At 39.5% G+C, this 576,716-nt stretch overlaps 20 protein-coding genes and 1 long non-coding RNA gene across 46 annotated transcripts in view; 8 read left to right on the top strand and 13 right to left on the bottom strand.

Moving 5' to 3' along the window:
- LOC137185622 (alpha-2-macroglobulin-like) overlaps positions 1 to 26,465 on the bottom strand; it is a 51,819-nt gene extending 25,354 nt beyond the window's left edge. The window contains exons 1-16 of the mRNA XM_067593870.1: positions 26,380 to 26,465; positions 26,058 to 26,238; positions 25,645 to 25,801; positions 25,082 to 25,134; positions 24,337 to 24,357; positions 22,651 to 22,816; positions 22,492 to 22,576; positions 22,242 to 22,359; positions 20,353 to 20,470; positions 20,141 to 20,250; positions 19,859 to 20,035; positions 14,073 to 14,297; positions 13,246 to 13,287; positions 12,624 to 12,645; positions 12,078 to 12,223; positions 2,218 to 2,367 (exon numbers count right to left, since the gene is read on the bottom strand). Coding sequence (XP_067449971.1) covers positions 2,218 to 2,367; positions 12,078 to 12,223; positions 12,624 to 12,645; positions 13,246 to 13,287; positions 14,073 to 14,297; positions 19,859 to 20,035; positions 20,141 to 20,250; positions 20,353 to 20,470; positions 22,242 to 22,359; positions 22,492 to 22,576; positions 22,651 to 22,816; positions 24,337 to 24,357; positions 25,082 to 25,134; positions 25,645 to 25,801; positions 26,058 to 26,238; positions 26,380 to 26,465 — 1,857 coding nt within the window. The remainder of the gene's footprint in view (positions 1 to 2,217; positions 2,368 to 12,077; positions 12,224 to 12,623; positions 12,646 to 13,245; positions 13,288 to 14,072; positions 14,298 to 19,858; positions 20,036 to 20,140; positions 20,251 to 20,352; positions 20,471 to 22,241; positions 22,360 to 22,491; positions 22,577 to 22,650; positions 22,817 to 24,336; positions 24,358 to 25,081; positions 25,135 to 25,644; positions 25,802 to 26,057; positions 26,239 to 26,379) is intronic.
- Positions 26,466 to 32,431: 5,966 nt separating this feature from the next.
- Positions 32,432 to 34,383, top strand: LOC137186691 (putative nuclease HARBI1). Its single transcript, XM_067595750.1, has 4 exons — positions 32,432 to 33,440; positions 33,543 to 33,655; positions 33,740 to 33,851; positions 33,935 to 34,383. The coding sequence occupies exons 1-4, from the start codon at positions 32,996 to 32,998 to the stop codon at positions 34,312 to 34,314; spliced, it is 1,050 nt and encodes a 349-aa protein (XP_067451851.1). The 5' UTR covers positions 32,432 to 32,995; the 3' UTR covers positions 34,315 to 34,383.
- Positions 34,352 to 35,828, bottom strand: LOC137186843 (uncharacterized). The gene is made up of 8 exons (XM_067595879.1): positions 35,698 to 35,828; positions 35,541 to 35,611; positions 35,165 to 35,341; positions 35,008 to 35,066; positions 34,871 to 34,936; positions 34,690 to 34,752; positions 34,468 to 34,599; positions 34,352 to 34,387 (listed from the first exon to the last, which is right to left on the bottom strand). Exons 1-8 carry the CDS (start codon positions 35,826 to 35,828, stop codon positions 34,367 to 34,369), a joined length of 720 nt encoding a protein of 239 aa, XP_067451980.1. The 3' UTR covers positions 34,352 to 34,366.
- A 3,164-nt stretch (positions 35,829 to 38,992) lies between these two features.
- lyrm9 (LYR motif containing 9) lies at positions 38,993 to 41,353 on the top strand. 2 transcript variants are annotated; one of them, XM_067593866.1, is made up of 4 exons: positions 38,993 to 39,115; positions 39,656 to 39,812; positions 40,862 to 40,954; positions 41,038 to 41,353. In XM_067593866.1, the coding sequence occupies exons 1-4, from the start codon at positions 39,030 to 39,032 to the stop codon at positions 41,053 to 41,055; spliced, it is 354 nt and encodes a 117-aa protein (XP_067449967.1). In that variant the 5' UTR covers positions 38,993 to 39,029; the 3' UTR covers positions 41,056 to 41,353. The 2 variants fall into 2 exon arrangements, with proteins under 2 accessions (XP_067449967.1, XP_067449968.1); XM_067593867.1 differs by having other exon boundaries at positions 39,018 to 39,115; positions 39,659 to 39,812.
- Positions 41,354 to 41,977: 624 nt separating this feature from the next.
- ift20 (intraflagellar transport 20 homolog (Chlamydomonas)) lies at positions 41,978 to 46,297 on the bottom strand. The gene is made up of 5 exons (XM_067593864.1): positions 46,190 to 46,297; positions 45,241 to 45,378; positions 45,024 to 45,109; positions 44,715 to 44,818; positions 41,978 to 43,394 (listed from the first exon to the last, which is right to left on the bottom strand). The coding sequence occupies exons 2-5, from the start codon at positions 45,365 to 45,367 to the stop codon at positions 43,313 to 43,315; spliced, it is 399 nt and encodes a 132-aa protein (XP_067449965.1). The 5' UTR covers positions 45,368 to 45,378; positions 46,190 to 46,297; the 3' UTR covers positions 41,978 to 43,312.
- Positions 46,298 to 46,636: 339 nt separating this feature from the next.
- Positions 46,637 to 57,716, top strand: tnfaip1 (tumor necrosis factor, alpha-induced protein 1 (endothelial)). Of its 4 annotated transcripts, none has more exons than XM_067593860.1 (8): positions 46,637 to 46,820; positions 47,881 to 47,942; positions 48,094 to 48,449; positions 48,918 to 49,087; positions 53,628 to 53,711; positions 54,128 to 54,180; positions 54,375 to 54,570; positions 56,930 to 57,716. In XM_067593860.1, the coding sequence occupies exons 3-8, from the start codon at positions 48,203 to 48,205 to the stop codon at positions 57,158 to 57,160; spliced, it is 981 nt and encodes a 326-aa protein (XP_067449961.1). In that variant the 5' UTR covers positions 46,637 to 46,820; positions 47,881 to 47,942; positions 48,094 to 48,202; the 3' UTR covers positions 57,161 to 57,716. The 4 variants fall into 4 exon arrangements, with proteins under 4 accessions (XP_067449961.1, XP_067449963.1, XP_067449962.1 ...); XM_067593862.1 differs by having other exon boundaries at positions 48,053 to 48,449; XM_067593861.1 differs by having other exon boundaries at positions 46,637 to 46,829.
- Positions 57,717 to 60,274: 2,558 nt separating this feature from the next.
- Positions 60,275 to 157,731, top strand: sgsm2 (small G protein signaling modulator 2). Of its 4 annotated transcripts, XM_067593853.1 has the most exons (24): positions 60,275 to 60,598; positions 76,537 to 76,612; positions 119,460 to 119,628; positions 128,968 to 129,135; positions 131,143 to 131,210; positions 132,086 to 132,234; positions 132,392 to 132,526; positions 135,025 to 135,149; positions 135,331 to 135,398; positions 135,609 to 135,772; positions 136,507 to 136,639; positions 136,913 to 137,047; positions 140,922 to 141,096; positions 142,007 to 142,071; positions 143,501 to 143,646; positions 146,005 to 146,133; positions 146,248 to 146,430; positions 147,972 to 148,358; positions 148,655 to 148,779; positions 149,190 to 149,272; positions 150,431 to 150,540; positions 150,677 to 150,773; positions 151,610 to 151,777; positions 154,087 to 157,731. In XM_067593853.1, exons 1-24 carry the CDS (start codon positions 60,539 to 60,541, stop codon positions 154,173 to 154,175), a joined length of 3,207 nt encoding a protein of 1,068 aa, XP_067449954.1. In that variant the 5' UTR covers positions 60,275 to 60,538; the 3' UTR covers positions 154,176 to 157,731. The 4 variants fall into 4 exon arrangements, with proteins under 4 accessions (XP_067449954.1, XP_067449951.1, XP_067449953.1 ...); XM_067593850.1 differs by lacking the exon at positions 136,913 to 137,047 and having other exon boundaries at positions 60,277 to 60,598; XM_067593852.1 differs by lacking the exons at positions 60,275 to 60,598; positions 76,537 to 76,612; positions 136,913 to 137,047 and adding an exon at positions 110,500 to 110,742.
- A 3,895-nt stretch (positions 157,732 to 161,626) lies between these two features.
- On the top strand, positions 161,627 to 173,724 carry LOC137185620 (uncharacterized). The gene is made up of 3 exons (XR_010928892.1): positions 161,627 to 162,086; positions 163,923 to 164,068; positions 172,862 to 173,724. It is a non-coding gene; the product is annotated as an uncharacterized lncRNA (long non-coding RNA).
- Positions 163,595 to 215,772, bottom strand: tpst1 (tyrosylprotein sulfotransferase 1). Of its 5 annotated transcripts, XM_067593856.1 has the most exons (6): positions 215,547 to 215,772; positions 197,426 to 198,461; positions 181,136 to 181,334; positions 165,742 to 165,792; positions 165,077 to 165,145; positions 163,595 to 164,115 (listed from the first exon to the last, which is right to left on the bottom strand). In XM_067593856.1, exons 2-5 carry the CDS (start codon positions 198,280 to 198,282, stop codon positions 165,110 to 165,112), a joined length of 1,143 nt encoding a protein of 380 aa, XP_067449957.1. In that variant the 5' UTR covers positions 198,283 to 198,461; positions 215,547 to 215,772; the 3' UTR covers positions 163,595 to 164,115; positions 165,077 to 165,109. The 5 variants fall into 5 exon arrangements, with proteins under 5 accessions (XP_067449957.1, XP_067449958.1, XP_067449959.1 ...); XM_067593857.1 differs by lacking the exon at positions 165,742 to 165,792; XM_067593858.1 differs by lacking the exon at positions 165,742 to 165,792 and having other exon boundaries at positions 163,595 to 164,110.
- Positions 215,773 to 248,258: 32,486 nt separating this feature from the next.
- LOC137185614 (zona pellucida sperm-binding protein 3-like) lies at positions 248,259 to 249,141 on the bottom strand. The gene is made up of 2 exons (XM_067593849.1): positions 248,577 to 249,141; positions 248,259 to 248,482 (listed from the first exon to the last, which is right to left on the bottom strand). Exons 1-2 carry the CDS (start codon positions 249,078 to 249,080, stop codon positions 248,360 to 248,362), a joined length of 627 nt encoding a protein of 208 aa, XP_067449950.1. The 5' UTR covers positions 249,081 to 249,141; the 3' UTR covers positions 248,259 to 248,359.
- A 9,969-nt stretch (positions 249,142 to 259,110) lies between these two features.
- On the bottom strand, positions 259,111 to 270,010 carry LOC137185613 (aldehyde dehydrogenase, dimeric NADP-preferring-like). Its single transcript, XM_067593848.1, has 10 exons — positions 269,823 to 270,010; positions 267,984 to 268,174; positions 267,650 to 267,881; positions 265,577 to 265,662; positions 264,453 to 264,661; positions 263,054 to 263,171; positions 262,816 to 262,957; positions 261,566 to 261,732; positions 261,374 to 261,473; positions 259,111 to 259,809 (listed from the first exon to the last, which is right to left on the bottom strand). Exons 2-10 carry the CDS (start codon positions 268,137 to 268,139, stop codon positions 259,496 to 259,498), a joined length of 1,524 nt encoding a protein of 507 aa, XP_067449949.1. The 5' UTR covers positions 268,140 to 268,174; positions 269,823 to 270,010; the 3' UTR covers positions 259,111 to 259,495.
- Positions 270,011 to 270,421: 411 nt separating this feature from the next.
- On the bottom strand, positions 270,422 to 282,642 carry LOC137185612 (aldehyde dehydrogenase family 3 member A2-like). Of its 4 annotated transcripts, XM_067593845.1 has the most exons (12): positions 282,587 to 282,604; positions 281,954 to 282,042; positions 279,859 to 280,020; positions 277,538 to 277,769; positions 275,929 to 276,014; positions 275,615 to 275,823; positions 275,299 to 275,416; positions 274,404 to 274,545; positions 273,646 to 273,812; positions 273,456 to 273,555; positions 273,111 to 273,349; positions 270,422 to 270,937 (listed from the first exon to the last, which is right to left on the bottom strand). In XM_067593845.1, exons 3-12 carry the CDS (start codon positions 280,018 to 280,020, stop codon positions 270,923 to 270,925), a joined length of 1,470 nt encoding a protein of 489 aa, XP_067449946.1. In that variant the 5' UTR covers positions 281,954 to 282,042; positions 282,587 to 282,604; the 3' UTR covers positions 270,422 to 270,922. The 4 variants fall into 4 exon arrangements, with proteins under 4 accessions (XP_067449946.1, XP_067449944.1, XP_067449945.1 ...); XM_067593843.1 differs by lacking the exon at positions 281,954 to 282,042 and having other exon boundaries at positions 282,587 to 282,642; XM_067593844.1 differs by lacking the exons at positions 281,954 to 282,042; positions 282,587 to 282,604 and adding an exon at positions 281,161 to 281,269.
- A 1,370-nt stretch (positions 282,643 to 284,012) lies between these two features.
- On the bottom strand, positions 284,013 to 324,951 carry ulk2 (unc-51 like autophagy activating kinase 2). Its single transcript, XM_067593842.1, has 27 exons — positions 323,762 to 324,951; positions 320,551 to 320,643; positions 320,314 to 320,355; positions 308,029 to 308,061; positions 305,266 to 305,302; positions 302,692 to 302,865; positions 301,846 to 301,919; positions 301,594 to 301,695; positions 301,452 to 301,510; positions 301,282 to 301,364; positions 301,099 to 301,149; positions 300,905 to 300,993; positions 300,154 to 300,322; positions 297,253 to 297,310; positions 293,522 to 293,671; positions 292,211 to 292,356; positions 292,008 to 292,088; positions 290,805 to 291,070; positions 290,527 to 290,705; positions 289,436 to 289,545; positions 289,125 to 289,262; positions 288,714 to 288,955; positions 288,389 to 288,567; positions 288,012 to 288,130; positions 287,659 to 287,816; positions 287,331 to 287,466; positions 284,013 to 286,930 (listed from the first exon to the last, which is right to left on the bottom strand). Exons 1-27 carry the CDS (start codon positions 323,849 to 323,851, stop codon positions 286,866 to 286,868), a joined length of 3,123 nt encoding a protein of 1,040 aa, XP_067449943.1. The 5' UTR covers positions 323,852 to 324,951; the 3' UTR covers positions 284,013 to 286,865.
- Positions 324,952 to 328,223: 3,272 nt separating this feature from the next.
- tmem97 (transmembrane protein 97) lies at positions 328,224 to 331,027 on the bottom strand. Its single transcript, XM_067593841.1, has 3 exons — positions 330,437 to 331,027; positions 330,155 to 330,299; positions 328,224 to 328,693 (listed from the first exon to the last, which is right to left on the bottom strand). Exons 1-3 carry the CDS (start codon positions 330,551 to 330,553, stop codon positions 328,419 to 328,421), a joined length of 537 nt encoding a protein of 178 aa, XP_067449942.1. The 5' UTR covers positions 330,554 to 331,027; the 3' UTR covers positions 328,224 to 328,418.
- Positions 331,028 to 331,168: 141 nt separating this feature from the next.
- si:ch211-167j9.5 (tyrosine kinase receptor Cad96Ca) lies at positions 331,169 to 339,806 on the bottom strand. 2 transcript variants are annotated; one of them, XM_067593840.1, is made up of 13 exons: positions 339,575 to 339,806; positions 339,428 to 339,482; positions 339,188 to 339,334; positions 339,003 to 339,099; positions 337,539 to 337,749; positions 336,997 to 337,135; positions 335,098 to 335,196; positions 334,722 to 334,882; positions 334,429 to 334,566; positions 333,492 to 333,603; positions 332,907 to 333,006; positions 332,193 to 332,292; positions 331,169 to 331,565 (listed from the first exon to the last, which is right to left on the bottom strand). In XM_067593840.1, exons 3-13 carry the CDS (start codon positions 339,222 to 339,224, stop codon positions 331,452 to 331,454), a joined length of 1,308 nt encoding a protein of 435 aa, XP_067449941.1. In that variant the 5' UTR covers positions 339,225 to 339,334; positions 339,428 to 339,482; positions 339,575 to 339,806; the 3' UTR covers positions 331,169 to 331,451. The 2 variants fall into 2 exon arrangements, with proteins under 2 accessions (XP_067449941.1, XP_067449940.1); XM_067593839.1 differs by having other exon boundaries at positions 339,188 to 339,269.
- A 2,289-nt stretch (positions 339,807 to 342,095) lies between these two features.
- On the bottom strand, positions 342,096 to 408,099 carry usp32 (ubiquitin specific peptidase 32). Of its 8 annotated transcripts, none has more exons than XM_067593827.1 (34): positions 407,901 to 408,099; positions 388,945 to 389,072; positions 380,769 to 380,874; positions 379,157 to 379,275; positions 375,975 to 376,134; positions 369,768 to 369,899; positions 369,489 to 369,596; positions 369,001 to 369,116; positions 368,337 to 368,399; positions 367,878 to 367,961; positions 367,700 to 367,761; positions 367,491 to 367,593; positions 366,088 to 366,304; positions 365,554 to 365,735; positions 363,553 to 363,693; positions 362,535 to 362,700; positions 358,702 to 358,856; positions 357,270 to 357,351; positions 357,043 to 357,117; positions 356,128 to 356,266; positions 355,933 to 356,038; positions 355,563 to 355,736; positions 354,323 to 354,497; positions 354,072 to 354,223; positions 352,970 to 353,081; positions 352,675 to 352,874; positions 352,317 to 352,501; positions 351,602 to 351,688; positions 351,080 to 351,200; positions 349,004 to 349,195; positions 348,645 to 348,870; positions 347,991 to 348,430; positions 347,736 to 347,828; positions 342,096 to 346,190 (listed from the first exon to the last, which is right to left on the bottom strand). In XM_067593827.1, exons 1-34 carry the CDS (start codon positions 407,956 to 407,958, stop codon positions 346,017 to 346,019), a joined length of 4,833 nt encoding a protein of 1,610 aa, XP_067449928.1. In that variant the 5' UTR covers positions 407,959 to 408,099; the 3' UTR covers positions 342,096 to 346,016. The 8 variants fall into 8 exon arrangements, with proteins under 8 accessions (XP_067449928.1, XP_067449933.1, XP_067449934.1 ...); XM_067593832.1 differs by having other exon boundaries at positions 358,702 to 358,859; positions 362,583 to 362,700; XM_067593833.1 differs by having other exon boundaries at positions 362,583 to 362,700.
- Positions 408,100 to 409,245: 1,146 nt separating this feature from the next.
- On the top strand, positions 409,246 to 415,056 carry si:ch1073-145m9.1 (CDP-diacylglycerol--glycerol-3-phosphate 3-phosphatidyltransferase). Of its 2 annotated transcripts, XM_067593837.1 has the most exons (6): positions 409,246 to 409,460; positions 409,708 to 409,803; positions 409,994 to 410,106; positions 413,764 to 413,887; positions 414,008 to 414,180; positions 414,263 to 415,056. In XM_067593837.1, exons 1-6 carry the CDS (start codon positions 409,421 to 409,423, stop codon positions 414,326 to 414,328), a joined length of 612 nt encoding a protein of 203 aa, XP_067449938.1. In that variant the 5' UTR covers positions 409,246 to 409,420; the 3' UTR covers positions 414,329 to 415,056. The 2 variants fall into 2 exon arrangements, with proteins under 2 accessions (XP_067449938.1, XP_067449939.1); XM_067593838.1 differs by lacking the exon at positions 409,708 to 409,803 and having other exon boundaries at positions 409,248 to 409,460.
- A 2,463-nt stretch (positions 415,057 to 417,519) lies between these two features.
- appbp2 (amyloid beta precursor protein (cytoplasmic tail) binding protein 2) lies at positions 417,520 to 434,097 on the bottom strand. The gene is made up of 13 exons (XM_067593836.1): positions 433,685 to 434,097; positions 428,296 to 428,384; positions 426,376 to 426,527; positions 424,867 to 424,990; positions 423,852 to 424,020; positions 423,643 to 423,732; positions 423,422 to 423,489; positions 423,229 to 423,334; positions 422,977 to 423,101; positions 422,391 to 422,476; positions 421,938 to 422,128; positions 420,867 to 421,032; positions 417,520 to 419,741 (listed from the first exon to the last, which is right to left on the bottom strand). The coding sequence occupies exons 1-13, from the start codon at positions 433,820 to 433,822 to the stop codon at positions 419,479 to 419,481; spliced, it is 1,767 nt and encodes a 588-aa protein (XP_067449937.1). The 5' UTR covers positions 433,823 to 434,097; the 3' UTR covers positions 417,520 to 419,478.
- A 1,903-nt stretch (positions 434,098 to 436,000) lies between these two features.
- On the top strand, positions 436,001 to 446,821 carry ppm1da (protein phosphatase, Mg2+/Mn2+ dependent, 1Da). Its single transcript, XM_067593826.1, has 6 exons — positions 436,001 to 436,839; positions 437,838 to 438,066; positions 441,639 to 441,763; positions 442,612 to 442,793; positions 442,963 to 443,187; positions 443,285 to 446,821. Exons 1-6 carry the CDS (start codon positions 436,335 to 436,337, stop codon positions 443,672 to 443,674), a joined length of 1,656 nt encoding a protein of 551 aa, XP_067449927.1. The 5' UTR covers positions 436,001 to 436,334; the 3' UTR covers positions 443,675 to 446,821.
- Positions 446,822 to 447,616: 795 nt separating this feature from the next.
- On the top strand, positions 447,617 to 543,204 carry brip1 (BRCA1 interacting helicase 1). Of its 2 annotated transcripts, XM_067593822.1 has the most exons (26): positions 447,617 to 447,866; positions 448,144 to 448,248; positions 450,056 to 450,167; positions 450,442 to 450,627; positions 451,465 to 451,613; positions 453,241 to 453,378; positions 459,587 to 459,859; positions 465,587 to 465,808; positions 466,068 to 466,267; positions 466,367 to 466,499; positions 468,589 to 468,743; positions 468,847 to 469,024; positions 469,312 to 469,452; positions 470,338 to 470,499; positions 481,457 to 481,616; positions 481,969 to 482,090; positions 492,266 to 492,378; positions 492,471 to 492,553; positions 492,708 to 493,025; positions 494,785 to 495,510; positions 500,957 to 501,403; positions 503,815 to 503,882; positions 504,592 to 504,670; positions 504,808 to 505,020; positions 505,346 to 505,488; positions 542,905 to 543,204. In XM_067593822.1, exons 2-26 carry the CDS (start codon positions 448,156 to 448,158, stop codon positions 542,959 to 542,961), a joined length of 4,671 nt encoding a protein of 1,556 aa, XP_067449923.1. In that variant the 5' UTR covers positions 447,617 to 447,866; positions 448,144 to 448,155; the 3' UTR covers positions 542,962 to 543,204. The 2 variants fall into 2 exon arrangements, with proteins under 2 accessions (XP_067449923.1, XP_067449924.1); XM_067593823.1 differs by lacking the exons at positions 503,815 to 503,882; positions 504,592 to 504,670; positions 504,808 to 505,020; positions 505,346 to 505,488 and having other exon boundaries at positions 447,618 to 447,866.
- Positions 543,205 to 545,090: 1,886 nt separating this feature from the next.
- On the bottom strand, positions 545,091 to 573,549 carry tbx4 (T-box transcription factor 4). 2 transcript variants are annotated; one of them, XM_067593825.1, is made up of 9 exons: positions 572,616 to 573,549; positions 567,495 to 567,640; positions 567,150 to 567,244; positions 558,533 to 558,652; positions 556,214 to 556,361; positions 548,726 to 548,878; positions 548,222 to 548,310; positions 547,766 to 548,001; positions 545,091 to 547,657 (listed from the first exon to the last, which is right to left on the bottom strand). In XM_067593825.1, the coding sequence occupies exons 2-9, from the start codon at positions 567,636 to 567,638 to the stop codon at positions 547,002 to 547,004; spliced, it is 1,641 nt and encodes a 546-aa protein (XP_067449926.1). In that variant the 5' UTR covers positions 567,639 to 567,640; positions 572,616 to 573,549; the 3' UTR covers positions 545,091 to 547,001. The 2 variants fall into 2 exon arrangements, with proteins under 2 accessions (XP_067449926.1, XP_067449925.1); XM_067593824.1 differs by lacking the exon at positions 572,616 to 573,549 and having other exon boundaries at positions 567,495 to 570,912.
- Positions 573,550 to 576,716: the final 3,167 nt, after the last annotated feature.

Below are 576,716 nucleotides of genomic sequence, written 5' to 3'. Positions count from 1 at the left end.
GTCCACTTTGATGAAATCTATGAAATAATGAAAGTATATGAAAGTAATATATGAAATATATGAAGGTGATATGTGAAAGTGCAGGGATTAAATGAGGAATGTGAAACGTAAAGTGTAGTTTGATAACCCTGTCTTCATCCCATTTATATGGCCATATACAAGATGGTACAACATGCTTTATTGGATGACGTGGCTCAATATTAATTGATATGTTTTAAGAAAGATGATTTCATATTAAATATCCTCAGCCACATATTCTTGGAAATATGAAATTAAAAGAGCAACTTCACATTTTACAATCACAGGCTATAAAATGCCTTTTCTTAACAGAGACAACGGTGTGTGGATTCAGGTTGCAGCAAACGGAAGCAATTTGAAATGGAATGAAGTCCACTGACGGCAGACAACCCAAAACAGTAGTTGAACATGCCCACAACACAATGCACTTCCTTAGCCTATCACTATCAAAACCTGACAAAAAAAACTTTATTTCTCAGAAAGAGAAAGGAGAAATTAAAACTGATGACCATAACATTAACCTATTGTATTGTTGAGTTATCAAGAACACTTTTGTGTTTTTGTGTTGAGAAATGTTAAAGATATCATTAAAAGAAAACCTTAACATGGTAAAGAAAATACTTCTGGGCAGCAGGTCCTCCAGTCTGCCCACTGGACTTGTCTTGCCCTCCACTTCTGCCTCCTCCTAGTGGGTGTGTGAGTGTGTGTGTGTGTGTCTCTCTCTCTGGGTTCTAATTGTAGGAGTGGAGACAGGTGTGTGGGAGTCGGGCGAACAGCTGCCATTCATCAGGAGGTCTGCTTAAATATAGGGTGCAACCTCCTACTCACCGCCAGATCGTAGACTCTGTTCCTACAGTCAGTCACACTTCCAGCCTACTTATTACTGTTCTGTCAGTATCCAGCAATTGCCTGACTTTTGTTTTCTCTGTGCCTGCAGAAGACCTCAGCCTGACCCCGGCCCTGTCTCCAGTCCTACTGCCTCACCGGCTCAGCCTATCCCTTGACCTGGCTCCCCACTCCATCCCCTATACCCAGCCTCACGCCCAGCCCAAGCCCCTAGGTTCCCCAGCTACCAGTCCAGACCTTGGCCCCAGTCTCCCAGTTTTACCGCCTTGCAAATAAATCCTTTTCCAACCCCACTCACTGCCTCCTGCCTCGGTGTCTTGCTCGTGGGTTCATTAGCCTAGCCATAACAGGACTGACGCAGCCCATTGACTGTAGGCTAATGATAAAATTAAAATAAATAAATAAAAACAATTATAAAATCTTGTGATTAAATGTTGAGTAATGTAGCAATTATATTTAAAAAATGAATAACAAACAATACAGCTTCTATGCTCCAAAGCCCCGACTGGCAGAAAATAAAAACTAGGTGCAAGCATAAAACACACTTCCAATTGAAATACATTCGTTTGAAAGTCATGCTGACTCACAAAAAAGATGGAAAATTTGAGTCCATGTACACGAACATATAGATTAAATTTCATGACTATTTCACAAACTGCTGTGAGACTGGGTTGTATATGAAGAAGGATGTAGTGAGGTGTGATGTCACCCATTGGTTTGCACTGGAGTTGGTTTGAAGCCCAGCTTATGATTGCCGCCATCTTTTCAGTTTGGAGCCAAGACCTTCCAAAAAAGGAGTGCGTTGTGTTGCCTTTCACGCCCTGGAAAGACGCCGCGCTACCTCAGACCCAAGCTAATGCTATCTTACCGGAAGTGCTGCACACTTGGGCTAACGTTAGCTACTTAAGCTAAATTGTGCTAACAAGGTAGGTATCGTAATCAAGTAACATTAAACTTAGTGAAATACTGAGACAATAGTCCGACTCAGTGTGGGTCCCGGAGCTGGGGAAAGCAGCAGGTGAGCCAACTGTCAATCACAGCTGTCAATCAACGCTTACACGGCAGATATCAAAGCTACTATGAGTCAAAATGACCACCAGCACACTTATTAGAGGGCCTGAATTTAGAGATGGAGACTGATCTCCAACTTAGTACTTCCAGAGAGAAGTTCATGCTTTTTGAATAGGAGTCATTTGGAGCATCTAGGGACGATCGGTGGCACTTTATCGTACTTCAGCATTAACTTCAGACTCAAGTTGTGGAAATTGCTGCTTGTTACAAACCCATTGATGTAACACAGAACACAATAAATAAATAAAATAATCGAATGCATCTGCTTTGGTTGATCTTGACCTTGTCTACATTCAGAGTCTTCCCTGGCTCCTTAATGAGGACGCTCTGGTCGACAGCGCTCACGCCACACAGAGAGTCTGGATGGGCCGTCAACTTCAGGATGCTTTCTTCTCCTGGAACAGCTGAGGACGGAGAAAACTCCAACAACACCTGAAACACACACACAAACAGATGCACCATAATGACCTTTAGAGCTGTAAACCTGCTGTATTTTGCTCCAGTGAATCATCTGATAGAAGTAGTTGTAGCGACTACTGGCAACAATGTAAAAGTCGCTGAGAGGCTGAAGTTGGGCCTTGTTTGCCGTTTGTCTGACACGCTACCAAAAAGATTCGCTGAGATCAAAAAATAAGTTTAATAACTTTTATTAATGAAAAGGATCAACTTATTGCACAAAATATACTCAAAATAATCACAGCGATCAGATGTAAAACAGCGGTCAACCAAAAATACGACAACCCACTCACCCTCTGTCTCTTTCTTACCAGCTGGCATGCAGGTGAACAGGTGCTTATATTAACTATAGGATACCACCGCCCATATCCATGTGACCTGATTATCAATCACCGTGATCATGCAATAATAAACAAACCAAAATAACCCAAAATATAAAACAAAAAATTACTACTTTGCAATTCATTCAAACTTGAAAATGAATCCATTCATGGCTCCTACACGCCAGCCCCTAATTATTAGGTTATTACATAATAATTACTCACATTACAGATTTTAATAGGAGGCATGAAGCAATTAAAAGCTCAATAATCAAATTCCATAAATTTACTTTACTTTTTCTTCCTCCCGATCCTGTACATGTGTCATAAGTCAGTAAGACCAGAGGTTACTAGCACATAGTCTTATCAGAGTGATCTTTACCATCACTCTATGTCTGTCAGTCAAAAATCAGAGTCAAAATGGAGGTCAAAGTGTCACAATGTGCATCAGCCACTCCTTATCCAGCTTCGGCCTCCTGTATTAGACAGACTTTGGTTATTGGTCGGTCCAGGCAGCTGCTCTTTGTTTTGATGCGCACCTGACGCACAAAACCTCTCCTGTCTGGAAAGGTTTGTAGGACTCTTCCCATGACCCAGGATTTACGAGGTGCCGTGTTATCCACTATAAGCACTATATCTCCAGGGATGAGGTTGCGCTTCACTCCTGACCACCTCTGATGCTCCTGCAGTTGAGGTAAGTATTCTTTAACCCATCTTTTCCAGAACAAGTCAGACATGTACTGGACCTGCTTCCATCGTCTACGAACATACATGTCAGTCCCCTGGAAGACTCCTGGTGGCAAAGATGGTAAGGTCTTCAAAAATAACAGGTGATTTGGTGTCAATGCTTCCAGGTCATTAGGATCTGTGGATGCTTTAGTAATTGGACGGCCATTGATGATGGCTTCCTCTTCACAGAGAACTGTGTGAAGGCCTTCTTCGTCCAAGTTTTGCACTTTCAAAGTGGAATTGAGGACTTTCCTCACTGATCTAATTAACCTCTCCCAAGATCCTCCATGATGTGAGCCAGCGGGGGGGTTAGAAGTCCATTTTATTCCTTTCTGAAGAAGAACACCATTAATCTGCAACTGATTCCACTGCTCAATAGCTGTTCTCAATTCACGCTCTGCTCCAATGAAGTTTGTCCCATTATCAGAGTGCAATTCCTGAACTTGACCACGTCTCGCTATAAAGCGTCTGAGTGCATTAATGAAAGAGTCTGTGTCCAGTGAAGGTGCCACTTCAATGTGGATTGCGCGTATGGCCAGGCAGGTAAAATGACTCCATACCTCTTCACTACACTCCTTCTGCTCCTCACCTCAAAAGGTCCGAAATAGTCTACTCCAACACGAGTAAAAGGAGGTTCATCTGGAGTAACTCTTTCATAAGGTAAGTCTGCCATCTGCTGGGACACTGGTTGAGCATTCAACCGTCAACAGATGATACACTTTGACCGAACTCTCCTTATGGCTGTACTGGCACCGGTGATCCGATATCTCTCACGCAGTTTGGATAACATGTGGTTACGACCACCATGTCCCACCTCTTGATGAATGTGCCTCAGAAGAATGGCTGATATATGTAAATCCTTAACCAATATTATGGGATGTTTCGTTTCTGCTGGCATAGATGACCGGCTGAGCCGGCCACCAACTCTCACAAACACCATCCTCCATCAGTGGGCAGAGTGGAATTCATCTGGAGAATTCCTCTGGAAACCTCTTCCTTTGACTAAACTTGATGATCTCCAGTTCAGCCTTCTCAAACTCCTCCACTGATAGACAACTTGAAACTGTCTTTCTCTTAAAAGTTTCCATGTCCTTCTCCAATGAACGTCTTTGTTGGTCCGTATCCAAGTCAGACTGCAAGAGCCATGCTCAATTGTCTCCTCTTCTGACAAACAGACAAGAGCCAAGTCTTTAATCTCAAGATCCAAGCAACAGACTTTCTCAGATGGGTCCAAGAGTCAAAGTAATGGATCATGCGAGTCACTGCATCAACCTCCTCTCTGACCTGTATAGCATTCACTGCAACAGCTTTCTTAACCTCAGGGTCATCTGATGGAAGTTGAAGAGCATCGTCAGGAGAGACAGGCCACTCACTCTCAGGTTGAAGGAGAAAATGAGGCCTTGACACCCATGTTGCATTCTTGAGAAATGTATCTACTTTCACACCCCTGGAGGCAACATCGGCTGGATTGCTTGCAGTTTCAACATACCTCCATTGAGAAGGGTGTGAGGCCTTGCGAATTTCTGAGACTCCGTTGGCAACAAAGACTCTGAATCTGGAAGTTTCATTTCTGATGTACTTGAGCACAGAAGCACTGTCCGTCCAAAACACAGAATCCTGAAGATGCATGTGCAGCTCTTTCCTCCACAAGACATCAATGCGACTTGCCATGGTGGCAGCAATAAGCTCCATTCGGGGGATGGTAACAGACTTCAGTGGAGCTACCCTAGCCTTTCCCATAACAAAGGCACTGTGCACTTGAGTGGGCATTTCGTGACAACAGGTAAGTCACTACTCCATAGCCTTCTTCACTTGCATCACAGAAATGATGCAGCTGTGCTGTAGTAACTTCTCCAAAGTCCAGTGGTTTCAGACATCTCATGATGTTACATTTCTCCAAATGACAAAGTTCATCCAGCCAACTTGTCCAGTCCTGAGCAACTGACTCAGGTATGACATCATCCCAGCCAAGTGCTCTCCTGCACAGATTCCTTAAGATCTTCTTCGCTGACAGGACAACAGGACTCAAGATACCAAGAGGATCATAGATGGAGCTAACTGTTGAGAGAATCCCTCTCCTGGTGAGTGGTCTGTCCTTGATCACAATCTTAAACTTAAAAGTATCAGACTGGATACACCATTCCACACCAAGTACTCTCTCTACTGGTAGCACATACTGATCCATGTCCAACCTTTTCATATCCTTAGCTCTGTGGCTCTCAGGTATCACAGACAGAACATCACACCTGTTGCTTATCCACTTTGTGAGCTGGAATCCACCTTTAGTACAGATGGAGACGAGGTCATGATAAAGTGACACTGCTTCCTCCACCGAAGCCATTGACACAAGACAGTCATCAACATAGAAGCAATGTAGGACCTTATCCACCACTTCCTGGCTGAACTGTTCTTTGTTGTCCTCTGCACATTTTCTTAGGGCAAAATTGGCGCAGCTGGGAGATGACGTTGCCCCAAAGAGATGCACCATCATCCTGAAGTCGACGAGATCTTGATTTAAATCCCCATCAGGCCACCAGAGGAACCTCAGCAAATCAACATCTTCCACTGGCACTCTTACCTGGTGAAACATGGATTCAACATCTGCTATGATCACCACTGGTTCTTTCCTGAATCTGGTCACCACTCCTATCAGTGAACTTGTAAGATCTGGTCCCTGTAGGAGTTGAGCATTAAGTGATGTTCCCTGGAAACTCGCTCCACAGTCAAAGACAACTCTGATCTTTCCTTTTGTAGGATGGTAGACGCCATGGTGCGGGGTATACCAGACCTTGCCATCACTACATTCCACATCCTCTTCAGGCACCCTTTCAGCATAACCTTTGGCAACAAGGTCATTCATGAAGGCCATATAATCAGCATGAAATGAGGAATCCTTCTGAAGCCTCTTCTTCAGGTGTAAGGCACGCTGCTCAATGATTTTCTTATTATTTGGCATGCTAACGTCCCTTTTCCTCAGAGGTAAGTTGATCTGATAGTGGCCATTCACTTGCTTTGCTGAGTTTGTGACCAGTTCCATAAACTTTTGATCTTCTCTTGACATGCCAATTTGTTCATCCATGCTGCTTTCAGGGAATTCTGCCTTAAATTGCTGCTGCCAAAGTTCGTCCAAACACACAACTGACACTCTGTTGTTCACTCACAGTCCATTGCATCTCCACTGTCTCCTTTCAGTGGTCCGTTCACAACCCAACCCAGCATTGTCCTTATTGCATAGGGTCCATTATTAACACTGCGTATGACTTGCAATGGTTCCAAGGCCTTAGAAAGATTTGTCCCTATCAACAGCTCAATCCTTGCCTCAATCTCAGGCAAATTGACATGTTTTAAATGAGGCCATCTCTGAAGATCACTCTGTCTTGGAATGTTCCCCTTGTGAACAGGCATGCACACCTGCGTGTAAGCCTTGGGCAGTTCACAGAAGTGCTCCGCATTCAAGCCAGCTACCTCCAGGCCTGACACGATTTGACTGCTCACAACTTTCTCTTGGCCCATTGTCCGTAAAAGAATATGTACCATCTTCCCTGTAAGGTCAAGCTTGTGCATCAGAGACTCTGTACAGAATACTGCTGTACTGCCTTGGTCCAAGAAAGCATAGGTGGTGACAATTTTGCTCCCCTTTCTGGATTTAACTTGCACTGGAACTATGGGAAGTTTACAATTGTGATCACCAGCCCCAGTAAGACCACTTGACACCAGAGTGCTGTCCACTGACACCTCTACTTTCCTCTCAGCTAGGTCAGATTCCTTTTCCTTTGGAGGAATGTGAAGTATGGTTGGATGTTTAAGACCACATTTTGCACAGGAAATCTGTTTTCTGCAATCTTTGCTGATGTGTCCAATACACAAACAGCCAAAACAGACACCATTGTCCTTCAAGAAGCCAATCTTCTCTTTATGTGCTCTTTTCCCCAACTGAGGACACAAATCCAATGCGTGACCTCCTCGACAGCAAAGACATGTCTTCCTTTCAGTTTGAACATGTTCCTTCCCTTTGGTTCCAGGTTGAGTTTTGTTTCCCACAGGGGCTACAGTGGTAGCAAAACTAGTTCCCTTAATTCCAGAACGAGATTGTGGATTGTGCTTGCTTACACCTTTGTTTGTTGTCAGCGATGGAGCATCTTGTATGTTTCCAAACACTGGGTCAGTTAAGATTTTCACTTGTCTCTCAATGAAATTAGTGATGTCAATGAATGTAGCTCTCTGGCTGCACCTTTCTTGCAGTTCACAGGCTACAGTTCTCCAAATGTCCCTAAATGTGTAAGGCAATTTCCTTATAATGGCCAGCATATTGGCAGGCATGTCCAGCTCATGCAAGTATTGCACCTCTTCCATGGCATTACAGCAGCCTCTGAGGAAAAAGCTGTAATCTTGAAGAGATTTCACATCTTCAGTTTTGATCGGAGGCCATGAAAGAGCCCTTTCCATGTATGCAGATGCAACCTTCTGCTTATTTCCAAACTGCTCCTGTAATAAAGCCTTAGCCTTAACATATCCCCTCTCTGGATCAATGTGCTGGCAGCTTCTTAGAAGCTCTTTTGGATGACCCTTAGTGTGCTGCTCCAGGAAATAGAGTCGGTCACTGTGGCTCGCAGTGTTCCTTTCCACACCATCCTCAAAAGCCTTCATGAATGCATGATATTTTAATGGATCACCATCAAAAGTTGGTATATCTCGCTTGGGCAAACACAAAAGACATTGCTGCTGTATCAACAGTGTAGTGATTTCATTTTGCTTCCTCATAATGCCAAACATGTTGTTTTGGTCTTCATTTTCTGCACCCATATTTGCATATGACACATTTCCATATTGCATTTGTGTAGTTGCTTGAGCATCATGATACACTGAATGTTGCTAAGGTTCATGGCACCCTACAGACATAGGCTTCAAATGAAAGAACTGAGATGGATTTCTCTCCTCAGGCCTTGCTCCTGTATCCAGGTGGTCACGTTTGATTTCCTTTTGTGACATTTGTGGAATAAATGGATTTGCCTTAGCACTGAGGGTTTGTGTTTTTCCTTGTCTTTTTTCCAAATAAGAATTCATTCCATCCGATTGCTTTGTTATAGAGGTTTTCCTACTTAGGATGCTCTGAGATCTGAACACATTTAGCTTAGCCATGTGTGTAGCAATTTCCTGATCCAGTTGAAGCTACTCCTTCCTTTTACGTAGCCGTTCCTCCTCTTCTTCCAGTTCGTGTTTGTCCTTTAATAATTTTTGTCTTATCTTTAAAGCTGCCAAGTCCGCCTCAGCTTTAAGACGTGCAGAAGAAATACTAGAAGCAGCAGACTTTCTTCCTGTTGCAGAGTTTTGTGATCTGGACACTCTGCTTCCCACATTTGACACACTGTCACTTGGCTTTACATCATCTTGTATATCATCTGTCATGATTATGGATGTAGCCTGCATTATTACTTGAGGTTCATCGGCTATTTGAAGAAAAGACACATCTTCATTGATTTCAACAGGATCAGATTGAACACAACTGTCATTGTGGAGCAGTTCCTCTGGTTCACTCAACCACTGTTCAACATGCTCTTTAATTGTGTTGCTGTAATTCACAATGCTGGAAAACCATTCATTTTGTTTCCTCTGTTCATCCTCTGGGAGTAAAGGAATCAACATATTATGTGACATGTTGGCATTTTCACAAAGTTGAATTAAACTCTCTAAAAGGGGTTGTACATGAGAGACATTTTCCCTTTTTTTCATGAATGATTTCATTCGTGGTATGAGCCCTTTAATTTTATTCACAGTCATTTTGCGTTCCTGTTGAAGCTTTTCAATTTTATTCACCAACGCCTTTGCAGTGAGTTGAGCTTTTCTTTTCCCACACTCCATTTGAGAACTTGCAACACCAGCATTTATTTGACTCATTTTTCCTCTTTTGAGTTCCTTTTCGATGTCTTTTTCAATACATTATTTGTGCATTTAAGGATACATCCACAGACCGAAAGGCAATTCATCCAGCAAACATTTCCACATCAACAGCACAGCGGAAACTTCAAAGAGACCAAGCAGAGATTCCTTATTTTTGCACCACAGTCAGGTTAATGCCAACACTCCGGGTGAACCACCTCTCAACCAATAATCAATCAGCCAGTTGTCCCAAGCGGACACACGGCAGTGAATATGCAAGCCGCATTCCTTCCATTAATACACAGCTTAATGCGTACAAACACCGGTAAGCCTACCTGGCTTCTGTGGTTGGCTTTGACTGCGGCTCCTGAAGTTGTAATAGTTGACAGCCGGTGCCTTCTTCAGTCATTTACCCCCGATGATCGCTTTGTTTAATCCCCTTCCAATCGATCCTTGAGCCCATGCGCCATCCGGTGATGTTTCTTTTAATGCCGTTTTTTGTTGACAAAAATGGTGCGATTACTGGCAACAATGTAAAAGTCGCTGAGAAGCTGAGGTTGGGCCTTGTTTGCCGTTTGTCTGACACGCTACCAAAAAGATTAGCTGAGATCAAAAAATAAGTTTAATAACTTTTATTAATGAAAAGGATCAACTTATTATAACGTGCACAAAATATACTCAAAATAATCACAGCGATCAGATGTAAAACAGCGGTCAACAAAAAATACGACGACCCACTCACCCTCTGTCTCTTTCTTACCAGCCGGCATGCAGGTGAACAGGTGCTTATATTAACTATTGGATACCACCGCCCATATCCATGTGACCTGATTATCAATCACCGTGATCGTGCAATAATAAACAAACCAAAATAACCCAAAATATAAAACAAAAAATTACTACTTTCATTCAATTTCATTCATTCAAACTTGAAAATTAATCCATTCATGGCTCCTACAGTAGTTATTATAATATGTATATAGAAGACACATTTTCTTATTTTTAAGATGATGGACTGATTGTTCACCCTCAGATTTCTGTCCAGGAACAGGCCAATTTATTTGCTTGGAGGCATGATGGATCTCAGTGGTAAATGGAAATTTATCAAACTTATCTTAAAATGTCATTAGATTCAATCTGTAGCTGATTTGGCTGATACAGGGACAACCCATGTAGCTCATGATTTTCTGTTCTGTTTCTTAAGGTACAATTACATTAGCCTCTCATCTGACAAAAGAAAGATATGAAATGAGGCGTGCAAGGGGAAGTTGTTATCGTCACTTCCCACTCCCTGCTGAGTTTGGTGCCTCCTTGTGGGGAGTGACAAGGTCCAAGCCTAGATGGGAGATATCATCACTGTACATATTTCCATTTATATAATAATCCATTCAACTTGGGTTGAAGCCTGCACTCCAACATATATCCAATGCACTACTTTAATCATGGTGGTGTATTTAAGCCCTCAGTACTCTGCTCACTCTTTAGCTCCATGCATGCTGCCGCACCACTCAGCCAACTCATGGAACAGCTGGGAGTGGGGAGTGACGGTACTAACTTCACCTTAGGGGAAGGTAAACTCAGAATCTGCAGGAAATGGATGTATTATAAGAGGTGGATAGGGTGCTGCCAATCAGCTTTGCAGCCAATTTTTCCCAGTGGTTACTCGCGGTATTGCTGCGAAAAACACCCCTGCGGCCTAAAAATCATTTTCCCTATAGGCCACCATTGTAAATGAGACTTCTATGAAACTGTTGACAAGACACCCTGAACTGCAAACAAGTTCAATTATGGCTCTTTCTGTTGTGAATTTTTGATCCATGCAGGTTTTATATTTATAAAACTTTCCTTGAGCCGAGAAAAGCGATTTAAAAATCTGTGACGTTGCCACAATGTAAAGGGCCAGGTGGGGCCAGTGGGAGAAACACTGCTGTTCATATTCAATAAGCTACACAGCACAGAAGCAAACTCAGAAGCTAGGAACTTTTTTTGCTGTATGCGCCAACCGAGCAAAGGAGGGTGGAGGTGGAGCTTTTGAAATTCTACATGAACAACAGTTGCAGTATCTGACACCATATCTTTCAGGTGAGCCATGTGGAAACAGGCATGCAGTAAAAGAGTGAGCAGAGCAGTGACAATTTAAGTAAACCACTGTGATTAATTAAGTTGGCTGCCCGAACTAGCTGAAAGACTTTGCTTCAGTTATTATCACTGGTTCGCTTGGTGCTTCCCTCTGGGGAGTGATGAGGTCATAGCCTGGACACCATACATCAGCGCTGTAGTTATTCTATATTCAAATAATAATTCCACGTGAGTTGGTTGACTTGACTGATGTTTTGGTTCTAATGGGGGTAGTAACTAAATATTGAGCTGTGGGATCACATTTGAGAGTGATACTGTGGTTTGCAGCCTGTCCATGTAATAATGCCCTAAATGGGGTGATGTCACTCTGCTAGAACACTGCAATGATACACTGATCGACCATGCAAATCGGCAGGTGATAGTTGAAAAAGGTGAATGTTGAGTCAGCACAACAGGAAATGTGCCCTGTTCGTCAGTTGCACAGGCTTTAAATGAAATGGAGATCGGACATCTGCAGGTTGGTGCTTGTGTGACTGCACCTTAACCACTGGGTTTGCACATACTGTTGCTTTTCACAGCTGAATGAAACCACTGTGAAAGTAGAAGCCTAAACATGAGACTACACTGATATATCATTTTACATCTAAATCTACATCATCATCTTCTTCTTTTTGCACTGACCTTGTGACTTAAGCATTTCTCTGTGGAGAAGTCTGCACTGTGGGCTATTATAGTTTCACTGGGGAGGACAGCATAAGCAACAACCTGGACCTCTGGTGCCATCTCTGGAGACACTTTCAACTGAAAGGACACTTCCCCCTCAGTCACTGAAAAGCAAACAAAATATCATGGTCAGCCATATAAACCAACACAACACAAATCCTTCACAAATTCAAAGTACATTTACAATTTTAGGTCTTGGAAACTTTCATTCCCTGGACCAAAAAACATGTGTTTTGATTATGTATAAGTAGGAAATGTGTGGATCATCCATGTATCGGCTAGTTGAAGTGCTATAGATTTAATTAAAGTTCATTTCCTTCTCTCTCTCTCTCTCTCCCCTTGTCTCCTCTGTCTTTCTCCACCTGGTGTATGAAATGAAGCAAAATTCTACTGGATAATATTTTATTAGTAAAACATAAAACTGGCTTGAGAGTGTTTCTGCAAATCTGACTTTATGGGTAGATGATTCTCACTTAAGTCATTTTCAAAGCCATCTTTACCTACCAGGTTCCTTTTGCACTGTGACCTGTGAAAATAAATTGAATAGTAGGTTATCATTTTATAAATCTTTTGTTTATATGTTACAAATGTTTTCAAACTAAGGGGTCAATGTTTGTTATCAACTGAATGTGATGTAATGTCATTGTCATTTTGGGGATACATGTTGGTGAAGAAATTCTACTCCTAGGCTAGTTGAACTCTTGAACTTGTTTCTATCTGAGGATTGCTTGCTGACCTCTGGGGTTAGCTAGAGATATCTTTGTCTTAAGCCTACTGTTTTAGAGACCATACTTGTTTGTAAGAAGGTGTAACGGTTTGTGGAAGTGTCCATTTAGGTACCAGACTGTTTTTAGCTTTGCTTCTGGAGAGGTATAAAGCTGTCTAGTTTGGGTTCACAATCTTTAGACAAAGGGCTGGCTTCAGGGAAAGGGCCAGCTGAACAACATGCTTTCTCTCCTAAAATACAAGAAGGTTGTATTTTTGTTTGTGTTTGGACATTTGTATAATTGTTACTGATGATGTGAGGGATTGTACAGTGTCTACAACTGCTTCAACAAGTAACAATGTTTAATGCTTTCTTTATGTCTCCATGTGCCTCTTTCTCAGGAAAATTTCCACAACAGACCTTCTGAAGTTCTTGCTTGATGATGGTTCCTCTGGATAAGATCTGGTGGAAATTAAGAGAAACATGAACTGTAAACTTTCCAGAGAGAGCTGGATGTGAGGGAACTTTGTAAGAGCAAGGTGAACTTAATCCTAGCTGTACTTCTGTACTGAAACTTGGATAACAAAATAATACTCTCGCCATTCTCTCTCTAATCTCTATGATTTTGTTTGCACACCCTTTTCAGTGCATTTTTATAATTGCTTCCACCCAAACCTGTGATGTTGAAGGTAAAAATAAAAAATCAATCTACGAACATGTATGATGTAAACTGTATATATGATTCTTAAACACCACGTGCCATAGAATTCTTTTGAACATCAACAACAACTGACCCAGACTACAGCACAAGGAACTCAGCTTGACTTGGTCTCATCAGTCGATTCCCAAATCTTAACTACAATCATGATGTGTGTCTGCCCCTTTAATTTAAGGTTCTGCTCAACTGTTTGGCAGAACACATTTTGAGTCACTATATCTTTTTGAAAAATGTGTTGAACTTCACTTGATTGAGCCATCTCTACCACTTGGTTTAGGTATGCTATGCTAAAAAAAAATTCACTAGATGCCTTTAAATAGTGTGACTTTTCAGTTTGCTTCCTTACAAGAAGTTAGCAACAAATAAGTCGCTCCAGGAAAAAAAAAAAACATTGATTGTTGCTATTATTGTCTCAAGGAAATAAAAAATGCAAAGAATTTTTTTCCATTGCTTTTTTCAAGGGTAGTTTGTAGTCTCAGTTGTTGTGATTTATCACCAAGTGTACACACACTTTACACCCAGCACTCACCAAACACATCACATCCACAGAGCCCTGGGTCTCTCCTACTATAGTGTATTGGATGGAGATGGGCTCTTCTCTTTCACAGGGAAGTGGTTTCTCCTTCTTCTTCACCTCTAGAAAGCTGACCGTTTTAGAATGAGGAGAAAACGGCCGGACCAAGGACAGAGTGTGTTCTGCTCTCTCATAGTGTGGACTTTGATATGTTTGCTCCAGGCGTTGTGTCAGGCTAGCCTGGATTGTAGAGAAGAAGTGCTATTAACCAGCTAACAACACAAATGATAAAATATATTCCATTTATTACTTATTATCATTCTTAAAAGATTATTGTCAGAAGCAGCAAGCTCACAAAGAGTCTTTTAACATTGGCTATCCTGTAGTGATGCCTAAGTTAATGATCCTTTGCTAACTCCCTCCTCTGAACACTGTCCAATTATAGCTTAGCAACAGGCAGGTCTGTCAAACAAAGTCTCTTCAACATGTTGAAACAGTGTGCATAAGACAGTGGTAACAACTCTTACAAGAACTCTTAATTTATTGATAAGCGCCCACATTATCTTGATTCTACCCATTGACTAATGGGCTTCATAATTGAGTATAGTTTACAGTGAAGCAAAGTTTCCTCACAATTTGCAATGTGTGTTGCAAAAAGATGATGGTTAATGATTTTTTCAAAGTTTTTAGTTCAGTATTGCTCAAATTTTTGCTTTTTTATTATAAACTCCACCCACTGATTAATCACACTAAATTTCATGTGCTGACTTGGAAATGAGCCGTGATCATGCTCAGTCAATTGTGACTTGATATCTTATATTTTGCAGAAAATACTTTGCAGTCAATGACTGGCTGAAGTCTTGGAGCCATAGACATCAGCAGACACTTTGTATCTTCCCTGGTGATGCTCTCCCAGGACTTCACTGCAGCCACCTTCAGCTCTTCCTTGTTGTGGGGTCTCTGCCTTTAGTCTGGTCTTCAGCAAGTGAAATGCAGTTCAGTTGGATTGAGATCAGGGCAATGACTCAGCCAGTTGAGGAAATTCTACCTCTTGACCCTGGTTGCTTTGGCTGTATGTTTAGGATTGTCGTCCAATGAGTTTTGATGCATTTGTCCGAATGTGAGCGCACAGAAGTGTCCTGTACACCTCTGCATTCATCCTGTTGCCTCTGTCTGCAGTAAAATCATCAATAAATGCCAGTGTACCAGTTCCATTGGCAGCCATACATGCCCAAGCCATAACAGAAGCACCATGTTTTACAGGTGAGGTGCTATGCCTTTGGTCATAAGCTGTTCCTTTTCCTCGCCACACTTTCTCCTTTCCATCATTTAGATAGAGGTTGATTTTTGTTTCATCAGTCCATAGTGCTTTGTTCCAGAACTCTAATGCTTTTGTTTTGTATGTTTTTGTGAACTGCAACCTGGCCTCTCTGTTTTTGAGAATTACCAGGGGGTTTGCATCTTGTGGTGAATCCTCTGAGTTTGTGGTCATGAAGTCTTCTCTTGATTGTTGACAAGGAAACAATTCTGTCTACATCCTAGAGATCAGTGTTGGACAAGTTACTCAGGAAGTGTAATAAGTTACTTTTTACTTATTACTAAGTAATAAGTTACTTTACTTATTACTTGGTATCAAAAGTAATTAGTTACATTACTCGTTATATTACTTTCATTACGAACGAGCGAGCTAGAGAGTGGATGAGGAGAGCACACAGTGGCAAGGAGGAAGCCGGTGAGATCCAATGAGAGGAATAAAACATTATTTTCTGATTGTTTCACTGTGGTTACATATAAACAGGCCCACCCCACATCTCCAAACAACCCTGCAGAGGTGCGCCGCAACGCCTGATAATGGTGCCACAGCCGCTAAATACACATCATACGTGTACTATGGAAGTAAGGTAAAAAGAAAATAGAAAATAAAATTACCATAGTTTAAATTTTTTTTTCAATGTTTTCATATGTGAAAAGACTAGGGATGTACAGAGAAACCAGTATTTGTATTTGTACCTGTATTTGTTGAGGCAGCAAAATCATTTGTATTTCTATTCAAATAAAAGAGGTTTCAAAATCCCGCTTTTGTTTTAATTATGCTTTTAATTTCAGAAAATTAAAGTGTTAAAATAAGTATTCATCTACCTAAGGAAGGAGGCCCCCACAGTGGGTCTCGAACTGGACTGCACTTTGCAATTGGACTACCTCATTAGTATAAGTGAATTATTTAAACAGCATTTGTATAGGAATGACTCTGTCCCAAGCTTTTTCATCCATATAAGCGGTTGGGCATTGTAACTGTGATCACTATAAGTGATCTTATGTGTTTTGACTACTGATGTTTGGATAATTGTACTGACTGCTTTAAAAACAAATATTGCAGTAAGATCTCTTCCCTCTTATCATGAATGGTGCAATGCAACAAATCTGCCCAAATAAATTCACAAAAAAATAAGAGGTTGAGAAATATAGGCACACCCTCACGATGACATCTGGAAGGCCAGCTGTCATCCTTGATAGGGTGTCTTTCAAGGCAAGTGTCCTCGACATCAGGACTCCAAGGGTTGGTCATAAAGTCCCATAACAACAGTTTCCCCTTGTAAGATGCTGCTGTAAGCGACTTCATGATGGTGCAGTACTCCTGCAGGTATTGGTAATCCTTGTCATTGAGGCACTTATTTCCCAGTCTGACATACAGGCTATTCAGCTCGTTCATGAGAATTTCGGTGATTCTGGAAATGGCCTCATAAAAGGAATTCCACCTTGTGGATGACAGCACCAGTAGCTTTCTGCAGCTGACTTCCTCCATATGTTCTGATGCAAATGTAGATTGACTTGCCTTGGTCCAAAGAGCTGTGCATTTTCACAGTACTACTCCTATACACAGCCTTGGTGTCTGCACTGGCAGTTAAGTATTTCACCGGTGGAAATTAGGTAAATTGTATGTGATACACACCAGTAATGAGGGGGAAGAGTAAACTGATCAGTCTCAGTGGAGGGAGCTTCTGTGAACAGGAGTGACATCCTCGTCACTTTTTTCTTCCAGTTCAGAATGTGACAGGCTTTAAATGCCTTGGCAAAATTTGATGCATAGTCTGTCTCAGTGGCTACAATTTTGCCAAGCAGTCCATATGATGAATGAATGAATTCTATCTCTGTGCCAATAACATCAAATGTGTGCCTGCCTCTGATTCCTTAACATGCTATGGTCCAAAGTTAAACTGTTGATCCAGTGAACTGTTACACCCAGAAAGCTTTTGTTGTTAGCTGTCCAGATGTCAGCTGTAGTGGAAACATAGTCTACCTCTCCACATGTGGCCTTCAAATTAGATGCCATCACCGCATTTTCTCTTGAGGTAGCCAGCAAATGTCTTTCTGTGTGGCAGCTTGAAATCGCTCTTTGTTGGTATTTTCTCTAATCCGTCTAAATGAGGGTGAGTCAACTGTGGAAATATGTAACATTTCCACTATGATATACCCAGTGACGAGCCTCTTCAGATCTTGTCCACTTAATTTCTCTCCACCAACACGTCCTGCTCTGAAATCCAATTTCTGTTGTTTAGCCAGAGTGCTTGCATCACTGGCAGTAAGTAAGTAAAGTAAAGTTTATTTGTATAGCACCTTTCACAGATATAAAATCACAAAATGCTTCACATTAATGAAAAATATCTACGATAACAGACAGTGCAGGGCTGACAAGTTAAAATCACAGCAACAACAAACAAATGAGGACAGAGACACACAAACAAGTACAAAAGTTCCAAAACACAGACAAGGAAATAAGCCACTATTCAGACAGGCTAACCAAGAGCCTAACTGAATAGGAACATTTTCGGCTGCTTCATAAAGATTTCACAGGACTCTAGGAATCACAGTGATAAGGGAAGAGTATTCCATAATTTGGGTGCAACAGCTTGAAAAGCACGGTCACCTCGGGTTTATAGGGCTTGAGGGACAGTCAGTAATAAAAAGAAAAGAAAAAAAGAAAGAAAGAAAGATAGAAAGAAAGACAGATAGAAAGAAAGAAGGAAAAATAGCAGCAAAACTTGTAAAAGAAATTATAGGTCTCAAACTCCATAATCACTTTCCAGAAGGCCTCAGTAAACATGAGAGGTATATCATAAAAAGAAGAGCTTCACATTTTGTGCTCAAGGGTTAGTATTGATGTTGGTTAGTATTGATGTTGTATACCATCAATCACAATAATCACATTTGTTCTTTTGTATTAAGATTACATTGAGCTTCTCTTTGACCAGATGGACTTCTTCATTACATTTGCTGGAGAAGAAGAAACAAGCAAGAACATTTAGGCAAGGTAGTGCTATCAGCAGCTATTTGAAGAACTGAGCTGCAGTAGGTATGGATCATACTGTGGTGTGGAAAAAACTTGCGGTGATCAGCCCCTATTACTGGACTAGAATGGAAACTGACATCCACAAATGGGTAAGTTAGAAGGGTCACCCTAATTTACCTCAGTTTTTTACATGAAGGCCTACTTACCAAAACAAGCAATCTGTCAAATCAAAGCAAGAATTAAATTGATTCTTCTTTTTTTAAAACACAAGTACATCATATGTGGGATATCCCATTTCCTACACTTATTGTTTGACCAAAGGCCTATGACATACATAAATTTGATTTTTTTTTTCTTTTTTTTTTGGCTTCAGGTTGCTCAGTGTCCAGATTGCCAAGCAAAGCGAGCCAGTCTAAAGGAAAAGACAATACAGCCCAACAGCGGTAAGGTTATTTATGCAACTGAATGTTCCTGCAGCTAAATATGCCTACATACCACCTGCTTCCTATGCAGATACTTGATTAACATCCAACCTTTTCAGGTAACTTAACCATTTGAATTGGTTGGGATCAACTTACTCAAACTCATTATAACTGAGTGTGGTAATCGATACATTTGTGTAATGGTTGATTATATGCAAAGTAGGCAGAGACCTACCCTCTGAAGATTAAGTCTGCAGAGGAGGTGACCAATTTTATTCTTGATTTTGTATACAAATTCGATGCGTAGTCATAATGTAAATGCTGACTTCTTTTCTACAAGTGTAATTTAAAGTACATTTCAGACTCTGTGAAACCCTTGGCATCAAGCTTCTGTTGTTCTGTTCATGCATCATGTGTCATCAGCAATTAACTGCTTTTTTTTTTGATTTTCCTTAAGGGTGTCATTTGTTGTATAGATTGTGAAGCCATCTGGGATAAATTTGATTTTGGCCTATTCTGTATGAATAAAATCGGGTTTAAGCTGTTGCGTTACACCATTGTTATTGTCTTGTTGAGTCAGCTGTATAAAGACAATACTCACATTGCCATATTATGTGGAAAAAGTTGTTGGTCAACTAACTCAACTACTGAAGCTTCATATTAGCTTTAGCTGAACTTGAGAATGCATTTTTACACAGGACCAGGGCTGTTTTATTGTGTCCCCCTTCTCTTATATTGGAACCACATCAGTAAGAGATCACTTCCCGGCTGGTATTAACAAGACAAATGATTACAGCGACCAGTAATTCTGCCAAGGTACATATGGGCATATGAGTATTGTATTAAAATAGATTACACAACTTCGAAAGAATTGACAGCTTTTGAAACATTGATGTTACCAAATGTCTCAACTTTGCCCATAAGGAAGGTGTTGATTCACTGGTGGTGTTGCTTCCACTCTGGAGATTAAAAGCACTCCAAATTAAGGGGCATGTTGTGACTGACAGCTTGTTACTCTAGCTTTTGCACCACTATATTTTACCGTTATCATGTCTGGCTATGCTATTAAAATACCAGAATCGTTGACTTACTGTTAGCTCGATGTCTTTGTTGTAGTTAGTTGTACTTAATGAGAAAGTGGCGATACCATTGCTGTCAGTAGTGAGGTTCTGTAGTAGAGGTCCTGTGCGTCCTGACCATCTTTCACTCTCGAACAAGAAGACCAGTGTGTCAGGAATAGGTGTGTTATTGAAGTAAACTGCTTTAACCTGATGAAAACAAAAAGATTTGGCACCGAGAATGCACATGGCTTCAGTTACACTGTGTATAAAATCATAACATCTCTAACATCATAAGTAACATCTCTCACTTACTTTTCCCTCCACATTTGATCCTTTCTCATAAATCTTGGGTGTGTCAATAAAGGACAGCTTTCCAACAACGTAAGAAATCTCCATTGTTTTCCCTTGTGAGTGTGAAGTACCTGTAAGAAAAGCCTCCATGTTAAAACCATGTGTATGTCATATTGTTAAAACATTTTATAAAAACAATAGTTTAGTTATTTTGGAAAATAATTAAAACTTGCCTGTCCCCTGCTCTTCCACCAAGGCTTTGAGATACAGTTTATCCAGCAGTCGCTGTTTGCCAAGTTTAGTAAAAGTGGACATCTCAATCATAAAGGTGGCACAGCCATTCTTTCCTGTCTAGATAGAACAAAAATAAATATATAATATTACAACACGAGCAGAATTGTAGCTGTCATTGTTCCACATCGAACGAGACTAAGAGTCTATATAATATGCTAGCCACTGTGTGAGGCTGCTCTTAAGCACAGCAATGCTCTGAGCAAAATCATTTCGCCAAACCACTGAAGCATCTGTAAACTTCAGAATGTGTCTGTGCAACTGGAGACAGTTAATGTGAACCTATTACTATTAAATAATGCAACCCAAACTATATATACGATACATGTGTTGATTTCAAAATGAAGCCCAAAACTCCAATTCAGATTGTAATCGAGGAACAGGTCATTGAAGAGGTTCAGTGCTCCAAATATTTGGGTACTATATAGATCAGTTGAAATGTAGTGGTAATATGACAATCTGCAAAAGGGAGCAGTGACAACCACAAGGTTAACCAGTTTAGGGTTTGTGAAAAGTGAATGTCCTTGTTCTACAGTTCCATGAAAGAGGCAATTATCATTACTTCGTTTGGTATTTAACAGAATTTAAAATATCAACATCATGGGGATAACCAGTCAGGGGATCAACAAAGTTTTAGGATTCATCCTCTGGGATCTATGAATGTCTGGTACTGGTAAAAGGATTTGTTTGGACTAGGGGATTTAATTACCATGAAGACTTCCAGCTGTACCAGTTATTAACAAGCCACAACATAAACTGAATGCCCCGGTTGCCAACAACACAGAATGCAGGTTTACCTCACACCCATTTAACCACTTAGTAGGGACTCATGAACCAGACATAATACCTCTTGGTAGTAACAATTAGGAAGCACACCTGGCTCAAAGGCGGTGTTGGGCGTAACGCGTTACAAAGTAACATAAAAAAATAATCAAAGGTATACATGCACACTTGCGCAACAATCGCCTGTCCTCTCATGACGTGACTGTGGCTAGAGTTCCGACACACACACACACACACACACACACACACACACACACACGTACGGGAGAAAAGACAAAAATGGCAGAGCTGTCTGAACTTTTGAGAGGTGGAGGTATGCACATTACTTTGACAATGCATCTCAGGCGTTGTTGTGGAGTAATGCAAAAGTAATGTAACGAGTGGTGTAATTAATTACCTTTCACAGGGAGTAATTAAGTAAAGTAATGTATTACTTTTTTTTAAAAGCACTTGCCTCTGCTCTGACTCATCTGGAACAACCCTTGTGCGATGGTGCATTTTCATAACCTCCGCTATTCCTCCCACAGCTGCACACCTACAGCTGTACCAGCAGGTAACAGGCCACAATATACACTAAATGCCTACAGTTGGTGATCCAAGATGGGGTTTAGCAGGTTGGTCCAATTACTCAGGATCGAGTGGAGCAGCGGTAAGGCCTGCATCTTTTCTTCTTGTTGGCAACCACAGGCATTCAGTTTGTCCTGTTGTCTGTTAGTAGCTAGTACAGCCTTACCAGTAATTCAGTTATATTTATGGTATTGTGTCACTGTTATGTACCCATTTCAGGTTTCACAATTCTGTTCAGAAACAATCAATTGATTCTCGATTCAATTAATAGAAAAAGGGGCACTATTTACATCATTAAGAATAAAATACTTTTGTAAATCTGTGAATCCATCAATCATTGCAGCTCTTATGTGAACCATTTTTTCCTCCCAACCCTACTTTTGTACCAGGTTGTAGTTCATGTTAAATATGTGTTGTATATTTATATCTTGTGTTACGTGTATTTTCTTATATTTTGTGTCTTAAGCTAAAGCAACTGTACCTGCTTTGTCTCCCTATAGCACGGGGGCTGTTCAATAATGGTGATCCATCGATGAAGCACCAGAGGTCGGCACAGCTCAAATTTAACACTGCCTGGCACAGGCTGTCCATAAGTATATCTGATTAGATGGGAAGTTTAATAAAATCACTGCATTGTTACAAAGGGCTCACCAACTCACCAATACAGATTTAGTTTTATATCATAATATGTCATGAGGCAAGTGTATCTGTGAGAAAGTCCCACCACTTACATTGCACAGACTTCAGCTTTGATTTCCCCCTCTCCAATGCTTATTTCATCTGATGCATGAACTGTTACATCAAATTTTGGCAAAACTGGGGACAAAATATGGTTGTTATTATTCTTAATTCATTACAAACTGTAGAATGAAAAAAGGAATGTAACTCACCATATTTCTCCACCTTGAATTGGTGATTTATTTTTTGTCCATCAATCCACACAATGACATTGTAAATTCCCTCACGTGCCTCTGAGTTCAAGGAGTAAGACAGCTGCAATATTTTACCATTGGAAGTGGTGTTAAGCCATTGTCCAATCCGGTTGCTTCTAGCATCCTGTTAAATAAATCAATAGGAAGAACATGTATTTACTGAAGGTTGGGGCTGGGCAACAGTGGTGACTTTGCTAATGTTAAGTGTCTCATTGACTCAAACATCCCCCAACATCACTGTTAAAGGATAGTTTCAGTTTTTTTTTCAAATCTGAATACAATACTGATGTGCCATTATATACGTGGAGATGGGTCTTAGTTGGTTTAACCATTCCTACTCTCTATACTGAAGCTAATCTAGCTAATAGCTAAAAAGTTATTCTTTTGGAACGTGACTAAACTGTAAGAAATGAGGGTCAAAATCCAGAGTCCTCATTCTGTGCAAATATACATTCCAAAGTTCAGATGACACTAATATGATGCTTCAGCAGCATCAGTTAGGTAAGTCGAGTGGATATTCCAAAGTTAATCTGTTTAACGATATTCCCTTTTTTTGCTTCCGTTGACTGAAGTTCCTTGCTGAACTGTGGTAGCTGGAAGCTGGAAACTGGAGTATTTTTGCAATCTGTTGTACAAAGTGTTACAATAAATGTTCATGAATAAACTACCTTATGAAGGAGGTCCCCACACTGGGTCTCAAACTCAACTCTGGGAGTGATGTCAAAATTAGGAAATGTGTGTCGTGCAGCAGGTGGATGTGACTCCTCTCATTGAGACCTGCTGATTGACGTAACAGTGAAGCAGAGGACAGAGACTGAGATAGCCATGTAACCAACCTATTGATATTGGTATTTGACATGTTTTTTTTTCTTCCCCCCAAAAAAAAATTTTTTAAATATTTGTGTGAAACAAATAGTCTTAGGAAAAAAAAAATATTTGTGCTTTGCCGAATAATGTATTTGTATTTGGGCACACCCCTAGTGCTTCACTCTCTTACATGTGAGTAAAAAGCTGGTTCTGGCAACAAATCTACAAGCAACTACTAGAATGTATCCGTCCACCACAGCTCAGCAAGGAACGTTCTGGAGAAACAAAAAGAGGGAATTTCATTCTTAACAGTCTGTAACTTTGGAATATATTGACTCGATTCAGCTAACTGAGGTTGCAGAAGCATTATATTACCGTCAGCTGAACTTTGTAATGCATATATTTACACAGAACGAAGGCTGTGGATTTTGACCCTCATTTCTTACGGTGTAGTTGCGTTCAGAGAGATTAGCTTCAGGTCAGTATGGAGAGTAGTAATTGTTGCAGCGAAGACGTATTTCTGCATACATAATGGTCAGTATTATATTAACACAGCCTTGAAAAAAACAGAAACTATTCTGAAATATTTATTGTTATCTAAATATTAACTTGGCTCAAAGTGCTCCATACTTTCAGAATCTACTTATAAACCCTGAATGTGAAAACAATATATACTTTTAACACTTTTATCTGTCAAATTATTCAATTCATGACAGCATTTGAACTACCCTCAAATGATCCTTTACATTGTACAAAGATTTCACAACAAAAAAACAGCCTAAAATGGTCCCAGTTTGCATTGGATTGTGGATATTTTCATGTTAACCGCAGTCTTACCTCAATTTCAATAACATTGTACTGTAAAAAGAGAGCACAAAGAGATTTGTTAAAGGGTGGATTGTTATTACAGCTACCCAAATAACTAAATAACCCTGAGGACAGCTCCCCCAAATAAAATCAAACATCAAAGTGCATTTCATTGACATCAGACACAACAAAAATGTTACTGTGCAAAGTGAAGGTTCATATGATGTCCTCATGACTCAGTTCATCAGTCTGTTACAAGGATGTGCCACAATCCAGTTGCAGATTACAGTTTACTATGTTTCCTCTCCTTTCTCTTATCATTAAAAAACTTCCTGTGTTTTACTTGTATCTCACACTTTTAACTCTTTTTATGTTAATGCAGTTCAATTTTGTTTTGTAAATAACAAATACAAGGATGTTTCGCAGGTTCAAATTTGATTCTCTGCTGCTAAATGTTGCAACATTTGAAACAAGTGTCCTATTTGGAGACCTTCAGCTCATTACATGCAAGTTTACCTAAGAGGGCCCTGGTTGTACTATTGAATCAGAGACTCAACAGCAGCTCTAACACTGAGCTATTTACACAGACTGATTAAACACATATCCCAGGTAAAAGAGCACTACCATCTTTTCACTTTGGTAGGTAACTTCTGTTCAGTTCCACTGCACTAGCTGAAGTGATTAATGGTTTTCACTGGAATACAAATTAAAACTTGCACCATTATCATCCAGTAGTACCTGAACTGTTTTTAATGAGGTTGTGACAGACACTCACCAGCTGATTGGCAGGTCTAAACATGGTGTCCAGGGTAATGACTCTGAAATGTACTGAGAGAAATGCAAAGAGATTACACAAAGCCTTCACAACTCATCTTCAGTGTTTAACTCCATAACAGGCTGCTGAAATGTATTTCTTTTATCCAGGCAGACATGATATAATTGTCAAAGTTTCAAATGTGACAAAATTAGAGTGAGACAAAAGTTACTAATAGCTTTTCATTATTCATGCTGCTCTGTCTTGCATATATTAACTTGGAACTATATTTATCAAAATCAATGTGATCAACATCTAGGATCTCAGTTTAGTGAAGTATTGTAGTTGTCTTATCTGTTTAACAGCAGTTCAACTCTTACTTTTTCTTTTGTTATTCCAGTTAAGTTTCAAAGGGGGCCTGAAGCCAATACCTGCATGCACTAGGCTAAAGGCTGGGAGACTATAAACACACACCATGGATATTGTACTTCTGCCAGGAAAGACAACATATGCTATCAAGAATATAGAAGCTTTGTTTGATAAAGACTTGTATGATACATCCTACATTATCTGTTCAAAGTTACCTGTTTGTCCAGGGAGGTAGATTGGTTTATCTGTTTGGACGAATGTCATTGGTTGATAGACTTTGATCATGACTTTCCTGACTTCTTTTGAGTAAAATGTGTCACCTTGTACCTCCACCTCCAATATCTGCACCTCATTTTTCTGCACTAAAGGAGCCTGTGACAGAAATATAGAGACCAGCTAAATTAATCATTAACTCACAAAAATAATAAAATCAAAGGCCTCATTATATTCATTTTTGCTTAATCTGAATTTTTTTTTTGTTTTAAATCAGGAGTTAAACATTTTAATGTAATTCGAGGCTAAATATCAATGGTAAAAATACTGGACAAACATTTAAGTTTCAAATATTAAAAACATTCTTTCGTGAAATAAATGATCAAATGAATCAAAGCCTGTCTTGGGAGGTGACCTGAAACTGAACGCAGGTGTGAAACTCTGTGCCAGATGTCTTCTCAAGGAGGGTTGTGTTCTTGTTTTTGGACATCAGAGTGACGGTCATGACCAGAATCTCATTGGGCTGCACGAGACTCGCACAGAATTTGGTCTCAGCTCCAGCTTCGACAACTGCAGGAATGGTTACCATGTACTGCCTACAGCCACAGAAACATACACACATACAGTAGATACCTTACTGAAACTCCAACCCAAAAGATTATGCTGTAACAAGTTACTACAAATGTACACAATAGACTACATGATTTTAAATGTTCAGACTGTACAAGTAAACTTACGGTCCTGCCACCACTTGACCCACAAACAACCAGCTCAGGCAGACAAACAGTGTCCATGTCCACGTCTGAATCCCAGAAAGACCCATGACTGACTGGGGTGAGCCCAAGAGTCAACATTTGTTAAACCTGCTCTGCTACACAACCCCACCCCTTTTCACCCATTACACACACACACACACACACACACACACACACACACTTTGGCTTCCTTGGTGGGAAGCATGTAAACACTACCCCTTTTTAGGGACACCACATTGTGAATGGTTTAGACAGTTAAAAAATTACAAATTAATTATAATTACGGTTATATATCATGAAATATACTGGTTTGGGGACAAGTATTATTTAGTAAAAGTAAAGAACATCATGCTCAAGCAAAAAACAAAGTTCATAGCACAAAGAAGGGTTCACACACCCAAATAAGTTAGATTGTTCAGGGGCTGCATCCCTCAAAGGCTGCATTTGAAGAACAAATGCATCACAGCAGCACAACAAGCCTGTCCCATTTCAAAGGCTCCTTCAAAGAAATGCTGCCTTCTTTTCCAAAATTTGAAGGATCCAATGGATGGATCCTTTGCGGCTGAACCTATCCCAGAATGCATTTCGCACCATCAGAGGAAAAGATGAAAGATAAAGGAAAGATGGACAATTCAGCTAACAACTTCAGGACCTAAAGTGTTTGCTGATGTCTTTGCCTATTCACCGCCCATCTCTCCTGGTGTGGTAGTACTATAAATTTGTGCTCATCAACACACGATAAACAATTTCAGAGAACTTTGTTATTGGATTGGTGAAGGTAAATTCCATTGACATGATGTGTAATCAGTGTGCAAAACACATGCACATCCTTCTTGTCCAGGTGATGAGTCAAAAAACATATATGCAATTGAATTTTCTTTATTATATTTAGAGAAAGTTCAACCTTTTCAGCCCAGATTTACTATTTATCAGGTATGATACCTCTGTACCTGAAAGGGAGCACTCAACAGTATTGTGAGTCCTTGTTAAATAGAAACCATGAGGCTGATTATGTTTATCCTGAAAGTTGCTTAACATAGGTTCCCTCTCTCTGATGTGATGTGTTAAAGGATAGGTTAACATATCTTCAAGTTTGTCTCAAAACAACATTCACATGTCCTTATGGACACTGAAACTGCTTTTAGACATTGTCATTGTTCTTCTGTCCATACTGGCCCCATACATTCACCTGAAACCACTCCCAATGCACCAGTCACCAGGGCAGGACTCACTGGCATTGCCCCCTTCTGGTCAGCACTGGACACACTAGACACACTAGAGGAGGGAGCATAATAGGGTTTAAGCAGATTGACATAGAACAGTTTTACAGGCTTCCTACGACCAGGAGTTGAAATCAAATAATTTTGGTCTGAAATACGTTTAACCACTGTATAAGGACCTGAAAACTTAGCCTGAAAGGCTGAACTCACCAACGGACAGAGAGCCAAAATCTCAGCACTGCGATCATATCTCCGTTTCATTTTTGCTTGTAACACAGCCAATGTTTGTTTTGCCAACTCTCCTGCAGCATATAGCCGATGCCTAAACCCATTCACATAGTCAGTTTGGTTGGTGGGTGGATCTGAGTCCTTCCACCCATCTTTCAACACAGCCAGAGGACCCCGGACAGTATGGCCAAACACTAAATCATTGACCCTGTACTCTCCTGCACTACTTCCCGTGCAGCTAAAAGCAACCATGGCAGCCCCTCTTCCCAGTCTCTATTAAGCTCTGTGCAATATGCACACAAAAGAGACTTGAGTGTCTGATGAAAACTCTCCAAAACACCTTGACTCTGTGCGTGATAAGCTGACGACTGGTTATGCCTGATCCCTAGGAGTTTCAACACTTGGGCTAACAGGTGGGAAGAAAAATTAAATCCCTGGTCACTCTGGATGACTCTGGGAATACCAAATACAGATATGAACTGTGTCAGAGCTTTAACCACAGACCTTGCAGTTATTGTGTGTAAAGGATAAGCTGCTGGGTACTTGGTGCTTTGACACGACAGTCAGCAAATACTGGCAACCAGACCTCGCACGAGGCAGCAGCCCCACACAATCAATGATTAAGTACTCAAATGGCTGACTCATAAGTGGAATCAGCTGCAATGGAGCTGGTTTAATGACCTGATTTGGCTTACCAGTCAGCTGACACGTACTACAGGTCTTAACGTGCAGAGAAACATCCTTTTTAAGTCGTGGCCAAAAGAAATGACGCAAAATCCTGTCATGTGTTACACTTAATTGCCCTGACTCATCATGAACAAGTCTCAACACATGGCTACGAAATTTAGATGGAACTACTACTTGAAAAATGGGATCCCCAACAAAATCCTCAGCATGGGGCACCCACTTCCTTACCAAAATACCATCTTGAAGAAAGTAACCACTGGCCACATTTTTCAACTCACTTGCTGATAGGACAGACCTAAACTGCTCCTCCAGTGATGGATCAGTCCTCTGTTCACTCCGCAGCTCACTGTTAGACACAGACAAAGGAACATCAGGTAAACATGGCAAGACAGTCTCAACCTCCCCATCTGCCCCATTTTGGAGCAGCTTCTACGTGTCTTCCCTGCAGACATCCACACCTGGGTGAAGGAGCACGAGCCCACAGATGGACTAGCTGCGGCCAAGCTAGTGCAACAGTACATCAATGCACGAAGGGGAGGCCCAGCTTCATACCAAGGTGGTCCCGGTCGTCAGCCTGCTTCCCAGCCCAGACCAGGAGCCAGAGCCAACTCACCTCTGCCAGGAGAATTCCGCCCTGCACCCAGCCAGCACAGTTCCAGTAAGGAGCTCATCTGCTTTTACTGTCAGCAGGCAGGCCACAAAGCTTCTCTATGCCCCATCAGAAAAGCTAAACTGAGTGGTGCATGCTACACTCCCCACGCTGAGGATGGAAGGGCTGTGGGAAGGCGGCAGCGTTTTAAAGACATTACCATCAATGGTGAACCTGTGACTGCTCTGGTTGACTCGGGTAGCTTTCTGACGCTGGTCCGTAGGGATTTAGTGCCAACGGGCATTGTGGACTATAGCAGACAGGAGGACATTTTGTGCGTGCACGGGGACAGCCATTCCTACCCTACTGCTGATCTGACTGTGGTGGTGGATGAGCAACCCTATTTGATGACTGTGGGGGTGGTGGAAAAGCTGCCTGTAGCTGCCATACTGGGATGGGACTTACCGGTGCTACTTGATGTGCTGCTGGATGTGGAGGCCAAAGACAGTGACGGGGTTAAGGGTTTGTCAGGTCAGGTGATCACCCGCGCCCAGGCCAGAGCGGGGGTGACGTCTGACCCATGGCAGAGAAAGGGACCAGATCCAGAACCCTTTTCAGCCCTGGACAGCAGTTTGTTTGAGGGGGGCACAAAGGGCCCGAGGAAGTCTCGCCGCCAGCGGCGTTTTGAAAAGGGGCTTAAAACCAGGCAGCCAGACTGTAAACTTAACAGTCTGCAACTCTAACTTAGCCTGCTTTGTCTCACAACGCAACCGCTCAATAGCCACTTTCTTATCCAGCTCAATCCTTTGCCTTTCTAGTTCCAACTTTTGTTTCTCTTTTTCATGAGACAACTGTAATAAAAGCAATTCCTTCTGCTGCTCAAAGGTTAAGCTACCAGCTACCTGCTAATGCCTGAGCTGCCAGTGACTGACCAGATCCCTCTTGCTTAGCAACCAGCTACCCTTTCTCAACCAAATGTAGTTTAACCATATCCTTTATATTCCCTTTACACCACCTATCACGAAGACCACTTAGATCCACTTCATACTCTTCTGCAATTTTCAAAAGCTGATCTTTAGTGCATCGATCCAGCAACTCCTCACATGTGGCAGCAACAAAATCCTCTATCCCTGCCATAATAGACAAGGTCTAAAAGGCCCACAAAAAAAAAAAAAAATACTGAACCAACAGACAGTGTTGTCAAGGTCATCCACTGCACAAAAAGAGACAACAACAATGTCCCCAAACCAATGTGAAGGTCCCCCTCTATCTAGACTGCCTATCCCAAACTTATCTATCTCACTCTCCCCTAGTCTTCACGCAGATTAGCGGTGGGCTATTTAAACACTCAACGCCAATTAATAACCAATTTATTTAAAAAAAGAAAGTAACCTAAGAGAAAAACCCAACCTAACAATGGCATGTCTAGTCAGTGAGATCAGTAGTGTAGGTGAGTGCATGAGTGGAACAGTGTGTGAATGTAGTGTTGTATGGTGCAAAAAAACAAGTCAAATATAAAGCCAAAAGGTGTCTCAGGGAGGAGAGCACCACAGCGACTGCACTACAAAGGGTTTTTGAAGAGGCACTGGCACCCAGAGCCCCAGGTGTTGCCAGTGTTCCTGATGATGCTGCCACACCCACCTCCAGTACCTGCAGAAACAACAGAGAGCAGCCACACAAATTGAAGCCACAGGCAGACTGGGCAGAGAGGGTCATAACATGAGGGACAAAATTTTCAGTCCCATTCTGTGTAAAAATGACTCCCCTATCTAAAGGTCAAGTGCTTTTTCTCATAAGACTGATGAATTTTGAAATTAGTATTTGCAAAATAATAGGTGTATGGATTTTGTCCGCCATAATTTACATTGAAATTGCTTTCGGAAGGGATCTTTTGGCAGCCAGTATGGACAGCAGGAATAATTAAAGCCATAGTGCTTTCAATTTACATCCTTTATTTTGTTTAGGACTGTGGCCAAGTTGTTTGTGTTGGGTTAATATTTAGATTTTTTTGCATTTGGTGTTTCTGTGTAAGCTTCTTTGTCTTCCCTTGAAGCCTATTTTCATTTTAAGTACAGTACAGTAGAATATTTTTAAATGAGTTTTGAAAGTTAGTGTATTAAAATATTTTATAGAGGCATTTTTATATCTTAATTACAGACGACAAAGATATAACATGAAATGAGGGACAGAGAGAAGCAGCAAAAGTCCCGGCCAAACTCAAAGCAGGGATGTTGCAGTTACTGGTGGGTGTCTTAACCTCTAAGTTAGCATATTAGTTCAGGAAAGTTGTATTGATTTTGGATGACACATTTCCAGGCTGTTCACCTTTCCTATTTGATATGCTGACTTCAAAAATCAAATTAATTTCAAAACCAATACAGAAGTACCATGTTCAATGTGCAGCTTAACATATTAATTTTGGAACATATTGCGTATCAGTGTTACATACTGGAAATGAGACCTTTGTGTGCATCTGTAGAAGATTTTTTTAATGGTTTTGAAAGTAGCAAATGAATTCAGGAAGTAAGCAGTGAGATGTACTAACATGACAGGAAATGAGGGAGAGAGCAATGCAACAAAGGTCGAACTCAAACCTGGGATGTTGCAATTTTGAAATCCCACATCCAGGACTTTCACCTTTATGGAGGTTTCATGTCAGTCAGTGTGTTTACATGCACTTCAGTAACCTGGATACCATAAATCCATGTATGTGTGCAGAAGATCAGTAACCAGATTTCTACCCTACACCGACCTTATTTTGGAAACATGGCTCACGGATTTTAAGTATATTAGGGATAGAAGATGCTGCTTTCTGAAACTTTTTGTGTATGTGACAGAGCAGACACAGACAGACACACCAGGGCAGCACAGGGCTTTTCTCCTTGTGAAAGTGTCTGAATTTAACAAATACTCAAATGTTCAATGGTGGAAAGCAATTTTTTTTTTTTTTTTTACAGGCTACGGAGTTTTAGCCCGATTTTGGATGGCATTATTTTTAATATGAGGGCGCATCACTCCATGTATTTATCTCTGCTTTCATCTAGCTCCTGCTCTGCTGTGCATTCCTCTGTCATGCACATCTGTACTTCTAAAGTTCTGATTTCTACCCTTGTTAGGGCTGAAAAATCTGCATTCTCCAGGAAAAATCTAGCTGGAAAAATCTGGTTTCTCTATTCTCCTACCCCGATCACTAAAACCAGGTTTCTCATTAACATAACAACTAGGTTATCAGCTAACTGGAGAAAGCCAGTTACTTACACTGTTACAAACTGAAAAAAGAAACTCTGTGAGCATCTGTAGATGATTTTTTTAATTGCTTTTGAGAGTTGGCATATTCAGGAAGTTAGTATAGAGGAAGTTTGCATGTTGATGTTTGAAATCACACTTCCTGGGCTTTCACCTTCCCAATCCAGTCTACTGAATTCCAAAACCAGTATGTTAACATCCAGGGGTCCGTTTCACAAAGCAGGTTTAGTGAAAACTCAGAGTTTGTTAACCCTGAAATGAGGGAAACTGAGTTTTCTGTTTCAAAACGGGAGGTAACTCAAACCAGAGAAAGAGGGATAACTTTAGCCTGTTTCAGAGAGAGAGGTGTAACTTAAGCTCTTGGTCAGTTACCGTAGCAACAGACTCTATGAACCTAACCTGGTTGGGACCAGGTTTTTCTCAATGAACCTCGAGTTTCTCTCAGTCTCCGCCCTCTTTCAGAGCCACACACTCCATTTGATTTCCTCATTCATTCAGTCAGCAGGCGAGTTCTGGCGTAGCCTAGTTCTGCCGTCTGTCATTTAAAAAAAATCATTAAAACAATTAGAGTCAGTAGGCTATATTAGAAGTCCATTAGGCACAGTAGGTGGCGACTTTTTTCACCATCATGGCATGTCCATTTGACAATGATCCCGTGGATGAAGGTGCAGCATTACTGCGCAGAGAATTAAATAGGCCTATTCGTCGGGAGATGGTTATCAGACCGCGAATAGATGTTCTGGCATTTCCAGACCATTATCTTTTTGAGCGCTACCGTTTTACGTCACAGTCAATCATCTACATACACAACCTAATCCGTCCTTACATTTGCAACATAACAAATCGTAGTCATGCTCTCACATCCCAGCAGATATTGTGCGTCGCGCTGCGTTTCTTTTCAAACGGAAGTTTTTTGTATAATGTCGGAGATGCTGAGCACTTGAGTAAGGCAACTGTATGCAGGGCAGTCAGAAAAGTGTGCCTCGCCCTGAAACGGCTTTTACCCATCTTTGTCGTTTTCCCTGGACACAAACCTGTCAGAACCATCAAGGAGGAGTTCCACAGGATTGCAGGTGAATGATGTAGAGATCTGTTAAATTCATTTCAAATTATACTCTATTAATGACACTGTGCTGCAACCTCAGACTGGGATTAGTAATTTTAATTTCTTTTAGGATTTCCCAGTGTGATTGGCTGCATAGATGGCACACACATTCCCATCACGGCTCCCTCACATAATGAAGCCGATTATGTGAATAGGAAGTCCATTCACAGCATAAATGTGCAGGTACATGTAGATTGACTACTGTTTCAAAATGTTAAAGACTGCATCATAGTCCAACTAACATCTGTCATTCTCTGCACTGTCAAGATCATATGTGATGCTGCAAACATCATTTCTAATGTGGAGGCCAAGTGGCCTGGGTCTGTTCATGACTCGAGGATATATCGTGAGTCTAACCTGAGCAACAGACTGCAACGTGGTAAGCATAGCCTAAAGATTTGCACAATATAATTCACTTGTCTCCCTCCTTTAATACACTAATGTATCCACTTTACATTACAGGAGAGTTTGATGGCCTTCTGCTGGGTGACAGGGGTTACCCATGCCAACCCAGGCTGCTGACCCCTTACCCTGACCCTGAACCAGGCCCCCAACAGAACTTCAACCGGGCTCACTGCAGGACAAGAGCCCGGGTGGAGATGACTATAGGCCTGCTGAAAGCCCGTTTCCAGTGCCTACGTCACCTCAGGGTGATCCCTGAAAGGGCCTGTGATATTATTGTGGCATGTGTTGTTCTTCATAATATTGCCACTATTAGAGGAGAGCAACACCCTGCCCTACAAATTGAAGACCCTGATGATGACGACCCCATCCACCTGCCAGCTATGCAGGACGGCAGAGCAGTCAGAGACACCATATGCCATAATCACTTTAGAGTTTAAGTCACCATCATCACCACCACCACAGCAGTCAAATAAAGCCATAATACAAATTTTATTTGGTCTTCTTTATTTCCTACAAATACAAAAGCTAGTTTAGTTAATGTTCCAATAGCTAACATAATTAACATAATTCACCTGTGACCATGCACCCACCTCTAGCTTATGCTCCAGTATTTCAATTTCCAGATCTGCCTTCCTAATCTGGCGGTCCAAGTACTGCATTTCTTTGTCAGTTTTCTGTATTTTTTTCTGCAGGTGTATTCTGTAAACGTCTTTTACTGGTAACTAGGAATACATAAGGAGGACATTAAATTATACAGTTGCACATGAATTCCACAGAATGAACCTCTGGTGTTTACTGAACATCTATCTCACTGTGTCAATCTGTGCAGTGGAAGTTGAGGGACCCTCCTGCTGCTGCTGCTGCCCAGCCATGCTCTGTTAAAAAGGATGAGAATGTGTTAATACTCACTCTAGAAATGTCACTCTATTTTCCACCAGAATGGTAAGAAATGTGAATGGGAAGAGAACTATCAGTAACATATCAAGATGTTACCTCTATAGGCCTTTCTGTATCCACCTCTGTAAAGGCAGCAGAAACAGTTTCCTCGTCCTCTTCATCCTAGATGAGTGATATGTTTCAGTATACTTAAACTACCATTTGGCTAAATCTTTGGAGTATTGCCTACTTACAGTTACAAGGTCTGTTGTGGCGTGAGGGGGATCCACCAGGCAGATAGCACCATCAGAATCTGTTGGGACAAAAGAAAAAAAAAAAAAAAAGACATGAAAGGGAAATAAATATTTGTATGAATACGCTAAAAAAGATATATAGGCCTAGGCATATTACATTTTATAAAGGCACTTGTGTCTTGGGGGGTGGGCTCAGAGGATGAGCTCCCTCCAGGGATTCCCTCAGCCACTGGCCTTCCTACATTCTGGCTTAGGGCCAGCTCCTCTGCCTCTGTTAGAGGTGGCGGTGCTGGTCCACCACCCGTTTTACGGGCATCTGCCTTCTTTCTGTTGGCTGAGTAGAAGTCTGTGTTAGTTTAAATATGCTTAATTATTTAACAGAACATGATGTAGATGAGAAGACATTTGTGTTTGTCAAACCAGCATTATGTTGGGGATAAAACTGCACAGTCAAACAGCCACTTAATATTTACTTTACAATGTAAAACATGATGAAAATGAGGTACCCCCATGAGATTATGCCGAGGTCCTACCTGTTTGAACAATGTTTTTATATTTCATCTTGAGCTGCTGCCAAGTGTGCTTCTCCCCAGCCGGATTGCACCTAAATGAAGTAAATTAATAGGCTATACCATTCAAGCAGTTTCCCCCTGTAATATTGTGATTGCAAAGGACTACATTTAAACTTACGCATTGACCCGAGCAGCAATGTTCTCCCACGCCGTCTCCCTCTCTTTCGCAGCTGCAGCACTGTTGCACTTCCTTTTGAAAATGTGTTGAAACTCGCCGTATGAGCGAATTAAGATTTCCAGTTCCAGCATAATATGGCAGTATACATGACAATTTACATGCTGGGCTGTATTGAAATCAACATCTTTCAACTTTCAACTTGCTGACTTCACTTCACTTTGTTGTATGGTTTAGATTGGCTCACATTATTGGCTTTGACAGTGTTAAAATTATGTAACATTTTTGATGTTTTGTGTGGAAATTGTTGTTATGATATACCTGGAACTACATTCTAAACTGTAAACTAAAGCTAAAACTAAACTGGAACTAAAGCCCCCCCAAAATAGGCCTAGCAACGCCCCTGCCAGAAATGATCCTCTCCCCCCATTCTCCCCTGTAGTGAACTGCATGTCACTGCCCCAATATAAAGGGCCACCTTAAAGACTTTGGATTGATTCTGTAATGCTGTTTTGTTTGTTTTTTTTAACGCTAATTGATTCCATCCAGTTTTAACAATGAAACCTGGAAATTGTCCTCAGTCTCTATGGGCGAAGTGTCTTGAGACTGACCTGTGAGTCTACTATGAAGCCATCACCTGGTCTGGTCTGGTGGGATCAAGGTGACGGTAGGCGCAGGTGACAGGAGGGACAATTAAAACTTTTACTTCAATTTGAGCTTGAAACACAGTTCATTTAAAAAAGTAGTTGTACACAATGGCATTTTTTCTATATTTTCCCAATAGAATAACTGTAAAATAGAAGATTTTACAGTTGTTATACCATTATTCAAAGTCCCTACATATAAACTCTTATATCATTGTGTTTTTGGACTGTTTCAAATATCCTGAAGGTATATGTTTTGTTGGCAGAAAACTTAGACAGTCCTGTTGTTGCTGTTTGTTGCTGCTATTAATGTATCTATTATTGTTGTTGTTGTTGTTGCTGCTGTTGCTGTTCTGCTTCTCTGTGTCCCCACCCCCCACCCTCTTCTCTCTCTCTCAACCCAACTGGTCAAAGCAGATGGTCGCCCACCTAGAGCCAGGTTCTGCTTGAGGTTTCTTCCCGTTAAAGGGGAGTTTTTCCTTGCCGCTGTCGCCAAGTGCTTGCTCATGGGGGAATTGGGTCTCTCTCTATGTAAATTAAAGAGTATGGTCTAGACCTGCTCCATGTGAAAAGTGCCCTGAGATGACTTTTGTTATATGGCACTATATAAGTAAAATTGAATTGAATTGAATTGAATTGAATTGAATTGAATTGAATTGAATTGAATTGAATTGAATTGAATTGAATTGAATTGAATTGGTGAAAATTTTTGTAGTGTGTTTCTTGGGGAAGGGTGTGTGCAGTGCCTTGCCCCAAAGAATTGCCAAATTCTGAAATCTTACCTATAGGTAGGGTTTAAGACATCAAGAAAAACCTTTTGATGTGCTGTAAGTCGTCATCACTGTATGAGAACTATCAGCCCACACACATTTATTTACTGGAGAAAACATCTATTTCCCTGGTAGTGACGGTAACAGTTGTTTGTATGGCCAAATCAAACAGACTAAAGGGCAATGTTACAGAATAGTCAAGTTTATGTGTATATACCAACATGTCTCAATAAGCTCTACAGACAAACAACATTGTGTACCAAACATGACATCATCAGGGGTTATTTGGGGATTGACAAAGCTCTTCCAGAGGCACTAAAGACTTTTTACAACTGTTTCCACAGGCTAAGTAAGTAGTACTAACCAGGACTAATAAATTGCTTCATCATATGTAAAATTGGTAAACTGTATATATTGTCATATATTTAGTGATTTACTGTAATAAGTATTATGTAAGAATATGAAAATATGACAGCATCAAGGGAAAGAGATCTTTATAAGTTATAGGCTGCACAGAAACTGACTGGGACATTACAAATCTGTGACCCTCTTATCAACAACATAGAAACAGGCTTTACTATGATACAGCAAAAACTTTCACAAGTAGAGAACCAACTAAAAGATTTAGCAATCATTCCTTCACCATAGAGAGTAAATAAGCTTGTCAGGGTAAAGTATTCAGATCCTTTTCTCAAGTAAAAAATAGTGTTACACCACTGTTATACTCCATTACATGAAAAAAAAATTGTACTTAAGTAAAAATCCAGAAATATTATCAGCAAAATGTATCAAAAGTACTCATTATGTAGATGGAATGTCCCCTTTTCAAATGGTTATTATACATTATTATTTATATTGTTATGTATAATTATATTGTTGGAGTATTATCTAGGATTTTTATCACAAATTATTATTGTTGATGCATTAACATGTAAGCAGTATTTTTATCAGGGCTGTAACCACTGAAGACACTGATGTCATGTCTTCTGTATTTTTTCAAGGAATCTGGGGATTTTAGTGACCCAGGAGAAGTTATCTTATTACAGTATTTTTAGATTTAAATTTTACCATGAATGAATTATTTTAAAAAATTATTCCACCAGAATTTGATTCCTGCAATTGCAGATAATGCTTTGAGACAACATTTAGACCTCCATGTTGGAAAATAAATAGTTGAATATTTAACTAAATTAATAAAATAAGAAAAATCTAAACAATTAAAACATTTGAGAAATTTTCTTTTTGGTGTCGGGTGGGGGTGGTGCTTTGGAGACTTGGATTCATGACATCAGTATGTTTAAAATCCTGGCTATGGTCCTGATGGTGGAGCAAATTTTAACCATTTTACATACTGTTGGGTGTCAATAAAATGTATAATATATTTTATAGGGTAATGATAATTTGGTATGTAAACTATTAATCTGCAAAATAACGAGTAGCCTAATTACAGTTGTCAAATAAATGTAGTGGAGTAATAATCTGAATTGTGGTGGAGTAGAAGCTAAAAGTAGTATAAAATTGAAATACCCAAGTTAAGTAGAGGTAATTTTAAAAGGTACTTGAGTAAATGCACTTGTGAAAGGCATAAATATGTTGGCCTATGTTTTAGGTTTTCAGAACAGGCAGCAGAGGGCGACAGTGTGTCAGTGTAACGGATGCTAACCGCAGTAAAAACACCAGAAGAAGACCACAGTGTTTAACACATCCGTGTACATAGGGCCAATTTTTTTCCTAGGACGGCTAAGTCATGTCCCGCCCTACTTTACCTCTGATTGGCTAATACTCGTTACCTTCGTTGATTGGGTTGGTTAGATTTAGGTATGACAAGTGAGATTGGATAAGAATATCAGGGTAAGCCAATCAGAGTCAAAGTAGGGCGGGTCATAACTTCGCCGTCCTATGAAAAAAAATAACGCATACAATGGATCAATTTCATAATGTGACTGCGAGGAGGTGTTTAGGATGCCGAGCAGCTGCTGACAAACTTCACCACAGTTCACAGCCACAGTAAGCTCATCCTTATCCTTATCCTTATGAAGGCGATAATGTAGCCACTGTGTAGTGGAAGCGACAGCTCTAGCTAACGTTACATGTAACTGACTCTACGCTATGTTTACCCCCTGACCGGCTCAGTCCAGTTAGCCAATAAAAGCCCATAAGAGCTTAGATCAGACAGGAAACACTACAACACATGAAGTATACACTCACCGGTCACTTTATTAGGAACACCTGTACAATCTAATGTAACAGCTCTGCCATAAATTCTACTTTTATGAAGCTTATACATTTTCACATTTTGTTGACATTGTCAAAAAGGTGATAATTCTAACGTTACTTTATATTTAGGCCTATTATTGAGGTCATAGTGGGTGGTGGTGGGGTAATGTCACTGGGGTGCATTATATTAAATGGTGTTCCTAATATTTTGCCCCCAACATGAATGTTAATGGAGTGGGCAAAATAGTAGGAGCACCATTCAATATAATGCACTCCAGTACACCAGCGTCACTAACCTGAGCAAACATATAACTTATATTTTCACCACAGTAGCTGTCAGTTGACCCCAGAGGAAGAAGGAATGCCGCCTTTAGTTGGAGCTGAGTTGATCCTGACACCAGTGCAGCTCTACCGATATCTCCTCAGATGCTGCAAACAGTTACCAACAGGAGCAATGCAGCAGCACTATCGTCATGCTATTAGACAGGTGAGGTCTTGCACTGATCTAAAATACATACATGTGAATCATGGACATTGTATTATATATCATTTTTATCTAAATAAGTATCTTCTAAACCATAAACAAGAGACTAAACTGCTGATGTTGTATTGTCAAGTGACAGTTTCTGAGCTGCCCTTAAAAGTGAGAACAGTAAAGGATGTGAGACAGTCTCAGCTGCAGAACAGTTTGCAGCATTTTGAGTTCTGCCTTATGAGTTAAATCTGCCAAGACTTTTGTTCTCTTCATTTATGACTTGATTCCAGGTCTTGTGGTTTCTTGCAACGCCAGAAGATATGCATGTGTGAGAAATTCAGGTCCTGACCAAGACACTGACCTTTACTCTACTCACAAAAGTAAATGCTGAGATCTGAGAACATGGCTTTAACAAGTCTAATTGGGCAAGAATCACAAGCAGGAGGTAAAACTGAAAGTGTGCACAGTTTCAGTAACAGCTGTGGTGTTAAATAGCAGAAGACATAGAGAATACACATTGTAATAATTCTAATTTAAACCTCACAGTGATTATCAGATGATAAACTTAATGGGAAAACATACCCTGCAGTACTGTGCATTCACCAGTAGATGGTGGTCTGACCTGACCAAAACCATTTTCTGTTCATACACATTAGTATTTCAGCCGTGTGACTTGCTGACAGTGTTGTTTTGTGTTTGTGGAGAAAGGCCGGTTTTTCTCCGCAGAGGTGCTGAAGAGATGAAATGTGTCACCAGATAATAGTCACAGACTCTCAAATATTTCCACATTTTTAACTTTCTCCTGGTTTGGACCTGAAGCCTTTTCTCTATAACCATACCAAAATCATTGTGTTTTTTTCCCAGATATTGCTGACATACAGTATGTAAGACCATACGAGAAATCATGCACCACTTATACAGTATATAGTATGGTTATTAAATCTGTAAAATGTGGTTTTCCTAACCAGAAGAGCAGCTTCAGCTCATGCCAGTTGTAACTCTATTATGAGCATAAAAACATGAAAACCACATTGACCTGATGCTTTGCTTTTTCTCTCCAGAGTTACAAAAGTCACGCAGATGAAGATGACCCAGAGAGGATACAAATGATAATCCAAAGAGCTATTGCAGACGCTAACTGGATTCTTGATAAAGTAGGGATAAAGGCCCTTTTTAATTTCAAGATGATACAAAATAGATACCCTCTGCAATATTTAATTCTCTTTTTGATTTACAGTATACCAAGAAGAAGTGAAGTCTGTAAACCACAAGAGTGTCCACCAGTCCTGCATTCTGTAGTGCTGCGCTTGACAGAAGTCGTAGTTCTGGGAACACAGTTTCTATGTCTGACTCTTGAGTGTTCACTGTGTTATTTGTTCTCATCGTCCCCACTAGCCATTGGCTATTACTATATACTGTAAATTGACTACTAAATTCAGTATAATGTTAATTGTATAATGTGTATAATGTTAAAAAGTGTACATCCTGTTCAGATTGCAATGAGATGACTATGTACTGTGTTTCTTTTTCAATAAACAAATTCTCTAACTATAGATTAGTTGTCTTGTTTACAGTGCATACTGTACTTAAAGCAATATTTACATTTTAGATATGAACAGATACTCATGTCCACAGTCACAAACATTCAGTTTTGAGATGAGCACATTTACAGGTAATCAAATAATAATGGTTGCAAAGGGTCAGAGCTGTTGCTATTTTTATTTTGTTACCTAAAAAAATAGACCCATGTTCTTCTTCAGCTCTGAAAATTTCAGACACCTAACAAATTTATGAAAGGGGAATGACACTAATTTACATGTTAAAGGTAATTCACTAGTTAAGAGGAATGCGAACAATGCTATCATCTTGCATTATGGGAAGTGTAGGATGTAGGATTTATTGAAGTTAAATGTCAGGATATTTTTACTTTTCTTTTTTGTGATGGGAGAGCTGAGGCTATTTTTTTTTTCTAAATCATATGCAGACTGCATTTTAAAGTGATAGGTTGTTGACTTAGGTGCACAGAGAGGAAAATTGAAGGTGGGTGAAATGATCTGATAAAGTCGGTCACTCATGCAGAGTCTGAAATGATGTTGAAACATTAACAGTCTCCAGTATTGCACTCCTATAATATTGTCAGACTCATGATGGATATTTTTTTTTTTTGAAAAAGGATCAAAATCAATGCAGCAGAACCAGAGATGTTTTCATTTTTTATTCCACACATTCTTGTCAAAATCTGATGCCTACATTACCCACAGTGCAATCTGAAATCTGAATAAAATCACTCAATATACTGGATCTGAATCAGCTGTGTTATGTTAGCTGCATCTAATGGAGCCTGGAGCTGCTATGAGGACCAGGCTACAGAGGTCTGATAACCTCACTTCTTTCTAACTACACACCTCCAGATATTTTTTCATTTTCAAACATCACGTGTCTCACACAGCTCCCTCTAGAGCCACAAAAGGTTCTATACTACTTTTTTCACACATGCAATAGTACTCCCTAACACCTAGGAAAAGACATTGACGTGTAAAATCAGTGGCACTTCCCTTTAAAAGTCAACTAGACACAGTTACTGCCCTGAACTATGTAAAAACTTTATATGAAAACACTTAATGACATTTGATTTTGGATCCATGACTTGCTTTAAGTGTCATTACATATGTGTGCATAAAAACACAGAGCATCCATTAAATATATGGATATCAAGGAATCTTTATTAAAACAACACATAACAGCACAATGTTGAAATTTGCTCCCTCGCCTCTCCAGCATCTTGACAGCAAAAATGACATATTTTATTGTGCAATATACAGTATTTATTCAAGTATAACCATTTGTCATCTAAATTAATGCATGAGAGACAATGATACATATAACAGAGATAAAGAAGAATATAGGTATCTGAAAAAGAGGAGAATGTATTTCTTATGTACTGTGCCCTCAGAGTGGTTGTACCAGAGGAATGGGGGGAAAAAAACCTACAGATGATGGAATCAAATCCTTTTTGTATTTTTAAAACCAAAACTTATTTACAGATTCATGCAACATGCAGTATATCAATTGATACAAAAAGTAATAAAAACTAGATATACAGAGTAATTCTTCAGTATAAATAGTATAAATAATGTTCTTTTATATATAAATAGCTCTGTCTTCCTTCTTTGTTGGTCTGAGATTTTGATGTGAGACATCTGGTGTGAAATGAACTTAACTTTCCAAACAGATTCAAGCTTACAACACTGTAAATCCTAACCCCTGCTGTCCAGAGGCAGAGCTAGCTGTTGCTTCACACTCCAAGTGTGTCAGAATTAGAAGTGGTTGTCGAATGAAACAGGAGGTGTCAAGATGTCTCAGGATGGAGTTGGAGCTTTGGGATTGCTTCAGAAAAGGAGCTGCAGCAGAGTAATTCTCTGAAGTGGGCGTCACCCAGAGAAAACAGGACAGGCACTCTGGAAATGTGGCTGCAGAAGTCGCACATTTTTCTGCTCTCCCTCGTCACATCCTTATTTCTGCAGAATGAACTGGTCGATGAACTCATTCTGCTCCGACTCCACTTTGGACAAGGCTTCATACTCAATACGATACCTGAAACAAGGATACACACAGTATCAGGGCTGCAACTAACCATTCTTTTCATCATCAGTTTATCTGCTGATTATCTTCTCAATTAATATATTCACTGTTTTGTCTAAAAAATGTCTGATAATATTGACAAATGGCCATTATAATTTATCATAGCCTGAGTCAGTGCCTGCAAATTGCTTGTTTTATCTGACCATCAGTCCAAATCCCCAAACAAAACAAAAAACCCTTCACATGAGAATCTGGAATTGGAGACTAATAGTTTCAGTATGACAGAAAACTGATCATTACAGAATGAATGCATTTAATTTATGGCAGTTAAATAAAAACTACATTCTCCATCACAGGCATGAAATTTATAAAAATGGTATTCATAGTAGACAAAATGAACAAAATCAACAAAACTGATGTGGCAGCAGACTACAGCACGTGACTGATTAGATGCTACGTGACACAGTCGAGCCTGGTCAACTATGGGCTTCTTCAGAAATGTCCAGCTGATAAATGTTAAAAGTTCTCATTTGAAATGAGTGTTACAGTTTATTTTCTATAACTATCTGACTGTTTCTCTTTGAAGTGGGAGTTAAAACAATTACTCAAAGAAGTTGAAATGGTAGTTAAAATACATGTTGTGAAAGGTGTTAAAGGTTTAATTTAAGTCCAGGCACCGAAAGGAGCTCAAATGCAAGTGATGAATTGAGCTGAAGTTTCTGAGAGTTAGTATCAATTCATGGGGAAAACTGAAAGATGATGACAGTTGAAGTGTAAGCACTAACAGCAGTTGGAATAAAATGATGAAGTTTTTTTTGTTTTTTCTTGTGTGAAGACCTTAGAATTCAGCTTAAGTGTCCTAATCATGTTAAATCAGTTCATGAGCAAGTCACTGCAGTGTCTAATACTAAATTTGAAGGACGGCTCATAAAAAATGTAAGGAACTGTTTAATTGTGCATTGTGTGACCCATGCCAACACCTGACCTCATAGTGTTATCCCCATCAAAGTCAGCATCCAATCCAAGTTTTTGTGATTACTTTTAGAGCTCTTCATGGTCAGGTACTGATCAAGGTTTGTTGGTTGGTTGGTTATCCCTTCAGATTTAAAACTTAAAGCTACTGTGCCTTTGAAGTCATTCCTTCTAAACTCCAGAATTCTCTCCCATTGGACTTCAGATTGGTGGATACCTTTAAAAAGCGGTGACTACATCCATATTTTTTTACAGTCTGTGGTTGGTACACGTGGCACTTTGTAAAAAAAAATAACGCGGTGAAAATGAAATGGCAATTCAGTCTGATTATCAGGCTAACTCACTGTATCCACTGTTTACCTCTCAAGTTGCATCTTCTTCTCTGCGATGAGAGCCTGAAGCTGCTGCTGTTGGGCTTCCCTTTGCTTTGCCACAGACTTCAGCAGGTTTCTTGCTCCAATGGCCTAAAGGAGAAGAACACATGATGGTAGCAAATAAAGTCATGCTCTCATAACCAAACAGAAGCACATACTGTACAGTATATTGTACCTGAAACAACTAAGATGAGCTCAATGGTAGTTTTAATACATCCAGGTGTTTCAAAGCTTTGGGGACATACAGCTTTGTTTCAAAAAGCTACTGAAAAGCAGCTTCAAATGTCAAGCTTACCTTCATCTTTTCTGTCTCTGCTTCTTTTGCCAGCTCATCTACCAGCTCAATAAGACCTCCAACTATCTTCTGAAACTGTCCAATTTCTGTAAAAGACAGCACATATTTACACATCCTGTGTGACCTGTTGACGGTGGAGAGAGAGTTTGAGGGGGGGGGGGGGGGGGGGGGGGGGTGACCAAATCGAAATGCATGTAACAAAATACTCTGTGCTTACTGTCCACAAATTCTTTGCACTCCTCCTTGAGCTCTGAGGTCTTATGGCTGACATCAGGCTCCAGTACCCGTAGCTTGTTGAGCTCATCAAAATAAAAGCCTGCCTCTGCTAATGGGTCTTTAGCCATGGCCACAGGGCCTGACACAAAGAAAGAAAAGGAGCAAGAACAACACAATTACCACAACTAAAATACAGCTTTGATTCATAGGCTATCGAATGGACAGCCCTCTTTTACAACATATGTTTCACTAGTGCAGCAAGAAAAGAAAAGTTCACTTTACACTGAAATCAACGGCTTTATAGCTTGATAACTTATCTTATGCTGACAAGTGACTTGTTATCCGGCAATCACACAGTGACAATATCTGGGTTACTGACGATGACAACTGGTTGCCAGTAATGTTAACATACGCCCTGTTTGCTGATGCAAAATAAACATTTCATTGAACTATGACCTTCAATGAGAGACCACCATATGGCAAGACGAGACACTGCCTTGTTTTGCATTTTAACTTTAGTCGTCAGTTTTTAGGTTAAGTGTTACCTATCTTAGTTAGATAGCTACATAGCTATAACTAACGTCAAGTTACTTCAAATTGGATTAAGTTATGTAGTTGTTGTGAACGTTAGCACACTGCGTCTAATGTGTGCAAGGACTTTACGTTAACTTCACAAAATTAATATTACGGTTAGTCTCCAAATGTGGAAAAAGTATCGTATCCCTGCCTATGACCTTAACGGTGTTAATGTTAGCTATCTTGCTAAAATTTGTTGAGATAACTCAGCTAACTAGTTAGCTATATCTCGCTAACATTAGCCTGCTGACAAAAGCCAATTGAACAACGAGTTAAAAACACTCACGTTACGCTCTTTAAGAGTGATTAAATCACTGTACAGCTATTCGTAACTATTACTAACTACGTCCAGAACAGAAAACTCTATATTTTACCTGTTTAAGCCGCTATCACCGCTAACGCAGATGGCTCCGTGTTGTGTGACTATGTGGCAGAGCTCAAAGCTCCTCCTACCCCGCTGCCAGGGAAACCAAACACTGCCTCTCTGCCTCTCTCTATATATCTATATATCTGCGTGTGTGTGTCTGCTCCTGATATTTCCCACTCAAATAGGCTATTATATTTTTCTTGTAATAACAGTTTATTCTCATAAAATGACGACTTTTCTGTCGTAAAATTATTAATGTATTCTCCAAATATTATGACTTTATTCTCGTAATATTACGACTTTTTTTCTCGAAATCTCAGAATGTTTTTCCTCTGTGTGGCCCTAATATTAATAATAAACACATGATAAACACACTGAAACTTGCTTTTACAGAACAGAAAGGCTCGCAGTGCGTGTTGTTGACTGAGGGGAGCAGCATTACACTTCACAACATACAGCCTGCAGTAAATTCAGTAGAAGAAGAAGGAGGAGGAAGAGGGAGTTTAACTTTTCGCACTTTTTATAACTCAAATCTTGATACTGTTTTGGATGTCTGTCTCACGGCGATATAGGGAAAGTTAATTAGCCGTACGGTGTGCGGTTATTTGACAACACGAAGAGACAACACGGAGAGGTCGGTGAGTAAAGTACGTAAACTGATGCCCCGTTAATTTACGTGTTCGCTGCTGGATGAAGCCGAGGCACGATAACGTTACGCACTCAGTTGAAAAATCTGGCAATTTAATGTGTCTTTTGTTCAGTATACCTTACACATCGCGAGAACTTAAAATATTTCCCCAAAGTTGGTTTACGTTATAACCAACGTTAATTCGGGGTGTGTTCAAAACAAAAACTAACCCAGATTTGAATACATATTCAACTTTTAGGCTTGGTGCTGCCTCGAAGTTTGACTACCCAACATTAGCCAACATTAGCAAAACACGCCCATGTAGAAGGAGGCTGTGACAAAGTTTGACGTTAACCAAATTAGCGTTAACTCACAGACACATTTTCTGGCATTAAAACATTGGTGGGTAGTGAGTTAGTATCGACCAGACGAACTGGTCAAAAGACCATAACTATTTAATCAATAACTAAAGTAGCGTTATACAATGTTGGGCTCTTGTCGACAAAGAAGAAAATGTTAAAACGACCACATTTTTAAAGGGAGTTCAGTCCTACATTTCTGTAACGCTTTATGACCGAAAAGGACACCCGAGCTAACCTTCAGCTCGCTGTTGATTCAGTAACCTAATAGTTAGTTTACTAGGTCTTAGCTGTTTATTTAGCCACTGTTTAACTAGACTGACTTAGTATATTTACACTTGTGCCCAGATTCGGCGTGTAACTTAACACAAGCTAACAAAATATCAGTGAAATAGCTACCTGGCAGCAATTTGAAGCTACAAACCCCAATGTTTACTTGTTAGCACCGCTGTACCTAGATAATGCTGTATACATTAACGCAAACTAAGCTTTTAGCTTTGTTCATAGAATTGTAATATACATAAGGTAACAGTTTTAGGTTTGGTGAACTAGCTCTACTTTTAAGGAGAAGCACTACCAAGATATTGTAGAGAGATCTAAAATAGTGCTAATTTTAGTTCATCTGAAGACAGGTGAGCTGCCCCCCGTTGTAGATTTTATTATTTTGTCCTTTTATTTTATTATTAATTGTAATGTCCCTCATTCTTGTAGTTTCCTGCCCAGCTACATTCCATTTATTGGGAAGGGGAACCAGAGGAAAAGATAACATTAGGGTAGGTGGTTTCCACTCTGTTTTGTGATACATGCCCTTGTCCACTGGGGGCCCTGCTTTACCTTTTAAACAGTATTTATCAACATCAGTCTTCTCTATGTTGCTCCATAGAAAGACTGCAGCATCAGTTCAGGGCTCTTGTGTTTTGCCAGGAATGAGCTGGAGCAGTGAGAGGTTGTGGCGGCCTCATCAGTAGCTGTCACCACGGCGGGGGACCTTCGGACCTCCGTCTGCAGGGTGGTCATCTACCTCCAGAAGGACATGTCCGGGGACAGCTGCCTGCCCCAGCATCACACCCAGTCTGCCTCCACCTCCCCAGCCCCTCATTTGGCATGTCCCAAGACAAAGACCTGCAGTTATAGAGGAGCAGTGGGCCTGGGCAACAAGTATGTCCGGCTCAATGTTGGTGGGACCCTGTTTTACACCACACTGCAAGTGCTGACCAGGCAGAACTCCATGCTGAAAGAAATGTTCAGCGGAAAGAAGGAAGTATTCACTGATAAAGACGGTATGCTATTTCTGAAAATAAATCAAAACTAAAATCCATATTATGCTGTTATTGTTCTATAACACAATATGTCAACATTAGTACTAGTGTATTGCCAGTTTAATGTTCTATTTAACATGACATTGCAGGTAAAACAATGCAAGATATAATAAAAGTATTGTGACTGATTTTCTGTACACTTTGATGAAACTTATGGCTTTACTGACACATTTATGGCATATGGACATCACAATATGACATGACATCACAAATGTCTTATCCATTGCACCTATAAACATTCAAAGTCCAAATAACCTCACCTGACCATGACTGGCCAAGTCAAGAATGGATGAGATAATTTTAATGAAATAACACGTAATATGTGTTATATAAAGTGAAATTTCACATAATTACAACATTGTTCCCTCTCAGAGATGCAAGGGTTTGTTTGTGTTCACATTTTTAACTTGATCTGTCGTTTTCGTTCAGGTTGGATCCTGATCGACCGCAGTGGGAAGCACTTTGGCAGCGTCCTGTGCTACCTGCGTGATGGCACAGTCACCTTACCCACAGGCCGCCAGGCGGTCCTGGAGCTGCAGGCTGAGGCAAAGTACTACCTCGTCCAGGGCCTCGTGGAGCTTTGTCAAAACACCCTGCAGGTCAGTCACATATGTACAGACTGGTATTTACAATTATCTTTGACATGCAAGTTATTTTTTGTTGTATATCATCACCAACTTGAGCTACATCTGGATTATGAGGGCCAGGGTAGAGTAGCAACACATTGTACATTAGACGGAGGCAGCGTCAGGTGAGTTACGTATTTCTAGTTTTGTGATATCACATTATTCTTTGCGATACCTTTGATGAAATCTGCTTCCGGGATGCGTTAGAGAGTTCTACTAGCGATCTAATTGGAGATGAAACAGCCAATCAGAATTCTCCGATTGATTGGTTGATTTTGTGGAACATTTGTAACGCTGTGCCAGGTTGAGTGAGTGTGCAGGCAAAGTTGAGTGTGCACAGAGTGGAGAGGTTGAGAGAGAGAGACAATGTGAGCTAGTGTGCAGCGGTCTGTCAGCGCACTGAGCAAGTTTGTGAGAGGGCATATGAGTAAAACTGAGTGAGAGGGGTTATTATTGCACATTTAATATGGATAATAGCAAACGTGCAAATGCATTTATTGAGCACAGAATAGATTTTTGTTTTCTCAAATGAAATGATTTTTTGCTTACGTATAATTTCTCTTCTAAATATAATTTATGTGCTTGCAAAATATAATTTTCTGTGCTCCAAATCTCTCATTGCTCACTCAGGAATGAGGCACAAATATAACACCATACTCTGAGGTGTACCCATCTGTGCTGGGGGACTTGTTTGCCTTAAGATTTGAAATTACCATGTTTATTTCTTCTGCTATAATTTCTGCTGTCAGGGCCATGTTCTGTTCCTTTGTTACTCTTGGTAAATTTGAAGTCTCCAGAAGTAAATCCGTCTGGTCTTTGTCATTAGCCACTGGTTAGGCATATTTTTTTTTTTTTATGTAAATGTTAATCTTTGCAAACTTCACCCTAGTAGTTCCAGTGAGAAAAAACACTTGCTTGGAAGCAGGGACTTTTTGTTCCTGAACTATGGCTCAGGAGCAAAAACTGGAAATAGCTTCCTGACATTGAATTTCAGGTAAAATTTGTCCTGAAGTTAGTCCCTAAACAGGTTTTTGGCAATATGAAAACATATTGTACTGTGAGAAGACATATTTGTCAACCCTTAGAGATTAGCCATACTGTTTGTATTTGTGACAGTATTGCAAATCAGTGACTTGGACTGCTTTGAGGCAACACTGGATTTGCATCAGTGTGATAAATTGAAATATCTCAGCAACTAAAGACATTCATGGTCGTGCCTAAACTTACAACTTTCGCACAGTACTGTATATATCTATCAAGATATAAAATATTCTATACCGTAATAGAGGATTTTATTCATATTGTCCACCCCTACTTTCTATTTACTTCCTTGGCAATGTATAAAAATTCCTTCAGTCTACAGTTCATGTTTCCTTGTGCCTTACCCTGACTCTGTGTTTGCTGCGGTAGTGAGTGCTATTCAACTCAACAACAGAGCCTCTCAGGTGCACAGATTGGATTTACTGTGGACCACAGTGTGTATTTATGCCTCTAGGCTATGGCAGCAATACAGTTTGCGGCACCATCTGTGCAAGACAAGTGTCAGTGGGTATGCATCATACTGACAGATGTTCACGGGAATGTCTGCCGGGCTGCCAAGCTTTACACATCCTTTGGTTTCCAGGGGGACAGATTGCAAGGCAGCATCATTGAATTTCTTAGCTCACCGGCTGTCACTCATTCATCATCATGTCCAGTAGTTTATGAATGAAGAGCGCTCAACTTGCCTCCTCTGAGGTTCATTACACAGTCTGAGTAAGCAACATACAGAGCGAAGGACAGTGTAAGGGCATCTCTTAAAGTGTAGCAACAACTGTATCAAGACATCACTAACACCTTCTATAATGTTATGCATCTCATGTGCTAAAAGAACAACACTACAAAATGAACAGCTGCCACTTCACACCTCACTTCCCGTGTGAACAATTCTGTTCAGTACTTCATCACGAATGGATACCATCAGGAGGGCTGTAGAAGATCTGGGATTGTATAAATCCTTCAATTATAGCTGTTATTGTGGATTAGTTGTGTGCAGTTGCTGTCCTGCCCCAAGAAGGCTGATCTAAACATGTGCTCTGTAAGCAGAGAGCTTGTCTATGCCATTTTTGCATTGTGTGCCTAGCATGTAGTGTGTAGGAATGTAACCAAATGCATTATTTAGATATTAATAGATAATGTGTTTCTAAACAGATGCAAACAGTATCCATATTTGTGCAGTAATATTCTTTTTTTCCCACTAAGTTGACATGTCACACACATTCAAACTTGCATCCCTTCTTCTCAGAGTCATCTCTCTACTAAATGAAGGAATCTCTGTATGTATGTATGTCCTTTGCATATCTTGAGAATTGTTCATCCTATCGACTCCACACTTGGCAGGTGTATGGCTGGGGACCCAAGGGAGTGCAGTATTGAATTTGGTGCAATTTGGACACACTTTGAATAAACCATCGATCAAGGAGCTGCTCCACTCTGTGCAGGGGCAGGACGGCGCTTCAGGGCTCTGCCAACTGACTCCAGCATGTCAGGGAGAGACCAGAGATGAGGCGTGACATGACTCAGAGAAAAGTGCTCTTAAAAGAGAAAAGTAGACAACGAAAACAACTTTTAATCAGGAATGGACACTCGTACCCTGTGTCTAGACAGAAAGTGTAGCATGTGCAGCACGATCAGCAGCAGCAGCAAATGAACCATGGTGTCTACCCAGGAGGCGTTCAGGTACATGTTTGAGCATAGTTCACCCGTGTTTAGGAAGCACTCAGAGCCAATACACAATGACTATAGTTAAAACCAGTTTGTCTCATATGCTCCGAGACCGTGGCGATTGTGAAGCACAACATAGCGAACATACCCTTTCAAATCCGAACCAAAGGCACAGAAAACAAGAACGATCTAAGTGCTCAATATGATCGATCCACTTTATTTTAGGATGCACATTATTTTATTTTTAAATGCATTCCTTATTTTAGGCTACTTGAAATGAGAAAAGAACATTTATTTATTATTAGAGTACTTATTTATATCATCTGTGTATAATAGAATGTTAGTTTCTTTCATGTTGTTGGTGTATATACTCATTCACGCCTCACATCAACTGTATTAATGTTTATATGCGTTGAAGTAGCAGCCGGAGGCCAAGCAATTGATTCATTCTGAACATGCACATTTTAAATGGTCACTGCACTAGTTACTCAGTAAATTCTGATGACACAGATGTCATATACATAATGCCGGAGTTCATGGAACTTTCTTTTTCCACTGTTAGTGGTATCTTGGATGTCCATTTAGGATAAACATCCCTAAATTAGCTTAGAAGTTACATATAAAGATGATACTTATAAGACACTCCTTCAGACCCCTCTTGCTCTATAGTCACCAAATTCTTTTTTTCTTCTGTATCAAAATGTTTTGAATGACTTTTGAATATGATCATCAGTCTTCATCAGGGTAAAGCGTGGCTTGGCTTTTACAAACCTATCTTGTTTCATAATGATATACTTGTCAACCTAACTGTGCTGGAACTAAGTGGACAGAAGAGAGGTGGGAAATCTGTACCAAGAGTATAACAGTGCACATTAATCTGCCTTGTTCCTTCACCCTTGTTTCTTCATGCATTTCAGTGTTTGGCTGATTTTAAACCCACCTCACTAATGGAAGGACATTTTGTTAGTGATGTTTGCCATGTTCCAAACAAGATTAATGGTTCAAATTTGTTTCTGGAAACAATATCTTTGTGAATTTTCAGTCTGGTTTCAAGAAAAAGAAGAGAAACTCCTCTACTAAAGGTCATGGATTACTTATTGCTGGCATGATGTTGGCCATTAATCCATTCTGGATCTAAACACAGTGTCACCACCAGGTGCCATTCTTTGTTCACTGTCACATTCAGTAACTCAGCATTGCAGGAATCTTAGCGTCATTTTTGACTGCAGCCTCAGCTCTGACAAACATGTTAATTCAGTAGTTCAATCCTGTTTTCTACATCTCAGAAACATTTCAATGATTAGACTGTTTGTGTCTGCCAAAAATCTGGGAACTGTTATATGCGCCTTCATTACCAGTCAGACTATTGTAACCCCCTGCTCTCTGGAAAAATCTCTCTCCTGCTTGTAACTCACCCAAAACTCAGCTGCTAGGATTTTAACTGACACAAAGAAACATGATCACATTTCACTGATCATGGTTTCCCTACACTGGCTACCTGCTGCTTCTTGAACTGATAACAAAATTCTATTGATTACATTAAAAGCCCAGGAGGCCTCGCTCTGAGTTATATTTCTGACCTTTTGCTGCCTTATGTCCATCCCGCTCCCTGACATGGTCAGAAGCCTCTCTTCTCATTGTTCCAAGGTCTAGACTTAGAGACTCAGGCACAAAGGTGATGGAGCATTTGCAGTGCCTGACGACTTCAGGGCCACAAACTCTGTTTCTTCTTTTAAATCATTTTTAAAAACTCACTTAAAAAAGAAATGATACCCCTAACTACCAGTGTATGTTGGTGTGTGATTGACAGGGCAATAAAGAGCAACCCCTGTGTGTTATACCTGTGGTCACCTCCAGTAAGGAAGAGGAGAGGCTCATCCAGTCTTCTACCAAGGTAAATACAGACCATGACTTTCTAGGCGTTGAATGAAGCTGAAAATAATGCCCAAGTCATTATTTTATTATTTTAACAGCATTTTACTAAGTTAGGTCCTAAGGTTAGTTCGATGGTGTCCTCAAACCTCAAAACGTCATCAAATTGCTCTTATGATAAGTCTTTATATGGGATTTGTTGTTGACAATTAAAAGACAAAATAATATTAGCTATGTTCTTTTAATCTCATTTAACAGCTATTGAAGGATGAAGATATAATTTGCTTATTCTTTCATGTGAATGCACTTAAATATTCATAGAAACATTAATTTTCTGCTTTTTTGTCACAGTATTCCTGCCAAATGGATAATGCCTACTTGAAGTTAATACATACTTGGCACATTTAGGATGTTTAATCTTTTTTTGTCCTCTGTTAGCCTGTGGTGAAGCTCGTGTACAACAGAAGCAATAACAAGTACTCCTACACCAGGTAAGAAAGACTTCTTCCAGAGGTCCCTCTGGCATCCATCATTACAAAGTTAATTGATTTTTTTCTTCTTCAAAGTACTCTGCAAGGGAAGCACTGATTGTGTGAAGTAATAAACTCTAATGAGCCACAGGCCACAGAGTGGAGTAAATTATGAGGCACAACCTCTCAAGATCACTTTGCTTTTGTCTTGACAGTAACTCAGACGACAACCTGTTGAAGAACATCGAGCTGTTTGACAGGCTGTCGCTCAGCTTCAATGGCCGTGTCCTCTTCATCAAAGACGTGATTGGAGACGAGATCTGCTGCTGGTCTTTTTATGGTCAGGGGCGCAAGCTGGCTGAGGTCTGCTGCACCTCTATAGTCTACGCCACAGAGAAGAAGCAAACCAAGGTGAGGATGAGTGAAATCACAACTGCTGTTTTTCAAAAGGAGGAGAAACCCTTGTAGACGTTTGGCACCATGTCTGTGGGAGTGTTCAATATATGGTTCCAATTACTACGGTTCATATCTATCCAGCTTACAGCTAATGTCTGTATAGTTGTTACATTGGCTGCATAGAATAGAGAAATGGTCCAGAGGTTAAATAGATGCGATTGACACAAGGCGAAAATTGGCTTTGCTTTCTGTCTGACTAAACCAACTAAACAACATGGTTCCAAGTACTAGGATCTGTCAAAAAAGGGGAACTAGAGTGACCAAACCTCTAGAGTTGTAGACACATATCAAATAGTTTGCAAGTTACTCTAGCAGTTCAAAAGAACCTTGGTTGTGTGTAAACTGGAACTTTGGCCTTGTGCAGCTATTTATACCAGATCAGTACTGACTGACAATGTGGATGTCTTTTCTTTATGTATTTTTGTCCACCAGCAACATGTGGACCATGTGAAGCCTTTTGCAGACATGGAAAACATTGCTGGCTTCATCAAGTTGTTAAACTGACAGCTTTTTGTTATTCTGGCATAGGTGGCTTTTACATTAATGGTCAGATTTAAAGTGAGCACAGAGAAACTTTCCACTTTCAGCAGATGAATGTGAAAACAATCTTTTAGTGACCAACTCTGCACGTTCATCATTCTGCACAGTGAATATCAAAATAAAGTAACAATAAGCATAACACATTTTTGAGTGTAGGGGGACTTTAAATTATATGGATGAAGAGGGTTTCTGTTCTCTCACCGAGGCTGCATCACTGATGGGTTATAAAACTTATTTTGCTGGTGAAGCATTGATTAATGATCATGACTACTACTTTCTAGAGTCTGACAGTGAAAAAGCACTGACTGACAAGACGTTAGGACTCTCATTAAATTATTATTTGCAGATGAGCATGGGGACCTATTATGCTTTTCCTTATTTTCAGTCGTGTATATATATCAATCAATCAATCAATTTTTATGTATATAGCGCCATATCACAACAAAAGTCATCTCAAGGCACTTTTCACATAGAGCAGGTCAAGACCGTACTCTTTAATTTACAGAGACCCAACAATTCTCCCATGAGCAGCACTTGGTGACAGCAGTAAGGAAAAACTCCCCTTTAATGGGTAGAAACCTCGAGCAGAACCTGGCTCTTGGTGGGCGACCATCTGCTTTGACCGGTTGGGTAGAGAGAGAGAAAGAGAGAGGGAAAGGGGGAGGGGGGACAGAAGAACAACAATCATAACAATAACAATAAGTATAAGAAGCAATAGCCAGGGAAGGACGCCATCAGGATTGTGAAGGACCGCAAAGGCTCGGCCCAGAACCCAGGGTTTCCTGTGAGATGAGAAAGCACAAAAAAAACTCCGGGGAAGAAGCAAAGTTATTGACATGCATTGATGTTACATGAATGCATACAGATGGAGAGGAGGAGGAGGAGAGAGGAGCTCAGTGCATCATGGGAAGTCCCCCAGCAGTCTAGGCCTATAGCAGCATAACTAAGGGCTGGTCCAAGGTGAGCCTGGTCGGCCCTAACTATAAACTTTATCAAAAAGGAAAGTTTTAAGCCTACTCTTAAACATATATATATAATGTTACAATCTCAGATGTTCATATTAAATGTGGCCAAAGTGTCAAATAAAGGGGTAAACGTACATAGAAATAATTACTGTGAGCAAAAAGCACCAAGTTCAGACTGCTCTGAACACTCGGTTTCCAACATTTTTTTCTACTTTCAGCCCGAGCTGACGTCAGCTCATGACGAATTTCTGTATGTGGTCATCTGCTCCATGCACAGCATGCAAGTTCACTGCTCCACTCTGCTAACATTATGGCAGTTTTCCATTGTTTTGGGGGAAGTCATGCCAAACCATGACTTCATTACACAGCACCACAAAGTGAAATAAGTAGTTTACCTGTTGGAGGTGTGCTGGTCGTCTGTAGCTCTTCATCAAACATCATCATCACTGTGGCTGTTTCTGCTTGTACTGTTCCTCTCTCCATTATTTCTAACTGATCATGTAAAAGTATCTCTTATCCAGACATGAGACTGACATGCTAAATTGCCAATTGCCATCGCATTTACTTAACAAAAGCAGTTTTTCTGTACCACCAGCTATGTTCGCTCTGCCTGTATGAATGAATAAAATCTAGAAGGAACTATTTTGATCTGTAAATTGTCATGTGTATTCAGTACTTATTCACAATGGAAAAAATCATATATACAGAAGAGGCACTCTTTAAGAAACAATGAATACTTTATCAGGATAACACTCTTGAGTTTTCTTGACCTCGTGTTTTTTTATCATCTCTGTCTCTTTCTACCTCAGGTGGAGTTTCCTGAAGCTCGCATCTATGAGGAGACTCTGAACACCTTGCTGTACGAGACGATGCCGCTGCCTGACAACTCCCTGCTGGAGGCCACTCGTCGGAGCTACTCCAACTGCGGCTCTCACAGTGAGGAGGAGGAGGGGCCTGGAGGAGCCGAGCTTCGAGAGCGCGTGCGTCGAATCCACGTCAAGAGGTACAGCACATACGACGACCGGACACTGGGACACTGAGACTGAAACCACAAACCCGCCAGGCAGATTTCAGCTTTTCAGATTGATGACGGACATTTGAAGATGAAGTCTGCTGAGGCTCATACATTTCTCTTTTGAATTTTTTATCATCTTACTTCCTCTACCACTATCTAAAAGAAGTCCAAATTGTGGCCTTGATGTAATTGCATCTGACTTTTTAATCTAGATGAACGTGATGTTGTCTGCTCTGTCCATCATAATTTATGAATTATCATTATCAGAGGATTCAGAGCAACTACTTTAAATATCTAGAGAACTGTAGGTTTTTAGTAGTGGAGGAAAATCACTAATATGCACTATTTCTTAGAAGAAATACTGTTACAATCATAGCACTTACACTCTGAATCAGCAGGAGAGCGTGTTTCATATTTATATAGTAGATTGTATTTTTCATATACACATTTACAACAGCCTGTTGTTTGCCAAAGATGAACCTGTTTTAGTTTTTCTAAAACTAGTGTGCCTCTAACATGTTTTAATACAGTTGACCTTAATGCCTTTTTCCAGTTGTGAAGATAAAAGTTCTTATTATTCAGCTATTGTTTGTCTTTGTTTTGCTCTTAGTCGACAGGCATAATTGGAAATTCCAGTTGAAACTCGACTATCAGGAGACGAAAAGTAATTCTGTCATATGCATATGACAGAAATGTTACATATTCTGGTTATTGTTGACTCACTTTAAAGAACCAGGCATGCCAAAGACCTACGAAATAGTCTTGTTTGTCTCTTCACACTGTTTGATGAAGTACAAATACAAACAAACAACCCAAGCATTTTCACACCTCTGTGAATCTAATCACATGGGCATGTCTTGAATACAAATTGAGAATATGCTTTTCTTTGCTGTGGAACTGTCCAGCCTGTAATCTTGTGGTAGAAGAAAGGAAAAGGGGGGGAAAAAAGAGACTGCAGTTTGGCTGAAATCACATATTCACTATTCTGAGCTGTGAGGTCAGTCGGATCTCTTGACTGCCTGCAATACCAGTTCAACAGGATGAACAGCCGCTGGAGAGGGTCGACGAAAGCCAACAGTGCAAGACGTGCTGCAGACACACACTGCAGGTGATGCTTGGCCACACACAGTCGACAGTAACACTGTGACAATAGGACAAAAGGAAGGATGATTTTTGAGCGTCCCTGAATCAAAAATAATACAATGATTTAATACATAGATCAAAAACTAAAACTGACATGAATACATCTATGTAAGTTGATTTAAACAGCTGAACGATATACTGTAACATTTAGACTCAAGTGCAAAGTGAAGGAAGAACTGGGCACTACCGCCTTCAAGCTGCGACATCATATATCACTCTTACATTTCAAAATATGCCAGTCTTTCTTCAAAACTAAACTTTGAGAAAACATTACAGTTTACCAGCTGCATGGAAATCCGTTTTCAGATTTCCTGCCTGACCCGTTTTCTCCTGAAAATAATCAGTGTCACTTGTGCATTTGCTGAGTTTCCATGCATTTAATAAAATTGGCTTTCAGCTGTAAGTGGATTTCTGAGATAATGAAAAGGAGAAACCTGGTTTCTCTTTATCCAGGTAAAGAGATGAAGAGCAACCAGCATTAGTGTAGTGCATTTACATTCTCTCATTTAACAATCAAAGGTTATGTTTACATCGAGTGTTACTCAACACCAGAATGCATTTTGTGTATCCTCGAGGTCTAACAAACATGTTGAATGCATTCCCTTCCTCATGAAATAATCATAAAACTGATTTTTAAAGTATTTCTTTTCTGTATTATTTACATCCATGTTTACTAACTTGCAGTCTTCTTCCCTGCCTTTACTGGGTTTCTTGGTGCATTACAGCCACCTGCAGATCGGTAAAATAGTGTGAAATTATTAGCAGTACCCACATGCAAGTGTGTGTGCATCCTTGTACACGTACACAAGGTGTTGCTGTGATTTGTTTGTAGTTAAACGCATTACAAGTGACATTATTAGATTAGACATTATAATCATCTGAGGTGATACTTGCTTGTTGATACAGGTCCCTGATTTCTTACACTTGCATTTCTTACAGGTTGCATGTGTCTACTGGTTGTGAGCAGTTCAGCCAAACAGTAATTGTTCCTCCTCAAATTGTTAAAGATAAAAAATTCAAAGGTTAGAACAAATAATTTTGTGTATTTTTTTTTTTTTTTTTTTAATTTCCTATGCTGTTGATTGTCTTGCAACCCATCATCGTTATCTTGCAATTCCATTTGGATGATCTGCATCACCAGACTGGAAACCAATAAAATGAGCATTTGACTAAAAGTCTTAACTCAAGGTTCAGTTGTTAGCTTTTTCCATAGCTCTGCAATATTTTCAGTTGTCTCAATTGAGAATTCATTGAAAATGTATCAAAAAAATCAGGAAGTCCTGTCTCAGCACATTTGCTAAATGATTCCATTTAGTCAGGGATTAAAACACGAAAGATGACTGACCTACAGTATTTCATCAAAACTGAAAAGATGACAATATAGCAATCAGAACACTTTGCTAAAATTGAACATGGAACAGAAATACAAGGTAAAATGCAGACTCGTTGAGGAAAATTTTGCAGGTAATGTGGCTTCTGAGGGTTGCAGATGCACCCTCATCCCACATGGAGGCACAAGCAGGAGGGACTTCAACAGCCGAGGTTATTCTATATCACGTTGCTGTGACGTCATGAATTTTGCAACAGGCCAACCTGGCATCAGTACAGAGGATGGTCAACATGTGCTTGAGAAAGCACTATTTTTAGAATCCTTTTTGATCAGCTGCAGCCTTTTTGTGTGCCTGCATGTTAAGGTGCCAAAGCTTGTGAATGAAGTTATATTAAAGCTGCATGTTAATGAGCTCATTAAATGAAATGCATGTACTTTATTTCCTCCACTGTAGTCCCCCATGTAATAAAGTGCTGTCTGCTCAGATATAAGCATGAGTGAATTATTACAACCAACTAGCGATGACAAACCCAAACCCATTTTCTAGAATTTCACACCTTTCACATAAGAACAGCGCTACTGCTGTAACTCTTTCCTGCCCAGGAGAGGAAAGAAAGCTGCTATAAATACCTTGCAGGCTCTACAGGTTGGTGTGTTGGATGCTGCAGGTTGGGGCGGGGCTGGATGCTGGCAGGCTGGTGTGAGCGCCAGTGATTTTTTTTTTTCTTCCTCCTCCATTGATCAGTAGTGGAGAAGGCGGATCCTATAACGTCGCCGTCAAGCTGCACGGCTGCGTCAGAGTCCAGCTGAGCGAAGGAAGAAGGAAACCAGGAATAAAAAGGAAAGCGGTTCTGACAGGCCGGGCAGAGCGGACGGAGAGTGTCAGAGAGACAGACCTGTGTCGTGCACACCGCGGACAGACGGACAGACATGGAGGGCTCCACGGAGGAACAATACAAAGAGAAATTATTATGGACCGTCAAACGAGAGGTAGGCTCCAGTCTTACGGCCAGCCGAGCTTCACATTTACCAATTTACTGTATTATTTTATGTCAGTATCTACTTTAAAATCACGACAGGAGGCTAGCAAGTGTTTCGTAATTATTTGGCTTATTTTTTCACGGTCATATTGCACTGTTAACGAGCCAATGCTATTCAGTAGTATCTATTCAAGTTTACTAAACTGAAGCTAAATAAATGGACCTAGCTTAACTGTATCTCTTTCATTTTTTTAATGTCTTTCTTTTGTTCATACCTGACATTTGTAGGGTTAGCTATCATTTTCTAGTTTACTTGACGTTTAAAGTCACTACAGTATTATATGGACTTAATTTCTATGTGTGGTGTTTTATCGCGAGGTTAAATTGAGTGCAAGGTGTTTTAAATCTGCTATGGTGTTGCTATAACACCTTTATAATATTACTACAGTACAATATAAAAGTTAAAATTGAACATACCTATCTTACATGCATATCTGCTGTGATGTTTGAATAACATCTCTCTCAAATTTATAATAAAACTACCATTTTCCAGAAGCAGCCAGCACTCATTAATGAGCCAACATGCTGCCCTGCAGGCAGAAATCCTCGGTTAAACCGTCTGTCTGAAGTGTAATAGCAAGGCATCTTTTCAGCACAGGTTGTCTGTCTCTACCAGCAGCTCACACAGCGCTACAGGCTTTTTGTTTCTGGTGATGAATGTCTCGCATCCCTCCAGTGAGGGATAAATCATTACTCCCTTAACCTCTCTACCCACTCCCTTTGTGATCCTCATGCTGCCTTCACCGAAAGCTACAACTACAGAGATTTTCTGCACTGAAATGTCAGTGTAAATCAAGTGCAGCTCATTGTAGGACTGAATTGTGGCAAGGTGTGGCTCACTGACTATACCTCAGTCTGAGAGAGTGTAAATGTGAGCATGTAGTTTCCATCAATATAATGGAGATGAAAGGTCAAGCTAAAAATATCAAGCAAAAAATCTATTTGAACATCAAACAGAAAAAAAAGAAATTTTAGGATTAGTACTCTGAGCTTTGTAAGTTACAAAACATCACATTTACTGAATTACAGTGGTTAGTTGCTTCACTTTAACCCCAAACTAGTAATTTGTAATCAGGATTTCATGATTGCTGATGAGTTAGGCTATATCAGATGCGATTTCCACTGTAGCTGTTTAACAAAATCAAAATAACAGTTCTGACCGTAAGATAAGAAAATTGCTATTGTAATCACTGCTGCAAATGTGGTTTTATGAAGCGTAACTCACTATGTGCTGCATAATACATGCCAGTCGTACACCTCTTGTTCAGCCTGTGGCCTCTGTTCCTTTTGGTTGATGCAGTTTGTCTTCCTCTTGACATTTGAAATAATTTTGCTGCTTTTCCATTGAGGCACCTGCAGTTTGGTCTTAGGAAGTTTTGGTTTGTTGCTCAGAAGATTCACACAAAGTGAGCGTTAAAGCTCTTGTATAGCTGACAAATACTGCTCACTGGCTGGTAACCTGTTAGCAGAGATTTAATTTGGACTTTTTTAGTCAGGTAATAGTTATAGGCAACACCACTTGAACTGAGTCAGTCACAGGGATAAGTTCAAGTCAAGGCCGACTCCAAATGGGGGTTTAGTCTGAGTCGAGGCAGAGACCAAAAGAATATAAAAGCACCCGTTCAATATTCTTCATATTGTTGTTTTACTGTTGTTCATAGTGAGAGTCAGCTACCATATAACTTTAATCACCCAGTACAGTCCTTTGGATTTGAAAGCAACGAAAGTAAATGTTTCATTATTTGCCCAAGTCCAAGTCAAAACACCTGGGAGACTAAGACAAGTCTGAATCAAAAATCTGTAAGACTGACACAAGTCCAAGTGAAAATACACGTCAAAGAAAAGTCTGAGTTGAAGCACCCACGAGACCCAGACAAGTCCAAGTGAAATCACACGCTAGTCTGAGACACAACCCTCAGGACATCAAGAAGTAAACACCTACAACACAACAAGTCCACGTCAAATTACCCTCGAGACTGAGACAAGTCCGAGATAATAGAAAAGAAATGTCTTAAAACCAGATTTCAGTGCCACATCAGGGATTACACCAGAGATATTTATTGCATCAGAGCCGTGTAGCAGCTATCAGAAGTCCCAGAATTTCTAATGGCACACCTGGTTTTCATTCATTTTTAGAGACTATATTAATTTACAAAAACTGCAGAATGCATACTTCACTGCAAGGACAGAGTTTGAATATCTAGACCAAATCATTTCTGTTCCCCCTGAAGCCATCTCACAGTAACCCACAGGTTTGGGTCTTAAATAATTGAATCATCACAACGTCTGTAAGGCTCAAAATAGCTTCACTTCTCAAGATGTCTGCAGGCAGTGGGGATCCTTGTCTGCTAAACACAGACCATCAGGGAAATAAAGAGGAACATTGCATTCTGGGGTCATTGGGCCACAGGAAGCTGTGTGTTGACGCTCTGAGCTACATCTCCGGTCATTATGACTTGTAATCCAGCAGCATAAATTCTTAATGTTTCCTGGTGGTTAACATTTAAAAAAAACTACTTTCAGTGGGATGATTTGTATGAGGTCTCCATACTCCATATTGAATGTGACTTTTAAATGATTGAAATGTCCCATGTCAGGTTTCATATACATGTGTTTCAAACCTTTATAAACATGAATAGGTTCTCGAATAGAGCTTTGAAATCATAAAATACTATACTATGTTTTTTGGCTGGTTGTTCTCTGCTTTTGGCTGGTGTTCAGCCAAGTAGATGATGTGATGCCATTTTTCCATTCAGAATTGCCTTGGTTGAGCCCAGATTGCAGTTTTGGAGACATTGAAATATTTTCTGTACATCAGATAAGCCCAGAACCAATGCAACTGATTGGTTTTAGGCTGAGATCAATTTGCCCTAAGATGAAGGAATTGCTGTTGCTTAAGAACCATATTGATCTATTGTTTTGCAAATATGTCATCCAAAATGTAACATTTGCCCAATTTGTTTAGATAACAGATAGTTATTGTATTCTCTGTGTGTATCAATTATAAAAATCAATGATGTGATTGGCCACAGGTCATCCATAAGGTGCTAGTCAATGCCTTCTGACATTTAAAGCAAACTGGGCCAAGAGAGACTGAACTGAGCAAAGCCTAGCAGCTCCTGCTTTAATGCTCCCTGTCTCTTTAAGCTGCACTCAGCTATCTGAGCATTGCTTGGCAACTGAAAGCTTTAGCAGCTCCCTAAGAAGTTAAATTGCATCAGTTGGTGATTAATATCACAGCAGTGAGGCGGCCCTGTCAGGTGGTCTCTTGTACTGAAACAAAAAGTGCCTTTCTGTATCCACCTGTATCATCAGGATCCTTTTTGTTTTCGTGACGTCTAGAAGGTGGTTACAACAGCAATCCATGCAAAGATGAAAGGTTTACTTAAATATTTATTAATGGGCACATGAAGACAGACACATTTTCTAACAGGCAGTGACAAATCAAAATTTAAAAGTGAAATTAGTGCTCATTCTCGGTAGAGGGGAAGGTTTGCTTAAAGCAGTTTTTGAGATATGAAAGTTGTCTCAGGCCTTTGTCAGCTTTAGGATGTTCTGTCTTCTCGTTATTGCAAAGTTTATTCTATAATATGAGTTCCAGAGCCTCCGCCATTTTGACCTCAGTGTGATTGAGTTGTCAGTCATACTCGAGGGCGTAAGAGAAGCACCTTTTTGTCGACACAAGTATTGTTTTTGTGAGTTGTATGAGGTGTCATATGCCTGCAGCTCTGTGACAAATGTGATAATGACAGATGATTGAGGGAGTGCAGGGACCACTCTGATCCTGGTGTCAGAGTTACGGTCTGTAGAACTGACAGGAAGTAATTGAAACGACAGGATGCAGTGATAGGCTCATAATGTCTGAAAGAACAGTGTCCCGCTCATTGAGATTGGTGTTGGAGAGAGAAGTGGAAGCAAATAAGTGACAGTGAAGACGAAGAACGCAATGTGAAGCAACAAGTCCTTGAAATTAAACGACATAATACAACGTTGGTCAGTAAAGAGCTGCAATCATTAATCAATTGGTCAATTGACAGAAAATTAATTGGAAACTATTGTGATAATTGTTTTAGTCATTTTTTTCAGCAAATATGCCAAAAGTTTGTTGGTTTTAGCTTCTCAAATGTGATGGTTTGATACATTTCTTTGTCATACATGATAGTAAACTCTATATCTTTGGGTTTTGGACTGTTGGTCGGAAAAAATAAGACATTTAAAGACGTAACCATTGACTCTGGGAAATTATAACAGACATTTTCACTATTTTCTGACAATTAACAAGATTAATCGAGAATGAAAATGATTGTTAGTTACAGCCCTAGGTCTGTACCTCCCAGAAAAACACAGGGAATTGTTTTCTGATCTGATGCCACTATAGACAGGATGACATCATAGTTTCAAAACTAAAACTGCCTCCTGATCTTACGCTGCTATGGTTAAGGTTTGGTTAGATTTAGGCATAAAACAACTTGATTAGAGTTGGGGAAAGATCATGGTTTAGGCTAAAATTACCACTTCTACTTCTTCTTACTACTACTAGTAGTGTTAGTACATGGTTAGGGGACATGTGTCGTCATGGTTACAATGATAACTACTTAAGGGTAAGGTTAGGGAATGTTGCAGTCATGGTTTAAAGAAACCAACACTGACTTTTAGGAGGAACTGAACAGCGGTTTCCTGTGTTAAAGTTCAACGTTTGCAGTTGTGGTGAAGTATATATATATAAAGTACAACTGTAACTGATTGTAATGTTATTCGTTTTGCATGTAACAAAAAAAACTCAAACTGCTGGTGGTGCTTGATGAAACGACGGGATCAAGTCATCAGGGAATCTCTGGGAGCCATGAGTATCTGTAGAACATTTCACAGCAATCGATCTTCTACTTGTTGAAATATTTCAGTTTGAACCAAAGTTCTCGACCAACTCACCAATATTGCGAGGCTTGAGTTTTAGGATCACAAAAGCTATTGTATATGAAATCCCAGACAATTATTTGAACAGTTTCTGCAGATGTCAGAGATGTAGCCATTTGGTCAAAGAGATACCACGAGCTTGGAATTAAAAGGTTCTCTGACTTTATTAATCACCACACTTGAACTGTCTTAAGTGATAATCTTTGAATGCCACTTCATGCTTGTTATTAAGAAGATACTATATACCACACAACATGTCTCAAGGCTTAAGTATGCTTTACATGAACTAGTTCATATATCGAGGTGTCTCACCACGTCTGAAGGCAACAGGGTTTATACCAGTTCTGGATGGCCGTATCCAAAGGCAGGAGAAAAGCCTACCATCAGAGCCTCCTCAACTACCTTCCCAACCTTTTTCTGAGAATTCGGTGTCTTGTCGTGTCTCATGTCTCACTAGTCTCGACATGATAAATCATACAAATGGGGATAACAGCACACACCTTTGGACAACCTGTGTGCGTTGCTTGTACACATGAAAATTGACCGAGTAGTTGTGTGAAGAATAAAAAAAGACAGCTTTAGAGAGAAGTTAAAATCCTGTGCGTACCTGGCTAATATTTGCGAAAAGTGAGTGTGATTGTCAGATCGTCTTTGGAAAGGAGGTTTTAGATTCCATTAGACAACAAGCACTTTGTGTGGCCCTTACTCTGCAAGAGGAGTGGTTATCTTTCTAGGTTTATCTTTGGGGGCCTATGCCAGGTCATGTGTTTTATAGACGATGGATCAGTCTATATTGCAGAAATAATGCCAATTTAATTCATATGCCTCTATATTATTTGTCATTTATTTTATATTGTTTTGAACAAACATTTGTAGCCTTTGTTGGTATTTGAAGAGTTTTCTGAAGAGTTTGGACACATAAGGTAGCCTAACTATTTTACAGCTGATCTGAGAAATAAAAAGTAGACTTCAAGCTCAGTAAATCTATTTTGGTCCAGTCAACATCAATATTACGTTAAAGAGTTGGAAGCTGCTGCCACAGGCTTCAGTTTTTCTAATACCATTTCTTTTGTTGACTACAGTGAGCTGCCTTGGTTGCTCACAGCTAAACAGCATTAACAGCATTGCCCCTTCCCTGAAGAAATATTCTGCCATTATGCAGCAAAGTGTTGGGTAACTTCTCCCTCAGACTGGCACCTCCTCCAGGACAGAATCATTTCTTCTGGCCACAATCTTATTTTATGACTGCTGCTCCAAGAGCTTGAAAGGCCAGGCAAACTCACTAAACTGCATTGATATCTACTTGGCTGAGGTTAAATGTTAATTTCCGCTCTATTTTCTTTGACGGGAAAAGTGGAGAAATTGATTTGACACAGCACTTTTAAAGAGAGAAATTGATTACAGGATTGTAGTATCTGTAAATGTTAGGGGTTCCTTCTTTTTTTTTTTCTGTGTGAAAGCAGCAGTGGGTCAACAAGTGCGTATGAGATAAGTAAAGAGATTGATTCCACTAACTCGTCCTTCAGAGTCTGCTGTCACCACTGCACCACTGCAGCCCTTCTCCTCATTTACCAGCTCTACTAGGGCATGAATAATTACCTCATTAATGATTGTGCCTCTGCTGTAGCCTAACAATAGCTGATTAGGATGGAACCATATTATATTGTAGCTCCTCAAACTGAGAGAAGGGAAGGTACCACACCACACGGAGACAGCAACACAATATCCCAAAGAAAAGTGTTCTTTAGTTGGGAGGTTTTAAAACATTATGGACAGAGCGGACCCTCTGATTTTGTAATGAAGGCACTGGGAAATCATTTACACATCAATGTTGTCCACTACTCAACAATCAATTGCTGAAATGTAGCAAAAGTTGTGTTATTGTGACATTTTAACAATATGTATTTACACCTTAGGTGTGTAAATTTAGTCCATTTACCACAAGTCACATCTACTTTACATCTCAAACTAAACATTTTCCAAACCATGCTGCTGGGTTTTAAACATGTTTTATCTACTTTTTCTACCATTCCAAGCAGACATTCAAGCCATTCACTTCCTTTCAGTATGGAAATTATTTAGTAGATTCTTGAAACTTCCCATCACCTGGCCATGAGGGAAGCACATGATTTTGCAAAAAAGCTGGATAACAATTATATAACTTTGTATGCTATTAAAGGCTATTTCGGCGGCAAATACCTTGACCTTAGGTCTGTGCTGCATTTTTCCTCATCACTCCCTGTCATGTCATGCCCCACTCTCTCTCTCGTGTGTCTGGCTCTGTCTGTATAAAGATATATTGGCCTTTTTGGCAGGATAAATAGATCATGTCTGAACCAAACCTTATATGATTAGTAAACAGACTTATGATAGACCCCCGCCTAGAAATGCTATCTTCCATTGTTGGTCTGGCTGCCTTGATAGAGTATATAGAACAATTATGTCAATTATTGGGAGCTTGTGGGCAGCAGGAACAAGCTGTAAATGCAACATTGACATATCATGACCTTTAAGTTGATATGGCAAACTTGTTAGCAAACACATCCAACAGTTACAGAGCAACATTAGCATTTGTTTAAAGTCATGTTTCTGTCCACCTGATGAATGTAAGTCCAATATTCACTACTAACTAACTCCTGAGGCTCTTTAGCCGCTAAGAACTTCACTACGTTCACCCCCTAGTTGCTAACTTTGTCTGCAGTGTTGTGCTGTGCAGGTAGCCTACAGTGTTTTTTTTTTTTTAATTAATACAAAAAACAGTACTATGAGATGAGGGTCAAATAAAACAGGAAACCAAAACAATGAGCTGAAAGACTCTAAATTGCTTTGTAGCGCTGAGGGAAACTGTCATTTAAGTCAGGTGAAAATTATCTGTAAGTTCATCTATAAGCCACCCCTTCCATTACACGTAGCCATTAAAAATTATATTAAATTTTATGATATAATTGCCACAATAAAATAGTGTACATGCCATAGACACCACATTTTTTGCTCCATTGTTGGTATTTTTAAGGGTACTATACAGTGGATAAATTTCACAATCAATTCAGATCAGTTTTAATAACAACTCAGTTAAAATAGTGGAGTGTACCCATAGGGTACTATGTAGTGAATAGAGAGTGATTTCGGACACAGCTTCCTGTTAGCTTCGTTGCACACACACAAATTAATGATTTATCATCTTATTCATACACTGAGTTCAGTGACATCCTGTAATTCCCAATATAGGTTCAACCTGAGCAGAGGTCTAATCAGCAGTAGCTGAAAACACATGTGGATGTGCAGGACCTTTAACAGGCAAACTAGGCTGCAGTTTGATTATCAAATCTGTAGCCATAGCAGTGCATGTTTGTATATCTTTTGTTGAATTTTCAGAACAAATATATAAATTATCCTTTAAAATGATGCCAAGAATGCACAGAAAATCATGAATGATGCTGTTATGATGTAATTGTAGATACTCAGGTAACTAATAAGGTGTCACTTTGCACCATGGCAACATACTGTAGGTAGGTATTGAAGTAGCAATAACTAGCATTTGGATTATAAAGGGGTTGCTCTAAAAATGGAACAAAAGCGATACATTGACATGCAGTCATGCTGCAATGTTTAATAATTAATATTTCATATTTAAAACACTAGCTCTTGTGGAAAATAAGAATTTATCTGATCCACTTTTCCAGGCTAGTGCTCTTTTCTCTGAATTTTTACAGATTAAATCACTCACCTCAGGCAAGTGGGTGAGCTCAATTTTCTGCCCTGATTGTAATCTCCCATAATCCTGAATTGTGAGTACTGGTCTAGAATATGATGAGATGAAAGACAAGCTGAACTGGTGAGTGTACACGGAGTGTACAAGGAGAGTGTACACCTTATTAGTGTCAGGAAATCTGTCCCCCTTTGTAGCCACTGGAAACACACTGTTGATGCTCTGTTGTTTGCCCCAGTCATGAACATTGAGATGAAGGGAAAAGCAAATGTGTCCTTATGTAACTGACAGTCGGCTAATGAGCTCTCCCCTCTGTTCCTCCCAGAAACCATTAGCTTTAGGCTTCTCAGAAGTGTTTCAAAGTTAGCCAGCTCCTCTCAGCCATTTGACATACCAACTATTTCTTGTTATTTTAGTGTCATCCCCGGAACTATGTGCTTGGTCCTTGTTAAGTAAGTAAATAAATTGCAGTGTGTGGCTGCCACCATGTTGTTTTTTGCCCATCCAAATTATAGATAGGAAGTGTATATCATGGTGTAAAGAATTAAAAACAACCAATTTACCTGAGAACAATTATTTAGTGTGTGTCTACAGCTCACTGTAGTAAATGAATGGACATACACACACTCATTTTAGCACGCACCTTGATGGTGAAATCTTCTAATTAGTTCAGTTAAACCTGAGTGGTAGCAGCCAAAATATACTTCGTCCTGTTGTTTGTCCTCTCTGACATTTCCTTCTCCACACTAATACAATGGAGGAGAATGGAATCTCCATATACCTCACTGCGGACAGGAATCATAGGATCTATCTTCTTCCATGGCTGGATTAACTTGTTAGAGGGCCCTGGGGTAAAATATGCTGCGGAGCCCCTACTAACCCTGCACATGCCGTCTCCAAGTTCCTATTAAGTCCAGTGCAACCAGTACTCCAATGATGGAATACAGGTAATATAATTTGGTGTAACACAGCAGTCATCAGGATGAGTTCTGAACTCCAGCAAATGTGTCACGATATATTTATTATAAGCAAAAGCTCAAACCCAGCTTCCTGTGGCAGAAACACACTCCATATTATCAGTGGATTACATTCACTTGTGTTTCCTCCTGCTCTGACCTACTCGTTGGCAGAGGATACTTTGACATCTCCAAAATCTGCTTACATTACACACAGCTGGCACAGAGAGGATACCTTTATTAATTATTTAAATCTTCTACCAGTACTGAACGTAGCTGACCTTTCTGAGTCATCTGTTTATTATTTTTCATACAGTACAGAGTGATTTATGTCCACTGGACCGCTGTGTTTAAGTGTAATGATTAGCCTCTATTAACAGGTTGCCTGTGGTCACCAAAATAGCACAAATGTGTTGGTCACGCCCATGTGTCTTAGTGCCTGCAGAGTGTGCTGGCACTCACGTTGGCACCCTTTTTCAGGAAAATAGAATCCAGTTTCTTTTTATTAGCTGAATTAATGATTTATCCTGAAAAACACCAAATTTCCTGTCCTTGCTAAATGGACAGAAATTTCTCATTGCTAGTTTCACAAGTCTCAAGTTAAAGTAACCGATGCTACAGGAAAATGTGTTTGGATTATTACAATTTGTTCCCATAATTTTAATTTACTTCAAAGATTAGAGGAGGTGTAGATGGATACACTTCCATGTGTGCAGTAATGCCACTACACTGCAAAAAATGCACAGAGCTTTTCTCTCAAGTCAAAGACATGTCATTTCTGTTTCTGTGTGATGCCTACTGGTATTTATTAAACTCAAAGGAAAGAATAGTTCATACAAACAGCTGTTGGCAACAAAGAGAACATCAGTATTGACATTTCTGCTATACAGCTATAATTTTGATTAAGGAGTGACTTTGTGGCTTAAATTTATTTAGCATGAGATTAGTTTGTGCAGCCTGAGAAGAAGAGTCTTACAGTGAAAGTGTGACAGTACGTAACCCTGCTTCTTTATGTTAATTACCATGTCTCTTCAGCACTGTCTCCTACATACAGTATTATGTTTATAAACTACTAAATGTTTATGCCCAATACTTTTTTTAGGAAATGTAATAGCTGGATTGTGTTCAGTGGCAGTTCATGCAGTGCTACCTTCAGGTACCACATGTACTTAGTGCAAGACTTTGACTCTGGAGATCAGAGTTCCCATTCTGGATTTAAGTGTGTGGTTTGGTTTAGGCCACAGAAAGCTAGGTTAAGAAAAGAATGGGGTTTTGGTATATAGAAAATATAGAAAACACTAAACATCTTGTTTTACTGTTGAGTTTTTCATTATAGACAACGATCTTTCATTAACCCTTTAGCAAAAGCTTTGAGCTGCATAAACATAACCATCAAAATGTTAATCATGCTTTAGTTGCCACGAGCGGATACGAAAGCAGCCTTGCAAACATTCATTATTACATTACAGTCATACATTACATTCATTATCTTTTCTCATTATATTGATAAAAATCATAATCCAGGCAGCATTAGGTTTCTTTCTAAACATATTTGCTATTGCAAATTAGTAACGTGATTTTAAGAGGCAGGGTTGCTTTCTTCTCTGGGAGAGATTACAGGACTGAATATGATGAAAGTCATGACAAGTGAAGGACGCTGAAATCTTTGTCCTTGTTTTCCCAGTTCCTCATTTCTCTTATGTTTGTATGCCATCGTAGTAAGGCAGATAGATACTGTGAAACTTTCACACTGTCCACTGTGATTTTCACCTCCCGAGTAGCTATAATTATTTATATAATCAAAACTACATTCTGCTTAATCGTACCTATAACCTAAACCCAAGTGAAGAATATGATTTTAAGTATCTGCTGCTTTTAATGTGCTGCACAGTAATAAACACACATTGTAATGCGAATTCCTGTTAATATATTTAATCGCACATTGAGTAGCATAGCAAAAGATAAACCCTATGTAATCCCTGACAGCCAGCACCAATTAAACTGCTTCATTTCCAAACACAATAAATTCAATCTCAGTCAGTCACACCCAGGTGAAGATATCGACCCCTCTGACCAGCCGCTGTGTATCACTCTGATGCATTGGTTAGAGCTATAGCTGTGGGTTAATATATGGATCTATTTGCACATCTCTGGGAGGATGTGTGAGAGCATTAAAAAAAGCAGCAGATCTCCTAGCATCACTTGAGAGTGAGCAACAAAGACTAGAGCAATTGAGAGAGTAGCATTTCAGATTTGTTGGTGTGTGTTGGTTTGACAGCCAGGTTATGTGGCTAAAGTTACAATTTGTATCGATGTAGTCACAGAACTGTAATATTTGGAATACTAGTTAAAGATGTACCTCATGCACTCTAGCCTTCAAATGCCCTGTCATTCCCTTGTTTTTCCTTATCAAAGTTTTTTTTTAAACTATGCAAAGAAAGTTGTTGGTGTGTGTGGGTGTCTGGTATGTCAAGGCAGGAACAGTAAAAAAGCCAGTTTGACCAGATCTGTGGTGGACTGCTTGTACTCATCAAGCTGGATAATGAGCAGGGCTTAACCCTAACCCAGTCATGAAAAACCAGGAAATATCATGGAATTTTAAAATCTCCAGGCGTGGAAAAGATTTTCATTTAACTGCAGGTTAAAGTACATGTGTGCACATTGAGAGAAATAATATAGATTTACAGCTGAAAGAGAGACTGACCTTTTAACCTCATCTAAACTCAAAATGCTTCAATGAGCTCTATTATTCTACTCTACTGCCAGCTCAATTACAAACTGACCCCAGAGAACCATTTGAGTTACCTCATCAAATCCTCCATCTTCCAGCCTCTTGCTGGTATATTTTAAGATAAGGGGTTTTGTTGTAGTCATAGTAAATGGTCACAAGTGTGAGCCTCACTGTATCTCAAATTTAGAATTTCTGTTGCCAGTTGTGTGACAGCATCTGGATATTAGGACACTGAAAAAATGGGAGGCCCAGCAAATGGCAAGCCACTTCAGTTCAATTACCTTTGTAGCAGCCCGCTCTATTGAGGTGTATTCTCTGCTGTGCTGGGAGGTCAGAGGTCAGGGTGTGATATACTGTTTTTGAAGATGTGGTAATGTTGAATCACAATTCAGTGTTTCCCCTAGGTTGACCGCTTTGGGGTGGTGGGCTGTGGCTGAGCAAAACCTTTTCTTCTTTTCTCCTTTCTCTTTTCAAGAGCAGCTGAGATTGACACTAAAATGAGAATGGTCAGGTCACCTTAAGTGAGCCTGGTCAGGTTAGGCTAACCCATTGTCATTTACTTCGGGGCTAACCCCCTTCACTTTTCCAGCAGTTTAGGAAACAACAAACAAGACTTTTCTTGGTCTCGAGAAACTACAGCATTTATTAACTGACACACTGTAGTCTGTACTGTACATTTATTGCCAGATTGACAACTCACTGCTAACCATTTCCTCTGCTCTGCTCACATTCACTGTCACTGCTCTGCTGCTCGCTCAACCACATACTCGCTACGCACATTACACACTGCCCTATTCCTCAATGGAGCTACACTGCTCTTATAACAGTAGCTTTCACATAGATGTCCTTTGAAGAATGAAGAGAGGTAGGATGACTCAAAATAATTCCACAATAATGTAGGGTGCTATTGAGTTATTTCATTGTTTGTGAAAAAGTTTTCAATCTGTTATATTTATATATGTCTAATTTTATATCCAAGTATTGGCACAGCCACTGATACAGAAGTAATATTTTGGAAAGAGAACACTGGTATTGGATCAGTACTCATTATTGTCAGATAAGCTCGGTTGAGGTATTGGAATCATTACTGGGAGAGAAAAAGACAGTAATCTTTACAGTTCCTCAGATGTGATAGAAAAATAAGCAGGATTGGATTTTAGTTCCTGAGTTTAGTTGCTCTAGTTCTTTAGTTCCTGGAATTAAGGAACAGTTGGAGGGCAGTGAAAAATTTTGTTGATTATAGTCAAATTAGTAGTAGAGGGAATCAGTGGGAGACACAAAATGCTTGTCCATTTTCATCAACAGCTTTGCCAGTGCAGTCTGTGGCTCTACAAAATGGCTGATTTAGCCCACACCTCACAAAAAAAACTTTAATAAGTAAAGTCGATGGCTGAACTTCGTCTTGGTGATGAGTATGATGAAGCTCCGTCGCTCTGACAGAGACATGACAGCTCTACAACCTCCCACACCTCCATAATACAGGGGAAAAGTTTGAACTGTATTTAATGCTTTATTATCACACAACTGAGCAATTAAATTCTTCCTGTTTATCAATTAGACCCAAACAAGACAGAGGTGTCAGACAGGTCCCGGATTAATTACTGACGACAATTAATTCTATGGAGAGAGCAAACTTAGACAAGCGAACACCAGACTGACTCAGTGTTGTTGAACTCACTCAGGCTCTCCTCCCCAGAGACACAATAGATAGCAAGAGAAAGACTCATTTGAATATTTTCAGGATGCTATGATATTAATTGGGAGTCAGTGGTGCGGATGTTTTGGCGAGTTGTTATTAGTAGCTGTCACAGTGTTAAGAGGAGACTGCTTTTTTTTATAAAGTAATTATCTGTTTTTCTAATCAGGTACTTGCCTCTCTATAGCAAAAAGGTTTCATTACTGATACCCAAGTACAAAATAGTTGGTAGCATTGTCAGCCATGGCTATGGATTATTAACAAAGACTTTTTTAATCACTTTTTTAGGTGGTTTATTAAGCAGCTTTTTTCTATAGCAAAAGCTAAAGGTAAGTTAAGTCCCTTTTAAGAGGAGGTGAATCAGTTGCACATGATGGAGTTGGTTAACTACAGTCAGTAATCTTACAACAATGGTAAGTTTTTTGCCATTATAAAAGTGATGCTTGAGGATTGCATTGTTAGTGTTGGATCCAGGGAATTGATCCCAGTATATTATGTGGGTTTCTTGAAGAACTTTACCCCCTTTTCCTGGGGAAAATGCCTGTTGAAACCCAGGGAAGAACTAGAACTTGTTCTTGTAGTATAGCCACCCCTGCTTTTACAGTCCAGCTATGTGGTAAAATATTTTTTAGAAATAGTGTGAATGAAGGAAAGCGCAAAATTAATAAATGAAAATGCAGGTGGCTCATCAAGTAGCTTAATAAGACATGTCAACCCCTATCCCCAAATCAATGTAGAACAGCATTCAACTGCTGAAGCGTTTAGTGGATAATCACTGTGGAGATGGTCAGACACTTCCTATAACCACTAATTAAAAATAATAAGAGGACACTCTTAAAAGACAATGTATCAAACCATTCTGAGTTAGCATTGTGGTTTTAGCCATGCTAGCAGCGTGGTTCTATGGATGACAGTGTCAGTCTGTCAGTCCACCACTTTGGACCAATATCTCAACGACTATTGTATGGCTTTTCTTCATGTGCCACCATGAGGGTGTAATTTGTGGTTTTGAGTCACTTATCTTGACAACTATTAGATGGACTGCCATGAAATTTGGTACAGACATTCATTTTACCCTCTGGATGAAGTGTAATAACTTTGGTAATTCTTTAACTTTTCATCTAGCACTAGTGTCACATCTGTTTAACATGTCCTATGGCTGTGAATATTCACTGTCTCCAGAGGATAAAACTGAATGGTTTGCCGTCCTCCTTACCTTTCCTTTAGCATCTCCATCAGTTTAACATCTCCACTTGTACACAAACAACATCCAAGTCTTATTGGTACATTGTCATGAGATTTTACAGAACACATCCATGCTCCCCAGAGGATGAACCCTTTCCATTGTGGATGCTCTGTGAGATTTTCTGTAGAACCAACCTCAGAAAAAAAAACGAGCTGAGCACATTAATGCTCCCATTATTCCGTCTGATATTGCTCAAATTGGCTCAAAGAGGAAATCTTTGTTTTGCAATATTTTATCTCTGTCTTTGGTGCAAAGTGCTAATTGCTGCGTTGTCTCTTCCCAGAAATCACTCATCAATTAAATAATGTGGGCGACACTGTGATGTCTCCTTGGACTTTCTGTCAGTGTAGTCTGAGTTTCTGTAGAATCCGCCAAAGAGACAAAGAAAAAGGTCATTTATTTATATGAAGATTGAATGTTTATGTACTACGTTGTATTTTATGATATCCTGTGATATCTTTTATCTTCATTTGAGGCAAAACTAATGTGGATTACCTCAACTGGGATCATAGTGATGACTACTGGTACTATTTATCCTTTCCTGTACATAGAAGTAATAATGGCAGTGACAGCTAACGTAACAATGATGGCAGTGATTCCAGGCACAGCAACAATCTCCGGTTCTTTTGTGTGCAGGTGAAGCAGATTATGGAGGAAGCGGTGACTAAGAAATTTGTCCACGAAGACAGCAGCCACATCATTGCTCTGTGCAGTAAGTACGCTCTTTATCTGGACACACACACACACACACAGTCTCATTCTCTTCTGTCTCTGTCTTGCAAAAACACACACACACACTTGTTGAACTCCTCAGCAGGTGACTTGCTGCTGCTTTTCCGTCAAGGACACTGCTTGACGTCACGGTGCCTCTGACTATGCTGCTGCATCAATGGAAAGTTAATAATCGCAGTGGAGCTAATGGAAACCAATTTGAGAGACAGGCTGTACAAAACCCAGCCTTTCTAAGCCCTAGACACGTCTGTGTGTGTGTGTGTGTGTGAGTGAGTGTGCGTGTGTGTGTGTATACGCGCATGTATGTGTGCCAAAGATAGAGGGGTTGCCCCTCCTGACCGGATGCTTGGGTTTGTAATGGTGTGTGAGCCACAGCTTCCATGCTGGTCAGGAAGCTGACAGTGCTATAGCCTCAGATCTACCAAATGACCAGTGACACGGTATAAGCTTCTTATCTGTTTCACTGGGATAAATATCTCGAATAGACACTTTTTAGAGCATTTTTTTTTAAAGATCATATTTGGTTGATTTTTTAAAAATATCAGGTGTGAAAATGCCAGAACTGTGGCTGTATTTAACTCATATTTAAAATAAACTGAAGTTTTACAGATGTTAATTGCAAATTCTGAACATGTGCAATCAATGCTATTTGTTAGACTGTGGATTAATATTGAGTACAACAATAGCTTTTAGTGATATTTGTTTGTAATATTTTACTGATATGGATTTTTATGCTGTACATACAGCCCTGTGGTTCCATTTTAAAAAATGAGAGGATCCTTATGACGTGATGTCTTATTTGTGCCCTTGGACAAATGAAAAAGGTTCCTCTACATTTTCACATTGGCCATCACTGGCACAGTTACCTCTCGACCTCCCACCCCCCCACACAGCTCTGTGTTGCTCCAGCTCTATCCTCCCCCCGACTGCCAGCACAAATTATGTTTCATCAAGTGGTCGTTCACAATTCATTGAACATACTTAACACCTTTTAATGTCTACACCAGCCGCATAACTTACCCAAAGCATCTTTTTTATGGCCGACAGTGAAAGCAGTGACTGTCATTGTGTCCCAATTCTGTAATACATACTAATTTTATATAGTATATACAATGTACTGATTTTCTTAGTATACTGTTTTTGCAGTGAGTACACAGAAAAATCAATATGCTTAATTGTTATTATTTTTCTTATTTTTTGTGATCTTGGTCATTCACAAAGCTGCTTAACCACCATCCAAAATTTGTTTCGATTTTTCCATCTGTGAGCAACATGGGAAAATAGTGTCCATCAAGAGCACACTCAATGATGTGTTTTAGTAAGCATACTGACTTTTTTACTTATATTTAATTCTGCGACTTTTCCAGTGAATACACATTGAAAACTTGCTTAGAGTTAGTATGTAGTATGTTATTAGGACACAGTTTGTGACCTCAGTGACCCCGAGTGAACATGTCATTACCCTGTACTTTGGGGACACAGACTGCAAGAGTTTTTTTTGTTACAGGGATAGTCAGTGGTAGTGTCTATAATGAGAATTCCTGGATATTAAATGTTCATCTTCAGTTTTTTTGTAGTGGTCAGTGTAATATTTGTTGTTAAAATGTACTGAAGTAGCATCACATGACATGGTTAAGCTGCATTTGAGTAAAAAAAAAAAATGTTATAAATGCAGTTGCACAAACGTATCTTGGGATGTTTGATTTGAGAGAACTTTAAATTTAATTATAACTATTCTAATTATCCGTTACCTCCCCTTGCTCTTTCATCTGTTTCTATCTGCGGATGTCTCTCGTTTTTCTAAGACTGTTAGAGTGATTTTTATTTGGGGTGTTTTAACTATTTTTTAACTCTCACTCATGCTTCTCGACGCATGGAGAGCCTTATACTCTTCTACTCTGCGAGTTGTTTATCCCGGCTTGGATGCAGCTGAAGCTGCGCAAACCAATGTTGGAGGTTTCTCATGTGTAGCAGAGCAGCCCCAGGCGTATGACTGGGTGAGCTGCTGACATCATTACAAGGAGCGACATGACACTCCCCGCCAGCACCAAGGCCACGGCCCTCATGTGCTGGGTTAGCCGCAACAACGCCTCCACATTCTCCTCAGACAGTCGTGCCATCATGGTGTAAGAGTCCAGGTGCAGACCGAGGTAGGGCATCTGCTGGCTCGGCTGCAGGGTGCTCTAGTGTGCCATAAATTTGGAATGAGCTGCAGTCAATGAGTGGGACCACTGTAAACACCCTCTGAGGACATAATAGAAAACTGTTCGCGCCACTTGTTTTTGAAATTGCAATGGCCAATGGGGAAACTCCAACACTCGGCCGGCCAACCAATGGTGTAATTTCATCACTCAGTCAGTGACGGACAGTCATTTGGGATTATAGGGCCAATCCGTGACCAATCCAGCCAAAAATCCTTTCTACTGCTCTCATGTCATTATTTCTATACTGATGCACATGATGACTCATCACCTTTAAATCACCTTTAAATTACCGTCTTACATACTGTATAATGATATAAAAATCAAATAAACAGAAATAATATAAACTGCTAATGGTGTAAAACAGAGTATCTGTGTCTGCGCATATTTGTTGTTGAGCCTTTTAGTCACGTTGGTACTTTTATTGATTTCTCCTTCGAAGTCGTCGTCTTCTTATTATTAGTCTGCATTAAGCCCTATTTGCACAGAATTACTATTGACTTGGGAGTACTAGTGGTTTTGAAGTGAGCATTGAAGATGAGCTCTCTCTACGTCTTGTCAGTAGTGTTGGGTGATATTAAACAGTTAGACACTATAAATTAGTCACTGAGGTTGGGGGGTACCTTGCTTGGTATGGTTTGGTATGATATGGTACAGTTTCTCTGCTATACGGGGTGGTACAGTTTTGTATTGCATGTTATATGGTATGGTAAGGTACGGTACTTTGTCATATGGCTTGGTATATTCTGTTTATTCACAAGTACTCAAATACTATGTGTAGCAAACATAAATCACTCACAAACAGTGTACTAAAACACCAATATTTTAGACGTATTACTGCCATAACCTGTTGTGGCATATTGTGATTTTTCTTCTAGACATATGATTTTTGTCTTCCTCCTGATGTGTAAAATGGAAACAACTTTAGCAAAATGCAGCAGAGGCTATAGAAGAAGGTTGTGAATGCATTTAAACTCATGACCTTATAGTTTGAACCATCAATGATCTGAGGCAATTTCAATTTTCCTGTATGAAAGTATTTCACAGTCTGCAGAGGTTGGAGGCTAAACCAGTTATTAGCTACATGATTTCCCCATGTAATACTAATCCTGGCTGATCCCTTCACTCCTCAAGGTCGAGATATTCCAGCACATATTATACAGGTAGAAAGATGTGAGAACTATTGAAACTGTTTCATGAGATATGCTGAAATTCAAAGAATATAACAGCCAGTTCCCTTCTCATGTACAGATAGGACCATGTAAATTGAATCGACCCCTGTAGGTCACCGTGATTCGATGCAATAAAAGAATGGCTGTTGTGAGAACAGAGTTCATTATCTATCATCATCAGTAGATCAAACTTTTGTCATCTGTCCCCCGTCCAAGTGGTGGAGAAGTGCCGTCCTGATAGCCTACCCCGGAACAGAGCAGTATGGAAATTAAGTCAGTCAGTCTTACTTTTAATTACAGCTGTTCAATACGACATGCAGAGGTGAGGTCTGTCCCTTCACAATGTTTCTGTAGCGCTGATGCTTTATAACTGTGGGTTAAGGACATCATTACAACACTGTTGGTCTACTTTGTTGGTTTACTCATAATGTTCAAGATAACAGTTGATTGATTCCTGTGGAGGACTGCAAGAGCAAGTTAATAACACCACTACCATTGAAGTACACATTCTATGTATTCAAGTTTCAATTTATTTTAGCCTATGTTTATTATTATTATCAAGTGGGTTTTATTTTCCATCTTATGTACATTTACATGTTTTTATTTTCTTTTTTTTTTTCATGTGATGCACTTAGTTCATGTAATTTCTTTTGTTGTAAAGCACTTTCAGCTGCATCTGTTGTATGAAAGGTGCTATACAAATAAGGTTATTATTATTATTATTATTATTATTATTATTATTATTATTATTATTATTATTATTATAAAAAGGAAGATTACGTTAAGTTGCATTAAACATACATTAACACAAATGTGGCAATCCCAAAAACATGTTAAACATGAATTTGTGTATCATAAAAAAAACAAAAACAAACAAAAAACAAAACAATACATCAATTTCTAATATCATGTAATACCTTCAGGTTTTGCACCAAGAAACTGTTTAGCAGAGGTGGTAAGTTCTCTCATCCCCAGCCCAATCTTATATAATAATCTTATATCTCAAAGCTGATTTGATTCAGCTATGATTAGGATTTGATATTTTTACTTGTTTGAATAGTAAAAGTAGCATATTATGAGTTGATCCAGGGATGTTGTGGTTATAAGGCATGTAATCCTTTGGCTACCAGTGGGCTCCATTTGGCTATTATTTACTATATCATTTTTTTTTTTATTTCTTTATTTTTGATAATACCTGACAATATGGTTACCCCAATATATAAAATCACAGGCAAAGGAAATTCCTGTAAATGTCTGTAAGACTAAGTGGCTCCCAAAGAAAAATGTAAATCATAGGAGCAAGTTCACTCTGGGTGAACCTGGTAAAGATTAACATGATCCAAAAACATTACAGACAATTCATGAATCTATTTCATTAGGATTTTTTAAAATTATTTTATACATCAATGTCAAAAATCCCTCCTGGCTCAATCAAATGAATGAAAATCCTGCTGGATGCCCACATGACCCCCTCAAGGAAATTACCACAAGACTCTCTTGAACCTTTATTATGTCCTTTGCTCACATGTGCAAATTGGACAGTGTGTGAATGTGTGTACATGAGTTACAGAGAGAGACAGAAAGCGTTGAGTGTGCCAGCTCATGGAGTCTGTCATCATCCTCTGTCGTCATCCTCTGCTGCAGCTTCAGGTCAGCTGCTTCTCAGTTATTTCCCTCCATGGTGCAAATATGAAATGCGCCTGATGTTTTCCTGTTATCGTCTGGAAAGTCATTTGACGTCCAGCCTCAAAAAATGGAAAAACTCAATTTTTGATGATTAAATTTAGAAGGTTACCAAATCACTGTCTGGAAGAAGAAAAGAGCCAAAAAATGGGAAGAAATTACACTACATGAGCAAAATCAGTCATTTACTAACCTGAACAAGTCAAACGGCTCTTTCTCAACGGCTTCATCTGATGCTTTTGCCTTCAATTTGGCACCATTTGCACTATAGTCAGTCAATAGTAAACTGATAAGAAAAACTGCTGGCTACAGTAGGGCTGTGCCATATTGTATCATTCAAGATAATACTGATATAAATCTCAATGTGATTCAAATTTGTGTAGACATACTTACTAGAGATGGGTATGAGTAGTAGATTAATGGATTACTAATTGGACACGTACAGTAGCCTTTTCCTTTTTTGATTTTTTTTCCTTAGTAAGTGAGCATGTGCGTTTGATGGAAAAACACTCCAAAAATACTGTATTGCCCAGGATATAAAACACTATTTTCTCTGGAAATTACATTTGAAAAAGCAGGAGTTATATTATATTCAGGGACTGGACAGTCATGTATTATTCCTATCATTGTGTCGCATTCTTGGTTGTTAGGTTATCTGATTGGAAATTGTTGTTCCCCTCCTTCCAGTCTGTCAACTGAGCTCAGCCGAGCATTACTTATCCTGACTTAGAACAATAGAAATGAAATTCATATCAGTCTTTTCATCTGACTATACTGATACTGTCAGTTTATATAACTGGAAACCATATGAGATCCCACCTTTTTTTACCAATCAGTACAATATGTGCAAAAGCACAGACATTTGTGGGCACACCTGGGCTTGATGCTAGTGCAAAATTTAATCAAGGCACCAATACTGGATGAGGCATAAATCATGCACCACAACCATTGAGTGAGAGGCTTTGTGGAAGACTGCTGCAAGGTTTTAATCAACCAAAAGAGAACACATACATCCCATAAGCTGCTGTGAATAACACTGTCTTGTGTTAAAATTACATTTTATGTGATGCTCATCATTTGTAGTTTCAACTAATCTTCATCTTAATATGAAATTTGATTAAAAAAAATTGCCTTGTTAATGTGATCAGACCATACAGCATATCGTCCACTCCTCATCAGCCCTTCACTGAGAGCCTGTGGGCTAACCCAACCATAATGTCACTGTAATGCAGGCTAATCAGCAGCCTCTTGGGCTCAGGGGAGTCTTGGGGAAAGGTCAAAGGTCAAAGGTCAGATGCTAATGATAACCAATGATGGCAGTGCAGGAATGACTCACCGCCTTCCTACTCTTCCTGAGTGTTCCTCCTAATACCTGTTAATTGTGCTACGTCTGCTAATGAAGGCCAAATGAATTCTAGTGTTTCATTAGTGAAGAGCCAGTAGAAACGCTGCTGTATGGTATCTCATTTTGTCTAAAGGATGGCATTAACTAAAGTACTTAATTAAAACTGATTTTCACCAGTTTTAATTAATTTAGTGAATGCCACATTCACATTTAGGCTGAATCTATTTTTGATGCATAGACATAAGTCATTTATTTTTCCCAAGTTCCTAACATTATTCCTTTGCTTTTGCACTTTAACATATATAGATGATAAAATTCCATCTATTGTAATTGTTAGTATTTTCTATTTCAAAAGATACATTTTCTTATTGAAAATAGCTTTTGGTTTCTTACCAGGTTTAACTTTTAGTTTCAATTTGCTCAGCACAACACAAATTATTGCAATGCTAATTGTTAATTAGCTAATTGCTAAGTGTAGTTGTGGTGGTTACAGCATTTAAAATTTGGAGAGCTAGTATCACAGCAGAACTGTCACTCAAGGAAAATCACACTGGCGCAAATTCAAAACTGTACATACAACTAGGCCCTATTTACTCACATTAATTCCTGTGTGTCATATATGGGGGTATCCTAGTAGCCTCATGGTTAAAGGTGCAGTGTATAAGATTCAGTGACCTACGGTGGTGAAAAACGTGAAAGGCCCTCTCTAGAGCCAGTGTTTGGTCTGTCTGTTCTGGGCTACTGTAGAACATGGCGGTGCAACATGATGGACTCCATGGAAGAGGACCCACTCCTTATGTTGATATAAAGGGCTCATTCTAAGGTAACGGAAACGCAACGATTCATATTTTCAGGTGATAATACACTAATTTAAAAAAAACATTTCTGCCAAGTCCATTCCACTAGATGCCACTAAACTCTACACATTGCACCTTTAAGAGACATACCATATAACCACAATGTTAGTGAGTTTATTCCAGCCGGGGACCTTTGTTGCATATCATACCCCTTTCTTTCTTCTCACATTTCCTGTCTATATATACACTGTTTAATAAAGTCAAAAGCCAAAAATAACTTCCAGATATCCAGATCCACATATCCAGATGCAGTATAATGCACCTGCTTTAGCACTTTGCCCCATATATGCTCTCCCTGAGCCAGATTACAAATGGGATAGCTTGGTTTTCTGGGGCTACATGCAAATCAGGGTCGGGGATCTACTCCATTATTACCAAGCTGCTTGGTAACAACTAAAAAACAACAGTTTAGCTTGCCAGCTAACAGAACAGTCAATAGTTGAACTGGTCAGGGATCAGATAAACTCTATGACAGCATGTTATGTCTTATGTATGCCCATATGTGTTGCAATCAATGGAGCCTCTTTCTTCCTGACGCTTTATATGTGACAGGAGGCAAATTTCATTATAATTTCACTGTCACCTCAGCTGCTATTACCTCGGGGGACAGACCCTGTAGAGGCTTCTTCCACAGACCACTTACTGACGTAGTTCCACTTGGGAGGAGTAGCCTTCGTATGCATCTTGGAGAGACGGATGCATTGACACCTTTTCAACCTAGAATGCTCAGGTGGTGTGATTTCAGTCAGGATTTTAGTCCAATCTAAATTTTAATAAATGTGTATCTGGCACACTGAAATAACAGCTGCAGACTACTAAATTTGGCACACATGACTTTATACATTATTTTACTCAAGCTCATTGATCCAAATACTGAAGTTCCTGCTTCAAAACTATTGAGTTGATCAGCTTAAATTATTGATATAAGTGCTGTAAAGTTTATTTACAGTATATAGCACCTTTCTAGAGCAAATATTGGTCCTCCATAAGATATGTTGATTATACATGGTAGGGCTATTCTCCTCCTGTCCCTCCATTAATAATAACAAGCCAGTTAGCTGGGGTGGCCAATGATATTTCAGTGGGAGCTGGTGGCACCCCTTGTATTTATTGAAGTTATAGATAGGAACCTGAAGGATGTTTGCTGGCCAGGTTCTCTGCGTGGTTGGAGTTAACTGTTGTATAACTGTGTCTATGTGTAGGAGTCCAGAACTTCTCCACAACATTTAAACTGATCACATAACTCACCCTCATTAGCCTCACAGAAGGGGGAGTCAAGTTGTGTAATGTGTTATTTCTCTTTTGTGAAGGCAGTAGTCGGTATCCTGTATATTATCATGCTTATGTGTGCGTGCATAACACCAAAAAGGCAAAAGAAAACCTATGTGCCAAAACCTGTGTTTCAAAGGATACACAGCCCTGAAATGAAGACTGTGCATGTGTTATTAATAGTACCAAAAATACTGCCTTTATAGAGCCGCCATTACCATCCATTTTTTCCCTTCACATTAAACTTCTCATGCTGAAAACAGAAACAATAAAATATTCAGATAGGAATAGCGTAGTCATCCATCCCTTGAATATGACATTTCCTTTCCTTTCTCTTTTCTGTAAAGAAGCAGTGCTCTTAAAATATACATAATCTTCACTTAACTCTCTGTAATTAAAAGAGTAATAGGTAATTATGGATGACTCCAAAGCCTATTAATTTGTCATAAGGTCATAGCATTAGAGTAGGCTGATGAGGTAGTCTGGTGTTATTAAATCAGACTTTCTACCAGCCCCCATCTTAAGATTCAGAAAAGATTGCAACTAGAACAAAAAAATGTAAAGGTGGTAATTTATTGAACAAAGTGGAAGTGCAATCAATAGAAAACTATCCAGTGTCCATCTGAATATTTTATCATTTCTCTGAACACAAAATAGGTATAGGGAGTTAAAAAAATAGATATAAACAAAGAGTGAGAGAGATGTTTCTGAAGCATCAGGCTGGAAAGATAGAATTTGATGAGGGCATAAATTTGAGGAAGAGGAATTTTGATATGACTGCCAGAATGATATTTGCATTTCAGGGCTCTCTTCCAGGTTTTGTGTTTTTTACAGATATGGCCAGCTGGAGCTCTTGCATTTCCATGTTTTATTAAAACACATCTCCTGCATTGTAAGATTGTGAAAAACAAAATAACAGTATTTGTACAAAATGGATTATAAACAACAGAAGTAATTGTTACTTGCTATGAATACATAATCTACAGGCTCCTGCAGTGTTGGGCATTCATGGCACAAATGAATAATAATCAGCTGTGGGGGGCTGCATACCTTTTTATTGTATGTCTTTGTGTGTGAGACCCTCATAGCAATTCAGTGATGTAATCAGAGGAATGGATATGTTGTTCCATTCATCCCAAAAAAAGATGCTCACCGAGAGTAGGAGCTGAAATGTTTTCAGACTTTTGTGGCCCATATAACCCATTTTGGGTCCATACAGTATGAGCATCTTTCTCCTGCTGAGCCAGCTGACTTCCTGCTGGCTCCCTGCACACATGAACAGCACGAAATAATTCACTGACGTGGTTCACGTCTCAAATTTTATTACACACAATGGATTAAATTCTGCCTATACAGAGAGTTGGTTTGTGGTGTTTGTGACAATCAGAAAATTAATGGATCATTTTACAGCCATTTCTTTTGTAATATTCAAATGTATTTTTCAGCTCTTGGCACTTGATCCTTCAATACCAAATGTGACCAGAAGGCCAGAATCACCTCACAGCCCAGTGCTGTTCCTTGGGGAATATGGCAATTAAATAAAAATGTATATTTAACACTTGTGCAAGTCTCTTGGCAACAAAAAGATAAGATACTGTATGTCATAAGAATACCTTTAAATTGTAGTCAAATATACTATAACATACAGTACCAGTCAAAAGTTTGGATACACCTTCCCATTTACTTGAATGAGAAAGTCCAAACTTTCGACTGGTACTGTATACAGGACATAAACACTAAATACATGGAGTATTCATGTTTGTCACATGGTCAGGCCATTCAGCCACTTTCCTTACTGACCTTGGCAATGTCGTCTCTAGATAACCAGTGGAGGACAAAGAAACGGTTTTATATTTTTTTTTCTTACTAATTTGGGATTTTAGACAGGGACGTTACCTCGTGGCCTTGCTCTCTTAGTCCTTGGAAAGATTTTTCAGAGAGGATTGCTGAGACAGACGACAGACAAAGTGATAAGGCACCTCATCACCTTCTTTCCTGTTGACATGTGCATTTCAGTTTTGTAATGTTCTATTTCCTACTATATATATATATATTTCCTTTTTTAGGTGAACATTTTGCTACTAGAAAGTATTTTCACAAAAACAATGAGCATCTGTGGAAATAACAGGAAAAAAATAATATATATGGAATGAGAGACATCAAGGAAGATAAAAAATAGGTGATAATTGATCTCAGTTATTTAGGATTAGAAAACAGACATGATTTGATTAACTAGAAAAGTAGCAGTATAGCAGAAGAAACAGAAAGACTGATGAGTAAGAGAGGAAGGGTTGGTCTGAAGCAGCTAATGGGCTCATTAGGAAACTCATGGACATGTAATGACCTGCCACCTAATGGACATCTGGGCTCCACACGCTACAGACAGATGAACAGACAGAAATAGAAAGAAAGAATAGGAAAGAGATAGAGGAAGACAGTAAGAAAGAAGGAAGAAGAGAGATATATTTAACCAATGGAAATAATGAAAGGGCACATAACAAGGGTGTCCACTTCATCCCATTTAGTTTTCAGATAGATATAATTGGATATCTATTGTGGTCACAAATGTCAGAGTATGCATGGAGATGGAAAAAATATACTGTTATGTTAATTGGAACTATAGTCAGATGACAGTAATTACCATTGCGTAATAGAACTTATAGATATAACATCTCAAGCTTTAATATGTAGCTCAAATATGTCTAATCATGATCATTTCATTTTAACTTTATTTTCCTTTCATATATGAGCTGAGCATAATGTTATACTCCCATCCTCTGTTCTTACAAAAGCCTATATTCCAGGTTTATTCTGCTCTAGACCATTTTGTACACAGTGACAGCACTAATGGTGTCTTAATGGTGGATGCTTCAGATTTCCAAATGTTGCATCAGTGGTGTAATTATAATAATAACTCAGTTTGAACTCCAACAGAAAATAACAAATCCTGCCAGACATACTGTACTATAGTTAACCAACAGAGGAAGTCTGTATACTATGTATATGTATGATATATTTGGTACTTTGGAGTTCTGAAATGTCACAGAAGCACAACATCAAGCTCTAAGATGTAACTGGATGTCCACACTTTGATTAAATATTTGAATATGCTAATGAAAGACATCATTGTGTACAAAATGTTTAAAAAACCTATAAGTAGTTCTACTGTTACAACATCATTAGTTCACACTGAAATGGAAATGACTTAAACTGTCAGTGCATCTGTCATTTTAGCTTCTATAAACCCATTACCTCTCGCCATCCTCTCATTTAGTCTGTTAGATTTTCCCAAATTGTATCATCAATGACTGCATGATATGCGCTGGAATGCATAGTTAAAGAAACTCTAATGGTGTAGTGTATAATGTAATGGAAAGATAATTTATGTCTATTTAGGCTTTCAGTGTTTCTTAAATACCAGTGAATTAAGTCAAGTTTCTACACAGAACAACTAAAACATACTGAGGCCCAAACTGTCATTCTTATTCATGCTCCCCTGCAGTTGTCATATCAGCTGTGAAAAGTGTCATTTCAGCCTATTATGTGGTTGAGTTTGCAATACAATTGTGCTGCCTATCTGTGCTATCTATCTATCTATTTATCTATTTGATTAGGACCACACGATGGACCACTGAGCAACTGGTGCAGACCACATATAACAAATTACCTCAAGTATCACATTGATCAATTTTAAGGATTCATTTGTTTGAGTTATGATGCTTTGAAGCAGCTTATTTTCACCTTCACATTTACTTCTTCAGTGATACAGTGAGCAGATAAACACTTAACCCTCATACATAATGGCTGATAATACATTTTACTGATTCCAACAAAATGAATCATAAAACCTGCTTAGTTACTCTCTTATTGTATGTTGAATCTTGATTTTCTGTCACCAGATATTCCCCACCGTGTGTACTTTAAGGTGTAAGATTGTGACCGTCTGACAGATAATCACTTATGTGAAGAGAAAAAGAGTGTAACAGTACATCAGCTGACACGCGGCCAAAGAAAACAACATGTTAGGTACGTGAGAACTTTGAGTGCTGGTGACTGATGCTGAGCAGAAAGCCAAAAGGCCATAAGGGCTAACCAGACAACACATCAGAGACACAGCACAGTCGTGACTGGAGAAAGCCCGCTTTGCCAAATGCTTTTACCTTGACTCACATCACAATGTAACGGCTGCAGCTGCACTCACCAGCATATTAAAGCATGTGTGCACACACATACACACACAAACCATGTCTTTCACCCTGTCAGGGTATCTGTATGATCGTATGATGAAAACCCAATAAGAGTCCTGAATAACTGGTCTCACGACAGTTGTTCTGTCAGCCCAGGGTTTTCCAGTCAGGCTCTGAGTGCATTTATATTATTTATAATAAACAGCCAATCACATTAAACATGGACAGATGCAGAAAAGCATATTTAATGTGACATATGTTGAAACTCCTCTGTGAGGAAATGAAATCAGCTTATGTGTTGTAAAAATAAATTGTACTGATCTTGGGAAATAATCTAAATGCAAGAAATGGATATGAATATATAAAAATGGTTATGTGAAATAAACAAATAAATAGATTGCTAGCTTTTGTGTTTGCTCATACACAAAATATTAATAATGAATTCATATAAGTGAGAACAAAAACATGAAAAGAAATGCTGAACGTAAGGCCCAAGAAGATAAATTGAAAACTGGGATCCCTCCTTCATAATCCACTTCTCTACTATCCACCCTGATGTCCACTATGTCCCAACCTGAACACCTCTGTTCCATCTCAGTCTTCATGCATCACCCTGTTGAGCTCACAAGCAGACTTTGATTTAAGCAAGTTAGAGCACCTGCCTCCGATGTTTCCACTGGTCAGAATCACTGGAGGCAGTGTTTTACTGTAGTTGCACCACCAGGGATTTTTTACAACCACCTGAAACACACACATAGCACAACATACTATGATGTCACGCAAACATCCACAAGGGGAATCTGATAGTACATCACACTGAGATGATGGCGTCTCAAATGTTTGATTGCTTGGGTTTCAATGTCAATGTCAACACAGTTTTACTCATGTCCAGCGGTACTGTAACATACTGAGAAGTCATAACGTTCCAAAACAATAGATGTAAATAACAGTCTACTTTAAACAGATAATTAATGACAATAGAGTAAAACAGAGTTCTAATAATATGCTGTAAATATGTCTTTAAAGGAGAAGTTATAATTTTTGACAAATATTGTAAATCAGTGAACACTTACAAATGCCTTTATATCTGCTTATAACTACATTATATTGTATAAAAACAATTGATTAAAAGTTTGTATACTGCTTACAAATGCTAAATACTGCTCTACTCATGGTTTAGCTCACAGATAACAACTGTCCTGCTGCCAGTGCTTTTCAGGTGGAACTCACCTTAAGAATTTGTGTTCCATAACTGCTGAGCTGAGGCACAAACCATCACATCCCTAGTTGTGTATTAGAAATGAAATCATAAGAGGAAAATGAATTTAATTTACAAATGAGAGACAAAATGTATGATTCTCATGTGACTCAGAGTGACGCAGCCCTATGTGAAATGTATTGGAATATTTGCAATGCATGATCCAGCTTTTCTTTCCTCTGTTTCAGGTCAATTCATTCTTAACACCAAGTTGTCCTGAAAGCACATAATACAGTAATGGTGAAAAAGATAGAAAAAGCAATTAGCATATGTAGGACATTTTGTTTCCCCATTGGAAGGTTCTTGGTCTGTCACACTGGGCAGATGCCAATGGTCTGGATGTCAAACCACCGGCTAAGAAAATTGTACTGCAAATGATATTTTCTTTATATTACAGATAACACTAGCCGTAGCACGAGGAACAGTATTTTACATTGTGCGTATTAAAGGTAGTTTCTTATGAAATGCAGATCAGATGCTGCAGTGTCAATAATCCAGCCTGCTTAGACCTGAATGAAAGCTTTAAGACAACAGAGAACAGCAAGGTTTCCATTTACTATTTCCATCTGTGCAGTTCTTTCCCCTCTCTTTATCTCTCCCTCATACTCTCCCTCAGAGTTAATTGCAAATGACGAGAATCGGAAGTCACGAGAGACTGAAGTGAAGCGTCAGGTATTCCACTGATTAGAACCAGTCTCCATGACAACCCCCATCACCCTCAGATAAATGTTTGTACCTTGACAGAAAATACAACAACTCTCAGAAATATGGACAAATTTAGACACATACACACTGCCGCCTGCATATATGAAGCTTGTCTCGGCTTGCGGTCTTTTTGATGTTCATTCGAGGTGACGTTTCATCTGCTGTGGCACTGTGCTGTAACTCACTCTGTCAGTAAGACTATTTTTTTCCTATCACCATTATTATCCAGGTTTTTAACCCACCAATGTTTTTGCCACAGTCAGGAGCTCCTATTACCTGTTCCGCTGCAGGTTGGCCTGACCTGCTGTCAGTCATACACTCCAGTCAAGAATCTACAAGGAAAAGCCTGCATCCTTTCGTTCATTTTTACATTCTCTTACTGAAACTGAACACCACATGTATTGGTCAAACACAGCCATACTACAGTGAATATAAAGGCCCACTGTAAAACTGATAGGCTGCAATGGAGTTTCTAATTGTTTTCAGTATAAATTAGAAGCATTATGTTCTGAGGATAAATCTGTGTTACTGTCAGAAAACATAGCTCACAACTCAGCTGCCTCCCTTGTTTTAAGATAAAAGCGACATGAGTCACAGCATCATTTACTTGCAGCATTAACAATTTGATATTTAGAGCAATGAATAAGCTAACACAAAATGATCCTTTGTGTGAAAATGACAGATGCTTTCTTTTTTGCCAGTGAGACATCAGTTTATGTAATTGGCCTCTGTCATTTTGCAGCAGGATCTGAGTAATTGAAATGACATTGTCGTATTTAACGGCCATTTTTTAAACAAAGCTATCCGCTAAATATCTGCAACCCTCCGTTATAACAGCAAATAATCAGTTCTGTCTCCAGTGACTGTACTGTATGGTTTCAGTAACAAACTGATAGCGACTTCAAAACTATTTCATTAGGTTTGAGTGGGTGCAGTCATTCCAATTAAAGTTAGTCACCCAGTGCATATGCCAAAAATGTTTTTCCCTTCCTGGGTTGCTCTTGTGTCATGTAGCCCAAAAACATTTGTGTAAGTGTCTGGCTCCTCCAGCTCATATGATGGACCTTACCATGAGATGACATCGATTACAAAAAATGTAATTTTGTAGGCTTTGAAAAGGTTTTTCCAAAATGAAAACTTAATGGTTTAAAAGTTCTGCATACAAAGATTACCATTCCAGTGTCACAATTTGGCTTCATTGACAGGTTTTGTAACTTTCAGAAACAGACAATCCAACAACCATGCCCACTTTACACAGCAACTGGCCATGTATTTTTCACCATTCTGTTTGGTGTCAGACTTAAAGTAAGTGAAGTATCATCACACCACCATTGTTTTTTTTACCTTGTTTACCCACACCAGTTCTTTACGTTTAAGGTTGTTGCAGCTGCTGAGCTATGGGTTTCTTTGTCAACACAATTGCTCTTCTCTCTTGTGTTCACATCTACTGGGTGACTGGCTCAGGTGGTTGGCCTTGAGCAAAACACTGAACTACAGACTGTATATAAAGATGGATGTAGCAAGGTGTGACATCACCCATTGGTTTCATTGAAGCTGGTTTGAAGCCCAGAGTTGCAGTTTATGGTTGCCGCCACCTTTTCGGTTTGGAGCCAGGACCTTCCAAATAAGGAGTGCTGGGTGTTGCCTTTCACGCCTATACATGCTCCGAAGTGAACGCTAGCTTACTGGGAACACCGAGTGCTGCATTTTAGCCAACGTTACGCTACGTACGCTAAATTGTGCTAACAGCACAGGTATTGTAATCAAATAACATTTATGAAATATTACAACAATAGTCTGACTAAGTGTGAGTCCTGGAGCCAGGGAGAGCAGCCACCAACTGTCACAGCTGTCAATCAACACAGCAGACATCACAGCTACTATAAGTCTTCAAATGAATAGTGTTAAACCATTGGCAGGGCTGTTAATCCTTTGCCCAACAATGGTCCTGATTGAAAGTACAACAAATTTTCTCATTTTCATATTATGGATTTTTCTAATTGAGTAATATATCATTTCTATTGCCTAGCCGTAACCAGTGGGAGGTTTGAAACTACAGTAAGATGTGTTCAAGGGTCCCAGAATGCAGTTGAGTGAAGAGGTGAACACATTTGTACACACATTTTTTCCTATTATTGGAGTTTCATATTCTCCCACGGTGTTTTTAATTTGGCTTCCACTTGTAATAAGAGTATTGTGCATAACAGCAGTGGTGCAGTGCTTGATTCTATTGAAAGGCAACCAGCCTCCCACTCTCTGTTGAAACACCCTCAAGATATATTGAGAAAGACTTGAATTAACAAAGGGAAATAGTACATTAGCATTTATGCCTTTAGATTTCAACTAGTTTGTTATTAGCTTTGTGCCACAGGTGACTTTAAGGCTCGTATTTATTACACTGTTAATGAAGAATACTTCTCACAATATCAGTGCATGCCTTCATTTTATTGATCTGTGGGCTTTAAAGCAGATTTAATCAGGTTTATGTGTTGTAGTGTAATAATGGTTTAAGGGCTTTGTTCCACCAACAGAAACAATCAAACGTGTTTCAGAGACTTCCACTAAACCAGCAGTCTATGTTAGCTCTTTGCCTTCATTTCACTCTTGTAAAAGGTTGCAGAAGGTTTGCAGAGGATTATATTGTTGTCTCTGAAGTTGGAAATCACTAACTAAAGTAGACAAATTCAGGAACAACATGACAAGATATTCTGCTTATCCCCGATGAGTTTTCAAGCCTCAAAATAACAGGAAAGGCGCCTTTGCTAATTCCAGATGACCCGTTTTTCTTTGCAAACAACAGTGTTTCAGTCTAAGTTCCTAATGTCCACTTTCTCTGGTCTCAGGTCAGCACTGCACACAGGGTGATTAAATATTGATTCAGCCAGTCTACCCGTCACCTCCTCAACTGCTCATCAAATATATCAGAGGAGGAGTGCTGTGGAAAAAAAAACAACGCTGAGGTTTATCTCCTTTCACTGATGGGACTTCAGGGGCTGAAACAACCTGTGCCAATGGAAATCAATGGCTCAGCGTATATAGGAGAACTTTATCTCACTGTCACAGAGTGTTAGACACACACAAACAAACCACACACACACAAACACACACAATTGTCAGTTTGTGAAATACATGAAGAGATACACTAATTTTGGTGTGACAAACACATCACTAAAGGAAAATACCAGTGATTAAGCATATTTTTGCTACAAATTCTGTATGATTACCATTAAACATTACATATACCACATTGTATGTTTGGAGTAATTTACTATCATTAGACAACAATTGGTTTCCTTTCATTTTACTACACTAAGATAAGCAATATTGACTGAAAACATTAGCTTTCTAGCTAATACTCTAGAGTATGGACACACAATATTTTGCACTTTGACTTGTTATCATTCACCAGGGAATTAGGCACCTTATGATGACGTTTTGGTGGCTAGTTAGCAAATTATCTAGCCACCTGTAGCAGTAATGGCTGTAGCAGGTTAAAAACTTACCTGTAAATGCTAATATCTGTCAGTTTAGATGCTGAATGGTGAAGCCCTTTTTCATTAACACCCTTTCTAACATCACTATCTGTCCCTTAGCTTGTAAACTAGAGTTTAACGGAGCACCTGCTGCCTCAGTTATCAGTCACAACAGCCTGTCCCCTCAGAGGCTTGGGTGGTAAAGGGTGCGTTTCTGATATATCTACAGAAACAGTTTTTTTCTTCTGTTCAATAATAAGATTTTTCGCCATAAAAGGGGCATGGTTTTGTGACTTTCATGTAACGTTATATATAGTCACATGGTAATACAGGTGCAAGTAGGAACTGTTTAAAACTCCTCTTGTTGGCGTGTTTAAGGATGCTCTGATAATTCTGAGTCAAAGACGGATAATAAATGTAAGAAATGAGCAAAATATTATTACATTATTACAATCACAGACAATCATATTATATGTATTAATGACCACATGCTTGCTGACTGATCGTTGCATCCTTGGATACATCATAGTGGAGACTTCTGAAAATGGTTCAGTCTCACAACTGCATTACCACCAAACAAAAATGTTTGTTTTGAGAAAGAAATTTCAAGTCTCTGCAAATGGATTTTCATATTGCACTGGATTCAATGGCTGCCTGCAAGAAGGAAACTAATGTATCTGATGAATCCTCTCTTTGTGTGTACATAGGTAGATAGATAGATAGATAGATAGATAGATATAACTTTATTGATCCCTGAAGGGAAATTCAAATCTATATGGGACAAAGACAACACCAGATATCATTTTAATAGAGTGACAAGGTGTTCATTTCTGTACTGTTAAGAAAATAGACTGTTCCAGTCCATCTCTTGTCTCATCTCACCAGCGTTCAGTCACGCTCTCTGCCCAGCAAAGCACCAATTGAGCACAGACAGCATTTCCTGGAACAGAGCTCAGATGACAGATTTGAGCAGAACACCTCATTCTGTGGGTGAAAGGCATATCCCTTCATGCTTGAGCGTATGTGACTATTCCTTCTTTTTTCATCCATTTGTTAACTTTACTCAGTGTCCTGATTCTGTACTTAAACTGTATATTCCCCTTCTTATCCGTGTGCATCTAGCTTTCAGCAGCTAAGACTCAGGCTTTATTCAGAGACATTGTGCTAGGCAAACTGGCATCAAGAGTCCTGACCACCTGGTGAGATGCAGCAGGCATTAGGGAGGAGGCCTGACGGCCCAGAGAGAAGGAGGGGTTGTGAGAACCGATACCCACTCTCACCTCTCCCTCGCTGATTTTAATCCCGCCATCCCTCTCTCTGCTTTTCTTCCTCACTGCTGGCAGCCGCTTGCAACCTCTCTCACTCCCACGCAAACAACATGGGCTTTCTACCGTCCACAGTGGGTGGACACAGTAATGGAAACACCACGTGAGAAAGGATTAGAACGTTGAAGTAGCTAAGAAGAAAACAATCATTGATATCAAATTAATGTGTCTGAGAAGTGTTCTAGCAGTCACTGTGTGTACTGTATTTGTGAGTTTTCATGTAACACAAAGCAGCTAACAGACTGTAATTGGTGTCTAAATTTTAGTTGGAGTTGTTATTTCAAAAACGTATGTCAAACAGAGACAGACAGCATGGGCACAGAGCAGCACTGGTTGATGCTGTTGACACAGATTGACAAATGCTCAACAAACTAGACTTTATCAGCTCCACAAAACTGGTATTTATGGCAGGGCTGCCATTCAGAAACCACACATACATACCTCTCAGAGGCAGTGCACACAATAGTGAAACCTCGTTTTAGGAGCTCATATACTAAGGTGATAATTAGAGTTGCGTCCGTTGGGAGTCTCAACAGTGGTGAATGGCGTATGAGACAGTGTAACTTCCTCCTTACCCACAAAGCAGTGTCTCTACCATCATTTAACCTCACTGCAGCACTATTTATGAGTAGTGACAAGGTGAAAACAAAAGCAATCAATCTCAGCTGGTGGGAGGGATCAAATTTTAATGTGTTGTGATTTAATTCATTTATGGTGGAGAAATGAAATGTAGGTGAGTTCAGAGGTTAGACAGCAAGACAAATTGGGCATATATTCTATTTTATTGAACCCATGGAGTCTGGACTCAGAAGTTAAAGGTTCCCTGTGGAGTTTTCTTGGAAACAAACAAAAGTTCTGTGTCACTCACCAAAACACATTGTGTGTAGCCCTGAGGATGATGCTTATGAGCATGATTTGTGACGTCACAAATAGTTTGGAGCCAATCATGGTCTAGTATGCAACTTACACAAGTGTGTTGTGGAAACTTGAAGCCTCCATTGTACATACACTGAGAATGGACTTTAAAGTGAAGTAGGAGGCATTTTGTGGCCAGCAGTTAAACCTTCATATTCATAGATTCTGTCATTTTTAATGAGGCAGAAGGAGGAGATATCTTTTTAAAGATTTTAACTAGATAATACATTTTTTTTGCAGAGAAACTATATCAGACATATCAATTATTATTCAAAGCAGAGAATTTTATATACATCTTCAGTGTTTCCCCCTAGAGTTTTTTTCAGGCCCGGTGGTACGCACCGAAAAATCCCTGAAGAGACAAGGCACTCACATCGCGTCAAGAGTTTCCCAGGCAACGACACAGAGGTTGACTCACGTTTCAAAACAGTGCTGCACAGAGACTCCCAAATGCAAATGATTATTGATTTCCAAAAGAATGGATATTTGGCATTATTTTTGGCATTAAAGAAAAGATTTTTTTGGCCTGGTGGGGCCTCTCTGTACAATTATAGGGGAAACACTGCATCTTAAAACATATCTGGAGGGGGTCTTTTAAAGATCCCCTTCAGACATGTTTTAAGATATATTAAAATACTCTGCTTTGAATTTCACAAAAAAGCTCAAGTACCTTGTTAAAAACCTTCTAATGACACCTACTCCTAAGTTATATATTGCACCATGACTGGCTCCAAATTACTTGTGATGTCACAAATCATGCTCGTAAGTACACACCTTAAAGATTTAAAGTGGACTCAGAGAAACTTTCCCCCAAGGCAGATGAATGGGAAATAGCCTTCTTGTGTCAAAATCTGCACATACATCATTCTGCACAGTAAAGCTCAAACATTCTAGTGAAGTAACAAGAAGCAAAATACACTTTTGACTGGAGGGGGACTTAAAAGCTGATCCAAGCAATATTTTTATATTAACAATGGATAAAATGATAAAATGGGATTGTTGTAAAAGGGTAGAGCTCGAGGTAGAGTTTTAGCGACCTTTAAGCTCATTGTTCTGGTTTTACAGCTCAAAAGTTTTTGCTTGGTTAATTCTCAGAGCACTCATCAGCCTCGTTTCCTGCCGCAGCAGGCAGCTGTTTTCACTAAAAATCTTTAATAAGTCCACTGTGCACTACTTGCACTGTGGTTATTTTCTAGGAGGACCAATGTAAAAATTCTCCCACTGTGACAACCTGAGCAGTAATGCCTCCACACACTGCTGCTGCCATGAACAGCAGAGTGACGTCAAAGTCCTTCAACAGTCCTAACCATCAGATCACAAACACAGTGTTCAGGATGCAAGGTGGCAGCAGCTACAGCTGAATATCAAGTGTCCTCAGCAGATACTTCATATTCATGTATTGTCGGATGTTTTTGTTACACTGTACTCCCTGGTGTGAAGACACATGCAAACAGACACAGCAGCCTCTCTACAACTCCAGTGCTTAATCAGCCTCAACTCTCTCTGACAATCACCATGATTAGTGCTCCACTCCACACATAATGAGCACATCTGTCTTCTTGCAGGGAAAGCATTGATTCTCCGTAATGTGACACGATGCCAGTTATGGGAAGGACTGCTCTGAAAAATGCCAGCCTGCTGCTGTGGCACCACTGGAAGCTATTCATGGTGGATGTAAAGTGGAAAATCATCTGACAGCTTATAAATTACAGGAGCTTCAGAGGAAGCATCTTTTAAGGTTTACTCTTAGTCACTGTTAATGAAATAAATTCATGGATCATCAGCAAATAGTATCAACCTGACGGAAGTTAAAAGTTGTCCAAGTTGAACTTTGTTCAAAGTAGTGTGTGCTGTATGATGGCTGAATTAGGGAATATGGGGCATTAACATTTACAGCTGCATACATTCTCACATAGTTCCAGAGGATTCCTGAGTCACAACAATAACAAACCTATAAAAACATATTTAGTTGGTGGTCAAGTTAATAAGGATCCGATCAGCTCACCTACCCACTGAAACAATTCAATACACACTAAAACATTGAAATGCACTCTTTAGACAGCAAATTGTTTTTTTAATCATTTAATAATCATTCAATAATCACCAACTGCAATAAATAAACTGATTTCATGTCCATTGTTGGATTACCTGATGAAACTGGTGCAATATAGAAAGACCCCATCAAAGGATGAAGATGTGTTTAACATGTTCAACATGTAGATGGTGTTTGACGCTAGGTACAATCTACTTGACAAATCATTATTTTACTATGTTTCATGTATGAAATCTGTGACACGGTATAAAAATATAGATTAACAACATCTATCGTCTACTGTATGTTATCTATATTTGTACATGTTTTCTTTCATATTCACAAACACAGATCATTTAACCAATCACTATCTGATTAAGTTTATTCATGAACCATGATGTCATCTATAGCAACAGGATCAACCTCGCCCCTTGATTTAGCTTAGGAATCTTCTCAATTCTTTACAAAAAGTTACTCTCAGCAGCTTTGCGAACCGGTCTAAAGAGGAAACTTTTAGGAATTTGTAGCGCTATTGAGGAGGACTCCATGCAGTAAGATAAGTTCCTGTGTGAATACGGCCCCAGGTTTGCTTTTGTAAATGTTAATAATGATGGAAACACACAATATGATTGCTGAGCTGATTATAAATATAATTTAGGCTTCACAATTGATCAAACCAAGTCTCTTCTATCTTGGGTCAGTTAGATGGAAGTTGAAGGATTCTAAGCTTTTGTCTTCTGATCCAGTCACTGACCGTCATTCTCATTAAGATTATTTTAATATTGTTTCATTTTGGGGTGCCCTGGTGGACTAGGGGTTAATGCACTAACCCTGTACCGTAACCTCCCACCAGGGACCTCTGTTGCATGTCATTCATCTCTCTGTTGCCTCATTTCCTGTCATCACCCTACTGTTGGCTATTAAAAAACGTAATTATGACATAAAAAAGTCTAACTTTTTTCGACTGGAATCTGGACTGTTGATATGAATACGGCAATGATGTGAACTACTGCAAGTGAGGGAGTAGCAAGTGTATTATTTTATAATCAACTTCATTGTGTTTTTATGGCAGAGCAACAGCTGAGCTAAAGCTCACATCTCTTTCCTCTAGCTCTCTCTGCAGAGTTTACCGTCTGTGTTGCCTTCATCTTTCCATCCACCTTCTTATCCAAATTTAGCATTTTACCTCTGTTTTTGTCTCTTTTCCACACCAGTTAGCAAGGAAAACTCTTTTCAATGAATGTCCATTGTTGTTTAAGTACACAGACATATGAGAATTTGTTTTCTCATGGAATTTCTTGGACATGACTGTTATCTTAGTCTACCAATTGTCCAGTATCTTGTCTCTCTATTAACTCAGCTCATTTCGGATTGACAAGGCTAAAATGTATGTTGGTGCAAACAGTCATCGTGTGGGGTGTCCAGTCTTTGTAGGATCTGGAGGTACAATTACAAATGTTATTAAGTCATTAACAAGGGTCCACAGTCGTAAATGTCCATTGAGTGGTCTTCCTGAGTAACTTGCAGAAAAGACAAAGCAAGTGTCCAATAAAGTCAACAGTATGTTTGTCTCTACTTATAGAACCTGGACACTGCACAGAGTCTTCATCATGTCACAATCTTTGATCGTGTTTCCTTCATAAGCACTAATAATGGAAAAGCTCTGTTTGAAAACAAGATAATGCACGGACTGAGGGAGGAGGTGTTGGAAGTCACAAGGTGAACAGAGGAAGCGTGAGAGAGTGGAGGAAGAAGTGTAAATATAAGGTGTGAATCATGATAATGTTGTGAACACACACACATACTGGAGTGTGTCTGTGTGAGATTAAAGGCCTGAAGATGAGATGAGTGTTCATCTCTCCTGTGGAAACAGAGGATATCCATTAAAAACAGATAAGTGTAGTGTAGCAGGCATGCGTTTGAGATAGGAAGTGTCTGAAAGATTAAAGGGAAATGTGAAAAAAGAGAACTTTATCAGCTCTCACTGTGTTTGTCTGTTGGTGTATCTGACGTCTCTGATAAATGAGCATTATTGAGCCCAGCAAATACACTGGCCCTGAACTTGGTAAATCCTCCCTTTATCCTGGGGATCAGCACAGGTACAGTATCCCTGCACGCCAACTCTCGGTACATGCCTCCTTTCCTCTTCTTCTGTTTTACATCACACTTGACTTTTTCTCTCTCTCTGTGTTCCCACCACCTTTATTTCCATTATGACTCAGTTATAATTACATTTTACTAAGCCCTGCCCTGAACCCTCCAATCCCTCCTATAGCCGCTGTATCCTGCGACTAGGCTCGAGGACTGCAGTCTTAGTCATAGCAGACGCTGCATCACTCGCTCTGAAAAGCTTTCGTCGCAGCTCCTACTCAAGCAGCCAAGGTTGCAACTCAGCAAGGTGCAGAAAGGCGAGGCTAAATTAGTGCTGCTACAGCTGAAGATCTGTACACAGCTACTGCTGCAACAGTTAATTTCCAATAGCAACCAAAAGCAGATGCAGATCGGTCGCCATGTCAACCTGGCTGACCCCTTGACCGTCTCTGCTCCCTCCCTCCCTTCCTCTTTCCTTGAAACATCCTCCCATCCCACGCAAGAGAGTAGAAAAAGGCATGAGAGGCAGAAACCTCGAGCAACTGAGTCAATTTACACTAAATCTAGTGGAGCCGATTCAGGAGACCCTGATCCACACACACACACACACACACACACACACACACACACACCACTCACCTGAAGCAGAAAAGTGCTGCCTGCCCAGCACTGTCAACAGTCCTGTTGTTTTCTTTTTCTTGTTGGGACACTCTCATCTTTACAAAACAAATATCAGCTTTTGGGATTTCTAAACATCATGCTGTCTTGGTTTGTTGCGCTTTTCCTTTAACTCCATGACACACCAGCTTCCCACCAGAAGGCTTTTTCAGCTATCATCCTTGTTGATAAATAGCAGCCACCGGCTACTGGAAGCTGGCATCTTTTAAAGCTGCTATTAATAAGAATCACTGACAGATTTTATGACTCAGGTAAGACTGTTAATTAAAGCTTTACCGGATATTTACCGGATATTTATGACTTAACTGAAAATCCCAAATTTTCCCTGTTTACCTAAATGAATTTAAGACTTAGATTTCTTGCCTGTATTGTCCCTTTCCTTTAGTTTACAGCAGGATTTTTGGGTATAAAATTAAAATTTTTCATTTTCATCTCACAGGAGTTTGGAGCCATTGATATAAGAGAGCAGCTTTAATTTTAGAGTAGTCAGCTGACTGCAGTCATTAATCAGAAATGATGAAAAAAGTATTAAAGGAATGAGAACTTAAAAAGTACAGGCTCTTGGCAGTCATAACTCTGCATCTCTGGAAGGATCACATTTTTTTTGCATTTGATTTAATTGGTTTATTTAGTTTAGTTTTTTATTTTATTTATATCTTTTATTTACTTGATGCCAATAGAAAATGAACAACTTAAACATGCATATTTCACCATCAGTGTTTTGCATACTTGACATGGTTTCACTGCGGTGCAAAGCAGCAAACCAATGTCATTGAGTTTAAAGCTGCACTGATGAATATTTGTATGTTGACAATGGATTACAATTAGATCACTATTTGTATTGTGAAAGGGTTAGCTCAGTGAGTATTTTTTCTTTCAGTGAATTTTCCCCCACGACCCACCTCTGGTCTTACCTGAGTCATTAGCTATCGTATCCGCCCCAGTAGCTCAATGACGCTATTGGGAACGCTGCTGTTAAGCCATGTTTCTGTAAAAATCATGAAGTTGCAGTCCATAATCCTTTTATGAATGGTGGTCTGCAGTCACAATTCATCCATGTTGTTCGCCACAGACTGTATATTAGCACGGAAAATGCTGGGTAGGGATAGCTAATGAGGAGTTAGCCTTAGCTTAGCCGTTAGCTCTCCTCTCTTCCCCAGTTTGCTCTCTCCAAACCGGCGGAGCCAGATTGATAGCCGATGGTGTCATAGTATTAGCTGTTGCTGTTGAATGGGGCCATTTTCAGTCAACGGTAGCGCTCATGGAGTTATTCCAAACCCAGCTGAAGCATCCATTGACAGGTAGAGTCGTAGTTAAAGCTCTGGTCCACCCAGAGGATATATCCGTATCCCATTATTGGTCCAGCTCTGCTGCGGAAGACGCACCTGTGTGGCTGCCCGTGCTCTGTCCAGTCTCACCCTGGCTGCATTGCAGACACTACTCCAGTGACTTTGCCGTCACTACAGATGTACTCCTGCAGCTGTGGTTCCAGCCCCTCACCAGTGCTTTTCAGCAAAGTGAGTAACGGTGTCACCAAACTCCATTGAAAAAAAACTACAATTTAACATAATGATGACTGGTGATGGATCGCTTGTTAACTACTCATTTAAGTTACATTTTTACTGAAGTCCACATTCACTTACAAAATTTGTGCCAAATTAAATATTGGCTCCTAGCATTATTTTATTTTTGAAATAAGGCCTATTATAAATTGTATATTTTTTAAAGGGAGCTCAGCATGAAGTTCAGAGGTTCAGGTTTAGTTGGGATGTGCTTTCAGCGCCTTCAGCAGATGTGCCAATTGCTTTACACAGACTTTAACATTGGCTATCATTACCTACCATAAGCTACTGGTCATACCAGACCAAGAAAGGTCATAGCAGCAAACTCCGCAAGTGTATTGAATTAAAGGGGATATATTATGCTTTTCCTTATTGTCAGTTACAATGTAGGATGTTCATGTTAAATGTGGCCAACTAATGAGGTGAACGTATGTAGAAGTTACTCCTGTGAGCAAAAAGCATTGGCTGCTCTGAACGCTCAGTTTCTGTTTTTTTTCTACTTTCAGCCCGAGCTGACGTCAGCTCATGATGGATTTCTTTATATGATGTGATCTGCTCCATGCACAGCATGCAAGTTCACTGCTCCACTCCGCTAATATTATGGCAGTTTTCAATTGTTTTGGGAGTAGTCACACCGAGCTATGACTGCATGACACAGCACAGGAAATTAAAATAAGTAGTTTACCTGTTGGAGGTGTGCTGGTCGTCTGCAGTTCTTCATCAAACGTCATCATCACTGTGGCTGTTTCTGCTTGTACTGTTCCTCCCTGCATTATTTCTAACTGATCCACTGAATAAAGAGCTCCAAATATCTCCATATGACGTTGTGTCAACTGGTTTTTAGTGCCACTAACAAAGCTCTGCTAATTCGGTGAGGAACATGTTTCATTCCCTGTAAATTCTTCAAAATAAAAATCTCCCGTTATTTAGTCATTTAAAAGCTTTTAATATGAAGCAGTAAAGTAGGAAATGTTGGGTTTTCATCGACCGTAACTTATCACAACTCTGATACAGCTGCCTCACAGCAGGCTTCCTGAAAGCTGGCCAATCAGATCAGAGTGGGCTCACCAGGAGGGGGGCCTTAAAGAGACAGGAGCTAAGACTGCCTGTTAGAGACAGAGGCTGAACTGAGGGGCTGCAAGAAAGGGCCAGAATAAGATAAATAAGGAGTTTTTTGAACTGTGAATCATGCAAAGCTACTCTAGCAGAGTCCAAGAATAAAAATATAGAGCTGAAAATGAGCATAATGGGTTCCCTTTATGAAGGTGTGAGGTTTAATACTTATGACTTGAACTGTACTGGAGGAAGAATATGCTCTTTCTTCCTTTAGATATTACATAGTCTTGCTTTGTTTCAACAACAGCAGCTACTTGCGTCACACCAAAACCCCAGTACTTTTTTCTGGACATTCTCATCTGAGATCCTTTGAAGCTGCCATTAAGACTGAATGGCTGCAGAAATTGCTGCATAAACAGTGCTTTGTCACCTGTTTGGCAGCAGACTTTGTGATTTCCTTGTGGGAGTTGGGCAGCTTGAGGAGAAAGTAAGAGGAAAGAGTGATTGTTTCCCATTGTCTGTGCTAAAATCATTCTCATCTCTTCAGTTTTTCATCTCTCCCCCCTCCCTGTTATTTTTTGCCCCGTAATCTCCTCCATCTGTCTCAGGACACTCTTTGCTGTTGTTTCGCCAGTGTCCCTCACTATCTCTTTGTCTGCACTTGGTTGAGGAGTGTTAGGATGACTCATAAAGTCCAACAGGTATAGACTGTCAGAAATGGACAAAAATAACCCAGAGTACATTTATATCAGACAGTGTGCTGGAAAAATCTTGTGATGGATCTACTGTATATTTGAATGTACCTTAACCCAAGACTTATTGCCTGGACTAAATATGAAATTTGCCTCCAAAAAATAGATTTAATCACTTAAATCATACTTTTACTACACTATCATTTTATCATTTGTTGTTTGGCATCATGAACTTTTAGCATATTTTAAAAGAAAGTGAATTTGCTGGTGTAAGATTATTTAGCTGAGGGCCCCGCTGAACTCTCTGCAAAAGAAAGCTATCCTGTTTTAAATGCTCTAAGCCTAAACCAAACCGTATCACAACTGTTTAAACATTTAACGCACAGTTATGTCACATATAATTTAGAGACACAGACATGCACCCTGTGTGTCTGTCAGCTGGCACAGCCTAAAGCTAGCAGGATTATTAAAGTCATTAATCATAGCTCACACGTACATGCAGTTCTATATTACTATGTATAACTCTGATATACTGTATGTGCATTTTACAGTTTTCTTATTATGATAATATGCACTTGAACATATGAATACTTGCATATATTTTATCCTTTATATGTTGTTTTTTATTGCTCTTTTTTTTTTTACAATTATTATTGTACATTAGCCTTTTATCACATTCTCTAAAACATGCCACACCGTTTATCACCGTACATGTTGAAAACATGAGCATGGGACAAATAAAACTATGCATACTCAGACATGTTATGATCAATAGAGAAGATCTGTGTCATGTCTTTTGTTAATATCAATGTATTAGAGCCTTTTATTTACTCACAAAGTGAAAGTATTGAGATGTTTTCATGCCACTGTTTGTAACTGTAACTTGTTGGCACCTTAACTAAGATGTGCTATAATTAATACGTAAGCTTAGCCAGGTCATACCATCTAACCCAACAGTTAAATTTGTTATGAGAGGAATGTTGAAAATACAAAATCACAGGAGGGAAAGCAACAAACCATGTAAAATCAAAGATGGTGCAGAAATTCGTCCTTGCTCACCAACTTGAGTCCTTCTTCTGGTAGCTGCAAGCTATGGTGGAAGAATTAATATTTCTAATATGTGATTGCATAAAGAAAGTATTGAGACACAAGCCAGCGGTCTCCAATGATGCATTAGACAGAAAATGGGGATAACTTTCTCTGAGACACTGGGGTGAGACAGGAGTTGGACCTCTAAAAGAGACAGCAGCAGACACACAGGAAACCTGAAATGGATTTTGTCAAACAGACAGATACCTACACAAAGCGAGACAAGTGGTACTGCCTAATTAGCTTTGTCTTCATTAGATCTGCTAATGATCTCGGTGGAGACAGCACCAGATCCACCTGCCACTAACTCTCAAACACTTTATGGTGTATTTTCTAACCATATTCAAATGCTTTCAAAGCAAATCATGAAAATACAAAAGATAAGTGAAAGTAACTGTGCAAATATATTGCCACTACATAAATGAATCATTTTAATTGGCCAGTTAAAGAAGAGAAAGTGGTCTGCACCATTGGCCCATCAAACACAATTACAGGCAGGTTGGATATTCAGTAGTTCCCCACCTTTGAGACGTTAGGGGGATCTATTGTCAGAAATGGAATATAATATTCGTAAGTATGTTTTAATCAGTGTATATACACCTGAAAATAATAATTGTTGTGTTTTTGTTACCTTAGAATGAGCCCTTTATATCTACATAGAGAGCGGGTCCTCTTCCACAGAGGCCACCATGTTGCACCACCATGTTTCTACAGTAGCTCAGAACGGACAAACCAAACACAGGTTCTAGTGAAATTTTTTGCAAGTTTTGCGGCCACCATAGGTTCTCCTACACGCTTGGAAGGGGAGGGTGAGGGGAGGGCTATTCAGTTGGTTTCAATCTGCAACCTCTCAGCTAGATGCCACTAAATCCTACACACTGGTCCTTTAAAAGGAAGCAGTGTCTATTTACAATGCATGAGCTGTCGGCAGTTGAACCCAACAGTGTTTTTCCTTGCTTAATTTTATTGCCACTGGTAAGAGAAACATGAATGTAGAAACATTATTAAATACAAGAATACGTATTTAACTGCTTTATATTACAGTTGAAATGATGACCTAAAGCTCAGAAACTTAAACCTGCATTAATCAACATTTTTGAATGAAATTACTCCATGTAGTTTGAAAGAGGTGCCAAAATCATGGACAATTACTGTAGCCCTCATATCTGCAGTATTACACAGCTTATTAGCCTCTTTTACTGTTCTACAGCGCAGCTTTCAAGAGCATCATTAGATACAGGATCACTGCCTGGTTTGACAATTTATCAGTAAAACTGAAAGCTCAAATCATTCATCTGGTGCATTCTGTTATGAAAATGATGGGTATTAAGAATCACCCAGGTCTAGGCAATCAATGAGCATTGTCTTACTAAACAGATCCAGCTCATTTTCTCCACAGTGAGGAACAGCTTCTTCCCTCTGGCATAAGATTTGAAGTGAACTGATGTAGACTGAACCTCTACAGCATTCTTTTGAGTTTGTATTTTAAACTTATGGAGGTGAATGGTGCAGCTGGTCAAGGGTTTGTGCAATGCCATGTAGTCATGTACGGTCTAGTTTTGTGTAGTATAAAGTGTCCTCATGTAATGATTTCTTTTAACTGTTTTTTATTTTCTGTGAACTGTATATTGTATTTAATGTTTCTGCATGCGGTGCTGAGTCCAAGTCAAATGTTTCCCATTTCAATCAAAACAGAGCTAAAAAGAGAATGAATATTGGACTTACATTCTCCAGGTGGCCTGACTCAAGATTTGTGCTAATGTTGGTTCAAATTTGCTGAATGTGTACAGTAAGAGGGCAGTTACATTTTTCAAAGCAGACATTTCATTGCTACTGCAGAATAGCACAGGTGTAACTACTGTAATAACATTAATGATGGCTCAGGTCCACTGAAGTATCCCAATAAACCATTCCAGTGTGTCAGCATGCACAATAGCAGGGCCCTGGAACTGGGACACTGAAATGGGTTGCAGTTGGAAACAACAAGTACACCTCTGCTTTTCCTGCTATAACGTGTCAAATGTCTGTGACCTTGTGAAAAATCATTTGCTAAGCTATTATAGCTCTATTGATGATGATGATTTTTTTCTGCCCTCTAGAGGCCAAAACTCTTTAACTTTCATCAGGTTCCAAAATAAACACCTGCCAAGCGCCAAATGCAGGTAGATTTTCGTTTGACAAGTTATTCTCGGAAGGCTATCTGCCACGTTGGTGGGTAAATGTTTGTATCAAAATATTCATGTAATAAAATATCTAGCATAACGACTCGGAAGTGGGGCTGGGCGATAAAATAATAATAATTATATCAATTTTTCTCGATAGAAATATCACAAATGTTTGATAAATGTCTGATATAATTAAACTGAGAGGGAGAGAGAGAAGCTATCGTTGGAGCTATGCTGGGTCAGCTCGCCCCAGCTATTGAGGGCTGACTAACTACAGGAGGTAATGGCTGGGTTTCCATGGTGTGGAGCTGCGCTTCTAACTCACTGAGCGTCACCTCCATCACGGCAAATAAACTACATTTATTACATGTACCATTATCTTTAACGGAGGCAGCAGAATAGCTAAACATAAGACACACCGAGCAAGAGAGAGTAGGAGAGGGAGAGAGAGAAGCCATTGCTAACGGCTAAGCTAAAGTAACTAGAAGATCTGAATAATGTATAAACAACTGTGGGATTTGTGAGAAAGTTGCTAAAAGAAGGAGAGTGCCAAGAATGCTTGAGCAGAACTAGTGTAAGTTTAAAAACTGGGTTGAGAACAGTAAAGATGCTGCTAGTAACACAGAAACACCAGCAACCAGAAATGAGACAATACACTTACCACAACATGTTAGCATGTCAGGTCACAACTTCATCTGGGCAAAGGTGATTTCTGTAGGCTATTTATTGTGGTTGTTTTCATTTGTGTAATTTAGTCAAATGCATATGTTATCGTGTATTACTGGACATGTCACTAACTTTGCAGTCTGAGCCATCATACATATGTGCTGTATCACACTGTAGCACTTAATTTTTCTATTAAGATATTTATTTTGTTGAGGAAAAATGACTGGAAAAGGATTTCACTTAATTTTACTCATATATATATATATATATATATATATATATATATATATATATATATATATATATATATTTTTTATCATTGTAATTGTGTTAAATGTTCTAGCTCAGATTTGTGAAATGTTCTGCTGTTTGGCAAGTGTTTGTCATGTTCAGCCTTTAAACTGGAAAAGAATTTTGTTCTGGCCTCTTCTTTAAGTTTGTGTTCAATATAATACCTTATTACCTCAAGGAAATATACTGAAGCAAATGTATATGTGACACAGAAAGGCAATTTATTATTTTAGCTGTTAAAAAATATGCTTGGCCAGTGTATTTTTTCATCAACCAGCCCCCTTGGCAGGTGAGTCAAAAAGTTAATGTCAGACACTGACTTTCACTCAAAACAGTCTTCAAACACATTTCCATTACATACAGTAGAGCTACACTATAAAGAGGAGACTCCACTTGAAATGGATGTCAAAGTCCTCTTCAGTCAAGCACTCTCACCACTTCTGTCTATTGCTGTGTGGTTTTTGAGTCATAATAGACATGGAGGTACTGCACAGTTAGTAACCAATACTGATTGGCAGCACTGTCTAAACATACAGTAAAGGTGTCAGTATGCCTTATACCAGTGGTTCTCAAAGTGGGGTCTGTGGCATAGCCAGGGGGTCAGTGAATATATTACAAGTACGCCTATACTCATAGAATCTGGGGTTACGTTACATAACCAACGTTGTGTCTATTACTCCCACCCACGCTAGCTTTTGGCCAGTAGAACTCTGATATGATCATGAAACATCACATCAATCTGTCATGAATCACTCACTTCACTCAGGGCACAATGAACTGTTCCTGCTGCTGCTTAGCTTGGCTTATTAGCCAGCTAGCTAGCTGAGTTTGGTTTTATTGAAATTTTTATTGGTCAGCAGGAGACCAAAATGCGTCATATGTCAAGCCTTAGTGAATGAAGCCAACCAAGTTAAAGCGACATCTGATTGCAAAGCACCCAAAATATGAGGGCAAATCAAAAGAATATTTCCATTGAAAGAGCAAGGAATACACCCACCAGAAAACACTGGTCACAACTTCAGAGAAAGCACAGAAGTCTTCTTCTTTGGTGGCCCAATGTATTGCTAAAAGTAAGAAGCCAAACACAATTGCACAAGAACTCATACTTCCAGCGGCGTTTGAAATGTGTGAAGTCATGCTTGGGACAGAAGCAGCTCATTAACTGAAAGCTGTACCTCTCAATTGACACCGTGAGGAGGAGAATTGATGAACTCTCAGTTAACATTCAGTCACAGCTACTGGATAGATTGCATGCTTGTGAGCAATTTTCTATTCAGTTGGACGAATCAACAGAAATTGCCAGTGTGGCTCAGTTAATTATTTTGGTTCACTATCCATGGGAAGGGAACATTTTGGAGGACTTTCTGTTCTGCAAGGAGGTGCCTGGGAGGACAATGGGTGAGTATAAATGCTGTCACGTTGAGTCCAGATGCAATTTGAATAAAATGACTCTGTTTAAAAGTATATACGTGGTTTTAACATGATTCACATTGAAACATGTTTCTGTTTATCACTATGAAAGAGGTCTGAAGTATTTAGGTTGAAATGTTTTAGAATACAAATAGTTTCAATGGCATCTAAGAGTACAAATGGTAGTTAGCATATGTTTAATCGGTGTTATGATTATGAGGGGGTCCTTGGAAAAATTTCTCCCCTACATGGGGTCCCTGGCCCCCAAAAATTTGAGAACCACTGCCCTACACATTCAATGTCAGTATAGGGGGGCTGCTTCAGACCCTGTTTTGTAACCCTCAAGCTATCTTTTTTATTCTTCACACAGCTATGTCACTCATCACTTTTCATGTGAAAAATAGAGCGCAACACTATGAATGGTTTAAGGGGGACTTATTCAAAACTATTCGCTGTTATCCCCATTTGTACAATTCATGACATCATGCCACTTTCTACGATGGTAGGCTTTTTGACCCACCTTGGAGTGTGATCATTTGGAACAGGCATAAACACTTTTGCCTTTTGACAAAACTTTGTACAAACTAGTTAATTTGAAGCATACTTTAAAGCAGGGGTTCTCAACCTTTTGTAATTTAAGGCCCACTTCTGATTGTTAAAAAATTTCCGAGGACCACCTTCCCAACATAACATGACAAAAAAAAATAACTCAGCTGGGAATATGTGTTATGCCACTGTCAGCTGTAATGACCAAAATGAATATTCTGCTTACCCGCAGTGAGACATGTGGGCTTGCTTCTGGGAAATAATAAGATCAAGTCATGGTGGGATGGGTGAGAGGTTGACATGCAGAGTAGCATTTAAAGTTGCTTTGAGTTTGTTCCTTTCCTTTGATTTTGTGTCAGTCACAAAGGAAAACCCTGACACACATAAATAGGTGGTGGTGAAAGGCAACAGAAATTTGATTGCCCATTTTGACAGAGAGGGATATTGACTGGCAGCCAGAATGAAGCCAGGTCAACTTGTGTGAGCTGAAGCATCAGGCTGCCGTCTGAGAGTTCTGTCAGTTCATTTTCCATCACAGTGGACAGAGCCATGTCTACTGAAGCAGGATCCCCAGAGAAAAGGTTCAAAATCCAAAGGTTTCCATGTCACGGGTCCTCTGGGAAGTAGTCTGCAAACTTTTGTGACAACTGAGTCAAATGCTTGGTTATAGCACTGGATATGTATAGCCCACCTTACTTCACTGTGGTACAAGAGCTGCGAATGCTCTGCATCAAGTCTTTTCACATGGAGCAGCAAAACATCTTGAGTTGAATGCATTTCTCTTGAAAGCACCTTGAGTTGAGTGCAGCAAAACACCCTGCGTTGAGTGTATTTTTCTTAATATAGTTGACAGTTTTCACAGCTATGTTCATGACTTGATGCAGTTCTGGTTATATCTATTTTGTTAGACTTTCCCTATGTAAGAAACTGCGTACACTTGGCATCTGGCACCCTCTCTTGGATCTGTTTGACAACACCACAATGTTTTCCTGTCATTGATGCAGTGCTGTCTGTCCAATTTTGTACAGTATTACCAATCAAGACCTTCATCAGTGACGTAATCATCAATGCTATGCATTACATTATCTGCCATTGTTTTCGTGGGAAACTCTTTGCAAAACAGTAGATCTTCCTGAAGATTACTGTCCCTGCAGTATCTTACAAAAACTAGCTAAAAATAAAGTGGCATTGCTAGCGTCAGTCGACTCATCCAGCTGTATGGCAAAGTATGTGTCACACCCTGAATGGACTTTTGTGTTTTTTTTGGACTCTTTGTGTTTTTGTTCTTTTGACTTCCTTGGGTTTTGTTATCCATCTGATGCCCTCAAACTTTTTCTGTTTTTAGTTGGACTTTTTGAGGGACTCTTTCATTTCTGTTGCACTTATGTTGCCTGGATTTGGTTTTCTCCTTCTGTGTTCATGTGCTCCTCCTCTCACCTGCCCTGCATTACCCTCGTTAGTCCTGCCCTGCTCTGTGTCTTCCCCACACCTGCCCTGTATCAGTCTCGTCAGCCCTGCCCTGCTCCGTTTCCCTCAGCCAATCACTCCCAGCCTGCCCTTGTGTCTAGTCACCTGTTTCCCGTTCCCTGATTAGTTGGTGTGTATTTATAGTCCAGTTTTGAGTTCAGTTCTTGTCAAGTCATCTGTGTTTGTTCCTGGGGGTCATGGTTGATGTTCCTGTGTCTCCTGTGACTTTTTGTTGTATTATTTCATTAAATATTTCTGCATCTGATCCTGCCTGCCTGCCGTCATCTGCATTTGGGTCCACGTGCTCCAGTCGCCTTCATGACAGTATGGGCTTGCCTTTATTCTTTAGGTTGACATTCAATGTCATCACTTATGCCAACAATACTTTTGCTCACTGTCATTGGAAAGTGATATTGACTGAATTTTGATTGCAGCTGCCTCTCCCAGTAACTCTTGGCACATATCCACAGTGCTAGGCAAAATAAGCTCCTCTGTGATCGTAAAGGGTTTCTCGCTATGAGCTACATGAACAGCAACCATATAGCTAGGTTTCAAAGTGGCTTTTGATTGAGTTCCTAATGTTGTGGTGACTTTCTGTTGTGCCTGAAGCTCGTTCCTTTTTGGCCTCCCAACACATCCTGGGTGCTTTGTGTTTAAGTGTCTCTAGGGCTTCAATGGTATTAGCATTATCATTTGACAGGATTTCGCCACATTCAACACACTGCTTTTGGCTCAGCATCACTGTCTGCCACTATGAATCCAAATTTAATGTATTCAGGGTCATATTTCCTCACCATATGCTTTGGAGCTTTTACTGGTGCAGGGTTGTCTCCGGCATCACTTTTTCATTTGAAGAACTGATCCATTTTGTCACTGCATCTGAGGGAATGTTAGCTAGCTAACAGTGGCAACATCTTTGTCTCTACCTGATGTGTCATGATTGGTATCGTGATATTCAAATATAACTGGTCATTGAAATTGTGCATTCATGTTTTTTATTCATGTGAATTCTTGAGGACATTTAGATATAAAATAACTATCTTTGTAAATAACCAAAAGTTAAGTTTAAGCTAACCATTTGGCAGTACTACTGCCTCCATGGCCCACTAGATGGCACTCTGAGGCCCACCAGTGGACCCAGCCCACTGGTTGAAAATGGCTACTTTAAAGGACAGGTTCACAATTTTTCAAGTTTGTGTTAAAACAGTCAGTTTCCCAAATGAACATTGAAACATGTTTTTCTTGCCATAATCATTCCACCTGTTCACACTAACCATCATAATGCCCTGAGAATGAAAGTGATAGGGGACAAAATCCACAGTCCTCCATCTGTGCAAAAATGTATTTAAAAGTTTCTCTGAAGATAAAATGATGCTACAGTCGTCCAAATAGTCAAATCAGGTAGATATCTTTCAAAGTTGGTCTTTTCAGTGCCAAAGTTCCTCTTTTTGTTACTATTCTTCCACTGCAGCTCAACAGGGAAACACAAGGAAACACAAAGAGGGAATTTGATGCTAAAAAGACTGTAAATGTGGCAGATATCCATATGATATGACTAACTCATACTGCTGAAGCCTCATATAAGATTGTGGAGACACTGTGGGTTTTCACCCCCATCCATTACATTGAAAGCACAGTTGAAGGGGATCTTTTAATAGCCAGTATGAAAAGGAGGAATGATTACAATGAGGAAAACCTCTTTCAGTGTTCATATGGGCACCTAACAGTTGTTTTAAGACAGACTTGAAAAATTGTGAACCAGTCCTTTAAGGCCGGGTCACACTGGAAAGTGAGACAGATGAATGTATCCATTTGTCTGTGAAATAGGTGGCTCGAGAAGCTTGGTGACTCAGTGAATACCCACAGGGCTAGTTGGAGACCTACTGTAGCTGTGAGCTAATTACTAACACAGTAGCCATCGGAGACATTTGTAAGAATAGCCACCTGAGCTCTGTTTTCTCTGTACTGGGACCTTTACTCCCCAGTAACATTTTGTTCTCAGTATGGTAAATCATTTCATTCAATAAGTAGTTTCATTGAAGAAGCGGAAAGCAGTTTTCTGAGCTAATGAGCTTGCTAACTGCTTGCTATCTCTTAACAAGCTTGTTATGTCTTTCACTAATGGGACAATAACTTCACAGAGTTTATATTATACAAAAGATGTATTTGTACCATCGACTCCTGTCTCTGTCTGATAATTTTGTTGGAGCAGTTTATACTCTTACTGTACTCTTAACTCTGAGGTTAAATAAAACTGGATGGATTTGGACTCCCAAGCTCTGTTACCCAAGGACAGCTCACTATTTATTGGGCAATGGCATGAATTTGTAGGTCAAACCAAAGTGCAAATCCACAAATTCATTATTTTTTTTTGCTGTAAAATGTTGTTTTATATGCTGGTGTGAGCAGGCTTTTAAATGTATGTTATCATTATTATAAGAAGGGGGGATATGGAAAGAAGATAATGGATGGATGGTGCAGGAGCTGTAGGAATTTGGAACATATGCTTCCTGAAGCTGAATATATTTTGTTGTGTGTTGTGTAGCAGCATTGGGATAAGCTGTCCCTCTGCTCTTGTGGTCCTGGGTATGTCAAAATACAAAAAAAAAATAAATTCTGCATGTTTTCCACAACCCCAATATGAAAACAACTGATGATTCATCAGAGCCACAGACACCCAAGACATGAATTAGCAGTCCAGTCGTGAGGGAAGGCAGCAGAATGAGAGGAGTGAGGTGTGGTCTCTCCCCCGGGAGAGCTGCTCGCATCCTCTGCTCGATTTTTGTGTTTCAACAGAAACAACAGTGCATTAATGTTCCCTCCAACACTTTTACACACTCCCTGTAAACCCGCACTTCATTTCAAACTTTACAGCCGCTAATCCTGACTATCCCCCTCTAATAGGATAAAGGGAGATTTTTTCCAACAGCACCACAAAAGTATTATCGAATGCCAACAATCCTTTCCATAGGTTAACATATTAATCTGTCAGAATAAAGCTGCTGACGGTTTTTTGAGCTAAAAACCTCAAGCCTCTCAGCTCTTCTTCTAAGACTCCAAGAGCAGTAATAAAAGCAAGACGATTACACCCATAAAGCAGAAGGTTTTTCCCAGCATCACAAAGAAGGATGTTGTTGTTGGTCATTATATTCCACAGTAATATCCACTAGATTCATCTCACAGAGGAGAAACAGGGGCAGACAGCCTCAGAAGCTCAGCACTGATATGAATTACGTCATGCAGATGGGCTTAATAAACATATTCACTATGGCTGCTGAGACTCATTTACTTGAATGCAGTTCCTTTTCCAAAACACTTTATTCAGTTTTTGTTTACCAATAAGTCAGCACATTATTAAAAACTTATTAAACCACTTTGATCATTAAAACCATCTCAAAACATACAGCAAAATGAGAACAAGGCTAATTCTCTGTTTACGTTTGCTTGGGTAATCGTGTCACAATGTTGCTTTTACCATCAGCCCTACAAAGCTCATTACGGCCAAGCATTAATGCAGCAATTACAGCAGGAGGCAGACGGCTAATGGATGGGTCACAGATAGAAAGAGACTGTTTACCTCCATTTCTCCCTCATTTTCAGCATATGAGTCATTGCATTTCTCTGGGCTACTTCTATGTATGTATCTGATACACAAATGTCCTGTAGATATATGTAACAATGCATTTGTGCTTTTGCATTGTACATTTTCTGTATATATGGTAGAGCTGTAGACTTTAGACTGGGGATTAGTCACACTCAAGTTGTGAAAATGAGGAATTGCAACTTGACGTTGACTTGTGGTAAGACTCAGCTTACTTGAGACTTATAGGCTAAAAGCTGAGGAGACCTGACTCGGGGACACATAAATATTGAAAAATGCTGCGCTGTCATGAATAGGTAATAACATGGATGCAGTGTCTCCATAACCTAATGCACTCTTTAAGTTGCAACTCAAGCAATTAATCTATACACATAAACAAGTAGCTTAATAGTTTTCCCCTTATCCAGCATATCATCTATCTTCCTCCTTATTTAGTTCTTATTTATGTGCTTGTTCTGCACTTAATTATTACAGGAGTAAAATATTAAAAACTATTATTAACTTGTGTATTGAAATAATTATGAGAAATAACCTATTTTTACACTTTCTGTCTTGTTTTGATAAAGATACTGTGCGTGGAATTTGTGATAAAAAAAAAAAATCTGATAAAATGTTTTTGTATAAATGTTCCAATAGCTTAATGAGACATGATTGTAGCTGCAGAAACACCATCTGAAATTACTGCAAAATAGGCTACAGTACCTGTCCCCCATGCAGGGAGACAGGTAGCCCCATGCACAGGGGAAGGCAGGGTAAATAGCCCTGAAAGCCATCTCATAATTGCCTTTCAGGGCTTTGCATTAATCTAACAATATTTCTCTATAATGTGGAGATGAGCCTATGTGGCCACTGATCTGAAGTCATCTTTGTTATGTTAATAACAAGTTACCAATATCAAAGTCTAATATTATTTTCTGTCCTTCTATAAACCTGTGTTCTGACTGCACTATACATTACATTGTAAAAATATTAATTATACTAACTTTAAGCTTGTTGATTTTGATCATTAGTTGTTCCAATGTAAAACATAGACAATCAGATTAACAAACCAGTAGCAGCTGTTTAGTGATATTAACAAGAGCTGCCATTTAGGCTTGATATCCAGTTCCATGTTTATTTTTTCACTTATTTTTTAAAGCATTTCTATTCACTCGTGAGCCATGCTGCCTAATCAGATTTCACTGTACAGTTATCATCTACACTCAAACCATGATCAGTGCTGATAAATATAAAATATGATAAATATATGGCTAAAATTTCCCTCAGGAGTGGCTGAATTTGACTCCTATCTTTCTTGTACTTGATCCACAAGACTTAAAAACAGCTCTGGTAAATGCTTCCTCCATCTTGTGCACATTCTGTACACGTAATTCGTGATAAAGCTTTTTTTTTCTTCCTTGCATATCTTGCACATAAACTACAAAATAATTTTCTTGGGCTTCTCTCATGAGTTACATAATGCAGATTTCCTCAAAGTGTTACTTTCTAGTCTCACACTTACATTCTGTTGCTGTAAAGAAATTGTCAGGTGGGATAATTTTACAGCCCACCATTTTTCTTGCAGATTTCTATCACCACTGCCGAGAGCCAATTTCCCCCCATGGATCATTAAAGTTTTATATGATCTTATCTTTATCTGTTATGAATGGACAACACAAGTACCGGCAGTGTAAAGGGCATGCTCAGGGAGCAGCTGCACACAGGTTACTACCTCCAGCCCTCTAAATATTTAAAGGTGATGTAGCCGGCCAGTGATTGCATCTCACTTCTCAAAATCACATTTCAGGTGACTGTGTTGCTCCTGCAGCTGTCATCTCTCCCCTAGAACAAGAGTTATAGAGGAAAGAATAACAACATCATCTCCACACACAAGTCAGTTAGCAAAACTCTGAGAAAGCCTGGAGGTTGAAAAGATGAGTTGCACCTTCAGTTTTGAAGTATAGGATGGATGACCTTTGAAACAGTAGTCTGACAAAAAAATCTGAACTCATGTCATATTAACTGCTTACTTTTTTCCATGGCTGTCATTCACATTACCTGGTCATGGTCAACTGTGTATACATATATGTGTATATATACATACACATTTTCTTTATGCCACATATGTGTTGTCAAATTGATGAATGTGTTTATTTACTACAGTTTAACTTATTTGTAGCTTTTTTTCCCAGGAAAATTATATTAAAGTGGTGATGTTTTCTTCATTTGCTTCTTTAATCCACCGCATGTGTTTTCTTTAGTTGCAGTGCGTTGAACTCTCTCAGCCACCAACTTACTGTTAGGCCATATTCAGACCAAATCAGGTCAGTCCTCCCATTCATTGGAATGGGGATAGTGCATTTCGGCTGCAGACATTTTGGCCACAGCGGCACTGCACCAGCCTGCGGCCGGGAACATGAACCAGGGTCAACTTTCAGAGAAACACAACCTGACGTCACTGCGGCTGAAGCCTGCAGTGGCCAATCACAGCCAGAGATCAGACTGATCAGAGCTGTAAACTCTGCCATGAAGGAAGACAAAGACATTAGTAGGAGGAGAGGAGGACATTTCTCTATGTTTGACAACGTGAAAAGTAAAGATAGACTTTGCTGTTGGCTTCCCGACTCACTTTAAAAAAGACGAGAGAAAGAGAGAGAGAGCAGTGGTGGTCGAGCGAGCTGGAGAGAAAATGAAGAGAGGGAGCACTGGTAGCGAGAAAGCTGGTGAATCAGATCAATAAAACATTATTTCCTGAATGTTTCACCACGGTTACGTTCTAGAGCACAAATAAACACTCTCACACCCCCACACACCTCCACTCAACCCTGGTGGTGAGCCACACCGCCTGATTTGGTCTGAATACAGCCTTAGTCTTATCTGTTATGTGAAGGTGCCATCCTTCTAGTTTCTTCATTGAAGATAGTAATGAGTGTTTCACTCACTCATTGATTTTCACTATCCCTGTCTCATCCTATATCTTTTGTTTTCAGTAAGTTCTTAAACTTCTAGCCTTTCCTTTATTTTTCTTCTCAGCTCCACCTCTCCATTCTTTTCCTCTCATCTTCATTAGTCTCCAAATAATCAAACTCCACTCTTGCTTCTTCCTCTCCAGCTGCCATTGAGGCCTGCCTGGGTCACCTGCTGAAGAGACGGGCAGCTGGTTTTCTCCGCAGTGACAAGATTGCAGCCCTCTTCACTAAGGTCGGCAAAGTCTACGACACCGCCAGTGAGGTTTGCCGCAAAGTGCAGGAGCAACTCCAGCAGCAGGCTGATCTCACCAGGTTGGTGATGCAGATGTCCTCTCCCCCTTTTGTCACTTTGTGTCCACTTTACTTAACTGAATTTATACAACTTCTACACAACTCTCTCTGTGCAGCAGTGAGTGAGCACTCACTAAATGCCACTTAAGAGACAGTTTCGATTTCACTTTTAAGTTTTAATTCATCATTTCCTGATTGGAGCTTTCTCACCAGGGACCATACCTGACACCACAATCAGAATGTAATTTGTGCAAATTGAGTGAATCTGCTGCCTTAATTAGAGGGGAAGAGACATTCTTCTCCATTACAACCCACTTTGTGATGGAGAATAATAAGACTCATAGTGTAGCTTTAATTATGCACCAGAACATCAACTAATTAACATCAGCCGCAATAAATTTACCATCAGCGACAGTTTTTATACAGGGTGGACACAATAACAGGAACACCTGCAATCCCATGAGGTCTTCCTGCAGTACATCCTACAGCTTTCAACCTCGTCTCACAGTCCTGATTAGCACAAGGATCTGGCTAAGTGTTGAATGTTGATCACAGGAAGGAGATTGTATCCATTTGCTGATGAAGACTGGGAGGTGTGATTGGAAGTGTGAGTTGGAGAGATTTAGTTTCACATACAGAAACAGTTTGCATATCTTAAAGCACCACTGTGCCTAAGTACAGCCTCACAGAACTGCTAGCATGGCTGTAGCTTAGTCTTGTTTAGCCACACTACCAGAGCTAGCTATTGTGGGCTCTAGGGTACCTCAGGTCAGTCAGTTTGGTTCAGACTTAAACATCTCAGTATCTATTGGATGGATTAAATCAATGGATCAAATACACACATTCATGGTCTTCAGAGGGTGAGGTCCACTGAAATAGGTCATCCCCTAAATTTTTTTCTAGCACCACTAGTCAAAGTGGTCCAAATTCAGTGTGTCCAATATTTTGGTTAATGAGCAAATACCTGCAAAACTGATGACATCCACATCATCCTCAGCTGTGTGTTTATTAATATGCTAATTATCATACATTTATAGTTTGCACAAATTTGTGGGAGCTGTGCTTACATTATGTCCATGCAGCTGCAGCACAAACATGAGACATTAACTGCCTGTTTACTATCAGTCACATTTCCTGTGCTTCTCCATTTTCAACATTTCAACATGCAAATAAATTTCACAGGATAGATAAATAATAAACAATTACCTTAATATTTGAGACCCCCTAAAGATTTAATTTTGAAGTATTCAAGATGTTTCACACACTACCAATAATATTTATTTTCTATTTGGGCATTATCAACTTTCTGTCATTCCTTTCACACCAGGTCAGTTCCTCCATGTAAAACACAGAGCTACAGATACACTCCATCACCAACAGACAATCTCTGGTCAGTTGAGTGTTTACTAAAGCTGAGCAATCTGTGTGCACACTGTGATAAGCCTCGGGTGTGTTTCTAGGAGTGTGTGTGTGTGTGCGTGTGTGTTAGGGGGTTGGTGCGTATACTTGCATGCGTGTTTGCATATGTATTTCTGCGTGTATGTGTGTACACACAGAGTATGATAAACTGCTTTATCTGCAGGCACTTAGGTACTAGCCGAGCTGTTTGCAAGCCCATTAATTGTCCATTACCGGGAGCCACATGGCTACCACGTGTCTCTCCAGGGCTGCAGAGAGAGACTTCCAAATGGAGGAGAGAAAGCTTTGGGCAATGGGCACACAAACATACACCTACAAGTCTGCATAAATGATGCAAAAACAATAGAACACACAGGCAGAATGTGTAGCGAGACGTTATTGCAACATTGCTGTTTTATGTAAATCAGCGGAGTTAAACATGTTTGCGTATGCCGAGCGCTCAGCTCTCCCTCTGAATATCAGCTGCCGTCTCTCGTTCATCTGTCACATCTCATTGGCCTTTATTTCCCCAGACAGACTGCACACAACATTAAAGCGTATTATTGTTTATGGATCTGGTTTTGCACAAGTCACACCCCTCTGCCTGAATGCATACATACATTCATGCACACTCATAACACACACACACACACAGCCATGTTCCCACCCTCCCCCTTCTCCCCTCATCCCACCTCAGGGCTCCATCTCTCATTTATCCTGGTTGCCAAGGCAACCTGGTTTGCGCCACTGGCGGCGAAAGAGGCACAGAGCATGATGGGAAACATGAGGTGGAGAGAGAGAATATGAGCAGACATCAACAGTGGAATAAAGAGTTGCAGTGGTGAAGTGAATAGTAATTACAGCAGAACAGGACTGGATGGTCTGGATCTGTTTGTGTGTGTGTGTGTGTATTTGTGTGTGTTTGTATGTGTGTGTGTGTGTGTGTGTGTGTGTGTGTGTGATTCACCAGGTCTGGTAAACGGGTTGTATTTTACCTTCTGCTTGCCAAAGGCTGCAATTGGACATCCTGCTATGGCTCCTTGTGTCTTAGTGATGTATTCCTTTATAACCTTCCCCCTCTGACTTTATCTTTTTTCTTACCAAGAGACCACAGTGATAAATTACCAACACATCACCCTCTTTTCTTCTCTCTGTTCCTCTGCTTCTCTTTCTGACTCACAGGGTAAAGAGCAAGACTAGCATATCATCTGCATTCATTTCCTACTGAAATGCTGCAGTGCTAGCAGCAGACCTGCTGTGGCAACAGCTCTGATACACATTAAAACATAAATCCACTTTTATGCCTGGCTTCTTATTTTCTTAGTTAATAATATTGTATTCACAAAAACAAATGTAGATCTTGAATGTGCCAGCATTGTGCAAGTCCAATGGGGCAAGAAACACAAATGATGATTAGATGGTTCACCAGAAAATGAACGAAAATGGTAATGATTCACCCAAACTGTCTGTTGTAAACATCCAACACAGTTTATTGGAGACTTTCAAGGGACAGCTACAACTTGTAAAATGAGGGTCACATGAACAGTATGGGGAACCATCAACAGCTAATGAGCTAATCTGCTAACATGTTTACTCCTGGTTGACCAATGCTTGCTGTGCGAGCTGTTACTGTCACCTTATACAGACTACACTGTCTTTGGGTTTGACAATGTAGGTATAATGTATCCATTATATTAAAAATGTTACAATGGATACATTTCAGTAGGGAGTAATTACTGAAAATGACTAAATATTATTGGAGGGCAAAACTCTGAAAATCCAAGTTGTAAAAAAACAGTATTTTTCTTCATCATACAACAGCTCCGTGCTAATGTAATACCTCCTAGAGTGGATGTCACACACAGTACATATTAGCCATTAGCTATCAGGCTATACCTCAGTGAGTCTCCACATGGAGGCATTTTGGATTTTAGGCAACAGTGTCCTTCAAACTGAGTGCTTGTCAAATCATCAAACAGTGTTTAAAACCCCCTTCCACCACACTTTTCTGATGTTGGAATTCTCAACATTGTTTTTTAGGGAATTTTATTTAAGACTTTTTGTCCTTAGTCATGTTTGGACAGCACTTCTTACAAACAGGTATTTTTGAATCATACTGAACCCTTTACAACTCATAAACTTGTATTACTATTTTAAAATATCTCCAGTATTATTGTGTATAATAACCCACACAAAAATCATTTAAATGTACTGAACATCTGCTGTTGTAGCTGTTATGTCAGTGCAACACACCATTAAAACCCCATAGAAAAAACTGAAATTCACATCATGCACATCCATAATAAATCACCCTGACATATTCCTTTGCACATTCATATTCATTTGTCAGTTCAAAATGCAATCTGGTTGTAATCATTGTAATCAATTCAGTTAGCTACATGTTGACATTTGAAATTTGAAAGACCAATGACAGAGCACAGCGAAGAAGAGAGACAGCATGCTGTAGAAAGGGATGTTTTCATAGAGGTGATTTACACATTTGATCAAACCCTCTATAATTACAAATAGATGATACACTTGTGTGAACAGATTCTATTGGGCAATATATCATCATCATCTTGTAGTTTATTGTGCTGTTTTCTGAATGCGTTATTCACAGTGATTTATGTTATATGCATATTAATCTTTGTCTGATAAAACATCACATCAAAGTTCATTCTGAAGACGAAGTACTAACCCAGTGAAGCAACATTTACCAACACTGACCATAAAGGCTGCTTCTTTCTTTGGAAAATAAAGCTTTTTACCTAACCCTAACTCATTTTGGGGACAATATATTCATTGCTCTCATTCAGCTAGGACAAGCACAACGAGCTTTGGTCATCTCGACATTAAGCAGCCAGCACAATGACGTCCATTGGAGAACCCAGATATGCACAAAAATTTCCTTGCACAAATACAGTAGATCTAAACAGGCTGGAAAGATAAACCTAAAAATTGTTATGGTGTGAGTGTGCATTAGGTTATTATGTTATGTTATGCACTAAAAAAGGAATAATCTGTTGAGATAGATTTATTCCAAAGATTAAACTGGCACTTTAAACTGTCCATATCCTAGTAGTGGTGAAGATTCCTGGCACCCCTTCCCTTCAGAATGGCTACTCTGCCAAGCAAAGAACTGCTAAACCTCAAAGGAAGCACCAACATTGCATCATTTTCGTGTTATAGGAATAAATAAGATAGAAATATTTATATTCTGAACAAGGCAAAACCTTTAAAGGTTATTTGTGGTTTGTTACACTCCACAAGTTAACCATTGCAGTCCAAGACCAAAAATAAGAAGTCTCCTCTAACTTTCAAAGATTGGTGAAATGCACTGTGTATTTGAAGGATTAAATACATGTAGATTGTATTATTTGGGTATATTTTTATTTTTGTTCGTCAACAAACATTCAGTTCAACATTCAGAAATCCAACTAATCAGTGAAATCTGTGAGGTTTTTGTCATACTATGGTCTAACAATATGGGCTTAAATATGTCTCAAAAAAAGTTTATTTGTCCCTTTTGAGATAATATATATAACATCCTTACACAACAGATTTACATCTGATGATGTTATACAACAGATAAATAACACCAGGAAAACATGATGAGGAGCAAGCCTTCACTCAAAGTAACTTTTACTCCAGTCAAAACATATCACCAACCTTTCTGATTTCATCAGGGTCCAGGGTCGACACCTTGGATACACATTATTTACAACAATGCCATAACCAATAAAGAACTCAGGCCAATAATTACAATAGTATTTTTACAATTCCTTCCCCCACTGCAACAGAGTGAGACACCACCAAACTTGGTGCACACATGTTGCCATGGATCACCATGGCAACAAGCAAGGAGGAGTTAAAACCAATAATGATAGCTCCTTTTGCTCATAATGAAGAGGACGATTTATATTTAGATTGACAGCGAGATACACCAATCGGGTTAAGTGCAAGCCTCACTTAAAGAGTGGGCTGACTGAACAACACACTGGGCTACAAATACAAGGTTTTTCAGCTCAACAACTTATCGTTGCCCTTGGAAACAGTTGACAAAACAATCTCCACTCAAGGGTCACTTACGCACTCACTTGTTCTGGAGCTTTCAACTGCATCACACAGTCCTCATCAACAGATAAAGTTTGCTCAGTTGTTGTGAAACTGTACATGTTCAAACCTTCCATTATTATGAGCACTTCACATCTATTTTGGCTTAAAAGTTGAGTTTGAGAGTTGATTCTTGACCTTGGCAGCAGCAATTTACAAAATAATGTCCACTCAAGGTCCACTTATTCACTTGTTATGGATCTTTTGACGGTTGTCCTAAAAATGCTTAGAATAATGGCTGATGAAGACTGTGTGAAACGGTCTAAAATTCAAGAACAAGCAAGTAATAAGCTTCTGCAGCTCTGATGTGAGATTCAGATGACCTCCCCTTGCGCTTGACACCTGACTCTGTTTGCGCCTTCCTGCTGGCAGTTGATGGGGCAGGTGATGGAGCTTCCTTAACAGCTGGTGGGGAAGCTCCTTCATCTAACCATTCAAGGGGGGAGGCAGTACATAAGGTACTCGCTGATGATGTGCCAGGTGTCTACAGCGGTGACTTAGACAGTTTGGGTGATTCTGAAGGATCATCCTGATCTTCTGTGTCATCCTGTTCACTGAATGGCACATCAAGCTGGAAGAGAGGTGAAACAGAAATGGTGTCAGTGGACATCACAGTTCTATAGAAATAGCAAATCATGGTCATTGTTCTCAACTTTAACAATGTAATAATTTTTATATTACTCATGAAGACATGCCCTAATATTTGATCATTAATTTAGTAATGTGCACTTACATTTTATACTTTGCATAGCACATGCTCAAATTTCCAACTAAATTAATTTCAATAGTACTTTGCATAAAAGTGATATGCCAAAGTCAGGGATGCACGTCACCATTACATGAACAGTATGTATTTATATTTGTAGACTGTATAACTTACAGTGGTCTCACATAGATGGTGAACATTGTCTTATGAAATCCATGACCCTGAGGAGCCACTTTGCCTAGGTATCAAGGGTTTGTTCCCACTCCCACTCAGTTTTGGTTTTATCAACCTTGAGTACTGTGTCCTCAGGGATAACACCCTGGTCTTAACCTTCTCAACTGAAAGACAAGATTAAAATATAGCTGCAAGCAGTAATCCCAGGGTTCAAGCCAGCACAGGCTGTTAGAAATTGAAAGCTTCAACAGCTTAATTGAAAATATCCACCAATTTTGGTGATGTTTGGAAAAACTGTCACTGATTTATGGCCAAATTTGCACCAGGCCCATGCATGTTTGGAACTGGTGGTGCCCACTATTGAGTGATTTCAAAATTCATTGTCATGAAACATATCCTGTGAGTTTTGTAATGATTGGACAAACAACTTCTGATTTATGGTCTGCTTTGTGTTATGTCATGCCCATTTCTTGCATTTGTAGTGCCCCCTAGTGGCCAATGTGAATGATACAAGCTGAAACAACGAATCGATTTATTGGCAACATTTCTGGTATTTGATTAATCGTTTAATTCACTGTTTTCAGCTTCTTAATTGTGAAGGTTTCCAGCTTTTCTTTGTCATACATGGTAGTAAACTGAATATCTATGGGTTTAAAGGGAAAGACATAGGATCATTAAAATCAAATTTACCGACATGCCTGTTAAATACTGAGAGATCTGGTTTGCAAAGTTGATATTTTGACCTGATATAGGCACTAGAAGGAAGTTCAGGTCAACAGAGCAACAAACAGACTGAAAGTATCATCTTCACATACGATCAGTATTGTGGTGCAAGTAATGCAAGTAATAAAAAAACAATATATGGCCTGAGATCAACTTAAATATAAGTTATACATTAAGTACAGTATAAAGGAGGAAATGCTCATTCTCCATGTCAAAAGAACACTGCAGGTTTTATTTAGAAAAGAAAGACCCTGTCTCTTTTACGTTCTGTCTTATCTCTGACATCATCCTGATGCTCCCCCCCATCCTCTGGAGTACTGTCACTGCACACACACACGTCTTGAAAATGGTAGGGGACTGCAAAAATCGTGACTTAGCCGAAAACCTCCTTTTCGCACACACAGACACAGACACTGGGGGATTGCTAACATCGTGACTGTAGCAGCCAAGCCCCCCTCAGCACAGACTTACAAACACACACTCATTAGCTTTCTGAAGTGGGTGTGTGTGAGTGGTTTTGTCTGATTGCCAGAGATCAAACTCAGTCTGGGATGAAAGTGCTCCTCTCTCTGCCTGCTATCATGCATCTGCCTCCATATTCATGAAATACTTCACCCAGATGATTTCTAGCATAAAATGGCACTCTTTGTCTGACATGGTATAGATTTATTGAAAACCAACCAGTAATCAACTGTTATAAATACTGATCAGTTGTAATGACGTACAGTATGTAACAACTGATGATGCTGTTAAACGCTGCCTCCCGATGGTCAAAGACACAATTCTTTTCATTTATTAATCTCCACATTACTCACATGTACATAGATAGAAATTGCAGCGATACATTGCTGGAAATTTTACAGCATCCCACTACACTGTGTATCTCTTCATTTTCAATATCTTGACATCAGAGTTATTTTCATAGGTTCATGAAAATTCATTTTCTGGACTAATATGCAAATGTATGCAACATTGTGCTGTAAAATCTAACCAGACTATCTGCTTTGAGGGAGGAACTTGTGCTGCAGGTACTAAAGGGGCAGTCCAGTGAATTAGTATTTCTTTTTGTGAAGTTTGGGAATTTTCAAGAAACAGAAAATATGGACCAAGCTCCAAAAACACCGGATCCTACATTTCCCATAATGCAACATGATTCTTGTGATTCAACACACTCCACATTCCAAATTTGCCTGGAACACCTCCAGAGGGAGACATCCAGGAGGCATCCTGACCAGGTACCCAAACCATCTCAGCTGGCTCCTTCGATGCAAAGGAGCAGCGGCTCTACTCTAAACTCCTCCCAGATGTCTAAGCTCCTCACCCTATCTCTAAGGCTGAGCCCAGACACTCTTCATTTCAGCCGCTTGTATCCACGATCTCATTGTTTCAGTAACTACCCAAAGCTTGACCATAGATGAAGGTTGGAATGTAGACCGACTGGTAAATTGAGAGCTTTGCCTTCTGGCTCAGCTCTTTCTTCACCACAATGATCTGGTACAACTCCTGCAATACTGCTGATGCTGCACCAATCTGCCTGTCAACCTAACACTCCATCTTACCCTCACTAGTGAACAAGACCCAGAGATATTTGAACTCCTCGGCTTGGGGCAGCAACTCATTCCCAAACCAGAGAGGCACTGCACCTTTTTCAGGCAGAGCACCATGGCTTCAGATTTGGAGGTGCTGACTCTCATCCCGGCCACTTCACATTCGGCTGCAAACCATCCCAGTGCCTGCTAGAGGTCACAGTGTGTTGAAACCAACAGAACCACATCATCTCTGCAAAAAGCAGAGAAGCCATCCTGAGGTCCCCAAACCAGACATTCTCCTCCCCCTGGCTGCACCATGAAAATCACAAACAGAATCGGTGACAAGGGACAACCCTGGTGGAGCCCAACACCCATCATGATGAAAGATCATCAGGGTTATTTTCACAAACTTACTAAAGCTCCTCTAGTTCCACAGAGGACATCTTACATCTGTTTTTACAGGAGTAGTCCAGTAGTACTAACCAGGACTAGTAAATGGGCTTTGACATGTAAAATTGTTGAGGTGGCCCTATTAAGTTTTTATCTGTATTGTTATTGAGTTATTTTGTTCACAAGAATGTCGCTACACACACACACACCACCACCATTCCAAACTCTTGAATATTGATATTGGTATCTGCAAATACTGCGTCTGTCAGCTATGGATAGGCAGCAACACTTGTTAATAGTAGTGACCTGTGACTTTGTGCCCTGCAGAAGAACCCAGAGCGTGGGACACGAACCTCTCAGGAGGCAGGGCTCCTCGACCACCAGCCGCCCCCCTCAGCCGCTCTCTGCTCAGGCCATTAAACACATCTGGGTCCGAACGGCACTCTTCGAGAAAGTTCTGGACAAGATAGTGCAGTACATCGTGGACAACTCCAGGTAATTTGTTTTATTCATCACTCTCCAGTATTGCACAGCAGTGACTAACAGCACTCCAGCGTGGGCTTTGTTGTAGCTGAATGATGAACAGTCCCTTGAATTACCTATTTATGTGTTCCATTCTTCTCTTGTGTTCCCTCTCTGGTTGCTTTGTTCTGGGCTCTGTCTGGCTAACAACCACTGTGTGTGCTTCAACAAGCTGTCCACACTCGGTTCGTCAGCCACACTGAAATGATGCATTACCACTTCACTGATCAAAGCCTCAAACATGAAGTGCACTGATGGGGTTCAGTGATATACCATAATATGTACTACACATTTAAATGGAGAAGTATCCACCTTAAATCACGAGTTCTTCTTTTTGATGTAGTTTTGTTGTTCCTGTTGATAACTGGCCAAATATGGAAAACTTCACATTATGTTCAGACAACTGCAGTGTAGTTCATCTAATCTGATTTTAGACAGAGAGCAAGCACAGACACCTGTGGGGAAATGAGGATACTGCAGCAGAGCAACAGTAGAGGTACAATATATGTGATAGAAAAACACAACTAGACTTCATTTATCTTCCATAATGACGTATCAGTGCTTTTTTTTAGCAAACTTCAAATTCATAACAAACTGTTATGAATATGAGATAAAACATGTAAAAGTATTGATACCACATTCTAATAAGGTGTCCCTTATAAATGGTTAGTAATTTGTAACTAATGTATTTATTAATAGTAAAAATAATGTACTAATACTTTGTAGATCAGTTAAATAATCTTGGGTTGGCAGGATGTGAGAATTCTTTTGGCCAGTGTTTTCCTTTATAATCCACCTATAACTGTTAATAAATGCTTAATAAGCTGATCATAAAGGGATCTTTATCCATATCCTTTTTCTAGAAGGTAAGTGATCATACCTATACATATACAGTATGTATACATATCAAGTCAAAGATATTTTTCTCTATTTGGCAACCCAAAAGTTGTTGTTATTAATGGCTTGTAACTGATCTATAAGGCAATAGCACATGATTTATTAACATGAATAAAGTCATTAGTTACAACTTATAAGCACTGTTTTCGTATACTCTGTATTACACAATGGTAACATTTTTTTTCTTAAAGCAGACAGTTTTTTTTTAAATTTATTAGTGACAAATTTACCTCATGTTATCCTGAGCAGTATTAGAGTAGTAGAGGAGAGTGTAAAAGCTGTCTACATGACCAGGAATCCTGCCAGGAATAAAAGAAACTTTGTGCAGTTAATATTCAGCTATAATTATGTCTATTTAGGCTGTCAGTGTGGTAAAATATTATGTCTGTGTTTGTTAGAAGTCCTGTTTTAAACTTAGAGTGGACATGTTGTGTAAAAAGAATCTATAATGGAAATCAAAGTTATTCTATCGATATATTACAAATGTATCCATTGCTCTTTAGTATTTGTCATTTTACTGTAAATGGTTGTCCCTGGCAGGTTCCGGTGAGAATGATGACTCAATTTATCCAGTAATCTAATCAATCTGACCTGATCTTGTCAATTATAGTCGTTTTGATCAGATCCTCTGAAGTTAACAGCAGGTTAGCTGTGTAGCATGGGTTGCCATGGTGATCCAACCCGGTGAACCCATGGCTAACCTGCTAATCTCATTTTTTGAAACAGGCCCCAGGATTCAATGCAGCTGTAAGTTTTAAGTAAGGGACATCAATGTGATAATGAACATTTATCAACCATAGCTGAATCATTTCAATCCATTTACATCTCCACAAATACGTCAGTAACACTTAACTTAAAGTCCCCATATTTAGCATTCATAAGCAGTATATAAACATTTAATGAATGATTCACACACACTATATAATGTAGAGTTATGAGAAGATATAAGGACATTTTTAAGTGTTTATCAATGTGCAGTATATGTCAACAATTACAACTTTTCCTAAAGCTCAAGAGGACTCTTCAATGGAGACATTTAATAATGTTTTGCTTTTATTCACTTTTTTCTGTTTATCTCGGCAGTAAATACTATGAAAGGGAAGCTCTGATGCATGACTCAGTGTTTGGGCCCATCTTGGCAGCCCTACTGGGTGAGTATATTACACTGTGATTGAACTGCCAAAATTTCTAAAATTACCAGAGGCTAGTAACAAAAAGTACAAACCCACAACATCCAGGATAAATGTTTTTATATTCACATATAATAAGATATTAGATCAACCAATTAGACAGTCATTCCAGGAACTGCAATCATTAAAATCACCACAGATTCAACCCAGAGCAGAACTATTTTGTAAGGGCTTTCAGTTGTGAGCCACCTCCACTGCCAGTGTGGCAGCAGGAGCTGAAAGCAGACAGCAGGCAGGAGACTGAGGCAGAGAGCCCAGACACAAAGTTTAATAAGAAGAGAAACAGGAACAAGCACAGGCAGCCAGGCAGGATCAGGAAACAAACAGCTTGGTAAACTGAACCAGAGAAGACAACTTGAACAGTTTGACAACTGGCAGAGAGATAATAAAGTTTACACACTTTGACTACTAAAGGTAACGAGGTGCAGCTGACTGTAGCTAACAAGAGAATCAGCATCAGGTGTGCAGAGCAGCAGAACACACTAAGGAAGTCTGGTGGACAGACAAGGAACATGCGGTGACTGAAACACATTACTGTGTTCAAAGTCTATATTAATACTAATATAACAAAGGACACACTGTACTTTATTTTGGCAGACAAAAAAAACTCTATGAATTGAAGAGCTTTTGTTTCAGACAGGAAATTATGTCAACACATTATAAAGCACTTTTTATTGACTACACTGAGATATTTTTTAATACAGTCTGTACATTTTTAAATAATTAATTGTTTAATTCATGCCAAGTTACTATAAACTTCCAGGAGGGATTTATATAGGAAGTGCACTCATTAAATGTCTGGGTAACGGCTCTGATTGTGTGTGCTGTGTTCTCAGTGGGGCCCTGTGCACTGGAGTACACCAAGCTGAAGACGTCTGATCATTTCTGGACAGACCCGTCAGCCAACGAGCTGGTTCAGCGCCACCGTATCCACGGGGCCCACCGGGGCCAGGATGCCTCGGCTGGCCGCCGGCCTGCTCTTGGGGTAAGTGTGGAGGCTGTTTTATGGTGGATCAGCTGCCTCTGTCCTCAGGAGGTGTTGGTGTATGATGGTGGGTGGTTATGATCACTGAGGATGTGTGGGATTGGAGTTGTTGTAAAAGTTGTGAGTTTTAGAAGTTTCCTGTAAAAATCTTTTCTAGATCCACAAAAGGCAGTCGAGTGGCAGCATGTCAGAAGACAGGTTTGCTGCGTCAGCCAGGGAATATGTGGAGTCTCTTCATCAAAACTCAAGAACACACCTTCTTTACGGGAAAAACAACGTCCTGGTGCAACCGGTACGACTGCACATTCTCACTCTGTTCTGTCAGACTACTTTGTTCTGTCTGCTGAACCCAAACAACTGGCTTCAAATTGGATTTCCTCCATAGTCCATAGCACCTGATGCATATACCGGGAATATATGTGCTACATTTGATGTTTCTGTTAAAGGGATGGTCACCCAAAGTTAAAAAAAAATAAATAAATACATTTTTCACTTATCTTTAATGGTATCTAGTCATGGAGATAAAAGCCATGTCCAGACCACCAAAAAATCCCTTGTCTATAGAAGGGCACTTTGCAGAATGTGTATACAACTGAATTCCAATACTGTGTAGTGCACACCAGTGTTTCCATTACATGGGAGCCAGAGGGGCTTACCTCTCCTAGAAGAGAGCTGAGCTCCTCTGAAAACAACAAAAGTTCCAGTTTGGGGGCATCTTGAAACAAGACTAGGTCAAAACCTGGTGTATGGCTAGACCGTGTATAGGTGTGTAAAATTGTAGCCAATTTGTTACAGGGATAGTCAGTGGTAGTGTCTATAATGTGAATTCCTGGATATTAAATGTTCATCTGGAAGCTGCGGTGGAAATTATGAGTTTTGACAGCATTAGGTGCAAATTCAGGAGGCTCATCTCCACCCAGTTACTGCAGTTACAGCAAACACACCTACACTAAACTGATATAACAGCCTACATGAGTCTCATGTTTTACCTGCAAGACTCATATTTTAATGCTGATGTTCATTGTTTGTGATGTGAAAACGTCAAAAGACATAAAAAGTTTGCATCCTGGCATTAGTTCAGTTATAAAATCCAAACACAATGCAGAGCGTCTCTCCTGCTGGCTACTGACAGCGCTGCCAGCCAGAGAGTCAATCACACAGGCGGTGGAGGAGGAGAGGGCAAAGACACTGGTATTTGTCTGTTCAAACAAGAGTTTGGCCGACTTCACTGCATTTAACACCAGAGCTGAGAGCTCGGAGCAGGAAAAAACATTGCTCTGCATTATGCCATCCTCTGTTTCCATCACAGTTATGTATTTAGGTCATTTAGACAAAAAAGACTAAAAAAGTTTGCAGCTGTCATGTTGTCACACACATCCAGGAGGATAATGTAAGTAAATTCAAGTAAAATACAGACTTTTATACACGTTTATCCCATGCAACTGCGCCACATGAAACACAGACATGGGGTGGGGGGGGGTGGGGGGTAATTTCCTAATCACATGAGGTCTCCAGATAATTTTATGCGAATAGGGCTATGAGTGAAAGTGCTGTAAGCGCCCTCTGATTCATTTTGAAAGAGCAACGGCCAATGGGGAAACTTCATCACTCACTCACTCACTCAATCACGGACAATCATTGTTGCAGTTCAGCCAAAAACTTTTGTATTATCAGTTATAATCTGATATTGATGCATTTCTAATGCTGAACGTAAAGGTTTCAAAGTGAACGTAGATGTCACTACTAGAGGATCCACCATGGGCTTTTTTGCCAGAACCAGCATGCAAATTGTTGCCTCGCTGCATTCTCATACTATTTACCATGATTTTTGCATGTTAATTTTGTTCTTACTCTGTAATTGATGCAACTTAAAATGTAGCAGAATACAATATGAACTAAAACACACTGCCAAGTAAAAGTCAAATTACTGATTTTTAAAAACACTCCAAAATGTACAAGTACACAAAAAACAATGTTGTTACAGTAACGAGAGTAAACATGATTTGTTACTTCCACCCCTTGTAATTAAATGAGACATATCACAGCTACACTGTACGCTTCTAGCTCCTAGCTCTCTATATTGACTTTATGTAAATTCTGGGCAGAAAACTTTTTTATGGAAAGTTTATTCCAATGTAACAGGTTTTCATGTACCGTTGTGGAGGCCCTGAAGCTACTGTTGCTCAGGGATGAAGGCAATCCAACTTGGAAGCCTATATACATGCAGCACTTTGCACCCACTCAGCTGGTATATAGATAAATTGCAAATGATAGTTATTTTCATCTATTATTGTGCTGCACACAGACACACAGTATTTTGTATGTGTGATCTTTGAAATGAAAGCGGCCTTTCTCTTGCCTGTAATATGCTCTGCGCTGCCAAGTAGCTTCAGCATGTTTGGCCCTGGGAATGTATAATGAGCACATATTTGCCTCCCACAATGCTCAGCCTTTGACAGACCCATGCTAACACACATGGCTGAGTGCACACACAGAGATGAATACAGCACTGACTGCACGCTACGCATGCTAAATGTTACTGTATATGATTCTACTCTCTGCCTCTTATAACATACAATCTCTCCATGCACTATTAGCATTAAGATTACATGATCACCACAACTTAGTCTGTGTGAATAGGATAAACTTAAATTATAGTGTGTTACAGTGAAAGAGTCTAAAAACCCATTTCCTAATTATCTAATTGCCACCACTGTCAATCATATCTGATCAAACCACATCCAAATAAGTCTCACATTATGTCCCTCCTCTTTCCTCCTCCAATGGTAGAAGAAGGACATGGAGGTGTTGCGGGGCTATTTGTCACTCCACCAGGCTGGGGATAACCTCACCCTCAAGTGGACGCCCAACCAGCTCATCAACGGCACACTGGGAGACTGCGACCTGGAAAAGAGGTAGCCAACACACATCTGCAAGTTGTATTAGAAAACTAATGTTTAATTGTTGAGACAGTTACTCCTTGTGGAAAAATATGGGATAGTTGACTCTCCAATGGATTTAGAAATGCAACAGCAACCCTTAAAGCTTCATGTTGTCTGACTTTACCAGCCCAACAAACATTTCCCTCTCTGTTAGTATCTACTGGGACTATGCACTGACTGTTCCTCTACGCCAGATAGTCTGCATCCACTGTCACCAACGACGTGAGTGTACTGCTGCTACATTTACTCTGTGTTACATTGCATTGCTTAACTTATAAATCTATAACTTATAATTATGAATCTATAAAAAATAAAAAGATGTATTACAGTTTAGACTCTGGAAAACCTGTTCTCTTCTATCCACTCTGCCTTGTGTTTTCTTCTCCTATCTCATCATCGCCTAACTTGTCTGCACCTCTGACCATATCCCAGCTGATTGTGGTGGTACGCTGGTTCTGGTCAGTCAGGATGGGATCCAGCGGCCACCCCTCCACTTCCCCCCTGGTGGTCACCTCCTGGCCTTCCTCTCCTGTTTGGAAACCGGCCTCCTACCGCGGGGTCAGCTTGAGCCCCCCCTCTGGTCCCAGAAAGGCAAGGTGTGTCATCAAGGTGTTGTTAGAGCTGTTTTCACACCTACACATAAGGCTACATTTAAATAAATTACTTCCTTTAAGCAGAGGTAGTATAGACTGGCCACACATCTTCTAAAATTTCCTAAAAAAATTGTCCACACGATAAAGTTTTAATATAAGTCTACAGTTCTCATAGATGCTACTTTTTCTGCAGGATAAATGTAGCTTAAGCTGTAATTATCATATAATAAATAGGATATTGTGGTAATCTCAGCTGATGCAGGTGGCTACTCTTTGTTGTTCTTTATGTTGGCTACTTGGAAGACCTTGTTAAAAGTCCTATTTCCTTTGTGTCTGTGTTAGCTCAGGTCTAGTTGCTGTTTGGGTCATTTGGTCTTAGGTCTGTGTTTTTTTGGGGGGAGTTTGTTTTGTTTTTCAATGTATAATACCATCCTGGGTTTTGTTAGGAAAAGTCAAATGTCCTTTTTGGGTCTGTTACAAATTTTTGGACCCTCGAGAACCACTTATTTTAAAGTTACCTTTTGCTGCCTTTAGGGGGCCCCAACATCCAAAAAATGTGTGGTGCAGCTTTAATTTTTGGTCTCTTTAATATAACATTTATTTTCATTTATTTTTTTATATTACATTTTTTTTTTTATATTTCAATGACGGATTTCCAAAACCTTCTGGCTTGTGAAACACAAGGAACCAAAGCCTTCTTTAAAGTTCAGGTTGATACTTCTGTGTGTGTCCTGCAGGGAAAAGTGTTCCCTAAACTTAGGAAAAGGAACAGTACTGCCAGGCTCATTGACCAGGACAGGAATGGTGAGGAGCAGACAGCTGCTGACTACGTGTTTCGCATCGTCTACCCTGGATATCGATACGATGCCAGTAAGTAACACCTTCACACTGTCATACACACTGGTACAGTTTATATTCCCAAAGCTGTAGCACCAGTTTCATCTTCCTTTTTCAGCTAAAACTCATCTCTGTGATTGCTTTACCCTTTTGAATAATATAAGTATATCTGTTTAAACATTTCTTCCCACGATGTGTTTACACAGTAGAGGTATAGTGTGGTGTCTCTCTCACAATGCTCTTCCCGAGGCCTGTAGGGCGGCACTGTTCTAACTGTGTTCTCTGTTGTCCCACTGGTGCAAGCAGTCACCATAAACTACCACCACACCACGGGCAGCCGCGCTCCGTCGCTGGACGATGACGAGGAAGAGGAAGATAGGCTCCATGCTATGATCTCAATGATCTGCTCGCGGAACCTCACAGACCCTAATGTCATGAAAGGTTTTTATCACCTTAACACACCCACCCAACCCCACCGCCCCCCACTCCTGAGACCTCACTCCGGCTTCAGATGTCCCTCCCCGCCTCCCACCCCATCATGACCTCTCAGGCCCTCTCCCTTCCCTCTTCCCAACCCCACCTCCCCCAGCTTCGTCTGCCTGTGTGTGTGCTGCCTGAGGCCGAGCCCAACAGTGTGGAGTAGGAAGGGGTTGGATGTGTGAACAGGGAAATTAAAAAGTTTAGGCTGATCAAAGCAAAACTGAAAAGCAAAGTTGCTTTGAGATTCTTTTGATGACATGAATGTGTAATTGCAAATTAAGAAATGCTAACTGTAGCAATAAAACAGCAATTAATAAATTATAAACACATAAAATCTGTGACAGTAGTGTGCCTATAGATATAAACTAATGAAACCTTTACTGAGACAAATGACAGCCTCAACCCTGCAGAGTTCAACATAAGAAATCTACTTGCTCAAAGTTAATTTTTACCTGCCCCTATACAAATAGTTTTATTTATTAGTGGTTATCAAATAACAACAAATACTAAAGTGAATTGTCATGTTTAATCTTTATTTAACTAAATGAAACAGAGCGAGAACACAGAGTGTCATTGATCGACAATGATACGACTCATCTCCTATATTACACTGAACACTAAATTCTTTTGATCAGCCCCGTTTCTTTCAAATAATGGTATAGACTAGTCTCTAACCCGATGGCAAATAGATTTTTTAGACTCATTTCTTTCACTCCAAGCTTCCTGATTTAACTCTTCAATGTTCCTCGTTCTCAAGAGTACTTAATGCAGTGAAAAATGACACGCTCCACTCTATTTGACAGTGCTCACATAATCCTGAAGGATGTTTCACGCATCACACTACTAGCCTACTCAATTCTTGATTGAATGCGTGTGCCGATATTCTCTGATGCGTGCAAGGAGAGGGAGCTATGTTGTGAGCCAGAGAACGAGAACGTAAGTTATGATACGACGATGATTGGAAAAAAAGGATTGAAATATTTTTTTTTTGCTTTTTTACTTATTTTTTTACCACTTGCCCGATCAGGCAAATAAGTTGCTAGATTTACAAGCCTGACATGGCATTTTACTAGCACCGGGCAATCAGACAAGCTTTATTGTTGAACCATGCCCTGCTTGTAACTGTGCACTGTACAGTCAGGTTACATTTAGTTAAAGATCTGCTAGGTTGCTTTACAGCACAAATGGAGATGCTTTGGGGCACAAAAGAAAAGAAGTTACTGTTCTTCAAGTGCAAAAAGACAATGTTTTCCAAGATTCTGGTGGCTGTTATGTGGAGATTAGATATATAGAAAAAATGACCTCTCATATATTTATCCTCTGCAGTTAGTTATAAAGGACAGTAACCTTGTTTCAAGGGAAATATGGTCTTAATTTCAACCCTGACTAGTCATTGGCATGGAATACTATAGATGTAATGTAATTAATATTTTTATTTTAACGATTAATCAAAGGGGTGAAATGAAAGAGGTTTCTCATAATGACCAACCCACAGAGAATTAGCACAGAATTAGCTATTAGCAGCTCTACAAAGCTTTGACTCCTGTAGCTAATCGTTTTGTTTTGAAGTGGAAAAAAATAATTAACACAGCTTTGACAATATTATACCAATGCATGGCAATCAATTTGTTAATGTAATTGATGTTTAAATATGCCATGTCTATCACCTTTTATAATAACAAGCAGAATTCCTGCTTTGTAGCCATCTTTCTATTTGTATCATTTGGTGTCAGGGTTAAAGCACTTCACACATTTCAATCAATGCCCTCCACAGCTCAGTTGACAGTATAGTGTTGGTCTCATGTAAAGGTGGAAGAAGAGAGGAAGAAGAGGAGCACGAGCATTAAGAAGGAATGAGGAAATCACACACCATCTTGATGCAACAGTTACAAGTAGCCTGTCGATAAACAGCCAGATGAATACCTTGATTTCAGGATTATCTCCAGAACCAAATGAAACACAGCCACTAGTGGCCCAATCCAACATTTCCATAGCATTTAATTACCAATAAAATATATTTCAGCTTTCTTGTTGGCTAAATTTGTAATATATGTTCCCCTTTTGATGTTACATAAATGACAGCGAAGTTAGGAGTCCCTGGACATTGTAATCTGACACAATGACATCCTGTCACAGATATTGTCAGACACCCAGTTAATGCCACAGCAGCCGCTGACACACTCCCCCTACACCCTTCCTGCTTAATTTCATTTTCTCTCTGTCTCTTCTTTTTCTTCCCACTGCTCAGCTACACAATTTAATCCACTTGCTTGGCAGGGATCCTTACACAAGCCTGTGAAAAGCACACTGGAAATGCACAAACCCTTGTTTTATAGAAAGCTGCCAAACACAGTGACTGCTCACGTCTGTCACCCGGTGTCATCACAGATTCAAACTTCTCCAGGTTTCCTCGTCTAGGTCCAGGTCTTTTTGGCTGCTTTGCATACTGGGATTGGTAGTGCTGACTGTCTTAGAGTTATCAGAGGGTATAGCTCTTGAAGCATGTCTCAGCACTGTTGGGTTTACGTGGCCACAAATCACTTTGATAATTTGCTTAGTTTTTTGCACTTCTTTAATTTGACTTAATTCTGTTTCCTTCTTTTTCTCCTTTCATTTCTCACTTGCAACATGCTTGACAATTATGCATGGGAAATATGCACCCGTTTCATTGTTTTTCTTTAATGAACGATTATGTGTTTCTGCGTATTTGTGATGGAAAATCCTCTCCACTACTTCTCAGTCTCCTCCTTCTGTTCGTTTTGATTTCTCTCTCTCTTCTCTGACATCCTCAGTTGTTTCTCCTCTGTTTGTGCAGTCGTTTGCTGCGATGCTGTTCACTGTAATTCTTCACTAACCCCGCCACCCACCTCCCCTCCCCTCGCCCCCTCCTCCACCCCTCTCATTACGGTCCTGTGGGGTTCCGCAGTAGTAGAGACGTGGAGTCCTTGTGTGAGCGGGGTTGCAGTACTGAGCCCAAAAACAGTTGTCGATCATGTTTAGTCCTAAAGTAAAGAGGGGGGAGGCCAAATGTCGGTCTCACTCCAAGCATTTTTTCTGTTTGCTTTTTTTGGGGGGGGTTCTTAATATTATTTGTTTTTGGGGTTATTGAACAACCAAAGCGCAGCTTCATATTTATGACAGGTCATCAGCTCCAACCTGAAGAATTAAGGTGAAGAGCATTTATTTAATGTTGAAGTTTTTATGATTTTTTTCTTCCCCTTTGTGTGCCCTTTTACTGGTGTCCATTTGTTTTTGTTCAATAATTTCTTTTGGTGTCTCTTGTCTTGTTCTGGCTTTATGCATCCTGCATGGCCTGAGCATCAGCCTCGTCCCTGCCCTCTCCTCTACTTTCAACTCTTACACTTTCTTTCTTCTTCCTTTACTTCTTCCACTTCTCTCCTGTTTGTCCGGAGCGTCTTTGTGAGCTCTGCTGTCTCTCTTCCTCCCCTCTGAATGAACTGAACCAGCATGGCTTCCCTGCATCCTCTCTGCCTGTCTCTCCCACAGCACCGTTCCTGCTTCCTAAACCGCTCCCCCTCCTCCACTTTTGCTTTCCTCTCTACGCTTGTTTTTCCAGCTTTCACATGTAACATGAGTGTAAAACTTCCATCCATCTATTCATCTCTTGAAGTCATGAATGACAAGGAAAGATACATGGAAAGATGTATTTATGGTTGAGCTGAGGGACCTATGTCATAATATGTAAGACTTGAAACATAGCCAGTGTGAAGCGGACATTTAAAAAGAGTGTAGTACTTTAAAAGACAGCAGCATCTATTGTGTCTCAGAGTACTGAGACCTCTCTGTCTTCTCACTGTCATTCTCTCTGGTTTAGACCATGGAGAGATGATGGAGATGCAGGGTTTCGGAAGCAGCCCATCATCGTGGCAACAGACTGAAGTAACCACTCACGAGTCCCTGTGCCAATCCTGCTCCATGGCTGGTAGCAATGTGTCGTTTGACTATCCAGCTGGCTGTACCTGCATCCATGACCCATCAGACATTCACACGTACGCCCTTCATAGCTAACTTTTACCATATGGAACAAAGTTTTATCATGTGGGGAACACATGAGATCAGCTGCACTGATTTAAAGCCCAGTATGTGAAACTGGTACCACCACCACACACTGAACTGAGTTATTGTATAATTGCTTTACAAAGTATTCAATGCAGAATGTGAGATTTTACAATGTATCAAATCTTTGCTGAAAGAAGTGAAATCAAAATCACATCAAGTTTGATATGATTCAAGTTAGCATATGCCCACGGCAACAAAGCTGGGTTTCTTCCAAATAATCTAGTACTACAGTAGCTACAATCATGTTAGTTGAGACGTCATGTAATAAGAATAAAACTGATCAAATGATTAATTCCATATCAAAAGTACACTACAACTTACAGAGGCCTGATGTCTTAATATTACCAGTCAACAAATGTTAAAAGCCATAGATTGCAGAAAGATTCTAGCAATTTAAACCTTTTCATTTGTTTAGAATTTGAGGAGGGGATGGTGCTATGAGGGACTTAGATTCATGAGTATGTCTAAAAAATCCTGACTGTAATAGGCTTAGACTCCTGTCAATCGAACAAAAAGAACTCTGAACATACTACTTTTTGAGCCTTATTTCATATATTAATGGAATGTCACCAGGACACACATTAGAAGATATTAAATTAGCTGTTGAGACTTTTATAGCTAAAATTATTGATTTTTAAAATGGAATTCAGTGAAGTCAGTCAGCATTTGCTCTACCGTCTGTCCACTAGAAACTGTAGCTTCAAGTACTTGAATTTCAGCTTCAGCTTCCAGCCACGGTTGTGATTACTTCATGAAAAACTTATAAATGTTTATAAATCAGACAGAAACTGCACTGACATTGGCTGGATGATAAAGGCAAATTTCTTTTCTTTCCACCAGTGTTCCTCTTAAGATGCTCTGCCAGAACATGAAGAGGCAGATAGTTTCCAGGGCCTTTTATGGATGTAAGTATATCACTGCACAGTGATCATACATTCATTTCTGGCTTTTTTTCCCCTGAATATTTAAATTGTTAGATGAATTGTGATGTACACATATTGACCAGTGCCTAAACCCTCTCTGAGCCCTGTATGGAAGCATTTGCATTTGTTTTGTTTCTCTACCCATGACATTCAAGTTTTTATTTAATGTGTATTTGTCCTCTGGTATAATTGTACAGTGACACTTTTATGCAAACACTCCATATAATATGATGCAGGGTAGCATGTTTTTAAATGATTAATCATATATTTAGAAAAGAGCCACCTAACAATGGTGAGAATATTGAGTTAATATCTTTTTAGTTTGCAATAATTACAGACTTTATGCACTGTGTGTTTACGTGGAACACAATAGAGTGCAACAAGCATAAATATAATATACACAGATATTTAATGTATTTCCTTTAAACAACAGCAACTCACAATCTGTGAGCTTTAGTTTAATGAACCTCTGCCTGCAGCTTGCAGATTATTGTCCCAGAGAAACCAGTGGCAACATTTCACTGTTGATTCCAATCGAGTACACAACTGATTTTAAAGTCAATTCAAGTATTTAAAAATACACTAATTTTAAAAATGCAGCAGCAGTTGCTTCTGGATAAAGTAATATGTTCGCAAACTGTAATGAAATATCCCTCTTAATAAGTCAGACATGTAATAAAGACTGTGTAATAAATTGCTGAGTAACATAATACATTTATCATGTTATTGATATATTGGTTTTCAAAAGAGTTTTGTTGTTGTGGTTTCTTTATTACACCATCAGTCTGAAGGCATTATTGCATTACCAATAGTTATAATTTTTTTTAACTTTAATATAACGATGCAAGAAATATCAAATATAAGTTATCAAATAAAACATAAGGCCCAAACAATATTCTACTGCAGTACACTCCATCAGCACATAACTAACATTACTAAACAACACAATCATGTTTTCACATTTTCAGGCGAATATCCAACATGACTAAGACTTTCTCATCTGTGTCTGTAAATAGTGACTAAACATGATTATTTTTTATTTTATGATGAATTAATGATCACATAATGCCCAAATGTGATATGAATCTTGTGTCTAAAGTCATTCATTCTGTTTACCAGACGTTGTTCAGCTGGACTATGATTATCTTCTTAGTTTAATACATGTGTGTGATAGGCAGACCCTGATAATGTAAATCTTAAATCAGTGGTGGGTCTATTGTTTATATAGGGTGGAATTACAATTCATCCAAAGTTAACATGGTAATAACATAATAAGTACTTTTTTACATTTTTAGGAAATCTTTTCTTCATCCATTTTCATCTATCAGACAGCAGTGAAAACATGCACATTTGGGCTTTACTGATGCCTGGTCTCAGCTGTGTGTCTGTCTGTGTCTCACCTGTCCATCAGGGCTGGCCTACTGTCGACACCTGTCCACTGTGCGGACTCACCTGTCAGCTCTGGTCAACCACAACATCGTCCCTCCAGACAGACCCTGCGAGGCGTCTGGAGGCCTCAGCAAAGAGGTGTGGAGCAAGTACCAGAAAGACTGCAAGGTGGGTACAGTGCAGAGAGGTTTGCACAGGAGTAAACACTGAAGCTGAACAGGTCTGGACCTTAAATATATGATTGTGATCGACCTCTGTCAGCAAGCAGCAGGAATTACAACAACATAACAAGAATCTTAATCTTCTCCCAGCACCATTTGGCACCCCATCCCTCCACCCCTTCAATTGCACGCCAGTGAATTTAACAGCCATAAGTCACAGCAACTTGCCAAGTCATCAGTGACTCATTGTTATCGACCAACAACCCAATCAACCCTCAAAGATCAATCACAGTCATTTTTTGCTGCGTGGGGGCTGCAAGTCTTGTAATATTTTATAAAGTGAGATAAGCTGATGCAACCAGTAAGCTAAGATTTGTGTCCTGCTCTAAATCTTTGCGACGGAAGACCATATGACTTAATACTGCAGTTTTGTATGGCTCATATTCAAGTTTGGGTAAACAGATATGAAGAAGTGTCTGCTGTAGAGCTGCTGCAGTCGCTGCTTTGAACTGTGTGAAGAGGTATGTTGGAGCTCTCTAAAAGAAGAAAAACCTTCAGTTTTTGTCGGCATGAAAGAGCTGGAAATCTGATTCCCACACATGATGTTCAGCTCTGCAGGTTGAGGCTGTGTAGGGAGACTGACATCATCTGCTGTTTATGTAACCAGCAGTGTATGTGCATTTTCATGTGGTCATTTTTTATCACTTTGAAATATGGCAACATCACGAGGAATCAGTGTTTGCAACATACAGTGCCTCCAGTCCCATAACATGACCTCTTATTTTTTGAACATAATAGAACCATACAGAGCAGCTATCAGACCTTATTAAGAGACAACCCTACAGGACACAGCTGGGCTGAAGGCATCCTTTGCCTTTATTAAACAAAAGATGAAGGTGCACTATTCAGAATATTTCAGGGTTCTAGGAATGTGTTCTCTACACTGGCTTATGTGTCTTTATGTCTTAGTCCACATTTAAAAGAACAAGACTTATGATATTCAACATTTTTATGCCTCTGTGCCAGCTAAATTATATTATATTGTGTGTGTATCCTCTGTGTCATAGAGCTCCATTGTTGTCCAAAAACTATTAAAAACACATCAATGAGCCACACCGTTGCACTGGGTGACAAGTTCTTTCATTATACAACATAAACAATCCCACACACACCACCCTGCCGCCAAATAGTCCCAAATAAATACACTATGTACTTCTGTTTTAGGAACATTTGTTAAAAACTACAGCGACCAGTTGTTTTTGGAAATTACTGAGCCTTTTTTAAAATTAAACTATAATTCTAACCTGTTTTGAAAGATTTAGGTTTTCAGTAGTAGTGACAGCTGGATAATATGGAAAATTCCATCACAGGTAGGAACCAGTCGGCTTGGGACTGAGAGCCACAGACATATTATAGATTATATTAAAACCTATATTTTATCATTGGATCAGTCTCACTGATGGCATTAATGTGAATGCAGCATTTTAATGTAGGTTGAGGTTCAAGGGGTCCATTTTATTTATGTATATGGACTGTAAGATTAATGTATAGTAATTCCTCTTATTTTAATAAAGTTGATCATATGTTTTGTTTGAAAATGTATAATATAATGGAATATAACTAGTATCAATAGCTGTCTATAAAGTAAAAAAAGCAATATTCACCTTTGAAATGCAGCACTGAGCCTGATTGTGCTTTGAAAATAAACATCTATTTATATGCCTCTTATTTTTTAATAAAAGTGTTATTTTTCCCTGTATTGTGTGGAAGATGAATTTGACAGTGCTGATCATCAGAGCTCTTTGAACGCTGATGCATGCAGTTAATTGTGTTTGAACTTGAAATAACTCTTTATAACTTTATAATTGAGCTCCACTTACCTCAAAGCTAAATGTCTTTCCATTATTCTGTCCACCCCTCATATATAACACTGTAGATCCTCCTTTGACATGGTTCTGTATTAACTGTAAGTCAGGGATCATGTATTGCTCCCCCAGTCTCCACCCGTCTCCACTCTCTTCTTCACTCTAATGAAAATTTAATGAGTTTCAGTGAAATGAAGTCTCATTACAGGGTGCAGTATGATACTATCGTAGCTATTAAACCAGCCACTGTAATCACTCATCAGCTCCAACAAAGTAATCATTACTCATTTACACTCTATTCATATCTGTTTCCTTTATCTTGTGCACTCATCTGTGTCTTCCTCTGTACGGATCACAATCACTCTTTCTCTCCTTCCATTATTGATGCACTTCCTCATCCCCATGTTCATCTCACGCCAGGCTTCTTCTTCCTGTCATCTGTCTTCTCCTTTTGGTTTATGTTCATATTATCCTTTCTCTCTGTGTGTGTGTGTGTGTAGAACTATAAGGAGCTGGAGCTGCTGAGGCTGGTTTATTATGGCGGAGTGCAGCACGAGATCAGGAAGGAGGTTTGGCCCTTCCTGTTGGGACACTACAAGTTCGGCATGGGCAAAAAGGATATGAGCCAGGTACCACGCACACACACACACACACACACACACACACACACACACACACACACATACACACACACATACACACACTCTTAACCACTGTGATATCTTTTTGATTTTCCTGTGAAGATTGATGCAAAGATCAGCGAGCGCTACCAGCAGGTAATGCGGGAGTGGAAGGCCTGCGAGGTGATCGTCAAGCAGAGGGAGAAGGAGATGCAGTCGGCCATCTTTGCCAAGCTCTCATCTGGCAGCAGCATCGACAGTCACGTCCTGCGACTGGTTCACAGAGACTCCACACTCAGCAACGAGGTGAGGAAGCTCAGCATAATATAACATCCATCCAACATCCATCTAACTCCCCATTAGACTGAGCAATATAGAATATTTGTCATAGTGTCCTGATTTTGACTGATACACTCAAAATCAATAAAACTGACAGTGCTCTAATCAACATCAAGATGGATGTTAATTGGATGTAATTGTTTCCTTTTTATAAACATTTGCACATTTCATCGTTCCAAAAGCAATGCACATTTCTTTGTTTGATATCTTTCCTAATTCCACACTGCGCCGTACATTTCAGCAATGGGAACAAAACCAATAACCAGGATTACATCAGTACAACTTGTACATCAAAACCACTTTACTTGTGATGAGGAGAACTACTCACCTGTGAAAACTGTTGTAAAATGTCTCCTGTAGCTCTGGAGTTTTGTCAAGTCTGAGAAAATAACCCTGTCATAGTGATGTCACCAAGGTTATCTTAGATTGGGCTTGGAGATGTAAAATTACCACAAAGCCTGCGTTACAAACAGGAGGTGTGGAGTTTGAACAACCAAGGCATTTATCTGGCACGGAGGGTCTAATGAAAACATCCTACTAGTTGCATTATGGGAATTGTAGGATTCAGTGTTTTTGGAGCTTGACCCTTGCTAGGGACTAAGGACATCTTGTCACAATATGTCTGCCTTCGCTGCATTGATTCTTAAACATCTCACATATAATTTGCAGGGTGTAACATGCTAATGCTACATTCTCATCAAAAGATTGTCACTCTTTCAATAAAAGTCCAACAAACAAAATAACATAAATCCACCAATCTAACATTCCTAAAAGTCACACTGTCTTTTAGAGAACTAATGCTGTTAGCTTTTCATTAACGCACAGTTCATTAAGGACCCAGTAACTCTCTTAGCAACATCAGCATATGGGTGATACTGCTCTTTCAACTTTAACTTTAACCAGATTCAACAAAAAAATAATCTGGACAACTTCAAACAGGTTTATGTACAGACACTCACAAATGAATGAAGAATAAGTTATAGCAGAGGGTAACATGGAGGAATAAGAAGACAGAAGTCAAAGCTCATGATTTCAGTGTTCTTCATACAGTACGAGTCAAAAGTTTGGACTTTTTCATAAGTGAATGAGAAGGTATGTCCAAACATTTGACTGGTCCTGTATATGTCATCAGTTTATCTATGATTTTGTCATCCTGTTTTTCCATTCTGTAATTTGCTTTTTTGGTCTATTCTGTACACACATCTGTTTCTTGTCTGTCTGTCCTAGAAAAGGGATCCCTCCTCTGTTGCTCTTCCAGAGGTTTCTTCCATTTTATTCCCTGTGAAATGTTTTTTAGGGGGAAAGCTTTTCCTTATTTGAATTGAGGGTCTAAGGACAGAGGTTGCTGTATGCTGTACAGATTTTAAAGCCCCTTGAGGCAAAATTGTGATTTGTGATATTGGGCCATACAAATAAAAATGATTTGTATTAACACTGGTGAAATAATAAACTATATGATTTATGATCACACACCTGCATCACTGCCCTCACTGTGCATTCTTCTTCAGGTGTTCATGTCAGTGGATGAGCCGGACGCTGGGAGCCAGGAGACCCCCAGTGGAGAGGACAGTACTCCCACCATGACCACCATGGTCCCCTCTGCAGCCCTCCCCCAAGAGGAGCGCCCTCTGGTGGAGTTTGACTCCCCCGACTCTGGGCTGCCCTCCTCCAGAAACTACTCAGTGACCTCTGCTCATTCCCAGATCCTGTCAAGCATAGATGACGGTCAGAGCACAGAGGAGGAAGGGGGGATCGGGGAGGAGGGCAGGACTCCGGGTGTGCTGGGGGGGCGTCAGGACTCTCTGACTGAGGACAGACTGTGCAGTCAGCTGGACAAGCTGGTGACCAATGGAGCAGCTGCTGAGGGGGTTTCACCTTCACTCTCCTCATATACGGTACATATGTGCATAAGTCTGCCACAAGAGAGGAAAACATGATCCCTGCTAGCAGTAATGTTCATCATACTCCACACTATGAAAGTATCTGACAGAATCAATGACATGCTAATGATATTACACTGGAACTTCAACTGTAAAGTTTGCCCAACAGGTGGCAGAGGAAAACAGATCAAGGGGCCATTAAAATCATAAGGGATTATCTGCTATCTGGGGTCAAAGCTGACATTCTGTCCTGGTGATGCAAGAGAGAGAAAGACCTCACTAGTGTCAAAATAAATGTTTCCTTTTTGCAGATCGAGCTGTTGGACACAGTCGCCCTCAACCTCCACAGGATAGACAAAGACGTGCAGCGCTGTGACCGCAACTATTATTACTTCACCACAGCCAACCTGGAGAAGCTACGCAACATCATGTGCAGGTAGAGAAGAATTGAGATCCTTTACTTAAGTACCAGAAGTACGCACTATGCAGAAACAGATGCATTAATGTGCATGAAGCATTTTACTGTTGTAGTTGGTCAAGGTAGAGCTAAGTTTAGCTACTTAGTAGGAAGTATTAATTTTATCTCTAACAATGTAGTGCATTTTAAAGGTTTATCATGTTTCATGTGTAAAATATTAATCTGTAAAGTAACTGAAGCTTTGAGAAAAATGTAGTGTGATAAAAATTACACGTCCCTCTGAAATGTTCTCAGTTACATTCCACCATAGGGAGACACACATATACACAGAGTGCAACATGTACGTTTGATCTGTTTGGTTGAGTGTTGCTTGATTGCTGTCTGGTCAGGCTCTTGTTTATCTTTGCATGTCTTCCTCTTGCCTGCAGCTATGTGTGGGAACATTTAGAGATGGGCTACGTTCAGGGCATGTGTGACCTGCTCGCTCCCCTCATGGTCATCCTGGATGATGGTAAGAATGAGGAATTATCACATGCTGTATTTCTCTGTGACTGTCATTACTAATATTATAGATGAAAAGCTGTGTAGTGTATGGAACCGTATTGCATTCACTTGAGAAAAAAAAATTGCCCTGTTTTTCTGAATTAATTAGATAATTATCTTGGAAATTCAGAGAAAAGTTTTCATGGAAAAAAAAATCTGCTCCGTTTTTCTGACTTAACGAGATACCTCTAAATGCTGACGCCGGTAATGCCGCCGTCTGAATTTCGTTGCACTTAAAGTAGTGTAATTATGGTAACGACGGCCTCTGAGCGAGGCGATGGTCCTGAAATATACATATACACGTTTTTGTTCATGTTCTTTCTGTGCTCTTTTATGAACATAATTGTACTTTTTTCTCATGTTTGACCTGTTGTAAGTTTTATTTTGCTAGTGGGTTATCAGATGAATCCTAACGATTGCTGGTCCAGATGTTCTCTCTGACAGTTTTAAAGTCAAGTCATCCTGCTCTGCTTGTTTGTGGAAATTGCAAACTAAAATAACCTCTCAGCTCTGTAGGCTGTCTGCTGTGTTTGTTTCATCTATTTTTGGGCTTTGATGAAACATTATTGCCTGTCCTGAGGTGCCTGTGCAAAGTCGACAAACTAATAACAAAACCATCTATATTACTTAAAGACACGAACATCCCCCAATGTTTCAAACCAAACCCAAAATAAAACTGGATTAAACTTAACAGACGGGACATGATTGCTTCGAGCTCTCAAGTAGGAATGAGAGCTTCTCTTGGGATTTTGAGGTATCTCGTTAATTCAGAAAAACAGAGCAGATTTTTTTTATTTTTTTCATGAAAACCTTTCTCAGAATTTCCAACATAATTATCTTGTTAATTCAGAAAAACAGGGCAAATGTTTTTCTCACATGAATGCATTACACTTCCGCACAAGTGAAGTTGAAAATGAAAACTACTGAAAATGACATTTCTGAAAACATAATTGGACAGAGTCAAAGTCTTTGTTAGAGGTGAAAGAGACAAGCAACAGCTTTACTTTGTTCACAGCACTGTCCTGGCTCCATGACCCTATGTTCTCCCTTTGTGTGTGTGTGTGTGTGTGTGTGTGTGTGTGTGTGTGTGTGTGTGTGTGTGTGTGTGTGTGTGTGTGTGTTTCAGAGAGCCTGGCGTACAGCTGTTTCACTCAACTAATGAAGAGGATGAGTCAGAACTTCCCTAATGGTGGAGCCATGGACACACACTTTGCCAACATGAGGTCACTGATCCAGGTGATGGATAACTCTGATTTTGTGGGTGCGCGTGTGTGTGTGTGTGTGTGTGTGTGTGTGTGTGTGTGTGTGTGTGTGTGTGTGTGTGTATGTCAGTTGTACTGATAGCGTTGACTCTCTCTGTCACTGATTTCAGATCCTAGACTCTGAGCTGTTTGAACTGATGCAGCAAAACGGAGATTACACTCACTTCTACTTCTGTTACCGCTGGTTCCTGTTGGACTTCAAGAGAGGTGAAAAACACATCCTTTACTCTCACTGACTCATCTGCTTTAAAGCTGCATGAAAGAGTAACTTAACAGCAGGCCGAAAGGCAGAGTCTCACTGTCCTCTCTGAAAGTTTCACCTCTGATCACAGCCAGCATCACTGATGGGTGTAGTCAGAAGTGTGCGTTGTTGCACCTGTAACGACACCCAACAGTGATGTCACAGTGTACTGGAGTACACCTGTATGTCACTGCAACAAGGTGAGAAGTTCAATAAATGGAAGTCATCAAAAATAAGATCTTCACAACAACTTACTGAGTTAAAAAAAATCACTTAAACAAAGTTTTAAATAACTTCATCACCAAATAGATGTGCATACAGGATGTCCACTACAGCAGATACACTTCCTGGTAGCAGTACCTCCAGCTTTGGCATGTGGTCTAACAAACAAAATAGGCAGTGTTTATGTATTCCAAATTAAGATAAAAATGGACATGATGTGACCCAAACTGTCTCAGTCAACATACTATACCTCCATGTAAGGTGAACCATTCCACAGCCTTGAGTCAGAAGATGTAAAACCATAGTAACATGATGTCTTAATGCCTTTAAAGAAGAACAGTGAACAGTACATGCTGTACCGAGTGCTCATGATGTTCCATATCTGACCTCTTTAAGACTTTTGACATGTCTCTCTGATGTAGCTCATGATCCTCTTAGCTGCATCCTATCTGAAATATCTAAGCAGTAATGTCTTAAATGGTTAAAAGTGCAGTCAGGTCTCTACTGTCCATTTGCATAAAACAGTCATTATACAGAATGCAGGGTTTCTATAAAATGCTGTGTGTGTGTGTGTGTGCAGAGCTCCTGTATGAGGATGTGTTTGCGGTGTGGGAGGTGATCTGGGTGGCTCCCAGGATTTCCTCGCAGCACTTTGTCCTCTTCCTGGCCTTGGCCTTGGTCACTGTGTACCGTGAGATCATCATGGACAACAACATGGACTTTACTGACATCATCAAGTTCTTCAACGGTGAGACACACACACATACACACAATCCATTTTTTGTGGATTTCTTTGAATTTCTCACTATCCTGTCCTGACTGCCATCAGTGGTCAACAGTTTGTTGTGATCAGTGATGTAGTGCAGTGTGTGTGATGATGTAATAACAGATCTACTAAATTGTAGTTTCAAGAGAGGAGCAGAGGAGGGACACTTGGGTAAAGTCTTCTATCGGTTACTTAAGGAACAACATTGGAATGTGTGTTCTTGTCTAATCCAGTGTATTAAATATCTGATAATCAAGATAACCATCATATTGATATTTCTTGAGATAAGTAATAGACATACTGAAGGAGTTTCAAGTGTTGCTGATTTATGTGAGAGAAGCAGACAGTTTTTGACCAGCTTTTCTTTATGCATATGTTTATTTGTAATAAAACTAATTTTATAATGACCTGACAAGCACTTTGTTTGAAGCATACTGACACCTTTGTGCCTCTGCTCCCTTTTCAGTAGGGGTGCAATGGATCACTTTGTTTTGCATATATTCTGTAAAACACTTACAGCAAGGAACTTTTGCCCATGGTCTTAAATGAAAACAACATTCAAGATGTCCAATGGTTAAATAAAATCTTAAAATATATAAAATATTCAATGCTCAATTGTTAAATTAAATTGCAATATGAGGCATGACACCTTCCTCTTTTAAACATGGTAGTGAATGACACAGCCTGTGTAGCCAAGTAGGACATGTTCCTGAATCAACATCCAACGTTGTGTTTCTAGACCAACACTGCAATCAACCAATCACAGTCCTCTGACATCATCAGTGTGCTGCTCCTGTGCTTCTTCTAAAATTCCTTTGTACTTCTTCAGAGGTATGCTAAGTTTTCCAAATTCAATTATAAATTGAACAAACTCCTCAGTAAAACTGAACAAAATCCTTACCTGCATGTCTTTGCATCATTAATATTTAATCATAGTTAATATGATTATATATACTAATATATAAGATAATATATAGTCTAAATGATTAAATGTAGGCCTATAGCATAGGTGAATTTTGTGTGACCACCTAAGATCAACACATTCTCTCCATTTTTGGAAAGCCTTGTCTTACATCTCACATCATAATGCCTCAAATTGAAATTTATTTAATTGACTTCCATGCTTTTGTGTCTGGATCAACACTAACACTGCAATCCTGCAAAAAAATGTTTTGAATGGGCTATAAAAAAAAGGAGGTAAAATATGTTCATCACAGGTCTATAGGGTAGGATAAGTCTGGTGTATTTTTTATTATTTAAATATATTTTTGTTATTGTCAGTATGAACTATAAGAAAAGAGCAGAAATTACTTTCTCTTATGAATAAGTATGGTTCAACTAGCCACCACCAAAATTAGATTTGACCAAAGCAAAATTAGGGCTTTTATATCATCTTTACCCTTTAATGTTACCAAACACTGTTCTAGCTTATTGGCAAGCTGAATAGCCTATCTAGTTAGCAAGCTAACTCACTAACCTTGCAGTCGCTCATATAGCTACAGCTCTAGGTAGGTATGAGACTATAATGATTCAATATTAATGACTTAAAGACATGCAGTCTGTACTAACTTCAATTTGGAAAACTTAGCATACCTGTGAAGAAGTACAAAGGAATTTTAAAAGAAGCACAGGAGCAGCACATTGATGATGTCAGAGGGCTGTGATTGGTTGATTGCAATGTTGGATGTTGATCCAGGAACATGTCCTACTTGGCTAAATCACGTTGTGCGTGTGGCACATCATCAAAACTTGATGATAACTTACAAACATGAACACACGTCTTGTCCTTCTTAGTTTGTTGAACGAGCCACCAAACAAACATTCATAGCAGCTAGATAGCTAATTAGCTGCTCAGCTGCAGCACATTAAACAGCATGTTAACATACCTGTAGATTTCACTTCCGACCCGTTAGATACTGGTTTGGTTGTTGCTCTTCAAAATCCCTGTTACCAACGTGCTGTCTGTCCATGACTTGTACTTACAACAGTTTGTTTACGTTGTCTTAAATGAGACATTAAATTTTGCGATTAATCCGCGATTCACGTGTGTGCCGAACCGTGGGGGACGATCTGTACGGATCACGGATCAACTATGATCTGTTGCACCACTACTTTTCAGGTTTTTATACTTGTTTTCTGCTCCTTGTTTGATTGCATTTATCTGCTAAAGTCATTGTCTGTGTGTACCTGTTAACCTGTTGATGCAGATTATGTGTAAACTGTAGTGTGTATGTATGTCTCTGTAGCTGTGAGGAACCTGCTGCCTCTCTAACAGTGTGTCTGATCCACAGAGATGGCCGAGCGTCACGATGTCCAGCACATCCTGAAGATAGCACGTGAACTGGTGCACAAAGTCCAGTCTCTGATGGACAACAAGTGACCATAAAAGAGGAGGAGGAGGAGGAATGGAAGGATGCAGAGGGAGAGAGTGTCCCACCCTACAGGACACTCAGCTCCTCCTCTCATCCCTCACAGGGTGTTTCTAGGCCTCCATCCAACCAGAGCAGGTCCAGGGGGGTCCAGGTCTCCTCCCTGCCCAGATGAGGACTCTGGGAGTGGGGCAGAAGTGCTGCAAGGGCGGCCTGGCTCTGGAGCTCAGCCTCGATCTGTTTACATTTCCCTTCACATGGAATGCCCATGGTGTCCGTTCAGACATGTGGATTTGTCTGCATGCTTGTGAGTTTGACCACACTGTGAACGCATTCTTAAGTCTCCCCAGTCCTCCAGAGCTTGTGTGCGTGCATGAAAACACACATACACACACACACACATACACTCCAAAACAACATTGGCTCTATCAGTACACCAGTTTTGTAGAGTCTCGCCCCTTTTCTTGCCCTCTGAAACCAAACATGTTGGATGCCTGTCAGTGGAGGAGTACTGTAGGAAGGCTGAAGCATTCCAGTGGAGGCCACTAGAGTGGAGATTTACACACAACATAGTGAGAGGAGCAGAAGACTTAGCCACGAAGAAGTTTTCATTAGTGACCAAATGGACTGTGCCAACTACCTTTTCACGAGTGTTTTCTACAACAAGCATGTATGTTTTTACCCCTCAGTCCACATTCTTTTCTTTTTGTCCAAGTCTTCATTATCACACAAAGGTTGCCTTTATCAGTAACAGCCCAAGGTACTTTGTTGCACTTTTTGCAAGGGTTTCCTTCATGGTGTCTGTGAAGGCCTTCAGCTGTGTGGGTGGAGGCTGGAGGCACCACAGGAGGCCAAACTGTTGAGAAAGTCCGGATGAATTGCAGCCAACTTTTCAGTGCATGTTAGTCAGCGGTTTGGCATGTTTAATCCTCGTTCCGAGACAGCGGGAGAAAAGCAGCAGCAGAGCACAACACTAGAGACAAAAGCACACACACAAAACACAAAACTACCATTGTGGACACTGAGGTCATGTCCTCTGTAATATTACAGTGAGTTTGGGGCGTTTAATGACCTGAGGAAGAGTTTACATTCTATGATTACACGCATATTACACATGTTAGCTTTTTAAGTATTTGAAGTATTACTTATTCTGGTATTTTTAGGATAAATATATTAAAACTGGGCTATTTTTGCCAAAAATAAATTAAATTAAAGTGAATGGATTTAATGTGTGGCAGTGTGAACACAGCTTTAAAAAAAAAACTTCTTGAATTTCTTAGCTGGGTAAATTGCACTGGGAAATAATTAAAATCCTGACTATGGGCTTGATCCAGTTAGCTTCTACAATATCATCACAGCCTTTAGAGGACATGAAGCAGATAAACAGTGTCAGTCACTGCTTCATGTCCTCTTAAACTTTTGAAAAAGGGACACGTTTGAAAAGATGAAACTGTCCAGTTAATGAAGTGTTAGATTCAAAGCTGGTTAGAAGAACAGGCTGAGACAAAGTGGGTATAAGAAAATGAAAAATCCAACACTTGATCATAAAATAACTTCTAGAATGGAAAGAAAGCAACAGGTTGATGATATTTACTTGTGTCTGAAGGTGGAGTTTTCAATAAAGGATAAGGCTGGGGTTATTCTAAAGTTTTCTTATTATCAACAAATTCCATGAAAAGACCAAATGCAACAATATGCAAGTCCATCTCTCAATACATCCTGACTGGTTCCTACGGAGGGCTTAAATCTTTAAAGCTGCACCACTGAATCTATTTTATATATAAAGAGTGAATTAAATGACTGTGTGTAATGTGAGAGGAGTTGGAGAGAATTATCACCAACTCTGCAGTTCCCCTCAGCTCTACAGTTTATCAGCTCATTGTTTTGGTTTTCCGGCCCACAGCTTTACTGGTTTAATTCAGTCTCACAGCTCTCATCAGTGTCATTTCCAGCAGCAGCAGGCAGCTGTTTTCAGTGAAAAAGCTCTGATAAATATTGTTTAGTTTTTAACAAAGGTTCAGTAATTTCCTAACACAGCTGGTCACTGTAGTTTTTAGTAAACATTACTCAAACAGGAGGAAATGGTGCATTTGTTGGCGCCTGTTTTCTGCAGATGAATCCACATTTGGTGCTCTAGAGAGTATTCCTGGCAGCGGGATGGTTTGTATAGGATTGTGTGCGTTGAATAATGAAGGAACATGTCACCCAGTGCAACAGTGTGGCTCACTAATGTGTTTTATAGTTTTTGGACAACAGTGGAGCTCTTTGGCACAGAGGTATAAGATATTCACAGATAATAATTGTTAACAGGATGAATTCATTGTTGGTTTTGGTCTTTTCATGGGATTTTTTGACAATTAGAAAAATATACTACATCACCTGCTCTATGCTTTAAATGAATCCATGTTTTCACTTTGGAATTGGAGTTAAACATGCACACTGTTGTGAAGGCTCGTTGAAGACCGTTCAACAGGAAAAGTGGCTGCAATTGTCCGTGTGGAACCTGATTCTCCTGCCTCAAGTCCAGCCTCTGAAAATAAAACATCTGTCTGACTGGGTTGGTTGAAATAACAGATTTGTGATCCCAGGTTTTTAAAAACCACCTGAGGTAAAGCTGCATTTAATGCCAAACTAAAGCCAGTGTTCAGTGAATCAGTATTAGGTTTCCTTTCGGCTCCACAGTAACAGCACAGAGTACATTCATGTTTGTATCTGAGGGGAACTGGGGAAATTTTTGATACTGTTTCCAATACCCCTGATTAGTGTGACCCTTTATCTCCACCCTCCTTGTCTCCCAAAAATGTCCAATACGGCTGCATATGATTGGTCATCCAGCACGGACCTGCACCTGTGATTCAAGTGCCAAGAGTCTTCCCCATTCCTCAAGTGTACTGTAGTCATCGGGCTCTTTGATTCGCTAGTTTGACCCCAGAAACGGGCGGTGGTGTGGATGTACGCGGAACCTCACTACGGCCTCTCCCCCCTCCCACCCTGCCAACACGTTGACTGAGGAGGGTCGGGGGGGAAACTGAGGCCTGTAGCAGAGCTTTTTCTTCCAATCAGGACATTGTGTACCAAAGCCTTGAAACAGCCCCCTCTGTGGCATGACGACAATGTGCAATTTCATACTGCATCTTGAAGACTGACTGTTTACTATGTGTGTAAAATATTTTTGAAAATCGTGATATTGGATTCTTTAACTACTGTGCAATTTCTGTCGTTTGAGAAACCCATCAAAGTCTATATTGCTGTAAATATGAACCGAAAGCCCAATATTTCTATGAAGACAGTCAGAACATATATATATATATATATAACTTATTTTGAAATCTATTTTTTATGTTGGTTTTAGCAGCACTAGTTGGAGGTGTATACTGTGCAGAAATGCAGAATGTGTGCAGACTATGTTACACGTTGACTGTTAAGTGTTCTTTCTCAATGTTGTGCACTGACTTCAAGATTTCTATTTATTTAGAGAGCCAATGATTGCATTGCTAAATATGTATTGGTAAGGATGTATCATTTGCCTTGAATGTAATGTATTATTAAATAAGAGGTTGTTCATTACTGTGCTTGCTCTCTTTGTTTTTAGACTTTTGATGCTCTAGAGAGGAAGATGTTCTATGGCTTTTAATACATCATATGATTGAAACTTGGGAGTTTCTCAATGTTTAGAATAGTTCTTCTACTGAGTTCAAAGCCTCTCTAATCAATATACCATATACTGTATATCTATGAATAGGTCAATGGTGGCCCACAGCTTATTTTTTCCCCAGGACCCCCAGTGGTTTGGTTTGGTTGGTTCGGTCATAAAACAACCCACACATAATACACTTGTCCACATTCACCAGGAAAACTAACAATCTGTAAACAGCACATAAAACAAACAAGTGGGTAACACTTTATTTTACAGGTCTCTTAACTGTATTGTAATTTCCTGGAAATTTTTGGAGTAATTTGCAGGAATTTAACATTTTTAGGACATTTTACAGAAAGGTTGTGCATTGTGGTATGTAAGAAAAAACAAAAAAGTGTTAAATTGGTTTAATTGGTAAATTCCCACTTGTAATATTTGGGTTCATAAGTAGTAGTTCATTTGCAAAAATTCTTAAAGAATTAGATTCGATACATCAGCATATTAGGATGTTTCTTATAGTGTTTTTAAAGAGTAACTTCACACCCAAATTCTGCTAGCCCCCTCCATCCCAGCATATTTAAGTATGTTGTAGGTAGCCATTAGCATGTTAACATTCTTTTTTTATATAAATTTCATGAAGTCCCAAACAGTTGTCAACATTGGCCTTGCAAGGCTCTGGGCTGATTTAAAACAGTAGATGGCGTGTTGAGCCATTTTCAACCCATGAAACGCTGATTTTTATAAATTTGGTGTCGATGTCAATATTAACACCAGCATTGATGTGTTTCATCACAGTACATCATTTCATTTAGAGCTCAAAAAACATGTTTAACTGTGCAGTACCTCTTGAATATTTGTACCGTTATATATTTGTCCCGTGAGCAAGATTATTGATCAGTTTGATTAATTATGATGTGTTGTGTTGTGTTGTGTTGTGTTGTGGCGACGTTAAAATCTGTTAAAGTGCAGTGAAGTGTTTCTCTTCCACTAGAATTGCAGGAATATAATTCGCAGTGCATGAACCCTGTTTAATGTTAGATTTTTCAGGCACATACACCAATCATTCGCCAGAGGAGATGAATGTGATGTGTGTGTGTCTGAGGTTTGTATGATTAGTTTAGTTTAGTTTAGTTTAGTTTAGTTTAGTAGTAGTTTATATATTCAGCGTTGACGCTGTCAGTGACACCAGTTTGACTCAGAGTGACTCCCTCATAGTAAACGTGTAAAGCTCATATTTGCCTAGTAGGTGATTCTTAATGAACCTGATGAATTAAAAAGCAGAATCACTATTATTAAAAGGTGATGTGTAGACAGTACGGTCTGTTAACATCAGCCAAAACTTACAAAAAAGCCACTGGGAGACATACCCTAAGCCCAACAGGAAGTCAGCCATATTAAGTTTTTTTGCAAATTAAGAATATAAATCTAAATATGTTGAGTGGGTACTTACCAACTAAACACTTAACACTTTTTTCCATTTTTAAAATAATTTGTACCAAATTGCACCACACTCTCTGTAAAATGTCCTAAAAATGAGCTGTTCAAGAAACAATCTCGAGGATCTCTTTCGCTCTTTCTCTTTGGCAGCACCTATGGGGATAAGCGGTAATTGCAGATGTGTTTTTAGAATGGTACGTCACTTTTAGACTGTATGGCATAATTTGGGCCATGTAGCCTGCTGGCATCAATCAAGCAAAGTAACTTAATAAGTATCAGTTGCATCACAAAGAAACAATGTTTATATCATACATGACACACGTCTTCTTAAATACTGTACTGTATTTTATACCTGAATGGTTTAATTCCATGATGAAAGCATCCATAGACCAGCCAGTGTTTCACATAGGTTTCAGTTTGGACCATTTTGAGTTTGTTTGCTGCTTATTTATGTACCCAGACACAAATAATCAAATCAATACACAACACTAGGCCAGCATCGGCTGACACACACATGCATTGGTCTTTAAGGGGGTAAGCTCAACAATGGCAATGACAGAAAATACTGTATGTAAGAATCTATCATGCTAATATGTAGTTTGACACACAAAAATAAACACTGAAAACTAAGAATATTTTTGTCTGTGAAAGAATGGTTAAGAGTCTAATTAATTAGGACTGTTGCTGCTGCAGCTGATAATGCAGTCGATGCAACAAACAAAACAATTAAACAAAGTGGTCAGATATGAAGGTAGATGCCAAGAAGCACATTGCTGCACATTGTCAGTGTATGGACTAGTGGAGGCACGGCTGACATCATCCTGCCACATCCTGACATCATCCTGCCACATCCTGACATCACCTTGATATCATCCCGCCACATCCTGACATCATCCTGGCGTCATTCTGCCAAATCCTGACATCATCCTGCCATATCATGACATCATCCTGCCACATCCTGATATCATCCTGACATCACTTTGACATCATCCTGGCGTCATCCTGCCACATCCTGACATCATCCTGAAATCATCCTGCCACATCCTGCCATATCATGACATCATCCTGCCACATCCTGATATCATCCTGCCCCATCCTTACATCACTTTGATATCATCCTGCCACATCCTGCCACATCCTGACATCATCCTGCCACATCCTGCCATATCATGACATCATCCTGCCACATCCTGACATCATCCTGCCACATCCTGCCATATCATGACATTATCCTGCCACATCCAGACATCATCCTGCCACATCCTGACATCATCCTGCCACATCCTGCCATATCATGACATCATCCTGCCACATCCAGACATCATCCTGAAATCATCCTGCCACATCCTGCCATATCATGACATCATCCTGCCACATCCTGACATCATCCTGCCACATCCTGCCATATCATGACATCATCCTGCCACATCCTGACATCATCCTGAAATCATCCTGCCACATCCTGACATATCATGACATCATTCTACCACATCCTGATATCATCCTGCCCCACCCTGACATCATCTTGACACATCCTGACCATCATATTGACACATCCTGACATCATCCTGAAATCATCCTGCCACATCCTGACATCATTCTGCCACATCCTGACATAATTCTGCCACATCCTGCCATATCATGACATCATCCTGCCATATCCTGCCACATCATGACATCATCCTGCCACATCCAGACATCATCCTGCCACATCCTGACATCATTATGGCATTTCAGCAGCTGTGCTGCTCCACAACTGATCTCTAGTATAAACACCATACAGCCCAGCCCTCTCCTCTGCGCTCTGGGGTTGAGAATGTGATAGTGAGACAGGACATGGTTTCATTAATAGTTCTATAATAAATCACAGATGTAATTGATTCAGATATGAGTTGGCTTATATCTTTTAAAATTGAAAGGCGCTTATGGAATAGTTATGGCTCACTACAAGCAGTAACACTGCTGGTTTGAATGTTTATGATAAAGTGGATCTATAATTAACGTTTGATATTACATGAAATGAAATGTGTGAGAGGAATCATTATACAACCTGACTTCAGTTCACCACCTTACCATCTGCATCGCCAGTTTCGTACGCATGGCTCAGAGTTTACGTGCAGGTGCGCACATTCTGTCGTCAGCTGTTTTTATAAAATCCAACTTTTTCGTGGGAAGTGACGTACATATCTTTCAAACCCCGTTTTGTGCGTACGCAATGGTGTATAAATGAGGCCCCACAGCCTCCACAGGGGGGCGCCGGAGAGCTGAAGGTGAGGCAAACACAGCTGCTGTGTGAGGTGAAGGAGAGTCAAAAATCCCTCTCGGAGTTATAACAGCTCTTTAATTATAACCCAAGCGGCAACCTCCGGGGCTGAAAAGTGGAGCCAATGCGGAAGTGCCAAAAACCTGCATTCTATCTAATGGCCATCAGGGGGCGACTCCACTGGCCGCAAAAAGAAGTCCGATTGTATGGAAGTCTATGAGAAAATGACCCTACTTCTCTCTTGATTTATTACCTCAGTAAACCGTTTCCTAGTGAGTTTATGGTCTCAATTGCTAATTTCAAGTCTTCTTCAATACAGCATGATGTTAATTTTGTAAATTATGGCCCCGTTTAGAGCGAAATAGACGATAAAACAGCATATGCTTTAGGGCGTGGCTACGTTGTGATTGACAACGTTGCTTACGTAACGTAACCATCGCGTATAGGCGTGGCTACTGCTATTTCAGTGTGTTGTCAGTTCGTTGCTTAAGTTAATTGTAACATTGTGGTCGCCAAAAAACAGTCTCGTTCAGTGTTTTGCTGTAATAAAAGAACCATCAATGAGTCGTATGATCAGTTTTTCCGGTGAGTACATTTTGTTTTAACGGTTTTTTACTGTGTTTCGCTAGCGAAAATTAGCATTAGCATTAACATTGTTAACCATGGATTGTAAATGCACCGTGCTAACCAAGCTAGCAGCTAGCGCTATGGTCACCGCCACCCTCTCGTCCAAATATGGTCACTTCTGGCTCCAAAATTCAAACATGGTGACGGTCAAATCCAAGATGGCGATGGTCAAATCGCTATAATCAAGGCCTCAAAACGGTAGTTCGCAAACCAACGGGTGACGTCACTGTGACTACGTCCATATTTTTTATAGTATGGTTAACTCAGTCAAATCTGAACACAGACATCAAACATTAACTGATATCATTCAGTGTGACTTACACTACCAGAAGATATCATTATCGCTGATGTCCAATAAACCTCCATAAACGCGCTTACAAATTATGGAAAAAGAGACTTCAGAACCTGCCTGAGAATCATCACATTATTAAGTCTTCTTCAGTATGACAGTAATCCAGTGATAGTTGTCTGTACATCCATGTTACACTGCAAACAGGAGCTATTGATAACAATAATTTGGCACTTATAATCGCGTCAGTTTGCCAAAATCTGAAGGACTATCAGCTAAAAGCCGGGCTGACAACAAAACAGCAGCACCTACCTGTTGATGAGCTTTCATAGGGTCCTGCTGTCTTGATGCTTGTATTTTCTCTTTTTTGGGGGGTCATATTGGTTACCAAACAGGTCTACATAGTATATTGTTCTTAGCATGTTTCCATCTGTGTTAAAATCACCCTGCCTCCCCTAGGGAAGTAAATCCAGTCCAAATGGGGTTATGTTTCATTATGCTTCAGTAAACCTACTGGGACATTGTTATAAGAATCAGAAGAAAGGTCTGCTGTCGTAATGACTGGACATGGATTTACTAGTAAACCAAACTCACCTAAAGCAGTCTAATGCAAAACTGCTCATGTAAATGACGGCATGAAACTGAAGTTGAGTGAGTGCACAGCAGAACACACATGGTTGCTACTTTATCAGACACCCAGAAATCAACTAGCCTGCTCAAACACAGCTTTCTTTTACAGATATTCACCAAGTGAGCACAAAAGGGGTTTTAAAACACAGTGCTCCTCTAAAACACACTGCCACAACATCAGGAAATGACATAGGGCCGTCTTAGTTGATGTACTTTAGTGGTGCAGATTCCTAAACAAATGTGCAATTTATCAAAATCCATAAAACATACTGATGCACAGTGAAACTCTGCATTGTTGATAATCCAGACTTCTCTTGCAGAACAGCTTATCATTACTAAACAAGATCCAAATTTACTTACCACACCAGAGGATCATGACATGTTTTGGACTTGAATATTAAATTACATTATATTAGGCTAAATGTATTTAATTTTAATTTCATTTATGTTTCCCTTCACTGTCCTCTCGATCCTTGCTTATATTTGAATGACTGGTGACATTTTATCCTTAAAAAAAAAAAAAGACAAAAAGCAACACACTCGCAACAAGGTTTTTAAAAAAGCATTGTTTATCACGGTTGATACTTAAAACTGATCAGTACCCATGACATAGCACAATACAAAGTCATGAAAAAAAAATTAAACATTAAAATAGGTATTGCATCTTCCAAAAGCTAATTTTCCATTCATAAATACTTGTTGCGATTTCAGTTCACTGCAGTTTCTTACAACAGAATCACAGAGGGGTTTTTTTCCTAAATAGCCAGAAATAATTTCTAAAAATCGATGAGCATGATGTGACACAAAAAATAACAATCAGCAGACATTCTGTGGTTGTGAGAACCTTTTTTTTTTTTTTTTTTTTTTTTGTACAGTACAACATCGAAGGCCAAGAGTTCTCCGTAGATGAGGAGTGGTGGCAGCCCACGGGGGGGATGCGTTGACACTAGTGAGGTCACTGTCCAACTGCAGTCATGTGACCTTTGAAATGTGCCGAGGCCCAACACAGACGGTGAAATGGGTAAGATGATGTCCATGATTTTCTGTTCCACTGCACCGAGACCTGTGCTGAAAAGAGAGGATATAACATCAAAACAAAGTGTTTGATTAATTTAAGTTTTAAATCTGGCTTCCACTAACAAGTTTGAACATTCAGCTATAATCTTATCAAGTGACTCAAAATGTCAATATTCTTTCGCTTTCAAAGAAAATTTAATTAAATTTTAGCAGTCTGGAATACATCCTTGGAATTACATGACCAATGAAAAGCCACTGAACTGGCTGGGTTTGTCAGAAAACTAATCCTTATATAAGAGTCTGATCAATGACTTAGCCGGGCCAATATATCAACCAATATTAGCTTATCATCAGCATATATATCTGTAATAGCAAATGTCAGTGCAGACACGTCAAATATGTGTTTAAGTCATTTAAATTCACAGAGAGGCCTGTAAAACTATAAAATCAGCACATCAGTCACAATTCTGTACCAAGCAAATTTTAGGGATCCTCTGCAAAAACATTTATGTGTTTATATTAAAAATGAATATCAGCCAATAAATAATACAGTATTCGTTTTCTTTTTAACATATCAGTATCAGCTTCAAAAATCCAGCATTGGTTTGGCTCTAATCTTGTGGTTTTTGACAGTGAAAGTATAAAGTTGCTGCACCAGTGAGCATAATGTCACTGCCAGGACTCAGAATGATTACACCAGAGAGAATGAACAGCAAGATGGTCATTAACATGAAATTGGACAGAACATGTGACTGTGACTGTGCCTTTATGGAAAGAGCAACAGCAGGAAAATAGTCTTTTAGTTTTTTGTTTTGTTTTTTTTGTTTCTGAATTGAGCCCCTCATAAATCCATGAAACATCATAGACAATAAGACTTTTCACTGCATGGAGAAAAGATGTAATGACTATCTCATTATCATTCACACCTTTTACAAACTTTTTCATGAGCTGTTGCCTAAACTTGCAGTATGTTCCCTGCATGCTGCTCATGTGTGAATCTGAATGTTTGTACCTGTGTGTTGTGGTGATGGCACTCCTGCTTCTCCTAACTGGGGTGGGGTTTCTCTGCAGACTTCTGAATCTGTAGGGAGATCAGAGGTTACAGTATCTGCTCTCAGGATGACAGGCCGGGGAACACCACAATATGCAACTTTAATCACCAAGAAGATGCTCACAGTCAGCTGACTCACTGACTTGTAAATAGTATTTGTTCCCACTTTATTCGATGAACAAAGAGGCTGACTGTGCTGATAAAAAAAGGTGTTATTAGCAAATAAAAAGCAGACACTCTACGGAAGCTCGAACATGATAATGGAGTGTGTTTCTACAGAATGCAGAAAGTGAGTGCAGTTTTTGGAAGTACCAGAAGAGGGCAGAAGTGCTCTTTAGCCAACATCAGGCTCTTAAATCGAAAGACAGGACAAGACAAAACCACGAGACTAAACAAAATAACCACTAAAGACCAAAAAAACAAGAACACAATCATGAACTAAGACCAAAAAACAACAACAGGCTGCGTTAGATGGCAAGAAAATCAAGAAGAGATGAGTAACTGAGCAGATGGAAATCTGTAATGTGACCTTCCACTGAGCTGCACATGGTTTAACTCAGACACTAGAAAAAGGCTGAATTTGAAGAAAAGAAAAAGCTCAACAACAGGCAGAAATGTTACTGTACCTGTGATTGTTCTTTTAGGAAATCTGGTAGCTGAAATTCACCTTTAAAGACCTGGAAAAACAAAGGACCAGGTTTAGAGGTTTAGAGCTCCACAACTTGAGAGAAAGAATGAGAGAAAGGACCTGTAGCAACCTGATAAATGAGATTAAGGCAGCATTTTATATCCAGATATAAAATAAGATGATTATCACTATTTCACAATAAATCCAAGCTGAGCTGACAGATGAAATCCACCTCAGTGTGGGTCTGATGTTGTGACGCCACATCGTGCGAGGTGAACGTAGAGAGGCTGCTGGACGCATGCCAGGAATTTCACACTCAGGCTCCTGGTGTCATATGGTTTCCCTGAGGGGTGGGGCACCAGACTGAGAGGTGAAAAGAGACATAGGGAGTGGGGGTAGACTGCTGACAGAGAGCCAGCAGGAGGCTGACTGAGTGAATGACTGAGAGGGGGGAAAAAAAAGTCCCATCAAAGAGAGTGGAGGGGAGGGGGAGCGAGGGTCAATATCCTATAGGACATACCCAGGTGTCCACTGAGCAGGGAGAAAATGTACTCATGTGTGTTGGAAGTGTCTTTCCAGGAAAAGAAGCTTTCCCTCTCTTGCGGGCTCCTGGATCCCTCGATGTTATGATTAGCATGCCTTTTATTTCCACAGACCCCTACAATATCTACACAGGAAGTCAAACTCCCTCATGCTGAAGGACAACAGTTGTGCAGCACAGAGTGCTTCTGTTAGCCAGAGATAAAGAAGAATGTGGAGGAAAGGTTGTGCATCGAGCTGATGGAGAGAAGCTGAATATCAGAGGAAGTAAACAGATAGAGACAGGAAACAGCAGCAGTGTTGTGTTAAGATGAGTTATACATCAGGGGGCAGCAGTGAGACAGAAAATGTTAACTGTTGAGCTACTACACAATCTAAAAAAATCTCTTCTATGGTTCTCATCATTACTACTACATTACATTTTCCACTGCATATCTCATCCTATCATATATATTCCTTTCTTAATGATTAGTTAGCTATAATTGGTTTATCTTTCATTTGAGTATAATATGTGGTGCAGTAATGAAGTATAATGTAGGCTATGTAGGCAGAGCATAGAGCAAGGTTTCTGACTTTTTGCTGTTGTTGTTGTTGCTTTTTGGTCCCTTTCCAAAAATCTAAAACAAATGAATTGTGAGAAATAGATTGTATTTAACTGTAATCATTAGCATACCTGGCTGACTAGCTTACTTTCGACAGTAGTAACCTGCATTAATACCAAGGCCAAAGAGCTCATCATCGGCTAACTACAGAATTTTGTGGGGTCACATGTTACATTAGAAAAAGCTGCGTTCAGCACTGACACATTCACTGTGAGGTAGCTGAGATGTGACTATATGCTAGGCTAACGTTAGCGGCTCTGCCCTGCTCTTAAATACTCAAGCAACCCCAAACTCCTCATCCTCAAAGTCTTTTCTCTTGTTAGAAGTGGAACATACTAACAACTGAACATACATCTAACCTGTAAATTGCTGTGGTCTTTATAGTAAGCATCTGAACAGGGTTAATATTGCAGCAAAACAGTGCTTTTGTCTACTTCTGTCTGACATCAAGGACCCATTGTTCCAAAAATGTCTACATTTTTGATGGTAAATCTGCCACTGTTATCTAAGGCTGCAACAAACAATTATTTTCATTATTGATTAATCTGTACATTATTTTCTGGGTTAAGCGATTCGTTGTTTGGTCTGTAAAATTTCAGAAAATGGTGAAAAATATCAATCGCTGCAGCCCAAGGTGCAAACTAAAATGTCCTCATTCAGTTTACCATCACTGTTATAATGACTATGATTACACAGTGTATGTGTGTTACTATTTTATGTAGATTATGATGAGTTGTTCCTGTCTTGTACTGCAACATCAGCAGACTCATCAGCTAAGGTTAAAGAAAGTTCAGCATTATATTTGTAAAGAGGAAGATGTAGGAATTAAAATTCGTGGGAGACAGGGTGAGACATGTCATCTGGGGGTCAGTTGGGGAGGATGGATCCTGGATAGGAGAACTGAAAACAGACATGACGTTATCTATACGTCTGTATTTGATAGATTAAGAAAAGAACTGTAACACCCACTTAAGGTGTATAAAACTCTGTTACAAGCACTCCACTGGGAGCCTTTTTCTTCTTAACCTCATACTGTGTGTTGCATTGCGAAACGCTCCTTCTTGTACAAGAAAATCAATTCTGTTAAATTTTGATACTTCAGCTCCGATCTCTATTGTTTAATGGTCATTACGACGAAATTCTCTAAACAATCACAGACTAACAAAACCAGAAAATATTCACATTTAAGAAGCTGGAACCAGAGAATTTTGGCATTTTTTGTTAAAAAAGAATTACCCAAAATGATTAATTGATTATCAAAATAGTTGCAGTCGTTTGGCTATTTGACTATTTTTTTATTATAATGTCAATTGACAGTCGTAGCAACAGTAACTAAGGGGGGGTGGATTTCTTTGCCAATGAAGCGAATTTGAAATTTGACTGCTAAATACAGAAGGACATGACCATCTCTGACCTGCTAATTTATTCATCCTGGCATTACAGTGTACTTCGGTTCAATGAGATGAACCTACTGTATGCACTATCTGATATAATCTGGAGTGAACTCTGTGTCATAGTGATGACGCAGGTTTCTGCAGAAACCTCCTCCTAAGCTTTTCATGGAACTAAATAGACTAAACAAGTCCATGGAAGCTTCCAGTATGAAGTGCATGTTGTCTCTCTCTTCTCCCTCAACACTTCACTATCTTGATGAGATGTCTATCTTGTTACGGTATCTAGCTTGAGGTAAGGAAGCCACCGCAGGCTTTTATAAAACACATGCCAACAGAAGACATTCACTATATCAAATAGATTTACAGTCAGAAAACGGGTTTAGTTTTGTGGTTTCTTAATGTTTCTTACTACTGAGGAAAAGAGGGTCAAAGGTAAAATGAAAATACAGAAAGTTCAATGTAATTATTATTTTCAACTCTAAGTTACACAGTCCAGCTTTGAATGTTTCATTTCATTCTTTTGTGTGCAGAAACGGTTCCCATAATACCACTAATAGACAAAACTTACTTTTATGAGGTAATCAATGAGAATCTTTCATTTAAACGTGTGCTGGACCTCCACAGGGAGGAGATGGCCAAAAGTCCCCCAGCCCCCCGCGTGCCTTCATGCATGCTTGCGTGTTTGCCTGAAGTCGACGCAGGGCCAGAAACTGAACGTAATCTGAACTTATTTCCAACACCAGAGACAGAGAGGCGAGCGCATGTTTCTGATTTCCTCCTGGGTGCCATTTTGCAGCTTTCCTCTGCATACAGAGGCTCTGGGCCAGACTGCTCTGAGCTTGTCCAAACCTTCTGCTCACACTAAACAGCACAGCACACAGAAGAAGTGGAGCAAATGCTTTCTGGTCGTACACTAGGTCACACGCTCAGGGTAATAATTAGGAAATGTACAAAAGAGGTTCTGCTGCCTGCTTTGCATGCTACAGATCAATCTGTCCTGAGAAGACACACGGAGAGGAAGGGAGAGATGCATTCCTAACATGATGGGATCACTGCAGTAACATGAAGCCAGCCTTTGTCCAGCAGACTCTGGCCTCAAGGTCTACTACCTCTGAAGGATCTGTTAAAATGCTCATGAGAGGAGAAATATTCATATGGTGGAAGATTTACAGCCTTGTCTACTGAGACAGGAAAAATACAGCTCTGCTTGATGACAGGGACTTCTGACTACCAATCAGCTGACTGACAGAAACGCTGCCTTCCTCTCATTTTCCCAAAGTTAAACAGCCAACTGGCCTCTTTTAAAATAACGTGAAGGCATCTCCAAGTGGCATATTGCTGCTCATTAGACTATTTCCTTGAATTAGTGATTTGGTTTCTAGTTAAAACCACAGGAAGTCAGCACTTCTGGTCTACTATAACTGCATGCATTTTATTTTTTTAATTACTGATACAATGACATGTTGAGCTTGATGCTCTGACTCTAGAAGAGTTCAAATTTATTGGATAACACTTTAAGTTTGGCATTTACAACTTATAAGCAGTATATAAACAGTTAAATGGTTTATAAAACACTATAGTGTAGTTATAAGCAGATATGAGTTTTTATTTATGTATTTGTCAACAACTATAACTCTTCCTGTGGGCACCCACAAGTGGAAGTTGGTGTATAAACAGATAATGAATAACAACACAGTAAAACACAGCTGTAAAAATATCAAATCTGTCTTCACTTATACTTGTTGGCAAATACTGTACATTTATAAATACTTATACTATATATTAATATCCTTATGTCTGCCTATACCTTCATCATATAAGTAAAGTGTTAGTATTTCTTGGCACTATAATCTCTGCTGACCTTAAATGGGAAAGTAATTAAATTTGCCTGATCAGAGATTATAATTTCTTGAGGAAGTTTTACACATCTATTGTAGAAAGTGTGCTAATGTTCTCAGTCACAGTTTGGTTCAGTTGTCTGACTACTGCAGAAACAAATACATCTGATAAAATAATCAAGAATTCATCTAAAATAATTGACCCTCCCACTCAATTTATAAAGTCCAGCTTCACCAAAAGGCTCTGATCACAGTTAGAGATGATTCTCACCAGCAGCTCCTCTCTTTGAGGAAATGCTCTCTGGAGTTACTGATAGCGCTGTTTTAAAATAAATACATTCCCTGAGGCTATTTGGCTGTTGAACATCAAATCTTTGGTATTTTAAGGTACATTTTGTACAATTTAGCTCATTGTTTTCTTTGTAATTATTATTTTCATATTTCTATATGCGTAGATTATTTGATTCTTGAATTATAAACGTTCAGCTCTTGAAGGTGTGTGTTGTCTTATCTTTCATTGTGAAAAATGTTGTTTAATTTTATTAAGTAGTTTTTAGGAACTTGCCGTGGTGAGCAACATTAAACAACATTTTAATACTGTCAATACTGTCAATCAGCTAAACTCTACTAAAATGTACTCAGTAAACTACAGTGAGATCCAGTCTAAAGCTCTGGAAGAAGAAAATACCTTTTGAAAACTCAATTTAAAAAAAAAAAAAAAAAAATTCAAGTAGTCTAAAATTTCAGAAAACAGTGAAAATTGTCCATCAAAATGTTTTCAAATTGCTTGGTTTGTCAAAAAAAAAAAAAAAAAAAGATTAAAAATGATAATAAAACAAGGGAATCAGCACATCTTTATATTGGGGAAGCTGGAACCAGTGAATCTTAAATGATTGATCAGTGTCGAATCTATGGTCAACAAATTTTCTGTTAATCTACTTTTAGATTAATTGACTAATTTTCTTAGCACTACTAAACAGGTCACATTTTTTGGCATCCACTCAGGACTTTAACTTGTTTCTTTCCCCATTGCATTTATAGCCCTTCATGTCTCCTTCATAATACTCCTTGAAAGACATATGACTCCAAACTGCATCACATTTTTTCCAGAAAACCCACAATAAAATCAGGCATTTTGGCCGCAACAAACACAAACAATATTCCAATCCTAACCCCAACTCTAGCCACTTAAGTATAAGGATCAAACATTCACAAGAATCCTCTGTAGGTGAGCAGGGACCCTGGAAACCTGCCACAGCATGCCTCAGCAGAGCCAGGCAGGGCCCAGATGGGGAGGGACCTGCACAGTGGGGTCAGCCAAGGTGCCTGCTGGTACAAGCAGCAGGTCAGTCCGGTGTGGTGGTGCCAAACTAAACCGCTGCATTGGTTTAGCCTCAGTATTATGGCTGGAGCTCCCTCTGACTTAGCCCTGGTCCCGGGGGGTTAAATGTGGTTAACAGCCCAGTGTGTTTGAAAAGCTGCCGATGTCGAGCCACGACCGGCAGGGGAGAATGTTTCAGCTGCACACCTGTTTACTTCTAACATCTCAGGGTGGAAACTTTCCAGCGATATTTGTTACCTCAAACAAGACACTTTTGTAACAACTGCACACTGAAACTGTTCAGCAGACTGGGTGTGTATCTGTGCTCTGCTGTTTGTGTAGGAGCAGGGTTACAGTATCACGGTGGTGCCACACTTAAAAAAAACAAAACTCATCATCTCAGATTCAATATAAATTTGATGATAAAATCATCACATTGTACCTATTGAAAACATCGATGTGTAGATTTTTTGAGAGGAAAGAAAACCTCACATGACACTAAAATGATTTCCAGCTCCTAATCTCCTTGTGGCAGATTTTTCACACACACACACACACACACACACACACACACACACACACACACACACACCTCAAATCAGGTCTAGGGTATCAAACTTTACACTGTAGTATCTGATTTCAATTAAAAATCTTGTGTGGCTGCTTGTTTTTAGACAACAATTAACATCAGAACTTTGATTTATTTTGCTAAGTACAGAAGGTTTTGTAGAAAAACATGTTAATAAATGGGATGAAGTAAAGTGGAAAAAAAGGATCCCTATAGTAATCCTTGTGTAAAGTGGGTGTGATAGATTGTCTGTTTTGGAAAGTTGAATCCGCCTGGTTTGATGATGCAAAACAAATCCAAAAGTACTTTGTTTTGTGTGCACTGCAACCTTGTCTGTGTAACTACTGGCCTTGGTAAGTTCAGCAACATGCTACAAGATACATCAGAAAGTCATGAGTAAAATATCTGGAATTGTAGATTAAAAGGAGAATATTCTTAATACAAACACAGCTGAAGTCGTGATCTGATCTAAAAGAGTAAGATGCGTCCATCATTAAACACTTCATGTGAGGTCTTCATTAATAAATCTTTTAGCCACTTTAGCCTCTTCTTTCCATGTTTGTCTAGCTGATGGTTTCATGAATATGACTCTTTGGTTCTTGAGGTCTCTGAAGAGCCAAAGAGTGCCATGATGGCCGAGCACTGATGATGGCCCTGGATCAATATGATATGATTAGCTGGCACATCATTAACTGTCCTCACATCAATAGGAAGGAAAAGGTCCAGCCACAGACCCAAAGCACAACACAAGGAACTCTACAGACCTTTGTTTCTCATCTCTCCACTAACTCATCTTATTAATGTTACTGTGGAGAAACTGAGAACTTATTGATCCCAATATCCATTTCTCACCAGGGATCAGAACAACTGCAAAGCCACTTAAAAGCTATTGATTGCGGCTTCAAGAGCCAGGCCTGACGAGCCTCATTTACAGCGAGCTGGAAACAACCTCTACCAACCAACAGTCAGAGATGAAGCCTAGACTAAGAGCAGAGGTCCAAGGTGTTGTCAGTTTAACAGAGTCATTAATGTAGATGTCAATGCAAGATGTATGAGGATGTTCCAGTTCAGTTGAGTGTACATGCAATTTCTTCTTCTGTTATTTTATTAGCCCCAGACCTGTGATCTAAAACTGAGACCTGTGCCCACATCTGTAAGAGCCGACCACAATGAACCTGACTGGTACTGACTAATTTGAGACCTGAACCCAACCCAAGACCAGAGGCGGCTGTATGTTTGCTTCATGTCATTAGTCAGTGGCTTTTAGCTTGCTGGGCTAATTCAACATATTGGGTAGTCTGTCCCTTTCCCTCTTACTACCAGACATTAACATATCTACTTGCAACACATGACATCTGTGGACGTATACTATTGGCACAGTCTGATAGAGAAAATGTAAAAGAGAGAAGTTTAATTATTTACATTTGAAAACGGACAAAACCTAAATCAGGCTCTAGCCTGTAGCTAGGACAGAACAATTGTTTATATATTTAATGCACAAAGACCGACTGCATTTATTTCATATCACAAACGTTGCAGTTTTAATTCTAACTTACATAATAGTGTGAACTGTTACATGCATATTTACTCAGCTATAGCAAAATCATTGTAATTACTGTCAGTTGGATTACATACACTGGTACATATATATATAACCATATTAATATTGTTTAGTAGGGGTGTAATGGTACATGTATTCATGAACCGTTCGGTACAGGATGTTTGATCTGCTCTGTGATCCAAACAATTACTGTCAAAATAGTTTAATAATCCACTTACTCCGATGTTTACTCCGGAACGTTTTGGCAGTGCATCATTTAGCTGTAGCCAGAGTCAGCACACTTAACAGTCACTTCTTCTATCAGTGTCACATGGGATTAGCGGCAAGTCCTGAGTCTATTCACTCCAAAGAGAGGAGTTAACGTGAGCACAGATTATTGCCGATTCTTTCAACCCATAGTCACAGAAGTAAACCACGCCCACTTAGGAGACAGGAAGTGTATACCATTTCATATGATTGGCACAGCTTGTAATGCATCATCTTTTGTTATAAAGCATCTTTGCTGTAGCATGTTCATGGATGTATGCCAGCCAGCTTAGCTAAAGTAGCCTGGTTATCATGGTTACCCATGCTCATGTAGTGTTGCTGCTGTCATTATTATTAAAATATGCGCTGTTATCCCTGTGTTTAATAAACAATATTGCGTCTCCCTGTCCCTCTCCCCTCTCTGTGACTGTCACCTTTGAGTGAAGCCGTTCAGAATGTCAGCAGGTGTCCTGGCTCCTTGCAGGAAACACTTTTTTTTTTTCTCTCCACTGCAGCACAACTAAACTGTTTCAGTAATGTTAATAGTTTTGGCCAATGAGCCATTGTTGGATGTTTATATTTTTCAAAATAAAAGGACTGAAATATTATTTTCTTCCTTTCTTTTTTTCTGCTGTTCCGAAATCATACCAAACCATGAATTCTGTGTACAGTTACACCCCTATTATCTAGTAATGTTAAGTTTACCACTGATGTAAAATCTTCATAAATGTGGGTTAAATTGGTCAGTTCTCTAGAAAATAAGGCCATTTTACTTAGAAGTTGACTTTTCTTAAAAAAGGACCCTGGTAGGACGACAATAACAAGCAACAGCAATATTTTTACCTGATTCTAATAATGTAGAAACAAGGTATGTTTGTAGTACTGCTTGGTAAAATAACAATATTGTTTATTACTATGTACACCACAAATATAGATCTGATTTATAGGATTTATTTACAATCTAAATTGCAATATTGGTCAGAGAGATCGCAGGTAGATATTTTCTGTAGCTTTATGAAACATAATGGCAAAACCAACCTGAAACCCAAGGCCTTCAATCAACAGCCTTCATATGCAGCATGTAACAAGGGTAGTTGAAACACTAAAATTAACAAAAACATATAACTTTTCCTAACAAGGTCCAAGCTTGTAATTCACCTCTGCATGTCTATAAATAAATCCCTGGAAACTTGTTGGGTTAAATCAATATGAACACGGAGGTTTTGGGAGATATGCATCGACTCTGTTAATTGCTTTGACCACAGGGCTGACACTGCTTAGAGGGATTACCTTTAATCCAGATGGCTGTTCACTCACAGTAAGAAACAACAAAGCCCGACTGAGATAAGGCTGCTCTCAACAGGTCAAGCTTCCTTAATCATCCACAGCGTTCTCTCTGTCTCCACAATACAAACATTCTGCTCAATGGCTGCTTCCAAACTATTTCACCGCTGAGCAGCTCGATCCAGGCTGCATATTATGTGGTGGAATCAGGGCTGAGGAAGAGATGAGACAGAGAGTAAATATTTGGATGGGGCTGGGTGAAAATTCAAGACAGCAGAGAGAGCATTTCCACATGTGGCTTCATCATACAATGGTTTAGTTGAGGGCTGCTTGCCAGATGTCTTATGCAGTGCAACACAGAATTTGGAGGGTGCTACCATTCTAATGGAGTGTGGCCTCGAATCTACATTTCAAGATTACAAACTGTTTTCCCTACTTACTATATTCTCTGAATACTTGGCATCTCACCAAAGTTCAATCTTCCTCCAAACAACACACTGAGGTTGAGTAATTTGGTAATGTAGGATTAAAAGACCATAAACAAAACTTGTTATGTTACTTCTTGATTATTGGAGGAACAACCAATAATAACAACCAAGTACAAAGAAATAGTTAGAAAACAGAAAGGGAAAGAGGGCTAAGCTGATGGAGTACTATAAATCAATGAGAATGGTCAAATCGGTAAATTGTTAAGAAAACATCTTCATCTTTTTTCATAACTGAGTCTGCCAGTTATGTACCATTTCCCAGGACACTCAGCCAGGGACACTGACAGAAGAAAACAACCAGATTCATACCTGTGTCTTGACATTACCATTATCCTGTTGTTAAAGTTACAAAGACTAACTTTATTGTAGTTTCTTGACACAAGCAGACATACAAAAACTGTCAAAATAAAATAACATTATAGTGTAATAATGTCAGTGTTGTTTCAGGTAGCCAAAAAGATATTGCAGCTTTATATGAGGAATTATCTGATGAAAGAATAATAAGTATGTAGAAAAGAGCTGATAGAGCCCTATGTGCCATCTTTCGAAACTTGACAGAATTCATCACTCAAAGCTACACAACAAGATTACAAAACTCTGGGAATGTTGTCCTTTAGCATTCTAACCTGTATAAGCAAACTGACCATAGGGCCCTGTGTGAAACTTTTTGTTCACTTTGGACCTGCCTGGTAAGAGATCCTCCTCTGTATGCAGAGCTCCAGTCCAGGAGGGAAGAGAAGGCAAGCAAACAATAATATAAGCCCCGCAGCTGGGTTTGATGCAGGCGAACCACACTAATAACCTGCAGATGTACACAGCATAAATCTGAACAAATGAGCTTCGACACGCACTTGCTGTCAACAAGACACGTAAGGTCTATTGTAAGGAGACTGATGTTAACTGTTTCACAGAGTGGAGGAGGAGGAAGAAAGAGTACACACAGACGTAAATATTTACTGCATCCAAAATATGTAAACAGGACTGCAGGCACATCTGAAAAGCATGAACAAGCACAACACGGTGATAACATGAATGGTTCAATATCTGACCTGCAGACTGACATATGGCAGCCTTGATAGAAAACTGGTTACATAGAATATATAGACACTTTATAATGTGTAGAAATAAAAATCTTGATGACCCCGATGAAGGCCACAAGCCGAAACGCGTCGGTCAACTAATAAAGTAGAGTTCTCATCTTTCTAGAAATAAAAATCTTACAATGAGACATTGTGGTGTCAGTAGTTAGCTCATAAACAGTGGAGCTATTGATTAACAGCAGCTGGCTGCAGTGACCGCATGCACTATGACAAAAGTCCTCGCCTCAAGGTACACTCACATTGAAATTTCCCCAAACTCAGCCCAAAAAAAGGATACAATGTGACAGTTCAGACACGGGTAACAAATAAATATTGAGCAGAAGGATAAAAACTGTAAACAATCCTTGAAAGCAGTGCGGCAGTTTGTAATCTGGCAGTGTAATATTTTACTAAACAGGGTGATCAAACATGCTAGAATGACGACTTCCAAACACAGTGCATCAGTGTTTCTATTGGTCAACGAGACACCCACATGGTCAAAGTTGACCAAAGGTGAACTCTGAACTGGCTTAAGATTGCAGAGAAACAGGAACCTGATGGTCGAATTTATCAATCGTACATGCTTCGATTGAAGTGAATAGGAAACTGAGCAAATATTTGCATGATGGAAGTGTAATGTGATCGTACCTTTGTAGTGGGGTTGCAAGGACTAAGCAATGTCATTACTCTTCTGTTAGCCTGCTAGCAAACACAATTCTGTAAAAAGTATGTTTTCACTTTTCATTTCTGTACCGGATGCACAGAAATTTAACAGATATCCCTCTTATTATGAGATTCTGGATTTGATGGCAAATGGGCATATTTCCTAAAATGAAAGATTAGTACTATTAAGTCTACAATCAGTAGAAACAGTACTCATGTACTACAACAGTAACTCAAGGTCCAGTTACTTGCTGAGGACAACTATGAGACGCAGTTAAAAAGCTCCAGAAAAAGCTAGAAAGTGGGCCTTTTGACAAATATCTCTACACAGCTTTGAACTTTGTTGTTGCTGCTTAAGCAGTTTTTTTAGCTAAGAATTTTACTCAAAAATTTAAACCCCTTTAATCAATGCATTTTTAGTGTGTTTCAGTTACCCAAAATATCAATGGCAAACATCAGGTTTTGGTATCATCGTCATTTTCACTAAATTCAACTGTTGCGAGTAATAAACTAAAGTAAGGAAAACATGAAGTAGAAAGAACATCACCAAAAAGCAAATTACTCCTTATAAAATACTGCAACTCCTGGAATGCATCAGAAATAGGACGCACCAATAGTGCAAGTGTACTGTAATGAACATCAATGAATACTGAATATAGTATACTAAGTCCTGTTGTTGAGAGGAAGTTATAATGAAGTTATAATGACACTGCAGCGTCTTAAAATGGTCTGTATGAATGAAAACTCTGTCAGTTATGAGAACAAGTTACTTCCACTTAGGAGTTGAAATCTCATGAAGAGCATGGAGAGAGGTATTTTGTTACTCTGCCACCTTGTCTGTAGTTTCCATTTGTTTGTGGTCAGACACATTTTTCCACCCCCTCCACCCCCCAAAAAATTCCCTCTCCTCTCACATCTTACACTGAATGTTTTCCATACCAGTCATAAAGTTCTTGACAAGATGACGAATTGCATCAAACTCATTCTTTTTTTGCGTCCTCATTCCCCCTTTTTGGTTCCCCTCAAACAAATGGAAAAGCAATCCGAAACTCTCAAGAAAAGTTTATTGGCTAATACACCAAACTAGGTTAAAGACAAACCCACCAAGCACTATTGGAATGGGTCTCAACTTTTCCACAGACAGAAAATCTAACCACATAACACACTGAGCAACATCTAATATATATATATCATGTTGAGGACATCTTAAAGTCAAACTCACATCAACCGAATCATTGTAAAACTATATAAACACACCAGATTCCTACACACCTATTTTAAAATCCATTCTGGTACAGCTGAAGCTCTTTTGTACTGTAAGCCATTCAAATGCTTGTATTCTGCTATACCCCCCCCCCCCCCCCAGTTAACACTCTGCCTTGGATATTTAGGTTTCACTGAGTGTGCAGATTCTCACCCTTGGCTGTTGTGTTGTAGTCACTGCTTTATGTGAGCAAGCAGACACTTCCTGCTGGAATGACAATCAGCAGGAAATGCTGTTGATGCCCTGCTGAAACATTATTGTTGCATGATAATACAGGCTATACTGAGAGAGGACCCACACACACACACACACACACACAACTAAACACACAAACAAACACCGCTGATGACAGTCAGTTGAGACAGAGTAATACTAGCTTTAACAAGAACACAGACCTACTCATTACTGCTATAGTACTTTGTTTTCTTCATCATACTACGTGTGTGTGTGTGTGTGTGCGTGTGTGTGTGTGTGTGTGTGTGTGTGCGTGCGTGTGTGTGTGTGTGAGCTAGTCTTGGGAAACTGGACGAATATATTGGCAATTGGCTGAGTCGATTGCTGGTTGTTTTTTTTGGGGCAATTTTACCAAACTTACTGCAGTCTTATACTTCTGATTAAGATGAAGGGAGTTAGCCTCGAAGTTAGCAACAATGAGTTAGCCTAACCTGACCTTAAGGTGGACTTACCTTTAAGGTGGACCAGCTATTCTCATTTTACTGACAATCTCAGCCACTCCTAAACAGAGAACGGAGAAATGTCCGGCTACCCGATGTCCCCCCCAACTGTGTGCACCGCACCCACTGGCGAATATATCAGCAATTGCCGTTTGTTGGGCTGAGGGTAAGAAAATTTTGACATATCGCCCCACCCTAATATGAGCTTTAAAAGATTCTGTTCCATCTTCTTTATCTAGTCATAGTTTGACACTAACAGTGTTTCAGTTTTCAGGTATCAAAGATGAAATCATGAATTGTTATACACTATATGGCCAAAAGTATGTGGACACCTGGGGTTGACTTCAAAGACATGTTCATTTATCTGCTGCTATAACAGCCTCCACCGGGCTTTGTGCTCGGGAGCAACAAATCAGCCAGAAATGTTTAGACAGCAGTCCAACAGGGGAGAGGTCAAGCTTGGAAAATATACGCTAACAGCCATTGGACAGACATTCTCCAGACTTTATCACAGCTGGAATCACACACCAAACAACACTTAAAGGACACTTCAACATTTTCAACCTTTATTTCATATCAACAATGCTATAATAAAACATTGTTTCTGTATTCCAGCAATGGACAGCTTAAAATTTACCATCAAGATACCACAGGAGGGAATTTCAATGCTGATGGAAACTACAGCTGCTCTTTTCCTAGATCCTCAGCTAATGTTTAATGTGACAGAGAACAAGGTGATGTCATCCTGTTACCAGTGGTAAGATCATGTTTTACAGTAATATATTAAGGTCTCAAAATTAGTGCCATCATGACTTATTGATGTCAGCACTTTTTTCACTGCCCATTTCAACAAATTGGGCATTTAAACACCAGGAGGACCTTGAGAGCTCGGCCTCTACAGACCTTGAGAGATAAAAATAAAACAGAGTTAAGTCCTGTAGCTCAGACATACTGTATGCAACCCAAAGAGCGGAGCTGCAGAGCATGTCACCTGATAGCTCAGCTTGAGGAAAAGGATTTAATAAAACATATTCTGCTCCAAAAATAGCTAGTGCCTTCCCAAGATATGAGGAGGCTTTGACGTCTGACAAGGATATCACTGCTGAGGCAAAGAGCAGAACGCTCATGCACACACACAAAGAAGTTCATGTGCTTTTAAGAGCATGTCGGACATTCATCGAGAGGGTGGTGGTTGGATCACCAGCTCCTCCTCCTGTCCACATGTCAAAGTGCCCTTGAGCAAGGCACTGAAGTGTGTCAGACAAAAGCATCTGCCAAGTGAATGCAGTGCAAATGTGGATTAAGCATCCACTGAAAATAGTTGTGTGTTTGAGCAACATTTGCTTACAACTACAGTGCCAGATGAAATTTTATATTTTAAAGATTTACATCTTCAGTAGGAACCAAAGGGCTTGGGGTTGTGAGCTACAGACAAGGTATGGAAAGAGTGAAGAACAAACACATTGTTGGTTGGTCTTCACATTTCTTAAAAGGTGGTATTATTCTAGATTTGCCTTATTGTCAAAAAAATCATGAAAAGTGCAATGTCTCCTGATGATGGAAGGCACAGCATCCAATGTTTAAGCCATTACAAAAAATAATTTACAGCAAAGTAACTGGCCTTTTGGTGGCAGTGATTGTGAGTTTTAAATGAAGGGCATTTTGATGAGTCATTCTTTCTTCGTATGGTAAAACTGAACTAAAGTTGCAACGCTTCATTGCTGATGCTCTACTGTTTGTCATGTAGCTTAAACTAAACTAAACAAAAAGATACTCCACAGGGTACCTTTAAGGCAGTGACTTTCACAATAAAATGGCGCTCATACGCAGGAAAATGTTCTGGTCTGTACACCATCTGGTCAGTACTCACCCGTCTGGTATTGTCCAGGACCTTGGGGTCAGGCCGGCCATAGTTGGGGGGATTGGCATGGGGGTCATAGCCAAGTCTGGACAACATGGGGGCCACGACGGCCATGTCCCTCACCACGTCAGCTGGAATCTTCCCCACCCACTTAGACAAGGCCTCCACATTGACGGGCTTGATGACCTGGTCTGTGGACCTCTCCACCCTGACAAGACAATGAAAAATGTTGGTTTCAGTTGTGGTCTGAAGTAGAAAGTCACTTGGTCATGCCAAGACAGATGAAACAGCAGGATGTGGAGACTCTAATGGCCTGGCAGCTCCATAACTAAGTGTAGACTCCACGTTCTAATCCCAAGTGGGTCAATGTAGCACCAACTGGGTATATCTTGTTATGTGGCAATGGTTCATTAACTGGGATGCATTTTACATAATGTTCCACTGTACATCACGTGGGTTTAAGTCTTTTGTAAAGTGCATTAATTAAATGACAACTATAATTACCTAATAACACTAGTCTAAAATTAAATATAGACAGGTGTCAACGTTTAGTTTGACACTAGGGACTTTTCAGGTCACAGGTGACTGGAGAGCCTGCTAGGTTTAAGGCTAGTGTGGATGTGGAGTCAACTGGTTTCGTTAATGTGTCTAGCCAGGAAATTTCTCACAGCATAGATTATCAGACTGATAGCTGAGTTTAAAACACTGAGACCGTCTCCCTTCCCCGCTGTATTGCTCACGAGCTCTCTTTCTTTGTGAATCACAATAATCTAATAATCATCCCTACCACTGGTGGAGGTGAAATGTGCAGCAAAGCACCTAATAATCTACAGAACCAAACATCTTATGTAATCAACAGTGTGACCACACACCGTCCCAAGTGCAGGCCTTCAAAACTGTCAACTAATAATAGAAGGTGTATAATTACATTTATTATTTCATCTAGTGGTAGCTCTACAGTTCTGCCTACTACTGATCACTGCAACAAGACACTTAAATTTGGTTTTATAAATATCAGATCACTCTTTACCAAAGCCTAACAAATGATCTGATTCTTGAAAATAGTTTTGGTATGATTGGATTATGTGAAACATGGTTTAAACCAAAAGTTTTCCTTCCCTTGAATGAAGCTTCTACACATGACTATACTTATGCCCATGTAGCTTCAATTTAACCACCAAGCTTGACACTAAATTCAACTCATTTGAGGCTCTTCTTATTATAAGTCTAAATGTTCATTCCACATTGTGATACTCTATCAGCCACCTGGCCCTTATTCACAATTCTTAGAAGAATTTGAAGAATTTATCTCAGATCTTGTTACTCATTCCGATGATATTCTAATTCTTGGTGACCTCAATATTCAGCCTTCTGGCACGCGTTGATACTTTTGAGTTCACTCAGTTTGTTCTGAAGTCGACTCATTGCATTGACAACACCCTTGATTTGATTTTATCTAAAGGGATAGTTGTTTCTGATCTAACTGTCTCTCCAGCCACGTGTGCTGTGTCAGATCATTTTCTCATTAAAATTGAAGCATCATTGGCCTGTCCTGTTAATGTTGGCACAGATGAATTAACCACTCGCCACACTGGTACATCTAATATAAATGCATTTGGTCAGCAGTTGCCTGAAGTCTTGGCTCCTTTCACTGCAGAGACAGGCTCTGTTGATAATTTCACTCTTGACTTAAATATGGCCTTCTCTAGTCTCCTGGATTCATTTGCACCTCTTAATGCCAGAACTAGGCAATTAAAGAAGTAGAGGAGAGGAGACTTAAGCAGGCCTACAGGAGACCGGAACATAAATGGTGAAAATCCAAATTGGAAGTTTTTTAACTATCTTGGCATGAGTGTTTATTGAAATACAAGCGTGCTTTATCTGCTGTGAAAGCAGCAAATTTCTCTCGCTTAGTCAATAATAATTAACATAATCCTAGATTTCTCTTTGACACTGTAGCTAAACTTACAAAAAAGCTGCCATCTATTTGCTGCTCACCCATCATGATTTTTTCTGCATAAGAGGTTAATGAGATTAGAAACAAAATTAGTTCTTTAACTCCAACTACTCCTTCAGATCCTGACTTACCAAATTCATATTTATAAAAAAGAGTCACAGTTGTCCCTATTAGTACAGTTAGAGACTCTTGAAACTTTGACTAAGCTTATGCCAGCATCTAAACTAACTACTTGCCTACTTGACCTTTTACCAGCAAATTTTTTCCAAGACCTCTGGCCTTTTCTGAGACCTACAATGCTAGATATTGTTAATTTATCACCTACTACTGGTATTGTACCCAGAAGTTTTAAGATGGCTGTGGTTAAACCTCTACTTAAGAAACCGCACCTCGATCTGATCGCAGATGAGTTACCACCTCTCACTGCATTAAATTAGCGTTTGCAATCAGTGTATTCATAGCATTAGCATTGTTAGCCTAGTTTGTCTCCAAATGGCCTAGTTCACCACAGAGCAGCCCGTCTCTCAGTTCTGTTCACTGTAAGCATCTAATTGGCTTTAATTGGATCATGAGACCCTATTAAAGATGGCTTCCTGGCCTCCCTCACTCAGCAGGCTCCCGTTAAATATGCTGAATAAATGACCTCTCACTGTATCGACTCAATCTGCCGTCAACATGCATCACATTTCATATGATTTCCCATCCATGCTCAGCCTGTCTCGTACTCTTAAACAGTAATCAAACTCAGCACGTGAACTGAACAAAGTTTCTTTCAGTGCAGTTATTAAGTTTAATCTCACTGACTATGCCAAAGAGTAAATATTATTAAGAACAGTGCAAGGTCATCAGATGACTCGCCACACACGACATCTAGAACGCTTCACAGTGGCAGAGCTTCAGAATTTTCTGGAGATCATCAAATCCAATTATGTGTTTTTAGAAGAATAAAACTCCGTTGTCCCTAGAGTGATGATGAATAATGCTCCACCTATTCTTTTCCTCCATCAGCTATGGGTGTTGGAGCATTTTTAAAATGAATGCACCATTATGTCGTACCAAGGTTAAATTATTCATTGCCTGAAATGAAATATTCAACAAGCGAGGGGATTGGAGCTGCTGGACTGCAGCTTTTGTTTTCTGGAATGAGCAGTGTACCACCACTGACCAGCGGGAGGGATTTGATGTCAGATCTATGATGATGTAGACGACCGCACTCTTTATAATTATTAACCTAACAAACCAAGGGGTGCATTGATAGCATCCTCTTGGTAGAGGCCAATAGCACAGTAAACCTTTGACTTGGATCTGTCTGACAAACAGCTGAGACACATTTAGACATTAAAGAGCTCCAAACACCAGAACACATCAAAGTCAGACTGTACATGGGGTTTGACAAAGCTGTGTTAAGACCCCTGAAAGAGATTTGATTCTGGCCACAGACCTTTGTTGCGTGTGTTGCCATTCCTCTCTTTTACACAACTGTCAAAGGCAAAAAATAAATATAAAATAAAAAAATAAGTCTTTAAAAAATTGTTGTCAATTAATTTTCAACTCATCTCTTCACCTGTAATGCTGATATGTGTGCAGTGACACAGCCATGCAGTGGAACTCAAACAGCATCCATTACTTTGTACTGGACTCAATACATAGGGTAAACAGACAGCCATAACCAGAAGACATACGATGGGATTTTGTATGAGTGGTTGGTTGTACCTTTATCTCACTTTTAATTACTCTCCAGTTTGGTTTGATGCTCCTGACAACTTCAGTTCCTAACATTTATATGCAGAGACACTTAAAGATGAGAGGATCCAATTTTTTTATTTGCAGGAAATATGTCATCTGTGGGAAAATCAGATCATTTTCTTTATAACCCTGAAATTATTTGAACATACAATAAATAACACAAATAAAGTTTAAAAGTAAGACATGTAGTGGCTTGGTAAAGTCACTTTTTTAAAGTCCTTTTTCACTGGTACATTTGATTGGGGTCAACTATTCTGTTGATCTACAAGAGGCAGTTAGATTGCGTGAGATCTAAACCGGTGACAGGCTGTGTGGCTTACATGTGGTTGGTGCGAGAAAACACAAGCCTTTTCCTTCAAACGGAAGCTCATGTACTAAGAGCAGTGACTCCATATATGCACACAGGTAGTTGCAGCTGAAGTTTATCTGCTAAACCTTTGGTTAAAACTGGCAGGGCTCTATGCTGAAGTGTGAAGTTGTTACATCTGATAAGATGTATTACATTGATTGTTTAAGCTACTTAAATCCAAAACACTGTGAGGTGAGTTGTCTTGTTGCCAGTGTTAACCCTAGTTACACAAAACTGTGATAACAACTCTTATAAACACACACTCACACACATATATATATATATATATATATATATATATATATACACACACACACACATATATATATACACACACACACACATACATATATATATATACACACACACACACATACACATATATATATATATATATATATATATATATATATATATATATATATATATATATATATATATATATATATATATATATATATATATATGCATTAGCTGTGTTTTCATTCACTTTCCTACAGTTAGCCCACTACTCAAAGCATTTCATCCTGTCCACTATTATGCTGTGCACAGAGCGTTAAAAACAACCATGACATAGTTGTGCTATACCAAACAACGCATCATCACTGAAAAGGGAAAAAGCTAATTTAACAGTAGACAAAACTACAAATACAGAGCATTAAATGATTAATTAATGATGTTCAAATACCATTAGAAGTACCAAATACCGCTAGAGCTTCTCAGTATTATGGTCCTGAATGAATCAGAAACCTGTATCCATCTCTAGTCAGGAACAAACATTCAGTCTCAACTTTTACTTTCTTTATGGATTAGTATTTACAATAGTCATTAAACTGATCATTATGACCAAATTAGTATCTCATTTTAAAATGTTTTAACTTCAATGAAATGACAACAGCAGCGTCTAGTTTAGTTTTCACATACTGGGGATGATTCTGTTCCAAATACTGATGAAGACTGAAATTCAGTTTTAATAGAGCAGTATGAAGCCAGTCATTTGCTCTAATTTTTACTTATGACAAAAAGTGATATTCTAACATAATTTAAATCCCTGACAGTCTGCAATTATTAAAAATAATTAGGATGTACTGTCTAATATACACACCCACACAAATAAAAATGGTGAAATGACAATGACTGTGTTTCTGTGTCCACCCTGATGCTTTAATATTCCCCAGGCCTGTACGCAGAACATTTCATTCTTGTTAAAATAAAAGCCTCTTCTACCATGCTGAAACCAAAAAGCCACTTCTTTTCACCCCCCTGGCTGTTTCCAGCTCTTTGTCAGGTTGCTCTATCTTTCCACACACACACACACACACACACACACACACACACACACACACACACACACACACACACACACACATCTATTTACCGTCTGTAGTCCAGTTTCTCCAACCCTATGTTTCCTGCCTGACTCTATACCTCAAAATGGCAATTCACTTTCCTCTAATCCATTTACTTTGCAATTGAATCTTTACACTGTACGGGTATAGTATCCTGCATGATTAATAGAGTGAGCTGGTTTTGTCCTCTCAGGAGGATGGTGGGGATGGTTTCTGAGAGACAGGCCACGATCCAAATATCCACTCTCCAACAAATGGGTAGGGAATCACTTTAGGTAACTCCATCAAGACCCAAGAGGCTGGTAAGTGTTGACGTGGAACATAAACTGATAAAGACAAAGACTGAACAGAGCTTGAACATCATGTTAAATGCAGGCAACCTTTAAGATCACAGAACAGAGGATTTCCTCCATACACCAACACACACACACCACACCATAAAAGAGCAGACAGAAATGAGTTATGGTTCAGAGATGAGTCATTAATGTCAGCAGTAATGTCACACCATGGGCAAATCTCTACACAGATTTTCTTATAATCAAAATCATCACTCAGGTTTTGCACACCTTGAAAATAACAACACCCACATCAGAATGCCGTTTGTTGATTTCAGCTCAGCATTTAAATATCATCTCCCTCATGAAAGTGATTGGAAAACTTAGCACTCTGGGTTTTGAGTAACACGCTCTGCAACTTGATATTGGACTTCCTCACAAACAGATTCCAGACAGTTCAGATTGGTGGTCACACCTCCTCCGCTCTAGTGCACTTTCACACCGGAGGCCCTCAGGGTTGTGTGTTCAGCCCCCTCCTATTCACGTTGTACACCCATGACTACAACCCTCAATATGAATAGAACTGTTGTGAAGTTTGCGGATGACACCACCATAATCAGCTATATTTAAAGCAATGATGAGAGTTCAAATTGGGAGGAAATCAACAATCTTGCAGAATGGTGCACAGAAAACAACCTACTGCTCAATGTCAACAGAATCAAGGAGCTGATTGTTGAGTTCAGAAAAAAGGAGGCAAAGACACACACCCCTGTCTACAGCAGTGGAGCTGAGGTGGAGCAGGTGAACAGTTTTAAGTTCCTGGGAATCAGCATCACAGAGAATCTTGTCGTGGACATCGCACATTTCCATCCTAGTAAAAAAAGCTCTGAAACAACTGTACTTCTTCAGGAAACTTAAGAATTCATTAACTTCTACAGAGGAGCAGTAGAAAGAATCCTGACTGGAAACATCACAAATTGGTATGGGATGTGCACGGCCCAAGACAGGAAGGTGCTGCAGCGGGTGATTAAAACCACCCAGAACATCATCAGTACCCATCTACCGAGCATCAGTGATATGGGTGAGGTGAGGAGCCTGCAAAGAGCCCAAAGGATACTAAAAGACAAAACCCACCCCAACCACAGCCTGTTCACCCTGCTGCCATCTGGCAAGAGATACAGAAGGATCCGCTGTCGTACCACCAGACTACAGAGCAGCTTCTTTCCTCAGGCTGTGAGACTCCTCAATTCATCCTCTTCACTCTAATAAAGAAAATAGTCATATTTTTATGACTTATTATTTCTTAATCCATTTATATAATTCCTGTTTTTGTGAGTAGCATTAAGGGACTACAAACTACATTTCATTATACAATCTTGTGTTGTAAAGTGATAGTAAATGAATCTTGAATCTTAAAACATTTGAGGATTGTCTATGGTAATAAGTTTAAAGAGTGTGTTTGTAGGCAAGTCCTTTTTTGTAAAAGCTAGCTAAACTGATACAGTAGCATCAACGTAGCCGACATAAGACTTTTCTGATTCAAGCAGTGTCAAGACCTGATATTGGATCACATACTGTAAGTGAATCTGTATTCTACAGGCTTAACTGGCCAAGTTGTGATGTAATCACCCCTGCCTACCAATCAAAACAGTCCTATGGGAATAGAAATATTATGGTAATGACACTGTTTAAAATGTAAAGTGCAAAAACAATCTTAGGTAACTATTGTAATGTGCTATTTCATTTAGAGCTAAAAATGACAAATCAATCAATCAATTGATCATCAGAACATGGTGGCACTGCATCACAATAAGAGCCACCCCGTGTTTCGCCAGTTGAATGCTTTTAATTTGAAGCAGCAGGAAATGTTTGGTTTGCATTAGCAGTAATTAATCAGAGATAAAATTAAAAAGAGTAACACTAGATTACATGCATGCATCATTTCCTGTGAATCCCTCATGTATGTGAAGACAATTTGAGTATTATATGGGAATGGTGGACTACACCACTAACAATGATACACTACTATAGAGAGATAATTACAGAATGTAAATAAATTGAATGGCTATTGCAGAAATATGTAGCCCATAAATGGTATCAAAAACGAGGTTTGATTTCATGAAGATTTTAAGCATTAAAACTTTTAAAAAGGAGCATATTTAAAGCACGACAAAGGCCAGGTACTAATTCCCAGCAGAACAGAGTTTTCCCTGCCTATCTAATTCAAAGGTGGACTGCCTTTGTATTACTGGCTACCGTCTTTGTTGAAAATTCAGGAATGGGATGTTGGTGGAACAAAAAAGCCGGAACTCAACTGCAAGGGCAGTGCAGCACCCAGACAGTCTACAGCATGCACACGCTAGAGTTATCTTGTAGTTCATCTTCAAAAGAGGCAGCAGTTTAATGACTAAATAATTACCTTTGCGAGACAAATGTGAAGTATATTGTGAATATTTTCTATGTCGTCATTCAGAGACTGACGTTAGCAGAACAGCTCTCAGCAGTAACAAACGAGACCAGCCAAACATCACACACTGCAGCATTAATCAAAGCAACTCTGAGGTGAAGAAAATAACTCTGTTTCACCTCAACAACCCTGCGCCCACTCAGCATGTTGGACAACAATGTCTTTCCCCAGAGGTAACAGTGCAGCAGAGAGGCTGCTCTCCATTGCTGGAGAAATGACGTTAATAACACAGCAGAGAACTCCGCGTCCCCCAAAGGTACGTGCACAAACTGTGTACTCCGCATCACACACATTCTCCAGCCTTTGCCACCTTTATCTCAGAAAAATCCAGGGAAAACCCTGCAGGATAATAAAATGAGGGAGACAATCTATGAATATAAATATGTTTGTTTCTTGTCATCAAGCTTAAATCATAAACACCCACGTTAACATTAACATTGATGAACAAATACTCCTTTTCTCTGCTTTAAATGTGATGTGACAAAAACCCTTTCCGCCCATCACATGACCACTTCCCTTCAGGCTGATGCTCTTAATGGCCTCCAGCTTGTCAATTATTCATTGCTGGGCCTCCTTTACTCAAGGTGGTGTTCTGTATCACCAGTGGCTGATAAGAGAGAATCGGATAGAGACACAGAGATCACAAATAGGTCGGAGAGTTAGGGAGGAGGGTTGGAATGGCTCCCTGTTCTGGGATAAGTAATGGAGCAAGTCTCTCAGCTAGGCAGGGCCTCCACTAAATCAAGGCCAGGTAATTGATGTTAATGCTAACCCAAGGTCCCACTCTGGGGCCTGGCTGCCCACTGATTGAGATTTTCATGTAGATAGAGACCCGAAGCTGCGGGATGGTGGAGAGAAAGGAGTGGTGGTGGTTGTAGTGGGCAAGAGGCATTTTCTGCCAGGTGTCATGGGGGTTGACTTTAATGCTTTAGTGGGCAAAGTACTTGAGAGGAGGTGGGGCAAAATGTTTATGATGGTAAAAGGTAGTTGTACTGCCCTGAAGGCTACTTGTGGTTGGCCTCCTCTTACATCAAATTGTATCAGGAGCCATTTAGGCAGGAGGTCTGACCAAAAGCCTGGAAATGTTGACATGTTGACTGTGTGCTGAGTAAAAACTACTGCAGAACACAAAAAGAGTGAAAACCTTTAAAGGATTTAGTGGCATCTAGCAGTGTGTGTTGGCCCCTGTGTTCTATAATAACACATAAAGACCCTTCTCTGCATAGACCTTACAAGACATCTACATACAGTACCACACTTTCTCATTCAAGTGAATAGGAAGGTGTATCCAAATCTTTGACTGGTTCTGTATGCATCTTTCAAGAACCATATTTCCAGCCTGAGTTGCTATGCGCATCTGGATTTTTTCAGATATCTCTGGTGATTTGCACACTGACGTCTATTTCCCCAGTTGGAAAAAAACAAGCGAGCCAATCAGAACTGTCATCTTGCTGTACCAGTAGCACAGAAATTGTGATGAATAGAAGTGCCATAAAAATAGCATTTGCTACTACAATATCCAGGGAAAAATAACTCATCATCCAAAACAGAAAAGGCAACATAAACACCATGTCAGACTGACTAATGATGTGAAAACTAAATGGCATTTTAGTCTGAATATGATGCTAGTAGTATAAAGCTGTGGCTTTGAATTGTGTGCTATGGAGGCTGGAGAGTCTACAGGGTCCAACTAAACAGCACATCTGCTGATTTTAATGATTAGCACAACTGTAGAAAAACAGAGAAACTAATCAGTTTAACTTGCTGCTGTAGAATTTTGTATGAATGAAAACCTCTTAGGAATCAATGGCATCGAATTCAAACTGACTGGTATGATGTGATTCTATTCTGGCCTAAGATTCCCTGTTGTATCTCAAAGCATTTTGGACTTTGTCTGTCTCTGATTGTGTCTGTTAAATTGATTGTTTGATGCAGACATGAAGGACAAAGCAGTGTCTCCATGCCTATCTTAAACAGCGCTAAAAGGGCTCTGGTTAAGGTCCCAATTCATTAATATTTGATGGGAATCAATTTGTTGAGGGGTGACGTGTGCACTAAATGACCACATATCTGCATCTGGATCCCAAAGAGCTCTTCTTGCTCTATCTCCCTGTGCGGACATTTAGTCTGTTTTGGCCTCTTGTTCTCTTTCTATTTCAAGTGTTACATTCTATTTTATAGCTGTGCTGGAAAAAAAGCATAAACACACATTCCCTGTGTTATTCATACATGACCACTGAAGATGATTTTTCAGTGTCTTGGAACAGCTGATGGTGAATGAGTGTTATGAGAGACAAGGATCGTGGCCTCTCTGAGAACCTCAAGAGTCCTTGCTATTGAGTCGTAGCAGCCCAGTGTTGGCAGACGGGCACTCGAGAGTCTCCACGATATCTAGACTTGAACCACAACATGGCTGACAGCATCTCAACATGAGCTTTTGAGTCTTTTGGCTTTGTTTATAGAAATTAGTTCCTCTGCTTAGCAAAGATGTGTAGATTCATGTTTGTTTTGCTTCATGTTTGGTATATTTATAAGGATTAAACATTCATCTCACCTCTCAGTATAACCGCATTCAACAGCAGCCTTCAAACCATAAAGCTCAACCAGTTTGAAGAGAAACAGGACATTAACATCCATCAAGGTGGGATTTAATACAGGGCTGTTGGATAAGACTCCATTAGTTTGAGCTAGACGTACCTTATAAACTGACAACTGAGTGTATATGACATTAATTTGAATGAAAAGCGCTTTTAGTTTAGAGAAATCCTGTGATATTTTAAGACATTGTAAATTTCTTTAGGGGTCAACCAATTTTTTTTTTCAGGGCCGATACCAATCTTAATCAAGGAGAATGATAACCAATATTAAGAACCACATACATTTGCAGTAAAAATTAAAATTTTGGTGTAAAAATTTAGAATGCACAATTTCAACGTACAATTATGCTTCATTTATTACAGCAAAACAGCTTTGGAGAGCCTTTAGTTGGTTTCAATTATTTAAATGCAGTGGTGGAAAGTAGCTAAGTACATTTACTCAAGTACTGTACTTACAAGTACAATTTTAAGGCACACTTACTTTGCTTGAGTATTTTCATTTTATGCTACTTTATACTTCCACTCCACTATATTTCAGAGGGAAATATTGTACTTTGTACATTTATTTGACAACTTTAGTTAATTTTCAGATTAAAATTTTACATAAAATAACATAATGATGAGTTTATTAATTACAACACACTGTTAAAGATTAACCCAGTGGTTCCTATACTTTTGGGCTTGTGGTCCTTTACACAAAAAAAAAAAAAAAATCAGTGTGTATTTATGTCTCTTTGTTATGCTTCAGATGTCTGAGTTGTTTGCAATTCCACCAAAGAGATATTTTACCTCACATGGTCTCAAATAAATAACTGTTTTAAGGTCCAAAGAGTTAAATTCTCCAACATTTCACAAAAATGCAAAGATTAAAGAAAAATTCTGAAAAATTAATCCAGATTAAATTTTATGAGGCAAAACTTTTTGTGTTGTTTTTTTTTTGTGTCTCAACACCCCTCAGATTTATCTCAAAACCCCCACAAAGCAGTTCAAACTAGCTCCAACTCGAGCAGCTACAGCAATAAAATGTTGCTTTTGCATTGACTCATCAGTATTAATAATGTACTTTGTTAAATGTATTTAATATATCAGTCACTGCCCAATTTTCTATAAAACGAGTACTTTTACTTCAATACTTTAAGTAAATTTAGCTGGTAATACTTCTGTACTTTTAAACTTAAACTTTAACATGCAGTGCGGAACTTTTACTTTTTTGGCTGCATCAGAGCCAAAGTAGCACAAATCAACAATCAGATAAAAAAAAAATAATGGTAAAAATTCTGAATATCAGATCCGATAATAGGCCAGGCCGATAATTGGTTGACCCCTACTCTTCAGCATGATCATAGTGCTGACACAATCTCAGTAAAGAACTGCAGTACACAACAGTGAATTCTAATAAAGATGGGTTGTAAAACAATGAACCAGTCAATACTAATCATTTACATGTACTAGGGATGTTACTTTCAGTTAATTTTGCTTTCGATTGACCGACACCCATTAACTGGTACCTAACCAGTTAATTTTTAAGAAAAGTTGTGATGTAGCTTTCGTTTGTGAGAGCTGTCCAGCAGTTGGAGGTCAGAGCTAGCTTGTCTGCCTTGGTTAGCTTGAATTTTAGCTCATCCTTCTTCTCCTCAAAGTGTTTTCAATGTGTTTAGTCTAGGGCCCGACCGATACTGGATTTTTGGGGCTAATGCCGATACCAATATTAAAGAGTAAAAAAAATCTGATATCAATATATCGGACGATAATCTTATATATACAGAATATATACATAAAAGCATATACTTTGCAATGATCCCTCAAATGTGGTTATCGAACACTTGTGACAAAGATATGTAATGGAGGCATGATATTTTACAGTTTAACGATAAACTTTATTGTATAAAATTAATCAGTGCACTGAAACAGTAAACTTCACTGGGAATTTAATCATTATAAATAAAAAAACAAAATACTTATGTACGTATATATTAACCCTGTTTTATTTTTATATATATATATATATATATATATATATATATATATATATATATATATGTGTGTGTGTGTGTGTGTGTGTGTGTGTGTATGTATGTATGTATGTATGTATGTATGTATGTGTATATATATTATACGTTAAAGTTAGTGAAGTAACATTAACGTGTTGAAGAACTTACAAATTAGTTTTTTTTTTACTCAGATCCACTTAAACAACAAAGAGTCCTGACCAGCTTGGACTCAGAAACAGTGTTTTGAAAGGGTATTACATCACAACTTAAAGACCGGATACACTGATACTGATATAGAGCATTACATTTCTCTACAAGGATGAATCATCTCTCATTGTATCTGTACTTTGAGGTTAGCTATTGTCAAATTTCTAACGAAATCTAATTTCTGGTGAATGCTTTCTTGATGCCTTTGTACCTTTGAAAAATCCAGACGCTAAGAGTATGCAAATACTTTTCATTTCAAGAGTTTAACTGCCAGATCTGCTAGCAGCTTCAAGTTTCCACATCACACTTGTGTAAGCTGCATACTGGACCAGGATTGGCTTTCAAGCGAATTGTGATGTCACAAATCATGCTTGTAGGTAAACGCCTTAAACTCAGATTTAATGTGAGGACAGAAAAGATTTCCTCCTTCAGGAGATGAATGTGAAAAAGAACTCCACACATATATGATTCTGCACAGTGACAATAAAGAAAATACATTTTTGAGTGGAGGGGGACTTTAACTCAAGATCAAAAGTACACAACAGAAAAAAATGAAATATGTAGCCAATAACTATATTTTCAAGCGGAAAAAGGAAATCCTTCACTTTTTACAACAGAGGAAGTGGGATGAGTTCAAGAAGAAGTGCAGTAAAGGCAAAAGGCATTTGGAGGGAAAGCTGCTCAATGGATGCTAAGCTTTTTAATAAAAACCATGAGTGTTCTTATATGCAGACAATAACAAAACGTGGCCCAAATATCTACAGAGGATATGGAGTGTGTTCTGGTGCTACGTGGCAGGAAGAGGGTGGTAGCAGAGGGGGGCAGACAGATGTGAGGAATGGGGTTGCACCCCTTCAGCATTTCCTCAACTACTTCCAGAGGCCAACCTCCCAAATCACTGAAACCAAAACAACTCTGACACCAGGCAGGGCCATTAGGAAAACCTGCTTACAGTACAGTAGTGCAGACACAATCTCATGTGTTTTAAGTCACTAATGAGTAGGTTCCTCACTGTGCGCAGCAGTAGGATGTTTAATTTCCAAATGAAATGTAATGATGGAATGTCTGGAGGCTTTGTGAAAACACAGGAAGGATTTCTTTCAAGGCCAGAGGTGTCCGTTTATTTTTAAGGCCTGCAAGAACTGAGATTAAATAGAAAGTGATACGTACTGCTTGACACACCGCTTACCTGCATGTCATTTTTCTCCTTGTTAATAGCCTATCCATAGTTTCTCTCCCCTCTGGGCCATGTAGTTAAAAGCTCAGTAGACATGGGCATGTCCAAGCTCATTTCTTTTGCACTGTGAATGTGATAAACAGCAGGACAGGCTTTTACCTTGTGTAGCTTGTAAGCTTGGCACAAATCACAGGGTTTCCCATATATTCATTTACTTGTGGCGGCCCGCCACAATATTAACATTGCCCGCCACATACTGATTTTCTATTTTTGGAGCTGCCGCCCCACTCTCGCTCTCTCTCTCACAAACACATGACAACGGACCCATCTGGGAACAGCATGATGTTACACACTCCAGTAGAGTAGGTGGCAGCATGCACCTTTAGTGTTGGTTTGTAGTCCGCCAGTAAAACCAAGGAAGAAGAAGAGGAGGGGTACATATGGTTGTTGGCTTTTCCCCGCAGAGAAGACAGTAGGCTGAATCAATCCAGAGACCACGCATAGTTATGAACACCTCTTATGGACAAAACTGATGCATTCAAGTTAAATCTGATAAGTTAGTCTATCTATGTTCTTAACACAATCTCAGAGACCCAACTCTTCAAATAAGTTACTAGCAAGCATTCAGGGATCCCATTGTCCCGAGGAAGATGTAATGTTAAATTAATTTTGGGAAGAATATGGGATGAGAGTTGACCAAAAAGGACAAAGTGTGCAAAAACCGAAAAGTGTGCAAGAAGTGTGTCCAGCTTTCTGAGCCTGTTAGTATGTTAGCCGGTGTGTGTGTGTGTGTTGAAGGTAAGTTAGTCATTATTTAGAAATTAACCCCCCCCCCCCCCCCCCCCCCCCCCCATGGGAAACACTGCATCACAAATTCTTACGACCGCAAATATTTATTTAACCCCCATTACCTCATGAACTATTTAATGAATCTGCAGCTGTAGTAAACTGCACTGGGTAAAAATGAAGCCTCTGTAGAAATTACTGCCTCATTATCAGGGTCAACAGTGACACATTTATCATCACAGAGACGATCAACAGCTCAACAAACTGCATTCCAAAAGGGTTAAATGTCCAAAAAGTCAAAACCAGCAAGCCTGGTTGCCCACAAGGCCTGAGTTGACCCCCTGCTGGGCCGAAGCAATGGGGATTTTAAGAAAAATGTATTTTAAGATGTTTTCTAGTCAGTGCATGGAATAAGTCAGTGCATAGTAAATGTGCGGTAGAGAGAGAGAGAGAGAGAGAGAGAGAGAGAGAGAGAGAGAGAGAGAGAGAGAGAGAGAGAGAGAGAGAGAGAGAGAGAGAGAATGAGAGAGAGTGTGTGACAGTGAGGCAGGCAGAGAGTGGGAGAGTTTCTGCTGAAAACAAGCACGGAGACCCAGGGAGACATGAGAGCAGCTGCTCGCTAACAGCTACGTGTGTTTACAGCAGACAGGAAGAGGGCGGACAGACCTCTCACTCTGCTACTCTGTGCTGCATCTCTGTTAATGCTGCGAACAGTCACGGAATAGACACATCCAGTTTATAATTGTAGCGTCCATTGTCTAAGTATTGATAACATGTTTAGTATTTTACAAATTAGTGCACAGCGATGCAAGGTGATGTCCTGACTCGTGGCAACCTTCTTACAGCTGGAAGTAGCTAAATGGCCTCCAATCTTAGTTACTTAGTTACATACAGTAGCACACACAAGAGGCCATTAACCCCCATTTTACAGGGTAGTGCACTCAACCCTAACACAACAATCAACAAGAAGACAATGGAGCTATTTCAGTTTGAAAAAATGGCTAAAAGAGAAAGTCTGTTCTTGAACAGACATCACAGAGACCAATGTTGTAATTACTCTGAAATTAAAAGTTCTGTCTGGATGTAAGAACATGGACAAGCCTCTGCCAGCACTACAAACAATAAGGATCAAAGACACAGTGACAATAGCCACACTGATGTCTCACTACAATTACTACAATTAGAGTGCCAGTGACGAAATGTACAAGTTTGACTAAAATCAAGCCAGTCAGTCTTCACATTGATCTATCATCTTGTTTTCCCCCATAAATTTTCAATTATCATCAACGACCTAAGATACCTGATACAACTTTCAAAGTCTGAGCAACTGAAACTTTTTAAGGTTGATGACAGATGTGAGGTTTGGGAAAGGAAAACGGAACTGTCAGCATGACTCACTTGGAGAGGGACACTCCTCCAGCTTTCCCAATGAGCTCCTCATGGTGGAGGACGGCATCATTCCAAGGAATGTCTAGGAATTTCAGCAGTGTCCGCATCCATTTCTCAGGATGGAGGACCAACTGTTCATAGTGCACAGGCAGGCACTTATCGGCTGCCTCCAGGCACTGCGTGTACATGGTCTCTATGGCCCGATTCCACTTGGTCAGGCAGTCCCGGTAGCTGCCCAGATCAAAGCCGGCAATGGTCACCTTCCGTGAGATCATGGAGTGGACTGAAGCCCGTCCATCACGAATCATTAACACAAACTTGGCACGAGGAAAGATCTTGGCCAGGTAGGAGAGCGACTTCAGCGCAAAAGGGTCCTTATTGCAGAGAAAGTTGGCTGGCTCGCCATGTTTGACGATAATTTCCAGCAGAAAGGCCTGCATGGCGGCATCCAGCACCTCATCTGTCACACCGGCCTCATCCAGGCGCATCTTCTCCCTGCCTGAGCGGCTCCACATCTGTTTCATGGCAAGGATCCGCGGGATGACGCGGGTTTCTTCACCACAGCGCACCTCTGGGTGGGCATCCAGCATTGCTCGCATCAGAGTGGTACCACTGCGGGGCACGCCGCCAATAAAGATGAGTGGCATGTCTTTGTTGTAAACAAAAGGTGTGCTGAGATTCTGGCCTGTCCGTAAAGTGGTCCGCATGCTGCCTCCCAGTGCTGACAGAGGCAGAATCCCGCCTGGCTGGCTGCGCTCCTCAATGCGGTGGTGGCACTCCATGGCATGGCGGCCCAGGTAGAAGACCGTGACCGAGCTGATGACCAGACAGGCCACCAGCAAATTCTGTTTCAGCTTGCCAATCATGTTGCAGGCCACAGGCAGGAGAGGACAGTATCACCACAGAGGCAATTTAGGGGGAGGGATGGGAAAAAGGAACTAAAGGGTAATTAAGGTTCCCACCCTTTATGGTTGTTTGCTGGGAACCGGGCATGGATCAAGCTCCCTGGTGCACAGCAGGCGTCGAGTCCCCAGCTCCATGAGGCCTGGATTGAGGGACAAAACACAAAGGGCAACATTAGTTACGATTATACACTTGGGCAACATTCATCAAACAAAGTTAACAACAAAACCTAATCAAAAGTAGCATTTCATGTCCCAGATCTGAAAGTAACTCATGTGACAGATATTAACCACCAAGACTCTGCACGGTCATTATGCATCAGAAGTATCTCAGAACAAATCTACAGGAAGAGTGATCACTACATTATCTTTATGTGACAGGCCTTTTGATTTCAGGCCAACATCACTTGGTAATTTTAATTTGCAGAAAGCCGTGAATCACAAAGTTGACAGAGAACTGCTTCAAACACAATTATGACAATGGAGTAGCCAACAGAAAAAACTAAATGAACTCTGTCTCAGATGCTTTATGGAGAGTTAGTAGAAAGAATTCACTGAAAGATAAATGACTGAGACTCTCTGCTGACAAGAGACTGAGAATGTCAAACAACAAATCTATGCATTTAACCTAGGATAGCTCTTTTTCATCGTGTTAAACATCACTCTGGCTTTGATTCTCTGGTAGTGCATACATCATCCATGACACTTCAGCCTTCAGCCTCTAATTTTGACATGGACAAGCACATAAACATATTCTGTGTATAGGTTAACGTGTAGTTGCACACAGCACACACATCCCACACATAAAGTCTGCACACCGCAGTGAGCTGGCTGACAGCTTTTCCTCTGCTGTTGTTGGGAAGTAAAAACTGCAGGCTTACTACGGCTAATTTGTTAGAGGGTTTTCTGTGTGTTAGCTGTCCAGCCACAGTCACCCTCCTGAACAAATGCCCTGGTTGGAAGAGGAGAGGTTGAAGGATGAGAGGAAACCACAACAGGTCAACGCACAGCAGTACCTCACTTGCAAACCACATATTCAGTATGGTCGAAGTTTCATATTAAGTTAACCTGACCCGGTTTAGAAATCCGGATATTGAAACGAAAACAGTTAGAGCTGCAGCAACACTGAAAGAACTTATCTCATCCTACGCAAGGCTGAGACACAGACCCCACCCGTCTTATCTTCCTGAGATATGGTAACTGTCAGTTACACAAACACTTTGATTAATTGGGCACCATAGAGAATGTGGTGATGGGAGTTATTTTTCTTGAGAGGCCACTGTGTTTGAATAGCTGTTCTTCTGTTTTACTGTGAATTTTTGTTTATCATGTTGTATATGTTTTTAATTTAATATGTTGTGATTTTGTACAGCAGCTACCTTGGCCAGGTCTCTCTTGTAAAAGAGATTTTTGATCTCAGTGGATCTTCCTGGTAAAATAAATAAATTAAATAAAACAAGTTTCATCTTCACAATCAATTGAGAGACCCCACAGAAACAATGGGTATCTTTGTAGCTGAAATACAACAACACCGAAAGTGTAAGCATGTGTGGAAGGTTCTCAGTCAGTGTGTTTATACAAAGTAACCAGTTTCTAAATAGCTTTTTCTGACATGTATACAAGAAATTTGGTTTCCGTAATTGGGGTAGGGAACTAAAGAAACCTGATTTGCAAGTTTCTAGAAATCTTAAGGTCTCGGTTTCCACCTCTGAACAATTTACAAAGTTTATTTTTGATTCTGGATCTCCAGTATTTGAACCAACAGGCTTGTGAAAAATAGGGTATGTTAGTCATCATGAGCCAGATACATAGTTAACGTTTCATATCTTCTACTGTAATGTATATTTTACTGTATATGCTGGTACCTTTGACTGTGAACATTAAGCTTTCTGCCTTCTCAGACAACTGATTTCAACTGAATCTTTTGATTTTTAGTTATTTATAACTTAAGTTACCTTTAACAGTTGAATGCTAAACACAAATAGGATTCAATGGAGGATTTGAATGGCTTCAGATTACTAAAATAGATTAAATGCTGGATTCATAGTAAAGAACAATGCATCTCTGTTTTGTTTGGTCCCAAGAACATTTTATGTTTAGAAGATCAGTTTGTGTCTTACACATATGATATATTTGACAAAAAGACATGTTTTTTTTAACTTAAATGTAAGCCCATGTAAGAATGAAGAATAACTTCACTTATAAGGCCTAGCAGTTAACTGTTTTAGCCATTCAATCACAGCAAAAACAATCCAGTCACCCTGCTTGCTATGCTGTGTGTTCACACACGCCCCACATCATCATGAGTGTGAGGGTTAACAGGCTCTGTCAGCATTGTTCTGCAGCAGTGCCCCAGCAGGGACTCTTACCTCACTATGTGACAAGCTGCTGTTCATCACAGCAGAGCAATGAACCCAGTGCAGCTGACTCCCCCGTCATGGTATCCGAGGGACTGTTTGGATGAATCTTAGTCTGGGCAGAGCACCACAGAATGACCCAAGACACTGTCATATCCTTTTACCAACTTCTCTGATCCAACTCATGAAGTTTTAATTATCGACCTTGTTCCTTCTCAGCAAATACATAACTGCTGAGTGACGTTTATGTCCTAGAAGTATGTGAGAGTCTGAAGATACATGAAGAGCCTAAGACCTTCACATACAGCTATGTTTAGAAATGCTTCTCTGTCCTGAGAGGCAGAGTACTTGTTTGGCAAGCAATGTCGCCTGCTGACGAAGGCAGAAATCAACAATTTCCATCTGTGCCCGGCCCTGCCCTGCCCTGACAAAACCACACACAGGCGAAACAAAAAAAAAAAAAAAAAAGAATGATAAATATAAATGAGGAGCCACAACATGGCTGACTAATTCTCAAAATATGTGAGAGTCAAGAGGTTCTTCCCGTCCCAACAAGAATACATCCCTGGAGAATCCATGATTACTTGTTAAAAATACTGAATTTTGGCACAAAAAAATATAACAAAATAGCACAGAATATCCATGTTGAAGAGATTCGCATTTACATTTTTCCCTTAAATGTTATATTTTCCTGAGCACATACATTATTCCTGATCAATCAATCCAGCTCAACCTTTAAAATGCATCAACTGGAGAAACAATCCATGAAATCCTATGCTGAACATTTCCTGAACATTTTTACTTGAACAAAGCAATACAGAGGCTTTTCATTCCTAGCCAGCACTGTCCATCACGTTTGCCAATTATAATGACAAACTATGGTCCGTTTTTTTATTATTCCTCATCTAACAGACAAATTAAAATCTGTACCACCCTCCACCATCCTAATGATATCAAGACCCTGCCCATACTCACTAAAGATCTCTCAATAATTAAGTCAACATTGTCACAGTAACTCAATAAACAAACTAGCTTAGGTCATACTGAACTTTATCAACACATGCAACAATCATGTTAGAAATGATCTTATCTAAATATACTGTATGTAGCCCAGGCAACAGATACAAAACATTATATTCACGTACGATTAAAGCACTATATTCAACATATTCAAATTAAGACAAAGTATAGGAGAGAGACAAACAATAACAATAAGCAGATAATGCTCAATAAAAGTGTGACTTGCTGGCTGCTTCACATCAACCTCAGGAGAATCTCCCCATTAAATGCATATCATTTCAATATTTTAAGCGCGTTAACTTAATAGTTCTGCATTGGCAACTCCAGTATTTTAACAAATAGCTTGAGAAAAGTAAGGTGTAAAAGTATGTAGGCTACACTTCTTATTCTAATGTGTCAGATACATTTAATCAGCATTTCAAATCTAATGCATTCATCTCATTTTCTCACTGTAGCTACAGGTTGTGAACGTTAATTAGTCTGACGGTCTGCACTGTGGTGTTTCCGCCTTCTCAGCCAAGAAAAGGTGATTAAATATAAAGATAACTAAAAGTCAAATATCTGTAGTTACTAAGAAATGTAAAAAGCTGACCCTAATAAAAGGTGGCAATCTGTCTAAATTTTATAAGAGACAAGTACCACAGTGACAGGAGTTATAGGCTATAACCGTGGGTTCTCATGGTACCCACGCTTGTACTTTGGGAAATAAAGACCTGAAAATAACAGAAAAGATAAAGATAAATGTTTGTAATTATGCAATATAATAATAGTTAAGTACTGTGTTAGAGTTGCAATTAATCAATTAATTGATTGACTGAAAATGAAATTGCAACAATTTTTAAATCAGATAATGATCAGTTTACATGATAGTAAAGGGATCAAGACATCTGAAGATTGCACATTCCACTCTAATAAATTAAAACAGGCATTTTCAACTATTTTATAGACATTTTATAGACAAAACAATTAATGTAAAAAATAAACAGCAAATGAATCAATCGTTAGTTGCATATATTGTCCATATATTGTGTCCTGTATTTGAACATGTTTAGCCAGGACAAGGACACAGCATTGCATCACTCTACCATCTGTTTCCCCTCTGACACCATGTTGCCAACTTCTTCTCAGTGGGTTACTCCTGTCTAATGAGCCAAGTGGCTGTTGTTGCTTTTAAGCAAACATCCTCAACTGTTAACTCGTAGTTACACATGTAAGGAGCAGTTCACAACAAAACATTACAGCTAATTCCTTGCATTAGCCACCATGTGAGACAGAGCTCATGTAAGACTAAGCTGCAGATAAATGCTTCAAATAATTCCCTCTGCACTGTGACGGAGGAATGTAGAAAATGTATAAATGCTGTTACAAAAGTTCTTACAGTGCAGCATCTGACACTGTTTATTTCTTTCCTTTCCTGTAGTCAGGCTTTGTCTTTTCTTTCAGCCCACCCACGCAACCTCACATCACTGCGTCTTCTCCTTGGTGATTCAGCGTTAAAGGGAGGGGGAAGCCGCAAAGAATGTCAGGCTGCCAACACCTTTAGTCTATTAGTAGGAGTACAAGAGGAGCCTGTTGTTTCCCCAAGGCTGCCTCAAATGCCCTTGAAAGGGAAGTCCACCTTCTGATTCCCTTTAACAGTTCAATATAATCAATCTGGGAGGTTGAGTGCACTCCAGGTAAGTCTCATGAAATGAAACATAATGTTTTCAAGGAAGACATCAGCAAAAGAAGCAGGTGGACAGACATATAAGTAGTCAAAAATGAAACAAGTGATTGTTATGTGTCATTTATAGATAGATTTATAGATTCACAGGAGATGAAAGGAAGAAAAGCAGGTGAGAATGAAAGTTGGTGAAAAACAAAGAGGTGGCAGGAGAAGACAGATGAGTCACAGGTATCATCACAGGCAGGTCAAGGTAAGGCAAAGCATAATGCCCCTTTCTTACTCAAGGACAAATGAACGGTTTCTCAATAGATTTTCCAGTGATGTTACTATATCACAAAATAGATGCACTACAATATTAAATTACAGTACATACAGCAGATAGAGAAAAGATTAATCCATATTATCAATACCTGGCTCCCCTACACTTGCTTTCTCTACTTTGATTAACTTTGATACACCTTGATAAAACATATGGTCAAAACAGATTAAGTTGTGCGGCAGTAGAAAAGAAAAACAACTTTTCTGTTTCTTGCAAGGAACCAGGACACCTGCTGACAGCTGTGTTATGCTGATTTATGATCGATCAAAGCTGTTTCTCATGACGTGTTGTCTAACCACGTCGGAAATCAAATGTGTGTATAGTCGTTCCAAACAGCGGGGAGGGGGACGGGGAGACGTGATAAATTGTTTAAATACGGGGATAACAGTGCATGTTTTCAGAACAATGTTGCACTCAGTCAGTGTCAAGGGAGGATGGTCTAACTCGAGTCTCTCGTTTCTCACTCTGACGGCAGCAATACTTCAGGGTAACCAGAGTAACCAGGCTAACTTGGCTAAGCCAGCTAGCATACATCCATGAGCATGCTACCACTACAGCTAAGCGGTGCACTGCCAAAATGCTGCCAAAACAGTGCTATTTCTACCTTTTCAAAGGCTTTACTTAATACCAAGTACTAAATATCAAAACACACTTATGTTTTATTGCTTTAAAAAATGAATGGGGTTTTTTTTGGTTGGTTTTTTTTTATAAAATGCTTTTTTCATTTAGCTAACGAAACCAAACTTCTCAAATGTTAAATATTTTCACACAAAACAAGCAGCCATTGAAGAACTGAAGATAGTTGACTACTGACTAGAAATGTGCTGGTATACCATTTTTACAATATACCGCAGTGAAACATTCAACGGTATCCAGTGTTTCCCCTATAATAGTACAACGAGAACCCCTGCCAGGCCAAAAAATACTTTTTATAATGTCAAAAATAACGCCAAATATCCATTCATTCGCAAATCAATAGCGTTTGGGAGCCGCTGAGCAGCACTGTCTCGAAACGTGACTTAACGTCTGTGTCGTTGCCTGGGAAACCGCAGGTAGCGAGTGAGTGGTTAAGCGAGAGAGCGAGCATCAGAGAAGTAATGGTGAATGTGAGTGGAGCAGAGGAAAAAGTTAGCAGTAAGTTGTCAGTCTGGCGGTAAATGTACAGTACAGACTACAGTGTGTTCTGTATCCTTTCCCACTATACAGTAAACTGGGCCCCGAAATGCAAAGAACATTAATGCTACTGTTTTATCACAGTTATTTTGTCTATTCTTCTGTTAAAACATTACACATGGCACATTGATTAAACAGTCAAAATAAAGACAGAAAAAATGGAAAAAGGGATATAAACCCAATCCTTCAGTGCTGAAGCGTTATTATGGCCTGACTGAATAACAACCTGCGGTCGAGATTCAGAGAAGTGTCGTGTTACACCTTACACCAGGGCTGAAATGTGTTTGTGTTAAATTAATTGAGGCTCTTCTCTCCTGTTACTGATATTGTATCCTCTTCGCAGGATATTTTTTTCATTGATCTATTAGGGAAAGCAGAGCTGCTCTCTGTGGAGCAATGGTGAAACCAAACCACATCAACACTTAATAATAATGAAGGTGGCTCTGCACCTCGTGGAGCCCTGATGTAAGAGGTCTTGTTATGAGGAGCAGGTTCTACAAAGTTTCCTCTCACTTCTCCATCATTTCTGCTGTGACATTAATTTCTCGATAAGAATGCCAGCCAGGTTAAAAGATTTTTTCCATTAAATGTTCCAGTGATTTGTGGATGAGTGATCGCTCCATAGCAGTCAGGGGAAAACCAGCTGGTTTCCTGTCAGGAGTTTGTTGTCTCGGTCACCTCTTATGGACAAGTGGAGGGTTTTGAAGTAAACTAAGGACTGAGTCAGGACACTCCACTACCACCCTCACATTTTACAACATAATTAAGCTTATTGAGATTGAGAGTACAGCTCGTCTCACTATATTTAGAACTCTCTCCTTCCTGTTTTCTCTAATTAGGCCTGTTGAAACCATGACATCAGCAAGCACAAAGAAGACTTCATAACATGTAGATCACCAAATTCTAATTTCAGGTTTTGCATTCAGTTTGTCAGTAATATATAAAGATCTCTTGATAACAAGCATGCAATATTCAAAACAAGCACTGTGACCAAACACAGTCATCTGTGTGGCACAGTGAATTCATTTCCATTTCTATCTATATGGTGATACAGGATGCCAGCCATGATGGCAGCAGCAGGAACAGTGGTGCTGATTATATGTTGGAAGAGGAAACTAGTCAAAACTGACAGATAAGTTGGCGATTCATTTGTCCAAACACTCATTTAAAATCATTTTATCAGCGTTCCTCCACTTCAGAGACATCTCCAAACATCTGTCTATTCTTTGCAGACACTGTACAGCGGAGACATTCATGACTTTGTTTACATGCTGGTTGGTGTACTGCAGAGCTAATCTTGGTGTGTCAGGAAGGAAGACAGCATGAAAGCAAGGAAGGAAAAAAATGAAATTTGATAAACAAAGCTCTTTTGGAAGGATAAATTAACCAATCTTAAGTTGCGGAAAGATGTTTTTTGTGGTTTACAGTGTAGTCACTAATATGATAAAGAATGTTATTAACCATATTTAGTTGCCAATGGCTTTAGCCTATTATATGGCAACCACGAAAATCCATGTTGTCCAATGTTTACAATTCAGTTTCACTTCAAAACAGGATTGTAATTCATTTTGTTTTCAGGTCAGGCTTCCATGTCACTCATTCTATGTTGACCTTTTTCTTTTACATTCAGAGCAGCGAGAAGTATCAAAAGTTCAGCTGCTATTACTATCCTTGCCTATAGCTTGTGCACATCTACAGCTCTGCTATTCCTTTCCTTGCCTATACTGTAGGTGGCTAAACTGAAACTGCAGGTCCAGAATAGGGCTGTGACAGAAGTTAGACCACATGAGGACTACCATGGGATTTTCTCAAATTATTTCAGATTCAAACCACATAAACATGAGCTACATAACTACTGCATGTTGTAGATTGATGTGATTCTGTTCATGTGTGGTGCCTCCACAGCTACCGGGTGACATCAGATTTGCTGTTTACCACCCCTTTTCCCATCTTTTAGGAGTGAGTGAAAAAAATACAATGCAATTCTGAATCAATTCTCAAATGGCAAAAAACTATTTTTGTAGTAATATTAGTTAATAATGTTACATTGACGAAGAAAAAAGGTGGAAGTCAACCACAAGGGCGGCGCAGCACCTGGACAGTGTGCACATGCTTGAGTTATCTTGTAGTTAATCTTCAAAAAAGGTAAGCGTCGGGATTAACTACTTCTTAATAAGCTTTGCAAGACGAAGGTGAAGTATATATGGTGTTGAATCCAAATTAAAAAACATTAACAAAGACAAAAACAATCACCAATTTACTAACAGGACATACAGTAGATAAGAATGACTGTATTTTATCAACAACCCCAACTGGACTACAAGACACAGCCTGAATTCAGTCAAATAATTACTAACTGAATATTCATTAATAAATATTGGAACTATAGTTTGAATTTTGAATAAAGAACGAGAGATCTGACGGTGCTGGTGCCACAGCTCTCCAGGATAATAGAAGAAAAAGGCTGGGCTTGGTTTCTGCTGCTTCACATCAAAAGTTTCTATGTCCTTCTTCACAGAGTGACCACAAGCTCACTTGGAATACAGCTGAGACTGTAGTTTCAGGGTCTCATTTAATTTGTACCACACTTTTCATTCATAGTGAAACTCAAAGTGCAGTATTAATAACAGAACACACAACATAAAGCTAGTTAGTTACAAAAATATATCAATATTGGCATGAGCTTTGGAAAAAAAAAAAAACCTAATGTCCAATTACACCAATAATCATGCTATTACAACAATATTTAGGAAAGACAAGCATCGTTGTTGTAGCCGTGCTTGTGCAGCCCTGATCTCCAACTGTCATCTTTCCCCTAATGATAAATGATCCAGCCTTTATTAAGCTGCCAATCAGACCAGCGATCTGGCACATTCCTGAACTTCCACAAAAGTGCAGGATCAATCAGCAGGACCGTGGCCATTACCCTGTCCATGACCTTTGCCCCTCAGGCTCTGTCATAAATCACATGCTATGAACAAACCTAATCAACCTTGAGGTCGGCTGTACGACAGGGAGAAGAGATGTCTCTCTCCAGGCAAGAAAGACTCGTTCCAGTTGGAATGGAGTGATGATGCAGTGAGTGCAAATTAATCCAGTGGTGTGACTTTCTGCTTCTTAATTCATGAGTACTATTCCTCTGTATCCAGGTATTATTTGCAGGGATTACAGAGCAAATAAAGTAGAGATCAGGGCAAACATAGGCATCCTCCCCTCCCACTATTTGTACAAACCTTGAGTCAACCTTGGGGTCCCTGGGGATTTCATTTGCTTACGCACCTGTCACGCTGTTTATGACCTGCAGGGACCTGGTTTGCGTGTTCAGAATGGATGGTGTGCAATTAAAGCTGAGACAATCTGACATTTCTTCAGACAAGAAAAAAAAAAAAAACACCACCCCCCCTGGCAAGATTCATCTGTTTTAATGTTTGTTTAATCACTGGGCCTGTAGCGACGGAAAAATATTTGTCTTACTTGAGTTGGATCATATTCACAATGCAGCCAGTCAGCCTAAATGTTTGAACCACATTAATGAGGTGTTTTGAATGTAATGTTATGCCTGCTTCCCCTTTTCCACATAAAAGATGATACACGCCCATGAAATCACCAGCACAGGATGAGGAAGGGATAACAACTCAATGGTCGTACAACGCAGGGAGTGGTTGCTCCACTGCGACTGAGCTGAGAGCATTAAGTTACTTTGTTCAGAACCATAAAGGAAATAATCAAACTGTCCTGCTCTCACTTCTAACAAGGAAACTCTAATTATATAACAGGCTGCAAATGACCCAAATAAAAACTCACAATTGGTTCGGTGCGCATCTTTACTCAGTTCAGTATGCTCCATGATTCAAACAATTAATGTGAAAATAGTTTACTTACTAGTGCAGCAGCACTTTCTGACCTAAACAGCTTATCTGTGGCGTAACACAGTGCACGGCATTCGTAGGAATATGGAAGTTTTACAGTTGAGAAAATGTAGTGCCAAAAGGTAAAGCTGTGAAAACATTATAAATATAGCGTACACTTAAACTTTTTTTTTTTTTAGGTGGCTAAAATACGTTTTGCTGCTTGCCTCATCCACAGCAGTACAGTGCCCTACTTCTGTGCCGGTACTCCTGCCTGCGTCTCCAAACTGGGAGCATGCCAACCCAAATCTACTGTAGGTAATACACTGACTATGGATAACTACCTCATACAACCCCACTTCAAAAAATCCAAACTATCCCATTAAAATATGCTCCATTATCTCCATAGTGAAACGATACCACTCCACCTTTGAGTGAAGCTGTTCAGAACAACGATAAAAACATTTGATTTTTGACGTGGTCAGATAGCACGTGGTAAGAACCAGTTCTGAGAGAGAAAAATGTAGTTAAAAAGTATTGCAGTAAAAGTAGTGGTTTGGTCCCTCTGACTGATATATTATTATATGTGACATCATTAGATTATTAATACTGAAGCATCAGTGTTAGAGCAGCATGTTACTGTTGTAGCTGCTGGAGGTGGAGTTAGTTTCAACTACTTTATATACAGTTCGACCATAAATGAGAATAAAACATCTGTCAGCAAGTGTCCTGATTCACTGCAGAAATAGAAATCTTGTTTTCCATTTCCACTGCAGCACGACTTGACTGTTTCAGTAATAGTTTCCAGCAATGAGCCATTGTTGGATTTTTTACATTTTTTAAAATAAAAGACCAAATGTGATTTTCCGACTTCCTCTTTTTTTGCTGTGCTGAAATCGTACCAAACCATGACCCGAAAACCAAGGTACATAGCAAACCATGAATTTTGTGTACCATTACACTCTTAATGTCTTATGCTGTACTGTGACTTTGCATTACATCCAGTTCCATTTGAAAAGAAAGCTGCAACAGTGGCTTTTTGAGCTCAGTTGAAAGGTTGGCATTCACAAAAACCATTAGCTGCACTGTTTCAAGTTCTGCCTCTGACAAGAGCCTCTCAGTTCTGCCTCGGTGATAATGCACAACCAGCTCATGGGCAACTGTCTCAGGGGAGCAGCAGAAACAGGCTGCTGATGATGACTTTGCTTCTTCAAACTCGTAAAAAAAAAAACATTAAGACTTTACCAAGTAGGTTATAGGCCGCGTGAGGTTTAGACAGCGCTATTATGACAAAGACTAATAGGAACTGTAATTGGTGTACTTTGTTATTTTAACAATGGATTATAACTTTTTGAGCAGTACTTGATACCCACATATCTTATAACATGAACAAATTATCACAATATCACAGAAAGATCAATAAGGGCTTCAATTGACAATTATTTTCATCAACAATTAAATCAATCGATTACTTGGTCATAAAAAGTATGTCACCATTTCTCAGAGCCCAAGGGGACTTCTTTAAATTACTTGTTCAATTTCAACTCTAAAACCTGTGTTCAAAAATGCATTGTATAATGTAGACCAGTGGACAAGACGTTAGCACAAAGTAGGCAGGACTTCAACTATATACTGCTTTCCATTAAGGACAATCAGCTTACTGTGAACCATGTGAATGCTTTAAACAACCTATTACCTTCATTTAGTTATTCAGTGTTTCTCACAGGAATTCTTTGTGGTGGTTGACCCTGCAACAGCATCAAGCATCAAGTCGCCTCCAAAACAGCAACGAGTTTAAAAGTAGCTGATGATTTTTCACATTCAGGCAGACTTCCACATGAATTATAAATTAATTTCAATACTACAGTTTCTTGTTACTGCCAACACACCGATACCAATATATCTGCTAGCTAGCTAGTCTAGCTCTACTTTAAATCATCAAGCAGGACTCTAAAGTCACAGTAACAACATTAATACATCTCCTAATGAGGCCTGTCTTTGCCCCAGATTACACAACAGTGGGTGGGATCACTTTTACGTTAAGACATAATATACTCTAACTTCCACTTTTACAATGACAGGGATGTTGTTGTTAAAGAAAGGGACTCTCTTGTCATGGGGAATTCATCTGAATATGAAGGCCCTGTAGCCTGCGTTATTTCTTTTTGACCTTGCAACGTGGAGGATGAGGAGAATGTCACCCTTCTGTTTGAGCAGAATCATCCTGCTTCCTCTATAATGAACTGAGTGAAATGTCACTCTCCCACTCAAAAAACTACCTATATACTGCGTGACATTATATATGTAGTTCATACAGGAAGTATTCACACTTCAAACCACAGCAATCCTGCCTGTATGCAAACACCCTCAGTAAAGCTTGGTGCATTTAGCTCAATCAATCTCAATATCTCCTTGCAATGCACTGCTCAGGTAGATCAACATCACCTTTGTGGTGCAGCCGACAACTCTGCAGATGTCTACTCACTACCACAATGCAGGGGTTATAAACAATGACTGACACAGCACTAATCAGTAAAGTGACTGGCTGAGAAGTATAGGGGGGTAAATCTGCCAGTGACTAGACACAGAGTGTGTGTGTGTGTGTGTGTGTGTGTGTTAGCAAGAAGGAGGGTTATGTGTACTACGTGGGCAGCCTTTATCCAACGAGTATGAACACAATTTGTGAGGCAGTGAGACACAATCTGGGCTGCCAGAGCCGTCAGTGTAGGAGCGTTGCTCTGGAGACTGTTCTTATTTCTGTTTGAATTCGGATTCCGAGAACCATAGCAGTGTTTTGCATGTTGTTAACAACAAACCTCATAAAGTTGACTGCTGATTATTTTTAGATCCTGCTGAATTGTGTTTTCCAGACATCCTGACAGGCAGTGATTTCTGTTCGATACACTGCTACGAAAATCAACTTGCTGGGACTTGAAACCTGCTTGAGATGGATAATCCATCACACTGAACATCATGACTGATTGCGCTGTTGTCAAAGTCTGTTATTGTTGTGTGGTAATTCAGCAGTAAATGCAGACTGCTCTACATTACCACACAACACAAAACTTATAGCAAACATAAAAACAGACGTGATACCATGTTCACCAGGGCTGTAGTCTCCTGGTTGACTGGTCGATTAGTTGGTCGATATGCTCTCATCCAACCAAATTCTAATTGGTTGAATAATTAAAGTGTTACTTTTATAAGGAGAAAAGTGCTACGTCAATAGCTTTCCAGGATAAATCCATTATTTCCTGCGGCGGGAGGGACAGACTAACAAATTGTTGTTTTCAGAACTTTAAACTCGCCCAACCTAATGGAGACTGCTGGGTCTAACTGTACTCAACATTTACTGAGCGTTTACTGAATCAGTGTTTCTCCATAATGATAACAACAAAAACTCCCGCCAGGCCAAAAAAATATTTTTTAATGCCAAAATTAACGCCAAATATCCATTCATTTGGAAATCAATAGCTTTTGCGAGTCTCTGTGCAGTGCTGTTCCGGTACGTGAGTCAACCTCCGTGTCGTTGCCTGGGAAACTATTGGTAGTGTAATTTCGTTAAGGAATAGGGTATTGCGTAGTATGTTTGCATAGTGAGTGGGAAAGAGTGAGCAGCAGGAAAGTGACGGTGGATGTGAGCAGAACAGAGGAAAAGGTCAGCAGTAAGTTGTCAGTCTGAAAGTAAATGTACTGTACAGACTACAGTGTAACAGTTAATAAATGCTAAAAAGTCACGTCTGTTGTTTCCCCAAGTGAAAAGTGAAGGGGGTTAGCTCCAAAGTTAGCAACAATGAGTTAGCCTAACCTGAAGACACAAAACAGAGAAATAGAGAACAGAGAAATGTGTGACTGCTGAGTTCACTTTGCACTCTGTCCCGTTACATCCAGCCAACCTCAAGCATATTTCAAGTGTCAAGTGTTTATTTTCATTCCACAGTAAAATGAAAGGAAACCCAGAGTTTGCATGAAAGGCAGGAAAAGCATTTTCAAATCGATATAATGCTACAGTATATTTTGGTAAGGGGTCAGCAGCATGATTTGTAGTAATTGAGTTCAATGTGATATGCTCCTTGAAGAGTTTTTACTCTATTACAATAATTGTCTTGTAATGTAAATCTAAAAAATGACATTCCACGCTTGATGATGCAAACTTTTGGTAATTTTTACAGCCACAACATGTCACAACCCCCCAGCTGCACTGCTCTTTAGTAATCATTTGGAAGAGAATGATATTAACCTGTAAAATATACAAGGTGAATGTCAGCTATTTGTGTTGTATTTGAGTAGCGCTGCAGCTAACAATTATTTCTACTATGATATGTGTTTAAGCATCACATCTATCACATACTCTATCAAACTGACAAACTGATTAATAGTTTCAGCACTATATCTAAATGTTAGAGGCCAAACCCACACTCAGACATCTTGTCATTTGAGGTTTCTGCAGCATTTTTCACTGTGTTTTAGAGTTTCATCAGTGCTTCCTCTTTACAGGAAATATGCATGCTGAAGGTGAAACTACTAAGCTGTTAATTGATTAGCATACAGTATCAACAGGAAATTAATAATTACAGCACTGATGATCTATCAACCTTATAAACCATTCTCTGGTTATAAGCTCACAAAAAGCTCCTTGCATTTTTGTTCATAATTGATTGAATACATTTGGTTCTTTGGTTTTAAATCAGATCTGCAGTTAAACTACATCTACACTACAAGACACACAATAATAGCTCCATTCATTTCCACTGAAACACATCAAGTCACCAGGGAAACCTGACCAATGTGTGGGCGGTCACCTAACTTTAGAGCTCAACTGTTTCGGGACACTTCTCATGAACATCTGTGTGTTTTTGTTTTCTCATCAATGTGAATTAAATGCTATTTTCTTAGTGCTTGCTAGCTTTAACTCACATAAATGAATAAACATTGTGAAATGCAATAAAAGAAGCAAAACAAAAAAAAAAAATCACAATGTGTCAGCTGTGTGACTACAGATAGCTACAGAGACACAATTGGAGGCTCTGTTCTTACCCACAATCAGTCAACAAACAGTGACCAATCAATCAAGTGTTTCACAGTGAGAGCAAGCAGCACAGGAGACCTGCTGACATCTCCAGCCATCAGCATTACCATTCTGGGAGGTTTGAAGAAATGTGGGCTCACATGTCAGTAAGTCCTTGAGCTGCACTCTTTGGGGGAACTTCATAAATATGGGCCCTGCTCTGCAGTTGAAACCGTGGCTGGGCTCGGTGGTCACACAGCTGCTTGACTGAATGTAATAATTGTGATGCAGCAGTGGGTGTTCTTTTCAGACAAGGAAATGAGAGTATACATAAGTGAGCTGCAGTCCAACTGATCCAGCTCTGCAGCTGTGGAAGCTGACCCACTGCAGCCAGAACTGAGAAATACTCTGAATTCAACTGGACTTGAGTCTCCCTCCCCAGACCACCTGCAAACAGCAGATGTGCTCCTGGCTACCAGGACACTGGCAGTCTATGCCTCTCGCTGGCCACTGGAAACTGTTTTCTCAGCTTTTGAAGTATGCTAGAATTTTTTTTATAAACATTCACCATTGTAAGCCTGCAGGCTACAAAAGTATCCTTTAGTTTTAAGTCCACTACATAATTCCTGGCACATGAGCTCTACTATAAGCAATGCAGGAGAACATGAAGCTATCAATGGTGATAATCACTTCACTTAGAAGCCTGGGAGATAGTAGCCTATTGGTTAACTGTAACACCGCAGTCTAAAAACAATGGATGTGTAAAATACAGATAATGTTCAGTTTTTGCACAGGCATCACTCGAGCCTTAACTCCACCACGACAACAGAATCACTCCTTAACAGGATAAGGTTTGGGCTCTGACAGGACCTAGCCAAGAAAATTACTCAATGTTTTCTTTATGTGTGGAACTAACATGTCACCAATACACCCTCATATTCTGCTGGCTATTTCACACAAGCTTGACCAATGTGATTATGTGAGGCAGGGTCATTTTTTCCAAACCCCTGTTGCACTCACAGGCCAAATACTTACATATGTAAACCCAACACATTATCTACTAATGTTAGACGTAACCTCAAACCAAACTCTATTAGAAAAACGACAATTAAATGATGCCTCGTTCATCAGCAAAGAGGCACAATTCAAACTAAGTCGTCTTACGGTTTCGTTACGGTCATAGTTTCCTAGTTAATTCGGCATACTTATCTCCACCACTAAGGCTACATACGTTCGTCAAATCTGAACTTCGGATTTCGTTCAAAGTGCCTCTTACCGCGCCCAGTGCTGTCTATTTTCAGGCAAAAGGACAGCAAGAATAGCACTGACAACACGTCTAAAGTTAAATTTACTTGAAATACGTAGGTACTGTCTGGTGGCCCAGTCTTATGTCGAATGGAAGAGTTGCCTCTTAAGATTGGTAAAATGTCTTCGGTGATTTTCAAGGTGTGTAACGTTAACATAACTACGTCTGTCGCTTATAAAGGCATATTTGTGATACAGTTCAGCGCGACGCTCCCCTGAAAGCGGTACGTAACGGAGCTATCTGTCAACACACATCGCCGGCTAAATGTATTTATTTGACACAGGCTTAATTTGTATGTGATTGTATCAGTCAGGGTCATTTTTCCAGCCTTCACAGCTAACATGCCAAACACTAGCAATTATGTAACCCACATATAAGAGGAAGAGTAGCTATGTCAAGGCAAAGAAAACGACGTATTACGGTTATTCAAACCCCCGTGCCAAAATGTGCGTTTAGTTGTCGCAGCTCCTGGGCTAAAGGGAAGGAGAGGAGAGGGACATTACAACAACATCCCAGCACCAAAAAACCTACCTAATGCTGCGGAGACGGCGCAGGAGACTCTGGTTTGACGGTCAGAAAAGCTCCACGGAATACAGCGCCGGTGTGCGGGCAGTCTTGCCGGCCTCTGGAGTCACTTTCCGGGCATTTTCTGCGTACATAGACCGTGTTAGTCGCACGGTGTTCAGGCTTGTTGCGCTGGCTGGTAGACTGGAGGTGATATCAGCCAGACTGCTACAACTGGACTGCTGTTGAAAGACGAGCTGTGATTAGTCTATAATTCAGAAAGGGTTGTGTGTCAGAGCTGCTGATTGGTCCATACGGTGTTGGGCGGAACTACAGTAGATTTAAAAGCACAGTACATAGTACATTGCTAGTGTCTTACTTTGCTTTAGACTTTTATGGAGTCCAACAAGAACATCAATTAAACAATCAGCTGTATAGATATTGATTTAAAAGCAATTAAAATAACATGACCTAAATAAATAATAATCCCAATACAGTATTGTGCGGCTGTTCACTCAGATTCCCTGCATCTAAAACCACTAGATACTAAAAATCCTGTTTATTTCCCATATATGAATTTATTCAGAATGGCCTCCAAATCATTTTAATCTCTTGATTTATGCGTTGGCTCTCCAAACTATAAGATTTATTTTGGACATCAGGAGCCTCCTCTTGTCATACATAATAACATTTACTTACTGCAACGCATTATTTGATGAAAATGAGAATGATTTGAGCTTTGTATGTCTGAGGTTAGCCTCAGGCATTGTTCCCCATCTAAATACCAAAGCAACAAAAGTCACAAGCTTGCTGGGCTTTAGTGGCTCCAATTTAATGAAGCTTTGCATTTGTCAGTGCTGTAAACTGGTGTCATTATGCAGAAAACAGGGTATTACTTCAATTAAAAGAAATATCTTTAAAATGACAATAATGTTTGAAGATGGGGAATAGTACTTGAGAAAGTTTTTGTGGGGCCATGGAACTATTGCAGTACTATATGAACAAATAAAACACAAATGTTCGATCAGAGCCAAATTATCCTGCTGGAGGGCCCCTAGAATAATACCCCGCCCCAGATTTGCTTTGTGGTCATTTGATTAAACACATTAATTTAGGAGAATGCACAATATAGACACAAAACTGACAGTCTTAAAGCCTTAAAACTAGCCTTAAAACTAGTTTGAAATAAAAGCTTAATTAAAGTTCCACTTACTTAAATGGAGCTTTCAATCAAATCTCACAATCTTAATCAGTGGATTGAGTTTGCTCCATTGTCATGGAGATGAAAACTGAACAAAGACAATTAGAAGTAGACACTGAGTTGTTATTTTGTTTATTTATTTGTCAAACTACTATATATATATATATATATATATATATATATATATATATATAAGGTCATTAGTAAATGAACTGTGTTGCCAAGTCATATACATGAAAATGGCAGCTGTAATTGTAACACAAACCGGTTATATAAGAAGAAAACTTTGAACAGTGAATCTTTACACATGTTGTGCATCATATTTTCTTATATTCATAAGATGTACATCCAGTCTGATTGTACAAATGCAGTCATGTCAGGAGCTCTTTTTGTGATAATTTTATGTATTACACATTACATTTAAGTGTCTCACTAAAGACACTTAAATGTAGATTGACAGATTAATTGTTTTCTGTCTATCTCTCCTTGTGGCAGCAGGTAACAAACTGACTAGTCTTATGGTGTTTCTGTCTCCCCTCCAACAGAAGAGGATATTTTTAATCATCAGGGATCATCATCTCTCTGTATCTCTCTAGAATGAATCTTATCTTGCAACACAAAGCAGAGCAGCAGCAGCCATTCATTTGGCCTGTTTTAAACTATTGTATTAGCATAGCTCTGCCACTTCCAATGTGGATAATTACACATCAGAAAATAAAACGAGTCAGCGGAGACAAAATCAGTCAGACATCTCAGAAATAGGTGTTTCCATGTTTTGGAATCTGTTTGGATTAAAAGCTACACTGAGATGTATATGGTAAGAGTGATTTCATTCTTTACACAAACACCACATTTCTGTGGCAAATCAAAACACCTCTCCATGTAGGACTTGTGTTTGTTCATGATGTCTTTTATTGGTAGGTGAAGCAGCTGCTGTGTCCCGTAGAGGAGACAGAAGTGCCTCAGCAAGCAAACACAGTTATCTTTGCCTGAAGGTCAGAGAGAAAGACGGAGGCATTGGGACTAAAAGCACATCAGGCCCCAGAGGATAATAGGGAGGGCAGATCAAGCCTCTCACCAAGAAAGCGATTGCTTCTCTGTTTCGGAAATATTTCTCATGGCAGTGGAAGCTTTGAAGGCAGCGACAGAGAAAAGATGGCCAGTGATCAATGATGCCATTATTGTTGGATGCTCTGGTTTCAGTCACAGTGAACGGTCAGCAGAGACCAGCACTCAGCATCTCCAGCAGAGTTCAAAAGTGCACGTTAACTGATACGAGCAGACAGAGAAAATTGAGACCAAACATTAATGGTTTGAACAATACAGGTTTTTGAAGGCAGATAATGATACTTGCGCTTCGACATAAAGTTGCAGAAATTCACAATAGCATTTTGATCATCATGGGACACTATGATGACACTATAATTTCCGTCCTCACTGGTAGGCAGATTCTTGGATTTACAATCTATTTTTATTTAAAATATACAGTAGTTTAAAACATTATTGACAGCAGCTGTGGTCAAGCAGGAACCTCCATCATATCAAATGACTGGATATTTGATATTTGTTTAAATGTTTAAACATATATTGATCTATCCTAACCAAATATATGGACAGTGCATGGATAGTTAACACCTTTAGGCTGCTAAAATAAGACACTCAGTGTCATACACTGTTGATTGCAACATCAAGTTGTTTGATCTGATGATATGATTTGGCCAACATATTTCCCATGAGACTCATTTACCACAGAGCAATAACAATGCACACAGTGCGGAAATGAGTGCTGACCGCAGTCCTTTGCAACGTGGGCAGCACAGCAGGTCATTACACTACTGCAGAATTCTTCATCTGAATCTGAGATTCCCCACATAAGTCATCGTCCCTTGAGGGGGGTACAAAGGAAGATGAGGGCAATAATAGTTCATGCTACAATGAACTCCCTGGTGACATTTACTCAAGGGCCCGGTGGAGTGTGAGAACGGATGGGAGTCAGGAGAAAATGGGAGGAAATGTATGGTGCCCAACAATGCTCATCTCCTTTGGGAGGAGGTGCAGAGGTCAAGGTGTTGAGGTCAGAAATCCCTTATAGAACACAACTATAGTGCATATTGACCGTGCTAGCCGTAGGTTGCAGTTTGGCCTATACTACTGCAAATCTATGTACAATGTGCAGTGGAGAACAATGGAAAGCTAGGTATTGGTAAAAAAAAATCTAAACTTACAAACATAACTTCATATTTTTTGCAGAATGTCTGGATGTTATGTGGTTGTGTGGCTTAGAAAAAAAAGTTAGCTGACAAACAAGTCAGCTAATAAAAAAAGTTAGCCTAATGGAAAAAAAGTTAGAAATTAGAGTGAAAAAACAGCCACCAAAAAGACAAAACAAACAAACAAACAAAAAAAACCTCTTGTCTTTGTGGACCTTTCAGACGTTTTGGGAAGTACATTCATTTGCTGTTTTATCTGTGGGAAAGCTTCTTGCTGCTCTTGAATTTCATTACTTTTTACATGCCTGATCATGTGATGTTCACAGACTTATCAACACGCTACATGTAACAACAAGTAACCCAGTACTTATAAGGGCAGGGAGGGGGGACTAAGACCTTTGTCTATTGTGAATATGCCATAAATATCTCAGACGCTGTACTTGATGTACAGAGATGAAATTGATATAGATCTTATCATCTTACTGAGGGTAAGATAGCAAACAAGTACTTCTGCTGCCAGTATCACAACAAACAGCATGAATTTTAAAAAACTCTCTCATGTATTTATTTTGTTGGCTGACTGATCATGAACAGCTTCAGGATATATACAAGCTTCTCATTTTACACTCTTCAAGAAGAACACAGAGAAATATTTAGCTCTGAAACATACGTCAGTCTAATTTTCTGACAAGTGTTTGGGCAGCACAGACTTGATAATGTTGCACGATGAGTTGTTGCAAGATTTCTTAACCTCAGAGGAGGATCAGTCTATGTTTTCTCAAAAGAATGTAGCCTTGATTGGCAGGGTAATTTACTGGACTCGCCCTGAATGTATCTGTGTTTGGTTTTTTGTGTGTGTTTGCTGTTTTGCGGTCCAGATTTCTCTTGGCAGACATAGCCCAACAAAGAGCATGCAACACTGCACTTGTAAGACAAATGTGTCTTTTTTTCATTGTGTCAGTGTGATTAAATAATGTTTGCTGCAGCTGTTGTACACTAGTATATTGCTACACTCTTTACTCTGCTCATCAAAGATAAAAGCCTGAAAAACCATCAGATGTCTCTTCAGTTTATGGTTTATTTTTAAATCTCTTGCGCAACAGTTGTGACAATACAACAGCGCAGTGACAATGTGATTGATATCAGTAACTCAGTAATACAAGTGCAGCTCCTCATTAATAAAACCATATACTGTCTGTACTGTCTTCTGAGTGTAAAGAATACAATAATAAAAATGGAGAAAAGTGTCCTAGTTTGCCACTTAAGCACTGTAGTTATTGAGTTTTAGCTCATGATAAGTAATGCTTAATTCAGCATTGCGCTGTGCCAGAGAAGAATATCAGCATAGTAAAAGTTTTTCATTCTTTCATTCCATCTGGAACAGATCAATATCTAATGACTCATTCTTTTATTTATTTCCTTCAGATGGCAAGCAAATAGCTGTTATTATAAACTATTATTTTCATTATGTCATCCACTTCTCCTCCCTCTACAAACTACAATATATGCAAAACAATTATAAATATTTTCAAATATCATGTTTGTGAAGTTGTTTCAGCTCATTGTTGTTGCAGACAAGTCACTGACTGACCAAGTATCAGGAGTGTTACTGAAGTGATGAATTTAATTGGCAGGGGTGAGCTGATAAACTTGATCAACGTTTCTCAAAAGCACAGTTTATGGAGCCTCTCCAACCACAGTAAATGTCTCAACACACTACACCACACAGAAAGATATAATAACCACATACTCATTAACGAGACTAAGAGTCTACAGCCATGCTAGCAGCTCAGTGAGGCTTTGAGCTAAATGTTAACGTAGCATGCTAACATGCTCTCAGTGACAATGCTGTCATGCTGATGTTTGGCAGGTATATGCTCACCATCGTAGTTTAGCAGGTTGACATTTTAACATTTCCTAATTAGCACAAAGCATAAAATATAGCAAAGTGTGATGATAATTTATTCAAAGTATTGGACAAATTCAAAATTTGACCTGATTACGGCGCCAGCATGACTAAAACCATTACGGATTTCAGTGTTAAAACAAGTGTTAAAATCCAACATCTCTATAAGTTTCTATAATCATACTGAATTGTAATATTTTAAATGACATAAATGTTGTCATTTGTCTTTTTTGTCGCATTCTTCCTTGAAAACCTACAACCTGCATTGCATACATGAGGACACTGATATTTTTAAACTGATGGTAGTAAGATGGAACAGTGTACAGACTTACTGCTTTACACATTTATAAATATGAACAATTATTTTTTGTTGTCATTTTGTGCCTCAAAGGACAGAAATCAAAACTCATGTCACCACCGTCACTGTACAACTTTGAGGCAGCAACGATAATAGATAAGACAGATGAAAGAGATGTGTGGAGTCTGGTGGTGGTGAGTGATGGTTTTGTGTTGCTTCGGTCACTCGGAGTCCCTAAAATCATCTCTTTCATCAAGTAAAAAGATCTTCTCACTTTCATCTGCAACCCATGTCTATGAATATTATGTGAGTTGATGAAATTCAATTGAGCAAACTGAGTGCAAAAATGTGAAATGCTTTGTGCTTTTACTTGCGAATAGGACCAATTTCTACAGCTTTAGAACATCAGCAGCATAGAAATCATATTCCCGATGACAATGGTTTTGTCATAATGTCCAGGTACCTGTGAGGTAAGCATCAGGGTCTCCTCTCTTGTGATCATCCCAAGGACTTCTCATGTTTTGTTTTTTTTTCCTGTTAAAAGGTTAAAAAGTTTTTCTTCACCCACTTGATGGAGATGTTCTTATCACCAGCACTTGATGTGACTTGACTCAATTAGTTCTTCATGTCTTTTATGTATACAGGAATCATTTACTATAACTAAGGGAACAAAGGGAACTTTCACTGCTTAATATGTACTGATTCCTAAAACAAACCCTTCAGAAAAAAACAAGAAATATGTTGTAACAGTGAGAGAGGCTCCCACATGGACAGAGACTTTGATCCTATGATTCCACCAATATCAGTGGTATCATCTGTCTCCATGTGCCTTCCTGACAGACTGTAGCTCCACTTACAACCTGCACAGACACAAATCAAACAGAGTTGCCACATAAGTTTAGAACTCAGTTGAAGTTTTACTTCTGCTCAGCGTCATTTAGAACAAACAAGATAATCCTGCATCATAGCATAAATTCTTCTTAAATTAATTGTGATACCACCACAAGTAAATCCAGGTTGGAGAGAATTGTATCCCCTGTCTTACCAAAACTGTCATGAGCACAAAAAAACAGTCGTCAGCAGCTTCCACGGCTGCAGTGAGCAGCAGTGATGTGCTGAAGCAGCACCCGGTGCAGACAGGGATCTACATTTCCTCCTACAGTACAAATCTTACTATGTTCCAGTTTAGCCCTCCGGCTAACTTGAATGTGTATAAAACAATTAAATAATGCAGCTTTTATAGACTTTCGGCTTTCTTATTAAGTTAATTTTGACACCACCACAAGTAAATCCAGGTTGGAGAGAATTGTATCCCTTGTCTTACCAAAACTGTCATCACAAAACCGTCAGCAGTTGTCCTAGACTCAGTGGCACATGAAGCCAAAAAAGCTACTTCCCATCAATCTCAATCATGCGGCTTTTCTAGATTTTCGCGATGAAATTCTGATAGTGAAACGAATCATTTCGCGGGGGTTGTGATGCTCAAAAAAATGTATCTGCTGATTCATGTAAGTCTATGGAAAAAGTCTTTTCGGACCAGTGTGCATCACATGACATTTTAATTACACGGTTTGGCCGCTATGTCAAATTTTCTTCAAAGCCTGGTGCTGTTCCTGTATCTAGTTTTCTTTATTCATCCATGCCTTTGAGGGGACGGAAAGCCAGAGAGTCTAGAATGGAGTAAGCTATCATAACTTATTAGCTGTGTTGCCCCATCGAGTTTTATTTAACCTCCTCTGTCGAAGTAAAAACTGTTCTCCAAAAAAGCAATGTTTTCGGTATGAGACAGGATTTGATGGTACAAATTTATCTTTTAAATAAACTGTGTGAACCTATTGTCCTGTTAACAACCAAGCTAAACTAACAAGCTAATGAATTTGCTAACTCACCTTTTAACAAGCTTGTTAGCTTGGAGAGCTTTATTTTCATTCTTTAGTAACTTTTTATTGAATAATGCGGTGAGCACTTGTATACAAAATATCAGGGGGAAGGAAACAGAACAGTAGAGAGAAAATAGAGAAGCTCCAGGAACTATTGCTGGTTTCCAGGTTTGGCTGGATAGCGAGTTAGCCTGCCAGCCACAGCAGTTCACCAACTAGCCCCGTGAGTAATCACTCCATTACCAAGCTTCAGGCCCTGCCTATTTCACATGGATAAGCAAAGCTCACTTGGTGGTGTGACTGCCACTTTAGGAGAGTGTTGAAAGTGTTGATTTGACTGAGCAGTCTGCTGCTAATATTTTAGTCAGAATACATAGTTTGTGTTTTTACACTTCTTCCTAAATCCAACCAGTTTAATACCAGAGATAAGGACTACAAATGTCAGTTTTATTTTGTTAAGCATGCACAAAAATGCATTTGCTGCAATATCCAAGCATTCAAAGTGACTAAAATGGATCAGAAAACTGGATAAAGTACAGTTTCTTGTAGTATATTTGTAGCAGAATGAATAAACATTCTTCCCTTTAGGCAGCCTCTCATGAAGTAATCTTTGATGTGTCAAATCTCTGTCTTTCCCTATTTCCTGTGATTCCAAACAGATGCCATATTCCGGTAGTGGTTTGATCTTTCTCTCCTCATTGTGAAAGTTCCTGAGTTACTGAAATATTTTGCTGCCAGTGTCATGTTCTCACCCGTTTTCTTCTGCACACAAAAGGCCAATGACCTAATATTTGATTCATTTGACACAAATCAAATGAGGACAATGTAAACAATGAAGAAAGGCCATGTCTGAGCTATTTGACCAAAGCCACATGTCTAAAGTTGTGCTACTTTCCTTCAGAGCCCCTGAGGCTTTTCTGTCCCAAACAACCAGCTCCCTCCGGCTGCTTCCCAATTAGCAGCAGTGCATCTGTGCTGATTAGTCGACAGCTTTTCAACCCCTGCCAGCAAAGGAAGCCAGCAAATGAGGAAAGGAGCTCTTGGCCTAGATACCCAACTATTCAAAGTCTAACAAGGTGAAGTGGCATGCATAAAATACAAAGGCGAAAGCAATCTATGTCGCCAAGCTGTTTGCCTTCCAAGGGAGGATGGAGGAAGACAAAGAGATTAAGTCTCCACTACTTCCACCCTCATTCAGTTGGGAGACAAAAAACTGAATTTAGACCCAGGTGGGATTCGCCGTTGGCCATTACAAGCTGGTATAGTTTTCAGTATGAAAGAGTAGCAATAGTTCAAATGTTGTTGATGTAGAAGGACGGTCACATTGCTAAAGTTTTGCTTAAGTAGTCATAAAACTAACAAACAACACTTATTTGCTAGAGTGAGATGAGATGATCACTGCCACTCTCCTGTATGTGCTAAATACAGAAATGAAGTCAAGACATGGTTAGCTTAGCATAAAGACAAAAACAGGGGAAATAGCTAGCCTGTTCTGTCCACAGTTAAAATTATGCCTGACAACTAAAATCTAATTAACATAATGTATCTTGTTTGTTTAACCTCTTGCATGAAAACCTGTGCTTTTCTTAAAGGTGCAATATGTAAGATTTGGTCACCTGCTCCAAACAAGTAGGGGGCAGCATATCACCAGAAAACACAGTTCCCCTCTCCCCCCACACCATCACCACCCCCACTTTTATAGAATTATCACTCACTGAATAAAGCGTAAAACTGACAGTTTACAGTGAATCTGTGCTATGGCGTCATCGAGATAACAAAATGCTACGGAGACATTAGAGCCAGCGGTAAATTACCAAAGAGATTGCACAGATCAGTTCATCAGATCATGCAGCTGATATGACTAGCTGTCTCACCTGGCCAGCAGCTGCAGCAGCATCTCCGACAACATTGGAGCCAATTTCCAAATAGGCATTATTTAGATAAATTGACCACCTATTGGGAATCTAAATGGTTACATTCTCACGTGAAAAAATACTTAAACTTAATAAAGTGACATATTAACAGTCCTACAGTGAAAATTTCAACAACGCGTTCAGCCTGGCTCTGCCATTGCTGCCAGTTGCTCAGGGCAGCGCTACTCCTTCTTTCTTTCATGTTGGACTGAGGGCAGACTGGACGCTATAGTGACCCACTATTGCCCTTGAGGTACAAAGTGGTATTACAAGACAGGACAGGCCAGGGATAACTGGTTAGCATGCTAACTTCAGTAGATATCTCTGCAACACACAACACAGTACATAGAACTCTTTGACATAATGTCAAAACTGTTATTTCTTCACATTCTGTTAATAATTTTTGTTAATTTTTGAATGTTTTAAGTGAAAATTCTGGCCAAACCTTACATGGTGCACCTTTAAGGTGAATTCAAAATGCCTGCTGTGAAAAATACTACAAAGAGTCACTGTTGGTTGGCACAAAATAGTTTTAGCACATTTCACAGTTTCTGTAAACCTTGAAATCTTATTTTTACATATCTCTGTCTGCATGGGTTCAAAAATACGAATTGAGTAAGTCAGATTAAACATAAGTGAATGATTTTTTTTTTTTTTTTTTTTGACTTTGGACAGAGTCAGGCTAGCTGTTTCCCCCTGCTTCCAGTTTTTATGCTAAGCTAGGATAGACACATTCCTGACTCCAGACTAGAAGACTCCAAGGACAAAATGACAGATTTTAAAGGAATAGTTAGACATTTTGGGAAGCATACTTATTCCTCTTTGGCTGAGAGTTAGATGAGAAGATTGATACAGCACTCTCATGTCTGTACACTCAATATAAAACTAAAACTAAGCTAATCACCAGCAGGTGATTAGCTTAGCGTTAACACCAGATGTGAGGCGACACAGCTAGCCTGGCTTTGTCCAAAGTTTAAAATAAATCCACTTACCAGTGCCTCTAAATTTGTCTGACCATGTTACAATATATCTTGTTTGTTAAATACATACACAAACAGAAATGTAAAATGACAAGTTGTGGTTTTACATCCAGTAACTATTTGCAATTGTTTCTTGACCAGGCCAAGTTCTTTTTAACGAAAAAACTTAGCGAAATATGACCAGATTACATTAGCTGTACAATACTTTACCAAATTACCTCTAAATTGGACAGTACTTTGCTGCTCCACAGTTACCTACTATATCTGGACGTTTCTGATACAATCGTACAGATTATCTTTAACATTTATGTAACTGATGTGATTTAAAATGTAATGCGGGAGGCAGATTAAAATAATTGATCTAAAAGAATACTTAAGCAGTGCTCAGTTTTAGCAACAGCAGTAACTGTACATAATAATTTCCTTATGATCCAGTACAAAGTTAACTACCATTCACCCCACACACATGCTGGTCCTCTTTAATAATGATCACAGTAATAAACAAAATTAAATATAATATCCATTGAGTATAAGGTTGTAACCACTAATTGTCACATGTTCTTAAAAAGAAATGTTTCTCTCTATGGGACCAGTTCTTGTATACAAGCATCCACACACACACACACACATACGCATCCACACACACAGTGTGAATAAGGCTGTCTTGGCGGGTTAAGTGCAAGGCTTGTGAGTCTGGTCAGGTTTTATCCCACAGTAAGCTGATCGTCAGGGGTCTGTCTGTTGTTTGGGCAGATGGTGAAGAGGGGGGTAGGGAGGGGCCAGCAGGAGTGTGAGACCACAGTACAAGACATGTATGAGTGATTAATATTATCCCTTAGCCAGCAGTATCCCAGTTAGTAAATCCATATATTTCATATGTCACAACAAAGTAATGCAGTCGACACAGTTATCAGAAACATCAATGATGGGACCATGACACAGTTTTTCACACAAATAAATGTGTGTTGAATGACTTGTGGCAATGCTGGCCTTTTGAGATAACTTTCTAATTATAAAAGTGTGTTTCCTCTTTCACAAGTGATTCTTCTTTCAAGGTGAAAAATCTACAAATTGTGGATGATCATTTTAAAGGGTAAATTGATACTAAATGTAATAAGATATTAAAATACAGCTGCACTGGGTTGAAACTATTGAGCATGTTAAAGGTCTGACCACATCCCAATCTGTGATGTCACACTGACCAGCATGTGCAAGATGCTAGAAAGTTTCAACCCACAGTGAGCAGTGCAGCAGTATTGGTTCACTGTTGATTTAACCTATTTAACAGGAGAATTGTTGTAATAATTGTGTAAGGCCTCTTGTGTATCTGTCTTGGACCCCAACTATCCTTAAAAATAAAGTCTGGAGACTAAAATGGCGAAGCAGTGACATACTGTAAATTAAAATCATGGTCAGGTTATTTATTGTTTTAGTCTGAATGCTTTTTCATCGTAGGATTATAAGTGGTGCCATAATGAATTGCCTTCATACAAAGCAAAAACATGCCATATCACACAGGGCAGAGCAAACAAGTTCTCATCACCCAATCATAAAAACAGACCATATGACCGTTGCACAATGATTCATATCGACCTTATGCATTTCAGTAACAAAGAAGTGCTCTGACGTTGCAGTTTTTTCTTTTAACTTCCTGTCTACACCGCCAAGGGGAATGTGTTGCATTGTGTAGGTTGACTTTTGATGTATGTGATCACTTTGCACCTGCATTTTAGCAAATATCTGACCAGTTTCATATTCCAACATACAGCGTGAAGCCCTGACGTATCAACAACAGACAAACAATGGTTGTTATTTACACAGCAGTGCTAATTTCATCAGTTCTCACACACAGCACCAGGATCAACTGCTCATGCTGCTGTTTTAATAGTCATGGTGGCTGGTCAGACATATATGTGTGGACGTTCAAAACATCATATGTCTGTTGAGACTCATTTGGTCATCAAGCTGCTGCTGTATAAAAAAGTAAGTTAGCTGAGTGAGGTGTGAGCTAATTATGAGCTAGTTAACGTTGAATGGGAATTTGCACCAAAGATCATCTTTGGTGGATGGCCATATGACCTCTTCAAATATGTGGACATGTGTTCCAAACCTCTAGCAGGTTGTATGGATCAATCAGGTCAAAGACTTTCGAATTGTATTTACAAACCTCCACTTTTGATACTTAGAGACAACAGTAATAGTCATGCTTCTTCCTTGGAGTGTTTTGTGCTTTCTCATCTCGCAAGAAACCCTGAGTTGCAGGCCGAGCCTCCACGGTCCTTCGCAGTCCTGTTGGTATCCTTCCCCGTCTATTGCTGCTGTTATTGTTATTGTTATGATTGTTGTTATTATGTCCACCCCCCTCCCCCTCCCCCTTCCCCTCTCCCTCTCCCTCCTCCCTCTTTCTTTCTCTCTCTCATCCCAACCGGTCAAGGCAGATGGTCGCCCACCAAGAGCCGGTTTGTACTTGAGGTTTCTACCCATTAAAGGGGAGTTTTTCCTTACTGCTGTCACCAAGTGCTTGCTCATGGGGGAATTGTTGGGTCTCTGTAAATTAAAGAGTATGGTCTAGACCTGCTCTATGTGAAAAGTGCCCTGAGATGACTTTTGTTGTGATTTGGTGCTATATAAATAGAAATTGATTGATTGATTGATTGATTGATTGATTGATTGATTGATTGATTGATTGATGACTGCAATAGGTCATCAGAATGCTGACATTTGACATGAGTATATGGTCACAGCAAAGCAGGTGTTTTGCTTTTGAAAACCCCCTAGTGTTAAATTAGTTTTCAGCCACAGGTGTAACACACTTGAAAGTTTCAGTCCATGACGAGCAGCAATTTTCTGCACTGTGTGATTCAGCACTAGGATTCTCTATGAGTAGTAGTGATGTGGTATCAAAAGGGTGCGAGCACCAGTGTCTCACAAATTAGTTATCAATGGGTCACCACTGTAGAGTCAAGTACAGATAATCTTCTTCTTCTACTCTTCTTCAATATAGAATGTGGATTGTACATTATTGGAATTTTAGTGTTTCATACAGTGTAAAACTACTTTATCAACAGCTTCATCCAAGAGATTTTCACCCATGAACCTCCAGTTCTGACCACCACCCATATCACTGCCAAGAGGACTGGATTGTCTGCTTGTTTGGATTGTGACTTGTATGGTCGGAAAGGGGTGTCAAGCAGGCTCTCATGATGCATAACCAACAAACATGAGAGATATTATATAATTTACTGAGGCTGTAGCATTCAATAAGCTCCATCCTCGTAGTCCCACTTTAAACCTCTTTGCTCGGTCTATGATGGACACCTTTACATAATCACTGTGCATTGACTAAGGTCAATTTCAATCGCTTTATAGTGTTCAGGCAAGTCCATACAGAGTAGTGGAGGAGCTATTTGATACTGCATGTCTTCTTAATGAATGCCAGAAACACTAGAGAGTCATTCTGCTTCACTTTTGCGCTGCTTGTTAAGTTGATGTTAGAAGAGCTTCTAGCCCTCTCTCACCATGACTAGCCATCACTGTAGAAAGCACTCTAATGGTTCTTCATTAAAATGCCTGTCAACCATGGTGGTGATACTCCTCTCACTAGCAATGACTGTGATAAGAGTGCAATTTCCTCTAATGTGTCTGTCACACATTAACCCCACGTCACACAAGCTTTTTTGACTCCATCTTAGCATCAAGCCTCTGTACACTTCCACAAAGCTTTTAAAGTTCTGAAGCTGCTGGCAGCACAACAAACATTAAGCCCAACCCTTTGCAGATGTAGATCACATCCCTGCACTACTTTAGCTGCTTTACAACAGTTCTTTGGGTATTGTGGTGGAGTATAAAACTGCCTGGCTCAAGCTCTATGAAGTCCAAAATGGCACCATAGCAGCAATTATAGTAAAATAGAAAGTAAAATACCACTAAAAGAGACTTTTTTGCTTAGCACAGCAAACACAACAATGAGAAGCACAACAGCATCAGCAGTTTACACCCCATGCCTAAATGAATCAATAGTCTCCACATTCAAACCAGAATCCACTTGCATGCTGCCTCAAACCAACAACTGATCTTGGCTCTTTTTTAAAAACCATGACTATGATCTTTTCACCCAATCCAAGTTTCAGTGGCCTAAAACTAACCATACTTACAACATATTGTAACTGCAATGCATGGATATAGGAGAAATAAAACATTTTTAAAAAATATTGGCATTGAACATTAAATAACGTCATCACCAAATATAATCATCAGAATTGTATAAGATCAATAGGTTTACTAGGAAAGATGCAAAAGCTTAAAAAAAATAAATCTACTGGTCAGACAGTGAAAAGGCTGATATACATAGTGTGACGCTTCAAAGCCCCCTTTCATTTATGATGGATATATGGTAACACATTCCCTTAGTTAATGAGTCTATGTGTTAAATTAACACAAATATCTAATCTGTACTCCAATGAGAAGTTGATTGATGGAAAAAATGAACACAAAGTGTGCCAGCATTACTAAATGTACATGTACTGATTGCATTACATGTACATGTATGTTTAATGTGTATGAATTGAATTGTGTGCTTTGTGTTAATTATTTGGCTATTGACATGTAGGTTGGTACTTGGTCATCATACACATGAAGTTGAAAATCAATTATGTCCTAAATGAATCTGTTAAACTGCTTAATGAATTTCAAACTTCCATGCTGAATTTGGAAGTTGACATAAATATTTTGGATGTCTAGATTTGATACTAGATTTGGAGGGTTAAAGACCGTGATGTGTGACTTCCAAAATCTTTATGGAACTGCATATTAATTATGGAAATACCAAATTTTGTGTAAATGTGTAAAGTTCACAGTAGGAGTCTTATTAATCTCATAAGGCAGCATTGACCTAAAATTGAAATGAGTTGTGTTAAAAATGTTATTGGGCTGCCATTTGTCCAACAAAGTTCTTGGTTTTGTTGTTTGAGAAAGCTGAATATCATATCTATCTCTTACTTAAATGTATGTGAATTAAATTGACACTCTACTTTCAAATATACCACAGTAAAGATTGGGTTTGGAAGCTGTATAATGGTTTTGGAAGAGTTCTGTTACCATATTTTTATCCCTAGGTCAAGAGCTTTTGTGCCAATAAACCAGGTCATAAAATGCTAAAATGGGCTGTGGCAATGAGCAATGACATATTTTGTTGTGTAGTTCAAATGACTTGTTGCTAGGGGAAGTTAACCTTAAGGGGAGTGTTAATATTCTTTTAATGAGTAAATTACCATAGCTGTATCAAAGAATTAAAATATTTTATTTGTCACATGACAAATAAACCCGTTGATGTTTGAATCACTCTACTGCTTTCAGGTTGGAGGAAGGACAACACTTGGAAAAATGTCTATTTCTGAAGGAGTACAAGTGATTTAATCATAGTGCTTATCTTCTACTCTTGTGGAAGAAATTATTTGACCTGAAGTTACCCTTGGCTGACCAGTGAGTACTCCAGGAAGCAGGAAATTAATGTGATTGATAGGGGTTTTAATTTATTCTCTGAGTAAAAGTGAAGCCAGTGCCAGCAAATGATCATAATGATGCCCATGTTCATATTCAGAGAAATGGGCATCACTGCGGTGCCACTATTTCCTCCTCCTGTCAGGTCACATATATAAAAAGGACAATTATGAAACCCTAATTGCAGAGAATAGTCTAATGAGATTAGCAAGAGTGGAAAAAAAACGTTTAAATACTATCTATAATGTACAGTAACTAGGCCGTTGTAACACAGATATTTTCAAAATCAGGTGCGTTAAACTTTCTTTAAACAAGTACAAGGCTTAAGACAACAGGCTGCTAGCACAGTAGCATTCACCTACTTAAACTCACAGCTGTCAGAGGTAACCTGTCATTGGAAAAGATTATTGGGCAAATCTGGTATATAACTGTAGTTTAAAATACAGATACAGTACTAATGCAGGACATTATTATATCATTCACCTTGACAAAAGAGCATCAGGTTTATCAGCCAGTAGTATGGAGAAACTAAAACCAAACTTATTTTTATATTAACAATGGATCAAATGGCTATATGTAATGTGGATTGCGGATGAATTGCAAAAACCAGGGTAACAGCACAAACTCCTGGACAGTGTCTCCCCAGGTTCATGGTGTTCTTGGTTATACACACCAAAGTGATAGAAGTGGTTTCATGCAAGCTTCAGTGAGATTTGAACCCTGCCTACTTTCAAACCTTAGATCGTGCCAGTTCTGCTCTCCATTAAAACATCACTCATTTTTCCATGTTTTGGACCTTCCATTGAGAGGTGAATTAATGTTGATAATCCAGGGTGGAGTCTACTGCACCAGAAATTACATCCAGCATGTTGACCCAGACATCAAACTCTTACAGCATTTCTACATTATGCAAAATGAATGGCAGCAGTTTTCCTAGAATCCTTTTGCTGCAAATAAGCTAGCAATGGGTGAGTTGGACCTAATGCATTTATAGTTTAATTGGCCTTGACACTTTATTGTATTTCCTTCCCACTTTGCTAATGCCCTGGGGAGCTCTGGCCCCGGCTGGTGCCTCATTGGCGAAACTTGAGCTCAATCAAGACGATAGACTCCTCCAATAAGGACCTCCTGATTGTGCCATGTCAGAGATTCTGCCTCCAAGTCGACTTTCTGAGTGGGGGAGATCGCTTTAGAAAGTAAAATATGTCGTTCAGACATGCTCATTAAGTTTGACAGGGCCACCGCTAATCACGTCTTTGGTTGACGCTGCAGTAACCGATAGCCAGCATGATGGAAGTTAGAGCTGAGGAAGTGGTGATTTTACTGCTGTTAGGACATTTTCTTCAATAGTCCTTTGATATTGTATTACTGGACTTAATTGCTGTACACTGTACAATTTCATGCAGTCAAACAAATGCATATACAGGTCTAACTATAGTTTAGACATTGATATACAGTACTACTGTAGCATGTGCTGCCCTTAAATTTGATATCTGAAGTGATTTCAAATAGTTTTTATGTATTTTATGTAATCAGGCACATAATCTGTAGGCTCATGTAATGGAGACAGAGTCAAAGCCGTCTTGCAATGTTTTTTTCATCTCTTGCCATTCTGACAAAATCAAACACATTTATTATTATCATCAGTAACCAGGGGCAGGGGCCACCCAGGAACCAAGCAACGTTCCTGACCTCGAAGAGGTCTCCCCTCTTGGCACAACCAGCTGGAACCTGCTCTGAGAAGCCCTCCAGTTAAGGGAGCAGACGACCCCATTGTGCCAGGAAATGCAAGCTAGGAGCCTAGCAACCCCTGGTGGTGCAGTCCCAGGCCCTGTCAGTTCAGATGACCATCAAGCACCTCCATAGGCCCACTCAATGGATTCAGGTGTCCCATGCTCCAGGTGTGCACCCCAGTCAATCCTCAGCCACACCCCCTCACGACCAAAAGGGGGGGGATTACCTGGACCCAAAAGACAGAATGAAACACACTCTATTCGCTTCCTTAAGTGACACAAGTAAGAGACTTAAGTCTGGGCAGAGATACGTTCCTCAAGTGCGTGTTATTTTCAGCCTCAGTGCTGTTTGTTGTGAACAAAATAAAGACAATGACCAACTACAATAAAAGTCCCTCCCCCACACCTGACACTGACCCTGATTTCTATGGGAGGTTTGAACAGTCTCCAGCCCCACCCTACTCTCCTCCGACCCCACCCCCTCCATTCTTCATCCAGGAGGAGGAGGCGAGGGCCACATTCAGGAAAACAAACAAGAGGAAAGTAGCAGGCCCGGAGAGGATCAGTTCAGCTGTTCTGAACCACTGTGCAGCTCAGCTGGCCCCCACATTCACCAACATCTTAAACATCTCCCTCTGCCAGTGTGCTGTACCACAGTGCTTTAAGGACTCAATCATAATTCAAGTGCCAAAATCAAACAAGATCTCCTGCCTCAACAACTTCAGACCAATTGCCCTAACATCCGTGGTCATGAAGTCGTTTTACTGCATCATTCTCTCCTACCTGAAACTATTCACCACCCCTCTGATGGATACTCACTAGTTTGCCTATTGTGCCAACAGGTCAGTTGAGGATGCTGTCAACCTAGTCCTCCATCACACACTACATCATCTGGAGTCACCCAACACCTATGCCCGCATACTATTCATTGACTTCAGCTCTGCCCTCAATACAATAAACTTGGTCAATCTTTTCAACAAACTAATGGACATGAACATTGACCCCTGCATATGCCACTGGATACAGAGCTTTCTGTGAGGAAGGAAACAGAGGGTTAAGACGGACAGCCTTTCATCTCAACCCCTGACCCTCAGCACAGTCGCCCCCCAGGGTTGCGTCCTCTCATCCTGGGTCTTCTCCCTCGGACAAATACCGCCAGCAGGTAGCCCAAGCAGTCACTTGTTGCACCGACAACAACCTCCAGCTCAACACCTCAAAAACACAGGAACGCCCCCCCTCCACATCTCTGGGAAACCCATATCTGTTTTTCTGACCGTTTTTCCTCCGACAGCTCAAGAAATTCAAAGTCAACCAGTCCCTCCTTCTTCAGTTTTACACGGCCATCATTGAAAGCATACTCACCTCATCTATAACAGTCTGGTACAGAAGCCTGGACAGTCACTCAAGAAAAAAGACTGCAGCATATAGTTAAAAAAGCATCCAAGATCATTTGCAAACCCCTCCCATCAGTTGAATCACTATATATCAAATGCACTATCAAAAAGGCAAATAAAATAATCTCTGACCCCTCTCACCCTGCTCACCACCTGTTCCAACTGATGCCCCACAGGAGGCGCTATAGACCCCTGTCTGCTAAAACATCCCGTTTCAAACACAGCTTCTTCCCCACTGCCATAAGGACCCTGCACACCCTGCAATAATCTTTGCAATAATCCCTGCCTGATGCACCTGCACTTTAAATGTCATGTCAATGTATATACTGTCTATAAATATTGTTGCGTAAATTTGAGTATATTGTCTGTTGTGCCAGTCCTGTGTTAATCTGTTATCTGTTCTATGTCTCACACAGTGTTATGAGCTACCCTATGTGCTGTACCGAAAGCAAATTCCACCGACCTCGGTCGTGTGGTCATTAAACGATTGATTGATTGATTGATTGTTGCTGCTAATGATGCCGTGAAGTATTATTGTTGTTTGCTGCTTGCTTGGTTGTGTTTATCACACTAAACTGGTTTGTATTTGTTGAACTGCTTGGACCACTTTGTGTTAGCTCACCATCATGTGTGAGAACATGGGTTGCATTTTATTTGTTTATTTGTTGAAATCAGACCGTGGCCGGCGAATCAGTACATTCACATGCCACGTCTCTGACTACTAACCCCACTTGCATGTACACACACACATTTAGACTTTGACACATGCTACTCTGTAGTTAGACATGTATTGCTAAGCAACAGAGATGCTCAGCTTTGTCCAACGCCATTGTAGTGATCAGACACACATGTTGAATGGCAGTCACCATTTATTCACAATTTGTCCAAATCTTGTGGTCACATCCACCATCTTGAGCAGAACTCTCACATGACGTTATCCATGTAAAGCAAAAGATGCTTCCACAGAAACAGCAAGAAGACAGGCAGAACCCTGGGACTCAGCCAGGTAACTAAACGTAAATGGCTTGGTGTGGGAAACAGGAACATGAACATGAGGGAGATGACAGATGCTCCTCAATCAAATGGACTAGTCTCCAATACATGGCAAGTATGAGTGTTTGTGGGTTGTTTTTTGTCCCCAAGTGCACAAACAAAATTGTCTAGCGGCACACAGTGAAAACTCCCAATGCTCCCCATCATTGAGTCTGTAGTCTCATATCAAAATATGTGTAATCATCAACAGTGCACATTCTAAGCCATCACTGTCGACAGCCAATAAATGTACTCTGACATAACTTCTGTATTGACTGTATGATGTGTTGAAGCTGGAGTTTGTAGCATATTACAGTACATCGCTGTAAGAAAAAAAAGAAGTGGCACATACATAAGGAAATACAACATTACGTTGTTAATCCAAAATTGCTGTAGTTACAGTATCAACACTTTTTACATTTCCAGAGTGAAGAAATGGATGAGGAGAGAGGAGACAGAAGGAAAGGAAACAGGCGGGAGGCCATAGAGGAGAAAGAGAGACATGGCGAAAGTAAAGAGCATGCAACTAATTCAAGATTTAAACAGACACAGAGGAGGAAAAGAGATAAAAACTGATTCAGAAGCAGTTGAGGAGGTGGGTGATGTTGAGACAAACCAGTAGGTCTAACTTACTGTATAGCCTAGTTTTTAAAGGCATGATGTAATTCCAAATAAATTTTCAAATGCAAGATTGGAACTTGGAATAAAAAAAACTGACAGATCTTGTCATCTGATCCTGCTTACAGGTTTCTTACATTGGTTATTTTAAAAATATTGCTATAATCAGTTGAGAATCACACAAAGTTGTCTTCACATCAGTCAGTTTTGTTATGCCGTCATATTCGGTGATCTATAAAAAAGACCATGTTAGTTGTGATGGATTCAAGATTGTTCCACATTGTTATATCATACTCACAACTGGATTTTCGATTCGCTTCCAATTTGCCATTTTTTTGGATCAATTTTCAACTACCGCCACTGAAACTCAACTCTTCCTGTAGATTTTTCACCTTAAAATCCTATCGGGAAGGGGAAGGCTGGAAGACTTTTGACAACACCACTTCAGGAAGTGTTGACTTTGATTGACAGTAGCTTAAATCGATAGAAAAACAGCAATGTGGAAGTGACTGTGACTTAGTGAATTAGTCCAGTATTTCTCAACTCAGAGCAGCAGAGAGTGGTGAATATGACATCACTCTGTTTTTGTACTGATGGAATGTTGCATTCACTATAATATGACAACAGATAAACATGTAGGAAAGTTTGAGTTTGTATTGACTGAAGAACAGGGGAAATTGGGAATGAAAACCTGTCTCGGATATAGACTTGTTCCAAATAAAGGCCTGATTCTTTCTGCCGGTGAGGTAAGTACTGTAAAGCCCACTGCCAATATTTGAGACCTGTTACCTCTGATAATGTGCTGCCAAGTGTTGTCACCATATCAGTGACCCTTCCCTTTAACATCCATCACAACCCCCAGAGCTCTGGTCACCCACAACCCAGCAGGATGCAAGTCAACACAGCTCAATCATTTACCCAGTCTATGATAAACCCCATACAGGATTCAACCGGCATGATGAAACATCTGTTTTTCTACTTCCTCTTAATTTGCAAACATCCTTTAAAATTAGCTTTGGTGAAACAAGAAGCCAAATATTACAAGCAGCTAGTGAAGAGTGAGTCATTTACTGATGATTAATCACCAATAAGTGAATATTTCCATTGGCCCTCAGTAAACCATATATGGCTGGTGTACAGGAGCAAGCATGTCGAAATATTACGCAACACCAATGTACAAACTAGTTCCAACAGAGTGTGTGTACCTTACTAAACTTTGTGATAAATAACATGTGTCTTCCTGCAAAGGACATGCTGTACCTCTGGTTAACTCAGAAAGTTGGCAAGATAGCTTCTGCCATGACATGCCGGTGTTTCTGTACCAATACAGATGTCTGAAGAGCATCCATCTACATCCATTAGTGGCTAATAACTGTGGCAGTGTGAGGAGATAGGAATGGAAGAATGTGATGAGTGCTGTGGGGAGACATTTTAGCTCTCCACTCATCTGAACTTTCACTGAACTCCTGTTGAGAAAAAGAAAGAGCGAGGGATTACAAACAGTGCAGAGGCTTTGTTAACTGTCATAACTGTTCCATGACAGGAAACAAGTGAGCCGAGAGGACAGACAGAGAGCTGGCGAAATATGACAACGACATGATTCAGAGCAGCGAGACTGCAGCAGGGGCCAGCGGATTCAGAAATCAACCCTCTGTAGACTCACAAATGTCTAGAGTATGGTAAACAAAGAAATTAATAAAGTGTGTAATGCTGTGTGAGTCACTGCCTGTGGGCATGCAGTGATAGCAGATGACGAACAGCTTGAGGTATAAAAATATCCCCTGTACTGCCACGTAGTATATACAGACAACCTGGGGATATTCAAAGCAGCATTCTACTTGGTTTTGCATAGCTGCTCCACAGCCTAAGACATTTTAAACTAAAAATAAACTAAAAAAAATAAACCTGCGTCAATTTTTCTTTTTCTCTTTTCTTTTGGCACTTTAGAGAAACACAACAAGCTTTGAACACAAAATTGTGAACACATATGAACTTTTAAAGGTAACATGGTGACCATGTTAGCAAACAGTTACCTATTTACACATCCAGCAGACACAGAGGAACATTAGCGTTCATTTGGAGTTGTGTTTCTGGTGATCTGACAAATGTACAGTGAGTCTGATATTTACTGTGCTTTTAACTTGTTTTGGTCTCCATCAACTCCTGAGAAGAATATCTGGCTATTTAGCTGCTAAATGCTAAAGCTAAATGTTCTTAAGCTAGTTGCTAGCCTTGTCTGTCTGCTGTCTGGTGCTGGACAGGTAGCCAGCATAAAGTTTAACGCAGCCATGTCGCTAAAAAAATGCTTGCTGCATCTGTAAACAACACTAATGAGAGTGGTGAGAGTGAACAAAAACAGTATGTTTTGGGCCATGGAACCAAAACAAAGAGCTGAAAGATGCTAAAACATTTCAGTTGCTGTGAAGGACTTTGGCCCAAAAAAATGCAGTTGTCCAACAAAAAAAGCTATCCTAACTCAACTTTTGTGGCAGGAAAGTCAAAATTTATCATGGCATGTCGTTGAATGACACCTTTAGGGGTGAAATGAAGGCGGGTGTGTCGTGATTCTTGTCTGTGGAAGAGGAAATAGGCATGCTGATATTTTTGCAGTTCTACTACTTGCTTGGCATTACAAGTAGCTAATGGTCCAGAATATAAAAACTTGATGGATGTTTAGATTTATATTTAGATTATGGATGAAAAAAAAAATGATATCCTTCTGTTTGTCATGCAGGTAGGCTAGTGGAAGCTCTGTAGATTTTTCTTGTAAAAATATATGCAGAATATATGGATGTAGATAAATAATATGACTTCATCACCTCTCAGGTCCTTTTTATTGCCCATAAAAACATGAATGAACTTGCCAGGTGATTTTGTTCTTAGCTTAGAGGGAAAAGCATATGTCATGCACCTGAATATGTCTAGAGTGTATTACAGAGTGACCAGATGTCCCAGTTTGAAGGAGAACACACAGTGTCCTAATTCATCTCCGAGATGTTCTGCATATTTCCTGGCTTCAGCTGCCAATCCTCCACGAATACAAAAACAGTAATATTTTTCAATGTATCCCAGATAGCCCAACCCACACATGAACAACCACTGACTCTTCAGCATAGAAATAACAGAATTATGAGCTTGTAAATCTGTCAGTCTGAACTTGTTGTGCTGGTTGCCACAACAACAAAGCAGCTGTAAGTGTTGCCTCATAGCAATCACCTACACCAGTTCCTCTTGTCAAGAAACTATCAACTCTTCTGTCCGGTTGATAATCCAGCTGAGTGTACAAAATGTCTCATCAGTCTTGTTGTGGTAGATGTAAGGGAAGGTAAACTGACCTTTAGGTGAACAAACACTAACAAAAATAGATAAAACAATTGTGCCACACAATCTAATTAGTTGCTATTCTGGAGCTTTCACTCATATTACAGGATATTCATCAACAGATGCAGATTGTCCTTTTGTCATGGAATTGTAGATGTTGAACTTTCAATTTTTTCTGAACGCTTTCAGGGCCTCTCATTCATGTTGACTTGAAAACTGAGGTTCAGGGTTCATTCTTGGCCTTGGATACAGTAAATTTTGAGGTGAGTTTGAGGTGAGACTATTTTGTCAACTGTTGTTTCAAGGTCAATAATGAACTTTGAACCTCAACAAACAAAGATTTTTTTCTAATCCATTCATTTACAGTTCTCCAAAATAACACAACATTATAGACTAATTTTTGATGCTTTTCATTATGTTTTGTGGTACACAAGTTAATATTAGCTGGCAAAGATAGTAAACTGTAGTCTCCACATAAAAAATGTGAACACTGGGTAAGGGTGACTTCACTCTCTGCTACAATATATTCCTATAATGCTACAGAAATAGTGCTGGGTCATAATAATTTGTCATTTGGGGCTGCTATGCTATGGCTGAGCCCCTGAGTATTGTAAATACTGCTGAGCAAACACAAAATGACAGATATATTTGCATTGATAGCGTCTGACATCAGAGCAGCTTGTGGAAACATGGAAAAATCCTGCCACAGGAAATCATGGATGTTACTCTGTTTACCCAACAACCTTAATCTCAGCAGATCAATGCACTAATGAGTACAGATGACTAGCAGACGCACCATCCGTCTATTTTAACAGATGGTAAACAATGGTGAACTTTCAAACCAATCAATATTCCAGGCTGAAATCCATGTCAAATACACACATGGCCGATTTGAATAAAGAGCTTGACAAACTATCAGAATACATGTCCTACAATACACGCAAAGACACATGTGCACACACAATGATAGTGTTAACAAATGGCAAATTGGCACCCAGTGCTAAATGGTTCATGCCTAAATGGTGACCATGGCTGTTTGGGCAACATCACTACATTGTTTATTGAAAGGTAATCTTGTAGGAAAAAAAAACAGATTAGATTACCACCAAGTGCTTAAAAGACATAAAAAATTAAGAGTAATGTTCCATGAAAGCAACATTTTCTAACTTACCTCTATTCGTATCTAACCATGCAGAGAATTTTGGTTTTATATGCCCAGATTTTGATACACCCACTGCTGAGATTTACTGTATGCCACAGTCCCAGTAAAATGGAGGTGAATGACATTTTGTTTGTGATGCTCTAAGCATCAAAAAATGACATTAGAATACCATCACGTTTCTCTCAAGAAGTAATGTCCCAGTTACTACTACTTTGAAGCTTTGAGCACCACAAACAAAGTGCAAGCAGAGCAGTGTAAGCAGACGGCTTGGCAGAAAATATCTCAAAACCTCGACTGATCCTCATGCCATTCCACGTCCAATTAAAAGGAATTTTCAAAATAGAGACAAAATGATTCAATATGTCTTTTATGTCCCATGTCTTTGTTAAATAAACAGTCATTCAGTAGAAACTAACTGATTCTGCTTTGCTGTGAATAATTTCAACAAAATCTCAAATCCAACATAGCGTTGTGAATAGAGTAGAGGTGCAGAAAGCATGACAGTCCCATACAAATATCACCAGATGGCATTTGATTGCCTGGCACTCTGATAATACCATCACCTACCAATAATCAATTGCTAGTTACATAATGAAACAGAAGGGCTGCTATTAGACACAGTGACACCAGAGTCCAGGTGTTTGTTTTAGATTGCAGAATCTTTCCCAGAACACCAATCCATAAGTAGTACTGGAAACTGTTTCAGTGTTTATATGTGAGCAATTTAACATCCGTCACTTTATCTTCATAGCACTAGCAAATTCCTCAGTCAGTAATGCTTTGCTCACACAGGACATAAAACAGCTGTATACTGTAGTATTGGCAGCTTGAAGAGAGCTTCATGGAGAAAAGTCAACAACAGCTTCCTAATAAATCATTGGCAGAAGTTCTCCTCATGGCTTTCACATGTTTTTCAAATAATAAATTAGACAAAACATAGTCCGTGCTTAATCTTCACTAACTTTTAAATCATTATGGCTCCTCAAAATGTTTTCATGAGAATCAAGAGTTTTGACAAGCAGCAACAACCATGACTGAGTACTGAAGACAAGCTTTGTGAAGACAACATTTGGATTTCATGTTTCCAGTAATTACTGTGACACGGGGGTGAGGAGTAAACCCAAATCCAAGCTTCAAAATATCCTATCACAAACCTTCCAGACATCAGGACAACATGTCTGTGCTTTTCAATAGGCTGTGGTTTTTAGAGGAAGCGAGTCACATCAGATCAGTCACACCGGCACCTGATTTGTATAGACTGAACCTTTGTTTTGTATAAAAATGTGGAAAAAAGACAGCATCAGTCAAAACTTGAAATTTAACTTGAAAATAAATGGAAATCAGAGAATTGCAACTCTCACCAGAATCAGTCTAAATGTATCACAAAGACATTTACTTTGAACCACAGTCATATGTTTTCACTTTTGTCAAAAGCAAAAAACGTATTGGCCAAAACAACTTACAAACTCCCCATGAACTCATGACCTCTTCACTAACTAACCCACGTGTTAGTTTTGGCCTTGTAAATATGTTTTCTCTGCGGTATGTCTGAGAGCTGTGGCTCTGGGGGGAAACTAAAGAAAGAATATGAGATGACAATGATTGATGACCCTCAATGTGCAGAACGATGTACGTGCAGAGTTTGTTTTCACATTCATCTGCTGAATGAAGAAAGTTTCTCTGTGCTCACCTGATTTTAAAACGTGTATTTACGAGCATGATTTGTGACATCACAACTAGTTTGGAGCTAATCATGGTCCATTATACATCACACAGAAGTATGATGTGGAAATTTGAAGCCTCATGTGCACATTCACTGAGAATGGACTTTTCAGTGAAGGAGGAGACATCTTGTATCCAGCAATAAAAATATTGAAATGAATAATAATTATATATTCATAGATTTTGGATTTTCAATGAAGAACAGGACAGAAATTATAAGTCAAATCAGAGTAAGTACACAGGAAAAACTCTCTATATTGAACATTGTTTAAACATCAAAAACTTATTTTAATGTTCAATGTCATTGCAAAAAGATAATTCACTGCACTTCCCACTTAACTTTATATCATTAATTTTCTTCACTGTCTTCAAACATTTTTGATCACAGTCACATTTATGATTTTTCCTCAGTATCTTGATTTGTAGTTTGGTGTCATCTAGGAATGAATGTTTCCTGACAAATATTTTGTTTTAAAGGCAGTTGGTATTTCAAAGCCAAATTTAATCCTAGAGTTAGTTAGTGCACATGTATCAACAGCACTATTAACGTCATCAGTATGTGCTTCTGTGGTGATAAGATTCAAAAATAACCACATACATATTATTCTTCTGGCAGGCTTTTCTGTGCAATCTGCACATGCATAAAAACACTCCAGACAGCAGAACTATCAGCACAGGTCATCAGCCACATGTGCTGTTGTGAACAAACCTCTGCAGCAGTGAGGAGGAGGAGGAGGGATGCAAACCCATGGGTGAGATGAAAGAGACAGCACTCACTCAACAGATGTTGCTGTACCCACACACACTCAAATGCATGTTTGTATTATCATAAAATGAAAACTAACTTTGTGGTCATGTTAAAAAAAATCAATAAATTCTTCCTTTTGTTAAAATCCCTTTTCACTGGAAAACTAAATGCATTCGGTGAACCACGAAGAGGGAAAATGCTGATGAGCAATATAATTGTGAGGTCACTGGAAGAAGTGGCAGCTCTAAAAACAGAGTCAGATGACTGGAAAGCTTTGCAATATTATGATTGAGACAAAAATGATATTCCGAGTAGAGCAGTGCACGCATGAAACAAAACAGCTGCTTGATGATTTACAGTGTGGGGCTTCCAGGAAAGACTCACATGCAACACGCACAGAAAAAAAATATGTTGTGACAAGTTTTTTCAACAACACAAACTTCAACATGAATGAGATTTTCCGAAATCATGAAACTGTTTGATAAGGTCTGACCTCCTACAACAATAAAACACCAGCAGGCAGAGAGCAGGGAATGTTCCAGGAAGAATTGAGGAGGATAAATACAGGATAAATTACAATCACAGCTTGGCCCAGTTAGAACAAAAACCACCATTGTTATGATTCATGGCTGCTGGATCTTTGTATTTACTGTCCTCAGCAGGGAGAGGGATTTCCACTCAGGTCTGAAGCCAGGCCTGTCTGTGGGATTGTCCACACCTACAGGAGATAGTCATCATGTCTGGACAGGAATCAGCGTGAAATAGATGAGACGCAGCAAAAAGGTCACTGCCTAAACTCAACACACTGGAGCTGGTTGCACACATGTTCACTATGGCTTCAGATAGACATTTACAGTCACTATGTAGAACATTTTTATGTGATTTTTCAAATCTTTTGATGACAGTTTATGTAGAAAAATTAATCCTTGTGAAAACTGTCACAGTGTCCCAATTCTGTTTTACTATTACGACTAGAGGCCGCCAAAGTTGTAAAATTTGAAATTCTATCCAAACAAGTAGTTATATGCTTTTAGCCTGATAATCAGACATTTTGCTTCACTTCATTCATTCAGGCTGACAATGTGTTCATGTTAGTTAGGGGGGATCTTTTGTTTTTGTTTTGCCCTAACCAATCAGTAGCGAGTAACATATCCATTCCACCTCCATCATTTCCAGTCAACACAGAAGCTGAGGCAGCAGTTGCTAAGAGCAGTTAATGTTTTTTTAACAATGATTGAAGACATTTTTTAAATAATTTTTTTGCCGCTCCAATCTTATCTATGATTGACACCATCCTTGTGGCCATGCAGCTAGCACACTATACAGGAAGATGATGTCAACATTCTTGATCCCACCAACAAAGTTCTGATTGGTTGACTCTTCAACCAGTTGTTAATAAACACCAGACCTATTTTAATCACTGAACAAATTGGTCATTGATTCAGAGGTATGGAATCTGGTTAAGTGGGTTCTTATGCGCTTTTTTGCCAAGAGTTAGATGAAAAGATTGATACCACTCTCATACCTGTACACTAAATATGAAGCTACCGTCAGCAGCCACCTAACTTAGTTTAGCTTAGCAGGACCAGTTGCCAGACAACCGGTGGAGACTCCAGGAAGGTACTGGTCCCGACCAGAAAATAATCCAACCATAGTCTAACCACCCATACCTAAATATTTAGCGTACACATACAGTATAAAAGTGGTATCAATCGTCTCATCTAACTCTGTGCAAGAAAGTGAAAGGGTGTTTCCAAAAAAAAATCTAACTTTTCAAGTTCAGCAGTAGTTGGACAATGCTGACTACTTCTTGTAGCTGAAATTTGCAACATGACATCATTTCTCACGCATGAACATGCATGAGCCCTGTAGATATGAATCTGCAATTTGCAAATGACAATCATTTGTGAAATGTGACACTGCTACAATTTGCGTGTAAGCAGTACTTGCAAATTACTTTTTTGAAATGTGCCCCCAGTTTCACATCCTTGCAACATTTGAAAAAAAGCAGGACAAAATTATCTCTTTATAACTCGGAAGTATCCTTGTGTTAGATTTGTTGAAACAAAGGACCTTTGTCTGAGGTGTTTATTAGACAATCATGTAGGTTTTATAACCCTGCACCAACATGCTGCATCAACAACAGCAGCACCTCTGTTGACACACTTCCATAATAAGAAACACCAAGTGGCTTCATACAAGGTTGTTGCAATTACTTTGCGAAGTGCCTGTGAGAGGAGAAGTTTCATCATTTCATCATCATTAGTTCTTATGTGCACATAAATGTACACATAACTGGTTTGCTAGCATCAAAATTGCTTTTGATGCTGTCTTACTTCAACCTGTACCATTTCACCCAGCCTACTTCAAATGAATGACTTCTTTAAAAACAAATTACCTTTATTAGTATTTATTTAGAAAATATGAAATAGGCTCAATTTGCTCTGCAACAATGGGGCCCAGGGTCACTTCAGCTTACCACTGCTCCTCTGAAGAATAGACAGATTCAGTTCCAGAGGAGGAAAATAAATGTTAGGTGTTTTCCTATTGACACCTTGACATTACCTGTATCCTCACAAAAGTGTTCCTTGCCACCAACTGCCCTCCACCTACTGACGAAGATCTTAGTGTCATGCTGTAGTTGTCTTGGAAATCATCAAAGAGTTATTCAAAAATGTCTCATACCGCTTGTCAAGCGGTTTGTCTTCTGCAGCCAAAAGCTGAGAGCCTCTACCTGAAACTGGAGCTTATCAGGCTGAGACTGAGGCATGATCCTGGAACCTGCGTGTTCATCATCCAGACACCTGTGTATGAAAATGAATGTCAACATCTCAAGAAACAGGACTTATCTTAATGTACATCTATATCCAAAACACTTCCATGGTTCTTTATGAAAGCTTGTCTCAGTTCAGACGTGGCATCTGGCCTCATGATAGTGACACAGCTATCCACCAACACTCTGAGGTGTGTGTGTGTGTGTGTACTGCATGACTGATGTTTGCATGTTGACAACATCTCCCATGGTGTAGTTGCTAGAGGCTCTTTCAAACTTCCAGTCATCTAAGTCAAAATATAATAAATGAATGTTGTGCAAAATCACATTTCCCACATGCTGACTTTCCTAAGTGTTTTCTCATAACCCACCAGTCATGAACTGCAAAGTGAAATACAACGCCTTAGTATCTTTGTATCAATCAAACATTTATATAACAAGTCATACATCAAATGCAACTAAGTGCTGAACATAAAAAGAGTTAAAAAGAACATATGTTTAAATAAAAAACATTTCAGAGGACCTGAGGGGTCTAGTGGGTACACATCTTAAAACCACAAGTAGTCAGGAGTGAGACCATTTAGTGATTTGTAGACCAATAAAAGAATCTTAAAAATCAATTCTAAAACTAACAGGTAGCCAGTGCAGTGATTTCAAAACAGGTGTAATGTGTGCTCTCCTTCTGGTCCTGGTCAGCACACGAACAGCTGAATATCATTTAAGTTGAAGTTGATTTATGGCTTTTTATGGTAGACCAGAAAGGAGAACCTTACAATAATCCAGCCTACTAGTGATGAAAGCATGCACTAGTTTCTCAGAAATAGCCTGGGAGAGAAACAGACGCAATATTTTTATTTTTAGTGATAAAAGAAGAGAAGAGACTTGGTCACATTCCTGATGTGGACATTGAAGGTCAAATGAGAGTCTAGGATGACACCCAGGTTGTTAGCTTGGTGGCTGGGACTGAGTGCCAGTGACTTCAACTTAGAGGTAATTTTCTCTCTCTGTGCTTCTGTTCCAACGAAGAGTACCTCTGTTTTATCCTGGTTGAGCTGAAGGAAGTTCTGAGCCACCCAAGCATTAATGTCTAAAATACAATTGTGGAGGGCATCTATGGGGCTCGTTTCATCAGGAGACACAGCAATATAGATTTGATTATCATCAGCGTAACTGTAAGAATTGATGCCATGTCTCCTAGGAGGACATTCAGGCAGGAAGTAGACGACTGCTGCTCACACTGTGCTTCCTGAAACTGCAAAAAAAAATTTAAAATGGAGTACAGTTCTTACCGTTACTGATTACATGAAGACAAACCATGGATTGCTACACCAGCATCTGTACAAAACAGCACCAACTTGCTGAGGGGTACACGCTCTGTACTTGGATAAAAATATCAAAGAGTAGACACATGAAGTGTGTAAGAGTAGCTGGTCTTTATCAATCTTTACACAGGCAGCATAATGAAAGCAGCGCATCAGTAGCACAGCAGCATCTCCAGCCCAGACCTCTGTAGCCTGCTCCTCATCTCTGATTTAAGCTAGCAGCTTGAGGCTATATTAGCTGCTACAATAACCCATCTGTATCTGTGTAGTCAAGTAAAGTGAGTCAAGTTGCATTGTGGGTAATTTGACCAGGAAGAAGAATGCATAATATGATATCTCTGGTTCTGTTTCATCGACTTCGATCCTTTCTGTCCTTCATTAGTCTGGTAATGTTACGGTAGTGCAATGCTAAACTGGTGGAGCACTTAAGTAATGTGTAAATCTGTTGCCTACAAACAAAAGCAAATCAACTAATTCTAGTGTCACATTTATGGGGCACAAACAATATATTTAACATAACTGCCAATCCTTTGTAGGCATTACTTTGTTTTATTTATATCTGCACATATGGAGGTGTGTGTTTCAGAGTTAGTAGATTACACTAACCTAACGAAATTGTGTCTACTGTATCCCACTACCTCTTAACTTTAAACGAGTTATAGTTTAGCAAGCTAACATTACATTTATCAGTTGGTGCAGTTACTGGTTGTAAATATTAAGTAGCAACTAATCTCTATGTAAGGAGTATATGTGGTTCAAACTGTTTTAATTTTGTGATGTGTAAGTCTCCACTTAAACACTTAGTTTTAACTATACTGAAGTTAAATTTACGAACAGCTGGTGCAACCAGCTCCAGCTAACGACCTTGAAAAAGTCACAGGATATGGTGCAAAACTTGTTTACTAGCTTAACTCAGCAGAAACTGTATACTGCGCGCTGATTGGAAAAATTCTTCTGAGTAACAGTTCTTCTAATGTAAAAAAGTGACAAATTCTTATTTTAAAATAACTGATTTAGAACCAGTGTGTTGAGGTTAAAACTTTTATTGTGGGTTTACTATTACACATAAAGCTGATTTCTTCCTACAGTAAATTAAGTGGGTCTTTGTAGGCTGATCCAGATTTCAGTTCACCTCGGGTAGTGGCACTCAACTCCAATGACAGCACTCTGACTCCTTATGATGTTACTTTTGCCAAACACTTTGGGGTTGTAGACCAGTGTAAAGGCATAAATGAAGGCATCCTCAATCATCTAAGGAATAAAAAAGAACTGTTTAAAAATCTGATTGACATTACTTGAGTGAAAGGGGGAAATCCAATGCACTGTATACATTAAAACCTCTTACCACAAGTGTGCTGCCACAGCTGTGCAGCTCAGATTCAAAGATCAGCACATGAGACAACTCGTCAATCTCAGTGGCTGAACAACCACCAAGTGTGATTTCCTCTGGCTTTATCAGCTTTCCAAGGCCCAGCAGGTCCTGACTCACTTCCACTTGGATCCTACTTTCCCCGCACCTCAAAGCAACACAGTTGGTTGCCACCACCGGCTGCCGCAGTTTAAACTTGGGGGGATGCTTGTACACTGGATCCACTGGATCATCTGGAAACTTCCAGGAGAATGGCTTGACTGCTCGCTGGATCTGCTTTGACTGGAGCCTGCCAGCTTGTTGAGAAGACTCCCTGGAGTGCTCTCTCTCAGGTTCTGCTCCTGGCTCAGCTTCCACCTCTGCAGGCTTCTGCGCATCGACCCCCCAGTAGGTTGGTACACTTATACTGAGAAATCGAGCATCACTAAGCCTGACACATGCAAGCACAAAGCCAAACACAATGAGCTGCCTGGACCCCATTGTTGCAAACAGAGTATTTACTATGCAGCTCTCTTAAGCATGACTGCTGAGGCAGACAAAGGAAGTGACTCCTCCCTCTCCTTAATGAACTGAATCCCTTTCCACACTTGTGAATCTCACAGCTGCACATCTCACACTAATTGGTCAGTCTACAATGAAATGATTTGTACAGTGGCTGCATGAAATTTAGCCATCCAGTATTATTCAACAGGTGCACCACACATTGCAGACAATGTTCCATTCGTTTCAAAAGGTGTTTTGAAAGACTACATATGTAGAGGGCAAACTGAATGCATTTGTATAAGCATATGTCTTGCTGTTTAATAGACATTCATTCATGCAAACCTTTATTTATATAGGAAAAACTCACTCTCTCCACTATATTTCCAGGAGACACCATTTAATATCACAAACTAAGAAGAGTAAAATTAAAAATAAAAGATAATAAATGATGATAATAATAATGATGATAAATAAATCCAGTGGTGAAAAGTAGCTATAAGTACATTTACTCAAGTACTCTACTTAAGCACATTTTTGACATATTTGTCTTTTGCTTTGTAGTTCTACTGTACTACATTTCAGAGAAAGAGAGAAATATTGTACTTTTTAGCTGTGAGTTTACATATAAGGATCTTATATATAACAAAATATGAGATGATTTTATAAATTAGGGCTACAACTAACAATTGTTTTCGTTGTCAACTAATGATAATCATTTTCTTAAGTAATCAATAATTAGTCTATTAAATGTAATTAATTAAATTAAATGTAATTAAATGTCTTCAGTGTTTTTTTCAGATCCACAGTCCAAAATCAAGAATTTACAGAAAACAGAGAAAAATCCTTGCTTTGAAATATTGGAACCAGCTTTTTGAGGAAATAACAATTAATCAATTATCCAGTAGTTGCCAATTGATTTTCTGCCAATCAAGAAAAAAAAACAAAACATAATTAACATTATAAACTGCTTTAGTGTTGCTTTACATAGATCTACTCAGCAGTGTGAAGTCATTAAAATTAGCGTCTTGACTTCTTTCTTGAGCAGCTCCATTATGAAAATGCTTACATGTTGTTAATGCATGATCAATAATAATGATCCAATGATAGCCTATAAAAAATATAATGAAATTAACAGAGGAGGGGCCATTCTGCTTCTATAATGAGTACTTTTACTTTTGATATTATACTAAGTACATTTGACTGATAATACTTAAATATTTTTATTTGAGTAAAAGATCTTAGCACTTCCTCCACTGCTGAATAAATCCAAGACAGGTATAAATCATAATGTATTTAAAGACATCTGTATATTTTTTATTCAAATAAATCATCTAGTTTAACTAATTCCACATAAAGTGTGAATGTATGACCATCTCTGCAGGCCTCTGCTGCAGCATTATGAATGATAAATGTAGAGACCACAGATGGAAACATACCCACATTTCCAAGTGATTTTTTTTTTTATTACAGTAAGCCAGAATGCCGACAGTACTAACAAAGTCAGTTAGGATATATCATGCATATGATTTTATGTTTTTGTGTGAGCAGAAATCGTGAGTGCACTGATTCATAATTCAAAAAGACTGGGAGATGGGGTTTTTGGAGAGTTTGGAAATTTTGAAGGAGACGTAATAATAACAGATAAACTAAAGTTAGATAACCAAAATGAAGCCTCATTATAATGATGTCTACTGATGCGTGTTGGTTCTGAGGAATTTGTCATTTCATCTTGTGGATCTTGGACGTCCTCCATCCTGATGCTGTTCATGCAGTATGCAGCGTGAGGCAGGTTGCTCTCTTGTTCTCATCATTTATCTTTGCAAATGGCACGTTTGCGTAGGATGCCTGAAATAACACCACATCTCAAGGTCGGGGGGTGTGCGGTTACCATGGCAACAGTACATAAGTAATGAAAAATGCCTGTCAGTCAGACTGCAGGATGCTGCGAGTTAGTGGAAAGTGAAAGGTATGATGTGACAGTCCAAAGGGAGAGTCCAAACCTTTTCATAATACAAGGCTTTCTGTTTTAATGCTACATACATTATATGTTAGAGTGTACAATGTCACACAAAAGGGGGCAGTAGTTTAAACTTGTCCATTTGTCCAAAAATGACATATGGACATGATGTAGTATGAGATAATATAGCTTGTGAATAATAAAAGAAAACATATATATATTATATCAATTAACCAAAATGTACTACCACATGTAGTAATTTAATAATTCGGTGCCTTGTTAAAACTCAACTCATTACTGCACATTAGTTATAGTTATTTTATCATTTATTATTATTATCTTTTTTTTTTAATTTTATGCTCTCTCTTCAAATGTTTATTTTTTCATGATTGCATGACAAATGTGCATTTTGATAATATAATATAATATAATATAATATAATATAATATAATATAATATAATATAATATAATATAATATACATTTGCGTATTTAATGAGATATTCCTGAGGAATATAATTTTTTAAGCTATCAAAAACAGATGGTTTGGCACTTGGAGAGAGACACATGACTGACATAATATTATCTCCTTATTAGGTTGATATGGCAAACTTGTTAGCAAACAGTTGCCAATCCACACATCCAGCAGATACAATAACAAATTTCTGTGAGCGCATCACTATGACCCTTTCACACTCAAGTAATCATATGATCAATTGTTAATATACAAATATTGATTATAGGTGTCAGAATCTAGCCTGCTAACTGACTTTAGCGGTTCACTTTTCCCCAGTGAATGTTTGTTTGGTGGCTTGTTCAACAAGCTAATGTGCAGGACAAGATGTGTGTTCATGTTTGTAAGTTAGATAAGAAGGAGACTTCAGCAGGAAAGCTGATGTGGGTTGTTGTTCAGAGTCTGTGGCACTTCTGTTGTGTAGCAGGATGCAATCAGGCCCTGTTGCTCTCATTGCTCCCTCCAGCTTTGGGTCTCTCTCAGACCTGAAGGAGGTTGCTGGCCTGTTGCAGGTCAGATAACCTCTGGAACAGCCCCAGCCCTAAAAGAGGGATCTGTTCATTTGGGTCTGAGGAGCATCTTTCTATCTGAAGGAGGTTGAATGGGGAATAAACCCCCAGACACCAAGCTGTCCAAACCAGTCAGGGCCCCCAATCAGCCCTCAACCACCTGGGCCCAGTATGAGATGGCGCCATCATGCAGAGCTATCTTTTGGTTCTGGGAAACGAAACTTCACATGATAAATAAATATGCAAACCAGTCAGTAAATAAAATAAGCAAGTTAAAAAATAATAAGAGTAAATAAAAACTAAATAAATAAGTTAAAAAAGAAAAAAATTCCAGGAATTTGTGGATGCTCCTTCATATGCTGTAGTAAACAAAAAAGGCAGTTTCATTTCAGTTGGACTTTAAAGCCAATTCAATTGTTTTTTTAAGTTTCAATTCACTCCCATAGCTCAGCCAACTCATTCAGGACAGTGAATTTTCATATGACTATAAATCATCATGCCAATATAGTGTTTCATGATGTCTTAATTGTTTGTTTAAGGAGGACATGTTATGCTTTTTGTGATTTTCTATTGTTTATATACTGTTACCTAGATCATGATGAATTGTTCCTGTCTTGTACTGCAACTCTGCAACATCAGCAGACTCATCAGCTAAGGTTCAAGGAAGTTCAGCATTATATTTGTAAATAGGAAGATGTAGGAATTAAAATTCATTGGAGACAGGGTGAGACATGTCATCTGGGAGTCAGTTGGGCAGGATGGATCCTGAATAGGAGAACTGAAAACAGACATGACGTTATCTATACGTCTGTATTTGATAGATTAAGAAAAGAACTGTAACACCCACTTAAGGTGTATAAAACTCTGTTACAAGCGCTCCACTGGGAGCCTTTTTCTATGTAACCTCATCCTGTGTGTTGCACTGCGAAACGCTCCTTCTTGTACAAGAAAATAAATTCTGTTAAATTTTGATACTTCAGCTCCAGTTTCTATTGTTTTAAAGGTTATTACAGAAATTCATTTAACAGTTAAGATGTTGGATATCTATGCTAAACATGGTCAAAGTTTCAAAACTTGATGTTAGCGTATGTAGAAATGCTCCCTGCAAGTCAAAAGCGAGGGTTTCAACCTGTTCTGAAGACTTCATTTGCAGCAGTTTTTTCTACCTTGCAGATTAGCTGACGTCAGATAGTCAGGCATGCCCATAAATGGTGGTCTGTTCTGTAGCCTTGGTTGCTAAGGTTAGTTCTAAGGTTTTTCCATGCATTGTTCGCATTGTCAACACTCATATTTTGGATTGGATTTTTGTTTAAACATGTACGAATGTATTTGAGAAGTTGTCATTTCAAGTAAAGAACAAAAGCAGTGAAATCCTACTACTATAGTTTGTTTCATGGTTTGTTGAGGGGCACCTTCTGGGAGCTGGCCGATCTGAACAGAGCGGGCTCATCAGCAAGCAGGCCTTAAAGAGACAGGAGCTAAAAAGGCCTGTTTCAGACAGAGGCTGGACTGATTTGCTGCATAAACGGCGGTGTAAGATAAATAAGGTGTTTAATCATGCAAAGATATTCCAGTAGAGCCAGAGATTAAAAAAGTAGCCTGTAAATGTGCATGATGATGTCCTTTAATATTGGTCATTTTAGAAGGTATAGTCTATCAATGCCACAGTAGAGGGGAGAGAGGACAGCATGACTCTGCCACTACATCTGTCTAACAGCTGCATTATGTAGCCTACATTTTACACCGCTGCCCAGGGGGCTTTGCCATGCATGTCCCTGAATGCGTCAGTGAGCCTATTGATGAACAGAGGGCACCGGGGGCACCAGGGAAACCAGAAACTAGACAGCAAAAGCCATTCCAGTCAGTGATCAAACTGAATCAGGCCCTCTGCATTTTCAACCATAGTCCATGGTAAAATAAACACATTTAAATCAAACTCAGAATGAGTAATGGTGCATGTGGGTGAATATGTACTGTACTGGCCAAGAAATTACATGATTTAAACACAAGACTGATCACATAGAGTTTAATTTTGTACACACACAGCCACACACTCCCATTATAAATGCATCCAAACATACGTATGTTCACCCTCGTGCTTGTGCTTGAATCAATGGCATGATTTTAAACTTTAATCTTCAAAGGCGTTTTCCTCCAAATCAAAATGATGCATTATACATGAAATATTAACCATAAGACAGACACGAGAAATACTGTACCTCACATGTGGTGCCTTACAGCCAAACACTGCGCAGAATGAAATATGTGTGTGTCAGGATATCCCTCTCTCCAAAGCAGCAGTGTGACTGAGGAGTGATGTGTGTGAGGCTCAATGCCAGCAGTGTTCAGTAAGGCAGCTGCTGGGCGGAGTGTTTTATATCTAGAGAGGGCAAGTAAGGGCAAATATCAAAAAAGTAAATTTTACAGTACATCTCTTTTAATCAGACACACAACAAAGCCCTGAAATACAGTATAGTCTTATACTACTATAGTATTTCCTGCAGTGCATGAGTCATATGCAAATGTAACATATCACAATAGGAGCTCAGAGAGTTGAAACCTGCTTTTAAAGAAGGGCAATTAATACATAATACTGTCTCACATTTTACGATAATTAAATCCTTTTTTTTTCATCAATTACCATTTGCAATCAATTATTGAACTTGTTTTAATGTCACTGGTCTTGATTCAAGTAAGACATTGGATGAAGTTGAATTCTGAAAATATGTTTTCATGGTGTGATGGAGGTGAGTGTAATGAATGGACAGGCAGTAGTGTGAACCTGGTGAACCTGAGAATTCATGTCTTATTGACCTCTAAACTGAGCTGATTCTCATCCTTATCTTATCGTTTTTAATTTTCCCAATTCCCAGTTTTTACTTTAAAAAATAAGTATAGTATAAAGTAGTAGTAAGTATAGTATAAAGTACTACCAGTACTACTGCTACTGTTATAATTACTTCAACTGCTTCTGGGACATGCAAGAAGACAGGTGCTATTTTGTTAAAACTTTAATTAAAGCAGAATATGTTTATTTTTTTGCCCTCATGTAACAACAGAGGGTCACATGAGCAAAAAAGGTATCTTACTGCTCACCCTAAGTGCCTCAAGTGCTCCTGAAGTCAATGTCCAATATTCTAATAATGTGTTTTTTCTACCATAAACCCTAATTTCAGAGTCATAACATAATAATAATTGTTGTAGCATTAATCCTCATCACCATCATCACCATATATCCCAATCATATTATCATTAATGGCCGCAGAAATCAATTCATGCTCACTCATCAAGATTTAATGAACAGTGTTTTCACATTGGGGATATTTTTGACATCAGCTGCTAAAAATGGCCTTAACATCAATAACAGTGAGTTTTACTGTACTTTGATATCAGCAGTTTTTAGATTAGCTTTTCAAACATTCAGCATAAACACAAGAGAGCATCAACAAGCATGTATTTTTAGTTTTAGACAGAAGTAACACTATCTTTAGATATGGAAAGATAGAGAGGGTGGTTGTGCCCCTGCTATGGCAAACTAAAAAACAAAAACTTTCAGTGGCTTATTTAACAACCATACCTTGTCATTAACACAAACGGCAACTTAATAAAGCATGCATACAGGGTGAAGAGGTTCAGAGACCTTTTGGTTAAACATTAGATACTGAATAGCACAAAACACTGTAGCTGAGTCTGTGCTTTGTCAAATGGTTATCCAGCAGTGTAATGGACCCATTCATCATCTGAAGATGCTTCCAGGAATATGAGAGTGACTCAAGAGGCCGACACACTCTCAGACCTCAACACAGCAGAGAGATGAACAAGAGATTCACAGCCCAGAGCGGCCAAACCAAACACTGGCTCTAGAGAGAGCCTTTCCCGTTTTTTGTGAGTTTCACGGCCACTGTAGGTTCTCCTATACACTCGGAAGGGGAGGGGGAGGCAAGGGATATTCAGTTGGTTACAATCTGCAACCTCACTGCTAGATGCCACTAAATCTTAGACAATGGTCCTTTAATTGCCAGTATAAACAGGAGGAATGATTACAGCGAGGAAATCCTCTTTCAGTGTTCATATGGGCACCTGACTGTTGTTTTAAGACACACTTGAAAATTTATGAACCTGTCCTTTAATGCTTCTGAGAATTCAGGCTGTTCCTAAATCACAACTACACTTCTACACTGTACTAAGCAGGACTACTGTATAAAGTGGGAAGTGAGTGTAGGTTAAAGGGACATTCTGTGTGACCTTTCCCGTCATTCAGCAACGTGTAGGAACTGCAATAACAATGACAGCATCAATCTGCCTGGAGCTATTGTGACTTCTAATTGACACAAACAAAGTGTCATTTACACCTTTACAAGTTAATTAGAGCACAGATCCAGACAGAAATGACTGCAACTGAGGTAATACGTGTCCATGCAAATCGCTGACATGACAGAACTGCTTTGACACTTCCTTTTTTGGCTTAGGAATGACGTTTTGTAAGTTTCAGAGTTGAAAAGTGTTGCAGCACTGGTGGTCTGCTTGTCAAGTTGTTTGTCAAAAACTGATCAACAAATCTGAACTGGTTGTCTCTTTAAAGTCACAGCCAAACTTTAAGCTGTAAACGTAGAAATTAACAGTACATTGCTTTCATATGGAAGTCATAGACTGGCATCTCTGACTGATTTAATGGCCAGGCCGAGTCAACAACCAAAAAACAATAACTGTGCTTCTATTGTAGTTACGTAACATTTATACAGGCCTCCAGGAACTGCAGTGAGCCTGTTGGAGCTGAGGTACGGTGCTGATATGGCAGCTGTTTCCTTTGGTGGTTTACAAGCTTAAAGGCTGGATATCCAAAGAGCTGTTATGTTATAAAGCTGTCAATTTGGAGGTTAGCAGAGCATCTCAGTGGAACAGAGAGCCTGATGCTAATGGGGTGCTATCTTAAATGACTCAAAACAGCTTGAATGCACTTTGCCCATAGTGAGAGGACTAATCACAGCACATTATATCTGTCATAATGTATCATAACTATGAGCTATTTGTGACTGTTAACCATTTCAAGTCAGTGCTTGAGAATTTTTTTTTTTTTTTTTTTTTAAATATCACTGCAAAAACTGCAAAACCAAATGCAGATATTAACAGAAAGAGAACGACACTTTTGCATTGTTTGACTGTATAGGATCCCATTCTGAATCCTATTAATGCCAATGTAATTCAATGTTGACGAGAATTGGCATAGTGGAACAATAACTGCCTTCCTTGTGTTGTCTCCTCCTCACCTTGATCTGATGATATGGTCCATAAACACTCTTCTTCAGCTCTCTGCCGCCATCTGCTAGTCAAACACGGTGTTGTTCATCAGACTGAGAACTTGCAAATAAACACATTTCTACCAACATACTGTTGTTAATGTGTATCATATTGTGCCATTAAGGTAAAATGACATCTCCTTTACATAAAATCAAACACAGCGCATGACAAGTTTAATCATGATACATGTATGATCTCTGTTGACACTCATTGTCTAAACTCAATACAAACAGTGACCTCTTGTGGTCATGACAGTAATAGACTAAATGGAAGGACCCATGGTCAACAGACTTATCTTTTAGGAATTAAACCTAGATGGGTTTTTATGTTACATTTTATGTTGTGGAAGTTGAGATTACATAATATGGTAGTACTTATATAAGGTTTATATTAACAGTTATATAAAGTTACATTGCTGCCTGCAGCATCAGCAGGTAAGAGAGGAAATAAAAGAGTTTCACTGTCAGACAGTCTTAATCTCTACCTATGAATTGTTGTAATTTGTTCTCCAAGATGTTGACTGTTTCTTTTAATGAATTTCATAAACTGTGGCTGTGTCCTAATTTCAGGTTAGATTTGTCTAGATCTGAAACAGCTATGGTAATTGATTAATCGATTAGTCAATCCACGAAAATTCATCTGCAACCATGTTGATAATTGAGTAATCATTTAGTATTTTTTTTCAAGCAAAAATGTCAAACATTCATTGTTTCCAGCTTCTTAATTTAGAAGCTTCGCTGCTTTTCTTGGTCACATGTGATAATAAACTGAATATCTATCTCTATCTATTTTGGACTACTGTGATCTGGGGACATCACTTTGGGCTTTAAGAAACTGTGAGGGCCATTTCTTTTTTGCTAATTTCTGACATTTTAGTGGTTTAGTTGAGGGATTAATTGACAGATGAATCAATAATGAAAAAAAATGTTAGTTTCAGCCCTAGTATGCCTAATACATACTATTATGATTGCATTTTACTCCAGGTAGCAATCTGGTATAAAAAAATCTTTTCTATTCTAAGTTATTAATGTATAGATATTTTAAGTTATCATATGAGATGTTTATTATACTAAAGACATATTTTGTTCTTGCCTTGGAGTTTGTTGACATTATCTTTAAATGTTGGAATTCACTTGAATGAGACCCACCCCTTCCCAGGTATGTGTTTTTGGATAGCTTATTGCTTGGTTTTTTTAGCGAAATGCCTGATGAAGGTCGCTGGACAAAACATAGCTATTCAATAAATGTATCTATTTTTAAGTGTCGACAATACACTGATAGCTGATCTTTGTTACTTTGACTCATTTGTTCTTCTACTGTCTGTCTGTGTGCACAGATTACATCTTTGTATGACTGTGGGGTAGCTGAACATCCTCTGCAACAATGTTGAGACGTTTATAAAATGCTTAACTCAACTGAAAATCATACTAATCATATTCCCTTAGCATCTGAGGATGTTTTAGATCCTCAAATTAAGAATTCATTTGATGAATGGAACAAATACTTTTAAGATGTGCTTATAAAAAGCTAATTCCATTCCAACTATACTGACTAATTTAGAAAAACACCTTCATCCTATCCAAATTGTATGACGTTTGGCTTTGTCTGTATTGATTTGATGAAAAACTGAATGATTAAAAAAGTAGAAAAAGAATAAATTAATTGATTAAATCGCTCAAAGGTTCTTTGAAGGAATCTTGTGAAAACACATCAAAATTATGTATTGTCTAAAGAAGAAAGCATTTTTAGATGAATGATCAACCATTCTCTTTATTTTGAAAGAAAACAAGCAAAATACTTCCATACATACATGTTTAAACAGTTGAATATTGTAAGTAGACTGTCGTTTATCAGTTTATGGTAAGATTTGTTTTTACACTCATATTTCCTGAAGAAGGGAAGATTGTGTGTTTTTCGGACACTATTTAACCACGTTTGTCTCTTTGCATAAGTCTGACACAAATAGACACAGAGTCAATAAGAGTTAGATTAAAGGGTTATCCTGCTTTTCATCCCTAAAATATATGGATTCAAAACAGGATTCAGATGTGTTCTCAACATGAAAATCATTGCAGCAGGCACTTATTCTTCTTTGGGTAGACAGAGTATCTTTACAAAGGGAGTCTGCCATGTCTCTAGTTATAAAAGCCTCTCCAGTACCAGCAGGTACAGTTGAGGCCTGAGGCTATGAGCAGGATGATCAGCAGGGTGATGAACAGACCAAAGGCGATGACGGTGACAGTTACGGCCCAGACGTATGTCCTCTTGGACATGTCAATCATGGGTGACTTGAGGGCCATCCGCACCCTACGTGCCCGCCGGCGGTCCTGAGGCGGGTACCGGGCCAGGTTGACACTCTCCATGCCCAGAGAGCGGACCAGGCACGCCCTCTGGTGGCTCAGTCGATCAAAGCTGTGTTTCCCGTGGTAGCAGCCCATACCACTCTGACCTGTAGGGGCCACAAACAAGGTGGGTGTCTGTAATCTTCACACAGCTCACTTGTATCTACCCAGTAATGCTCTATACCAAGCCTCCAGCAGAGATGAGGAGTGGGATACAGAGGTCTGGTAACCTCACTTTTTTCTAATTCCACACCCCTGGATTTTTTTCATTTTCAAACTTATAGTCCTCAGCCCCAACTGATGCTGACTCAAATGACATCACTTGAGGCAGTTTATCAGATTTCACACAGCTCCCTCTGGAGCCACAAAAGGCATTGTGCTATTTTTTTTCACATGTACTCCTCAACACCTGATGTGTAAAATCAGTGTAGTTTACCTTTAAAGTGTCAATTTGTGTTGATGCTAGAGTTTAATTTGGAGTCTATGTCCAATTCCCACTGTACTACAATCCCTCTCAATGATAACTCTACTGTGGGCCTATGGAGGGACATGTGCTTCCTCCTTTATAACACATGGTGTTGCCAGAGTTACTGTTTCTGGAATGGAATTCCAGATCTCTGCAGTGGTAGACAGGAACTCTGAACCACCTGAGCAACATAAGTGTATTTTTACATGAAAATGTTACCTAAAGTAGCTTTGAGTTACTTGAAGTTTACAAAGCAACAGTGAAGTTGTCTTCCTCCAAAAGTTATGCAGTCCCCTTACAGCTAAAGAGTGGAAAACAGTATATTTACACCCAAATCTTAAGCAAATTCTAAACTCTCAGAATTTGAAATGTTGCTCCATCTCTGCACTATGGAAAATCAGGCCATTGCTTCAGCTTGCTTCATTGTCAGCTTGCTTTGATGTTTTTCTGTTCCTTAGAGGCCACAAATGAAGCAATCTTGTAAACGATAGAGGAAAGATTAAACAGTTCACAAAGGAAAATGTTCACCGTCAACTACTGTTATAATGTTGTTGTAATGTTATGTGAACAGTCTGAAACGGCTGCAAGATTTCATTACAAAAACAGAGCCAGAAGCTCTTCTTTAACTGTGGTGCATTACGGCATTGTGTTGTTGCTTCTTACTTTTATTCATTAATTTGATTCATCTGTCAAATATAGATACAGCCATCTTCTCTGCAGCCTTTGAGTAGGCCATGAAGGAAGAAAACGAAGGCTGAATTCCCATAATTCCATAATTTATATATTTATTGTTACCATTTTGTCATGTCAGCTGCTGTTTCCAAGGTCAAGACTGAACTCTCAATCTTGATCTTTAAGCCAACATGGAGGTGCTCACAAAATGGAAATTTAAAATCTACAATTTCCTGACAACTGGGCAAACTCCATCTGCTGAGGATGATCATCTGAAACAATCAAAAGTTCAAGGAGTGATAATAAAAGGACGCTGCGGTGAGTATAATTTTGCAATATTTAGCTGTTTGTCAAATTTTTCTTTTTTCCACTCAGTGAGGCTGCAACTAATTTTCATTTTTATCACTTAGCTGTTGATTATTCTTTCAATAATTGATTGATCATTCAGTCTATAAAATCCCAGAAACTTGTGGAAATTATCACTGTTTTCTTCAACCAACAGTTTTTACATTTGAACTTTCAATCAGTCTTACCAACACCACCAAACGGGAGGGAGCTGAGTGTGTAGTGCATCATAACATCATTCACCGTCACTCCTCCACTCGTGGTCTCCTCAATCATCCTTTTTATTGCCTGTGGGGAGAGAGAGAGGAAAATAGAAAGATAAAGAGGAGTTTTAAACATTAAACCTGTTTTAAAGTCTCCTCCTTCCTGCTGTCTCTCACCTTCTTGTCAGAGCAGAAGATATAGAGGGCCAAAGGTTTCTCTCTCTCATTGATGAAGTGGATGGCATCATCCATATCACTTACAGTCACTATGGGAAGCAGAGGGCCAAAGATCTCCTCCTGCATCAGCCTGGAGTGAGGGGGCACATCCTTCAGCACTGTGGGGGCTGCATGTGCAACATCAACATTCATTAAATTGGCAGACTTTTTGGTGAAGACCCGGTCTGATTAGGTAAGATGGCATACATCACACTTTGGATGGAGCTCCTCTCATATCTAGAAATATGGCTCAATTTATTAGCATACCAAAACCATGACCCAGAGTTGAGACCAGGAGGCAGAGCTGCAGTCCTACATGCTTCTTTGTGCTTTGATCAGAGCAGTTACCCACCCAAAACCCCATAGAAACTGTGCCCCCAACGACTTCAATCTATTAAATCTAAAGTAAACAGAAGAATAATTTCACTGAAGTCAGGCTGCTGTGCCTCACGCACAAAGTCTTAACGTATCTAAGTGTACTTATTAATGATGAATCCTCCATGCACGCAAAAGCGCAAAAGATAGACACAGAGTTCCACAAGGTTCTGTGCTTGGAGCAATACCATTCACCTTGTATATGCTTCCTTTAGGTAATATTATTCAGAAACACTCCATAAATATTCATTGTTATGCAGATGATACCCAATTATATTTATCAATGAAGCCAGATTAAACCAACCAGCTAACTAAACTCCAAGCATGGCTTAAGGCTCCTCCTCTCCATCTGTACGCATTCATGTACCATGAATGCATGTTACTAATTTGGCTTCTTCCGCAGAGTTTTTGTGCCTTCTCGTCTCGCAGGAAACTTTCAGCTGCGGACCGACTGCTGTCCAGCTTGACACCCAGCCCTGCTGCTATTATTAGTAGTAATTTTTGCCCACAGCTACCGCTATTATTATTAGTCATGTTTTTTTTTTATTATTATTAAGTGGAGGCATGGTGGTGCAGTTGTTAGCACTGTTGCCTCACAGCAAGAGGGTTCTGGGTTCCAAATACACCGGCTGGCTGGGGCAGTTTGCATGTTCTCCCTGTGTCTGTGTGGGTTCTCTCTGGGTACTCCGGCTTCTTCCCACAGACCAAAAATATGCAGGTTAGGTTAATTGGTGATTATGAACAGGATATAACAGGCACTATATAAATAAAATTGACTTGACTTGACTTGACAGACAAACAATATTTTTGTGGGATCTGAAAATGCATCTTCTTACCAATGTAGCGCTGTGAGGCATCACTCTGTCCTCCCACCACAGGAGTGTAACCCTCCATCAGACCCATGATTCTGTTGAAGTGACGCTGGTTGATGATGCGGCCGTAGTCAGGTGAGCATTTGGGATCAGCACCGTAAAATTCCTGTGGCGAATCAAAATCATAAAAATCCAAAATGTGCAGTTTTAAGGACATTGATATGTGAGAGAGGTCAGAGCAGTTTTATAGACGGTAGAGTACCAGTAGAGTTTGTCGGATGCATTCCACCACACGGCCCTGGATGCAGGGCTCACACAGGATGTAGTCTGGAGCAATGCACGTCTGACCACAGTTGATGAACTTTCCCCATGTGATACGACTGCACACACACAAGGTATAGAAGCACAAATTCACAGTGTTGATCACTTTCATTTACACTTGACTCATCTACAATGTGAATGTTTCAGTGTTCTGATGCTTTGAGGAGGTCACATTCAGGTACATTCATGAATGTGTAGCTACAGAAAAAGAGAACAATAGCTTTGGCAGACTGCTTAGTTAATGCTTCCAAAGCTGAAGGATCATACACTACCAGTAGTTTGTATGCTCTATTCTATTAAACTGCAGGTGTGCATACATTTGTATCGTTTTAAATCACTTTCCAAACCACTCTGTAAATTTTACATTTCATTTTCTATATGTTAGCCTGGGCTCCATGCTTACACATATTCTGAATTGTGTGCATAGTACCAGCACTTTTAATGTATTCAGTTATCTTATTGTGTTTAATTGTGTTCATGTTTCATGTTTTTTTGTTTTTATGCTGCCTTGCTGTAAAAATGATTTCCTCTTATGGGACAATAGAGATCTGAACTGAACTCAGCCTTCCAGGCAGCCACTGGTTTCCATGAGTTTTACTACACTTAAAATGAAAAACCAATAACTTGCAGAAACTTGAAACTTGCTTGAGATACAGTAACCCATCACAGTGTTTTTTAGAAGTGTGCTTAATGCATTCCATGACAGAATCATCTGAGGACTATTTTTGTCATTTGAGGGACGATAAAACCCAACAGATGAAAATATGGACTTGATGAGGAGGGCAGTGTGACTTAGATTTCTTCTAAATATTAGATGTAGGAGCCAAAGCTAAAGTCTGACAAAACCAATGGCAACAAATTACACACTGTGACAAGTTCTTAAGCAGATGTTTAGTCAATGTTAAGTAAATGTATGGTATACTGTGGAAACGTACTAATCCTTTTGTACTTCATTGGCTAAAGCATGCAAAAACATCAGCATGGTCCTTTAGGTGCTGAGAACTATACATACCAAAATTACCGATGTATCCCTAGTGGATCATTTGCTCCAGTATTCCATAGTAACACCTCATCATACACAATAGGCTCAATGTTAAATCTGTGTTCAGTGCCTCATGCTAACGATATACTTTATCAGGGACTACAGTCATAGTGGCTACAATAACTCCTGTTGCAGCCATTTGTCTCTTTTTGGTGGAAAGGGCTAAACCTCCAGGGTACAAAAGTCATCTTGTTTTAAATTCTAATGGTGGAATGAGTATAAACCATGGGGCCAAATTGTTTAAACATGATTCACATATTGTCATCAGAGTCCTGTCTGTGAGTCAGTGGAGTGTTACCGGCAGGCAACTCTGATGTCACAGTTCTTGTCGATGTAGCTGGGGCTCTTCCCTCCCAGCTCCAGCGTCACCGGGGTGAGGTGGCGAGCAGCAGCCTCCATCACCAGTCTGCCCACTGTACTACTTCCTGTGTAGAAGACGTGGTCAAACCTCAGCCTCAGCAGCTCCTGGGTCTCTGACACTCCACCTGTCACCACCGGGTACAGATCCTGAAAATAAACCACATGAAAGGGATTCCTGTCACAGGTGTTGGTAGTCACATTATGAGATTAACAGAACTATACTTTTAATTTTGTCACATTATATTTTTTCATCCGTGTATTTACTACTTGGGCAGCTGTTTGGGTCTTGCCTACCACAGTTAAACATGAGGTGGTTTCTTCTCTACCATATGGGATAGTCTTAACAAAGAGCAACCATGATTTTGCCTAAACAACAGTGACATTATTTTTTTTAGTAATGCTACGACCTCACAGAGGGTGTGAGCCCACTTTCATTAGATTCATTTCAGACAAGCCACATGTAATCCACACTGTGCATATTTCATCCATTGATGGAGACAATGCCAGAAAAAGCTAGCAAGTGAACCTTGCTACGTTTTTCAAAAATGAACTTTCACACTCAATTTTAAGTACAGTACATGTGAAACAGAGCAAGACAACAAGAACAAATATCGTAAATCTCGCTAGTATTGGTCAGGGGGACATTTTAATCTCATAGTGCCTATAAAAAGGATAGAAAAGCCAGGGGGTCACCCAAATTACTTGGATTTATTGTCCAAAGACAGATTTCCCATTTCAATTCTCACGCTAACCAGGCAAATAGTTATCAATTATTATATTTTCTTCTGGACCAAATTTTCTGGAGTCAGACAGACTAACCAATCATCCTTATGCCAAAGACTGAAAAGACAGAAAAATGCAAAGCGTGGTTATGAGTCCCCTTTTGTTTAGGTCCTCACAAGTCTTCTTAGACTCAGAGGGAATCCCCTCATAAATTAGGCACTTGGCCTCTGGGTAAAAAAAACAATCTATGATGTACTGCACTGTGTTGGTACATGGCTTTGACATTACAGCCGCTCTGCACAACATTATTCCATCAACAATAGCAGCTGTTGTTCAGACCTTGTCCAGATAGCGAGGCAGCAGTGCCCGGAGGAGGAGGGACGAGTACTCGCTCAGCTCTGACGGCTTCACCACCGCTCCATTGCCTGCAGGGACAGAACATAGTTTTCTGTGAATGGGATGAGATCATTGAGTGACGGACTGCAGAAAAGTAGGAGGCAGAGGACGCAGAGATAGGAAGGTTGTCAAACTAAAGTTCACACTAGGATATTTTCTCTCTCAATTTTTCTCAAACCTTTGCTGTAAAATACAAGTTAATTGATGCTTTGTTTGGGGTTTTTTTGTTGTTGTTTTTTTTGTGGTTTTTGTATATGAACAGTAAAGTAAGCTGACCACACACTATTATTCTCTCCTCAACTAGAGTATATATATTATTATCCATCCTAATGTTTAAAACTATCATACTTGTATCATAATATAAATCAATAGTCCCTTAAATTGCTTAATGCCTGAATGTTCTTTTACTTTGTAAACTTAGAGAAAAAGCATAGATATTAATGATAGCCCTAAACCAAACTTCTTAACCAACAATGTGAAGATAAATTGATGGAGCAAAAGCAAAACGTTACTTAAAAAGTCTACCTCAACCAAATTATCAAAGATTTAATTGGTTTTGTAGGTATAAAAAATAGATTCTGTCCATGAGTGTGAGGGTCAACTAGCTTGCTAGCTAAAATTAAACACAACATTAATCATATATAGGCTCCACTTTAAACTACCAGACACATGAATCAACCTCCATTTATTGGGTTCTTATTTAATCTGTTCACAGACCATGTTGCCCTAAAGCTGACACTTTTGTAAGAATGTGCTTTGTCTCTGAAAACCTTCTGTTTATTACCAAGAGAATATCTGAAATATGCAATGTTACTGCTTGGAAAAGACATAGGTTAACAATTAATCTCAATCTCTTGAGTCTTGATTTTCCTCTTAAATGTTCCCTTAAGTAGTTTTAAACCTGAATTAATTTACTTTCTTTGGCCATTCAACTGAGCAACAAGCTGTAAACACAATATTGATATATTATCACCTTTTATATTTGAAAGAGTGAACAAACAATTGCCTATTTATATAACCAGGAGACACAGAGCAACATTAACATTCATTTGGAGTCAAATTTCTGCCCACTTGATGACAATATTCTCTCTCCTTCTAGCTTTGCTCTCCACCACCTTCTGAGGGAAATATCTGGCTCTTTATCCGCTAAATGCAACATTATCCTCACCAGCTAGTCACTAACTTTGTCTGTGTGCCGTTCGGTGTACAGTGGTTTATTAAAGCTTTTTGCTGAAAACAGCTGCCTGCCAGTCTGGAAACCAATCAAAACTGTACTGTTGCGACCAAACAATCAGCTGAAAGATGCTAAAACACTAGAGCTGAGGGGAACTGTAGAGTCAGGACACTTTTCATATTACACGAAGTCACATGATCCATTGTTATTATAAAATATTGATAAGTGCAGCTTTAAAATTAAGATTTTTCCCACTGTATGACAATATCACACTATTCTCTGCCTGCTCATCCCAACACTTCATTGAAGTTCCATAATGCTACGTAAAATAAAACTGTTTATTTATTTACTGTGGTTCCTCCATTCAATCAAATACAAGTATATTGTGTGTCTTTATAACATATTTCCCCATAGTTCAGCCTGATATATTTGGAATCTTTGTAAACTTCAGGATCCAGACTGGAATTTAAAACCCTACAGAGCACTGGTCCACGCACACACAGGTGTTGTCACTGGACTGATTAGACCTCTCCTCAGAGAGACTTAGACTTCTCTGTCACTCTCTGTTTGTTTTGTTGCTAATGTTAGATCAGGACAACTTACTCCTTTATATTTTTTTATCAGTACATGGACTTTGGTGACCTCACATAATCCCCAGCATAACTCCATCCAACATCAGCCTGAGCAGAGGTCTAATCAGAAACAAATATAAAACACCTGTGTGGCTGTGCAGGACCTTTAAAATACATTTCTCTGGGTTTTAAACCAAAGAAAGATAGCATTTTCAGGTGAATCGTACACACTGGTATTGAAGGTCAACAGGGGACAGAAAGGTTCCCTACCAGCAGCAATAGCTCCAATCAGGGGCAGCAAGGTGAGGGCCCAGGGGTAGTTCCAGGCACCGATGATGAGCACCACCCCCAGGGGCTCTGGCTGGATATAAACCTCATCTGACACGGTGAGGAGGTTCCTCTCTACTGGCCGAGGAGCAGCCCACTCTGCCAGTTTCTCTGTAGCCAGCTGGATCTCATTCTCAATGCCAATCAGTTCCAGGAGCGGTGTGTCGTACTGGCTCTGTAGGAAACCCAGCACACACCAGTCAGGGTCAATCATGTAATGTATAACAGGAACATACGTTACATGTTACATGCAGTAGTGTCTGGTGTCTTCACTCACCCTGTTGATGTCCTGTTTGAGAGCAGTGGAGATCTCGGTCTCTTTCTCAGTGATCATCCTCTGCAGGGCACTGAGCTGCTGCAGTCTGAACTCCACAGGCCGAGTCCTGCCGCTCAGGAAGGCCTCCTTGGCCCGCTTCACCGCCTGCCTCTCCATATAGACACCTGGAGCACAGCAAAGAGCCTCTGGAACTGTAGATATAAGATACATGTATGACAGCAGTTCTACAGTGTGCAACTTAGGGGCGGCTGTGACTCTGGAGGTAGAGCAAGTTGTTCACTAATTGGAGTATTGATGGTTTGATCCCCGGCTCCTCCAGTCTGCATGTCGAAGTGTCCTTGGGCAAGATACTGGACCCCGAATTGCTCCTGAAGACTGTGCCATCAATGTGTGTGTGTGAGTGTGAATGATTAGATCCTCCTGATGAGCAGGTTGGCACCTTGCATGGCAGCCACTGCCACTAGTGTGTGTGAATGGGTGACTGTGGCATGTAGTGTAAAGCTCTATAAAGCCACTAAATAAATGCAGTTCATTTACCATTTAACTGTAGAGTACTTCAAAATAAAAACTGGGACAAACAGAGTTAATTCTGTCTGCTCAGTGCAGTTTATTCTTTAAGGCAGGCTGCAAATGACAACACTCTTCTAAACCCAGAGTTAGATTTCCAAAATCTAAGGCCCAATTCAGCCTTCCAGGTTTGTTGTGTCCTCTTAGGCCTCACAAATTCTTTGACCTTTTTAGTTGTACACTATTCACCATCAAAATGCAAAGACCTCTGCTTCAACTCTTTGCTTGGATTTAAAGTGCAAACAGCCCTGCAGATAAAGTGGCTCCCAGAAAAACAGTAAAAATCAAAGCAACAGTCAGAGCTGGGCTGGATTTGAAAACTTTGCTTCCAAAATGATTATTGTCAAAATGCCCAAATCCATATAGATGACACTGAAAAAGATTACAAACAGGCTTATCACTGTAACAGTAAAAGTAACAGTATTATCACTGTAACATACAGATAAAACCTCACAACAGAAATTTATAGATGAATTTAATTTGCCTGCTGATTTCTTGTTAATAAAAGTATTTTTGGTAAATGATTGCATTTGTCTGCATCTGATATCATGTAGGCTTACAGTCAGAACTCAGTGGAGAAATACAACAAAGTACATTTACTCAAGCAACATACTTATGTATTTGTACTACTTTGCCACTTTATACCTCTACAATTTCCAGCTATTAGTTACTTTAAACACAACATATTATGATGAGCATATAAAATATGAATCATTGTTATAGACTGAACTACCCAACAGTACATAAAAGTAAAAAAAATAGTTAAAAATGAATAGGAAATACTATTAATGTGCATTAATGTATGTCTAATTAGCATTTCAAAATGCTAATATATCTACAATACATTTACAATGTATGAGAGAGTAACAGGGTCCATTTTAATGCATCGAATTATTTCATACTGCTGTACTTTTTCTTAGGTAATATTTTCATAACATGACTTTTACTTGACAGAGTATTTTTGCAGTGTTGCTTCTTCTACTGAAGTAAAGGAGCTGACTACTCTCAAAGCTACAGTACTCACACTGGACGTCCGTCAGCACGCATGTATTAATAGACTTTCATGTTATGTTATCTTTAGTTAACATAAGTAAATATCCATAAGACAGTGAAATTCCTGAATTAATACCTGTCATTCCTGTTCTTTTTTCAGTGAGTGTGGGTGTCGATGGTCTAAATTATATCTCTATATATAAACTTGTGTTTGTAATATCCGTTTAGTCGATTCAGGCTTTTTTTTTTAAACAACAAAATAAGAAAACGCACACTTACCTAGACTTTGGTCAAACACGCATCCAGTGGATTCTCTATAAAATAAAATATTAGTTCAATAGTCCGACAGTGATGTGATGTGAGAGCGGTTCATGTGTCTGACGCGCTGCGGCTCACTGTTCATCTGTCAGGCTGATCTAGGATCAGTTTACCGGGAGGCAAGCTCACTGTAACCAGGAGCTGCTTCCAGAGCGCCGGAGACACTGGGACCCTTGATAACATCAGACCCCCACCCCCTGACACACGCACACACACACATACATACACACGTGCGCGCGCACACACACACACACACACACACACACACACAAAGTGGTGCGTTTTAACTAAACCACAGAGCCTTAGCAGCTGTTTGGGAATACATTGTAGCTCACTTGTGTTTCCCCTTTAACAGCTTTAAGCTATTTTTTTTACCAACTGGACCATGGAGGTCAATACATCTTAATCAGTGCATCAGTCATAGGCATGTCATAAATTACACTAACCTGGGGATCTTGTTAGTAATATGCCACTCACTTGTGAAGGTGTTAGGAGATTCACCTTCAACTCAAATCAGTTTCCATCAGGCGATAAACAATGAACAAAACAATTCATCATAATAAACTTTTTCTTGAGGTTTTATTGCAGAAAGTGTGCATCACAATATTATCATTAACTAAACTGTAATGTAAATCAGAGATAAGAAATGGCATCATTATAAGCAGTCATGATATTCACTGTGATGTAGAAGCTAGTTTAAAATGTGTAAAATTTTTTACAGTTTTTATAGCGTAGTAAAATCATTCTTATGAATGTTTTATCATTTTTAGAATCTGAACTTAAAATCTTTGCCAGGTTAAATAAAATTATTACAGACTATATTTATATAATACAATAAAATCTTCTTTAGCACCTTAAACTGTAACAGAGAGGAGATTAGAAAAACATATTTTTAAAGGCTTTCAATCAGTTACATGACCTGATATATAGAAATGCAATGACATGGACCAGTCAATTATAGGAGTGCTACATTTCACTACAGGGCAGGAGTCTGTGTGGCTGTCCCAGGATCTGCACCAGAGCGGTGTTCAACACAGGCTGCCAGTTTCTGCTCCACAGCTTCATCGCAGGAACCTCTGCGAGAAACATGAGACACAACATAAGAGTGTAAAGACACAGAGGCAAACCTGCCTTTTGAACAGACCCCTGTTTGAAATACACAGATACTTTTAGCAGGTCACGGGAGCATAACAAGTGTGGATGTCAACAAAAGTTGTGGGGTTGACCAAAACAAAAGAGGCCATTTAGCAGAGGAGAGCGAAGCATGCTGGGTAATTAAAAGGGAGGGTAGATGAGGGGGCATTATGTGGTTAGATTTCCTGGACAACACCACACATTGTCTGTCGGAGACAAAGCCATTGTTGTGTGAGGGTACAAGCCTGTAGGACTGTGGGTATGTGGTGTGTGTGTGTGTATGTGTGTGTGTGTGTGTGGTGGGTGCTCATATTTGGTTATCTTGGGAAAATGTATCTGACATTATAAAATTCTGTGAACAGTCGTCATACAATTCTCCCACTGTTAAAAAAATGCATCTGTCTTTAATTTCTTTCAATTGTTATGTAAAACAAACTTGTTACGTAAAGTCTAAGTGAGGTGCCACAACTACTATGGGCTCAGTGATGCCTTCATGTCTCTCTATGCCTTCTGTCCATTAGTGTGAAAACAGACTTCAGTCAGTTTAGACAAAAGCACAACAAAGTGTGTCAATTATTAAAGAATCAGCACTTAGTAGATAACAACATCTTGCTGCTGTGTGTTGAGGATCATTAGTGCTGATTAATGACATTTAATGGATGTTTGACATACATGAGACACTGTTCTATAAAATGATTCTTGGTTTACAACAACTGTCGGTTTATTCATTTATGTCAATCAGTTCACCCAAAACATGTGGACAGCTATGCCCTCTATTTCCAGGACTCATATACTGTATATGAATTATTCTACATTAAAGTAGGTGAAAGTACTTTTACAGCTGCTGCTCCCTCTGCCTGGAACCTGCTGTAATTACATTTAAAAAAAACAAAATAAAAGGTGCTGAAACTGTATGCTTTCTCTTTGGGCTTTAAGTGTCTTGGAATAAATGTGTTATTCTCATTCATTTGTTTGGCAGTCTAATGTTTGGTAGTCCTATTTATTTTATAGCTCTTAGCTTGTTTTCAAAGTGTTTCCTGGATGTGATTTTTATATGATTTTTATTGACAATTTGTAATAATCTTAATCAGGGGTTTAAGGTTTAAGAAGCATAAGGCACAAGATAATATAATTTGTTTTTGTGGAGAAGGTTATTCCCTTGTTGCCTGAAAGAGAACAATCTTGCCATTAAGCTCAGCACTGATGACCTGTAGTTTAAACTGGACTATGTTCTTGATATTGGTTTTTTTTCAGTGAAATCAGCTGCAGAATATAAAACCTGCAGACTAACAAGTAAAACTTGCTTAGTGATGTGCATGTGTGCAGTTTGCACAAACTCTGCTTACACATGGTTAATAAACAAGGAACCTGCTTTTGACTCCAACTCATACTACACCTGGTGTTAGAAAGTGAACATGCACTGAAAACAAAGGTAGAACTAGTTTCACCACAGATTGCATGTTGCACCGATTCCAGTAGACAAGAACACAGACAATCCCTCTTCAGTGAGGAGACTGAAGGATAAGCCTGCTGATATTTTATATTTTTCTTATTATCAGACATAGACATGAGCTCCATTGTTGTCAATAATATGAAAACACATCTCACTAGTGCACCAAAGGACCAACCCCACCAATGTACTATTTATCTGGGTTTGTTCAAATCCAGCTGTTTTAGGAGATTACTGAAAAAATACTGAAAAAATTAAACTACTGTACTTGTGAGCCATTTTGAAAGATCTACATCTTCAATGGGAATCAGTGTGGTTATGGCTGAGTGCCACATACAGGGTAGGAAGGTCACAGCTCCCGTAGTTTACTATAATTTACTACAAAAAAAGTGCAGTGTTCAATTGGTTAATTCATTCACATTAACAGCATTAACTTAGCACAGAGTCGTTTACTTATTTCACAGCATCAAGTGTCCAATAATAAATGAATAATCAATAAATATCTCCCTGGGTTTAAATACCTGCCTCTGAATTTTGTCTCTAATATCCATGTAACTTGTGCCAAACTGCATTGTTCTTTTCAGGAAACCTCCAGGGAAATTACAGACAAATCACAACATTTAACCTTGTTTCCTTATTTGGACGTAATCTTTTATGAACTTTACCTGCACAATAAACGCTGCTAAACCAGCAAAAATGGCTAGAAGCACCATGCGGCGCAGTCTGCCCAAGTTGACCTGCTTTAGCAGCAAGAATCGAGCCCAGCCCAGCTTCTTGGCGGTGTGAGGCGGGTAACGCATGCTGTTGACTCCCTCCATTTTCAGCTGCTTGATCAGACAACTGCGCAGGTGGCTGAGCTGGTCAAAGCTGTGCCGGCCGTGGTAGCAGCCCATACCACTGTTACCTGAGGAACGGGTAAGTGAGTCACAAATGTGTGTCAGCTTCATTCCCACAACTGAGGAGGATAAATACTGTAGCTGCAGGTAGGTTTAATATTCACACACACTCACCAACTCCTCCAAAGGGCAGAGCACTGACAGTGAAGTGGACCAGACAGTCGTTAGCCAGCAGAGCTCCACTGGACGTCTCAGCTATCACCCTTTTGATCAGCTAGTCATCAAACAGACATCATAGCATTTTAAAATACAAAAAACAATAAAAACTTGAATAACATGAAACAAGTATGTCTGCAGGTTTTACCTTTTTGTCATGGGAGAAGACATACACAACTAGCGGTTTCTCTCTCTCATTAATAAACTGAATGGCCTCCTCTACACCGCTCACTGTGATGATGGGCAGCAGAGGCCCAAAGATCTCCTCCTTCATCACTTTGGATTCACTCGTCACATCCTTCAACACAGTGGGAGCTGCCGGGACAGAGGAGGAAGAATGTCACTAAGAGTACAGACCAACATGTATTGACACTGTTTTATATACAGAGGGAGAACGAGCTAAAAGTGGCTCAGTGTGGGTGACATGCTGGCCAGTTGTATGTATGTATTCTGGCAGGTAAAACAATATCTGTGTATTCTATGAATCGATGTGTTTTGTTTTTTTTTTCACTGTGACTCTGAGTTAATACTAGAATCTATTACAACTATGAATCCCAACCAAAACTCTCAGAGCCACCTTTGAAATCTACAGGTAGTGAGTGTTTGACATCCAAAAGATGGAAGATTTTCAGCAGGGTATTCCTTTAAGTGCTCTGAGTCACTATGTCATTGAGCATAGTGACCTTTCAAGAAGTCAATCAAATCCATGTGCATGCCAGTAGAGGCTCCAAGCAGATAAAACAAAGTCATCAGCTGCCCTCTTTTGCTGACTTCTACCTCAGTCTATATAGTGTAGTTTAAATGAATGATATGCTGGCCAGCACTGCGGACCAACTTATACTAAAAGTATACTTTATTGTGAATTCAGCTGCTTTTCAAGGACGGCCCATGGCTCACACCGCATACCTATGTAGCACTGAGATTCATCGCTGTCTCCACCTACAGCGACGGTGCACCCTTCCATGAGAGCAATGACCCTTTTATAGTGCCGCTGGTTGATGATGCGTCCATAGTCATCAAAGTTCTTTGGATTATCTGTGTAAAACTCCTACAATGTGTCACATAAAAGATTTATGTTATCTTCAGATTGCTTGTAATCTCAGAATAAAAGACAATTTACAGACCTTTAGGAGGGAAAGCATGGCAGCTTCTCTCAGCTAATGATGGAGTGAACAACAACAGTGGCTGTGTGCCAAGCAACGGTTGCTATTAGGGCTGTTCAATTAATTGCAGAGTAACTGAAACAGATATTATGACTCTCTGACCAACCTAATTCTAGTCATATCATGATGTTTGATAAACTCCTTGCTTGCCTTCATGTTTCATTCATGCAGACAGAAGTAATAAATTGGTGTTGTATATGTGGATATTGTATAAAAAATGTTGCAATATTCAGTAGTATTGTAGTAGTAATATTGTGCTTTTCCTGATTTATCACTGCAGAGAAAATGTGCATTTTCTTTTCAAACCAGTGGTCAAATAAGACAATATTGGGAGAGAGACAACAACAAACATTACACAGACACTCTATTACATAAGGCTACTGTTCTCAAACATGTCCTTGACCCCAAAGTGACCCCAAACTAGACACACACATTAGATCACACAGCTGCATTTGATAGGATTTTGTACTATGAACCCCAGTCAGAGGATTGTATATGGGGAGATAATTGTGGTGAGAATAATACTAAGGATTAAAACAATTATAAAGATCACTTCCATTACATTAAAATAAATTAATGTCCCTTCACTTCTCAGATTCCTAGCGTGAAAATAACTTTTTTTTTTTTTTTAAACCAACCTTGATACTCTTCTTGATCTCCTGCACTACTTGGCTCTGGATGGAGGGTTCACACAGAACATAGTCTGGAGCGATGCATGTCTGACCGCAGTTGACAAACTTTCCCCATGTGATACGACTGCATTGGAAAAGAAAAAATTAGGTAAGCTCTGATGTCTTGAAGATAGACTTTTATGTTGTATTAGTTAAAATAAATTAACGTCCCTTCACTTCAGCACATTATTGATGATTTGAAATTTGGTTTGTTGGTCATTTAAGCTTCAATGGAGTAGATGATGGCAGTATTTTTCTGTTTAATTCAACAATTCAGACTGACCGACACGCGACAGTGATGTCACAGTTCTTGTCGATGTAGCAGGGGCTCTTCCCTCCCAGCTCCAGCGTCACTGGGGTGAGGTGGCGAGCAGCAGCCTCCATCACCAGTTTACCCACTACGCTACTTCCTGTGTAGAAAATGTGGTCAAATCTGTGCTTCAGCAGCTCCTGGGTCTCTGATACTCCACCTGTCACAACAGGGTACAGATCCTGGGAAGAGTGTAACCAGCAATTAGAACTCCTGTACATTCACACTAAATGTGCATATATGTAAATAGAGTTTACACATCAAATCCAACAAAGCAGGAGGCTTACTTTGTCCAGATACAGAGGAAGAAGTTCCTCCATGACCTTGGCTGAGTGAGAGCTGACCTCAGATGGCTTTATTACTCCTGCATTACCTGACAGATGAAAGAGAAGAAACAGATTAGATTGGTAAGTGTTGCAGCAGTAATTTGATCTATTTCTTGGGGGTTAATAGAGAGGAATACATCAGGCACAGGTAACAATCCCTAACCACTTATGTAGTGAATAACTTGCCAGTTTAAGAAAGAATCCACACTCAGAAACTACAATACAGCACTGTAGTGTCTCTTTCCTTCAATCTGCCTTAGCTGCAGACTTAAAATGTTCAAATGAAACTTCAAATGGTTCAACTTTTAAATATCCAGAAAAGTGCAAAACATGCAGGATGTGAGCACATATAAATTAACGAGGAGTCACAAATTAACACATCTTTTTATGTTTGTATGTCGGTTTCCTGTCTAATAACTTTTCTGTCACAGGCCATTCACTGTGAAAAGAGGTACAACATTAGTAAAGGCTTCAGTGGCAAAAAAAACTGTTAAATCCATCACTGATGTAGCCTGTGAGAGAACTGAGAACACTTTGAGTAAATCCATAATGTACATTTATGTAATTTTGTCTAAATAACAAAGAGCCATCACGTTAACACGTTATCCCACGTCTGAGAAGAGATAAAATAATGTCTGGTGAAGTTATTTGCATTGGTGTTAAATGTAAGTACACAGATGTTTCTGTTATGTTGTGCTGGGTTGTGTTGTGTATGTTGTGTTATGTGTATGCAATCCAATAACAACATTACATTTTATGGCCTGAAAATTCTCAAGTAACAGCTCTCTGACAGTCTTGTAAACTCTTTACAAAGGTAGCAGTTATTGTTGTATTGGACTGCCTACAGTGAACGTGCTCACAATATTTTCTCCACATCTTTTAGCTAACTAGTAAAAACTGGGACATTATATGATTATTGTTGCAGCCGCACCAGTTAAAATTTCACATGTTCCAGCTGCATTGCATTCTGGTCTATCGAGTTTTTTCTCAGTGGAGAAATTAAAGGAATGGTTCGACATTTTCGGAAATACGCTTATTTGCTTTTTTGCTGAAACTTGGATGATGTTCCAAAAGTTACAAAATCCACCTACCAGCACCCGGCCTCTGACTTCTGGTTGCCTGGCAACTGGTCCAGGCACATAACATCCCACAAAACAGAGACATATTATCTCGTTTGTTTAATCTGCTCATGAATTCGGTGAGCTTTATAGGTGCTGGTTGGCAAATTTTGTTATATTTGAACAAGCTAGGTGTTTCTCCCTGTTTCCAGTCTTTATGTTAAGCTAAACTAACCTGCTGACAGCTCTAGCTTAAGTGTACAAACATGAAGGTGGTATCAATAAAGGCAAATACATTTTTCCCAAAAAGTCGAACTATTCCTTTGATATGATGATGATACGATTTCTTTCTGTATCATTGTTAAAAAATGCCAGTGAATGTCTGTTTGTAGAGTTCAAGGTGATAAATAACTTGTGCATTAATGGGTTACAGCATGTAGCCTCTGTAGTTACACCACACACAGACCATACATCTACACCTGTCTACAGATGTATATGGGTATATTCAGTACCAGCAGCAATAGCTCCCACCAGCGGCTGCAGGGTGACAGCCCAGGGGTAGTTCCAGGCTCCGATGATGAGCACCACTCCCAGAGGCTCCGGCTGCACATAAACCTCATCTGATATGGTGAGGAGGTTCTTCTCTACGGGCCGAGGAGCAGCCCACTCTGCCAGATTCTCTATAGCCAGGTTGATCTCTCCCTCCAGTCCCAGAGTCTCAAACAGCTCCGTCCCATGTTCACTCTGAAAGCAGAAGAAGAGACAAAACCTGAAGCATAGTTCAGTCCTTCAACCCTTCTATGTTCTTTTCATTTATTAGTAGGGTTGGGCTATATAACCTAAATCTCATATCCCAATATAGGTCATTTCATATCCTGATAACGATACCTATCCCAATATAGCACATTTTAATTACATGAATAAATAGTTGGCTTCTTACTCCCGAAGCTTTTATTGCACTTACAATAACGTAACAAGTGTAGTTGTCGTCAACCTGAGTACTTCACCCACACACACGGAAGGTGAACCACAGAGAGCAGAGGAGAGTAGTGCGACCATAAATGACAGCAAAGAGCAGCAGAGACTCTCACACTGAGCTGAAATTAAACGAGTGCACATACATTTGGTAAATAGCATAAATAAAGACAGTCTCTACTGCGTTTTGCTGTCATTTATGGTTGCTGCTCCTCAGCGCTGCGGGGCTGAGTCCTCCGTGTGTGCGCAGCGCAGCAGAGGAAAGACAGACAGCGATGGAGAGTTGACGACGACTAAATTCCTTACTGTAAATGTGATAAAAGCTTCGCGAGTAAAAAGCCGAGATGGGTGATTTATCAATGTAATCCGCGCAAAAGATGGACGTTGTGTCACAACAAAATAAACAATAGAGCATAATATGACACGCTAGACATTTTTCTCTTGTCACACGATATATATCGTCATATTGCACACAGCCCTTTTTATCAGTCATGTTTATTGTTTTTATTTCAGCAGAAAACAAACACATTAATCACTATTACTGTAACTGTGCAACAGTTTGCCACAAAGTCTAATTCTTATCTGCAGTCCCTTGTTAAACTGTTATACTGTATGATCGCTACCAGAAAACAAAGCAATGACACCATGTTAGATATCACTTTGTCCATCTACTCTTGCTTTCATTTTCACTATCACTATCTATATGGTACCACCTAAGGCTGGACAATATGTGGTATCTACCTGTATGAACATACTGTTATTTTGTTGGAGATAAAAATTAGGCAGATGGACATTGCAGTGATTTTATTTGGTTTTAATGGCTATTTATTTGGTCCTTTACTGATTTTCATGCACAAATAATTTAACCAGTGTAGTCCAAAACTGTTGACCATCATTGATCTTTTTTTCCCAACAAAGAGGAAATTGAGCTGTGTGATGCTATTTTTGTTTTTTTGTTGTGACACTGCTGGTGTGTGTGTGTGTGTGTCACTTAACCGTGCACTCCATTGTTGTCTACAATCACTACATAAATGGCATATAATGTCAATGTGAGTTGTGTTTTGGGAATATGGGAACATCAGAACAATTCCACCAATTTTGAAGGGAAACTAACACCAAGTTCATGGATGTGTTTGATATTCTTCTGATCATAACAACTTATTTGTATGATCTCAGTGACGGTCATCATAGTAATTTGCAGTATGTTGCAGTTTCATACAGCTCTACACTCCCATTATGCCTATTTTGCCTAAAAAATAAATAAAAACACTTCATAGTATTCAGTGAAATAGTGTTTGTATATATTGACCAGCTCAACCTTTTTGCTGCACTGAACTGGAAATTGATTCAATATTGTCAATTTCTAGGATGGGTGGCTGTGCTTGTTTAAATACATGCATTTCTCTTTAAAGGCCTAGAGCAATGTCAGTTTTTAACTAAATGATTGCTGTTCAAACAACAGAAGCAAACTAGAAGAGCAACTTTAGAAAGAAACAAAACCACCCACAAAACCTGCAGAGTAGCACCACAGAATATCGTGTTGTGTCTCCTGTGTTTCCTGAGCTGAGTTATTTTAATCCAACTTTTAACTGCAGTTCTGTTCCCCTCCCGGAGTGTTAATAACTGTTATTGTAATGAGCTTTAAACTAACCAGTGCTGTTCCAGATAAGACTGTAAATGACCTAGGATGGTGAATTTTGGAACAAAGTTGTATAGGCCTATTCCTTTTGAGTGTGCTGCCGGTACAGTCACCACACTCCCCAGGGAATGTGTCCAATTGCCAAAACCTCTCAAAATACCAACATATTCACAGATTATTAGGACCTGTTGGAACCTTGTAAGGTTTTGACAAACCCACCTTGCCAAGGTCTCTTTTGACAGCATCTGCGATGTCCCTCCGTCTCTCTGAGATGAAGCGCAGCAGGCTCTTCAGCTGGTGGATCCTGTACTCCAGAGGTTTAGTTTTTCCTGTCTGGAAGGACTTCCTGGCTCGTTGTACTACCAACTGTTCTCGGGACATCTTAAATAGAAAATACATATAACAAGGTCTAATGTTACATTTTGAATCCCTTTTTTACTTTCTGGTTTATTAAAAAAATTGTTAGTAAATTATGGTTATCTTAATAAAACTAAATTCTACCACAAGTTAGCCAATTAATGAGTTGATAACTTGCGAAATAGCTAATGTTAGAAGAATATCAAATTTAAGAGCATGCAACTACTTTGTCAATGACATTAACCACATATTGTTTAGATGTTTCTCTTTTGCCTAGAAGAAATAAAAACCTGAAATGAATCATTTTTCAATCAGAGTTTGGTGAGACTTGGGTAGGAATGAACACTATATGTGAAGTGAACTGAAACTTATGACCATATGCTACCACAGACATTTCCTTCAGCTACATTAAGAGAAACAAGTATAATATTCGCTCTAATACTAACAGCTAGTCAACAGCAGAGCTAGCTTATCTTAGTTCATACCAGTCACTTCATCAGCTAGCTAGTGTTTTTTTTAAGAATTATTTTTTATTATTTCGCCAGTCAAGAAGTCCTATAGGATTTTCATGTTTTCCAATAGAATCCTTTAAGATTTCCATAAATCTCTAAAAACCCTTTAGGATTTCTATAGGAGACAGTTTTAGTTGTAGTATTTTCTCAGTCCTTTTGGAAATCTGTTTTTTTTATTGGCTCTTACATAAAGTATATTTCACATATTTTAATTACCAGAATAAAACAACAACATCCTCCGCCCCACTGCGCGCGCACAAACACACACACACGCAATAAAAAATAAAAAATATACAAGCGGAGAAACTTTAACTACAACCAGTCCTACACATTACATCCTCTGATTACGTTTACAGTGTATGCTAACCACACACTTTCTACTTGTTCTCTGTCGCGATTTTCAAAAAGAAACTCTCCCATTATTGACTTCCAGTCTTGAATAGTTGGAGCCAGATCAGATTTCCAATACTTAGACACAACTAGCTCGAGTCTGGGTAAACACATCCTGGAAGTCAGGTGTAGCTTGGTTGCTAACGGCAGTTATAGCATTGCAAACTGTTGCTACATAGCGAACAATAGCAAGTACACGTACGCATTAAAGGTACCATATGAGGGCCGTTTGATGATGCGATACCTGAAGACCAGGTCTTACCCTTAAAAGTCTCTCCTTCGCTTGTCAGGTTAGCTGGATACCGGACTAAAAATGGCTACCATTCAGTCTTGTAGGAATTGCTCGTCTGGTGCATGTAATTTATGACACGTGTAGATGGCGTTGTTTGGTCATTTTCGAGCTAATTCATGAAGTGAATAACATAACAAATATATTTCTTTTTGCCCTTACTCATGGTAAACTGCATTTCAGTCTTATTGCTATCTCTGCCTATTTGCCGTGGTCTTATTTGCTCAGTATTAAAACATCTAAACAAACTAATACTCCAGTATGACAGGAGATGTCAAAGGGTATCATAATCCTGAGTTTTATTCATTTTGACTGTAGTATTTTCTCTTAATGATCAAACCCTTTACTCTATTTGTGAAAATGCAAAAAGGGGCGATTTCACTGATTTTCTCCCATCCAGACCACATTAGACCAGGTCCAGATCAAAAACCACTATACTTAGAACTGTCAAATCTGGACTACATTAACATGGAGACACAGTTTCTGATTTGTGAAACCTTTATTCTATTTGTGAAAATGGCAATGTTAATGATTTACAGTATTGCCACAACCCAGCCATTGTTATCTGAAATTTCAAGTAGTCCACGTCTCTCCATTTCATTTCTGACTGCCATAAAGATCTCGTCTTTCTCACTTCAAAACAAAAGTAGAAAAGTTAATTTTTACCTTTTTAAAAACAATCAAAACTTCTTCATAGATTGGTCAATTGTTTAATTTACTCTTCAAATTCTTACTTGACTAAACAAAATTACCATCGATCTCTCACCTTTCTTTTTTTAATTGGCCATGGTCAACCTCTCTCACTGCTTCTGCCAATGTTAGTCTCCTCACTTTTGCCAAAGCCTGTACCGTGGCCTGTGTTAGAAGTACCATAATTTAGCCATTAGTGTTCTTGTTCTTCATATATATATATATATATATATATATATGTATATATATATATATATATATATATATGAAAAACATTTTTATAAAGAGCTTTCTTTCAATACTTTGTTACAGTTATCAACATTTGATTGACTGTCCACTAACATTTTCCATCATTTCAGACCCTGCTTTTCTCCTCCTGCCCACCGGTTGTCCTTATTGTGTTCCTACTTTTTCCATTCACCTGACCTTGCACCTGCCTGCAGACATGATCCTCATTACCCCATTATCCAGAGAGTTTATACTGTAATATAAACTGTAATACTGCAATACCGCGAGTGGCCACTGGGAAAAATTGGCTGCAAGGCTGAGAGGCGTCCCACCCAGTAAATTCTTTTCATGATGATCCTGCTTTTTGAGTCTGTGAGTGTGCCTTTGGGTCAAAAGCAGTATCTCAATTTTCCATCCTCTTACCATCACTATTGCTTGAAAGTACTGAAAGTAGTATAAGTTACAACTGCTGTCGACCTACCTCTGGCAGCATCACAATCAGGATGTGGAGTAAGGGTTTCACAAATCAGAAGCTGTGTTTTAACACGTCATAAGGTCGTGCTCTTAGCGACAGCCCGACGGATTAGCAATTGGTCTAAAGGTGTGTCACTCAAGAAAAAGAACCAATCAGCTACAGAACACAACCAGCTGATCGCCTCCCTCAAAACAATAAGAATAATGCGGCCTCAAGCGGTAGATAGAAGAAACCGTCATTTCTAGGAGTTTCTACATGTAACGACTCTCTTCACTGTCCCATCTGCCAAAATAAATATTATATTATCAAATGTTTTCATGCATACTCTGAGGCCTTTATATTAAATGTGAATGCTCAAGCACTGGGAAATTATTATTATTAAAGATTCCTTCCAGACAAGTTTTAACATATGTATAAAATACTACTAATATCTACTATCTACTACTGTACTACTTACTACTATCTACTTAATTTGTGTCTGATATAGTTTTTCCAAAAAAAGTATTATTCATTCATTCATTCGTATTCATTATTCATTTCAGGGCACAAAATGTTTCCTACTTCTCTGTAAAGTTAATTCTGAGTGTTTGTGCACTGGAGGCTTCAAGTTCCCATGTCACACTTTTGTAAGTTGAATACTGGACCATGATTAGCTCCAAACTATTCATGATGTCACAAATCATGCTTGTCGGCCCGCCCCTTAAAATCAGATTTTCAATGAGCTCAAAGAAACTTTCCACTTTTAGCAGATCAAATTGAAAACAGCCTTCTAGTGTCAAATTCTGCACATACATCAGTCTGCACAGTGAAGCTCAAACATCCAACTGTAGAAACAAGAGAAACACTTTTTTTTGAGTGGAGGGAGAATTTAAGTATCACCAACCTTCCTAGTTGTAAGTCTTCATTATCAGTCACTGCAGGTATCCAGGTATTCAAAGTCCTCATTTGGCAGTTCTGTGAACCTTTTGGCTGCCAGTGTGTTACTTGTCATATCTCACCTGGGCTACACTGACATCTTACACATGGTATAACATGAAGTTTGTGTATTATCAAAGTTTTAAGGCTGGACAGGCCAGTTAACATTACAGAGTAAAGAAACTGTAATGACACAATTGTGGAAATATCAAGTACTTTTTTGTATCAGGCACATTTTTTTTCTTACAAATATACATGATAAGCCAGTATCAACAGACCAGTAACATCACCCTTAATTATACTGGTCTACAGTAAGTCTGAGGAAGACTAGCTTGTCTAAGGTTTCAAACAAGTGTGTGTGAAGAAGCACAAGAAAATTGTAACTCAATATTTAACATACTGTTTAATTAATAGTCATACATTAAATTTTCAGTTCAGATCTTTTTAGCCAACTTCTTCACATCTGGGAGACTGATGTAGAACCAAGCCTGAAAAAATAAAAACACAGCAAGACATCTTCATTTATTCTCTTTTTAATAACAAAGACTGTATTTGAGTTCCATAAAGAACAAAAAGAGAGACACCCCTCAGTGAGAGACACAAGTATAACATTGACATTTCTCTTTGAAAAAAACGGTGCTTGGAAAGTGTTGCATTTTCAGAGTCAGTTTAGAGAGGGGTCATGACTGAGGGAAGGGTTCTTCAAAATGCATTCAGAACAAGCTGGAGAGGCGCATAAAACAACAGGGTACATACATTCAAGATTCTAGAGGTTCTACAGGGTAAAATGCAGACTTGGTACCCATGCTTTATTTAAAACATACCATCTTCAGTTACAGTCCACAGACAAAAATGGTACAGAGCAAAGATTCAGGTGGGATTCTATCAGCTTTATTTGTCCCTCTTCACTCTGTGTGCAGTAAAAGGCTTTGTGTGGTTCAGAGTGCTCATGACAAGGACGAGGGAAACTGAAACCCCAGATATGTCTAGAAAAAAAGAACAGTACATCAGAGAAACAGGCCCAGAGACCGCTGGGTGCCTGTGAATGCATTTATACACATTTTTACACAGAAAAAGAATTTATTCACACCTGTACAGAGGAGTAGGCCTACGTATGTCTGCTTTCACAAGAAGAAGGCACCTCCTTTTCCATCATGAACTGTATACTACTGGCCTTAATGCACACCTGGCAAGTGCACGTGTGTATATACACTCATACATACATACAGTACATACACTGCACAGCAGATGACTTGAGGGGAGGCGGAGGGACTGAGTGGATGCTAGGCAGTGCAGAGTGTGACAAATCAAGTCTCAAATGTTTGGGAAATGAGCAGGAAATCTAAAACGCATTTGTCTTTTAAGACATCATACTCATTTCACAGATATTTTGTAAGACCCACTGAACAAATGCGTGTGTTTTGATCTCAACAAAGAACAGTCCGGGTACAAAGAGTTCTCTGGAAAGTTTTGGAGCTGCCTTGAGTTTTGTTTTATTCTTTGGCACACCCCTGTTGTGCCAAAATAGGTTTTTCTTATAGCAAACCCTTGGCAGACATGAATAAAATGTATCAAATTCATCTATGTACATATAAAGATTTGTGCTCTTTGACTGACAAGCGGGCACTAGCCCAAAACTCAAACTGTGATCTCACACACATTCACTCCCCTCCCGAAAAAAGGGGGAAAGGAATCATCACATGCACCACATACAAATATATACAAGTTTGCAAACATCAAGTTTTGTTAAAAAAATTAGCTACAGATACTGACAAACATAAAAAGCTGTAGTATTTTAGTAAAAATCAAACTTATTATTAAGGTAACTTGTCAAGTAATATAACCATTCAGTTTCACTATTTACTCCATCAGGGTTTAAGTGGACTCCTGATTGGCTGCTCAGCACTGCAGCAGTGACAGGAAACAAGGCCCGACACTGCTGCAGCGGATCAGTTTCTTGAGTTCTGAGCCTACAGATCATGTGACAATGTGAGCAGAGTAAGACACCATCACCCAAAGTCACCTTAACCCTTTCCTCACTGTGAGCAGTATGGTTGACAAGTCACGGCGGGTGCATTACATTCCTATAAAGATGATTAACAAGAGGAACATAGACCATGTGACAAGTGTCTGTCAGATTTTCTACTAGTGACAACTCTGCATGGCAAGTGCAGATGAATACTAAATTCGCTAATCAAAGCTTCCCAGCCCTACCTTTTGACAATATCTACCATCCTGTCCTGCCCCTTTAACTATATGATTTTTAAAATTGATGAACTAGAAAAAAAGAGGTTCTTTCAAACATATAAATTAATCTTTGACAGCCAAGACCTACAAATTGACCATGTCTCTTGGCTGACATGACTGGTTCCTCTGCCTTATGGGAGATGTATGCACTTCTGTAGACTTGTCGATCACACACACGCACAGGGATTCAGAGTCAGAGAGCAGGTATGTTATGAAGATGGGAGCAGGAGTGATTAGAAAGCCTTCCCCTGCCTTCACATTTCTACCTTCAGAACTTGTACACACACACACACACACACACGTCTCCTCCTCTCAATCCACAATAAAGTGCTTGAGCTAACAACACATAAAAAAAACTACAATAAAGCAATTACAAATCTACATGTTCCTTTGCTCTCATGGCTGTCTGTTTCTCAGTTTGTGTAACAGGAGTTTGTGTTTGATTTCAATTTTGTTTCTGAGCATCTGAGTAGGATCTGTTACAGTGAGCGGCCATAAGCCTTTTGTTAATTTCTTCCATTTCCTTCTACTCCAATACTTGAGGTTTTCAAGATAGGCAGGAGATTAAAAACATCCATGTTCTTCTGAACCAATAAATAAGAACAATAACAACTTAAACACAGAGTAAATAACCAATGATATCACATAGTATGCAGGATTTAAAAAGATGTACTGCTTCATGGGGAGCTGAAGTCTCTTGAAGCCCACAACACTTTCTCATAGTCCTGTCCATCCTCTTATTCTTCTGGTAAAAAAACAAATATCCTGAACAATGGACATATATATATATGTGTGTGTGTGTGTTGATCTGATGGTTTTCCACCATCACGGCATAAAAAAGCACTTAAAAGTGCACGTATTATGTTCATATCCGGTTTCAGTCTTTGTTTCTGGATCCGTTGTCATCTTTGGTTGTAAATTTGCGCATCAGTCGCTTTTCACAGTTCAGTCCGTGATGCAGCAAGTAAAACTAACTGATGATAAATACAGATGAAACCTATCAAATGAAAAAGTGCTTGAACTGCTACAGGAGGGAACAGCAGGATTGTGAGGATGGTAGTCAATAGTCTTAGGACGTGGTCCCTCTGTTTGTGTGTGTGTGTGTGTGTGTGTGTGTGGGCTGCTACTCATACAGCGTGACAGTGCAGTAGCAGAGGGCTGAGATCCTGCGGTCCACGCTGGCCTTGTCTGCAGAGAAAAAGCACAAAATGAAACAGTGTTAATAGAAGTTATAATAGCAAACTCTTAAATTAATAAAACAGCTGAGCACATTGTCTGCCTTACTCTGTGTTAAAAAAAAAAATCTGTCTTGTTTTCTGTCACAGTACAGGGCTGCTTTGTTAATTGTTGGCAGACACTGCAAAACGTATTATGCTTATGTCTCCTGATTTCTGAAAAAAGGACTTGAAACTACGTGGAACATGAAATTGTTCTCGTTATCTTTGCGTAAGAATTTTGTGAATGAAACTTGAAACAGGTCGCTTTTTAAAGAAGTTTAAAGGCATTATTTACACTGATGATCAAATCTCACAAACACACACCTCCTCATGAACAGGTGGCATTCACAAATACAAAATTGTTCACTCACATTTGACCACGTTCTCAATGTCAGTGGGGTCCTGTAGGATCTTAGACAGGCCGTCCAGCAGCATGGCGGCCTTGCTGTAGCGGTAGGCTATATCCTCCGTCTGCTTGAACATCTCATCCAGAGCTGCTGACTGAACCTAACACACACACACACATCATCACATTAGGCTGACCGGCGTAAATTATATCTGCACTCAGATGAACTTGATATGAGCTCATATCATTTGAGAAACCTACTGAAAGGAATCTTAGATAGGGATCACTCATGACTTCATTCCTTTGAAACCCTGATGGTGTGTGGTGTCCTGTACTGCGTGTCTGACACTCACCATCTCCACAGCATGATTGTAGATGAGCTTTTCTGCGGTGACACTGTTGATCTCGTCCACGAAGCGCTGCTTATCAGAGAAGAAGTGGTTGAGTTTGTCGGTCAGCTGCCGGCAGAGGGAGATGCAGCTTTTGTAACGTTCGTTCAGACTCTTCACCACTGAGAACAGAAGAGGAGAGGGTTTAGTATTTAATTGCACATATTGGTCTCCCTATTACATCACCATGTCTTTTTCCTGCTGATGAAGCGGGCGAGCAGAAGATTTGATCTACTCTCTCACCCGCAGGTTCCAGTTTAATGCGTGGAGGATAGTTAATGTCAGGTGATGGGAGATGAAGACTGAAGTGTCCTTACCTTGTTTGACGGCAGTGGAAGGGTTGAGCTTGGCTGATTTAATCTGAGCCTTGGCCAGATGGAGGGAGGAAGCCAGGAGCTGAGCTGCCTTCATGTAGAGCACCAACTGCTCCACCTGCCTGTAGGGGGCAGCACAAGCATACTAAATTAAATGGATGGAAAAGCTATAGCACTGCAGTAGCACTGATGAACAAGGTGCCTCCTGACGCTACATCATATATTAATTGTATGAGACTGGAGTTAAACTTAGAGGAAGGAATTTTTTACATTGTTGTTTTGTGTTGAGGGATCTGGAGTTGGATACGCTCTTTGATGAAGTCACATAAAACAGGATTAAATACTACACTACTGTACAACTTCATTTGTTCTTTCCTTACCCCCACTCTTTGCTGAGCTGGCTTATCTGGTCAACAACCACACTGTCCTGAGGAGGGTAGAGGGAGGCGGCCGACACGCCAAGCTCCGTCCCCCCAGCTCTAACTGCCGCCATCTCCAGGACGCAGTCAGTGAAGGAGAGCATCATCCGCAGGTGCATCAGGGTGTCTGTGTGTTCACGCTGTAACAGGAAACATTAGATGTAAAACACAAAGGAAGATTGAAAGAATGTACCAGTGATTCATGAAGTTGTGCGACTGATCAATTACCAAACAACACAAAAACGACAAATGCCAAATAGACTTCACACCCCCCTCACTGTCTTACCTCCATGAGGGTCTCCTCAGGCAGCTCAGGGGCTTCGAAGGTGATGAATCCCTCCAAGCTGGGAGGGGAGGTTCCATAAGGGACGTAGCGTAGGCTGCTTGGTGCCCCCTCTGCCCCGGGGATGATCTGCCCACCACCGAAACCTCCTGGAGGGGAGGAGCCTATGGCCATGCCCGGGGGAGAGCCAACATAGACCCGACCACTGGTGGAACACAGGGAGCCGGCCGAGCTGTTGGAGCCCACTGAGGGAACGGACAGGCGGTGGGGGGGAGATGTAGGTAAGTTGAAGGGAGAATCGTGAGATAAATACTACTGACAAATACCTTCACTAAGAACACCTCTCAGATTTCCTGCCTCTAACTTCAAACAACTCATTTGCTTTGCACACTAGCTCAGATGGGAGATTCTCACCTGAGGTGGTTCGTGGTCGGGTGCCCAGATGGCTGCAGGTTGGTGGAGTGCTGCTGTTGGGCGGTGATCCCACGGTAAAAAGGACGGTGCGGGGACTCGCTGACCCACCCTGAGCTAGCACAGTGGGACCTGCAGGGGCTTTTGAGAGAAAATCGAATCTTTTATCTCTCTATCATCCACTGTACATGAACTGGACTGTCTATAACAAGTAAATACACTACACTAAAACAAGCTTCATAACTATAAGCTTGAAGTAAACTGAATAAAGAAACAGTATAATTTTGACTGAATAACTGAACTAAGGCAGCTACCTGTGTCCATAGGTCGCTCTGTGTTCAGGCTGTCAGTGCTGCCCTGATAGGCCTGTCCACCCAGAGTGATTCTGATTGGCTGCTCAGACAGACGACCCGTACTAACAGACCTGCAGGGACACCACAGATATGTCAGTGCAATGCCAAAGAGCAGACATGCTGATGTAACATGGTCATCCTCACTGTGTGAAGTGTCATGGGCCAAAAACTTATCAAAACCGGGGAATGACCCCTCTACCAGCTGACTTTGGTTAAGGATTAAACCAGTGAAGAGTGGGTGAAAGAGTGAAAAGAAACAGCATATGACACTGTAGCATTCACTTTCTGTCTTATTGTAAATAGTTTATTAAAATGAATTAAAATAAGTGATAAGACAGTTGGAGAGTTAATAAAGGGAAGACAAGCCCTTGGAGCAGGAAAAGCACACATTGGACTTTATTATCAGTTTATTACCATTATGTCATCTTAAGTATTTGTTAAGCTTGTGTAAAATGTGTTTCATCTTGAGACTGGGTTGAGTTTCTTTGTCTGTTTACTACTTTCATCTGCTGTAAATCCCACTAACACACTAATCAATAAAACTATTTAAAATAAAACAAAAAAGAAAAACTGGGAAAAAGTTTTTTTCTCTTTTCTTTTTCAATTTATATTCATATTCATATTCATAATATTTCAAATGCCAAGAAAATAAAGCTTCTGAAACAGCAATTAGGGAGTGTTAGGGACTCTAAACACTGTATTTACAGTAAGCCTAACAAAATAAATAAAGACGACTTCTTTATTTACTTTGCTGAATAAATAACATAACAATTCAACAATTATATTCAGGTTATGGGTGTCTCACAAACACCAAGTGTAGTGTTGGTCCATCTACAATAAACTTGTAATCAACTGAACAGAATCATGTCCATTACATTAGACTGGACCAGACCTGATTTTTAATCAAATGGTGATACTGGACTCCTATTATCAGTGTGATTTTAGTAAAGATGGAAGTTGGAATGGGTGTTAAAGAAAAATGATGGAGACTGCAGGTCTGGAAAAGATGAAAAAGTCAAACTAAGGACCTGTTTGTTAAAAGACAGTCCTACCTGCCAAAGGTCCTGCTGGCCTCGGGGGCAGCTGGGCGTGCACAGGGGTAAGGGCTGCAGTGGTGGGCACAGATATCCCGGGCATCTGCCAGCGTTTTGGTGGGCACAGGGCTGTCTGCCAGTGCCATCAAGTTACAGGATGCCTGTGTTTTGGGGATCTTGAATGGTGCCGAAATGGTCTAATTGAGAAAAAAAAATGTACATTTGGGAAATTTAACACCTGATATTTTGTAGATTTGGTATTAACCATCTGCACACTTACTGATGCCTGTACTCACCTTGGTAGGGGAGCCGATGATGGTGGGCAGCGGTGACTTCTGCAGCCAGTCGGACGTGCGGGGGGAGGAGCCCAGCAGTTTGGTGGGGGAGGAGCCAAGGTTGGCTGGTCGGCCGAGCTGAGGGGAGTGACTGCAGGAGGAGGAGGAAGGCTGAACGGGGTCTGACAGCTGCTTGTGGAGCTTCTGCCTGGTCTGGTAGACCTCGGTCAGGGTGGGGGCGCTCTGGAGACGAGCCCCCAGGAGCTGAGAGGACGGGACAGGGGAGCCTGGATGAAGGAGAGGAGAGACTGGATTACAATCGGTTCATGTTAACGGCCTCCCATGAAAATATTTAAAAACCTCATAAAGTATAGATTTTACAGTTTGCAATAAAAAGTGGAACTTTATTTAATAAAAACCTAAAGGGCTAAATAACAGATCGATCATGGAGTAAATCCTTGTGTGTCCTGGGGCTGGTAAGAGGAGACATAACAACATGTCTCTTTTGTCTCACAGCTAGAGGCAGTCTTTAGCTCACAGGAACAGGAGCAAAAAATAGCAGCATGGAGCAACACTACTGGTGACACTTTTATGAGCTTTGGTCCATCACAGGGTTTCTGCCCAATCAGCACAAGAAAAATAGCTCTAAAACTTTCCACAGAGACTCTGTGTTGCTCATAAAATCTGGTTGTTTGTATGATTTTCCAAAAACAGTACAAAGTGCTGTTGTCTGTCTGGCTAAGGAGTCATTTCAGACATCACACTGTAGCGTTGCCTTCTTCTAAAAAAGGTCACTATGACGGCAAACCTCTCAACACAAACAGTGAAGAAGTTATAAGACGTCTAAAGTGTTATAACAACTTTGAAAAAGGACCTTGACTCATGGTGACTCATGAACTTTGTCAATAACAAAGTGATGACACAGAGAAGGGAATCAAAACAACTCCCTCCTGCAGTTAACACTGGTACTGCCTAATTTAAATGCCAATACATATTATATTATACAATGTAGTATTTTCATACTGGCTTTTTGGTGAGGGGTTGTATATATTAAGTGTCCTGTCAGTGTTCAATTAAACTGATTACCATTTGCTGTCTCAGCAGCCCACATTCCCCAGAGGACCACTGAAGTTTAATCTACTCTAAGTGAACCAGCTGGCACGGTTAGATGTGGGTTAACCAAGCTATTTCGAGGGCAGCTGAAGTTTTTGCGTGTGAACTGACCTCCTGAGGAGCTGCGGCTGCGAGGCTCGTGGTTCTGCAAGTGACAGCAGCAGTGACCTAGCTGCTCAGGGATGGTGCCAACTGCAAACACAAACATTTTCATTTACATTTTTTATTCTGAGTTAAGTCCAATTCATGTCTGGAAGTTATTATTAAAAGGCTGATGTGCTTGAAACACGTCTGTACATGTCCTGACTCCTTACCAAGAGGTGAAGGGGAGTAGGGCCGGGAGCTGCCTGTAGAGAGGCGGCGACCCACTGTCTGAGGGACGTCTGCGGAGCTGGGGGACCCCGAGCCTACCTTGGGAAACCCCATAGGACTAGTGTTGGAGCGCCTCACTGTGCCAGACCTACAAAAAAAACATGTAGATTATGCAAGTGTAAGTGAATGTCAGTCAGTTTGCTGAGACATGTTGGAAATAAAACATTAAACCTTCTATCACATTCGGTGCTGAATGACAAGGATTCATCATCAACCGACTTCATCAAGGATTCAGTTATTCAGCTGAACTCTCCCAAATGACTTCTTTTTTTCTCTTTGGATCATTTCAGGATGTTTTTCCTGCAAGTAAATACTTGTTTGGCTGCTAAGACAACCCAGTACTGCTGCAAGTACAAAACCTCAACACAGACTTCAGTCACATGAAATGGAAGCATGTGCGAGAGCATTTGCTGTGCAGATTTGACTATTTCAAAGCAGTAAGGAGTTCCCTTAAGGTCACTGTCTGCTGTATTCTAGCTCCCTCCTCTGGTAGGTCAAAGGGACAGAGTGTCAGAACTCTGATCCTCCCTAGACAGACTGACGAGACAGAGACGTTGGAGAGTAGGACAGCTGAACAAAGACATGTAAAGCAAGGGTAGGGGGGACAGTACCTGTCCTCAATGGGTGCACAGAGAGGTCAACTGAGGAAGCAGCTTCTCCTTTAACATTTACCACATACTAATCCTCAGAGCTGTGATCACCACAGTAGGAATTTGATGGCAAATGGCAAAGCAAGAAACCACCAGATGAACACAAGCCCACACAGAAGCCAGCACAATAAAACTTTGGAATAATTAACACAGTAGCAATACAAAACAGCTGATAAAAGCCAACAGTACCTCTTGTGTTCTTCTCAGACAAAAGCCAGTAAGTGGGAACAACAGAACTAATCTTCCTGTAAAACAAGGTGCCACCCTTCCCTCTTCCTCTGCCCTCCCTTCTGCTTTGTCTTCACATAAAACCGCCAACAAAAACCCTCCCAGCAACAGGTTGGAAGCCTGTAACCTCAAGCAGCCACTTATCTGATGTAATTTCAGTGAAACTTTTCGGCTGATGAAATAACAGACAGGGTTTTCATTATCTAACTTGAAAACTGACTTGCAAATGGTGAGTAAGACATTAGTCATAGGTTGATATCAACACACAGGTGCTCATTCCAGGTGTTTCATTACTAATCACTAAAAAGGTATAAATAATGCAAAGGTAAAGTCAGGACTTCCTTCACCCACAGACCCAGCAGACGTGACTCTTACCTGGGGGAGCTGTAGAGCGTGGTGGTCGGGCTGCTGGAGAGATTCTGCTTGATGCGCTGGTAGTTGCGGACCTGGGTGGGAACAGGGATCGGAGTAGTCTCAGCCCGTGGGGACACCATGGGGGTCTGTCCTGTGGTGGGCTGTGGCTGCCTGGACGGAAAAAACGGGGAGAGGAGCGCAGTTAACGAGTCGGCTCGAGGCTGCTGTTGTTTCCATATCTGCAGGACATCTTCAGGGGTGTCAACACCCATAATAAGTTAAATCTCCAAAAGACTGGTGTTTTTGTAATTAGGATCAAATAAAACGGGACAAATCTACATGTAGGGACCTTTCGTTCTATAGCCGTGAGTTCTTTGTTTACTTCAGTGTGGAGGCAGGTTGAGGAACTTTAAGTTTAGCCAGGCTGATCATGAGGACAGAGTCAGTGAGAGCAGAAAAAAAGGAGGCGAGGTTTCCATGTAAACACAAAGGCACGACCAATGAGATTCAAGCTCATTCTGCTGGGGGCAGGGCTAGAGGCGGGGTCGGCCAATGGCACGTGCAAGGCAGGTCCTCTGTGTTCAGGCAGACACAGGAGGGGAAGTGCAAAGAGCCACAGCTCATTTGCATTCTTTTGTTATTCCAAAGGAGACAAAATGTTCTCGAACATAAAGTCATGGCTGAGTCAACCACAGAGGGCCTTTGCTTACATATAGAATCTAAAAAAAAAGAGAAGGAGTGGGGGAAATGGCTGTTAGCACAGCACCAGTTGGAAACCGTATTATGTAATGATGTGAAGCCTGGGTGGGTCTATAAGGGAGAGAGGACGAGGACACGTGAGGCAAAGACTAGTCCGGACAAAGAACTAAAGAGCAGTTGCTTTGCTGAATATTTGAATGTCTGCTATGCTGAGACATAAACCCGACCACGTGCTGTCTTTCTCCACTCACTTACCATGGATGGAGAAGATATTTGATACAGTAACTCATGGTGGAGGCTTTCTATTTTTCTCCAGGTTGCTAAAAGCTTTATTGATCCCAACCTCAGGCTTAATATGGACAGGAATGTTGTATGCTGTTGTCCTCTCGTTAAAGAGAGACAGAGGGTTTGTGGGTCAGTGAACAGCTGCTTTGTAAAAGAGACAAGAGTGGAAAGAGGAGAGAGACTGGATCTGTAAGTCAGTTGCCTCTCCACTGACCTGGTTTCTACAAAGCAGCTCAAGAGAGGGGGATGGGATCAAACATTTCAGCCTCTTTCTTTTTTAAATAATTTGTCACGTCAGTTTTTGCTCATTCTGATCCCCCCGTTTGCTTGCTCCGTCTCTCAGTCTCTTGCTTTCTTTACAATCATCATCTCACTCCAGACATCTGACTCTTCCTGTCATCTCCACAAGCCCACACTCCGTGTCTCTCTTCTTCCTCAACTCCAGTCAATTTAGGACACGCAGGGTAGTGAAGATAAACAAGGCTGTGATTTAGGAGCTCTTTAAGAGTGTGTCTGGTGTTACTAAACTGCAAAGGACAACTCTGCAATGAAGAAAAAATGGATTCTTCCTGTGTCAATGGTTAACTAATTTATGCAGGCAGCAAAGAGTCATTGCTATGTAGAGAGAGAGAGAGCCGTTAACAGGACAGAAGAGGGAGGGAGTGGAGCTGGCAGCATGAACGCTTACAGGAGGATGAGAAAGGGCAACAAAGACAAAATAGAGGGAGTGCAACAAAAAAGGGAACAGAGAGGAGAGAGAACAGTTTTGCTTGAGGCTGTTTACACATGCAAACAGGAGAGCGGGGCGATAGGAGAAGTGTAAAGCAGTGTCTGGCTGCAGGTTATTAACAAAGAGAGGGGGAGAAAGAAGAAGAACAAAGAGGTGACAGACAGGAGCTGGTCCTCTGCAAGTTAGAACAAAATGTATTTAACACAATTTTAGCCTAAGATGAAAACATGGGAGAGCAAGAAAATAACTGGCAGACATGAGGTGTAGTTGGGTAGTAGGTAATATGACAAAAAAGGTTGGCAGTATTTAATATTTTTATTATTGTTGACAAATCAAATAAAAATGCCAAATATTAAAAACAAATTCATTCTACTAACAAGTATTGTGTGTGTATCCAAAGCCTGTTATATACACACATACCATCCTTTTTCCCAGACATATGCACTAGAGCACCAAATGTGTATCAATCCACAGCTGAAAATAGTCCCCATCAAATGCATTATTTCTTCCTCTTTGAGTTACATCTGAAAGTGCTGAGAGGTGGATTAATATGTTTTTGGTTCTGGCTTTTTCAAGGGACAAAAAATTTGGAATAATGACAGCCTTATCCTTATCCATCCTTTGTGTAGTAAGTTTGATGAAGTAAAGGAGGAAAGTAAGTGCTGCCATGTTATGAAAATGTGGCTGCAGTACATGTGAGAGAGTTTTGATCTTTTAATACACAGCTGAGGCACCGTAATAACAGTCACAGTTTGTTATTGCAGGCATGTTTTGGCGAGCGAGTGAGACTATTATTATCCCACAGCCCTCGGTGGGTCAGGTGCTTTTTTTAGCACAGCACCACCTTGTTGTTTGGTTTGACGTCTGATTCATAACTCGCTAATCGTGCAGATTTGGAGGTGGGCAGAAGAATTCACTCATGACAAATGGACAGTATGTGTGTGATATCTGGTGTCGAGCAAAGAGCAAACCGGTCGGAGAGACAGAAATAGCGAAAAGAAGAAACAAAGGAAGCTTGGTCGACACAAAAACACATAAAGAATAGATGACATGACCTTACACAAATACACGTGAACTCAAGGCTGTGTGTGAAATGGAATCTGACTCACAGTGTCGCGTCACATCACACTTCCATTGCATACTGCGGTGCATAGTCAGTCTATTTTTTACCCTGAATGCAGTTCATACTCCATGAACCGTGGATTAGACAGCGAAGCTGGGCTACATGTCAAAAATATTAGTAATACTTTATGTACAGCACTCACAGGGGATAATCTAAGACTTTTTCACACCCCTTTAAAGCTCTATGTAAGATTATATATGCTGAATTTATAACTAAAATAAAAACATCAGCTTTTTTTTAACTTATTAACCACAGCTAATAAAAGTTCAGCAACTATAGCAGTCGGAGTAGAAACAGGAAAGAAAATGAGGTGCATTATCTTTGAATCTTTGCTTTATTTATAGGCTAATGGCAGAGTCACTATATGAGCCACCCAGTCATGTCATATATGACGTTTTTCAGGACAAGTTAGGCTATTCAGAAATACCATCATTTTGCATGTGAGCAGAACTATACCTGCTTTATTTTTTAAGCCTAAAAATGAAAATAGAAATTTTGTAATTTCTGTCTTTATGTTTTCAATATAGCACAAATATCTATGTATGAATGGATAGAGGAGTTTGTCAGGTCCCAGGGATTTAAGAATAATGTTGATGGGACACTCTGAGCCTTAATAATGTCAAAAATATATTGATAGTGCCAAAAGGAACAAAATACAGAAACGACACTTTCACTGATCTGATCACTCTGATGTTTTGCTGATTGCTATTGTTCTGTATCAGCCAGTAAGGCATCAACACATTTTATTGTATCATTCTGACTGATATCAAGTTATTATGTCATGTTTTTGGGTCAAGAAGGAGCTTCCACTTCTCCGGTCCAGTGGAGGCTTTCAGTTTCTAAAGATTATGTGAACTCTCTTCCAAAGATTAAAAAATAAGTGTTTAAGTCTCTGGTCGACGGCATTGTACTCACCCTCCGCACATGAGGAACTCGCTGGACGGCCGGCGACCCACTCCCATTGGCTGGTCATCTGAGGAGGAAGAGCAAAATAAAGAAAAGAATGATGAAAGTGCAACAGGCTTTACTGATGTATAAACCCACAGTAATTAGGTGATTAAACGCCACTCAGAGTGCCAGTTGACACTTCCAATGCTCTATACTTTCTCCATTGTTTGAGTGGAGGGCTTGCAGGTGGATGTGTGTCTGTGTGTGTTGTGTGTGTGTGTGTTTTATAGCAGGTGCGAAGCATGAGGGTTCGTTTGACAACTCGAGAGGGTAAGATTGTGTGCCCTTTGTTTGTGGATTGTTGTCTACGATTACAGCATGTAATGGTTAGCAGCTGTCTAATTTAGTGGCTGTAGACTTGGTGACATGTGTTATGTGAGCCTGTGTGAGCATGTGTGTTCCATGCATCACTGGCAGGTAGTGAATGTGACTTTACTACATGTGTATTCTAGCTATGCGTGTCTATTAATGAGTACAGTGGCCTTCTCCTTTAATAAATAGTTTCCAAAACATCTATGCGCTTGTAGAGAACAGATGATAGTAGTTTATGTGCATGTTTTGGATATGTAGACGGAGGACAGGTCACATGTAGTATTATTTATTATAAGCCGTCAGATGTGTGAACAAGCAGAGTATTAAGATTAACTGGACCACTATCATCCCAGAGTAACTAATAAGGTTGGACAAAGAATTCTGGAACATAATTAAACACTATCACAGTATAGTAAATATAATATGACTTAACTGAGCAGTGTCTTCTCAGTGAAAATAACTAAAACTCTCTCTAAAAAGGATGATTTTTGTAATTCTCTTCATTCGCAAGTAGCTGTAGAAGACAGAAAACTGAACAAGGTCCTTTCAGTTCTTCATATATTGGATTACATAGCTGCTTACAGACAGGCAGGCATTCAGTATATAAACTGTCTGCCCTATGAATGCACAGTAGGGCATGTAAAGTATGTACAGTATTAGGCAACCGGTTCTACTCCATTTGTGGGCAAGTTTCATTCACAAAAATGTCACCAAAGAGTAAAGAGAAGAATTTCTGTGTAGAGCTGTCAGAAGTCCTGCTGTCAGAAATCAGGAGACACATTTAGCAGCATCTATAGTGGTATTAAAAGGGCCTGAAACAATTAAAGAATATTAATAGTGCAGCTGTCAACAACCTGTCATCAGAGCAGCGCTGTACTGTGACAGAAATAAAGAGGGAATGCTTTCACATGAATTTAGATGCTAAAAACACGTCTCCATGATGGGAGGCGGTCAAGGGATGTGACAGTCACAGAGAGAGAGCCTGAGGCAGCTGTTTATAACAACTACTGAAATGTACAAGCTGCTGCGCCAAAATACCCTGCTGAAAATCCTTAAAGCTAAATTAGAAAATTGGCAATCCATGATAATGATAATATGTTGAACGGAATATTAATTTTGGATTAAGTTTGTCTTAACTATGAATCTTATTTTAGTTAAAGGGGACCTATTATACTAATTTCCAGCTCTATAATTTTATTCTGGGATTCCACTAAAGTAGCTTTGCATAATTCACAGTTCAAAAGATTCCTTATTTATCTTATTCTGGCCCTTTATGCAGCCCCTCAGTTCAGCCTCTGTCTCTGTCTCTAACAGACAGTCTTAGCTGCTGTCTCTTTAAGGCCCCCCTCCTGATGAGCCCAGTCTGTTCTGATTGGCCAGCTTTCAGGAAACCTGCCAAGGGGCAGCCGTATCAGAGTTGTGTTAGGCCACCGCCAATGAAAACCCAACATTTTCTTGCTTTACTGCTTCATATTAAAAGTTTTTAAATGACTAAATAACAGGAGACTTTTATTGTGAAGAATTTACAGGAAATTAAACGTGTTCCTCACAGAATTAGCATAGCTTCCTTAGTTGCGCTATAAAATGGGCAACAAAACAACATACTGAGATATTTGGAGCTCTTTGTTCAGCAGATCAGTTACAAATAATGGAGAGAGGAACAGTGCAAGGAGAAACAGCCACAGTGATGATGATGTTTGATGAAGACCAGATGCTGCAGATGACCAGCACACCTCCAACAGGTAAACTACTTATTTCACTTTGCCCTGCTCTGTAATGGAAAAATACGCACAGTGTGCCAGCTTGACTTGAGTCATGGCTGGTCATGACTACCCCCAAAACAATGGAAAACATAATGTTAGTGTTGCCAAGCAGTGAACTCAAGCGGTGTGCGTGGAGCAGATGACCATATAAAGAAGTACATCACGAGCCAATGTCAGATCAGGCTGAAAGTAGAAAAAACTGTTGGAAACCGAGTGTTCAGAGCAGTCTGAAGCAGGTGCTTTTTGCTTGCAGAGATAACTTCTACATACGTTTAACTCATTATTTGACACTTTTGCCACGTTTAATATGAACATTGTGACATTATATATATATGACTGAAAATAAGGAAAAGCTTAATCGGTCCCCTTTAATTTCAGTATCATATTTAAACCCCAAATTCACTCAGATGAAGGCATTATATCATGTATATATGATATCAGGCCAGAAAGCAAGACTCTGTTCATGACTCATACAAAAAGGTATTCATTCATACATTCTGTTCAAACTCAAGAGAAAATTCTAAGTGAGAAAACATTGGTGAACACCACAAATTTTCTTAAATCACTCTTAAGTGCCACTTAAGAACAAATCTGTTTCTACAAGTGCTTCTTGCATGAGGTCCAATGTTTCTAGCATATTCCATATCAATTACCATTTCTGCATTCTCCATAAAAGAGATAAAGTCAGCTGATCAAGTAGAAAGCCCAAAAGATGATGTGGGGGGGGGGGGGGGGTAAACGAATGTGTGTGTGTGTGTGTGTGTGTGTTGTGAATGTGTGTGACGGCACTTACAGCTGTCAGTAGAGATGTGAGGCACCAGGACAAAGTCATCAGTGTCACAGGAGGAGTTCTTGCTGCTGGTGCTTCCTGCAGACTCCTTGGACAGCTGCAGGAAGTTGGGCGGACCGAGTGGAGGGGATGACAAACCATCTTCTGCTAGAGTTTGCATATCTGGGAGAGACTGTGTGTTCACAGACAGACGGAGAGAGAAGAGGGATTAAGTGTGTGGCTCCTGAATGCAATTAAGGCTTCCAGGCAGGGCAGTGCTGACTGTCAAACTAATGTAATCACATAGTTAGAGAACACTGACATCCTGGGAAATTGACTTGCCCTGCAGTCCCACTGCTGCTCTGAGATGAGATGTGTCAGTATGAAAATAGATTGTTATAACAAGCAGTAGACTTATTATTAGTAGTAGTAGTGGCAGCACTTATACTAGCAGCACTGCAGTTGTAGAGGCAGTTGAGCCTGAAGGAATCACATTTCTACTCTATTTACAATAGTAAGAGCTACAAATTATAAATAAACTTAAATCTCTTTCAGAAGGATTCTGATTATTAATAATTCAGCTAATAAAAGTGAATTATTATTATTTATTTTCCTCTTTTTGGACACCATGTATAACTTTTCAGGCAATGTTTGCACAGGAGGAAGCAGCAAGCTGGCACAATACAAGCATAACAACAATGGAGCATGGTTAATATTTTACAGTAAAAGTTTAATCCCCGGTGAATGGGGATTTATAAAGTTATATCAAACTCACAGGAGGGGAGTTGTAGCGGATGCATGGGGAGCTGCCACAGGAACTGTCCGTTACAGCGTTGGAGGCACTGGGGACCGGCACCGGACACGCTGAAGGCAATAAATACACAATTCATCATTAATCAATCAAATTGGATGATGTGAAAGTCTATTTCAGTGAGTTAAAGTGCTTTGGAATGTGACCTTTGTGCTTACATTTTTTAATAGTGGACGATGGCTCCAGGAAAGGATGGCTGAAAAATGTGTCTGCATAGGAAGGGGTTAAAGGGACAGAACAGATCAGTCTTCTCATAAACAAACACTGATCTTAATGTATAAAACTAAACTTGAACAATACATTCACCATTTTAAGTTTACTAAGCAAATGATGTCACTCACCAAAGTCCATCCTGTCTTTCTGATTCCTCTGCAGCAGCCCCAGCAAAAGGTCACTGAGTTGGGGGGAAGTCTCCCTCGGGATGCTGGGTAATGAAAACATTAGAGTCTTAATACCTTGTGAAATATGTGCCTTCAAAATTAAAGTTCACCAGTTCTCTTCTGTGACTTACATGGGTTGTAGATTCTTGTTCTTCTCATAGAACATCCTCAGGTCTTGGGGACTATTGGCCTGAAAACATTATTTAATTATTAATAATATTATAATTAGATGCACACACACACAAACACAATTGTTACCAGTTTGTTATTAACCTGGAAAGGTGGCTTGCCGACCAGACACTGGTAGATGACTGTCCCTATGCTCCACAGGTCAGCCTTGGCGTCGTAGTTCTGGGACATGATGACCTCTGGGGCCTGAGGGATGAGAGAGGTCATAAGTAAAGATCCACAGTGGGGACAGTTATGCAACATGAACATGCTGCTGAGAAGGCTGACAGGTCACTTTAAAATGGCTGACCTCAGCTGCAACTCTAGACATACACAAAATATTCAGTATGCACTGACCATGTACATGGGTGACCCACATAGCGTGGCTGCCATCATGTTGCTCTGAAGGTACCGTGCGAAGCCAAAGTCAGCTGCAGGACAAAGGCATGAAACAAAGCAGTCAGAACACATGTGTTATTATTACCACTAACACAAACCACTATTGTTAGACTTTGGAGAATGCCTGGGAGACAAACACTGGGACCACTAATGCAGGCATGAAACAGAGATAAGGCAGGGAATGAAAATGCTGTCAGACATACATCAGTAACAAGTTAGATATGAAACAACCTAACCTTAAAAATAAGGTGCAAAAATGGGAAATCTGTATAATACAGAATTTGTAGCCTATATATAAAAATCTTTGTATATGTAAAATATGAAATGTAAGGTTTTCTACAATTTGATTGATGGCACTTTGCAACAGATGTGTTATGTCACATGTGTTTTTGTATTTTTTTGATCCAGCACCAATCCTACTGGGTACTGGGATGTGTGTGTCTTTTTTATCCTTTCTATATTTGTATAATGCACCTGTTGCCAAGGTGTGATGTTTTGAGTTTGTAGAGTAACTATTTACTTGGTCAAGGTTAGGTACACAACAAATGTTTGGTAGATAGGTAGACTAACATCTCTTACATGACCAGTTCACTTTTCCCTCTCATTCTGCTTCTGAATAAAAATATTTCACTGTCTAAGTAATTTTCTTTGAGATCTATATTCAGATTTCCAACTCGTAACTTCAGACTTGTAACTACAAGTCTGAATAATGATATAAATGCAGTGAATTTGAACAGTTACAAGATACCAGTTTTCTGGTAATATCAATATTCTAAACAATATTCTTGTTTTTGATTTTGTTACCTATTTTGATGCGGATGCCGCTGATGTTGGACTTCTTGCGACCCGCATATGACAACAGGATGTTCTGGGGTTTCAGGTCGCGGTGGATGATACCTTTGCTGTTGAGGATGCGCATGGCAGCAGCTATCTGCTGGAGGAAAACCCTCAGTGTGTCTTCTCTCAGGGTCCCCTTGGCTACAGAAGAGAAAATAACCAGGATTAAATAAAAAAATGTTGCATGAGTTTATTTCTGAAGTAGAAGAGAAAGCAAGCACAACTCCACAAAAAGTTCAGTTAATCACTTGATTAAAGCTAATAATTAGCATGTTACAGTAATAATCCTGAGGTAAATAGTGTAAATTGAGGCATTGAAGGTCCTATTCCCTGGTGGTAGTGAAATAAGTCTAATCCGATGTGAGACTAAGAGGATTCCTCTCTCTCTCTCTCTCTCTCTCTCTCATTCTCTCTCTCCCTCTCCACCAAACCATTGTGATTACAGTGTAGGCATAGATCAAAGTAGTAAGCTTATTAACATTAATCTAGGATTTTTTTTTGGGGGGGGGGGGGGTGTTAGCTGCTCTCTGCCCACCAGGGTAGACTATCTTCTAACATGGAAAAGTTGTGTAAGTAGTAGAGTAATTCACTAGTGAGATCCTCTTATATAAAGGGAGACTGATAATGCGTGAGGGTCGGCACCTACACATCTATGAACACAGAAGCCCTCCACTGATAAGAACACAGTCACAATGATTTATGACTTCATCGTGCTGGCAGTCAGTTGGGTACAGTTGGGTCTCTAGAGCACTGTAACACCCTGAACACTAATCTACAGCTTCAGACTTCCACTGTGACCCCATGGTTTCATTTCACAACCACAAGTGTTACTCAAGCAGAGGCTCCTATACCACCCTGTCACAGATGGGTCTGACCGTGACCCACTCTGTAAACTGCCAATGTGGACATGTGGGGCAGGCACATTATGGAAAAGTACAGTGATAAGGGAGCTGTTCCAGCAACACAATCAATGTTTTTATGGAACAGAGGTGTAAACACCTGTGGTTATCTAACAGATGTTCTGGAAAAGCACATACTGCAACTCATTCAGAGGGTTTTGAGATTCCAGCGACGGACCTGTTTTTACCTGAAACTATCCAACTGTAGTAACACATTGAGTGTTCAGTGAGTTTTGAGTCTCTTTGGACACTCAACATCAATGTCAAACGTGTCGAGTTAACCGCTCTAAAGCCCAAATGCTGTCAGATGAGATTGAGTAACACTTAAGTGTTTCGTGGACCAGAGCAACCAAACAAGGACATTCTGACAATGTATGTTTAGCTACTATATAGAGAATAGCTATGGTAAATCAATAATGAAGATCTGACAAAAAACATTTCGGTTTAGGAAAATTCCGCTTTAAAGTTAGCATGACCCATCGAGTCACAATGGCCACATTTATGGAATATACTGTATATCAGGTTGAACTAAACCGGAATCTCATTTAAATCAAACTTGGCAATTTGTCTTTGAAACTGTGTCTAATCAGTGTTTCTATAATGTCTTAAAGGACTGTTTACAAGTGTTTGAGGAGGAGACTGTTTTGTTTTTTTTTATTAAAAACATGGTAGTATGTCTACATTTGGATTGTTTTATGTTTTACATTTTTAATTTTTGGTATTTGGGAGATCTGAACCATGTAAAACAGAACTTCCAAACATCATTTCAGCTTAAAAGACTACTCTACAGATTCAGCATCACATTCCTACAACACTGTCAGATGGGCAGTTACAAAAAAGGATTAAATCGATGCAGAAGAACCAGAGATATTATCTTTTTTATTCCATTAATTCTTCTTCCTTGTCAAAATCTGGCACCTACATTACCCACAATACTGTTTGAAATGATTCACTCAGCCATACAGTTTCGGGTGTGTTATGCTAGAAGCACCTAATGTAGCCTTGAGCCAGTAGCGTCAAGCAGAGATGAGGAGCGGCTACAGATAAGCTCACTCCTTCCTAACTCCACTTTTTTTTAAATTTCAAACTTGTAGTCTTCAGCCCCAACCAACGTTCAGACATCAGACTTCCTACATTGTGGGTAATGTGGGAAATACAACTTTTTTCATATATACAGTAGTACTCCCCAAGGCCTCTAAACACACTTTTGTTGACTTGTTAAGCTGTACGACCAGAAATGCTGACCTTTGTTATAAACAGTGTACTGACTGGCTCTAAACTAGAGAAGGAACCCTTTGTACAAAGCTGCAGTGATTCCCACACACACACACACACACACACACACACACACACACACACGCACACACACACACACACACACACACATCCCCCCACATAGAAAGCATGCAAACACTCACTCAAAGACTCACACTCATACACTGTCAAATATCCCAACATAATACAGACACACATTATTCCACAAACTCTCCGTAACACATAGATAAAAACGTGCACATATTCCCACGCCTACACTCATAATAGCTGCAGTCACGTGGCTTTTCCTCCTCTGTGGCATTAGTAACTTTATTTTGATGAACAATAATCTGTGTGTGTGTGGCAGACAGATTAGTGTGATGCTTACCTTGCAGATAGTCGGCAAGATCACCTCCGTTACAGTACTGTGTGAGGGGAGACAAACAACCACTATCAGCAACAACAACACGTAAGCAGAATTAAATTCAGGTTCAACAATGTCAAGCTGAGAAGCAAATTTTGGTATTATGCATGCTGATGTGCGTGCGTGTATACTGTATGTGCGTGAGTGTGCGTACAAATCCCAGCCCAGATAATGGCAGCCTCATCAATTAATCTGCTGAACGGCTGTAGCTTTATCTGTGCTGACAACCTCTGTTCAAGTGCAGTTAGTTCTCAAGAGGGACAACAAGAACGGAGGGATGGAAACAGGGATTGTGTGTGTGTGTGTGTGTGTGTGTGTGTGTGTTTGGGGTTTGAGGGGGTTGAGGGGAAAGTCAGTTGCTAAGTGGATAAGCAAAAACAAGTAAGACTGAAAAGTTCCAGTTACACAGGCATCTTTAGTGAAACCATGCTTGCTCTATCCTGGTCCCTGCTCCTGAGGTTGACTTCATGCATGAATGAGTGACAACTTTAAGGAAAACCAACTTTAAGTATCTAAGTAAGGCCTCCAGAACAGCTTCAATGCTCCTTGTCATAGATTCCCCATGTGTGTGGAACTCTACTGGAGGGATGAGCAACACATATTCCTTCATTTGGTGTTTTGATGATGCTGGTAGAGAGCACAGTCTAAAGCTGGATTTATATCTGTGTGTTAAGGGTTTAAGCGTTGCTATGGCAGCTACATGCGTAGGCTCCATAGCTATGCTGCAGCTGACCTGCGCAACCTCAAAAACGATACAATGTGTTGAGGCGACAATGGTTACTGAAATACCACGTGGAGACTGCAATAACTTCTCAGTTTTGTCTCCTTGTATTTCCTCCTTCAAGTTTGTTGATAGAGACAACACACAAAACCTGGATGTAACTTCAGTTTTCACTATGTAGCCCACATAGCGTGGCTCACACAGTCACTGTGGGGAATATAATCAGAGCATGATACAGCCTGATCATGATATATGTGTCTAGTACTGCTGCAGTTTATCAACGGGTGAAATCTGATGCTAGCCTATAAATCAAAACCAATGACCTCTGTATCTACTGTGTATCTACAGTCTATAATGCTTCAACAGTAAATCCAGATTAACACGTCACTCCAAAATCTCCCATAGGTGTTCATTTGGGTTGAGATCTGGTGACTATGAAGGCCATAGCATATGATTCACATCATTTTCACACTCATCAAACCGTTCACTGACCCCTCCTGATTCGTATTCTGCGTTCTCTATAATTCTGCATTTATTTACTCAGGTTTTATCTTTCATTTGCCACCCATAGAGCATGACAAAACAAAGACTGATAGCACACAGAGCCAGAGGATTAAACATTAAATCATTCTAGATTCTGCACCAGTGAAAACAAAGGACTTCTCTTCCTCCTCCTCCTTTCGTCAATCACACAGGCAAACATTTCCCTGTTGCTTAACTACCTGACCACAGCCTCTTGTGATAAAGCTGGATTTAATTCATGCTTTTGATGATCTGCATTTTCACTTTCATACTGAGGAATCACTTAGTGTTTAGCAAAGCTTCACTTTGAAATGGTAACAGAATTTCAAGACAGCTGCACATAACAGAAAGGTATGCATTTAGTTATCTGACATGTTGCCAGGCTGTATGGTTCATCTTACAGTTTACATGCATGTTATCTGAGCCACATTCAAACTATGATTGCTACTGTAAGTTTGAGTTTTTCCCCTCCAGAGTGTTCAAAGGGCACAGTATTCTTTTCACTGGGTTTACACCTGGCTCAGTGTGCCCATCTCTTAACATAACACTTTCATCTGATACTTCCACCAATGTTTGAGTAAGACAAGCTTTTTCTTGCTAAGCAAAACATGAGGCAAGGAGCATTGATTTAGCCAGACTGAGGTGAATGCGTCAAAGTGCAGCAAGGACATGACCCTAGCAATACTCCTAAAACCATTTGACACTTGAAAATTGAAAATGATTAACACAACCAACTGCCCATCTTGTTTTTCACCCATGTCAACTCTGAAAACAACATAATGAAAAAACTGTAACATGGGTACCCTCAAATTATTGTAACCTAGTCGTACGGCAGTTGATCCAAACACACAAGATTCCAAAGGATTATAAATACAGTACAGTGTACAGCCGTCTAAGCAGAGACCAAAACAAGATTTTAAGTTAAGGCTTTTGGGGAACATGGTTCCTAGAAAACAGAGGGGTGTATTTTTAGGGAGTAACTTGAGGTGCAGTTAAGGTTTGTTTTCAAAACCAGCAGCCAGCTGAGCATGTTGCGAAACGAGTGGGGAAAGTTGGGGAGGATGCTGAGGGTAAGGCTGCCAGCAAGCTAAGAGAGGAAATTAAGACATTGTGAAAGAAAATAAAAGAGGGAAAGACACGAGAGAAGTTTGACAAAGGGGTGGGGTGACAGCAGTGAGGACTACAGCAATCAAAACTGCAAAAACACATGCTGACAGCCAGTGTTGGGGTGAAACATTACTCTGTAATGAATGCTGAGAGTGCTCTTTTGTGGTAATGAGTACCTTCGTAATTATGTAAGTCATCACTCATGTTACTTATAATAAAGAAAACTTTGTAATGTAACAAATTACTTTTTAGAGTAGGTAACAAGTAATTTGTTACACCAAAAACAAACTTTCCTCAACACAAGTGACAGCACGTGAGAAGAGAATATGAGTTCTGGCTCATGAAATATCCAGAGAGAGTCACGTTTCTATACTTACTTCCATGACCAGGAAAACAGAGTTGGGCGTTTCCTGGAAGAGAAGGGACACAGAATCTGTTAGAGAAGCCATTTATCCTGAAGCAGCTGTCGGTTCCAGTACACAAGCATGACAAAACAGCCACTGGAAAAAAAACATTAAGTGCATTATACCAGAGCTTGCTATTTATCATAGCCATGGCTTTTTCTTACCATACATTTATTTGTCTCATGAAAATGTTACTTGATGCTTATGCCACAGCTAATAATGCTTAAAGCTGTGTTTAATATAATGTCTTAAGTCACAGAAAGGTGACGTGAGTAAACATTAAACACATGAAACACACTGTGAAGAGAAACATGATGGAACTTGTTCCAATGTCATGCGGTGTCACTCAACATTTGAGTAGAAAATCAATTTCAAAAGTAATCAAGATGTAAACATTCTTGCTTTAGTTTATGACTGTTAGAACATGTATGTAATTACATTTTCCATGAAAGGTCGTCTCATTAAGAGTGTACCAATGTGGTGGTTAAGTGGTCAATACTGATGAGATCGTTCCCATGACGGAATTCAATGCAGTGCCTGTTACTAGCATGTCAGTTTTGCAGGAGACATTTTTGGCTGGACCACGGATGTCAGACCTGTAAATGTGAAAGTCCATGACTAAGTGACTGAGAGCCAATGGTGTTACATCATTGGTCGACTGAGTGTTGCCTCTTCCTGTATCTGTTGTTTCAAATGAAAAGCCCTCTAGCATTTCATACACAGTCCAGCCATATAATAGGTTTTGACTTTGTCTTGTTTTGTTGATACTGTGACTAAGATTTCAATACTACTTTGATTCTGTTGCAAATAATACAACCAGATACTAATGCCCGATTTCAAAATCAACTAAAAAAAGGGAATCTGTAGATTTGGCAAATTAGTCTCAAAACTGATTAATAAACTATGTTTTTGTCAAGAAACAATAAACACCAACTGCTGCTCACTGTGTGAATGAAGCTATAAACAAGTTGTATCAGCCACAAGGTTTGTGTTTGACCAATCACAGCACCACTACCTCTACCCTAATGGTTCCTGGGCCATCAGAAATTACTATCCTCAAAGCAGGGACTTTTTTGGGGCCAGGATCTACTGCTGGAGAACTCAATTCTGACCCTGGTTCGTCTGGTTCAAATGCAGGAACACTACCCAGGTTTTCCACTAGGATTTTTTTCAGCAGTGGTGCTGTCCAGCCAGGACCTGTGTTTGCGCACACCGATAGTGGAATAACTTAAAACTAGCTTAGATTTGTTCCAGATTATCCTGTTTATCCATGTCCACAGACTCATGTGTGTGATAATTTACAGGAGCATTTGACACCAGAAGGGCTCTGGAGGTGAAGAGAAGTATCATCAACATGCCGGCGGTGGATGAGCGACTGCGGACAAAGCAGCTGAAAATATCACTTTTCTACATGTTTATGCTTGTTGAACAGTTGTTTTGATAGAATACTTATTGGCTTTTTACTTGTGAAGCTTTTATTGCACTTACAGTAACGAGTGCAGAACTCGTCGTGTTTGTATGTGTGTGTGTGTGTGTGTGTGTGTGTGGTTGGAGGACAGAGACGAGGGGCCATACATGATACCAGTTCCTGTTCTCTCCCCTGTTACCTCCAGACAGTTGCTCAAAGTGCAGAAAGTGCATGCGGTTTGCATTTGTCGTGATTATTATGTACTATGTGAAATTTCAGCAGTGGCGTTCATCATTTAGCAGCGGCGCTGTGCTGCTGTTGAAAGCATATAGGGGAAACACTACTACCATATTACTTTGGTATTGAATATTGACATGTCAAACTAAGAATTAGTATTTATATGAAACTAGAATGCTGTAGCTCGCTACTCACAGATGTTGGGTAGTGTAGAATGGCACAAATCAATATGTTTATTCACAAGCTACTACTAATTGTATTCCAACAAAATCAAAACACTGTTTGGGTCCACCATATAAACAGAATAAGTACAGATTTAGTTTGCAGAGTAATCTTCTTGTATATGGAATGAACAAAAATGAATCAGATGGGATTGACATCAACTCCAGTACCCATTAGCATTCCTAGCTGGCAAAATACAACAACAAAGAGGGAAACTCAGCATAACATTTTTCACAACCTTCACACCATGCTGCATATAAACAAACACTAGGTGAGCTTGGTCTGACCACTAACTACAGTACCGTGCCACTGTGCTGTGTGAGCCTGTGCTAATGGGCTTGTTTGTTTGGCTGGTAAGTAGCTCAGTCTGTTCCAATCCTACACAGTGTTTTCTTCAACTGGGGCAGGTGGTAGTGGGGGATGGGCTACCAGTATCCATTCTGACTGTATGTGTGAGAATATGGGTGTGTTGGGGGGGGCTATGGGGGATTACGTAAGGAGTTTGTATTCTGCAGCGCAATCTGGTGAAGAGGGGGGATGGTGACGGAGTGTTGGGGGGCAGAGTCATCATGAGGCCAGATCAGTGGGGGTTACTGATACATCACTGTCCCATCACAAAGCACACGCAATGCAAGTGAATGTCTGGCCACTGTCACTGAAGAACATTCTTACACAATCACAAACTCAAGTGTCTACTGTCTAACGTCAGAGAGAACTCATATCAACAAACAGCCGAGACTGAAGGTACTTCTAAGAAAAGCTGCTGCCTGAAGCAACATTTACCTTATTCAACAACACGTGAGAGTGTTTTGAAGCTTTCTCTGACTGCTGAAGTTGCCTCAGTTTGGTTTGTTGCCTAATTGCAAAGAAGTGAGATGAATGTCAAGAGGCAGGTGGTGACAGCAGCACATAGGGCAGCCTTTGTTTGTGAAGGCTTAGAGGAAGTGGCAGCTCACAGATATGAAAGTGACAACTGCTCAAACTGTTTACATTGACAAATGTTCTCCAGAAGGTACTGTTCACACATTGGCCACATCTGAAAGAAAAATTGGTGGACTTTGGACACTGATGGCTCACCACCATATGAGGGCTGGGTTCAAAACCGTTCCCTCCCAGCACAAAATATTCCAAAACACGCCATGATATAAATAGCCCCTCTGTCACACTCATGTAACGTTCAGAGGCTGTTTTGCAAGCAACTAAATCTGCAGGCTGGCCGGATGGATGAAAGGATTTTATTATCCAGAGATCTGACGACTGACAACACAAAACACAGGCACTGAAAAGTTACTGACATTTATAAGCGGCACACACACACACACACACACAAAAATACTCAGCACTGCCAAGAGTCAGTGTGAACCAAAACAACGGTGTGTCTGGTTAGTCGTTCAGTTATTGCGTCACAGTCCAACTCCAGGAGAGCTGAATTATGTAACTACATGGGGGATGGGAACGACCGAACTGCAGGGGGTGGAGGTCAAGGGGAGTGTGTGTGACGGGGGGTACTGGAAAGGGGGGGGGTTAAGTATTTGTGGAAAGCTGGTGTGCTTTTGTCACGGAAGCGACGAGCGTAATCCGGGATATTCTGAGTAAACAGTCAGTGTCATTTGGGAGTAAAGTCTATGCTTTGACATAACAGCAGCACGCAATGATACATGACTGTGTCAGTGACAGCAGCGAGAAAACACTAATTATGTGCTGAGGACAAAAGGTCAGAGTGGCTTGGTGATTGTCAGTGTGGCTGGATCTTGGGTAAAGAGGATGTTTGTTTTTTTGCAGGTGGGACAACTGTACAATTTGTTATTGCACAGACATGCTGATATGGCCACATACAGAACACACAAAAACACTGCTGATCCAGTCATGCATGGAAAAGAACAGAACATCATATAAAAGGTGCACGTGTCTGCCATGTAATGAGTCATGACAGTCCAAAAACACATTTACATGAAAGGCAAAGACAATGAAATACAGACATTTTTTTTATTTTAATTTTGTATTCATAATCTTTTAAGTTGTTTTAAGTCCCTGCAGGCACTCTTTGTTATGTAAGAGAGCAGCATGTACGTATTGAAGATCATGTGAAAGAGTGTGCTTGCTCATGCTTGCTGATCAGACATGTAATGCACTACGTATGTTCCATCCAGAGCTGTGTTTGTGTGTGTGTGCCAGCGCCTCAGTGAGCAGTAACAGTGTTTTCCTCTGAGCCTGTGTCCCAGCCAGTTAAAAGTAAAGGAATGTGGATGGAGGCCACTGAAGTTCATGCTGCAGGTTTTCTAGGAAAATGTCGCTGAGCTCCAAAAATCCCCCCGAAAGTATCCAAGAACATGTACTGCCCCTTTTTCTTTTCAGCTCTCTTCATGTTAGTCCTGCCTCAATACCTTGTGTAATAAGGGCACACACACACACACACACACACACACACACAACAGGCTGGGGGCCCCTCTCTAGGCTAGAACACAATGTTCTTTAGGAGCAGCATCAGCTTTTGTGGAGATTGGCTCACAAACCAAAACACATCATAAACAAACTCCCGCCCCCCTCTTCCTCTGTTTACCTTTATATCAACTTTCATCTCCACCAATTCCTTTATGTCCCTCTCTCTCTCTCTCTCTCTCTCTCACTGTATGTAACAGCAAATATGCAAGGAGGCATGTGTGTGTGTTTGTGTGATATAGTTGTTGAACCACAAACTCATGGATACTGTATTACCTACAAAATACTACCACATATCAAAAATGTAATTGCAGGTTTATGCTTGAAGGTATTGTTATATAAAAATAAGAAAAATAAAGAAAAATAAGCTTATCTCTCATAGCCTTGTCTAATAAAGATTCATCCTGCACTATCTCCTGAACATACACACCAAGTTTTATTCACATCCGAAGAATGAAGGGGGGACAGATGGCGGAACTTTGAGCGCACAATTATTGAAATGCTGCAGGCTTTATAATGATGAAACTAGCATGTGATTGGTCTCACTTCTTCTTTAAAGAGAATTAAACCAGATAAAGTGACTTTGAGCTGATTGAGCTGCTTCCTTCTCCTGAGCGCAAAAAAGGTTTGAACCTGCTAATAGCTGCTTGCAGCTATATTTGTCTATTTATAATTGTTGTTGTCTGATGGTTAAGTGGTTACTGCTGGCTGTGCAACAAATTGCCCCTCGGGGATAGTAAAGATATCCTTGATCCTTGAAAACTGAAACTTCTTGTGCTAATGAAAGTCATGTGGAGCTCCAGACAGAAGTGAATCTTGAGTTAAGAGGGTTTTTTTGGCAAACAACTGTAATGTTGTTAGTCATTTTAATAATTACATTATAATTAGCAGCATGTGGGTGTGTTAGCCATAATGACTTAAAAACAAATTTAAACAGCACTTGGCAGGAGGGAATATCTGACTCTGACCATCTTAGATGAGTGCAAAGTTAATGATTTTTTAAATGTCAAATCAAAACAAACACACTCCCTCTTATCTCTGTTGCCAGTTCACAGGAATCCAAACGGTGAAGCAGCTGAGCTGTACTGTGCAGATTAAAGGCTCTTTTATGCAGAGATCCCTCATTACAGCCGTATAGAAGGTCCGTCATTAAGCCGCCTTTGCTTTTTTACACTGAACCAAACAAAGCCAGCATAAGGCCACCCTCATGTGTGTTTCTACATAGCATGTTGCCGTTCCAGATTCAGAGGCGTGACGCAACGCAACAGCAGCAGCTCCCTGTCAGCTCCTTGTCTCGCTGTGCTGGCTTTCCCTTTTACACAGGTGTCGATCCGGCTTTGTGACTACCTCCATAGCCAGCTTATTGGCGGAGCAACTCTGCCCCCCTAATTCCGTGTACCTTACTGTTATACAGAACAGTGAGGCGGAATAAAGGCACAGCATTCCCGCCTTGAACAAGCTGTGGAAAAGGGGCCTATGTGAGAGAACGAGCCATAGAGCCCTGACACAGGACACCTTATAATTAGACCCATCTACCTCGCACGGCTGCAGCTTGCTTAACATTAACAGCTCCATGAAGAAGGACCAGGAGGCGCTCAGCTGTGTGCTTAAGACTGTCATTAAAAGCAGCAAACGAGCAGAGCTCCAAACTACAGTGCTGGGAATAAGGACCTGCAATCTGTCATGGGCACACATACTCCTACATCCAGCCCTGCAGTCTTTTGTCAATGCACAGCTATTCTGAGAGGAAGGCAGGTACAGCTTCTTTCCTCACTGAAGCAGCTGGTGATTCACACACAAGCAAGGTTTATTGCATTCATGAAAGCTGGCATATGGGTGTATGTGGAGGTTTTATAGAGCAAAATTTAAGACATTTTATAAGATTTTTAATGCTTTACCTATCAAGTGTGCCATGTCATATTTTCAATAGCATTTTTCTAGTTTCTTTGTCATAAGATTTAAGTCTAACCCAACTTAATATTATTGAATGTGAATTACCTTAATATACTATTAGTATCCTATATTAAACAAATCATTGCACAGTGAAAATTTCAAGAATTCTAATAACTTTGTTTAAGACAATTTAAAGACAGACAGATAGTGGATCATACATCCAAACAGCAGGAATGAGAAGTCCTGCCAAAGAACTGTGACGGTTTTCTTTTGTGCATTCAGCAAAGAATACAAGAAGTGCTGAGGTAGTACGGTGGAGTGTTAGCGTATTGTCACAATGTGATGTTGAGTGAATGAACACCTCTATTGTGAACCTAAAACATACAAAAGGACATAAGCAGTTTTACTCAGTGTTTATTCAGTGCTCAGACCAACACAATGCTGTCTAGTCTATATGGTGCTGGTACTGTATACACACACAGCAATGTGGATAGAAACGTAGTCAGCTGTGGTGTAAGCTTGTGTGGGCTGGCAGGGGAAATCACAGAGTTAAGATTCAGATATAGGACTTGGTGAAGGGTTGTCAATGGTGCTGTACAATAAACTAGAGCTGAAAAACTGGTCAATGACCAAATCTAACTGCTTAGGCCTGGAACCAATGCTGATATAATACCGAAGCAAACAGCACCAAAATCCATTTATGACTTGAATATCTTTAAAAACGGCTGTGGCTCAGGAGGTAGAGCGAGTCGTCCACTAATCAGAAGATCGGCGGTTCAATTCCACGCTCCTCCAGTGTGCATGTCGAAGTGTCCTTGGGCAAGATACTGAACCCCAAATTGCTCCTGATGGCTGTGCCATCAGTGTGAGAATGTGTGTGAATGATTAGATTTCCTCTGATGGGCAGGTTGGGACCTTGCATGGTAGCCCCTGTACCCATTCAGTGTATAAATGTCTGTGAATGGGTGAATGTGACACGTAGTGTAAAAGCGCATTTGAGTGGTTGGAAGACTAGAAAGGCGCTATACAAGTACAGTCCATTTACCGTGTATGAAGATACACATCGGTTTCATATGAATTTTTATTGTAAGAATCCTACTGTGAACATTCAGTGATTTTTTGGGTTGAACTTCTCTTTCTGCATATTGCCATCTGCCAAATGCTTGCTGACATCCTGTTAGCTGCTATTGATACTAGCAAAAACATACACACTAGCAGTATAGCATGCTGATATTTGGAGGGTATAATGTCTACCATGTTCATCATCTTAGTTTAGCATGTTAGTATGCTAACATTTGCTAATTAGCACTAAACATAACTGAAACTTTGGCCTGATGATGGCACTAGATGAAAAGACAGTTATTACAAGTCATCCTGTGGGGAACCTACAAAATCCCATGGCAATCCATCCAATAGTTGTTGAGATAGGTCACTCAAAACTACAAATGTAAACCTCATGGTGGAGCTAGAGGAAAGGTCAAGGGATCACCAAAGTCAGTAGGATTTATCCTCTGGGGAACATGAATGGCAATCCTTTCAATAGTTGTTCAGTAGGGGTGTCTCGATTTCAATTCTAAATCGAAAGTCAATCAAAATGAGCGTTCAATTTTGATCTACGAAATCACAAGCAGGTTTGCGATCCTCCCAGTATCCCCCCCCCCCTACTTGCGTGTTATTATGATATTTCAATCTGGGCCAAACTGATGGAGCAACCAACCAACAGACAGACATAAAACTGTATGTGTTTAATACATCTGTCTATTCTGACACAGGCACATCTTAGTTAGGGTTAGTGTTATCAATCATCAAAAGACATAATACAAAAACTAGGTCTATGCACCAACAGATACTGCTTCAATCCTTGAGAAATTCCCTAAGCATTATGTAGACATGTACAAGCAGACATGTACAGCATTTACTGCAGAAGTATTTAGGTCTTTAAACAGGATTCAAGTAGTCTGATCTCAACATTGACCTGATCTCCACCCCTGCTTGGACCTATTGTTAAATCAGACTCAACTGCATATGGTCTTGGAATAAGCTTGAACTCAATTTCCTTGGTCTCAACAAAAGCTCTGTGTGCAAGTATTTACAGCCTTGAACCATACATGATCCACTGCATTAGCAGCATCACACTTACCAAAAGGTCAAACACTCTCACCATCTCTGTCACCCTTTATGAGGCTGCTACTGACTTAGAGACTGGCCCTTTCCCAGCAGCCGTCACCTGTCAGCAGGTCTATCAGTAACCACCCATAGTGCATACAGCAGGCGGGTCAGAAAGACTGGGTTCAAAGGTCATTATTATCAGACTTTAATTAGGTAAACCCAGTTCCTCTTGGTAAAGCTAAGAACAGTAAAGACCTCAGGCAAATCTGGCTCTAAATTAAATATTTCAGCTTGTTTGCAACTCTAATATTTTGAACTTAAGCCCTTTCAAGCACATTTTAATATACCTTACATTTAATAATTGCGTTTCAATTGTTTAACTGAAAGTGTTTCATGTCTGTCCAAATGCCCTGTCACAAGCCCACAGAAGAGAAGTCTAGAAAATGTATAAAAGTCTACAAAAAGACAGTAACAAGCAGGAATCTATGCTTTTTCTAATCAAAATGAGAGGCTAGACATGACTAGACAGTTGCACAAACCAGCTCGAGTTACATTTCCTGTTCTGTTGGGTAAACCCAGTCACACAGCACGTGGCTCCAACAAACAACAACAGCTGATGAGGCTGAGTAGAAGCCAACTGGAGACGCAAGAAGAAGTGATGATCGAGGGCAGGATGGGGAAACAAGAAAATGGAAAAAGTGAGCTAAATATAAAAGATAAATAAGGAATGGAAACAGTAAAAAGAGGGAAAGCAAAGTAGCAGCTGTCAGTTGGTCTCTGTTACCAAAGGGCTACAACACACACACCAGACTCTATTGATAGTCACCAAGAGAGGAAATACACACCATTACACTGGCTACCATCAGACAGACCAATCCTGCAGGGGATGGAAAAAAGAAATGCCAGCTGGTCAGAAAAAAGAGACAGGGAGACACTGCGCCCATAGCTGTGCTAGACCATCCCAGTGAATGAGACAGACAACAGAGGCGGAGGTGACAGAAAGCAGGCAAACAAAAAGAAACAAAGAGAGAGAATGCATGAAGAAACTACCTCAGACCATACAATTAACAAAGTGGGTTTTGAGGAATCTAGAAAGTATTAAAACTTGACAGAAGCAGTATTTTAGTGTCTGTCTGGTGCCAAAACCACCATGTTCCTCGGTTTAAGGTTGTTTGAAAGTCCTTTATTTTGGTGATATAAATACTGTCTTCCTGAAGCCTTCAAAGTATCATGCCTGAGGTGATTAATCAATGTCTAGCCTAATAAATAATATATTAGCTAGAATATAATACAACCCAGATTGTAAGACTTTAATTTGTCTTACAATCAGACTGAGCTTACAGTTGGGTAATACTATATTTTTATGCATTAAAAGGAATAGTTCAACATTTTGGGACATATGCTTATTTGCTTTCTTGCTCTGTATATTCATTACGAAGCTAAGCTAAGCTTATCTAGCATTAAGACTGGAAACATGAGGAAACAGCTAGCCTGGTTCTGTTCAAAGGTAAGTCTGTGCTGGTTGCCTTGCAACCTCACAGTGAAGACAAGACTTCAGGGGCTCACTGTGACTAGCCAAGAAGTGGTCTGGCACATAACCCCCAAAGCTGCAACATGTTTTTATATGTCATGGTCTTTTTGTTCAACAAATGAGATGTACCATGTTAGTTAGTGAGCTTTAGAGGAGCTGGTAGGTGGATTTTGTCTGCCTTTCAGCACCGTAGGCTAGATGTTTCCTGTTTCCAGTCTTTATGCTAAGCTAAACTAACCAGCTGCTAGCTTTAGCTTCATATTGAATGGACACATATGAGTGTGGTATCAATCATCTCATCTAACTCTGCAAGAGAGTGAATAGGCATGCCTATTTCCCAAAATGGCTAACTATTCCTTTAAACTATCCATTTAGGCAGGATGATAGAGTATTTGGACACCCAATGAAGTCACCTTTTAGTAGCATTACTTCACACATTTTCTTGCTTGCTAACCCTAACCCTTCTTTCTACTATCCCTAAGGACATATAAAAATGCATAGCCTGTCTCTTTTACTTGTGTCACAATCGGTGTGCTTGGTAATGAAATAATTATACACAAATGTTATATCCTTTCAGGTTATGATTTTTCTTTTTTTTCCAATTTCAAAAGCAACTTATCAAGGAACAACGAAGGCATGAAACTCAAGAACCAGTTCATTCAATCACAATTACACTGTATGTTTCTTTAAGTCTTGTCACTGATGGAAGCTTCCTACTCTACTGTATCCACTTGCTGAGTTATGACTGGGCTCCTGAGCTATCTGCCTCTGGAGGAGGTTATTACATCAGCAGGACTGATGGAGGAATGAAGAGAGGGATGGAGGGGTGGAAGGGTGGATTGACCGATCAGCAGTGTTCCTGTGGGAGGCTTCCACAAACACAGGAAGTACCACTACTACGTGGGAAGTGCTTTATCATCATTTTAGCTATTACTGCCTCCCTGCTCATGTCTCTCTTTGTAAATCCTCATTGGAAGGACAATCAAATCTAAAGGGTTATTATAGCAACCCTGGGCCTAGGAACAGAGACCGAAGAGCAGAACTTCATTTTGACTGCTGACAAGAACTTCTGCGACAGACTGATCAGAATCATAACTAGCATTTATTATGTGTTCACAAAGTGAAATACAACAAGTTGAAGTAAATTTACTGTAAACATGAGTGACAAGGGAAGCAGCCAATAACAGATCCATGTTTCTCTGTTTGTCTATGGATGTGATTCTGTCTCATGAAGTTATACCCGGCAAGTCCAACATGAATAAGTTGACTGCGGCAATTCAAAGACTCCCTTTCCCCACAAGTTCTATTTAAAAAGACTACAAGTACAAACATCTGTTTAAAGCGTGTAGCTGCAGACCACCACATAAATAAATGCAGTCAGAGCCTCTCATAACGCCTACGAGCGACCTATCTGTGTGTGCAACGACCAATAACACTGATGCTTTACAAAGGTATAAACAACAGGATGAGCAGTGATAAATGTAGGAGCTTTGAAAAACACACCGTAATATTCTGCCTCCAGTATCTGTATTTATTTCTAAATAGACATTTTGTTAATCCACAAAGATCTGAAGGTAGACTGTGTGCAAAGAATATATGTGACTCTGCTAGATGTGAAGCTCCCAGCCCGAAGACAAAAGATAAATCTGAGCTCATTAAACATGTGCACATCAACATGGGCCCCTCGGATGGGCATCAAACAGTGTTCTGTATATGTGACAGTGCACTGACAGTGTGGCCTTTCAGATTCAGCACAATGCTCTCTTTTTCATTTAGTCATACTGCATAGTTTCCACAGGCTTCATAGTGTGGCCAGAAGCATTAAAAGTGGTTTGTTTGGGTCATGTAGTCTTGTAAAATATATTCTCAGAAATGCATGAAACAGCAGCTTCACATCCAACTCTATGATGGCTCAATGTGTATAAAAGTCATGGAGAGGCAGCAAGTAAAGCCTGTCGATCTACTGTTCTGTAGATGCAAACAGGCTGTCCATAGGAGGGCATTTCATGGTCATTGTCAGGTTTGTAGTAGAAGCTGTGCAGCACAAACCTGACAACTGGACTGATGGGATCGAACCACTACAATAGTATGACTCTGAATCAGAGAGAGACAGAAGGTAGCCTTACTCAGCATTAAATCCAAGGCCTAACCAATAGCAACATTGATCCTCTTGAACCATTTAAGAGATTTGTGGATGAAGGTATATGTTTTTCAAAGACTTGCTCCATAGATAGTGGAACTTAGACAAGCCAGGCGTTAAAACCACAGAGCACACTCAATGGAGAAAAATACTGACTCATGGTTAAAAGGTGAAACTATTTCTACACGCACTCCTAATTTTAGATAGAAAACTGATTTTCAGTTTATAAAAGTCACATTTTTCTTCACACTTCAATATACAGAAAAGATCAGGACTTACCTGAACATCGTAAAGTGCCACAATGTTCTCATGCTGAAGCTCCTGAGTAAAAACAGAGCAGGGAAACAAGATGCATTAACTGGGCTACAGCAACTAATGGGATCATTCTCATTGATATTTCTACCAGGCAAGTCGAGGCCTGTTTCTTTCAAAGGCGCAAACTCACAAGGTCAGTATCAGATCATTCTTTAAGTACACTGAGGAGATAAGTGAGAAGCTATTAAGTATCATGCTCACCTTCAAGATTTTGATTTCCTTGCCAAGAAGGATCTGGGACTTGGAGAGGTTCTTTTTATTAATACTCTTGATGGCCACCTCCCAATCCGTCTTCTGTACAACACGGAGAGCAGGAATGAAGGGAAAAAAAGGTTACAACTCAGTACATGGTAAGAGTCCACATTTTTTAATGACATATTCAGTTGGTGCATGCATTCATCCTGAACCGTTCTTTACAAAACACTTGGTTTGGCATGTAATTTGGGCCTGTAACATAAATAATGTCAGTGTTATTACTCTAATACAGTCTCATTTTAGTCTTTGGTACAACAACCTATCTATTTCTTCAAAGGAGCATTAAAGGAGAGCATACAGCTGGTTCAGGCTCTCCCACAGGGACATGTTTAGCTGAAGGGGAAAGCATCTACACTCATGATCAATTTAGTTAGTAGAGGATAGCCTAAACAATAGTTATAGGGCCTTTGTTGTGTGAAATGGCACCTCTGCTATAAAAAACATTTTGTTAGACAACTAGGTGGTGAACACATCATATGATTGTATTGTCTTCCCTTACTCAATGCACATCTAGTGACTCTATCACACTCGTTTGTATTCATGATATTCATATCACTCAGCACGACTGAAGGGATACTCAAACATTTCTTTTAACGATGTGACATTTAAATGGAGGCCAGCAGCATTATATAGTATATGTGAAAGAGAGACTGTGTGTGTGTGTGTGTGTGTGTGTGTGTAAAAAGCCAAGCCCTCTGGCCTTAATCACATTGTCAGCATCTCTGTGTGAGAGCTGGCTAGAAGGACGGAGGAAATTTTACCCGTCCCAATAACACCAGGTCACTTGGGTTTCTGACAGTTAGGCAAGCCTATTGCACTGAATGACATGCTCAATGACGAGGCACTCAGATGACAGCTAGAACGGGAGCCAGCCTACTTACACTAAAAGCAAAGTGAGAGGAGAGGGACCTATTTTTCTTCCCTGGGCTGAGATAATGTTTCCAGATGAGCTCCTGGAGCGGGTATAAAAAGACTTTTGGAGCTCACGTGAGCTGAGAGGCTCTCAGGACATGTGCTGTACACGCAAACACCCAATGCAGGACACAGAAATAAACCCAGGAGACAGCTAGATTGTTTCTATGCCCTTGAGAAAAACACAGAGACAGTATGCATAAAAGAAATCAACATGGTCAGTTAGACAGTAGGCTAAGGAAGGAATTCTATGAATAAAAAAGTGATGCTTTCCAAATGAATCTAGGTTAATAGGAGATGTTCCTCTTCTGCGGGTGCACTCCGCCTAGAGCCTGGCATAGAATTCAGCACACAAGTGGGACTGCATGTTAGTGACATGAGTTCATGAGTCTGTTTGTGTTTGTGTGTGTGTGTGTGTGTGTGTGTGTGTGTGTGTGTAATGTGCTGCCAACTGAGCTTCATCCATCCCCTACTCACTGACAGCCTGCCCAGCCAAGTGTGACTGAGCCGCCAAACACTACAGCCATAGAAAAAAGAAATAAAAATGTGACCCTGCTGGCCCTTAATGTAACGCTGGAGGTAGGGGGAGGAGGTGAGAGGGGGGTGTTCTATCAAACCTAACTAATTTCTGGATGGTGCGCCACATGACGCAGAGTTAAGCAGTGCAGAGTAAGCAGTTATCCTCTGCTCAGAGTCATGCTGCAAAGACAGGGGCACGCTTTCATTTTCCAGAATAATGCATGATCTCATTTATGAATCACGGGCGATTATGGAGGTGTGAGCAACAAAGAGATTAACGTCAGCAACACTGCAACCAGATGATAGTCGAAGGTGTTGTGATAGACAGTGGAAGAGTGAGACTGAGAGAGGAAGACTACAACACCTGAGTAGTATATTCTAAATGTATGCAACATGCTAAATGTATTCATTTAGTAAAAACATTTTAACCACATGTACAGTCCACTGCTGTGCCATGTTGCAACTTGTCTCTAAAGGTTGATAAGTTTTATATGTTTTAGAATAGCAGCAGATCAAAAATCTATGAAAAGACTTTCAGGATGTAAATCTAACTGGATTTTGACATACAATTACATCATCACAAACATCTTCCCTAAAGTGTGAAAAACATTTTCCCTAAAGAAATTAATTCAAGCATAATGTATGTGCTGGCTTTATCTGAGCCTTTGCATAATGATAACATGATATCACAGTGTAACAAGAGCATATGTAACATCCAACACTGCCTCGGCAATGAAGCAATCCATCATGTCTGTTGCATGCAGGTGTCTCTAACCTTCCTGTTCCTCTGAGGTGGAAATAATCCTATAAATAGGCTAAATGGAATGCAGATGATAGGACTTAAACAGTAAATACACTGATCACATGCCAGGTCCGTTTAAACACGACAGGGGAGGCATGTGAGCAGTGGCTGGATGTGCTCACACACACTGCTTCCAGTGATGACCGGCGTGATTGTTTGCAGGCCTGCGTTCAGTTCAGTTTCCAGGCTCTGAGCTAGTTATCGATTTAAATTGAGACACAGAAGCTGCGGTGCCCTGACTACAGCAGGGAGCATGAGGATGCTCTGATGTGGCTTTCATTGAAGAATTCAGGACCATCTGCTTCACAACGGTAGCAACGGAGGCAACATGATGTCATGTTCTGCGTCTCTGCCACACATACACAAACAAACCCATCATCTCTGTGTCCTTCAGTGACACAACACTCCAGTCAAACGTAATGATTTCTTATGTTATTATTATTATTATTATTATTATTATTATTATTATGTTATGCTAATAATACAGGTTTCAGTGCTTCAGTGTGAATGAACCCTGTGCGGCTCTTACATAAGGAATGCTTGCATCCTTAAAAAGGCAAAGGGAAAAACACTGCACCCCATCATCCCTCCTGCCTCAGTACGTCAGCAAGTCATTCACTGTTGCCTGACTCATCCGTTTCATGAATGAAACGACATAAATTCACTTATACAACTAACATCAGGCTGATAAAATAACACTGAATCAGTCATTGCGTGACTGTACATCACATCACACTGAATCTAGATGTTAAGGTATAAAAGCATCTGTAAATATTACCACCCCAAAAAAGGTGACAGCCCACAGAACTGAATTCTGCATTGACCCAGATTTTATAATTAAGCTGCCTACTTGCCCCCTTTCTCCTCTAAATACAGAGGGGGGAAGAGGGGACGAAAAACATTGCAGGCTAACTGTTTATTTACCTTCCTGTGTCTTCCTTTGAACACCACAGCAAAGGCTCCATGTCCGACCAGGTCTTTTCTGCTGTACTCAAAATCTCCCACTGTCTCCATCGTAATGGGCTGATGGTCCAGCTGATGCTGGGCACTGTGGTGGGCAGCTTTGAATGTTGCTCTCCTCGTCAGAAAATAATCCTGGAGCAAATGATCCACTCAGTCCTGATGCTGATTCTTGCACTGCGGTTTTATTTCATGACAGGCTGCTCTGATGTGTCTTATTGCATAAATAAGAGATGCAGTCGGGACATGATGCATTCACATGCCCTCTAACTAGGTTGGGATGTTTGTAATATCACACAGAGCAGACGGCTTTGAGCATGGCTAGCAACAATCCTGAGCTAAACTGTATCAGTGCCAGCTGTCAGTCTTTGACCCAGTTGGATAGCTGCAATCCAGCTTTGCATTACTCACCATGGAGGCTCACTAACACACTGTACGTCCCCAGTCACCAAACCTGTTCAGAGGGACAGTCTACATGATGCCAAGCCTGCTAGACATGACCATGCAAAGACTAGAGCAGCTGCAGACACCGAGCTATCTGTTAGCCTGACAGTGACATAACCGTGTGGCTACACCTAGCGTCATAGCTGCTGCCCATAGCAGGTCTCTGCAAACATGACAGCAATATTATGGAAATAGCGCTACCCTGTTGGGTGACAATGAATAATTTAAACTGCGTCTATCTGAATAATACAGGCTGTAGCAACCTATAAAGCTAGCCAACATCCGCGAGCTAGTCAACAGTCACTGTTAGCTTCAAAAAATCTCAAGGATGCAACACAAATGTCAACACAGGACTGTTGTTTATCTGAAGGCGTTAGTCCTTGTTATCTGTCCTCTTCGACCAGACGTCCAAGTCCACAAGACACATTTCTGTCCTCTCGAAAAACACAGACGTTTCGCCAGTGAGCATTAATTTCATCCGTGTGACATAAACGAACACTTTCGTTGTTTCCTTCGTCGTCAAGTCTGACGGGACAGCTAAGGTTAGCGTAGGACAGCCGTCAGCTTCAATTACATTTCCATCCACGTCAAGCTACTGTAAGTTAACGTACTAATATAAACTACAATTTTCAATCACTGTACACCTCTGTCACATCACAACAGACGGCAGGTCCTGCCGTCCTGACGTTGAGTTAAACAATACTGAGAGCTAGTGCCATGTTTCTATTTTATACGCTATCCTTCCGCGAAGGCAAGCTTTGAACCTTTCCTTCCGCTGCAAGGGTTAGTCCGTCTGCTGACGCTCTGAGGACGCCTCGAAGAAAAACTGAACACGCACTAACCAGGATGTTTACATAAAATTAAAATAAGACAAACAAGACTTTGAATACTTTTGAACCAAAGGTAATTCAAGGATGTGTGCAATTAAGGATGGTTTAAGTTTTCATTTTATTTGAAGAATATATCAAAATGAATGTGAAGTGACATTGAGATTTACTACAGGAAAGACATTTTTGGAGATGTGATTAAGTGATAAATGAAACATAAAGTATTGGTCTAAAAATAGCTTCATAAACACTGATACAGTATGGGCACACTGAGGTTGTGACTGGGTACATAACATCATAACATATGCTGTCAAACAGAAAAAAAATTCAGAAAAAAAACTTCTCTTAGAAATAACAGAAATAAATACAAAATTTATGGGGGCAGCAGAGATACACTGAGCTTATTGTACTTAACAGTGTATAGCATCTGTTTGGAGTTTTATACCCTCTGGTGGCTGAAAATATAACAGACTTGCTTGTTCAACCAAACCTTACCTGTGAAAAACATAACAGGCTGCAAAAAATATGTCTATAATTTAGGGTGCAAGCCCATGGTACTGAGTCCACGTGTTTGTGAAAATGCTACCCAATGAACATGACAGCTGCCAGCCTGATGAGGGTCAACTTGTATGTTTTTTAAAGGTGGTCTCTGAGACCTAAAGTCTGACTGACACACAAAATACTTGCTATGTTACACTTTTAACCTCTGCATTTTTAAAATGAGGAACAGATTCCATTTTCCTGCAATTTTATACAATTAGCAAGTTTCTCTGAGCTACATCTATAACTAACTTTTCTACCTTACTACTGCTGCTTTCCCACCTGCAAATAAAAAGGCAATTTTTGTGTATTTTTCATATTAGAATGATTCTCTAATGAGCTGCTGCTCTGACAGGAGGCCATACAAGAAATACATGAATGAAATACATTTCTGACAAGTCTAGGGCCCACATATAGTAGACACTAACCAACCACAAAGAGATTTTAAAAAATAGTTTGGTCTGAGGTTGTGTCATAAGCCAACCTCCATCAATCAGCCGGTAAAAATAACAATTTAAATATCAACAATTTAATCATTGGCTGACAAAGAAAACAGACACATAGATTGGCCAATTTCTATTTAGGATTTTTTTATGTTGACCAGGAGCTTGAAGTAGCACCACACCGCCCACAGCTGCACCACTATTTAACTCTCTGGTCATGCCTGAAATAGCTGCTTGGCTGAGCTGCTGACAAAGTCAGATAAGCAGGCACTACTGAATTAGTTAAGAGGAGTCCTTCACTCTGTCTCTCCTCTCTATGGGGTCCTTCATACTTTGGGTCCCACAGCTTAAGCCTCTATGAGCTCGTGTGAAAAGAAGGCACTGACAACAGTCCCTGATGCCTTCCGCAAGTCCAGAGGAACTTGCAGGCAGCATGGTTGATCAGTGCCTTGCTCAAGTGTGCCATAACAGGATGAAATGTGAGCTGTATTGAGTTATTCATACATTCATTATACACTGTTTGGACTAGTGTGATTGTGCGTGACTTATAAACAATGTTCTCCTGCTTATAATTCGCAACCAGGGTTTTAACCATCACTAAAAAAATGAAAGCATGTCATAGCAATCCTTGCATCACCTTAGAACTCAGTTTAAGATCTTACTGATGAAAATTTGATTAAAACTGGCAAAACTGCCTTGGCTTTCAGGTTCAATCCAGATCTTGTATGTGCTGCTGTTTGGGTTGTGCCAAAGTCTACAAGGAACAAAGGTGAGTGAGGCCTTGCCAACAGGGCCCGCAGACTCAAGGATGACCTACCAGAGAAGATCTGGTTTATTACCTCTTCTCATAGGTCAGCATTTTTCTAATTTTTTAAAACAAAGCTCTATGCAACAGACTTACACCACACCTCCTATTTCTCATTTGAAAAGTTGGTATTGGAATTTTATTACTTTGTGGGCACAGGTTGAGACAGACACTAGTTTACAGCTAACAGCTGGCCATCCATCGGCTATTTCTTGTATAGTTTCCTTCCTTGTCTTTGGCGGTTAGCAGAGTAGACAGACTGATGAGCATGGACTGTGATGATGATACAAACTGCCCCTCGCATCTTTTCTAGCCCACCTTAGCAGTTGTGTCACACGCAAGGTATTCTTGAGCTGTTAAACCTTTACTGAGACAAGGAACATGTTAGACTTTCCAGATGCCCAATAAAGTCACGTATATCCGGATGTGTTTTGCACTTTTATGCATGGAGCGACCAGTTATTATTCTTGTGGTATCACAAAGCTGTCTAAAAAGAGTTAAAGGGTATTGCATTGTATTAAAAGCTGTTATAAGCATTATAAGCTTCACACAGATATACATATATATATATATATATATATATATATATATATATATATATATTATTGCATTGTATCAGATTGTACAGGTATACCATAAACTGGTCACTGAGTGTATTGTACATAGAGGACAAACAACAATATAAAATACAATAATAAAGTGCAAATGGCTAATTGGGTGTGTACAACAGCCATTGAGTTTCAAGTTTATAATCCAGATGCACTGGTGTGTGGAATCATTTTTGCTGTGATTGAGATAGATATAAAGTTGGTGGCAGTGTGGGGAACCAGTGTTGTCCAGGGTTTTACATATGAGGTCTCAGGTCACAGGAAGTACAACTCAGTCTACTCGGTCTGTGAAAACAGTGATGTCTTCTGCAGCTCTGGAGGAGCTTTGTCAAGTCTAAGAAAATAACCCTGATGATGTCATCAGGGTTATCTCAGGTTGAGTTTGGAGGCTAAAAATAACAGACAGTCTGTATTATGACCTGGGTGCGTGGTGTATGTGTGATTTTCCATACTCATACCAGTGGTCTAAGGATAGTTTTAGACCAGATTAACCAACATACAGACAGACTGTTGGGCTTTGCCTACACCTAGTTCAGGTTGATGTAATGTAAAAATATGAACAAGACTTTTGGTTCCAGAGATCAGAGACTAACCACCAGGGACCAGGGAGTCACTTTGCCACACCTTTATGGATATGTGTAAATGTACGATGGAAAACATATTTTGATTAAAGAATTATGTTTGTACCCTCATTTTCTACTGACTACTATTTTCTCCTTTATAAATGTCACTGTAGCACTGACAAAAGCACAAAACACGTTCAACAAACAAGGGTTTAATTTTACATAGAAAGTGTGCATTCTGTCAGGTTTCACAATGGCTATTTCCCACTAATTATAGTGTTATTGAGTCTGACTCATACAGCCGCTCAGATAGTATGCAGCTCATACACAAACAATACATTCAGAAATGTAAAAAAAAACAATCATTAGATGGCTATAGTCTGTTCATCTTTCAGTTCTTCTTCTTGGCTTTGGCTGATGTGCTTCCAGACTTGGAGGAGGGGTTGTATGTGGAGGACAGCAGCATGGTGAGGAGCAGCAGCACAGGCACCAGCAGGTACGGAGCATATATGGAGACTAGCAGCCAGCGCTCCTGCAGGGTCTGGGGACCAGGGTGGGGTTTCGTAGGGAACTGATAAAACAGGATGTGGGCCAAGATCGGGATCAGTGTGGTGGCCACATGGGTGGAATACACGATGGCAGGAGTCCTGATCCACTTACAGCCACCTGGAAGACAAGAAATTAACAGTATGTCTTTAGCACAAAGAAGTTCCAAAACAAACTCTTAACAGTGAGGTTTGTAGGCTATCCACAGTACAGGAGACTGACTCTGGAAAAAAAATGGGTTTTTTAAATCTATTTTTAAATGTCATTTTAATTGCTGTGAGCACCACAAATGAAAATACACTGACCTCTATTTAAAGTAGACTGTCTCATTTTCAAGGTGTTATCCAATATGGCTCCTCCACCACTCTGTACTTACATCACATTAAAAACAAGCTGAACTACTAGAGCAACAACTAGAGGAGATTGTCTTACTCCTAGAAGACAAAGTAGTTTTGACCATTTTGCTTTTTCTGTCAGGGCCTCTCAGGATTGGAACAACTTACCTACTATTCATTCTCCACAACATTAAGAGCCTGCTTCATTACAAGTCAAACTTGTGAACACTACAACAGTGAGGCGTGTTTGCGTTGTTTGCTATTATTATGCTTAGTGTGCGAACTGCTCCTGCTTATCATTGGCTCTGTACATAATATACACACTTCACCAGGCCTAACATTATGTTGTCATGCTGTTGTTGATATAGTGTGTTGAAGAGCTATCTGTCTGGTCTCTATGTAGTGCAGACTCTTTATATCTGCATATTTTCACTGCTTTTATTGTTTGTATTTTCACTGCTTTTATTGATAACATTTATGTTTTCAACTATTGCCTGCAAAGGGAATACAAATGAAAATTAGCCTTTCTGGCTAACTCGGGCATATTTTCAGTAATGCTGTTAATAGCTGTCAAATAAAGAAAAAAAATAAAAAGAAAAAAATACTGATTTGGAGTGGCAAGTCAGGGACAGTCATCTTGTCTATGAATGACTAATAAACCCCAAACTATCTGCATAATTACAAGTGAGAAAATATAAAAAGTAAAATTTTAATTTTATTTACCAGAATTTAATTGTCATTCGTTTCTCGTGTGAACATAGTACAAATCCAGGAGAGGTCAGTGTGAGCTAGTGTCCGTCTGTCCTGGCCGCTGACGTCACGCCAAACTCCATTACAAAAACTGTCAATTTAATACTGACCTGTTTATTGGTGAAAATAAATTAAAATATAACATTGTGAACTCCTTAATAACAAATAACTTACAGTCCCAAATGTCTCTACTTTATTCACAGTCTACTTGCTAAGAAGTTTAAATGTACAGGGTAAGCTAGCACACTATGAGAATCAGTTCTTAATATGGACTCGTTATTTTAATTAGAGTTACTATGTGAGTGCCGAATTCAACACTGGGTCGTAAATATTCTAATAAGCCATTCATTCATGTTTATATACGTGTTTTTCTGCGTCATTGAACATGGCAGCTTTAAAAATAGAGGTTTTTAAACAGGTAGTCAGTCATGACCACTCTGTGTAGGCAGGTGACATATTAACGGAACAGATTTGACCACGCTCTGTGTTAACTGACCTTTTAGAAAAGCATATGCTGCAATAGGAAAGAAAGGTGTTTGAAACACAGCTTCGCAGAAAATAAAGGACTGGAACCACTGTGGAGGATCCAGCACCATCGGGTCTTTGAACTCCTCTGCATACCACTTCAGAAGCTCTTTCAGCTGGTGGAAAGAAAGATTCAGAGAGTAAAATGAACTGTCTCAAAGCCACAAAAACTTTTTAACTTTGTTTTATTGGCAAGCAGCGTATTTAGCCACCTTATTCGGTGTATTTTAACTGGCAGCCTACTGGCACTTACCGGCTGAGGATACACATGTCCGGGTAGAAGAGCTTGTAAGTCAATGAATAATGTGATAGGAATGTGAGAGGCAAAATAGAAGAAAAATATGATTTCTAATAGACGAATGGCCATCATGTCTAACTAATTCAGACCAAACGACAGGTACGGGACAAGGTGGACCAAGTTTGAAGCAGTCGTGTGTCGTAGAAACGCGTGTTCCCAGGCTGGATCCTATTGGCCGGCAGAGGGAAGAGGGGCGTTCCTAAACGCACCATCCATCCCACACAGGAGAAGCTATTGGACATGCTGCTTCAGGTGCTCCTCGTAAATGTTGGAATTACTACAGCGGCTGGTTTTGAAATGAAATCAACTGTAACCCTGTACAACCTTTGATTAAATATTTCTTGTATAGTTTTTTCCCCCTCAACATTATTATGTACTTTTTGTATGTATGGCAAACACTTTTATATGTTGAGTTGAACTGTTATTTTTATCCTGCTTCTAGGACCTTGCTGAAATAATGTCCACATAGCCCTGACATTATGTTATATATGTTCTTGATTTCATAAAGTTTTAAGATAGGATAATAAATAATTTAAAAGGAAAAAAATCTATCGAAATAGAAAATAAATAAGTAAGTAATAATAATTATTAGATAAATAAATGCAAAAATGTGGATTTATTTTATTCTACTGTATAGAGGTTGTTTTTTTTTTACTGTACTGCTGTAGTCCAATGAAAAAGCAGATATCACACATAAAATGTATGTTTTACTGGATTTATATAAAAATAGACTGTACATGATTAAAGAATAAACAATACTTAAGTTAAAGTATAAAAATAGAAGATAACTGATATTTTACGATGCCAAACAACATATTCATTTTTTTTTATCATGCACGTGTGATCATCTCACAGTAGTCATATTTCATACAGCACTTGAAAGGCTGCCACCCAGCAGATAAATGTAGCCTAAAAATAATATTTTAAAATGTTCGAAATACTGCCTGATCTGCTGTCTTGATAGATTTATTTAGATGGTAGCTCTGTCTTCCATGGTGACACTGGAAGCTCGCAGACATTGAGCTTCATTGTATTCAGCATCTTCTTTCACCAACATCTGCGGACTCTCAACAGCCACATAATCCTGCAATGAAGAGCTTTTATTAAATCACTTGGAAATTTTCATTAAAAAAAAATCATAACTGCAATCTACTGTTTGTCCAACTGCAGTAACAAAACTGTGGTTCGTTAAAAAAAAAGATCAAATAATATCCACTCACATACAAGACGTGATGTTTTACTTTTCCATTCAGTGTGGGGGTACATTTTGATAGTTAATCACTGAACATAGAAAGAGTTCTAATGACAGAAACTCAAACTTCACCCACACTGTTTGACTGACAAGTCATTTCATTAGAAACATCACAGCAGTAAGTGTTTAAAATGAACAGGCGTATTCAAAAATACCCTCTAGGAAATGCACCAGAATTATAGAATAATCTCTATACATGCATGATACATGATATGACTTTACTCATGCTTGTTAAGTCATATGACTTTAAATCCAGCAGCTGTGAGCTACATATCATTGATTCAGGTTGAGACTATTTTTGGTTCCAGTTCACAAGAAAGAATTTTGTTTTGTTCATTTTTACAGATTAATACAAGGAAAGAATATAAAAGACAAAGAAGCAATGACATATACCCTTAAAAGAGCAAAATATAATTATACAAATGATTTCAAAGATTAAAGTGTCCAGCTGTTGCTTACCGCATCGCTTTCTATGATGTTCTCCAGCATGCGGACAATGTCTGTGAATGAGGGTCTCAGAGTGTACGGCTCCTGCCAACAGTCTTGCATGATATGAAGTCTGTGAGGTTTACAAATACAAGAGCTTCATCATGTTTTGTACTAATTGAAAACAAATATCCTATAAATGACTCAAAGTCTTAATGTAAGAAAAAGCTTTTTAGTTTATGTTATACTATACCTGGAAATAGAAATGATTAATTATCAAACACTAGATTTAGTTTGATCTTTAAGGTCCTTTCTGTCTTTTTATTAAAAGTCTAATTGATCATTGATCTGTCAAAAGGTCTACCTCTGATATCACAGAATTTATTTCCCCAGATTACATGTATAGAGAAGAAATAATGCAATAAAAATGTTCCATAATGAGCTGCATATCATTAGATGTTGATTTTTACTGTCACATTATGTTACAAAAAGTGTTTCCACCCTGCAAAAAACACAGCTTACTTACAGCATGTTTTTTTGGATTTCTTTGACATGAAAAGAATCATGTTACCTTACAGAATATTAATGTGGAAAATGATGGAGCTTAAAAATCCAATGTATAAAATCCTCTTGTATACATTGGAAGACATTGCTTTAGGTGTTATATATTATGTGTTATTACAGAACAGACTATCAAGTCTTTCTCTAAACACTGTTTTAGAAATGAGACAAAACATTTTCACTCACATCTCTTGTCTGCAGCCTTCAGGGTTTGTGTTCTTATGGCCGATACAGATGTGGTACACCACTGCCTCTGATGTCTCCAGGTTCGGGTATGGTAATGTACCTGAAAATGTCATATTCACACATGAGTTATGCTGCAAAATAAAACAAACCTAACCTGATGACATTTTGTATCCATTAAACAAACTTTTATTGTCTGTTTAAATGCATTTTCTCACTCAAGCTATCTTTTGAAACTTACAGTGTATTTTAATTTCAAACTGTTTTGCAAGATTTAGCCTTTGTCATATGGTCACATGTGAGTTCCACCATTATTACAACCAATATCCAGTGTTTGTCAGTTTTAATCATATATCCAGACTAATGGCCAATGATGTTTTGTTGTGGTAGGGAATACAAAATTACTATTACTGAACAACTAAAGGAGACACTCAAAGACACAAAGAAAAAAATCTTTGCAGCTATACCTGTGATCCAAGACCAGCACACCATCCAATAATCCAGTTTATAACCAACATCAGCCTCTTATATTTGTCTAGCCGTAAACAGTTTGTGCCACATCTGTTATTACCTGAGTTACCAACTCACCAAACATCTGCATCTCCCACAGCACAATGCCAAAAGCCCACACGTCTCCCTTGAAGCTGTAATAGTTGCTCTTGAAGTACTCAGGGGGATACCAGCGCAGCGGCACACGTTGCTGTACAAGTACAATGGAAAATGTGATTTTACACTCAGCAGTATAACCTGTAAATACGAATCACCAGCTCATTCAAACTGAAACCCACACCACAGACTATCAGAGATAAACATGTAATTTTAAAATGATTCATGACATCAGTATGCTGTGTGACTGGTAATTGTAATATATTGGTATGATGTTAGTAAAGTAAAGGGCTCATGGTGGAAATTCTAGGTAACTCTGATACTGTTACCGTTGGTCTTTCTCTACACCAAGACCACACGTCTCTAAAACTCATTTCCTGTTGCAGAGAATGAGATACACAAGATACACACAGCTGACCACACACACACACATGCACGACACATGAGAGAAAATAGTCACCCGGTGTCACAAGTTGTGGTAGAAGCTCATACATTTTTACCAAATGCTACAAGTGTGTATAGCAATGATAAGAAATGGAAATCACAAGAGGTGTGACCAAAAACTGACACAGAGTGTGGTCGAAAATGACCAAAAGATTTGACGAAAGTGGCTGAACGTGTAATAAAAAGGAATGTGGCATAAGGTTTGGCTATAAGTGGCACAAGACACATTTTGTGCACATAATGCATTTTGTGCAAAAACAGTGAAGCACATGGCACTTGGTATTCTAAAGTATGCACATTTAAATATATGAAAAATCAAGTTACAATTTGGATGTACTGTTATTTGCTTAGTTAATAGGGTTGTCAGACATGACATCTTGATCTTTTAGGAAAACTGAAATCCCATCATGAACAACTCTGACTGAGTGTGTGTGTGTGTGTGTGTGTGTGTGTGTGTGTGTTGATATCGTCTGACCCGTGGGTTTCCCCAGCGGCTGCTGCGGCGGCTCTTCATGTGTGTTAAGTCTCTGGCCAGGCCGAACTCTGCCACTTTGACCTCCCAGGGAAACTTATTGACCATGATGTTCCTCAGAGCCAAGTCACAGTGCACAATCTGCAGCACAAACCACATGACACTGTTTAGCAAAGGTCTTTCATGTGTGTGTGAAAAGACATTTTGGAATTCTTAAGTTAGATATGTGTGGTAACATATCATTATTCATCATCCTACAGCTGAGTGCTTAATAACACAGCTTGTGATGTTTTTACCATTTTGGAGCGCAGGTGCTGCATGGCCAGAGCGATGTGGTAGGAGGCGATGGTGAGGAGGCTCTGCAGCTCAGGGTCTGCACTCAGGTGGACTCTGTTGGTTTGCAGGAAGGTCCTCAGAGTGCCGCAGCTCACATACTCCATGATGAGAACGTAAGGCTCTGCACAAAGCAAAACACACTCATAGAAAGAGGGGTTTACAAGGTGGCACATGTCCAAGGTTTCATTGACTTCCATCTATTATCTTCCAACCAGGAGCACTGTACTGTAGTACAGAACAGTGGTTACAAGCTACTCTCTCTCCTTCCTTACAGCCAATAGGAGCCAGTTTCAACAGTTGCATCCTTTAACCTGTTTATGTTAAATTGTATCTCACCCTCAGTGGTGTTCCAGTCCAGTAACTGGAGGATGTTTTTGTGGTGCACCAGTTTCCTCATGATGGCAACTTCTGTGTTCACATGCTTGGGACGGACACCTGCGGGGAGAAGACACAAAACATCAAATCAAAGCTGTACTAAATACTTTTCATCTGAATCTAAGAAGACTCTTAAGTCCTAATGCGGCAAAACGTGATTTCTGAGGTCCTGGTTAAGGTTGGGGGTAAGGTGTGAACTGAGGTTAGGTTAAGATTAGGATTAGACATAAACTGGTTATGGTTATGGTTATGGTTATGGTTAGGATTAGGGTTAGGCTGTACAAAATGAATGGAGTCAATTCAAGGTCCTAACAAGGATAGCTGTGCAAATTTGTGTGTGTGTATGTGGGAGTATGCTTTAAGTCATTTTCAGGGACACACACAGACTTAACACCAGTTGATTGGAGACAGCTTGGGACAAAAGTCATGTCCCCAATTAGTAAAATACTGATTTTCGGGTCAGTGGTTAAGGTTAGGATTACGTTATGGTTAGTGTTAGATTAAGGTTAGGGTCAGGGTACGTCTCCAGGAAATGAATGTAAGTCTATGTAAATACCCCAAAAGTGACTTAAGTAAGATTGTGTGTGTGTGTGTGTGTGTGTGTGTGTGTGTGTGTGTGTGTGTGTGTGTGTGTGTGATTTCATCACATGTTTGCAGTTTAGAACACAGTTGAAGACGTTTTTGTACTTGGATTACTGTAATCCATGAACATGTGCAATGGCAGGTCTGGAGTGTAGTTTGGTTTGGGTTTTGTGGGAAATGCAGGAATGACTGACATCCTAGATACTGGAACTACTTTCTTTCAATGAGATAATCCTTATGAAAGCTGTTGTCAGCATGCTCTGTGGATTATCCAGAGTAACATCCAAACTGCTTCCAAAAATGTCGTTTTTCAAACACTTCCATTGTACTGAACTGGCTGCAGAAAAATCACAAGCAGATATCTCACAACCTCACCACATAAAATCAAACTTATCTGCAGTCAAAGACATTTCTTGGGTTGTGTGATTATAGATGTTCATTTGTAATTTGGGTGAAATGGTTAGTAAGATTAAGAAATGAGTAAGACTAGAGGAGGAAATGTCAAACAATAGAAATACCTCTGTATTTCTATTTGGGTTCAAAGTAAATTTTGTAATGAAGACACATTTGAAAAATGTCTGTTTAGGTGCCATTTAAAAAGTAAGAAAAAGAAAGAAAAGTTAGCCGCAGCATGGCTGAGTGCAGGGGAGGAAGGAGGTGGGCTGAATGTTTTTTTCTTCACATTTTCACTCACACTTTCCTACCACAGCCTCAACACTCTAAAGTAAAGAAGTATTTGGCAATTTGTCATTTGACTCTTATTTCACTTTGCAAATACAACTATATACAAATGAAAAGAATGAGAAGCTCAAATTACATTTTGGACATAACATAGTTATGCTATTTCACTACGATGGCTGAGTCCTGTTTAAAACTAAAGTTTGTAAAATTTAACTTTTAATTTAGCGTCCTCAAAACTGAACTTTAACAAGAAAAATATGGTTTTATGCAACTTACAAAACAATAAACTGGTTATTGTATAACATATATACTAATGTACATTTGAGTGTCTATTGAGGGTGTAGCCGGGATATAAATTCTATTAATCTGATATATAATTTGGACAAATCTAATGTCAATTTTTATTCATTTTGAATGTAAATTATCCTCATGACTAGTGAAACAGCAGCTCAGTAAGGCCTGTTTACTACCATTTACTTTGGCTTCTGTTTACTGTTTTTTTTTTTCTTTTACTTTTTACTCAAAAACTGAGATTATTTCTGCCTCAAAGAAAACTTTGTAAACCTGCAACGGACATTTGAAATGTAAAATATGCACCTTCTTTGCTGATCTTGCAGGTGAACAAGCTGTGGCCTTTACACGTCCCTCTGGTCATCCTGGCCTGGTAGAAGACGCCCTCCTTCCCTGCTTTGATCAGCAGCAGCAGGTTCAGGTCTGACTTGGTGAAACGAGGACCCTTGGATGGATGACATGAAATATTCTTGTGAGGTGACTTTTCAGCAGTGGGCTACAGCAGGACATTGAGAAGACATTTGCAAACCAAAAACAATCCTAGATGAAGTCATAAACTTAAAGCTGCATTGCACCGGAACTGAGTTATTTTAGCTCTAACATGAGTCGCAGTGATGATATCTATGGCAGAAAAGAGACATGATTAGCATTAACACTGTACATCCACACCAGTGACTTGACACAGATAGAGCATGTGTCACATGTACAGTTAACATTCAGTATAGCCTATCTTGCATGTGAGATTTCATCTGCTATGTCCTCTAAAAAAAAAAAAGTGCTTCTAAAATAGGTCAAATATCAGGAAATATGTCTACATTGGTGTATATAATCGTGATGACATGAGGTACCTGCTGCAGGCCTCTCCACAGCCTCCTGGAGGACAACCTGACTGTGTTTCTCTGATGCAGGGGAGTTTGGGGAGGAGGCTCCTCGTCCTCCTTCTCCTCCACTGCTGGCACCACCCTCAAAGGCATGATGGAGGCTTCCAGCTGAGGAACAGCACCAAGCAACAGCTTGTTCCCTTGCAGCCCTCGAATGGTACGGACCAAAGAGCGATATCTGCGAGATAAAGTAATGTTCACTGTACAGTAAAACACATCCACACATTCCAACACAAGCTCAAGGCAGCTGTGCCAGAGGGTCATGATGTATCCAGAAAAAGGATTGTTTGTCTGGTCTTAGTTATTTTATCATAACTTCTGTAAATCAGAACATCTAGCTGGCATGCATCATCCTCTGTGGACCATGAATGTCAGTAGAGAGTTTCATGGTAGTCCATCTGATGGTTGTTGAGATTTTTCAGTCTGGACCGAAGTGGGGGACCAACATTGTCATCCATAGAGTGTTGCTGCTAGCATGGCTAAGATGCTGACTAAACCCTGAAGGTCATCTTACAGCATACATAAAACTGAATGGTGAGTAAATGGAAATGATGTGGCACAAAGTGGAATAAAATCATGTAAAACAAATGTGACACGATATAGGCTTATGTGAAATTTGCATAAAATTGAGTCTGATTTCACACAAAATTAAGAATCATTCTGTATGAAATAAAATACTTAAGAATCAGACAATATAACCACAACATCCTTGGTTTGATTTTGATCAGTGACCGCTCACACGTCATCCCTCTCTCTCCCCATGCTTCCTGTCTGTCAATAAAGACTAAAAAAATTTTAAAAAATAAATAAAATACTTGTATTTTGTACAATAAAGTCAGAGACAAAACTTTTAAATATTATTATATAATTACATAATATATATTATTTGCCACACTGAAGCTACATTGTTGTTGGGTGGATGATATTTTAAACTTTGCTATTCTTAGATCCTCACCACTAGTGTGATGAAGTTTGGCCTGAGGTAAAGCTGGAACTTTGACATGACAGGAAAACCAACACTGGGTGTAACTAACAGTGTTTATGATGGCTGGACTCCAGTGAAATGTGTCAGTTCCAGGAACCAGGTACAGTCCACGCTGACCCAGTTATCACATGTTATCAGTTACACTTGTGCTTTACCTGCTGTGACAAGTTAACTCTGCTGTAAAAAAGGCTATTTTATTGTGAAAAACGAAGCCATCAGTTTACAGGGTATTGCATCTTGTATGAGTGATTCTCAGTCAAACAGGAACATCCAGAAACACAAAGATTACTCTGCTTTCTGCTTTAGTCTTAAAGATGTTTCACTGCGTGCTCTCAGCTGATAAAAATCAATTTTACACATAAATCTTGCCGAGTGGAGCTTTAACTTAACCAGAACGGTAGAGCTCAGACTGTCTAGTAAAGCCCAATTCAGCCTCTCTGACTTACTTTTTTAAATACACGACCCCCAGCAGTGCGAACACCAGGACGGTGAAGCAGAGGACCCCTATGAGGACGTAGACCAGCGGATTCAGGTGCCAACATTCTGAAAGACCAAACATGTCAGAAACAGTCAGCTCCAAATGCTATCAGTATGTGTCAGTAAATGTTACCTGCGAAGTCCAAGAACTCACCTGAGCAGGAATTGTCAGAGGTGGAATTACAAAACATCGTGTCATCTACTCAGTGAAGCAGGTAAAAGATCATAACTTCAATCTGGAGGGTGATATTGTAGCAATAATATCAGTCATCCAAAGAAAGGGGAAACACAACTCGCTGAGCTGTAGGGAGAATATTAATCAAACTTAATCCAAACTAAACAAATGGGACGGGAGAAGATTACAATATGACAATATTAAAAGTAAAATACTAACTTTGTAGCACAGTTTGATGTAAAATCGGACCTACGGCCGTCTCATCTTGTCAAACCTGAAGCCCCAAACACAGAGAACACACAGTAAGCGAGGCAGTAACCTCATAAAGTTCATAAAATGCTCTATGACCAAATAAAACAGCCTTACCTGTGTTCTCTGATGACCACGAGCTTGATAAAGTCCACTGAATGACTCTTCACTGACTGTGATGCTGACCAGAAACCCTCCAGAGAAGTTCAATCAAAGCAACCTTTATTTTGTTTGCAGTACATGAAAATGCTAAAAAAAAACCTTCAAGAACTGAACCATGTGTTCTGTAAACCTCTAACCTTTCTTTATTGTCACCGGCAGGAGCTCTCATCGCTTGTAGACCACAACATAAGCAGAGGAAATGAACAGAAGCAGCAGGTGGTTTGAGCTGCATGATGCTCCAACACTCTGTTTGATGTTCAGTATGAGTGTCACTCCGCTAAACACGCTACACAATGGTCATATGAATTCACCCAAACTTTAAAGTTTGCATTAATAGACAGTTGCTGGGAACACTGATCATTTTAGTCAGTTTACCAAATGTTTTCAACCAAAACTTTCAAGAATTTTTAAAATCTATTTCATTTTTATGAAACTCTGCAAGCAAAAAAAAAGCACACGTGAAATATTTCCTGATATTTTGTTCATATTTAACCCTCCACTGACTGGATTTCATTGCCCTTTGACTGGTGGTGTATTAAGTATTCCTTTCTTTAGAAAAAGTAATAACACCACAGTGTCAAAAACTCCATTTTTGACATATTCCACATTTAATAGAAGCATATATTCTGCAGATCCCCTGTCATTGTTATATCATTACAGATTTATTTCACTGGATTATTATTAATAACTAATACATTAACATGTAAGCAGCATTTTAACACTGTAGGTGGTCGAGATGGAGCTAATTTTAAATACTTCATATACGCTTGGGTAGTTTAATGTAATATAACAATGCATCTTATTTACATGTTCATCATAGGTTTTTAAATTCTTAATGAGAAAAACAACTAATAACTAATAATTGTAGTGGAGAGCACTGTATCAAGTCTAAAAAGTAAAAGTACCTCAAAAATGTACTTAAGTAAATACGTTTTGTCCCTTTTGCTCAATAACAATTTTGAAATTTAAGGTACAGCTGATCGTTTTTGCAGTTTAGACTCTATCGGAGCAGCTGATTGGCTAATCCTTACACTGTAGAATCAATTGATATAAAAAGTGACCATAAATTTAAATTACTAACTACAAAAAAGAAGTTGATTTAGTGCTAGGTCGCTCTTTAAACCAGAGCTAACTACAGAATCCACCAACAGAAAACAGCTATCATCCAAATTCCTAAACCAACAGTTTGACTGGTATGACTACCAGTCAGTCTCTATGGCCCTACATCTGTGGCTTGAGGAACTAAAACATGGCAGTATGTCAGTCAGGATAAGATGAAAGGGGAAGAGGTCGAACTCCTTCACATGGTGTGAAGATAGAAATAAATATCTATTTCAGAAGCAGAGTTTGCTTTGGGGAAGTTGCTGCAGAGACCCTGCGTGTGGTTTCCTCTCTTATCTGCACACAGGCTCACTGCAGCAACAGTACATCTTACTCTGCAACAAGGAACGTGAGCATGCTGACATGATGTGTATGATATTTTGGTTTCATGTTTACCATGGTCCCCAACTCAGTTTAGTGTGTTAGCATTAGCTAATTAGTACTAGAACAGAAAATACAGCTGTGGCTGATGGGAATGTGATTAGTTTTGTGGGTATTTGGTCAGAGACAATATCAGTCAGAGACACTGAAATGATTTAACCTTTCATAGCACTTATACAGATTAAAATAGTAAATGGACTGTACTTGTATAGCGTCCGATCACTCAAAGCGCTTTTACACTATGAATCACTTTCGCCCATTCATAGACTGAATGGGCACAGGTGCTACCATGCAAGGTCCCAACCTGCCCATAAGAGGAACTCTAATCATTCACACACGTTAAATATCTTGCACAAGGACACATTGACATGCGGACTGGAGGAGCCGGGAATCGAACTGCTGACCTTCCGATTAGTGGCGCTCTACCTCCTGAGCCACAGTCAGTCAGGTGGGAAGAGCTCTGATGCAGAAGAACACAAGCAGTAAGGATTCTGCTGGAGGAATCAATCCCTCCTTAAAACATACATGAATCCAAAATACCAAAAATATAACACATAACAGGTTTTAGGTGGTGGAGGGAGCTGCGACAGTATACAGCACTGACATGACAGCGTCAGCAGAGTCATTGCAAGAAGTGTCAGATTATAACATACAACTGCAGGAATGAGTTCATCAGAATTTAGGAAGATCTGAAGTGTAGTTGCCTTCAGCTTCACCTGTGTCAAGTGTTGTGTAATAAATAATCACATTACTGAAAATTATAGTTTAATAATGTTCTACAGTGAAAGCAAGTCCAACATTGTGGTTGTGGCATTGCTGTACACCTGCATGAATATGATTGGACATTACTAATCAGCTGGTAGCCAAGCAGCTAAAGCAAGTGTGACTTCAGTGCTCTACCTGAACTAACTTGAAGGTCCATGTGTTGGACAAGTGGAATCTTTGACCTGCTGCATTCCTCAGGACACAAATAACAACACATTTCAGCCTGGTGTCGTCTTTTTTTCCTCTGCAGAATTTAATTTGTTGCTTGGGTATTTGTTACAGATCAACAGGTATCACTCCATATACAACTACAAGTACAGTATTTTGTACAGTTCATATTCAAATACATAGTTTTCATTGGCTTATTTACAAAACATTTTTTTATGTACATGTTTTCATGTCAGTGCAATGTCACTTTCTTTCAACAAACACCTTTACAAAAAAAAAAAGTTCTTTAAATTAATCTGGTTCAGATCTGACAGAAATGAACTTAAATAAAAAGAGGCTACAGACACTGACAGACAGCTCAGTAGTAGATTGCACCGCCTGCGACACTCGGACTAGTCTTTTTTTGGGGTCAGGGTCGGGGTTTTGAGAGAGGGGCAGGGTTTACGCCCTGTGGTTCACAGGATCAGTGTTTGCCCAATTTCAGATGGGCAGAAAAATTGTTGTGCCTGGTTTAAGAATATTGTGCTGAAATTAACCCCAACATTAATTTGTATTTTTTTCTAATACAGTTTAAGCTACAGGTGCAGTAAGCTTAGCACCACACAAGTAGTTGTTAGAGGGCACATTCACAGCCAAAAAAAAAAAAGGTTGACAGCTATTGCACCTTTAAACATTACAAACTGGGTTCTAAAGAGACAAATCCTTAGTAAAATTTTCCCTTTGAGCCATATGATGACATTTCAAGCACGGAGACAAACCGGACATCGTCTACAGCTCTGTGGAAAGGCAGGAGGGTGGAGGGAGAAAAAAGAAGAGTGGAGCAGGCAAACATAAATAGCACTCAACTGTACATTTCCATTTGTTCAACAAACGTACTCTTTGCAAAGGAAAATAAAGTTTCTTTCAGTGACAGATATTTCTCCAAATACATCCACAAAGACTGCCTTCTCCTCATAAATACAGCAGCTAAAAGAAAGGGGTGAACACAGAGATTCATCTCCTGTAGAAGACAAAGTCTGCTGTGTGTTCACAGTGATTAGACTGAGCTCCACACACGCTGCTACACACCAGACACGAAGCTCTGCCGCTCGACTCCACACGTTTCAAACTAACCGCAACAGCCACGTCAAGTAGCCAAACCTTCAGATAAAAAAGGAGGAACGAGCAATGTGGAATTTTGATTTTCCGTGATCTTAACGTCGGATCCAGTGAAGTGAAGCTTTTACAGATCTGAAAACAGTCCAGACACATACTGAAGCTCTCAACAGGATTCCACAGGCTTTGGTTACTTTCAAAAACATAAAGAGTAAACTTCAACCATCTGATATCAGCGGGTCTGTTCATGGGGACTGCAGCTTCGGAAACACTTTACTTTAAGGGTCCCTGAATTCACAACAACTTTCAAAGAAGTTCCCTGGAAAGAGGCACTAATTCAAGGTAAAACAGACAAAGTTTTGAGACAGTCTCTAGAGTTAAGTTCGGGTTATAAACAGTTGTTTCCAAAAGAACTGCTCTATTTAAACCAAAGTAGATGTTCATTCATTATTAATTTGCTATACTTTCCAATTATTTTCAAATATTTGCTTTTTAGCCAAATTCCATAAATTGCAGGTGTGCAATTTTAACACCATCTCCATTTTCCCTATAATTAGTGCCAACCTGCATACTCCTTTCCAGGGACTATCTATAGTTACATATTTGTTACTTTTTACCAATTATAGGAAACTATGGGAACCATCAGAGCTGGATTTTCAGTTTTCAGTATTCCAATAAGAGTTCCCCGTGGCAACAATGAGCTGTGGGCCCTTACAGATCCCCCCCACTTCTTTCCAATCTTTGTGCATTGTTTGTGTACCTTCTTGCCTTAAAGTACTATTTAAGTACAGTGCTCAAGGCAAGCAACACATGGCAGCTTCATTATATTCTCATTTGTCTTCAATTGATGAATAATTTACTTAAGAATATGCATCAAATAACCAAACTATCAAGTGACATATTAAAGATATTAAAACTAGATTTTGATGCATGCTTCCTCAACATGTCATGGCCTCAGGTTTTGGTAAAAAAATACAGGAGCTGACTTAAAGAGCAACTTAACAACTGAAAATCTTATTTTAGATGAGCTCCACTGGTGTCAACACACTGTGACATCACTGATGGGTGAGGTTACAGGTGCAACAGAGCACACTTTTGACCACACCCTGAACCAGATCGTTTAATCAGAGAGGCTAGTGTTAAAAATATTCTTTTAGGGTCTCATTATTTCATTTTATGAGTGGTACAGATTTGTACCATTTTATTTGTATTATTCAAATGACAAAGAACCATACAGTGAACATCAGCCCCCTGAAAGCGAGGGGCTCCAGGGCAGTTGGTGACCCCGCCGTGAGACCCGTAAAATTAAGTGTTACCAAAGTTTCCACAGATATTCAGCAGGACGTCATTCTTAAAGTCATGTTTCTATGGAGACACCTTGAGGTGCACATCTATTTATGGCAATGTGGAGATGTTTTACGAGTGGCATCTAAATGACATGTTAAAATGACAGGTAAAAATCTTCTCTTTTTTTGACTACATTTAAGAGTTCCCCCGAAACATTTTCTGCTTTCTTGTTGGGGAGGATATGAACATCAGTTCAACAGCTGAAGAGAACTGCAGCAAGTAAAAGGTGCGTGTTGCAACATCGCTGTGAAGATAAGCTCGATGCTTCTGGGCTTTAAGTTAAATATTCACTCATGAAGACCTGAAGCGGCTTCATTTTCTTACAATATGACTAAAGATCTGGAGGTCTGCCTTATGAAAAAAAAAAAAAAATCCTGACAATAAAACAAATCTTTTATAAAACAATGCATTTGAATCAAAAAAAAAAAAAAGTATTAAACATATACTGTATATTATTCTTTAAGCGTCTCTCTTTTGAAATCAAGATTCATACTCAAAGCTTGTGTTTAGTTGCGGGTACACACAGGTCAACATTGCACAAATCTCTCTGATATTTGGCAGCTGAGGGATGGAGCACAGTTTTGGCAAAAAAAAAAGCCTAATTTCATGTGGACATCAGGACCTTTGAGCGTCCTCGAGAGATTAGAGAGATTTTTTGGGGGGCTTTCCTGAAATGTGTGTACCATGTCTCCTACACTGGAAGGAAGTATTTAATTATTATTATTATTAATACTGTCACAGATTTTTAGGGTACTTTTGGCCGACAGATTGCAGGAATCGATGAGGTAGCGTATGATTTATGTTTTTCCCTAGTGACACTATCGCTAATAAAACCTTTGGAGAACCATTTCTAAAAAGCTTGTCACAGTATCCGACAGACTAGATACCACGTTTCAACATTATGTTGACCTGTGGCATCAGATGTGACACCAACGCACAGGTTCTTTAACTCATGGGCCGTGTTTACACTTGCATTTAAAACTCAATCTGTATCGAATCACTGGCCTCATATTTACACCTGGAATTAAGTCTGTGGTCGAATTTTTTTTGTGTGTTTTTCCTTCTTCAGGCTCAGATCTCACATTAACTCCAGGTGTAAAAGTTTCATTCTGACATCACAAGTGATAAATGCATAATAACAAAGCAACATCACTTCATGACTTGGCCATACTGGCATACATTCAGAGATGCGTGAGTATGCAAGTATATGTTACATGTATGTGATGGCGGGGGAGGGGGGTTGTTCACAGGAGGGGGTGGAGTGGGGTTTGTTTTGTTGGGCTCAGCAAAGTGCACCAGTTTAGTGCTTTCACTGGGGCTTCATTGTTGTCTTGGCAAACATTTGCACTAAATCCATGTTTAAATGTTTTAAATGTTTAAAGTGTAGAAAGTGCTGCGACGCATCCCTAAAGACAAGAGAGCACAGTCTGGACTCTAGTCGTTAGCAGTTTGTGATAATTCTTCAGAATGATCAGAGCGTCTGGTGCTTTGGGAGCAGGAGAGCGGGTGTAGTGCTGGCTGATGGAAGACGAGGTGCAGGTCACTGGAGGACACAGTATTTCTTGTAGTCGGACTCAAAGTCTTCATCCATGCTACTGGTGTCGGCCATCTTTTTGCCATCGATCTTTGGCAGGAACTGGGAGTAGTCGACTCCCTGCTGCTCATAGAAGAGGATGTAGGCCGAGTCGGTGTCGATCTCCTCAGAGTGCACTTCCTTTAAATTCAAAACAAAGTGGTTCTTTGATTAACATTTCATAATATTTGAGACAATTTTGTAGAACATTAAAAGCTGATTTAAGGGACAAGGCTGGTGATGTTCTATACTTCATCTATTGTCAACAAATCCCATTAAAAGCAACAATGACTTGATCTACTATCAAGTATTTTGTGTGTATTAAAGCCTGATGTATCTTATTCCTCTGTGCCATAGAGCTACAAACTATTAAACACAGTGAGTCACACTGTTGCACTGAGTAACATGTTCCTTCATTATCATGAACACACAGTTTATTTTGACCCAATCCCACACACACACCGTCCTACTGCAGGAAACACTCTTAACCAAATATATATTCATTAGCAGCTGAAATACTGTAGCACCCAGCCAATACATTATTTACTCCCGTCTGATGAACGTTTCCAAAGAAATTACAGGAAATTAATGAGCCTTTTTTAAAAACTCAACTTCATATTTGTCAGCTGTTTTTAAAGATTCACACCTTCAGTAGTAACCAATGGGCTTAGAGCTGAATGCCAGACACAAGGTAGCAAAGTGAGAAATTGTTGGTTGTTAATATCTTACAAATATCAAAATAATGTTATAAATAGAATGAATATTTTGAATTTTTATCTTCTGTTATCTCATCATCCCATTAGTTGGATGTTTAAAAGTACAGAGTGATGACATTTAAACAAATGCTTGTGTAACGGACAGCTGCATCTGAAACAAGCTGCAGCCCCCCTGAATGTGCTCAGGAAACACGGGGGAGCTGGTGAACTTTGTTTGGTTAATGAAGAGCTGTAGCATTTATTTTCTCACAAACTGGAGCTCATACTGAACATTCACCACAGTGCTAACTGCTGACCCGACTCTGTTCTGAGGTCGAGCACATTTGCCGTCTCTCTCTCTCGCCTCACACACTCCCAACTGAACGCTCACAATGAAGCTGAGGTACTCTGCTGTTTTCAGACTTATCTCTGTTTAGTTTAGTTTTGTCCTGTATCATGTTGGCTGAAGCCAAAGTGTGCCCATATGACCAACAAAACATTTCTTTTTTTCTGTACCAGCTTGTTCTAATCTGCACCTGCTTCCAGTTGCATTTCTGAGTGGTTTAGCCTGCACTGGACACGAACGGTTAATTGTATCACTTTGAACTACAGATGGAACTTTAAAGGGGTAAATTGGTTTATGTGTATGAAGGAAATTACGTTGGTTAGACAGTTGTGATGTATTTTCAGTTACTTTTCGATGAACTGCCCAGCCTTAGATTAATGGCAGCATTATCCTCTAAGATCAAACTGCAATCTTTATCAATCACTGTGCATAAAGCAATGTAATGTAATGTAATTTCTCTATCACCCTTTTTTGCCAAAAATATTAAAGATTAAGATTTGTAGAGATTTCATGAGTGCCAACAAAACCCTAATAACAACCACTGCCATTCAACTTGGTAAAAGAAAGAAACATGCCAGATTCCATGGCTGGAATATATGGATGTGATATAATAGATATGTCATTAAGCCTGGAGAACAGTCTTACCTTACAGCTGCTGTCATTGTAACAGTACCATTTCTCATTGGGGTTTTTGGCATATGTCACATAGTGGCCTCCTCCCATGATTCCTGAATGGCACTGAGGAGATTAAAAAAAGGGCTTCAGACCAGGAAAAATCAACATGAAATATAAATATATATATTGTTAGCTATCAAAGCTTCCATACACAGTACTACAGTACTTATGGTAGTACAATACTACAAGAAAATAACTGGGTGTAAAAGCTCGTTGAGTACTTACTGATATTGCATAGAGGTTGTAGATGGCGTCCAGACACATGTTGTCTCTGTGCTGCAGCAGTGAGTTGTCAGGGTCCATGCTGCTCTCTGTGCTGCAGTCTGAGCTCAGCCCGTTGCTGTCACCGTTCATCAGGACCACGTCACAGTGGCTGCTGCACGCCTCGGAACTGCACAATGATTCAAGCGCCTCTCCTGACCCAGAGAGGCCCGATGCCGCGCTACCCTCAGTGTCTGCCTGTGCTGTGCCGTCCCGTGGCTCAGCCTCAGCGTTAGCAACTCCCTCCAAGTTCTCTTTGCTGTTGGAGAGGCGGTGTCTGCTGCCCAGCTGGGGGAGGCGTAGCCGACCTGGCCTGCGGCCTCCACTGCTGGTCTTGGGGCTGCCAGAAGGGCTGCTGGTCCGGCTCAGAGAAGGTGCCGACTTCCTGCTTGAGGCGGGAGAAGCTGTTGGGAAAACAAAGGGTTAAAAACACTTCCTTTGCAGCTAGGCCAAGAGCTGCTCTGATTATTTCCACTCATTTTACATGCTGTCATGCTCTTCAACATTCTCAAATACATAATGGACAAACAAAATGAGAAAATGCAAAGGTCCCTTTAAAAGTACGTGGCTTGTAAGTAAGTGGCTTGCAATAACTAAGCATCAGTCTTAATGTGGTACCTTTGGGGAGGTTGCAGAAGCCAGCGGGGGCAGAGATGGAGGACAGGTTGTCTTCTCCGATCCTCAGCAGATCCTCACTCTCGCTGCGGGAGTGAAGGCAGTGCTGCTCCAGGTCTCTGGGAGCCAGGAAGGCGCTGGGGTCAAAATTCTCCCGCGGAAACTTGACAATCTTCTGGGACTTGATCCAGCGACCGTTCACAAACTGGAAGCGCTTTAGGTGGACAATCTGAAGAGAAGAACCCATATCACACATGACAAGCTAGTCTGTAACATGAGTTAATAGAGTATCAGGTTTCAAATACATTGAATGCTGCTGCAAACACAAAGACCCCTGAAACACAAAGCTGACTGTTACTGACCAGTATGGGCGGCAGCCTCCAGAGGTCCAGCTTCTTGGTGGCCAGCCGGTGGGTCTTGCACTTGGAGCAGTAGTAGAGCTCGTCTTCGCCCAGCTCCTCCTCGCTGGTGAAGGCCTTCAGACAGCTGTCCAGACTGATGGGCTCAGCCTGTGCCCGGCGGGACTGCTCCACACTACAGTGCTCCTCTACGATCTGCAGGGAGACCAGGATGGTGATCATACTGCAGAGGTGAGGATTCATTCACACTACTCTGCACTTTATCAAAGTGACAACTAGATGGAGAGCAGACATTAGGAAAAAGTGCTACCTGCTGTCTTTTTAGGTAAAGAAAAGTCATTTGAGTGAGTACGACTTTTGAGAGGAGATCACCTATTAACTATGTATGGAAAGTCTGTCAATTTTTTGCAGTTTTCACAATCAGTGGCCGTGCTGTTGAGTTTCTGCTACTGTACATGTAAGTATCTGAAAGTTGCACATCAGTACTATTTTTATGCAGTATTGTTCTAACTTACCCGTTTTCTTCATCACAAAATGCAGTTGAAGCAGCATTTTTTACAAGTAATGCAGGTGCAAAATAAAGCAGGAAATATCTACAGCAACATACACTATGTATCTTTATTATGTGGCTGATCCATTTCTTGTTTGACTCCAGTGACACAACACAACTGGTCAAAATACAATCCTGGCTTACAGATGTTGAAAAACCGGCTCTCTCAAAACTTTCTTCAATTAAAACTCAGATGAATCAGAAGCTATTATCATAGGTCCAGACCCTTCCAGCGGACACTTCTCTCATTTACGTCCTCTACTCTGGTTACCTGTATGTTTTAGAATTGATTTTAAAATTTTAATGATTACTTTTAAAGCATGTTTGGGGCTAAAAACCAGAGACGGAGCCTTTGGAGTCAGGGCCCCATGACTCTGCCAGGGGAGATGAGGCAGGCTAGCTCACTTTTTTCTTTTAAATCTCTCCTAAAACACACTTTTTCAGACTTGCTTTGTCTTTTATCATTTATTCTTCTGTTTTTACTTTACTTGTTTTTACTGTATTTTTATTGTTATTGTATCAATTCTACTTTTATTTATCTGGTAATTTCTCGTGTTTTTATGTCTTTGTAAAGCACTTTGTAACTTGTTTTTGAAAAGTGCTACATAAATAAAGTTCTATTATTATTACTGTTAATATTATCATTACCATTATTATTATTATTATTATTATTATTATTATTATTATTATTATTATTATTATCAGTGTTATTACTACCACAATGACAAACCAGCTGAAATGACATCATAGCTTGATCACAACTTAATCACAATGTTGAATAATGTACATTAACCTTACATAACCTTACAAATAAAGACAATGTATCTTTTATTAGATCTTAGTTTGTTGCTGATCAAATTGAGCATTAATCAACTCACTGCTGACCCTGTGTGGTCAAACCCAGAACTACAGCCGTCTCTATGCAGCACATTTGCTTATGTACCCAAGTTATTCTGTCAAAACTTACACAATAATACAAGGGCCAAGTCAACTGTAGTGATAAAGTGATAAGGATGAAAGTGTGGGCTGAATGGGAAAAGAACTTAATGTCAGTAGAGCACAGGGCAGTGGGGCAGCAGGACTGTGACTCTGATGAACTATCACTTAGCAGGACTCGCAGCTGATGGCTCACTCTCACTTCTTACATATTGACCAAGATTATGTCATCAATTAAAGGATGACAACACTTTCCAAGAGGTTATTTTGTTTGTTTAAAATTGTCAGTACAGTACAACACAGGGGGCATACTATCAAGAGATTGCACAGTTGTTCTTTCCCTCATTGTAATGTCAAAGCAAAATGTCATTTTTTGGCTGATACTTATCAGTAGAGAAGAAAAGACATGGCACACACATAGTAACACACACATGAACAACACCGTGCACTTTATCATAGAAATCTCTCTGCTTTTAAGACTTGCTTTCTGGTTAAGATTATATTTAAGTATAGGGTTAGGGATAATGTAATGTAATATTTGCCTAAATGAGTGTGTGTGTGTGTGTGTGTGTGTGTGTGTGTGTGTGTCTCACCCTCTCCTGGGAGGTCTGGTAGCGGAGGTGCAGGGCGGTGGGATCCCAGTCCACAGCTATATAAGCATTTCCTACAGAGGCTCTGTCCTCTGTACACTCTACTGTACAGCCTCTACAGAACCTGCAGAACACAAAGACACACACAGGTACAGCTGCAGCACATTCATGTTATCAACACTACACAGTTACATTCTCTGCATCTAATCTTTGGTCGTTTGCTTCCAAAGTTAATTTCACAGACTCTAATATTTTTTTCTGCAATGACAAGAAGAGTTTTGCTTAGTTAGTTTACCAAAGATTGTTTCTGTTTATGACATAGATCAAACATGGGACTTAATATTTTGATCATATTTTTTTTTTTACATAACATACATGTACATACTCTAACAAAATTCCATTTCAGCATCAAATGTGATAATCTCATATCAAAATCTGGACCACGTGTCATCACCATCAGATGTGGTCCTCTTTACTTTGTGACGTGTGTGTGTGTGTGTATATATAAAATACTCAATGTCTTACCTGTACCAAGGACACCAGGCACATGAGTTGCCATCCTTACCCACAACCCGTAGAGTGAAGGGGTACTGGTAGCCCATACTGTCATCACTGCAGGTTAAAAGAAGAAGAAGAGGAAAAAAAATCATCATGTTCTGGTCTTGATCTCATGCCAACTGTCAGTGTGGGCATCATTATTTAGTGTCAGTTAAGTCAGTTTTTTCCACTTGTTTGTTCACTTGCTCACACCAGGGTCATTGTTTGAATCTGAGTGATTCAAGAGGGGCACTTTTACCAGTGTCTGTATGTGGGCTGCAATGAATTGCATTAAGCTAAGGAGCGGAAATGGATCAGGCTTTAGATAACTGATACTGATCAGGCCTGATCCTGATTGTACGGATTGGCTCAGGCCATTCTTCATCGTCTTTCCTCTGTTATGTAACACTAAGTGATGGGACTTTGCCCTCACAGAATCTACTCTCTCCCTGTCAACTGTTCAATAAACAAGTGTAACAAAAGTAACCTCTGGCATTTTAGGGAAGTGCACTTGTTTGTGGCCCAGAGTCAGATGGTCCATATCAATTTCCTCTTAGTAAGTTCAGTACAAAGATACCAGCATTGTGACATGTTGAGCTAAGACTGGAACCAGAGAGAAACTGCTAGCCTAGCTCTATCAAAAGCACCATTTCTGCAAAAAAATGTTGAAGAGTTCTTTAAATTTGATTGTTCATCAGCCTACCAGTCCTGGGCGTGGTTGCTGGCTTCCTGTGGGGGCAGTGGGCTCGCAAGTCGGGACACTTGGATCCAGACGGCGTCGTACAGGTCTTTCTTACTGGTGTGGACAGTGCAGGGAACAATAAGCGGCATGCCAAACAGACTGGGTCGGTTCTTCTGAGATGACAGAAAGTACAGCTCCGTACGCATCTGAAAGAAGACACAAATACATGTAAGTGGTATTGAGAGCTGGGACACAACAACGGAAATCTTTTAGCAAACTATCAAAGGCAGCAAAGCAACTGTGATAGGTTATATAATGTAGTGGAAAATATTTTATGATAAATAATTTAGCAGTGATAAAGCATGTGACATGTTCTCACCATCTTCCTGTGCATGGCGATGATGTATCCTATGAAGGGGCTCTCCTGCACTGGTGTGATGTGACCGTTGGCGACTCCGTTAGCCAGGGGCGTCTCTGGGCTGCAGGGCACCATGGTGCTGGGCCCACCGTTGGGGATGAGGACGGGCTTATTGCCCAGGTGTCCATTAGCAGCTGACCCATTGGCTATTGGAGTGATGTCTAATGAAGGACAGGAGAGAGGAAATGAGAAATTGGATTCTCAGACACATAGTAAAAAGAACCCAAACTCAGAGTGTGCAAGTGGCCAGGCTCACCTGTCTGTGTGGGCGAGCTCAGTGATGTTGGTGAACCTGGCACCGGGATCTCGAAAGCGCACAGGAAGCCGTTGACAGACAGACGGACCTTCTGGTTGTCCTGAGGAAAGTTCTAAACATAAAGCATTTGGGAATCAGACGGTGGTTCATGTATCTCCATTACACTGCATGTGTAATAGAGATACTTGCATTAAGTAGTAAGAGATACATCCTCATATTAAATATAATTCCAACTGAAACTAACACAAGGTAGCCTGTAGAAGTCTACATAAGTCAGTCTGCATCACTGAGAATTCACTGTTATTAGTTAAATGGAGAGGAGCTCTGTAAGGAAGAGCTCTGCTCTGTCTGTCTGTCCTCTCCTTTTACTGCACTGTCATTCTGCTCCTACACACACACACACACAAAAGAAATCAGCAGCCTCTATCACTAACACGGTTATATCAGTAAGCCACGCTTCAAAAACAAGGTCGAGGGTAAGTGAGAAATCTTGTCATTGACCTGCTGCAGGTATATACAGATTTAAAGAAAGCAGGTTACTACAGTGCATGTAAATACCTTCCCAAATTACCCACATAACCTGGTTTCTCTGAATAACCTGGTTATGTAAGTGCCTGTAAACAAACTGACAGTGAGACATCAAAGTTCCTTATTCTGGCCAGCCTGCAGGTACTGAAAGCCATACACACTCTGTCCATTTTTTGATGTATAAGAAGAACTATGAATGTTAAATTCTGTGCTGTGGTGGCCTCAGGGTTTAAGGCTCTGACCACACAATCACAACATCACCGGCTCGATTCCAGCCAGATGTTTCTCCATCTCTCCCTTCATTTCCTGTCTCTGCAGCTGTCTTTCACTTGTATTTTGTCTTTTTACATAATTAGCAGAATTATGTAACAATAAAAATGTCAAAATAATCATTATTACATGCATTGTTTGCAGTGTCAAGTCTAGTAAGCACAAATGACAACGGAAAATGCAATTTCATTTATAAACACTGTCCTCGTCATACTGAGGGTAAGTGAGAAAAAGTTTTTGTTTTGTTACTGGCTACACTTTCTGTGCAATGAGGCCTGCGGTGTGGTCTGCAGAGTCTCAGTACCTTGATGTTGGAGGTATGGACCTCAGCCAGGAGGATCTGCTCGGGCTTCAGGCTGCACAGTTCACTCAGCTGTTTCTTCAGCCCTGTGTACTTCTCATCCATATTTAACCTCAGGCCGTAGCGCACCGGTGTGGAACCATCCAGTTTAATGACTGGAAACACACAACACACACAAGTCAAGTCATGTCATATTATTTAAAAAAAACGATTTTAATTTCAGAGTCTTTGTTCCAGTCCTGCAGCTTCCTCACCAGTGATCTCCAGGTGCATGGAGCTGTCCATGGGTAGAGGCAGAGACAGGAAGTTGAAGGGGTCAAAGCGAGCGCTGATGTGGCCGCAGGTCTTGCACTTCACCTGGGACTTGAGCTGACCGTGGAACAGATCCACCACGATGGAGCGGTTCCTACGCAGGTGGTTCTCCCACGCCTTTAAGTGGAGAAGTGCACACACACACACACACACACACACACACACACACACACACACACACAGAGACACACAGAGACAGAGTGGTGAGATCACCCACCGCTAATCCTGCAAATCCCTACCCTCAGGACAAACAGAGAACAAACAGAACACCAATACGGCCACATTACCAATTTAAAGGAGTGCTTGGCTGATGAACTGACTGCTATTGAATGCTCTCTCTTCTCCTCAGGCTCTGACTTTCAGAATGGACACCACAGGATGTGACAGCTAATTTCCTAAACTCTCATCTCTCCGAGAAGGGGAAGGCTCATTTTTGTATTTTGTGTTACATTTAAAGCTGTAATTCATTTCAATACACATCAAACCAGAACCACAGTGCAGTAGATGGTGCATCATAAAGTCGACAGGGTCTTTATTGACTTCTACTTTAAAGTTTGAGCAGAATGGGCAGAATGCACATGCCGTTTCATTAAACACAGGACCTTACGACACACCAAGGCCTGAATATTCTATTTTTAAGTCACTTAACTGTAGGTTAACTGTTAGGTGAAAAAGATGCATATTTTTGCACTTAGAGCACTGAAAGTGTGGACTATGCCGGCTATATCTGAAGCACACACTACTGTTGACTTTAGCCACCATATGAGGTAAATATATCTGAGACAATGAAAAGGATTTCTAACTAGCAAAACTCACCTTCTAACCTTTTTTGGAAAAAAACTCCTTGCATATTGATATTTCAACAAGTTTTGCTTTCCAGTTATTGTCATTGTGAACTGCTCGGTGAGTATGGGGCTGTGAACAGTTGAAGCATTTCCACTAGAACAGCTTATTGTCATCTACAAAATGAAAATGACTGTGCTAGTAGTTATAATTCCTTGGATGACAATAAAAGTTTATGAAAGTCATTATTCACTTAATGCCCTTTAAGTGCAAGCACCGCAGGCTGATCAGCAATAAATTAACTTCTCTGTAGCTTAGCCTAGATCATTATTCCACAGCAAGATTACCACATATAGTGTTGCAGATAATAGTAACGATAAAAATAGAGTTAACTCAGACCTCAGAGGCCACCTCCCAGTCGGGCCGGCCATCGCTGTCCTTCAGTTCCACGTAGGGCTTCTCATGGACTCGATTCAGATCTTCATGGAGGCCGTCCAGCAGGAAGGCTAGCAGCTCCTGGGAGTCCTGCTGCTGGAAACCATTGAAGCGAGGGGCGTACTTCGCTATTGTCCACTAGAGAGGAAGATATGACATAATCAATCTTATTTCTATATGTTATTTAAAGCTCTTTAAAAGTACCTCAGTGGCAGTGTAACAGATTTAGACACAGAACATAAAACCTTTAGGTAGACAGTTCTTAAGACAACTCTTTGATACCTTGTGGCTTCTTCTACACACAAAAGTGGTGTATGAAAAAAGTGCTGCTCACCCTGAGTTTGAGTGGAGCCACGTTCTTCTGTGTCCCGCTCCACAGTTCCATCACCAGGTCACCATAACACTTGGCCATGTGACCTCGCATCCCGATGGGGTTGGTTCTGTAAACGCATCGACATGCTGAGTGAGATTTACAAGTTCAGGATGATGGCGGAAGGATTTACGCCAGACTGATAGATTGAAATGGCACCTGTTGAGCTCATAGAGGTGTCTTCCTGAGATGAAGTAGTCTGTGAGAGGCTTGGTGTTGCTCACACACTGGATACTGGAGTTCATGAAGCAGGTGTTGCCAAGGTTACTGAGGCCAGTGGCTCCTTTCTCTGTGGGAACTGGAGGGAAAACAAAGACATATCGGTTGCATTTAAAGGAATATTTGACTGAAGAAAAACCACTGGCTGAGCAGGACAGATGTTTCCTTCCCAACACCATTAATGACCTGAATATCTTTTACTGTTTCACATGAAAAATTGTTAAAAATACTGACTCTGTGGATGTGTGACAGCTGAAAATAATCTCTCATCATCATGCTCGGTGTGAACATTAATCAACAGTGACACTTCAGGAAAACCATTTATAGCAATCTTCAGGAAGACTTTTTTCTTTAGTCATTTATGTCTGCTGGTTTATAAATATTATATCTAGGTAATTATTCAATAATAAAAACTTATTTTGTTTTTTGCTAAAAAATTGGAGTGGATATCTAACATTTTCCAATGCTGTATATCATTTAACTTTGTCTTGCTGCTCTAAAATATTAGAGTATAATGTATTAAGTTAAGAGTGGAAAAATGAGGAGTTTTAATCTTCAATACTGAAAAAAACATGAAAGCAAACAAAACATCACATCACCCATTCATTTTTTCTGTCACCATGACCTTGTTGGAGGTATAAAGTATTCTTAAATCAAAAGAAAAAGAAATCATGATTGCAATTACATTTAAGGGAACTGCTACATTAAATGCTATCCATCTCAAACTGATGTCTAATTGCTATTACTGTGTGCTGCAATGGGTAGATGTGTGACAATTGAAAGATTCCAATGGACTATTTTATGCAATGGAGCACATTTCACATCAATTAGCACATGGTTTGTAAAGAAGCTTACCTTTGTGCCTGTCCATCTTACTACTGTTGGCAATGAATGACATTTCCTCAGGCCAGCTCATGTCTTTGTTCCTGACTGTGGACGAAGACAAAAAAATTTCCCTGATTAGCCCATTATGCCCTCAGTTATCAATGAAAATATCTGTTGGTTATAGTGCTAGTTGGTTATAGCGAGTCAGAAAAGAGTTATATTCATTCTGGACAGAAGCCAGAGTGTGTGTTTCATACCCTCAATAACCAGCTGCTGCTCATCGTGGATCTTCAGACTTTCCAGAGTGTGATCTTCATCGTCCAGGAGGGTGAGGTAATTCTGCAGGAAAAGAGTGAAAGGAACATGCTGAACCTGGGTGTAATTCTACCAACATTTACAATATATAATGTCTGATTTGTCAAGACTACAGAATTACTCTGCTCTTTCTTTTACTGTCAAGGACCATCAGGCATAGCTGTATTAACTCGTTAGGGAGTCCTGGGGCAGAAATAAGGTGCTGGGCCCCAATTAACCCCCCTGTTCCTCCCACTCTATGTACAATGTACACACTTTTAATGCACTGGAATATTAACTGGCCACAGGTTTTCTGGGTAATAAATTCACTTAGAAATATGCAATAACAAAACTGAAATACTGAAAAGATTTAAAACTAGATTTTGTCACAGGGCCTCAGGATTAGGTCACAATGCAGGACATACTTAAAGCCCTCTCATGTCAGTTCATATTGTGCAAACCAACAGTTTGACATACAATATGCATGAGGCCCCAGAGCAGTTGCCTGCTTTGCTTTAATTATTCACATTCACTCAAAAACTGTGTATTCAAGGTAATATAGGGAATCATAATCAAATGACCTGTTTTTATTTGCTTGCTGTAATTTTTACCATTATTTATTAATTTGCCACCAAGATGGTCTTCAATCATTTTAAAACATCACTGTATCTACTTGGCATGTTGCTATTAGGTAATGTTATTAACTACGATTATTTATTTGTGAATTTGGCCCACAACAGTACCATATCAACTGGCTCCTGCATTAAATGTATTCTGTGGAGTTCTGACCACTGTTTTCATGCACACACACAAGGATGCACCTGCACGTGGGTGATGTGATACACAATCCAGCCAATGGTTTCACACAATTCTACTGATCTACAGGTGGGTGTAATGTGCCAAGAAACACAGCAACATACTAGCGAAGGCTGGAAAAGACAACAACTGCTAGCAAACACACAATGTGTGGAGTGAATAACACTGAACACAAACTGCTTTGTTTGTTCACAAGAAAACTCCACAGGCACCTTTGAGTTTGTGGCTCTGTCTCGTAGAGCAGGTTCTGTGTCTAGTTTTACAACCTTAATTGTTTTAGTATATATTGCGCTCACGCGGTTCATATGATACTTAAAACAAAGCTGTGTCCAATCAAATAAAGGAAACCTGGGGCCTGGCACTATTGTGGTGGTAATGAGAGGAGGCAGAGTCAGTTGGGGCCCAAGAGAAAATGTTTGCCCTGAGCCCTCTAGAAGGTTAATACAACCATGTTTAGGGTGTAAACTCTCCTTTTAAACCTAGTCTGTTATAGTAAACCTCTGGGCATCATCATCCACTACCCTTTTCCTTGTGATGTACTGTACTGTAGATCTATGTGATGAAAGCTTTGGTGCTCACCTCACTGTTGTAGAGCCAGAGTCTCATGTCCTCCTCCTTGATGCGGAGCCTCTGGGACAGGTAGAGGTGGATGTCCTTGATGGTGCCCATGCGACTGAAGCAGCCTGTGTAGGCCAACACTCGCTTCAGGGGAGCGTTTGGGGATGGCACATTACCTGCTTGGGCACAGAAAGAGGAAAGGAGGCCATTTTAAACATTCACGTACATCTGAACACACCTTCTTCAATTCATTTTAAATCTAATGTGTGTTCTTTTCTCATTTAAATCTACGTCTCAATTGAAATCATCAACTAAAATGGGTCTCTGAAGTCTGATTTGTTGCTATGGTAACCACACCCTCAAGTCTTATGCACAAGCTCACAAATGCAATCAATCACAGGTGTATAATTTCCCCACATGGATACCAACAAGAGCATTCTGCTAACTGAGCATTAGTTGTAAGGAAGCAGCAAGAAAGGACCATTCTGTCAATCAGTGCAGACTTGATTGATCAATCAACTTAGTGTATTTAGTGGACTTAGATTGGATTAAATCAAATACAAACCAATCAATATTAGTCCTGTTAAATGAGGTTTCATCTTATATATCACCTGATAGCGATTTCAAAATGATTGATAAAACTAGTGATTTTAATGTTTGATGTTTAAATGTTACTATTTCTGTCAACAGAGCCTTGCTATTCAATTATATCACAAAATGAATCATCTACACTTGTTGGAGTGCTCCACTATTGCCTCAGGCTTTAGTGCATACTGTAATTAGATCCATGTTAGACATCTGGCCACATGTCTGTGAGTGGGTTTTGATGCCCAGCATTGACAAGGTGCTGCTCAGGCAGAGTATGAGTCATGATGGAAGACGAAGCTCCATTGGGGACTTGGGTCTGCGCTGTGGTCAGAAACCTGATATGTTGACTTGATTTGGAAGAGCGCGCTCATGCCAAGTGCTGATGCCAACCCCGACCCACTGCGTACACTTTATGCATTGTCATCTGCTTTCTTCTTGCAGCTCGGCATATTCTGTTTATAGCTGTACATTATATCCATTTAGACATAATGTAAAAGCATAATAAACATCTCGCTTCAATTATGTAATAGAGTGAATGGGTCTATATATAAAATTTAAACTGAGAGCAAATTGGACCTGAAGTGGAATTGACAGAAATTGAACGTCTTGATTGAGCTTACAGTTGGCAGCTACATAGAACAATGTGAGAGTATAAAAAGCTCAACAACAGACGGGCCTCATTTACGACTGCTATTCAAATGTGCTTGTGCGTCTGGATTTGCTTATTGACGCCAATCTGTCAGCATTCTGTTGGCATAGTGGTTACATCTCATTTTACGTGACGAGGTGGAAGTGATCAGATTACTTTTTTTGTTGTAACAAGTAATGTAACATGTTAGTTTTGCAATTCAAGTGATCACTTACCAAGTTACTTTTTCAAATAAGCATCCATTACTACTTCATTTACTTACGTTACTTCACGTTATCGAGGCAAGCAGTGCGGAATGAGAGACAAGGAGCAGCTCTCAGCAATGTCAACCCTTCATTGACATTTATTACGTTTATTAAGGTAAAAGTACTCTAACACATTACTTTTGTCAGTAGGTAACGTTATGTAATAAGTTACTTTTTAACGGCAGTAATGTCATAACATAATGTGTTATTTAAGTAACATTACCCAACATTGGTGATCACTAACACAGCTCGTACTATTATTGCACAACCATCTGATTCCTCTTTTATTGTTATTTTCTTTATGTTGTGTGTTCTATGTTATTAATACTGTAGCACTTTGAGTTTCACTATGAATGAAAAGTACAAATTAAATGTATTATTATTATAAAATTATAAAAGCATTGACATTTCAACACGTCTTCTGTCACTCATCTGGATAAAAACAGTTAACAGGATGGAATGATAAGATCCATAATTATCAAAGTGCCTAACAAACGCACAGACTGACTAACAGCACAGGTTTGGAGAAAACAGATGGTGAAGGCCACACAGGTAAAAGGTATAAACTAGCCAGCTTGTGGTTGATTGGAATGTAGAACTGAACCAGCAAGGACAAGCTTTGGCATCTCTGTAGTCATAGTGAAACCTAACACAAACACTGACATTTGTGTTCTGACTGAAAACCTCGTTGGCTGAGACGGCTAATAACTAAAACACAAAAAATACATACAGTATGCAGCATAACTCAACATGCTACAAATTAAAGAACAATAAAAGCAAATACAAAAACGCTGCAAAAAGTGTGGAACAAAACGGAAATTTCCAGGCGACACTTTAAACCGATATTTTATTTGTAGTCCAATATAACTGTGAATATTGGCTGTCCTCCTAGAAGCCTTTTACAAATTACTGGCATGTTCATCATTTTAGGTGTCCCCTGGAATTTCTGTTGTGCTGTTTACAGCTTGCAGCTTTTCTGTATTTGCTTGTTTTTCTATTTTTATACTTCTTCATGTTGTGTTAATGTTGTCAAACTGGTGATTGTAGCTCTAAATTTGCTTGTGTTTTAGATGTTTGCAGTTCCTTCTTTCTAAATGTGACGCATGTGTTGTCAAAGCGTTGAAGATGCTTTCTTAATTTGCTTGTTTTCTCAGGCTGCAGTACATTGAGCTCTCCCAGACGCCAAACAAACAGAAACCTAAAAGTGCAAGTAATGCAAACAGATACTCTGTAAAAAAGTGCATATTTACAGCGATCTTTGTTCAACCATGACCACAATGTAGCTTCTCAGAGGGACTAGAGAATGCATCTGATGCTGCCAACATGCACACAAATTGCAGATTTTTACTTTCCAATGCATTTTTGTGAGTGCAGGACTTTTAAGATAATATATTGTGACACTGCACTCGTGATAATACGCACATGCACAGATACAATGCAAAAATAGGTGTTTGGAATACTGGTAAACATACATGATGGATAAAAATAGATAAATTGGTGGTGTTTCTACCATCTTGTTGCACATATGTCACTGACTTTGCTTTAGCACTGTAACCTCACTTATCTTTGCTTTGGAAATAGAGGGCAGAGGTCATGCTGATGATAATTCCAGAGATGCTACTCTTTCCTGCTGTGACGACATTTCTGCAACAATGTTTTTATCATTTCCAAATTTCTCTGTATTTCAAACCAGGTGTAAAGGAGGCCAGTTAGCGGTTTTAAATAACCTGGAATAAGCTTGTATCCATTTCATTTCCTTTTCTCAATTCTAGTGTTTTTTTCCCCTGAAGTATTTGTATTTAGTATTTTATTCTTGTGTTTTGTCATTTTTTCAAGAGATCTGAAAGCTTTAAATAGAGTGGATTAAAAAATGACATGGAATCAATATTTCTGTTTTCTTGCATCAAAAAAGCATGAGCATCTTTGATAAGGTTTGTAGGTTTTAAGTGTTTGTAAAGCCAAATGAGTGATTAAATATGCAAAATCCTAATGGAAAAGTACAAACATGCCTGATATTATTATCATGCCCCAGACTGTTCCAAATATTTTTCCATATGACTCTTTAAAAGTTTGCTTTGTTATGATTCAGTATACTGATAAAGCAGATGAGTGTAGAGCACTTTATCACAGGTTGTCAAAGATAATACTTGAATAGCAAGGTCTGTAAAGACTGAAATGGTTTGGGTTGTGCAACTTTTAAAGTGATCAGCAGTGATTCCCCTTCATGGGCTGTTGGTTTATTCCACTGCCCACTCCGGAGCACTGTCTGGGCTGGATCAGTCCACTCAAGGAGGATTAAAAAGGGGGATGCGGGGATGCTCAATGAAGCATTTGTCGACGGTTGCTCTGGTCTTGCTGCAGGCTTACATTACCTCTTGGGGGGGGTAAATACGGTGGGAACATTCGCAGGCTGGTCATACCCATATTGACCCAGATGTTGGACTGGGGGGAGCGTGTGGCCGGCTGCTGGCGGAGGAAGAGGAGGTAGCGAGGGAAGAGCTCCAGCTCTGCTTGGCCTGTCTTGCTTTCCAGGATTACCTGCAGGGGCGGAAGGGCAAGTTTCAAGTCTCTGCAAGTTGATTTTGATACTTTATTGACATGAATGGAAAGCAATGCCTGCACTGATAAATTATACAAAACTACTGTCTGACTATGGATAGATCACTGACTGATTTTCCAGATCTGCCATAAACAGTCAAAACTGAGAACACTCAGATAAAATGAGAACATGTAGTTATCTTGCCCTTTCATGGTGCAAAACTTAACTGAAAAAATTGGGGAACTGCCTTAAATGTTTGAGCAGATTTTTCTTATCTTCATGCAGTGCATTCATGACACACACACACACACACACACACACTATGTGACCTTAAGGGTCCAAAGCAGCCATGGAAAAGTTCTGTTACACTGTCAGAAGTATATTTATAAATATCTTAGAATAAACAAATTTTTTTTTCGTATTACACTGTTTTTTGGTCTTTGGGTATTTTGAGGCAAGTCTAGTCTGAGTCAAGAGGAAAACTGAAAGTCAGACTTTCAGGTCAGTGAATGCTGATTATTAAAATGACACATCAGAACACTTTACTTTTTAAAAGTGTTTTTCAAAGTCAAACATTCATATGTAAATGTTTTTGCTTCTCACGAGAATAATTCTGTTTTATTACATCATGGGTCTTGTAGTTTTAGAAATAATTCCTAATGTTTCTTATCCTGTTGGATTAAATACAAACATTCTGCCTTTGAAAATAACACATATGTTGTAACAAACTGGAATTATCCTTTAAGTCAGACTCATACTGTGATGTGAATAATATTTCCTGAAGTGCACACCTGCATGACAGAGATAGTGAGGTTCATTAGCTGTGAAGTGTGTGTGCAATAATCACTCACCGGTCGTGGCAGGCTGAGGTTGGCACCATACCAGTGGTAGAGTGCCCGCCACACTGGCTCTGGCACTGTCTCAAAGTCTCGACCAGGCATCAGCTGCAGGGATCGCTTCAGCCTTCCACCCTCCATGGTTAACGTAGGGGCCTGCAGGGGCACAGTACAGCAAAGAAATTTAAATGTGTGCACAAAGGACACTATTATGCCAACTTAAATTACAGATAATAGATTGAGACTGTATCCTGGCACAGGCTGGCAGCCTACTATCATTACAGCAAAATGTAGAGATAAAACAAAAGAAGAAGGAACCACCATCTGGTCCCTTAGAGCCTTTGCCAGCAGAGGAATAGTGCCTCCTAATTAGGAAACTCAGATCATTTGAGGGTTTTAGCTAAGAAGCTGGCAAACGTATTCTTCTAACACACTGTTATGTAATCACAGTCTTTAGCACATACACTGTTGCATGTGCTGAAGATTGTAAATATGGAGCGATAAAGAAGCAGTGAAATTTGCATTTATTGTCTTTCAGAGGTCTGGATCACATCTGTTGTTTAATACCTTTGCTTTGTACAACAGCCTTTTGATTCCTGTGAACAGACGAGTTAGATTGAGGGAACAAACCCAGAGGGAACGTAGTGCCACTGGAGTCTTCTCTGAATCTGAGTAGCTTCACTCTTCTCATATGTCAAACATATGCCAAAGCAAAGCTCTGAACATGATGTATGATGCATGCTACATGATCAACTCCTGACCAGAAGATGTGGTTTTTCAAGACTATCAAGATAGGAAATTTCATAGATATATTAAATAGGAAATGTATTGTAGCCTGTTTATATTCACACAGACAATACAAGAGAAATACAGTAGGAATACATACTGAAAATATGTCAATGTCTATAAAAGTCATAATCCATCTAACATTCTAATGCCAAAATGCTATTTTCAATTATATATTTCTATTTATTATTTTTTGACATTTTTTTAGGCATGCAAAGTTCTACTAAGTAAACCTTTGAACCGTCTGCTTTTTCGCTCAGGTTTTAGCCATGGATACCAGATTTTGTTATTTTCAGAATAAGTTGGGTTACTCAGAATTGAAAAAAAAGTTTTGTGTAATTTAAAATAGTTTTGAGTTTTTTGTTGGTATCTCCACAGGCCAAATATTTACATATGAATGGACAGAGGAAAGTAAGTGTTCCAGGCATGAGAGCCATATTGATGCAACATCCTGAGCCTTAGTTCCCATAAAGTTTTGGGAGTGTAAACAGGAAGTGTAATGTTGCCATGGATTCAAGGGTTTAACAAACTAGATAACACGTGTTAATTAGTGAGCTTTAGAGGTATTGATACATATATTTTAAACTTAGCTATTTTCCTCTTCTTCCACTCTTGATGCTAAGCTAGGCTAACCATGTCCTGACTCCAGCTCTGTAGTTACAGTAGCAGCACACAGGATTGTGATTGATATCAATCTTCTCATCTCACTCTCAGAAAGAAAGCATACACGTGTGTCTCCCTAACTATTTGTTTAAACAACTTTAGGATATGTTCATGCAACAATATAACCTACTGACTCATTGATTTTAAAAACAATGGGTTAGTTGAGATGTTTTTTCATATCTAGTTCTGTTTACAATTCTTATATTGATTTATTTACAATAATATGTTGAAGATTTACAATTCCTGTACAGGCTGTGCCTTGACTGCTGTTTATACCTAACCAGCACATCATCACAATTTTGGCCTGAACACAATTCAGTGTAAACAGGATAAAAAAAATAAGTAAATCTTGAAGCTGCCAGGAAAAAAAAAGTAATCATTCACAAAATGAGGTGACTAACATGCTTAAAAACAAGCCTGGACAGTGTGTAAAGAACATGCTGCTCCATACTGTACACACACACACACACACACACAAACATCAATTCACACCATTCAATTCAAATGATATAAACAGAGCAGCAATCACAGACTAACACACACACACACACACACACACATCCTTGCCTTCATGGGGTCGGTGTTGACCAGAGCCTGGTTGTCGATGGCTCCAGGTCTTTGTGCTGCCAGCTGGGAGGGGAGGTGGCCGTTGGCTCCAGAAAAACACTGATTGTTATTGTCCGATACGTTGTGCTGACGGGCAAAACAGCTCTCTGTTGCGGAGGGAGCTACCTGTGGGCTCAGGGCTGCTGGGACACAGGGGTACGGGAGGGGAGGGATGGAGAAGGATAAGCCAGGCACAAATAGAGAGTGTTACATTTAACCAAAGTTGTCAAGTTTTGGTGCTTTATTCATATATGACTAAGCTCATATAAGTTTCCAGAGTTTTGATATTGTAAGGATGCCCCCTATAAATATTCTTAATACTACAGAAACATAGAAGAGCTTATTTCTTGATTAATTCTTGAAAAATATCATTGATGCAGATTTTTCTAATGCAAAACTGAGTAACAGTCCACTGTCAATGATTCTGTCTATCCATTCCATCCATCAGATCATTCCCCCATGATCCCTACTGTTGTGTTGAGTGTGATGACTGACCGGTCTCTGTAGCCTCTGAGGCGCTGGATACAGCATCAGGTGACCTCTCCTCTGTGGGGCTGACCGGGCTGACGGCTCCCAGTCCTACCAGTCTGTCCGGAGGGGCGGGCTCTATGGTGGCTGTGGCCATCGGAGTTCGCAGAGAGCTCAGGATGGACGGCTGCTCCACCACGATGCCCTTATGCTCCTGGACAGGGAGACAACAGCAGGGAGTGCCCTGTCATTGTTTAAAGTGATAGCTCAGGTTAATGTGCTATTTTGCTTTCATTACAGTCCCTGCTTGTGTCCCAGTTTAGGGTTATTGTGCAGAACGCAGCCCCAGACCTGTCCTCAGAAACTGAATGAGCAGTGTAGAACATACACAACCATAGCACAGGTAAATATTTAAATGGTGTCTTTCATTGGAAGACAGACATTTCAACTCTTTAGGAACCATTTATCTCCACAACTACACATTATACACACCAGTAAGTTAATAAAGGGGGTGTAGGCTAAAGACAGGCAGGGTTTGAAACAGCAGAAGAAGTTAAGATGATATGATAAACATCACACTCTGTCTTCGGTAGGCTCTGATGTGAATGTGGTCCTCAAGACGCAGTCAGGAATTAGAGGCTTACCTTTTCTACTTCTGGGTGCCATGAAACGTTAATGCTGTTGTATTGCTGGTGTTTCATTACTAAACATTCATTTCATAACATGAGCATTATTCTGAAAAATCTAGAATTAATAATAAACATTCTCATGTACATTTTTAAATTGTAAATGGAAAAAAAAGCCTGCTTTCAGACTTCTAAATCACTGTTCACATCTCTGATTTTGTTCAGTGACTCATAGAAGTCTGATGTTGTTTTCATTGATGGTCGTTTCCTCGATCGGAAAAACAACAAACCAGTCAAGAGATTTATGGAAAGGATTGAGAATGTTCCTGTGCTGGAGCCAGAAAAATGGCGACAAGCACTGATGATCGCACGGATCATCAGTGCTTGTCACAACTGATCACTGCAGCTGTAGAGGTTGTTGAAAGTTGAAATAACAACGCTTAAATCAACATCACTTCTACAGTAGCAACCTCTGCCATGAACTGCGTAGGTGTTGACTGATGTAGACAGGACACGTGTGTCAGTTATTACTGATTGGTTAAGACAAAATAACACACCCTCCCAAAGAGAAAAAGTCTAACATGAATATGATGTCAAACTGAATAATGAAAATGGCAACTTTTTTGGAATATCAGGCTAAGAAATATATATTTCTTTTAACCTAAAGGCACACCAACCCAACCCAATATCACATACCTGATATTTACAACGTTGAGACTTATTAACATACATTTGTACTCAGCCACTCATGATGTTGAACAGTGGATTGTTGATTTCAGTACATATTCTACTTCCTTAACTTACATATTTAACGTAGTCCTTCCACTGCTGCCACCACACCATCGAGATGAGGAACCAGTTCTGGCCTTGCTGCAGCCCATGTCTGCTCTCCCTCTCTAACCAACCCCTACACACACACACACACACACAGAAATGTAAATTCAATGGCCAACAATCATAAGGTCCAACCGTATATTGCTAAACATTGTGCAGAAGAAATAAAGGGGACATACCTGATGATCTGTCCCTCCTCTTCAGGAGTAGCAGGCCTGAGCCCGAGAACTATGTGGCAAACCTGCACCAAGACAATGCAAAGATATGCAAAACACATTGAAAATGATAATGAATAAATGCTGAGTTTCAAACTTAACATCAAATTGATATACGACTGCAAGAACTGGGTGCACTGACCTGGAAAAGCAGGTTGAGGAACTCATTGGCCAAAGCGCTCTTCACACTCCAGATCTGGTAGTCCTCCAGAGTCAGGTGCCCCAGCTGGTGAGCAGTCAAATGACAAAGAAGGTCAATACACTCAGATTCACTTTTCTCAGAATATAGACTGCTTTGAGACCTTGAAAAGAATGGAAGAAAATCTCTTCATCTGATATTGTTATTGTGGATGAAAATAGCAGTGCTGTAAGACAAGAAGGCATGTGACTGGAAGGTTGCTGTAGGTGTGCTGGGTTGGGCTACTTCCAGTGATAATATGTGGGACAGATTGAAGCAGGAACTGAGTGTGAAGTGGTGCTGACTTTCTTGAATGAAGGTTAAAAAATATCAAATTATATCACAGCATAAGTGTCAAGGGATTAACTTCCTGACATGTCCCGTATGTCAATGATAACTCTGTCATCGTGAATTGTGTCTCACCTTGGTCGTGTCGTGCATCTTCAGGATGCCCTCTACTATGTCTGACACACTACTGTGCAGCTCCTGCAAGGCAAAAAAAAACATATCAGCATGACACAGCTGACAACAAGCACCTTGACCTCTATTGATATAAAGAAGAACGCAACACAACACAACAACAAAAGCAATCCTGGATTTAAGAATGCAAGATGAATCAAAGTTCTAGGATTACTGTCAACATGTGTTGTTGCTATGGTGAGTGTTGAACAAATGAGATGAGTACGCGGGCCAGCTAACCTCAAATAAAGACTGCTTCTGCTAGCATCATAAAAACATTTTAATTTTATGTGAGGAAAAAACGCTAACCCTCATTATCTCCAATCAACAATTTCTAGGGATCATTTCTATCTATGTATGCTTTGTCCAAGCCATTTTTACATTGCCTTGCATGTTTCTGAAATTATACAATGTATATATGTAATTAACTATAAAGGGAGAATGTGACCTTCAGTTAGACACATGTAAGCACCAGAAAGTCAGTTTCAATGAGACAATATACTAAATGAGGGTAAAGTTTGATGTTTAGTACAACCTTGATAACTGTAAAGCAGGGCCCTTTGTCCACATAAAGTCCATAACAACATCTATGTTGTGTGTGTGTGTGTGTGTGTGTGTGTGAACTTACAGGGAGTGTGTCTGTGCGATTATCCTTCCACACCTCCAGCAAGGCCACCACCATTTCATGGAGTTCATCTCGCGACAGGATCCCGTCGCGGTCCACATCAAACACTTTGAAGCAAACTAGCAGAGAAAGCAACACAGTGGTGAGATACAAATATGGATATAGAGCACAATACTAATATAAAATGATGTAATGTCATGTTTTCAATTCATTTTAAGCCTAGAGCAGACTCAGCTTTCATGTGAAACAACATGCTGTTTAGTCAATTAGCTGGAAGTCCAATATGTCACCTTTTCTGACAAATGTGCAAATGTAATTTCAAACACCAATGTAAATCATGATGACGACAATGATTGTGCACTCATGACTCTACAGCACTTTCCGCTTTTAGACTTGCATTTAAACTCCAGATAACAGCTACACAGAAAAAAAAGACTGCATATGTGAAGCCTCTGGGATTCATTTATCTGTAATAGTTTCAGACAGCTTACATTTCTGCCTTTCAGCGACAGGCCCCCTGCAGCACGCAGAGAGCCCACAAGAGATCTCTTTAAAGTCGATGTGATTGTCCCGATTCTCATCGAAGGCATGAAACAAGCCTGGAAAACAAGATCAATAACACAGATAACATTTAGACAAAGAGCAAGTCTTTGAAGAAGGTTGTATTCACTGGTGAAGATCTGAAGTAAAAGCCCACAAACATACATGGGACCACACTGAACAAGCTACTTGACATACCCATGAGACAAATCTGATACATATTGTCTAACCTTCATTCAGTGAGGCGTGGATGGGAGGAGAGACCAGAGGGACGAAAGTTTCCAAGTCAAAGCGGCCAGTTCTGGATTGAGCTTTCAACAGCCAGTAGCGCTTCTCCAAGTCTATAATGTCAGACTCCTCCACTGTAGGACAGGAAGCAGAGGAAAACAGTCAGAAATACAACCATACTTCAGAGTTCTCCATGTTGTTCAGGACTGGAAAGAGTCACACTCTTTAACAAACTACTGGAATTGTTAAAAAAAGGTGATTAAAATAAAGTTAAAAATATATAAATGATTAAAAATAAAGTTGTTTTTGTCTTCTTCTTTGTCACAAGCTCTGTTCCACCAAAGGTTCCAGGTACTTTGGTCTCAGAGGAACTAATCTCAGGAACTAAACTCAAAAATTACAGCTGTGCCTGAAACACAGCATTCACACATGAGGAAAAAACAACACAGATCTGTCCTGTTGTTCTTTGTATTTACTGCTGCGTGAGCTGGATGCAATGGGTGAATGACAAGGAGAAATGCAGAGGAGGAAAATAAAACTAGCATAACGAGCATCTTTTTCCACAGTAAATCATCAGCTGAGTGTTTGATGGTTATTTATTTGTGTTTTAGAAAGTAACCGCCATGAAACAATCAGAAAATAACCTTTTATTTCTCTCATTCACTGCATTGTTCTCTGTGCCGCTGCTCCCTCTTCTCACTCCAACACTGTGGCACTGTCTCTCTCTCTCTCTCTTGCTTGTGCTCTCAGCTTGCTCGTGCTATCTATCCCTTTATTTCTCTCGGTATTTTACTTTTAATGTTAACAAACAAAGAGAAATGTCCTCCCCTTGTCCTAAACTGGTCCTCAATCGATACAAGAGTACTTCCTTGTTTTATACATGAAGCTGTACAGAAGTTGAGGAGGCCCTGCCCCCAGAGTTCCTGTACTTTTGGAAAGTACTACACCCCTCGCAGGGACTTTATGGGGGTATAACAATCTACCTGGAACCTAATTTAGACCTGTTCCCTCCGGTTGAAATGTAGGTTGAGTAAATGCAACTTGTTCCTCAAATGGTTCTTAGTTCCTGGGGACGTTCCTGTGGTCAAACGCAGCTTAAGTTTAGGTTTAAACTGTGATCTAATGTCTGACATTCTCTGCTCTTCATACTAGTTATGAACCAAACAGATAAGAAATCAGCATCACTGCCTCTTTATTTAGTTTATTTTTTATTTTTTTATATTTCTAATTTATCTAAGAGACAGATGTGATTATTTCTTAGTTATTAAAGCAACAGTCAAGTGCGTCACCCTGCAAAGACTCTGCGCTTAGCTATTTGCTTATTTATTTTGTCCGACCAAAATGTTCAATTATGGTGCATGGATTTTTTTTTTTTTTTTACAGATCTGCATGATTCACACGGGTCACATTTTCAGGTCGGAAAATCCAGAATTCCAGATAAATTCAGAAAAATCACACCCCTGAGAGATGTTATGGCAGTGTGGAAGTACAGAGAAAAGCAACATTAGCCTGTTTCACGCATATACTACAACCCTGAAGTTATCTGGACATTACTCGGAGGAACTGTATGTGAGAATGCAAATATCCAAATCAGTCAGACCAGCATTAAACGGACTCTACCCTGCCAGCTGCCTAGTGCAAAGTCTGTGTAATGACCGATTGAGCCCATGTGTGAACACAGCAGGTCATTTTCCGAAGAATTCATAGCGAGCATGTTGATGACGTTTCTATCATGCGACTGGCACGAAATCGGAAGAATACAAACAGCCAAGGGTAAAGAAGAAGGGTAATTTATGCGAAGACGCCAACAAAAATGAGATTCGGGAACTTCTGTAGCTAAGAATCAAACCTGAAAGTGTAAGACACATTCAAGGAACGGCAAGAGACTTGGTTATTTATGACCAAATTGTGAACTGGCTACATGACTGCATATTTTTTTGCGTATTTTATTTCCAGTAGATGAGAATGGGTCTGACACTGTCAATTTCCTGTTGTGTGTTACATGTGTGAAAGGGCGACTCTGGACAATGTCTGGAACTGATTCTCCGGTCACTGTCCAGAGTTCATATGAGAAAACGGCTATTGACACATTCATTATATACCAGCTGCTGGAAGAAAGGACCTCCTGTGGCTCTCAGCAGAGCATCTTATAGGAATCAGCCTGCCTCCTCTGCCTGATCAGAGTGTGGTGAAGGGGGTGGAAGGTGTTGTTCATGATTACCAACAGCTTGGTCAGCATTCTCCTCTCAGCCACCATAGTCAAACACTTCAGTCTCATGTACTGTGACACCAAAGTGTATTCAAAATATCAATGTATTTACATTTATTTAAGCGCAAATTGACACATCACGTAAATGAAACCTGGGCTCCTAACTGTTTTTATATAAATGTGCAAGACAAAAGTTTTAGATGTGGAGAACAGTGAAGTGGAATGAAAGCAAACATCATTACTCCTAGTGGTGCTTCCTCATATCAAAAGTAAATTCAAGGTTAGACTAAAAGTGAAAAGTAAGCCCAAATTAGTTGCTAATTTGCAGCCTTAGTGAAAACACCACAAGTTAAATGGTGCACTCAACAATTTAAGTCATCTGTTTACAGTGCTGTTGATATAAATAGTTTAATTAGGACACTTACATGTTGTAACCTAGTGAGGAACATAGTCATGATACCACAGCAAACTCAAGGTAGTGTTATGTAACAGCCACTGGGTGGAATACTATTTGACTCAACTTGTAACGGAGTGATACGAATCAGACCAATATAGCACATGAAAGCTGCTGGGGTCAATGAGCCAGCCTCCCCCTTTCAACATGCTAATCCACAGCTTAAGGTAATAGGATTCAGCCGCTAGCCAGCTAGCCTCTGATGGAGCCAATGCATATGACAGGTGTCAAAACACAGACACAAATCAAGAGACAGTCCATTCCTGGCAGAAATATACAATGGCTTCCCAGTGCGGCCATTAAAGCAACCTTCCTGAAAGCCCTGTTTTTAGCAGCTATTGGTCACAGTTTCCAGTCAGCGGGGATGATACTGGTTGTGGCTGGCTGCTGGTGAAGCAGCACAGAGCAGAATGGATTGTCTGAGAGGGGTGTTCCTCCCTCATCCAGGTTCAGACTCCCTGTAGTCCAGAGGTGAACAGCAGGACAGTTGACCTTGGCCAGACTGGGAAGCACTCAATTACCTTTTTACTGCCACTGTTCAACTCTGCTTCCTGGCTCAGACATTTGAAGTTAAACAGACTAAAAGGGAGTGCTGAGTACAAAATCAATGATTTAGAACCTGAAGGGGACTATATGGAGATGGCATGGAGGAAATAATACAAGACTGATAAATTATTGAGGATTATGGACTAAGGCAGGGAGCTAGCACTAGAGACTCATGAGTATCTTTCCATCTCAAAGCTTAGTTGGACATTGCTAACTCAACAAAAACTAGGGAAGAACACTTCCTTAATAATAATCATAAAACAAGCACATGCTCACCCACACAGCAACAAAGGTCAAGCTAAGAAGCAGATGTATCAGTGGATGGGAGGGAACAATAGCTGCATCTTTTTGAATGATTAGCCCTGCTAGACGAGAAGGAAAATAAATACTTGTGTTCGTCATGCTGAACATTCCTCATGACAGCTGTACTACCGTCTGACTGCTAATCTATAAAACTCATTACCCTGCCTATAGATTGCCTCCTGTACATCTCCTGTCCATCTCAGGGTTGCTCCTGGCTTCTATAAACATAAGTGTGGTGCTTGAGGTTACATCAGTGTTGTTCTATGTTGGATTTTACATCTTTGTAATGATGGCAGAATTTACTTTGAGTTTGGCAATCTACTCTGACAAATGCTCAAGGATGTTATTTATGTCAATATGCATTAGTGGTAAATTAGCCTAAAGACTTGAGATACAGAAGACAAGCAGAACATCAGAGTCTGTTGGATTCTTCAGCTGCAGGAAATCACAATATGCTTCAGGCGTAGGGCTAGGTAACATTAATACAGTCCCAGTGCCAATAAGAAATGGTAAGTTCCCAAATGTTAAATGCTGTCGTACAAATACTATATGCTAAAATTCTGACAAGACCATTCAATGCATGCTTTCAATACTTTACATTATTCTATGATCACATTTTGCCAATACCAAAAAGGTTTTGAGGTGCATGTCTAAACATGAAAACTATTGTAAAGTTCTATTTATTTCATGAAACTAATCAGATAAGAGTGGCTTCTTCTATAAATACCAATTAAAAAAGGTGCAACAAAATGACAGAAACTAAACAATACCTCAAACAACAATTGGTGTTCCAGAAGTAAGTATAAACAACAGAAAATACTGTCAATTAACTGCATCTGTCTCAACGGACGGTACCTTGTCTGGCATGATACCTACCTAGAGGTGCGACTCTGTCCGAGTGGCAGCAGAGATACCATACCATTATCCAGAGAGCATCCTTAGAGAGGTGCTGCCACAGCCGGCATGTACCATAGTAAACTCCCTGCAATAACCGTTCACAGAAACTACGTCACCCTGTCCCGAAGGCTGTTATTCCCAAGGATTTCTTCTCTCATAATATTGTGACAGTGTCAGCGGCTAGCAAGTTAGCAACGGATTCAATGTGTTAAGCTCCGCCATGAGTCAAGCTTTACGTTCTTGTTCTGGAAAGAGTCATGTCACTCTCTCTCTCCAACACACACAAACGTACAGATACACAAAGTTAAGAGGATAAACTCAGAGCAGGCAGATTAAAGTGAGCGCCTAGGTTCTTTGGACAAGACAGGTTCTTCCCTACCCTCTGTCCTTAATTGGCAAAATAAAGCCTGGCTAAATTTACTTGCGCTGTAACTTTAAAGAACCATATCACTGTATGTCTTCTTTTATTTTACATGTCATGATACTTATGTTACGTTTTCTCCTTCAAATAATTTTGGCTAACATTGAGGTTCGTTTGCAACATGTCTGATTGTCTGTTTATTATTAGCTATAGGAATGATGGACAAAACAAAACACAAGTTATAAGAAAATGGAATTATGAAACTGGAAATTATTGTAAAAAATTGCTTATTTTTCATAAATGCTGGTATACTTATATTTTATTATCAAAAACTGAAGTAATGTGGCATTTTCTCCGTACCAACACACAATGCAACAGTATGAGGTAAATTACTTCTGAACAGCTTTAAACAGGTCATGCAGCATAGTCCAACAGCTGCACCTTGGGTCCACAGGTGCCATATTTACCTCATGATCTTCAATAGTTTAGTTCCAATAGTTGAAAGAGACTGCTCTGCCAGCTAACTTATTGTATACTGACATCAAATTCAGTATTTCCACTAACAAGAATGTTAATAGATACAGGCAAAGTGTGTGAAATTTAAACACTCTGTGGTTCATCTCATGTATTGTTAAGGTTAAGCAAGAATAACACAACCCACTCAGTTATTTCAATAGCTTAAAGTCAACCTCGGCAGCTGAAACTGTCAGTACTTGTGATAAATATGTATATCACAGCTATCAAGCATCTACGGGCGCATTAACTAGTGCAGTCTGCATGGCGCAGGGCTAAGTGGGACAGAAAGGAAATGGATATAGAAGGCAGCAGTAGGAGGAAAGAAACCTGGCTGAGTGAAGGAGAGATGGAGTAATGAAAAAGGAAAATTGAGTGAAAGAAGGAGAGTGAATGAATCAGGTTGATAAGTCGAGCTTGTCAGTCATTTCCCAGGGCACTCACTGCCACTGATGGGGAGAAAAAAAAAAGTGGGTGTATAAAAAATGCAATGACTACATCCGAGCTTTAACAACTGTTGTGAGCCATTTGTGGCATTTCCTGAGACATCTGCACTCTACAAGAGATGCAGACGGGGGAGGGAAATGCGGCAGGGGAACCATCTTCTTCACATCACAAAGACGCGGCAGCATGAAGAACACACTTGAACTACAGGGTATGTGCAGGTCCCTGAAAGCCAAATCTATGACTTTTTAAGTTCTGGCACCAAAATGTTATAAACAAAGCGAACAAAAAAACAAAAATGAATTGGATTGGCTCAAAATTTTAATTAGTGCTGTGGAATTGTATCATTGTGAATAATTAGGTGTTTATTTGTGACTGGTGGGTCATTAATGTAACTAAGTGAGGCCAAGTAAACACAATTGCATTGGACATGGTGTACTAAACATGTAAATACATACATTTAGTGTGTTAATGGAACTTACAGTGTGTGACGCCAGCCAGGGTCTGGTAAAAGGTGGGTGTGTCGCTGTCATCGGTCAGCGTGACGCACACTCCTCCAGACAGCAGCCATCTGGACAAAGTGAAGGCCTCCTTGTTCTGCAGGAGCCAGTTCCTGAAGCGCTCATAGTTCACCTTGTCAACCTGCCGCAACACATCAACCATGACAACATTAGTTTGTTGGTCAGTGCAAAAGTTCATCTGTATCTGTCATCATGACTCTAAAACTCTAACCCATTGTGTTCTTGTCTACATCCTCACTGGGCTAGAGCAGGCTTTTTATTGATGATAGGACTACTGCTGAAATGTTTCGTCAATTAATGGATTAGTCGACTGACAGGAAATTAATTGATTTTCGTGAAAGTCAATATATAAAAATGCTTCAAGCTTCTCGTAAACGTAAAGATATGCTGGTTTAAACCACCGGTTGTTGCCATAGATGGGATATTTTGGCCATCAGACTGAAGCTAATGAGTAGAAATCATCAACCACCAACACCTATAAGGAAGTATAATAAAAAAATAACCAAGTATAACAAATCTAAACATACAGCAGTTTACACCCTTTAAGAAACACTGACATGTGCCCTCTGCTCCTTTAACACCAGTCTGATTTTCTTCTCCCTCAGATTTTATGCCATTTCAAAATCGACTGCTCATCAAAATGAATGACAAGTGTTGGGGCAGGAACTTAAGAATTTACCTCAGGACGAAGAGTATACTGTGCTACATCTCAAGGTGAAAGCTGGATACAGTTGATAGAAAGGCTGTCAATCAAATGCCATTCCACATATGGCAGGGCAATAAAACAATCTCAGTATGGGATTGCAATAAAATTTATGTCCAACGATGATAACCTTTGAACGTTTTTTACTAGATATGGATCTAACAGCTTATCACACAGTAGAAATAAACATGAAAACAGCCAGTCAGTCTGCAGTTTTTGGCCTGCATGTCAAAGTGCACACCTATTTCCTACTACAAACAATGAGGCTATGCTATCGTTAGCAGGGTTTCAACTATCTGGAATGCCCCTGTCGTCTAAAGTGACGTTACTCATGGACTCGTTTCTCTGGTAGAGACATCTTGTCTACAACTGTGGAGCAGTCATCACATGCCATCACTTTAACGAGGCTGCTTTGACTGCACAAAGCTAACTGCTAAGCTAGACTAAGCTCGAAGTAAACAGCATAGCAACAAAAGGCTAGTCACTCACTAACACTAGTGTCGTTTCATAAAGAAAACTAGAAAATCTAATGATATGTGAACTAACTACACAGAAAATAACGTAGTCAGATTAACAAAGAGGTTATAGCAAATTATACACAGTACATATATATATATATATATATATATATATATATATATATATATATATATATATATATATATATATATATATATATATATATATATATATATATATATATATATATATATATATATATGAAGATGTAGCATGATGACTGGATTACAATTTTGTACTTTTTATTCAGAGTTCAACCTCTAAAACATTTGAGAGATATAAAGACCAGAACATAATTCATATCTTTTAAATGTATTTTATCTTACAGGTGAGTGTATGAATGTGCCAGGGCCTTTGTGATCCACTTGTTTACTTTGTTTCTCTTGGTTGAACCTCTACAAACATTTGAGATGTTTGCTGCCCTGCCAAAGGAATTTGATGTGATAGTAATCACAGCTTTTAGGTTTATTTACATTATTTTAATAAGTTAAAAGGCAAGCTAACTTGTATTGTTTTGTTATAGCAGATAAAGCATGTTTGCAAAGTTAAATGTTTACATAATGTTTTTCTATTTTTTATGTTAATATTCTAAAGTTTATCTAATGAACACTGGTTTGTTCAGGCTTCAGTGATTATCAGGATACTCTTCAAATGGCAGCATTATCAAATTATGTATATATAGTGGTGAATATCAATATGGAAAAAATATTGTGATCATATTTTTTACCATATCGCTCAGCGCTAATTCAACATGTCAAAGCCATGAACCACAGTGGATCAATAATCACAAAAATACATGACTGAAACTAAACTGAGAGTGGATAAACATGCAGAAGGCTTGAATAGAAACTCATTAAATGTTAATCTTCTCTGGTGATTGCAAATCTTTCCCTTCTATTGGACACTGATGTGTGTTAAAATCACTGGTCCCGAGAGAGCCTGTAATTACTAGCTTACATCTATTGCCTCCAGAAACATCTCGTCAAAGAGCACTCACAAGGTACTGTGGGTATCTCTTTGATTCAGCAATGATGCTAAAGATGATGAATTATGATAAATTCAACACTACATGACTCCAAACTGAACAGATAAATGGAACATGAAAAACCAGCTCAGCTTTAAGACTAGATGTACTCTGGTGGTGACTCATTTCACATCGACAGTAACTACAAATAACTTTGGTCTTGTCTACAGACCCATCTGACGGGACTTTGAAGCTGAGCGTACCATTCAAAAAAACTTCTTCTTTATCCATTGTTCCTTGCTAGTTGCCATCCAACTTAATGCTAGAGAACTGCAGATGAGGCAAGGGGTCATCATAACAGAATCTTCTTCTTCTTTTTGTTTTATGGCGGTTGGCATCCAGCTTATTGGTGCATTACTGCTACCTTCTGCTCTGGAGTGTGGATCAGACGATAGATTTAGAATCTAAATCCCCATAACAGAACATGCTTTAAAATTTGTGGCGTTAAGACAAACACGTTATTATCGCCTTAACTTTGACAGCCCTAAAAATACCAGAATGCATTGACCACCATAAATTCATGTTATCTAACACTGTGGGAGTACCCCGGGGTGGATTTTTACTTTACTGTGTTTATTGGTCTTGCTTGCAGTGGGCTGAGACTGGAAAAGCTGAAAAGCGCTTTTGTATTCTAATCACCAGCACAATAACTTGCTTTATTGCCAAACTTTGTATCATCACTGTGAAGTTGGCTCCACGTGGGCAACTTCTAACAATAGTTGTTTTATGAGCATGTGACAAACACCTTGGTAATGATGTGAAAACAAACCCTGATGATAAGAGCTGAGGAGGGAATGTGGGTGATATTGTTATTACCAAGTCCAAAATGAGTAAATCTGACTATTATGGTAGTAAATGTTCAGATGTGGTGACAAACAGGCTTTGGTGTTTGCTGACCTCGCTGAAGCACTTCCTGAGGGAGGCCGGGACTTCTCCATCCAGGACCTGCAGAACTGCTTCTATATCTTCCCTAGCAGCATATCCGCCCAGATCGCTGGCAAACAGGCTGAAGAGGTCTGTGGACGCGAACACACACACACACACACACACACACACATACATACACAGTTTCAGAAGTGAGTTCAGCTTTATCACAGGAAGGCAGGCCACTAGGAAGGGCCAGCAGTGAGGACGACAGAAGCAACAATGTCAATAAAGTCTTGATAGATTAGACTCCCTGCAACACATCAACCACAACTCAGAATAAGAAAGAGGAAGAGACTGAGGGAGGGAGAGATAGAGAGAGAGAGAGACAGAGAGAGAAAAAGAAATGAAAAGGCTAAAAGAGAACAGCACGAAAGAAAGAAAGCACTTTCAATAACTGCAAATTGTGTGTGAGTACACATAAACTCTTTTAATACTGACAATAACAAAGGCCCTAAACATACAGTACAGTGGATACATAAGGCAGTGCAATCACAGACAATTTAATGACCTAACAAGAATTAAGGCTGTGGTTACAAACCTGAGGGTCAGGACCCCCCAAAAGGTCACAATATAAATCTGAAGGGTCTCGGGATGATTACTGAGATTGGAAAAATAAAAGAGAAAAAGACATTTCTGCTAGAGCTGGGTGATATAGCTGAAAAATGTATCACGATAAAACGTGATCTGTCGCCGTAAAATGAGCTGCAGTCGACATCATGGTGCTTGCACTTGCAGGTGATGTCTTTTTCCTCGCTTACACCTCTCATAATCACATAAAAGATCTCCAACATTATGTTTTGCACTGTGTTTCAGCAAAGCATCTCTCACTCCCAATCAGCATTTAAATCACGATGTCATGATAGTAGAAGCTCGATGGTTGATGACCGACAGCCATTGGCGACGGACGATGGCATCGCCCGACGTCCCAACCCTATGGGGAGCAATGTGCTGTGGCCGGGGAGCAACGCGCTGTGGTTTTGTTATGAAATGTTTGCTTATTACGACCTCTGGACTATCAACAGGAAAAACACAAGGGGTAAGCTATGTTCTACTATTGCTCTGGAGCTTGTTTTCTGCTCCTTTGTTGAGGAAACAATGTAGTTTTAGTTGTGTGTGTGTGTGTGCTCGGCTATAAAGAGTCAAAAGCCAAAAAGGTTGAGAACCAGTGACCAGTTAGAAAAGGAGCATGAAATGACTCTTACAGGACACTACTCTAGTCAACTCGTGTACACATCATGCATCTCAAATGACGTCAGGGTAAACAGAGCGGTACTTGTATAAAGATCAGTTGGGATTTTTGCATAGCATATGTGTGGTTTTGAATCTGTGTAATGACTATCAGTATAAACCAAATGCTTTGATCTTTAGATAAAATCTTTACTGTATACAAACCAGTGTATGATTTTTGCAGTTTAGGGCTGAATTTGTTTTTCTGACAGTGGATGATCCAAGGCAGATTCCTTTTTAAAACATTTCCAAGATTGTTATTGGGTGGAGCCATTTGTACAAAAGCAGTTAAGAGAATAACATAACAGCACCAGAACAGCATGAATTTCCTGTTAACTCCTCAGGAACAACTTACACTTGGCCTTCTCTTCATCGCGTCCTCGGGTCAGAAGCACCAGACCCACGATCAGATTGTTGAAGTGCAGCCCTTTGGATGAGCCTCCAAATGAGGTGTAGATCACCTAAACACAGAGCAGACACAAGACCATTTAAAAAAAAAAAAAAAAAGTTTGCAACATGATCAACAAATTAGCAGAAGTCCATTCATTTACTATGGAACTGACAACAGGGAAACTGCCACTGTGTGAAGGGATTTTATTGTTTACTGTTTTCTGCACTTTGTTGTTCCCCCATCAATGTAATTATATTTCCCAGACAATAAACTGGGTGTATACAATATCAATAACACCTGTAACATCTACTACAATCCAATAAAGCAGCCACACAATACAGACAACCTTTGTGCAGAAGTTTAAGTGAATGTATGTGAAGTGCATTATGAAGTCATGTGCTGACTATGTCCCATTTCCCAAACATAATTTACACCTTGACAGTGGAACAGCAGGCACACTGGCACATGAGTTATGACACAGAGTAGCACACTACAAGATTATGTTATTTGTGAGTACACATTCAAAATTATGTTTTGCTTTAAGTGTGATGTTTTTCCGTCTTCATTTCTCCTCTCCGCCCAACACACACACACACACACACACACACACACACACACACACACACACACACACACACACACACACACACACAGTAGATGTATTTCCTATCTGGAACCTAGTTGAGACTAAAGATGGAAATTTTGTTTGAAAAGGAGTAAGAGAAGGAGAGAGAAGGAGAATGAGAGCTAGAAAAAGAGCACAAAAGAGTGGGTGACCAAAAATAACAGCAAATGAAATGTATTGTCATTTGGTGCTTATTAGATCAATTAGAAACTCAGCAATACTCAGGCAGTGGGCTCACTCAGATTTCTTGTACAATGGAAACTGCTTATAGTGATCATGGTTACAGTGATCAACCGCTTATATGGATCAAAAACCTTGAGACAGAATCATTCTTATACAAATGCTGTTCGCTTATAGTAATCAATAGTCCGCTTACAGTGTTCATTTAGGGTCTTTTCATAAATTAAAACATGTAGAAAAAATTTAAAAACAACAATTCTATTTTTTTTTAACCTTACTCCCATGATACACGTGTGTGTATTTAGCAGCTGCGGCACCATTATCAAGTGTTGCAGCGCACCTCTGCAGGGTTGTGTGGAGGTGTGGGTGTGGGCATGTTTATTTGTAACCACCATGAAACAATCAGAAAATAATGTTTTATTCCTCTCATTCACCGGCTTTCTCGCTACCACTGCTCGCTCTCCTCATCCACTCTCTAGCTCACTCAACCACTGCTCTCTCTCTCTCATCTTTTTAAAAATGAGACGGGAAGCCACATGCATGTTGAAATCATGACGAGAGACAGAAAGTCTCCGAGTGAAAAACATATTCTCCTTGAAGCTCATGACAAACTGCCAAAAACGAGCCAACAAGATGCAGCAGCGAAACAAGCATTTAAACAGCTGTTCTGTATTTTGAAACAGTCAATAAAATTCAGTAAATAGTGAAGCTGCCCGTTTCATTACTTTATATTCATGTAATAAATATACAAATGTCAATTAGATGGTAATCTACATAATAAATAAAGAAAAAGAAAAAAAACAGTTATAGTAATCAACCACTTATAGTGATCAATTTGACCCGGACAGATGTGATCACTATAAGCGCTTTCCATTGTACTAGTTAGAGTGACACAATTGTCAAGGCATCACAACACTGAAAAGCACAAGAGGAAAAAAGAGGAAAAATCACACATTCTAGAAAAGTTACTGTTCTGACAGCAAGGTGGTGACAAGACCTGACAACATGTGTATTGTGACCCATCTGGAACCAGCTCTGTTTGTTAAGGAGTGTACAACATAAAGTGGTCTGTATCCCTTAAACAAAATGATCGCCAGATTGTTGAGCAGTGTCTCTGTCTCACATTTTTCGTGAAGTTATTTCATTATTCCTCAATGCAACATTTAAAAGAGAAGGAGGAAAGAATAATTTAAAAATATAGACACTGGCCAGTTCGAATGATAGTTGAGGCTGCTTCCTGGTCACATATAAATGTCAGAGTTAAATCAAGCACTACAAAAACGCAAAGACAAAAATATATTCATCATCAGTACAAAAATATTTATATCGACATTAAAAAATCCAAACCAGCCCAGCTCTTTTCAGTGAGTTAGCAGTCAATGCTAGTGGGCGCTGTTGCACTTGCAGCATGAATAACAAAGCTGTAAAGTTGTCTTGTACTGTATATATGTGAGGCGTAGTGAGATGACTGTGCAGTCAGTGAGCTAATGAAGTGTGTCCATGTCCATTAGGTCACTCACAGCAGAGGAGCTTCACTTGCGGTTTGAAAAAAAAGGAAGTCAAAATGTGTCATACTTTGCAAACTTCTAAATCTGCTTAACTTCCCCCATTGCTGCATTCTTGTTATTATCTTCTGTATTCAGTTACTAAAACTAGTTGCTCAACTACAACTGCTCTTGCTTACCATTCATCCTCAATACAAATACTGATTGCCCCACTGATATTGTTCATAAAATGTAACAACATGTATGAAATACTGCATGAATGAAAACGCCTCACGATTCCTGAAAAGGACAAGTTCAATAATTAATTTTTTAATCTTTAGTGCTAAACGGCTAGTAGTAAAACTGCAGTGGCTTGATTAATTCATTAATGTCTTATCTGCTCAACACTATGATCTGCTGCACATTTACTAAATTCATGCAAACACTGTCATTTCTATTCTTTGATTTAAAAACTGTACAGTACACAACTATACAGTGTATGCAAAAACAGGTAACAGAGAGTAAAATAGCAGAGATTACAGGGGAATTCCACCAATCTCGAAGGTAAAGTTCAGTTTACTCATCATGGAAAGTACTCAGTCTGTGAAAACAGTTCTCAAGTCTGAGAAAATACCCCTGATATTATTGTGATGTCATCAGACTATTTATAACTTATATTATTTAGAAATTTATAACAGAAAGCCTACATTACAAACCGGAATGGTAGAGTTTGACAGACATGGACATTTACCGGGCAGTGAGGGTCTAATGGAAACAGAGAAGATGGGGTATATTTGCTTAAAAAATGACTTAAACAATGAATCAATTATCAAAATAGTTGCGGCTTAATTTATAGTCAATCGACTAATTGACAAATATTGACAATGCTAAACTGCAATAGTGCAACTTAACATTCCAGTCCAGTAAAATGTGGATACATCTGCATGATCCTTAGGTGCTTGATTTTCCCAAACCACACTCACGCAGTGTAGGATAGTTGTATGAGAAATGAAATTTTATTCATAAATAGATTTCCTCTCATGTAGTTGTCCAAAACCTTACTCCATGTCAGTCTGCCTGACAGGATGTTTACTTTCCTGGTGAGATGGCAGCACATCTGTCAACATCTGTCATTATGTCAAAGTCACAAACTAACTGAAAAGTGTTGTTTTGATTGACAATCTCAGTTGGATCAGGCTTCTGTCTCAGCGAAGCAACAACAGCGTTCCTCTATCATACTCTACTGCAGCAACATCGCTCCAATTCCAAAATGTTTAACCTGTATTATTATTTTAGCTTATATACAAATGATGCTAGTAGTAAATTTCTTAAAAAATTGATAGTAGTATTCAGCAGAAATTCTGGGTAAACCCCTCAGACAGTAAATGAAACCATGTCCCCACTTTGGGGACATTTACAGTCATAGCCAATAGAGTGTAACTAAAAAGAGATAAAAATTACGCAGCTATTTTAATGCATTATTTTTTATATATATTTCCTTGAACCATGTTCAGAAACTTCATACACTGCCTTCAAACTGCAAAAAGGCCAAGATACCTAAAAACATGTAACACAGTTGCTCCAGATGGCTTCACTCTGTCAGAGATGTCGGGTTAACAAGCTGGATAGTTCTGCTTTTCTATTCTGAAAACTAAACATTAAATCACACATCTGCTACTCTGTCTGTCCTTGTTATGAAGTGTTTGCTTTGATGGAGCAAGCATAGTTTGTCTGAATCTGTATTATGAAACTGAACTCTGGTATATCCAAAAAGCTGACATATGAAAGGATAAAGCAACACAAAGTGTCTTTGTAAGGTGATGTTTGGTTATAAGCCTCCAGAACAGCTTCACTGCTCCTTGTCATAGATCTCTGAGCATTTTGAACTCTTACTGGAGCGACGAACAGCATTCTTCCAAAAGATATTCCATCATTTGCTGTTTTGATGATGGTGGGAGAGAGCGCTGTCTAACACATCACTCTGAAATCCCCCATAGATTTTCAGTTAGGTTGAGATCTGGTGACTGTGAAGGCCACAGCATATGATCCACGTCATTTTCATCATTTCCATTCAGTGAGCCTGTGTGCTGTACGGACCCTCATGTTGGGGGTTGCATCCAAGGCTTCAGCTATGACATGATGCTGAATAGGATTTCTCAATGGCACCAACATAATGTGGCTAATAGACCTACTTGTAACACAATGACCCTTCAATAAACTGCAGTTAGGAGAGGCTGAGGCTGTCAAAGGCACTGACTGGGCTCAAAGCTCTGTTCAGAGTCAGTAGTTTATAATATTAAAGGAGTTCTCCACTGATTTAGCATTACTCTATAATAACAGACTCACAATGAAGAGTTTTTAAAAAAAGGGATTTTTTTAATCCTCATCAGAATGTTGATGAGGATCTACTTGTGGACACTGTTCCTGTTGGCAAATGTATTTCCTCTTCACCATATTACATCATTTTGTAGCATTTTCAGGCAGAATCTACTTCTAGACACCTTATTTTGACTTAAACTCACTCATAACACAATGAATGTTAAGAATCGTCGAATATTCACACACTGCTCATTGGTCTTCAACAAAATATGATGTTCTTGGACTGTACAAAGAGGCCACTTTTGCTGGTGCATCGGTTCAGGCAGGGACTGCTATAAGCCACACAGGAACTACACAATCCCTCCTACACAACATTCTTCCCTTTGAATGGGACGATGTGTCACTGAGGCCTACATTCTGTTAGTGTTTACTATTATGTGATATAATGTGATGTGACAAAACAGAAAAATAACAATGTGTGTTGCAAGTGTGGATAATGAGAACAGCTGAATTAGAGCAGCATGTTGTTCAGGTGATGAGATATTCTTCATCATGTTATTCCCCTGATTTTTAAGTGTATTTATTCATGCATATATTTTCCCATTATGGAAACTATATCTAAGTGAAAACAGGAAGAGGCAGTGGACTCCACTGACTCAAAACTCATCCTTTGAAGAAGGCACAATGCCGTGCGTGGCCCTTTGTAGTCTATAAAGAGAAATCTGTAAATCCCAACTGTTTAGGATCATTTGAAACATTGCTAATGGCATCACAGCTAAATCTGAGCTGTCTCCTGTTTGAAACACTGATTCTATTTTTATCTAATACATGAAAGCGTTATGCATCCTCCCTGCATGGCCGCTGATGAGCACTGCATCTGTATAAAAAGAACGTGTTAATTCAAGTCTAATGTATCTTGTGTTGCTGAGATTTCAGCACGTTAAAAAGAACACATCTGTTTGTTGACTGAGCGATTAGGCTTGGGCTTTCTTTGAACTGTCAGAATGTGCAGCGGCCACGCTTCTGTTTGAAGAGACCAGCAGTAAGCTTACATCTGGACAGCTGTCGCCGCAGTAACGGCTGCCATGGTGACAAAAGGACAGGAGAAAGGGGAGGGATGATGAGAGGAAGGAGAGAGAAGACACATGCTGTATAGTGTTTAATGAGGACTCCTAAGCACTGTGTTTAAAGGAGTCTGGCAGCAGATCGGGGGCGGACAGGATGACTAACACTGGCCCTATCCACGCATCTGAAGCATAGGTATGACTTATCAATGTATCCTGAAGAACTGCTGTGCTGAACTCATTTTTTCTGCTGCTGTTTTGATGGGCTAACACAGGCAAGTTCTACATAAAAAGGGTTTCATGCACCATATTATGGCAGAGACCTTCAACTAAAATCCAACCTGTCCTATATGAAGTCAGAGGAAATGAGTACACTGAAATATAAGACAAACTTGCAACAGAAAAAGAGCACAGACATCACACAGCAAAGTACCTAATGAGTCATCTCCTTACTAAATTGATCATCATGAGATTAGACACGTCAGGATCTGTCAGATTCAGCTAAACAGGCGACAGTGATTGATCGACTACATCATAGGTTCTAGAGCTGCCTCTTCCATGATACTATCATCACACTGCCTTTTGTCAGTCCAATCCTTGCACTTTTTTCTTTTTCTTTCTGCATGTAGGGTGGGGAGTTTAAGCATTTTAGCAAATTCAAATCCAGTACCAAATCCACTTATCAAATCAGAATACTTTAATACTGAATCCATGATCAAAGCTTCTGAAGTTTACCTTACAACATCCGCAAGTAACTAAAGGCTAAAATGACTGCATCTCAAACACATCTAATCAGCTTTTGTTGGCTGAGAAGGCTGAGAAGTTTTTAATGGCAGCCCAATTAATGTTCAAAGCCTGAAAATGAGATGAGCAGCATAATATATGACATGTTAATTATATGTATGTAACACATTCAGTTAACAGCTGTAGACTGCAAGCTACTGTAGCTGGTGAATTACAAACATTGAAGGTCCTGACTCACAACTGTTGTCTTGATCAGATTCAAATGTTGATCTGATATGAGTCAAAGTTTGAGCTGGGCGATTCTTAAATTGATGTGACGTGATCAGCTGATTGTTTCTCTAGAGAAGAGTCTCCACTGATGTTCACACAGTGGTGTTACAGTGATGTGTCACAAGCAATCGGTCTGAATACAGAAACCAGCTGCAGAAAGAACATTAACCATAGACCAGACAAACCTCAAGGCAAATCTGATGTCTGTCATTTTGACCATAGACAGTCAGCTAATAATGAAAAGCTGCTAACTATATGTTTTCCGTTGCTTTTTGCTATTAAAATATATTTAAAAAAAAAAAGAGTGAGGAAAAGATAAAAGGTTCGATACATTTATTGGTGTTGGAGCTAAAAGAATCTGGTTATTTTGCCAACCAAATGCCAACTATCAGAACCCATCTGTACCTCCATCACTGTACACAGAACCACCAGGATAACAGCACAGTGAGCTATAAACCTAATCAAAATCACCTAATGACAAAATTAACTGTACTGGAAATAAAACTAATGAAATCAGCAGCTCCAGTGCTCAATGCTAGCAAATTTGGCACAGCTACTTTTGTCAAGTGTGATCAACAATTCTGCTGACAGCGATGTCAGGAGCCACGCAGGAGAGACGCTCCTCAGCGGGCTCAGATTCGATTTCTATTTGGAGTTAGTTGGACTGCAGGTCATTAGGTCCGTTTGGATTGCTTCACTGACTGAGAGTGTTACTTTAAAGAAGATTACAGAACCACAGCTCTACCTCCCTGTCTGCTTGATAAGTGACAGAGGAAAACTGCTTTAATTCTGTGACACAAATACTTAACTTTAATACATACATTTTTTTGACCAGTTTAGAGGCACTGACAGCTCTTGCTACTGCCATGTCTTCAGCCTTTCCCTCCATAATTGAGAGCGATGGGTTTACACTTAAAGATTGATCCCTCACTGTCTAATGTCCTTCTCCATCCTTCTGTTTCAACAGGAAATAATGTATGTAACATTAAGGGAGTACCTACAAGGACTCTAATGGTATGCAGAGCTGCACTAAGACTGCAGATAAGTTAGGGCACTGGATGGGTTAGGGAGAGGTATTCTTAATTATTTCCAGGTTATTAAAGATCTACCTGCCTATGCTAGACATCTACTCTGGATGTATGGCATTTAATTACAGGAGGAGAACACAGAGGGCTAAAAAGTCTGTGTTGTGACTAACTCCGGTTATCACCCTGACTCTATACCTTCAGCTAGGAAGACTTAGCTGTAATGCAATCCAGGCTGATATTGATCCCAAGTCCCATAACACACTCAACAAAACCACCCACGTCTTCTCCAATTTGTCTAAAGTTACAGGGTTTCAAGCTAGTACTTGTACTTTATCAGATATATCCTCTTTCGCAAAGGTTCGACCATCACTTCATACGAACTGTTAAGTTGAATGGCACTCAGTGTGTGACATCACTGTGGCTTACCTCAGCAACTTTAGGGGGAACTCCATCTCCCAGCACTTCCCTGTAGAAGCACTGCTGGGTCATGTAATAGGAGAGGCCGCTGGTTCTCTTGAAGGCATCCTTCAGCCGCTTCAATTCCACATCGGTGACTAGAGAGGCACAGAGAGACAGAGGGGATGAAATCAGAGGTGTTCAACAACTGTTCAACAACTTACGCTTCTGTTTGTTAACAGTTCATACTGTGTTTCTTGGTAAGAAAAAGGGAACTTGACTGTTTATTAGCCTGTCCGGATGCTACCTCAAGTAGCCTGCTACCACAGCTTGCTCAATCATGGTGTATGTGGGGAAAAATGTAAATGTGGGTAATTTTCATAACTGATCTTGCAGACAAAAACATCTAACCCTGAGCTACAGTCCATTAGAGGTGTACCATGAACAAAGCTCTGTGCTGAACAATTTCAGGAGCATCAACTTGTGATTCTGACTAATGAGTGGGGCAGATCTGCTTTACAGCATCAGGAGTTCGATCTGACGGTGTATTAGGGTCAGTATTAGAGATTTCGAAAATAAATTTATAATATCTGGTTGTAAATCAGATTATGAGTGAGTCACTGATAGTGAATTAACAGCAGCTGATATCAATCAGCTGATGCAAGCGCAACTTCAGCCTGAACTAATGTTTCAATTAATTACTGTGGGGTTTTTTCTATGAATCTGTTGAATGAACAATAGAGCCACCTGACAAAAGACATAATATATGACACGTTTATTACAGCCAGTCAGCATATTTGACACGTGTGTGTGTAAAAGGTCAGCTCTAACGCAATTTTCAATGTATGATGCCAATTATTGCTAATACACTAATTACTACACTGCTAGTAATGTGAAAAGATGTGAGTCATAGTGACGAACCCACAGGAAACAATCACCACACTTTACAGTTCCCCTCCACTCTCACAGCAGTTTAGCCTCTTTTAGTTCATTGTTTTGGTTGTGTGGCCCACTAATTCTGCTCTCATCAACCCTGTTTCCAGCAGCAGCAGACAGATGTTCTCAGGGAAAAGAAAAATCTTTGATAAACCTACAGTAATGCTACCTGCCCAGGACCAAATGGCAAACAAAGTTAGTGACTAGCAGGAGGAGGAAATGAAACATTTTTATAAGTTCCTCTAAAAACGCTATCCACACATCCGATTCTGGATGAATCAAATCATCCAAAATATTGGACTTCTTCTTTAATTCCTCAAAACTAGATCAAATTGTAATTCTGTGGAAGTTATGTTCACAATGTGAAAGCACAGTTGTGGAAATGGGAGTAAAACCAGTACTTCAGCACTTCTCTACTCCTGGCAACAGCACAAGTACACGCTAACCTGCATCTGTGGAAACACAACTGCAAGTGTGCACACACACACACACACACACACACACACACACACACACACACACAGAGAGTCTAGTCCACGGTCTCCCCGTGTGATGATCTGTGTTAGTACAGACCTGTAAACGTTAGCAATATGAGGAACACAGCACTTCATATGACACATGCTCTATTGTCCTCTACTGCACTTCCAAAGAAAAAGCTATGTCAGTGTGTGTGTGTGTATGTGTGTGTGTGATACTAGTTCCAATAGCAACAATTACCTTGCTTGCTCGGCTGCTGTGATGAAACACATACAGCTCTATTGTCACTACATCCAGATCAAACACTGATGGAGCTTTCCAGAATCAGCTGTACACTGAAAGCACTGTAGTCTAAACTGGACCATCACCATCATCAATTAAATAGTTATTTCCTTCATTCGTTCATTCATCAATTAAAACAAGCTGAAGATTTGCTGGTTGCAAATACAAATTAGCTGATTTAAGATGTTTCATATCAATATAAAAAGTGTACAGTTAGGATTTTGGACTGTTGATTAAACAAAAGTATTTTAGGGCATTAATTTGGGCATGGGCAAGTCATTTTTTAAAACATTTTATAGCTTAAATGATCAATGAACTACTGCCATTAGTGATTGACTGCTGTCCCAGTAGTCAGGAAGACTGTAAAAAAAAAAACATGGACTGACTTAATGAGCTATGCTGCAGGCTTTTTAGACGTGCCATTTCATGCTGCACTTTAGGCTGGAGAGCAGTGTTGTAACACTAGCAGGCTGAGGTGGGCACAGTATAGCAAATAAATAAATAAAAAAAAATATTTTAGCTTGGCTACCTACACTGGAGTGTGGTAATGCAACATCTAAATCCACTGGAAGTTCAATTTACACCATTACTCTTGCATCAGTCATGCTGGGAAGGTTAGCGCTTTGCCACAATCCTGCAGTAATATGATACCTACTGGGAATCTGAGCTTATTACCATCATCACCACTTTAGTTCTCTCTCTTATTTCACCCGGGCAACCACATCTCTCCATCAACAATCAGGTCACATTACTGGGAGAAAACAGTTTTCCAAATCTGCTCCAGTCTGACCTACAGTTAACTGTTTGTTGCCACAAACACCCGACACTTCCTGTCAATGCTGCACTATTTAAGCACAGACACAACAACAACACAATATCAAGGTTAGACACATCTAGTGCTGAGCTCTTCCTGGTGTATGGAGGATCCACTCATGCAGTGCTGCATCATGGAATCTGATCTGATCAGTGCAGTTATCCTAACTGTTAGAAATTCAACACGCAAAAAATGGTACTGATGCACAAATACTGTTGCACCATCTTTAGCCAGTGTGAGTTCATATATTTTTGATCAATCAAACTCTTAATGGCAACTAACTGATCAGTAATTAATGATTAGCATATGTAAGATGTATCTGTTACAAATCAAAGTTATAGTGGGGGAAAATGCATTGGCTTTTTATTTTCACACGTTTCAATCAAACTCAGGTCAGTTGTGTTTGGTTTTACACTACACTGACACCCGCCAGTAGAGGGCAGTACAGTCCATATGGCTTCATGTTTAAACGTAAAGCTTTCCCAGCTGACTGACTGACAGACAGACAGGATTTTGGGTAGCAATACTTCAGAGCAATCTACTTCTTTTAGTAGAAATGCATATCACAGTTATCATCCTGCTAATGCAGCTCCTTTTGAGCATTAGTCATATCAACATTTAAATGTAATTCTGTAGCTCATCTTTTTCCTATATAGCCTTAAATAAAGTGATCTATAAAATGATAGAATAATAGCTTTCACTTGGATTCACCTCAACATTGTAATTTATAAACAATATTTTTTACTGTGAATTGTTCCAGTATATTTTGAATACACAACATTTCAAACACACACACATCCAGATCTTTTAAAAAGTATATCTTGGTTGGCCTGCTGACCTGTTTTCTCTCCACAGTAACCATTAACCACTTGTGAAAACTCAGATGTGTGAGCTGTTTCTCTAGTAGAGACACACAGTTTCAGTGTGACTGCTGTCAGTTGGCTTTAAAAAGGCAAAGCAAACATACCCTCAAAGAACAGTCTTAGCTGTATGAATCTTTGTTTCATTCAGATACTACAAGAACACAAATGGTATTAAATCCAACCTACTACTCTGCTGCAGTTCACTCCACTCCTGCACACTTCATCCTTACCTTCCTTACTGCCAACTGTACAAACAAAGCCATCTAAAGAAGCAAACGATGCAAATAAATTACAAGGAACTGCCTACAACAGCAATAACAGGAAGCTGATTTGATAGAATTGATGCAACCGGTGATTGATGAGGAATGTGTGGGTCTTTGGGGGATTTAAGTGAAAGTAAGCTGCTGGTGGACGGAGTCTTACTGCATTTTCAATTTCTAATTCACTCCTTTACTTGAACCTGCTGGAGGTTTATAAAAAAAAAAAGTTATAAAAACGCTGCAAAAGAAGTTAAAGAGCAGACTGAATGTGTCTCCAGTAGCTGCCAGTCACCACTGCTATTCAGACATGTCCTGACAGTAAAGATGAGCAAAGAGTGAAGTGAAGCTGTGGATGATTTTCCAATTCAATTCAGCTCTTATTACTGGAGGCTGCATGTTGTAACTGCATTAACAACTGGAATTAGATGTAATTAAACACAAACATCCGACGCTATTATGAGAGAATAGAATAGCATAACCCCTCAAAATGTCACCTCAGAATACCCTGGAAACTCCTGCTCCACTGACAAGCAACAACATAACAGCTATTTCTCATCCATTCACTGAATCATTTCAGTCAATCTAGGAGAGATTGGAATACAAACAAAAAAAGGATCTTATTTTTGTTATTTCACACATTTTTTTAATGTAAAAATGAGTGTGTGGTTTGTGGGAAATGCAAGTGACTAGAAAATCCACAAGCAGAGGAAAGCAGGGAGACAGTACGCAGATTCAAAATGCATTGGAGGTCATTCTTGACCTTGGAGGCAGCATTTCAAAAAAAACAATCTCCCATCAAGGTCCATTTAGTAGCCGTTCTGGAGCATTTGATCGAATCACACGACATTCCTCTATGCCTAAATTTCAATTCTTCTGAACATTTTAAGAACCTCTCCTCCATGGTAGCTTGCCAGGGAAGGTTGCGTGATGGGATCTAAATCTCCAGAACAGATACTAAATGGACCTTGAGGTGAGGCTGTTTTAGCAGACACACGGATTGTTCTCTGGTTGTGAGGTACATCTTGATTGGCATGAAAGTCTGAATATGGTATGGAACTGCAAAATAAATATATTTCTTAAGTCGTATCAAGTCAACTGTCATGTTGCAGGGTTGTGATTTGTAACTGTGGTTTCATTAAAGGTCAATGATTAAAACAGCTTTATTTCCAGAGTTCAATTTCAATGTGATCCTGCTTCAGCCTTGTAAAAACAGATGAGAACAGTTATGTGGTTATTAAACACTTGCATAAACAAGAAAGGGGGTATTGCTCACATGGCTACAGAGAAGGAATTGAATTACAGGGAATGACTGTTGTGTCTGGAGATGGCTCCCAGGGTGAAAAAAAAGAACTCATCAAAAACAAATTAGAAAAGTCAGAGTCAAAGTCACAAGAAGATTTTATACCAAGCAAAGCGGAGGCAGGCTGATACAGACCGGCTTAATGAGGGTAGGATTTTGGTATAGATGAGGCAGAGTTTACAATGCAGTAGAATTATTCTTTCAGATAAGTGGAGGACTGAAGAGAAAAACTCATTTCAAAAAACCAATGCATTGGCTTGAGATGTCCTGAGATAACCTACAGGAGAGGAATCAGTGTGGAATAAGGTATTTGGCTGGACCAACCAAAGACCAGCCCTATAACACACAAATGTCTGTCTGTCACTGACTGACTCACTGAGTGATGGAGTTACACCATTGGTTGGCCAGCCCAGTGTTGGAGTTTCCCTGTTGGCAGTTGCTCTTTCAAAATGAATTGGCGCAAACAGTTTCTATGACGTCCTCGAGCACAACTCACTCTCAGCGGGGTAGAGTGAGCGCAGTCAGTGACAGGTGTGTTTAAAGTATTTGTGTACTCTGAAAGAAATCATGACGCAACTGACTGTTAGCCTAGCATGCTAATCCTACGTAACCATATGGATGAGATCATATGTTTACAGACATCCACGTATAGGAACAGATGAAAGAGCAGGGGGAGTTAACAGATAATTAAGATAGTTATAATTAGTTCTCTTTTAAAGCAAACATCCCAAGATATGAGTGGAAAGTATTGTTCTTGCTGCATTTATAACCTTTTTTTGACTCAAACGTTGCTTGTGTCATGTGATATGATACTTCAGTACACTTATACAACGAATATTACTGGAACCATGACAGACAAATTGCTGATGAACATTTCATATCCAGGAATTCACATTATAGACACTACCACTGACTATACCTGTAACAAACTGGCCCCAGCTTCACACACTGACCATACATGGTCCAGCCATATACTAGGTTTTGACCTAGTCTTATAAGGCCCAATCAACGTCCAATTAATGAAATCCTCAATGATACAAGCTGCTCTGAAATAAAGGTAATTCAGTCTATTTTAGCAATATTCTACAGATGGACAACACCTCTGCTGTCCACTGAAAACTGGATGTGAAGTTCAGCATTTGGTTCCTGGAGATCAAGAGAAGCTGCCCAAATCCTGTCCAAACCATTGTGCATGACTTAACAATCAAACTGGATCAAAGTTATAGAAAGATCAGCTGATACACCAATAAGGGGCCAGAACAAGATCATGCACACCCAAAAAACACAAAATATATGGACAGATTTTCCACACACTAACAATCAACAATGCACACACAGCCAGAGGGTTTCAAAAAAACAAACAAACATCGGTGCAAGGAAATAATAGTTCCACTGTGCACATTTTCAGCATTTAGAGACAGGACAACCTCCTGTAAAAACAATAATGTCAACAGTTTTTAGGTTATTTTCTATGGGGCACTCTTTTTTCCCCAGAACATTTTATGTCATGCCACAATGAATTAATTTTGTCCATATTAAAAGAGAAAAGTCTCAGCAAAAGTCAGGTAGCAGGCAAACCTCATGACCTATACAGTCCTAGATGGAAACTAGCACTTAACTGGCGACCCTTCAGGTTGCCAGTTCTGTCTCCTGACAGGCAGGATAATTCTATGGACTGAGTGTGTGAAAGATTAATTAAACCAGAGAGCTGCTCCTGAGCAGGGCCCGTCAGCCAACAGACTGTCGTCACTGTGGTTGCACTGGGGAGTTTCCAGGTGAGAATGCTCATAACTGTGTGAGCGTAGAGCAGGGCTTTCCTGAAAAAGAGACCATTACTCTTGTTAAATTCTTTATATCTTCCCAGGATAGCAAGGTGCCCACCTCCTCATAGCAGAGTATTGTTAAGACCCTGCTATATATGAATTATAAATATCTGATTATAATCCATCTGACACTCATCTGTGAGAGACATAAGCCACCCAATTGGAGGGTGGAACTGATTAGTGGCGAAGTGCTGAATCACAGGCTTTAGCAACCCTGCAGGCAGCCAACCACACACGTGGATCAGCCCAGTGCACAAAGCTCCAGCAGCACAGAATATAGAGCACCCTTATGTGTCATGTAAGGTAGGAGCTAGGGCTTAACCATATGCAAAAAAAAAAATATATCATAGTGGTTAATTTGAGTGTGATTGTGATATGAGTCACGATTTAAGTGGAAGTGGTCACTAAAAAAAAAAAGAAGATGATGATGATGTGCTTTTTGCTGGGGTATGTGCCAAACAAGTATGTTCCCTTACGTCTGAAGAATATGATTTGTAGGCCAGGGCATCTCTGAAGCACTATAATGCTTCATGTGTAATGGTATGTTGGGACACATTTCACCTTTATCAAAAAAAATCGCAGCTCCTGCCATGTGGATATTGCACTTGACTATACTGCAATTTCAATAATATTTCAATGAATTGTTCAGCCGCAGTAGGAGCTGCCTGTATTCACAAGACAAGAGGCATAAAACCTTCTGCAGAGTCAAATCATCAGCCTGTCTCTCCTTACTCTCAAATGCTGAATTGTCTGCAGTAAAATTTGATCTGTTTTTATTCATTTTTATATTGCAGCTTTATTGTTTTATTCACTGCTCTGTGTCTGTATTACAATAAATCCTATTTGGTGTTTGAAATTTGTTTGATAATAAAGTGTTACTGTTATAATACACGTGTCTTGGAAGCAATAACAAAAAAGGTTGTCTTTTTTGATTCCTCTCATTGCAGAGTATGAAAGCTGAAATGATTAGTTGATTAATCAGTTAGTTGATCTATTTTGATAAATGGATTAACTGTTCAAGTCATTTCCTAATTCTTTATTTCCTAATGTAAGCATGTGCTGCTTTTCTCTGTCTTATATGATCATAAACTGAATATATTTAGGTTTTAGAGATTTGGTTGGACAAAACAAGCTATTTGATTTAGTCAACTTGGGCTGTAAACAATTATAAAAGGACATTTTTCACTATTTTACATTTTACTCAGGAAATATTTGGCAGATACTTCAGTAAAGACATTGTTAGATTTTTTTCTCCAAAACACCCTTCTGAACAAAATAACTGAGAACCTGTTTTTATGCACGTTGTCACATTTGCAAATAATAAAAAAACAAATGTAGAAATGCTGGAGAATTGGGGAGATGGAGAAAAAAAAAAAAAAAATATTGTTGCCATTTACTCTTGGCTGAGGTGGAAAAATTGGTTTATCAATCAAAACATAATGTGATGAAGTGTAATGCAAACAGACTTGGTGAACAAATCATGGATGAATATATCACTTAAGGAAATTTACATGACATTTGGATGTAAACTGGACTGTTTATTTTTGTCTTAACATGAAGAACCCATGCAAGACTTTATTAGATTGATTAGATAAGACTGTTATTTAGATCACTAAAATTTGATAAGGTTAAAAAGCTTAAGAGGAAGCTCTGTGCCTGGAATGCACTTTTCCATTAACAACTGTATCTGTTATTAAAGCCATTCAATGACTCTGAAAGAAAATGATGCTGTTCTCTAAATAAAACAACACCTTTGGTTTCCATTTAAACTCCATTAGAGCACACTCATATATTACACTTTCCATCTTTTTTGATCTTAGTGAAGCACATTGAACGAATCTGTATGCTGGCACTACAGATTAGTTTACATTTATTCAACCCATTCATTCCCACTCACATTATGATATCTCAGGGATCACTTTATCTCAAACTGGTGGCTTTGTCTGACTTGAGCTCTGTAGATTAGGCCTGTGGGAAACTTGTAAGAACACTGTGCAGCTTTCACACACCAACAGACCTGTTCTTTATCCAAACTGTTCACACAGTGAAGCACAACATATCAGAAGAATGATTCTCAGTGGATATGATGATTATGAGACTGCAGTCAAATTTAAAACTGACTCTAGTCCATTAACATAATCACATTGTGAACATTCATCAAGCAGTTTTCTGCTCATGCACGTGAGCATGCCTGAGCGTCATAGATAACCAGTAGTCCAGGGGTCGGGTTGAAGGTCTTGTTATCTAGACTGTATGTTGCACCCTCACTCCGGTGAACCCTGCACAGCCTGCTGACATCTCATCCAGACCGGACAGTTAATCAGTGAAGCTCTGCTGGAAGAAGGAGGCTAGACCAGCCTACTGTCCTCCATCTTGCTTCTGTTCTGTGTGAAGGCATCAGTGCCAGCACACACTCACACATGTCGATTATTTTCTTGATTAATCGATCAGTCTATAAAACATCAGAAAACAATGACAAATGACAATTGCGATATTGTAGAGCGCGAGGTGACGTCATCCAGTGTCTAGTTTTGTCTGACAAACAGTCCAAACCCCAAAATAATGAATTCACAACCATGCACAGCTGCAACCATTAGTCCATTAGGTTACTATTTTGATCATCAATTGATCATTTCTGGAATTTTTTTGAACAAAAAATTCCAAACACTCCCTGTTTCCAGCTTCTGAAATGTGATCATTTGCTCTTCTTCCTCATCATATATGACAGTAACGGTTTAGACATTGAAGACATCATCGTGGCCTTTGAGAAATTTTTAATGCCATGTTTTCACAATTTTTTTTACATATCATAGACTAAATGATCAACTGATTAATAAATAAAATATGAATCAATAATGTTGCAACACTACAATCATGTAAGAAATGAAAAGCAGCAAATTCTCACATTTTAGAGTCTGGAACCATTAATGTTTGACAAATGACTTCAATGATTGATGCATTATTGAAATTGATTTTCTGTTGATCGACTGATCATTCGTAATAATCAATTAATCATTGCAGCTCTAGTTTGATGTGGATATTATTTGCATTAATGTCATGTCATGTCATTTGATCCAGATTATGAAACATCTGGATTGATGTAGTTCAGTGTGGAGTGTGTCTGCTTACACTGCCACCTGCCCAGCTGGTGGGTCTCATCTTCATCTTTCATTTAGCTCTCTGATGCAGTCAGGCCACAGAACAGATGTGACAATGATGACGTCACCATGACGACAATGATGAGCCAAACTAGAAACAGTAGTTTGACGACCAAACCTTAACCCGACAATCCAGACCACATCAGACACTGCTAAATCAACAGGGACCACTGAAAACATCCCACTGGGACACCCTTCCATGGATGGACTGTCAGAACATCTAGCATGAGTTAACACTTACAGACCAGACCAAGATCAACTATCTGTGAACACCAGACCACAACTGCTCACAGCATCCACTGGGACAAGATCAAAAGTCATCAACCAGGAGTCAGTGGACAGCCAGGGAAAGATCAAAGAGGACATTCACATCTGACACCAGGCACCATCTTTGAAAAGAGACAGGCTTTACAATCTCTCCCCACATATATTATAACGTAACTGAAATCTATACTTAAACTCTTTCAGACATTCAGCCCCCCTTTATATTAATCTCATGGCAATCTAACATGTAAATCTCAGTCTGAATAAGCACCTGAGTCACTTTTACGTAGTAACATTTCCATAACACTCTCAACTCAGTACAAGTCTGAAGTGAATGTCATCAGTTTAATGTGAAGACCGCAGCAGAACAAAGTGAAACATGTACAGAGATTACATACATGTCTTGTTCTGCTACTGCAGTAAATGTATTATCTCAATCATCATGTCTCACACATAAAATCAGTTTACACGCTGTGAGAGAGACAGTTTTAAGTGGCCGATGAGATTCTTCGCATGTCAGATCAGTCTATAAAAACTACTTCTCCCTTTGCGGTGCAACTGGTGCAAAAGAGATAAAGAAAAAACAAACCTAAAATAAAACATTTGCATCTGCATCAAGAATCAGACCAGCACTCCCTCTCAGTGTTTTTCCATCGCTTTACATACAGCATATGAACAAATACGGACTGCAACTTAAAGATCACATCCAGACATGAGGGATCACTTCTGCTTCACTGAAAAGTCTATTCTCAGTGTATGTGCACTGGGGGCTTCAAATTTCCATTTCACATTTGTGGAGAAGTTATATATTGGACCATGACTGGCTCCAAACAAGTCGGATGTCACGTGTACATTTCACAATCTTAAACTTAGATTTAAGGTGAGCACAGAGAAACTTTCCTCTTCAATGATAAGAGTGATTTTGGGTTTGGATCCATTGTGAGAAGCAGAGGCGAGCGTCACTGGTGCTCACCATGATCGTTAATTAAGGCTTTGACAGCAAGTCTTAAAATCCATCAGTGATGCAGCCTGTCTGAGGAGAGAAAAGAAGATCTGCCATCGTAACATTTTTAACTCAGCATTGTCTCTTTCTGTAAATGTCCTGTCCTGTCTGAATTAAGCTGCAAGGAAGATTAACGTAAAAGACGCCCATGTCTGAATGACAGAAAACCATCCCGCTAACAGCTTGATGTCACACATTCCATGTCTGAAAAACAGCTTTAGTATTGTTATCATAAAAATATGGTACAGCCGTTTTCTTCTTGTATTCAGTAAAAGGAGGCATGGCAGAAACAATCAGGTAGTAAATCTTCAGCCAGGATCTTAACCATCTACACCATATATACACAATTATGATAGCTTTTATAGAATACAGCTGCTGAGCCAAATGCTCCTGAAATAATCCTCCAAGCTGAGAAAACAAATTATTTTACAATTTCAATCATTTCTCATCAGCATGACAATGCATGTAATTCAAATACAATCTCTGCTGGCTCTTGTTGCTTCTCACATGAGGGCCTGACCCTTGTTTCATTGGTTAAGTAGGACAGCAACAGATCATGACATGACCACTGAAAACACAAAGAGTAAATAAACAAAATGTGTAGTTTGTGAATTAGCAGGAATAAGTGTTGCACTATACTACTGAGCCAACTGCATGACAAAATGGGACTGCCGGATAATAGCAAAATTGTTACAATTAGATGGACAAATGTGGAGGGAAAACAAAGCGGTCCACATCATGGAGAACACTTTGTGTATTGTGATGCTGTGATGCAATGGGTGTATTCTTGGACAGTGGGCTGCATTAACTGCAATGGCTACCATTCAATTCACAGCAAACAATGGATCTGATTTCTACAACTGCCCCAGCACACTTTCCATCCACACACACACACACACACAGGCTGGGACCAACACACACAACTGTTATTGCTAGATTCACATCGCTGCATCCTTTGCCTCGATCTCTCTCTCTCTCGCACACACGCATTCCAAGCACTCACACGCATTCACAGCATGTTTTCAGTGTTGGACCACCTTGCTAAATTAACATGGCAGCAAAGCAGCAACCAGCAGAGCCTCCTGCTGCGAGTTAATGTTTGCTGTCTTATGAAATAAGCCGAGCTCAGCTGGCCTGCTGCTATCAGCGAGACCGAAAACACCGGGGCAGGGAGCACCGAGGCGTCTGGAGGAGCATGCAAATACTGAACTCACATGAGCTCTGGTGACCTTTCAGTCATGGTGAAGTGTCAACAGAAACGCCTGCAGGCCGAAAACATACAGGCAGTGCTGTTAAAAATCTCATTTCACCTGTGGACATGACACCAGAGACTCAGCTGCCGTTTAACAGGATCACAAAGAAAAAAAACAAAAAACTAAATTTTGTTTTTATTTTCAGAGCCAGTAATGAATTCATTCTACAAATCCTCATAATGATGTTATAATCTCCTCTGTTCAGCATAGGCTTTCAAGTTTTATGCCTCTGGCTGATAAGTCCAGTGACCGTCACTACTTGGAAAAATGAACAAACAACAGGTGAATGAGAGGTGCTGATCGCCGAACCGCCTGATTTGCTCTGAATACGGCCTTACTGCTAACCTTTTCCTCTGCTCCGCTCACGCTTACCGCCATTTTTCTGAGCTCGCTCTCTCGCTTAACCACTCACTTGCTTACGCTCTGCCCTATTCCTTAAAAAGGAGTTATGCTACCTGCAGTTTCCCAGGCAACGACACACATGTTTTCTCACGTTTTGAAACAGCGCTGCTCAGAGGCTCCCAAACGCTACTGATTTCCGAATGAGTGGATATTTGACGTTATTTTTTGGAATTTAAAAAATATGTTTCGGCCTGGCGGGGTTCTTGTTGCTGTACTATTATAGGGCGCAAGCTAATACCACATCAGATCAGCTGTTGACATGTGCATGAGGACTTTTAATGAGATTCAAATATTAATATTTGAACACTACCTGTAGAGCCACTACATGGAAAACTGTTAACTCAGTTTAGCATTCTTCATTCTAGATGAGCCTATGGCATTTTGCAACATTTGGCTGCACAAAGAGAAAAGGAGAGAAAACAACACACACCCTTGTTGTGCACCTTTGCTAATACTCACAGGCTTAGACTACCATACTGATTGAGTAGCCCTCAGATTAAGGAGCTTGTTCAACAGTCTGTCAAACTGATATGTAAATGTTAAACTGATAAAACGCTACATTCATTTATCAGTAAAACAAATACATATTAAGTAATCTGGTAAAGCGCTCTCTTATTTATCATAATGTGAATAACTGTTACATAAACACACATACTGTATATGCAGGTAATCAATAAGGTGTTCATCTATCCTAGAGAGCCAGCCTGCTATCTAAGGCAAAACTAAAAATATACTATTGAAATACAGTCATCTACTATGCAAATTGCAATAATCCAAACAACAGCCCGCCCATGTTTCCATAGCAAACACCATACTGGAGGCCACTGTGGCAGCAGCAGCAGATAAAATCTACACCAGGGAGCATGAGGTGGGAATGCAAAGCAGCGGTCTATCACCTATGCTGATAAGGCGTGCTGACTTCACCAGAAATGCAAGGCTGAGCACTTCTTTAGGTGACTGTTAGGCTGTGTGTCAGAGTAGTTAGAGTGACCATGACCATGGTTGTTGCACTACTAAATTATGCCGTGGTCAACCACAAAGGTTTAAATGGCCCGGGAAGGTGTTCCAGGGAACCTATGGAAATATTATAATAAATAGGATTACAACATTTATGCATTACTAATACTGTGTATTTACATATTTTTAAGGTTTTTAGGCCCGGTCTATGTCAGGTAGCTAGAAAGGTGGTATCTGATAAGAGGCAATACAAGAGGAATGATGATTATTAATAAAAACGGCACGCCTACTTCTGAAACACTATCATACATTTTACACATGTATTATACTCGTGTACTGTAGGTTCCCTAGCTGTGCGTGTACATACATATATACACTGACTAACATAGAAAGGCCAACATAGTCAGGCTGCATTTGATTTGTCCAGCTTCATAAGTTATCACTGGCAATCAGGAACAGACAGTCTCCAAAGCTGTCTGATTACCAGCATTTTAACCAGGATTCCTGCCAGCATGTTCACACGGAAGAGGAACAGCTAACCAACCACATGCAACATCACTATAGTCAGGTGTTCTTACAACAATGCAACACAATACAAAAGATCAAATATGACAAATATGAATCACCACAGAAGTGAGTCACCACCTCTGGTAAAGTCAGATTAGCAGGTATTCTCTGTTACAGTCAGCGGCTGCTTCTGAAAATCTTTCTCCACAGTTAATTGGTATTTAAAAAGGAGATTACTTTAAACATTTACCTTTTATGTTACTCAACACAGAATCATAGAAGCCTCCTGGATTATTTCACAATACCATAAAGGTTATAAAGGTTCCTGTCAGGTAAGTACGTTGAAGAACATAATGAGCATCATCAGCTGACTGCGGCTATTAAACTAAAATTGTACCATTTCATCACTTGATTGTAGAAGTGAAACAATTAGTCAATTAACTGATCAGTCCATTCAGAGTAGCGATTTTGATAAGTGATTAATAATTTCAGTCATTTTTCAAGTAAAAATAGAAATCTTTCTGGTTGCAGCCTCTCAGATGTGAGGATAAGTTGCTTTATTTTGTGAAAGCAAACTGAATAGTTTGGCGTTCTGAACAGTTCGCGGGACAAAACAATTTCATATGATTTTTTTCCCCCCACAAATGCTAATTTTACGAACCAATGATCAACTTTGACAGTTTCCTGCTCATTCAAGTCAATGTTCAATCATGTAAGTAAACACTCTATGAGAAAAATGAAGAGGACTTTCACCTGTAAAATCCTCAACACTGGTGCAGTGGTCCACTCTGTCTGCCTCCTGTTTTAGCTTTTTACAACATGTGTGTTGGATCTCTGCTTTGATTGGCAGAGACCTGTCAGTGCTGAAATTCCTTTATGCCTGGACAGGTTGATAGAATTCATAAATGTATCTACCTATCAAGCAGCAGCTTAAGAAAGCTTATCTCAACATACTTGATGTTTCAAGCATCTGCACTGGTACCATTTCATATAAATGTCTTGTACTATGACTCCAAATTGGTAAATATTCCCATCTCCTGTTTGCAAAAAAACTTTGTGGCAATTTATTCTTCACACTTATACAAATGTGTGCATTGTCAACAACATAGATCATTTTCTCTATTTAAGAATTTGCACAAATAACACTGCAAACATTTGTGGATCTGACCCCTTTTCTGTAGTGGACAATATTATGTCTACAACTTCAGAGAAAAATACTATATACACTAATACTATGAAGCATATGCTAGCAATCATACTGTGCTGTGGTTAGAAACTGTAAACAAAGTGAACACATTGCACAATCAACCTGCACAATCAGGCTTGAAGGAAGTACAAATGACTGAGCTTACTACAGAGACACTTGAAAGCCTCGTCTCTCTCTAACAGGATGCTTCCTGACCATTATCCTAGAGGTGTCCTACTAGAGTGAGCCTCCATGAAAACTGACCCCATAATTGCTGGAGTCGGGCCTGCTCTGGAAATTAGGAATGCTGCCATGTGACTGGTCAGATAAGGCTGGATGGCTGGATAATTCCACCGCCTGCGTGCGTGCGTGTGTGTGTGTGTGTGTGTGTGTGTGTGTGTGTGTGGTCACATGTGATCATCAGAGTGGGAATGGCAATCTGCTTGAGGAATGTCCAAACCACCACACAAGGAGCTGATATTGAAAAGATGCCATTTAGGCAACAACAGGTCGAGGTTTGATCAAACATGAGCATCTGGGTGAAGATAACTTCAGCACAAGACCCTAATCATTTAGATAAATATGAACGCAAAGGACAGGTGAGTCCAGTCCAACTTCCTTGTAGGACCCTGGTTAAGTTATTATACTGTACTGAATGAATGTGTAACAGCCTCTCAAAGCCTGGAATCCACACTGACAAAGTTCAGCTGTTGCCAACCCAGGGAGTAAAGTCCAGCAAGAAGGCCACCGGGAATAAGATCTCCTGTGTGCTTCCTGATAAATGCCAAAGAAACTAGAAAAGAAGGAAGGGTCATTACTGTGTAGCGTGTGAGCCCGTTAGCTAACATCATGTAACATAATCTACAGTTCTTGATATAATGACCAGGTGTTGGTAAATTAGCCACAGCTGGGCACACAGACAAATGGACTACAGCCCAGGTGTTGATTTTTATCACGGCAGACATCGCTTCATTCATAATTACGATGCATTATTTTCTGATGATCGAGTTTGTTGTTTTTCTAAGTTTCTGATAGCCATGAAATGTATGCCTTTTTTGTTTTATAGCTAAGGGTTAATTTATAGCCTACCAAAGCACAATTAATAATCAGAGGATGTTTGTAAAAGTTTTATTTGAATAAATAAAAGGAAGAGAGAAGGAATGAACAATACAGATTTTGTTAATGTTTATTTATCTAAACTTAATATTTTCAAAGGACACTTCACTTGCAACTTTTTTTTTTTTTTTTAATATGCCATGGTGAGCATTTTAATTTGACTCGTCATGAGCCCTGTAAAGTATGTCTATAATCATCTTTGGATATTATTTGGACACCAACATCAAATAAACGAATGTTTACATTTGGAAAAAAATCAGTCACTATTCTCTGAAGTGTGTTCTTTCATTTGGTCGATGTATTTCTTCATCAAAGGTCATACGATGTAGATATGTTGGGTTTTAATGAGCTTCTCCCATAGGCTTCAATAGAACTGGCACCAAAGTCTGGCACCAAGCAGAGCATTAGAGCACTAGTATAATGACTTAATGACCCTTTTTTCTTTTATAGTTTCCTTGTACGAGGTCACCCACGCCTGACCTTGCTCACGTGCACCAACAGTCAGCAATAACAAAACTATTATCTAGATAGAGAGATTTATTTGGCAACAATACTGATATCAGATATCGGTCCAATAATGATTCAAATTGCTGGATTGGGTATCAGTGACAATAACAATACAGTCAATTTATATCTATGTATTTATTCCTTATGTTTTGTTTTACAATATTAGGAAAGCAATATTGAAGTCAAGCCTGATGTTGCCTCTCACATAAAAAAATGATCCCAGTCTCTTCCACACAGTGAGGCATACAGCTTATTAATTTAACACTGGTATCGGATCGGTACTCGGTATCAGAACTGAGGAAGTCGGTCAGTGCACTCCTAATAAAAGTACATGCAAGACTGCAGTCACTCAGTCCTGACGTACGATTAAATTATCAAGGATAAAAACACAATAAGGCTAAAAGCTTGTTTCTACTGTGGTCCTTTAAGGGTCAAAGGGGGTAGGATGGCAGATATTCAAGTCTGGCAAGACCGGTTCAAACACATGCGATACCAAAACACACAATCAAACTGACCAACAAACAAAGACAAAAACAGAAGAAACATACAACAAGAAAAGCAAACTTATGATTGGCTTTTCATCAACCATTTATTTACAAAAAGTTTAAAACCCCTCTCTGTTGCTTCAGAGAACATGAAGAACTGTTCCAGAGAACTGCAGCAGTGTATGAAAATTTGCCTGCAGAACTCTTGAGTCTGAAAGGAATGATGTCTATTAAGCTTTGTGTTTTGCTTGTTCTATCTAGACTCACTTTCACCTGATCTGACTGCAAAATGCTTTGACAAGTACCTATTTGAGCTGAAATACATTAACTGACGTTGCAGTAGATAGAGGCCTTGGACTATAAAACAAAGATCAACCAATGGCATCTCCAGTAAAAAAAATAGTAATTGCCCACAGAATAATTTGAAGAGATAAAATGCAGCGACAGCAATGTAAAGCACATCTGTTTGTTGTTCCGCCCTGACTACACAGCTAGCTCATGTGTGTTCAGTTTAGCAGAAGCAACCTGACAGTCCTCTAGCACAAACACTGACGATTAACGTTAGCCCACATCACATGGCGAGGCTTGAAATCCGCCAGACGAAGGCTAAAACAAACTGTGCAGGTATTTTCCTCTGTAGCAAGCCAGCTAACTGCCTAACGTTAGCTACTAAACAAGTAAGGCTGGTAGCGGCACAGACGTTACAACGTCAGCTAGCAGAGGGGATAAGAGCTCCGGAGCATATTGTAGTGTCAGCCAAAGAAGTTAGCACACATTCAAGGCTGCCTGTACAACTGTTTGGGCAAATACTGTCAAGCCAGCCCATCCCTCCCCGTTATATCCAACAGCAGCCCCACAAACAACGCTTTTCGTAGCTATGGAGAGAACGTCACGCCAAACCCAGTCCAAAATATCTGTCAATTTAGCATGACCATGCTTATCAGCACAGGCTCAGCACATGAAATTTCACTTATCACCATTTATTTATTACCAGGAAATAATAATTCGATTCGGGAAGCACACAATCCACGAAACTGCATTTAACTACAATTTATATCAACTCAAGTGAAAGGAAATCCCTTCCTACTGCAGCCCAATGTCGTGTATATTGGAGGACGGCGGCTGCGGAAAACACTGACTTAGCTATTATTAAACTTGACATATAGTTAAAACCCGGGCAGCTCTGCGAATATTTTCAATGCCGAATTGAAGAATTGGTCGAAACAGTTCTGCGGAGGTCGTATCTTCTTTATTGATATGTACGTATCTTGTCTACTAAGCAGAGCCACTTAAACATACAGATATTAACGGGTGGTTCAGACGTGCCGCTCTTAGCCTAAAATCAGACAGTTGGCTAAGCTAGCTGGATTTAGCCCGTTGCTTTAAGGCTTACCTCTCTTGACGGCCTCGTCATACGACAGGAATCCTATCCTCGACTCTTTGGCCCCCATGCTCCCCTCATTTCATTGTGATATGAGGAAATAAACGTTAAGACCGGAGTTCTTCGGACGTGTCGCCTTATCCGTTTGTTGTGAAACGGTGTAGTATGTGTGTGTGCGTGTGCGTGTGTGTATGTGTGTGTGTGTGTGTGTATGTGGTGAACGGGTGAATGTGTTCAGCGACGCCTCCAGTCTGTCACATGATCTGACTCCACAGGTCAGTTGATCAGCGCTTTTAAACGCTTGTAAACACAACCGACATGACAGACAGAAAAGTTTTATTTTGACCTCAGTTTCTCCCTAAGAATTCCACCACTGTTTTTCAAACTACCAAAATGCATTTTGACTCATTATGCGCAGTCATACCCAACTGTCAGTGTGTACGTGTGTGAACGCTAGGCTGTAAAGCAGTGTGAGTGGCTCCATCTTGTGGCTGCTCCGCTGCATAACGCTACATCACCACAGCGACCTGGTAGCACGTTGGTAAACAGAGCAACTACGTTGTCCTGCACTTTAAAGTTTTGAACATAAAGTTGTTGTTGTTGTTGTTGTTTTTTTACTGTGTTTTCGAATGCAGTTTATTTCACATGTACATAGCCTCCAGTTCATTTCGCTTTATGTACGGCTAATGGAGGTAGCCCATATCTGCTAGTTGCCCCTTTTACATTTACTGAGAAGCCTTCCGCTTCTTGAACTCTTCAAAAAAGTACAATTTTAATGTTTGCTGGCTCATAGGTGAGGTGCCTTCCCCAAAGAAAACCACTTAAGACTTTTTAGAATTTGTTCGAAGAAATTCATCACTTTGGCATGTTCCAAATATAAGAAGGATAACGCTGATACATTTTGACTAGTTAATTATAACCATTATGCAATATTCCTAAAAAAATATACTACGAAGACTTAAGCTTCTAAATCAAATCCTAAAATTTAACAATATACTGTCAATCAGAGGCATTCAACTGACCATTCTTATTTAAATGCATTTCCCTCATAAGCATAATACTGTTAAATTTCCAGATTTTAGACTGGAGTTTGGTTTAACGCTGCGTGCGACTTTATTTAGCATTGAGGAAGGAAAGTATAAAGCCTTGTTTGAGTTTTTAAAAGTAACTGGGTTAATGAAGAGGATTTGGGTTTTTTTTTCGCTCTCAGTTCTAATGGAAACAAGGAACTCTGGCCAACACTCCAGCATAGTGGGTGGCGGTAATGCACCCTAAACACTAGTTGCCACCCGCCATTAAACAAAAGAAGAAGACGCTGCACGCGTACCGTACGGCAACGCAGCGTCACTAGAGCTTCCTCGGTCACTCTATTGACCTGAAGAATATGAAGGTGCTCACAGCTTGTCGACACCCTACGGAGATTCAACGAGGAATATATTTATGAGATATATGGTCACAAGTAGTGTTCTTGTTTGTTTTTCTAGCTAGTTGTCCGCTTACAAAACTGGTTGCATCATTTTAATAGACTGAAGATGGTGCACAAAGTTCTGCTTTACTGGCCGAATATCATTGGTGAATAATATTGTACATTAACTTTTCAATAATGTAACGTTACCTGAGCGTCAGTTTACTGTACATAAGACGTGGTAGCTGAAAACCCGGGTAACTCGCCCACTAAAATAAATAATAGCTAGACTAGGATATTGTATGGTACCCATAATATGGTCAGTTAGATGGAGGTGACCAAATGTTTCATTGAATTCAAAAGTTGTGTCACGTGGATGATCAACTGAGTCAGTAATGTATTTCTCTTTTTCAGGATACTTTCGAATTGGCCTTGTGTTTGCTGCTTGGGCAGCATATGAAATACCAGCAGTGTTTGTTCTTTTTTACTCGATCTCCATAGCACTTGATGGTAACGTACCATCTGTTCACTTTATTTGACCTGCAGGATCAGGCTTGGAATTTTCACTACTCTGTAATGTTGATAGTTTTGAAATGATGTGGCTTGTAGGTTTTATTTTGAGCTAGCATCAGACTGGACTATTTTGGGTGCAATGTTGATAGTGATATTATAACATTGTTAAATAATGATATCTGTGCAGGAGTAGATGGCTGGCTGGCCAGGAGGCTGGGTCAGACCTCCAGGTTTGGGGCCTGGCTTGACGTAGTGGTGGACAACCTGGGCAGAGGCATGCTGTGGAGCCAGCTGTATGAGGTCTGATGGCTGCAGCACATTCACCACATACAGTACACACACACACATACACACATACACACACACACACACACACTAGTGCTTACGCCAGGCTGCAATGTGATGATGATCACATGAAGAACTGTGCCTCTGGCATATTGGCATCATGTTTTATTGGACACTACTTCAGGCTTCATGTCTTAGATTTACAGTACCAACACAGCATGTTATTATGCAAACTGTGTTTTAATTGGCTGCTGTCATCAAGCTGGTAAACACTGTCTCTTGATCTCCAGCAGCCTGTACTGTTAACAGCAGTCAGGATGGATTTGTGGAATCATGCTGTTTATGCCAAAAACAGGCCCTGCTGTCAACATGAAGCAGCAGAAGCCATGTTTTCTATGTTTTATTTAGAACTGGCCAATGTTTCAATCAAATCATTTGGGATTTAGGCTGCTCACTTAAAGGCCAATAAGTTATGGTTCATATCATGTTCTATATTCTACATGCAGCAAGAGTAAACTCTGGAGTGTAAACACTCCAACAAGCTGCTCTTCAGGACGTTGGCCATCATATCAAGTTTAAAGTGTTTTTGCATGTGTTAGCCCTTTTAACACAAATCCTGTTTACTTTGAACGTTCTCCAAGGTAAACTGTTACTTTTTAGATTCACTTTTTTCATTACGAGTGCGTCATGTCTGCACTTATTTTGTGGTATTGCAAGGCAGACTTTATAATACTGTTAAATTTTAGGAGACCGATGGCTGCCTGGAAGGAAAAACAAACAAAAAACAACCAAGCAAACATATTCAATATATACACCGTAGTTGTGACCAGAAATGTTGGCATTGAAGTAATATTTGAAATAAAAACTACTTCCCCGTTTACATATGTACAGTTGATGTATACAGTGAAAGTGAGGTGCTGAGTTGCAAATGTTCGCAATATAATAATGATTCAACCATGAATGACTCCCCTCCAGATGTGTTTTAAGATGTATAAACAATAATAATAATTTGTGTAGTGACTTGATTTCGACAAAACAAAAAAACCTAAGCCACAGTGAGGGGCTGTTACCGGGACATGTAATTGACGCGTCGTCATGCGGCGGCTCCATGTACTAAATCAAACATCCTCGGACTTGCGCTTCAGATGTGTTTATTTATCAACGTGCACCAATAAAGCATTTGCTATGCATACACTTATATCTATAACTTGCATGAAAACAACAAAAAGGCTTAAAGATTAGCCTTTAAACGGCGGTCAAAAAACTGTGTGCTTCTCCCGGTAAGCAGCACACCTGAGGAGTAATTGCCTCTTCTTCAACATATACCTTTCCATATGCTGCTGTCCAATACGCCACCTACTGTGGCAACCAGGGAATGACCTTAACACAGTTTTAGATACAAATGGCTTTAACAATTTGTATCTGATATGGTTTTCCCACAAAAAAATTCAATTATCTTGTTTAAATCCTTAAAAAGACATCTGCTTCTTCTTCCTTATTAAAAATGCTATAAACTATAAATATACAAATATTATTCATACAAAAGTTTAAGTGCTGGACACGAGATGTCTCCTCACTGTTAAGTCCATTCTCAGTGTTTGTGCACTGAGGGTTTCAAGTTTCCATACTTGTGTAGGTTACCGGCCCACAATTGACTCCAAACTAGTTGTGATGTCACAAATCCTGCTCGCCCCTTAAAATTTGATTTTGAGAAACTTTCCCCCTCCAGCAGATGATTGTGAAAACAGTCCTAGTGTCAAACTCTGCACAAACATTATTCTGCACAGTGAGGCTCAAACATCCAACTGAAGTAACATGGAGAGAAAAAAAATGAGCTGAGGGAGCCTTAAATATCAAATTTTAACCAAAGAGTTGATTCTCACTGCTGATTTGTGTCCCCATGTGTGCCACACTGAACATGTGGAGTAGAAGGAGAGTTGGCCAAAATAATATGAGAAAGCATGGATATTCTCAAGGCTATGAGTCAGTTTCTGGAGCTCTTCCTTTCCTTTGTCCACTGTAAACAATGTTATAAAGACTTCTAATAACACCGGCACTGTGGCCGGCCACCCTGCACATGGCTGCAGGAGAAAAATTGATGAAAGATGAACAATGAAAGGATTGTTTGAAAGGTGAAGAAATAACCTAAATCAAGTGCCAAACAGACTCAATTTGACCTTTTAGACACAATGTACACAATGTGTGTAAAGGTCAGTGTGTTTGGTATATGTAGTAGGATTCCCAGGAGAATCTTTGAGACATGAACCCAACCGAAGGTCACTGAAACATATCTGAACTAACCAAACTCCCTCTGGGAGAATGTGCTGTGTACAGATGAGACCAAATTAGAACTTTTTACTATTGAATCTAGATGTTTAAGCGAAATGAAGCCTTTAATGAAAAGAACAGAATCCCTACATTCAGACATGAAGGAGGTTCTGTGATGTACTGAGCCAGTGACACTCACTGGGTGTCTGGAGCATAATGTTGAACCAAGTGTCAGTGAGCTTGATCTCCTCAGAAGATCACAGGTCTTTCAGCAGGACAGTGACCAGAAACATACTTCAAAAAGCACCAGAGACTAAATGCTGGATAGATTCTAGCCAGCAATGAGTTCAGATTGAAATCCAATCAAACGTGTGGAGAGAAAAGAAAACAGCAGAAGTGAGACGGCACCCTTACAATGTGACAGAAGAGCAGCAACTTAAAGAAGAATAACGGCTCAAACTGCCAATAAAGAGGTGTGTTTATTCACAGCTGTTCAGTTTTTTCTATTTCTAATTTTAGTTTAGCATGTCAGTATTTCTGTCAATACCATTTTTCTGATATAAAAGCAAATCTTAGGTTCTCAAAGGAGAACGCTATGTAAAAGAGCAGTTTTCATTCACTGTATTATTTTCCTGTCATGTGTCTACGTCAACACAAACATCACTCAGAGTCCACTGATTTCTTGATTTTAGTCTTTTTTATTTTCCCCTCTCATTTAATTTTTGCTGTGATAGTTTTCCTTTTTTCCACAAACAAGTTAGATTCTTCTTATCGGATGATGTGTACAGAGGAGTTGATATTGATGTTTAAAAATAAAAGAACTTAAATTTACTGTAACTCAGCAGTAAAAAAACAAACATGTGGCTAAAAACTAAAGATGCTTCATAACAGCTCAGAGCTTTTATATATCAGCTGGTTCAATCACTGCCTCAATCAGCTGATTGTCCACACTCAACATTCCAACAGCAAAACTCCAGCAATAATTTATGAATAATTATTAATTAACCTATTTCAATTCACTGTATTTCATTATATGTATGCATAAGTAATTAGAAAAACGGTATGTCAAAATCATAATTTTGCCTTCAACACTAAAGGCAAAATCAAAAATATGGAGACCAAATATCTTTCAATTTCAACTTATTTTTGAATAATCTGAGTTACTCTAAAAAAAAAGTGCAAAGGCACCAGTATTTTTGGCATGTTTGACTTACTGTATTTGTTTTGGAGAATGGCTGGTAATGAAGTACAAGTGTGGTCCTTTGAGACGGCTTCTTGCTTACTGTGACATCAAGCTGAACAGTAACTGAACCACTCAGCCTCGATTTACATATTCCTACTTATGGCAAAGTAACAGTGGTGTATTTGTCTCTTGTCTGTCGTCCTGTATGTGTTGTATGGTAGTGGGGTTGGCTGGTGTCTACACTGGAGTGGTGTGTGTTTGTGTGCAACCACAGTGCCCGAGGTGACCACTGGAAGAACAGCTTCACCACCAGCCCTGCAATCATACAAGCCATCATGGCCAATGGTAACAAGTCTGTCACTGTTTATAAGTTGATGTTCATATATACTGTACAGCTCAAGATAAATCACAGATCCTGTCAGTTGATTTGAGTTTCATGTGTGTGTGTGTGTGTGGTGCTGTCAGGGTTTCGGACACCCCTCGGCACATGGGTGGTGAGCGGGCTGCACTGCCTCCCGCTGTGGCTGTACGGGTACCAGCAAGGTTTACTGTCCAGCTGGTTGTATCTACCGCTCTGGATTCAGGTTCTGGGGACTGTGCTGCTGGCTGCAGGCCGCCTGCTAGCTCTGTCAGTGGAGGTAGGAGATGCCATTGTCATAAACATCATGATGATAAAAAGTTGAAGTTGCATTAAAGTGCTTGTCTAATTTGTCTTTTCAGGTGTTTTGTATATGGACATACATTGATTTCCTCACCAATGATGAGCTGGAAGAGAAAAAGAACTGAAATTCACTCAGCAGACCTTTGCTCTCCTGCCTTCACACTTATTTCATGTTCTCACCTCAGTAGAAAAAGAAGAAAAAAAAAGATCAGATCAGTGAACATGATTGATTTTATGCATGGCTGCTGCTGAGTTACTAGGTATGGCTCATCCCCCCCTGCTCAAAATTAGAAGAAAGCAGTGAGTGAGTGATAAATAAATACTAAAGACTATATATAGTAGTTATAGTTGTTGACTAATACATAATAAACACATATCTGCTTACAGCTACATTATAGTGTGTTATAAGCCATTTAACAACTGTTTATATACTGATTATAAATGCTAAATAGGGGAACTTAAAATAAAGTGTTTACATACATGCAGGGAAATAAGTCTAAAAAAACCAAAAGCAATTGTTTTTAATTAAAACTGGTTGAATATCTGGCAGTTTTGAATGTACTGTCTTACCTGAAGCAACAGCTGTTTACCACTGTACTGTTCTAATGTAAGAAAACTCAATGTTAAGCAGTTATTAAGCAAAAGGCTAACTCTGGTGTAGGACGATGTACACTCTTTAAAATATGACAATCAATGCAAATATAACCAAACATTATAACCAAAAACAAAGCTGTGAATAGTTACAAGGTTTTCATTTGATGATGATGATGATGATTGATGGGAAATCCCATTAAGAAAGATCTAAATGGATTTGGTTACATAAACTAATTGTAACCAATTGTGTAAAAACTAATTGTGAAATAAATTTTTATGTGTTGACTGTTAAAAAGGTGTGGCTTTATTTCTTACTGTGCATGATGTTTATCATTATATCATTAGTTTGAATATTATTAATATCATCAATACACATGAGTCTGATTAGATAGGTAGATACATAGATAGATGTTCTGTGAATTACTTTTAGCCCAGAAAGTTAGGACACTCTCTTTATTTTTCGGCGTTTCTCCTAACTCAGCCAGTCAGGAGCAGCTTTTAGCCTTAGGATGTTTTGTGAATATAGGCCCTGAACGTTACAGCCATATGTAACAAGCGCTTTATTGAGGTCCAACACTGATGTTGGGTGATAAGGCTCGTCAGGGTCAGCATTCCCACAGGTGTTGGATGGGGTTGAGGTCATGGGTTTCTGTGCAGGCCAGTCAAGTTCTTCCACAGCAAACTGAGAAACGTAGCATTTCTTTACAGGGCTGGCTTTGTGCACAGAGGTGATGTCATGTTGAAAGAGGAAAGGGACAAACACATTCTGTTTGAAATATCAGTGTATGCAGTAACATTAAGATATCATTTAACTAGCATAAAGAAACAGAATTCAAACTGAAAAACAGCCAATGTCAAGAAAAGGTGACCACATACTTTTGGCCATATAGTGTTTTCTTAAACAGTTTGCAGGGATGTATGAGTAAAGAGCCACTTTAAAAGGAAGGAAACAGTGTGATTTCATATGAAGTCCATTTAATATTTAGTACCATCAATATAAAACTCATGTATGTTTACTACATTTTGGGGGCATTTCATTTCATTTCATTTCATTTCATTTCATTAGAACTGAGTATAACTTCTAATTTACTTCAGGTGTGAACACAAGGTGAACAATAAGATATATGTATTGACCATCTGCCATAAACCCAACTCAACAGTGATACAGTATCCTCTTGACCATCTGTACTGTAGGTTAACATTCATTTCCACGTGTGCTCTGTTGAAGCCGAAGCACAGAGTGTAGCTGAGCGTCCTTTTTCAAGGGGGGGGGGGGCTAAGGCTGGACCTCCTCTCACACCACTGCTAGAGAGAGATGTCCGACAAGCACTGAAGCAACAGCAAGGCAAAGCTTGTTTTCTTCATTCATGTAAGAAAAAGCTGGGTACTACTCGAAGGCATCACATTGTTCAGTAACGTTGCAGATATTAACGCCTAAATCCATTTCAAGCTGGACTGTATTTGCACATTTCCCTCTTATTTCTCTACAGAGCTGCTCGTCTCTTCTGTCAGTTTCAGTTTATCAATGAACACAGAGCCATGACTGATTTTTACTGTTATGCTACTGTATTTAAAAGGGTCAGTTCACCCAAATGATGAAAAAAACTGTATCTCACTTACCTCTAGTGGTATGTAACCATGCAGATAATTTTGGTTTTATTTGTCCAGGTTTTCATATATCTGTCTCTGACATTTCCGGTGAATGGAATTTTATTTCTGGGGTTCACAGCAAGAAATTACATTTAAAGACTTCAACAGCAACATTTTTTTCTCCAGAAACACTGTACATATTACTCTAGATAATCTGTTCTCACGGGAAAAAATTAAACCGAAACTATCTGCATGGTTAGATACCACTAAGGCAGTGGTTCCCAACCCCTGGTCAGCAACCCCACAAGTGGTCATAATAAAAAAAAAAAAAATGAAGAAACAAAGTTCTGCCATACAAAATGATGTTCTGAAATACTGTGTGGTTTTACCCCTTCATGCCAACTTATTCAAATAAATCACTTTAAGAATGGTAAAACACTCTTTGATTGAACTGTTCACATTTCAGACATGCACACTGTGGTGAAGGGTTGCAAGTATTGTAGTTAGGGGTTACAATAGAGCTAGCCTGATAATCAGCCAGGCCGGTATATTGTCCGATACTAGCATATTGTAGATATATTGATATTAGCATACATATACAGATGAGTGACAAATTAAAAGAAAAACTGCTCCAGGTGTGAATGCTTGACCCCTACAGTGAGGGGATCTGGTGGCTCTGTTATACTTTGGGGGCATTCTGCTGGCATGGTTTGGATCCACTTGTCTCCTTAGAGGGAAGAGTCACTGCAAATCAATACAAAGTTGTTCTGAGTGATCACCTTTATCCTGTGATGAAACATCTCTATCCTGATGGGAGTGGTCTCTTCCAGGGTGACAATGCCCCAATTCACAGGGCACGAGGGGTCACTGAATGGTTTGATGAGTATGAAGATGATGTGAATCATATGCTATGGGAGATTTTGGACCGACATGTTAGACAGCGCTCTCTACCACCATCATCAAAACACCAAATGAGGGAATATGTTTTTGAAGAATGGTGTTCATCCTTCCAGTAGAGTTCAGAGACTGTAGAATCAATGCTATGTTGATTCTTCCTTTGTCACCCGTCTGTATATATCCCGGCTTGTAAATGACAGGCGACTGCAGTACAGAAAACAGTTTGTCCACCAGAGAGCGCTGACAAGTTTATTTTTCAACTGCATAACGTTCCACTTAGTACATATCTTGGTCACAGTTTGTTTAATAGCCACTTTAATAACCAGGGATCTTTTAAAAATGTTTTGTGTGTTAACATGGAAAAATAAATCTGATATATTACAATCAATATCAGCTTCATATAATCCAGTATTGCTCTGTTTGTAGTCACAAGCAAATAGGAACCACTGCACTGGAGGTGAGTGAGGAAAATGTATTTTTAGTAATTTGGGTGAACTGATTTTTTATGCGTGGCCCAGAAGCTTAAGTGCTGCATGTAGACCTGCATCCAAGTGAGCATACCTGCATCGAAATAGTAAAAAGACATGTCGTTAGTTGTTTTTAGGGTTATTTTCTTGTTTCTCCATTTTGATTGAAGGTCAGCACCCAGACAAACAAGACAGTTCAGCTCTTTAGTGACACTGTTGATGAGAAATTGAACAGAAACAGTCTGTATGAAGGAGACCGATGGGAAAATATGGTCCAGTAAAAAAAAAAACATATCTGGAACTTTGTTTTAATGGGATATCTGACAGGATGGAGTGGAGAGGAAAGGCTAAATGCACAGGTAAACAGGCTGGCAACACACACACACACACACACACACACAAATACACAATATTGGTCCCCATTGTAGTGCCCTTAAGGGTTATCAGTTTATTTAGCACTTAGAAGTATGGGTCCGTCTACAGACAGATAACTGCAAGCTGGTGTAAGGCTGGTAGTCATCAGAGGAGCACTTAGGCACCCGGAGCTCTATCTGTGTATAGTCACACACACACGCACACACACACAAAGCCACACCTTTAGCTCAACAAATAAAGGCAGGCTTATACAGACCTCTGTACATGTAGCATCTTCCTCTTTCCTCCTATCCATGTCCTTTGTTTTAAAGTCATAGTGTTCCTTCAGAATTAATGGCTCACTCAGTAAGAAAGCATAAACAAAAGGGCTACATAAACATACACTTTTGCATATAAATTATTGGCATTTTAATGATGCTATGTCAGTACTAAGCTGGAAAAAAAAAGATAAAATAAACTGAAACAAGACCTGTGAAGCCTGTTATGTGTGTAACAATATACCCACTGGTTCAACACATTCCACTGTTTGTAATCTCTCTCCACCAAGCAGTTCAAAACAGGAGTTTACTAATGTCTTCTTTAGGGTCCACTTTCATTCCTTTGCAAAGAAAAAAAACAAAAAATAAGAAGCCTTCAACTGAAACTTAAGTGTACAATCTGCTGTATTATTTTACTGTACAAGTGTCAAAAATATCGGACATTTTCCATCTCTGATCCAAGTGATGATGCTGATGGATGTGGGTTTTTTTTTTTTTTTCCACAGATGTGTGGGGTCCAGATCCTGTCAAAGTACAAAGCCCTGGTGAACATGGATTGATCTGTGATGAGTCTCATGGCTGGTTCAAATACAAAATCAAAAAATGTTCTCCGATTCCAAACTGAAAAGAAAAAGGCGAGCGAGACAAGAGAAGAAGAGAGGTCGTTTGTCATCCTTACAGGACGTTTGAGGTTTTTTTTTTTTTTTTCTTGTTTCTTCCCCCCCCCTCAGTCGTTTGTCCTCTTTCTCTTGGAGAAATGCAACAGTCTGCTCTGTGGGGTGAAGCTGCATCCAGTCTGGAGTCGCAACTTGGTGGTTTTTGTGGGTGTCAATGAGGTTTGATAACGGTGTCTTCTCTATTTTTTTTTTTTTTTTTTTTTAAATTCCACAACTAAATGTGTGTATGTCTGTGTGTGTACTGGCAGTTTCAGTGACTGTAAAGCCGACTGACTTTGCCGGTGATGCTTGAATTTACTGTGTATTACTAATTAAGTGTGTGTGCAACTGAAGCATCACATTTGGGCTTATTTCGTGTCCTCGCCAGGCTAAAGCCCACGTGTCTCTTTTTTTTTTTTTTCTCTCTTCCCTCATAAAATCAGCCAAGACAGGGGCGGGTGGGGCCCAGGCTCTGAGCCAATAGGAAAGCTTGTACCACCTCCTGGGTCTGCTGGGGAGTAGTGTTGACGTCCTCTAAGGCGTCTGCCACAGCAAACTGCCGGTCCCTCAGCCGGTTCCAGTTGGACAGTACGTTGTGGTATTCAAACACCTTCTCGTAGTTACCCACTGAGTTGTAGAGCTTGATCAGGCCTCGGTAGTCGTACTCCAGCCCACTGTAGCCCTCTCCAAACAGCTTCTTACCTGTGAGGACAAAGGAAACTGTTATTATATTTGTAATCATTCCATACTAAGTACAAGCTAATTAGGATGCTAATGGGTAATTTGGCTATTAAATCTTGAACTGAAATTAGGTGTTTGATGCTGTATCAACAAGAAAGAGAGGCACATCAAATCAGTTTGACTCATAACCAACAAGTGACCACAGGCCTCAATCATAAAGTGAGATTAGCGAGCTAGTCACCCATCTTTGAGCTTAACCCGGGTTTTTCCAATATCGAAAATCAGATTCACTTTTAACTGGGGTAAATCACAATGGTAACCTATTCTCAATGGCTAACGTGCTCTGAATCAGATTCAGTTCATAGGATCAGATCTGAAGACGTAACTAGGCTGCTAATTGAACAGCACACTGGAAAAATGGAGTCATCAATTCTACAGCAAAGGATCTTGGCATGGACAAAAGTACTGCATTCACAATAATTCACAATTAACATGAGGAATATGCTTTTTTTTTTGCACTTGCATGACATTTATGTCAATATCATTTTAGACTTAATGAGATGAAGACTGTAAATAAAAATTATGCTTACTGTAGGCTTTTTATTAGAAATAAAACATTTGCACACTCCCAGTGAATAATAAATAGAAGACTTGGTCAGATAGACCTGATGACGCAGTGAGGATTGGCTGTAGCTTTGGCAGCATAGCTTGACTCAGGCTGACTTTGCTTTTGCTTATTTAAAACCACAGCCGTACTTATAATATTTGCATATTATTTGTACCATTTTTATCTTCCTCTCTATTCTGACTCAGTGATTATGTTGTATATCTGTTAGCTAATTTCCTCTTTGGTATTCCATTCAAGATCTGATCTTGCATCAGAAGTGGACTGGTAAACCCACAGTAAACCAAGCCAGTTGATAACCAGTTTTGTGATACCAGTTAAACAGAATCACCGAGGTTAGGCTCGGTGACGTGAGGTAAACGAGAGACCCTGACTGAGCTGAACTTGCTTCATGATGCAGGACTTGTATATGTTAATGTTCGTCTCCATTCAGATGCAGCTTCAGTTTTTTAAAGCACACTGCGAGATAAACAGTGACATTCTGCACGAGTGACCCCGTCCGTCCCTTCCCCGTGTCTGACCGATAGCGATGGAGCGCAGGTAGAGCCTCTCTGCATCTTCATACTGGTTCATGTCGTAGTTGTAGAGGGAGGCCAGGTGACCCACGGACAGAGCCACCTCGTAGTCCTCGTGGCCCAGAAGCTGCTCCTTAATCTGGATGGCTTTGATGTGCATCTCCTCTGCCTCCTAGTTGCAGGATCACACAAACACACACACAAACATTGAGACACAGATCACACACAAAGGCAACATTTTCTAACACACATTTTAGTTTCTTGGGCTTGTCCAATGAGCAAAACATTTGGTCGATTTTCCACTGGATAGGTTTAATCGCAGTCAGCAGTGTGGGCTTGTGTTAATCCCTGTGAATGTCAACACTTGTTACGTTACGCTCTGAGATGAGTTATGATGCCTGTTGGGTCTCCACACTTAACTACTTATTTCCAAATACATCTTGAATGATGACTAAAGAGACTAATGAGTTACTCTCCGTGGAGGTCTGATTAAAAAAAACATGTCTCTTATTAACTGCAAGATGTTAGTTATTTCCATGACACATCTGTAGCTATTTTTCACTTTAAATAGGGACCAAAATTCAGCCTATCACTGCAACATTAACTTCATATCACAGCTGAATAAGACTTCAGTCATGTGAGCCTGCTACTCTGCTGCATTTAGCTTTGCGAGATACAATGTAGCCTGATCAGCTAATAAGAGCCATGAAGGCTACGTCATCTGTATTATTAGCACTAGGCTCTACTTTAAAGGCAATTGCAAAGACTAGTGTGAAGCATTTTATGTGCAGCTACTAACTCTGTTGCAGGCTACAATAACATTAGTGCAAAGAAATAGACAGTGCAAGAGGTTGTTTTGGTTTTTTGGAAGTGGTGGGTGTTGGGAGCGGGGGCGTATTGTTATGTTGGACTTGTCCCTTGCCAGTGATGCTTGAAATGACAAGTGAAAATGTAGAGGTCACAGCAGGTCATCATAAGTGTTTGAGCTGTATTACAAGTTACGTTGTAGCCGTGTGATCAGATCAGATGTTATAGTATTTATTTCATCTAGTCAAAACAAATTCCATCTCCATAAACCTTGAACTTCCTCATGGACTGGTAGAGTCGTCCTAGGTTGCCGTAGTGTTTGGCTGTCTGGACGTTGAACTCTCCGAAGGCCTTCTTGGCCAGCTGCAGTGAGGAGAGGTGTAGGTCATGAGCCTCCTGGAGAAGGCGCTCTTCTGTCTCTTTATTGTGGCAGTCGATCGCAATTTCCTCCAAAATCAGGGCTGATGTAAAAAACACACATTAGAATTCTTTCAACATTTTGAAAGTGGAGCCACAGCACTGTGTCATTTGTTGGTGCCAAACGTGAAATTCTCCTGGAAGTTACAGTCCATACCAGTCCTTGCATCACTTTACTATTATCTTCTGAAAGAGGTATCATATAGCTGCTAACAGATGCCAGTCTAAAAAAAAACTCTAACAGGGTGCCAGTGTAACTTACACACAATGGGCAGAAGGCCAGTGTCTCCAGGAAACATGCCTTACCTTTGACTCTCTTGGAGGAGGCCAGCAGCAGATGGTCCTCAGGCAGAATGTGAGTTATGATGTCTATGGCACGTTCTGCATGGAATCTGAGGGACAGACACAGCAGCTGACCCAAACATTTCATGCAACTCAGACTTGGCAAGAAAAGCTATTCTATTCAGGACAAACACTTCCGAGAATGAGAAGCGATTCTCTTGAATAAAGTTGTTTTGAAGCTTTGCTGCTCATACATTGCAAAAGTGAATCTGGATAACAGAGGTCACAGAATTACTCAATTTTGAATCAGTCCCTTTGTGTACAGAGAGGAGTATCACTGGATTAGTTAAAAATACAAACAGCTTTCACTGAGCCTCTTGGTACCTTTAGATCACTGTGTCTAAAATGATCTATTCTTTTTTATGTACAATATGAAATGGCACACACCCGTAGCATGCAGCCAGCAGAAAAGCCAGTAAAGCGAGTAACAGAAAACACCATAACAGTATGAGTCATGGTCTTGTGCTTCATCTACAAGAGAGTTCATGTCTAATGTAATTAGCCGGCTGACTAGGAATAGTCCCGGCTTTGTAAGATTCATTGTACTCACAGAGCGTTGTCAAATTTCCCAGAGCTGTACTGGTGCACATATGAGGAGTAGGCCAGGTCTTCATGGGCTGTGGCGACGTGGATGTTCTTCCCCCCGAACACAGACTGTCGGATGTCCAGCGCTGTCTAGGATTTGAACAGAATGAAGGGACTTTTATATGGATATACATCATTGCCACACTAGTTTTCAGCAACAAATAGCCCATGAAAAAAAAGAAGCACACACTTGTGTTGTGTTGTATTGTTGCCTTACCTGGTAAATAGCAACTGATTGGCATATGTTGTCTACATTTAATAAGTAAAATCCATAATCTAGCAGTGTGTCAGAGTACTTGGGGTGCTTGTGTCCAAAGTGTTCTCTGTAAAGACACAAAACAAGCCATCAGAAACATTTAAACAGAACAAATAATAATAATGTAGAGTCCTTATAAGACACAGCAGGTTACCTTGCTAGAAACACTGCATGTTTGATCAGCTGCTCTGCTTTTCTGAACTCTCTCTTCACCACGCAGGCCTGTGGCAGACAGACAAAGTCAGACTTCACACACTGGGTTTCACTTATCAAAAGCTCAATGGATTTTCTTTCATACAATAAAATGCTCTTCTGTAGTGGTGTAGATACATTCTGTCTGCACAAACATGCTGTAATATCATGAACATTGTTAACCTTGGAGGCTTGCCGGAGGACATCAACCACTACTTTAACAGGTAGCCCTGGAGTAATTTCCTTCATAGCCTCTATACACCACCTGTATGCCTGGAAGACATTGAAAAATGCAGAGATAAAGATATGAGTTAGAAATGTCTCAACACTAGAACCACACTGTAAAATAAACATGTCATTATTTTCTAAGAAACATTGGTGATGAACTGTACCTCATCATAGTGGCTTTTGGCGAAGAGCAAGGCACAGAGCTCGCCGTACAGCGCTGCCTTGTTGGCCTGGTGGCCATGTTTGGCTAATTTGTCCATATAAGACTGAGCAAGCTTGAAGGTCTCCTCCCCCAGGTGGTACTTACAATTACCGTTACGGACATGAAGCAGCCTGCGGAGACGAGAGGGGACAACTTTAATAACAATCTCAGTTTGTTCAGTCCAATTTAGTTACTGGATGTAGACATACATGTAAGCATAAAACAAGATTTCAAAGACCAACAACATGATTCAATTTAAACAAAGGTTGGTGCGTTCATCTTTCATAAGGCTGCAGCACTTTTTCATTTGTCAACCTATTGATGAGATCAACCTTTCCTGAGCTTATTTTTTGTTGTTGTGCCGGAGTGGCAAGTGCAGCTCTACAGGTCAAAGGCACATTAATTAATAAGACATGACTGAGTGCTGCATCATTTGCACTGACAAACTTAACAAATCCAATATCTCATATCTTCAAAACCTTCAGTTTACTACAATTCAAGTTAAGACACTCAGCGTATTGCCAAAGTGAACTAATTTACACGTTCTACACAAAGGGAGTCTAAAGTAGAGCTGCAGCGATTAATTGATTAGTTTTCAACTATTACATTAATCACCGACTATTTTAATAATCGATATATCAGTTTGAGTCATTTTTTAAGAAGACGAAAAGTCAGAATTCTCTGATTCCAGCTTCTTAAATGTGAATATTTTCTGGTTTCTTTAGTCCTCTATGACATTAAACTGAATATCTTTAGTTTGTGGACAAAATAAGACATTAGAGGATGACATCTTGGACTTTGGAAAACAATGATAGATGTTTTTCATCATTTTCAGATATTTTATAGACCAAACAACTAATAGACAGATAAATCAATAATAAATAATAATAAATATTTGTTAGTTGCAGCCCTAGTCTAAAGGAATTCTTGGTAAATATAAACCACATACAGACTGTCCGCAGCTTTTTGCGACTGACCTGACACAGCATTCCACAGCCCGGAAGCAGTGGAGGACCTCGCTGTGCAGTGTGCAGAGCTGCAGGCACGACAGAAACACTTTCTCAGCATCTCCATACCAGCCAGCGTCAGACAAGAAGCCCCCTAGAAGGAAAACATGACATCACTTGAACAGTCTCGCCATCAGCAGGGAGGTGGATTCAGCATCACCCGTGGTAACTGGTGCTCAAAACATATTATGCAAAACAACACTCATAGTGCGAACTATGTGAGGGGGCAACACATCTTACAGTGTCTAATCTGCCAGATATTTGTTAGAGGAAGAGACACTCATCTCTAGAACTCCAACATTGAACAGACTATAAGCATGGTTACATTAGAAACCGGAGCACATCCGGTGCTTCACTTCCATGATAATGCAGCTTTAAAAGATGTGCTACAGGCTCATCTTGTGAGAGAGAGTCAACTCATTTTTCACAAACAGTAACTGTCATGGCTTGCTAGCCAGCCAACTTACTGCTTAACAAGCATCCATCACAGTCTAAAGATGTAGTAAATCTCTCTAGATGCTGTGCTGACTTTAGAAACAGATTGAAAAAAAAGCTTTTCCTTGTGTAACTTGCCCGCATAAACCACAATGCAAGTGAATATTTTTAATATTTTCATCATCATCAGTTATATCTTGTGGCAGCAAAAAAAATGTCTACCTAAGTGGAACACTGCTGTTGTTGCTTGTGGGTGTAGCTGAGGAGCTGAGCTATGGCTTGTTTGTAGTAGAGGTCATGGTTATACTGAAATATATTAACTTACTATTTTATATTTAGGGCCTTATTTTAATCATACAAGCAAAATAACAGGAACAAAGTGTAAGGTCACTGGTGCACAGATTGGTTGTGGTGATTGATAAATATGCTGTCACCCAGTCTCATCACTGGTCTCATGGCTCTGGAACAAAATGAGCTCAGTGAAGTATTACGACAACAGCTCAACAAATTGAGAGACTCTCCTCTAGGAAATCACATTTTTGGAAGGTACAGAGTGGCACGACATGAGCATGTGTTGATTTGTTAACAGTTAAAAAGAAAAAAAAAATACCAAGAATAGTTTAATGAAGCCATTTTTATGATTGCATCAATCCAACGCTGTCTCTCACAGAAACCATAATTGGTTATGCCTGTTATTTAGTAGCTGCCTGTCATTTGCATGTGATTTAATTAAAGTAAACAGTCGTGTGTAATGAGACTTCTTTCTGGCGCTGCACTTCTCAAATCAGAGGCTGCACATTTATCAACATATCTGTCCCATAAGTCATTGTGCCACCACAAAAGTCGGACCCGTAATGTAAAACGACTTGTGAAAAAAAATACACCAACAATGAATTCAGCCTATCTCTGAATGCTGATGTATTTTTCCTATCAGCTAACCCTATGATAACATCATTCACTCATGGTTCTCAGTATCACACCGCCTATCACCAAGTGTCTGTTGGAAACCTTTCCTCCCCTCCCTTCCCCTCCCCCACCATTTACCCAGCACAAAGCCAAACTGGATGGCCTTCTCTTTGACATGAGCGTCAGACTCTGCGATGTAGGAGCAGCGGCGGCTGAAAGAGTTTGCCAGAACTGAGGCCACTTTCACACCATGGTCCATCAGGGCCTGGAAGCAGTGGTGAAGGAGATGTCTGTGGTAGGGAGGACGCAGGAATGGAACATGTTAGTAGACTGGTAAATAGTGACTAATCTATTGTTTGTCATCATGAACATCTGGCCAAACAGTTACCGACAATGCTGATGACTACTGCTATTGTATTCACATGGAGTCTATCAATGCAGGCTGAAAGCAACAACATACAGCACAAAGATAACATTATAGACAGAACATCAATAATGTACCTTAACCTAAAGGCTTCTGTAGTTTGAACAGGGTTCAACTTTTACCAAGGTTACATTCATCTACTTTAACAAAACTTCACTTGGAACTGGGCTACAATGGATCACATACAACTTGTATTAACATATTTGTTCTTAAGTGGCGCACGTGAATATATAACTAAAATAACCATTCAATTACATTCATATTCTGTCCACCATATCACCATCAAGGCTTGCCAATTTACTGAGAAGTTTTTTTTGATTTTTATTGGCACAGCAGCTTTTCAGTTGTATACAGTGAACTCTCTCTCCAGCAGCTGCCTCCGGGCCTTCATGCAGGTGAACATCCTCTGTTGCACCAATACTGTAACTTCATCTGCTGTATAACAGTCTCTCGCTCATCTCCCTGAATGGACCGCTTTGCTTTCGTTTTTTTAGTATGTAACTTCATGTCAAATCATTTCCTCTTCTGCCACAGTCCGACTCTGCTCTGATGACTTGGCATGACATTAGCAGCCGTACTATTAACATTTTCAAATTTAAAAAAAAGAAGTTTGTGTTATATATATATATATATATTATGGGACTACTGAAAACAAAATATTTATTGTGTTCAGGTTTTACCACTTGATGATAATTTCTATTTCTGAATGGCAGCAGCTACAGTTTGTCAGGATCTCACCTGTCACTCAGTGCGCAGTAGCACATTGCACAGGGCAAAGGAGACAAAGCCACACTAACTGGCTCCTTTAAGATAGCCTCGAGTTTGTTTAACAGCCAATTAAAGCAGTTTATGTAACTTTTGTCACACAACTATGCTGTCATGAGTAGAAAAAGTTCAAAAACTGCCATCATTCTCAAAGATAGCTGCTCCTTGGCCTGCCCTACTTTCTCTGTAAGCCGATAAGTACACAAACAAAGATGCAAATTCAGCCCTAAACAAACTGCTAGCACCTGACTTTCCTCTAGATGTGAAGTTAAGTAACATATTTCTCAAGGTCAACATTCACCTTGAGAAATATGTTACAGGCCCTGATCAGCCTAGTTATTCTAGTAGTTATTCTTCTCGACTGTCACTCAGATAAAACCTGGCATCAGGACATCAGTGCTGAGACACTGAACTTTGTCTACACTTTTCTTCAAACAGAACTGACTAAATCATTGAACTATAATGGAATCATGTCAGTGCTGTCCTGCCATCATCACAGGTTCTCTATATGGAATTTTTATGCTGCCGTTTTGTTCTTTTTCTACTGCTGTGTTTTGTTGCCTCTGCATTTGTATGTATGATTTAACATATGATATTCACATCTGATTTAACATATACCCTGCTTGAGTTGTCTGCCAGCTGTCTGTGTGCACACAGGTGAATCTGACTTGGAACACTTACATGAACAAGCCACTATCCAACCCTTCTTCTATCCAATGAATGCAGTTTTCAGCACACACAGTCTGAACTGCCCTGATAATCATCTGTTTCAGGGACCTGACTCTCCAGGACCACTTTGTCTGCCTACTGATGGGTCAATGTGGATGGTGTGAGGTTTCAGGGACGGCTTAGTCCCATTATGTTCTTACCTTTTGTCTGAAGCCCGCAGCACTTTAGCAAACACCTCCAGCTCACAGAACTCCCCTCCCAGCTGGCAGAGCCGACCCTGCTGGTAAAGCTGAGACACACACAAAGAGATGGAGGGGGGGAGGATAACGTGAGCATGGAGAATCACTGAGAATAATACAGATGTCAACTCTTCAATTAGGAGCACAATATTGACTCTACTGGTGAAAACTGATCTGATTAATAACGTGCAGGTGTGTAGCTACAATGGTGGAGTTTCTGTCCTGTTTTCCATCTGACTTTCTGTTACAGTTGTGTTTTAAGTGATGCTTTACAAAAATGTTGTCTGCTGTTCAGGGTTTAAACAAAAACATTTGCTGATGTCTAGCCTGTCATCGAAATGCGCTGAGCTGGAAGTTGGTATATTCACTGGCTCTCCATGATGGGTCTATGGGGGACACTACCAGTCTCAGCTGTGTCTCTTGAACTGTCAGAGTGATAGGAGACTATGTGAGAGGATGGTTTCATCGGTCCAAACCACGGGGAAATAGTTGACCGGTGACACGCTGTTATTTGGTTTGTGCATGTTTACTCTTCCAAATGACTTTGGACACCAGGGCTTGTAAACTTTAGTCACGCTAACTCACATCTGTTTTAGTAACCTGCCTGTGAGACAAATAATTATTTCTAGTGCTGAAATGACAACTCAACCAACTGAAGAGTCTTTAAGACAACTTGTTGTAAGCCATTGTTTTACCATCATTGTACAATATATGATGTTTGTGCTATCACTTTGTACTCAATGGTGAGTCTGATTAGTCAACTTCATTTTTCTGTGTGCTTAGAAATGCATCACATGTCTCTATCGTCAACTGGGTGTTTTATAACTCACTTTACCAGTGGTTTAACCATGTTTGATGCCTTCCCTGATGATAGATCTATGGAACCCTCATGCTGTGGCAAGTCTGCAACCTCCCAGGATGCAGACATTGATATTATTCCTGAGTAGAAATATCTGGGCACTGTGATTGATAACAATCGCTAAAGAAATAAACCGCTGGACCTTTAGACAGATTGAATTATTTTAAGGTGTGCACTGCTCTTGCGACTTTATCTGTATTTTATTGAGTCTGTTCTTACTTACTGTACAGTGGTTTGGATTGGTTGCCTCAGTCTGGTAAATAAAAAGAGGCTAGTTAAGTCTGGTCAAGGTGGCCAGCGAGGTGATGAGGGTGCAGCAAAGCCAGCTTCAAGATATTTATTATAAAAGCGTTATCAGTAAGACTCAACTGACTCTAAATTGTCCAGATGACTCACTTCATAAAGAGTTTGACCTCTGCTACAGGATGCACAAAATAATTACACTCTCTAGACTCTTTTATATCTGTAGCCACTGAAAGACTTAATTTAATATAGAGATTGGCACAACAGCACTTTATCACCAGGAACTTCATATTATGTGACTCTAGATTAGGTGTTGATCTTATTTTGATCTTTTTCATGTACAGGACGGTAGTAGTGTTTCTATTTTGGTTTGATCTGCAGCTGTTTTTTATATGTACATTTATTTATAAGAATATATTTTTTATTATCCTTCACTATTGTGACAGTGACAGTGTATCCATGTGACCTGCATGTTAATGGCTGCTAGCGAACCAAATTTCCTTTGGGATAATTATGAAGTTTAAGAAGCTACATAGACAAAAATGTGATGTCAATGTGTGTGTGTGTGTGTGTGTGTGTGTGTAGGTTTGAACTACAGGGAATTCAGAAGGCTCCTGGTGCCTAGCAGAAGTTCACCTGTGGTATTGCACATTACTTAAGACAATGTATCCTTTACTTTAAGAGTAACAAAAGTAAAAACCTCGAGAATTACATTTGGTGAGTGGTTTCATTGTGTTATGTTATTGTTTTTTATTTATAACATTAATTAAAGGCAATACAAGCCAAAACATTTAAATCATGAGGAAAAAGCTTAAAAAACCTTCACAACCTAACTCCCAACTCAACAGGGTCAGACAATACTTGACTTTGGTGAGCAGGAGTTCCTATCAGAGATTTGTTTTGTGTTATTAACATATAAATTACACATTAGTATCCAACTGTGCTGCTAGTTTGAAAAAGACTGACAAAATGTGTAAGAAAAAGAGGGATGGCAAAAGCGACAGTAGGACAGTGTGAGAGGGTGATCAGTGTGAAATAGTGTTCATTTTATGTAATGTAACTCCATGTAGCTGTGTGCATGTGATGCGTTTCCTGTCTGAAAGAGGTCTTTGAAAATGTAGCTAACTCTACCTACCTGCACATTTTGACAAACTCGGCCTCCAAGATGCGTTTTTTTATTCTCAATAATACCTGCTCAGCTGTGTTTAAGCTGAGTGAGAGCTCTTCATGGGCTACTACATACTGCCACAAGCTGGCCTTTCCAGTCTTACACAAAGGACATCAATGCTTATATCACAGCAAAGGCAGCAAAATGGTTGTATTACAAATCAGAACTAAATGCATGAAAACCTGAGGTTTGATGCTAAATAGTACATTTCATTTTACTAATCTGCCACTGTTGTCATTTATGCTTCTTGATGAAAACAAGCCTGAGAATAGCAAAATACAGCCTTCTGTAAAAATGGAGGAAAATGCCCCATTACTTTTCCATGTGTTGCCAAGTGAAGACTTTCTGTTCATGTCCCCCCTTAATGACAATCTGGGTGAAATCTATTAATAAAGCTGGAAATTTTATCTCTGCTAGCAATAAAACCTATTTTCTTGGGCAGTTCAGCACTCTGAGGGGCAGTTTACACGTTCTGTTTTCATTTGTTTACAGGAGATCATCATTATCATTTTACAAATGGAAATACTGTAATGGTGTTTATTAGTGGTGCAATGGATCGTAGTTGATTCATGATCCGTACAGATTGCCCCCCACGGTTCAGGACACATGTGAACCTAACTGCAAAATTTAATGTCTCATTTAAGACAACGTAAACAAACTGATGTAGCTACAAGTCATGGACAGACAGCGTGTCGCTAACAGGGATTTTGAAGAGCAACAACCAAATCAGCATCTAAGGTATCCGTAGTGACATCTGCAGCTATGTTTACCTGCTGTTAAATGTCCTGCAGCTGAGCAGCTAATTAGCTATCTAGCTGCTAACTGACGTAATGTTTGTTTGATGGCTCGTTCAACAAACTAAGCTTCAAGACAAGACTTGTGTTCATGTTTGTAAGTTATCAAGTTTAGATGATGTGGACACAGGCTGTTGTTTCATTCACTACCATGTTTAAAGGAAGAAGGTGTCATGCCTCATATTGCAATTTAATTTAACAATTGAGCTTTGAATATTTTATATATTTTAAGATTTTATTTAAACATTGGACATCTTGAATGTTGTTTTCATTTAAGACCATGGGCAAAAGTTCCTTGCTGTAAGTGTTTTACAGAATATATGGAAAACAAAGTTTTATTTACCCCCCCCCCCCTTTTTTTTTTTTTGCTGATCCGTAAAATGGTCCGATCCGTGCCTCAAATCCGTGATACGATCCGAACGGTGAGTTTTGTGATCTGTTGCACCCCTAGTGTTTATTATTTAACTCTTGTATTTCTTAAAGGTTTTTCATTTTGCATAATTATGGCATGTACAGACAGACCCTATCAACCCGAAACTTACTCTCTCAGGACATTCTGGTCAAAACACCCTCCGTTGGTAGATAAAACATACACATAGGTAATATGATAAAACCTAGACTCTTTGCAGAGGATTACTTAAAAGCTTTTTTTTTTTAAAAAAAACGTTAGAAGCCACGGGTAAAATACTAAGGATCAAGGCCATACTGAGGACACAATGTTCACATCCACAAGTGTTTTTTCTGGGAATTTGAGCAGTTCAGCACTCTGAGGACTTCTGTTTACAGGAGATCATCACCAGTGCTTCAACTGGACTTGTGCCCACTGGTATGACATGCTAATGCTTTTGATTTCTATTTCATGTTTGCTATCTTCTCTTAATGAACATGGGTACACACAATCAGGTAAGAGTCCCTCCTTTCACCTGTGTAAATAAGTGTGAAGAGGAGGCAGAGGTGTGATGCTGCCCTCCAGCTGTCTGGGAGGTGCAACATTTAGTTCACCACCTGTTGGAAAATATCATTAATTTTTGGTGTTGCCATCAAAATTCAGTATGTGTGAATAGCACTGTCACAGTCCAGTACCAATGGCAGAGGTTCATAAAGATAATTTAGCATTACGTGGTTAAATGCAAATTCTGTAAACATGACCCAAAGTGGAAGACATCTATAGCATTGCAGACATCACTTTACTATTACTGTATTTCTATCAATAAAATGAGAATGTGAAGAGACTCAGCTTACTACAGCCTACAGACACCACAGATCGCTGTTTCTGAAGAGACAAAGGCTGGAAGTCACTGATGATAATGTTGCCCTTTTATTAATATTTGTGACATGTTATGGTTATAGTGTTTCAAGACTATAACATTAATATCAGATTCAATATCTTACACTTAACAGTTTCTATACATTTTGTCACACTTGACATAACTTTTAAACCACCATGTAAGGAAACTCGGAGGCAACCTACTGCTTTTAAGTTAATAACCTAATTTACAGAAAATTTCAATTAATAATGAAAACGTGATATCAATTTAAAAACCTGTTTTGATGTCTGATTAGGAACAAACTTTTATCCAACCATAGTGCCAGTGTACATCATCAAAGAACACCATTACTTTTAGTAACATTACACTGTATATGACCATATATATTGACAAGTGCCCTTATATTGACAAGACAGTGTAGTTTTCCTGTGGTCGGAGGAACAAATGCCATATATGAAAGGCGACTCAAGATATCAGAATTTCTAAAATCCTGGCTTGAGCACTGCTTATGGAACAACACTGTTCTGACATCGCTATTTCAATATCTTATAAAGTTAATATATTGCTGTTCTATAGTTGCTCTCGATGGGGAATTGACAACTTGACTGCTCTAAAAGGCTCTTCACACATGTTGCAAGTAGCTATGTTTGCCAATAGGCTAGGTCAAAACAGATTCTTGACAACACTGAACCAACAAAACAATGTTGACTTACATGACAACACTGACACAGTTCATTTACACGGTCATTGATATAATTAGCTGCGAGAACAATGCTAGTTTTTGGCTTCTTATTCAAACATACGTTCATTATACCGCTATACATACTAGCTATATAATTTTTTAAGAAAATATTAGGTAGGGGTAAGTTGGCTAGACCCCCAAACAAGTATTTTTCCCCCTTCAAGAGATAGCATCGGGTTATCGATATTCAGCTAACGTTAGCAGCTGATTGCACAAACACGTACAGTCTGGTAGCTGTCAGATACAGATGGGCCTGCTTTGACTGGTAAATCTTACCTTATAATAGACATCGAACTGTATATTTTCTGGGAGCGAGCGTATGTCCCTTCTTGACCGGCTGTAGTTGTCCACTACAGCCGAGATAGCGGTGTTGTACAGTGTTTCTGGGATCCATTCGAGCTCCACCGCAGCCATGTTGTTTTCCCTCTCCAAAAGAAACCCCAGCAGCTACAGCCCTCCCCGGCTCTCCCTACACTCACTTACTGCGATTAAAGCACGTCCTCCGCGAGTCCTCATATAACACTCGCTTTGCAGTGAGGCTACAAAATACTCGCGCTTTCGCCGAGTTACCGCTACACTTCTAAAACCGCTGTTAAATGTCCATCTTTCTCCTTCATCTCCGATTATTCGTCGACCCTACAGCAGTTCCGTGCCCCCGTCCCGTCCCGACGCACATATTTACTGGCGCTGACGCAATGACGCAATTGTGCAGTCAATGCAAAAAAAAAAAAGAAAAAAAAAGAAAAGCCTTTTATACTCAAAGAGAAAAGTCATATTTGGTGGGCTTTAGTAACGCTGTTTACTCTTTAACTACTGTGGTTATTAAAGGTTGTCATTTTGCATAATTATGGCACGTACATACCTTGTCAACCTACAACATAAATAAAAGAAATTCTAGGTCAAAAGATTCAAGATTGAAGATTATTGTCACTCCAGTTGGTCATACAAGTACAATCGTGTGAAATATTTTGGCTGGGAGGCTCCATTACAAAAAGTTATATATATAATACATTTTCATTTATTGTTGACATTGTCAGAAAGGTAATAATTCTAATTTATGTTTATTATTGAGGTCGTAGTGAGTGGTTTTGGTGTACTGGGGTGCAATATATTGAAAGGTGTTCCTAATTATCCTATTACATTAAATGGTGTTCCTAATATTTTGTCCATTCCATTAACATACATGAGGGGGGCAAAATATTAGGAACACCTTTCAATATATTGCACCCCAGTACACCAAAACCACTCACTACGACCTCAATAATAAACATAAATTAGAATTATTACCTTTCTGAAAATGTCGACAAAAACTAAAAATGTATAAGCTTCATAAATGCAGAATTTATGACAGAGCTGTGGTATTGGATTGCAATAGATTGCACAGGTGTACCTAATGAAGTGGGCATTTGAAAAACATATATTTTTTAGAAAATGTAAACACAAAGACATAATCAGTTAATTTAAACCCTATAGAAAGTTATTATACAGATGGCAGTTATTGCACAAAAGGTTGGAAAGGCACAAAAAGGTTGCATATAGAATCACTGGTCTGCAATATTGTCCAGAGGTTTGACTGCGCTTTGTGTGTGTGTGTGTTATTTATTTTGTAGTCTTATGGCCTGAGAGGAAAAACTGTTCCTCAGTCTGCTGGTGTGTGTTTTGAGACTCCTGTACCTCCTCCCTGAGGGCAACAGGGAGAACAGGCCATTGTGTGGAACTGATGGGTCCTTAATGACCCTCAGGGACTTCCTGAGGTACCGCTAGGTCCTGCAAAATGCCCCCCTTTAGCACATAAAACATACATATAGACATACATGCAACTGGATTTACAAGGAATTCCATTTGAATGAATGTTAAATTGTTCAGTTCTTTGTCTTCCTACAATTGTGAGTTTATGTGTAAAAATGGCTAAAATGCTCTACATTAATTATCTGAGTGTGTTTCCATCCACATAGAAAACTATATAGGAACCAAAATCATTTCTGTATATTAAATCTTAAGTCCAATTTTTAGGAACCAAACACAAATCAAACCAAATCATAACTGTTTTTGGAAGTTTTGCCTTTAGTTGGCCCTAAAGAACTCATTGGTTGCTTTTGGATGTACAGTACCAGTCAAATGTTTGGACACACCTTCTCATTCTGGGATGGTGTGTCCAAACTTTTGACTGATACTGTATGTTAAGAATAATTTCTCTGTTTAAAGACTAAATATTGTCCAATGAGCTATGATGCATTCTTAGTCCATTATGTTTTTGTGTATTTCTGGTGCCCCTGTACATCAGCGACATCACCAGTTAACACTGTTTGTTGCAGTTCTTTCAACAGTAATCCTTGACACATCCACACAATTTTCTTCACGTCTTTTCTTCATCATTCCAACTATTCTTCTGTTATCCACTATAGTGGTCTTCTGTGGTCCACCGTTTTGCAAAAGCTCACCAGTGCATTTTATCTTCTCAACAGTGTATGAAACAGTTGATTGTACAGTTGAGACTGTACATTTTGGCTGTGTCTTTGATTGATTTATTTTGACAGTTCAGCGTCATGATGGCCTGTTTTATTGGCACTGACACTTATTTGGTCATGTTGTTAGGAAACAACAGACTCCAAGTGTAAATGTAACAATCAGAATGAACTCGAGACCTTTTCGCTAAGCTTCACCCAAAATGGATGTGAACAGCATCAAATTTACTCTCATTGTCCTTTTTTCAGAGGTCCAACCTCTAGAGGGCACCAGATGCACTGTCTCTGTTACGACTGACGTGCTAGAAGAAGACCGGTTGTGACGTCAACACGTTTGAGCATGCCTACTACGCTCGAACATAAACAAAGGCAGGACGGAGCGGTGCATTAAACTGTACTCTCTTGCCATTTTATATGCTAACATTACCGAAAAGATTGGACAGCGACTCGCTTCTGGAGCCATGGAGAACGCATTATTGATTCGAGTGAGCGTGTTTACCGACCAAGGAGGCAGGAAATACATGGAAGATGTGACCGAGGTCATAGTTGAGCCCGAGCCGGGAGAAGATGAGCCGACGACGGGGGAGCCAGGAGAGAGCAGCGGGGGGGAGTGTACGGTCAACTCGGACCGGGCTGGTGAGCCCACGAGGTCTCCGCGGGTTTTAGATGCGTCCTGTGAACCTGTACGAACGGAGGACCACTTTTCATCAGAAGAAACGTCTTTACCGGGAGGTCAGAGCCCGCCGCGAGCTCCATCGAGCGCCGCGAGCCATTCCCGCCGTTCCGTGGCTTTCTTCGCAGTGTTTGACGGTCACGGGGGTCGCGAGGCTGCGCAGTTTGCACGAGAGTATTTGTGGGAGTTCGTGAAGAAGCAGCGGGGGTTCTGGTCGGACTGTGACCGGGAGGTCTGCTCTGCTATACGCAAAGGATTTGTAGCCTGCCATCACGCTATGTGGAAGAAGCTACGTAAGTTTACCAACACAGCTCACGTTATGACATTTGACGTTATCAGTTGACGTTAAGGGTTTCCACTACATTTGTGCCGCTCCCCCTGAATATCACGAACAGCACGCCAAACTTCACTCCCCCAAAACCACAGACTGTAGTTTATGGCCTACACCCTGAACAGTTTCCACTCACTCATCGACGGGGGCGCTTGAATGGTTCATATGAAACCAAATTTACTTCTTTATTCTGCGGACTGAATAAAGTCACCTTCTTTGTGCCATGTAAACAGGCAAAACGACAACCAAAAAGCAATAGTATGCTGTTTAACTGTTTCTCTCTTTGAATACAGAATATAAATCAAAAGTAGCAGAGCTAACGAAGTGAGCGTTAGCCAGATTCACTCCAAACAAAGCCTGCTCCCGCAGACACGGTTAACCGGTTACCCAATCAGGGGTATGTTCGCAAGGTATTCTCTGAAAAGTAGTCAGTATTTGATCATTTTCTGGGTATCACTTTGTTACATTGAAATCACCTATATAACCCTTCACAAAACCTATTAAAATGTGTGTATTGGTGCTATGTTATGCTATGTTATGTTATGCTATGCTATAAAGAAACCGGCCAGCAGCCTGTTCTGGTATCTGCCTGGATATGCCTGGGCATGTCAGCTGTTTAACAGCTGGTCACAAATGGTATCTACACAGTAGTTGTAAAGCGCATGTCTGACTTTGATTACATTGGAAAGATTTGCTCCAGGACAGATAGACACTGAATCCATTGAGCTGACCTTTAGGTAACTGTATTCTCATCACACTATGGTCAATAAGTAGCTCCGTACGTCAAAGATGGTGTGATTAAGAGTAGCACAAAGCAAACACAAAATAAGAGCTTCTATCTGCCTGTCCCTTTTGAGAGATTATTTTGCTGTACTGTTATAAACATGTACTTCAGTGGAATAGGCAAGAAGTGGTTATAAATTCATAAATATGTTCATTGTCTCTCTTTCATCATTTCAGCTGAATGGCCAAAGACACTTACAGGTCTGCCTAGCACATCGGGCACCACAGCCAGTGTAGTGGTCATCCGAGGAAACCGCATGTATGTTGCCCATGTTGGGGACTCAGCAGTGGTTCTAGGGGTTCAGGATGACCCCACAATCCCCTTCATCAGAGCTGTGGAAGTCACACAAGACCACAAACCTGAACTACCCAGAGAGAGGGAGCGTATTGAAGGTCTGGGAGGGAGGTAAGGCTTAACCCACAAGACACCCTGCCCCGTTTTTTTTTTAAAATATATTATTACCTTTAATAGTGTTATCTGACATAGCCTTCTTCCCAGATTGGAAAGAGTGTTTTTGTAACCCTGTCTGCACATCATTGCTCGGAACACATAATTATAACTCTTCAGGTGGATTTTTGTTAAATGGCTCACATTGAATCAAACTATTGAGTCAATTTTTCTATTATTGGTTGTGACAATAATAATAATAATGATAATGATAATAATAAGTAAAAGGTGACATATCATACTCCTTTTCAACAAGTTGATATTGGTCTCTGAGGTCCCCAAAAATGTCAGAAGTGTTTTGCTGAAAATACCACTGATTATACATTCTAGCATGCCTCTATATCCCTCTGTTTCAGCCCTGTTCTCCATGGGCTGTCTCTGTATCTATGCAAATGAGCTGCTGCTCCCCATGCTCCACTCCAGAACTGGTTGTGACTTTCCGGCCGGGATACAATGCGAGATTATATGACTGCAACAGGAGACACTGATTGCTGTTGACAGTATTCATATTCATACTGGAATTGCAACAGAGCTACAGTAGCATCATTAATACTATTATTACAGTAATGCGAAGTGTAACATTATCTGTGGACCAGAATGGATGTATTAGCCTTGGCTTGACTTAACACACACTGCCTAGCGGGCCACCACAGCTTCATGGTCTGAGCAAGTTAGCTGCTGAGTACTAATCAAAATTACACAACGTTGCTGTGGGGCTGGGCCTGTAAATAATTTTGCAATATTTTTAGGCTGTATTGCAATACACAATATATATATGTGTCAATATTTTCAAATCTTCTCTAAACTACTGTAAACTACTAAAATACTAAACTACTAAGTAAACTGCTGTTACAATGAAGTTAAAAAAGTGCTGTTATAATGGAGTTGAATAAAGTACTATTATAATAAAGTTAAATAAAGTACTGTTAAACAAATCTAAAAACAAATCTAAAAATGTCCATAAAATGAATAATATTCTTGACATTAAAATGCTGATTGAAGTAGAAAGAATGAAGAACGCCTCAGTCAGTATCAGTCATTCATCCTGTCCTCCGCCCTCTGCCACTGGTGTGATTCACTGCCTCTAATGGGTCTTCACTTGGGAACTGAGGTTAGATGACTTTGGGCATCTGGAAAAAAACAACTCTGTGAGACAGGGATGACAGCGATATGGTTACAGCCTACGCCACAATCTTTCATAAATAACATTGACGGGGATGTACACTCTTGTCATTGTTTTCCCGTTAGCCCTGAGACAGATCACTACAGATAACATCAGGATAGTCTTAACAGTTTGCAACCCTGCATTAGTTTGCTCAGGCAGAAAGTCTAATTCCCCTCTCACATAAAAAAAAACTTAAAAGTAATGCCAGACTGTTTCTGCTACCGAAACAAAGGGTGTAAAAGTAGTTCATGACTGATGAGGTCTATCTGACTGGAATGTGGCATTTATAATCATGTGGATCATTTCTCTAATAAAAGACAATCTTTCATTTTTATTTCCAGTTATCATCACACAGTTGTCTCATGTTATTCTGAGCAGCAGTGACAGTCAGAGTGTAAAATCATCCACACTGTCAGCTGTCACTCCGGGGATAAAATCAACTTTGCACAATTAAAATGCAGCTAAAATCATCATTATGTGTTTAGTGTCGTAAACGATCTCTCTGTTTGTTAGAAGATCTGTTTTAAAACAATAGTGGAAATAGAAAGCCTGCAACAATAAAATGTTTCTACTTAACCATAAAAATATATATTGCTCTTTTTTAATAGTCACTTTATTGTAAACTCAGGACTTCTGTCCATGTCAGGATCCTGTAGGAATGATGACTCCTTTTTTTTTCCAGTGATCTGATTGGTCAGTGGTCAGAGTGTTGACAGGTTGTGATCCGATCCTCTGAAGTTAATCTGCTCTGGAACAGTTTAGCTGTTCAGCATAAATTAACATGGTGATGTACCCCAGTAAGAAGTGACACTGTTGTAACCCAGAAAACCCAGGGTTAAACCTGAAGTTGCCTTGCTAAACCAGAATCCTGCTTCACAGGCCGCTGTGGACAGTCGCAATGGACAATGATATCGGGGGATGTGGGGGGAGGGGATTACATTAATGAATTACTCTTATTGGCTTTTTACTCATGAAGTTTTTATTACAGTAACGTAATATTTGTAGCTGTCATCAAGTCGAGTACTTCATCTGGTTCACTGTCTGTCCCCTGCTCCACTGTGTGTGCAGCACAGACACGGAGGGCTCAGCCCCATCCTCGTTGAGAAAGAGAGGAGGAGAGAAACTAGTGCGATGGTGACCATAAATGACAGCAAAACATAGTAGACTACTCCGCTCTTTCTCAGCAAGGGCAGGTTTGCAATGTCAGTCAGTCTGGACCACTTTGGTCCAGACTGACTGACATTGATTCCTGTGGGATTCCCGTGGGATGTGAGTCAATTTCACCATTCATCACATGACTGGGATGAGACAGGAAAGAAAGTCAACAGGAGCGGGCAGGATGGGAATCATCATCAATCATCATAATAATAGGTCAATTTTACATATAAATATGCAGTTCTAATATGAATAAATTCTCTCTCAACCCAACCGGTCAAGGCAGATGGCCGCCCACCTAGAGCTGTGTTCTGCTTGAGGTTTCTTCCCGTTAAAGGGCAGTTTTTCCTCGCTGCTGTTGCCAAGCGCTTGCTCGTGGGGGAATGTTGGGTCTCTGTAAATTAAAGAGTACAGTCTAGACCTGCTTGCTCTATCTGAAAAGTGCCCTGAGACAACTTTTGTTGTGATTTGGCACTATATAAATAAAAAATTGAATTGAATTGAATAAACGCTTTTCTTTATTTTGAACATAATGCTAGTCGCTCTGTTGTCTTTTTTATTCTTTTTTTGTTCTCTCCTGTCTACTCTGGTGACTGATTGCTGGTTGGTTGCAGCTAGAGGCTGGCATTTTTTGGGGATTCCTGCGGGAACGGGATGGGATGGGAGTCATTCCTCCGGGATTGGGATGTGACAGGAATTTTTTTTGTTTTACTCTGTCATGGGATTGGGATGGGATAGGAGTATTTGAAAATCCATCCCCATGTCACCCTCTAGTCCCCAGAGGATGAAGCCTACTGACTTTGGTGATCCACACACTTTTTCCCCTTAGCGTCACCAGAGGGTGGACATTTTTGGCTTTTGGTGAAATGTCTTCACAAAAATTGGATGGATTGCTGTTAAATTTGGTACTGATATCTGTGGTGTCCAAAGGATAAATCCTAATGACTTTGGTAACTTTTCCCTTAGTGGTCAAGTTTTCACTTCTCTGTCTCAACATCTACTCAATGTATTGGCACAACATTGTATTATTTTATATACATTATTTTTGGGGGGAAATGTCTAAATTTTTGGTTGGATGGACCATGGATTTCATTTGCAACCCAGTGAGTTGCAACACACTCTTGATATCTAAAACTTTTTGAAATTGGAAACTTTCCTTGAACTAAGTAGCAGCTTCTCCTCTCCTCTACCATTCTCTGTCTGCTAATAGTGTGATCAAGAAGTCTGGAGTTAACCGGGTCGTTTGGAAAAGGCCAAGACTGAGCCACAATGGACCTGTCCGTAGGAGCACTGTCATCGACCAGATACCATTCTTGGCAGTAGCCCGAGCTCTGGGTAGGAAAAGCAACCAACATCATATGTTTGGAAAAAAGTCAGCTGTGACTGAACATAACTCACTAGTTTTGATGATGATGGGATAGGTGATGCTATGAGCAATAATGACATGACACAATAATGTCATAGTTTTAGATCTTTGCAGTGTTACTTTTGGTTGCAAAATTATGTAGGTGCTTTTGTCTCTCACAAACATATGTTAAGTGGAGTAATGCATACTTAAATCTTTTCTCAGGACTGTGTGGGCATTTACAGACTGTGTTTGATTGACATCTGACAAATGTTAGAACCTCAGTTTTTGCAGTTGAGTGATAAGGTTTGCTTTCTTAGTTACTCACTCTATTGTCACAAACTGAGCGGTTTTGGTGATGGTAGGTATCAATTCAGAATAGCAGACTCTGCCTGTTTACTGAGTTAATTTAAAAGTATGTTGCCCACCTCTTTTCATACAAAACTGAGCTTTTTCAGATGTCCTGGTAGACAAATGGTTAAGGCACATAACATACAACCACAACATCCATTGAGTCTGGCAAGGAATCTTTGTTACATGTCATACCCCCCTCTCTCTCCCTTCATTTCCTGTCTAACTCTATACTATCGGCCATCCAATAAAGGCAAAAATTACACAAAATAAAAAAAAGTTTTCTTTGTCCAGGTCATGGAATGCCCTTCTGTGTTTTATTCAAATGAACCTTTGCCAAATTCAGTGAGAAAGAATTTTCAGATAAGCAAAAGATAGTGTGGGTTATATCAAGTTTTATTAAAACAATTGGACCCCACCCAGCCAGTCATTGTGGAGAGTGTTTTTCTAGTGGTGCCTTCAGCTAAGCTATACTTCTGTGCAACAGGTGACCTATGGAGCTATGACTTCTACAGCGGGGAGTTTGTGGTGTCTCCAGAACCAGACACCAGCGTGGTGACCCTTGACCCCAGAAAACACCGCTACATCATCCTGGGCAGTGATGGTCTGTGGAACATGGTGCCACCTCAAGAGGCCATCTCCATGTGTCAGAACAACGACGAGGCAATGGTGAGTGGAGACTTATTTCTCTGTAGCTATGATCATTCTGGATCATTTTGCATGGATAGCTTCCTCTCCTCCCAGCACATTTTTGACCAGTTGTAGACTAAAAGTTAGAGAAGCAAATGTGATCAAAAGGCAGAGCTTGTCAGTGTAATAACAGCCTCCAATGCTGCAGGCACCATGTGGGGTGTCAAGTGCCCGGCAGCTGGTCAGCCATGCTCTGCTGAGGTGGCGCCAGCGGATGTTGCGTGCTGACAACACCAGCGCCATCGTGATCGCCCTACAGGAGCCTGGGACCCCCCAGGACACCCTGCACCATGAGGAGGTGCTGCTTGACTTAGCCAAGGTGTCCCAGTGTCCTCCCACGTCCGAATCCCGCGCTGACACTCCTCTCCTACAGGTGAGGGCAGGCGGGCATGAAATTTTAACATTTCTACATGTATAGGAAGAGCAGTTTGTCTTCACTGTTTTTTAACAATCTGCTTTATGTTCTGCAGCGGCCTCCAGAGGAAGACTCTCCCTCGGCCGTTTGTGACCTCCTTCCTACCCTTGAGCGACGGGACGGACTATCAGGCAGCAACAGCCTGTACCACATGAATCTGTCTGACCCGTTTGCTCTGACTCCACTGTGTCCAAATGGTAGCGCTGAAATGGCCAGTCAGTCAAGTCCGACCGATAGGACAGTTGGCAGCAGGACACCCAACAGCAAAAGAACTATTGATGCATCATCATCACCATCATCAGGCCAGTCAGCTAAGAAAGCCCGGCGCAGGACTGCAGACAGGCCTCCGCTGGTCCAACACAACGCAGAGAAGAAACAGAAGGAGTCTACCAACGTATCCCCAATTCTACAGCAGCATAACAAGACCACAGTGTGTGTGTGCTGAAACACACACACACACACACACACACACACACACACACACACACACACACAAATGAACACATCAACATGTTGCCTCCCATTGTCAACCATGTCTCTAGTGGCGTTTCTGTGGGTGTCTGTCGTCTGTTCCTTATGTTACTTTACAATACTCCTGCACATTCTCACAGCGCACAGCCAGCCTCGCACCAGAGGTTGTGGAAAGTCTTCTTACACAGTACCAGTACAGTTCTCATTTCAAAACTTTTTCGGGGGGACATCTTTGTGTCTATGTTTCAAAATTCCATCCTGAAACACTGATTTAATCTTGGTCTTACTTCACCTCTTTCTGGTAACAGTTGTAAAAAATGAATAATGACTAATGATGCTGATGTAAATATTATGCATTTTATAGTTGAGTACTTAGAAGTAAGTGAAGCTGTTCATTTAAAACAAATATATATTTTTTATACAGTCTTTTATTGTACGATGATAAAACATGAAATTTCCTTTTTAGATGAGCTCCATCACAGCTTTCATCTCTGGACCCTCCTCACTCTGTCCACATAGCTTTGCATGTACACTCTTATTCTTCATCGTATTTAATCACTGGAGATTTGTCTTGAATATAAACTGAAGGTGCTGCTACATCACAAATCAGTAAGCTACTACATCGTGTATATTGATGTATAGGGATGTCAATGATTAATCGATTATCGATTAATTGCCGTTAATAATTTAACCGATAAAAAAATATATAGATATATATTGACCAACAATGCAGAAGACGAGGGACGTGCTGCGTAACTGTCAGAAACCATACTGTAGATTTGCTGGAGTATGCGGCTGCACCACTAGGTGTATGCCTTAATAATATGGTTGGGTTACAGGTGTGTTTGGTGACCATGGACTGATAAAGTTATAAAGTTGGAGTGACAGTATCTGTCGCAGCTGTTTCCAGCAGCCAGACTAATGTTATCTACAGTGAACAACACACATCACTCCATCATGTAGAGCAGGTCAGCAGATTATTTGATATAAAACCAGTCAGACCAAAGTCTGTCTTGGGGTAACCTGTTTAACATTTATACGATAGTTACTGGTTATTTACTATTGAAGGTTAAATGTTAATAATTGTTAGATATGTCCAACACATCTAGTCTGATCTAATTTGTCCTAATGAAGCTGGAAGTTGTGCAACTGTTTGCTGTGTTTAATATTTTGGATTTTGTCAGGCCAGTTGTGGAATAGACAGCGACAGACCAGAGTGGAGCTCTGTCATTTTAAATTAAGTTATTTTGTGTTATTTAATTTATCATTCAAGTAACTTGGTGTTTACTTTATCTGTTCTTTGAACTAATTACTAATGTAGCCTACTCTGATTCTGTGTCAAACATAAGCCATGTCAGTGGCTAACATGATTTTATAATGGAAAAACATCCAGCGTATTTCATAAATTCTGAATGATTAACCGATAATCGATTTTTAACACAGCCGACCCTCGATTAAGGAAACTGCTTGAAATTTGCATCCCTAATATGTAATAAGTGATGGTAGCATTTTTTTCCTTTGAGAGTATACATTTGAGTATACATCTGCCCCTGTGAAGTTTAAAATGATGGAAGGTGCATGATGCATCATAAGGCATAAATCCTCTCCCTCAATCACCTTACATTCTTGTAAAAGTTTTTATGTGTTTTTGCTTCCCATGAGCCAGCTCCACTCATTCATACATCAGGTAGTGATCTTCTATGTTTCCAAGAATGCCTTTCAACAGCCTCCTGCTGTGCTATTGCAGAAGTTGGTATGTTTGTCTCAACAAAGATGGATTTCTCCCTCTGCATTTTCTGGATGTCCGGTGGCTCTGAAACAAAGACTTCCCTCGGTAATGAGGGACCGACACAAAACCTGATGTTTACAATTAATGTGTGTGATTTTATTTTTGTGCAGCCAGACTTCCATTGTGGCTGCGCTGGATATATCAGTGATGTCATTTTATCTGTGTTTGACCATAAGCTATTAGATTAAGAAGAACACTCCACCACAAGTATGTTGGTCCCTCCAGACAGAGGACTGTCTTGTATCACCAGTCCATCCTGCCACCTTGTTTTATCTTGTTTGTTCTGTTTTGTTGAGGCTGATTGAAGAGGTTTCTTAGGCATTTTCCTTATACAAGCCATTGTCCCTCCATGCTGCAGCTGCAGTTTTACATTACTGATGTATGCACAAGGCTCATTTGTGAGTAAATACACTCTGCATGGACTTTCTGAGAAAATATTTTTGCACTACTACGGTGACTTTAATTGTCTTTGAGATGGGGGTACCCCCACCAACTTAAAATGGTGCAGCTAGGAATGATTACATGATTGGAGTCTAAAATGAAGACACAACAAAAAGATGTTTTATGTCAAGTAATCACAAATCCTTTTAACTTTATAGGTAGAATGGAATCCTCATTAAGTTGAGGACTGTTTGCAGAACATGGCCGTTCCCTCTTTTGCCTCTGGTGGTTTCCAAACATGACAGACAAGAGTATTATTCAGATGATACATATTCTCTGCAAGAGAAAAATGACCGATGTTTCAATCTTTGTAAAATATTGTTAAATGATGTATTTTTAATGGAGTAAAGTGCAATTTCTAACAGGAATTTGTAGCAAGGATTGGTTGAAAAACATATTGTACAATGTTGTAGGAATGATCATGTTCATGTTTGACTCTGCGAATACAGTCTGTTACTTGGCTTGAGATCCCTGTATGATTTTTATATACTATTTTTGAGAATTCTCATGAATCTTAGTCTACTCATTTACCCTGTTGAATAATGACCTGATCCCTGATGCAGATGCATGTGTATAGTGTAAATGTAAAAAAAAAAAAACACTTATCTGGAAATGAACATATTTAAATAAAAATGTCTCTGAAGTAATTACTATGGTTTGTTAGTAGAAAATAACTTACTTTTAATAGTTAATGCCTATGGCTTGATTTTGCTCTGAATTCGTAAAACTCAAGCACATCTAGACCACAATAACCTCATGCCCAGGATGTTACATGAAATGTCAGATTATTGTCTGAATATTTAGAGTTGCATAAAAACTTGGTGTTGCATTTTGATCCTGCCCTCTTATTTGACTTCCATACTGAGAACATAAACCCTTTTCACTCTCCCACCTTTTTAATTATCTTTTTTAAACATGTAATATGTATGTATTGTGTTTTTTAATACTGAAAAACATTCATAGATTTGGCAGTCCTTCATTCATCACGTACTGACCTAAATTTGCCTCAACTCCATTCTGTTGCAGCCATATATATTAGTATAATATAATATTGGCCATTCTTGATATAGTCATGCACACAATAGTCCATTTTTACCATTGGTCCTTAGTTTAATGTCATCATGTCACTATAGGACGAACAGGAATCAGAGGCATAAATTGGAATAACTTGTGAAAACACTTGAATGGTCCTCTCAGGCCAGTACATGCGGAGATCGTGTCTTGATGGAAAACCTAGATTTGCGAAACCCTCGCGAGATTTGTAAAGAAGTAGTAACTATAACCTACACCATGTTTGAAGTGAGCTTTTAACCCAAACCATGATATTTCCCTAACCATAACCAAATGGTGTTTGTGCCTAAATCTAGCCGACCTTAACTACAGCGTTGTCACAACATAAAACGTATATTCCGTTGTATGATTGATAAACGTCAGGTTCATGGATGTATAAAGAGAACTCTCTTTATACACACTAAGAATTCAAAATAAAAGCGTAAAAATTGTCCATCTGTAAGAAAAGTGCTGGTGCGAACCCAGTGAAAACTCGCAGGGTGAAGACTAGACTGCTGCAAAGGATTTTTAGAAATAAAATACTGCTGTGTGTTCTTTGACTTACAACATAATCCGTGATATTTCAAAATATGGATTTTATTTAGAAAGTAATTGTAGGAAGCTCTTATGTGTAATATGTCTAACTTCCTGTCAAGTAGTGAAATGTGATTTGCATGAGCGGGAAGAATTGTGGGATGGGTAATGTAAACGTAAACAGCTCGTGTTCGCTTCTCATATCATAAGAACATTTCTTCTTACTAGTGTAACCGGTTTAAACATGGGATATTCATACCAGTAACGTTAATAAACCAAAAGCAAGAGTGGAAAACTAGCAGTAGCTAATGTCAGTAAAAGTTAGCTAACAAGTGACTGTCTCGAGTCTCAGGTAAGTTAAGTGATAACGGCAGGCTGACTGACAGGGAAAAAGTGACATAACGTTTGTTAAAACTATTGGCACATTTTTAGCAGTGTTAGCTGTTAACACACAGCTGGCTCAAGTGAAGTGTTTACCGTCTGGCTAACATTACCGTAAAGCTTGTGAGTTAATGAGTGAGCATAGCAGTGGCTTCTCTCACATTTCGCTGAACATGTGTCTGTTTAATACTTAACATTAGGTTTAGTAGACATGTTTCCTGTTATTAATAAACATTTCTGTGTCGCAGGAAAGGAGGAATATGGCTGCATCCTCAGTGGAGTACACCATAGGAGGAGTGAAGATCAACTTCCCCTGCAAGGCTTACCCATCCCAACTGGCCATGATGAATTCAGTGAGTAACACATTCACCATTAGTCTAACCAGTGAAATGCACTTGCAAAGCATGCTAGCCTATTATAATCTGTGGGAATTGTGGGGTTGTCACAAGTAAAAATGAGATAATAAGACATACATCTGAAACAGATTGATGGAGTTCGATAATCATTTACATAATGATTTATTTGGAAAATCAACCAGTTTCTTGAATATGTGGAATCCATTTCTCGCTTACTTGAGTGGACAGTCTGGGAACAACTCAGGAGACCTGAATGTTTAAAGGTATACTATGTAGGATCTGTCAGTTGGTGTTTGTAAACACACAGCATTCAAAGTTGGCCCCTCCTCCCTGGCAAGAGAGAGGGACAGAAGCCCCTTTTACACAGCCTGTTCAAAGCGGGAATGCTGCGCCTTTATTCCACCTTGCTGTTCAGTGTAAAAGGTACTGACACGGAATGGGGGGCAGAGTTGCTCCGCCAATAAGCAGGCTACAGAGGTAGTTACAGAGTCAGATCGATGTCTGCGCAAAAGATACTGCTGGCATGGTGGGACAGGGAGCTGATGTTGTTGTGTTACATGCCTCTGAATCCAGAATGCCGGCATGCTATGTAAAAGCACACAAGGGGGCGGCATTATGCCGGCTTTGTTTGGTTCAGTCTAAAAAAGCAAAGGTGGCTTGATGACAGATGTTCTGTACGGCTATAATGCAGGATCTCTGTATAAAAGAGCCTAGAGAGAGAGAGAGAGCAGCAGTGGTTGAGCGAGCTAGAGAGTGAGCAGTGCTGTCGAGAACAAAGCTGGAAATCAGATAAATAAAACATTATTTTCTGATTGTTTCACGGCTGTTACATTGTAGAGCAAAAATAAACATGCCCACACCTCCTCACAACCCTGCAGGAAGGTGCCACATTACCAGATTTTGTGTGAATGCAGAGCTTCATCCTGTCTGCTGTGGCCTCTCTGCTCTGTGTGTGTGTAGCTCAGCCCTGCCCTCAAGCAGACACACAGACCTGTAGCTCTTTATACATTCATGACACAGAAACAGAGAGCAGCAAAACAGCAAAATAATAAGAAAATACAGGCAGAGGGCAGAGTCTCTGTAGATAAATACACCGCCACACAATTCTGGTGGGTCATAAGTGATGATTGAGAGGGATTACTTTTGTATGAGTCTATACATTGTTTTCTAAGGAAAATCCTGCAAAATGCGCCTTTAACACTGGTTACTATGTTTATTTCTTGAAAAGAACTGAATACACTGTAGTGCATTAATATGTATTTGTCTAGGTGTATATAACATTTTTCACTGTATACATGGTCATTACTGTCTGAATACTACTGCAGTAACCTTTGATCTTTTCTCCCTTTTTCTAACTTCATTGCTATATATTTTTTCCTTTGTGTATTGTAGGTTTTTGTTTCTTTCTCATTGTGAATATGGGTATGGATGTCAGGATGTAGGGTTTAGATTTTTTTCTTGATTTGTGATATGATTGAAAAGCTCTAAAAAAGGAATTTACATAGATCTGTGACACAACTGTGTCAGCTTTGGGGATGTTTCAACCTTCTTGTGCAGTGCAGTTAATAAAAGGCCAATTAGTTATCTATAGCTGCTCATGCTGTGTAAGGTTGCAGGAGGTCCCAGCTCACAGAAGGCGAGAGGCAAATACCCTCAGAATGTAACAAAACTATTAGTACCTGAAATTGTGCAATACAAAATGTGGGTTCGGCATTTTCAACAGTTAATCACACTGTGTTGATCTGAACTTTATAGACTGTAGAGTACAACTGACAGTGTAAATGTGCCTGCACCTTGTCTGCAGATCATACGAGGGTTGAACTATGGAAAGCACTGTTTGCTGGAAAGTCCTACAGGAAGTGGAAAGAGCTTAGCCTTGCTCTGCTCGGCTCTGAGCTGGCAGCAGGCACAGTTTGGTAAGTCTTCTCTGACTGTGATCAAAAAAACAGAAAACAAATGTGTAGGCGAGTATGCCTCCTGTTATCCACAAACAAAATGGAAATGCTTTGTTGTACAGATATTAAACTGGAAATGGCCCAAACAGACAGTCTCACTTGGATGTTTCCACTTTTGTGTCTCTTATTAGTAAGATTCATTCACATTTTCATGGATTACTTGCCCACCCCGCATGCAGACTGAATCAGTGTCACTGATATTTTCATACATCTGTGTCTCATTGTGCGATGACAGCTAAACTGGAACAAGGAGGAAGCTGTGTGGAAGACAAGAGCCAGTCAGATAAAAACTGTGGAGACAATAAGAAGTCAGATGTCACCACTGCCTGTCAGTGTGTGTGCCACAGCAAAGCCAGCTGTACCTCCGCTTTGTCTCCCTGCAAAGAGCCTGCACAGCTGCCGCCTCCAGCATCTGAAACTAGTAAGTATCTTGCAGTCCTTCATTTCATTAGTGGGACCATCTGAAACATGCATAACTGTCATTTGCTTGAAGGTGCAAATTCGGTCAGAAGCAGGCATTCAGACTTATTATAATAATGACATGGTTTGTATGAAACTATTGAGTTCAAGTAGCAATTAAATAAACTAAAGATGCTATTTTCATTTGAGAGAAGGTCACCTCATTGTACTGTAGCTGCAGTTTCCTCCAGAGTCCCAACCTTGGTATATGATTCAGTGCAGTGGCATCTCATGCATCAAGTGGTGAATCATCATCAAATCATTCAGTCATTCAATGAATTGTTACACCAGGACTCAGCAAATAAATCTGTGGTAATTACATGTTATATTTGCTTAGAACAACTAAGATAATTACATGTTAGTATAATAATGAGCCAACGTCAGTATTTAGATTTACTGTGTGCTTCTGTTTTATTATTCTTATCTATATGCTGTTTTTATAAATACTCAACATAATTCCTGATGTTTCTTTCTTCAATACACGTGACCTAACATTATGAGAAATATTATTCACCTGTGCCCGGTTACAGTACAGTCTCACTCTAACCTTCTATTAAAGCCACATGAGTCTCATGTTTTACCTGTAAGACTCCTGCCATGTTACCACCACCTGCAGATAAACAGAATACTGTGAAACTATTGGCAGGACTGTGTATCACATCACCCACATGCACACGCTCATGCATGTTCACATGAATGATACAAACCAAACAGAAACCCACAAAAAACAGCTCCATAGAACTACTAGGGTTCAAAAACTCCACAAGACACTTTTAATATGTGTTGTACTGTGTTTCAGTATCCATACCAGAGGAGTCACAGCCTAAAAAACAGTCCATAGCCTCTCGTCTATCTGAGAAATTCCACTCTTCCCTCAACTCTGACCCAGAGAAAGATGATGATGACTTCCAGCCAGACAGGAAACGAATTCGCACTGCTGAACACAAGGTAGCTATGAATGATTTGCATATACTATTGTACATTTCTATTCACTGTATAACAAATTTAAAGGGTGAATATTTACATTTTTTTGGTTTGATGACATTGTTGTAATACTATACTGTAAGCACTAGGGGTGAGAATTTGATGGTAACTCACATTGCGATGCTGTCATGATGCCTTGCCCACCATATTGATGGTATCAAGATACAGGTGAATCAAAATGCAATGCACAGTATTACTGCAAGACAAAGCAGTGATATTCCAATATTTAACACGGTTATCTATTTCTTCTTCACTACACTGACTACATGTATGCTCTAATTCTAAGGCTTAACTCTTTACATCATGAAATTTTGAAAAACTTTATCAGTTACAGCCCACTTTAGGTTCAGCATTGTATTCTTATTTGTGATTATTAGACCCTGGCTATGTGTCTGTAGTATAGTTTTTTGAAACAGAAAAATATACTTCCATTACTGATGATGAATTTCTTTTAGATATTAAAATAATAATTTCCTGTAGGGGTGTGTGATATGACGATATTAGGTCGTGAACGATTAAAACATCTCCACAATCTGCCTTTACAGAGATCGTTAGTATCGTGCTACAGTGCACATTGTATCAGCTCAGCTCCATGATGCAGCACAGTCTGCTAACAGGAGGCTAATGGGTAACAGCACTGACATGGTGAGTGCTTCGTTCCACATCTCCAATCTGCTGGAGAAAATGACCTTTCAAGTAAAAACGAGCTCACAGCAGAGCACTATCTGCACGGTTCACATCAGGAGCTTTAACTGTTTGTTTTTAATGTCAATTGCAACAAAAACAGCGAGCAGTGACACTTGTGTCAGATCTTGCTTTTAGCCTGCCACTTGTCTGAGCATCGTCATGTCGCCAGCTCACCACTGTCTTGGTGCATCTTTTAATGGGTGCACATCTTCCTAGTTATCCAAAACAACACGCTAATGCTTCTAAACAACATCAACTGTTTGCTTTTGAGCTGTGAAAGTAGTTTAGTTGTACTGTCACTACTTTTTAATGCAGCTTTGCACACCTGCTCTTATTTATTTATGGAATTGTTTGGTGTTTTAATGTAATTTTATGTGAGTCTTTCATGGGTGTATGTTTTGTTGTTTGTGAGCCCCTAACCTAAGACAAATTTCTGTCACGTCATAGACAATAAAGTTTTTTGAATCTTGAATCCTGAGTACTGTACAGTAACTTGCAAAAAAGCTTAAAAACCATTATGAAAAAGAATTGTGATAAGATCGTGATCCTGCCTGAAAAAAACTGTGATATGATATTTTTGCCATATCCCCCACCCCTACTCTTCTGTGTCTCTTTCTCAGTAGTTTTTGCGATCTTGTTAGTGGTCGCCAAAGCTACGTCCAAAAAAAAAAATTAAAGAGATTCCACTTTATTCCACTCAGTGACATTGCTAATATCCCACTCTCATAATATATGAGTGTATTGTATATTCTCCTTTCGTGTTAGATATTCCTCAAGTGAACACGATGATTAAACAAGCTGTCTCAAGTGAATTTTTTGCAAAACTGGCTAGTACTGTGTCTAATACAGACATGCTGAGTGATGTGGAGCTCAGTGAAGTAAAATTCCTGTGTTTGTTCTGCAGAGTCGTAAAAGGCAGCGTCTGGAGCAGGGAGTAATCTTTATAGATGATGAACCAGAGGAGGAAAATCATCCCTCAGGACCTGCGAGTTGGACTGCGGAGCCAAACAGCCAGGCAGCTGGTTTGTCTTCATCATGCTGTGTGAGTACACTTACAGATGCTGATTTACACCAGTGATGTGGTTTTACTGACACAAGGGGGCAATATTGTCCATTTATTTACATTGTAAATATCAGCATTAATGTGGACCACCTCTGATATTACTGCTATGAAACAGTTGTATTGATTACCAGTGTGGTGGAGAGCTGATCAATGCAACAGTGGTTATGTTGGGTAGGCTGTCATGAGTTTTTTCTAATGCAGCAATTATACATGTGTTTTATTATTAGAATTAGTAGTAGGAGCAGTGCTGCAGCAACACTTGCGTTGTGTGTCCAACTGTCTGAATTTAGGAAAACACAATTTATATATTCATTTATTTTAACAGATATTAAGCCAAAATATAAGCAACTTCAGTACAGAAATATCAGCAATAGATCTGTTTAACTGCAGACATTTTGACTTGACATAGCAGGAAATGCACAGGTATAACTAATTTCATTAATGATGGGCCTGTCCCAGTGAACCAGCATGCAATTAATGGTATTGATGATACCTGTGATTTCCCTGCTGTGACATGTCAAAATGTCTGTCGTGAAAAAGATCTATTGCTCCTCGGACAAAAAGTAATGCTGTGTAACAGGGGCCCTCCTATTGGAAGAACCCAAAGTATCAGTGTCATAAATGACTCTCAGAAACAGAAAAGTGGTTAAGTTTCTCATGGATGAGGCTGGTGGTGTAGATTACATCCACTAATTCTTATTTTATGGTTTCACCATGTCAGCAGTAGATTCAGTATCACCACTGGGTGGCGGTATACACCACCAAATTGTCAAAGGCTGTGGCCAAAATTTTAAAAGTGTCTTGGCTTTAGTCAAACATTGCTGTTATTTTATGTTTGTGCAAAGAAGTGTGTTTATATTAACAGCAAGGTAAGTATATACATGCAAGGTTAAGAAAATAGTATAAAGGCAATATCACTTAAAGAAACTCGGCCACATGTGTGCATGTTTTGTACCCACACAGCTATAATCATTTGATTTCACTTGAACAATTTTGTTTTATTCACGTGGTCATTTTTGCTTATTTAATATGAAGTCAAGCGATCTGATAATTATTCATTGAGAGCTTTTTCAAGACTAACTTCCCTTTTCCCCTCAGAGAGATTTAACACAAAAATGTACAATACAAAACTGGATGTCTTGTAAAATTCATATGCACCATAAAGTAAGAACCACAGTTAGCAGCTTTTATTTCTTTCAGACTCAAAAGCACCAGTTCTCAGTCATTGAAGAGGTGCAAGAGTATTCAGACTTTTGTGCCATGAAAATGTCATATAGCCTTTCAGCTGCTAACGTTCTGCTGTCTGCACTGGCCATTGGTAAAGGAAATCTTAGCATAGTTGAATTGTAAAAAAAAAAAACAACCTTTGAACTTTAATTATCTTCTACAACAAATCATTATGTTTTGTAACCCCTGACATCATTACATCTGCAGCAGCTTTGGCGGTATGTTTTACATTTTTTATGTATTCTATCATATATGTAAGAATGTATCTACTTACCGCTCTAATACAGGTAAGCTGAATACCCTACAGTAGATGTATTATGAAGGTAACCGTGTGGTAATATTAGGGAAAAATTGAAAATTAATTTTGAAAATTAAGTCCTTTTTGTCCATCAGATTTTGATTATATGCCGACCCAGAACATATAAATCATGTTTTTCTATTATTTGAGTATTTTGGCAAAGCTCTTTGTCTAATAGAGCATCTTGTGTGAACCCATTGCTGCAGTCAGAAGCAACCAAAGCAGGTGCATCAAGTAGCAGCATGTTCTTAAAGTATCAAGATGCCGTTGTGGTGAATAATCCATGTGTCTGAGTTCTCTCCAGGCCCAAAAGACCAACAGGTTACCCATAATCATTAGACAGGTTCATCCATAGAATGCTGTTACACTTCTCACAGGAATGATTAAACTCTCAGAACTGCATCGAAACCTGCCACAGGTGTGTGACTTGGATTTGGAGCTGTGGATGGTGGGAGGTGGAAAAAGTGGAGGAGGGAAAGTGAAGTCGAAAAAGCGCGTCCGTCTCTAGTTTCCCTGCAGCTACATGACCTGGGCTCTTTTGTCCCACGAGCGCTGACTGACGGCCTGAATGGGGCCCTTTGAAGCAAGCTCCAGTTTTAATTAAGAGGGTTTGCCTCGCCTGGGCCGCTGATCTGTGAAAGCCACGGGGATAAATATTGAATGGGGTTCACCCGCTGGTTACTGCGCCCGAGGGATAAACAGGTGCTTTGGAGGGCAGATATTTGCCAGGGCCCCTACCTGCACAGTGTGGTCATATCAGGAGGAGGGGGTGTTCGGTGTCATGTCTTCCGAGGTATTGGTTATTGAAGCCCACCCTTATTGGAATGAATTCCAAGCCTTCGAAAGCTGTGGAATGAGTAGCAAATTGGCGTCCAGCGAGAGGCGCCAGTGATACCTAAGTGATCCACTGCCTGCGGCCCCTCAGTGCCCTCTGACTGGCCCCCTGGAGTGTGAGATTTCCATCTCTCAGGTGTTGGCAGGGACTAAAGCAACAGAAGCCTACCTGTGAATATTCTGAGGTGTTCAGTAACACCACTGACCTCTGTTCTGTCAATCCCCACAGTTTTCTCTTTACACGTACACCTGGATGTACAAGTATAGCTGAGGAAACTCAGTAGACCTGTCTTGTACAGTCTACTTTTTAAATGCAGTGTTAATAAGAAAGCAGTTCCCCTAGGTAGTATGTTGTTTGATAGAGAATGCAGAGCATTCTCATTTTGCTTGCGGCACCCAAGCAGCAACACCAGTGGAATTGTCCTACGCTGAAAGAACTGGTATGTTCTTGTTTCAAGCAGAGCTGGCGTCCTGTTTGCCCCCTTTGCCAGTTATCTACATTCCTTTCTAGGGGGTGTCTGCTCTGGGCTGTGGGGCCAGGCTTGAAACCTTGTTGTCCTGGCATCTCGGGAGGCAGGCGCGTAAAAGGATACTCTTGTGTCAGCTGTTTCCTGCTGCAGCTTTTGACAAGGGCCTCTATTCAGCAAGCCCTTCTACACTGCCCCAACCCACCTCTCCTCCCCCCACCTGCCAATGAATAAGTAATTATTGGCCATCTTGGGGCAGGATATTTGGATGGCTCTATTTAATGTGGCAGCAGCAGGTAAGGTGATCGGGCCCAGGGCCCAGGCTGTGGAGCGTAACTGTTCCAGAGGAGAAAGGTAACTTGAACTGGTGTTGGGGCCCTGCAGCACCTCTGTTTATTTTTCACATCGGCTCAGGGCTCGTTATCCCTCTTAACTCTGAGAGACGGCTCTCTAAGGGCTCTCTTTGGCCTACACTCCATCACACATTGTAATATTTGATGGGCAAACATGCTTGGAAAATCTGAGCCTCTGTGTAACCCTAGCTACTTGTTTGTCATCAGAAGTGCTACCTTCTGATCCCCATCATATGTTGTGATGCGTGACAACACATACCATTCATTCTTATTTGGAATCAGTCCGGTAATTTGTTGAGGTTTTAGGGATAAACATGTTTGCCAGACTTGTGGTTTACATTTATTCAATAATAACAAAAAAAATGGTAAATACTTAAAAAAAAAAGAGGCCAGACACTTGTTACAAAAGTTGAAAGATAATACCATGCAGTGGACAAGGTGTGCATATCAGTGTTAACCCTTTATCTGATGCCATTAGCTGTTTGACTATTCAAAGTGCCAGACTGTCAACATAGATCTCCACAGTCCTCAAGGCCTACCTCACAGTAAAACTGACGCTTGGGGCATAACAGGAGGTTACCAACCTGTTGTTTTTCTGATCAGAAGGTAATGATGAATGGGCAGTCTTCTCCCCTTTATCATCTTTATTTATTCACTCAACGTAATTATAGTGGAGACACAGGAGAGAGATATGATTTAATGAAAGAGACTTTCCCACTCTGCAATGGAAGTTAGTGATATAGATCATGAGATATATGATTTTATATTGTAATAACAATATATATCATGCTTTAGTAAAATCATTTTTCTCTTCTACACACTGTATTTTCAGTTTCTACATATATACAGTATGTTTCATTACATTGTTACGTATATGATTAATGATTAATCTCCCGTTAAAACTAGGTGGCTTCACATTTTCACATCTGACTGACAGGAAATCTGAAACAGTCCGGATTGGTTCTTTAAACTAGTGGCATCTCACTGTAAAGGATCTTCCAACACAAAGATGGCAGCTAGAGAAAAGAGAAGAAAATGTTCATTTGAATGATTTTATCCCATCTCATTTGATCTACAGCAAGTCCCTCTACTTTAACTGTCAGTCAAATGTTATAGTGGTTTTTATTTGATTTAAATATTCACAATACCAGAACTATAATCTTAACTGGTTGCCAGTTTGATAAGAAAATGGACTTCAAGATTTGATTTTTTTAAAAAGATGTATGTAGTATTCAGCCAGGTCTAACTGCTACCTATCTGATCTAAGCCTCTTCACTGAAAATATCTTGGATTTTTTTAGAAGGAACAGATCAGTAAAAAAATAATTTAAAGGGTTTTTATGTCTGTGCATCCAAAGGTTTCTCTCCCTCCCTCTCTCTCTCTCTCACTCTCTCTGTGTCTCTCTCTCTCTCTCTCTCTCTCTCTTTTTATTTTAGTGATCATTTTAAAAGTTAACAACAATAATAATATTTGACTATTTATGAGAGTCATTTATCAGGATATGAGAAGCCAGTGATTGGATGATATATGTGAGCCACTAAATGGTCAAAGAATACACCACTTAAAAGAGCTCAACACATTAGCAGGATCAGTTTCATAAGCATTGCCGGCTACACTTCACCTGTGAGCAGGGCAAAAAAGAACACACCACATCACTGGACAGCCAGTTATAAAGCAGCTAGATTTTGTCAGCCGCCACAATGGTGGCCTATCATCTTTCAGGCCCAGAAAAGGTCACCTGGTGCAGAGTGACAGGACACCTTATGTATGGATACAAATTCTTTATGCTTCTCTGTGTGTTTTTCAAAAGAGTATACAAGACAGTCTGTCAGAAAACCTATTCAGGCAGTAGATAATAGTGATGAGTTGGTAGCCTCTTGTATCATTGTACCCTGAAAAGCTAAATGTAATTTAACTTGAGATGATTAAAAAAAAATAACTAACAGCACAGAGGACATATTTCTTTGTTGCATATCTCACTTGATTAGTGTTTGCATGTGATATAGTTATTAGTTGATTATTTACTAGAAACTTTAAAACACACTGATGGAAATCATCAGTCAAGCATTAACATAACAAGATTAGATTTACAATTAGTAATTTATTAACAGTGGCAATATTGAGAAATAAGTACCACTGTTTGTCAGGCCACAGAAATAGATAGTCAGCCAACTTTATCATTAGTTTAGCAATAGTGTGGAGTGGCTAGGTGGTTGGTATCACATTCATGCACATAGATTTGCACAAAAACAAAAAGTGATATGTAGACGTGCTATTTTGGTCCACATACATGTAATGTTGTCTGGATGGTGCAGAGTGGCACGACGTGCACACATTACACCACAAATAAGCAGCCAGATGCACAATGTATTATACAGCTGTGCTTATGTTTGTGGAGATATTGAAACTCCGATCACGTCATTCCACTAACGTTGCTGGTTTTATTTAGCAACACTAATCTGATAAATTTACATAATAACGACTATATGCATTTTAACGTATTTCCGCCACCTTTGTGGAAAGGAGGCCATGACACACAGGATTAATGAGATGAGGTGATTAACAAGAATCACCTGTTAAGTTATGGATCAATGCAGACTGCTTTATGAATATTCCTGCTTGTAATCACAATAAACTGAAATGCGTCTACTAGTTGAGAAGTGTTCAATTCAAATTTCTTATTTATATTTTTAGCCATTGTTCCACCTTTCCTTCACATGTCCTCTAAGTATTTAGTTTGTCAGCGGAGTGACTTTGCTAACAGATGTGGTTCTGAGATGTCTGGTCTCAGCGCAACGCCTAAGACCCAGTTTCCAATCACCCAATTTTTAGCTCCACAGAAAACATCCATCCTCTCTCTACATTATTTAACAAGGAATTATAAAATGAATGGAATTTATAGAGTCAGCACAACAGTAAAGGATTGTATTATCAGCATAAAAATGACAGTTGCTGGTAGTTGCTAGTTTTAAATCACCTCCGTATTTGTTTCTTCTTTCTCCATCCAGCCCCCTGAACCATGCTCACGTTGCCCGTGTTCTTCAGCCAAAGACGATGTGAAGGACAAAGACAAAAACGGCAAAAAGAAGATCCCAAAGATTTTTTTTGGCACACGCACACATAAGCAGATAACGCAAATTGCCCATGAGCTGAAGCGCACCACTTACTCCAGCGTGCCAATGACTATCTTATCCAGCAGAGATCATACCTGTGTCAACCCAGAGGTGGCGCCTCACTCTAACCGCAACGAACGCTGCAAGGACCTGTTGGAGGCCAAAGATGTGAGAATGGACACAAAAACATACGCACACACAATAAAGCTATTTTAAACTGTTACCTTAAAGTAATCTTTATAGTATCAAATACTGTGGACTGTAGACTGATTTAAAGATTATAAGTCTGACAGCAATTGTAAAAAGCCTAAATATACATGGTTTACAATCTGATGTGACAAGTGCTACATTTGTCCATTGCAGTCCATTTGCTGTCTGACTTTCTCAGCCTGTCTGTTGCACTCAGCCCCATGCCCATCGGTTTAACTGAAGACATACATCTTTAAAAACATCAATAATATATAGTCTTATTTATAAAAAAAAAAAATAAAAATAAAAAAAGCTTGGTAATTTCCTAAAACAGCAAGACCACTCAGACAGTAGTAAATAGTGAATTTGTGGATTAATACACCTTTGGAGTTACATCAGGATTTGGCTACACCGTGGTGGTTTTGGTTTTTTCATAAGATTTATTGGAAATAAGAAATATAAAGAATATTTTCAGCCTCATCCTTTAAGGGATTCTTTTCAAACATTTTAACAAAAACACAGTTTTGGGGGATTTTGTAAACTCAAAAATCCAGGTCAGACTTTACTGTGGACACATTACTTTTATTCCATACCATCTGTATGTCTACTTTAGTCCATAGCTCGGGCCAGTTCAATCCCTCCATTTGTCTGCACTGTCTTGCCTCACAATGAACTATTCTGGACTTGAATTGGACTCTTTTGAACCAGGATTGACCTCCATCCAGCTGTGAAAACCAAAACCTAATGATACACAGGGCTTAGGGCTGGGTATCTTTCAAAAATGTTCAATACTGGTACCGATACCTTGACTTCGATACTGGTTCCTGAACAATACTTTTTTCGATACCAATGTCATAAAATCCATTTCAACAAAATGAAAATAACATTACAGTACAAATCTTTAGTTTTATATTTCAGCTCCTTGGCATTTTTACACACTCAAAGCAGTTTCATAACAGAAAAAATATAAACCTATTTACCACAATTACTTTTATACCGTTGACGTCATCAAGCTAATCTTAGCACAACAAACAATTCAACGCATATTGTCAGCTAATGAAGTCTGGATGTGGCACCCAGCATGTACTGTGACTGTAATGACATTCAAACTTACCAACCAGCAAAACTCACTCGTTTTAACGGTTAGTTTTAAAAGAGAAAGTGTGTGGACATAAGTAGTTTTATCACTTTCCTTTATGATAGTTGTTTTGTGTAGTATATTGTCTGTTAGTGCTAGCTGGGTTAACAGCTCAAAATGTAGCAAGTGGAGGCAGCAGCATCTACAGGGGCTTCATCAGTAACGGGAGGTTGGACCAAAACATGTAACCTGCAGGTAAAACAAGATGAAGCTGTATTAAAATATCAAAGATAATGATACTGCCTATCGTTTGACATCAAAACAGCAGTGGTTTGGCAGCTGGTGATAGGCTGCTAACATAGCGAAGCAGTCTCTATGTGACCATAATCAAACATAACAACACAGAAATCCACAGCTAATGTTGGCAGAGCCTCACATGACGCTGTTGTCAGCTGTTCGCAAGCCGTCGACCAACTGCTGTTTTGATGTCAAATGATAGGCAGTATCATTATCTTTGATATTTTAATACAGCTTCGTCATGTCTTACCTGCAGGTTACGTGTTTTGGTCCAACCTCCTGTTAGTGATGAAACTGCTGTAGATGCTGTTGCTGCTTCTGCCATTGCTGTTTATGGTGAGAAGCTACAGCCGGATGTTCCAGACAGCTCCACCCCTGCTGGGTATCGAAATTTGGTACCAAATGACAAGAATTTTTTTTGTAACTCACTAGTATCAAAGCAATTCAGACGGTGCCATCAAACTATCGAAGTTCGGTGCTTAGTCCTATACACTCTTTCCCCATGGAATAACATTTTTTATCCACTAAACACACTAGCTGGTAAATTGAAATATAAAACAGACACAAAATGTTGATCTAAATTGATTTCTCTCCCTCACATATACTCCCTTGACCTTTCACCATTATGTACTGTGAAGGAACCTTTGCTATAGAGTTTATTGTACAGTTGTAACACAAGCCCACAAGTAACTGCTAAGTCCAGACAAAACTCCTTCAACAGTGTAACCTCAGAGCAGCAATTATGCTGCAACAATATCCACAATTGGTCCAGCAGACTCTTTTTGACACACTAAAATGTCAAGAGCCATTGAGTGAGACATGAGACACTTGTAACCCCCCATACTGTCCTAAAGTTGAGGCGCCTACTGTAATGAGGACAATTATGCTGTCATTGGAGGTGTTTGCCTCCCATGGCAATCATCTCACTTTGTCACATGAAATAGGTGGCCCAGTCATAACCCCACAGTAGAGTGGGTGTCACTAATGCTCTGTCTCTTCATCACCTCAGGGTCTGTCTAGTCAGCGTCAGGTTACGACACTGTACAGACACAGTGATTCATACACAGAAACACAGATCATTTGGCTAAGAGTGTCTTCAATCAAAACACCTGCCCTCCATTTTAACAGAGCTGTAAGCTGTCCATACTTTCCTAAAGGTGGCTGCGTGGCTGCTAATCCCCCCAACTCCCCTTTCACTAAGCACACAGGGTTCAGTGTCAGCAGAGTGTCCAAGCTTAGCACATCATTGTGAGAAGGCCACCATTTCATCCAGAGATGATTACTGTGTCTGGAGGTTACTGAGTCCAACAATGTACAGTACCTGTGTGACAGTGTCACCTCAAGCTGTTAAAATTCATAAAGAACAGGGTGGGACATCTAAAGAAGGCACCTCTGCTGACACAGTAATTGATGCTTAGTACATGAGATGCTGTTTCTTCACACATCTAGTACATTCAATATATGAGTGTCAGGACATATACACTAAGGTCAAAGTGGAAACCAAAGAGAAAAGAAGAAATTAAACAACCCAATTGTCTCTGAAATATTATCAAGTTCATATGATACATATGTTATACTTTGTGGATTACTGGTGACTACAGAATGGGAAGCTGTAGATTCTGAAGACTGTTACCTCTATCAATGTTTTTCTGAAGATCAAAGCTATTAGTTGATAATGTGTATGGATTTTCAATTGTAATAACAAAACATTGGATGGACATTCATGCTCCCCAGAGGATGAATCCTATATATTTCTCTAATCTCCTGACTTTTGCTCTAATGTGCCAGCATGAGGTTGACATTTGTGGGTTTGAGTGAAATGTCTCAATGACTATTGGATGGATTGCTACATACATCCATGGTGCCTAGAGGATGAATCCTAATGACTTTGATGATCCCCTGACTCCTTCTGTAGCACATGACATCAGACTATTACAGCTTTTTTCCGCTATGGGAACTTAACGACCCTTAACGTGAAGCTTCCCATAACCTGAACATTTGAGAAAGCGCAAAGGTGGTCCGCTCTGCCTTGCTTTTCCATTGTATTTTACAAGCTGGGAAGGATTGGATGATCATTGAAAACCTGGGTCAACGGCTACAAGTTCAGTTTTGGGTTGCTAAGTCATGTTAATGGAAAACACCATTAGTCCAACGTTAGTCTTGTTCAAACCAGGATTGATGTATGTCATTAAATAGGCTACAATGGGACCGACTACATAATGTTTTCTCACTTTTACTGTAGGTACAGTGGAAATGTACTGTGAGGTGGTTGTTAATGCTTGATCTCCTTATTTGGTAAGAAATTGTTGACTGCACATTACTCCCTCAATTCTTGGCCTGTAGTTAAAATTCTTTCATCATTTTAATCTCTCAATTCATTTGCTCCAATGGTCTTCTGCTCTAAAAATGTCAAATTTAGTCTCTTTTTCTCAATTTTCTCAAAAGCTTATTTTCGAGAACTCGTCAGAAACCATTGGGCGAACTGTCCCGAAACTTAGACAGAATCATCTACTGACTTTTCTGATCAAAAGTTATCAAAGAAATTTCAATACATCAATCTGTTTTGAAATTATACATTTTTAGACCTGTGTCTTTAAGTTAAATTTCACATCAACACTCATAAATCAAAATTGGCTTAAGCCATGGTAACCAAACTTGGTGCTTGTGTTCGGATGCTAGATCTGAGCTTTGCTACGCAGTCCTGGGATATTCTGCCACTAGGAGGTGCCACAAATGAGAAAGGTTTATATCTTGTAATCGGCTGCACGGATTCATATGAAATTTGGTTAGTACCACATAGGTTGATTACTCAGTCAATGCACAAAATATGGTAATTTCCAATTTTTGAACACATTTCACAAAAATATTTGACAATACACCCGAGAAAAGCAGGTTGATGTGTGAGTTTTTTTCAGAATTGTATCCCCAACAGTTAAATTGTTGTGAATTCTTTTAGGTTTTATGACGTCCCTCTCTCTGCCTTCTGCTTGTGAGGTTGGTTTGGTTTCCTGGCTCAGGAGCTGGTGGGCAGGGTTGGAGAGGGCATCAGGAAACTACCTGCACCTGGGTAGTTGTGGCATCCTTGTTAACCTGTTTCTCTTGTCTTCCTCCCAGGCCTCCAACAGCCAGATGGGTTAGGGTTTTGTGTTTTGTTTCATGCATCACACACACTTCATTCATCCAACTTATTCACTCTCATTGACTTCAATGCAGTACTTTAATGTATGCACAACTAAGTTAATGTTTAGTGTCAACTAAACTGTGTTCTCCTGATGGTCTAGTGGCCTAAACACAAGCTGTATAACTGTAAGGTCACCAGTTCAATTTGCACAAAGCAAATTTCATGAAAATATCAGAAAACATTTCTTTGTTGATAACAATCTTGTGATCAGTCTTTTAGCTATTTATCTATAAATCTGGAATTTAGTATTTGAACTTCAGCTACATAAAGTCCTATAGACTTCCGTTGTACTCAACTTTGAGGTTGTGAAAACTAAAGACAGTGTGTTTACCAGCAGAGCCGATTGTCCAGGGGTTAAGCTGCTGACTATGATACAAAAGTCCAGGGTCCAAATCCCCGGGTGGGCAAGTCCTACTTGGCAACAATGTAGCAAGTCATGCATGTTGTATATTTTCAAGTGCTTATTGAGGTCATATTAAGTCAAAGGTTGCCTATTTTGACCCTGTGAAGAAAAACAACAATGTAAGATCTAGGAACACCAAAAATTGGCAGGTGGATTTCAAATTCTACCCACTACTCGGGCACATATAATGACACTCACTGACCTCAAAGTGATGCTGTAATAAGCGAGTTTACATTTTTACAATTTCTCAAAGAGCTTGGCCTAGAATCAAAATTCTTTCATCATTTTAATCTCTCAAGTCATCTGCATCTGGTCTTCTGCTGTTTTTCACAATTGGCTTGCACCCTGATTATTGCAGCTTTCAGCTCTATTTAATATTTTTTTTGTTGTAGTCCTCCTTGTTGGGATGTTAGGATGCATCTGTGTGACCAGTCACAAATGAAAGCACTGTCAGCAACCACTGAAAATACTTGAAACGTGCATTTAGTATTACTTCCCGAGCAGTGCCAGAATTTAGTTCCAGGACCCTGTCTCCAAAGTGGTCGTAGAACAGCAGAAACAAAAGTAGGAACAAGTGATCCAAAAAAAAAAGTTATCTGCCAAAAGTAATTGTACTTGTATGATTCTGACTTGTTTGTTTCCAGTCCCTAATAAACAGTCAATAGACAGCAGTATCATACATTGGTCTAACTCTATTTATCATTATCTAATTTTTCTGTATCACTAAAAAATGTGTCTATATTTCAGGGCCGTTCATGCCGTTATTACCACGGTGTCCAGAGGATGCGGGACCAGGGCACACTGCAGTGGGTCCATGGACTCCATAAAGCCTGGGACATTGAGGACCTAGTCTCTTTGGGCAGACGGATCCGCTCGTGCTCTTACTATGCTGCTCGGGAACTTATGGAGGGTGCCTACATCATCTTCTGTCCGTATAACTACCTGCTTGACCCGATGATCAGAGAGAGTGTGAGTAGACTTTGGAAAAGAAGGTAGGGGGAATTTAGGGAGGGATAGACTCATGAATGGACAGATGTATAATGGTGGAAGATGGATGGGACTGTTACTGGTTTAAAAATATGCCACAGTAAACATAATACACCTGTTATTACACAAATTCAAATTTTAAGTATCTTGGTAACTGGCAGATCATACAGCATGTAGAGTTTAGGAATTAACCACTCCTTTTCTCTCCTTCATCACTGCTTTCAATCTCCTCCTCTACCAGATGGAGATCAACCTTGCAGGCCAGATCTTGGTGCTGGACGAAGCCCATAACATTGAGGACTGTGCAAGGGAGAGTGCCAGCTTCACGTTAGACCACAAGAGTCTGCTGATGTGCAGAGATGAGCTTGACGGCATGGTCAACAATAAAATCAGATGCCCTGAACATGAGTCCCTTAGGGACTTCTGCTATAGCCTGATCAAGTCAGTGACTTAGTGATTCAGTGACAAAATTATGCTCATATGTGGCTCTCATGATTTGAATAGATATTTACTCCGGTTGTCTTTTTGTTTATGGTGTAGCTGGATCCAGGAGAGCCAAGGCCTGATGTCTGAACGGGGATATGAGAGTGCCTCTAAAGTCTGGAGTGGGAAGGATGTACTGGGCATTTTCCACGGCCTTGGTATTACTGCTGAAACCTTTAGCATTCTGAAGGTACACCAGCTATCTTACTTGTAGACTTGAGGTTTACCTCATGCTTACCCGCAGATCCCACCAGGTGTGTCTGCGTCACGTTTGATTCAACACGGTTTTGTTCCATCCTCCACATGGCATCCTACCCCACCAGGAGTGTTTCAAAAGCGAAGCATTTTGACTGTGGTCAAGCCATCCACCTTTTAAATTCAGTTGCATTGCTTCTATAGTAATTACGGCAGCCAAGTCAACCCTACCCTTTACCTACCATCATTACTGCAGTAGTAGCGCAACTAAAGTGCCTGTTTTTATTGGTCATTTTCCTTGATTTTTGTGTTTCTACAATGGGAAAGTAGGCTAAGTAGTTAAATGATTTCTTCATTTGTCTGTTTTAATTGTATTTATTGTTGATATACGATCAGGAGTCTGCATGATGTGTCTTATTTTGAAAATTGAACGGATGCTCTATGCTGTTTCTGTGTCTGACCTCCCGCCCAGCTCAATATGCTCTGTACAGCTTGACGTGGCCTCCGTCAAAAATAGACGGGGCGCGTATCTTTAGCGCAGTGGAGAGGAGAGCCGCCTCTGGGACGCTTCTAAAATGTGCTGCGGTGCGCCTGGTGGGATCACAAGCATTGACTAGAGTGGCCGCGATCAGCTCCAGTGGCTGCATCGGAGCTGAAACGTGACACAGCAGTTAGCAGCTCTGCTTAACTGAGATATCAGCCCAGTTCCAAACCTTTTCAATCCACAAGCTTTAAGGCCTGGTCACACTAGCACTTTAAATAGTGAAATTTCGCAACAAATTCAGTTCATTTCAGTGGAATAACTGATCAGTAGATTCGCTCATGGGACTATGTAAATCAGTGCAAATTTTTTCACATTGAGTTCAACTTTGGTGAATTTTGACATGCAAATTAGCTAGCTTATTAGCTGTGTTGTGCCATTTACTTTTATTTAACCTTCTCTATTGCAGTAAAAATTGTTTCCTTCATCAACAACTTTTTATTGAATGAAATAATGTCCATTGGTGAACAAAAAGCCAGGGGTAAGACAACAGAAGAATGGGAAGCTCCAGGAGCTGTTGTGACTGACTAGTGCTAGCCCAGCCAGACCGTATTATAACAGGTGTTACCTGTTAATACGCACAACAGCACTGTTGGACCAAATCAACAGATTTAGAAATTACATGCATCACAAACAAGTACATATGATGCTGGTTAGTGAGCTGTGTGTTTATTCTTGTAGGAAGAATTTGTCTCGTTGTCAACGTGTATGTATGCGAGTCTGTAAGGGAGGACATTAGAAAGGGGCAATCATGACATGACCCCTTCCTACACCTTCTTTAGACAATGTACTACTTGCTGGGTTTTCATTGGTTATCGCTTTAGGCTGAACTTGTGAAGCTATCTGTGTTGGATTTAGTGGGAAAACTATTGGTTTATTCTTTGGTGAAGAGGGACAGTGTGTGACAATACCGAGGCCTGACCCAGCCTAACACCAAGAAGAAAAAACAGAGAAAAAGCCCAGTATTTGCAGGAGCTCATATAGTGCCAGTTTTATCATGTCACTCAATTCAGGCATTCTGCACTGTGATATGCATGTGTTTAGCATTAGAGACCTAACAGAAAATTATGGCCCTGTATGAATATTTCTGGCTTTGGCAAATCCTAGGTTTTAATTGCCAAGTAGAAATGAATGTCCATAATGCTAAAAATATTAAAACCACAGTTTCTCTACACCATAACAATAAAAAGATGTTTTGAAGGTGGGTGTGAATTTTGTAAAGATGTATTATGAGGTTATGAAAATTAATACATCCCTCAACTTTTTCACTTTTATTGTCTTCAGAAAAATCACTTTGTCATGGATGGAAAGGGGAAAAAACAGGTTCATGGGAAGTCTAGTCCTCATTTTTCACACGAGCACCTGCAGTACCACTGTTCAGCTTAAATGTGGATGCATTTATTTATGGAAAACATATTAAAAAAAACAGCAAATAATGTTATATTTCTATTTTAATATGTACTGCATGTTTTTATTTGGATGCAGTTTTTCTATAATAAGAATATTTCCCATGAATCTCTTCCACTGTCTTTTTCTGTGACAGAAAAACTTGGCAGCAGTATTGGAGAAGGAGGAGCGTGTTGGTTTTGTTAATGGTAAAGAGGACATGGTACAGGTCCCAACCATCAGCTCATCGACCTCCACTGTCCTCAAAAGCCTCTTCATGGTGCTGGACTTCCTCTACAGGGACAACTGCAGGTCAGAGACGACCCAAAGAAGAAGTCCTGTCAGTGTACTGGATGAACTATTTTATAGGTTATAGAATTTAAGAGTAGCTTACTTCTGCTCTGTGTGTCTGTAGGTTTTCTGAAGACTACCGAGTCGCTCTGCAGAAGAGCTACGCTTGGACAAACCAGGTCCCACCTGACATCCCTGATGCCCAGGGCTTCATTGTCAGGCAACGCCGCAGACAACGCCAGAGTGTCCGAGTCAAGGCAGAAGTCCTGACTCTAAGCTTCTGGTGCCTCAACCCTGCTGTGGTGAGAGGTTAGACGTGGTAGACCCTGCCATGTAGGCCAGATCATTTTCTTGTATATCATCTAGTTCTATAAACTTAAAGACTATGTTAGACCCTGCCATGTGAGAGGAATCTGATGGGGTCTGAAATTAAAGTATATGGCACATAATATGTCAATAAAAATAAAGACTTTTCCCTGTTCCTCAACCTCCATTGAGCTATTGTGCCCCCTTTACATTAAATGCTTATAGCAATTTTAGATTACTGCTGAATCACCTGTTAGATGTTAATTGTGTCCGTATCTCCCAGGCCTTTTCTGATTTAAGTGGGGCAGTGCGCAGCATTGTGCTGACATCAGGAACCTTGTCACCTATGGGGTCCTTCTCCTCAGAACTTGGGGTGGAATTCTCCATCCAACTGGAGGCCAACCACGTTATCAAAAAGTCCCAGGTCAGTATGTTTACCCATGTCACTGAGACTCTGAGAATATGGCAGCTCAAGTCTCATTTTATGTATGTTCCTTGTTGAGGTCTCCCGAGTGTGCAGAGGTGTAAGTTTAGCCAAAATATTGTCATACCCATTGCTTCCCTAAATTTAATGTATAAATTGCAAACTTTCTCTCTTTTCATCTTTCAAAGTTGAAAATCTTAGATCACTATAGTACAAAATGAAACTTTTTAGCATAACAGAAAATATACCTGGTTTAGTCATATCAGTAGAAATTAATACTACAGTACAAATGTATCAGTTCACTATTAATGCAGATAAATTACAATTGATGTCAATTACAGATCCTCTGATTGAAGTCAAAGGTGCTCAGTGATGCAGTACAAGAGAAACTTGTACTTTCACTCTAAAACTAATTATTTAATAAAAATGAAAATGCACGTCTTCAGGAACCATCATTTATAATCTATCAATCATGCTTACATGTTTAAAAGTAGAGTTGGTTTGAGTGTCTGTATATCAGGAACTGGTTAAACTGTGATTACACCTGTTTACTGGTGAGGGTTTGTTGGTACACACGTCAGAATTGTTTCTGAATGTAAATCTATGTACATTTCTCCTCTACATTCTCAATTAATTGGATTCTATGCATAGAAATGAGCATAGGGATGGTTTAATCACACAATGGTGCATTGATAAATGAAGCCCCATGTCTTCAGAAGGAATCAGAAATCAAATACTAAGGATTTTTGACAGTCCAGTTATACATAGCCTTGATGACTCAGCTACATTCAGTAGCTTTTAATTTGACCATGTTCTCTCCCATGTAAGCAGATAATATGAAATATATTGATAATATTATGTAATATACAGTGTTCCTCTTTGCAGGTGTGGGCTGGCACTGTTGGTGCTGGACCCCAAGGCAGAAAACTGTGTGCCACCTTCCAACATGCTGAAACGTATGCCTTCCAGGATGAGGTCGGTGCCCTCCTGCTGCATGTCTGCCAAGTTGTGGCTAAGGGTGTGCTCTGCTTTTTGCCTTCTTACAAGGTAAATATACCACTAACACATACTCAACTTAAACAGTGAGCCATGAAATGACTGGTCTGAAGGGAATATTGAAGTCATTCATCTGTCACATGTGCCATTTTACAATTGTTTGTTTTTGATTGTTACAAAATAGGAATAGGTTTTGAGAATTACACTGGTCGGCCCCTAAGGGTGTGGTGCAACAATTACAAGCTTAATGCCAGTTTTGGATCACATTTTCAGCAGTACTTGCTCAACTTACTTAACTCTTGGACCCTGAGGGTATGCTATTAGGAAAAACAGTCTTTGTGTCGTCATTTGTAAGTCTGTAAATTTGTCATCTTTTATGAAGTGCCACAAATCCTAGAAAAAAATTCAAATAGCCCTAAAAAATCATTTCTGTAAAATATTTGCTGTCTTCAACCTTGTGTGATTTTATACACATGGAATGCCCAGACACAACACAACAGTTCTTTTTACAATTTTTCATTGTTATAGCTGAATTTAAGTTTTGATAATGTTCATTGATACACAATGTATACTGTTCTTACTTGTGTAAAGTAAATGCTCACCCCCACCATGCATCTTTATATACACCCAACCTTATTAATTACATTGTAATGTAATGGCGGCAGAGAGTTTGCTGTTGCAACACTAATTTTCACATCTTACCACTGGGAGGAGCTGGAGACCACATATTAGAGTCATGTCCAATGCTTTGTTGTATGAAGATATTTGTACATACAACTTGTTTCATACAGTTTTTAAGCCTACACTGGATTCCAATAGTTCCCACTGCTAAGAAGAAGCAGCTGCTGGTGGTGTCATATGTTACAGTAGATCACTACTAATCAATAGAGGTAATTGTCAGGTACTTGTTAAATGCAGTCATCCTCTCAGAACTGTATCCTCTTTCAGTTAATAAGGGCACTCCTGAGAGCACACTCATAGACACTTTGTCCCCCTTTGTTTGTTATACGTTTTTGTTCATGCATAATGAATGTCCACTGTAGCTTAGTTGTCACATTAGCTTACAAAAGGCCAACTGGATTTCAGTTATCATTGTGCGTGTTTGTCCACATTGCATGTGTTACATGTAACTTTGGTCAGTTGGAAATGATGGTCAATTAACCTACTTACTGTGGGAAGCACAGTACTTACCAGCTGCCCCTTTCCCACTTTAACACTCCTTATCATAAAGTACGCTTAAAGTCCCCCTCTACTCAAAAATATATATTTTATACACATCTTAAAATGGGTCTGGAGGGGATCTTTAAACTGTTAAACATTTTGTGCTGCAAATGATTATGATTACGCTGAAGGACCCCTGCTTCTTGCTGCAAATGAATTATTTGTTTTTAATCACTGACATTTTTGTCCTTCATTACCTTCATTAAAAGGACCAAGGTTGTAGGAGTAATCCATGCTTAAGTAAATATAATTGATCTGAAGAAAGAGGCAGTGTGAAAGAGTGGTCCTCAACCATGAATATTTGTACCCACTCCCACACATTAGGAAAAATATTAAGTGTGTAAATTAACATTAAAAATATATTATCTTAACCTTTTGCTGTGCCATGCTACAAAAATACCTTATGCCTTCTTTATCATGAAAAATTCTAAAATCTCTACAAACTTGGTAGACATCAGCAACAGTGAAAAGGCTGCCCTCCTCTTCCTAACACACTGTGACTGTGTGTCAGCGACTAACTATAAATCTTTGAAGCTCATGGTATGTACAAAGCATTTTGGATTTTCTAAACAGCCTCTCCGCCTGTTATAACCTACTCTCACATCCTGTTTCAACTGGACACACGATGAATTATGGAAGTCAGGCATCACTGACATACAGGACTGTTTTCCCGTGATGACTCAGTTCAAGAGGACACACAATTTTCGGTCAAATGGAGATCCACCACAGTTTTTTTTGCCCTTGGCAGATTTTGTTTTTGCCTCTGGCATATTTGCGTGGTTCATGTTGGACTTGTATTTTATTGTGTCACATGCAGCGATCATTGGTTTGATTTCTCTGCAATCTTTGTTTGCTTGCTATCCATTTGTGCTCTCAAACAGCTGATGACACTGACATCCACATTGTTAGGGAAAGCTAAGACTCGAGGCCTTGTTGTTTTCTCATTTTACCTTTTTTGTCAGCCTGCAATGCCAGCCAAGGAGCGTCTATGAGCTGTGGGATGTTTTTTTATTATTGATAGCCATGTAGGAGTCTTCTATCTCTCTCTCTATGCTGATGCATAAATATTTAATCTGCAGTCAGCTCTTAAAGATGAGGAGATGAGGGGATATGAAGGACTAGGGTATTAATTGGAGCCCATGGAGGCCTTGTTGGTGCCACTGAGTCCCGTCTGCATGGTGATGTGTGTGTGTGTATGTTGGCAACACAGAGAGGATAGGTCATCTCCAGACATCCCTGTTCAGTGTGTCTAGGTGATGGCTATCAGCTCCTTATACACAGCTGGCTCTGTGATAGACAGAGAGAGCAGTGAGGCAAAAAGGGTCAAAGGGTTATCCCTCAAGGGTTTATTTGCTGCCCTCACATGCACACACATAAAGTCAAAAGTGCGCAGCACGATACACTGACACTGTTTAAGTTGAGTTATATTATCTTCTTACAGCACATAAAATGAAAGCAATTAAAATTTGTAATAAAATCAATACAAATCTGATTTTCACTATCACTAATGTAATTGTGTCTTTTTGGGTTGGGGTTGTGAAATTAATTGCATTTATATCTCTGTAGCTGTGGTGGTTATTTCCCAGGAATAACCTTAGTGCACTACAGTCAGGTGAGTGCAAATAAAACTTGAGTGTTTGGCATTAGTACACAGCTCAGTACATTTCTTTTTAAGATACGTTGGACACAAGTATGCCCATAATCATGGACACACACATGCTTTCCCAGAGAGGGTGCACCAGTGTTGTGGTTTTGTAGCACTTTAGCCTCAACAGCCCCCTAGTTAATGCCCATTAAAACCACAATGGGGCCTGTCGTCTGGTCCCAGCTGCCAAAGGAAGGGACCAATGCTCCACAGGAGAGGGGGACTGATGGTTTATTAAAAAAAAAAAGTAGGGTTTTGCAGAGGTGAAAAGATGGCAGGGAATACAAGATGCTTTTAAAGGAGACTGAGATAAGGGCCATTAGGTGATGTCGCCTCACTGTCTGTGTGAAGACGCACCCAGAGCTGGCGCCTGGGCTCTGCCGAGCATGTGTCAAATCAAAGTCAGACCGGACTGCAGGGTGAATACCCACCAGCACGCACTGTCCCCGGCAGCTCAGGGGTATCTGAAGCAGCACACAGCTCCAGAAGTACTTTTATCTCCAAGTGAGACTGTTTCTGTCTGTTTGTGAGCAGATTAGATTCATGGGTCAATTTTCCCAGTGTAGCATATCCCTCCTGAATTTCTTTCAGAGCCAAAGTGATGTTTTATATGTGTTTTTACAGTGGAAACTTCAGGGTTACTGCTGTTTGACTAAGCTGGAACTTTTTTGGCGGCTTAGTTTAAGACTACCAGGATTCATGTCAAATGGAGCCTCAGTCATCTGCTTGTTCAGAAATCTCCTTCAACCATAATAGCTGTAATTTCTTGCTGTTGACGCATTTGAAATACAATGAACCTTAATGTAGAAACTTTACAGATCACCTAAGACTCAATTTCATAATAATGCCAATGCTCACATTTGAGAAACTGAAAATAGTGAATCTTCGGCATTTTTAATGATAAATAACTTGATTAACTAAATGATTCATTGATCATCAATCAATATCAAAATATTTGGCAAATAATTTTCTGCCGGTTGTTAAACTGATTAATCAACTCATTCATCACTAAAATCATTATCTGATAAACTGAACAGTTTTTAAGGTCTGCAGAATATTTAAACTGCAATGTTTTCACAAAGTGAATGTAACAAAGTGATATTGCATTATCAGGATTATTTTAACCTAATTTAAAAGGTAAAAATGTTATTACATATTGCCATGTTATCTGGCATTTCAGTGTAGATCCTATTCATTCAGTGTAGAACAGTGTTTGCAAAGATTATTGTATTCATATGCACAATAAAGACAGTGATATATTTTCAATGTGGCCAAATAATTTCCAAGGATGCTTCATGGAAATAAGAATGTAAATTGGAATTGGAATTCATTGCAGGGAAAATTAGGGATGTCCTTGAAATAAAAACTCTGACTAATATTAATTGATTGTTCATTTATTATTTTCAACTTTACTCAAAATACATGTTGAGTCGTATGCTTGCCTGTAGACAAATTTCACATTTTTCCATGTTCAGCTGACCTGCTGTGCGCTGACTATAAGACTCTCTAGCTTATGCTAGCACTTTATTGGGATTAATTAATTGGAAGTGTAGAAATGGACCGTTACCTCTGTTTTTATCTTAATAAATACCAAATTACTGTTCTTTTCAGGGAACTTTAAATGGGACTGTGAATGGAAAATGTTTCCGAACACATACTTTATATCCTACTCTGTTCTGGTTCCTATTTCTTTCTTTGGCGATTTAAAGAGAAGAAAAGGAACTCATCAGTGACTATCGTCTTCTCTGGGCAGCAGGCAGCATTTTTGCAGCATCCCGTTGTCACCACCAGTGTGGCTGGGATGTGTAGAGCAGATGACAAGGGAAGAGTAGCAGGCCAGAGGTGGCAGGTGGCTTCTTGCCACCAGTCTTGGCGTGATGGTTGCTGTGATATTTTGAGGCTGAATAATTTACACCGCAACAACACATCTCCCCTCGCCACTGCGAAATGTGGCTCCTGGCTGCATGTTTCATTAATGCCATCGCCTCCAAACCCCTTCCATAATTCAGAGGCACTAGAGGAGCTGCGATGTGTCGCCACACAGCTCACTGACACCAGGGACACAGGGAAGGAGATAGAGAGGCCGGATGCAGAGGAGGTGAAAGATGGGGAGATAGTTAGGGAGGAAGAAAGGGGAAGTGTAAAAGTGCGAGAAAGACTACAGTTCACTGCTTCTATCTGGCTGCTCACCACCCTGTCCCAATTGGCAGAAAGATCTGGCCCACTTTACCGTGTCACTGGCAAAGGCTGAGCATTGCACCTACCATGCCTAGAAAGGACAATAAATTATTCACACTTTGTTTTGCCCTCATATGTGCTAAATACTGCTCATTCCCATTTATGTTGCCTGGACAACATAATTGTGAGATCTCTTGTTTAAGTCTAAATTCACTTTTAATCTAAGAGAAAATAAACCTGAGCTCTAGAGTAATGTTTCAACTGAATTGAGGTTATTGTGCTTTGTGAAATTTTCCTGCAATTTTAAACGGCAGCAAAGTGAAGTGTGATTTATACTTCTTTTTTTTCATGTGTGCATAAGTGGTACTGTCTGCTAATAATGGTTTAACATTAAGAATATTTGCATTTCTAAAATGCAGTGGAACATAATGAATAGTGCTTAACCTATCTGACATACAAAAAAGTTGCTTTATAGTACTATACTGCTCTATACTATAATGATACTATTTACATATTTCATTAGTTTTGGTAAATCACACAAAAGGTGTGTAGTTGGGCCTGTAGATTGACATTTTACAGCCCAGCTCAGTCTGCCAACGAAACAGCAGGTCTCTGTCAGATGTTGTCCCTACATTATTCATGAAGGTGCTCATGTCTGTAAATTTTGTGTCTGTAATTTCTGTGTTGAGTGTCTAACACTCACATGGTTGAAAGCCTTTGCTGAAGGTGCTGAAGATCCATCTGACTGCGCAGTGAAACGCTCTGCTTCACACCTACATCCATGCAGTTTGATGTATCAGACCAGCTTTGTGATATGCATGGCTTATATCACTGCTGACTGGGGCTAAACACAGTAAAAGCAACACCTGTAATGTAATGCAAATCATTACACCAACCATGCAATAGTTACTATTAATACTAAACCTAGTGTAAATATTTAGTGTATTCAGTATATTCAATTTGTGTTCCTGTATTGGATTCCACTTTGTTGTAAGTTTACCTTATGCTTTGTCTCTCCCACAAATGTGGTATTTTTTGTAGGGCTGTTGTTTTAGATTGTACACCTTTATTAGGTACATCTCTCACTGTCATGTAATTATACTTTTTGAAGAGTTATATACAGTATATTGTGACTGTGCTGTGTGGTAAACACAAGTGTTTCTATAATCAGTTATACCCCTCTCAGGCCAACATGGTAACAGGGATTAATCCCACATTGGCAGTTGATATGAATGGGTGAAGTAAAATGTGTCAGCTGATCTGAGTCTGCAACCTTCCACCTACCCTTGATTGAACATAGTGTGTTATGAATGGATCAAACTGCCTTAGAGATGGAGACCTTAGGTTCTTAGGTGCTAAGATCTCCTGAGGCAAATAAGTGAGGGACCAGACTAAGAGCATTTTCAAACATGTGTTGTGTAGTCTAGTTGAATCAGACTCTGGTTGGTTTTCCCCTTGGTACAATTCATTTGGGCAGATCTGCACACAGCAATTGTAGTCTTTAGAGGAAGTGGTCTCAGTCCAGTCAATGACAAATTCTGGAGCAGTTCATATGTGGTGGGAACATATGTAACATGATATGACCTTGATCTGATCTGACTACATTGCCTTTATATATATATATACATATACATATATAAACATACATACATATGGCCACACATCTGTATTGATGTAAACCTACTCAAATTAAATCTGAGACTTGGCACTTTAATGTGGTTTCCATTGCTTTATTTCAAAAGCAGCACAGAGCCTGACCAACAAAAAAATGTTTAACTGTCCAAGTACTCACTGTCTGGACTGTAGGTGATGACGCAGAGACCTGATAAGGTGATACGCTGCCTGATCTGAACCCAAGTGACACTCTGTTATTTAACTAGACCTGTCATTTGATTACCACAAGGTGGTGACTTGGATCAAGTGAAGGAGATGCTGCTGTGCAGACCCAGTAAACCCAAACCCAAAAATGCAGTGAGAGTGAACCAGGAATGTCTTACAGGGGCCTCTGTCTGCAAGTTCCCCAACTCCTATCTCTGGAGGAATTTTTCTTCCAACCCTGGGGAGGATGGGGACATGGATCTCCCACATGTTCAAAGCTGTTCAGAGTTTTTAGTTAATAATTAATTGTTATGGTATTTTTTAATAGGCTTTCTTTTACATTTCCATTTATTAGATAGTTGACAGTAGAGATTCACATCCAGAGTGGATGTCATGTTTAGATTGTACATTGTCTTAGACTGCTAGCCCCCCAGAATGCCCATGGTCTTTTTTATAGAAAAGAGCTATAAATCATCAATCATTACAGGAATATGATAATCACATCTCTAGCATCAGAATAATATATTGTTTAGTCTTTAATAAGGCCTAATTGTGAAGAGATTTTCCTTCACGACTACATTTATTATCCAGCCCTCACTGGAAATTACCTTAGTTTTCAAGTGTATTTTCTATCCGTTATAATGTAAATATGTAAAAATAAGTAGTAGTAACCTTTTTGCCAATGATAACCTAAAGATTACTTAAGTAGAAATATGATACAGTTCTGCAGAGCCCACCCTTGATTCTGTCTTTACTGATCCTATTGTATCAGTATTGTCAGTAAGAGCAGTTTTCCTCCATACTCTTCTTCTTGTGGAATCAGCTCCTTTCCAAGTGCAGCCTGGCAGATAATGGCTGTTTTGTTTAGTGGTAGATCTGCCTAAAGTACATAACATGAATTATTCACCTCCATCTCAAGATTGCACTGGAAAGCAATTGCAGGACAAACAGTTTGCCGAGTTGAAGACGCACGTAAGGGGGTCCTTGTCGCTGTAACACTGCATATTTAGTGAAAGTGCCATGTTTTATTGATGCCAACGTCGTGGCCTCTATTGCTTCAGGAGGCACCAACCTGACAAAATCTTCCTCATGCTTCATTTCACCATTATGAGGAAAGCACGCTGGCATGCAAGAAAGTATCGACGCTCTCATTTCCCTGTCTGTCTCCATGGCTGTCCTCTGTGCTGCACATAACCCGCAGAGTAAATTTCTATTTAGATGTGTGTGTGGTGTTTTTGAGGAACATTTGAGTTGGCCGTTCATGCAGGTAAACTGTTGTGGACAAGATGTCAGTAAATACTCACCACCTTCCCCATCTGCCTCCGGCTCAGGCTTCACAACACTATTAGCCTGTTGAGAAGTTTTCTGCTGACTACAAGAGGAACTTCTACTTGACCCTTCTAACACATTTCCAAGCCAGTGAAGCTGCTCTTTATATTGTGAAGCCATGCTTATTCAAGGATATAATCTGCACAGCGCAGACATGAGTGGGGCCGTGCTAGGATGAGGGCTTTTAGATCAATGTGCTTCCCCTGAGAGCTGCTGACTTTTTGCACTAACAATAGTACAGCAACAGTGATTTTATTACAGAGGGAGTTTAAACACATCAGCTTTCTGCCAAGTGCAAGTAAAGAAAAGAAATCCAATCTGTTTGAGGACACGGGAGCAAACATGGGTAGCTAAATGCTTCCTGTTCTTTGTTGCAAGCTGTATGTTTCAGACTTAGAAAGTGTCATAATGTGTTACACTCTATGCCTCACAGTTACTTGTACAGTACAGTTGTACAGTTTTACAACTTCTGAAGATGACAACTTGCTGCTTTCTCCTTGATACAGCTACATTTGACCTACTGGCACCCAAAGTATTTCCCTGAATGTTATTTTTTTGTAGGTTGTATTTGTCCTTGTTCAAACCCAATTCTAACCAAAATCTAAGTCACTTTACAAACCCCTCACACCTACTGTCTTTTCAGTATACTGATATACTGAATGATCACACTGTGATGTAAGGTTTTGGGAGAATTATTTTAATAAATTCAACATTACCTAAATCATGCCATGGCTTGGTTGAAAGCATAGCTATGAGTTACAAGTCCAATTAAACTAAGTCATCTAAACAGGGACATTGACAAACATTCACATGTCCAAATGAACAATGTCCTTGCTAATCTCTGGCATCAGTAAGTTCTAAGCACACTAAAGCTAGCTGACCATACAACACTTGTTGTGTTGCCTGTAGGGTATGCTATACTACTATTCTATTAGTTGTGTGTTCCACACTTATCTGCCATTATCCCATACTTACAGTTGACTATACACTATTATGGCATTAAAAATTAAATCAGGAGGCTATGTCTAGTTCTTTGTTTGAAATGTCAACTTCTCAAATACAGCCATACATATTCAAGCCTGTATCAGATCTGGAAAATGAGTGGACAACGCAAACAACCTTAGCAGCCCTTTATGGACATGTGTTACAAGGTGATGTCATCTCGTCACAAAAGTTTAAAAAACCATTACGAATGAAGCGTTCAGGGCAGGGTGAAGCCTGAGCTTTTGTCTTGCAGGGAGTATTTTTACATATGTTCACCTCAAGTTTTGGAACTTTTATTAATCATAATAGTATATAAATAACAGAAAATCACAAAAAGTATAATATGTCCCCTTTCAGTTAAAAGTAAATTTTATAATCTTACTGGATTTTTTTTAACAGTTGGCTAAAGAGGAGAACAATGAGTGTTTTTACCATGTTAAACTGTTGATGTTGTTTAGTATTTTAAGTCTAAGGCAATTAGTTGTTAAACCGTGTGGGAAGGTGAAAGTGTTTTTACCTGTGCCAAATGATCACACTAGAAAGTGGGGTGAAAAGCCGGCTGTCACAGAGAGGGGTGAGACGCGATGATTGTTTAAATGTGGTGATAATGGTGCACATTTTCAGAATCTCTTATGGAACACATTGCATAGCGTTTCACTTGTTGTACGCATGAAAAATGATGAAAAACTGTTGCACTTTGTGCACTGTGTGCACTGTGTGCACTTTAAGGCACCAGTGCACCTCTGATGAAGTATACTGCTTTCTTAGGGCTGCATTCAGACTGAAAATAGCCCCAGTATTAAAACAATGCAAAGGGCTGCGTTGGTGGGGGTGTGTTGTTGAAGATACTGATGAGACAATGAAATACAATCCAGGAAGTACAGTTGGATCTCCAAATTAATGTGTTGAAAGGCTTATCAGACACCAAAACAGGATTTTACAACTCTGGAAAGTCATCACAGGCACAATTATTTTATCTTTAGTTGTAACAATTGCAAGGTATACAGCAGAAACATGGCATTCACATGACAAAGTAATCCACCAGGAATGTGCACATGCATGTTTGTGATTGGCAGTGCCTTGCCAGATGACATTGCCTTGCGTTGCAGTAAAAGTTGAACCAAGTTCAACTTTTCTGCTGGACAACCCTGTGCTCTGTTTTGCCTGAGCTTCTTGCGTTGGCACCCCTGCTGCGTCAATACACTGCCACCATTCAAATGAATGAGAGGGCTGCTTTTTTTCACGCAGAGCTTACATTGGACTGAACGCTGCTTAAGAGTCTACAGCCATGTGAGAAGCTCTATGAGGCTGCACTAAATCAAAATTTTGACATCATAATGGCGCTATATGGAAAGTTAAGGGATAACCAAAATTTTCCAATGTAGTTGTGAGGGGAACATGAATGTCTCTACCCAATTCCAAGGCAATCCATCCAATACTTGCAGAGATTTTCAGTCTGGACCAAAGTGGTGGGCCGACTGACATTGCCATCTACAGAGACATGTGGCTGGTGTGCCTGAAAAAAAAACTTGCTTGCTGACTTGCTTTATTTTGGTCAGTATCTTGCAAACTAAAGATATGCAGTGATCATTTACCATATTATACTCAAATTAACTAATGTTCATGTCAAACAGCATATGTTGATGCAATGAGGTTGTAGTGATTAGTGAATAGACAGTACATATAGATGCCGCTCTTAGTTACCCATGTTGTGAGTTTACTCATGATTCAGATTCTATGTGATCAATTCTACATTCTACTTTGGCAACAAAAGTTTCAAAACCTAGGCAAACATCTGTATTTACAACATGATACCTCCTGTGATTTCATCAGATGCTGGACAAGCTGCGGGATCGATGGATCAACACTGGTCTCTGGGAGAAGCTTGAACAGCAGAAAACTGTAATCACAGAGCCCCGTGGTGGTGGCAAGGGGGATTTTGACGAACTGCTTCAGACTTACTATGATGCCATCAAATACTGTGAGGAAAGAGGTGAGACTGGTACACATCATTACACTGACCTTTGGACCAGCTAGTGGTTTTGCTCTGTCACACTGAATCAGCTTGATTGGTGACTTGATGCCTGTAAATTAGAGCTAAAAACATTATTTTGATAGTCCAGTGCTTGCACAATTAGTCTAGCAAGTAAATGATTTGCAGATATAATAGTAAATTGTAGCATTGCATGTGAAGTTGTCATTTTCCAACTGTAATAATAGACATCAGATTAATTTAGCTAGTAATTATTTAGAGTTCCACTGTAAATTACTTAAAACTTCACATGCAACAGTAGTGACAGTTTATTGGAAGGATTTAGTTTCACAACTCGATTTCTTTATTATAGATGGTGCTCTGCTGATTGCTGTCTGTAGGGGTAAAGTGAGTGAAGGACTAGACTTCACAGATGACAATGCCAGAGCAGTGGTCACCATTGGAATTCCCTTCCCAAACATCAAAGACCTCCAGGTTGGTAGTAGATGTACAGTCGGCAGCTATTCTGCAGACTCTTTAAGTCGTACGTGCTTTAGATTAGAAATGGTTTAATCCCCAGGCCATGGAACATTTGATACTGGTACAGTGTGGATTCTGGGTCGGGGCAAGGAGAACAGTTACACTCTTGACAATTACAAGTAAACATTACATCATAATGCAAAACAATAATGTAATAAAATCCAAGGCAAAAGGGAACAAAAAACTAAAAAAAACAGTACAAATCAGAACTTGATGACTTTGGGGACACAGTGAGTCCTAGTGTTGTTAGAAATGGTACCATAATAACAGTGTCCAAGCAGTGTCTGTGAGACATTTTTTCATTTTTTTTGGCCAAGTTCCAACCTTTTGTGTACCATGAACTCAAAAAGTATATCTCACAGACATCCACACGCACACAAACCAACACCAAATAAGAGCATCCCCTTTTTGGTGATCCGTGAAAAAAAATCCCAAAGCGATGTTGCTGTGTCTGCCCCGTCCTTAGCAGATAAAGTTGACCTTTAAGTTTGAGCCCCCACCCCACCCCCCATTCCTCTCCTCCCCATTTACTCCTCCACATCCCCCTGTCAGAGCACGACGGAGCTTTCACTAACCTGTTCTGTCAGTGTGGCAAGACGTGTGGGTGATTGAAGCTTCCCAGACCCTTTCACCTTAGCCAAAGCTGTCAGTTTCACCTCTGTCAGCTTTCAGGGCATTGCTACTTCTTTTTTTTTAATCAAATTTACTTTACTAAAAAATGCTGTACTAAAATGTTCTATTTTGTATAAGTATTGCTGTTGTGGTACAGGTTGATGGTATACATCATGTTGCACAGAACGTCATATTATAGCATAGTTTTTTGAAAACTAAAATAGAGTTACAAGGATTTACACCACTATGGAACCCTGAAAGTCTGCACTAATACCCAGTCTATTATAGGCTTAAACTGGGGACAGTTATTGATGTTTCAACCCAACCTCCAGAATCAGTGCACAGTCCACATGATAATTGTGCCCATGCATGTTGAAAATTAGGGCATCTTATGAAAATGTAAAACTTTTAAATTGAATAAATTACTATTACTATTATTTATTAATGACTAAATAAAATGTGAAAGTGTGTCGTGGATTTTGCAGCCAAGCCAATAAATACTGTACTACACCTGAGTATGCCTGAATATCGAAACTCAATACTTATTTGTTATCATCCTAAATGTGTCCATAGCACAGAGTATCTTTTAATCAGATATTAACTTTATTTAAAGGATAAGTCAGGGGAGATGCTACTAACAAGTATTGTGTGTGTGTATCCAAAGCCTGATATATCTTATTCCTCTGTGCTGTAAAAGTACACTTTTGTTTTAGTCTTTTCATGGAATTTATTGACAATGAGAAAATCCACAGCTGCAAGTAGTTTCCAATAAATGCACTCTACATTGAGTAACACTTGCTAAAAACTACAGCGGCCTACTATTTAATGGAATTACTAAGCCCTTTTTAACAATTAAACTGTAATTTAGTGAGCCATTTTGAAAGATTAATCTCTATGTGGAGTAGTTGTGGGAATCCATGGAAGTGGAATCTTTGGGGAATCTCACAATTTGATTTGATTCTGATTCTTGGTGTATTGATTAAATTCAGAATTGATTCTCGAATAAAACAGATTCTTGACTTTACAATAAATAGAAAGAGGGGCAGTTAAAGCTCTTACTCCAGTGCACTGTGTGCTAAATCAATCAGTCACTTCCTTAGTCCACTGAAATTCTATGACTACATGTACTGACAGTTGAGCTAAATGGTCTTGATAAAGGTCATTGTCTGACAAACATTAAAAAGCAGAGAAAAGTTTTTGTTTTTCTAAAAACAGAAGTTGGTTTGTTCATTCTGGAGTAATGTAACAAAAAAGTACTCTGCTATGTTGACATCGACGTTAAGGGAGAGCAGCCTCTCTGCTGCATTACACATCATTTCTTCACCTGACAAGAGTTGGTTTAAGTTTTGTAAAGTGCTGCAGTGTGTGTTGGCTGGTTGACTCATTGGTTAGTGCTAGAGTTCTGTGCTCAGCTAATTTAGTCTCTGGGTGATGGCTTACGAAGAATTCACAAAATACTTCACATTTGTTTTGCATAGCTAATTATTAAGCTATTTAAATCAAAAATGCATCCAATCACTTGCCTTTTTGAAGGTGAAGCTAACTATAGCAGATGTGCACTGTACACCGTCCAGTTGCTGCACTGCCCTCGCGGTTGAGTTCCACCTTCTTCATTCCGTCTACACATTGTTACTAAACACATAGAAGTTTGCCAGTTTTAGACTGCATTTTATGTAGGTAAAGTTCTTGTTTTGGCATTGGTACCAGCACCTAGGTATTATATCTTTGTGTTGTCGAGACATTTCAAATGATGACTAGTTGTATGCTCGAGATTTTTTTGTCGAGACTCTCAGATGCAGCAATCTGCAGTACTAGATGTATTGCATTATGTGCTGTTATTTTATTCATCTGGTTGACAGAATGACAGAATGAAGGCAGTAAAGGCAGTAAATACATGAAGCAGTTACCATCATATCCATCATAAAGAAAATGGCCTTACTATTTTCTTAGAAGCCAATATACAATATCACAAAACTGACATTTCAGTGTAACCCTGCTGAATCAAGCTTGGGAAATAATGTGCCTGGACTAGAGTAAAACAGGAGTTGAGTGGATGGAGCAGAACACCAGGGGCAGGATTGAGGAAGCCAAAGCTAGTTAGGGCCAAGGTAGAGCTGACCAAGCGTGAAGAGACTGTGCATTTCTAATGACATATTCTGTGCTCCACATCAGCAGCCTTTGTTCATTTGCTACATGTGCTCAGTTCCTCAGAGAACTCACCATCTCCTGCCACATCCTGTCATAATTGCGCATGCTGTCGGATCAGGTGGGTGAGGTTGAGGGTGGTGACTGCTAACACTATGACTTTGTATTTCCTTAGATAATCCTAGAAAAATCTAATTTTGGTAGGATTATTATGGATTATTAAAAAGCATGGGCCTCAGAGCAAATCTGCAGTCTCTCCATAAGATGATTTACATTTTTAAAACAGATGTAGGCCAGTATTGTCTACCTCTAATGATGACAGTTCTTAAAAAACTACAGCTAGTCTGAATATTTTTGTTGTTGCTCATTTCACCTGTCTAAAAAGTGAAAGTATGGCATGTGAATATGTAAATATAGCCTAAGTCAAGTTTAAAAATTATATCTGCCTCATCCGATCTTTGATTTAATTTGGATATAATTCATCTGGCTTTCTGTGGAGATTGTTGTGCCCACCCAATTTAGACCTCAGAGACCATGCACATAACTGGTCTCCATTTTCTTTATTTTTCTTTTTTCACAATTTCTTCTTTCTTAATCTTTTAGCTTTGCTTCATGCTATATCTTCTCTTCACCAGTTTTCTTTTCCTTCTTCAATGGCAGAGGCAGTGTGGCCCTTAGAGAAGCCTTGGGGACTGTAAGGGTCTTTGAGCTAACCCCATTACACCACTGAGAGAATGGGGACAGTGACACTAATGACTGTCATGCAGCTAGCCCTTGTAGCATGCTAAACCAGTACCGATACTACTGCAGTACTCTGTCAGAGAGATAGGAAAAGGCTCTTTAAGGGGTCAGATACACACACACACACACATACAGTACATATGCACATGTAATGGTGTATATACTATTACATTGTGATGTGATCAAAGTATTGTTTGATTCTTTTTGGTCACCGCATTTTCTGAGTAATGTTGAATGGTTCTGTGTTGAAACATAAGGATCTATAGTGAAGTTGTTCCAGTACTTAAAATCTTTTTTTTTTTTGGTCGCTGAAATAGTGGCAAAGTAGCTTTTTTTAATGCACTGCATCTTTGTTCAGTGTTCTCACTGGGTTTGTTGCTGTTTATTTATGGAAGGGGCATCCAGTGTTTCTAGGACTGCAAATGGCAAAAGGCTATATAATGTCAATACTGATGCATCAAAAAATGCCTGCATGGCTCCAATCTTGTGGACTGGTACAGGACATTGCTATACATAACCATATGTGCTGTTAAAGACTAAATGTCAAAATCGTGTTTATTATAGATTATTTTCTTAGAATTCAGCACCCCACGTAGCACAATGTGTGTTAAATGAGACTCAATTAGTATTTCATTGCATACTTTTATTTTATTTTTCTCACATCCCCATCCTAATGGTGACTGACTTTTCTTCTTTCCCCAATATGTAAAAACATTTCTTTGTTGCTGACATTGCGCTGTGTTGTTCAGATTGATTGCTGCAAAGCGAGCGTACAGTATGACTAATCTGTCATTGTGACCCGCTGAGCTGAATCAGAAAGGTTCTTTTCTCATTATTGGACTAGATGATGGTCTAAACAAACGCCTACCAAATAAATACCTGGCCTGTGTGATATAGCACTATTTCTCTTTTTCCCTATAGGTTAATGTATTTCATAAAAGTATAATAATTTTACTTCTAACATTAGTTGAGGTGGGTCCCTCCAACATTATGCTGTAGGACACCCTGCATTACGCAGCACACACATTTTTTAAAAACTTATTTTAACAGTGTTAGTGTAGGGGTTTATATTTCTTTAAACACATATTCACCCACACGAAGGCTCCATATTAACACCTTGTCATATCCACACCATATGTCTCTCACTAAAGCTGGTTCCCTTAGTGCATGCAGGCACACATACTGTACACATGCATGACATGTTCTTATGTTGTCACTTCCATGCACTAGTGCTAACATGTGCACATTTTCTTAAGAGCACACATGGACCCAGACATATTAACTCATTCATTCTGTGCCACACTCACACGGCAGCACCCCATTGCTAGGATAAGAGGTGTAAGCCCAGCTTCTCTCCATTTAAACTACTCCAGCACTCTAGATGCCTGCGTGGCCTGCATTCCCAGACAGACATAACTCTTAGACTCTACAGGCTAAGCACATAGCATGGCATTTTACTGGCCTGTTGTGTTATTGTGACAAAGATCAAAGGTTGAACTTGAAAAGTCCTCTGCAGAGAAAGCCCTGCCAAAGGTGGTATTACATTTATGTTTAGTTTTTCCAATGGCATGTTTAGCAGTGAACAGTCACGTCCTGCGTGAGTGAGTCAAACAATAAGTGGCTTTAACAAGCAATAAAAAGACACAACTGATAAGGCATCTCTCTTAGTTTAATGACGGGCTCAGCCAACCTCTTGCTGTTGCCCTTTATTAAAGACAACCACAAGAGCGTTTTAATTCCAAGGCCTCTGAGCATGTAAAATGGATGGATAAAGGGGATTTTGGAGGAATGTTGAAGAGTTCATGGAAATCATCAAGAAGAGGGGATGATGGATGCCCCAGGCACACTCAAGACACTGTACAGATGGCTTTATCATCAACCACTGAAGGAATACTATATAATACATGATTACCACTTATACTGTCCTTTTCAGTTCTGCAGGCCACCTTTAGAAAAACATTAATTGACATTTTTTGCCGATGCACTTTCAACCCTTTATTCACCCTTTAACAAAATGCAGCCATTCTAACATAATTCATCACTAAGTTTGCATGTTTTTTGATACTTGTGCTGATACTATAAAAAGTTTTGTATTGCAAAACAATACTTTTTACAATACCTTACAAACATATATAAACATGTGTTCTACAGAGTTCTCAAATTTTAACTGTTGTTTAAACATGAGCAGTTTACTAGAACTTCTCAGAAAAAAAGGCAAAATCTGTATTAACATCAGGAACGATTCAATAAAAAGAGTAAGACTGCAAATGTGACCAGGCATTCAGTGCTGGCTCTCTGTACTTGAAAGTTTTCGATACTCAAATTTCAGTTGGTACTGAAACAGTATTGAGGCTGTCATGACAAAAATATAATTCTAACAATGAAATACTCTTCCACCATATTACAAGCTTACTTTCAAAGTGTGACATCATCCACAGATTTGTGCATAACTACATGTCTAAAATGAAGATGCTTGTTACAAGGCAAAGAGACACTTTGGAAAATAAGCATTTCCTGCACTTATAAATGATAGTGCAGAACATTGCATATGATGTTAGAGAAATTTGCGTCGCTATGAGGAAGTGACAGCAGACATACAGCAGAGCTCCAGTTTGCTATGAGAGCAGCCTGCAGTACCTGCTGGACTTGGTTGAGAAAGACCATAATAAGTTATACCGAAGGCCAAGACCAAGACATACCCACAAGATTGAAAGAAGTCTGAGTAAAAACACTCATGACACTGAAACAAATCTGAGTCAAAACACCCCTGAGGCAGAGACAAATGCAAGTCAAAACACCCATGAGACCGAAACAAGACAGAGTCAAAACACCCATGAGACCAGAACAAACGCGAGCTAAAACACCCATGAGACCAAGACAAGTCAGACTCAAAACACCCATGAGGCTGAAACAAGTCTGAGTCAAAACACCCATGAGACTGAAACAAGTCAGAGTCAAAACACCCATAAGACTGAGACAAGCCTGAATCAAAACACCCATGAGACTGAAACAAGTCAGAGTCAAAACACCCATGAGACTGAGACAAGTCTGAGTCAAAACACCCATGAAGCTGAAACAAGTAAGAGTCAAAACACCCATGAGACTGAAACGAGACAGAGTCAAAACACCCATGATACCAAAACAAGTCTGAGTCAAAACACCCATGAGACTGAAACAAGTAGTCAGAGCACCCATGAGACTGAAACAAGTCAGCGTCAAAATACCCATGAGACTGAGACAAGCGCGAGTTAAAACACCCGTGAGACTGAAACAAGTCAGAGTCAAAACACCCATGAGACTGAGACAAGTCAATCAAAACACCCATGAGACTGGAACAAGCGTGAGCTAAAACACCCATGAGACTGAAACAAGCCTGAGTCAAAACACCCATTAGACTGAAACAAGTCAGAGTCAAAACACCCATGAGACTGAAACAAGTCAGAGCACCCATGAGACTGAAACAAGTCAGCGTCAAAACACCCATGAGACTGAGAGAAGCCTGAGTCAAAACACCCATGAGACTGAAACAAGTCAGAGTCAAAACACCCATGAGACTGAGACAAGTCTGAGTCAAAACACCCATGAAGCTGAAACAAGTAAGAGTCAAAACACCCATGAGACTGAAACGAGACAGAGTCAAAACACCCATGATACCAAAACAAGTCTGAGTCAAAACACCCATGAGACTGAAACAAGTAGTCAGAGCACCCATGAGACTGAAACAAGTCAGCGTCAAAATACCCATGAGACTGAGACAAGCGCGAGTTAAAACACCCGTGAGACTGAAACAAGTCAGAGTCAAAACACCCATGAGACTGAGACAAGTCAATCAAAACACCCATGAGACTGGAACAAGCGTGAGCTAAAACACCCATGAGACTGAAACAAGCCTGAGTCAAAACACCCATGAGACTGAAACAAGTCAGAGCACCCATGAGACTGAAACAAGTCATTGTCAAAACACCCATGAGACTGAGACAAGCGTGAGTCAAAACACCCATGAGACAGAGACAAGCGTGAGTCAAAACACCCATGAGACTGAGACAAGCGTGAGTCAAAACACCCATGAGACTGAAACAAGTTAGAGTCAAAACACCCATGAGACTGAGACAAGTCTGAGTCAAATGACCCTGCATACAGACAGGACATAAAGATTATTTTTCTTGTGACCAAGACCAGACTCCAGTATTACAGTTCTGTTTGATACACAACCTTAATTATTGCTATTCAGAACTTGAGCATTTTGCAGCAGTAAACCTCAGCCTTGTAAATATGTAAAATCTAACCGCTTGACTTTACTAGTCTTTAATGTTTTGAATCACAGTTCACTTTTTAGTGGAACCTAAGAATAAGGAGGACATATGTGTAGCCTTGGTTTGAGCTGATCCATGAGCATGTTGTAAAGTGTATTTGTCTGATGTCTTTGTGGGTGTGTATGTACACGCACACTTACGCTGTCTTCAAGACAAGCCACTCAGCTGTCAGCTCAGCCACATGTGGCAGATGAGGCGCTCAGCAATTTCAGTGACAGGCACAAGATGTCCCGGACTGCCAGGGGCGTGCACACTGACGCGCACACACACACCCTGTGTAAAATGTAGCTCAAACAGATGCGCTCAGCTGCGAATCATGCCTAGTGGTCAAATATATGTTTTTAGGGATGAACAGGTAGCTGTAGAGGACAAGGCCAAAGCAAGCGAGTGATCTCTTGACATTTTAACTAATCCCTTCTAGCTTGTGGTTTCTTGCACATTTGTGAGATTTGCTAGCAGCCAGGATTGGCTTTTTCACATATGCTACCTGTCATGTTAGATTGGACGATGACATGGTACAGACCAGGGATGTGATGGCTCGAACGCTGAAATGGACTGTGATTGGATTTAGATGACACAGCCGGCTCGAGGCTACTGGCCTTTCTGTTCGAGCTGCGGATTTAGAAGTGGATTCTTTAACTGCTTTGGTGTCTCATACTGTACATTGACAAACATCTCACCTTAAAGCCAGAAGCATTTATAAGACTTACAGCTTTATGATTTGGCTCTAAAAGACTGCCTACATTACTGTTTGATATTCAGAGATAAAACATGTGATTTTGAGTCTTCCCAGTGGCCCAGACCAGTATTTACAACTATCAAACTTTTTGGCAGTGTCAGTTTAATGTTTTCCTCAGTGGCAGGTGTTGCATGGTTGTTTGAATGCTTCATAGGTGAGGTGTGATTAGTCATAGTCCAACTTTGGGGCGACATTTAAGATATCCTGTGACTGTGCTTGTTTGTTTATGTACACAAGCCCAGACAGGCCACAATGGCATTACGTGATGCGTGTGAGGGAACAGGCTGTACCTGCCACGGCCCTGTGTTTGGTGGCTCTGGGCGAACACACGGTACCTGTCAAAAGCAGTTAGAGCCCTGTTCAGCAACCTGCCCTGCATGGCAACCCATCATACGCCAGCTGAACTTTTCACTTGTCAATTCGGAAAGGTTAGCGCTAAAATCAGCAGCGACAGATGCAAATGGATGGATGCTTTTCTGGCATTTTTGTGCAGGGATGCTTCACATCGCCTAGACCACCTTGTCTGCCCCTTCATACCGCCACTCTACTCTGTCATGGCCTCTCTTTAGCACCTCTGCTCCCCTTTCAGAACACATCTGTCTGTGAGGTCAGGTAATAGCTAAACACCTCAGGCCCTCAGTAGTATTTGAGTTTTGGTGTCCCCTAGATCACCCACTTGGTTTCGCCTTCATAGCCCAGATTAATCCAATTAGTTCTCCATGAGACATGCTTGAAACCCTCTTTGCCAGGTGCTGCCACACAGTTATGATTTCATGATGATTATCACTAGCAAAATGCAGGTAAATTTGAGTCATACAGGGCTCTCAAACTCATGCATAGGTCACAAGTATACTGTTTGTTTTGGTTGGTAAACATATCAAAATTAGCTATAAAGGGAATTATCTCACAAAAGTAGCCCCGGTAATGTTGTGGTTATATTGTATCTGAACCCCAGGCCACATTGATGCCTATTTTTTAGTTAATTTAAAATGTCTTTTTCTATATTATTTTTTGACCATTATCATTTATTTACAGCTGATAGTAAAGACAGACAGGAAACATGGGGCGAGAGAGACTGACAACATTCAACACTGGTCCCTAGCTGGAATCAAACCAGTGATGTTGTTATTATATCATTATGCGTCTTAACCACTAGGCCACCAGGATGCCCAGTCATTGATTTAAATTTTAATCTATTCTATTCTATATGTATCCTAACTTTTCTATTACTTAACGTTTCATTACCTTTTGGGAATTGGCCAGAGATCTTACAGGAGAAGTCTGAAGAAGTTTCTGCAAAAACTTCTAACTGCTGATAACTGTTAAACGGTTCAGTACTGAAATTCTCAAAAGACAAAGGATTTATATACCCAGTATTTATGGTTATTTATAAGTCACAAGTGACTAATGGATGGACCACAGAAACTAAACAACGTCAGACACCACCCTGATGCAAAAATTGTTTGGTGAAGAAAACCGGAAAAGAGTTGTTTGACGTGTTTAATTTTGATGGCCTTGCATCCAAATACTGTGCCATATCATATTGAGTCATCCCTTATTATACTGACCTGCGGTTTCAGGTAGAACTGAAGATGAAGTACAATGACCAGCACTGCAAGACCAGAGGTCTTCTCCCAGGCAATCGCTGGTATGAGATTCAGGCCTACCGAGCTCTAAACCAGGCCCTCGGAAGGTAAATCTGTCTCCTGCATCTAGATTGTCATTGAAATTTTTCTCTTGTGCAGTCTGTCTTTTATATTTAAACCGTAAAATATTATTTTACAGGTGTATCCGCCACAAGAATGACTGGGGTGCCTTGATTCTAGTGGATGACCGTTACAGGAGTAATCCTAATAAGTACATCACAGGTATTCATAAACTCTTTATAGAGTGTGAACAACAGCTGACTTTATTGGGCAAACTGCACAGCCTCTCAGTGTGAACACTAGATGGCAATAGTTATCCATTATAAGAATTTTGGCAGTGTTTTTTTCTCAGATATGTGTGTCTTGTATATCTCAGGTCTTTCCAAATGGGTTCGCCAGCTCATCCAGCATCATGACACCTTCAACAATGCCATGCAGTCTCTGGTGGCATTCTCTCAGGTGCAAAAGAAGGTGGAGGTGTCCCTTGCAGACAGCCAGACCCCCGGCTCTACTGTCTCTTCTCCAAACGGTCAATTACCAATAACTGTAGAGGGACGGAGTCTGCCCAAGGCCTCAGAACCTCAAACACCCCACTTGGCGGTTAAACCCTCTGAACCCCAGCAGGATAGAAGTTCCCCAAACTTACATCTTTTTTCTCATACACAGTTGAAAGCTGAAAAACATGAAAAAGCAGGTGAGTGTTGCTGGGAGAGCTATATTGTTGCAGGGTTAATAGCTCTCTCAAGTCTCATTCAATGCCCTAAAGACAGAATTTTTTTATTCTGGTTCTGGAAAACTGGTCTCTCTATTAAGGTCTATCTAAAAATGTGACTTTTGAGCTGGTGTTGACAGGTGTAAAACATTCACTATTAAGTTTTACATTCATGGGGAATCTCTTATTTACCTTATATGCCTTTGTACTCTTATGTTTTTGTAAAAAAAAAAAAAAAAAAAAAAAAAGAAAGAAAATCAGTTTTACATGATAGAAAAATAGAGGTGTTAAAGGATAAGGCTGGCTGTCATTTTATAATTTTCTTGTCAACAATTCCTGTGAAAAGACTAAAACCAATGTGTTGGTCTGTCTCTCACTGTCTGTGTCTTTCAGCCCAAAGCCCATTTATTCCACTAAATATTTAGATTTTTAGAACCAGACCACACTTATAGTATTAATTCCCTTAAATGCTGGGCATTGTAGTTTTTAACAAAGTTACTCAAACAGGAGGAAATATTGCATTTTGTTGTCACCTAGTGCAATGATGTAGCTCATTGATGTGTTTTAATAGGTTTTTTTGACAACAATGGAGCTCTATGACACTAAGGAATAAGATATATCAGGCTTTGAATACACACATAATACTTGTCAGTAGGATTGATTCATTGCTGGTTTTGGTCTTTTCATGGGATTTGACAATAACAAAAACATAGAATATCCCCAGCCTCATCCCCTAACCATGAATGTGGGAGTGAGTGTGTTGTTTTTTTTCTGCTATGGTTAGAAGCAACATTAAAGAGTTAAAGTTCATCTCAGAAAAGCCTTTTATTTTCGAAATTCAAGTTGCGTGAGAAGACAGGCATCCAAAAGTGACACCACAACTGGCAATAAAATAAAAGGCATGTTTCACTCTGCATTGGCACACAGATACATTCATATGACAGGAAAAATACTGGTTTATATTTTCAATTTTAGTATTTGCTTTCATTCTATTTAATTCATAATACAGATGTGGATAAATGAATACATCAAAGCTTTTAGCCAGTAAAGTCACACTGCTCACACTGTCTGGGCTCCAGTCCTTTTTCTTTCTTCATGAATATGACATTTAAAGCAGCGTGGTTTTTTAAAAAGACAGCGATCAAAAGGCACATGTCATTTTTTGTGCTCAAGGATGTATGAGCATGACATCACCACAAGAAAATATGCCAAGGTGACGTGTTTGCACATCGCCTTGGCGAGCACCCATTGTCTTTGGGGTCATGACAAGGTTGAGCTGTTTGCCCAGTTCAATGCGGTGTGGTGGATGGGGTGGTAGCAGAGCAGTAGCAGACCCCCTCTCCTCCTCCACCCTCCATGGTTGGGGAGGGGTGGGGGCCATGGGATCAGTTGAGTGGCTTGCCTCATTACTGTAAGGTCTTTTGCGTGCCTGAGTGGCGCTGGAGCGAGCTGATGAGCAGATGTTGGACTGTTGCTTTTAATTAAATCCTCTTGACCTTTGTTTGGGTTATATTGAGCGTAAGCCCACATTTATATCTTTCTTTATAAAAAAGCCTTGGCAGCCATGGTACTCTGCATACCAATCTCACTTCATGGTGAGATTTAAAAGCTTCTTTGTGAGTCTTAACATGTTTGCACTGTTGTCTTTGTCAGAGTTCAGTTATATGCTAGTATGAGGTTACTAAATATCCTCTTTAAACTGAATGTGTAAGATATACTAAATCTTGTTTCCTTGATGCAGAATGGTTGAAGATGAAGCACAGTCCCCCAGCAGAGCCACTGTCCCATCCAAAAAGAGCAGCTCAGGGCCTGTACCACATTTTCGCCTCTAACCCCATCAGCAATTGCTTCAAGAAGCCAATCTTTAAGGAAAAAGGGCCGAGAAATTCCAGCCAGAACTTTGAAACACCTAATCTTCCTGAGCACAAAGAGAAACCGCAGATCCTGTTTCCACAAAAGACTGAAGAGTCTGGTCTTAAACAGGCAGCTAGAGAGGGGTCCAGTGAAATCAAAGAGGAACCACACAATTTGGCTACAGTAACAACCCCTCCCAGTTGTGAAAGAGAACCACCCCCAGCAGACAATCCAGATGAAGATGAAGAGGACGAGGACCAGACCATCTTCTTTACCCCAGAACTTTTCGAGGGTGAAGTAGAGGAAGGCAGCCCTAACAAAGAGACAAAGACAGAGTCACCTCCCAAGATGGTTTTAGGGGCAGAGAGCCCAGCCCTGTTGTTAGAAGAACTTTTTGGCTCTGAGCAGGCCCAAGGGCAAGCCTCTATGTTTGATAGACAGAGAGCTATTTCAATCACTAAGGAAACTGCAGCGCTGTCACAGGGACAGAAAGAAGTCACAGGACAGATGCAAGGTGAGGAGAGAGAGCAAGTGAAAAACCAGAGCAGGCAGACAGACAGTAGGCTCTGCAGACTGTCCAGGTCCAGACAGAAAGCTCCCCCCACTCCAGCAGGTAACTAGCAACTTGGTAACAAGAAATATAATGAACCAAGCAGAATGTCTTACATGGAAATAACATATTCAGTGCATATTATGGTGGCAAATATTGTCCCACTAGAACAATGTGCAATGCTTTTTAAAATACCATATACAGTTGAAGCCATTCATATTCTCATTTTCATATTTGTTTTCCAACATGTTATTAATGTTTCACAGTTCATCATGTAGAAGTAAGTGAGTATGTTACGACTGCCTCAGGCAACTAGCCCACACACTATTACCAAAATAAAGTAAATGATGAGTCTTCAGCCAAGCCAGCCCCCATCTCAGATCAGCTCCTTATGTTGTGTGACAGCACATCTTATTAAGGCCATTAAGGCTTGTTCCCAGTTAAAAAAGTACGCAACTAACCAACATTATCAAAATTGCAGTGCTGATTGAATGTGCATTTTAACAAATCATTAAAATACAAAAGCAAGAACTCATTTGTTTTCTTGAGAAGTACGTCATCATTTAGTTGTGCTTTAATGATGTGTTCATAGATTATGGGTGAGGAGCATGGATGCTTTAGACATGCCTGAGTTAATTTAAAGAATTTATTTTTTCCACTGCAAAAAAATAATTATGTGCTGTAAACTTTATGTGCTGTGGTATTAGTGTGTGGATGCACATTTGTCTGACCAGTGCAAGCATTCAGAAATTCTGTTAAATCACAATAAAATTAAATGTTAGCATTTCATTTGTTTTTTCTCATCTCTTTCCTAAAATGATTTTTTCTTAGGAGCCTCCAACTACAGTGACATGTTTCAATGGTGGATGGATCATTCATTCATTAATTCAACCTTTATTTTGACTTGGAAATATATGGAGGTAGAGACCTCATTTACAATATAGCTAAGCAAAAACACAACACATCCTAGGCGCCAAGAAACACAGAAAAGATACTTGGATAAAAATATAAAAAAATAAAAAAAAAAGTAAGGTAATAAAAAAACAAATTAGTAAGAATACTAGCATATTAAAAACCTTAGGAATAAATAAAGCAATTAAAATTTGCAGCAAATGAGTCAGTTTGTTATTTGGACTATCGTCCCCTGGTGATACGGTTATGTAAATTTGTGTGTCATCTGCATAACTGTGGTAACATATTTTGTTGTTTTCCATAATCTGAGCTAGTGGGAGCATGTAGATGTTGAACAGAAGAGGCCCCAGAATGGAGCCTTGGGGAACTCTGCATGTCATTTTTGTCCACTCAGATGTGAGATGTGTGTGTTGAGACAAAATAGTCCCTGTCCTTTAGGTAGGATTCAAACCAGTTAAGTACTGTGAAAGAAAGTCCCACCCAGTTTACCAGTCTGTCTAGCAATATGTTGTGGTCAACCGTGTCAAATGCGGCACTGAGATCCAGTAATACTAATACTGTAATTCTGCCACTGTCAGTGTTTAAGTGTATGTCATTGAAGACCTTAACAAGAGCAGGCTCAGTGCTGTGATGTGGTTGAAATCCTGACTGGAAGACATCAAAGCAGTTGTTTAGTGCCACAAAATTGTTCAGCTGTTGAAAAACAGCTTTTTCAATGATTTTACTTAAAAATGGGAGGTTTGATATGGGCCTATAGTTGCTCATCAGTGAAGTGTCTAGATTGTTCTTTTTTAAGAGTGGCTTGATGACGGCAATTTTCAGGGCCTGTGGGAAGACACCTGAGAGAAGAGATGTGTGAAGATCTGAGGCCATGCAGTTTGAAACAATTTTGAAAAAGCCTGTAGGCAGAATATCAAGGAGGATTTCAGATGTTGTATACTGTCTTCCAGGTTTTTGTGGTTGATCGGATGGAAATTTGTTATACTACTCAAATTGATTTTAAGTGGATACAGGGACAACACATATCCTGCACCTGATATGGAGGCACTGACTGCTTGTCTAATTTTCTGAATTTTGTCAGAAAAGAAGGAGGCAAATTCATTGCAAGCCTTGGAGGATAGAAGTTCAGGGGCTACTGACACAGGAGGGTTTGTTAGCCTGTTGACAGTTGCAAACAAGGCACATGCATTATTATTGCTTCTGGCAATGATGTCAGAGAAGAAGGACTGCATTGCATTTCTCAGTTTAAAATTATAAGTGTGAAGTCTCTCTTTATAGATGTCATAATGAACATGGAGATTTGTTTTTTGCCACTTGCATTCAGCTTTTCAACACTCTTTTTTCCATTCTGACCAGTGTGGCATTTATCCATAGAGATCTTTTCTTACCAGAGACAACCTTCACCTTAGTGGGTGCAATGGCGTCAATAACAATTGTAATTTTAGAACTGAAATTATCTACAAACTCATTGACTGAGACCCAAGAGAGGGCAGGTGTGGAAGAGAAAGCCTGAATAAATATTTCACTGATGTTTTCAGTGAGATACCGTTTTTTGATTACCTCTGTTTGAACATTTGTGTGATGGAGATAGAACACAGGAATGATCAGAGAGAACAACATCAGTCACCACAACCTTAGAAATGTTCAGACCCTTAGAGATGATTAAGTCCAGAGTGTGCCCCTTGTTGTTTGTGGGTTCTGTTACATGCTGAGTCAGTCCATAGTTATCAAGAACATAACACAGTTCTTTAGCCCCTCTGTCCCTGGGGGTTGTCAACATGGATGTTAAAATCACCAGCAATAACTACACAGTCAAAGTCAGACAGCAGTTCAGCAAAGTCATCAAAAAAGGTAACATAGTATTTAGGTGGCCTGTACATATGTAGAAATATAGCTCAAGAGGAGGAATTCAACAGAAGAGCAGCATATTCAAAATAATCAAAGTTTCCATAAGACATCTGTTTGCATTGGAGGGAATAATTTAACAAAATGGCAAGTCCACCTCCTTTCTTATGCACTCTAGCTTCACTCTGAAAACTGAAATTGAGAGTGGTTGACTCAATAAGAACAGCTGCACTGTTATCTTGGTCTAACCAAGTTTCAGTTAAAAACAAGATCAAAGTAAAAAACAAGTCAAGGTTGTGCTCGATGATAAAATCACTGATTAAAAATGTTTGTCCTGACAAAGACCTGACATTTAATAAAGCTAAATTTAATGTGTTAAAATGTTATCTAACCAATTTTTTGGGACAAGCTGTAGCTGAAGAGGAATGGATGTTAAATTTGATAAATTTGCAGAACCGATTGAGTACTTCCTGTTTCTTAGCAGATTCACCATTCCTTTCCTGTTACCTATCAAGACAGGATTTGGGCAAGCTACCAACACACTGGGCCCTGACTTTTCCTGGGAACAGACATGAGTACCATTAGCCTTGCAGCCTGGACCCAGCAAATATCAGTTATAGCTTGCTGTATTTTGTACACAAATAACTGGATGTGCTGTGCTTTTATCAGGCTGGGGAGAGAGAGGATGATTCTGTAGCCGTCGTGGAGGAGGGGGAGGGGGCGGTTGCTGTAACTGACAAAGTAACATATTACCTCACAATTGTACTTAAGGACGGTACTTGAGTAAATGTACTTAGTTACTCTCACCACTGCTCAATTTATTTCACAAAACTGCGAGTTCTTTGTTCAGAATTTTGTATGTAAATGTATGTACAATACATCTTCATATAAAGAAGCCCTACCACCACTGCAATATATGTTAGAAATATCTTCACCAATTAACTTACCCACATGTAATCGTCACAATTGCTCTCAACTATATAAATACATAAGCCAGTTATGTTCTCATCAGTCATTTACAGTATAGTTCCCAAATTTGTAGTCCTTTGATGTTATTTCACTTAAGGATAATTCACAGACATTCAGCTCTTGACCTTTTGTACTTGATTTGTAAAGGAACAACAACAATGTCTATTTGTGACCTATGCATGTGCAATATGTATGTGTAATCAGGAGTTTAATGGCCATATTTGATTGTTTGAGTCTGAGGAGATGAGGTCATTTAATCAAGCCAATGCTAAATGCAGAATCTTCAAACAGGCTAAGTTGAAGGGAGGCAGAAAAATGAGATTAAACATGATTACACTGATGTGATTTGTCTCATTACAGCGTAAACTTCACCAATGTGTGATTTGCCCAGACAAGCAGAGTAGACAAGTGTTCCATTAAAGCCTTTCTTTGCTCATCAACTGCCTTCCCAAGACCCTTGTATATGTAATCGTGCATGACCACTCGTTAACATCATCAAAACACACAGCATGGAGAGGCCAGCGAATGTGTGTTAAAAGCACTTAATAGGGAGCCCACATTACTGAAAGACTCAGTAATGGCTGTGAATGACTGTGTTTTTTCCCATTAGCCTAATTCAGCTTTTCCCCTAACCCCAAATCATTAAAGCTACACTAAGACAACATTTTTATTTAAAAGATACACTGGACTAAGCCAAAATCACACAGTGGAAAAAGCATCCCATATTCCCCATATTAATTGAAATCCCACAGATTTGTGCTGTTTGCCCAAATTAAATTGTGACATTGGAAATGATCAACACACTGCATACAGGGACTAATCAAAAGTTCAGAGTGAAATGCAAACTTTCTCCTCTTTCACAACAGCAGGGAGTCTTACATTGTGATGGTAGACCAGTCACATTGGTAGACTAGGGCGTTTATTTCTCATCAGTGAGTACTTCTGTGGTTACAGAAGTGGGGGGAAATGTGGAAAGATTGTGGAGTAGCTCAGCTAACATGTAAAAATAGAAATTATTTGGAATATATATATATGTGTGTGTGTGTGTGTGTGTGTGTGTGTGTGTATATATATATATATATATAATACACAGTATATCCATATAGCATTTGTGTCTAGGACTCACAAAAAGGATTATAGGTTTGTGTGAGTCTGATCTTTAGTATACTTGTTACAACAACCAATAAACTGCCAGTACATAAAGCCTACTGCCTCCCACCAGCCTGATTGAGTTGTTACACCTGAACACCACCTGTTGTGATTGAGAATGTGTGAAAGTTGAAATAATAAGTGAAAAGTAATGGACATATGGTTTTTACCACATCAAGTGGTATTGTCTACAAATGTAAACTTGACCAAATCTTGTATTTAAAAACAAAATTGCAACAATGTCTACTTTTATGTACTTAAAGGTGTTAAATAACATCAATTTTGAAATCCATTCAAAAGAAAACTTGTGTAACATGTTTGGTGGAGCTCATTTTATAGGACTGTGGGGGCACCTCATGGATGTATAAAGAGAACTGGATACAGGAAGAGCGCCAGGCTTTGAAGCAAATTTGACATAGTGGTCAAACCATGTAATTACCACGTCCCATAGACTTTCGTTGTGAAAGAGATCAGTGGATACATTTTTTTGAGCGATTAGATTTGGGTGTAGATTGTTTTAATTGATTTAAAGCAAAAAACAAAACAAAACACAGTTACAAAATGATGTCTAGCTCACAGGTCTGTGCCACATTTGATCTATTTTCTGAAAAGTGACATATTTTTTACTTGACAGGTGGAGGCTATGGAGCAAAGTGTTTAGGGAGAGTCAGTCTTCAGCAGATTGAGACTAGGGGAAGCCGGAGGAGGACAGACAAGTCCAGAGCAGATCCTGAGTTAAAGGTGCTGACCAATGATTTGAAGAGCAGACTGTCCAGAGCCAGAACTGTCAGAGTACACAACCCAAGAACAGACAGAGCTCAGCAGACAGACAGCTGGATTACATGCCGACCTATAAGTGTAAACCTTGGAGAAACTGAGTCAGGCATGTCCTTTGTGGGTGTGAGGGAACACAAAGCCCTTAAAAAATTGCCCACCACACCTGTCAGTTCCACAAAGGCTGAGTTTGACATTGTGACTCCTAAGCAAGAAGACATAAGGGGTCTGCAAGACGCTGGAGCAGCATGTAGTCCTTCCAGTCTACCAGTGGATGCTCCTGGAAGTCAGCCCAACAAATCAAAAGGTAAACTGAACAATCTATATATGTACAGTACATGTAAGTGTTAAATAGTTGAGGTGGGGATTAAGTCACATGTGCAAGTCTCAAGCAAGCAAGTCAAGTCAAGTCCCTGCTATAAGTCAAACAAGACCAGTCAAGTCGTTGCTCAGGTCAAGCAAGTCACAAGTCAAGTCATATGAAATTCTGATGATCTACCCCAGTTTCCACATTTAAATCAGTTAAAAGACAGTGGTCCTGAAAAGTTCCATTTTCAACATTAATGAAAACTATTGCAGCCTGCTTACACCTTATAAATCTTACTGATATTTGACATTTTGTGGTAACCAATAACAAGGCTCCTAAATGAATAAAAATGGAGAGGGGATCTGAAATTATGATATAGGCCTATATCTCTAAAGGGCTCTAAAGTGAAAACAGAAGTATGACACAAAAAATTTTCATCACAATGTTAAGCCTCCTGCCTTGACTCAACCTCATGAGGGTCACACCATTTCTCTTCATTCTGATGAAGCCCAGAATTTATCCATAAGGGCTGTTTAATTACATGCTGTTTCACTGTATACTGTACACTATGTAGCACACAACATTGATCACTGTCCTGTTGGTGTGTTAATGACGTTATCGCTGCTGTGCCACTTGCCATGTGTGTAAATGCACACATCGCTCTCACTTTAAAGATGAACTTACTGTTTCTGCAGTTTAATACTGCAGGTATTTAATAAAGTCAAAGGAAAGAATCACACAGCAACTGTGAGCAACAAACAACATCAGTACTGATGTTTCTGCAATATCCCAGATACATTCAGTGACCCCTGAACAACATTAGTGTAAGATCCAGACCTGCCTGAATCACATTAATAGCTGTATTCTGATTAACTTTTCAGTAGATTATGTTATAGATGCATAATACTAGAAGTAAAAAGCTGAATAAATGAAAGTTGATTTGTGATTTTGAAGAGCTCTGTGTATGCACATCTCTGCTGACTAAAGACACACACACTGTGGCGTATGTGCTTTCTGCACTTTTCATAAAGTCGATCTCTGTGTTGAAATGTGGAGAAAAGCCTGAAACACTGGAAACCGCTTCACTCACTGTAGTAAGCACCATATTTGTCCCCCTCCCTCCAACACTCTATATTAAATTCCACTTTTTTACATGAAAATACCAGTTTTGAGGAGCAGAAATATGGAGGGCACGGCTCAAAACATTCAGGGCTGAAGCATGGCAGCACTTGAGACCTACAGGACGGACCCAAAGCACTGTTGACATGAACACAAAAAAGATACAGGAGCTTTTCTGTCATCAATCATAAACATCCAGTGCGTATGGAGTCTGTTTTACACTGAATATTGAGGGAACAAATTAGCTTTCTTTCAGCTTCTGGGTAATATTATTTTTGGACTAGCCCTCCTTGATAGCTGCCTCCTGCGTTGGCCTTTGCTGGTCTGTTCTCTGTTCCTCTGTTAAATAGCAGTGTTTCCCCTATAACAGCACAGGCCTGGTGGGCTGCCAGGCCAAAGTGAACCCCGCCAGGCCAAAAAATATTTTTTTAAATGTCAAAAATAACGCCAAATATCCATTCATTCGCAAATCAATAGCGTTTGGGAGCCTCTGAGCAGCGCTGTCTCGACACATGAGTTAACGTCTGTGTCGTTGCCCGGGAAACTGCAGGTAGCGTAACTCCGTTTAAGGAATAGGTTAACACCACCATAGTTGACAGTATATCCCAAAAATACATTGCAGAGTCATTTTTTCGGTAATACCACTGAAGCCTTGCACCATTTTCAAGAGACAACCAAGTCACCGCAACCAAGTCAAGAGACTGACAGAAAAATCCTAACTCACAGGTGACTGATTGTTCTGATTTCTGTTTTCTCTCATTATTGATTGAACATTAAAAAATTGATATGATATGGTAAACAATGACATTAAAAAAACTGAATTAATGATAGCTGCGTCCCAATAAAGAGCTAGAGATTTTTGGCTTGATTTACAATATATCATATCTTATTTTAGTGTATGAGCTAAATGTTTAAAAAATGCATTTATTAGTTTCTTAGGATTTATTTGGATTGCTTTCTTTGAATATGAGGCCATGTCTGTAGTAAGTTGCATAGAATTTATTATAGAATTTCTTTTCAGTGGGTTATCATCCCATCAAAATGTTGATTTTGCTGATGAATGTCATTTAAGTATACATAAACAGTCTATATGTACTTCCAGATGACTGTTCCTGGATTTCATAAGGGATGTCTGTTTTGATTCATAGTGCAGCATGCAGCGCTGTTTGCTGGAATACTTTTAACTGTATTTGCCAGAATCTTTTTACAATTCATGATGCTCCAGTGTAATTTGTATCTATTCTGTAGCCAATTTCTTTATGTAAAATTACAAATGCCTTTTCTCAACCAAGCTATAAAGGTAAAGAGATCTAACAAGCAGAAATGCAGGAGATTTAACAAGACTGCTCCAGAAAGAAAGGTAAGTGTGCCACTGCTGAGGCAGGTCATTACCTGGCTTTTTTTTCATCAAATAACAGTGAAGTCATGACTTTTGCTTAATACTTCTCATTTGTGTTGAACTATACTGTGCTTGTGTTTTTCATTGTTCTGCAGTATTTATTATTTTATTATTTCATAGAATGACTTAAAAACATAAAGGTTTTTAAGTCAAAATGCTTTACAAAATAAAGCAAGCAAGTAAAGCAATAGATGTTGACACAGATCAGTGCTGTGTATGTTGCCTGCACACCTGCAATGAAAGTTTTGGCATTTAGTTTTTTCTTTGTGTCACACACAGAAGCACAGAGAGAAAACACAGTGGATTGTAATCTATGAGTCATATCACCACATTGCACATCCTGTGTGAACAGTCTTAGAAAGCTGTGTTTCAGCATAGCCAGGAAAAGCAAAACAGTATACTACTGAAGGGTTGGACTGAAACAGAAAAGGTCTATCATTTAAACCTTTGCAAGTTTTGTTCTAAAAGCTAGCCAGTACATTTGGACAAGAAAGTCAAGAGAGTTCTCACCATACTTTGTGTTTAGAAACCAATAATCTTTTACTTTGATGGTAGTATCTGTGTTTTGAATCTGGTTATCCTGTATGAAATTTATTAAAAATGTTTTCAGTTGCATCTCTGTTAAGAAACTTTAAATAAATCTGTGACTAGCATTGTCTTCTACTTACAGAGAGTCAAAAACCAGACACCATGCTCTTTGGGACTCTACTGTTCTATGTGTGAAAAGGAGCTACTTCCTGTGGCACACGGTAGTTTCTGAGAAATCCCTGTTACATTTCTATTCATTTACAACCACACAATAATATTGTGTGGTTAACCAAGCCATTATTCAAAGCAGATGTATGTCATTTTGGTACTGATTTACTGTTATTGCTTCATTTTTCAGGTGTATTGCAGAGTGCTGTTTGTGAATTTGAGCATCTATCTGTTTTGAGAAAAGTCAGCTTTTGTCCTGTAGCAACGACCCAACACTGCCAGTGTGCACCATATCAGCCATCAATTTTGGACAACTCAGGCTCACTGCTGGTAGTCCAAAGTCTCTCATCACTGAAGGCCCTCAGGAATGCTCTGCAACCCTACTGTGATAACTCTTTTACTGGTGGGTAAACAGCTTTGTATACAAGGAAGGTTTCTAAGCAAAACAGGTTATTCAAAAACAGATACACCAAATGAGCAACATCAAAACTAGTTGTAAATAATGATTAATAATATAGATGCATTTTTAGGAAGAAATGACTTTACTTGATTACTGTAAATGATTAGACATGAGTTTTGGGCTTTACCAGTCCCTGTGGTTTTAAACACAGAGCTAAACATGTATATGAACATGTAAGCCTTTCACTTTGATCCTTTTTATGGCACTTTTTTTTTTCCTCTAAAGTCTGTGAAGTTACATGCTTTCCCACTGCTTCTCGTTCATGCAGCATATAATGCTGTCTGGGACCCTGAGGAGTGTTCTGTTACCAGATTTCTGCAGTGTAAAGGCTGTTTGTCTCAAAGCCCTGTTCTGCCTGCAGCTTTAATCGCAGCAGAGATCCACTACCCTCGAGACATGGCTCAAGATCAGGTAAACTTCATAAATGTGAAGAAATGTTTATGGGCGCAATGTGTTATTTAGAGACCCTGAATTACATCACATTGGTTCCAAATAAAGTACAGTTTCACTTTCAGTTCGGTTTTCTCTGCGGTAGTAAAATGTTAATCACAACAATTAAAATTCCTAACCCTCATGGAAACTTTTGTTCTTTGTCTAACCCATGTTCAAGGAGAAGGGTTGCAAATACAGGTTGCATAACATACGCTTACCCAATCTCCTGCCAACATGTTTAAGGACCAGGTAATGCTAGAAAACAACAAGTTCATACAATGTGTTGTCTGACCATGTCAGGAGTAAAAGTCTTTATAATTGCTACAAACGACCATAATTGAAAGCAGGGTGAGATCATAGAATGATAGAGGTAATAGAGAGGGGCGAGACATGATTATTTTTTAGATATAGGGATCACGGCGCGCATTTTCAGACATTCATCCTTCTGGAAGACATTCATAGTGATGCATTTATTGGTAAACTCTATGAGTGACAGAAATAGTTGTGTAAAGAATAGAAAAAGAGAGCTAGAGAAAGAAGTTCAAACCTTGCTTTCTCACCTCCACACACCTGGCCAATCACTGCATGAAGTGGGCATGAATGTTGGATTGTCAGTTTCGGAAAGTTATAGAAATCGTCGGACACAATACTGAAGTGGGAAAGATGTGGGGGGAGCGGGTTCGAGAAGCTGTTTCAGCATCTGACAAGCAATTCTGATAGTATACTTAAGCCATGTCACTGTTTTAATCTGGAACGGGTTTCTGAGTACTGATGGGGCCACTCAAATTTTGGGATTGTATCTTGTTTCACTGTATCTAGAAAAAGTCTCACCTATAAGGTATCTGAAAAATGTGCTCGTGTGGGAGGACAAAATCAAAAACTGTGAAAATGTTTGCGCATGAACACAGCTATCTTTCCCAGCAATCACCCAGCTTCACTGTCTGTTTGACATGAACTTATATAGTCTGCTGTTAGCTATGTGTCAGCTCAGTTGAAGGATTGAACTACCACATTTGTGATGATACACTGAGCATTGCAACAATCAAGATATTCCTCATACCTCAGGCAGTACATGGCTGATGGAGGAGGATCGCCACACTCTTGCTGTTCTTGTATGTATGCCACCTTCTGCTGGTCAGACCTTGAGGGTAGGAAATGAAATGAAGCTGGTGGCTGAGGCAAAGTCACGATGGCGTGACTAATTCTCCTTCAGTTTTTCAAGCAGAGATGGAGCCATATGTAGTGGCTCTAGCATCTAAAACAGCTGCTTTTCTCAGATTTTTTGACATGTTAACATGGGGAATATACAGAAGAATAAACAGTCAGTGGCAATCTTGTTATCATTGAGAGAGGTTGCAGAACTATGGCCAGATTTTATCATCTCACCAAACCTTGAAGTGGATGAGCCACCACAGCTGAAGACTTTGGTGGGTTCCACTTCTCTTAGCGAAGAATGAGAACATGTTGTGCATGTGACGTCCCAAAATAGAAAATGTCCAGCAAATCTATTTGTTGCAAAAATAGAGATGGTAAGATCAGAATCTGGCATAAATTATATCATTGACTGACCCAGCTTTGTCTGAATAGCACAGACTGCTCCTGGTGGTGTAGTGCTGTATATCATTTGGGCATCATTTGAATGCCACAACATAAACTAAGCATTGCCAAATATGTAAGTGTCTGTTTATAGCCACTTATGGATACTTCCATTACCAAGCTCTTATCAAGATGATTCCAGCAACATGGCAGAGACTTCTGTTTACTTCTGTTGCCAGAACTGAGTTTAGCTCACAGGCCAATGTATGTGATAATGTAAATGGCAGGTATGCATTGTAGGTTTTTGGCCAAAAGTCTGCTGGTAGCCTGTTGCTGTTTACTCAGCATCAATGAGAATCCCTCAAAAATATTTTCATCTTATCCAACAATTTCTGCTGAATTAATGCTTTAAAGATATCAAACTGTTCTGCTGATGGACTGTAGGTAGTACAGTACTCATATTGAAATTACCACTTTGAGTCAATCTACCTTTAACCTCATCTTTTGACCTTTCAAATATGGTAATGCATATGGACACCAGCTCTTGTTGTTGTCAACTTTCTGTTTTTCAGTAGTATAAGACAAGCAACCATGCTCCAAAGCATGAATATTACAGTTAGGTGAAAATTGTTATTTCTGGTATTGGGCAGGGGGATTTTTTTGAGCAATTTTACTTCAATGGCTTCATTTTGGCCCACAAAATAAATGCAGTATGCATTTGCAAAAGAAAAGCACAAATTGTGTTTTTCCCTTTTTATTGTGGCAGAGCTGATTTTCATCTGGGTGAATAATGAAAGCTACTTTTTGGATGCTTGAAAACATTTGTGTCAGCACAAGTCCATTACATGAAGAAAGTATTTTGATGATTTGGCCACTGCAATAAATCATTAAGTTGTATACTGTGTAAGAATATTAGGTACAACTGCAAGGAATGTAAGATTAATCTACTTTGAAAAACATCCTTTGTAAAAAGTCATTATCTGAGATTCAAGTTTTCATTACTTATTCTTCTCAAAAGATAAGGCTTACTCACTTACGTTTTTATATTTTTCTTACTGTCAACAAATAACATGTGCAGACCAGTAAGTATGTACAATAAGAATAATAGATAATAAAACAAGAAAAAACTGCCAGGGAGTTAAGATAATTAAACTAATTCAGTTTATAGTTTACATTTTGTGTAGTTTGCCTTATTTTCAAAAAAATAAATAAAAAATTGAAGGTTGCTGTGAATGTAAAACAAGGCCCTGACAGATTTAGGCCAACACTAAACTCACATTTACAGTAAATTTGTTACAAATTTGACAGATGGAGGTGGCATTCTGAATTCTGTCTGACACAACAGTGCTGTAATGCCAATGTGCTCAATGATCCATGTACAAAAAAAATAAGAAATTGCTCAAGTCTAGTCAGTTACTCTAGTGTACTGTACAGATGTCCTGTTGCTTTATCAGGGTGCATTAGACATATTTCAATCAATAACCACTCCCACCCCTCCATAATCCGACTTACAGTGGTAACAGAACAGACACAGTGCAGAGTATTACAGCTTCCAGAAATGCCTTAGCCAATTTTTATGGCCTCATTGAATGAATGAATCAACTTTATTTATATAGCACCTTTCATGCACAGAATGCAGCTCAAAGTGGTTTACAATTCAGCAGCAAAAACAAAAACACCAAATACACAAGTTAAAAACCATAAATATACACAAGGAGGAAGGGAGAAAATTAGTGTTACTATTTATAAAATATCATTTACACAGTTTCTTTGGAGAGAAAGAGAATACAATGCATATAAAAAAAGTCATACAAGATTAAAACAGACAACTGCTAGTTATAAGCTAATTAAAAAGATACATTTTGTGTTGTTTTTTAAAACTGTCCACTGAGCCAGCAAGTCTAATATTTAAAGGCAGATTGTTCTATATGTTTGGAGCATAGTGACCACAGGTTTTTGTGGTGACCTTTGGAACAGTTAAAAGAGCAGCTGTGGAGGATCTTAGGGTTTGTGGAGGATCATAAAACAATATGGAGTCTGTGATATAAATGGCCATTCAGTGCCTTACCTCAAATGTTTTCAGAAACATAATTTAGTGTACTGTTTAGCCGTAAAATGATAAAGCTTGTGACACGGCCGCCATGTTGAAAACGGCAGAGCAAAAACTAAGCATCACCCAACTGGCAGTACATCACCCAGCCGGACTGTTCAGTGGTCCAGTGTGTCCAGATGGTCTGTAGTTTTGCAATGGCTGCTTTTGGGAGGCCAGCATATAAAGCGTTACAGTAGTCAGGACGATGAGAAACAAAAGCATTGATTGGTAAATCCTTAAGGCAGGACCTGCCTCTGTGCTACATTATGTCTATTAAAGGTGTGTTTCAGTTGGCATGAAATGCTTCTGCCACAAGTTTTTGATTGAATGAATATAATGTATGTGCATGTACTTTTTCAGCAGTTTTGGTTTAGTTTACTGAAAACTAATACCTAAATTTATTAGAATATTTTATTACATTTTCAAAATAGTGTGAATTTGTGCATATATCTTGCAATTGTTTCTTGCAGTAGCTTCAGTTACAGTGTTTGTAAGTTTTTGAATAATTGGGGAGAATTTTGCTGTGTAGGTAACACATTGATTGTATTTTGTATTTATAACAAGTGCATCACATAAAAGTCAGTTCATCCTATCAGAGCTGGTTCATTTCAAGTTCATTTAGATGGAAAACTGACAAATGACACACTGATGTATATTTTGATTTTTCATTAATTTGGAGAGAAAAAATAGTCACTCTTATTCACTTTTGTGGTATAATATTTTTTATGCCTTTTTTAATTAAAATGAATTATTGATTTTTCACCCCCCCCCATGACTGTTAGCCTGCACCAATCAAAATGGTGGTGACTTTATAGTCCTTTTGTTCCAGCAGATTTTTAAATGTCACTGTTGAGATTATCACAGTGACCCATCAGATTAAAAAGATTAACCCTGATTGACTGGTAAATTCAGGTTAAACTGTAACTTTCCAAACTTTGTGGTACTTTCAGATGTACATTATGTGTGCATCTTGGTCCAACCTTTTTGCTCAGGATGAAAAGACAAACATATTTTCTTACAGATTTCATGAATCACTGAGACAAAGTACTTTATATAATTAGATTTAGATACTAAATTACTAAAAAGGCCTCTACAAAACTGTAGATAAGCTCAGAATAAAGTATTGTAAAGGTTTATTGTTTTAAAATGTTGATTTGACCATAAATCAACATTTTTGTCAAATGTTAGTTTAATCAATAGTTAAAACAAGTGTTCTTGTGCTGATTGTAAATTGTGTAGATAAATGGGATGTGCTGTCATTCAGAAACTTTTGTGGTTAAAACATGTTTCAAACTAACAGAAATAATTACTTCTGAGACAGTCTCAGTGCCATTCAGTTTACAGTAATATGATCATGCTGTTTAGTGTGGAAGCTCAATGATTGACAGGGATCCTCATCACATTTTAGAGTGTCACGCTCTCATATGTCACACTTTGACTGTTAGTCAAACTGTATACTCTGCAGTAGAGAAAAGCATCTGTCACAAAAATGCCTTGAATGAATTGATGATTCATGAAACCAGATTCAGGGAAGAATGCTCACATTTGAACGTTGCAAGAAAATATTTTACATTGGGACTAAAGTGTGTTGGTGTTGCCTGCTCCCTGTCTAAATCATCATCAGCCATCATCAGGCCAGGTATCTCATACTCATCAGCAAATAGCTCCCCTTAGCTCTAGTCATATTCTTCTTCATGCATTTTTTTACTGTGGCAATAAACATGCAAAATAGTTAACAACTGCTATCCTTTAAAAAAAAAAAAAAAAACTCCAACTCAACACAGAGGAATCTTCTACTCTATTATGTTCAGCTTTGTTCTCTATTGCTATTTTGGTTTTTGTAAATACTCCCATCAGACATCAAGTTTAGATAATGAGCTTGTTTGTAAAATGGTCTCAACATTTTGGCCATCTGGATCACAGTGTGAATCTGACTAAGCCCACCAGCCAAACGCACATCTCTGCCCCCCTTTGCTGCAAGGGGTTTAGGACACACTTTGGTCCACTCTTCTCTGTTTTTTGAATGCTCGCATGAGGCGTTTCAAGTTCCTGCTGTTCATCTGTGAATTTGACAGACACCATATTGCACGTAAAGCTTTGGAGTCTGTCTGGGTGCAATCGCCAGACACCCAAACTCCAGTCTGACTATGTAGCCAAGTTACCAGACTGCAACACTCTTGGCGTGGGGCATGACACACTCACAACAAACTTTACTGGCATCATCGACCACTGTCATTTTGACCTGTTAATCTCAATTTGTCATTGTTGTCATAAGCTCCCCCCTCACCATCATTTATCACTTTGTCATCTGTGCTTAAACATGTCACCCCTCATCCCTCTAACACCTGCTCTTTATATCTGACCTCCCATCATAAACTTATACTATTACTGAGGGAGGCATTATATGTAGTAATTGATCATGTTCATATAATGAGAAGGCACGCAGACACCATGTGTGTTATAATATGCTTTGTTATAGCACAGTTAAGATTGGAGGCATAGAAGCTCCGATATGGTGACCTTTAATAAAAGGCAATTTTCACGCCCCAGTGGATATTAAAGATGATTATTTTCATCTGAGTGATTTATTTGTAGCACAAAATGAATTCTGCTCCGTAGATCAAATTTTAAAAAAAAATGAAATAATTCATACTTTAATTTAAGTTTGTAATTTTATATGAATAAGATATTAGGTTTTGTATGATATTACATATGTTTGAATTTGAGATGTTTAACAAATATCAATATAATTACTTATCTCCACAAAGAAGTACTGAATAATTTATGCTATGAATTTTTGCAGTTGCATAAAGGGGTTGTTTTACCATCTAAGCCATGGCTGATGGATAGCGAATTTTATATGAAATGCAAATGTATTCGCACACATATATCAGGAAGGTTTGCATTACAAAAATAGAAATTGGGCTGTCTTGAATTTTAAAAAATGTTTTTATTTGTATGCTCTGAAAAAATGTAGAAAAACCTGCTGTCTTGGTTTGATTGGAAGTTGTGGTTGTGACCACAATGGCTTACACTTCAAGTTAAAAAGAAGATAAATATATATTTAAATATATATTGTTATACATTATTATATATTATATACTGAATATTATTATACTGTTATTTTAAACCTTAATGATTAACAGCATAATGATACTGTACATGTTGAAAACTGGTAATTTAGGTGATTAATGGTCTCCATGCTTAGTTGGGAGTGTTTGGACAAGAAAGGGTGTTTTGAAAGCCAGAAATCTGAGCTGCTGGAGAAATAATCATGTAGTGTTTTGTATGGATCATTAGCTCTATCAACACCCATGGCAAGTACTAGTGTGAGATGAACAAGGGCAGTTTGAAGAACAAATTAGCTGATGTCTACATATGGCTCATCCATCTGTATACATATTTTGTAAATTCATCAGAGAGTTATATACTATGTCAACCAATCCACAACCTCACATGTTTATGTCTCCTACATACCAGGTGCCCTCTCCCTCAAAAATAGGATAAATAGAGTTGATGAAATTAAGTGTATAAAAACTAGTAAAATACATACAAAAACATATAATATATACAAAACATCTAAATACAAAATTATAAAAATAAATACAATTAAAAATATGCACATTAATTAAAAATACAAATTATACCCTGTCTCAGGCTTTTTTAGGTTGTCTTGTGGTATGTATATCATATACTATTTAATATGGATTTGATGTGTTTTTTCTAAATATTCTTTGCTGAAATTACATTTGATTTGACTGATTGGACAATAACATCAGGATCTGGAACTTGAAAATCACAAAATCCATCTGTCATACTTATAAAAGTATATATTTTATATTTATACATACATCAGGTGTACATATGTTTGAAAATGATTTCAGGGCAATGCTGAAAGAAGAGCCTATCTGCTCAATAAATAATACTATATGTGGAATTGCATATGATGGGCTAAATGGCAGTTTAGGCAACATGCAAGTGGATGTGATGTGAGGATTTGTAATGAGATCAGTCAGAAGTTATAAATATTACAAATGTTTATATTATTTGCCTCTAAATAGAAAACTGATACATAGATTTTGTGATTTTTTTGAATGATAGAAATGTCAGTGTTTGCATCTCTTTTGAAATGTAAATAAATGGCTTTGGCCACCGTGGTGCTTTAGGTGAATAGCTAATGAAATTGGTTTCTTTAAGCATATGTAGCCTGATAAGGATTTCTTGACCGGATCATCTGTTAGTAGAGGATCTTTAGAAATCTGTCTACTGGAGCAGCTGTTAGAACTTGGCTTGAGTCATAGGTTTGGAGCTCCTTGGATAATAAACCCAGATTTATTTCAGAGGGTCAGTGGAATTAGACACCTAATCTGCCTATGTGGTTTTGTAAGTTGACTAATCTTGATATAGACATCCGTTGTTTGGGCTCATCTTAGTGTTCTTACACCATAAGCTGGTTAATGCTATAAGTGTTATTGTGGCATCCATTTGTCAGCTGAAAGCCTGATGCCTTTTTAGTTGTGCATATTGTAGTAGGGTCTCAGCAGGAGAGCATTAAGGGCTGGCAATTAGCCATTCATGTAACCTTACCCCGTTATGGTAGAACACTGACAGAGATTAAAAAAACAAAAAAAAACTCTGATCCATTACACTGCTTAACTACTTTGTTCAGTATCATGTTCAAGTTCCTTTGTAGTTTTCTATTTGTACATACGTACAGTTTTACATTTATATTGTAAAAACTCTTATGCATATTTTTTTCTAATACAAATCATAAAACAGAAGGAAATTATTGTCCAGATTCATTTGATTTCTTCCCTTATTGATTTTTTAGTAGCTGTTTTATTATCCTTCTTTCAATCAATACAGTGGAACTTCTTTTATTGGCAATGTAATAAGAAGTTTCACCCTGCTACATAAACCAGTCAATAGCATTGATTCATCTGCTCTCAACAAAAGTAAGAGTTAAAATAGGCTAAGAGCATTAATTTATACCCTATTATTATGTATCACTTTTATCATGCTTGTCCTGCTTTTCTGTCTCCAATTAGTCCTCCAAACAAAAACAGACATGAACATTTTCATCTGATGCTCATATTGGCAGGACAACATTGTTTGTCTGTACTGTTACATACCTGTTCATACCTGACGTGCCACCACCATGGTTAAGTTTTGGTTAGGTTATGGCACCAAAATTACTTGTTTAAAGTTAGGAAATTAATCACTGTGGTTAAAGTAAGGGAAAGACTGTGTTCATCAACATTAACAGTCAGTACGAAATGAGAAAGATACTGTGCCCCTCCATCCACCCAGACCTCCTCCGTACAGGATTTGGTTGCACTGATAACAAGATAACGCTATTTTTGCTTTTGCTACTGATAGAAAAGGTCATCAGGGGTCACATGGCTACTCAAGGCACCTGTCAGATTAATGTAAGCATATTGTATTAGGCATTTGAACAGATGACTAATCATTTCTATGGAAAAGATATTCGGCTACAAATAAAGTGCTAGCCTGGGATAAAGAAAGCCTGTCGTTGGATATTAAAATTAGATATTTAATTTAATTGAACTGTCCTTAGAAATTAAATTCCTGCAATTGGGACATTTGTGTACTTTAGAGAAGGATTTTGTAGATCAGATTCTCATTTGTTTTGAAGATGTAAGAGTACTGAATGTCAACCAGACAATCAATCTTGCTTGTAATGTGACCTCTTAAACAGAAATCATACCTTGTCTAAAAGACCATGAGATCCTCAAAGTGAAATCATACCATCACGAACAGCTCTACAACCTGACAGCTTGATTAGTAGGCCATCGTATCAAAACTGTTTTCATTGCCTACCTGCTCTTAGTCGCCATATGTTTTACGGAGCTGCATAGTTTGCATTACCTTAAATGATGGTGTCTCGTAAATCTGTCCTGGGAAACATTTGCTTCTCATTTGCGAACAGCACTTGTGTTCGAGTTGAGGTTTTGGTCCGGGGAGATGACCTCTCTAGTTTAAGCAGCCATTAGCCTGGTATGCTGCAAAAAAGAAGGTGAACTGTTTTCTCCCTAGGATTTCCTGAATTATTAGCATACAAAGGCTCTGTGTAGTCTTTCTCAGTAGCAGACCTGTCTTGTGTTGAGGATAAAAAGGTGGAGATCACTGAAAACATTTCACAGGCATCTTCCACTTGGCGATAAATGGCAACAGTCCTACCAGGTAGAATATATACTCAGGCTTTCAGGCCAGACTGTTTGGCCTGTTTGTTCATCACTGTGTCATCAGAGTTCATCACTGTTCCATCTAGTCAGTTTTGTTGCATGGATTGAAATGGTCAGGCTAAAATGATTAAAGCAGAAGAGATCAATTGTAAATGCAAATCTATACAGGTAGCATTCATGAAGATGAATATTTCTGTGTTAGTGTGTCATGTCAGTAAACATTTCGTTGGACAGCCTTATATTCTAGGAAATTCATTCATATTGGATTCTGCAGTCCACAATTTACATCCAGTGCCAAGCAATGACTGAACTAGTATTCCCCTTTATGTAGAGAGATGGAAAGTAAGGGTGTGGAGGTCAGGGGGGTTAGATGAGTGTGTAGCAAATCCAACAATGGCAATTAGTGTTCACTTTATTTCAAGACATTTTAATGGCATTGGATGGTTATAGAGATGGCAAAATCAGCCGGTAATTCCACTACTTTGGTCCACACTGAAATATCTCAGCAACTGTTGGATAAACTCTTTTATCCGATGAATCTAAATTTCTACCTAATGACTTTGGTGTACGGACATTCATGGTTCCCGGAGGATTAATCCTAATGGCTTTGGTAATTCCCTGACCTTCGCTGTAGCACTACCATGAGGTTAACATTTGTGGTTTGTGTAAATGTACACTACTTTGTGCTAACAATCCAACAATGAACTGCATTTTATAGATGTAAAAATTACCGTTATGCGACTTCATCTGACAGTGATGGCGCAAAATGATGATGAGGATAGGTGTTTGAATTCTGAATTTACTGCTTATCATTAAGTAAACCCTATTATATAGGGAGTAGTGAATGAGTGAACAAGGGAGTTATTTCAGACACAGCCTTAGTCTGGTTTCATACGTAACCAAGATCCTTCTCTAACCTTAACCAAGTGTTTTAGTAACCTGAATCATAGTTTATCTGCCATAGCCACGACCACACCCTAACCAATACCATACTTGGCACGCAACAATATTGTATAATAATATTGTGGAAAGAAATAATTCTAAAAAGGTTGGCATTGAAGACTACAAAATGTTGTCATTGAATATAATCCTGGGTTTTACAGGATTGTCAAATATCAACATTCTATCTGGCAATATGGTTGCATTAGATATCTTGGGAAGATAGGAAAGAAAATGTTTGGACTACAGTAATGATCCAGGGTGGAGTTTTTGCAGTCTGTTGCTGCTCACACTGGGCAGATGTGGGGAAACTCCCTCAGATATGCTCAAGCACTCCCACATTTGGGAATCCTTCTGCAAATATTTCAGCAGATCAAACATGTAACTTCTCACTCATCTCCCGCTCAATGCTCCGCTTTTCTCTCCTCGAAATGATGGATTGCCTTTCTTTTGACAAAGTGTGGGTGAAAGGCGAGGTATTAAAAGCTGTCAGAAAGCGACTTGTCAGGCAGCTTAGTTGGAGTTTTGGACTTAGAGATATGCAAAGTAATGTGTTGAGAAATGGGAGGAGTGAAAGCACAGTGCTGTTGGTGGTCCAGACCTGTGTAAATATTATAAATGATTGTACATTGTGCATCAAAACACATCCGAGTTCATTCACTAATAAATGCAGAACCCAAAAATGCCACTTGTGGGTTGTTCATTGAAATAGAAGCTGCAGACAGATGTGGGATTGGACAGAGTATTGGCCCTCTATGCTTGTATTTCTTACAACATATTATATCCTCATCATTCCAATTAGCTCACACCTATTCTCGCCACACACAATCATTTGAAGCACTGAGGAAAATCCCAACGGAGTGATGATGGGAAAGTTCTTTGTTCTGGCCCTTTAACAGAATCTGTAAGTGCTGACAGACAAGACTATTTAAGAACAGGAGCTCTTAAAATCAAACAGGACACACTCAGTGTTTAATTCTGTGGCAACATACCCAGGAGCTTGCCCTGACTCATCACACTTTCAAAGGTCGCTGGCACACCTCGCCGTGGGAATGACACTTCTCAACGCATCTCTGTTTGAACAGGTTGATTCCACTTTCTCTGTGCTTTGTGTTAGGCATTCAGCAGCTTTTCCAATTTATAATGGAGCGCTGGCTGAATGCGTGGGCTCAGACTTCAAAAGGGGTTAGTAAGTGTTGAATACAAGTCATAAGTGTGCACACGAATGCACCTACCCCTCTGTTTGATGTATGAATTAATCCTGTTTTATTGTTGATCGTCTGGCAGGTTGAAAACAGAGGTGTGGGCAGTAGGCATCTATAAAACTTGCTGCTGAGCTCTATGAATTTCCCTGTCAGTGTTTTCTATCCCTCATGTATTTTTGGGTGGTATGCTGCTCACGCTCACCTTAGCACTGTTAACACAGATTTAGATCAAAATTATCCATTTTAATTAGTCTTTTTGTGGCCTAATTTGTGTCTGTACTCTGATCATGGTGAGACAATATAGAGAATACCTGAAACTAGTGATTACCTCTGAATCTAACTACTCACATGTGAGTATGTATAAATATACACACTTCCAAGTGAATGGGAAAGTATGTCCAAACGTTTGACTAGTACTGTATATATTTATACATACTCACATGTGAGTTGTTAAACTTAGAGGTAATCACTAGTTTCAGCTATTCTGTCTCACTCTCTCTCTCTTTCTCTCTCTCTCTCTCTATCTATCTATCCATCTACCTACATATGCTGTAACCACAGACTTATTAGGAACTCATAAATGAGGATACCCCTAGGTACACACTCACATGTTAGCTTCCTGTTGGTATGCCAAAATGTGCCATCATTACACTTTCCACTCAATGGCATCCATCATGCAATATTGATGGAAATTCCTCCCTGACCAAAACAACAAAAAACAATTTGTGAGGACATTAAATTAGAGGTTGTTTACATATTTTTCAATTAATCAGTTGCTTATACAATAAGTCTTTATTGTGCCTTTTTTGTACCAAAGTGCCTTAAAGGCTAGACCTTAAATGAGACCTTTTAGTATTTGGTTGTGGTCTAAATGTTTTTCAATCTGACAACAATAAAAGGCTGTCACAAACACTGAATTCTTGTAAATTTTAGCTAAAATATAGTGCAGATATTCTTCAGAAGCACTGTAGTATCAGAACCCACTTTAAGAAACCCATCACATTGGTGCTGGTCTTTGAGTAACTTGGAGCTCATGAGGCATAGAGCTGATGATGCAGGTGTCCTCCAGAGACTCTTCCACTGCCAGCAGCCTAATAAGGATTCAGTCACGCATCAGTGTCCATAGCTCCCTCTCAACACCCCCTGTTCGTGTCAGAAAACAAAGGCCACGGGCGTCCCTGCAATACATAGCCGCTGGGGCAACCGGGACAACACCCCTAAAGCAAACAGGCTTGCCCACTCTTTATAACAGCAGCATAATGCTCGGCCTTTGTCCTTTCCAATCCTCCACCCTGGTCCTCCTGCTCCATAACAGGTGCCGCTTGAAGTTGCTTTTCTGATTCATTGTTTCTTCAATTCCAAAGCCCATGTCTTTTTATATTTGCCCTCCTAGCTGACTTTGTAGGTGACTTTCTCTAAATCTACTCGACAAACTAGCAGCCTTTCCTTTTGTGCGGTGCAATCAAAGCACAGCTTAGCAAGTGTGCATTTGTGTGTGTGCTTGTGTTTGTGCTACTACTTTTCTGAAAGGACACAGGTTCTTCCTGTGAGAAATGACACTGCTCCAACTCTGCCCTGTTTTCCTGACTATAATTTGGGTGAAACAATTTCCATTTAGACTGAAATAAAGTTCAGTGTGTCTTATCTTTGTTTTTGAATAGATTGTAAAGCATTGAAAGACTAATCTTGACAATGACATGAGCTATAGAATATTTATAATATGTATATCTGACCCATTTTGGTCTGAAGAATTGTTGAACTCATCTGGCAAAAAAAAGCTGAACCGCACTCTACTTGTGCTGCAATGCAGTGCATATACAGTGCAGCGCTAGCTCATTAAATACTACAAATGCTGATTCCAGTAAGAATTTATGAACAGCATAATGCTATTGTTTACCTCATCAAACCAAAGAGAAAATGATTGCCACCATAACTTTCCAGAGTTGTAGAATTCAGCCTGATTCTGATAAGCCTCTAAAATCAGACATTAACTCAAACTCAAACTCAGTATTATTTCAAAATGGTTAAACCATATATGTGTGCACATTCCATTCCTTATAACATAGATGGCAAAATCCTACTGTATAAATGCTGTAAATGTAAATCACAATGCAGTGTTTGGGCATCTGATAGATGTATTATTCAAACTGTGGATGCCCAGGTACCTGTAGCAACACCACCAAACCTTGCTTTGTTTTTTGTTTTTTTCATAATGTAGTTACTCATAATGTAGTTAGTTACAATGTAGTTACTTTCAGTCTCATTCACAACTCACCAACCTGTCGACTTGGTTTAGCATTGTTGTTTTTACCCAACAACAATGGCTTTTACCCAATGTGGTGTGCGTTATTTATTTGGCTAATCCCTGCGGCTGAATTTACAAAACATTGTGAAGCGAAGGTGTAAAGTCTAAAATAGTTTGTCAAAAGAAGCTAATTTACAGGTTTGGCCTATGAACTCCTGTTTTTGAGTGAAACTCACTAAGGGTTTCAATTAGAGTTCTAATAGACTATCTTTGACAATGTATCATCTTGCACCTGTCTTAAGTGGGAATTGTATAGTTGACATCAGAATAGATGAGAGATATTTTCTCAGACACAGAGTTCACAGACGCCTAACCAAAGGTCAGCTGTAATTAGTAATCTCTGTGCTAAGATTACATAATTAGTGTTTCCTTGAGCTGCTTCTACTCCTTAATCTTTTGATACTCATTCATTAGTGATGACAACTAATTGATACTGGCAAGTAGTAGTGAGGTAATATGGAGGTGTGATCCTCCTAACCCATCACTTGAGCCTTTGCTGCCCCCTTGACCATGAGCGTAGGGTCATGGATTACGTGATGTGTCATGTAACCTTCATTCGATCTATTTAACGGTCCTCAGGACCTGTTGCATAATCCCAGTGCTGGCCTTGAACTCCTACTATCCATAAAGTACATTCAAATTGACTTGTTTTAAATTTTTGCATAAACCCTAATCATATATAATGTATATCATATTGTTGGATAGAAACATTCTTCGTTTACTGTATAGTTGAGGTTGTAATTCAGGTTGAATTTTGGTATTTTAGGTAGCTGGGAAGATGTCTTGGCAGCTTTCTGGTTTTGAGCACATTACATGTGGGCATAATTTAAAGTGGACATATTATGCTTTTTGTGACTTTATGTTATTTATATACTGTTAAGATGCCTGATATTTATACTAAACATGGTAAAAGTTCCAAAACTTGAGGTTAATGTATATAGAAATCCTCCTTGCAAGTCAAAAGCCAGAGTTTCAACCTGCTCTGAACACTGACTGCAACAGTTTTTTCTTCTTTGCATCAGCTCATCAAGCATGCCCATGAACAGCTGTCTGTTCCATAGCCTTTGTTGCTAAGGTTGTTGCATGGATTGTTTGCATTCTCCACTCTCATATTTCGGATCGGATTTTGGCTCAAACATGTACAGATGTATTTGAGAAAACATTTTCAAATAGTGAAATCCTACCACTAGAGCTTCCCAATCAGAACAGAGTGGGCATATTGGCAGGGGGGCCTTAAAGAGACAGGAGCTAAAACAGCCTCTTTCAGACAGAGGCAGAGCTGAGGGGTAAAGGGCCAGTATGATTTAAATAAGGAGTTTTTTCAACTGTAAATCATGCAAAGATATTCCAGTAGAGCAGCGTAATGCTTAGCCTTTGTCCTTTCCAATCCTCCACCCTGGTCCTCCTGCCCCATAACAGGTGCCGCTTGAGGTTGCTTTTCTGATTCATTGTTTCTTCAATTCCAAAGCCCATGTCTTTTTATATTTGCCCTCCTAGCTGACTTTGTAGGTGACTTTCTCTAAATCTACTCAACAAACTAGCAGCCTTTCCTTTTGTGCGGTGCAATCAAAGTACAGCTTAGCAAGTTTGCATTTGTGTCAATCAATCAATCAATCTTTATTTATATAGCGCCATATCACAACAGAAGTCATCTCAAGGCACTTTCCACATAGAGCAGGTCAAGACCGTACTCTTTAATATACAGAGACCCAACAATTCCCCCATGAGCAAGCACTTGGCGACAGCGGTAAGGAAAAACTCCCCTTTAACGGGTAGAAACCTCAAGCAGACCCCGGCTCTTGGTGGGCGGCCATCTGCTTTGACCGGTTGGGTTGAGAGAGAGAAAGAGAGAGGGAAAGGGGGAGGGGGGACAGAAGAAAAACAATCACAACAACAACAACAAGCACAAGCAGCAACAGCCAGGGAAGGATGCCATCAGGACTGTGAAGGACCGCAAAGGTTCGGCCCGGGGGTCAGGTTTTCCTGTGAGATGAGAAAGCACAAAAAACTCCGGGGAAGAAGCAAAGTTAGTGACATGCATTGATGTTACATGAATGCATACAGATGGAGAGGAGGAGGAGGAGAGAGGAGCTCAGTGCATCATGGGAAGTCCCCCAGCAGTCTAGGCCTATAGCAGCATAACTAAGGGCTGATCCAAGGCGAGCCTGGTTGGCCCTAACTATAAGCTTTATCAAAAAGGAAAGTTTTAAGCCTACTCTTAAACATAGAGAGGGTGTCTGCACCCCGGACTGAATCCGGTAGATGGTTCCATAGAAGAGGAGCCTGATAGCTGAAGGCTCTGCCTCCCATTCTACTTTTAAAGACTGTAGGGACCACCAGTAAGCCTGCATACTGGGAGCGCAGTGTTCTAGTGGGATAATACGGTATTATGAGCTCTTCAAGATATGATGGTGCCTGACCATTAAGGGCTTTGTAAGTTAGGAGAAGGATTTTAAATTCTGTTCTAGATTTTACAGGAAGCCAATGTAGCAAAGCTAAAATGGGAGAAATGTGATCTCTTTTTCTAGTTTTAGTCAGAACACGTGCAGCTGCATTCTGGACCAGCTGGAGAGTCTTTAGAGACTTGTTAGGGCAGCCTGATAATAAGGAATTGCAATAATCCAGCCTAGAAGTAACAAATGCGTGAACTAGTTTTTCTGCATCTTTTTGGGAAAGGATGTGTCTGATTTTTGTGATATTACGTAAGTGAAAAAAGGCAGTCCTTGAGATTTGATTTATGTGGGAGTTAAAGGACATATCCTGATCAAAGATAACTCCCAGATTCCTTACGGTGGTGCTGGAGGCCAGGGTAATGCCATCCAGAGTAGCTTTATCATTAGATAATGTGTTTCTAAGGTGTTTAGGGCCAAGCACAATAACTTCAGTTTTATCTGAATTTAGTAGTAGAAAATTGCAGGTCATCCAGGTCTTTATGTCGTTAAGGCATGTTTGGAGTATAGTTAACTGATTGGGTTCATCTGGCTTCACTGATAAATATAATTGGGTGTCATCTGCGTAACAATGAAAATTTATGGAGTGTTTCCTAATAATATTACCTATTTGTGTGTGTGCTTGTGTTTGTGCTACTACTTTTCTGAAAGGACACAGGTTCTTCCTGTGAGAAATGACACTGCTCCAACTCTGCCCTGTTTTCCTGACTATAATTTGGGTGAAACAATTTCCATTTAGACTGAAATAAAGTTCAGTGTGTCTTATCTTTGTTTTTGAATAGATTGTAAAGCATTGAAAGACTAATCTTGTGTATCCATTCTTTATAAGGTGATTCAATGACTTGACAATGACATGAGCTATAGAATATTTATAATATGTATATCTGACCCATTTTGGTCTGACGAATTGTTGAACTCATCCGGCAAAAAAAAGCTGAACCGCACTCTACTTGTGCTGCAATGCAGTGCACATACAGTGCAGCGCTAGCTCATTAACTACTGCAAATGCTGATTCCGGTAAGAATTTATGAACAGCATAATGCTATTGTTTACCTCATCAAACCAAAGAGAAAATGATTGCCACCATAACTTTCCAAAGTTGTAGAATTCAGCCTGATTCTGATAAGCCTCTAAAATCAGACATTAACTCAAACTCAAACTCAGTATTATTTCAAAATGGTTAAACCATATATGTGTGCACATTCCATTCCTCATAACATAGATGGCAAAATCCTACTGTACAAATGCTGTAAATGTAAATCACAATGCAGTGTTTGGGCATCTGATAGATGTATTATTCAAACTGTGGATGCCCAGGTACCTGTAGCAACGCCACCAAACCTTGCATTGTTTTTTGTTTTTTTCATAATGTAGTTACTCATAATGTAGTTAGTTACAATGTAGTTACTTTCAGTCTCACACCCAATGTGGTGTGCGTTATTTATTTGGCTAATCCCTGCGGCTGAATTTACAAAACATTGTGAAGCGAAGGTGTAAAGTCTAAAATAGTTTGTCAAAAGAAGCTAATTTACAGGTTTGGCCTATGAACTCCTGTTTTTGAGTGAAACTCACTAAGGGTTTCAATTAGAGTTCTAATAGACTGTCTTTGACAATGTATCATCTTGCACCTGTCTTAAGTGGGAGTAGTATAGTTGACATCAGAATAGATGAGAGATATTTTCTCAGACACAGAGTTCACAGACGCCTAACCAAAGGTCAGCTGTAATTAGTAATCTCTGTGCTAAGATTACATAATTAGTGTTTCCTTGAGCTGCTTCTACTCCTTAATCTTTTGATACTCATTCATTAGTGATGACAACTAATTGATACTGGCAAGTAGTAGTGAGGTAATATGGAGGTGTGATCCTCCTAACCCATCACTTGAGCATTTGCTGCCCCCTTGACCATGAGCGTAGGGTCATGGATTACATGATGTGTCATGTAACCTTCATTCGATCGATTTAACGGTCCTCAGGACCTAAGCCTCTAAAATCAGACATTAACTCAAACTCAAACTCAGTATTATTTCAAAATGGTTAAACCATATATGTGTGCACATTCCATTCCTCATAACATAGATGGCAAAATCCTACTGTACAAATGCTGTAAATGTAAATCACAATGCAGTGTTTGGGCATCTGATAGATGTATTATTCAAACTGTGGATGCCCAGGTACCTGTAGCAACGCCACCAAACCTTGCATTGTTTTTTGTTTTTTTCATAATGTAGTTACTCATAATGTAGTTAGTTACAATGTAGTTACTTTCAGTCTCACACCCAATGTGGTGTGCGTTATTTATTTGGCTAATCCCTGCGGCTGAATTTACAAAACATTGTGAAGCGAAGGTGTAAAGTCTAAAATAGTTTGTCAAAAGAAGCTAATTTACAGGTTTGGCCTATGAACTCCTGTTTTTGAGTGAAACTCACTAAGGGTTTCAATTAGAGTTCTAATAGACTGTCTTTGACAATGTATCATCTTGCACCTGTCTTAAGTGGGAGTAGTATAGTTGACATCAGAATAGATGAGAGATATTTTCTCAGACACAGAGTTCACAGACGCCTAACCAAAGGTCAGCTGTAATTAGTAATCTCTGTGCTAAGATTACATAATTAGTGTTTCCTTGAGCTGCTTCTACTCCTTAATCATTCATTGGTGATGACAACTAATTGATACTGGCAAGTAGTAGTGAAGTAATATGGAGGTGTGATCCTCCTAACCCATCACTTGAGCATTTGCTGCCCCCTTGACCATGAGCGTAGGGTCATGGATTACATGATGTGTCATGTAACCTTCATTCGATCGATTTAACGGTCCTCAGGACCTAAGCCTCTAAAATCAGACATTAACTCAAACTCAAACTCAGTATTATTTCAAAATGGTTAAACCATATATGTGTGCACATTCCATTCCTCATAACATAGATGGCAAAACCCTACTGTATAAATGCTGTAAATGTAAATCACAATGCAGTATTTGGGCGTCTGGTAGATGTATTATTCAAACTGTGGATGCCCAGGTACCTGTAGCAACGCCACCAAACCTTGCATTGTTTTTTGTTTTTTTTATAATGTAGTTGCTCATAATGTAGTTAGTTACAATGTAGTTACTTTAAGGAGTTTTTTCAACTGTAAATAATGCAAAGATATTCCAGTAGAGCCTCAGATTAAAAATATAAACCTGTAAATGTGCATAATATGTCCCCTTTAAGTTCTGCCCAGGATAATAGTAGCCATTACTCTAAAAATTTCTTATATCAAAATGACAAAATCTTTTGTCTGTGCTTTAAAAAACCACCAAGATGATTGTTTCTAACATAATTCATTTGACTCATGATTCGTTTTCTGATCTGCCACCTATTTGGTTAGGTTATGATTGACTTCAAGTAGATAAAACTACTTGGCTAAGGTTGTGGAAAATTGGTGATTTCGGTCAAGGTAAGGGAAAAATTGTGGTTATGGTAAAGGTTAAAGATTAGTGTTTCTTGTCAGTAATGTCTTTTGAAAATGCTGAAGGTAGGACATGTCCCTAAAACCTTTTGCACCATCTCTTCTGCTTTTGCTCTTGAACATTAACATATGATGTTTCAACAAATAACCAATGCTTTTGATTTCTTTCAAAAAGGACAGTCATGATTTGTATGACCACAAGAGGTCGCTTTGTCACTTGAGAGATAAACATAGGCAGCCTTAATCTGTCTTAACCATTCTCCACAGCTGTTTTTTTCTGGTCAGGACAATCCCCATTGTTCATGAAGTTATCGTGGAAATTAATGTAACGCATCTACCTTGAAAATGCCATAATAACACTTGCCATTTCTGGATCATGAAGCTGTCCCACATAACCAAAATGAGCTTAGACCTTGTCTTCAATGGCTACATAGCAAAAGCAGTGTGTCAGCAGCATTTTAGCAACAGCTGTAGTCCTTTGTCGGTGTCTGCACTGGATATGTTCTGTGGCTGGATGCAATGAATGTTATTGTTCTTGTGACTCAAAAGAAAATATGTTTGAAGCCAAAAATATGCTTCATGTAGAAGTTGTGGTATGCTGGTGTGGGTAACTGTATTGATTAAATTGACGTGTGTCTGTTCTGTTAGACAGAATGAGACAACATGTACAGCTACCCTCTATTTTAAACTTATTCAAAATACTCACTAGCTCATCTAAAAACCTTGATAAAGCCCCTGTCGCCAGGATTTGAAAATGTCTGACTTTGGCGACTCTTAGTGGTAATATCAGAAATGACCCACCCTCTATTTGACTCTACAAACCTTATTGCTCTTGATATCCTGTCATTTTTGTTTTATTTGTTTTACCCAGAGAGCAGTGAACTGTTCTCATGCTTTATTTTTCAACTGATTACATTCATCGCAGTTAGTCAATAATCCTTCCGTTTTGCTGGGAAAATATTTTTTTCTTATTATTTGTCAAAATTTTAGGAAGACAGTGTTACTCACCCTGATGGAGATGCATGGTACTGAATGAATAAAGTCAAATTATTTTGAGGATAGTTGTATTTATCTGCCCACCATTTCTTTCCTAGAATGAGATAGTCCTTTACCAAATGTTCAGCGTGGAGTCCCTGAAAGAGTCATCTCTGTTAAAACCAGAAACTCTCCATGAAGTTCGGGTCAATTTCCCCTTATCTCCATTACTAACAATTTAATATTATCTAATCTAATGTCAGCTAGCCAGTAATTCTTAGCTTGTCAAATCAAATTGTCAGCATTGTTAGTTTTTGTTAAATCTGTATCATTTTTCAGTTTTTCAAACAGACCAGTGAAACAAAGACACTCAAACTGCAACAATACACTATGTAGCACAGGCTAGCCGGAGCTAGCCCAGATATATGGTGGAAGTTTGGCTGTCTGTAGACTGCATGGTTCTTTAATCCCCACCTGACTAAAGTGGTGAACAAACTAAATGACTGAAAAGTTTTATTCAGTTTATTATTTTTCATGTTCAGTGAAAATATAGGTCTTAATAAGGGCCTAGTGGTTTTTCATTTGATACTTATATGGAAGTGCTTATATTGTCACTATGTATCCTAACATGAACTTCCAAGCATTTCTTCTTTATTTTTGCTTATACTACTTTTGTATTGTGCTTTTTTATATACATTATTTGTTCAAATGCTGTAAACTGGAGGAAGAATGAAGAGATGAAAGGCAGCAAAGAATAGAAAACATGTCAGTAACTGCTATGTTGATCCCTGTGTACCAGAAAAGCCATACATCAGTCAGTCATGTAGGTGGTAGAGGTGAAGCAGCAAATAACTTACCAGAGCTAAAGCCATAGGATCATGAGAGTGCAAACATGATTATTGACAGAGACACAAAGGGAGGTTTAAGGTAGTCTCATCCCAGCTGTGTGAAATTTCAGCCAAACACAGCCATGTGCGAAGAGGGTGGGCAGGTGACAGTTTAGTAGAACATGAGGACCCACCCCCACAACCCATTTGTATGCAGTTTCCTTTATTCTCTCCTCTTGTGGTTTTCAATCATGACCCACTTTTGGGGGGACAAAGCCCCTCGCACCCCTGTTGTGCTTATAATAGCTATGTCTCCAATTAATAGGGCAGCCTGTATTTTTGTGTGCGTGCATCTGTGTATACTGATCATGGGGCAACCTAATAATCCTTTTTCTGTGACACGAAGGTGTTGCAGACATGCTGTCTTTGCCTTTGCCCACCTCCTGCTTGAGTCTTTAAGCCTTATTGCCCTTGACACACTGCCCAGCAGAGAATTAAGTCATTTCAGTGTATTACTCATTGTGGACAGAGTGGGGCACTGTTTCTCTACTTTCCCTGAAGACACTCGTGATTGAGCTTTAAATAGTTTGCTAGCCACTGAGGGCTCACCATTGGGCTTGTGCTGCTGGGTTTTATCTTGATGTCTGTTGTGTCAGCAGCAATAAAGAGACATCTGTTTCTTAAGCTAATTCTGCTCATTTGCCATCCCAACAAAGCTCTCTGAGGTGAATGGCTTACCCACAGACAACAAGGCACCGCCATCTTTCAGTTCATCTTGTCACTTTTGTTTTGCCAATCTGTCCAAACAGATTTACTGTTACTGAAATGAAGTGCATGAAAGAAAGTTGAAACAAGTTAATAAGATGGCCAAGGTTCACAGGATGGAGACACCATTTATAATTACACAAGTGGAGCATTTCTGAGCCTAAACCAACACTGGTCTCCCTGGGGATGAAACATTAACAACACCGGTTAGCAGAAAAAGATTGGTCTGCTGCTCTGTGTGCAGCTGATCTATAGAAGAGAGCCCAGGCTGGGGTTGTTCTAAAACCATTTACTACTATGGCACTGCTATGGCCTGCCACATAAACATGTGGAGATAGATTGTAGCAAGACTGGTGTGTTTTGCTCATGGTGCCACAGGACGAGGAGGGAGAAGCCATGGGGAGTTTATTTTGAAAAATGCCAACAGAGATGACATCAGCAGAGCTCCTCTCTAAGACTCATAAATTGTGATTGCTTGGCTTTGATTTTCAGTATCTGGCCCTCATGCCTGTTTGCTCAATTGACAAAAGGGATCACTGATGATTTATAGTCACACAGTTTAAAAGTATATGTAATGGACTCTTGCAACTGTCAAAGTCAAAGAGAGAATAAATTACATATACTGTTAAACTGTGTGAGACTGTGAATATAATTTAAGATATCTTATTCTGTCTCTGACTTGGACTTTTGCTACAGTTCACTGTATCTGGACTAATTCAGCTGCTTTTGGGATCATTTAACAGTCTTTGAAACACCCTTTCTGATGGTGGAATCAGGGGGGCTGCAGCTGACAATTTCTGTAACAATCCAACAATTTATGCAGTGATTTGTCCAGGTGTGCAGAAGTATAAAAGGCATGATTTGAACTTCTCTGTCAAGTTCAAGTGCAACACCATGAATACCATTGAGGAAAGATTGTCCCAAAGTTTCCCCTTTATCCTCATTTGTATGATTTGTCGCATTCCAGCCCTCACTATGATGACAGAAGTCATCAAAGCGTGGTCATTTGGAACAGCTATAAACACTTTTGCCTTTAGACACGGACGCTCCGTATTACCTAGTTTGTTTAAAGCATACTGAGTTCTCTAGTTCTCTTTTTTTCTTACTACTGATGTGTTGCAGGTCTGTAGTCAGGTTCCATAAGAAAACCTTTTTTGTATATGAATTGAAAACAAACATGCTCATTTTCTTCTCATTAGATTTTTTATATGCAGGGTTTCTCAGCAAAACACATTTCTGTTTTGGTGAACTTACTGCTTGTGATTGTTAACTGATTGAAACATTGATAAGAAATGTCACTAAGGGTGTCAACTCCTAAAGCATGCAGAACAAACAGAGTGATTCCCCAAAACAAACACTCTTGTCATCTGAACAAAAACATCCCCACACACTCTCACCTGGTAAGCACACACTTTGACACAAACAGCAGTGAGACAAACACATGCAGAAGTGACAAGAATAAGCTGCAGAGCAAACAAGGGAGTGGAGCTTAAACCTTTTAAAAATTCTCAGGCTGCAGAGCCTGTGAGTGTCAGGGAGAGCTCTACCTCTCACCTTTTAAATTGTGTTTGCACACACATGTGTTTGCTTGCCTGTCTATGTGTGTATGTTTGCTCATAGGTATGGATAAAAGTGTAATGTTTGCTCTCTTAGCCTGCTTGACAGCTGTCTCTCAGCTAAAGCCCTTTCCAGTTTTGGCCTTTCAGCAGCACTGAGTGCTAATGGAAAAATAAGCTTTTGAAGGAGAGGCAATCTGAGAGAACTCATTAATTTACAGTCAGGCCTTTGTATTCATTGACTTTGAGAAATGGTCTTAATACATTTCCTCCACCCAGTCAGTACTTACTTCATATAAATGTAATCAAGGTTAATGAATACTTAAACAAGACACTAATTCAACTGCTTGATCACAGTGGAGTTTGATAATGTACTGTCATAAATAATCTGAAATGCACTGCTGATGCATTGCAGCCTCTAGTGCTATCTCCGCTCTAGCATGTATATGTGACATGGGTCAAAAAATTACAGTAGAACATAAATCAGCAATCAATTACAGATTATGCAGAACTAGAATCATGAGGTTCATTAAATGGATAAAGGGACTTCCTTTGTGCAGTAGCATAAGTAGTATAGGAGGCAACACAATGGAAATTATTTGTATTATAGAGTTTTTCATGATGGTGAGACAAAAATGGACTAAAGGTTGTGTTTTTCAATAAGGATCAAAATCAATGCAGCAGAACAAGAGATATTGTCTTTTTTATTCCTTGTCAAAAGCTTAAACCTACATTACCCGCAATGCAGGGGTGTGTTTGGCTAGTAGTGGGTGATGTAGCCTTGAACTACTAGCATCTTCATCTTTCTAACGCCACAAGCCAAATTTTCAAACTTGTAGTCTTCAGCCCCAACTGACTCAAGTGACATCATTTGAGGCAATTTATCAGATTTCACACAGTTCCTTCTAGAGTCACAAAATGCTTTATACAACTTTTTTCCATGTACACTATGCAGTAGTACTCTCCAAGACCTGTAAACAGACTTTGAACATGCTCAGTAAAATTCAGTTTTCTCAGTAGGAAAAATTCTTGTGTACAAGTGAAAATTTTGGCCCAGTTATGAGGCTAAAGGAAAGGTCGGGGAGTCACCAAAATTGTTAGGAGTCATCCTCCTGGGACAATATGTATCTGTACCAGATTGCACAGTAATGTGACAAGTAGTTAGCAGGATATCTAACTCTGGATTAAATTGTTGGACAGACTGTCATTGTCAGCTATGTTCTTTTTTGTAGGTTTATGCTGTTATCTTTTAACCTCTAGTCCATTTATCAGCTGTAGTAAACACATGTCAACAGTTTTGGTTGTGACCAATTAGACTAATATGAAGATCTCAGATTTGGGAACATGCGCCTTAATTTATGACTAGGTCTAATGGCCAGATAACACAGGTAAGGAGTTAGAATAGAGGATATGCAGATATGGGATAAAAATCTGTGCTCAGTTGCTACTTGCCCAGCAATGATCTTTTATGAATGTGTATTGCATGGATGGGGTGGTTGATCTGTTTGTTTACCTTTGTAAACGCTGACAACCACACTGAGAAAGTGAGTTAGTCAGCTCCACAGTTGGTTGCTTTCCCAGTGGCCTTAAAGACATCTAGATCCTTGCTTAGATTACCTGTGTAATAGTGTAACTGAATTAAAACCAAATGAATCTCCACACTGAATCTCACAGTGGACTCAAATATTTGGTAAAATGCAAGCACAAACAGAAGAAGTCAACAGAGCAAGACACATTTTCATTTTCGGCAAAGACTGAATGTGAAAAGACGAAACATTGTAGTGGAGTGCTTCCTTGTTGATGGGAAACATACAGTAAGGTGGATAGGCCCCTGTGGTAACAACAAAAATTATACATGAGATTAGAATGTTTATTGAAGTGATGTTTGCACTTCCTTTGAGCCAAGCTTTGTGAGGAGCTTCCATGTCAACTTTGCAGTTCTTACAGTCAGTATGTAACATATCTGTTTTTCTCCCAGCCCATACAGACAGTTATCTGTGTGGATGCACCTCAAGGAACCTGCACTCAAAGTGGTGTTAAACCCCTCCCTTTCCCGCCCATCCTCTCTGTCTTCTCCCTCTTACATACACTGTAGAATACATGCTCCTGCTGAAGCAGACACACTGTCTTGTTAATTTCCTGATTGCGTAATTACATCAGGATGTTGTTTGTGCTATCAGACATTTTGCTAGTCATTGTTTGGGCTGTGTGTGTCTGTGTGAGATAAGTGCCAGTGATAGCACAACCTTGGCTCCATGCTTGTGCTATCTAAGCCATCAGAGATAGCAGTTCCTACACTCCTAACATTCCTTGTTTTGAATGATTGAGACATGTGGTGTCAGGAAAAAGCTAAAAGTTAAAGCAGTTAAAATCTGATACATCCTTGCCTCTAAAATGGAGAAACCTCAAGAGAAGCAGTGTGTTTGCTGGGCGAACGGATGTTTTTCAAAGACAGAAAGAGGACAGAGATCCTATCCAGCCCATTAACTGTAATTGTGCTTGTTTAGCGTTCATTTGACGAGGAGTGGAGCCTGTAGGAAGAAGGCATCGGAAGGGGAGGTGTCATCCTCTCACATCAGACATGAGGCTCTGGGGCCAGCAGGAGAAGAGGTGCAAATGAGTTTAGGTCATAACGAAAAGGGACTGCAAGATGGACATGATAAGTTCCACTGCCGTTGCCCACCCTTCCTGGCCCTGGTGATGATAATCACTCAGCTTGTTTTGCCTTCACTGCCTCATGATAGAAGCCAAGGGCTACATGACAAGACTCTAAACAAACACTTGAGATGATAAAGGACAGACGGATGCTTCACACAAGTGAGACTAGTCATGCTCTAAAAAGGCTCTGTTACTCTGGAGACACACTGAAACTGGATGCTTTTCCTGTATCTGTATCTGTCTTCATAACTTTTCTGGCAATCGTGCAACACACAAATAATCCTGTTAATCTGCAGGATAGAATTGCTAGCATAGAGATGCTCACCGTTTTGTTTAGCGTCAGTAACATTTAAAGCTCAGTGCGGACTACAAGACTTGTGCCAGGATTTGCTTGTCCCAGACAATAGAAACAAAAAGCCTTGAATCAGCTTGGAATCTGTCCCAACATGACTGATTTTCTAGTTTGAGTGGTTCTGAGAAACATCTTGACCCCAATGTGAGCTGTCCCAGAGGCTACAACAGTTCTCAAACTTGCTTTGTCCATATCCAAAAACAAGATGTACTTGTAGTTGGAGTACCTCAGAGATGAAGGCGTCTGTATTTTTTTGTGTGTGTACAACTGAGTGCAGAACTATGTATGCCTTTGATGAGAAACTGCCCAAAAGTGTGCGCCCTTATCCCCATTTGTGAAATTCATCACAGTGATCACCATCGAGTGTTTTCATGTCAAACAGGTATGGACACTTTTGCCTTTAGATGTGGTTGGACAACAAGTTGTACGACCTAGTTTGTTTGAAGCATAGTGACTCCTTGTGTCTAAGACAGCATAATTTGATGATAGCAGAGCTGAACAGTAAACTAGTTCAGGCAAGGAGGGAGGCAGCCGACTATCCAAAACTACAGAACAGCATTCCTCTGTCCCTTGTCATGCTTCATTACTACAAAGTTGGAATGTTTTGTTGAATTATGACAATTATTCACTTCAGATGCAGATCTCTTCAACTGGTAAAAATCATGTGACCAGTACACTTTTTCTGTTATTGGTTGTGTACCTTTTGCTCCCCAACAATATCAACAGTCAAAAAATGTCTTGTAGTGTGAGTCTTATACTTGGCACTAGACTTGAGAGACATCTGGTAATCATTCTCTCAGACCAATACAGCTGCACCCTACATGAAGAAAACAAGCTTGCTGTATCTTTGTGCATCTTGTGTTTTTTTCAGTGTTCTTCGCCAGTAGCTGCTGTCAGAATCCTTCCTGGACCTGTTTTGGAACACATTACGCAGCTTTCAATCCAACATAATGGGATCACCCTTTAAATACCCTTTCAAACAGCTACGCTAAAAGGATGTGCGACCTGTTCTTCAGCCATCTCCCCGATCAACCTGGCTGCACTGCGTTAAGTAGACACCTGATTTGAGAGTTTAGCTTTGTCAGATCGTCACAGCCTAAGCCCGGAGGGGATGAGCCACAAATCACCTGCTAAGATACTTTGGAGGCAGAGCTGAGGACCTAAATCCTCAAGTTTACCTCTCTTACCTGTCCTTAGTCCTCTTACCTTACGCTCACTTCGCAGGACACAAGGTTGTGTCCTGGAAAGGCCAGCTGGTAATCCAACACCTGCTGTAAGGACACCTGGTGTCCAGATTTACTGAGATTACATTGCAAGGTCCAGGCCTATTTTTTACACCTCACTTACATGTGCTAAAGACCTAAGCGGTCCTATGTATTTTTTAAGAGATTTATGCAACATGTGGTATAAATAAGCCCTCAGACTGCTTTGGGCAAGCAAATACCAATTACAAGCTTAATTTACAAAGTTTAGCTGAAGATGTTGGCACCTCTGTATCTTGTGTAATTGATGTAGTCTTTCATCTGACTGGAGATTGTAGGGTTCTGCAACCCTCTCTTTTGGTATCAGAGTTTCAACGCAACAATGTTTGAGGTCCTTTTGAAAGACCAAGCTAATCTTTAGTTTCTCTGCACCGCCTCCTTTCGAATTGACCTACTTTATAATGAACAATATTATCACAAAGAAGATGAATTGGCTTTTCTCCACATATAAAATGCAAACAGCAACAGCAGTATGGGGCGATTTCCCGTTTTCATTGCACATTTGTAATTTTTGTGAATCAACACAAGCTATTTCTTCTTTTCTAACATTTAGAAAATCTTCGTAGAGAAGCCAAAGTGGATGCTGCAGACTCGGATGACTTCATAAATTGTGTGAATATTCAGAGCCAATTAGTAATTTGCATTTCACTAAATGTCACCTCATATAATAAAATTCAGAATTTCACAGTGCTCACAGTGCATATTTCCCCAGGTGGGTTATCAACAAAATACTGTTACTTGAAATATAAATCAAATCTTGTATTAACTGTATTGTGAGGCTTATTTCTTTCCCAACACTGATGTTTATATTTTGTGTCATTTAATGATAACTAATATACTTATTAACCATACAGTAGCCCTGACACTGGCTTTGGAGTTGTAGAGTTTTCCCTCCTGGCTTTAACTTTTCAAGTTGTTTGAAGAAATAAAATGCCTGAAATGTGCATGCAGAGTGGAAGAACAAGTGAGAGCCTTTGCTGTAGCCATAAATCCAGTTTATCATAATAGTCTCTGATGCTCAAGTTAAATATTTAAATGTGTGTGTGTTCATGTGGTGTGGACTTGAAATACCATGCTCACTGGCACTTTTGCCTGTCATAATTCAAAATGGACACCCTATTGTTACAGAGAGATGGAACTTTAGCACTGAACATGACATTATTTTAAGTTATTGTCATTTCAGTAGACCTCTTTGTCAGTTATTTCATCAGAATGTGTCCTGGCCCGCTCACAGACTTCCTGTCTGTTCTATTTTTTTCCTTCGACTGATCTGGCCACAGCTACGGACTGCAAATGGTATCAGAAGAAAATTAAAAGGAAACAGAAGACTTAAATTCAGACTCGGCATGTATTTGGGTTTTATTTGACTATACTGTATGTTACATCCTTATTGATGCGCACTGTGAGAGAGCAGAGGAAATAGGTCAGACCAGTCATGGTCCTGTTTTGTTCGATCCACTCATGAGCTCTACCTGCATAGAGCGTGCAAAATGACAAATGTATGCCTCTCACCCAGCCTTTCTTTAGGTACTTAATCACCATCAGGAGGATTGTTCCTCCTTTGGCTAACCTGCCCGTTAACAGCATGTGATCCTCAGTAAACCGTACTTATCAAACTAAATACTTGATCCGGACCAGGCTGGCAGCTAAAGATGAAGCTCTGAGGAGTCGGCTCAGTGCATTGTGATTACAGACTTAATGGAGGACAAACATCTTAGTGGGATAAATGTGACCTCTCTGCCCTGTGAATCCCACCTTTACATGGCTATGCTGGATTGTTGCCAGATTGACTCTTCTTAAGGTGTTCTTTCTGGCAAAGCTGTCTGTCTTTTTTCACAATACAGATAAGAGTATGACAATGAAGTCATGCCTCTTTTCATTAGCGTCATGATGACTAAATAGTACTGTATACTATTCTAAATAGTATTAATATTAACATAACATTAATGAACAAAGCTACAATTAGGTACTGTTAAATAAAGCAATAAAATCTCATTAAGAAAACTATCTTCTTATAAAGAGAATACTTTTTTTTAACATCCCACATAAGACTTAAGGATTTAGATTTCCACAGATAAGAGAAGTGAAGTAAAGGAAATGTCAGAGACAGATATGTCTCAGCAAATAAAACCAAAAAAATACTTGCATGGATGGATCCCATAAGAGCTGAGTGAGATTTTGTTTTGTTTAGTTTTTTGAGTAAACTGTCCCTTGAACAGTCAATGGGACAAGGTCTGCAAGGATTGATGCTGCTACTCTTTTTTTAAATAACTTAGGGAGACTATGTCCAATATCACATCAATGCATTTAGCAGTGTATTTTACTGCAGTGCATATGTGGCAGTGGCCCATACACTACTGCAAGTCTTGTTCAGTGTAATTTTAACACATTACCTCATTCCATAACAAATTAATTATTCTTTTAAAAGTAGTTTATTAAACCTATTGCTTCGCTAATGCTTAGAAATATATTGTGACATTTTGACATCCTATATTGTGACATTTTGTCATCCTAAGACAAACGAAAGATGATCCACCTTAGATATTTTAGAGGGTAAAAATTCAACCCTATCTGGTATAACACATTTCAGCCAGTAGAGGGTATAGGTACTCCAAGAGGAGATCCTCCTGCTCTCAAGCCTCATTGTCTCATTGCATACCACTACCTTGCAATCCCACAGTCTCCTCGGCTTATTTGTAGATTGTGTGTGCACTGACGTCATACCACTTTCAAAGACAACAGTAGGAGTCTCTGTCACACTTTGTCCTTTTCTCTGTTCATCAGCTGGTACTAAGTCAGTTCACTGTATTGAAAAAAAAACACAGCATGGCAAGTTAGATATCAATCTACATCTGGGTAAACATCAACACAAGATCTTAAAAAGCAATTATAATACCTTTCAGAACTCATGTGTAAGTCTGAGGAAGTTTTTTTTACCCTGTTGAGTTTGTTAAATAGGGGCATGTACTTTGAATGGACCCACTAAGCCACGATGAATCTTTCTAGACAGCCAGACATCAAATAGGCTCCAGCAAGAGGTGAAAGAGGGCTCAGTGGGTTAAAGGAAATAATTAGGGATCCAAAGGGTGCGTCTCTGGGCTTGCTTAGTCGATGGCGGGTCGGGCATGTTATCGAGAAAATTTAGCTCATGGCTAATTATCTGCCCTATTCACAATGGAAGTTTTCTATCATTAGCATGCAGCATGTTAGCTCCCATGCTTCACCTTTTTTCGAACTCAAAGCCGACTGTATGTATTGTTAATAGTAGAGCTTAACTTTACAAGCCACATGATGCAGATAGCAACAAATAAACGTTAGTGGCCAAGAAGAAGAAATTACAGTTCGCATCTACTGTGGAACATAGATGACTGTAAATCGCATAGTCAGTTATAAGGCTAGACAAAATCACTCAGTCTTAACTTAAATGTTTTTTAGATTTGTTCTACCCTTATTATTACACTATGCTACAGGGGGAAATTATTATTGTTGTTTGACATTTACCATTTTATTACTCTTTCACTTCCAAAACTTGTTGATTGCAGTGTAAAAGTAATAGGCTGTAAGATGCCAAACCGTAAATAACGGGATGCATTACCAGTGTTTCCTCAGAGCCAGCCAAAGGCAAAACACAGCCAGATACAGGGGTCAGGAGGCAAAACGCTGTTTTACTTAATAGTTCAATTTTCAGTGTCGAACTCTGGGAAGTTATGTAAGTGATAAGAATAGGTACAGGTTACGCTGATAAATATTAATGCCATTGAAACCATGAGTGACCCAGCAGCTGGCTTTAATGCTGTCCACCTATCCTAGAGGGCTGGAGAAACATTAAAGTGAACTACACTACTTCAGCAGAGCAGTGGAACAGTGTGCAGATACCAAACAAAGCTGCAGACATAGCCCTTTAAAGTATTGATGAATGCAGGTATAGTACCACTTGTCAGTGGCTTATTTTCAGTATACTCATGAAAGAGAGAATTAGCTGGCATAATTTAATTCCAAGTATTGCAGAAGTAAAATGTATCAGGTTATAAATGAGAAATCATTTATAAGTGGAGTCAAAGTCAGTTATTGTACTTCAAGATAAAAAGTCAGTGTGTGGCATACTGAAGGTGTATTGAAGTGTACCTCTTTTGGGGCTGCTTTCCCCAGTGCTGAAACAACACATTTCCAGTGCATGGGTAAGCAGCTTGCATGATTAATCCACAACTAGGTCAGGGTCAAAGGTGCTGTTACATCTATAGCATAAGCAGTGAACATACTATAATTACCATCAGTGTGACAGACAATGTTGTCTATATGTATTTTTGCACATAATTATTTTTATGCTAATATGTTACCCATAGTCAGAATGAAAAATAGCCTTGTTAAAAAGATATTTAATCAGGGCATAATTTCCACAGTGGCAAAATTATGATGTTAATTATTATGGAAAGATTTGGGGATTTTTTTGGTTTTTTTAAATTTCATTTGATTGTCCCCAACTCTAAACTAAAACCAGCACCTTCCTTCTAGCAACTCCAAATTGTATTATTTAGTGAACCTTGCTGTAAAGGCAGCCACCAATCACTCTAATAAATCTGTGAGCTAGAATGTTGTTCACTGAGCTGGTGGTTGTCAAGAATTAAGAAGCAGTTATCTGCTTCTCAAGCCACCTTTTCATTTCTATTTCTACACATTAAATAGACAATAAAAAACAGAGTTGTCGGAAGGTGTGTTTGTATAACCTTTACATAGCTTGACTAGCAGTTTTCTTCGATTCTCTGTGCTTTGTTATTTATAGTAAAGGGGAAACTGATTTGCACATCAAAGTGTGTTCCAGGTTTTGCAGGAGTTCTACTGTATATGTGAAAAAAGTAGTGTAAAGCCTTTTGTTTCTCCAGAGGGAGCTGTGTGAAATCTGATAAATTGCCTCAAGTGATGTCATTTGAGTCAGTGTTGGGGCTGAAGACTACAAGTTTGAAAATTAAAAAAATCTAGAGGATGTGGCGTTAGAACGAAGTGAGCCCACTCATCATCTCTGCTGGAGGCTAGCAGCTCCAGGCTACATTAGCTGCTACTAGTATAAAACATCCAAATCTCTGACTGAACTGTCAGCTGTTGTGCTCATTGTGGGTAATGTAGGCACCAGATTTTGACAAGCCATGAAATAAAAAAGATGATATCTCTGGTTCCGCTGCATCGTTTTTCCCCCCCTTTTTTTTAAAACTGTCCATCGTGAGCCTGACAGTATTATAGAAGTGCAAGGATAAATATCAAAATACATAAAGAATATATTACATTAAGGAAACACTAGGAAACACTGGGTATCATCTTTAAAATAATGTCCCATCTCTGCTACAACTTCAGGTTGGATTGTTTACTGGATATTGTTTAAGTCATCTGTATGTTTTTCATATATAAGAAATATGACATTTATCACAAGTTTCTGTCATGCGTTGTGTGGGTTATATACATTCAAAGTCAATTCACCTTGATAAACCAGGTTTGTACAGCTGTTATCTCACATTTTGATTATGGTGTCAGTGTTGTTATTATGATTCTTAAAATGAAACTACTTGGAAGAGTCTGTCATTTAATACAAAGTAGCTTTTGAGTAATTTTGCATATGACTCACTATGACTGTTTAAGTGAGGCTTGACTCAGAATTCAATTACTCAGTGGTAGTAGGGAGTACAGTGTTGCAGTATGCAAACTACACTAATACCTGACAGGACCTCAGAGTACAGGAATTCTGTGGACTGGACAAACACACAATAGCTGTTTGCTGATCAAGTGCAAACAATGCATGAAACAGATGTGCAAAGTACACCTAGATATACAGAATATCTGAAAAGCACATTCTGGAAAGTTTTAAAATCTATCATGTTGGTTTTTTCTTTGCCTTATATCATGCAAGATTTTGATATTGAGGACAACAGGCAGCTTTAGGCTACCTTTACATTACAGGCCTAAATGCTCAATTACAATTTTTTGTTCTTTTTGTGTTAATGGGTTACATTCCTGTTTGTAAGTGACATATATCCAGCTCCAGTGTGAACATTGTTCAGGTCCTAAACTGCCATGTGTGTGCAGGTTGAAATGTGAGTGGCATGCATATTAAAACATCATTTATGTGACAGTCAAATCATAAATATGGATGAAATGGCTGTGCTAGCATTCAGTTATGATAAGTTCCTTCCAGTTCAGCTTAATTAGAAGCTTCTCCATAAATGTCCAACAAATTTGAAACTTCCTTGTCTCTCCATTGACCCCTGTCGCTGTTGTTGCTCCATGTTTCTTTTTCCGGGCTGCAAGGTGCCGACACTGAATGATGACAACAGGCGATATGTGCAGAGAAGTGAGACGTTAAAAAAAACACGTGAGCTCTGCCTGACTGTTCTGGCAGCAGTTGCAAAGCCAGAGATCGGATATGAATCAGATCTAGGACCACATATGCATGAGTGCCAGATCTGATATGAAAAAAATCTGATTTAATTTGTTCACACGAGTGGAAAAGAATCAGATGAGTTACTGAGTTACTTGGAGGCAAAAAAAATTGGATTTGGGCCACCAGCATATAATGTGAACATAGCCATAGTTGGATAAGACATGAACTTTATTTTTCTCAAAGGTTTTCTTTTTTTCTTTTTTCTTTTTGCTTTAGCTATCAGACTTTTAAGGGTAATTTGACCCTTTTTTGAGACATTTTTGTATGATACCTGTATGATAGAGAAAACTTAAATTTATAGTAGTATAGGGATTGTTGCTCAAGCATTCACACTGAAGAGTTTGTCAAACATGATGTGCAGAGCAAGTGAATTCTCCCAGTCCTCTCTTTCACAGGGCTGTAAATGGTTGTAAACATTTTATCATTCTAACCCTTACAATGTCAATGGGCTTCAATGCAAATCCCATGCTTGTTCTCACTGCTGAAAGTCCTGGCAGGCCTCACACAGTAGGTTAATGACAGTCAGTCCATCCCCACCCCACTGCTGAGTTTTTGAAGTTATTTATGTTAATTCATTCATTTCCACACAGTAATTTTGGCATAGAGGTTGACGTAGTCAATCAGCAATTTCTTCAGGTGGCTTCATGTTGATTTCTTAACACAGCCACTTAATTTTGTTACAAAAAACATCCCCCCAACCATAAAATACAATGGCAGACAGGGGTTAACACTCAGTCATGCTTGGATAATCTTGACAGCTTAAAAAAAAAAAACTTAAAATGTAAACAGAGAGAAATGCAAGAAATGGTCAGGAGAAATCTCCTCGCATTTTTGATTTCACAAGCATTTTATGAACTTTGGAGAGCATTTATGTCTCAAAGCTCCTGCAAATTTATGAGACTGCTCGGAGGAGGCAGAGCCATGACTCTTTGTTTTGCAATACACAATGTTTCACTGTATTTTTCCACAATAGTGTACAGTAGGTTTGTGCCTTAATGTGGTATGGATTTTGAGAGTAATTTGGATTTTGTGTTTTGTTTAGTTTCACATTTGAAGTTTCTTCAAAGGCACAATGACAACACTTTGTATATTTGTCCGCCTCTGCTGACATTGTATGTCAGTTCTAAAGAATTTGAGTTTGTCCAATGTAAAAAGTAAATAATCTGTGCCTTTTTCCTGTCTAAATGTCTAATCCAGGAACTTATTGTAATGATTATTAGTTTTTACAGATGCTTTTATCCAAAGCCACTTTGAAATGCAGGAATCCTGTTTTATACAGCAGATTTAGCTTTGGTTTATACTGCTGCCAACCAGCTGTATGTTTGATCAAGGGACAAAAACACAATTTAATGTCCCTTATCCAAAGCTTTGAACCCACAGCGTGCCCTTTTGGCCCAATCCTCAAGCCTCCTACTTTTCTGAGCAGTGCCCACTATTGGTAATCTATCTGTGAGTATTGTGTTCTTTTGGCCTCCTGGACAGAATTAATCATTTTTATGAAGGAGTAAAAGAAAGAAAACTTGAAACACCTTAGTCATGTTCATTATCCTTAACTTCTACTAAACCACAATGTCACCATGTACTTATGGCACATGGATGGTAATCTGGAGGAGAGCCAAATGAGAAAACCCCCTGACTCGCCTCGTCCTTTCCATAGCAGATCTTTCTGCATGTGGATCAAATCAGAATGATCCACTAATTGACTGTTTACAGGGCTCGAGAAAAGCCTAATGGACTTGATATTAAATCCCCCTCAGATATTTAAAGTGTCTTTTTGGAGTGGCTTGCCGAAAAACCGGGCCTTTTTTTTTTTACAAGACGGCCAAGTTAAGCCCATCAGTGTGTCGGAATGGGCCAGCCAGGCCCAGGCGGCTGTTAGATGGGATTATGGGACGACAGTAGGGAAGGGCAGTGCGACGCAGGGGAGAGGGGAATGGCCAGATCTCCCTTCAATGACTTCCAGATGGACTGCAGGCCCAGGTTCTCTGACTGGAGATACATACCCAGCTCGGCTAACTTGTGCTGCATAAGGGGCTTAAACTTGGCTTCTTTATAATGAGATTGACTGGGGTTTTATGTGGAAAGTTAGATAACATAAATTTCAATATGCTTGCCTTGCCCTTTAATGCACTATTAAAGCTAGCTCTATTTGGGAAAAAAACACTTTGACCATTAAACTTAAGTCAGGGATCTTTGGTGTAAACTTTTTCTTTAAATGTCACGAGTGCCTTACTTTAAACTTTTGTTGTTGTTTTGGGTAGAACATTTATACATTTCAAGACCACCAATAAGTACTTAATATAAAGGTAAAGATAGACATGTTTTAATTCCTAGATCAGTAATTAATTTTTCTTTAGGGAATATTATAAAGCTTTGTTTTGTGTTTTCACAGATATGGCTGGCCCCAGCAGCAGTCCAGTTCTGCTCTCTCCTCCATATTAATAACTGATCATCAAAGACACTGAGGTTCACTGACAACAGTACATTTTTTTCCCTGCATGTATGTAAATTGTAATTTTTTGGTGCAATAATTTTATGTATTCATTTTTAATTTAAAAACATACAACAGCCATGTTTAGAATGATAAGATCTGTTTGTAAATGTTTGTACTGAGTCCTGTGTTTTTAATGTACAGTACTCACTAATGTTCAAAAAAATGGCAACCCAAGTAAAATATTTTGTAACCCTTAAACATTCCTTTATGATTTTGTGCACTATACAGAATTATTACTGTTGTATTATCACAAATTGCACGTAATGTCAATGAAAATGCACTCTGAGTACTCAGTTAATACAGAATAATTAATTTAAAGCACCACATCCAACCCTGTCTTCTAGAAATTATGTTTACATACCACTAATTTGCAAAAGCAAATATACGTTTTTAGAGTGATGTAATGCCGCCCAAATAGGTTTATAAGTTTTAATAGTTTAATAAGTTTTTTATCATTTGAAGCATGACACAGGATGTGTTTACTTTATGATCATTTAACAAAAACCACACTCTTTCCCTACCTTTAAACAATGTGCTTCTGTATCGTCCTGGGTCCCAAACACTGGACTTGGGACACTATTTACTGCATATCACATACTAACACAGTGAATCATTTTGCAAACCATGGTTATGTGTTTTCTCTAACATTCCATGCACCCGTTGATTTCCATTCATTTGTGTACAATATGAAAATCTAATGGTGCACTTTGAAACTTGAGTTGTCAGTTACCAATATGTCTGCATTTATTTTTGCCAAATACTGTATACATTGTCATTGTTTAATAATGCAGTTTCATTACAGATTCATTTGAAAACTCTGCACTGCATTATAAAAAACAATGCAGACCATAATGCAAAAGAATTTGTTTAGACTTGATGGTCATGGTGATGGATTACACAATTTTAAAGTTTAAAGTGTACAATCTGAATTTTATGCCATATTGAAATGAATGGAAACCGATGACCACCTGGAAAGGTAATCACCATACATCTAAAAAAATCTAAAACTGAACAGCATGTATTTGAAAGTGGTCGGAAAAAATGAAGATTGAACATGATTTGTGTTTAAGGTACTAAAATTTGCCAAAACACTCAAAGCTAGAGTAACACTGCTGACCGAAACTGTATCTTGACGGCTAAATTAATGTCTGATCGCTATTATCAGGCAAGTAAAAGCTCAGCATTTCAAGATAGCTGGCTGATGATTTGTTGATTTGAGCGGTCGCTCTCTATGAAGAGCCTCCCTTCATGTGAAATGCATCAACAGCTGAGAAAGAGATAGAGAAAGAGGTGCTGACATGAACCAGGACCTAGCCATCAGCATAACTCATGATCTAATGAGAGCTCTGTGTGAGAGAAAGCAGTGCCCTGTATGCTGATGTACTCATCCTGCTCGCACTACATTCCTTTCAACAAATTGGCTTTACCTTGAGTTTTGATTTCCTTTTCAACATTTACTTATTGTTACTCAAGTGGTGTTCTCGTATTTTGCATGGTGTATTACTGGGTATAAAATCTTTAGTATTGTTCTATGAGGTAAATACTGTGTTTTCTTGTGAGGGAGAAACTCTGCTAAATCTTGGCATGCAGTGACGTTCTCTCCTACATACAGTAAGAATGATGATATTGGACAATACTGCATTTATTTTGTTTTAAATGCCAATGTTTTTTGTTGTTGTTTTTTTTTATTCTTGTTTACTTCAATACGTGCAAATGACAACTACAGTATGGTTAATTTGACAGAAATATGGTTATAGCAAATAAACTATGGTTAAGGTACAGTTAGGAAACTAAAACACTCAGTTTCCTGCAAGCTACTTAAAGGGCACACTACCTCCTTCACTGGCACTGTACACTGGCAATGGACATAAATCCTGAGATGCGGAATTGTCTAATATGAACATATTTCCTAGGTATGCTGGGCTGTAAAAACAACAAACATTGCTTGTTCTTACTGTTAGAGAGGTTTTCGAACAGTTCACACTTGATGTGACAATAATGAACCTGCTAAAGAGTTCTAAAATAGCCAGAGGTTGGATAGTTGTGCAGTGTTGGTCCTCGATTAAATATAGCAAACATTTGGAGGCATGAAAATGTTTATTTGTCAGGTGTGCAAAAATGTCAATATATTCAAAAAAATGTTATACTGAATTTAACAACATGAAATAAGGGACAATGCACAAATGCATAAGGGATCATCATCCTGTCCTACAAATAATCTTTCCTTGTCAATGCAAGTTCAAACTCTACTGTAAGTAATGCTACTGAGAGCCTTTTCTTTCAGCTTCCTTGCCCACTCAGGCTGTTTTGTATTTGCAGTCTTGCAAGGATTTTTTCCAAGTAAGTCATTTGGGAGTGGGATTTGTGTGCAGCTCTCTTTTCCGGTACTCACCATGGCTTAACAACAGTTCTTTAAGCTCCCATCTGGTTCTGCCTGAGAGTTCTTTACTGTCCCGTTTCACTAGAATATTGTTTGGAGTTTGGAGTTTGGAGCCAAGCTTTGACGACCAACCACAGTACTATGGCTCAGTCTGAAGCATGACCTGTAGAAAGTATTTGGATAAGAACTATACACTGTTAACTCTCATGATGGGTGGCTGTGTGTCATACCTTTCATTTGATTTAATTTTTTGTATGTACATCATGGGAAAAGACTGTCATACATAGCTAGCAAATTTAATGTCTGCACATACAATTCTTAGTTTATATGTGCCAAGAATGTAAATTTCTCTATATTCTGATATGATCAATCTCTATTAACAAAATGCAATTTAACCCTATTGATCATGATGTAAGAAATCTCATTTTGGCACATGCAAATAAGTGGGACCAGAGGCATCTGGGTTGTCATGACTTCAAATCCGTGAAAACCTTTGGGCATCAATCCCGACTCTTCCCAGTTGAACACGTTTTAAAGGAAGAGGTTGGCAATATTCTTTTTTTTACTGGCAACAGATGCCATGAAAAGATTAAACCAACAATAAATTGATCCTACTAACAAGCACTGTTTGTGTATCAAAGCTTGATATATCTAATTCCTCTGTGCCATAGAGCTCCATTGTTGTCCAATAACTATTAAAAACATTTTTGCACTCAGTGACATACACTAGCCACTGAAAATAGTCTCCAAAAACTGCAGTTTCCTCCTGTTTGAGTAATGTCTTCTAAATACTACAGTGTCCCACTATTTAAGGAAATTACTGGGCCTTTTTTTTTCAAATTAAACTATATATTTCATACTTGCTTTTAAAGATTTATGTCTTCAGTAGGGATGAATGACACCAAGTCTAAATGCCACAGACAAGGTAGAGGAGTATTTAGAGACAAACACATTGTTGGTTTTGGTCTTTTCATGAGATTTGTTTACAATATGAAAAATATAGAATAACACCAGCTTTATCTTTTAAATGTTTAAATGCTAAAACTGTCAGTGCTTGGTTTTCCCTGCTTGGCCATCATGTACACATCCTACATATCTGAATGAGCCTCACATTATTTTCAAGAGCAAAGTCTTTAATTTTCCCTTGTCTATGTTACTGTCCCAAAAGTTATCCTTGTTTTTACTTCAACTTAGTTATCTAAGACTACTTAGATAGTTATTAGCGATTAAGCTGTCAAACTTTATATTGTGTTAACACTTCTTGTACCCTTGAGCTTGAAGCTCCCTCTGATATACTTTAAGTGCTGCTCAAACCTGCATTTTGCATTTGAATGTGTGAAAACCACCCAACCAATCACAGGCTTATAGTACATATGCTACACATCTGCATAAGTAAAGAGGAGGTCAACCACTGTTCATCACAAACAGTGTTGTCTGTAATTGTGCTTCAGTGAGAATTCATGGACTTAAATGGCTTTGGAGTGCAGTTGGGTAATGATCATGGCTGTATTTCATTACCATTGCTTGGTGTTGGCAGCCCACAGTGGGGTCTAGGAAACCTTGATTAATTTCAGACTTGAAGATTGGACAAAGCTGGTTTCTCCAGTGGTCCACATTAGCTATCAGTCCAGTGAGTCCCTGCACTACTCAGCCCCACCTGGTACTGATAGGACGGATCCCGGATGGATATAGTACCTTGTGCAGGATAGGCTGAGAAATCTCTGTGAGGCCGCAGTGGTGACCCTGGCTTCTTGTGGTACAGAGGTGGATGGCCTGACCTATCTCTGGATCCTGGAACAGCTGGAGAGCAGGATGAAGAGGAAGATGATGGAGGTATGACAGGCAGACCTCGCTGGACTGTAGATGAGTTGTAGACCCCCAGGTCAGCCTGCGGCCGTGACACCATGGATGACGTGGGGTGTGGTACCACAGGGGTGACCGTGGCAGCGTTGGTGAAGTGAGCAGTGAAGGGCTGGTATGGTACGCCCTCCACGCTATAGCGAGGGTAGGGCTGCATTGTAGCCCACATGTTGCAATTTATTGAAGGGGAGTTGGTCAGGTCATCTGTGTCCCCTGCCCCAGATCCAGACTCTGTTTCCATGCTACCATACATGCAAGCCTCTCTGGAGGTGATTGCCTCAGTGCAGTATGGATGAGACAGAAGGGGCGACTCGTAAGAGGGAGGTGAACGAAAGTAATGCTCCTCTGACACCGCAGATGATGTCTCTAGATATGGCCGCTTACATCCAAGCTCCAGGTGTCGGGCATTATCTGCAAAGCGATATAATTAACTGCATTGTTTTTTTAAAACCATGAGTACCAAGAGAGGCACATCTGACTCTGTGCAATGGCTAACAAAACAATGGCTTAAGAACAAACCTCTGTGTTTGAAGCAGTGGTACAGAAGGCTGGGATCTCTGCTCTGAGGGAAGTGGTTCGAGATAGGATCTTGGAGGTCTGAGTTAGACAAAGGAACCCCAGTCTCATACTGATAAGAGGACAGGACTTGAGGGTGCCCCGTTAGAACTCCTGCGCCGAGCTTCCCCGCTAGGTGACTATGCGAGGAGATGAGCCTCTGGCGAACCATGTTCTTTGAAATCACTGGATATTCTTTCCTACGAATCAGTGGCGGCAACAGAAAAGAAACATATTTAGTTTGCCTTGCCATTTTCATTCAACACAACCTCTCAAGGCAAGGTGGATTTTTATATCTCTACACAAAAAAATGCTCCTGAAGAGCTAATTTTGTATATGTCAAGTTTACATGAGACCAGCGTGCAAAATGGTTCTATAGGATCAGTTTTACTTTTCTGGTTCCTTTTTGTGTAAACATACCCCTGTAGTCTTGAAACACGCAGATCTCCTTCTTCACTACCTCTGAATCCTTTGGCAAATGGATTGTTCTCTATCTTCAACTGAGTGATCTAGGAGAATGATATTTCATTTAAGTTCTCATTCTGTTTGGTATAAACCAAGTCACAGGTAAAGCAAATGAAGGAACACTGGCAATGTTCTAACTTTAGGGTCTTGCTGTGGTGGACAGGAACTCCTGCACCACCTGTGCACACCTATGCACACTTTTATTGTTCAGTTTTATCAATCTACATCTAGAAACACTCAATACCCTTTAAACTCTCAAACTTAAGCTGTTGGAGAACTTGTGGACAGGCTACTTAGAAAAGTAAGGAGGTACTGAATCAGTGTAATCCCCTTTCAACTATTAAAGTAAGAGCTAACATCACCAACTGTTACAACAAGGTTTTATTATTTGTTAAACTATGGATTTTGCCTGAATTGTATTTTAATGTCTGTAGTATACATAGTTGATAGTTACTGTACCTTGTGGTTTTGATAAGAGGTTACAGAGATGAAGGCTGTCTCATGAAAGACATGAGTGCAGTAGGCTGTGTTCTTGGATCCAAACGCGTTATTTTCATCTGCTTTGACTATGTGTAGTCTGGGCTGGTACTTGTGCATAGAGTTTAGGATGATCTAGGAAGGGAGAAGAAAAGGAAACACATTTCATTACAAAGTTGTAGCAACAACAGCCACTGATACATAATACATTTCTCATTGGCTCCTTGTTCAGTAGGATCAGTGAATCACTATACAGTGAATTAGATTGCAGCCACTTATTAGATTACTGTTCTTATGAACATTGAGGCACGGATATGAGTTAATGATGTGAGACATAATTCAAAAGCAGCTCATGATAATGAGGTCACATCAACAACACACCTCCCAGGAGTTAAGAGGCTAGGTAGTGTAAAAGTCAAGAAAATGCAAATGAACTGTGTAAATGTGTTGCATACAGTATGAGCACAGCTATAACAGCATGTTCTCTAAGGACTCTGAAAACACAGCTGCTGCTAGTAAAATTCATAATGAGTGTAAGTTAAGCTTACCCATTACCTATGGTAAGCTAATGAGCAAGCAGTGACAATAGACAGCATTATTGTCAGTGCTTGCTAACTGGCACACCTAAATCCAACATACCCCTAATTAGTTATATTAGCTGCAGCTGTGTCGGTTGGAGGTGTAGAAGCATAAGTATTTAGTATAGACATTTTCCTTGCATCTTAGTCCATCCAGCTAAAGTTGCAAGGAAAAGATGTGAGGAGAGAGGAAACAAGGAAATATATTTTTAAAGAAATGAGACGTCTCATCACATGAAGTGACATCAGTCTCTGATGATGGCAGCCGCTGATCACAGCTGGATCAGCCGTCAGTCAGCTTTAACAGCTGTAGAGACTTTTGATTGAGTTTGTGTCTGCATACATGTGCACCGTGCTAATACTAATAAAGGTGCACAGTTATTACTGCCAGCAGCTGTTTTCTATCTTTAGCCTTTTACCTGTTTGACAAACACCTGCAGATGAATAAAAACCTGCATTCTGTACTTAAACTGTGTACTGTGTCCTGCTCAGAGGCACATGAACCATTTCTACTGGCTAAATGCGTTTATATTATTTATTAATTGTTTGCACCTGTATTTATTGATATTCTGATTGTGAATTCATTATTTATTAACCCAGAATATGATTAGGATGTCTTTTGAACACTGGAAATTATTTATTAGGCTAAATGTTTCAGGGGAAATGGAAATTATGTAACTCATATCAAACCTGACACTCAGGAATTTTCAGCCTCATGTGACTGAATGGAAATGATGATAAATGAATGTTTCTTGCTAACAGACAGACTGTCCCTTACTTTAATTGTATCCATAACAAAAGTTAATAGGAGAAATAACAGATCATGAAAAGAAAAAAAATTCTAATAAATTAAGAAAGTTGTTTGTAGTTCTTTTGTTGATCAGATTTTTAACAATATGGTGAATCAGAAAACATAAAATACAAAACTTGGGGGTGATACACTTGAGTTTAATCTGTCATCTGTTTCCACTCAGTGATGTTGTGAAGTATCAGATCAGTCTGATCTGCAGCATCCCATCAGTAACTGATATCCAATAAGGGGGCACATCGGCTGGTAAAAGAGTAAAGGCTGCTCTCGTGTATCCTCACTCATAGCTCCTCAGAGCAGAAATAAGCACTTTGGTATGGCCTTTAAGATGGTGGACAGGAATGATTTCTGGGTCAAGCAAGGAAGGAGGAACGATCAAATAAGGGAATTGAGATGCACTTAGAGTGTCCCAGTAAGGCTAGTTAGTAAGACAACATCAGAATTGAACAACAGCAATGTTATTAATTATACCTGTGCTTTTCCTTATATGACGCATGAAAATGAAATGGGCCTATTCCATTCCATATACTAAGTCTAACTGGCTTAAGAAAATTAGAAAAAAGAAAATTAGGTACACTCAAAAGATATTAGTATGCATGCTAAATTTAGAGTTTTTTGTCTGTGTGTGGTTGATGGATACTACTGTCTGATGGTGGAATAGAAAAAGTAGATGGAGCTTCTCAAAGCAGGATGGTATTAAAACTTAAAATGAAGGTGCCAAGACAGATTTTGCATCTTTGTAAATCATTTCATTTTTCTGTTGGAATGATAAAAGTACGTTAATTTCCTGCTTACTAACTGCAAAAATATTAACTGTGACAATTAGTGTATAACTGTATACTGTTAGTATGTAGTATGGAAATGAAATCAAGGTAACCATACTAACTATATAATTTGATAAATGCCTACAATTATTTAACCCCCAAACATTTAAATATGACTATCAGAACCATCATTGAGAAATAACTAACGGCATTGACGTAGAACTCTGAGAATTGTGTGTATTTCCCTCATACAAAGTCTGAAGCATTATAGACACATAGAAAGTGTGCATATTCCACTGCAAGGGAGCCCTTAAGCACTCACTGATGTCACTGTGGTACAACCCAGAGCCCTCACATATTTTTACTGGGGGTGGGTATCAAAGTCTGTGAGGGCCAACATTGTGACTGGGCGAAGCATGCTGCTTCTCACAGTGCATTCTTCTTTTTTAGGCAGCTGAACTTGAGCTGTTTTGCCATTGGCACATGTCAGATAATGCCTGACTATTTCCTACTATAGGGACCAGTCTGAGACACCTAAAATCATGCAATTAACTTAAACTTTGTTTAATAGGTGTGTTTATGCTTTTGAAGGCATAAGCACATTCATATTATTACTGCTCTTAGACAAATACTTAGCCTGAAAACAAGGTGAATTATTTTAACAGCTAACAATCATACTGTAGATATGCAGTGCTACTATAAGCAATGTAAATAAATATATGGAACGTGAAACTTTTAGCCTGAGAATGGCAGGATCAGCAGCATTTTCCCTGCTGAATTCCACACTGAAGTAGAGCCTTTCAACTACAAAGTTCTTAATATCAATTAGTTCAGTGAACAGCTTCTGTGCATCTTTCATCTCCATCACTCTTGATCTGGAATCTGAGTGCTGTGTATTAGTAAAGCAGCTAGCATGTGTTAGCTGCACTTAGTGTTTAGGTTGTTTGGGTGGCTGTAGGTCAGCTCACTAGCATTGGTCTGCTCACCGCAGCCTAGTGCTGTGCCCAGCGAAGCGTTAGCAACAGTAGGGCAGGGTCATCACTAGTCCAGCTCTGTCAGGGCCGATAAGCATCAAGCTCTGCACCTCGGCTCCCCTTCTCATTTGCCAGACACTCTCCTGAGGAGCCTTCTCCTCCAGGGGGCTCCCAAAGAGAGGCAAAGGTTGAACAGGGCACAGGGAGCTAGGCTCAGGTTGAACACCGAATGGCCCCGCGCTCACATGCTCCTGTTGCTGAGGCAGGCTGGAGACAGTGATAAGCTATTGGCTGGTTCACCAGAGGCTCTCTGTTGACCTTTGTCTGCTCTGCTGTCTGGCTGCTGTCTGAGGGTGATACTGGAGACTCTTGGGTGACTGTCTGAAGGCAGTGATCAGGGAAGCCTCAGATCACTGAAGAGCTAAAGAAGGCATTTGCTTTCATCTCCCGTGATATAAAAACATTCACACATGATTATTTGCTTCAACTGATGTATGCTTGGAGTGGAGTTCTTGAAAAGACAAGTATTATTTTATTATCATAGCACATAATGACCCAACCCCATCGCTTGAGAACATTGACATTGGACGAATCTGCAAATCCCCACGTAGCATCCAATGCCAACATTTTAAAATGTTTTTTTTCTACAGTATCTGTACATGGAAACTCATGTATGGTTAAGGATAGAGACAGATTGTAGTAATGGTAAATAGAAGAGTTGTCTGCATTGCTACATAAAAAGCATGCTATTTCCTGCATTGGCAGAGAGCGTTGGCATTGGACATAATTTGCAAGGTGCAGAATCGTCTAATGTAGACATAATTCTGAGGGATACCGGCCTGAATGACCATCATACTTAAGCATCAGGTGTTTGCGCAGGGTTAATGATCATTATCAATGACTTTGGACCAAGTGGCAACCTCAGGGTCTGAAAAATGAATCCAACACAAAAGTGCCTAAACTGCAGTTCCTCGAATGGCCACTTAGGCTGGCTCTAAAAGTGAGTCAATCACCACAGACCTCCATGTTAAAATGTCCAACTTTACAGCAGAAATAAACATGTTTACAGTCAGGTACAAAAAAACGTTTTGGTCTCTATAGCTAATTACCCATTCATGACAACTGTACAGGGGGTGAATTTTTATCAAACTCACCCTTTTAAATTTTGTTAAGGCTTAAAGTTATGCATAATTAAGGGCGTGGCTGCTTTGAGTGACAGGTGCCGTCACAGGCAAGTCACTATCACAGCGACAACATTGGTTAGGTTACTAACCATGGCATAACCATGGCATTAACAGAGTGTGGGTGTGGGTGTGGGCGTGGGCGTGGGCGTGAGCGTGCGTGTAGCTGTAGCTGTAGCTATTTCAGTGTGTTTTGAGTTCATGAAAGTTAATTGTAACATTTGGTCACTGAAAAAATTCTTGTTCAGCGTTTGGTTGTACTAAAGCAACCTCTATGGAGTCGGCTGTTCCATTTTTTTCTGGTAAGTACATTTTGTTTTAATGGTTTTAAGCCTGTTTTTTGCTGGCAAAAATTAGCGTTAGCATTGTCACAGTTAACCATAGACTATAAATGCAACGTGCTAACCAAACTAGCAGCTAGCGTTAGGGTCAGCTCCACCCTCTCGTCCAAATATGGTCACTTCTGGCACAAAAAATCCAAGATGGCAACAGTCAAAATGCAAACTCGAGGCTTCAGAAGGGGAATCCACAAACCAACGGGTGACGTCACGGTGGCATTATTTTTCTTACAGTCTATGCTCTGGACTGTTCTGACACCACCCCATCACTATTGTATGAAACAAATCAGTTCCATTGAAATGAAGATCACTTGGAACATCTCTTGGCTAACAGTGCCTGATTTGTCCCAGCTCACTAACATCTGTTTACCATCAGTAAACTGCAGAATGATTGTCATAGATTTGACGAACCTCTAGACCAATAGGTTTTCTAAAAAAAAATCTACTGTGGAGCAAAGATCATTGATTCCACAGCATAGTGTCCATGCAATGGTGCCTCCTGGAGAACCTGACTCCACAAGGAAAAGACAACTCTGTGCACCTCAGATTTTCAAACTGTTGGTATGGACCCCCAAATAGACTCATTAGGACACAGACCTGCATTCGAAAGGTCATCTTGACAAGTCCCTATATGGGAAAATGTAGCTGTAATTTAGTCATGAACTCTAAAACAGTCTGCATGATAGCATACATAGAGGGTAGTACTAGTGCAGAAAAAACATTATTTTAACACATTCTATAATCAGTATAATTTGTAATGAATGGGATTTCCCTCATTCCACTTTGAGAAGCACTGCCTTTCTACACACCTCCTGGTCTAGGCGTCATCTGGGCTCTGCCTGGCCTCTAACTTGCTCTGTCCTCATTACTCGCCCTTATCACTGGCCAGGCACTCAACTCAATCTGACAGCAGGCCCCGCCACTGATCTGAGAGGTTATGAACCTAATGAGCCCGCCCACTGATGGGATGGCTTCAGACAAGCTATCCCAGAGTCCCCCTGGGGAGCGCTGCCACAGTCACACTCTTCACCTCCCTCTGTAGCCTCTGCCTCTCTCTTTCTGCACATTCTCTATCTTACACACTCCTTTGCTTTCTTTCACCTTTCGTTCAGAAATATGCCTGTGAAAACAGCTTTGTGATTTTGATGTCTGCACATCCATGAACCGAATTTCACTGGCTGTATGTTTCACAGTTTCATCTCACTGCTCTATTTATGACACTGGATGAGATTTTTGTCTTTGACAAATGGTTGATCAGTTGCGAGTTTCACAAAATTTCTGCAATATTTTGTTTTTAAATGTCATTCCGGACAGGCATAGTTGAAATAAATAACTTGCATTGGGAGCACAAGGAGTTTTAGAAATAGGTAACTGTTTCACAATCACTTGTTGAGACATTTTTATGTTCTGCATTATGTATTGACTAATATGCTAGTTTAACTGTATAGTATGAGGCAGATCATCAACTAATCAAAAAAATTGGACTCAACTATGCAAAGGATTATCATGAAATTTTGTATAGACATTCATGGTCCCCAGAGAACAAATTCTGTAGACTTTGGCGATCCCCTGACCTTTCCTTTAGCATCACCAGGAGGTTGACATTTTTTTGTTTTTTGTGAAGTGTCTTGACAAATATTGGATGGATTGCCATAGAATTTGTTACAGTTACCTATAATGCCAGAGGATGAATCCTAATGACTTTGATAATGCCCTGACTTTTCATCTAGCACCACCAGCGGGTCAAAAATTTTAATGTATTCAGTGAAATATCTACAAGATGGATTGGCACAAATTATTTGTTTGTTTTTGTGAATGAAAATGATTTTTGTAGCCTATATTACATAATTTGAAGCGACCCTGTGGGAAGCCTATCAGGTCTTGGGACAGCTGTAATAAAATGGGCAAATAAAAGGGAGCAAATCAAGTGCTAGTCTGCATAGTGTACATATGAGACAATATGAAAGATAGTAAATTCTACATTTATGAGGCTTATACATTTTCAGTTTTTATTGACATTGTCAAAAAGGTGATAATTCTACTTTATGTTTATTATTGAGGTCGTAGTGGGTGGTGGTGGTGTACTGGGGTGCATTATATTGAATAGTGTTCATAATATTTTGTCCACTCCATTAACACACATGGGGGGGCAACACTTTTCAATAAAAATGTCTTATGGGTTGATTACAATGGTGCTTGTGAACTTTGGTGATCCCCTGACTTTTCATCCAGTGCCATCATCAGGTCAAAACTGCAATTTGTCCAACACTTTGGTTTATCCCTGTAAGACCTTGGTTTTCTTTACAATGGAGTTTATATAGACTCACAGAACCACTGGTGTGGCTTTAGACTCATAGTCGTATTGAACTCCACTAGATGTGATAATGGAATTGACTCAGATGAGAATTAAGTACTTCCCGAATACTAAATGGAAAATTCAGCTATATTTTTTTACGACACAGTTTTTCTTTTAGTAGTTTTGTCCATTATTCCAAGATCCTGGATGATAGTCACCAGATGTATTGGAGAGATATGGAGATGTAGCAACTTATTTGTCATGTTAACATATTACTCACCAATTAAATTGCTAAAATCTGGGAACATTAAAACCACACAGCTTAAGCAACAAGCAACATGAGTCAGACAGGTTATTAAGGCCACTTTTTAACACCATATTTCAGCAATTAAATTGGTGAGTAATATGTTGACATAATCAACTGGAAAGATGGCAAAGTAGCAAATAAGATAGTTTGCAAATACATGATCCCTCTCTTTGGCGAGGTCTTGAGTCGTGGAAGGTAGAGAGGTTCTCTCTGTAGGTACTCACATGCCCAAAAGGGTCCAGATGATTGTTTGTAAGCTTGAGCTTCTGAAACGATACCAGCTGCCTCATCCAGTGAGCTCCAGTGGCAGGGGAATCAGGGTGCACATAGAGTCTCCCTGGCATTGCTGGCTCGGCCTTGCCAGCCACCATCCTAAAAACACATTGAGACATACATGCAGTATAAACTGAGATAAAGAAAGAAAAAACTCTGTTATATGTAGCTGCCTTTAAGATCCAGTGGCACCCAACATACAGGAAATACCTCTGTGTCTCCGTTAATCTAACATGACTAACTAAAACTGTCCTTTCCTGTCACCATGTTAACTAAGTGTCCCTTACCATAATGTAGTTATATAGAGGCTTTGAAGTCCACTGCTCTCAGCTCTTTGTAAGAAATCCCTTAGACTGGAAGGCAGTGGCCTCTGCTAAAACATCATTACTAATTATGCCTCTCGAAGGTGTTGCTGAGAAACACCAGAACCCACCAACTCTAGGCCATGCCACATGAACAGAAACAAATGGCTATAAAATGACATCTTTCTGCCAGAGACTATGTATGTGTTCTTTTGAGCTTTTCTAGGCAAAACTTTCTTGTCCACCCATGGTAGGAAGACAGTGCCAACTCTTATGTCACACTGATGGATGGAGGACTGCAATGTCATTGCCTCCAGATACAGGATCAACTGGAGAAATACTGAGTACCGTCCAGCGATATTTTTTTCTTTATAACAAGCATCTTGCCAGTGCCCTGCAGTAAAGAGCTGTAGTCAATGATGATCTGCACTAAAAGGTAGTCATGAGACCACACCAGCCTGATATGATCTACTCTTGTACAATAACTGAGATATGCATGTAGAATTAAAAAGAGAAAACACGACTGATTGGCCTACTTTAATGTTTGGCTAGTGTGTCAAGCTGATTTGATTTTCTGTTGTGATTATGTGGAAAAATTGTGTATTTCAGAGTATTTTATTGAAAGCAATGCATCTTTGGTGGATACTAGGATTATGATTATTTGATTAACTAAGCCTTTTTTTAAAGGGTATATTTACCCAATATAGGCATCAGTGAAGCAGCAAGTACATAAAGTTGCTCTGTCTCATGAATGGCCATGTTTGTGGATGGAAGAAAGGAGCAGAAGGTCAGTGTCACAGTTTGGCCTTTGACCTATGGTTCTACACACTAAGGTTCATGGCATACAGTATATTCACTGTGTGTTAGGTTTTGTCTCTCTAACAGGCAAAAAATGTATTTGTAACACACAATGTGAATGAAAAAATGTGAAAAGACAATTTTGTGATTTATGTATTATTGAGAACTTTGCCAGACTTATGTTTTCTACCCAAGCAAAGTTGTCAACATGGTGTAATTATCACTGGCTAAGGTGTAATGATTACCTCTTCATGACTGGGAAGCAACATGATAGAAACCCTGACATACATACATTTTCTAACCTACAATATGCTTTCTATGTTATCTGTGTTTGTCAACTATGGTATGGTTAAGGTTATGGAAAAGAGGGTATGGTTAAGGTGCAACTGTAACATTAGGTTAAATTCAGTGTATAGTTAAGGTCAAGCAACTAAAATTAGAGTATGCTTAGGGTTAGGCAACTAAAACACTTTGTTAAAGTTAGAGAAAGATCTGTGTTAGGATTAATAAAAGTGCAGGGCACGAACTCCATGCTCATGTACTGTATGCCCATTCACCACCCTGATCTCTGCGTCCTTACTTTCCCTTACTTTGCACACAACTTCCTACATTGGCAGTCAACAGTGGCATTGGACATAGAAGGTGATTGTTTCAAGATATCGAGTTAATTCCTAGGGATACTCGGCTGAGGTATTAATAGACTATGCAATGTTTGTTGAACAGTGGCCACTGTGGCAACAGGTGGCAAGTACAGCATTATGGCACACAGAAATTTTTCATTCAAATCTTCATTCCCCAAGATTCTCTTCAGTCAGTTGCTTTAAAGACATCATTAAGCAACTTCACTGCGAGCGAATGGAATAGGACCACAAGTGGGAAACAACAAACATGTCTACTGGTGAGGTACAGTATGTTTAATTCTTCTTTATCTTTGACAAGCTAACATTAGCCACCACAAGCTACTGGTCATTGCAGAAAAGGTAAAGCTGTAGCAGCAAAAGTGTACTGAATTGAGAAAGAGTGTTATTTAATTCTCATGAATGCAATTTTTATTTCTATGGGGAAGAATACCTTATTTTGTCTTTCAAAAGGTCTATAGTCTAGCTTTAAGTCTCTTTGACTTCTGCCTTGGGGAAACAGTCAGATTCACTTGTGGCCTTTGAAACTTACCACTTGTTATCACAGAACTTGTAGCGGTGGTCATCAGCCGGAACAATATCAATTAGTAGGATGTACTTGGTTTTGGGGTTCATCCCTGTCACTTTGACCTTGTAGCTTGGAAACATCCTCCTGTTGAACAATGTAAAAAGAAACTGTTAGAGAGGACGTTATTTGGCGTTGGTGTTTTAGCACTGTAATATATTATGTAAAAAACTGATGTCAACCACACAAATAAGTTCATTTTAATTGGCCTTAAAAGAGTACTCCACCAATTTAGCATTTCACTTCCATAGTCAGACTCACAATGGACAAAAAAAATGATCAAAATCGATGCAGCAGAACTAGAGATGTTGTCTGTTATTCCACGCATTCGTCTTTCTTGTCAAACCTTGGTGCCTATATTACCCACAATGCAACTTGACTGCCAACAGTTCAGTTAGAGATTTGCGTGTGCTGCTAGTCTCAAGCAGAGATGAGGTGCGGGCTACAGAGGTCTGGCAACCTCAACTCTTTCTAAATCCACAGCCCCAGATTTTGTTCATTTTCAAACTTGTAGTCTTTAACCCCAACCGAAGCTAACCTCTTAGCCTTTTTGTCTGTAGCCCATTTCAAGGACTAATAAAATTCTGCCTTTATCAAGGGTCTGTACTTTGTACTCTGCACTGATCTTCTTCTTAAGAAAGGATTCTTGTGTGTGTGTAGGACAAGTGTAGTATCGTCACGGATTGTGCAGATGAAGATCTGATTAACTCACTGACTGCAGCTCAGTGATGTTCTTAAGGGATTGGGATGAGCAAGGTCGAGATCATGGGACTGAGAGACAAGTAGGGTGAGAAGCTGCCTTCTCTAAAACCTGAAATAACCTTTACCTGAACATTAAGTGGATGAGACCTACTTCTACACAGATAACCCCCTTTAAGCACATTACGGAATCAGACCCACTTGCCAAACCTTCTACAATCATTTTCTTGATGTCAACCTTATTGTCAAAATTTCCCATGTTCCAGCCTGGTAATAACTTGTCTCCCCACAGGCATTTATTTAAGAGAGGACTGAAATCCTCTCATACTTGTGATACTGAGACGCCATAAAAAGTATGGGAACACGCTCTATCTTTCATCTTTTAAATGCCTTGAGACTACAAGACAGAATATGCTAATATAGCACTCAAGGCCGTAAAACACATGAAGGGAGCTACCTTTCCTGACCTCTTCTGAGAAACTAAAAACTTTTTCATCCCATCTGCGCCAAAGGAAATTTCGCTTGCGCCCCCTTATAAAGCCCTAAGTGGTTTTTAATGGCACCCCAGATCGGACAACAGTTTAGACAGCAGACTCGTCATTGCTCAAGAGACTACAGTCAAAAGGGCCTGCAGTTTATCTGTGGGTGCTGTCTATGGCAACGCATTCAAACATTGGAGCACACAGTCATGAAAGCCTTGCATGCTTTCTGAGAGGACGGCGTAGCATCAAAATCCATATCTTCATACTTGCTGTTCCGATTGGTGCAAATGCCCTTCTTCAAAGGCTCATAGTGCCTGACACCATCTGATCATGTTACTGTAAATACTCCCTCACGTAAGAGAGAGAGAGGGGAGGGGGATTGAGGGCAGGTAATTTAAATCTCTCTCCCAGGCTTCAAATCCAATCAGTAGGAGAGATCAGTCCCGGTATCATCCTCGCTGAAAGACGGGTTAATCTTAGAGGAACATTCAAAACAGACCTCTGCTCATCTCTGGCACCACTCACAACACAGACAGAGCAGATGGAGGCCTGTGTCAACACATGTGGGCCTTGGATTTGTATAATATGGCCATAACTACCTAGTGGAGGGCTGTGCTGCTGCTCGCTTTTCACTCAAATCGTGAATATGAGTCTATCCAGCCAGACTGACAAAATGAATGTGCCACACTCTTGTACAAATGAATATTGCAATGTCAAAATGTTTCTTGGATTATTTAGCTTGGCCCTAGAATTATGTATGCTCTTAAGGCTTTAGTATGCTTCAAATGAACTACCTCATACAAAGAATTATCCGACCATGTGTAAAGGCCAAAGTGTTTGTACCAGTTCCAAATGGTTGCATTCAAAAGATTGGCATAAAGCCTGCAGTCATAGAGAGGTATGGGACACAATGTACAATAGTAGGATAAATGTGCACATTTTTGGACAAGAAAGCATGAAATATAAGTTTAAATCCTGCCTACATTCAAACCTCGACACACCTGGTCAATTGTTATGTAAAGTGCAAGGATTGTCAGATTGTCTGTTTCTAAAAGTTCTAAAATTGTTGGACACAGCCACACCTATACTGCCATTAGAATGCCGGTTTCAGATACTGTTAGACGACCGACAAATGACAACCACTTCATTTGAAGTACACTGATGCCTTCAAATACCACCTAAATCATTATACTAATTATTTTATTATTTTATTTTAAACTGTACTTCTCAAGTCTTAATTGTTGATTGCCCCAGCCTTGTTTATATATGTTGCTACCAAAACAGCATTAACAAGCATTCAAGATAATTTTTTGTTTTGTTTTTTTGTTGAAAAAGTAGTAGAACTGCTACTTTTTCAAAAGTCATGTAACAAGTAATCTGTTTGAATGAATTTGAATGTAACCCACCAAGCATAATCATAAACCACATAGTAAAATTAACAAGGTTCCATCATGTTACATACCTCTGCTGCCTCACTTGAGTGACAAGCTAACTTTACTATAAGACAGTTGCATTTTACAAAGTGAGCAAACAGCTATTATGTAAAAAAAAATTAACTGTGGTGTTGATTCCAAAATCCCTCCACACATTACTTTGCAGATGGTTTGGTATCATGATTATCCATCCAGCATGGCTCATTGGTTTTCACCATTTTATATTAGCATAAATAACAACAATAGGTACCTTACTTATAGGGCAACAGGGCATGCAGTGCATTTTATGTATACTCCCTGCTGGAGTCAATGCACAACCTGTTGTGCTTATACACTAAGCATTTTGAATTCAAGCAGGTAATTGCAGAATGAATATCATTTTTTTTCTCATTTGAACAGTAGTTTGAATTTTAAAGAAAAAGTGACAGCACTAAAAAGTATTTCAAGAAAATGCATTGTAATAGGATGTTTGTCTTGTTCTTGTCAAATTAGCAGCAGCACTTAAGGGATAATAACAGCACAATTGGACATACTTCTAGGCAGGTGGTTAAGGTGTATACATAACCACAATGGCCACGGTTCAATTCCAGCCATACCCACTCTCTCCTGTTGTTTTTATGTATGCCTCTTTACTGTCCAATCCAATGAAGACAAAAATGTAAAAAATAAAATAAAAAAAAATGAAAGCACAAACATTCATGACATATTCTTATGGACTATAGAAATGTGTCAACCATATGACATTTTGCTGTACTGTTTATACCAGTGCAGCTATACCTTTCATATCTCTGGCCAAACTGCGCAATATTGCACAGTATTCAGTAGAGCTGCTTTATGTCAGTATTGGATTTTTGCATCATTGTGATGAAGTACCTTGGTTTTTCAAGCATTTCATTCTCTGGATTTGCCAAAGACTGTCACTTGCAACTGGTTATTTTATCCGTAAAAATCAGTTGGTTTTCCACCAAAAAATATACTGTATTATGAGATATATTGATATTGGAATATAACATTCATTGTGATTTTACCCTTATTGTAGTCTGTGTGTAGCAAAGTTCCTTTCATTGCTGTCCTGTCATCAGGCTGCCTATGTGTCTGTCTATGTTCTTAGATACATTTGATAAAACATGCTACATTTATAAAACAAAAACATACTGTAGGTATTGCAACTCTTCAAAGGCAGACAAAATGAAGGCATACATATACATATGTTGGTGTGACTAAGTGAGTGAGTTTAAGGGGAGCATGAGAAATGGAAGTCGGAGAGTGTGTGTATGATATCAGTGTCAGGGTGTGTGTGTGTGTTTCTGTGCCCAGCCAGCTGTTTCTCTTAACAATCCCACATGTTTAGGCCCTTCAGTGATCCATTCCTTCTCTGGGAATCTCCAGTACCACGGAAAGATCAAAAGGAGCGTTGGGGGGGATGATGAAGCGCTACAACCTAGTAGACGCGGCCTATTGTGGGCGCCGGATTCCTCTTATCAACCCGCCGCTGCTCACTTGACGGGCTGTGTACAAAGAGGGAGAGTGAGGGAAGAGCTGCGCTGGGTGCTTTGAAGAGGGAGGATTACGGCCTGGGCAATGACACTCACAATAACAAGTCTTCTAAGCTCAGCTAGGTGCTGCATGGGAGTGGACTGAGCCAGTTTGATCTTGGAGTGTTGGGAAAATGTGGGATCCCAGGGGGTGATGGTCTGGTGCTGGCTCAGGGTCTGCACCTCTTCCCCTACCACCTATGCACTGACCTTCCTCACATGTTAAGAGTATAGAGCCTGAGAGCCTAAACTGTACTCCTTCTTCCCTTGGTACATAAGACAACTTGAGCATCTGGTGATAACCTTAAGATTGGTAACATCTGAGGATATCATCATGCTCTGAAATGCGTTATTGTTTTTGAACATTTTTCAATTCAATCTTAAGTAAATGTGCACTGATGCAGGGAGTTCAGTATACTTACAATGTAAAATCATAAAATACTAATAATTTAAGGAAAACTATTTTTGGGGGCTTTTTGATGCATTTCAAAATGATTTGAATATTTTGGAACATAAAACACAAGAACACAGTTTTTGTGTCTAAATGCTCTTTCTTGCAATTCTGATCTATTATGACACAATTTGCTACATCCAGAGTGTAAGAAAATGGTATCTTTTCAAGGAAGACTTGCAATGATGCAAACTGAGATTTTATATCAGGCACAAAGAGCATGTCATTAATTAGCAAGAATTTGTTGATGCAGATCAGCTCAGTCTGTTTGAAGTCTGTTTATTAGGACATTTAATATAGTGCTGAAGGTTTTTGAATTAATCTTTCTGTCCAAATACTTTTGAAGTCCTCAAAAACAACATCACACATGCACAAAGTTTAAATTTCCGCTGCCTTTAGATGTGGATGAAAACATTTTAAAACAAAAGTGATCCTGACTATCGGCAGTTTAAACTGACAGTTCATTTATCATTTAATGTTTAAAATGATACATATAACATTTTGACATGTCTATGAAGTGTCCATGTCACCCCTCACTCTGAAAAGCTTTTTGCTTGCATCAAACTCAAAACCCTGCAGATCAAACACTGTCACTTCAGCCTGGTCTTCGCTCTACACTGCATCCACTTTTCCCGTGTTCCACACAGAACAGCATAATGACTCCACCATCGTCTATTACACTATCTTTTCAAGAGACACAATGCATTACCTCCCCCCCTTGCAATTTCTATTCCTTCTTCTCTTACAAAAGGATTGTTTGTACAATCTGCGTAATAATTTCTTTTAGTTGTGTTAATATTTTGCTTAAAGATTTAATAGTTAATACTGTATGTGGTCACTGAAAACAGCTGCACAGTGAGACATGCCCCAAGTCTAACCAAATGATCTAAACCAGAAAATAGATTAGAAGGATTCTAAGATTACTGACACAACAAACTGACTTTGTGCCATGCACAAAATAAATCAGAGAATCTTTTTCTGATTTTTAAATTTTTAATCCCTGCTTCCTTTTGTTGAGCACTGGTTAATTTTACTTCTACAGCCCTCTAAAATTATTTAAATATAACAAGAGGAAAAGGAAAATCACTCTTTGGTTGAATTTCTCAGAACTTGTAGACAAATCCAAGTTGTGAGGAATGGTCGCAAGCAGATACTGCTGCTTCATTTTAAAGCCAAAAATGTTGGGAATCAATTAACTAAATGCTAATTGATAGATCTGTCTCCATCAGTATTGCATTCCTTCATGAGCTGACAAGTAAAATGTGAATGATGAAAATAAATAAGACCAGGATGTGACTTACTCTCTCTGCTCTGGTGTTTGTTGCTGTTCAGCTGTGGTTTGCCACTGGCAATGCTATGTTTAACATATCATCTAGTCAATCTGATCAGTCAAATGTGGCATTAACTGTATTATGTTGTAACAGGATATGGGACTAAGGGTCAGATAACTATGCAGAACATTAAGGGGAGAACATATCTACATGTGCCCAAGACATTAAGTCAGTCAGTAAAAACACAGCAACATGGCTGATCTCTTGCTGACAAGAATCCTAAAATCTCACAAACTATTAACATGGAAATTATTAATTTAATTATTTAAAGAAAAACAGTTGAGAGACTGTAATGGCCAATGTGAACAGTAAGAATGAGACCCATTACTGTGTTTATATAGGCACTTGACTAATGTTTTGACACAAACTTGAAAAAATGTCAACATATCCATTTTACTCTATTTGCAAATTGCAAATAAAGTAAAATGTAAATACAAGTAATTTTGTCAGTGGCTAAGAAGAGAAAATTTCAGTCTCGGGGGTGGAGTTATCTTATGTCATATTACCTAACTTCTGAGTAATGTAATCCTGCAGACTTTCCAAACATACTGTGGTAAACAAGTGCTTGCCTGGGTTTATATGACACCAGTATGGTTTCCATTGTAGAACAATTCAGTTTGAACTTGTGCTTGTTCTCCTACACAAACTTGTTGTGTTGTTCCTCAGGGCTCAGTTCTTGGGACCATACAGTTTCTGTAAAAATATAAAACTCCTGCAAATTGGCTTGATTACTCACCTAAAAAAAGATCAGTCTGAATTTTTTGTAATTTGATTTGGTTTTAGGATGACGTTGCATGATAATCATGATAAAAATAGCTTTAATGTCATCTCACTTTGATTTTGCCTATTGTTTTTGAATTTTATTTTAAGATTTTGTTATGTAGGATGTTGAGGCTTGGCTGACTCTGGCTTTGTTTTGTTTTGTCCAGACATTTGACTCTCTTATCAAGCAGAACCCAATTTGAGACTGGTTGTTGTTGTATATTTAGTTGATATTTAATTTGGAATTTTATATCATTTGAGATGTGCTTTTGCCATATTTTCTCTCTTATTGCACTAACATCTTTCTCACCAGCACTGGTTTGTGATGTGATCAAATAGATAATTAAGTCTCTGTTTTATGATTTATGATCTGACTCTGATTACTAACCTGTCAGTGATGTCCTGGGTGGCATCATAAATTTGACAGTATCAAACATTTTGCACAGATTAGACTGAAGTAATCAATGAGAACTGAAATGATGACTTAACTAAGATTGAGAGCACTCAAGGATAATTTCAGCCTAAATTATTCTGTTTTTAAAATTTCCTTGTCTGCTCTGTGATTAATATTTGAAAGATTATCAGAGTATCACCAGAAATTAGTCTCACTTTACTCAAAAACTATACAGAATGATATGACAGGTTCACATAGCCATGCACTGAAACATTGGCCAGCTCAGATGTCAGATTTAATATAGTGTTTTACTGTGTTTTACTGAACTACTACAACACGATCCTTGCTAACAGTTCAACATTACCAAATGTCTTCTGCCATGATAACACAGTGAATGCACTATTCATACATGACATGCTTGAATAATTCAGTCTGGTGTTGATATCATTTTGCGTGAGTTCATTTTCAGAGTTGTCACTCCTGAAGGAATGAAGCCACTTTGTCTGTGACCTTCAGAGAGTCTGCTGCAGACTGACTGTAGGTAAACCCAGACAGGTTTCCCAGCACAGCTGCATAGCTAAACCACTGCACAGCCCTTCAAAGGGCTTTAAGGATTCAGAGCCCACTTTATCAGCTGGACAAGGGAAAGCCCATCTCTTAGCGTTATGCAGCATTAAGGAAAAAATGTGGTGACCTTTTACATTTTTTTACTGGAAAAAAAAAACATCCCATGAGGAATGAGAGGCGGAGGTCGATTTGAGAGTGTACTCATTCTCTGGTTAATGTCCAAAGGCCTCACTATCTAATCCTCAGGTCGCATTAAATCCAACAAGCCGAGCAGTCATTTGTGTTTTCAATTATGTACTCACTGCTGCAGGAACTCTCTGTCTCTTCCTGAAAGGCAAAGTTATAACTGCTATATGTTACTATTAGCTGTCTAAACAGATGGTCACAGAAAGGTATGATATTCATTTTACGTAATGAATCCATCACTTGAATATCACTTTCTCTGTATTTTTCCACAAACGCTGTGTTTTTGTGATGTAAAATATGAGAGGCTTTTAATATATTATGTGACCAACAAGATATGCAGTGTGTTCCTGGTTTCTTTTGACTTCTTGGCAACAAAGGAATGAAACAGTTTCCTTAGTGGGAAGACTACTAGTTACCACATCACTATTTCTGTTTAAATATAGAATTATGTAGCAACTTTGAACATATTTAAAGAGTTCAGAGGAGGTGTGACTGATTACCTGATTATTTATTAATGAGGTCATTTCTAATTATGGAATTAAGAAGTAAGCACACATACACTCAAATGTCATCACTCTCCTTAGCACATGCAAAAACCTTTTTAAAGGTGGATTACAAACATTTAAATTATAAATAAAAGTCTTGTGTCCAATATTTTATCTTTAAACATTTATGATGGTTTCCCAAACTTTGGGTCTAGACTGTACCATGACTGGTAAATGATGTGTTTGCTGCTTTACTAACCTGCCTGCTTTAGTAATGATCATCTCTGTGCCGGCCTCATGGAACTTCTTCCACAGCTCCCTCTCATGAAGAACGACCTTAATGTTCTCAATGTTCTGAAAGACACAGGAGCCAATGAAACGCTGGCTTTAGCTGTTGGTCTGATACACTTCAGTGTAAACATTTGTCTCTGTAGCGTTGTAAACAAAAAAGTTTAGATTTATATACATATATATATATATATATATATATATATATATATATATATATATATTCATTCATGATTCAACAATCTACAAACTTCTATAAAGTGCAGCCATAAGAAGCATCTGTGTGTTTGCTGTGTGGAGGGGTCTTCATGTGTACCTGGTCGGGCTCATTGGAGCTGGGAATGGTGGGAGCTGTGGACAGGCCCAGTCGTGACTGGTCCGGAAGGAGATCTGTCTCCCCGCCGGTCTGGACCCGGTTCACACATTCATCCGTCACAGCTGAAGCCTTCTCCTGCAGCATCTCTACAGGATTAGAAAAATACTCAGCTGTCAGACCTATCAGTGAGTAGCTGTGAAACCAGAGAGAATGTCTGCTGCAGACCAGACCTGGCATGTGTCCCTTTTCAGGTAATGTAAGCTCTCCAATACAAATAATACATGTTTCAGAAGGAATCTAATATACTGCTCATAGTAACCAGTATACACCATATAGTTACCTCACTACCATCAAGCTCTGCTCAAATGCACATACTGTAGCAGTGATTTCAAAGTGAGGGACCCCCAGGGGTCCTTGAAGGGCTCCAGAGGGTCCTCAGCAAAAAGGGGAATAATTTATTTCACTATAATTACATCCATAAGTAACACAATGACAGAATGTTTGACTATTTTGGCCATAGCTTTCATACACTTTCTGCAATATAACATTTAAAAGCAAAAATCAGATGGGGGTCTGTGGTCTTATTTGTGTCAGTTTAGGGGTCCTTGACATGAAAAAGTTTGAGAACCACTGCCGTATAGAGCCTGAACACTGCTCCATGTACGCGTAGTCTGCTCCTCGTACTACGTTGCTGCACTAGCCCTTTCCACTAAGTGTGAGCTGAGTGCTGTTAGACTTTCACCAGCAGTGTTAGGAATATGTCATCGTTCCAAAATCTACATTAATCTACACTCACTTTACATGCCAATTTTACTGAGAATATCGACTCAATTATTAATTATGCAACTGTGCAGTAATAATAATTGTGGGAAAAGGTACCTTTGCTTGTGTTAACCTGCATGTGAGAAATTGCATTTATATTTTTATATTCATTTTACCTTTAAAAACAAAACAAAACACATAATTTAATAATCTGTCCAAACCCATTTACTCTCAGGACCTGCAGTCATAACTCATAACTATTCAATGACCCTCAGCAATTTATTTACATCTCTCAAATTTAAACTATCAATTAATTTGATCATGGTGTTAGCTCTGGCTCACAGATTATAATAAATCTAGGCACCAGCTGATGATTGTGCCTTTTTACTCGCATGAAAGACAATTAAATCACATCCTCTGTTTAATGTCAATGTAAGTAATGAAAATTTAATATGTTAATGCTAACCATCATCTCACACCTTTTCAATACCCCTTCAAATGTAAATAGTAATATCAATTATTTAACTGTAATGTTTTATTATAAATGTCATTTTCCAATACAAACTACATTCATTTGGCTAGAAAAGCTTCTGCACTTGACTTGTATTATGAAGGAAAACAGACCCATTAAAAATAGCCTGGATGTCAAATATGTTCACCATAAGGAATATTTCATATAAGAAATGTAGAAAACAAAATTTTCCATTGTGCACATAAATGACTGGCTCAGCTTCATCACTACATGTTTGTAATGAACCCTGAAATCAGGTCATTTGTTTGGATTGGACTGGACTGCGTGTCCAGCCACTAGTTGCTGTTGCTGGTGAGAAAGTCTGGCAAAGTCACTAGAAGGTGGAAAATAACTTGTGTTAACTTGAGCCAAGCAGTATTTGGAATAGCTTATTACTGGATGTAGAAGTGGCTCATTGGAACATGAAAGGAAACCTAATATTCAGTTAACACAAAAGTTTCATGTTCAGTTGACTTAAATTTTGAAATATTGCTGCGCACATTTTCCGTCTCTCTTGACTAGCCTGCATGCTATTGTTTCAATATTCAATACTGACAGAATACATTCCCACATATTAAGATATAAACCATACAAAATCTCTAATCAGATCTCAACTATTTTAGATATAATCAATACAAATATAGGGAATACAAAATCACTATTTAGATTTCTAGATTTCAGCTATTTTAATCTGTATCCATTTGTCCGTGAGAATAATTTAATTAAATATTCAGTCGTCCAGCATCAGTCAAAATGTTTAACCACATATAATATACCCATTCAGCTGGGCAAACATCATCACACAGATCAGTTCAGCATTTTTATATTTATTCATGCCTATAAAAATAGTAGCGGTCACAAAAATGTTACTGCTCTGTACCATCTTATCCACAAAATATGAACGCCCGATAATCATCTCATGTGAACTTTAGCCCATACAGACTTCAAACTGTTTAGCTCTGTGACAGGTAGTCAGCATCAGAAATAAATCAAAAGCTCGGGTTTTATTTCAGCTTCGTAGAAGAGAGTCTGCATCAAAGCCTTAGCAACAAATCACACTGACATACTGTGATCATAGCTGTGGTCAAAATGCAACTGGGAGTGTAGTTTGGTATGAGAATGCATGAGAAGTACAGTGAAGTCCTGTTCCAAAGGGCAAATCTGAATTCAGCTATTAAACCATATCAGGAAGGGATTACGAGCAGTTTCAAACTTCAGCTGCATTTTTAACAGGAAAGCACCAAAGCCAATAAAGGAATTCAGTAAAAAACTAAAATTTCATTCCCAAAATGTACTGCGAGCTTGGGTTCATCCATGTCATGTTATGTTGATAGTCATAAGTCCTCCTGTCTCTCACACCTACAGAAGCACTGCAGATTGTCTTTCACACCGCTTCATCTGCCTCTGTGTCTCATCCTGCTGCTCCTGCTCCGAGCTTCATGTCTGCCTCAGACCCTCGAGGGTGTAAACGAGCTCCAGACAGCAGAGACTGTTTTCTTAATGCTACATACAGCCTGGAACTATTGGTGAGAGATGAACTGCATCAAACGAACTTACATGTGTATTTTTTGTAAAATACTTTTTTTTTTTTGTGCATGAGTTTAAAACCATTTCAACTGACGACATATTTTATATTCTGATTATAATTTCCCTTTCAGGTCATGTTTTAGCTGCTGTATTTCACATTGATCATTTGTTCCAATCGTTCTCCTATAACTTCTTACTGTTCTCAACTATCCTAAATACCAATCTAAGCAAAAACTACCAAAAGCGTGAAGTGTGTCAGTCTAAAACCTGTTGCTGCCCCTGAACCCCCAACGCTGCTCAGTCCTCAGGGTTACACACTGGGTCTATGGGCCTGTAAACACAGAGCGGCCACTCTCTTAGCCATGAAAGTAGAGAGGCGGCGTCCAGTGTAAACTGATGGAGACATTTGTGAAAGCTAATAAAGATAAGAGCTGACAGGAAAACAGCCATGGAGCCTTTTTTTACAGTGTGCATCTGGGCCTTTCACTGGTCCTGTTTAACTAAGCAGCACGAGCCAAAACCCTGTTTCTGTTTCTGTCACTCTGGACGTCCAATCTGAAAACTATTCAGGACACATGCTCGCGCGCACACACACACACACACACACACACAATGGTATATTCATGCTTGTCAACATACTGAAAAAAGAAGTTAATAAATAAAAACAGAGGTGCAGTCTATAAGGTTTCATATTTTGCAATACTGATCTGTTTAAATGTACAAAATCCTCAGTGGACTCTGGTTCTTGCTTGCTGATTACACTGCAGGATATGTTTGCTTTAAATGAATCTGCTTGTTAAACATGACTGTGTGCTTCAAGGAGAAGTAATGCCTGTGCAGCATTGATGAACAGTCTTAGTAAAATTCCTATGCAGGTCTGGAAAGTCTGGAAAAATACAGAAGATGAATTTGAGCATTTCTAGGTTTTGAGACGTTCTAAAACATAGTTGTCCCAGGTGCACATTTAACTACATGTTTAATGCTATAAAGCTCCACTGTTATTTCCCATGTTATTAGTGAAAGTCACGTGGTCTGGCCACCATCCTTATGCATCATACTCTGCAATGACCAGATTATTCAAATCCTTTCAAGAGGTCTGCTGAAAGCAGAGCAGCAGAATTTGAAAATGACAAATGCAAAAAGACCCGAGAGGTTAAGAAAAATATATAAGTTGTGTGTGTGTGTTGTCGTGTGAGCTATGAGGCGTGTTACTGTGACAGTGTGTCTTAATGTAATCCATTTCAATATACCGCCATTTTGTGTCTGCAGCACTGATGCAAGACCTGAGCATCAACCATTCAGTCTAAATAAACAAATAACATTATAAGATAAATACGTGAATAAATTACGTAAAAAATAAATCCTCTAACACCGCTGCTCAGCTGTTTAGTCAGACACTACTTATTGATCTGCAGCCTGTTGAAACACTGATTCACGGGAAAATGACTTGAAGAAACAGATGAAAGCAGGTGTCTGATCTAATCTTCATCTAACGACAGCACAAACTCTGATGCTCACTGTCAAGACATCCCCACAGTAACTTCAGTCTGTCAAGTTTTTTTTTTCCTTATTATTCCATAAGGGGAAAAAAACCCGTATCTTGTACTTTAGTACTTTAGAATATTTAAGAGAAAGAGAAAGCCTTCAACACCATTCTGCGTATAAAAATAAAAATAAAAATAAAACAAGAATTTAAAAAAATATATTTTAAAAATATCCACGCCGTTACTTCATTATGTTCACCTGCCAGTAACTACCAACAGCTGCCAAGTAAAATATTTAAGCAATTAAATAAAAAATAACCTTACCTGTTGTTTCATTGCTAGTATTATTTTAACAATAATAAGAAGAATTATTATTATTTATTTGTTATAAAATAAAGTAAAATAATAGTAGTTGTATTAAATTGGTTATAATCAAATATAGCACAAATCTGTAACTTCTGCAAACATTTTAACATTATTTGATCACGATAAAAACGTTCAAAAAATTCAACTGACAAAAAAGCTGTTTTGTAAAATGTTATAGTAGCTCGTTGTTTTATCATTTTCTCAACCACTAGTTGATTTCTGCTTCACACTCATTTATCACTTTCTTTCCACCGTAACTGTCAGATTAAAATCTTGCAGATCAGATAGTCGTGCAGTGGTCTAATCATCGCGGCTGATTTTCCTCACACATGATGACTCTATTTTAAAGCCCTCCTCTCTCCTTAACACAGCCGCCTTAAACACACAGCGCTGTTTACAAGCAAGCAGATAATCAGCAGATAATCAATTTACACCGTGCTAATCAGCCGCACAGACGTGTCTCTACTGTACCTCATGCAGTCAGCTATCATCTGCTTAAATCCATCCCTGTGCACCGCAGCTCAGTCTTCAGTCTGTAAACAGCGGGGTGTTCCCCTTCCCACAGCGGCCGCACGTGTTTCCAGAAAACGCCTGTTTTCCGGCGGTACTCTGGAGGCTGCAGCGGCGGCGGTCCGCTGGGAAGTGTCGGTGCGTCGGTCGGTTCGGCTGCCTTAGTGCCTTTCAGCTTCTCCAGCACTGAGCTGCCTTCTGCGCCTGTGCAGTGTGCTCTGAGCTCTGAGGGGGAACTCAGTGGGGTGTTTTCTTGGAATCACACACACACACACACACACATACACATACACCCACACACACACACACATACACACATACACTCACACAGCATACACACAGTTGCTCAGCCCCTTGATGTGTGAAAGCAGCAGGAGAGAATGATTTTTCCCTCTGGTCTCTCACCGGTCTGGCCCTGACGCTGCGGCCGGGCAGCAGAGCCTCCCAGGCGGACTGTGTCTACTCTGAGCCTCGGTAGGCTATCTGCTCCCCAACATCCACACACTGCACGTTAACACTCCCAACATCCAACTGCACCACCAGCCATATGTTGTCTCAAGTACTCAGCCATCAACATGCACTTGTGCAATTAATTTTTTTATTTTTATTTTCATTTAATCTTCTTTTTGGAGACTTTTTTTGGTACTGTTTTATAGTTATTCTACATGTGCCAGTCAATATGAAGCCGCTGTGAGGTGAACCGTCTCCACATCATTACTTGAGGTCAACAGGCTGGACTACACCTCAGAATGCCTTTCATCCACCTACACTACTGCAGACACACTGCTCAATGTTAAATGGAGCAGATGGAGCAAAACATCATATAATGCAAAACATTATCTGCAGCAATCAATAACCAGCCACTGATGAAAAAGTATTTTATCTTGATAAAATAACCCAGGCCTACTTCACAAAAGAAGATAACTCCGTTCATTTGCCTCAAAAAATGACGATCATCCTTCATCGATCACGACTTATTCTTTGCAATATTAATCTACCTGGAAAACACGCTGTAATCTTTCTAAAGAAATATTCTACCCCTGCAGCAATATCTCAATAAAATGACTGGTGCACCAGTTCATTTTAAATATTAAATCAAATAATAATCTGTACCTCTAAAACACTCTGTGATCTGTCTAAAGAAATACTTTGCTTCTGTCTAACCGCATATTTCAATAAATGCATTTGAAAAATAATCTTTGTCAGTATATAAAATAAATGCAGTACTCTGTAGGATGACAATTACTAGACCTCAATAAATGATGTAGTAATGAGCCTACAACAAATAGACTAACAGACTTTATTATTTACAAATGAGTCTTCTAGTGGTTTTTTTGCAAACAAGCAGGCCGCTGTTTTCTTACAATAAAGAGCCTCATGTGCCTAAAAGTTTTATGGAACTATTTTTGGCATCTTCACAATCCATCCTGCGTTTATTTGGCACAACCACGTTGTTATTAACTTGTTACTAACAATGAATGACACGTTCCAAACCAGCCGTATTAACGACCCTGAAGTACTTGTCACGATTAAACTTTTTATTTTGATCAGTCATGCGTCTTTGAGTCGTTATGACCCGACTTGGAACCATTTATAGTCGAAGAAAACGTCAAACATTTTTTCTCTTTTTCTAACCACAGGTATCTATGTAGCCTAGGAGCAGAACAACTCAAAGAACAGTCTGATTAAGGTATATTGGAAGCTTCTTTAAAATGTCTAAAACCCTTATTTTAGAGTGAAGGCTCATTTAGATCACAATGCGTTTCTAAATGTTCCTTTATTGATCTTTCCAGCCTCGTAAAGGCCTGAATGTAAAAACCACTTGAAAATAATAATAGCACCAAGTGTGTGTGTGTGTGTGTGTGTGTGTGTGTGTGTGTGTGTGTGTGTGTGGTAGTAGTAGTAGTCATCATCCTGCAGGCAGACATGCAGCCTCTTGGCGGATGACTGACGCGTAGGCCGCTCTGTATTTGGAGGTGAAATATATGCTTGTGGTTTTGCAGTAAATGAAGCATAAGTCTACAGCGCGTCTATAAATCAGGTGCCAGTGTGACTTATATATCTGCTGGTGACATGAGCGAATGAACGGCCACCGTTTGTCATTCGGCCTGTATGTGTGTGTGTGTGTGTGTGTGTGTGTGTGTGTTTGCAGCTCTGCTCCGCTGCTTTTCCGCGCCGCCTGATAGCGCTGCTGACAGACGCTCAACTCCGACTTTCTCCAACTGCTGAAAAGTGGAGATTGAATTGCTCCTGGCTGCTTTATTCTCCAACCTCAAACTACACACGCATTCTCACCCCCGCCTCACTTACACTCCAAACATCACATCCTCTGCTTAATTTGCTCCCATCATAAATCGATAAATCACTCATTTCTATTTTTATTATTGAACATTTTAACGCTGCAAGTTTCATTTCCTTGTTGATGGAACTATTGACTGTAAAATAACGCCTGAGGAGTGTTTAGATGAGTGCACTGGTGTCTATCCACACCACAGAAACTCTACAAAAGCCTTCATTATAATGTGGCTGCATTTATCTCAGTAAGCGCCCCTATTCCGTCAGAGCCAATTAGACCATCAGTCCAATTAGCCAGAACACAATTATACTAAAGCCTGAACTCATTCAGAGCCTGTAAAGTGTGGTTAATTCAGCATTTCGTACATTTAGGAGAATTATGGGGCCTTATATCGTCCAGCTCCACTATTATCAGAGAATGTGGCAGTTCATGAGGGAAAAACAAGATTGATAGCCTAAAATGCAGTATATTTAATATGTACATACATGTGCGGCCTAATTCACATAAGGCCAAAGCATGTTGACTTTTATGTGGATATTTATAGGCAAAAAAAAAAACCTGCAGAGATCTGACTGTTTGCCCAAACATGAATTAACATGCAGTAGTGGGTCAGAACAAGCTGTTTCATGCTCCAATTTACCCAAATCAACTTTTATTATTTTTCATTTTTGGCAGACTTTAGCTTGGCAGAAATGCTACAAACTCCATAGCGAAAACAACCTTTTTAAAATCACAAGTAAAAGCACTTCAAGTTAATAAAATCCTGAGAAGTTTTTGGATCATACCTCCTGCTTTCGCTCCCTGCTCGGCCTGACCTCTGTGCTCCTTCACGCCACGGTCTCCTCTCTACTGGGGGAACGGCAGTCTCACCGTGCCAGACCCATGCAGCACCTCTGCAAGTATCTGCTGCAATCAAAATGTTAGATTTTTTTTTATAGCAGTAGAATTGAGCTGGGGTTCTGGAAGGGAATTGAACCTCCACACACTCCCACCGTCACGTGGTTGGAGCAGGAGGAGGTTTCAGCTGCAGGCAGTCTGACACCAGTGTCGGACTGGGAAATATGACTTCCATTTAGTAATCACTAGAAAGGAGACAAATACCACAAAACTCAACTCTAGTTCTCTGAATTCTTTTGAAATCCTTCTTTTATACATTGTACCCATATTTATCATATAACCCTCATGATAATTCTTAATATTCTCATTGGCTTTTAGGCTGCAAAAACAGTGTTCATGCATCTGAAATCAGGATTAACTCTGAAGGTGTATTACATTCTATATTAAATATTATATATTTATATATATATTTTAAACTAAAACATCTTGCTTGTGTTCCACATGAGTACTATATTTAGGAACATCGGTATAGTTTCCTGTAAATAGTCTGTTCTTTTCACATAAATATATTATTTATACCAAAAACGTGCAAAACAACAATATCCACTAAAAGCCACATATCTTCAAATGTAGTGATTTGGAATTTCTTTGGAATAAACTGAAGGATTAAGTGTTCCTTTATGCACTGAGAAAATGATCCTACTTCTAAAGCTAAACAAACCACTTAAAACCCATCAGATTATCTGAAAAATGCGTTGTCACCAAGCTGTTGTTTTGAATACTTGTTTGTTTTGGAGATACATTGTTTTCACAAGATAATGTTGACATGCAAAGAAAATCAGCAACTTCCTGTTTGTTTCTCATGGCCCACTTCTCTAATTGAATGCAAATTTTAAGATGACTGTTTGTGAAACACATAAATACCTCAT

The sequence above is a fragment of the Thunnus thynnus genome, chromosome 7, assembly GCF_963924715.1.
Source record: "Thunnus thynnus chromosome 7, fThuThy2.1, whole genome shotgun sequence".
In the NCBI taxonomy this organism is placed as follows: Eukaryota; Metazoa; Chordata; class Actinopteri; order Scombriformes; family Scombridae; genus Thunnus; species Thunnus thynnus.
This window is presented reverse-complemented; position numbering and strand designations above follow the sequence as displayed.

Bases quoted from the DNA above. Each gene is read 5' to 3' on its own strand.
- LOC137186691 (XM_067595750.1), top strand. From the start codon at position 32,996: ATGGCATGTCCATTTGACAATGATCCCGTGGATGAAGGTGCAGCATTA. The intron at 33,441-33,542 runs GTGAATGATGTA...AATTTCTTTTAG, and splicing joins GGAGTTCCACAGGATTGCAG to GATTTCCCAGTGTGATTGGC. The intron at 33,852-33,934 runs GTAAGCATAGCC...TTTACATTACAG, and splicing joins GAGCAACAGACTGCAACGTG to GAGAGTTTGATGGCCTTCTG.
- LOC137186843 (XM_067595879.1), bottom strand. From the start codon at position 35,828: ATGCTGGAACTGGAAATCTTAATTCGCTCATACGGCGAGTTTCAACAC. The intron at 35,067-35,164 runs GTAATATGCCTA...TTGTCCCAACAG, and splicing joins CACAAGTGCCTTTATAAAAT to ATTCTGATGGTGCTATCTGC. The intron at 34,388-34,467 runs GTGGGTGCATGG...TTGTATTTGTAG, and splicing joins TACTGGAGCATAAGCTAGAG to GAAATAAAGAAGACCAAATA.
- lyrm9 (XM_067593866.1), top strand. From the start codon at position 39,030: ATGGATCAATTTCATAATGTGACTGCGAGGAGGTGTTTAGGATGCCGA. The intron at 39,116-39,655 runs GTAAGCTCATCC...TTTTCACCACAG, and splicing joins CACCACAGTTCACAGCCACA to TAGCTGTCAGTTGACCCCAG. The intron at 39,813-40,861 runs GTGAGGTCTTGC...TTTTCTCTCCAG, and splicing joins ATCGTCATGCTATTAGACAG to AGTTACAAAAGTCACGCAGA.
- ift20 (XM_067593864.1), bottom strand. From the start codon at position 45,367: ATGGCTAAAGACCCATTAGCAGAGGCAGGCTTTTATTTTGATGAGCTC. The intron at 45,110-45,240 runs GTAAGCACAGAG...TGTCTTTTACAG, and splicing joins GTGCAAAGAATTTGTGGACA to AAATTGGACAGTTTCAGAAG. The intron at 44,819-45,023 runs GTAAGCTTGACA...CTTCTCCTTTAG, and splicing joins CAGAGACAGAAAAGATGAAG to GCCATTGGAGCAAGAAACCT.
- tnfaip1 (XM_067593860.1), top strand. From the start codon at position 48,203: ATGTCCGGGGACAGCTGCCTGCCCCAGCATCACACCCAGTCTGCCTCC. The intron at 53,712-54,127 runs GTAAATACAGAC...GTCCTCTGTTAG, and splicing joins TCATCCAGTCTTCTACCAAG to CCTGTGGTGAAGCTCGTGTA. The intron at 54,181-54,374 runs GTAAGAAAGACT...TTGTCTTGACAG, and splicing joins AACAAGTACTCCTACACCAG to TAACTCAGACGACAACCTGT.
- sgsm2 (XM_067593853.1), top strand. From the start codon at position 60,539: ATGGAGGGCTCCACGGAGGAACAATACAAAGAGAAATTATTATGGACC. The intron at 146,431-147,971 runs GTGAGGAAGCTC...ATTCTTCTTCAG, and splicing joins ACTCCACACTCAGCAACGAG to GTGTTCATGTCAGTGGATGA. The intron at 148,780-149,189 runs GTAGAGAAGAAT...TCTTGCCTGCAG, and splicing joins CTACGCAACATCATGTGCAG to CTATGTGTGGGAACATTTAG.
- tpst1 (XM_067593856.1), bottom strand. From the start codon at position 198,282: ATGATTGGCAAGCTGAAACAGAATTTGCTGGTGGCCTGTCTGGTCATC. The intron at 181,335-197,425 runs GTGAGTCATGCT...TTGTCTTGTCAG, and splicing joins GGAGGAGTGTCCCTCTCCAA to GGTGGAGAGGTCCACAGACC. The intron at 165,146-165,741 runs GTACAGTAACAT...ATCTCCCTACAG, and splicing joins TCCTAAAAGAACAATCACAG to ATTCAGAAGTCTGCAGAGAA.
- LOC137185614 (XM_067593849.1), bottom strand. From the start codon at position 249,080: ATGGGGTCCAGGCAGCTCATTGTGTTTGGCTTTGTGCTTGCATGTGTC. The intron at 248,483-248,576 runs GTAAGAGGTTTT...TTTATTCCTTAG, and splicing joins GCTGTGGCAGCACACTTGTG to ATGATTGAGGATGCCTTCAT.
- LOC137185613 (XM_067593848.1), bottom strand. From the start codon at position 268,139: ATGGAGAGGCAGGCGGTGAAGCGGGCCAAGGAGGCCTTCCTGAGCGGC. The intron at 264,662-265,576 runs GTCTGAACAACA...GTTTATTTTCAG, and splicing joins TGCCTCGCTATCTGGACAAG to GATCTGTACCCGGTGGTGAC. The intron at 263,172-264,452 runs GTAACACTCCAC...GTGTGTGTGCAG, and splicing joins GACATCAGAGTTGCCTGCCG to TCGTATCACATGGGGAAAGT.
- LOC137185612 (XM_067593843.1), bottom strand. The intron at 273,556-273,645 runs GTAAAACCTGCA...TTTGATGACTAG, and splicing joins TCTTCTCCCATGACAAAAAG to CTGATCAAAAGGGTGATAGC. The intron at 273,350-273,455 runs GTGAGTGTGTGT...CCCGTTCCTCAG, and splicing joins TCTGCCCTTTGGAGGAGTTG to GTAACAGTGGTATGGGCTGC.
- ulk2 (XM_067593842.1), bottom strand. From the start codon at position 323,851: ATGGAGACAGTGGGAGATTTTGAGTACAGCAGAAAAGACCTGGTCGGA. The intron at 302,866-305,265 runs GTAAGCATCACA...TCTCTTCTGTAG, and splicing joins TCTTGCCGACTATCTGCAAG to CCAAGGGGACCCTGAGAGAA. The intron at 300,323-300,904 runs GTGAGTTTGATA...GTGAACACACAG, and splicing joins TCCGCTACAACTCCCCTCCT to TCTCTCCCAGATATGCAAAC.
- tmem97 (XM_067593841.1), bottom strand. From the start codon at position 330,553: ATGATGGCCATTCGTCTATTAGAAATCATATTTTTCTTCTATTTTGCC. The intron at 330,300-330,436 runs GTAAGTGCCAGT...TCTTTCCACCAG, and splicing joins GACATGTGTATCCTCAGCCG to CTGAAAGAGCTTCTGAAGTG. The intron at 328,694-330,154 runs GTCAGTTAACAC...CTTGTCTTCCAG, and splicing joins AGCATATGCTTTTCTAAAAG to GTGGCTGTAAGTGGATCAGG.
- si:ch211-167j9.5 (XM_067593840.1), bottom strand. From the start codon at position 339,224: ATGTTTTGTAATTCCACCTCTGACAATTCCTGCTCAG. The intron at 334,567-334,721 runs GTAAAAACATCA...TTTGTGCTGCAG, and splicing joins AGCACCTGCGCTCCAAAATG to ATTGTGCACTGTGACTTGGC. The intron at 333,007-333,491 runs GTGAGTTGGTAA...TGACATTTTCAG, and splicing joins GTGGGAGATGCAGATGTTTG to GTACATTACCATACCCGAAC.
- usp32 (XM_067593827.1), bottom strand. From the start codon at position 407,958: ATGGGGGCCAAAGAGTCGAGGATAGGATTCCTGTCGTATGACGAGGCC. The intron at 389,073-407,900 runs GTAAGCCTTAAA...GTGCCTCTCTAG, and splicing joins TGACGAGGCCGTCAAGAGAG to TCACCGATGTGGAATTGAAG. The intron at 369,900-375,974 runs GTAAGTTCCATT...CCTGTCCTACAG, and splicing joins CCTGGCTGGCGTCACACACT to TGGAGGAGTCTGACATTATA.
- si:ch1073-145m9.1 (XM_067593837.1), top strand. From the start codon at position 409,421: ATGGTGCACAAAGTTCTGCTTTACTGGCCGAATATCATTG. The intron at 409,461-409,707 runs GTGAATAATATT...TCTCTTTTTCAG, and splicing joins TTACTGGCCGAATATCATTG to GATACTTTCGAATTGGCCTT. The intron at 414,181-414,262 runs GTAGGAGATGCC...TTGTCTTTTCAG, and splicing joins TGCTAGCTCTGTCAGTGGAG to GTGTTTTGTATATGGACATA.
- appbp2 (XM_067593836.1), bottom strand. From the start codon at position 433,822: ATGGCTGCGGTGGAGCTCGAATGGATCCCAGAAACACTGTACAACACC. The intron at 428,385-433,684 runs GTAAGATTTACC...TGTGTGTCTCAG, and splicing joins AGTTCGATGTCTATTATAAG to CTTTACCAGCAGGGTCGGCT. The intron at 424,021-424,866 runs GTCAGTCGCAAA...TCGTCTCCGCAG, and splicing joins GCTGTGGAATGCTGTGTCAG to GCTGCTTCATGTCCGTAACG.
- ppm1da (XM_067593826.1), top strand. From the start codon at position 436,335: ATGGAGAACGCATTATTGATTCGAGTGAGCGTGTTTACCGACCAAGGA. The intron at 436,840-437,837 runs GTAAGTTTACCA...TCATCATTTCAG, and splicing joins CGCTATGTGGAAGAAGCTAC to CTGAATGGCCAAAGACACTT. The intron at 443,188-443,284 runs GTGAGGGCAGGC...TATGTTCTGCAG, and splicing joins CTGACACTCCTCTCCTACAG to CGGCCTCCAGAGGAAGACTC.
- brip1 (XM_067593822.1), top strand. From the start codon at position 448,156: ATGGCTGCATCCTCAGTGGAGTACACCATAGGAGGAGTGAAGATCAAC. The intron at 470,500-481,456 runs GTAAATATACCA...TGATTTCATCAG, and splicing joins GCTTTTTGCCTTCTTACAAG to ATGCTGGACAAGCTGCGGGA. The intron at 482,091-492,265 runs GTTGGTAGTAGA...CTGCGGTTTCAG, and splicing joins CAAACATCAAAGACCTCCAG to GTAGAACTGAAGATGAAGTA.
- tbx4 (XM_067593824.1), bottom strand. From the start codon at position 567,731: ATGCCAGGTCTGGTCTGCAGCAGACATTCTCTCTGGTTTCACAGCTAC. The intron at 567,245-567,494 runs GTACACATGAAG...TGTGTCTTTCAG, and splicing joins GCTCCAATGAGCCCGACCAG to AACATTGAGAACATTAAGGT. The intron at 558,653-567,149 runs GTTAGTAAAGCA...ATTGTTCAACAG, and splicing joins ATCATTACTAAAGCAGGCAG to GAGGATGTTTCCAAGCTACA.